Raw genomic sequence first — 447,386 nt, 5'->3', positions numbered from 1 at the left:
TAGTTGACAAAGTATATGAGGGGCATGAACTCCGGTGTCAGTAAATAAAATGCATTTTCAGTTCATGGTTCATGAATTTTCTGTAAAAACACCCATTATATAGATTCCTTAGTTGTCAGTTACATAGTTGCAGCCCTGCTGTACAAATAACACGCACTTGGAAAGGTTAGGCTAGCTGCATGGGACAGGCAGTTCCTTCTGAGGTACTTCCTCAAGTAGTTAACTGACAAGAAGGATTTTCCTCTTTCTGCTTCCCATCCAGCAAGAAAGAGGCATTTTATACACTGCCATAAGATTTTTTTTTTTTTTGCTTTTTCAGTTAGCACAATTGAACCATAGATACTAATAACCTTACCCCCTTTGTGTGCATGTTTTGTTCGTTCTTCGCTGCTTAAATCAAAACAGAAAAAGATGCAGCATATTTACCCTCAAGGTGGCTGTTGGTCCCATTATTTTATTTTTATGCACAATGCAAGTTTTTTTTAAAAGATGCCCTGTGGTATACTGAGCTTTTTTTATATAGTGAAAAAAGCCATTGCACATAGCTGAACATGAGTAAAACTAAAGCTTCAACTTATATTAATACTATGTAGCTTAGCTTTAAGCCAGAACCATACATCTTTTTAGTACATACTCTTATCTCTTCACCTTGCAAAATATTACCGATTTTCTGAAGAATTTTAGCTGTAGAAATAATTGCCAGCTGCATTTGACCTAGAGATAAATAGCTTACTTTTGATGCACAAATCAAGGAATCAATGTCGCAAACAACATAATTTGTTCAGTAGTTGAATCCTGAATTGTCTTCATGTTTTCTATGTAAAATAATGCAATTAAATATACACACTTGTATGCTGGATGGACCAGAAATAGCCAGATTTAATTTGCACACATATATCTGTGGAAATCTATGGAAATCTGTTAGTCAGGATGAAAAAGAAACCCAAGAACTGATGGTTTGGCTCCCAGCAAGTATAGTAATATTTGCTCTAGCCATGATTATTTTTCAGACTTCCCAGACTGTTGGTCTCTGTGAAAAAAAGATATCCGTTTTATTATAAGTATCCAGTTAACAATGTAATAGACAATGATATATAATGTCATAGAACTTCTAGGATACAGTTATAAGATGGTAGGAAAAGTATGTATCACCCTTTTAGAATATAAGGTATGTATCATACCTTAGATACAGGCTATGGTGCTTTATTAGCTCAAGCACAGCACATCCTTGCTTGTTGTTTCTGTTTCTCTATAACGACTTTTAACACAAGGAATGCTTGGCCACACTGTAGTTGGTTAAAGGCTGGATCATATGTGGAGGTCTTTCTGCAGTTTTTTTTCTCTTTTTCTTGCTAGTAATTTACAGTTCACTGATCTTACACGAAGCAGAAGAACTGTTTATGGATAATTACGTTAAGAATTCTCAGTGTACTTTATTGCAGTATGACGTATCATGAACATTTAGTAGTTCTTTGTTTTATATGTGCTGTTTCCTTGTAAGTACAAGGTGGAAAGAAGTATAAAAAACTGCACGGACAGTATAGAAGTACAGATTCCAGAAGTGGTTTATGGCCTCTGAAAAAGCATAGTACAGTTCAGTCTTGTAGGGTGTTTGAAACTTTAATTAATTGTATAGTATTAAAAGTTAACTAGAATTTTAGGATGCTAATGACTTGACTTGTAAATGCCCAGAAGTAATCATCTAGATACCAAGCGTATAAGAGAATTATCTTTGAGTGTTAGTCCTCTGCAACACGCCAAATACATACTGCATGAAGGTTTGAAGATAAGATTGTGAAAGTAATGATGATGAGTCAGTGCTCAGAAGGCAAATGTTTCCGATGTCATTGACACAACTATTGTGTATTCAGGGTTCCTGTCTTGGTAGCAGAAGCAGCAGCCTCATTATAAGAGATTTTTGATCTCACAGTTAAGCAGAGCTTCACTAGAAGAGAGCCTAAAAGCAGCCAGGAGGCTGGCTGAGTAACTTCAGCACAGGGAAAAGTGCTGAGCATTCTAGGAGATACATGAATGCACTAGGAGTCTTTTTAAAGGTTATGAAGTCCTCCTTTCTCCCTACGTCTGAAAACTCCTATTGAAGTGAAAGGAACCTCTGTCCTATTCATTTCAAAGGCGGTTTTGTCAGGAAAAAGAGCTTGATCAAAGTTGCTACTAAGCATGCTTAGTGGCTAATGTTCACAGTTAAATCTATCAGCTGTTCCAAACCATTTCTATTGCAAATTATTCAAAGGGTTTAGGGGACTGGCGGCCTGCACATTTTCCTCTTTAAGGTCACCAAAGCCCATCAGACAAAATCTCAAATCTACTATGGAGTAGCTCCTTGGGAGGCTGTTAGATTTAAAGCATTGAATGAAAATTAGAAGGTTGAAAATTAAGTTAAAACTTTGAGTCCAATAGCAATAGGCACCATATAAAACTAATAGAAAAGCAAGTATGAAAACAGTTTGATTCCCAAAATTATAGCAGGAAGGTCAAATGACAAAAGATTCCTGAGCTAGGAAGCAGCAGGAAGCTCCTGATTTAGGAGTCATATACCAAAAATATCTATGTCAAGACATAGGTTTAAATTGGCAGGAAAAGTACGCTTTATATCTGAAGGGTACCAAAGGTATTGGAGAGGTCACCAATTCTTTAAAGGAACCTGATGCAGCTGTTTCCTATTGTATACAATTTTTGGTTCCTAGTCAAAAATTCACTCTAACTGTGCTGTTTTATTACACCATTCAACAAGTTAACAGTAGTACAATTATGAAAGCAAATGGATTTGTTTTAGAATTATACTCCATAAACCTCTGCACTTATGTGACACACTACTTCCTTAAGTGACGCAGACTCCACAGACTAGAACAACTCGTTTGCCCAATGGATATCAAACGCTAAGGTAGCAGAAGTTTTCATTTTAAGAAAGGTCATTTTTAGGTGCTTATAAAGACATGAAGTTTTTACCTTGTAGGCTGGAATTTGTTCTTCGTTACTGTAGAAGTGCATACATGTCTATATTCTTCTCTCTCACATAGTTAAATACTTTTATTGAGTATACGTAGAGCGTGAAGTAAAAGCCACCATTAGCCACCTCTAAGAGTGCAGCTCAGAAACAGAGGAATGAAAGACTGATGTTTAAAATATGTAAGGAGGGGTAGAATATGAGGCAAAAATGATACATTCGAAAGCAAAAGGCTGTTCTAAACAGCTATATTTTTCCCCAGAGAGTATGTAAAAATAAGGGCATTCATAGCTCAGATATCATGCATGTATTCAGATTACAGAAGTCACCATGTCTCAGGAGATAAGCCCACTGAAAAGAGTAAACATTAAAAAGTTTATCAGAAGCATTTTCAACTCATTCATTATTGTTCAATCTTGAAAATGATAAGCAATGAAGGAATTGATGGTTCTTTTGATATTTGACTTTATAGGAAATTCCAGTACGGCATCATCATTGATATCACGTAGTGTAATCTTGCAGATATTTCAGTGAAGAGTGTAAAGTGAAATCACTTAAGTCAGCTCTTTAAGTTACTCACATGCAGGTTTGGAAGACTGGCTAATGTGCCGAAAGTAACAGCTTTTTCTATGTCATTTCAGTACCATACATGAAATTGAACATAAGGAAGTAATACTAAATAGTAGAAATACCAAACCTCGTCTGTATATTAGGAAAACCTCAGGACAGATTTCTGTTACTTCCCTTACAGCAAACAACAACCCTTTCCCATTTTCTCTCCTTCCCCTCTCAACCAAAAAAAGAAAAGCCCCTCACACTAAACAAAACCATATGATGTGCTAGAGTGGCATGGGCTATTCTCTTCCTGGTCATTCTGAATAACAATGCAGCTTTCACTACTCACAAGGGATGTATGACTCATGTAAATATTGCATTTTAACTTGTTTCACCACCAGGAAAAAGGCAACTGTAAAATGGAATGACTAGCAAAGAGGAAAACAATGGTTATGGCTGGAACTCGAAAACTACTGTTATAATTGGCACATAATAAATACAGTATTTATACCGTCAAGTTTTGGAAAATAATAATAATAATTTAGAAAATAACATTTGGCCTTAAAAAGACTTTCTTTAGAAGAAACTAACAGAGGAAAACTTGAAAACCAAGTTTACAAATATATACAAATGTATCCCAATATCTCACAGCTCAGGAGACAAATGCAAGATAATTTTTTGGGGTATTTTTACAATCAATCTATTTTTAGGAGCTGGGAGCTCCCCAACTCATGTTAAACAAACAAACAAACAAAGAATCTTCCACACAACTGCCTCTCGCCAAGTACATTAGTGCTTTTGTAAGGCTTGCCAATAAAACAGGATTCATGGATTTTTTTTAAGAACTGTTATAATTTTTATTCAGTTCTCAGATCCCAGGATGAAGGAATGTTCCTAAAATGAAATAGAATCTATGAAAAATTCTGCTCCAGCACTAAAACATACTCTCTTTCCTCTTACAAGCTTCATAATTCTGCTGGATTTTAACGTGAGGATAGAAGTGGGCCTGCTTTCTAAAAATATATTTGCAGGCATCTGTAAAAAGAAGAAATCAGGAAATACTCAAAGCACAACTTTTTTAAATAACCTACAAGCCACATCCTTACCTAAATAATCTTGAAAATTGCCATCTCCTGGATTAGTGGCCCAGATACAACAATTTTTCTTCCTGCTTAAAAATGGCAACTTTTCCCCTGTCCACATGTCTCTCCCGAGACTGATACCGTTTGCTTCAAACTGAGCCGAACCAGCAGTCCTTGCCAGTGTGGGAAGCTAATATTTAATAATTTAATACAGCGAAAAATGGAACTATGATGTAGCTGACACCGAAGAGTCAAGCCATAGAAAGACACCTTTGCCTACGTTGCATACCTGTTTTTCCACTGTGGCAGAACAGCCTGACGGGGAGCTTGATGTAAGCCAGATTGTTTGCAGGCAGCCTGATACTAGGGTGCCTGGGCGAATCACGGTGACACAGTCTGGCTACTGATGTAGCCTATGGATACTGTGAATTCCGACTGAGCAGGAAAGGGTAAAACCCATGGCTTCTAGAGCTGTGCTGGAAGAAAGCCTCTAGTGTAAATGCTTTCATACTAGCAAAACTGTATCTTCCGTAGTATCGTTTATTTTCCTTTTCAGAGAAGAAGCGGGATGGAAAACACTACCGTATTAGTACAAAGTCCCACATTATGTTTGCTTTTATACTAGCAATACTATAGTAGCCCTTTAATGTACAGACCATCAGTTCTCAGGATCCATTTTTGTGGATGACAGCCGCTATGTAGAAATAATCCAGCTCCTGCTCTTTGCAGTGATTCCCCTGCCCCGAGTCTCTCTAGCGAATTGTGGTCTGGAGGCTTTTCCCTAGGACGAAAGATTGCAGTTATATTTTACTGTACCACTAATTAGAGGGAAGTTTAACATTGTTTGTAATCAGCAGAGTGTCACTGTGTGTTCTACACTTCGACCATAATTTCTGGAAAATAGGACTGAGAACAATCAGAGAAAAACAAGTAAGTGTCACTCAATGAAGTTGCTGTGCATCAAGAAACACAAATATTAGCTGGATTCTAAGAAAAGTCAAAAGGAAAATGAGAGCGTTAAGTTGACAATGAATAGTGCAACGGTAATACTTTTTGTAGTACGCTCTCAGTGAATAAATTCACACTTACTGTGAAAGACGCACCCAAAGGTTTTAGTCTTTCGTGACAGTGTATGTAATGAATATAGATTTGTAAATGTATTGAAGCTTCAAATTTCTGTATTCTTTTGCAAAAGAGGTTAAGAAAATAATGTAAAAAAGATATTTTTATTTTGCAGATGTCAATCATAGCAAATACGATACAGTTTCCTCTTCCAAATTGCTATTGATCACTGTTCATTGACCAGTTCAGAAATATCTTGAAGTTATTGCGTAACAAATACTTTAGAAAACCTGCTTCCAGGAAATTCACACATCTATTCCAGCTGTTGCTTCCTCAGAAACAGTAGTGTGAGCTACATTCAACTGAGCAATTCCTTTCTAGTTGAGTGACTAATGATTCAACATTGTTCCCTGAAAAGATGGGAAAGCTTTGCATGTTAGCACATTTAGCTTCTTCTCCACTTGCTCTTTTGGATCACAGTCCAACTCTTTTGGAAAGATGAGTAGTGTGTTTATTTGTGAGGTGGATGCACCTCAATGCCGTGCATTGATTGCCCATTCCTGTCCTGGAAAGCACCACTTCAGGAATTTAAACTCAAATGATGGGAGAGGTAGGAGTAGGCAGGGGTAAGACAGGAGGAAGTGATTATGTTAAAAAAAAGACAAGTGAGATGCCAAGGCAAGCGTTCTAGCTGTTCGAATATAATCAGTCAACGTTTACCTTACAGTCAGCCCCACTTGGTGCATCTGGCTAGCATGTACTGGAAAGACTTGGGTGAAGAGCTAAGACTAGCCCAGGATTAGTACATGCATCAATCACTCCATGTTGGGCTAGGGAACTGGGGAAGATCAGCCGCACAAGGTATGTGATGGGGTAAGGCATGCAGACATATGTACCAAGGGCATGGCGTAGGCACACAGTGCTTTGGGTATAATGCAGAACTGAGAAAGGGCTAGTCTGGAAAATTCACCAAGCCAATACTAAGAGAAAGCTGAATAATCAGGAACAGGAAACTTTGGTGCATATTAGACAAACGCTATCACTATATGAATGATGCCATTCACAGCTCTCAGACCTTTTGTTTCAGTTTGAATTAATCTTTAGCGGATATTTTCATACAGCTGAGTCTAACTATGTATTTCTCTAAGACTGAACTTGAAGCTACATGTGTAGAGCCTCTTGCTCGTGTCCTAGACTCAGGTTTGGAGTACAGACAAAGCCGTAGCTGTTGACAACATTTCTCTAAACTTCACTAAGATAAAAAGGAAAAAAAGGTTAAAAGTGGGAACTGAATTATGGGCATGGGATAGAGTAGGCAGGAATAAGGACACTTGTGAAAGGTGACGCCTTCCAGTCTGAGGTGTGCAGTGAGACCATCTTCCCCTAGATGAATCAAATAATTGAGGACACCGAATTATACAGGTGGGCACCCAGGGTCTCTTCAGGTACCTCACAGGCAGAACACATCTCCGTACAGTATTCACTTTGATAAGTCTGAGTAGCAATTATACAGCAACCATAGCAAGCATGTACCTATGGCAAGCACGTAAATGCATCAGTAACGTTATTTCTGTTAGATAACTGAAGATGAAATGCTGTAACTTTTGACATTTTGGTGCTACTTGATTTGAGGTGGACTAGGACACTGCTTCCACACAAAACAATTCTTCCACTGGGAGTAGGGCATTGCAAATATCTTACTTTCAGCACAGGTCATTAGTGAAGAGGGAGTAATTATCACTATTCTAGGAGTAATTATCACTATTTGAAAAAAGCAGGTTATTCTGTTTAGTCTTTTATTTTCAGGTAAACCATTCATATTATTTTTCAGTGTACACAGAAAATTGATTAGTAAGAAAAAGTGGTATTTGTTTTCGTAAAAAAATTTATTTTGTTATGAGGTAAATATCAGTGATGCATGCATGGCAACCAACAGGTCAGAAGAGTCAGTGCACAGAAGAACAGGAACAGCAGAAAACAGCTGAAAATAAGAACAGAGAAGGCAAACCACATGAAAAAAATTTCTAAAGCAAGTATACAGGCATTGTTAATCAGTACTAGAAAACCAGTTGCAACTGTTTCACTTTCTATCTACACTGCGGCACAGCAAGGCGTGGCGATTCAATGTGAGACTGAATTCTGGCAAGCTTTGCTCTACACAACTGAAACTTTGAAAGTTCTTGTAACATTTGTGCAATACCTTATGCATTCGTTCATAGAAAAATCAAGGAATGTTGCAGGCATGACAATAATTTCTAACACTGAAATTTCTAATCCTGAGTAATGCCTATGAGATTGAAAATCCGACTCCAGGTGTTTCACTTTGCAAATTCACTACATATACAGTCATGTACAGTTTCCTACTATGAAAACACATATAGCAAAAATCTTGTAAAACACTAAGCACTGGCTGGATTTTGTAATGTTTCAGTAAATATATAGATAATATCACTAATTAATCATTCTTAGAAACAAAGGAGAAATTTAGAAATGGGAAATACTGCCATTATATAAAATAAACAATGACATCAGAATTTTACTATAAATCTTCAATTGAAAAAAGTGTCAGTGCAATAGTTAAATTTTTCAGGAGCCCAAATTAATCCATTCCATTTTTTTCCCCAAAGTTTTCAGTGGTTGTTTGCTAATGATTTTATTTGCACAATTCTTTCTTGATTTTAAACGCACAGATATTTTTGTGAGCTTTCCTTGAAGTCACAGATAGGTTAATCCTTTAGAGGAAAATGATCCATAAAGCACAGGAGTTGCAAGGAGCTGTAATCCCAACCTGTAAAATTATTCAAAATATATTTGTAAACTACCAAACTTTTTTCCTCTTAGTGAAATTATAATGTAACATGGGATCTCCTTTGATCAGAAAAGAGTGACAGATTTAAATTCTCCTTAAAAGCAAAATATGATGAAGCTAGCGCTGTCTTCTCTTCTTGCCTTAACTACCAAACAATACTTTATTGTAATAACTAGCACAGGAAACATAAACAAAGATTTCTTTGTAGTTAGTGTATCTGTTCTTCTGAGATGTTACCCTCTCAGGGAACTTGATGAACAACAGATAGTACTCAAAATGTAAACAATAATAAATGCACACAGGGTAATGTCCACCACTGTCTCATAGCAACCCATAAAAAAACCCAATCTCCAGTAAATTTCTTGTTATATTCAATACTGAGCCTTTAACATTTTCATATACCGGTTCTAGCAGGAAAAAGTATATTACTGTCAAAGTGGAAAAACAAATGCGTAGATTTAATCCAACAGCAAATTCTTTGTCTAAAACCTCCGGCTTATTGAAATGAGTAGTCTCCCAAGTTTATGAGAGCATTCTGAAGCTTTTCCTGTTTTACTGCTTTCCATCAAAATATAATACCATATGGCAAAATCAGGGGAAAAAAAAATTGGAAAACAAAACGGTTATTCTAAATTGCTGTTCATAAAAGAAGAAGAGATATAGCACTGTGCAAGTGGAATACAGAAACAACAGTTTGATACTTACGATCACCACCAATGAAAAAAAAGTTTTATTCTCAGCATGTGGTGACAGTCACTGAAATTAATATATCTGTCAGTGTATTTTGTCTGAGCCACGTTATCCCTGTGACGTAAGAACCAATAGTTACAGGGTCTGTTAGGAAAGTTGCACATCTATGGGAATTCAGTAAGCTCCTTCTTGTTGCTTCAAAAAGGCCTCTCTGGTGGCTTTCCTTCCCTTGAGAAATTAATTTTGGCAGGATATCTTATATTTATGAACCTTGTAAGAGAGACTATTGAATGGATGAAGAGACCATATGGCTCCACTCTTCAAGCCATGAGCTGTGTCCTAGGGGAAATATTTTAATGCAGAAACAGGAGCAATGTGTCTCCGGGAATATCCCAGTCAGCATAGCAGCTTTAACTCATCATCTGCAAAGTTTAGATACCAGCTGTGTATCATAGCTCCCCTTTTCCCATTAGTCACGAGCTAAATGTTGAAATACAGTAAGGTGAGCTAAGTCACAACTAAGCTCCAGGTCAGAGATACTGCGATTGAGTGGGACAAGATGAAATGCAGCTACTGCATAGCTTCCAGGAACTCATATACCTGCAATACTATTTAAGGAATAAACCTTCTGCTATGCTAGGCCTCCTGTTGCTCTTCCAGAAATAGCTGCTGAGCTACTACATGGATCTGCTGATAGTCATGCCAGATCCTCCATGGTCCCTCTTCTAGAAAATGGAGGCATGGAAAATCCCACTTTGGTTCAGAATCATCATGTAGACATCACATGGGTCAAACTGGAGGAGCAAACGCTTCTCTTAGTTTGTTAATAACACATGTTAAATTGAAAGACTGAGTGCGTGAGCATATTTGAGTATAAACAAAGTGTAAAAGTGATTCTTCCCCTGTATTCTGCAGTCAGATATTCTGTCTGGAGAACTGTGTCCAGTTTTGGGTTCTCCAGTAGAAAAAAGACTTTGGCATACTGGAGCAAGTGCTGCAGAGTGCTACTAAGATGATTAGGGGGCTGGAACACATGATGTATGACAAAGTCTGAGAGAACTGGGGTTGTTCTGTTTGGAGAAGAAAAGGCTGTGGAGGGACCTAATTGCTAACAGGTATATATATAGAGGACAGAACCAGGCTTTTCTTGGAGATGCACCATAATAGGGTGAGAGGAACAGTTACAAGCGGAAACAACAAAATTCTGGTTAAATATAAGGAAAAGTGAGGTTAGTTAAACACTGAAACAGTTTCCCAGAGGAGTTAGGGAATCTCTGTCATTGGAGATATTTAAAAACCCACTGGACAAAGTTTTGAGTAGCTTAATGTAACTTCAAATTTGGCCCCGCTTGGCGCGGGGGTTGGAACGGATGACCTCTGAAGTCCCTTCCAGCCTAAACTAGTCTGATTCTAAAATGGATGCAATAGGTCAATTGCGTCAGTCAAAAGGGCTCTCTGATGAAACTCGTTGATGAAAGATGAGAAAGTGTGCTCCATTCCTAGTTCCTAGGCTGCTGCCATGATATCCGTGAGTATTCCATATCTGAAAATTGTGGGGAGCATAATGAATGCTAACATGATTTCCAGTGCTCCTGTCAATTCTGGGCTGTACTATGGTGCAATGCAGAAGAAAAATTAGCTGCCCAGATTCTCAGAGATTACATGTGTTTCATGTTGACAAATGGGTCTAGAAGGGATGTTTCTATTAAAAAAAAAAATTCTAAAAATGAAACTGGAAAAAATGGAGGTACACAGCTTGTTTTAAAGACACAATATATATTAGCTTTACATTGAAAGCTGAAGCTTCTCCTTTTTCTCTAGTGCCTCATCCCTGCAAAATCAGAAGCACTTCTGAGATGATCAAGTTGTTGATCAGCTTGCAACTATGATCTTTCTGTAGGAGTAAACAATTTTTTCAAAGGTAACTAAGGTTGAATCCTCACTCAAGCTGATCTTCAGAAATTGGGATCTGTGGCTCATAATGTCTAAAACAGCTTGTATGATTTTATCTATTTCGAGTGGCTTTACCTGTGATGATTTAGCTTCTTTTTTTTTTTTGTTCTTCCTATTAGCATGGGCCTAACTAATGTCAAATCAGCAAAAGACAGTCCAGGAACATAGTTAGGCATTTTTCAGAGGCACTCAAAACAGAATTGTATCAACATGAAATCAACCATAAAGATCAAACCAATTAAAAACTTAGCCCATGAGTTTCCCTAATTTCTCTTGGTAAAGTGAAAAATACAATAAAAATGTTTCCTCACAGACTTTCTATCAAATTTGTGATATTTCTGATGCACAAAAATCTTAGCTTTCCACTTGAAAGCTCTGATAATATGGATCTTGTCTAAACTGAAACAGAATTTTCTTATGATCTGTTTTAAACAAAAGGCTATCTAGGCCTGTTAGATTTTTAATAGACTATCATTTTAGAAGAAATATGCATAGCAGTAAGATTTAAAATAGAAAATATACATAAGAAACAGACAAGCAAGTAACACTTAAAAAATCATTCTCTTATATGACAAATTTGAAGAGGAAGAGATAAAGATTAATTATTGTTTTGGTTTTGAAGGTTTCTAAGACTTCCCCTAATTTTTAGCTAATCCTCTTTCATTCAAACACTCAGCAATTTCAGATTGTCAGGTGTGGTTCAGAAAAATTGGCATTATTCAAATTTCAAATTACACTCTGGTTACATACACATGCTCGTTGCATATAGGAGTGCAATGAGCACAGTACTGTTGAAATAAATACCATACTTTCTCCTCAAAGCAACAGCTATTAAAAGAGTTCTTGCCATTATTTTATACGTTTCCTTTTTGTTTTCTACCTTATTTTGCTTCAGCAGCATCTGTGGTTGACATGTTGTAAGAATGCATGCTGAAGCAGCACGGAGGCATTAGGTGGCTAGAATCTCCAGAATCCTGACCATCAGGGCGTTCTATGAATATACTGTTTTCTGGAGCAGAATGGGACTTTCATATTCCTGTAGCAATATTTGTATTAGCCAACTTGTTTATCCTTGTTTTTTCTTGTGCTGATGAGTTTCGGACTTGTGATTTTCACTCTAACTGCATATATCTAGATGACAAACTGAAAAGATTATTAATAAAACTGATCCCAGGAGCATACTAAAGTACTCTAAATTGGGAAACTATGGCTCCAGTATATGCAGCTTGCTTTTTGTGCCTGCACCTGTTAAATATCTTTTACCCTTCTCTGATTACCAATTAGAAAGGGAATAGTTTCTATATATGACAAGACAACCAAAAAAGAAATCCTAAGTTTTTTGGGATTATTAATTTTCTGATGAACAGTTCCTCACGTATTCATTCTACTGCAGGCAAAGATTTTGTTATGCTTAACAATCGCTGTGAAAGTTTTTGCGTTTCTCAGTTTCTCCAGCTCAGAATAAGAATGGAGCCATTGTCTATGCAGCATCAACAGATCTGATGACATTTTTTCCAATGGATAATGATGTGTTTTGAGGCATTAAGGAGCCCCCCTCCCGTATGCGGGATCCTTAGATTGTAACATACTATGCTAAACATCACCTGGGCATTGTAAAATTAATCTTTGTGTCTACTTCATGCTGGTCAAAATACCAGATCCATGGTATTTGACATCCAATATCTCCTGAATTAATGACCTCCCAATATTTCTCTCTATGAAGTTATGTTAACTGTGAAACTATGATATTCCCCTTCAAAGGGCTGCCAACAATGCTAGCTCTTCTTACTGTCCAGGATCCTGTCATTCACATTAGATAGAAATGCTTCTCTTTTGGCCACCCAGCAGTGGTAACTCTGAAGATGTTGGTGTTCCGGATTATAGCTAAAAAACATACTTGAGGTCTGCCAATTTCATTTCTAAAACTGGTAAATTTGATGGTTCTAAATTCAGTGGGTTTAACTGTTCTGCATTTGTCTTATTCCCATGGACACTTCATCGTTCATGGCATACTTTGAATAAATTAAATAGTTTGAAATATTAGCATCTTTTACATATACCTTTAATATGTTAGAAAATAAATTTTAAGAAGTCTTTTCAACATTAAGGTTTGCGTACCCAGCACCTAGGAGCCATAGTCACGGATGTATGAAGCAAAACCCCATTTCTGTCTACCACGTGGTTTAAATGTCATAACCTCAGTTTTTGCACTTCTTTTGAATAAAATTTTACAGGTGCTCAGTTCTGAGATATGTATTTTTAGAAATGGTTTTATTTACATTCCCTAATTTATATGTTTTTTTTTAAATTATACCTTCAGGTAAATTCCTGTTATCTTCATTCGTGACTGGGCATGGCCATGTTAATGTAAACAGCCATTTGGTGATAGTTTAAAAGATTCTCTGCAATTTTGATATTTTTTATAGGGATAAGAGCAAGCAACATAAAAAAATCTTCATAAAAGTCAATTTTATATTAGTAGCAACAGAGCACAGGATGTGCAGATACTGAGAAAACTCTTCTCCTCATAGGTGTGGTTAGTGGCAGGCAGCCAAAGCGGCATCACACACCCAGGGTGTTTTTTTGCTAGTTATCAAACGCTTCCAAAAAACAATGTTTAAAATAAGTTTAAAAATAGATTTAACAAAACAAGTTTAATTTCATTATGTTCAACAGTCCATTTAAGTATGTTGCTAATAACATCTGGTCTGTTTTCAACTTTCGTATTTTGATCCACAAAGTGTTCTCTTCTTCTTTTACTCCTTAAGTTTGCTTTTGTTGGGTATGCAAGAGTTTGCCGGAGAATTGTTCTCTCTTTCCGCTGGCACTGGGCTTTGCAGGCTCTCTGTAGCTCTGACTTCACGCTCTTGTACTTCAGCATGATCCTCCATGTGCTGCTAAATAACATATATCTGTATAGATTAATGCAACAGGACGCAAACAGTAAAGAATAGAGGCCTATGAATTTACTTAATACGAAAGAACCTAGATTAGGTCATTTTACTTGCAACTCATATTTTTCAGTAGTTAAAGCAGTTATGCTCAATAGTTGTAAATCCAGTTACTCCTGTCTGAATAATAAAAGATAAACTGGTGTATTTGTGGAGTAAAGACTGGGCCTATGTCTTGGATAGAAATTTTAGTTCTGTAGTTTTGCTTTGAGAAGTTTTCAATATAAATCTTAAATATATACATTTATATAAATCTTCTTGTATGCAAACTTTCCAGCCTCTATTCAAAAAGTGACTACTTCAAGCATCTGCTTAATTTAAGCATGACAAGTGATTTGCTAAACAGACTTATTTGTATGACTAAGCCAACACATAGTTTGTTCAGTGGGACCAAAATTTGTTCCAGTGTGATTCATCAATGAGTAAGAATGATGCTATCTAGAGTTTTCATCTAAGCACAGATTTGAATAATGACCTGGATTTTTTGAAGAGCAGCTAACTAAGCAAGCAAAGAAAAAAAAAAATCTGTAAAGAATTCTATGGCTGAAATCACTACCTATTCTCAGCTATATGAGTCAGTGAGCTATCACATGGAGTTTCACAGAAATATCAAAGCAAATCCCACTTCAAACCCACACCACTTCCCAATATATACCCTCGCTCATCGATTCTGGCAGAGTGAGTGAACGTATATTTGTCTGAAATAATCGTATAAGGTAACACAGATCATGCTTACAGCAACAATTAGCTTTCTTAAAACGACTACTGTAATTTTCCATGAAACTTCTGCCTAGGCTAATTTATAGAAAAACTGAGAAAACAATGCAGTGGCCAAATTCAATTTGCTGGGTCTAAAAGTGGGTCTTTAGAACATGTGCTGAGCATAAGGGAGGCAAAATTTTTGCACTACTGAAAAAGGAAAGATTTTTCTAAAGCAACAGAGATGGCAATTAGAGCAAATATTCCCTAATAATCATGACTGAAAGAGCTTCAGCTGTCATGAAAGAATTACAACCAAACATATTTCTTCAATATCAGAGGCTTGTCGGAATATAAATATGAGATATCTCTGGATATACGAGAGAAACATAATTTGTACTGGTTCGTGTTTTGAAACATGAAGCCAGTTACTGTGGTGGAAGAAAACATCACTCAATCTGCTATAGAGCATTTCTGCTAAATCACATCCTACCAGAAGATGAAGCTTTGATGGACTTTCATGTTTTCCAGAACGTTCTGTAATGTGCTGTGTGTTGCTGCCAGATGTAAAGTCTTCTGGAAACCAAAGGAATGATTTAGGTAATATTTCTAATGCTATATTCAGAATTGTAACGCTTACACACAGGAAGACTAAAGTATCGTTTTGTATTTTTATTTCTTTTATGGAACTAAGTAAGTATGCTTCAAGAACTGTGGATTTGAGAGTCCTACCATCTTCGGACATCAGACTTTTTCCTAATATTTTATAAGCCTCTCAAAAGATGATTAGGAACTTCCCACTGCACAGACTAAAGAGAATTTTAAAAGGCAGCTGTGAAGAAACAAGTCAAAAAGAGAAACAGAAGAAAACATTCACTTGCCTCATTCTTCCTTGCAAAGATCTGATTCCAGATCATGAGTTCAGTTTTGGGATTTTGTGGGACGCTCGTATTCTGCTGCACGCGCCTTCACCAGCGAGCAAGTTGTCTTCAATCCCTGACTGAACGGGATGGGTGATAACAAACTCACCTTTGCGGTCATCCAGGGAAACTTTACAAAGCTCTGCGAAGCCGGAACGCAGCAGCCTGCATCTTCAGCAATGCTAGCTGCCGAGAGCCTGAGCGCACGCTCAGCCTGCTGCCCGCTGACTGCCTCACCGTGCGACATTCTGATGCAAAATCTGCAAGTGGGAAGAATAATTGAAAGCTGTAACTGGTGAAGCTGTAAGTTCTACGTTGTAACAGGACATTGTAGCGCTGCAGTAATGGGGTTGCATAGTTTTATGTTTGGTGAAATAGCTAGACTCCTTTGTTTATACTGGAAACGCAAATATATGGCGGATCTTATCTACATGTATGAATACCTGATGGTAGGGGAGTACAGAAGATGGAACCAGACTCTTCTCAGGGGTGCCCAGTGACAGGACAAGAGGCAGTGGGCATGAAGGGAAACACAGGAAATTCCACTTAAATGTAAGAAAAAAGCTTTACTATGAGGGTGGTCAAGTACTGGAACAGGTTGCCCAGAGGTTGTGGAGTCTCCATCCTTGGAGATGTTCAAAACCCGACTGGACACAGCCCTGAGAAACCTGCTCTAGCTGACCCTGCTTTGAGCAGGGCACCTGGAGTAGAGACCTCCAGTGATACCTCCGTTCTGTCCTTCTGCGAGAAGCGGGGCTTCCCTATCACAACTGAAACATCAATATTTACTAGATAAGGATGCATACTAAAATATATTCTATTTCGAAAAATTTTCAGCAATAAGAGTTATCACCTACCCCCTTTATTTTCATGATGAAAGTTGTTGGGCAAGCTGCGTACCTCAGAATTGATCTGTTATTAGGAAGTACTGGAATACAAGAATGAAATATTAGAATGCCACTCATCAAAGTTTTCCAGAGGTTTGTTATTTTAGCTAGTCAAAAGTAGTACAGTATGTTCTATAAAAATTAGGGATACACACAGAAGATTAAAAAGCAACAACATTCAAATTAAAAAAAAATCTAGATAAAGCAACCAGGAAAACCTGAGAACCTTCTGAACCTGAGAAAAAACTTCTTCACTGTGAGGGTGACAGAGCATTGGAACAGGTTGCCCAGGGAGGTGGTGGAGTCTCCTTCGCTGGAGATATTCAAAACCCGTCTGGATGTGATCCTGGGCAATATGCTCTAGGTGACCCTGCTTGAACAGGGAGGTTGGACTAGATGATCTCCAGAGGTCCCTTCCAACCTAAACGATTCTGTGATTCTGTGATTCTGTGAAAACAATTAAACACAATGAGAAATTGCGCTTTTAGAATAAGAGATGCAGAAAAACAGCCACAGGAAAATTACTGGACAACAGATTAGGAAGAGGTTTTGATGTACTAAGATGAATACATCTGGCAACATAAGCAATACTGTGAATCAGCTCACTGGCATCTTGCTGCTAGTATACCATTTCCTGATTGTACTTTTATTTGAACAAGATTACATAACAAAAGGCCAAAAAGAATAAATGGAGTCCATTGTGACTTTTGTTGAGAAATACCATTACCAATTATCTTCAGTGTACAGGAGATCTAGTTACGGACAAAAACTTTGTGCTATATAAAGGATACTATTCAGAATAAAAAGACAGTCCAAGCCCTCAAAAGATGGAAAATCTGAACGAGGGAACTGTATGTACCACATTATGCAGGGGCAAAACGGACCCGTACTGACTATGCAGTTTGTTAAGAACCAGCTGGAGTTGGTGTTCTGAGAGACATATCCATACGAAAAACCCTTTCTCGTTACCTTAGACACATCTCTGTACATACATACCTCTGAACTGAGATTTCAAGTTTCTGCCTCCGTACTAAGACTCTGAATATGAATGGCATGAGTAAGCCAATCACCAATACAGTGATTGCCTTAATTATCTGTATTACTGTGCAAAATGTAGGCTACAGCTCCATGTTGCATGCCCTCCTGTATAAAAATGTTAAATTCTACTATAACAAAGTTTTTTGTATTAATGCTTTTCAGTCTCTGAAATCTAGTGTTATAAACTAATGGACATACTAGAGGTCAGCTTTTGCCAATGGTCTAATACCGTAGATCAATACATTCTAGCTATAAGGATTAGGTTTTGTTGTATAAATATGCATAGAAGTTTCTCAAGGATGAGTTTTGGGACTGATATGGTTACTATTGTTAATGACCTTGGCATGGAAAGTAGGATGTGTTGATTAAATTTGCTAATAACACAGTGGTGCATGATCCTAGCAATATGGTTAACGATCAAAGTATACAGAAAGAGATGGACAATTTTGAGGACTAGCATAAGAGTGCTAGGGTGAAATTCAGTAGAGGTGGTCTAATACAGTTGAATTGAACAGCTACATGCTAGTGTCATTCTGTAGTGCGCTGATGAGACCTGGGCTGAAATACTAGGCATATTTGACTACCTATTCACCTTGTGCCCCTAAGGGCTGCCAAAATGAACAAGTGAGTGGAGAAACTATCATATGAAAAAGAGGGGAGAGGTGTATGGCTTGTTTAGTCTAACAGAGTGAAAGCTGAGAAGGTATATGACTGCTGTCTGTAGAGGTATCAGGGAATAAATACCCAGACAGAAGCTAAACAACCTTGTTGGAAAAAGAACAAATGGATGAAAACTAAGCTTGAGCTAATGTAGATTTGAAATTAGAAAAAGACTTCTACTCTGGAATGATCTCCCAATCAGAACAACTGTGAGATAAAAATCTAATACATTTTGATGGAGCTTAAAAACTTCTAAAGATTACATAACGCAGTGCTTAGTAGCACTGGCCAAGACTTTGCTGCATGAAGACACATGCACCGCCTGGACGCGATCCTGTGCAATGTGCTCTAGATGACCCTGCTTGAGCAGGGGGGTTGGACTAGTTGATCTCCAGAGGTGCCTTCCAACCTCAACCCTTCTGTGATTCTATTTCAGAGTTACAGTTTTGTCATTTGCTTTTACGCGTAGTTTTTTAGCCTCAGACTATGCTCTTTGTTTTAGCAGTAAACAAATAAGAATAGACTAAGTAATGCACACTGTATTGCTTGGTGGATTTCTTGATAAGAGGAATCATGTATGCAGGTTAAAAAATGAATTTCCTTCAGCAGCAGAGAAAACTTAAGAGTTCTTCTAATGACACAGGAAGAGGGAATTGCTTTGCAGTCATGAGAAGCAGGTCATTGACGCTAAAGAGTGAAACACACTTCCAAATAGAGCAGCCTTTATAGAACGCCAGTTCAATTTTCACCATTCACATCCATTAAGCCCTGACCCAGAAATATAGGCAGGCAACTACTGCAGTAATTTTATTGCTAAGCTTGGTTGGGAGCAGGAACAAATTTAGTTCAGTTTACTTTGTAGATTAGACTGTGGTTTTAATATGCTTTTTAGAAGATGCTCTATGAGAAAATATTATAAAAATCTTTTCTAAAATCACTGAAAAATTGAATAGATGCTATTGTCCACAGGGCTTAAGTAAGAATTCATTTAAACTTCAAACAAAAAAGACGAAATGTGCAACACCAGTTAAAAACAGTTACTTCTAAGAATGGCAAACAAGAAAATCTTAGATTGTGTTTGTTTACCTGAAAACAATGGGTCCTGGTACTTTTTTGCAACGCTAACATCAGAAGTTTTAAAAGAAATCTTGTTTTCTGGCTTGCCTTTCTCTGAGAAATGTAAACTTCAAAACTTTTTACCCGTTCTTTGGATCCAGAAGCAGCTAGAACAGAATGTTAGTTGCTCTAGAGTTGGCATGCGTTACGTTGTTGTTTGATTTATTGTAGAACAAAATTGAAATAAATCTCTAATGTAAGAGGCCCCCTAACTCATGAAATTTCTCAAGGAGAAGAAATCTCATTTTATCTTGTAAGAGATCATTAAAAACCTATGTGGCCCTGATAGTAAAAGGATTTCCAGAGTCTGGTATAGGGTTTATTTCCCATATTAATATAGCTTACAAATAAAATATATTACAGAGCTATAACTAGTTATTAGTGATGCTACAGGAAGAACCCGAGCATTACCCAGTCAGATTACATGAATTAAGCCCTGACAATTGGACTTGGAGAGATTCATAGTGATATAAGAAATTTAATGATAACATTTGATGTTCTTGTAAGGGCTGGAGAAAGCACAAAAGGCACCTCTTCTTCCATTGGTGATAATATTTCAGCAAGTGGAGGCAGTGACAAAGCGGTCTGACTGTTGACCACTGACCTACTACTGCAGAGAGCGAGCAGTTAGCTAGCTTGGGGCTATTACTTGGATGAGTCTGTGTATCGTTAAGACATACTTTCTTCACTGCCTGTTCTTGTACAGCCTGCTTTTGGGGGAGCTATGAAACAATTATCATTTAGTATCTATTCTACTACGCAAGTTTTTATGACTACCCCTGGAGAGCTTCAGGACTACACACTATATTCCTCAAACCCCCAAGAATCAGAGGTTAAACCTGCACTGTTACATTTGGACATATATGGCAGCCATCGTTATTTACATCTGCCTGTGACTGCTCCTGCCAAACACATTCCAGGAGTGGGAATGTCTTAATCACAAGGTTCTGTTTATAACTCCTTTAATTAATATTCATCGATCCTTTCCAGAAAATGAGATTTACGCATAGGCAGAGCAAGCAGTAGCTTACGGCAGCAGGATGCCAGGAACAGCAAAACAGCCCCGCTCTCTGCCCACTTGCTCCTGCCAGGCTTTTGCAGCTGCTGCCGCTGCTGCCGTGGAGGCAGTTTGTGGGGGGCAAGAGCTATTTTGGGGAGAGGCAGCCACTCCCAGGAGCATGAGCGCTACCCTTGCCCCCAGCGGGAGGAGCAGCGCTGCGCGCCTGCTGTCCCCAGGCACTCCCTCTCAGCTGTCTGCTTTCTCTCTACCCCTTTCCTCCCAGGGTAGGAACGGCCCCTCCTTGGCCTGGCCCAACTTCTGATACTCGCATGCCTTGCTGAGAGACCTTCTCTAGTCTGGATGGTTTGCTGAATAGATGCATTTGCTCTTTTAAAAATACTTCACATCTTCAAGATGTTCAGCTCCTAAAAGTTTTAAGATCAAAATCAATAAACCTCTTACTTTTTTTTTCATGTAGTAAATAATTGAATTTGTTTTGTTGCAAGTTCAGTTATCCTCCTGATACACGTCGTTCTCTTGCTATTTGCTCCATTATTTTATTAGATACTTAAGTCACCCTTATCAGACAATTAATAAGAGGATCACTGTAAATGCTTAATGGCAACATCTTAACTTGAACTAGTTAATACAAAGGCATTGTTCATGTCCTTTAGAGTTTGACTCAACCTAAACCACTTGCTAGCAAAGCACAAGAAATCATTAAAAATATTCATAGCTGCTTTGGGGTTTGTTAGAACCTTTCTTTGCCTGCTTTTTATGTATGTATTGCTCAACATGAAATAATCCTCTTCAGCAGGAAAAGCATTTAGGCCTTAACTCTCAAAGACCAATGCATATTTTTAATTATGCACACTATGAATACGCTCACTGGTTCACACTGCATGACCTTAAACGCACGCCCAGCTTTTACGAGACGGAAGCCTTTGCAAGGCAACGCACTTCCTCAGCTCGCCGCGAGACAAACCGGAACGGCCCGATCCGCGACTCGGCGAGGGGGAACCTGTGCACGGGAGCAAGGCACGCGCGAGAGCTGCGCTGCCAGGGACTCAGCTCAGCTCAGCACAGCCAGGGCTGTGGGACTCCTGAGGAACAGGGGAGAGGAGCTCAGTTTTGGGGACAGACACGATAACATCTTGCTGTACAGATTCCATAATTAATTTTAATTTACTTAATTAAATATTTAGTCTTTGGGGAGGAATGTGACAAAGCTGCTTCATGAACTGACAATGGGCAATTATTCTCAAATTCTCATCCTGGAGGCATACACGATAATGAGAGCTATATAAATACCTAGACAGATTGATTATATAAAATAGATAGGATTCCCCCGGCACAGTCCTCTCATTTGTTTTCAGAGTAATAGATACCTCTGAGCTCTGCTAGAGTAATTCACTGTTCCCCAGTTTTGGAAGAAATTAAACTGGCTTTGTCCGACTATTGAGGGACAAATATAATAGTAATAAAATGAAAGAAATAGAGAAGAAAGTGGGCGAATTAGATTGAATTGCCACTGTCTTATGTGGACAAGAGCAATAGAAGTCAAAATCAAAATGTGGAGATGTCAGTAATTTCAGATCTGAGGATGGGATTTAACAGACTGCGTTTTCATTGCACAGGTGGAAGAAATCTCTACAGAGTGACTCAGAAAGCTGTCCAGCGCACAGTCACTAAATGTGCCAGATCAGGAGGCGACACTCTGAAAATGGCAGCCAGTTAAATTTATCTGACTTTTTGGGTTCGTAATGTGGAGGCTTCACTTCCACACTAAAATTTCTCTTCAAAAGCAAATTTTCATTTGAAGACTTATGGCTTTGATTGTTAATGAAGTGGTTAGTGATTTAACTTCCAGCAGAAAAATCATATCTTCATCAAACATTAAATCAATAGACATCAGAAGTTGGGGAATGATGTTATTAAAATTCTAACGTGGAAATTCCCACATCTTTCCCCCAACATACATAAAAATAAAATGATATAAATGTATAAGAAAGCCAACAGATGTAGTGTCATATGGACTTGCTTAATAGCAATGCTTAGCCTTTCAAAAAAAGATTTACAATTATATTCACTACTAAAACTTGACATTTGCATTGAATAATTCATAATTTGTTGTTTGTTACGCTTTGCTGCTTTTCTTATATCCATGAATCTAAGTATATTATTTCTGCTGTTAGTGAAGTAGATGATGGATTTTCACAAGTGCAGATATTTTGGTGTTAAAACATAAATACGTATTTATCTCAAACAATGCCGAAATTACCTCAGCAAGAACTCTGCATATAGTAGAAATACTTAGCAGCGATTTAATTCGACCGCTATTGGGCTTTAGACGAGCTCCTCCACAAGTATCCCAAGCACCTTAACAATAACCACCTGCAATTTGGGTATGTGTTTTCATGCCTACACGTCTCATTTTATGACAAATTCCTTGCACCTTAATATGGACGCAAATCAGATCGCCTTCAGTGCTCTCCCACTAAGCCTGGGAGACGTTCCAGCTCTTCTCACCATTTGTTTCCCACCTCTTGCTGACCTTGGTACGAACAAGAAAGCCATCTGAAGATACCTCTGGATTCAGCATCTTTACGTCAGAGTGGTTGCCAAAAGGGGACCTAACGCACGATTTCTGTAAAAGCTACTGCTCTGCTGCTTCTGATATCAGCCTTGCAGATTTCAGGGTTGCAGACAGCATGCTTGTACGTTTATAAATCTCCTGACTAAAACCTTTACTGTTTTTTTAAAATCTAAATTTAATCCTTAAAATTTTATTGTCTATTTTAAGCACATTATCATAACGAAATTATTAATTACAAAGATTTAGGCAGCACAGTCTTTTCCTGGCACTTAACCTGGTAGTCTCAGAGAAGCAGAGAGGGTGCTTCCGTAGACCTGCTGGCTCTCCTCCTGTATCAGTGTTTCTTTCATTCCTTTTTTTCAGCGCAGTTGATTAATTCAGCCTAATGGATCAAACAGCCCAACAGAATTACTGCACTAGCTTGGCACGTGCTGAAGGGTCTGAACACGTTTCACTGCACAGCTTCTCTCCAGATGGGCTTTGCCTAGGAGACACCCGACTGCCCGCCCTCGGGCAGCTCACACGGCTGCCCAGGACCTTTTTTTTTTTTTTTTTTTCCCTTTTTTAAACTAACTTGTCATGAACCAGCAGGTACAAACTGTAAGTATTGGTGTCTAATAATATGTCTTTTAACATGAATTTTTTTTGAAAATTTGGAAGTTTCTTTTCTAGTCTGTATATTCTTCTTTTAGTTCAACTTCTGTATTATGTATCACATATATGATCAGGCTCTACCTGTGCACAAAAAAATCCTGGCCAAGTGTGACTATGCAGCCCTAGTATCGTGGAATGGGAATGTAAAATTGTATGTTCAAATCGAGAGTAGAGGAAGATGTCAGAGACTGTTATATCGCTGTTTTTTGAGATTCCTGGTCATCAAAAGAACATGTTAGAGACTTCAATAACTGGCTCCTAAGAGCCAATAACCTTTTCATAATCTAAACAGCAAATTAATAGAAAGGCTATCATGACATTATCAAAATGCCAAATGCTTTTTATTTTCTAATTTATGTTCACTTTCTTTTTTTGTAGAATAAATTTCTGAATATCTGAAAAATGAACAGCAGGCTGGAGAAGACTGCCTGTTGTTAGCAACTGAAACTATGACCAGCTGTCCTGGGATGAGATCAACAGTAACAGTGTAAGCAAGATACTGAAAAAGATGTCTCTCTTAAATATTTTTAAATATAGTTCATTTTTTTGTTCCTCAGCAAATTTTCTGCGTGAATCCCCTCAAAGATGGGACGCTTTTCACCTATACAGCAGCTCCAAGTTGTTCTGGATTCTTTTTTTTTTTTTGGCGAAGCCCCAGATCTCTCCCCTTCACAGTTGTTCCTTCCATTGCTGTTCCCCTCTCCCCATGCCCTCCAAGAGTTTAACACGTGCAGAAATTTGGCAGGGGCGGGGGCAGCAGTATTTCTTAGTGTAAGAGAGAAATCTAAGGTCAAAACCTGCAAAGAAAATGTCTTAGCTGAGGCAAAGAGAGATCCATAGATCTCTCAGGTCATAGAAGAACCTATGAAGTCCCTACAGGCAGCTCCTGCGTGCTGGAGGCTGGAGACCGGCTTCCCACCCCAGCTTAGGCCCAGGGCAGGCAGCAGCTGCCCTGCCTCTCGCCCTCACCCACAGCCCACGGGCTCTGGAGAGCCTCCCTTGGTCGTACTCTGTACTGGCTTACTTTGCGCTGATTCAGAAAGATCTTGGCAACATTTTGCAAAACCAGTAGTTGTTTCTGGGTACTTGTAACGCCTCTTTTACATACCTTAATGTAGCTCCCCATTTATATCTGGGAAACAGGTACTATCTCATATGCTGACAATTACCTGCATATTTGGACAAGATGTATCCTGCCGCCTACGTGCCATGGCGCGTCCCTCACACCAGGGTTTACAGCGTTGCTCTAGGCTCTCCTTCTGTGTCTAGATCTTCTCTCTTTCTCCCCAAGTATTTTTTTCCCAACACAAGATGACAAAAAATATTTAAAATCAGACAGGCAATTAAGTACACATGCCACTCCGGTATCTATTTTTGAATACTGCAATGGTATCTTTGTGTCTAGCAGAGTAATTTTGGTTGTTTGGGCTGGTTTTGTTGCTGTCTTTCTGTAGCAATATTGGGAGCAAGAATCACAGATTTGTTTGTAGTTTCGTTTGTACGAAACTCTTCCGATCTGTGAGACTGAGTCATGGAACTGCTATTTCTCATTTCTGTCACAATTAAGGAAATTAATAATAGAATTCAAAAAAAATCTTATTTTTGGGAGGTTAAATCCTCACTTTTTCCTCAGAAGCAGAGAGCAGGTTCCCCAATTGATCATAGATAATGGTAAGCTAATAATTTACGTGAGTTTTATGACTCTCTCTCTTCCTAGGGAAAAATCAGACAGATAAGCAACAAATTATTTTTCTGGAACTAAAAAAGAACGATATTTCTACCACAAGTTAATAAACGCTTCTACTTCAGCAATCAAATTGCTGATTTGATTGTGATTTGATGAGACTGCAACTTCTGAAGTAGGAATAAGCAAGTAACTTCTTTATGAACTTGGTTCCCTGACTGGGGTACCCGAAAGAAATTGCCATCAGCTCCAGGAGGTTTTGCTTTTGCCACACACGCTGCTGCTGCTGCTGCTTTCAGTGTCAGGGTGTACACACATACATGTATATGTTCGCGTTCTACAAATACATGTGAAGCAGGAATCAGCTGAGTAAAAGTTATATATATTTTTTTCTTTAAACTGAAAGCATTGGTTCTCCTGTTTCTAGGCTATCATTCTTTTGTTCCTTTGCATTGTAGGTCTGATTTTGTTACCTGGACGTTTCCTCAGGGCAAGAATTGTTTGTCATTTCCCATGACTACTAGTTTAAATAATAGTTAATAGAGATTAACATTATTAGCTAACTGAAATCATTAACACCAACAGGAGGACTTACCTGCAAATTCTTTGCACCCCCAGACCTTGATATGCAAGTGGCTGCAACAGAGACTGTGTTCTCCCATCTGTTACTGTAATTGTGTTAGTGCTATTCAAAGCTGGCCTTAAATCGTGGCTCAGATCCAACTTGCACAACCTTTGGTATTGATTTCTACGTGTAAATTTAAAAATGCCAGCTAATGCTACACGCGCGTGTTTGTTGTCTTTGCCACCTGACAGCCGATCTGAATGAACGCTCAGTGACGAGCTTGCTTGGCGCTTGCCTGCACCCGGAGGTATGGGGCAGTAGCTTTTTGTTCCATTCTGTACGTGGCTGCTCTTATGAAACCGTCTTCTCCAAATTGAGTGTAGTCCATAGTAATTATATCAAACCCATATCTTTTCTGGAATAAAAATTTCCAGAAGGAGTTATTGTATAATTTTTTTTTTCTGTTCTAAATCAAAACCCTTATCTTCTGTTGGAATAGCATTCAATTATAGACAAATCCTTATCTCGTAGCAGGTAAAAATGCGAGAGATGAAATCTCTCCAGAATGTGCTTTCAAGGGGGAAAACAGAGAATGAGGGGGACGTTTCCAGCAAAATCAAATCTCTGTGATTTTTTTAAAGCAACAAAAAAGTATTGTTTAATTTTTCTTAGCCAATAAATAAATTAATTGTAAAACCCAGCAGAGAAGTGAACTGTGGAGGCCTGATTTGCCACTGCTTTGCACTGCTTCGCCTTCACGTGCACAGCAAGCGTACCCTGCTACCATCCAGGTCCCTCGTGCTTCGCTTTGCGCCCTGGCTTGATCGCAGCCTGCAACGCGGGGCAGCAGGCGGCGGGCAGAGCTTGCTGCGTACCTAAACTCGGGCAGCGTTTCTTACGGCAATACCCTCACAGTGCGGAGACACACAGCTCTGGATCCAACCTCTGCATTTGAGCAATATTATATGAAATTTGTTAGCCAAGGTGCTCTCTCACAGCTGACTTCTAGTCCTTGATAATGCCTTACAACCAGGTCAATAAACCACAGCAAGCCGAGCAGAAAGAACCGGCCTGGAAAGCTGCGGGGAGTCTGTGAGGAACCTCCTGCGCCTTGTACCACACGGGCAGACAAACTCCACGGGAAGGTGGTGGGGTGTTTTTCTTTTTTTTTGGAAACCTCGAAATGTTTTCTAGAGTTTATCTGACTTCAGTTTGACTTGTGCTTGCAATGGATTTTGAACTAAATTATCTCTTTATATGTTCTGGATTTTGTAAATTAAGAACAAACTGAAACCACTTGGTTACTAATTCTTAGGGAATTCTGAAACGGGAACGTAAGTTGCTCAGTTAGTACTGTTAAAACCAGCGGACAGAATAAAGTACCTGAAGACTATGGTAAAGGAGCCGTTATGTTTTGACTTAAATCAGTGTCCTGTTTTTTGCCAATAAATCTTCGACAGCCATCAATTTCCTAAACTTACCTGTCGGACGTCACGCTGGAGGACGTTACCTTGGTGTAGAGCACAGCAGGTAAACTGCGGACAGGGAGTCAGATTTCCAATCTTAACTGTGAATTCTCTTGTTTTTTTATACATTTAAAATCAACTCTGATATTGTTCGTCACTATTTAATTTTATAGCGGTGCCCATGGCCCCGTTTAGGACTGGGCATCCCATTGTGCTAGGCATTTTACAAATACATAGGAAGACAAAGTCCCTGCCCCGAAGAGAACATCACAGTAACTTTTTTTTCTGGTGATTTAATCATAATATTGACAACTTTATCAAAAATTACAAAACTGATATTAAAAAAATTTCTAATTCTTAGTAAGACTAGAATGGGTTTTTTTTAAAAAATAGAAAAGCATTTTTATGCTACTGCTCTTCTGGAATTCTCACATTACAACCCTACATAGCAAAATACAAACGGTGACTAAGAAAGGCAGCAGTTCTAAGGTAATTCAGTCCACCAGGAGCCCTCTAGTACTTCTAGACCACCAAACTCAGGGACTCCAAAATGATACCACATTGCTTATAAACCTTCTGCAAAACTGATTTAGGAAATAACTTTAAGTTCTCTTTAACCCCTAAAACCTTAGACCGTGAGTAGAACAGAGCTGGGACATCAGAGAAGTGTTATTTTTTACTAGGCGGATATTATTTTCATCGCTGATACCAGCAAAACTTTTTGTCAGAAGTGAAAATATGAAGAAAATCCATCGAAATAAACGAAAATATTTTTATGGTGTTCACAAAATGCACCATAATAGAAAGAGGAATATTTCCTTTAATTTGAATGTCATCTGAATGACTCAACCACATTGTCACCCACTTAGCCAAAAAAAAAAAAAAAGGCATAATAAATAAATAAATAGACAAGAATATGTAACACTTTACATCCTCAAAGAATCATGTAGTTAACTAATCTACTGAGAGACCGATATACTTTGTGGGCTCACTTTACTCAGCCAGTTCAGTTGTGTGTGATTGTGCCACATTAATGACAAATCAAGCGTTGTTCCACTTTCCACAATGGAGTATTTTTTCACCTTTTAAATATAGGAATTCTCTCTTAAATTAGAAAGTAGGCAAAAAGTATTTTTTTTTTTACATTTTCATTTTAAGTCTTCTATTAGAAAAAATATAGATTTATTAAACAAAAAATAATAAGGTAGAAAGAAGGGTTGGGCCTCCATCAAAAAAGTATATTATGCTTCAATGCAAAGAGAAAGAAATGGCTCTATGGGCAAAATTCAAGTATGAGTGACCAGTTTTTTAATTGTAAAGTAGGTGCAACATTTTTTAAAATGTTACAACACTGCATGACCTGTAACGCTCACAATATTTACATTAACTGCTTACATGAAACCATAAAAACTCTAAAAGAGAAAAAAATTTGTATGGACTGAAACAAACTACTCCTAGCACCCACATCAATGCCATTATTAACCGATGAAATCAAGTGCACAAAAATACTTTACATAGCCTACTAATGTAAAGTATACATTGGTGAGAAAGTACAAACCTAATTAGTTAAAATGCCAAAAGGAGGGCTGGTCAATACAAACTCAGTTTTAGGACAGAAAGCAAAGGTAGAAATAAAACTAAATATAAAGACGCACACACGCATACGTCCCCCCCCCCCACGTATCTGAGAGTCAAAACCAGAGGCGGAGACAAACGGCAGGAAAGCAGGCTGGCATGGAGCGTGGACAACGGCAACTCTTTAAACAGAACAAACACATTAACTCGTAACATAAAATGTTGACTCAGCTACACAAAAGATCACGTCACATGAGTTTGCATGTAGGACCGTGGCGTCACACGACAGACAAATGAACCTACCCCGCGGAAGGAAGGAAGGAAGGAAGGAAGGAAGGAAGGAAGGAAGGAAGGAAGGGCTCCTGCCTCCAGGCCCCGCAGCCAGCGCAGCCACTGCGTTCCCGCGGGCCGGGCAAGGAGCGAGCGGGCACCAGACATGAGAAAGCAGGTGAGCCCAGAGGTAGTGCTTTGTGCTCTGGCACACGAGCGCCGAGGCCGGCAGAGCCTTCGGCCTCGCAGTCCTCGGGGACAGCTGGCCTCAGTCATGTCCTTCGGGCAGAGAAGTCTGGGATTTGGGCAAAGTGACTCGGAAGAGGAATAGCGATTCGGGATACTAGAGCCGAGTGTTGGTTACCGGAGAGTGGTCACACCACCAGCTTCACAGGGTGCTGATCGCTGCCAGTCCTTAGCTAGAGAGCAGAGATTTGGAAATTCGGGGAAAAAGGACCTCTGAGGTAAGTGGTGGTCCCAGATGAAGAGGTGGGGGTTAAGGACTTCATCCGGGGACCAGGAACGGTGACTCGAGAATTATTCTGGGAAGCCTTGAAGACAGAGTATGTCATCGCTTCCATCACCATCACCACCATCCGTGTTAAACATAAACGAAATAAAACTGAAATAATGTTGTGCTACACTTCCGTTTGTTAATTTTATAATGGCTCATAGCTTTAGACTTTTAAATCTGTAGTGTATTAATTTTTTTCTACATATGTTTCACATTTCTCACTTAATATAACATAAATAATTTGGTTAATAGATTTAACCTGCACATTTCAGCCACATTAATATATATAAGAATCTGTTAATGGTATAAATAATTCTTTTTAAATAAAATAAATCTGATATGTTACATAATACTGATAAAAATTACTGTTGCTAATAGTTTTGTAAGCCACCCTTAGTTTTTTTGTAATAACACTGTAAGATGGATACTGGAATTACTTTTATGAGCGCTGTGGAGCATGCCCTTTCACTCTGCTGCGGAACCAAACTGTAATCAGTACTGATCACATTATTAAAATAGGGCCTCTGCCCCATTAAAAGTAAACAAGATGGTTAATGACGTTAGATAATTTAAGCTAATAAATCTAGGGGGTTTTGAGGGTTCAAGGTTACTGGGGATATAAACTGCTTAGTTTATCAGGTGGCTATGAAACTTTAACTACAGAAATGGTTGACTAAAATAGTCCATCTACTTTTCTTTTTTTTTAATAAAATCTACAGCATTCTACTTTAAAAGTTAAGTAAATAAAAATGCAACCAACAGTTGCAGCCTTTGAGTTACTAATTAGACCTGCGATCCCACATCCCTTCAGGAATCTGCAAGGCTGCACTCTCCTACAGAGACCGGAAACGGAGTACAGTACTTCCAGGCAAGGTTCATTCCAAACAGACAATATAAATGAACACTCAGTGGCGTGAAGTGTATGTCATAATTAAGGTATTACATAATCATGCCTTCTCTCTGCTGTTAAATACAAAAACAGCATCTTTTACATTATCATATAAAAGCATTTAGGCTGTATTTTTATTTATCACTTTACACTGGTAGTCTCTTGTATGTGTACTCAATAGAAACCAAAGAATTTTGTACACTATTTTTTTGTACAATAAAAGATAAAGTGTGCATTAGGTACGCTTGTACATGACAATATTGTACAATATTTACATTTCAGATATCACCATGAAATTCTGTATTATCTATATACACAATGAAAATTTCTCAGAAACATTTGGACTATTTCTTATAATCACAATTTTAGTATTATAGAAAAAAATTTCAGTAATCATCTGACATTGTTACTGTAACCTTTCAAGATTTTTGATTGGCTTATCCAGCAACCACTATCCCTCCTAATCATCGAAAATATTGTACCACTAATTCACGTAGCACCCCGTGATGGTATCTATCTGTCTTCACATAAATATTGATATAACCACGTCTATATCAATACCTACACACAGACTTATGTGCACGTTCACGTTGATAAGTACTGGACCAGTAACAAAGACATTCAATGTTATCTAGAGATCTTCCTCCTCTTGGGTTTTGGAGGCTTCACTTGTCTGTCTCCCTGTGGGATTTGGTGGACCTAAAAATAAGCACATTTAGAAGTCAGCAATGAACAGCAGGCAAAGTAACCAGCCAATAACAAACGAGTTACAGGACTGCTTGAGATGCTATTATGCTGCCCTCATGAAACGGTTCTTGTTATTTAATGTCTACACGGAAGCTGGAATTAAAAGGAAGCTCAAGAACTTTAAAACATGATGCCACAATCTTTACATCCCGGGTGCTGCAACCTGCACATCTCCAGCCTTCGTTACCTTGGAGACAGGTACCCACTACATTAAGCGTGCAACAGAAACTGTAATAACGTCAAACGCTATGAGACAGATCTTTATAAATCACTGGGACAAGGGCGATAAAGTAAGAAGTAGGTGGGCAGGAAATATTGCTAATAGGGAAAAAACGAGAGAGGTCAAATTCAGGTGTGTGGTAGCATTATTACTGAACAAGCTATGTTTGGCCAGCTCTGTTTTCCTTCAATATTAAAATGAAAATTTCAATTTCAAGTTAAATACTAGATTAATTTGAATGTGAAATATTTTTTCCATCACTGACTGCTCCATAAAAAGTCCAACAGGAGTAGAAGAAACAAGGTGTAAGAACGCGTTACTGCCTTGCACGGACTACCACCACCACCTGTCGGTAGGAGTGAGGTTGTGTTTGGGAACGAGCAGTTTTCAGCTTGCAAACAGCAGTCAGTCAAAAGCTACAAATCCTTGAGCAGCGTGTTAAATTCTTTCCTTGGTTCCTTCCTGAATGCCCTCAGACAGCTCACATTTACTGTATATTTAATGGCTCCTACAGTACAAATAATGCTTTAAGCTAATTATCCTGTTTGCCCATGCTTTTCACTCAAAACAACCGACAGCTGAACAGTAGCAGCTGACAAAAAATGCAAGTCACTACAAAGAGAACAACCGTTGATTCCCTGCGATTGTTTCTGACAATCACAATATTCACGGAAAAAAACCCTGCTTACAAATTTTGTGACAAGATAATTAAAACCTAATTCCAGACTAAGTAGTGACACAGAGTCTGGCACATCAGCTTTTCTGCGTTAGAAAACAATCAGAGCAGCAAAGCCAGTTACAGCCGTTTCCCCTGAGCCAGTTTATATATATCATAGTTAAAATGCATACAGCATTTATAGCTTTTATTAATACTGGCTTTATAAACAAAAGTAATAAAATTGATATCACCAGAAAGGTTCAGCCCTGACATTTAAATTGCAGCGTTACGGACACAGCAGACGTGTGGGCCATGAACAGATCTCATGGTTTGACTTTAGTTGCCACAGGGCTACAACCAGGAGGTTTCCCGATTCTTTTAAATATGCGGGTGTCCCAGTACCTTCAGCGCTGAGCTTGAAATATCAGGGAAAAGATCAGTGCATTTTATGCACTCAATTAATAATTATAACTAATAATTTGAATAACTGCCAATGATACATTATGAGAGATATGTTACGTTACATGCTCTCTGATATCCTTTCATGCATTTCTATCTCTGCTTTAATGAAATTACAGACATTTTTGTGATATGAAGATCAGTACATCATATAAACCAATTTCTAAATTAGAAAGATACTGACCTTGCAAAATAACAGTGTAAATATTTTAAAAGGAAGCACTGTTAGAATTCATATTGGGAATACTCCTTTTAACTTACCTTCCATGACGATATCTTTCATTTCACATGAGAAAAAGTTAGTGTTACATTCAAAAGAATGATGCTTTTACATGCAGTTTCAGTAACTTGCTACTCAACTGAAAAACAAATGAGCCTGATTTTGCATCACCAGTCAGAGAAAACCGAGGAACACGAGCAGGACTGGAACTGATCCAAATACTATCAGGCTGCATGTGTAAAAATGATGTCCAGGAATCTATCTTTGTAAATAAATATAATTGGCAATGTAACTATAATTATACATCTTTTGCAGCTTTTCAGAATGATTAGACATTTGCAGTTTTTAACGCAAGAGCAATACTAAAAAATCTGTATCATTTTAGAAAATACAAAAAAACCTTATATTAAAAAGCAACCCCAAAAAACCAACACTCCCGGTCTTCACTTTGACACACATGCACAAACACAGAAAAATAAAAAGATTATTGCTAACATGAAGAGAGACTTACATTCCCAGACATTTTGTCTAGTTCACTCATGGCCTCATGAATAGCAGCTTCTAAATGGTTATTTAGCTTTCCACTTCTAGGAAGAAAAAATTAATGCCATCAGCAATTCTTAGACACAGAAAAACACTTTTAAGATTCATAATAAGGAAACACATTCACTCATCAGACATATTCTACTAACTGTATTCAGCCTCCCAGGTAGCTGTAGTACATACAGCAAGGTCAGACCTATATGCAACATTATGTAAATGAAAGGCTTGTGTTACAACGACAAAAGAAAAATTGAAGACAGCGCTGTAATGAGTTGTTGGTTGCAATAGCCCCAAGACAGATTACAGCTATGCATAATAAGCAACAGTACTTCATAGTAATGTATCTACCTTGAACTATTATATTATATTTAAATAAAAACACAGTGGTTTGGGGAACGAGCTTTTCCTTCTATCACTAGGAGAGCAACAGGCATCAGGCTCTCACGGGTTTTGATGAGGAGCAGTCAGTATGCCCAAGAAGAGGACTCCAGCTGCTCTGGACCTTCTCAAAGACTTGACGACGACTTGGAGGTTACTAAACCCGTAGTACCGCCTGCTTCTGCCTGCTTCCCACGCCATATTGCATGCTGCATTTACTTTGTACTGGCAGTTAGGCTTCAGCAGTATATTTGTGCAGGATTAAGTACGCACACTAATCGCTTCCTGAAAAATCAGTGCACGTTCTGCAAAGTTTTCTTCTTACCCCAAGTATGAAGCTCAATGGGAAATATCCCTTCTAATTTTAATTACCCGCAGGAACAGAAGTCACGCTGTTCCTCTCAGATGTGGCCCTTTACCCTGGAGAGACAGCCCACTGAGGGCTACGACAAACGCGGAAGTGAACCCCCTGGGTTTCCCTCACAGCTAACGGAGGGATGGAGATGCAGAGCAGAAGGCTAATCTTGGTGTGGTAGCCGTTCCTAGCGGGAGCCTTCAACTGAAGGGAGGGGGGCAGAACAGTTTCCTCTTCCAAATCTAAAGTTACCCTAAGTCTTTGGGCAGCCCCAGTCACATCTAATATTAAACTGACATTTTTGATTTACGCATATTTATTTAAAGAGTTTTCCCCACTTAAGCAGCACAGCCAGCGCTACCGGTCCTACTTCTATGGCTTCTTGTTCATGCTTCAGAGCTGCAAGCTAGCCAACAGTACTTAAGCACAAGTTACTATCATTTGTTAACAGCTTGTTGAGGATCTGTGCTTAAAAGATGGGCTAGTTCGTTCTGATGAGTCCAACTCAACAGAGACATTTAGAAGAATAACGGATTTGAAGAGAAATGGCTTAATGAGATGTGAGACAGATTGTCCTGGAGATTAGAGACAGTTTTATGAGCATCCATCACAATATCCTTCTGAAGTAAGAAAGTGCTATTATCCCAACTTTGGAGACGCAGAAATGGGGGGAGGAGGAGGAAGAGAGCTGTCTGGCATCTTACCGCAAGATTATGGCACAGACAGGAAACAACGTGGTCTGGGTCACTGGGACCTTCACAGAAGCAGATGCTTTCTAAAAAATCTTCTCTTTGAAGAAAGAAAGATAGTCACATCAGCCAGGACGTTCTTCCCTGGGACTTAAAAGATCCACAGCAACGAATAGCATTGGCAAGAGAGTCAAGAGGAAGTAGCGCGGACAAGCGATACAAACAGCGTTGCTCTGCAGCAACTCCATCCCGCTAGTTCAGCAGAAGGATTTTCATAACTGTCAGTACAGCTGAGAGATCACAGACAGGAGATCAGAGGGTCTGTTGGTCATTATTCAAATGAGATATTCCCTAACACCATGTTGCACTGGTCTTCTGAGCTAGGCCAAGGCACGAATTGCACAGAAAGGCAAAAAAGCGCCCTTCTGCTCCATGTTCCTCCGTGAACTCCACAGCTTTCACCAACATGCTAGGAACTTACTGAGCACACTTCACAGCGAAATAGAATAAAACTTATCCACGCATGAAGCTGCACAGGTTTAACTAAGGCTTTGAATAAATCAGTTATATCAAGGCTAAAGGAGTTTTGTGTAACTTTAAAATGAAGTATTCTGATTTAGTTTAAATCAGGCAGAGGAATTACAAGATAAATGGAAATGAAAATGCTCAAAAAAAATGTGGCATGTCCGCACGGGTTTCTGAACTGTCTCAGCTCTGCTGCTTTGCAAAAACAAGCTATGCAGCTTGGACAAATAAACCCTTAGACAACGATAAATGACAACCAGAACATTGTTCGGCAGCAGCAGAACTTCCTAGAAAAGCACCTTTGTGATTCCACCTGTAATGCAAATGCAACGCTGGTAGCTGACACCATTACTGACTTGCGTGCCACTTAGAAGTAGGTTTCAGCTCTCCTGCTGCTTACATGTCCTGTATAGGTCTTTAGTCAACATCAGGCTCTGTCAGCAGCCCAGTATGTCCTTATCTAATTTTTTTCCACTACTTAACACAATCTCCTTTTTTATCAGAGAATTAAAATGAAACAGCGTTTGCAAACCCAACAGAAAGTGCTTTTTAATAGTACTATTTGCCTAAGAGTCAATATTAAATTAAGTGAAATTCATTACAAACAGCACAGAGAAACTTCATGCTATAACACATTTGATTTTAAAGGCATTAGAGCAAGGACAAATGCGCCTATACAAAGAAGTGGTGTATCAATTAAAGCATCCAATGCAAACTAAAAGACATTGCAAATTTTACATACTTTATTCCACAGGTGTGCCTACCACTAGTTTTCAAAATACCAAAAATCCTGTATTGACAGTAGAAGGTTGAATTTCTGTCTTAACAGAACTGCATTTGAGCTGATGCTTAGCATGGCATTAACAGATTATCTAGCATTTCAGTAGCAATCAGTCCTAACAGAATGCAGGCAGATTTTGAAATGGTACGGTACAGTTGCATCATTGCTCAGTTCAAACAATAAAGCCTTAGATTGATGTAACTTCATTATGTTGATTTTCATCGTCATAATGAAACAACACTAGCAATTAAAATAATCATAGGAAACATTACGTAACAGTCATTTTCCCCCCAGTTTTCTTCTTAATATATTGCCTTTGGGTAGGAGCTTGATTAGATGACCTCTCGAGATCTCTTACACCCTTATTATGATGTCTATGAAAGTTACTGCTATTTGGCAAAACAGCCATTTGAAAGTATTTAATATTAAAATGATTATTTGAATTATAGTCTTAAAATACTATTGCCATTTACACTGCACTATGAAGATGATCCATCACTGAGCCAATCAAAGTTTTGGAAGTGCCCATTACTATAGTATCTATTTACTGCAGATAAATCACTGTAGCTAAAAACCTGAAAGTTTAACATCAAACATATGCATCAGGTCTCTAGTGATACATACCAATCTGTGAATAACACAATTTTTGTCAAATGACATTGAAAAGATTCTAGCAATAGTTTCTTTTTCCCATTAAAAACCACTATATAATCTCGTTGAAAGCCTCTAATGGACGACAGCTTTGGAGAAGGAATGTAAATTTGGCAGGAACAGAGGATAACTGTTTTGTTAGAAGTGCTCCTTCTATCCTCTCTACTAACGCCATTAAATTTTTACCAAATTACATCAGAATGAAGTCTGAATGTGACTTCTTTGAGCTGACAGGTAAAAACCTCTGAAGCTCCTTCCTACAGCGGACATGTGCCGCACTTCACCTGCAATCACTGCTCTGGGCTTCCAACACCGATAACAGGCCAACTCCATCTGTACCCACCGTGCTTGACTCGGACAGGATGGTGGAAGCAGCCACCAGATCCAAATGGAGAGAGGACAGAGAGACTGAGATAGAAGACGGAGACTGACTGGAGCTGGAAAAGTACTGGAAGAGATGCAATAGCTTTTCCCCTACTCAAGTCCTGTTCAACTTTGAAGATGGCACGTGCCCAACAGCAAGAGGCACGTCACAGACTTGACTTAACCCCCCGTTGAAGAAGCCATGCTCAAACTGCATTTTGAAGTAACTTGGTAAAACTTGAATGGATGGCAGGGATGGTAACGATGGCAATATTATAAAGCACACTCATGACAAAAGAGCAGCCTAGAGTGAGAACTAAACACAGAGGGACAGGAAACCACGGGAGGATAAGAACCTGGTACTGGATGAAGACACTCAAGAGATACTTGCGTGCAGTGGGACCAGAGAACACCAGTAGACAGAGGACTATAAAAGCCTATGAAGCTTGGGAAGAACAAAAATTGGACTAGAGAGGCTTTGAGAAGGGAAGACTCCAGCAGCTACTGCAGAAGAGACTACTACTGGATAGATGAGGAAGCTGCTATGGCATGACTGGTTGAGGCCAAAAGACACGGTCCCAACACGGACAGAAAGGCTCAAGGCTAGGTGGAACTGCAAAAACTTGGGAAGGAAGAGCGGTTTGTACCAGCGTTCATCTTCCTACAGAGCCTAGAACAAATACGACGATTCAGGAGTCCTATCATTCCTCTGAGAAATCCCCAGGCAAAACCCCTCACCATTTTCTAGGCAAGTTCTACACAAAACGCTCTGCATTATACTCGCAGTTGCAGCGACAAAGCTCTACGTAGCAGATCTGAAGCATCTGACTGTGCCAATCAAATGTGCTACAATGACATTTTTTCTGGCTTCTTGTTTGAAAACCTAAGAAACTGAACCTGCAAAACATTCCCATTTAAAAAAACCTAACACTTAAGGTTAGATTAAGCCTTAAAATTCACAAATTTTCTGTGCAACTTGAATTGCCTCTTACTACATCCACACTGTGATACAGTTCTTTAGTTTCACAGACCTTTTTTCACCTCCCTCTAATTTAACGTGCATACATTTGGAGATTGAGTCAAGACTGTGCAGTGAAGGAGATTATTGGGGTAGTCCTGGCAGTAACACTCATTGCAAAAACTGGAGGATTCATTAGGCCTGAGGCAAGGAACCGCGGGAACAGGCAGAGTGATCTGGGGGCTGAGGTATCTGAGAGCCACGGGGAAGATCTCGACTCTACCCTCGCCCTGCCAAAGATGCTCAACCTATGCGATGTAGTTCATGCTCTTAAAATAAATTTCTCCTCAGCTTCTCTGCTTGTGTATCCTTTATTATACAAGTGCCCAAGTAGGTGCCAGTACCTGACGTGCCTAAGGGCTGAGCACTTACCCGCTGCACTCGTGATGCCAACGGAAACTACTAGGAGCTGCGTTCCACGTATACCAACATAGAAACGTGGAAAAAAAAAAGTACATAAAGGCTGTAAGCAACCCTAAGAAAAGGGGCAGGCAGATGCCAGCGCCAGGAGCTCCTGCTTCCCCGTGTGCCAGCAACGGGACAGGATCAGCGACGCCTCGAACAACGTTCAGGGACACCGCAGACAACCCCTGCAGCCGCTGAATACACACGCGTGGGACAGGAGACGGGAGGTTTTCTGAGACTGTATTGTTTCTTTCGTCTTTTATACCTCTCTAAATTTGCTCATGGTGTCACCTTGAGTCACGTATTTTGCTTCAGAGACAACAGCAAATAACTGGGGAGATGCCAAAAGCACTTTTATGTTCTCACTACACACACTTTAAAAAAAAAAAAAAAGCAGTAAAATATTTTGAGGGTGATCTTGAAAAAAAATAACATTGTCTCATTGGCATTAAGAATATTTCTCTTAAGCGCTGCATGACTTATAAATAGAGGAAAAGCTTACACCTTAAAAGGAGCGGAAGACAAATAATTATTTAATTCTGTAAGTCTATGTTTATTGTTGTAAAGACAAGCAGTGCAAGCTGACAGCACTCCACATTCCCATACGGATTCAAAGTAATACATTTGCACTGCTGCAGTAAGTAAAAAACCAGCATCCTAGAACAACTCTAGCCACTGTACAACTTCTACTTTTCTCTCCTTTCACAGCTGTCAGGAATTTCCTCCTCCAAAAGTCAACCTCATTTCCTCCTTTTTGTCTATGCTTGTGTTTCCTGCTCTACTACTTCCTACTTCACAGTTTTCCTATCCTGCGAACCAGTAAATAGAGGCTGAAAGGCCAGATACAGCCAAGCAGGGGGCACAGGTCTGAGAGGCAGGGCGAGCGGGGAAAGCTCGGCCCAGAGCAGCGGGCCCGGCCGCTTCCCCGCTCGGAGATGCTTCTCGGGAAGGGGGCAACCGCTGAAGGTGAGCCAGCCCGGGCTCTGCCCGCAGCCGCACCGCCAGGCGGAGAGGCAAGAGGGGCAGAGCGCGCTGAAAGGCACGTTTAGGCAGAACGGCTTCGACGCGGTAAGGGTTTTAGGTGTAAACTACAGCCCAGCGCAGGAGAGCTCACGCGAGCACGCTGGCGTTTTACAAAGGCTGCTGTAAGCATCAGACGACGCAAGAAAAACGCAGCTATCGAAGATCTCGGATGAGTATCACAACCAACTTAGGGAATTCAGAAAATTAACTCTCCGGGTTTGCAGATCTGCCGAGTTCCCCTGAACGAGAGCCTTAGGGAGCAATAATTCAGTTGTTCCGTTTCACTAGTGAATAAATGAGCATTTACTTACTTTCTGTTCCTTTTTCTGGCTCGGTTGTAAGCTTCTAGACCTTCCGTTAGTGTCTTCAACTTCTCTGGCTCCACCTGAGTGAAGGTATGAACACCAAACCACATTACCCAGACCTGCAATTATTAAACATTGCTTTTACTTTACTGCTAGACATGCATTTTTTATGGAGCCTAATTTTCACTGCATCTATAAAACACTAACTTCCCAGCAAAAAAGGAACTAATGTTTATCTGTATACAGCCCCCTCATACGTACACGTATACAATTTCTCTACATGTCCATACTACTAGCAGTAGAAATACAAAAAGTAAAAACATGACATCTAGGAAAACAAAATTAAGAAGGAAAATTACATTTTAAAAATAGTTTTTCTTTGTATTATTACTATGAACACTGTCGTTTAAGTCTCGTATTCTGTACTCACATTTTACATGTTTTTTTTTACACCTTTGAGACCACTTGCAATGCATTAAAACAGTAAGCCCTCTAGTACACACGATACAATTTTTACAGCTGCCATCGACATGAAAGAGTTTTACACCACCTCAAACTTCCAGGCAAAGCATGTGAGGCCTCAGCTCAACAACGCTGTTAACGGCACACCCAAAATCATTCCTTTTGCAGAAGACCAACAGTAAACGCTTAGATGATGTTAAAACAAACCAACAAAAAAAAGCCCACAGCCCCTAAAAAAGCTTTATTTACACATCAACCAGAGCGTGCTTTAGTGAGCTACTTTTTCTGTTCGGAAAAAGGTCTTGTCATCTTCTTTTCTTAAGCACATACTTCAGCGATCTGCTGAATTAGGAATGAATTTGAGCATGTGCTCTAAAGGGTTGTCGAACTGGTATTTTAAGTACTTTAATTAGACATTTAGGTCCTCTTGAAATCAGCTGGAATCATAATCTTAAAAGCAATCTGTACAGAAACCACGGCACCTAATCACCGGCACCGCCGCGGAGGCACCGGCGAGTACTACTGTAAACAGTACCAACATGGAAGAAAACGAATTATTGCTATATAATTTTATCATTTGCATTAGCCCAGTTAACTCCGCATATTATTTTCATTCGGTTCACAGTCATTTCTACATTGACAAAAAAAAAAAAAAAGAACTGAAAAATTCCTTTCCTTCGTTAGCAGCGTTATATTTTGCTTGGCTCATTTCTGATCTTTGCAGAACTTCACAAGACCTTTCTATAACGTTTGTTTCATTAATAATAAGTACAGCTTGCATTCTGACACCAAGAAAGTTAAATCATAAATATAAACTTGTTAAGCATGCCTATGTACAATCTTTAAAAGAAATTTAAATGCAACTTCTTTCTAAACCCAACCTTTCAATTACTAAGTGATTTAGATTCACAACGAACTGATTTTCAGAAGCGACGACCTGAAGTTAATGGGCGAGCAAGTTGTCAAAATCTCTAGAAATAAGGCCAAATATAATAAATTCTTAGATCAAATTTAACATGCCTTGAACTTATGCACCTGATAATGAAATCCTGGAATAGTGCAGCTTCGGGAACTTACAAGATTAGAGCCATTACTGGGGAAATCGGCACTTGGGGAGGCAACACTTCCATTTTCATGAAATAGATTCAATTACATGACAGATTGTACTTTGGACACCACTGACCAACAAATTAAATAAATATACTTTTCCCTTCAAATTATGCTTACTTTTCACATAAGACAGCAAATACTTACAATAACTCATTCCATAATCTGACTTTGTAAAAACGCAAATGCACAGATGAAACACTACCTACTCAAAAGAACTGCTTGGGGCTGCAGAGTTTTCTTTTTAAGGACAAACGGGAGAACAAAAGGCACACAGCACTCGGGGAACGAACAACCCAGCCTCAGAAACGCATACGTTGCCTTAACGGCGTTACGGGAAGCAACGTTACCCCGTCTGCAACGCACTACGGCTGTAATTCGATCCTTATTTTTATAGGATGCTTGAACAATAGCTGAAGAAAAATCTTACAATTTTCAACCTGAACAGAATTAAAGGGCAATAATATAATTAGTCTGAGCTTTTCCCTACGAAACTTTACTAGATGACAGAGATAAAAGCGAGTATTAAATTGCAGAGCATCCATATCCGTGCTAGGTGAGGGTACACAGGCAGCAAACTCCGCAGAAGGTTGCCTCCGTCTGCCATTAGATATGTAAGAAAGTTGAACGCTAAAGTGTTTGTAGGAAGAGTTCACGTGATGTTTGGGTAGCAAGGGACTTAAGTACCAAAAAGGAATCGCTATCTCAGTTTTCTGAATTTCGTGATAGCAGAACATGAGAAAAATCTGCTAGCACTTTCTTCTCTGAAGAAGCTCGGATCAAATCGCTAACATGACACGGTACAGAGAGCAAACGCGCCGGCTACACTGGCGTCAGTAACGTCAGACGCCTTTGTTTACAATGAACCATTAACGCTAAATAATAAATACAAGTTGGATTTTCAGGACGCTGATACAAATCACATCTATCACTACTTGGAGAACTGCAAAGGCTCAGGGCAGTATTTAAAGACGGGCCAGGGCTTTCTGCCCGTCTTTAAAGAAGGCTCAGAGGCTAAATTTCCACGAAAGAGCAAAACCAGCGTCGTAACGTTCTGCTTCCCGCCTCGCAACCCGTTTGCTGTCAAGCCCTCGCTGACCGCAACGCCCGGGAGAAGAGCGTGCGCTGCGCCGTCCAAGGCAGCGGCCCGCCTTCTGCTTTGATGCCACCTCGCGCCATCAGCCGACGGCGGCGAAAAGGGAAAAAGCCCCCACGGATAAAACCGCAGCGCCACCCCGGTCAGCCAACAGCCTGCTCAGGAAACGCAGCGGCGGGCGGGTGGGCGGGCGGCAAGCGCGTTCGCCGGCGACGCGCGGCCAGGAAAGGCCCTCCGCCCCGCGCGCCCCAAAACCTTCGTCTCCTTCCTCTGGAGGGGACCGCATTTTAATCCGATAACTCGTCAACTTAATTATTTATCTGCGTAACTGTGTCCTTTCCAGAAACGCCTGCCGCTGCCCTTCCCTCGGACTCCTCCACCTTCTTCCAATGAGCAAACGCGAGCGCTCGTTGGGGAAAAAAGGTCACGTCCAATACCGGTCCCTTCTCCTGTCAGACAAACACCGCTCTAGCTGCTCTTCAAACAGAAACATTATCACGCTTAATACCCAAATTCTTTTAAACGGAAATAAAAATTAAATTCGTACGTGACACAACAGAGAACATACAAGGCCCAAGGAAACCCCACGGCACAGCGAAACGGAGGCTTCGCTGTGAGAAACTAACTCTTGACCACACGAATACGATGCTGTAAGAAGTCTCCGCAGAAAATACAATTCTCAAAACTGCTCCTAGTGCCTCCCATCAGGAATCCCAACCTCGCAGGATTTTCTGAGGCGCGGGATTTCCGAAGACCGTTTGCTTATCACGTTCGTTCTTCCCTTCCTCCCCTTCAGACCAGGCGGGGGGAACGCGCGAAGCACGGGGCCGGGCCAGGCGGCGAGCAGCGACGGCCGCGAGCGACGGGACGGGGGCTCCCGCCTCCGCTCAGCTAGGAACGGCTCACGCGCAGCCCGCGCGGCGAGCGAACGTTCACGATACGCGCACCTTCATGCTTATTTCCGCCTCCGTATTTTGTACCCTCTTCTTGCCCACCTTTCAACCTCGACTCCTGCCCTTCGAATGGCTATTCATACTGTATTTCTTGCTGGAAACAACTAGACATACTTATTATTAATAAAGGAAAGACCTTCTGAATCGAAAGGCGATCCATTACGTGGGACTTGCTGGCGGAGAACTCGAAGCAGTCTCTCTTGCTGCCTCCACCAAATTGCCTTGACAGTACTGCCTGAGCAGCGATATATGTAATTCCACAGTTTAGAAGGGATCCATAGCTTCCTTTCACGCCGTTTGTGCTCCAGCATACAATCAAATCTATGCCATTGAATACAGCATTATGCAATAAATTTATATAATGTGTACGAGACACAAAAGTAAGGTAGGTAAGAACGCAGGTTTGCACAAAAGCAACTATACGTTCTCATACCCTCAGTTAGGTGAGTCAAGGTATAAAATTGCTAAGGAATGCAAACGTGGAAATATTCTGCCATTTACAAAAGTTATAAAAATACGAGCTCTTAAAACATATTAAAAACAATCGTATAAATATGGCTACGCAGCTAATTTTGTGAAGTCAACACATCCTTGGAACATGCATGCAGTGCAAGAAGTGTACCAGTAACTCATACAGGACAGCGATGTTGTTCACCTCGTAATTTTTCCATTTTTATTTAATCTTTTACAGCTTGTGGTCTGTCTTATTAAGAAAAGTTTGCCTGTATGGAAAAAACGTGTTGTAACTTGGGGCTCTAACGCTTTCAAAGGAGTGAGCTCCGAGGCCTGCAAATGCTGTTGTTAAAGCAGGCTGATTTCTCTAAAGTAAATACTTTTGTTCCCAGTACTCCAAAAGAACGTCTTTGAAAGGGATGGACCTATTCTGTCCAAAGCATTGCCCCCGTTAATCTACAGTACAAACTCGTTAGAGACCCGTTGGACCGTTTGGGTAAATGATATTCGCACATCAGCCCCAGATAACTTTATGACTATTAACTGCAGGAAGCAGCCCTGGTTACTCGTTCCCGAGCTCGGCACCGTCGGAGCAGGAGGGCTGGGGAAGCGCTCCTCAACGCGCGCTGGCACTCTCCTCTGCACATCTGCTGCTGGCCACTTTGTGGGCAAAGGAATACTTTGGCCCGACTCAATATGGCTGTTCTTATGTTCCTATGATTGTTTTCATGCATCATATTCAGCAGGGATATAGGAAAAAGACAATATAATTTTTAACTGGTTCCAGTTCTTTGTGCTAGAGAGAAAAAGGTATTTCATTAGATCTTTGTTTCCTGTTTATGCTTTTTTAGAATTTACATTTTTTTTAAATGGTATTTTAAACCAGGTGGTATCTTTCCCATTAACAGATGTTCAAAACCTGCTGTCAGGGAGGAAAAGCTTATACATTTCCTGCTAAAAAGCGTGTGTGTCAGTCAGCAACCTTTCACTTATTACAGATTCTTCATTCTGGTTAGACGAGTTTTACATTTTTGCAGTTTTCACCACTTCCAAATGTCTACGTGTACCTTACATGTCAAATCAGTTTCTTCAGAAACAGCCAGGTAAGTTCAAGTAATCATAAAGTCTAAGTTAAACAATTTTCTGTTAAAGCCAAATATTTTTTGTATAGTAAGTCTTTTGTGGACAAATTAGTAAAGCATAATTAGGCCTGAACATCATCTAACATATTCCATGGCATTGACAGAAATTTCTCATTAGATGATTATGGGATAAATTCAGTTCTTCAAGATGTATGAAACAAAGCAATCTGTACTAGTAAAATAAGAGACCGGGGGGGGGGGAGAAAAACATACCGAGATAAAGTTTTGATAAACATTTGTGTGGTTATATGTGTGTGTGCATGGACATATAGATAGATATGTGCACATATATATATATATATATATATATAAATATACCTTCCCCTCCTCAGTGTTTTGTTGACATGAATTGTGAACTTCTTCTTCTCTTACTAGTTTTCCAGGCCATGAAGTCAGTCCTTTGATTTGGCCCCAGACCAAGTCGCCAACATTAAACGTCCTCGGCCTGTAATGTATCAATTCATTGGAAGAAGGGGAATCTGGATTCCTTAGGTCATCTTCACTACTGATGCTTTTAGCATCTGAAGGGCTAGGCACACACCCATTAATGCTTTTGGCATTAAAATCTCCATTGTAATGGATATAGTCTTTCACTAACGAACTTTCCAAACTATTCGAGGAACTTGGAGATTGCTCTTCCAGAATTAGGTCTTGTTTAGAAGTGTTCAGCAACTCTCCAAATCCTCTGTTCTGCTGAGGCCTATTTCCATTTATGTGTGCACATCGTTCCACAGTGTTCTCCAGTCTTTCCTTAAAACTCATCATAGTTCTTTTGTAATTGTTATACCTGAAATTCTCCTCCAACATTTTATCACTTTGACAGTTTCGCTGTGATAACAATATCTGATGCTGCTCACCTTGTAATAATGGCAGTGCGGAGATGTTATTGGGCCTTTCATGACAAGGACTACTATGGATATGGGTAGAGTGGTCTAGAAACTCATCACATTTCCATCTATTTATCTCACTGACAGGACTTTGCTCCCCTTCCCACTGTTTTTTGGGTGTGTTACAACTTGTTGATTTGTAATATTCATACCCATCCCCTTCACTTGAATTTTTACCATGTTCTGAATTCTTCAGTATTCGTGTTCCTCTAGTGTTTCTTATCCTACCTTCATGATCAGAAACGGCAATGTTTCTTCCGTGGATTACTGCACTGACAGCACTAGAAAGATTTAATGGGTCACCAATTGAGGCTGTGAAGGCACTCATGGCACTCAAAGCTGGAATGGGACTCATCTGTGTTGTACTGCTAACGGCAGTGGTGATCACAACTTGCATTCCTTTGCTTGCAGCATCTACAACTGCTTTGTAGATAGCGTCCACTGATGTATCACCCTGAGCAGCGACATTGAGGTTATCCTTTGCCTGTTGTCCTAGAGATGGTTCAGTTCTTTGCTGCAAATCACAAGATGTTTCTTGGAAAGGAGGAAGCATAGCGTTGGAGCTCTCAGGAACTGGTGTCATTCCCATTTGAGTGATCATTCTTTTGTTTAGGACAGCAGCATCTTCCTGCATTCTCACCTAAATAAAAAAAAAAAAAAAAGGAAATTGCTATTCTGCTTTAAGTTCCATTTCAATAGACGAACTGTTTCTTTTTAATTAAAAATTAGGAGGGTTACCTGGGTTACGATACATAAAAAAAATTTATTTTGGTTATATATCAGTTACAAAGTTTAAGGCTGAAAAGAGTAGATAGGGAAAAAAAAAAGCATAATTTACAGGACAACAAAAACCCCTGGCTGTTAGACTTTGCCTCATGGTACAAAATAGACAGCTTGGCATGAAATGATACAACCTACCATCCATTGCTGTGCCTACGCTATCGTCTCCTCTTTTAGAATCCTTTTAAGGGTTTCCTCTTCTGAATGAAGTACAGCATCCTCCTTTTTCCTTTCAAGTCCTAAACAACTCTACCAAGGTCAATATTTCTGTTCTCAACTATTTTCTTTTGTTCCTTCTCAGACCCCAATTTTCCTTCTTCTCTCCCTGCTACCTGTTCTTCTGGACTCCTCTCTGTTCAGTCCTCTTTGAACATTTGCAATGTAGGCCATCACTGTCCTTTCGGAACTGGCAAACATTTCTATTTTTTCTTTCTTGTTACGTGCTTCTCTCACGGGAGATCTTTTTACTTCAGTCCCTTGTAAACCATGTCTGCATCCCTTCGCATTGCAGCTATTATGTCAGGCACTGCCACAGTAAACTGCAACCTTCAGATTAAAGTAACCGTGCTTTTTATATTTCTTGTCACATAGGTAAGGAGTGAAGACAACAATATTAATAGTAGTGCAATAACAAAAAGCTTTGAGTAACAAGGACAAAATATCTCCAAAAGCTCCTTTAAATACTTACCATTATTAAGTATTTATATAATTGAGCATCCGAAGCAAAAAAAAAACCCTGAGATAAAGCTATCAAAATTCATACAAAACCAGAGAAAGGTAATAGGCAATTATAGGACTGTGATTTTGCAATAGTAGTGAAATGTCTACACTGAGAAAATGACATGTCTTCTTTTTCCTTCTTAAAGGGTAAAAGCTCTCTCTGGCACCAGTATCTGCATCTGCATGCTTCAGTCTTTACCTTTCGGGTTCTGCAGCTACCACAGTAATATTGAATAATACTAAATACATACTGTGACTCTATTTTTATTACCTATCTTGATTGCTATGCTTCCTGTCAGTTTATTTTAATAATTCAACTGGCATTATGAAGAACTGTCGATTTAGGTGGATAGTACAGAGGTATCATTTTTGCACAGTTTGTCACTGTATATTAATCCTAATGGCTGTTTTCTTCAGCATACACTGTCTAAATCAAAGCTAGCCTTTCCATTCAATTTCATATGAGAACATAAGAGAACTGGTAGATACAGCAACCTATAATCAGTTTTTAAGTTCCTAGTTACTGTAAAACGCTAACAATATTTGCTTTTCACCTCTGAATCATTCAGAATGGTCTAAAAGTGAATTTATGATCATCTTTTCAGCATGAAAAATAATTTGCCAAAAACATAAAATAACTGTCAGAATATGCATAGCGTATTTTTTCCCAAAGAAACTATAGCCAACATCTAAGCAAGAAGGTATAAAATTTCAGTAACGAATGATACTGACTTGCAAAATGTAAAACCTACTGAAAGAGGCAAGCAACTGTATATACCATACTGTCTTAAACACTCAGCAAAAATGCAGACTAGGGAGGATGCAATTTTACCTACTGAGAGTTGCGCATTTGTTTGAATATTGATTTCATTTTGCTTTCTACCTGGAAGTTTTGGAACAGACATGCCATGGGGTTTGGGTTGCTAGCCGGGCCAGGAATTGGGGGCTGGCCTTGAAAGCCCGGCACATTCTGATACCCCTGGAGAAGGTGCTGCTGCTGCTGATTTGACGGAAACATCTGATTGTTGTTTAATAGCGACTGGAGATGACTCAGCTGATGGTTATTCAAAGTAGTGTTTATAGATGACATGTCACCTGCAATTCAAACACAGGGAAACATAAGTCAGCATAGTTTTCACAAGGTGGCAGGAATTTCCTTGGCTCAAACTTTAACTAAGCAAACGCCTCTGTATAACAACACTTTTCCCCTTCAGTCTTCTATGGAACGGTCCTCAAGGCATGTGTCTCCTACTCTTTACTCCTTTATTTCTTCAGTTTTGCTTCTTTTGCGTGCTACATCTATCTGGACTCTTTCTAAAGGTCTCTGACACGACTGTCTCTGTCTGTGGAACGGTTAACAGCCAAGTATGGCAGAGGGAGCGTCTACGGTATGCCGCGTCTTGGACTCTTACTCCTAGTTCCCAAAGAGTGACTGCTTCAAACACTACTGGGGCGGTGAGCGGGGGGGAAGGAGGAGGAGGAGGAGAGAGAGAGAGAGAGAGAACAATTTAAAAAACCTAACAAAACTGGTTTTTCATTAACTATGACAAAATAACTTGACCTAACTACAAAAGAGCAAAGGCTTCTCGGGTCATACAAAAATGCCAGCCAACACACTAAACATTTTTTTTTCCACATTTAAGAGAAAAAAACCGTATTAACATTTTGTATTGTATTAAAATCTCACTGTGCGTGAAAAGAAAGAATAAATACCACAAGTTCTAGTCAAATAAATATGCTGTTGGACCTGATTTTATAAAATTAATAAGAAAGCTTTTATAATGTATCCGTTTCCTAATTTTTGTTACCAAAAGCTCACATTTTTTGTAAAGGTTTGAGAACCATTGATTGTATTTTACATGAAAAATGAAAAGGAGGGTTGAGTTCACAGAAACAATTCAGTGGCTAGGTTTGAGGTATTAAGGTACAACGCTTTTCAGCTCTTCAGCACTATTTTATTCCTCCTAGCAGTATATTTATTAATTTATGCAGTTCAAACAGCAAAGGAACACTAGCTGTATTATATAGTCTAGTAAAATTCATCTAAAGGCTAGACACAAGAGAACTTAAATGTAAGCTTTTTTATCGCTTGTTTTGTGAGGTTGGCGCTCGTCAAATGAGATACCTTGGGTTTCTAAGCTATAAGATAAAGTAAAAAACGAAGACATATGAGAACAGAAATATACAATAAAGGGCTCGGAGGGCAACCTTCCTCTTTGAACTTGCGCAAGGACTTACATCGAGTGCTTTAGGTTTTACTTTACAGGGAATGTGCTTGTGGTTTTGGCACTTTTGATTCATTTGGAAAAACGCATTTGGCCGTTTTTCATCTACTGCACAGCTACTCGTACTAACCCTGTGATGCCACATGCACTTGAAATGAAACGCTGCATCCCAGAGATGCACCTGCGCTTTTATTACTTGAAAAATGAAACAAGTCCAATTGCTTACAGAATTTTAAGGTATATAGTAGGTCTAAGGTGGCATCAGAATTAAGAACAGGAGATAAGGTAATTTCCAAACCAGCATTCAGTATTACTGATTAAAGAAGAGTGTGTGTAAGATTTCTTACAATAACAATTATGTTTTTCTTAATAGAAATAAACAAACTGTAACATACAAAAGCCTTATAAAAATAGTATGATAAAGTGGATTCTTTAAAAATAGAAACTAGAATCAGAAATTCCCCCGCCCCAACCCTCTTCCTTTTTTTTTCTTTTATATCTGTGAAGAAATTGAACTTACCAAGCAGACCTGTCCCCAGTAGAGGGTTAAGTAGCTGTGGCACCACAGAGTTATTGTTGAGTTTAGCTGGACCAGATGTATTCCCAGCATTATTAGATATGTTGAGCAATGTTTCTGCCATTGACACCACTGCTGTCCCACCACCCAGGGTTGAGACAGACAGTGCTGCCACTGCTGATGATGTAGTGGTTGTGGTAGTGGTTGCTTGGGAGGAGGTGGCTATGGAAACCTCTGGATGATTAGCGGTGTTGCCCGATGCGGAGTTCAGGACACCTCCCACCAGCTGGGGATTCAAGGCCATTAATGCTGAGGCCCCAGAGACAGCTGGGAGGAGCAGGGGGTTGGAAGTAGTGTCAGTGCCTGAAAAGCTTGGCATGGGGTTCCCCAGGGGGTTGCTTAAGAGGGTCTCAACCCTGTTGCTCTCTGCCTGAGTGCTCGGCAAGTGGTCGGGTGGGGCTGTCATCTGTGTTACTGAGGGCAAAGGGTTATTTTGCTGTTGCAACAAATCTGAGATGGTCAGATTGAAAGATGGTAGGGGAAGCATGGCAGCTGCTTGGGCTTGGTTCTGAAGGAGGGTTGCTAGGAGCTGAAAATGGACAGGTTGCAATACCTGCCCATCCACGTCACTGGAGAGAAAAGCTAAAGCAGCATTTACATTTGGGTTGAGAAAACCTAAAGGGTTGAGGTTGACCTCAGACTTGCCTTCTCCCGCTGAAGGCTGTAGTATATTTAATAGATTCTGGTTTAGGAGATGTTGCTGATTCACTGGCAAAGAGATAGGTAGAGAACTGAGGAGGTTTTGATTCAGAGAGTGTGGAAGATTGTTGTTTGAAGAGCTGTTCTGCGGAAAATGAAGCGAGTGTTCGTGACCGGCAAAAGGGAAATCGCTCCCAATGGGCAGCTGGCTCTGAAGTGGGTTTCCAGCTGCAGTAGTGACTATAACACCATCTTGAAGAACAGATGTTGTCTTTGTGATGGCAGGTTGGCTGGTGCCAGCTATGGCTATAGATGATGACGGTGGTCCTGAAACCCCTGCAATGCAAAAGAACAAAATATTAATAGTACACTGCCTTTTGGAAAACAGTCAACGTTATAAAGTAACTAGGTTAATCCAAGAGAGTACAGTTTGAAACTTGTGCATAGGAAAGAAAATGTTTTGAGCATTTCAGTATTTTTTAAATATGAAGGAATCTGCAATGCATTACTTCAGGCACTATATACTGTGCTCCATCTCCTCAGAAATTACGCTACCATACACTTCTCTTAAATTTCTTGAACAGTGATTAAAAGGAGTTCATTCATTACTTCCTTTTTAATTAGTCTGAACCTGAAATTAACCATAACCTAATGTAGTTAGTCATGGACCAAAATGAATTTAACTACAGGGATGAAGGATCAATGGGAGACATGGATGGTGCTGGGTGAAGTGCGTGAGCATATGATCTAAATGCCAACGTGAAAATCGTGCTCTTCAGGTCTATTACCGATCTATTCCGCTAATGGGGTTTTGGAGGACTATTACGTTAAAGCCTTATTTCGGACTCTTGGAGGAAAACACAATGATGATCACGATTATGATAAAATCTAATGAGCTAAATATATTATGGTCAAATGTAAATTATCAGACAAAAATCCCCAGATTTTTTTTTTAGGAAAAACATAAGTAATTGGAGTGGTCTAATCATATCCATCACTTGGCATGGAAGGAAAGACCAAGTCTTGCCAACTAGATAGATTTATTCTGAGGGTGTTACCCAAATAAACATTATTATTCTTCCCCATTTCCATGTATCTTAATGCCTCTTTCACCAAAGTTGAAGTCGAAAATAAATTATGTATTTTCTTTTAATGGAGGGAGAGTGTTGAACTGACAGTGATCACACACAAAACAAATATGAAGGGAGACCAGGAGAATTAAAAGCAAGTGGAATTACCTTGAGCTATGCCTTTCTACTTCATGTACTGTATTAGAGAATGAACATTAAAAATACATATTAAAGTAAACCATGGTTTTGATGCTATGAAATTATTTTCCATTCCAAACTGCCCTGCATACATAGCTAATCTGATAAAGATCTGAATGTATCGGGTATCATTCTTCTAAAGAAATACTATTTGAAAAGCTATATGTAACTAACTGGTAATAGTGTAAAGTACTGACAACTCAAGAAGGCGTGAAAATTAAGATAGTATGAGAGTCACTTGCTGAACTCAAGGAAGGAAAGATCACACCTTGTCTTTTAGGTACCACTATCATGTTCAGTAAAACCAAATTCTACTCATAAAGCACAGGCACCCTGTTCTGCTGTAACGAGAAAGATATTAACAAAGCAATAAAAATGGTTCCATGACAAATACATTTCTCTGGGCAGTTTTGGAACAAAAGACGGGTAAGCACTGGAGAGAAAAAATGTGCACTGAAAAAAATATATCGCATTGGATTTCTACTTGCAGGTTTGTGTTTAAACCTTTGGATTAGGCAGGAACAGCAAGCGCTCTACCTTGACCTCCTGAGGCCCGGCAAGGCCCTGCGTAGACCTGAGCAACGGTGCCCACTCATGGTGCTTCTTGCTAGCTCAAAACCACAGACTTCCACGTTACAGGCACCTTCCTGATGAAAGCCAACGAGATGCTGCTAATTAGACGAGTTACTCAGTTGCTTCAAAACAGCAATGCAGCTAGTAAGAGCAAACCTATTGGCAGAAGTGAATGAAGCCTACAGCTATGGCAAGGAACTTTGTGTTCTGCCAACGCACCTACCCTCGTGGCTACTTATTTCTGGAGATAAGGAGTCTCTGACAAGGTCTCTAAAATGGAGCACAACGGGGAAAAAAAAGATTCTCTTGAGCACACGTTTATAAAGGAAGATGCACTTAACCTACTGAGACGATGTGTTGAGAAGGATTTGCGTCCAGAGGCGCATGGATTTGCGTCCAGAGGCGCATATGTGTTTTCTTTTTACCAAGAGTTTTGGAAGTATTCTGCTACTTCTGAAAACCAGCCAATAGTAAAACACAGTTCTTTCAGACTGAGCAGCATATCACCATAATATTTGCTGGGCACTTCTATTTCTTAATAAAAATGTAACTCAGAATCAACTTCAAAGTTTATTATTAGTATTATTTATTTCTAACACACAGTCGAAAAACCTGGTTACTCAAATTCAATTACACAAATCCCAGAGAACCTCAACTAAAATGTAACTACATTTTTTCCTTTTTTACTAGCCTCTGAAATATTTTAAACTTTTTTTTCCAAACAGTAATATAACATTTTTCAGGATCTTTGTGGCTAAGAGCAAATTCTTTTTCTTTCACCACAGAAAACATTCCTACTTCTAATAGTTTCAATCTAATTACAGGCTTGTAATGGATCAGTACATTACAAAGCCCACAGCGATACACACTAAATATCATACACTTCTCGAAAGAAAGAAAGGCAGTGGGGAAAAACTTTCTCACTTACAAAGAAGAAAATTTTCAACTTTTTTCTTCTTTTTTAAATAGAACATTCAGAGCTGATGCTCTGAGGAGTGAAGTATCAGGAAGAGTCCCAAAGACCAAACCACAGATTTAAGAAATACAATAGTGAAGTCATTCCTATAAGGACTCAGCTGCACCGCTGTCAAATCAAACAAGACGGGTTTCACGCCCAGAAAGACATGGGCCCTCTTAAACGATGCTGGTAGGGAAAGAGCTCACAGGGACAATTCACTCACGGAGCCAAACGTCTATCTCTACACTTAGAGATACATTAAATACTACTTTCTCCAGTTGTAATTTAGCCTAATATGGGCAAGTAATACCCAAATATCTTCACACAGCTATTCCTCCCACTTGTAAATGACCTTCCACATAAGAAACTTACTGCCGCATAGATAAAATCAGGCTATCACCAGCTAGGGCTTTTTAAGGCACAAGTTTGGTTCAGCCATCTTCTTTTTTTTTCTTTTCTTTCTTTCTTTTTTTTTTTTTAAATAGAAACTCTGTGTCCCTGCAATAGGGAGAAGATGATATATGCAAGTTGTTTCCTCAGTGGATAGGGAAGCCTTCCCTAGAGGAAGTTTCATTCAATGTCCTAAGCAGAACCTGGGGAGATTTTTAATTCAGGCCTGAGCAAACTATTCTATATTTAGCTCTCATGAATATAAAACCTAATTTAGGTTTTTCAAGTGGACCTAATCTGTTTCTAATGTATTTATGATCATATTTTCCATTCCAGTCAGGTAAATGATCACGCCAAAGAGTGCATCTCAAACTTGTAAAATTGTTGCTCTTTTTTTGTTAAACAAAGGTCTGTTTTTTATCCCCCATTAAACACTACTTCCAGAAACGTAACCCGAGAGGTCTACAGTGCACTTGCCCTTCCTCCAGATTAATCAGGCAATTAATTAATTGCTATTGGGGAAAAAGAAAATCTTGATGGATGCTGAGTAATAGGAATAAAATGTTTATTTCAATCCAGACTTGAGAAACTAGGGATTTAAAGACTGGTTTTCAGAAGCGATGAGCAGCTAGACACCAGCAGCAAACCAACACCCGCTTCTGTTAAACCTGCCTCACGGAAAGACACAGCATGAATTAGGATAGAGAAGTTCTGAATCGGGTAGTAGCTAATACAATATTCACAACTGCATTCTGGAACAAATCTATCCACACCAACAGACTGATGTGTCAGAGCATAACTTTTGAACCTCTTTCAAAACATCATCACTAACAAGTCAGTATTCCAGATGGAGAAACGTAGGCATAGCCATTCTCTTTAAAATATAGTGCTGTTAACATCTTCTGAATCCTTTACCCCAACCCAAAAGACAAAATACTGATTTTTTCCCCCTTATAAAGCACATATAATTTCTGTAATTGCGATTCATACCCCTGCACCAAGGTGCAGAACGCTGGCTTCCCCTGGATGAACCATGACAGCCCTCAGGAGAGATCGCTGAAGTGTTTTTTCCTCGTTTCAAAATGAAAACTCCAAGACCCAGGATGGAGCAGTCCTGTCTTTTTGACTCTTGAGGAGATCAGATGTGATTAGAAAAAAGCGCTGCCCAACATCAAGAATGGAAAGCCACGAAGGGTTCTATGAAGTTGTACGGAAAAATGCAATACATCTCACTGAAGTAATCATATAAGCTATACTGCTAGTATACCAGAAGCCAAAGTCCTAGTAAGAGGCCTTACAAATCAGGCAGTAGCGATAATGCACAGCAGTGGCAATCTGGAATTGACTCCGGAGGATGTTCTTAGAGGCCTATCTTTTATTCAGAGCAATATACTGAACCACACTTCGCATTTACTAGAACTTTCCAGGAGGGCAGGATGACAGTGAGAAACAGATGGCGCATGGCAGTCGGGAAGGGTCTCTGTGCAACCACACTGTCTCAGTCAGAAATGCTGCAAGGAAAGCAGAAACGTAATTCTGCCCACTCGCCTTTCCTTCGGGCCCCAAGAAGGACGACAGAGAAGAGAAGAAGATGCACCACCGCACCACAGAAGTTCAGTGGTGCACCAGCTCGCCCAGCACTGCAACCTGCAATGCTTCAGTAGCCCTATACCCAGACTCCAAGATGACAGTCAAGAGGTTTTAATGGGAAACGTGAAGGGAAGTTGAAAGCTAAGAGGAAATTACAAGTTTGATCACACATTTCATGAAAACATGACATTTCACATCCTGGAAACCCAAGGTACCGTAAATGCTGGCTCTGGAAACAACAGTCCTCAATATCAAGAAGTTCTTACAGTAAAAGTAGAATGAAAAGAGATGAAAGAGCTAGAATAAAAGTAATAAAAGCCTAAGATGCATGCAGGCTTCCCAATCTTGTAGATGCAGATGTCTGCCAAGAGCTCTTTGCCGGGTACTGAGAAAAGAAACTGCCTTTGTAACGCAGTGAGTAGAATGAGATATCCAGAGTGGTAAAAAAATATACCTATTGCTGTCTTAGAGGCTCAAATGAATGTTTTGGGAATCAGTAAATGGAAATTCAAGGAGATATACTTTTTTAAAGTTTTTTGCTTTCATTTATGTGCGTTTTTATTTTGTTTTCTTTTGAAAGCATGTTTGCTCTCCTGTGTGGATTGTGCCTTCATGAATTGCACTGCATTCCTTTTTCTAATGTATTGCTTAGCTGGTATCCTTAAGCAGTTGCAATAATATAATATGTATTATGAAATCAATTTGCATTCAAGAAGATTCACTCTCCCTGCTCACTTAAAATAAGGAGATGAGAGTGGAAGATATTTATCATTCATACCTCAGTGTTGTTTTACCATGAAAATGATAGGAACAGGCATGTACACACATTACACCCTTATTTGTATTTTTCCATTAAAACAGTAAGAGTCTAAACAACACTAGTTTCATATATGCCACTCTGGTTCGGAAGCACCTGTTTTTAACTGTTTAGTATTAACTTAATAGCAGAATAAAATCACCTCTTCTTAAAATTATACAAATCTTAGTATCAAAAACTTTGGTACCAGCCAAATAGCCCAAATCCTACCTTTGCACACATAGGACTAACTCAGTCGGGTTCTTACTAAATTCAGTGGTGAGCAGCGTTGCTAAGGACACTGAGGAAAACTGACCAAGGAGTAAGTTCTTACTCTGATATTTATTTTTTCTTGAAATATCTTTATAAATGAGGATTAAAACTATGTTTTACTCACCTCAATAGATAAGTAAAATCACAATTTAATCGGCATAAACACCAATCTCTAGGATTGCATATTGAACATCTAAAACCATTCATAGGTATATAAAAATCACTGAAATCAGAGGGATTTGAAAGAGCTCCACGTATTACATCCTGAGCCACAATTCCCGATATACAGCCACGTTTGGCAGGGGATATTTATTAACCTGCCAGACTCCAGTACAGTACTAAACATTACAGTGCGCTTGACTATGCATACAGTACAAACGAAACCATCACTACTTGAAACATCATTTGTCTTTTGGATAGGTAAAGCAGAAACACTAGAAGGGGAGTTTTGGAGAAAAGAATGTGATCTAGCGGATCAAGTATCGATAACTGGGTAGCGATCCTGACCCCTAGGTCTGGTGTGGGTTCATGTAATAGACTGGGATAAACTGCTTTGTCTCAGCTCACCTGATTCTGGTGTTAGACTATGCGTTAGCTCCAGAGAGGTAAAAAAAAGGGAAAGCTCTCCAGTTTCCTAGCTCTAAGGTACTGTGGGCTTGGAAATGGGGAGAGGGGAAATGCTAGCACAAGTTTCTCCATTTCTCAAGAATTTCTGTCTCTGATAAAACAAGAGCAGGCAGATGGGATGCAGAGAAAGGAATGTCAACTGGTGTTGGGCTGGTAGGACATAACTAGACGTCTTCTCTAGTTTTGAATTCTAGTTTTTTAAACAACATTGAGATTTGAACAGCAAGCTTCAAGGCTGTCCTCAGAAAGAGAACCTGGGGTGCGAGCTGTTGATTTCAGACTAAGCAAAAGGAGAGTGAAAAAGTAACATTTTTGCAATAAGCAGAGGGAGAATTTTGACTGCATAAAAATTTTGTCCACATGTAGGAACAGTAATAACTATACACTGTGAATAATGCTCAACTTCCGTGTAAACCAGACAACTCAAACTGCAAGCAAATTGCTGTAGCCTTCATAGATACTAAACGTATTTCCACCAAATTAAAGAACATCTATGTTGTATTTTTGTAATAAAACACAACATTGCAATTGCAATATACCAATTAGAAGGTGATAATGCAAAGAATATTTTGCAACACATTTCACTATGAGAAAGGACACATTATGCATTCTAACATTTCAATAGTTTCAACATCGCATTGATGGAACTTGCAGAATAAAAGTAAACAAGGAGACAGGTATTAGATTAGGCACTTTGGAAATTAAAAGTGCTCACACAAAATTGTACTTTTCTTTTCAGGAAAGCACTTTTAAAAATCAAAATCTTAACCCCCTCCCCCCCAAAACCCCGAATAAACAAACAACCCCCCTCAAACAAAACTGGTTGCATTCTGCTGTAATTTAACGCAGAACTTTCTCAAGATCATTAGACATTAATATATAAAAAATTTTAAGAGTTTAAAAACAAGCAAATATTATACATATCACTTAAAATGTGAATTCTGACAACTCTGCACATTAAAAACAAAATGCAGCTAGTATTATTTCAGGATTGATATTTCTTTATTACTTGTTTCATTTAAAACATTTCCTGTTTTTGAAACCCTAGTCGAACTCCCATTTAACTCCTTGGTCATATAATGAGCTTCTTGATAAAACCCCAGCTCTTTTCTTCCTCTCCTAGGGTAAAACTCAGTAGCTCTTGCAGAAGGAACCTGCCAGATTCCTTTCGAAGAGATTCAGCGATAGCGTACCATTCTTGAGAGTCAGCGTTAACGCTGAAAAATTTGATTAGAAAGAGAGGAAAGTTTCACCGCACGCCTTACCCTAAGATTATGAAGGTGTCAAAGTACAAAAGATCACCTAAAAGATCATTCTAATTGCTCCTAAAACGCAAAATGTTTGTGCAACATTTACTGTAAAGAGTCTCCAATCCAAGCTTGAGGCCACTAGAAACTGCTAATATGAAATAACAGTAAAATACCTAAGTTTTCAGAGATACAAACACACTGTTTGCATTAGTGGCAGAATTTTTAATTTAGCAATTGCGTGAAGCTTAACTTTCACAAAGGTATAAACCTTGGTAGAAGTAGTTTGACTTCATATTCCACAAAAATTGTAGACAACATGTTCCTACTTTAACTACATATCCCATCACTCACCTATAAACTTAGAATCAACAGCTATACATTTTTATAAATATGTTCTCTATATTCTTCTTGGAATGGAAAACATGTAAGGTATTTATCTGGTCACACATTTATTATAGTGCTTTCAATTCCAAAGAAACTCTAATTCAGCAGTTAAGAGCAAACTCCTGGCGGTGGTTCTCCTTCTGAGATTGGGGGCTTCCCTGAGACAACAGCAAAACTGTGCTACAGTGGACCGATAAATAACGTGTCCTTCTCATTCTGCAGAACTGGGGACTGTTCAGTTTTAAAAACAGGGCTCCTCTTACACGCGATCCTCTTTCTGAGCAGAACATGCTTTTCTGAGACAGATTTAACTGCCTCAGCACAGGATCGTGCCCATCACTGCAGCGTCACTGGGGCTACCAAGGGCATAGTGCTGCGCCATTGTATATTCTTTACTTGCAACCAAACAGCTGTTACGTTTAGCCCCACGCTTAATACTATTTTTCAAACTCTGACTCTAATAGATTATTTTAAGGAAAAAAATCATCCAGGACTACAGCATGCAGTCTCTGCCATCTTCTGAAAAGTGACCTAACCAAGAATGAGTCTTTCAAAAATTTTTGTGGAAGGATAAAAAGCCCAATGTAGTTTCTAGGACAACACAAACGCTTAAAATGAGGCATTTTCTTAAATACCTGACTGAATCTTGGTCTGGGTTCTTCTCCTTGCCCCTGTCTCTTCCGACTTCTCCTCTTCTACATATTACCACCATTGCTGTTTTTAAAATGAGTTTGGGAAAACTATTCTTATGTGCTTAGCTGTTAACAAAAAGCAGAAGCAGTTTTCTAGTAAAAAAACCTGACAAGACAAAGGCATACATTGAGGAATAGTCATTCAAGATTTTCTGTGCTGGCACTTAGTCTGCTCTCTTCCTGTATCATTCCCCCATTAGCATTAGTTGTGGGAGATGCGCTCCAAATGAGGGATCACTTTTTTCCCCCCAATTTGCAAAACTAAAAATCTAATGAAAAGCATTATTTTCCTAGTAACAGTCCCCTCTCCACCCTTTAGCAAGTTTTGTCATTGCCCACTGGTTCTGCTTAAGCATATTTTCAGAAGATGTGGAGAGTGAACTAGGTATAGGCAATCTGGTATTTAATTAATTCACTTTTTCTTCATGATCATCTCTTTAATAAAACAGGACCCATCTTTCTGCACTTTCTTTAATAAATCTTCTGATTTTTATTAATACAAATTCCTATAAAAGTGTTTGGCAGTTAAAACGCATGCTAACCCGACAAGAGTGCCGGTAACCAGAAGAGTATGTTATTGGGTGGCAAATCCAAATGAAAAAAACCTCCACAAATAAACAAGCCATGTGTCTAAGCACGCTAGGTGCTAGGTTAAGTGGAGCTCAGCACAGCTGAGCTTTTAATCTTTGCATTAATCTCAGTGCTAAAGCCGCTGTGATTCGCCACCTTGGTACAGCAGTGCCTGCAGGGCCCAAGACAGGAGGTGAAGTCAGTGTACAGCTAATACACACTGATGGTATCAAGTTCAGCACCGAGCACCAGCGCTGTAACCACTGCCCTCGCAACCAAGGGGCGGGTTGAGGGCTACGTAACTGCACACATCTACGCAGGAGCCCAGCACCTGTGGCATTTGGCCCGGGAGGTGGGAGAAGCTGGAAGCGACCCCCTCACGAGCCTTGAGAAGCCAGCACTCAATGCTACTGTTTCTGATCTTCGCTTCCCCAAATTCAACCCACATAACCAGACTGAAGTATCTATGAATAAAACATTCTTACATTTCCTTCTTCCACCAGAATCAGAGGTTTACCCGTTTCAGCTCCCTGTACTAAACAACAGAGTCAATTAAGTAGAGATTGAGCTGATTCCCAAGTTTTTCCAATTTGCTAGCACTCGTTAACAATAAACATTCATAAATAGAGGTAATTAGAACAGAAAAGCCTATGCCACTTCAAAATCTTTCATCTACCACAAACCTCATGGTAGCAAGTTAAGTTTGCATCCACTGTATAAGAGTCTCTCATATGTTAACAATTACAGCTCCACCTAATACGATCACTGATGCTTATTAAGTCAATAATTCCTTTCTGCTCAGAGATTGAGAGCGGTTTTGTGTGCAAGTCTTCTATCAAGAGTAAAAAGAGCAAATAAATTAGAATATTCGTATCAAAGGCAGGGTAAGGAGCAGACTTGACCTGCTATACGCGTCTTATACCTGCATATCCTATTCTTCGCAGGAGCCATTTCCCCCATCCTTTACAGCCCTCATTTAAATAGGAAAATAATCACTCTTTTTCCTTCCCAAAATATTAATATAGGAACATAGGAGAATATTGAAAAAGTAGTGCCAGATTTCAAATAATAGTAATTTCTTATAATCACAATTTTTTGTTGTTTCTGAGAAAAAGTCTCTCTGTACATTTACATAAACATTGAAAGGCAAAAATCAATAGAATATTTCAATCTGCTGTGTAATTAGAAGAGTACCTCGTTGGCATCCTGTCTGGGGGTTATTTAAATTTAATAAGAGATTTTTCTCAGACATAACCAGTCTCATACACGATGCCAGCCAGCCAGCCACTTTTCCAATTTTAAAGTCTGTTGAAAAGTTCTACTGGTTTTATATTTCAGTGACATATAAAAGTAATTTTGGGGAGCAAATCCAAAGGCTCACATATTAGAATATGCCACTTTGTACAACAGTGCAAACTTTGACTGTTCTGGTATGTTCAGTATTTTCTAGAACGCTCTATCTTGATTGATGCACAGGAAGGACAATTTTCAGAGAACTGAGGGCCTACATTATGTTGAAGGCTACTACTACCACCTTATCCAATAGTACATTTAAACAGAATTTCCTTTTATTCTTTTTCCTTTTATTTCTTTCCGTCTGCCTCACAACCTACAGGATTTGCATTCACGGCTCTCCTGGAAAACAGGAATACTTACCCCAGACTACAGAAAGGAAGAGAGAGAAAAAGCAGGTTGCCAGAAATTAAAATTGGAAGTGATACTGTTTACATCACAGGTCACTTAGATTAAGCACAAATCCCTTAGTTTGACTAAAACAATTCATTCTTCAGGAGACTTAGTCGGTGCTATAGGCAAAAAGCAGGAGAAAAGAAAACATTACAAACGGCAGAAGACTGGGGCATGTCCTGAAGAAGGTCAGAAGAGAGCAGCCTTATGATTCGGTCAGAGCCTTTGCACACTTAGGTTGTGAAATTTCTTAAGGACGCTCTGCTAACGTCTTCAGCACGCCCTCTGCTAGGGCATTTCAGTGTTTGGGATTCTCAGAAAAAGAAAACCATTCATTTCTTTGATGCTGAATTCACTAGCTTTCATTGCATGTCTGTCAACAACGTAAAAATAATTATCCTTTCCATCTCCTCAGATATTGGCCAAGTATAAACACCTACAGGAAGCGACATAATTCCTCGGCTGTAACCGCACTTCTTTGAAAGAGCAGATTCCCAGGTGCTCCTAAGTGCTGGAGGGCCTTCGTGGCCAGCTTGATGCCCTCCTCTGCTGACAAGTCCACAGGATGGAGACAGCCAAACCTGACTTCAGGACCTTTGGTAAGATACCGTATAGGCTTGGCTACCCTGAGACTTGACCTCCAACCCTCGTATCAGCTGTGGCTCCTTTGAACTCTTCAGTGTTTCTGTACCTTTCATGAGAGACCAGAACTCTGCATCCTAACTGGTTTTCTCAAGCTATCCACAGAGCCAAGAGCATCCAGAGCGTACTTCCCTTTTTATGCTTCCAAATATCTAACTAGCTTCTATTTTCTTGGGTTTTTTTTTTTTTTTTTTTGCAACATCACCGCTTTAACAGTTTGCATTTAGTCTGTTAAATCAAAGACTCCTGAGACCCCTCTGAGTCACTGCTTTCCAAGATAATGTTCCATGCTAAATTCCACATTCCCAGTTATATTACACTACACTCGGCTGCATTAAAATAGTTTTTGTCTGAGTGGAAAGGAAACTCCTAATTGAATGGTACTGCTCACAGGTGCTCCTCCTTATTTAATTATATCTTACTATTCTTCTAAACTGTAAATTTCACCAGTACAATTTTACTATCCTGAATCTATGGTAAGGATAGTCTCAATACTTTTTTCCCCCCCTTTTCTGTCCTTTATTTGTAACTATTAAACTTCTAGATCTGGAGTTTCTTGTATTTCTGATATTCAGATATTTGAGATAACTTACCATCTTTAATCCTATTAGCTATGGTTATTACATAAGTTCCCTTGACATCCCTTATCAGCTGCATATAACTGCTTCCAAACATTTTTTCATTCGTGTTCCTTTATCCCATCCTTTATGCATTTTGCATTCTTAGCAGGCCTTGAATGTTGACTGTTCCAACACTTACGTACAAATTTTCTGCACTGTGAATGCCTAGACTACCTGCACATCCTAACAGCAAGAACAAAGCAAACGACCCAAACTCTACAATAACATATAACACGGAGTGATACGTTCTCCTTTCAGAAAGGACAGACAAATACAAGGACTACTTCTAAGGGGCAACGTGGCTTAATGAATAAATCTTAAAGCTGCCAAGTTAGCAAGCGGGATTTTACCCTTGGTTCGTATTAGACCTACGAGGGCTTGACTAATAATGAGAGATACAATGTCAAAGGTCAACAGAAACACTAACGTCGCTCACTAGAAAAAATGAGCCTAGAACTCAGTCTCTTGGCTGAAAACGGACCCTCCTCAAATGAATAGCCCTGAATAATCTCTATAGATTTGCTGCCAGTTCCTCCTATAAGACAGCTGTTATTAAACAGTGTTTGCAACACAAATACCGTAGAACTGAGAGCCGGAAACTTAATATAAATGAAATGAATGTAACTGGTTTTCAAGTGCTCTAACTAGGAAAACTACTGAAAGCCTCCTACTGAATAAACAGAGAATTTTATTTCACTATTTATTTCATGTTCAATTCTATCACACTCACACTGAAAATGACCTGGAAACTAAAGATATTATCTGCGGATGAAGGAAACACAAGCTAGAATAACAAAGCAGGGTTCTTGTGGTTAAAGTATGATTAAAGCCTAGGCAATAGCCAGCTAGCTCGTTGTGGTGATTCTCAACTTTTTTCCCCCTTGGGAACTATTTTCTGATCAGCAGCTATTCTGAATACTGGCACGGAAACAGAAAACAGATTTAGCAACTCAAACATGTAAAACAAAGCAAAGAAAGCCGCAAACTCAAACACGGACATGTTTGCTGAGTTTCCTGAAGACACCTTACTTAGCCCAGCTGCTCCTGTACACACAGCTCGCACGGCGTGTTTGACGCTGCTTAACTCCAGACCCCAGCGCCGCCGTCCTGCTACTCCTCTGTACAGCATAACTCATAACCTACCTCCTCAGCAGTTTTGCAAGCGAAATGCAGGCAGGTAACTCACTTTTATTTTTTAAAAGTTAATACTAATGCAAAATATTCAACATTTCACATGTCTACAACACTAGTATATCTCTATCAAGTAACTTGAAAGAAATATTTAACCAAAATCAAAAAACTAAAGTAATCCTTGTTCCATCCTGAATAAGATGCTACCAAGAAGGCTCGGATTTAGACCTTGTTAGCAATGACCCAGCAGCAATGGCAGTGGTTTCAAGAAAGGAATGCTTCCATTCTGCTGTAAAATACAACAAAACGCCCTTATCTGGATTTTAGCATACTATGGGTTATATGCAGCTGCTATGCCGGAGCCACACACTTCTGCTAGGACTCAGGCAGGAGGCTGCGTGAAGGCTTCTGCATGGTTTTAGGGCCCCGACTCTGGGAATAACGCAAAGACAGGAGAATCTCAAATTTCATGTTAGAAAAGAAAATGGGTCTTTGGGCTTCTAGCCTTCATGGATACTATAAAGAAATAAATACATGCAGGTTGCATATATTTTGCAGGCCTCAGAACCAAGGAAACAAAGAACTTCTCTAGTGAGGAACAGAGCACACTCCAATCTTTCCAGTCTTTGCCTACACAGAATTACCTTTTATCATTGGGATAAGAAAAAAAGCGTCAATTTCAGCCCATATGATTGTATTTTTAAAATTCTAACAGTTATCTCTATGGTATTAGAAATACCATTATTTTCTGGTTTAACTTCAGTTGCTTGGAAGAAAGTTTAAGGTAAATCAGAAAAGTCCAGTTATAGTGCAGAACAAAAGTTCCCGTGTGGGGTTATACACATGCAACTATTCCTATATTCATGAGACTGAACTAGCTATTTCGGTTGAAACACGTTTCTTCAGGAGGCTTTGCCCAACACTGCAAGCAGAGCGCAGCGAAGCGCACGTGCACACCTCTGTTGTGTTGCTGCTGTCCCACAGGCGGTTCGTGGCTCACATTACTACTGCGTCTTCCTCGTGCAAACACTTGTAGTCTCAGGACGCGATTCGGCTTGCCTGAAGGCAAGAATTTGCAACGCAAAGAAAAGCTCTGATCAACTGAAGGAGGGCGGTGAGAAGCCGAGCCACCAGCCCGGAAGACAGCTACTACCCTACCAAAGCAGGGCACAGCTATGGGAAACGGCTGGGGCCAAAGCGATGGAGCAGGACCAAGAAGATCCCATGTGGGAATGTATTTAGCTTCTCCGTTCTTAGAAGCCCGCTTTAACGACCTTGAAGTAACATTTTATTGATAAGTCTTAAATAACGCAAAACTTTTTGTTAATCAGTTCGAGTCTGTATTTCCTGCAGGGATCTTGAACCTTTTCACTCCTTTCCCCACGTGACACAAATCACTACTGCTCAGTTTTCTGGTGGTAACGCTGGTGTGCAGCCTCTGATCTCACACTACCTTCAGTCTTTTCTGTTCTCTGAAGGGCAAGTTAACGTAGTCCAATGCTGCAACAACTTCACAGCTTTCTTCTGCTGTGTGGACCGTGCCAATACAGGAGAACCCAAACCACTGTTTCCACTGAACTCAGCAGAGGTGGACACCCACACGGGTCATGCAACAGGGATTTTGTAGTATGCGCAGTGGTAAAAGAAAGCAAGCTTCTAAGGCAAAACTTGACCTTTCTTCTGTTCAGGAGAGAGTTTGGGGTCTCAGAATAGACAGAAGGTATCAGGAAATACTCTTTCTTTTTTGTCAGCGTGGCAAGGCAAAACCACCACGCAAGGGTTAATAGCTGCTTGCTTGTGACATAAACCAGCAACATATCTAAGGAAAATACGCCTCTTTTGCCAGAATGGAGATAAACCACTAAAAGCCATTAGAAACTGTGACCGGTATCATTTTAGAAAAATTATTTTTATCTAATTCAGTTCTGTGTTTTGAGGAATAAACAGCGCTCTCAGAAGCAGCCGTGGAATACATATCAGGTTCTTCCCTGGACTAACGAGACAGCTTGCACGCTTACAGTCACTTTCGTTTGACCTCTTATCTACGATTGTATCAAATAAACGCTTTGAACGTTAACCAAGCTGCAAGCCTGAAATATCAAATAAAAGGTTTTTTCTGCTTACCAAATTAACACAGTATCATCTTTCAAAAATTCACACTTTGTTCAGCCAATAGTAGTTAAATGAAATCCACATTTTTGAGACGTCTCTCCCTTTTGTCTTTAAACAGCACAAAGATAGTAACAGCTGCATACCTGTTTCCTCCGGAAGTCTTCATTGATGAGTAAACCAGGAAACCTCGCTACACTCTTCCAACCAAATACAGTTTATTCAACCATCTAATTACCAGCTTAGTAAAATTATCAAGATCAAGACAAACACAGAGTCGGCACCCCTCCCCCCAATCCCCAAGGAAGATTGCTTTGTAAATTTTTGTACCCGTAGTATTTGCTCTAATCGCTGACAGCACCCAGCTACTTAATGCAAGTGGCAGAGAACAGACACTACTAGGTCAACCATAGCCCTCTAGGATCGAAGTAGCAGGACATGCTGCAAAAAATAACTTATTTGGGCAAGTGTTTGAAGAAAGTTGAAGTCTAGGTGTGTACAAAAGTGCACAGATTTTATTTATGAGGAGCCCGTGGAAGTTAATAGAAGCAAAGAGTTGGCACAGGAAGGAGGCCAGGATGTTTTTGTACAGAAAAAGGGAGATAGATTTTAGTCTACCACTGTTTTTTCTTATTGGTTTTATTTTTGAGTATCTGAATATCAGCATGAAATATATGAATTTTTTATAGTGGCAAGTTCAGATTTCAAAAGTAGAGATGTAAAAGGAATCCATTTAAAAACAGTCATAATATATTTCCAAACAGTCAAACATACGGGTATCCTTTTAAAAGGAAACATACCTGCTTCAGGACTGGTTTGATTACAGCTGCTAACAATGCTGTTTGGTATCACTGGAGTGGAGGATGCCTGGATTCTTGGCTGAGGTGGGTTCAGATGTAATGAATTTCCTAACGCCATTCCTGACTGACTGAGCATCCCACAGTTCCCGCTAGCCTGCATCTGATTTATTAAACCTGCCAGATGGTTGGTTGAGCCAGGGCTAGTACCATGGACAAAGTTAGTGTTTGTGTTCTGGCAGTGCATACCTTCCCCTCTCAACGGTAAACTCTGTGCCAGTGAGTTCTGAAGAGTGCCAGGGTTCACAATGGTGTCTGCAAAATGCATCTGGTTACCAGAGCAAGGCAAAACAGTATTTGAGCTCCCACAACTGGTGGTACTACTGCTGCTCATGTGAGAGCTTTGACAACTCATGGACTGAAGTAACTGGGACATTGAACTGATGGGAAATGAGCTCTGACTTTGTTTTCTTATCAAATCGGATCCAGCCTTGGAGGCTCCAGAACTGTCCAACTGAGACTGTCTCAGCAAACTCAACACCGTAGTGGTTGGCTGCTTTCTTTTTCTCAGAGGATCTTTTTGCTGAGACATCAGTTTATCTCTCAGTGCTGCTCGACCACTTTGTCCTTCGCTTGTTGGTAGGAGCACATTGGCAGTAGGAGGGAACATGGTATTTAAAGTGCTATGTCCTTCATTGTTGCCACCACTGGCAACAGGTCCAGAATTGCTACTGCTGTTATTGTTGTTACCAGCAAGTTTATTTTGATTTGCTAGCTGTGCTTTGGCTGCTGCTGAGAGTAAACTACTTGCTGGAAAAGAGGCAGCATTGTGCTGGTTCAAGATCTGATTTAAAGGCATTCCCAGCAAACCAGGCTGACTCTTCAAGGAACCACTTCCAGCCGATGCAGTGGAAAAAACTGCATTGTTTGGAGGATTTAATACATTACTCATTCCAGCAATTAATGGGTTAGGGATGTCCTTGTACTGATTAAGTCCATCATGCTTGGTGGAAGGGCTAGATGGCATAGATGGTCTGGGTGACCCTATTGTTGACCTTGGGGACCTGGGAGGAACTTTAATACCACTACAGGACGACTGCGGTCCTACTGGAGGCAGCAGGAAATTTCCATGATCCGATGATGTGGAAGAAGAACGTGATCTTTGGGGAGAAGCCTCGATCCTTCCAATCCCGGATCCCATCATGTGAACTGGGGATGTCACTGGTGAAGGAGAGAGGGAGGTTGAGGCTGAATGCTGAACTCTTTGAACATGACTTCCGTGGTTCATGTGGCCAGGTTTTACAGTTGGCAAAGGAAGGTTACTTGGCAAAGGGACGACAGCAGGAGGCATGCTTACATTCATCACAGGTACCTGAGAGTGGACGTTTGAATGGAAAGTAGTTGGGTTAATGATGACAGGGTTCTGATTTACTGGTTTGCTAGGAATAGGGTCAAGTATGCCAAGTGGATCCTTTTCTGATGGTAATGGATTTTTCTGAAGAGCACAAGAAGGTGGTGGAAGAGGTGGAGGTGGACCTTGGGGCGGTTTATGGTGAAACATTGCTCGTGGTATTTCCATACCAGTTGAAAAATTACACATGGGTTTTTTCATTACTGGGCTTTTTGTGGTCAAGGTTGGGGAAAGAGGTATATTAGTCCTTCCAGCCATTGCACAGGACGACTGTATGGGAGAACCATGTAGCATTACTGATGGTGGAGATAAAGGTGTCCTGTTCATGTGAATGGGACTAGAGTTGGGTGCTCCATGAAAATTGGGATTGTTCCTTGTGAAAACATCAGGGCTTCCAAGTGGGTCGGTCCTAGGAGAGATTGAGCCATCTCCATATATCTGTGATCCTGATGAAGCCGGACTGGGCATCCCACCATGACTGCCACGATATGGAGACTTCTGTCCAAGTTCATTACTACCCAATCTCTGCCTAGGATAGACAGAATGAAGTTCTTGTTGCTGGCTTCCAGCCATTTCTTGCACGTAAAGCCTACCCATGGCATTAGATGCCCCTATCATCAACTTGAAAGGAGTCTTACATTCTGGCATCACAGAATTTGTAATTCCTTCATGTGATTTATTCCTCATTGATCTTGGAGTTGCTGCTCGAGTAGGAACTACTGGAGTTGCACCTGGTATTAAAAGCACAAGAGTTACTAGTTAGAAATCTGTAATCACAGTTCAGTGCAAAACTATTGTGTGTGATAATATTCGTGAAAGCTAGAAAGCCTTTTAACTAAACCTTCTGCCTAACCAGGAATAATACCTAAATCACCAAGTACTTGCTGGAATGGTGCATGCTCCCATATTACCTGGTGCAGCTATATCTGCATTAACTCCATATCTCATATCCATATTATCTCCATATCCATATCATAAAGGCTGTATGAATATGAACAAGCTACTTTAAATCTTGTGTTTCCTAGGTTTCAAGCACACTTACTACCTATATAAATTTATTTTAGCAGAGTCCTTCCAAAACATAAATTCCAAAAAGTGTTTTTCTCCCTGCCTTTTTTCTCTTCCCTGCAACAATCATCTCCAATGTCCTGCTCCTGAATCGCCAGCGTCACCACTTCACTTCAGCTTCAGCGCTAGCCAGATATGCTGGCAGGAGGAGCGGGCTGTCACTAACACAGGGAAAAGGAGTCTCTGGCACCATCTATTGAGTACGGGAGGAAACAAGGCCCAATCAGGGGTGAGACTCTTTTCCCCTTGCCCCACAGAGAGCAGGATCCTGCCCCAAATGTTGTTCCTGACGAGGACGGATGGGGAGTTACGCTATGTGACTTTGGCCCAGATTTCTATTCAGCAAAGCACTCGTGCATGAGACCAATGCTGAGAAGGGGGCTAAGCAAGGCAGGATGCAGCTTCCGCTGGTGCTCTGCATCAGTCAGTCTCCGAGTTTATCTGCTCTTGGTAACCGCTTTGCTGGAAAGGGGAGGACATTACATAATGTCCTTTAATGCTTTACTAAATTAAGGCTTTTCTTGCTGCTTCTGCAACAGTTTTTGTTTGGGATCAGGTTATTAAATTCAAGAAGGGGCTCTTCCTTACGTACTTGTTTTCAGGATAAAGGCCTTGGGGATATTTACACATGTGCGCAAGTGAACCCTGTTCTCTATTATGAAAAATGCATTGTAAATTCCAGTTTTGAGATCAGACATTCCTACATGCACAAGACCACTTTCCTTTTCTGTTCACTAATACCAGTTCTGTTTTTTAAAAATTTCCCCCCACTCCCCCTATGTTTTACCTTAGAGAATACCATCACAAGCAGCTTCAAGTCTAGTGGACTTTCTGCCGGTTTTGCTGCTCTGGGAATTTGTAATTCAGATTTCAGTACGAGCTTAGTAAGGGAAAAATGAATGCATTCTTGGCATGCCGCCTCTGAATATGTAAAGCTAAATTTGAGTAATGAGCTAGATTTCATGTTCAAATGACTTCACAGGTACCTTTACCTTCCCTACACACAATAACTGAATTCCCTTCTTTCCTTCAGTCCGGCCCTGGTACACAGATGGCACTGACAATTCTGCCTTCATCCTATTTGCTCAACTAGCTACATCACGACAGAAACAAACATATTACCTTTCCCAAAATATAAGCCAAGCCTCATTCAGTGGACAAGTCTCAAGACTGAACTGCAAAATGAAATACGTACAAGAACCCTCACCTTGAACACTGGACCTAAGCAAACTGTCGAATATACATGTGCATAAATGAAAAGACATAATGAATAAATTTCATTTATTCAGGCAGTTCATTGGGAAATTGTCTTTTTCACCTAGGGCACAAAATGCTTGTCAAGAGAAGGTAAGACTGAATAAATAGGACTTGTGTCTTTATTATTTAACTGGCTTTTTTCTTTTGTTTTCCTTGTCCTTTTAAAACAGAAATGTAATCGAAGAACTACTAAAAAAGAACAATAAAAAATTAATATGGAAAATGCATAGTAATTTGGGAAAATGTACTGTTCAGGATAAAAATATAAATTACGTTGCACAGACCAACTTAAACAAAGTTTTAAACCATAAAGAGCAATCTGAAAATGCAACACTACGCCAGTACCAGGAACAGCATAGGTATCTTAGCGTTGTCTACATAACTGAAATTTATTATTGTTTTTTATAGTCTTTACATTTTCCACTTCAGAGTCAGGTTGCAGAGAGTTAGCAATTAGCCAGCTATTATTTTAACAATATAGAGTTGCAAAAGATCTCTGAGATTATGAAGGGCCATTTCCAAGCAGATGCAGGTGTCACAGCATATAATCATAAACTTACTGAGCTCTGTCTCGAAAGTAACTGCTCTCCCTTGTCCTAACCACTCAGGTTAGGAAGACTACTTCAGAACCTTTGGTTGTAATCCTTAAAAACTACTTAGCTTTCAGTTTAAATTTGTATGAGAATCTCATAGTTTTTGTACCCTTTCTTCAATGCAAATTTTGTCCTTTACTTAAAGTAGCTTTATTTTCTGGTGCTGATTCTCCTAATGTCTTTACTGACAGCAATCATATCTCCTTTCAGCCCCCATTTTGCTAGGCTAAACGAGCCACTTTTAGATCACTTTCATACAACAGGTTTTGCACTTCTCTGGCTATTCTATGAGCCTCTGTAGCACCAGCTTGAGCGCCTCTCTCCTGAGTGCTGCTAGCAAGAACAAGAGCACAGGAAGGTGGTGTACAACGGCATTTGCACTTCTCTACTTTAGAATCGCATTGATCTGCACCATACTGCCATCTGGTACTGCTCAGAGGCATCTTTGATCAGCTAGTATATCCAGGTCATCTTCTTTCTCAATCATTCACAGGTAATAGCTTTTGTTATTAGTCCCCAGGTGAGTAACCTTACAATTAATAGGTTTGTTGCTATACCTTTCGTTCCCTCCAGGTCTTAATGACAGCCCATTTTTTCAACATATTATGACCCTCTCTTGTTTTGATAATACCCGTCAGCTTCATCCATCAGGAAATTACTTCATTTTTGTGTTGATCTGAATAATTAAAATATTAATCCAGGTTGGTCTGAAAAAATAATCCTTGAGAAATTACTGTGGAGATTTTATCTAGCTGTATATTCTGCCTTGCAATACTATTTCCCACATAGCCTGGTCCTTAGCCATATTATAATCCCTTTATAATCACTTTACTCAGCTTTTCTAATTTCCCATGTGACAGAATATCAGACATATTACTACAGTTCCAAAAGATGAGAGCTAATGTATTTCCTTTGTTTAGAACAATCTGCTATCTTTTCCAAGAAAATCATGCTCTTAGTCTGGGATGATCTGCTTTTTAGACCCATTTTCTCTCTATCTACATCTCTTTAATTATTTTCTTTTTTTCTGAACCTGTTTACCATTGCAGTATAGATATAGGACTTTCAGGGGTGTTTTTCAATAGCAATTTATCATTTTTAGAAATTAGGTAATTAGTTGAGTCTGCATAATTTTACTTACTTGTTCCACCACCAGGACTCGTCAGAACTAGTGAAGGATGTGGTGCTTCCATGCTTTTATGAAGTGTAGCCACAGCAATAATTTTCCTTTTATGTATGCATAGTTTGGTGACATCTTCGTCCGCTTTAACATCTTCAGCCGTTCTCTGCTTCACAGCAGCTCCAGGATCAAAATTAAATACCTGTGAGTAAAAATTGCAACATTTAAAACACTTATTATATAGATAGCAGACTTAACAAATATACCTGAACCAGAAATTTTACATAAAATTAAATTTGCCTCTGTTCTTTACTTCTATCTGATAGGTCCTACATTGCACAGGAGATACCTTTATAGTATGTTTTGAAACTGAAAATAAAAATTGAATGTATTTATAATAAGTAAACAGAGACACGTACATTATCATTTAGCAATAGAGAACATTAACACCCCGCAGTTTAAAGAGTTTAAAGGTATGTGAGGGGGTTAACACATTAATACAACGCTGCTGATGGAAGGTTTCTAACTTGACAGCAAAGCGTTCAAATACAGCCAGAACCAAACCAGACCTTTCCATGAATAAGAGGGAGAAGGTATGGGAGAGGGAAGGTGAGGGGGAGAGGGAGATTCATTTTATGCTTTTCCCTTTCCCCAATTCATCTTTATTCTGTTAACGAATAGCCCCCCCACTTACGTATCTAAAAAAATATCCATTCCTTGGGTGCATACCAGTTTTCCCATTTTACGTATACACGATCTGAATAGAGTGCACCACATCAGTTGACATAGTGGAGAAGGATGATAACGAGAGCTACAGAAGTAGGCTTTCCTTTACCTTGGGAAGAACAAGAGGACATTCGAGGCCACACTTGCATGTTCCATCAGTCAACAAGTAAGTCTTCACCTGCTCCAAGCAGGATAATAAAGACCCACTGGGACTGTATAGGAAGAGAAATGATAAATAAAAGCAATTTGATAGGTAATGACTTCTGTCTATTGTTCTAACAGCTCACACAGAGAACGTGATAAATAACAGAGCTATGATTTCATATTCTGTTTCACAGTACTTCCTGCTTTTAGTCAAGACCTAGGACGATGCTTTACAAACTGTCAAAAAATCCCATTTTCAAGGAAGATCTGACTACAGAAAAACAAATGTGGCAAATGCAGAGAACAGAAAGTAACCGAGATTATTGATATTTACTATTCACATGACAGTCATGCTGGAAATCCTTAACTGCTGCCCGACAACACTGCGATTACTTTTCCCTCTCCTTCCTCCTATAAAGCGTAACACGGAGGCAGCCAGTGCAGTCCCCACGGACCTCCGCCCCCTCCACCCCCTCCACCCCATCACTGCAGCTCCATGTAGGCATGACAGTCCTCTGTACTTTTTAGGACTGGGACCTAATTTAAAAAGAAAACATCGCAAAAGTCTGTTTCAAGAAATTTGAAAAACCTACACGGGAAATGGGGAGCAGTAACAAACTGCTGCGGCTCGGTCTGTCAGGGGCATAAACAATTTGGTTTTATTCAGCTAAAATTTCAAATCTCTCACTGAAAGTGAGAAATATTACACCGAGAAGCCAGTCCAGTGAGTTTCTGATAAACCGCATATGGATTTCTCTAACTCCCACCAGAAAATCATTATCTCCATATCCAAAAATAGGACAGTGGAAATTCTGTTACAGCAAAATCACTAATTCATAAGATGAAAAAAGTTCTCATGTCAAAAGTCTCTCGCTTCCAGATTGCTCTTTATTACTTAGCTATCTAAACTGTTTATTGATGAAAGTATAAAATAATTAGTGAAGACTGACCAAAACATTGGTTCTTAATGGCAGCTGTAAATAGCCCTAATTTTAACAACAACAATGTAAGTGGAATATGTGGATCACAAAAACAGCTAAAAGTCAAAACAGCAAACTATGACGAACTTTTATATTTCAAACCAAACGTATAAACAACTAATTCTGCATGACAAAGACTAAGTTATATATAGCAACATCTGCAAATGACATTTAAAATTATGCTAACACTTTAATTAAGTAACTTATTTGCCAATCCTGGCCTGAAATAGTTACTTTAGAGAGAATCGTTTAGGTTGAAAATACGTAACTGTGAAAGTTCTGAAGATAAACAAGAGAAAACAGCAGTCTAAAAATACAAAGTATGGATATGAAGGAAAAAATGAGAGATAGGCTAGAAAGTCAAATTCCTGGCTTAAACTGATAGCACCACAGCGGGGGTGGGGGGGGGGGGAATAAAATAAACAACAATAGTAATAGTAATAATAAAATCACACTTTATGCCAAAATCCCAGAGCTGACCAATCACTTTGACCAGACTGGATTTCACAAGCTGCCTGGAGTAAGCATATGGGAACGACTGCTCCCTCAAGGCCAGGTCTGCAGTTGAAGATGTAACTCAGCTTCCCACCAGAGAAGCTCTCTTTGTCATCTGCCCTACACTACCCTATCTACAAGCAAAATCCCCACGGAGCATTTCTGCGATGCTTTAAAAGCTCATGTTAAAGGGCATCTCCAGGGATGTGCTCCAGAGTCAGGATACCACTCTACTTGCGTTGGTAAAAGGCCTACTTAGCAGCAAGAACTTAAGCTCTTGTATAATTTTGCTTATTAGTAGTCCCTTGGCTTCCCAGGTTCCCCCAAACGCCCAGAACGGATGAGTTCTCCAGTCGTCCTCTGAGAGGAGATCATACAGCGGCTCAGTTCAGCGCAGTGCAGCAAATATCAGGAGACCACAGCCTTCACATGAACACCCTGCAGTGCCTTTCCCCATAGCTGAAGCACATTTCTTCTTCTGCCTGACTGATCGGCGGGCAGAGAAAGAGGGCACGTCTGATGAAACCGGGGCACACTGACATCTGTGAGGGACAGCTTCTTGGCACGCTAGTTAAACGCTCCCTGGATCTGCGTGCTTGGAAGGTATCTTTTGCACGTGCAAACTTCCTCACACTTCTATACTGCAAAGGGCAATTACAGTTCCCCTCACAATCCAGAGGTTTTAGGACCAAGAACGGATTATAAAATATGTTTGGATCAGTTACTGACAGGTATGAAATGTTTTCCCGTTGTCAAAGGGCTTTTCTTGGTTTATTCCACTGATGATTATTTTCACAAATAGCGACCTGAAGAAAAGATCTGCATTCCTGAATTCTACTTTAAGGCTGCAGTACAGTTTTACTATGAAAATCATTGAGACTCAATGCTTTTATCAGGTAATAAAAATTTATTAATTTATGAATTTAATCCAGAGTTGACAGTTGATAGAAAATGTGTATGCTTTACAAGGAAGCACAAATAGAACAAGCCCTTATCTAGCTGGGATCATCTATTCTAGTTAATTCACGTCAGATCTTAATATATACGCTAATTTTCCCTTAGATAGCTTTTGAGTCAATATTGTTTGACCTTCTGTTCTCTCAATAAACGCTGTGAGTTTTTTCAGGGAAGCTGTTAGCTGGTGCAGCACTAGACCAGGTTACCCGAGCTCTGGGGGACCCTCCGGCCGTGCAGGGTGAAGGCTCAGCTGGACACAACGCTGGCTGACCTGCCCCAGTGCTGGCGGCACCCTGCGCCAAGCAGGAGGCTGGATCAGCCACCTTCCACCCCTTCCAGCCAGCGCGTCCGAGACCCGAAGTGCCGGTCGCCTAATAAGCATGTATGAGCCACCGGATGTACCCAAACTCTGGGGAGAAGGTGGAAATAACACGAGCTTCCCCAAGATGGAAAAGCCAACTGGTGAACTAACCGAGAGTAAAAACAACAGTTTGCATCAGGTGGTTTAGGACAGAAATGTTACGGAAGTCCACCTGAACAAAGATCACATATATAAAAACAAGTTATAGAAGTAACCGTCAGAACGATACCAACAGCTACTAGTCTATAAGCATACACGAGACACACTTGAGGCAGCAGCACAGGCCAGGTGGCCTGCTTCTTACAGCTATACAAAATGAAGTTCAAAATTAAGTAGGATGACCAACTGTATAAAAATACCAAATGTATGTCCTGTTGCCTGGATATAGGGATGATGGAAAAAACCCAACTCTTTCTTTCTCATTGATTTTTAACTAAGGCAAAGGCCCTGCAAATTATAGCTATAATGAGAAATATATGGGAAAAGTGATTTATCTTTGACATGCATATCACTGACATGGACTTTGTTTATTCTGCTAATTAAGACTATAACAAGAAATCCTGGAATGCATTTGATTTTTTTATAGCAGTTCAGTGTAAAACTGGAGTATGCTTTGACTCATTAAAGAATTCTATACTGGTAATACATAAAATGTTGTGAAGAAGTGGTTATTTCAATCACAGAATATTGGGATAAGATTAAGCAAATAATAGACTGATAAACATTTAATATTATGTGATGTAAATCTGATGTATCTATATTTTGTTAAAGCTAATGCTTTTCCCGATAACATTACTTTATAGTCTGTTTGTCTAAACACACTCATTAATAGTAAATTCAATACATTTATTTGCGACTGTTTCAGGATGAACAAAAAAAATTCCATAAACTAACAAAATAAACAAATAAAACACCTACAACTTCAGTGAGAGGGTACAGTCCAGGCTTGTGTGTCTGTTTTTTGAACTGAGAAATGAGGGGAAATCTGTACAAGTACATCTTGCTGGAAAACAGGAATTATGTTGAACATGGAACCTTCATACAACACTTAAAAACTGATGATTTCTAGAGCTACTGAGCAGTTATACCACTTAATTTCCTTCCGAAAGAAAGTATGAACAGCGCAAAAGCATAATGGAGCTCTGGCACATAAAGCCAGAAAAGACTTAAGAAAGAAGAACAGAATGGCAGAAAACAGTTACATGGCACTGCATGAACTGAGCTGAAGACTTGCTGCTGACAGGAGAATAAAGTCCCACTCTGTCCTACCTGCTATGAATTATTTTTATGCCTGGTCATTGATTTGAACTTGACCAGCAAAGGGTCTAATGAAAATCCAGTGCTGGTGCAAGGGAAAGGCAACGTTCATGCATCTGGGAGTAAGGAGGAGACAGCATAATTTTCTCATCATCTCCACTGTGACATATAACTTAACTCTCTGGTTAGTTTCATTGTAAAAGGTTTGAAAAATAAAAATACTAAGTAAGGTTAAATCTGCTACTGCTCAACTTTAAAATCCACGTGACAATAACGGGTAATAAAGAACTATTCATGCCTGAGCAAAATGTATAGTCAGGGTACTAAATTTTCAAGACTTAGCAATATTAGATGTGGAATGACAGAGCACGTGTTATGGGCATGCAAGTGGTGCAACTCCACTGACATAAACGGGCTCCACAGTGGAAAAACTGGTCTAGCACTTCCAAAAGGAGAAAAGCCCTTGAAGCTCTCGAGCACAAAAGATTAGTTGAGTCACTGATTGACCACATGTTCTGGCAAAACTACAATGAAAACAAAACCAGTAACCACTTTACATAACCTCACCTGATATAGAGCACTCCACTTTGGTCCACCCGTCGTTGCCACCCAACTGGAACTTGCACTGCTGGTGGCCCTCCATCCGTGTCCCCTCCGTCACACTCCTTTCCTCCATTCATTTTTCTGTTTCTGTTTATGAGTCTTCAAAGATATCAACAGTAAGATGATATCCTTTTACTACATGTCATCATGGCCTCCCAAAGAAGGCCATTCAGTACACCTTTCCCCAAATTGTACAAAGTGCATTGGGAGGCTCCAGCTCAGTTTGAAACCAAGTCCTTAAAAGTGGCCATTTTTGTTAATGAGTCAGTTTCCCATTATAATCCACATTAAATATGCAATGGTTAACTCCTTATATATTCATAAGGATGAACTATATAGATAAAAATTAGTGCTTCCAACTTGGGAAAATCATAATTCACCAATCCTTTGTTACCTGTCAGAAAGGAGAATGGGGAAAAGGAGAATTTCTAGTTCAACAGCATGGCTCCAAGCTTGATGACTAAGATAACTTGCATTTTGTGAAAGCTCGTCTCATTGTTATAAATATGAGTCAGATCTAATACCTCCAGGTATTATACCCTTTATATGCCACATTCTTTTTGTTTTCTTTTTATCTTCCATTCATTATCCAAGTTCTCTTCTTGAGATTCTTTCATGACTCCCCAGCTCCAATAAAATGGTCTGAAAAATACAGATATAGAAAACACATGAGCCATTTTCTTAAGTCTTTTAGCCCAGTTCTGTTACTCATGAAGATGTATACATCTGCATCCGCTTACATCAGGATAACAAATACATCAAGAGTTTAGAATCAGAAGTTTAACCATCAATGAAACTGCAAAATAAGGCTTAGGGTAAACACAATCGCACTAGTGTATTCTATTTATACGTGGGTGCAACTGAATTACATCTGTAATTGCAACTGTAGTTATTAAATAGATAATGTACAGTTTGGGTGAATTAGGGATACATCTTTTAACTGAGTAATTTCACAAATGCTTCTATTCAAAATTATCACTGAATGACTTGCTCAGTTAATGCCCTTTGTAAATTGTTTATAAAATTAAATGAATTCAATGTGAAGAAAGTTGCTTTTAGGGTTGATAATATCCATAAGAATGGAAAAAATTTTGCGTTTAAACTAGATTATAATAATAAATTTTTAAAAAGTTGTACAATAAAAAGGAAAAAGCCAGCTTCATTGGATTTCTTAATCTAAATTTACTATCCGAATCTTCAGATTTTTCTGCAGAGATGTCAGAAGGCCTACGGAACAACTTAAATGTCATAAGCAATACACTTTTCCAAGATTCTTGTATGAGCAAGTCTTCTTGAAAGAAGTTCAGAATTACATGGACTGTTACCCTCCCAAAATAAAGTTTTATAAGTAGTCCAGACAAAAATTAACTCTTGAGATTGGAAGTTTTATTATGGTGAGACAAACATTGAATATGCAATTCTAGTAAGCATGTTACAAAAACTATAAAACAATAATCCTAGGACTCTAACATTAAAGGGCATTGATGACTCTCTATTGTAATAAAGACTCTATTACAGGTTTTATTTGGAATTGCATGTCAATTCTGCCTTATCGTTCCCACTGCTAACATTTTTAAATACAGCAACTGTTGCTACAGACCTGGCTGTTTTTTATAAGAAAAAGTCTTCTGAGTTAGAAAGACTGAGGATTTTAAAACATTTGTACAACAGTATCAGCAACACTTTAAGGTCTACATGTAACAATAACAGCAGCTCCTTCAAGACCACTAGAGGAAGACTCCAGAGACATAAATACAGTCCTCAGAACGATTCCTTTAAGCACTCTTATGCAGTACATGCTCTTTAGATGTGCTGCTTATAAACGTAAAGTTCAAAATGTTACATAAAGGGGAAAAAAACAATTGTAATATGTACAAAGTGACGCGGACTGGAAAGAAGCAGGCTGGACATATGCCCTTGACTAAGGTGCAGAGATCTAAAGAGAAAGCATTGTGATTCTTTCCTGGAAGAAGGCTTCCCAAATAGCCTGCCACAGGGACCTGTTTTAATGTTCCTATGCTCTGGAGCACCCCAATAGGATGTAATCCTTGGCTGGCCCAAATTGGGGAAGGCATTAGGAAAATATACTGCTAGAGGTTTGCATGGATAAAATCTTGATTAAATCATGGAGTTTGGGATGATTGCAATTATTTCTTCAGGGAAAGAAAGTTGCCCAGTGCGAGCAGTGTGTCTTGCTTACAGCAAGCACCTCTAAACAACAACTTTGCAACATACTTGCATGCCCTGCAATTTTTTTTTTTTTTTAAGAGAACATATTTTATTACTAAATGGAAAATTTTATTACTAAATTGTGAATCTCTATCCAGGAGGTGGAATCAAAATGCTAAGGAAATTGAGTAAGTTTTGACCTAGAGCCCAGATACATGTTTAAAGAAGCGAGGCATAATTTGCTCGCTTCACCTACCGAATGAAGGTTGTAAGTTGGTAAGAGAGAAAAGAGCTTTCTTTTGGCATCACCTGTGGCTTCTCCGAACAGACACCTGCCTTTGAAGCCTCCTGCCCGTTCCTCTCCACTGCACCCTGCTGACAAAAGGAGCAGAGGCACCACAGACAGGCTCAGCTGAAACCCTATTCTCCTCCCTCGAGGAGTCACGGTCCGTATAAACGTATTATACGTGGCACTCTGTGCAGTCTTGCCACCTGAGAGAGAACTGAAGATCCTGGTCACTGACACCGAGAAGGTGAATAAGTACAAGCTAAAGAAGATTAGAGCAAATGTCACATGAAAACACCTTGCCATCTTTCATACACAAACAATATATCCCTTAATCTCTGAATCTGGCAAACAGAAACAGGATTTGGAAAGAGCTTGGCAAGAGTACAAGACTCTCGAGTCCTTGACTCCTCAGTTGAGGCTTTTATTTTAACAAAGTTTTGTCTTGGTTGCTAGCTTGGTTTTATCCCGATTAGCAAACTAACATGATGTTCATCAAATAAAAAACTGAATTTACCTCTAAATTTCATTATTATTGCAAAAAGGTGCATTGGGATTTTTATTACAGGTTCCATGTAAGACCAAAATAAGTAAGTTATTCGCCCATTATTTTAAATGAGAATTAACATTATGTAATACAGTAAAATCAGAATTAGAAAATACATACTTAAAATACTGGAAGCAGATATTACTGAGAAAGGTCATTTTCTGACCCAGCATTACTGTGGCTCATGTTGCTATCTAGGGTAATTACACTGAATCCATTACAAGGAAATAATAGCCATTATTATTATTATTTTTTCCCCCATAAGCAGTAAGAGACACTTTAAAGTAACCTCATATTTTTACTGGTTCTATGATGCCATGTATCAGCTAGCGTTGCCATCTATCACTACCATAATACTTATCATCCTCTAATCAGACAGACCATCTTTTGGTGCTGCGCATATCTTGAAATAGTGTGGCAAGAAGCAAAAGAATTCACATAACTGCTTCTTCTGTGGCAAATATTTAAAGATTTTTACTCAGTACAGTGAGTTGGAATAAAATGGCTGCTTCAGTCATATGCTTTTTGGCAAAATTTATTATTTATACGACTTTTTCTTGAGAACTACTAGAGACTGAAGAACCATAAAGTAATATAAGGATTTCAGTGACGTAAAAATCAGAGTGTACAAATGATTATCCATTTTTTCCCCAAGGTACACAAACACTTCAAACAACACACACCCCCTAAGCAGAAAACAGCGAACAATGCTATTCCCATTAACCAAGTTGGACCTTTTATCTTTTCATTTACTGCACTCGTTTAGGTTGGGCTCAGTGAGGACATGCCAACGTGCCTGTACGCAATGAATTACAGGCATAAAAAGGCGAAGGCTCTCTGGAAGCTTCTTAGCAGCACATAGCTCATCAGTGTGCAACTAGTCACCTTTTTATGTGTTTATATGAAAATGCTTATGGAAGCGAGATTAGTTCAGTAAACCTCAGCACAGTTCAGTGTGGATTTCCACAAATTACAGGCAATAAAATAATCAACAATTGCTTATTGTAACCATCGCATATATCTATTAGGCATAAATGACAAAAATAAAGAGGTTGCCACTGATGTCTTCATACAAAATCTTTCACTAAACCCCACATACAGAGTTGCTATCCACTATTTTATTCCACTGCATGACACCATAGAAAAGTTAAGCATAGCAGAGATTCCTTCCAACCGGAGTTAATCACTTCAACATCTGCCTTGACAAAGGACACCCTTCGCATGCTCCCAATGCCCACTTATCAGTCAAAGAAAACGGAGCTCAGGAAGGTAACGGAGGAAAAAAGGATGAGAGACCCTTCAAGCTGTTTGGGTCTGGCTCTTTTTCACTCTACAGCTGGCATAGACAGGTTTTACAATATGTTTTAAATGGTGGTGTAGGACAACCTGGTCAAGGAGCTGCAAGATCTAAGGAGATAACTGCAGAGGACAGCAGCACTGCTCTACTAGGTTTGACCAACCCTTCTGTGGTTGAAAGACAACATTTAAACCTCAGTAGGGATAAATGTGACTGTGAATGCCCTGACATACAGAGCATCCACTTGACTTCTCAAACCTTTACGTTTCTTACCAGCCCAGAACCTTCCAACTCAACTGCAGACTACATACCGTCTCTCCTGAGGTACCAGTTTCCCGTTCTCTATCAAAGTATTCTAACCAAAGTATCTTTATTGGTTAAGAAAGTATTTGAATTTTGGACTGGATCCAAAGTATTCTGCACACTGGATTCTATCCAAAGGCCTGATTTTCATCAACCCATGTAATAAATACCTCCTCTCTGTAATCTCATAATAACTCCAGACAGCTCATGCTATCTCACCACAAGTAACACAACTTTCCATATCCAAATCTATTATTCCTTTTTTTCTGTGCGCCAAGACATGCCTTTTAGATTTGTTTTGCACTCCACTTTCATTATAATGCGTTTAAAAATATTTCATGAGAGAACTATATAAAACTACATTGAACTGTTTCCTCCCTATTCCCACTATGCCCCCATAAGTAACCTTCCCCCTATGAAAATTTTCTCCCTAGTTTTCATATGCTGAAAATATGTTTTCAATTTTTAATGTCGTTGTCTCACTTTTTAAAATGCTCCATTTTAGGAAGCCTCTTTGAATGCTTAGCTGTTAATGCTTACTTTATCAATATTTAGTTAAGTGGTGAAATAGAAAACTGGGTATAAAGTAAAAATAAACTTAAATTAGATAATAATAGTCTGGATTCATATCTATCACATGTGATAGAGGAACCCACATCTGGACTTACATCTATCACAGTGATACCAATGTAACATTTATTTCATCAGTAGGTGGACGCAAATTCAGTAAGTCATAGTTTGACATTCTAATACTGAAAGTATGCTTTGCAATTTTCTAAAAATAAATTTTCAAGTGTGTTTAACAATTTTATGTATTACAGAGAAAAGCTGCTTAGAGGCCTTGACAAAAGGCTGCCTCTCTGAAGTACAAAACTCAGCGCTTACTGACGGCATGACCAGAGATTTTGGGTATAAAGTTTTGCAAACACTCAAAACAACCACAATACATACTACTTATAAATTCAAATAGCAAACTCACTTCCAAGCTTTACTTTCTATCACTGAAATACTTACGGTCTATATTTAATAACATTAAAAATCCATCCCCCATTGTTACTGTTAAAAGAAAATTCTGTGTTTTACTGACACTAGTAACACTAGAACTGCCCGCAAGTCATGGTCTTGGAGCTTTAGAACTAACGCAAATTTTTAGCTTGTGAAAGAGCGTTACTTTCAAACTATGCAGAGTTAAAATGAGCTTTTTGTTTACTTATCACTTGCTATTTATCAATGTGTTTAAGTCTATCAAAGTAATTAGTTAGGATTCTCTTATATCATCTAATTAGAAACAAATGCATGTTCCACCACTTTTGGGGAATGCTTTTCCATTTTGAAAAAAAAGCATTCTGTTGAGTAATTAGATTGGTATTGAACAATTTATGAAGTGCTATTTTCATGTGAGTGATTAAGTAAACAAATGTACCTCATGTATAAAGGAAACCTTCTTCCCTCAAAATTATTTTGTTGTATTGGATTCTAGGACTAAAATATAGCTGTTTACATGATATACTCTGGTCTTTGTTTTGAGAAAGACATCTGCATCTTACTTGTAAATAAGGAGTATTAAGAATACACTGCAACAACCATAAAATTGATCTGTATTGAATGATTTAATTAAAATGGTACATTTTAAATTGCTTTTAATGGAGAAGCAGTTTATAGCAGTCCAATTTCCTTTGGTAGGATGGTATTTTGAACTGTACAAATGACAGCACTGTTAGGTATTAGAACAAGGCTCATGTGGTCTTAATTTAAACTGGTTTTGATGGTATTGAACTTTTCAGGACTAGAAGACACCAATTTAACCATTCTATAAAATGAGAGCTATTTAGATGAATTCACTCATAAATAGTGAGCAATTTCAAGAGCCAAGGCCATCTTACTCCAGCCTGCTCTACATCCACAATGATCTTTATTGGTAGTCCCTGGATACATCCCACCTCAGAGAGAATTTCTTAGCTACATGTAGACGGACATAATCCTACAGCATTCGGTTCCTAATGCTGCCAGACTAGATGATCAGAGCAGTCACTTGAGGGCTTGCTACTTAGGAACCTACAACAATGAAGCGATTTTCAGCTATATCACCAATAGCTAGGGAAAGGATTCTCGCAGAAAAACAGTGATTTATTTTCATAGATTCTGGCTGATTGTACACTTGAAGAGTGTACAATACGAATCTCTTCAGCTGGGGTATGTTAGACCAGAATGCTCTTAACGAATTAGAAATTGTAACCCTTCCTACTAATACTGATAAGTATGGATAAAAGGTACAGTCCATGGAGCTACAATGCATCCTTAATTTATGAGATTTAGCTATCACTACAGTTCTCCAAGGCAATGGCTGAACTGGGAAGGAGAGTGACTCTTTTCATATCCTTTATTTAGCATAAGTATGGAATCAAAGTCTGAAACTCACAGCGTGATTTCCTTTTAACACATCTATCTGTGTGACTAACTGAGCTCTTCACTTCCAATAAAAGGATGCAAGAAGTATTTCCTTTAGGTAACCAGTGATGTCCTCTGTATATACACATGTGCACATAAATACAGAGGTACAAAGCAACACTGAAAGGGTTTTGACAAAAATAGATACTGAGTTACCAGACAATCGAAAAAGATGGCAGGAAACAAAATGATTGCCCTTTTAAAAATCTCAGGTCTATCTACTCTGTAAGAACTTATTAAGTATAACGGCCACTTGATAGGGTCCATATGAGAATATAGCAGGGTCATAAAGCTCTTTCCGGCATTCCACATTAAATTTCTGTCTTTACAAGGGAAATAAAAGATCAAAACTGCATCTATGTGAGACAAGTCTACGCTGCTCATACTTACTTCATACTGCCAAAACAATGCAATCCGATTTTTTATTTCTAAAATTAAAACTAATATTTGGTACTAATACAAGCAATTTAAAACAGTCGAGCTATTCTATAGAACAGAATTTCATGTCACCATTATCAGCAAAACCTTTTCCAGGGAATGTTGTGGAATACTAAGTCACTAACCTACACACTAATAGAGGAAGTGTCACTCTGAAGAGGAGCTTGTATAATGAAAAATATTTGTCTCCAGCAACCTACTGATCTAGGAAAAGTGAACGTGGACACAGATGTTCTTCTGTTTTTAAAATGACCGAGAGCCTTTCATGTATTTACTTTTCAATGGCCTCATTTCCATCTGCAAACATAAAGCTACAGTAATCTTACACAAACTGATTTTTTTTTTATTTTCTAAAACAGAACAGCAAGCAAAGTATTATGCAGCAGAGAAGAGATTGCATAATGAGGTTCCTATCTGATGAGTTTAAAGGGATAAAACTTTCTATAACAAAGACAAATTATACTTGAACAGCTTCTTCTCTTCAGTTCTTCTTTCCCTCACATCACACACACACAATATATGCAGTCAATTCTGCAACTGTAAAGGCCTCTTTTTCTGGGACCCCTTTAAGCTTTCTTTGGCTAAGAAATTCTGTCTCCTCTAAAACCTATTTTGCCATAGAGAACTCCAAGACTCTTAAAGTATTTTGCTTTTGTTGACATAATTCTTTTCCAGATTTTAGTGTTTTGGAGCAAGGATGTGTAGTTAATTTTGAGGTTAGATGTTCTCTATCTTAATTCACTGTGGCTTCAGCTACCTTTCATGGTTATAACACTGACTTTTTAAAAATTGGTAGATATTCGCTTAGCTCTAGAAGGGACTAGCAAGCTCTAGAAATCACTGAACGTTAGCATAATAGACTCCATGTCACGAGAAAAGACAACTGCAAAATGTGGAAGGAAAAAAAGCAGTCTGCACCTGCAAGAGAGAAACAATTCAGACCTTCAACGAGCAACTGCTACAACAAAAACAGATATCAAAATAGAAAAATCTGATTAGTCACAGTGGGGTATATCTCTTTTGCTAACTTAATATACAGATACATTAGAAAATGACCACTGCAGGCAATTATATTCGTCAGGAAAAGTGATAAGGAAGTTACAGACCAACAAACTTAAAACTATAAAAGTAATGCACTGATTATCATCAAGAAATTCAGCTACAAATATTATAAAGGTTCGGACTACTACAAAAGTAGATCCAAGCACGTAAAGAAAGGACAAACTTGTTCCCTCAATGCTCATACTTCAGTCTTCCAAAATCTCAAATTATTAAATATAATTTTGTAACAGTTTTTATAATGTAGCTTGTATGAATTTCAGAAATAAAAAAAAGGGGAGGAAAATTCAATTCATTTTCACTGACATCATAAAAAAAAGAAAAGAAAAAAATCAGGTTACTAGAAATATGATCAACAGCTTTGAGCTGCAGCCATGATAATTATCCCTCATTTAAGATAATCCCAAATCTCCATTAATTATGCTATGTGATGTCAAAAATACAGCAGTAAAGGGTAAAAATGAAATTATGCTTCTGTATGTCAAATACGGAGACCTCAGCAAACTACATAAACTTCCTTTGTATTAGACACTTCAAATTCAGGATGCAGAAATATTTAAATCATTTGAATAATTCAGACTGAGTTTCTGTGCAAGACAATGTCAAAACCATAGTAGGATTGCAAATTAAGCCTCTAAATTATGCTTTTGTGCCAAAGTAATAAGTCATGTGACTATACTATTTTTAGACACATGGAATTTTCTCTCCAGATGACTTTTTTTTTTTTTTTACATTGTTTACTAAAATATGCATCTCTACTCAGCAATTTCCCTCATGAAAATACTCTTAAGACACTAAAAATATGATAACAAAAATCAGCTATTCAGACACCTTAATGCAAACTCTACAGCATCATCTGGCATAAAAATAATAGCGCTTGAGAGCTTAGGCTGCCTCTCTGAAATGTGGCATGCTACAAACCTGTACAGTATGAAGTACGGATCTCTTTCCAGCATTAACAGATTATTATTCACTGCCTTTCAATGATACACTAATTGGATGCATATTTGGAGAATTTGGCCCCACTGTTTTATTTATGAGATAGCCAGTACTAAGAGTCTTCCTCTCTTTTCTAAAAGAGCGCTCAGAAGTTTAAGGATATGTATGAAAAACAGTGGGTTATTTTAATCCTTTTAAATGCTTTCAATCCATCAAAATTATGACAAATATTTTGATATACAAGAGGTTCATTAATTATAAGTTTAATTATTTTAAAATAAATCTCTATGAAGGCTTGTATACTTGACCTTTTCTTATATAACTTTCTTGTTCTACTTACACAGGTCTGAGTTAACTGCTTTATGAACATACCTCTCAATTTAAGATACTCTCTTAGCCTCCTATTAAACCCTGTATTTGGCTTGCTTTGCAAGAAATATGAAAGAAGTAATGGAAATACAAAGTACTTTTTAATATGCTAATTAGCAGTAGTATACAGGATAAAAAACCTGACCTTTTTCCTCATTAAGCATTAGATTTAAGGTGGATATGTTCATCTTGTTCATTCCAAGCTGAAAAACAAAAATCAGTTGAAACAGAAGATAAGCAACACAGTCCTCTTAGTATGTGCAGATTTCAATATTAAATTATTCTTATTTAGTCCTTACTGTTTATACTCATTTAATCCGTGAGATTTCTTTGATTATTGTTTCTACTTTGAGACTCTGAAACAAACACCTGTTTGCACTTTACATTTTGCACACTTTATTTCAAATAAAACTTCATAAGCACATAAAAGATAATGTACTCTATGAAAGTTTACTCTGTATTCCAGCAACAACGACAATAAAGTCCTCAACTGTGCATATGCATTTAGTTTCAAATAAGATTTTGTGCTTACTGAGTCAAAAACCTCTTTGCTGTCTTGCTGTCCCAGGGAGAGCTCAGAACTTCATTAATCTGCACCTACTCTCTGCAGGCTGCTGTATTAGAGCTCCTGGTAAGACTTACCAACTCACAATCCCCTTTACTCAGAGATTTACATTCAAGAAAGGCAAGGTATATTTAATCTACCAAAATGAGCATAGTGTCTAAATGGTAGTTTCTGTGTATTTTTAGGTTGGATTTTTATATAACAATTGTCAGATCTATTCACGTTGACACTTTAATACCAGGACAAATTTCTCTGTCCAATAAACTGCAAAGACTACATTTGGCTCCTTGAAAATGAAATGTGTGCTGTTAAGATCATAAAAATCACTCTGTTCTCCATTTACTACAGAGGTTGTGAAACTCTCCTTGGAGTTGTTTTACCATCAAAACTATGCTAAAAATGTAGATTTTAATTTAAAAAAGGGGGAAAGGGGAAAGAAAGAAAAACAAAAAGAAAAAAAAAGAAAAAAAGAAAAAAAAAGAAAAAAAGAAAAAAGAAGAAAAAAAGAAAAAAGAAAAAAGAAAAAAGAAAAAAGAAAAAAGAAAAAAGAAAAAAGAAAAAAGAAAAAAGAAAAAAGAAAAAAGAAAAAAGAAAAAAGAAAAAAGAAAAAAGAAAAAAGAAGAAGAAAAAAAAATCTTTCTCCACATGTTTCCAGAAGCAAAGTTAGGACTCAGAGGCGGAAACAGGAAATATTTTCTCAATTTTTTAGGTTACTCACCTGCAATTTAACCTAGCAGTCTGGGCATTTTCAGTAAGTGTCTAAAGAACCTTTGTGCAACAGACTTCTAAAAGCAAATTCTTTTGCCACTTCTAAACCATTTTCTACACAGTTAACAGAAATATTAAAAGGCAAAAACTTTGGCTGTCTGGACCTTGACCAACAAAAGCCAATGTCCTGTGCTTCCAAACAAAAGGATATGCAGGCTACCAAGCATACGTCACTTGATGTAAAAGCTTTTTTCGCATCCTTAAACATCCTCTTTCCCCTTCAACAAAACAGTAATGAGCGTTTATATACCAAATGGATCTCTCTCTCAAGACTTCCTAGGGAACACTGCTATCTACCCTGTCCCAAACAGCTAAACACTAGGAAAGACTGGTATTGCATCTTTTTGTGGTATCGTTAGGTTTAAGGTAGAGCTAGATGCTCCCTAGTAATGATGCCCAGCTCTGTCCTGTCAGGTACCTGTGGCTCTGCTCACTTGATGCACTGTAAAACCTGATTTCACTACATGTGCAATAAATACTCTAAGCTGGACGAGAAAAGGTTTGATTCTCTTCAGAGGGAATTCAAGCTCGACAAGTAAAAAAGTATTGCACCAGCTCATCAAAGCAGAGAAAACAAGAGTGAGAGTAAAGACTAAGGGTACACAGAAATTACTAATGCCATTCCCTACTTCCCTCTTAATCATAATGTTTTAAAAATTTGATTAAAAGACATTCATTTAGTAATACAAATACATCCTGTTACCAAAAAAAAAAAAAAAACCCAATAAACAAATGTGGCCATTTATGTCATGAACAGATTGCATGAACTCTTGGAATAAAAAAAATAAGAAATGTGAATTCAAGGTATAGACTGGTAAGGTAGCTCTCTGCTTCTCTTTTATAATGTATTTTATTTCTTATGTTACATTGATATAAACCATCTCAATGAAAGTCTGAATTCACTGAAATCAGTGGCAAACATCTAAAGACTGCTGAACCTGAATTTCACTGCATCTTAGAAAAAGTCTTTTAAAGCACTTTATAAAAGAAAAAAAAAGGCCTTCAGTTCATTTTTATGTAATAAAACTTGCTATCAGTAAGGAAAGACTTTAAATACCAAATACCTTAAACTGCAATCTGTTATCATTAGTAGAAAAAGTTTTCAGGGAAGTAAAACAAGTCTAATCCGAGAGCCAATCTGGTGGTATTACCGAAACTGTGAATCTGATGAGGGATCTCCGGAGAGCAATCTGGGCAGCCCACTGGCACTGAAGGAAGGTCAAATTTACCAAGATCATCTCTGAAAGCTGTTTCTCTACGCATTTTTAAAAACTCACAATTAGAGATTTCATCACTGCTGTAGGCTAAAATTCCCAGTTTTTCATCTGTATTTACAGTCAGATATTAGGAAAGCCAAAAAGGTAGCCCGTTTCCTGCTAACATCTATCCTAAATTATCTTTAGTGCAAATTAAACTTACTTGTTTTTTTTAATCCACAGAAGAACTGCCACCATTTCTTTTATAAAAACCTCTTATCTTTTTCAAGCCTCACATCCATCCTACAGTATTCTTTTTTTCCTACAATAAACAAACCCAATTCTTTAAACTGTTCCTTAACTGAGCTGCTTTCTAAATCTCCCACTAGTTTGTTGCTCTCCTTTGCCCTCTTCTAGCTAACAAAACATTTTTTTTTAAAGAGCTGTATCCAAAACTGCAAAATATATTCCACCTGAGGTTTCACTAACAGCGGACAAATATCAAAGCCTGTGCTAATATACACTGCTTGTAAAATTCCCAGCACTCCAGGAATGAATATTTGTGATGTGTATTTTTTTTTCAAGCTCTCCAATCATCTTCCTCTTACAGAGGGAAAACGCAAAGAAATACAGAGGTTTCTGAAAAAGGTATTATTTTTGACACCTTTTCTCAAGCAAAATGTCTGTCCAGAAAGTAAAAAAGATTTTACAGGAGTGAAGAGGTCTTTACGGAAGGACAGGGTAGGAGATGTAGGTTTGTTCTGTCTCGAGAAGAGAAGGAGAAGAAGGGAGCCCGTTGCTCCTTTCAACTACCTAATGGCAGGGTAAAGAGAAGACAGAGCCAGACTCTTTGCGAATGTCCCCATTAAAGGACAAGGGGCAGCACACACGGTTGCGAACGGGAAGTTTTAAATAGCTGTTAGGAAGAGATTTTCACCGTGAGGATGGTTCAGTAAACCGTTGGACAGAGGTCCAGAGAAGTCATGAGATCTCCAACCTTAGAGATATTCAAAGCTCGGATGGAGAAAGCCCTGGGCAACCTGCTCAAAGCTGGCCCTGCTTTGAACAGGAGGCTGGACCAGATGACCTCAAGATGTCCCTTCCAAGTGGTATCATTCCGTGATTATGTGATAATTCTGTCTCATGGCTTCCCTAGCTACTGCGTTTTGCTGTCTTCAACAGAAAACATTAAACAATGCTTCATTAGTACAAGTATTTGTGTCTTTTCATCCAACAATCACAGAGAAAGGAATCTCTTCATTTATACACTCGACAATTTACTTATCTCAGAAAGCAGAGGTGTTTTTTGAGACACTTGCCTTAGAACCTCTTCACGTCCGAGACTAGCCAAATCGACTACAAATGGAGTAACGCCCCCACTAGAGAGCTATGAAATCCTGTAAGTCTGCTTTCAAGAATTTACAATATCAAGTATGGAAACCAGAAAAAGAAGTATTTCTCAATATAGCCACAACATTGTTAGACCATAGGTACAATTTACAAATGCCAAGTAGAAAATACCACAAGGCCTTCCAAACCTCATAAAATCCTACCAAAGTAGATTGCTTTTATGTTAGCTCTCTCTACTGAAAGGAATAGCTCTCTGAAAAATACAGATTCAAAATGACTTGGGAACATCAAGTATTCTGTGGGAACACCATAAATACAGGCTCTATTTTCTCCTTTCCCAAAACAAGCTGCTTGATGAAGACTAAGAAGGAAGAAATTACTGATGAGAATGAAAACGTACTATTGTGTTTAAAACCCCTATTTTCAAGCAATAGTACTCAACTACATCGAGTCATTATGATGCTCAAACAACCTACTGCAGATTGACATCATTCTATTTAAAAAGAAAAATGTACATATTTCTTCAACTAGGGCACTTCAGATTAGGAATATCTTCAGTCTTTTCTGGAGGGATTTAAAAAAGCTTTGGAGAAATCTTAAAGCTATGGAATTAGCCTGGTATTTATAGCTCCGATTCCTAGTGTGCTCTTTGAGCTTCCTAGGACGTTCTTTTTCTCCATCTGCTGGCTGCTGACATGGTATAACCTTGTATTTTGATTATGAAAATGTATAAGAATAAGAGCACTTCATTTTACATTTCACTGTAAAGTTCTAGCTTCATCTCAGGACAAGCCAGCTACACTTAGTTTCTACAATATAATCTAGGTCAAGAATGGGGCTGAATATTTTCTGATGCAGATAAGTGGATTCGATTGTTTAATTATGTCAAAATATATTACTACCAATTATGACTAATACTCCATATGAATCATACTGTCACAAAAATATATATTTTCTTACCATTAAAACATTGCACTTTATATGCTGTTTCAATGGAATTTGTTAAATCTAGGTCAAGAATGCTTTTGTCTTCCTTGTTCAGTTTGCAAAACGGTCTACATATGGGTGCATGTCTATCTTATAGAAAGATATGAATGGCTAAATTGTTTACTGTACTTCAGCACTGTTAAATGCTGAATTCTTCTACTGCCTACTATTCTTCTGATTAGCTTTTCTAGCATTGCCTCAAATCTTTTATATCACCTGAAATACTTTTTGCAACAATCTTTCCTACCAGAGCATAAATCTGCCAAAATAAAATCATAAGTCTCTCTGTTTAAAAAATGCACTGATTTACTTTTGAATACTTACCTTCACTGCTCCTCATGGTCTCGCTTCTAGTTACTTTGGGGCTCTTCAGGTTTCTTAAAATTCTTTGTGCACTTTCAGCTTTGCTTTAGATATTCTCCTGTTTATAGCTTGACAACGGGCGATGGCCATCGAGGCTGGGTCCTGGCCTTACTGCACCCTGCATCTGTGGGACTCCTGGGCCCCACCTTACATCTGTCGAGACAGTAACATTGCTTGAATTAACAGATGAGCCAAAAGTTTCTATTTCACTTTTCTTGATTGCTTTCTAAGCCATTATCCATTACTTTGTAGTATAAACTGTAGTAATATTTGCTTTAAAATAAGGGTAGGATGGCTCTGATTGGAACTGATGGAAAAAAAGATATGTTTTACTAAATTATGGTGGTTATTTCACTGTCTGCAAAAATGAGAATGAGTAGATTTCCATAAAAATAAGTATATGGGTTTTTATAATGATGGAACTAGTATAAAACTGTACGCATACAAGGCCACGTCTTCAAACAAATTTAGTTGTACTGCTGCATGCTAAAACCTTCAACTAGGAAGGCAAAAAGCCTTGGCCTTAAAGAGCTAATATATCGCAGCTTATACTTCATGAAAATACTTTAGAAGTATAGCTGTAATTTCTCTTTCTCTCCTTTTCTTGTTTTTTTTAAAAATAACCTGACTGGCCTTGGTCGCGTAAAGGGTTCCAGCAGTAGCGTTTATGAGCTGCCGAACGAGACTTTGCACAGGTACGCGGATCCGGGGCAGGTCCCTGGGTAGGACTGGAGCGGGGATTACTACCTAACACCTACCTCTTAACAATAAAAGCACTGGGCTGCTATTGAGCCATTTACTTCAGAAACAACACGGAAACGCGCCTGCAGCCCTCCACTCGCTCCGAGCTGGGCTCTGCTTGCGGCAGTTTCAGCTCCTCGGAGCCTGAAAGGAGCTAACGATCTTTGCAGGACTCTAAGGCAATTAATCAGTTCTTTCAGAGGCGAAATGGATTGGTGCTCATTAGGTTAAAGGCATATCCAAACGAGTTAATGTAGGCCTTTAAGCATCATACCTGAAAGCCTGTGGGCTCAATAACAGCGTATTTAGGGATTAGAAACACGGTTTTAACAAATTCAGAATTAGAGAGGGTTTTGCATTATTTGAATAAATCTTCTATTAAAACGGATGCAACATATCTCATCATTGTTTTTTCAGATCCTACAAAAAGCCTAATGTGTCTCTTCTGAGCTACACAAAACTGCTTGCTATCTTAGTAAGGGGGTCTTGGCTGCTGTTAAAGACCTTTTCCTTTCTCCAACAGAAAACATTTCACAAAACGTGTAAGACAATCTCCAGTTTTTCAGGATGCACGCTCATTCACTGAGAGTACATTGGTAGCAAATACCAAATACAGTATTTACTATGATTCTTAAATATCTCAGTCAAGTTCATAAACAAAAAAATTTTTCCTTTCTTGGCGATGACCTGTTCTTTAGCTTGTATTGACTTTATTAGCACCAGTAATTCAACTGAGTTGATCAGCACCTTTCCAGTTTAAGGACAAAATAGGGCCACAATATACAGCAAAAATTTGAAACACTTCGAAAATTGTGTTCCTATAAAAACAAATATATATCGTATGAAGTTCTTACTCTTTAGGCTTTCTTAAAGCCTGGGACACCAGACAGCTTTCAGTTTTGAGCACCATACATTTAACGCTTCTGAAGATTACTGGGCTTAGCAGTTCTTAATGTTGAGTGTTTTTATTTATCGAGAATACTAACAAGACACATAGGTGATGGCTACGAAGCTAACATCTGTAGTCTACCAAAGGCCCTGAACACCAGGCAACACATAAAAAGTCGTCTTAAAGCCTAAAAGAGCACTTTGCTCAAAATTGTTAAATCTTCGGCTTTCACAAAGTCTAAAGTTACGAGGCAAAAATGATAGCATGTTCTTGTTCCCAAATCATCCAGTCCACAGACACTAGTAAGATGATTGAGATAAAAATAAATAATAAACCATCTATAATAAAGTAACAAAATCAATACTATTGCTATTAGTGAAATAAAGTCTCCTCCTCCTAGCTGAAAGGGTTTACAACAAATAAAACAATCAGAACACGAATATCCAAGCAACGTGACTTGACAAAACGAAGGAGCCATAGAGATCCAAATTATCCTGCAGAAAAAATGCTGCACTTCAGCTGGTAAAAAATTGGGAGTATTCAGTGAAGAAAACTGGACAAAGCCAGACACCATGTGAAAGGAGAATGATGTCTCGGCACAGATACAAACGTAGCCGAGCCTGGGGAGACGGTGAACTTCCTCCTGCAAGCACCCACAGGACGTGCAAGGCTGGGCTCTCAGCAACGGGCCCTAGCTACTAGTTTTTAGCTTGCCGAGGAAGTGAATGGCAATGTTTTCTAAACTACTCAGAAATTCAAAATCTTAAAATCTGACATATAAATGGCCCAATTTAAATATACAAATTTCTTCAGCTGTGGAAATGACAGAATTTTTAACTTTCTTCCTCTGCATATAAACTGAATGAAATATTTGATGAACGAAATATTTGAAAAAATAAACCTCTTTATTTAAATTACTCATAAAATTGCAAATAAATACTTTAAGAATCCATGGCTTCATAATATAGCTTTCCTTTACAGTAATAAAACAAATGGAAAGATGGTATAACCTATCAGTAAAGAACCTGCATACAAATATATCTCAGACTATAATTTCGCTATGGAAATAATATTCTTCAGATAAAATTATTTATTCATGTTTAAAAACGTTGAAAAGTATTGATTGGAGATATTTTTATAGAGACCTTTCCTTAAGCACATAATGCTAATCACAGCAAACACTGTAAAACAAATTTACTGGAAACAATTTCAATAACTGGTGAAGTAGCCCAAGAGTGAAACGGAAGTCATACTTGAGCTTAAAATGACTAGGTCATGTGGACAATACTGAAGACTGAAGAAGCATCAGTACAAGAAGCTTCTAGTGAAGGCTCCAAGAAATCCACATTATTAAAATAAATTTGAGTATATAACACGTTTTAACCCGTAATATCTAAATACAACAGTATCAATGAACCAACGATAAAAATCATCTTACTGAGCATATATGGAAATTAAAACACGTAAGTGGAGATTTAATTAAAATTTCTGCAGAAAGAATACATAATACCTTACTTATGTATACTCAGTTTACAAACTTACTAGCATTAAAATATTGACATCACAAACTTAGGTGACCATGGTAATCAAAATGGTCCTACGTGGCTCAGACAAGAAAATTTCTGCGGCTAATATGAATTCAATAGGTTCAGTCTTGCTGTTCCCCTCCTGAAAGTCTTTCTCTCTCTCTCTCTCTCTCTCTCTCCTTTTAACCAGCCTTCCTATTTTTCTTTGCCTATTAGGAATTATCTCTTTTTTGTGATAAAGAACTAAAATAATCATCTGTAAAAAACCTCAAAGGACTTTTTTTCCTTTTCAATTAAAAAACGGACACTAGACATTGAAAAAAAGCACTTATACTTCTGGAAATCTGCTATCTAATGTACGATGGTGATTATTACAGACTGTACCAGCCATTATGAAACAGTTAGCACTGCATCATGCATGAAAAGATCAGTTTATTTTTATCATTCAGAAATAGGTATAGGACTTATACTGACTACAAAATGTTTTATCCTTCTATTGCATACATATCCCTAACAATAAACTTTCCCATGAGTTCTCACCACGTTGCAGCAACCTAATGGTGAACGTATTTTGAGGGGAAGAGACAGCTGTTTTTTCAGTAAATGTGCTTTCTCCTTTGCTCGTGAGCTTTCTATTACATAATCAATCTGTGCTAACAGATTTAAAAAATCCAAAAAACAAAAACTGTCCACATATAATTTTGCCAGAAAGCCACAAAATTCTTATAATTCTAGTAGTTGATGAATCTAAAATTCATGATGGTCTACTTTTCCTTCGACTACACGAAAAAAGCCAAAAAATGATTTTTCATAAAAGAAACAGGCCTAGCAACTTTTCAGTGGTGTGCTGTCACAAATGAGAAAGAGAATGGCAGTCAGCCAGTTTTCTTTCATTTTTGTTTTTCAGATATGTTTTAAATGTATAGTACCTAAACTAATCTACTTGATTATTGGCTACTTCTCAGATTAGTCTTTCCATGTAAACTGTGGCAAAACTGAAAAAGGTCCTTCCAAAAAAAGTATATTCCAGATTAGAGTCCTGAGCTCCATGCAGGAAGAATTTGGCAAAAGTTTAGACACTTGTTTACAAGCATCTGATACGATTTTCTCTGGTTTTTTTTTAGTAATTGCCTTTTTTATTTTGTCAAGTGAAAAAGTCTCACAAAATGATACTGAACAATTGCACAGGCCTCCATAATACTGAAAATAAACATGACGTCATTAAGTTTTAATGGTGGCACAAGATGCTACTAATACCAGCAGAAAACCAATCCTGCTTGTAACATCACAGACTACTGGAAGCCCATCATTCTTTATAAGGCAGACCAAAAAAATGAAATGAAGATGCCAGTCTTCACTATGTGTGTACAGTGTTGATTAACCTGTTGCTTCACAGGAAAGAAAAAACAGAAGAAAATTTTAAAGTTTCAGGTAAGTGCATTTACTACGTATACGTGACAGGAAGGGAAAGAGAGAATTTGCTTACCTCAGATCAGGTCGACTGGTGGCAGTGGTCCACCAGACTTTGGTGGGTCTCTGAACTTTTGGAAGGAATTTGGGAAGTACTGTTTCTTCAAATCGGTATGATTCTTTGTCTGTTTTGTTGTGAAAACACCTCTTCTTCCTGTAATAAAACAGACCTTGTATTAAAACAAGAGTTGCAGATGGACAAGTTATCAATACCTGCACTTAATGTAATCTGCGTGGCTTCTCTAACAGACTGCTTCACTGCACAAAAACCATGGGGACGTTCACAAACGCAAAAACTGAGCAAAAGTGGTTCGCTTACCCAGGATCTCTCAGTAGTCAGTGAAGAAAGGCAGACCCCAAAGTGCCATTTAAAGCGCCTAAATTAACTGGCATTCTGAACTGCCTTCTAGAAGGACCTCTCTTTCTTTATTGACCACAAACACAAAACCAGAAGAATAGCTTCTGAAGTTGAAGGTCCAACTTTGGGTGTATCCTCCATTGCTTTACAATTTTCACAGAATTTAAAACTATAAACATAGAGCCTACATATTTGCAGAACAATGAAAACTAACCTGTTTATCTAGATATTCTTGAGAAGAACTACCATAAAACTTCAAAGAATTAAAATTGTCAAAAAAGACGCCCAGTGCTTGTTACTGACATTTAATTATATCTACATATACATCCCCCCCAATATGTAAAAATTAACATAAACAATGTGAAGTAGCCTTGATACTTATGAAAGCAGATTTTAGAGTTGTAAGCATTTTAATAGTTTGGGCCCTGTGATGAAAGTACTGAGCATACCCCCCCAACACCCACCAATATCATTTACACAGGCTCACATAGGCAAACACATTATAATGATGCTTTCGCACTTTTACAAAAAAATCTTAAGTAAAGTAGTTTAAGTGATTTTTTTCCTAAAAGAAACACAACTACAGATAATTCTGTGAACTGAATGTATGAATGAAAATTGTGGACTCTACCTCAGCAGGGCCTTGTATTTAGTTTTATTCCTATTATCAGCATAAACAGTTGGCAAAAATACCTTTACAGGGTTATCATTGGACAAACTACAGGGACTGCCAGATTTTCAGCTTTCCCAGTGTAGATGTGAAACCTTGATAAGTCTAAGAGAGCTGGCTTAACTCAGGGCTCTGTTAGCTCCACAGCAGAAAGCTTGAAAACTATGAGGACACCAGCTTTTTTCCTTCGTTGTTCATTTTCTGGAACTTGGGGCCGTTCTTGAGCAGGAAACACTCAACACGTAGCGCTTTAATCTAGACGCAGCGGCATAACCAGTCCTTTGCTGCAAGGGCTCCATCCTCCCCTTGCTCCCGGCTGCTCCCTCGCTTGCTGGAGGCCACCCCGGTCCCACCGCTCAGACAACCACATACGGAGCCGATTTGTGCATTTCTACCGGATTAGTTTTAACCTAGATCAGTTCCCTAATCTGCGCGGCTGGAGGAAGGCTTGCGCCGGGCTATGCACTTAGGAAGGAAGGGCACACACGCTGGGATGAATAACCCAGAGCAGGACCTGCTCTTTCAGCAGTGAATTTGCCTTATACCAATTTAAAGCGTTTGTGGAAATTCACTATCAGTTTGTTCATTCGTTTTATTTCAGAATAGCATACTACGGAAAATACCTTCTCTTCCCCTGTTTTCAGAGGAGGACTTCAGTATATTATTTCACTGTTTAAATACAAGTACTATTTAGCTACCTACATATTCAAAATGTATGATCCTAACTCTGTGTTTTGAACTGCCATAATACCTTAGAGTAGCTAGGTATTCTTAAAATCTGTTCTGAGTTACTTGGTTAAAGTCTTCACAAAGCTGTTGGAAATGTATAACCCTGTTTCTTACTGATTAGAATTGACAAACATTATCCTAAAAGTTCCTAGACATGGTATCTGGAGAAAAGGAAGTTAAAACATAACAGAGGATATAGGAAAGCAAGGAAAAAAAAAAAATCCTGCCTCCCCAGACTGTCTTTGTATGCCCGTATGGCCTTTCAGAACCGTACTGTTCTTTTATACCGTGGCCACATCACTATAACAACTTTAAAAAAGGAATTAAAGAGCCTAACCATGCAATATACCAGGTGAAAACAATTAAAGCTAACAAACACATTATTAAAATGTAGGTCTTTGAGAGGAGTTTAAAGATTAGCTACAAGGCTAACATACTAACATGTTTGCTTTATGTATATGAGATATAGCTACGAATGATAATATACTAACATTTTTCACCAATTTGGCAACCATGTCATTTGAGTAGAGGTTGCTTTGTATAGAGGGGATGTAAGAGGGAATACTACCTAGATATTTTGTCCATAGTTACATAAAAAAATGGATTGTTAATTTGCAAAAGCAGAAAATCAGGGACTTCAATTTAGTCAATAGCCGCAATCCTATAAACCCTACAAATCTGATACTTTCATAAAGAAAGTGACAAGTACTAATAATATATATCTTACAAACGTGAAAAGACTTTTATTTTATAAAAAGCCTTGGTTTTGACAGGGTAGGTGCGTGTTACCGTTCAGAAATAGCATACATGCAATCTTCACCCAGCAATTTAAAAACTGAACGAAAACAATCAAATTGACAAATAGATCAGTGCCAAACTATAAAGAAAATCACTGCCACGTACAGCCTTGGGTAATAAAGAGGTAAGCACAGTGCCGGCCCATGTACCACCGCACTCATCTTACCTAACTGCTGGTTGCTATGGCAAGCATTTGCCTGTGTTCTGTACGTTAAACAGTAATACGCTTTCTGCTTCCTTGTTCCTGATATTTTGACGAAGTTAATACTTGAGACTTAGACTTGTAAGGTATGAAAATTAAAGGTTCTCTCAAACAATCATACATTTCAATTTAGTTTGGTTTTGCAAAAAGATTTTGTAACTAAATATTAATTAATTAACTTAGAAGTGATTTTTACGCATCTGTAATAGCATATGTAAAACTTGTGATTTATTTAGATTAGCTATGTTGCATACCTCTTGCACATGCACTTCTGTTGTCTAGTTCAAAATACAAGCAATGGAAATGCAATCTACTTTTCCTCCTTCACTGAATCTTTAATTGAACATAGAGATTTCTCTGGAACTGATGAGAACTGAGATGAGAAACAAATGCTTTTAGGTGTGGGCAATACCAGTCTGTCTTTTTTCTCCCTTCCCCCCCCCCCCCTTTTAAACACCAGTTGTTAGAGAAACAAAAGAATGAATTAATCAAAATGTTTTTTATTCAGTTGTTACCACTTTAAACTAACAGATTAACTGAATTTGTTCCTGTATTTGCCCATAGCTGAGATGCAGTCATATTCCAAGAGGTGCAGGAGGCAGCTGTCAGCAGAACACAAAAGCCATTCAAATGGGAGGACAACGCAAACCCACCGTCTTCTCCCTTTGTACGGCTAGTATAAAGCTATAACATACAAAATATAGATATCCAAAAGTAAACATATTTGATAAAATAACCTCAGGAGAAGAGAGAAACACAATCCTCGTCCCACCCAAGGGGACCACACTGGACCAACTGCCAACTCGGACGTCCGCTCCCAACAGAAAAATCCATGACAACACTTGCTAATAGTCAATCACTTTTTTTAGACAAAAAATAAAAATCTTCCCTTTTGGTCAAAATGCTGTTTCCATACTCCGCAAGCGTCTGCTTTCCCTCTCTTTCCCCACATACGATAATAACAAATTTCTAAGCAAACTTCACCTCAGGATCAGTAGTCCTGGATTACAACTTTTCCCTTCTCTTGGATTTGGTAGTTCATTTGACCTGCAGGAACAAAGTCTCAAAAGGCTATTTCCAAACTGGGTGAAGGACAAGACCGCACTTCCCATACATCCTATTTGCATGATTTAACCTTCTGTTGCGGTGCCCGACACAAACGAGGTACAGGGCACACACAGCCTATACCAAAGAAGGGCAGCGTGACCTTTTCCATAATCCACTCCAGACTATTTTATATAAAAATATCTGTGCTTGCAGATTATGGTTAGGAGTAGAAATTTCACTACTGTTCAGAAAAAGGTTTCCACAGTTGACACCAAGGCTGGAAGCTTTTCAGCTCCCATAAGGACACTGCGTAAGCTCCTCAAGCAACGAACCAAGACATGGACAGATACAGCAGCAGCATAAGTAACAGGGAAAAAAGGACACCTGGATTTTAAGCTGAATCTCTTATCCAAAGCCGCTCACTCATAAGGAAAGAAGAAATTTAATTTAGCACAGGCATTAACAGTTTGTATTTTTCTTAATGATACGTAACCAAGTGTCTTCTAGATATGACATTGTGCTACTGTTTAAAATTAGATCCTCCAACAAGAAAACAACATAAACTTTTCTGAACTGTTATTCCTTATTTAAATATTCTTGGCAGAACTACCCAAAATTGGCAATTCTTGGGTATTTTCAACTCTCGTTCTTGCTGAGCAGGCCGACTGCAGCCACCAGAGCTGAGGGTGAAAGGAATCACTGGCTGGCCTTCCCGACGGACTCGTTCTTGAAGAAAAACGTGAATTTTCTTCAGACTCAGACTGCAACCAAAACTGGAGGCAGAGAAACTGGTTTTCTCTTAAATTTGAAATATTACATTGAAGTTCACAGAGAAAGGAATCACCTTCTTTGTTCACTGTAAACGCACGACACCATCCACGAATGTTTTTTCAATTGTTACTGTGCTGGTATGAGTTAATTAGAAACTCTTAAGGAAGCCAAGTTTAAAACAAACAAACAGCAAAACCCAAGCCACAGTCGGTTGCCGCACAATCCTTTCATCTTCATAAAACCTTTTAAAAAGGAAGCACCTTGAGGAAGTTCAGGGAATATTGTTCACCACTAGGGACTTTGGTGCCAGTGTTTTTAATGCGTTGATTTTTACTCTCTGCCTATTTAATGCTGTGACTAACTTCACCACCGCAACACTTGTCCTTTCCATGCTGCCTATAAGATTTTAACCTCACAGTATAACAGTAACCAAATCCATCATACACACAGTACTTGTTCTCATTACTGAATACCTTTAGCCCTTTAAAAGCTTAAACACCAACTATCCCTGCCTGAAACTGAAAAGCCCAAAGTGGTCCAAAACAAATTTATGGAGTGAAGGAACTTCCTTCCCTCCCTAGCCCGTCCCGTGCTGTCTCTTGCTGGCCTCCTCCTTCACCAACGAGCTTCCGCCATTCTGCTGCTTCTCCGCGCTTCTTTTGAACCGAGAGTACTACTAATTAGTACTACTAATGGTCCAACTCATTCATAAAGTATCGGGATAGTATTTTAATAGTCCCCTGGCACACGACTCCTCATGCAGAACGCAGTTTCTGGGATTTTAATTCTATTCTTGCTACGGTTAATAGATGGTTTCCCACTGAGTTTAGTATAATTCACACTGGACCACTACTGAGCATATATTTTTATAAAATGCCCTACTATTTGAATCTCTGTTTTACTATCTTAAAAAAGCTCACCTTATTAATTCACAGAGATCAAAACTCTCTAAAAATTTAGCCCATGATCAAATCAATTTTTTTTTTTTTAAGAAATCTTCATTAGATTTTATGAAGTTTGTTTTTAAGGTAATTTAAAGCATCATGGTACTACCATTAAACATTCCCCTGCTTTTCAGAAATATATACCACTTCTTGCAAATGGTGTGAAGATCAGGCAGACAAGTTAAATATTATTAAGCTTCTTTTAATAACAAATTTCCCAAATATCATAGGGGAAATACATGTCCCTCCTCTTAAAAGGGTAATAAAACTGGCTTCTTTGTTGCAAGGGTTTTTTGAAGTCACTGTTAAATACTCTCGTTAATCTGTCATCTTTACTCTGTATTAAATAAATAAGTTAATAAATAAGTTTGTGAGAAGGGCAGATATGAGAAAAAGACCACAGGACTATAATAACTAGTATATAAACATATTTAAGATCTCATGATGTCTTAATGAATTTACTACCTTGAAAGCTTAATAGTGATCTTGGCCAATGATTGAGATATATCTATCATGCATTGTTACGATCATTATAGTGATCATAAAAATAATTATCCATGCTGTAGTATTTGATAAAGCTGAATTTTTCCAAAATTGCATTTTGAAGGCCAACCCATACATTGGGAAATGTAAAAAAAAAATCCTAACCCAACAGAAACAAAAAGGCACAGAAAACTGGCAATAGGAGATGAAAATATCAATTTAATCTGACAACTACTCAAGGAAAAATACAAAATTGATTCCCCCCAAAAAATGATTTGACAATAGCCTGTGATTACAATGCCCAGGAACATCCTAAGGTCAATGAGAAAGCCATTCATAAGCGTGCAAACCCTAAATTGCTCTCAGAAAGTCAACAGTCATCCTAGCAAGCCTGCCAGAATCCTTTCAGCTTCAGTTTTGGGGAATTCCCTGTTGGAGAGGCCATGAAAACCATGCTCTCAAGTATGTGATTAAGGGATGCATACAGAAATCACCAAGCCTGCTGGCTCCACCTCAATTCCTCTAATCTGTTTTTTGACATAGGAGCAAAGCTCACGTACTTGTGCAGGATGCACATTCTGCCCCGTTGGGAGAAGCAGCTGTGCTGCCTTGAGGGCTGCTTCTGCAAAGTTGATTCCTGATTCTCATCCACAACTCCTCTAGCTCCACCACTTTTTCTCCTCCTCACCACAGTTTTGCTCATGGATCTAATCCCACACGTATATCACGTGAATAATCTGTACAGTCCGTAGATTCTTCCTCATATCCTGCTCAAATCCTTTCCAGCACATGGTAACACATCTCCCTCTGACATCATCTTAACTTGGTCTCTCTTGCTCCTCTTCTCCCCACCTGATTTTCTCCTGGATTCACCCTTTTCCCACACCCCAAACACCCCGTCATTCTGCAATCAATTCCATCCAACTGCATCTTTGCCTTCTTGCTAGGCTTTCACTTATTTTCCTAGTCCCCTCCTAACTTACTTCATTCCTTTCCATTTCTGTATCTCCATCTCAGTTCCAACCCTATACTTCATTTCTCCATTTCTTCAGTACCTCTCTATGGGGTCTCATCAACGAAAAACTTGGCCCAACGTATTTTGTTCTCAGCTGCCCCATCTAATTTAGACGCACGCGATAAGGAAAGCAATCACTGTTCCTTCAGGGATGCGTTTGATGATGATAGAGCTAGTGGGAAACAGAATCCCCAGCTCCTGGATTGAGTAGAGAGAGAACATTGACTGGTGGAGAACATCAAAAAGAGGCACAGCCATGGGCTAGATTAAGTGACGGATTGATACGAAAGCATTTTCAGTAAAGAACTTAAAAATGGACAAATAAATAAGCTGGTATTTCGTGCACGTAAAGCAAGAATAAAGACAGTTCTCCTAATGTACACTTACTGCTGACTTCTTTCCAGCGATGGCACTGAAGAGCTGTTCTCACCCAGATCAGGCTGCAGGCTGGATGAATTACACCAGCAGCCCTACTCCCTCAAACGTGACCAGAAGCATAACCATCTCCCAGGCAAAATTAAGAACCACTTCCCTGGAAATGAGATTTCACTCATATGACAAAGTATTTTCAAGCAAATGACAAAGCAGAAACCAGAAAGCACGGCTCTTCAGCATTTCATCTGAAGAGGGACTCACCCCTGCTGTCAGCCTAAAAGAGAGAGAAATGGAAAGGCACGGGGAAAAATCTGAGCCCACATCCACCAAAGGCAAATACAGTTTCTTCATCTGCTTCAGTGTGTGTTTGACCAAGTCCAAACAATTGCCATGAAGGCACTCAGGAACAGAGGCAGGATAAACTATCTTCAAAAGCAGATTACTAAACTGTTAGTTAAGCGTAGTGAAAGTATGGCAAACTCTCACGATCACGCTAGCTAGGTGCTGGTTTAGGTCAGGATTTCATCTAGCTTGCCTAAATGAACTGCGTAGACAACGTCTCGTTGCTGTTCTCCAGGATGGTTTACCATGTATTTAGGTGCAATTGGTTTCACAGGACAGGATGCATAACAGTCTAAACAGCCAGAGCCTGGGGCACTCCTTAGTTTCCCTGACTTTGCAATAATCCGGATGAGTAAAAACAAGCATATTTAGGAAATGCTATAAAGTAGGCTATACCCATATGATGCTACATTCGGTGAACTAAGAGGTTGTAAGCACTGACATAAGAGACTTCGGGAAGTCCAGCTTTCCTTCTGGAGAGGGGCATTAGAGCACTTGGGGACATTATCATCAATGGTGTTTTCTGTCACACCGCTCCACCCTTGCTTTTGGGAAGGCTGTCTCATCACAGTAGTTTGCAATGGGAAAAAAATTCAAGTTCTTTGGAGATGATTGCAGTTCTAGCTACAGCCAATGGACAAAAAGCATTTTATTTAATGTCCCCTACCACAAGTCAATCATGAGGGTCACCTGACACCAGAGAGCGATTAACTCGCAGGTATTTATTCAATACCCCAACAAGGATACTCGAGCGTTAACAGTTGCAGCACTCAAAGTAAACAAATCGGTGTGAACCTGCAGGAGAGGCAAGCAGAACCTTCCTTCCCACCACGGCTCGCCATCACGCGGTGACATCACAGCGGCGTCACGGCCGAGGCGCCACACAAACGGCCCTCCGACCCCTCTGCACACGAAACCGGCTGGCTGGCAACTCCAAGGTTTTCAACCTTTTTTTTTTTTTTTTTTTAATTTGCAGACCACTACAAATAAAATGCTCTGCGTTTTCCAATTCCCAGTATTTCGCAATACAGATTTCTATATTTAAATTACATGCTCAAGAATAATGAGTGGACAGAGGCATGTAACCAGTTTATCGGTCTGGTTTTCAGCTGTTATTATGTAAAACAGTAATGATAATTTTTATCAAATACAAAAAAAAATGTTCTTTTCACTCCGAGCAATTCACCAACACGAAAGAGCATGGCAGATTCCCAAGCTAACCGTTAAAGGTGCTGATGCATTATGAAGTGTCAGGTATTCATACAGCAAACAAAAAAACAGAGGAAAAATATGTTTCATAAAAAAGTTATAATAAATTTTCAGAAAGCATATCACACAGTATCATAAATTTACTATCCCTCTGCTTTACTGAGACAACTGAATAACTTCTCGGGGAAGGGGATAAAAACAAAAATAGAAAGAACTGCCTTAGGAAAAAAAAAAAGCCTCCTACTGAAAACATAGATGCAATTTTTTATCCCACATTATTAGACGAGAAAAAGGGGATAGCAAAAGGAAGCACTTAAAGCTGTCAAGATATTTGACAGTAAAACAACAATAAGGGAAAGTAAAATGGATTTTTTTAAGGAAATACAAAACCATATATTGAAGGATTAAAGTAAGGTAAGCTATTTTTATACAAGAAAAAAAGCCATCAAAATCGCAAATTTAACATTTTTTCTACAAGTTTGTTACATTCCAAAATCTACAATATCAATTCAAAATAAAAGGTGCATTAGGTTCTTCGCTTGTAAAAACCTTTCCAGAAAGCAATTCAGTGAACAGCTTTATTAATGCTGTCCTATAGAGATCAAGGAAAACGCAAGTTTAACGTGCTACTGTAACCGAACTAATGAATTTTACTAGCTTCAGGTCAGCCAGCTCTTCACATCAACAGAGCACACAGAGAAAAAGGATCCAACACCATTACTTTTAGTAGAAGCCAACAGATAATTGATTACACCCACGTTTGGTTTTGATCACAAATTCTATGTAAAATTTTCTCTGCCACCCAAGACAACTGCCAAGCCAAAGAAATTTCTAACACATGACAGAAAAGACTTAAGTCCTCCAGCTGTTAACAAGAAATTAAACACTTCTAATTGTTTCGCTAGTTTTCTTAATTTAGCAATTAAAAAATGCAAGTATAACAGCTGCACAGCTTTACAATTTTGTATGGATCTAACAGGAGCAAACTGCACAGCGTCAACTCATCAGACTTGTCTTCCTTCTTCACAGGAATCGCAACAGAAGCTTCCCGTCTACTTCCCTCTTAGCCTGTTTTTGCCCTACCTGGATTCAGGTGTGACATAAAACAAAGTTTCGGACTCCTGAGTCGTTTGATTGCTCTTCTCAAGCTGCGGACACCTCCGACTCAGAAGCAGGGGACTGAGAGGCAGGAGTTAAGGGGAGCTGCCGGCTGACCGAAGCCATTTCCCAGACATTACTGAACATCCATTCAATGAGAAAAACTTGGAGATTCCTACTGCCTTACGCTCCATTGAAACTGATGGGGCAATCAGATCTCCTAGCAGCTACTAACCCGGGAGATGAAAAGATTTCTATTCAAACCAAGCTGAAGCCGAAGAGCCAAAGTGAATCTTCACCTGAGCGTAAACTCGCCAGTTGTAAGAGTTGTATATTGTCCCCTTTTTTTTTTTTTCCCCAAGCCAGCAGTGCTCAGTGGCCGTGGTTTGCTAACAAGCCCGACGTGCCAGATTCAGCGACTTGGGCTCCCCCATCGGGAGTGACTGCACCCCGCGTGGCGGAGCAGAGGTAGCACAGCGCCCGGCTGCAGGTGATTAAAGCCACCTATCGGCACCCTGCGGCCCGTCTCCCTCATGAGGGAAACGCAAACTCCCCAAGTCGGCAAGCGAATGTCATGTAGCACCTTTCTTGCATCCTTCACGAGACATCGAAGTCGGCCCTGGGGAAGCCTCCCCTGCAGTTCAGTATGTCGGAGCGCTAACCACCAAAACCTGATCCAAACTAATTAGGAGCGTTCCTAACATACAGCAACCAAACGGTTGCACTGCCTCCAAAAGATTACTCTTTGCTAGAAGTAATTGCATATAATTAGACTTTAAAAATATCTTTCTAGGGGTGCCAGTAAGTAGTCCCAGTGATGCCCAAGGAGACATTTTTAGCTAGCTTTTCTGAACATGTCAAAATGGAAACACATGACAAGCACACCTAAACAAAAGTTGGGACCTAAAAAAAGTCTTTTAAGTTTCTGCTCTGCCATCCTCACTTTGGATTAACAGGATGATCAAAAAGTATAATGAACAGGATCTTCACTTGAGGAACTAAAGACTTGCAATGTGCTCTAGTGCATAAAGAAATATCTATTTTAGCTACAGCTCGATTTCAGAGAACAGATGAAAACATTTAAAGTTTGGGCAACGAGGAGCCACCCGCTCCTTGCTCTAGCAGAGCTAGCAGTGACACCTACGAGGAAATGGATTATTAAACTGCGCTGGATGAAGAACGGCTCAGGGAAGAAGCTGGCAAACAAACACCCCAACCCAAACCTCCGAACCACGCACGGTCCCCTTGCAGCCGTGACGCCCTCCCGTCCAGTGCCCCCCGTGGCTACGCAAACCGTGGGGAAGCAGAAGGAAGGGGCCCAGATGTGGGAACTGTGGCCAGAAAAGAAAACAACGTTTTTCAGTAGAAACGCTGGCTTAAGTTCAAGTAAATTTACATCCTAACTTTCTTCATAACTGAAGAGAGTTGTCTGCTTTACAGCATCCATAATTTCTAGTAACTCTCTAACATTTTAAAAGAAGAATTTGCCAATATAGTCTTTGGCCATTCTGAGTTAGCAGGTATGAATAACAGTGTGTATGTTTTTCCTTAATTCCAGTAGCTACAATCGTTTCGATGGTTATTTCTTGAATGCTTTTAGTAATATACATCTTATCTAGAAGTTTCAATGCTAGAGACCGTGACTCACCTTACACACGAAACAAGACTTTAAGAAGATATTTAGGAAAAATGCCAGAAATACTTTTTAAATACCAACACAATCACTATTAAAATTAGCATCCAAACGTGTCATTATAATGTAAAATGTCTAACCAAGAAGTGCAACGGTAATATGGACATTACCCAAAAAAGTAAGAATCTGTACTACAAACTCAGGCAGTGAAATATTCAAGTGAAATAACTAAATCAGTTATTTTTAAGCAGGCTTCCAAATAGTCAATGTGAACCAGATTCAGACTTCTGAATTATATATTTTTTGAACAACAAACATATCCTCTGCTAATCTGTCAAATTCAGAATCTACTTACGTAGCTAGATCCTCATCCAGCATAAGAGGGCTTAGCCACACTACAGACGCAGAGCAGGGTAAATTTACCCAAGCTCAAAATTTATCCCAAAACATACACAAACCTGTAGTAAAGAGAAACTTTCAGAACAGTTGTCTCCAACTGCTGCAGGCCAGCCCAACTATGCACACAAAGATAAATACAGTTTCTCTTTTGGCACACGCAAGTATTTTAGGCAGCAGGTAACAACAAACAGCTTAAAACGACCTCCTTTAGGTAAACTTTTGGCTTATTCTTCCAAAGAATACAAGTAAATACACAAGCCATGAATTCACCTGCACAGCAATAACACTGTAACCTAGCCTTCTTCCCATCAGTGAGAACTACTGCTACATGCACAAACAAATTATCTTTTGTTGGTATTTCTTCCCACTTGACACAATTAAGCCACTTTGAGGCAGAGTTAGTTTGGGAGCACACAGCAACCTTTCTCCTCTATCGGTTTCACCACTTGTTTCAATCCAAATACAAAATCCTACTGCAAACGGCAAACTTGATGCAACCCTAACGTCAATGGTAGCCTGGGCACTCGCAACACCAGGCGGAAAGCTGAAAATACTTTTTATGTACAAATATTAAGTCTTTGAAGAGGTCAGGTTTCACACCAGCCACCTTACCTCTTCTCTCCCCAAGCCTAGAGCCTTGAACGTTACCCGCTGCGGACTACTTAGCATCTCTGTACACGTTTTGCCAATACGTTTGATAGAAACGCATTTCTGTAGCGTGCTTGCCAGATGCCATTGATGAGCGGATAAGGACTTTCTCGTGCGATCAGCAATAAAGCAGCTGCGGAGAGTGCCACGTACGCAACTGGATGTGAAGAAGTAGATCCAAGAGCTGATTCACAGCAAAGTTTTTCTCTGCCCAAAGTGTCTACAGACACAGGCAGGGACTGTCACACTATGAAGACATTTTGAGATACAGGAGTTTTGAGAAGTTCAGGTAAACTGAAAAAGCTGAAGGGATAGGTTTTTGGTTTTTTTTTAAACTGACTCAAGGTTATAAAGTAGCCCTCTTCTAAACCTTAATGCACAATGAAGCTTTTTGGAACTATAGCAACACAATTTAATACACTATACTGCTATGCAGTTGGGGTCACATTTATTGACATCAGGTTTTGCTCAGACTTTGAATGTCCCCAGCATTAGGTTATTTGACATTCATGGAATCATCTTAGCTTAAGCTGAACAGTGACACTTTCCATCAGGTTGCATTTTAGCAACACCACCGCTGGCTTAGCAAGCAGTTCAGGATTTGAGATATTTGGTCTTACGGCAAAGGCGCTGTATATAACAGTTACTGTATGCAATGCTACATCAAAGAAAAAATTACTCTGAATTACAAGTACAGCACTTAAGCACAGTTATCAACCTTGAAACCTATCAATGTGATTTTTTCCTCTCTTTTCTCTTTTTAGCTGGCATTGGCTCAAGGAGTTCTGGCATAGACTGTTTTCATTTTGCACACATTTAAAAACAGTGCTCATTTCCTAGGACAGTTGATTTCAAATTGATATGTTCTCTCAAATTTAGCAAGACCTACAAGAGAGAAGCCATAAAGATTTCTTGTACTATTAATTGTTTGACTTCCAGCAACCTTGAGCAAGGCTCGTTTTCTTTTTAAAATATATACCAACAAAATATATATTTTTATCTCTGACAACTCATTGAAAGCAATGGAAGGAATGCCTTCTCTCCTTTATCTCTCAACTCCACCATAAGCACAGATTCTCCAGAGACTCCTCTGCAGGAAAGCAGAATATTCATTCTAGGGGCACAGTGGGACAGTTGGGTTTTCTAGCTGCTTCTCGTACTGGAAAGCAGATGAAATTTGATTACCTCTTTCCCTTCCTTCTCCACTCCCCCTAGACTGAAAATTTAGGGCTCACAGGTCATTGCTCAGGTTTGAGCCTTTACAATACAGTTCTCTCTCTCAAAAGCAGAAGGGCACTTTCAGCCTCCAGAACTTTTGGAGTGAAGCTGAAGAACTAGGAGAGAACAAAATGAGACGTTTCTCAAATGTATGGCTGAGGTCAAATGATCTAAAAATAAAAATACCACCTCCTCCTGGCCCCCAAGAAAAACCTAAGCAAAGGACATTCATTTCAAAATCCCGTTCACGCAAAATTACGAGAGAGAAAGCTAGAGAAGAATACGAGTCTGAGAGAAAACCATGAGAGTATTGTACGAGACCGAGAAGCGCATCAGATTCTGGGTATGACAGAGACCAGCTCCCTGTGCTCTTAAACCACAGATGCCTGATGCACCCAAAATCATCCTTCCAGAAAGATCCTTTTCTTGAGACTTGACTGCAAACACAGGATGCATGGATCCATCTCAGTCTCACAGCCCCTAAAGACATCTCGCCTTCACTGAGGATGGACAGAATAGTTCCAAGCAGTTTCACACACCTCAGAACAACAGAGCAAGCTGGGGGACCACGTCGAGGACGCAATACCTGGACGTGGAGCTTGCTCTTTGCCTGTGCGTGCAACCTGATATGCTCTGCGCTGTTCAGCAGAGATTTTTTGTTTTCTAATTATCAGATTATATATTCAATTTCCTTTGTTTTGTTGTATTAAGTCATTATTGTATGTTTTTGGACTTAATAAGGAAGTGCCGGGGTACACCATAACTCTGTTTTGGTATAGGTTTTGTTTTTCCAAAGGGAAGAAAGGGAAGAGACATCTGATTTATTTTTGTCCTCTTTGGGTTTGAACAACAATGCTAATCATACTCTTCCTTTTGTCAGGCAAAAAGTGATACTAGTGTTAAGGTGCTTACTAATACTCATTACACAGGTTTCTGGAATACTAACTTTATTTAAACAGAAACATGTTAAGCATAATAGTTTACAAAATGAGAAAGCATGATGCAACAAGAAGTCACAGCATACAACAGTAAGGTAATGTATTTTATAAGTACCTATATAATACATCAGACTCCTCTATACTCCTTAGTTAAGCCTCATTCTTCCTCCTCCTGCTCTCCCGGCAGCCAGCCCACCTCCTTTTGTGCAGGAAACATTTCTTCAAACTGTGCAAAATGAGCCGAAAGTCTATTTCTTCTAACTTAGTCACCAGCAATTACCAGGTATTATGCAAAACTGAACCATGCTCTGCTCGTACCAGGCAGGTATTGCTCAGGGTCCTGCAGTCCAGGTGCAGGATGCAGACATCCTTCCTCCTGCCTCTCAAGTCTTTCTGTGCCCTCCCCGGGGCACCCTGCTGTTAACTCGAGGTAAGTCGCCAGGATGCTACACTTCCTCCTCCAGTTCGGCTCAACGCTGTAACGCCGCACAAGCCATGGAAGTGGAGGAAATGCTACGCTCTCCGCCACCCGGTAACGTCCATCGTACGGGTAGGAGGTAAAAAGAAGTATAAAACTGCTGCAAGAACTGGTAGTTTGTAAGCACTTAATTACATGTTTTCCCAACTTTCTATGTTAATATGAGTGAATACAGCTCTGCGATTTACTCAGTTTTATCTCCTACGGGACAAACACTGATACCTCGCAAGACAGACGCACACTAATATGCATGCAGTTTCCATCAATAACCTTGGCACAACCCGAGACCTCCAAGCATGCAGAACGATACCCCAGCCATGTAGACTTCTATCCCAAAAGTGCTATTTGTTAAGGTCCCACCATCAAGTGCTATATTCATCACCACACCAGGGAAACATCCAAGCAGTGCTTCATACAGAATGTAACTCTTCTATGGGTGACTCAGAGAGATTTTTTGGCACCAGTTAGGATTGCAGTGAATTAAGAGAGTAAATTAACAGTCATGCAGGAAAGTTCTCCTCCGGCATCCAAAAAGTCGAAAGCCATTTTTGGACTTGTACACTTGAACTACTAAAACAACAACAGATCAAGGGACGGTCTGATTCCTGAGAAGGACTGGCCAAAGGCCTTAAATCTTGTATTCCTGTCAAAATATTTCCAAAGATATCCTGTGTGGCATCTCCCAAAAGCTGAGTCCTAAAAAAATTAAACCAACCTAGTTAGGCAGAGCGCTAGCCAAACCATTCTATAGTAAGTAGGTATGAAACAAAAAGCATGTAAGGTGCAAGGCTCTAGAAATCACCAATATTTGCATTTGAAACTATAACAAGATCTCAGCCAGCATAAACAGTAACATGGCTGTATTTGAGGGGGAGGCGGGTAAAAGCTGGACAAAATGCAAGTCTTCCTAATACTCAAAAATTGCCTTCAAGGTGTGGTACTTTTAAAGCTGTTTTAGTATATTTTCTCAGTAAGCATAGATTAGGCTTGTGTTTTACTGTCTCTTGTAATCTTTTGCTTCCGAGTCTTTAAAGTATTGACTCAGCTTCCTCTTCTCTGAGCTTTAAGAAACAAATCTTTTATTTTGTTTTACTGTTAACCCTGCCCACTGAGCGGGAGTGGAAAACGGCAAGCGAAGGGTACGCTTCGCCCACGGAGGCGCCGGAGCAGAACAGCCGTGCCCAAAGACAGGCAAGCGGAACCTACACGAAAAAGACGCGATTTAACTACTTAGGGCAGACTTTGCAGTCTGGCAAGATCTAGCGTGGGAACTGCATGGCCAGACACCAGGAGAGGTCCTCTTCAGCAGACACAAAGGGAGCCTTGAGCAGTAGATGACAGAGATATATGACAGAGATTTGGACAAACTGTAACATGTCAGAGGTTATCCCATCATTTACACTGCTCAGACCTTGAGTCCAGTAATTTACTGAACATAAATCACCAAGTTGCAGAAGTTAGGGAAAAATCTGCTCAAAATTTACATTTATTTTCTCTAGAAAGTGCTCTCAAAAGCAGCTTATTACAAACATCTTCAATACTCTCCAGAAGTCTTTATTTATTTACCTTTTGTTAGAGCAAAAGTCATGGAAATGAAAGACCAACATAGCTTTCGCATTCAGACAGCGTTCCCTAATATTGCCAACAAATAGTTTCTATATGGCACAAAGTATCAGATGAGTTCGGGACAGGTAAGAAAAATTTAACTGATATGGAGTCTGTAGTCTAGAGCTGGTATTACAAAGCAGGCTGTGAAAATACCTAAATGTGTCAACTCCAAAAGAAGGACCAGGTATCTCAAATGAAATGCCCATCTAGAATCTGGCAATGAAACATACTTCAATCACCGCAGCCCTGCACTAACCCCTTCTGCAGTTCTGCCATCCATTTCAATGGAGCCGGGACCTCATTCAGACTTCAGTAATTGCTTATGAATACCAACTGCGTCCTCAAACGTTATCTACTTTAAAAATTCCCTTTTAATCATCACTAAATGACCACATTTAGTTCAACACTAAAACATATAGCGCAATCCTAGATTCATGTTTTGTATGCTTCTATTTTCACCTAAACAAAATAATTTACTGTCACATCAGTCCAGTAAGTCTTTTGCACTTTTTTTTTCCTTTCAATGAATGCACACCATTATCCTGAGTGCTATATGCACGTGAATCTAAGCTAAAGCTTAGTAAGAAGTGTATTACAAATAATTGACTTCCGCAGCCCTCCTCCACCACAGGCCTGCTGCAAGAGCCACTTCCCAACTCTGCCGAAAGCCTCCGAGTCCCCCGTGCCCTCTCTCTGCCTCTCTTCCTTTCGGTTCACTTGCCACGGAGCTCAGTTCCCAGGCTCAGGGGCTAAACTGGTTTTAGCTTCTTATAGACTTAGTTTGGGATGTAGGAATTGATCGCAGAGGAGGAAGACACAGACCCTTCTTTCCTTCCCGTCCCAAGTGTAATCCCGCTGACCCACTCCTGACCAGACTCCAAAAGTCACTTGCGGCTTTATCTTCTCTTTCAGAAGAGCTCTGTATCTGTAAAAGACGGACTGTGCCAGTCACAAAAACTCAAAGGGATTCTGGGCTAAGTCTGTGCCTACAGCCCAGTCTCTAAGTTTACAGCAAGGCAATTTTTCCCCCATCACAGATTTATTATACTTTAGGGGCAATACAAGCTTTAATCCATTTTTTTTAGCTTCCCCAAAATCTCTAAAGTCTATTTAACATGTACCACATTCATTCCTATCAGCAATTTAGGGGATGAAGCAATGAGGCATGACAGTAACATAGCTGCAAACTTAGTACACTATATATCTATTATATGCTAGAGAGCCATAGTGAAAGTGAACTAGACTACGTTACTTAGCACAGAGTTTAGCGTATCATTTTAAAATAAATGGCTTCCACAGACTTTGCATCTTTCTTTTTTTTGGCAATAGTGCAGGAAAATGCTGAAACATGTACAACTAAGATAAAGCATATTGTACTATAAGAAAAACAGCATGCAACAACGCTATCATGAAAGACATTTTAGTACCTATTAACAAAGGGAAAGAATTTAAGTCCTTCCACATGAAAGGCAGAGTAGCATTAATTTTATATAAGAAGAAATTTCTTACTATTACAGGTAATCAAACACAGAAACTGTTTTCTAGGTGAAATGATGGGCTCACTATCAATTTCATGCTTCAAAATAAGATCAGGCAGCTTTCAAAGAGGCAAATTTTAATCAAAACTTTAATTCCCTTTTCCTGGGAAAAAGTGTGATGGTCAGCATAGTGTAGGAAGTCAGACAACATAGTCGCTGTCTTCCCTTCTGGCCTTCAAATTTTTAAAGTTTCCTTTACTCTCCGTTAGATGCCCAGAAAAAAAGTGACCTACCTTGGACAGGACAGTAAAATAAGCAGTGGAGATGGAAGGCATAACTAAAGAATCTACATCCAATTAGAATACACTACTTCCATCTTCACAGCCTTTTATAAAAGAAGTATTTCTAGCTTGAGAGCATTTTATTATTGATTAGCTGTATTTTACTCTTATTTTAATGTAACTTTGTACATTAAGCATATACTCGTAGAGCTAGCTTCACTGGGGAAAAAGGTGGGAGTTAGGACGAACGCAGCTTTCCTCTCTTCACCCTGCTTCCTGAATTCGTACTAGCTGATGCTGTGCGTGGTCCGGCTGCCCTGACCTTGCTGTCTGGCTTCATCAGCTTGTTCCCTGCAGCCGCATCCCGGCTTGTCCACAAGACATCCTTTCTCATCTCAAATGGAATTTTAGCTTTTCATTCCTGTTGCCCAAATCAAAACTATTCGTAAGAAATGCCTAATTGTATATGTTTAGAAGGGACAATCATGATAATCTAACCTGATCTCTGGCATAATACAGGGCACAGATCTTCATTCAGAAAACATCCGCGTCAAAACCAGTAACCTGTTCTCTTACATGAGAGAATTTCTAAACGCTTACGTTACGAATGATAGAGTCCCACACAGTTTATACAGTGGACATTCAACTTATTTTTATTTAGTTCAACTGGAAATTACAAGCTTTTTTGTCAAATTTATCAGTACCTCGTTTTTGAAAAACACCGTACTAAAGCAGCGACCCATTTTGGTAACAAGAATCTAGAAAGCTCTTTCTTAGGTCCTAACAGGGCAAAAACCCCAACGGTTTCACAAGACCTTTGTGCAGCCAAAATGAAACATCAATATTCTGCGCGCATGCCGAATACAAGGCTCTGTTCTTTTTTTAAGGAAAGGGACTAAACAAAAATAGGGGTATTAATCAAATGGGCATACTCCCACCACCTTAAATACGTAGGTAAAAGCTGAGTTAGGTATACCATTTGAAAAGCATGCATCTTCAAAGTACGATCATCTTGAGAAAGGTCTCTGGCTAAGATTTTACTTTTCTCAATACTTGCTAAAAGAAGACACTGTAAAAAGAGTGGTCTTTTACCCGACTACAGGTATGCAGACAAAGTATCAGGCCTATGCACAGTCTTAATATCGTTCATGACAGTTGGAAAAACACTGCTAAATATTGGCAATGTGGCATTTTTAAAGTAACTTATATTCTAAAATAAGCTGACCTGCTACACTAGCAAATACATAGTTTACAGTTTCGTAATATAAACGAATTTGCAAAGCGTCTTAAAACGTCCATCTGCAGCAACAACTCTACTCTTCTCTAGTATCACTGGTTCCAAATGATTGTTTTCCAGGGATCACAACCAATTTTAAGAAATACTAACTTGATCAAGGCACATACATCAGTTTCTGCTGATATAATTATAGACAAGTCACATAGTTTGCTAAGATTTTTAAACTTTTAAGTGGTGCAATAACAGAATGATATGAGTAAAATGACATACGGATCAATCTTTCATACCGACAAAACAGTATACCAGTGTTAGATATCTAAGTTAATGTTGAATTCATCAAGTTTTTCAGCTAGCAGTTATCTAACTTTCTGCAAGTCAATGGAAAGACTGATATTAAACTTTGCTTCCTTAAAGTTTCTTACTTTCTCCAGTTGTGAAATGTCACAGTACACACAAAGTACTAACTCACTTTACCAGCATCTCTTGAATACAGATTTGGGGTTTGCAAATCCATAAAGAAGCCAAAAGTTGGCAAGCAAACAACGGTCAAGAGCTCCCTCTCCTTTCTAAAAAATTAACACCTTTACTCTAGTTGTTCTTCACACACCATGGAGAGGCTGCACCGGTCAGTACATAGAGTAGCATATTAAGCCACACTGGAAGCCATTGCTCTCTTTCACACCCACAGCAAAAGCCAGGACTTGGACTAGCGTCCTCAGACTCCAGTACCTATCCGTTGAATTTGCTTTCAGAGTATGTAATGCTACTTCTTCGAGAAATGAAATTGCATATTCATGTGTCTTGGGTATATATTTTCTTCTACACCATGAGAATGCAATATAAATTCAAATCCACTGTATGAGAACTTCATTCAACACAATGAATATCTTCCAACCAAACCACCTACGTGTCAGGTTACTGCTGGCTGCCGTTATGCCTACTGTCAATTGTTCATTTGCCTACAGAATCTGTGCTATTCAAATGTTGCTTTCTGTCACTCAAACACTTGCAGCGTTTGACATACAAAGAAGATTAAAAGAAAAAAAAAATATATATCTTATGTCTTATAAGTATAAATGTTTGCACTAAAGAAGGTGCAAAAACTTCCAATAAGAACTTGTAGGGTAAGAAAAAAAGTTGCATTAGAATTATCTATGTGAGGTTTAATTATACACTGTTTTTCTTTTTCTGCCTTTTATTGAAGGTACACAGTCATAAACTGTGACCAGGTCTGCTTTTCCATTTCTTGTTTCCATTTGCCAGAATAGCAATTAAATCACAATTGTTATGTATCTACCTTCTTAGAAGGTATTTTCAAATCAGACATAGCATTCAACAATGAACATTTCTAATTTTAATTACCAATAATATAAAAATAACCATATCCCTTGCCTGATGAAGAACTGAAGCAGAGAAATCCTCCTTTTTTCGTTTTCTGTTTCCCTCTTTCTTTAAGATTAGCTACCCTTGCGTTTCTTTTTAGAACATCAGTTTTTTAGATGGAATCATGAAAGCAAATTAGAAGACCTGAATTTGGGTTGTTGTTACAACGCAGAAGAATTATCCTGTTTAAAATACTGCACTCTACATACATTTTTCCTTTAAATATTTTCTGTAATTAACAAATAATGATGGTAGATCTATGATCTGTTACTTTAAACAAACAGCTCTTGTAGAGAAAGGAAAAGAGGACATGGCTCAATTGTCACAGAAATTTCTTGATGTATTACAAGCAAATGGAAATTTGTAGACCTTTCTAAAATCATGGACTAAATTAATAATAAAAAAAAAATAGGCACATGCCCTCTGGAAACATACAAGTTACTGTGATCACAGGATGCCAATCCTTAGACAACTAATTCAAAAGCTTTGCACACACACCTAGCTTTGTTAAGAAAAACGATTAAAAAGGGGAATTTTAACAGTTTTGCTATAACATTAATCGTTTTACAGAGACATAACTAATTTGCCTTAGTATCAGAAACTTCCATGTCATTTAAATATTTAACTTTGAAATTCCAATTAAACCACTAAGCTTGATTAATTTAGTAAGAGTAAAAAATGTGCGGAAATATTTACTTTTCTTTGGGGCGCTCTGTCCCAGTTTTTCAAAACAGAGAGCCCCTGTAGTGTGCAGTATTTATTTACAGTATCTGCTTCAAGAAAGAGTTTAAAACATCAGCCCACATTCAATTTGAAAAATCTTCCAGAACAACCAGCTGGAAAACAAATGGGGACCACCGAGAGCAAACAAACAAAACATATCTTTTTAGGTCAGTCCCACCCTTCTTGTTCCTGTGAAACGTGAATAACTCCACAAAAGAGCTACAATATTTTTTGCTGAGGCAGATACTTGCCTCTTAAAGCTATTATATTTAAAACATATTCAAAAACTTGGCTGAAAGTAGAGATATATAAAGCATAACTTCCATTTTTTTCAAAATCCTTTAAATAACGTCTGTAGAAGTAACTTCCAAATTAAGTAGGTTTCCCGTTATTAGATTTAAAGCAGCAGAATTAGTTTACATCTTGCATTAGAGAAAATAACTTTGGTTTTCACAAAATAAATACCATTTCATATTAAAAGAGGAGAGAGACAGAGAATCGACTGTTCTCAGAAATACATCAGGGCCTCAGAAAAGACAACTGGACTCCTTGGCTTTAATAACAATCCAGGAAAAATTGTCTGTCAATCTGGACTGCAGACAGCGCTGGGGAGAAAAATGATGCAACTGTGCTCCTTTTCTATCTTAGAATAATTACTATCAAAACATTAGTAATGACACAGTTCTGAGACAAACTATTTAGAGAGGCGCTGCGCGTGCAGTGCCAAGTCATATATTATAGACTTCACTAGAGTTAAACAGCCTGATAAATCCTGCGGTTTGGATAGCGTGAGGCCCGATTTTGTACAGCAATATATCACGAACGCCAGGATTATGCAGTTCGGAAAGTTCTCAAAGACTCCATGCCTCGCAGCCGGAGAGGGCACCCCGGACCGAGCACCGCTGCCGCTCTTATCGCGCACTATGAAGTTCTGTCTAGCTACCAGAATTTTCCACGTACCATTTAAAAAGACAGAACGCACGAAACTGATGTTAGCACCGCCTATCCTGACGCCTGCATATCCAGCTTCCTGTTCCCTTAGTGCTATATTTCTCCAATCTGTTTTTGCGCCCTTCCATGTGACTACAAAGCGGCAGGAATTATGAGAACCTGTAAGGCAGAGTTCTGGTTTCTTTCCCAGGCTGAAATAAATAGTACAAATCAATAAGTGGCATCTCCATTTATGGATGAGAAAACCCACAGTGTGCAAGGTAAGATGCTATACGAACACTAGAAACATCCCTAAATTCCATACTCTCTTCTAATACTCAGTCTAAAGTTTTTAGAGAGGTACATTTCAAGAAATGTAAGTTTTTAAATGGCCACATGCATTAGGGCAAGGATGCACCATCGGGCAGAGAGGGCTGATGTCCACGCTAGGGCTGGGCGCGAGCCTTCCAGCGCCGCCCCGCGGCAGAGCCGATACGCTCAGCGGCACGGAGTGGCGCCGCTGGGGCGGCTCCGGGGCTGGAGACGTCTTGCACTGCCGGCCTCGGAGCACGGGCACAAAGACGTGCCGCTTTCCGTGTCTGCCTGCACAGACCTGGCCCCAGAAGCCAGGGCACGAAGCTGGAGCCAGGACCGAACTGCAACTCGGGAAGGTAAGCGACAGGCGGGAAGGCTGCCTGAGAACGGGTAACGGACCTGGAACAGAAACCAGCTGACACTGGGAATCACTCGGATGAGGGAGAAAGAGAAAATGAAGACAAGAGACATATGTGGAAGAGTCACAGGACATGAGACATACAAGAGGCTAGGACACGAGTAAAAATGGCTCAGTACGAAACTAGTCTTGGGAACACAGTAGAACGAAAGTAGGACTAAAAGATGATGCCCAGGCCAACTCCTCTTTCAGTTCCTAAGCTGTTCATGAAGAATCGCAGCTCTCGCTTTCCCGCATGACGCGAGTCTTCATGCGGCGAGCACCCAGTTCTGCAGCTACGGGAAGCAGCATACAAACCCCAGCAGCCCATCAAAAGAGGCGGCAAGAAAAGTTCATAGAACTGAATATGTTTCTGCCAAGTGTCTTGGGCTTCACAGACTGGTTTTTGCTACAAAGTCTTAGAGAAAACCTGTTGCTAAAAGGTATAGTAAAACACACAAGCAAATTCTTAACTGTCCTCAGAACAAGGTTAGAAAATCTGGGACCATGAATAACTAAAAGATACTATATAATTGTATACTGATTAAATGCCATTTATTTAGCGCAAGGATTTTCATGGGGAAAAATAGCATGCTATCATATAATTAAAGACTGCATGATAATGCAGGTACAAGTGGGTGAACCAAGGTCACTAAGGTTTTGAAGTATTAGACTGCAAGCACTGTAATGCGTATTAAATTCAAAAAGCCCTTACATTTAAAAATAGACCAAATGGAATAGAAACAGTGTCTGCACATACTTATACAGCTGTGAACAGTTTAGCACTGGTAGACAAAAAAAGTGCAAAGTAAGAGAAGTACAGAGAAGAAAAGCATGTTTTTTGGATTTAGTCAGAAGCATTCTGAGGTTTACCCACATGTATATATTAAAACTTTAAGGAAATAACCAGTTAAACATTAACCTTACAGAAAGAAAGACTTTCCGTGTACCAGTTTTTCAGATACAAAAAAAAGATTCTCCTTAACCCAAATGCAAACTCTTATTCCCCAATTTTTCTTCATCAAAATTTGGGAGTTCTCCATTTTGGAGCAACTAAAAGCATACTCAAAAGGCCATCCTTGCAGGAAACAGTAACAACAACAGCCAAAAGATTTAACCTCACCACGGCACATGTATAAATAACCTCTCAGCTCAGTAAAATTTACCTTTTAACTGATAAAAAGTCTTCTATTCTGGGGTTCCAAAAAAAAAAAAAAAGAAATATATATATATATGTAGAGAGAGAACGAACGAACTGCCTTCTTTCTTAATTTGAGCTTTCCTCAAACAAACAGCTACTCTCTGTTCCCTTATTTTAGGTCAAATAATTCAGTTAAGCATGCCATGCTCTTTAACTATTTCCCACCTGCTTTTCTCTTATAGAATCATTTGGGAGCTGAGAAAATCTAGAGTGATCCAAAAACCTAATAAAACCAGGGCTGCATTAGCTCAGATGCACCTGCCAGCATCCACTGAATTTGGTAATGCGTGACTTACATTAAAGTTTTAGTAGCCCTGCAGTCAAACTTGGTGGGGGGGAAGTGCTATCACAAGAAAACTCCTGCTTATGTCAAAAGATACTGAACAGACACCAACACAAATGCATCACAAACAGTAAATAGTCCTTTATTTCGCAACACAGAAGTGAGATGCAGAACCCTGATCCTGTGTGTCCCAGAGCTGATGCTCCACCAGGCTTGGCCTGAGCTGACTAGTTCCAAAGATTTTCAATTCATGCTGCTTGAAGAATCGGTAATAAAGATCTGCAGAACAAGCTTTCTCCCAGCAGATCACGGCTGCCCAGACATACGTAAAGGAAGACAATTAGTTTTGTACACTGCCCAAAATTTGCACCAAGTAGATCAGTTTTCACTGTGTTGCATTGCACAGCCTCGCACTGCAGGTGAAAAGAGTATCCATGGTGGCACAGCACCCTAAAAACATGGTGAGTTTTGTTCTCCAAAAAACAGCTAATGAGAGGTATTCAAAGTTCAGATTTTGAGAGCTAAATAACTTACTCAAGAAATTAAGACCGCTCAAGAGAGTTGTACATGCTTTACTTCAGAAAGTAAAGATGTAGTTGCTGTTTTCAAAAGTTCAAAAATTAAGCTGTACCCTCATTCTCGACCTGTCTACTAAAACAGAGAAAGGCAAATACGCAGATTTCATGTGAATTAAAGTGACTCATTAGTAGTTCAATTATATTCTGGAATTATGTCTTAATTGGTTTGCTTATAGACGAGCTGTACAGCTAACCAAAAATCTACTGCTATATAATCATCACTAAATTCAGATATTGCCATATGTAAATTTAACAGCAGATAATGAGTGGAAAAATTAGCTCTATTTCCATAACAGATATATTCTTCCCACAATATTACCTGAGGTGTTTTATATAGTTAGTTTTACAATAAATAGACAAAAAAGACACATGACCCTATCCTGAGTATCTGACATTTATTTTGGCAGAGTCCATACACTCAAAATAAATAGCATGAGAGACATGTCTCTAATTAATGTCCAATTAAAACAAAGTCACATTTCCAAAATCTTACAGGAAACTAAGAGATCGAGCCCTGCATTTTGTTGCGTTGCTGGCTGTTTCTTTTCCAAACAAGTTTTCTTTTTTCAGGTAGCGTTCCCCATGCCTAACACCACTTCACATCGCAGCATATAAGGTACTCCTGGCTAGGATCAGTATTACACATAGATGATGCAAATGATCCATAGGACAAAAAACTCAGAAAGGGTAAGGACTGCCATAGTAAATGCAGACTCACCAAGTCAAGGATTTGTATTTTTGTAACTAGAAGGAGAAAGAATATCCAACTGCTTTCATATAGCTTATTTTTTATGTTAGTTATTAAAAAAAGCTTAAAACTTCCAAAAGTGGAACCAGGCTTCTGAACTCCAGCTGCTGTTCAATTTCAGACATTTTTGAAGGAAAAAAATAATCTAACTTATTATTCATGTTTGATTACATAGATATTTAACTTACTTTTGCTGTCTAAAGGAAACAGATTTCAAAGATCTTCTCTGTAAATGACATATTCTTCAGTATTTATACCTCCAGAGATCACCATTGTCAATAAGGATCTGAAAAAAAATCAACACAAAATAGTATATAAGCCAGGTCAGTTGCAATTATACTTAGAATTTTTTAAAAATTATATTTATATATTTAATCAAGAAGGCACAAACTAAAATTGTAAATTTATTTAGTGCTCTTAAAAGCAAATGGACAAGCACCAAAGCCATTATAGTGGAAGGCATTTATCTACTTACACATAACTACTTTGCATTAACATATTTAAGATTCTAAATACAGCAAACTCAGGAAATTCACTGTTATCATACCTCAACAACAACCACCACCACCACCACCCCATGAGTTAAAGGTTACATAAGACATGAAATACATATATTAGTACTGAAGAAGGCTATATGATATGCAATAATAAATAGATTTATTATGAAATGTTAAAATAGCTCCTCAAACTCTGAAAAACCAAATTAAAGATAACTGTATGACAAGGTCCCTAAAAATGCCAGTTGCAGTTTTAAGCAAAAAAAATGCTGTTCAATAACATAACCATACAGCGCCATTTGTTAGGGCTGTTTTCTTATTTCAGAACTATAACTACAGGAAAATGAATTAAAAAAATATAAATGTCTGTGCTTATGGTAGTGTCAGAAATCAAATGAACTAATCTAAGTTTGTTGAAGCACATTAATTTTATTTCATTTGGAAAGTAACTTATGCTAAAACGCCCAAGAGTTACACGTTTTAAAGTCTCAATTTCTTTCAGTAAAACGGAAGCCGCTCAACTATTATAGCCACAATAATATCTCGGAGAACACTTCCTTCGTAAAGGAACTTCAAAGGGCAGCTCTGCTACTTAACGCAGGTGAAGTCTGATAACAGCCTTAAGTCAATACAACCCTCGTGTACATGCTTGACGTTATATATAAAATTAAGCTCCGCTGGTCCTGGTGTAGCCTAATATATACTCCAATATTCTTGAATTCTTTTGGTCCTGATTTAGCAATAGAAGCCATTAACGAGAAAGCAGAGTTAGAAAATTTTCTTCTTGTAAATAATTTTCTCCTCTGCTCAGTCGATTCGGCTTGGTTTTCCTTGTCTCGGATTAAGGAGGAGCCCAGCTTTGAGCGGAGGCAAAGGAAAAACCCTCAACGACTGCGGACGCTGTATGATCAGATCGACAACGCAACTCAGGTTAAAATGGGCAATTCATTCAATTTGCCATTCTTTCATTTTTTTTAAGAGCTCCTTTATTCATTTATCCGCAGGCCTGGACGCGCCGGGGGCCTGCAGTTGGGAGTTTGGAGTGCGAAGGTGGGGCTGACCACACCAGAGCCCTTCACAGGCTCGGTGGCCCACGCGCCGGCCGCTGCTTCGAGCGCCCAGGCCAGTGTTAATTACCTTTAATGGCGCAAATGCTAAGGTTTTGCAGTTTACCTGTATCAACGGATAAATTATGTCACCTCAGCTTTACAGTACTGGCTTTATCTGCTTTGCCCATGCTTCTAACAGAAATCCAAACCCCAAAAGTTTCATCGTGTCAGAAGAAACACGTGTGAAACTGACTTCTTCCTCAAAACAGCAGGTTATCCAGTGCTTAGATGGACACTTGCGCCTCATTCCAGTGCCTCCAAAAGTCTAAAATCCTTGTAGAAGAGTAACCATCATACCAGGCTCTAAAGTAAAACGTTACAGTTGCATATGCTACCATGAATATGCCCCCCCCCCCACCCCCAACAGAAAATTTTAAAAATAAATTCGCTGTATGTCATGTCTTGACGCTTGCCAAGCTCAGAGTTGATGTATCGGTATGGGGGAAAACCTCCAGATGCGGAACGGCCCCGTTACAGAACTGAAAAGCTGCTGTGCGGGGACGCGGAGCGACGCTGCCCCAGCAGCCTGCTGCTTTCGGACGTGGCTCACGATGGCGTTGAGGGGGAGAAGAGGGGAAAAAGTATTTCAAATAACCGAAGCCTAATGAAATACCTCGAAGTGCACGGAGGTTGTCTGCAAAACAAACGGGCAGCCATCAAGTTTTGCTGACAGGCAGCTCATAGTCACTAAAGGGCCGGACACAATAAGGTACTGGCTGTTGTTGCTTTAAGGGAAGCGGGATGAACAGTACAGCCAGGACACTCAAACCCACGACTCGGCCTCCAACAGGTCTCTATTTTGTGCAGCCATGACATTCGCCGCTTTGGTTAACCCTGACAGGCATGGCAGCGTTTCACTTGTTTGATACGCCACACCAACACGCTTCGAGGAGCAAACCGATGCAGCAGCAAAACCAGATCCATCCACAGATTTGTTTAATAAACTCTGCACATAAGATAGTTACCACCGTAAGTAAATACGACCCAGAAAGAATACCTTCGAATGGTTACATCTTCAGATCAAAGTTGCCCTGAGAATTGAAGAATTTTTTTTTTTTTTTAAACAGAAAATATAACATGGAGCAACTGCAAGGAAAGAAATGTAGCGTTTCATTGTACCATTTTAAAAATTATTTGTCAAAGTGTTTCAGAATATGATTTGTTTTCCCTAAAAGCTACTTGGCGCATGTAATTAGGTGCTGAGACAGTCTATCAATTGCCCTTCAAACCTAGCCTTCAAGTTTCTCAAGTTGAATCCTACCCAAAACTCCCCAGATTTTTTAAATGCTACCGAAAAGATTAACTTTTCTTTTTGCCTGCTGCATAAGTCATTCCCACTGTCTTCTACATATTAGCAGATTATATTTTCTTTTTTTGTTGGCATTGAATCGCACAAGCGAAACACAGATATTTAAATTCTGCTCCCATTGCAGATGTTATTTCTGATCTTTTTTTGTCTTTCTCTCATTCATAACTGCAATAATTGTAAGGATACAATTAATTTTGTTCTCACAGCCTTAAAGGGATTTTGAACATCACTATGGGAAAAAAAGGTTCTTCCGTGCTAATACCCATATGTTTCAGGGGAATCTTACAAAGCTCTTGGGAGTGCTTCATCCTACTAAGGGTAAACACCAAGCGTTTGGTTATTTTTAATTCGAATGGCTTTATGATCTTCTTCTTAACAGCCAGAAGGAGTCAGTACAATCTCATCTTGAATTACTGTGAAATTACCAATGAAATTAAAACATTACTTCATTTTAATAACACATAATCTTATCTACAATTCCTGATTCACATGTGCCATCCAACGCTTTGACACAAAGAGAGAGAGTTACAGGGCTCTAGAAACACAGGGACATTCCTAAACAAGACTCTTATCAGAGATTTTGTCTTTAAAAACACGATCTATAATTTGAAATTTTTTTAAACCCTTGAGCACCTTGCTTTGAATGTTGTTTCTTTGAATATCCTAAAGAATAAAGCGTTGGTTCTATAAGATTTGCATACTAGTCTGGTGCCATCCCACAAAACATATGTCTGTGCTCAAATGCAAGAATCTGTTTTGATTCCCCCCCCCCCCCCCCCCCTTCCTGGACAGAGAACAAAACAAATGAATCTTCTCCTGAGCTACTAAACTTTCTGAATCACCAAATACATCATAATACATAAAACGAAAAGAATGTTTTGGTTAATTTATTACCAAATAGCAATCTTGAAGAAGATAAACGGAACACATCACAATAATCATTCAAGGTAAATGCCCAAAAATCATTTGCGAAGTATAATATATTGTTTCTAGACATGATTATTTACATCCATGGGTGCTACTGAGTCTTATTTAAAAATAACAGATTTATTTTTAACCTAAATATTTTATAGCATAACTATCTAAAAACATCAATATGTTTTTCTAATGTCATTAGCTGAATGGTTAGTTCCTAATATAAATAGTTCTTTGCACTCTATTTTGGCAGTATTTGGGATAATGCAGATTTTCTGCTATTAATATTACTGACATAGCAGCAGGAAGTACTGTTCAAGCATTTTACAAAATAATTTAAGCCGAGACGCGTGCAGAGTCGATTTCTGATTCTGCTACTGAGTCTCTTCGGGTCGGTCTTCGGGCCTGTACAAGCTCTGATGAAATCAGGGTTATATGGGCTGGGACATACGTTCCCCCCGCCCCCAGCTGGGGGCTTTGCTTTTAATTAGAATACCATAAATGCAAACAAAAGACACTATAACCTCAGGAATTAAATATTTGCATTTGCTTCAGCAAATCAGCTTCTTGAAAGAGCCAAATTCTGCATAGACAGAAATCAAAAGTAACTACAATGAGGTTAAATGCGCTACTTTAAATTACATAGGTGTAAAACGTGCCTGAGCTTCGTACAGACCTTTAGTACATTAAAAGAAACCCATTAGCTTGAACAGGTGCAGAATTTCAGACCATTTTGTTTCAGATAATGCAATATATGGAAGAACCACCATTACAGGAATACTACAAAGGCTTGCAATTTCTATCAATTATTTGCCTCTGGGAGATATGGTTTTGTTAGTTTTAAGAAAAGATTTATAGTCTGAGGAAGATTATTTCACGCTAAGATAAACGTACACAGAGGATGTAGAAACTTTAGTACACAAAAAAATTAGAATATTTGCATGCAGCTCTACCAGGATAAATGAAAGTCTCTTCCAAACTCTAGCTCTTCTCTGTGTCTTTTCTAAATGTTCCAAGTGACAAATTTGAAGTGTTGGCAGATTTGAAAAAACACTGACTAGAACTTTGTTTTCCAGCTTTCTCTTTTTACATCCACAAACACACACACGTATCGCATACTGGTGAACGCACCTGAGGCGCAGAGAGGAGGATGCAGAAAGCAGTAGCAGCGAGCCTTGCACAGAAGGCACCGCAGTCTAGGCTGAGGTTAAAGTCTCCTATCTGAGGATCCTCCGGACAACCCTGCTCAGCTGAAAAGGCACACCCCCGCAAAGGGATTAGGAGGGGGACGTCCCATTTTCTGTTTTTGTTTCACAATGATACAGCAGAAAAGACAGCCTCAATACTTTTTTAAATTAATAGTTTTAAGCAAAAAGTAAACAAACCAGGTCTGTCCTACTGTGGTTTTGACAAAGAACAGCAAGGGAGAACTAATGAGATGGCACAAGAGACAACTTTGCTCCAATACTGTTCCATGAATGAACTTCTTCCCGCTTTTGGCTGTTATTTACCATTTTATTGACAGCAATATAACTGAACTTTCTAGCACGTGTTAGAAAAAAACAGGGATGTTTCTACTCAATATTCAGAAGCCTCACTACTTTCATCCTGGGGCAGCTGAAGTAGCTCCGTCTTCACAGCTCTCCAGAACTGTCCTGCAACACCCCTGGGCCTGGGTTGTTACAGAAACGAGCAATTTCATCGTGCTGCGCAAAGCGGGACTCAGCGATGCAGCTTACTACAGCCCACAGAATAAACCACTGCGGTGCAGGCTGCTTTCATTTGGGTGTAGTTTCTGTAACAGATACTTGTGTATAGTGTGCACATACATATAGACATAGACACAGACACACATATATATCTCATTTCTATATTTGTCTAAACCATGGATGCATTTATTAAAATGCTTCTTTTAAAAATATGGTCAAAGTACTAGTAAAAGTTCTGAGAAACAAAATATTTCTGGAAGAAACCCCCTCCTTCCAATCTGAGAGGCCCATTAAACTACATTATAAAGAAACTACATTTCTCTTCCAAATCCAAATATCTTTCTCCATTACAGGTTACTTATAAGTACTTATTGAGCAGCTCAACTTTCTTCACAGCTGAACAGTGTAATTTCTTCTACAATTAGTAAAAGCAAAACTCTCCAGGAAGATGTATTTTCATTTAAAAGATCTATTTGTCTCTTGAAATGCTCAATACCAATGTCATATTGTGTACTGGGCAACCATCTCCTGGAGTATCGTAGGACTTCAGGTCCTATATCTAACAGAACTAAAACCATATTTGAGCTTATGTAAGGGGTAAGACAAACTTTAAAAAAAAAAAAATCAATCAAACAAATAAACAAGCCAAAAAAATCCCCCAAAACCCAACTAACCCCAACCCCCCCCACAACAACCGGAGGGCGGCAGAAGATCTCAGCGTGCCCCCCTCACACAAAACACATGCACCATATTCTCCCACACTACCATTCGCCGACATGCGATGGCTGGGATCATCCCCGAAACAATCCGGACTTTTCTTCTACCCTCAGTTATTTGATACGACCTTAACAGCAAAGCACGCTCTTAAAGCTAGAGAGCTTAAAGTGAGTACAGATGTTATGACTCATTCACCAGAGCATGAGGAAGCTTTTGCATCAATTTTTTTTTCACGTCTCAGGCAATCCTCGAACCAGGCTGCTCGACGAGTATCTGCACGGGCAGCAGCGGCGGGAAGAGGAAGACAGTAGGGTTTATACTGAGATCAAAAAAAGTCTTAGTTTTTCGGGGAGGGGGAAGACGAAGCTGAAAACTCGGAGCGCTTTAGCAGGAGGAGGACTGGGAAACCCACGAGCAGACTGGCCACGACACCGGAGGGGGACCCTACAGTGCTAAGGAAGTAACTGGAAGAGCCCTGTCACACTATGAGTAGCCCGGAAACTTGGGAAGATGAGAGCTGGGCAGAGGCCCTGGCTCCGGCCGACGAGATGGGGGAAGCCAAAAGCCCCCCGCTGCCCCAGGAAAATTACCGTCCGTAGCAAACTGGGCCGTACTACAATAAACACCGCAATACATTTGTTATTAATCTGGCCTATCAAGAGACTTAAAAAAGGCCTCATATACCTACCCATCTATATCATGTACGCTCTATATTTTAGATTGTATAAAATACACTGACTGTAAAAGGCGGCGTTCAGAGCAATGGTGCGCTTAGCCCAGGCCAGCGGGCCGCTTCCAGCTCCGGCCAGAAGCAGGTGTCCAGAAGAGCGAGAACGCCGATAGACAGACCAGTTGAATGGGAGGTTCTGCAGAAGCAGACCCTTCTGCTGAATTGTTCTGTGAACCAGTGACGACATATTAACACATTTGCTACAGAAAAAAAATCAGGTGGTCTTTTTGATCTAAACTGTGATGCTTTCTCAGGTAATAGGGAAGGGGAGAGGTTGAAAAACTAAATCACAAGTAAGGAAAAACAGGGGGAAAAAAATCCTGTTAAACAAAAATGAGTTATTATGAACTGAAATTTTGCTATGGACTAAGCATTGTTCAATTCAAAACCATACGGATGCAAGTCTATGCCTCACATGCAGCGTTGCACGTGGTTCAGCTACAGTCTTTTGACATACTAAAATATATATATTTTCCAAAAACTGTAAGAATCAGGGCTATGATCTTTCAGGTTACTTTCCAACAGGCCTATGGTTTTCACAACACTCACCCAGTTGCATTGAATTCTTCCTTTAAGAAGTGCAGCAAAAATATAGATTAGCCTTCAATCTGATATAACATTGTAACAGAATTATACTAGGGCTGATAAATGTTGAGTAACATGTGACCTAATGAGGACAGTATTAAGAGCTTAAAAAGCCTGAGACCGTTCCACGTTTGCTGGTGGTGAAGGAAGAAGGATCTGCAGAACTGCAGAACGCTTACATCAACTGCAATGTGAAAAACAGTTTACAAAAAAAGAACATAAAGCTAAAAATGTAAAATTTTAGTTTTTAAAATGAAAATATTAGAAAATGATAAAATTGAATGCAATTTCCATTTATGGACAGGAAAACTTACACCTGAGGAAAGTTGCTAGGTTGCTGCATGGGTTAGTTTTCCCGCTCCCATACGTGTTGCAGAATGCAGTTCACCGGGAGAAGAGCTGATCTGCCGTGCTCACACTGTATCTCCTGCTCAAATCACAACATGGGGTTGCTCAAATTGAAGCTAATTCAGCAGCGAAACGTTTTCAAAACTCAGCTCGAAGCCAAAATCTTTCCAGTAGCCCTAGTGCTGCAGCCCCCCCTCAGCTGAGGGAACCCGTCCCGTCGGGCCCCAGTGCGGGTCGGCCGCCCAGCGCCTGCGCGCCGGGCTGCTGGGGTTGGCCGTCCGGAGCCGGCACGGATGCCGGGCACGCGCGGCCGCTTCGCTCCTCTGCTCTAACCACCAGCCACTGCGAGGACGCTGGGGACTCCGAGAGCGCTTCCCAACCCGCAAAATTTGGCATTTTTATGGTCAAACATTCATTTGTTCTTTGAAAGAACAAAAAATGAGTAGGATTTACTACAAATACCTTTTATTTGTAATGATATGACTATGGCTAAAATTGTAGGATCGTTCACGTTTTACCCAAGTACTCTTTTGTAGTCTGACCTGCTATAAAAGCAACAAAGGAATCAGACATACATATCTTACTTTTCACTGAAGATGACATATTAGCAAATTTGAGCAATCGCTCAAAAAGATGTTTCTGACCCTTTAAAAACACAAAAGAAAATACTTTGCACCTCTATATTCCCATTCATCCAAACATTTAACATATCCCAAAATATATTCTTGAATATGATTTATTTCCTAAGTCATGTGAAGATGATATTTTACTAATAAAAAAACTGAGGCAGAGCAATTTAGCGACCTCCTCAAATTCTCCATATGTCAGTGGTATAGATGGGAAAAAAAAAAATCTGAAATTTCTGTCAACTCTAATCTTGTCACAGTGCAATCCCTCTGATAGTTCAAATCCTTTCAGTAAGCTGAGAACGTAGAAGTCAAGAAAAATGAATGAAAGGGATTAGGGATATTAGCTACTTTTTATTTTTGGATTCAAGAAAGAAAATAAATATTATAACTATGCAAGTATTACTGTGCTTTATAACACAATGTTCTTCATTTGGTTACATGGTTCCAAAAATATTCACCTCCAATTTGTGGCAGTTGATATCCCCCTAACAGCATTTTATAGCTCCAGGGCAGTCTACGTCTATAACAAATCTGTAGAGAACTGATGTCACAGTAATAATTTTTCTAAACATAGAACTAAAGACTGAAGGAACTGCATTACAGAGCTGTAGGTATCAAGCTTTAGTTTTTGAATGGATATTTCATTTCAGCACTTGCATTTAATACCTGCAAAGACATTACAAGTTGGACTACAGTTCTATTTTTGGTTGGTTTTGAGAAAACTAAGTACTGACATTTGCTATTATAAAATAATTAGTGTGCTTGTGCTTTCAAATACTGAATACCAGAAATCATGCCACTGAATGGAAAACTGAAAAGAGGACACTATACAGCAGATAAAACACTGACATCTCTTCAGAGACTTTCATTTAAAAAGGAAAAATGGTGCAGTGTTGAGCCTCAACTGTTTGAAGAAATATCTGTCTTCTTCAGAACTGAATTAGAAACATTTAGGAAAAGCACAAAATGCTATCAATACAGGAACGCAGGCATCTGTGATGATTACATAACAAAAGAAAAATAAATGCATCTTCACATATGTCTCTTGTTCTGTTTTCTGTCTTTTTTAAAGAACAGAAAAGACAACCGAATGCAACAGAAAACTTGCATTAATTGGCTAATCGTGTAAGGTTTTCCATTCAACAGCATGTTTGCATTCACTGAGCTGAGTATAGTTAGTCACTCAGGGCAAGATGCAAAGTTTTACAGCACGTTTCAGATAACAACAGGCAGAATGCAATCGTTCTGTAGAAAACCCAAGGTACCAAAAAGGAAAGGACATGGAGACACCACCAGAGCCCGTTATCTGTTTAGCAGAGCCCTTAAGATCTCTATGTTCAGAGATTAGCCAGTTGCCTGATAGCATCAATTATATGCCACACTCAGTATAGCAATATTCCTCTTTTTGTTTTTTTAAAACCTCTAGCCAGACTCTCAAAAGAGTTCAATAGCCTGTTGTACCAGATGACTTTCCTACTTGGCAGAAAAAAACAGACAAAATCACCCATCACCCCAAAGAGTAAGAGGGAGAAGCACGCGAGACCAGGGCACTGCAGGAAACAGGATGGTAAAAGATGCTGGACCAGAGACTGGGGATGCAGCCATGCACAGCTCCTGACGTGCATGAGGAGATTCAGGATGCGGCACTGCTAAATCCTCGAAAACCATTTCAGGTCAAAGATTGGAAGTGAAATCTCTCTGCCTTACTGTAGTCCATCACATTATTATTATTTTTTTATTTTTTTGTACACAGATACCTTTCAAAACAGAAGAGAAATAAAACTTAGAGAAGGTCATTATTAAAACAGGAATTACTGGGATTCCCAAAGCAACAGACCTATTCATAGCAGCATGAAAAGGCGAGCTGTTCTGTACGGATACTGTCCCTATCAAGGCTAAGGACTTATTCTTCATTTGCACTAGTCTGCAATCTCCTGGTTATTGTAACTTAGGGAGCTTCTATCAGTTTTTCCTATACATTGCAATAAGTCCTGATGAAACTGAAAAATTCTCGTCTTTGGGACCCACATACAGCACCAGTTTCAAGATTTAACAAAACTAAACTAGCTGGCTTGATGCCAGTAAAGAAATCTATATAGATATTTCCATGAATTTGTGAATATCTTATTTATAAAGAAACGAAGCAGAAAGAAGGACTAGGTAACCTGCTTCCATCAAGTCTTGGAATTCTAGTTAGCAGGTTATCGTGGTCTTCTCTGCATTTTTAACTTCAGCCTTCAGCTGCTGCTCACTGTATTTAATTGTCCAGAACAAGAAATATTTTGTCTGACTCTTAACACCTGTAGTTTTACAAAGGACATATCTTTCAATGGAATTTCCACAAACAAATTCAAAAGTGGCCCCAGATTTAATGGAGGCACAGTTCTTCACATCAGCAGTGTATGGTCACCACCACATGAAACCCAGTAACCCCTTTCCACATAAAATTTAAATTTTTTTTTTGGTGGTATCTATACAAATACAGACACCTGACACGCAAGCTTTACATATCCTATTACATTTTTAGGCGTTGCTAGTACTGCACCTGCTCTCCCTGATGTTCAGAAGTGAGCATGGACAGAAGGGCCACGCTGCTACTGAAGTAAAACATACCTGCCTGTGGCATTGTGGGCTCTGACAGCAGGAAGAAGAAAACAGCAAAAGGTGAGAGAAAGGAGATGAAAGCTGGAGACACAGGCCATAAATACCAAAGTGTCTCACTGTCTAACTGTTGTTTCGAAAAAAACCCCCTACAACACAGGAAAGATAATTCTAAAGACAAAGAATAGCTATCAAAAGCAAGAATCAAACAGAAAATAGCAGGAAAAAAGACAATTCTCTAATTGCTCAGGTAAATCAGTATGAGCTTTGCTTTTACTTTTAATAACACTAGAAAACAGTTAGCAAGGCAATCTCTTTAGCCCACGGCACGCATTAAGAGAAATGGTACTCACACTACAAATACCATCCACAGAATGTTTGCGCTCAAAGTATGAGTCATATTTACTAACAGTTTTTTTCCCCCGCTATTAAAATGGGACAGACAGTTTTGCAGAACTGCCACAACTGCAGTGCTTTTAAAACAAAACCGTATACAACTATCACATTGAGACTGGTTACTGTCACGAACAGTGAACGCCATCTTCCCAAACTGCATCGCTGCTTTTGTACCCAGACTGACATCAGCCGCTCTTTAGGTGATTATTTGGGAGCCACCACAAAAGGCATCACTAACAACTTTGTTACACTGGTCTAATATAATAAACAATACCTTACAAGACGCTTGCATTACCGGCAGAAAGGAATTTATCTCCCTTTTCAGCTCCGTACACACTAGGTATATAGATCAGTCCTGTGGAAGCTGCAGATCACTAAGAAACATTAAAATATTTTCCAAACGTAATAGTGCAAACATTTTTAAAAATAGATGATTTATTTGACGTTACGCCTACATTCCCTCCTCGGTTAAATAAAAAATAAAATCCTGTTTTGTCCACGTTCACCATGACGCCTTCTTGACAAGCAGATTTTTAGATACATGGAAAATAAGAGAGACCATAGTGGTATTTTTAATAAAGAAAATCATAATTCTAGATGGACTTTGTTTCTTTACCTCATTTCCTCTCCAATGTATTTAGCCGCCACATTAAAAACACTGTTTCTGTGTGTCAAATCTGTTGTGCCATTGAATCAGCTTAGTTCAATTGTAATTTTACACTCTGTTAGCAAAGTGGACTGAAGTTTCAGGCAGGGAATATTTCTTTCCAGAAGGCTCTCAAATTCTGTATCCAGCCTTGCAAAGTTTAGCGATACCAAGCCTCTAGTCTACCTGCTCCGCGATAGCTTAGGAGGCCAATCTGACTCCAACTGTTTAAAAGGCATTCAGTGAACAAATCGGTGCTCTCTATTCTTTCATAGAAAAAAAGATCATCTACTATTAAAGGATTTAGCGATGCACCAAGTAACTTCTTCTGAATGGACTTTTCAGCTCCGAAAACGCATCCAATATATCTTTGAAAATTCTGGCTTTAGGCTGCTATTTCTTTTGATATTTCTGTCTTCATCAGTTTGGTCTTTACCACTACTTTTTCCATCCTATCGTTATTGAAAAGGAAATGTTTCCTAGGAACCTGCCTTATCCCTTCTAGTGGTTTGCGAAGCACCTCTCTGTGTTAGTGGCATCGTTATTACACCAAGGCACTTCCACAACAGGCACACAAGACCAATTAAGGGAGACAAAGTTAAAAGCAATATTCCCTTCCTATTTGGTTAAAATGAGATTTGGAACTTCTTGTTAAGAAAATGACCTTGTTAATTTTTTTTTTTTTTTTTTTAAGGACATCTCCCGGGAGAACCATAATCATCACATCCCTGCTCCACAGTTGTCAGGAGGAATTACTAGGATTGTGTTGCTTAACTTCCTTAGTATCCAGATATATCAGGTATTCAGTTTGTCTCTTCATAATCTATCAGCAGAAACAATATTTGCAGTAAACGCTGCTTACGGAAGTTGGCGATGGGACTGGTTATTCTCCAAGAAAGGGAGAGATTGAATGTCTGCATTTCAGTAAAACCCTCTCGGCAGAGCAGAAAGGCATTTGAGCCCAAAGAATAGTTGTGTTTTAAATCTTAAGGAGAGATTTAACTATTTTTGTTGCGTATCACATAACATCTCTTCTTTAAATATGTAAGTGGTTTGGAGCCAGGCTAGTCTCCAGTTTCATCCAGGCTGCATTCATTACCAAGCTCCAAGTGACAACTAGTCAGATTATTATTTAAAGAAAAAGTTCAGCTGGAATACTGCTCAAATTCAGAGAAGTGCAGAAAGTAAAGGAACAGAACTAAGCTTACTGTTATGCCACTGAAGATGAAAATAAGGTGATATTGATAGATCTAATAATTTCAAGGAATTTTAGAAAAAGTTTCATCTTCAATTAGAGCACTTAAAAGTTTCTTTAAAAGCATCACTTATTTTAACAGATTTCTTAATTATAGTTTCTAATAATCATTTATGATAGTTAGAAAAACGGAAAGATGTATGGGGAAACACAATAATCAAAGAGCGCTTTTGCATGTAGATCTCCTCTAGTGCCAAACATGCCACAGAAGCACTGCTTGGTTCCTCAGCTCTGCATTCACACCTGGCCCTCAAGCACACCATTCTCTCAAACATGCCTACGTAAATATTTGTGGAGCCACACTGAAAACCACAGCACTGAAATTATTTGGGTTTAGGGCAAACAAGAACAAAAATTCCCAAAAAACAAAAAAAGAACCAATTTGAGGAATTTTTGTGGGATCCAGATTAATCTCCCTTCCTTCCAAAAATAACCAAAAAAAAAAAAACTATCAGCATTGTTTCATTGATCCACAAACAACCCCACAAGTACTTTCCCTAGTGCAACTGAAAAGGGGGAGAGAAACCTTCATGTTGGGAAGGAACGAGTGGCCTGGAGGAAGTGGGCAGAAATTTCTCAGACCAGCTTGGCTGCTAGAAAAAACTGCAGAAGCACCCTCTTAACTGCGGTGCTCCTAATGCCAGCTTATATCCTATGTTTAAAATACCATATTAATTTTGACCTGCAAGAACTTTATGACAATAGATAGAATACCACCAACTTCTTAGGAAAGATGTTTTAGACATCAAAAGCTATCGAAAGTTAAGCCAAGAGTACCTATATGTGTCTAAATAGCATATTGTTAAAAATTATCATCTATTCAACCTATTAAAAAGTTCAAATTTTGGATTTTGGCTTGTTCATTACTCATTTTTAGCAGTCAACAGACCAAAACCAAATACAACTTACTTTCTCTTTTTAGAGCAACTCTAATCTCAAACAAAATAGTATAAATTACTGGTAGGATTGTCATCTAGGTCCTACTGATGGTAAATAAAGTGTCAGCATTTACACACATGCAAAGGAAAAAAAAAAAAACAACCCTGTAAGAGATCAGTAATTTCTTTGCATCTTTCTTCTTTTTTTCCTCTACCCACTTTAGCCCAAATAGTTTTTGCTCTCATTTATTTCAGCTATCTAAAATGGAATCCAGAGCCATATGGATCTTTTTATTCCCACAAAGTCCCGCTGAAGCTAGTGAGATGTAGCATGCTCACCATGCACACAGACCTACCAACACAGACTCAGCTGCAGGATTAGAAGCATATACTCTAAGGTCCCGAGGACAGGGGCTGCGACTTTGGTTCTGTAGAGCTACGCAGAACTTGGGCATCGTGACAACAGCTCCCAAGGATGCAAGGATTCACATGCATGCCTCAAGAATTTAATACATTCTTTCATATACCCATATGAGACTGTTTTGCATTGAGTGGTTAAACTGAAGGAAAGGAAAGGGGGAGAAGAAAAAAACAAAAAACAAAATTAAAAAAAAGAGGGAAAAAAGGGCCTTTGTCCTAAAACATTTTTTTCCCTTTGCTTTCTTTGGAAGAGTCATTAAAAAAAACACTACTATTACAGAATGTTCTTTCATGACATTTAACCTTAATCTTTCTTCATTTCACTGCTTTATTTCTAGCTATAAGCCCCTACAGTACCCCTGAATATTTCCTTTTTATCTTTAGTTGTTTACAGTTTCAGATATATGTAGGCTGTTATGTCTCGCCTGTTCTGCTTTCTTAGTCTATCTGTAACATTATTTCCTTATGAGATTAGACAAAGGCACATTCAGGTGTCTTCAGTAAATAAGGCATACTACCTTTTTTTTACTGCAGAAGAGGTGATATTAAATCTTCTGGTTGGACCCCTTGGAGTGACTGTCCACACAGACACAGCTTTAAGTCATGCAACCAGCTACATCCTTTTCAGCAGGCTGCACTGAGGTCCTAGAACGTGGCATTTCCTTCTAGCTCTCTCACTTCAAGGTGTATGAGATTTCAGTTCTAAAATTCTAAGAAATCAGCTATTTCCTGAAATCCTCTGATTCTGTTAACCTACGTGCAGAAAATAAATGCAAACATGAAAATATACACGAAATAATGCCAAACTGCAGAAGTTTTTACTGTGCAAAGTAAACACATGACGATACAGTTCATAGGAAATCAACCTAGATGGATAACTCTTTCAAAGATATAACTTCAGCCATTTGAAAACAGCATGATCTTTCATAGCAATGAAAATAACATTTTTGACCAAAAATAATCGGCACAAAGTAAACGTAGCTTTATGATACACAATGATCAAATTTCTTCCGCCCTCCTTAGGCAAGGGCACCCCCAACACAGCATTCTTTTCTTCCTCTCAGACTGGGAAACTGATACCATATTTCTGCATTTTTGTGTTAAACAAGCTGGTGCTACTGCTGAAGAAAGCGGTCCTACTTCATCTCCACTTCTAAGTGCTTGTTTCTGCTCGACACTTCACCCTTTCCATAGTGCTAACACAAGCAACAAACTGCACCAGGAACTGAACCTTCAAACTAACTTTTTTGTTGTTGTTGTTGTACTAATTATAACTTGGATAAGTTTCCTGATGCAATTCATCATAAAAATGCTTGTGGTGGCAAAAGGGAGGGCATGACGACATTGGAACAAAAATGAGCTGCTTTTGGTAGTTTAACATAAGCTGAGCGTAACAAGGTAACCTGCACACCGTGAATACATGCAGGTCACAAGTCACGGTCACCCCTACTAGCAGTGGCTTGACCCAGGGCAGGACACCTCGTGAGGGTCAAGTCTTCACGTTTAGCTTACTCCACTGAAAACCTGCACTTGCTGTAGGCTAGAATCATGGAAGTAGGTAGGCTGGAGAGGACCACTGGTGGTTTCTCGTCCAACTTCTGCCTCAAAGGAGGCCCAGCTTGATCAGGTTGCTCCGAGCCTGGACCCACTGAGTTGCACATACCTCTGCAGCGACAGACCACCTTCAGAGTGATTTTCTTTGTTTCTTCTTATACCTAATTGGATTTCCCTTTTTCCAACTTTTGTCCGTTGCCTCTCATCGTAACACTATGCACCTCCAAGAGAGTGGCTCTGTCTTCTTTGCACCCTTCCATTAGGTAGAAATGCACTTTTATAATTCCACCCCCCTGGATGACAACCAACTCTATACTTCTATTGAATACCATGAAACCCACAAGCTTCTCTATTTATCTTACAGATAGAAAGTGGGCCCCATTTACTGCTGAAATGAAGCATAAATACCCAGAAAGACTGTACACATGAGGTGAACAGACAAATTTTAATAAATCTCCTTAAACCCAACCAACAGCTCCACTGAGATATTTCAACCGCTCCTTGCGCTATTCAGTGCGACTACACCTTAGCACGCAAGTAATTTTCAGTTGCTGGTGCCAGCTCAGCAGGAAAAGATTTAAATCTGGATTTTCTTGTACTATAACTCTTCGTTTCTTTGTTGTCAAGGTCCAAGATATTCTGAATTCCATGTACTGTAAGAGCTAGAGATACTGCCAACCAATCTCAATTCTTCTTCTTTTTTTTTTTTTTAAACATAAGGAAATATTTTTTAAAGTAAATTGTGTCCTTTCAGGCAGCTGAGTTTACAATGCCAGTTTGTGGTCGACACACACTGTTGTGGTTAGCAAAAGATACAGATGCTATGGAAACGTTAGGTCTTCTACTACTTTGTAAATAGCGTTATAATTTAATCACGGTAATAATCTTTGTTTTTCATATGCTTAGAAGGTGAAGTTGCTTCCATGCAAGCGAGGAAAAAAAAAGTTACAGGAAGCACATGTTTCCCCAAATCTCAATGGCTTTACTTCAGGTTACAGTAACACAAAAGAAAACTCTTACTCTCTCTGCCTCCACTCGCTCTATAGCCACAGGTCAACATAAGCACATAGGTCTTTCATCGTCAGTTTAACCTCCTCCGCCTTATGTTGTACAAGGCATTGTGCTTAGCGGGCCTCTAGTCATCGCTGGCTAGCTGGGCATCAGTACCGGTTTGGGCACGGAAGCATTCCTTATACCTCTCTTCCTTCTAAAGGGAGTCATATTCACATACCCTTGGATGAACCACGACTCAAGAGCCAGCCAGCCAAAGTTTAGGCAACGCTTACACGTGCTTCCTTTATCTGACAAAAGTCTGTGCTGCTTTCGAAAAGGAGAGTCTTGCTCCTCCACAAGCCTTGCCATTCATTCCCATTACCTCCCACTGCTAGCACTGGCAATTGTATGGCCATGCAATGAGCCACAACGAGGAAGCGATCTGACCAAAGGCTGCTTTTCTGAGAAGGTGGTGGGGTTGGATATGAGTTTTTACTCATTTCCTGGTTTGCTAAGTGGTTATACAAATGCTAGTACTAGAGCAAAAGGAAGCAGGAGGGACAAGGGCAGCTGGTTCTTCCTATGCCATATTTATTCTTCTATACTGATGTCTCCCAGCTTTGTCAGGACTGCCTTTCTGTTGGTGCCAAAGTCATTAATGCAAATATTTAATAAAATCACTATTAGGACTGTCCTTAAGAAAATCCTTTGTTAAATTCACTCTAGCTTGACAGTTCCACTTTCAACACTACTACCAGTCATTCTTAAAGATCCTTAATGAGACGGGTAATTCTTGTAGTACTTCCTACATTCTACAGTTTAACTACAATTTCTCATATAAAATTGTATCAAAATGCTTCACTGAAATACTTTGCCAGAATGTCGCCATTCTTAGCTGAATGGGAATTCCCCATGGCAAACAACACAGTCTAAAATAGCTCTAAGACATGTAAATCCATCATTCACCTCCCTAGGTGCTCTCATCTGCCTCCTTCTACATCATCAATGCGCATGAGCCCACTACAGGCCCCAGAACGCCTCTTCCCAGCTTCTCGCACAAAGCTTCCCAGAGGGCATTTCTGAACACCTCAGAGATCCCTTGGATTTGGGCTCCTCAAGGGAGATGCCCCCCATACTCTTAAAAACAACGCACTGAGTGATCAGAGTCCAAAACGCTGCCATAGGATGTTGCGGAGGAGAAAAGTATAAAACCCCTCAAAAAGGAATTAGTAAAATTATGGAATACAGATCCATTAGTAGCTATTAGAAACAAGTGGTTCGAGTACAACCTTCATTTCTAAATGTCTTCAGCTCTGCTGGCATAGTATCTGAGGTTCTGATAATCAATGAAGCATATCTCTGTACATCCACTTCTGCTAAGCACCTGCACCGTCTGTTGTCACAGGCAGGATACAGAAAGGGCTGAACCATAGATCTGATCCACTACAGCTCTCCTTGGAAGGAAAATAGGCCTCCTCAGACCATAGTACAACCACAGGAGAGCAGAGAAAGACCTGAGCCACTCGCCCCTTCCCATCCACACAATCCTGAGCAACGCAGTGATGCAAAAGCCTGAGATTTTTAATTTGTTTATATTACAAAATTAAAAGCCTGATTAACTTAATGACTTTTCTCCCTAGTCTCTTCACATAGTTGCCTCCTCTTCTTCAAACACTGCTTTCCTACCACTGCAGCCTGAAATCAATCCCTCTGACTGTAGTTGTTTCATTTGTGGAGATTTCTTCACCCACCCATCCCACATTTTATATCACATTCATTTTCACATGTGCATTCCCTCCGGTTGATCCAATTTCTCCTCCTCACACTTTATTCTCTTATTTTACATCAATAGCAATCTCAATCTAAAAATACTAGGACTACTTCCTATTAGCCTAGTTATGTATTAGGAATCTCTCGGCCTAATGCACATTCAGTTCTCATGTTCAACAAACAGTTACATCTTCTGACTTTCATCTTCTGTAAACTTAATCAGTTGTGCTACAGGTGGAAGAGCTGAAGCAGGCTCAGTTACTACTCTTGCACATTGCTACAGTACATACATCACCTATTTTCTTCCACAAAATAGTTAGCAAATTTGTGTCAAGCATACACATTAGGTTTTCACAAAAAATATAGACAAGTAACTGCAACAGAATAAAGACACTTGACAAACCCCAGTGACAGCAACAGGACTACAGAGCACACTCTGCCTGCTGCCAGGGATTAAGCTTGGACGGCCGGTACATATAGTTCAATAACTGTACTTTGTCTCTTTGATCCATCAAGTCAGTACAATTGCCTGTCTGCCTGCAAATCCTTCAGCCAAATTTTGCTTCACACGTTTATTTCAATTTCCCAGTCAAAGTGTTGAAAGCAAATGTCGCTCAGAAGAATAAAGCTTTCATTGGCAAATCCAATATTGCTTAGTTAATGGTCTGTACACTAGCTGTCAGAAATTTTGTAAAGCTAAGATGATTTGATAGATGATGAGAAACAAGCCTTGACCACAGCTATACGCAAAGGGCTGGAAATTCCATTAAATTTACAAAAAGTTGATGTTTGAGAAAAAGTAGGTAAAAAAAATTTTTTTTTTTTTTTGAAAATGACCAGAAATTTAGCTCTTGAATCACAGGTAGGGCGCTCTGCTTCCTGATAAAACAGAATATATTTTTGAGACAATAAGCCTGAGAATTTTATAACACTTTGAAAGTCCTGCTCTGCCTCAGGTTTTGCAGCCATAGTTCAATACCAATATTTGCTTGGAATTGACTAAATCCCAGAGAAACAACATGATTTAGAATAAGGAAATATAAATTTTAAATTAGAATATTATACTTACATATTATATGCATATATTTGCAAGTGTTCACACATCAATATCCTTCTTTAAACTACAATACAGTTATTGCTTCTCCAGCTAAAATAAGTTTCAATCACCTCAAGATGGAAAAACTTCAACCTCAAACCTTCAACCTCAAAGCCTGAGTAGTTAGACTACTAAATTTTAAAATTTGAAACATTCCCTACTGTTAAAGTCTAAGAGCTTAAAAATCAGATAGAAAATGAGGACACTAACATTTTAGATATCACTGATATTATTTACAAGTTGAAAGTGATATTATTATTTCCAGGACCCCTCTTTTAGAGATACTCGAAAATTACATTAACAGGTCGCAAACTACTGCTGGGAAAAGAACTTCCATTTTCGTGACTGTTTAAAACTAATGTAAACAGTAAATACTGATGTAAAACTCTGTAAACATGAATTTTTGCAAATAAGTTGCTATATGATATTTTATTAAAACACACTAGAGCCCCAAAGATATAAAAATGGCAACGAGAAGATTTATTACAGCTTTTAGAATGGCATGAACAATTGAATTACATTAGTATTTTGAGAGATAAATTCTTAAGAGTTTTTAAAAATATGGAAATATGTATGTTATAAAAGTGTTTGACTTTTTAAACAAGAAGGCAGATTAAATAATGGAAGTTAGAAGATAACACATGCTTTTGTCTACATTTATTAGTATTATCTGTTATATCAAAGAATAAGTAAAAAAATGTAACTGTTGAAAAAACTGGAAAGTGAACATCTTCAATGTCAAGGTTTTGAACATAGTGTAGCACATTGAGTAAATGAGAAAAAAGTAACAGGCAGTAATAAAGATTATCTAGTAGTGATACTGAATTGAGACTGCACAACACAAATGACTTATGAGTCTATATAGAGTAACTATTTATCATACTTATAAAAGCTTCAGAGACCACAGGCAGATGCTATATAGACACTAGATATCTTTAAAATGGGCTTTTCAATGAGAAGAAGCTACAGTATTAAATGAACAAAGTTTCACAAAGGGCTGTTAAAAAAATGCATGGAAAGAAGATGTGAGGAAAAAGGCAAGCTTCTCCCAAACCAAGAAATAAAATAAAATAATAATAATAAAAAAATCACACAGTAGTCATTTATCAATCGCTAAAAAAGCGGCTGAAATCCTACAAACAGAATTGCTCTTCAGAAGAGATCTTATAAGAAAATTTCAAAGCAGGAGTTCCAGGGACAACCTGCCACGGGAAACCACAAACACACACAGAAAAAGTCAACTTCCTCAGTCAGCAAGGAAGTGACAAAGTACAATTTCTGCAGCATGTCCACTACTGTTTTTATAAAAGGTGTTCAATGAAGGTGTTCAAAAAGTTGGAAAATGACATCGAAAGGAACCAGAAATAGGGATCAACCCATTTCACCACACGCTACTTTCCTTAGAATGGCACCGGGGTGGCAGAGCCAAACTGCCTGATGACGATGATCCACCACATACCAGCTCCCAGGTACCTCTTGGCTCCTTTCACTTGGAAACACTCCGGTGATACCGAACAAATACTGAGAACTAATTCCAGCCTGAATTACACTTTCGGCTGCTTACAGAACACACACAGAGATCAGTCACTGCAAACTGTCAAAAGGAACAGAATATTACTTTCATAGTATTTAAATAAATTATAGCTTCAGCTAGGCTAAGAAGCCTGGAAGCTTCACAACAGTACATCCAAAGTACTTCTGCTTGGCGTGAAAACTGACTTCCCGACAAGAGCATATGCACCTACAGTGCACGCTAGGGAGCCTTCCTACGCTAGATTTCCCATCGCGCAAAACCACTACGCTTTTGCGTAAGGCAAAACAATCTGAGGACATTTGAACTACAGAGTCAAAGAGTTCATAATTGTTTTGAAAAATTGTAAATGTTTCATAAAAAGCCAAGACTACCTGCAAACATCAGTGAACTGTAACTATTCCTTAATTTTAGGAAATTTTATTATAAGTTTTGAAGTCTCTCCTGTCTGCAGTTTCACAATGAGGATTACCTATATGTGTACATAAACACATGTACATGCACACGTATGAAGAGAATATATGCTATCTTTGTCTCGAGTATGTGACTGAAGTTAAAACGACATTTTAATTTGCCATTGTCGAAATTTCTGACTTGAAAACCAATTGGTTTTTTACCAATACACCACACCTGTAACCAACTCAGAGACAGCTGAACTGCTGGGAGGCCTTTTTCCAGTGTTCTGCATTAGCACAAAACCCAACTTCCCAGCTCAAATCTGGCAAAACCACAATGAGTTCTTCACTACTGAGAAGGCAGGTTTATGGGGAACACAGATGAAGTGACTCCTTGTACTTTTATTTAAATACAATCACTCCCACTCTGCAAATGTCACAATATACTAATTTATATGAGTATATTCATATCCAAATATCAGAAATATAATACAGGAAATTATCTTATTCATAAAGTTTATTATTAGAATTTAAAAATTAAGCAAAAAATGCTTTGGCTATATAAGTCGTCCTGATTTCGGTCAATGAATTAATGAGTACCTTTCTTTTAAGTAAATATTTAAAATTTGCTAATCAATTTGTGATTCGCAAAACATATTTTCATCCTGCAGGAATGCAGCCTTGCTTTCAAAAGCAACTTTAAAAGTATGCACGTTTTCAGGACGCTGCCCCTAGATATATATACTCTCTTCTGCACCAGTGGAAACACCTGCAACTCTGAGAACAAAATATACTATTTGAACTCCCAAATGCTGACAGATAGGTGAGTTTTAATAATTTTTCAGCTTTTTTCCCCCTCAAGGTATGAAATTAAGGACTTGATGAACCTACTCAAGTCAACAGAAAGTTTAAATGAGTTGGCTTTGGCAAAAGTCCTCAAAGGTCATGTTTATATACGTTACAAGTTGTAAATGCTCAGTCCTGAACACCACAAAAGGGAGTCAAAGGCTTCCCCCCACCCCCTTCTTCACGAATAAAGCTATTTGACCATTTTAGGTACCTCAAATAAGTTTTCTTAGACTGCCCTTATATATATATATATTTTTTTTACCATGCCACTTTTCAAATACCATCATATGTGATGATATTTTAAGTGCCTGGTTACTAAAAACATGAAAGAAATACTGATACATTTTTATAAAAAAAATAGAAAGAAGGTTTATAGAGATACATCATATACCAGTTATTTTGATATTAATCCACAATTAAAGTCATTCAATTCTGTGAAACAGAATGGCCTACAAATAAAAGCATGAAGATTGAAAATGATTTTATGAAGAAAGGAATTTAGCTCCCACAGACCTAAAAATATCATGTCATAATACTATGGGTCAAAAACAAACCACTTCATCTTCTAGAGACTGCCTCTCCTTTTAAAGAAAGTTACGGGTTTTTTGCATATGGCAACTGAAGGATAAAGATCGCTTCTGCCTTGTATATGGCTGGATGCGGCCCTATGACTTCAGTTTTTAATCATTGAATATTTAAATTATTTTAACAGAGAGTTAAGTAGAAAAACTCAGGTGGTATCTATAGGCCTGGGGTGGATACTCACTATGTAGAGGTCTATTTTAACAGGCTTGATTAAATCATCAGTGACTTCTGGAAAATGCCCTATTTTAATTTGTCCAAGCATACTAAAAAGAAGTTGAAGAGAGCATGTTTTCCTTCCAAAGAGCCAAGAATAAGGAACACTCCTGACCACATACTACTTTGCTGCTGTCTCTACAGGTGGCAGAGGACCACTGGCTGCAGTCAGCTATGTAAAGTCGCCTTCCTGATAGGTAAAAACTCCTACTGCCTAGGAGGTAAAAATTCAACAACGTGCACCATGCAATATGTTCTACAAGTAACGATGACAGCATTGCACACACCGGTATTCCAATGTTTATCCCAGGTAAACGCAGCTTGATGAAAAAGATAATTAATCTAAATACCATTAGGTTTCTATTTGTTTATACCTGACTTGAATTTTTATTCTGGTCTATTCTATTGCTTGGATATTTAGCTTTCTAGTTTGTTCCCTAGACACCATGGTTTCAGAGGTGAGGAGGTCCATCTAAAACACATGAAAGAGTTGCCTTTAATTGGTGTTCGAGGGTAGTGTCATGCGCTCCTCCTACAACTGCTGCCTGAGAGAAAATACTGGTAGTTTTTAAGGAAAGTTGGTTTATCCCTATGTCATCTAATACAAGAAGCAAACATGCTTTCTAAATTCTGAGGGCCCTGGACACTAGTCTATTCAATCTCCATAGGATCTTATGGAGGATCCCGTAATAAGTTCCCACATCACTTCTTTATATTTGCCCAATTAAAACTGCACGGAAAGTGAGATGTTCTCAAAACAGAGGGAAATAAGGCTATTTTAAAAGATGATTTATAACTAGTGATAATTGAAACTCCAAAACTAACCAAGGCTGTACACTCAATCTAGTAAAATCTTCTGTTATTTATTTGTGCCTGTAAGAGTTCGGCTTCTTAAAGCTCCTTTTCTGAAGTCAATGAGTTTGAATATAAACATGGAGAAAAGATAAATTCAGCATATTCATACTTTAAAAATAACCAAAACCAAACCAAAAGCCATGACAAACAAAAACCCCCCCACATAAGTATTCCCCTAAATTATAATCTTTAAAGTAAGGTAATAGAGACATTGAGACACAGGTCTGAATGCTGTACTCCGGAAACAAGTTTGGGAACTGGAAAAAATCCAAGTTCAGTATCCCAACCACGCTAACAACTCCTCCTGGTCTTTACGCACATCACATTCGCTCAGAATGCGATCCACCTTCAACGTCGGCATCCAACGCCAACCCTTCCGTGCCTGACACACACAGGTCAACCAAAGACCTTACAGAGCGACAAGTGGAGGCCAGGCAGGAGCCAGTCATTGAAAGACACTGCATGCTCAAGACTGGGCACCTGAATCCTGCTTTCAATTCTTGTATCCCATTGTTTAAAGTGGCTTTTTTCTTTCTCTATTTCAATAATTTTGGCAAAGAAAAGCTGGCATTCTGTATATTGACTATCTAAAGTCGATATACAGAAAGTGGTGGCAAAGACTTAAATCTCATTAAATATATCATTAAAATTTATTTAAATGAACATTTACCTCTAAATTCTCAAACAGAAAGATGTCTAGGCAGGTCCATGCCTTTTAGGGCTTGATCAAGTTTTTGACAATGTCAATCCACATAGATTTTGGTGGAAGCTCAATTCTGCCTTTAGTCCTTCTAATCATCAGCTAGATAAGATGTATACAAAACATCTATATAGACCATATGGTCCCGTGAAAACGTGGAATTGAACTGAATGAAACGTAAGCTCTTGCCTTTTCTGAACACATCTGTTGCTGTGGCTTCTGACAGGATAGCACCAAAAGGGCTCCCGCAGCAGCGGGACATACGGCAGGAAGCATTTTGCACATGCTGTGCTAGGCTGCAATTAGCAGACTCAGAGGCCACCTGTCAGGGGACTCAGTGGCACGTAATTCCAGGGGACAGCGTGGGGGAAGTAAACCAAGTTGTTAGTAGGCATCAGGCATACCCTATTTCCTTTGCTGACAGCAGTAAAATATCTTTCCTTCCCTCAGTTTTTTCCCAGCATACCCATTAGGCAGGTCCCTGCTAGCAAATTACTGGTCCTCTTAATACACATGATGGGGGACTGCTGCATGCTAAGCTTGAGACAATTTAATCTTTCCAAAGTTACCTAGAATATCTCACTGGTTGCTGCTGGAGGTCAAATCTGGACGAGTCTCCTCAAGGCAAAGTATCGCACATATAATTGAACTTTGCCTTCCTTTAATCCAAAAAAACGTTTATTACTTGTATGTGCTCCTGTCTTCTTCAATAGTGCGTATGCAACATCAAAAACTTCAAAAAGTATGTTTTAAAAGGTGACTTTAAATACCGTGAGCATGAGTCAGACAATTTACATGGCTGAAATTTCACCAAATATCTTTGAAATTATACCACCACAAACCTTGTCAGGAGTATTTATTTTCAGCTTCTTCGTGATTTCTGTTACTGTAACCCTGAGCTCTCCAACAACACGAATAAATTTAACGTTGTAAATTTAACAGTGTGACGTAAGGCCACCATCAGTCGTTGCTTAAAGCACAGGCTTAAAGAGCCTGATCAACGCAACGGCACACAGGAAGTCTGTGGCAGCACTGAGAATACAGCTCAACCATTTGAGCCCTGGACTTTTCACCACAGACCATATGCTCCTGGAGCCCAACATGTCTTTAAAAAACCAGACTACCTTCTCGCACACTGACAGAGCTTAGCCACACTGCTCCAAACACACCTCCTTTTTATAGTTAGCCACGCAAGCATGAGAGTGGTCTAAGACCCTTGATGTCTGCTCATGACGCACTGAGGAAAATGCTGAAAGCTCAGAAGAAAGTTCTTCCGTCTCTTCTGGAACAGCCAGTCAAATCTGTTGCAGCTACCTGAAGCCAAATATTTAGAAGAAAGTTGCATCAATACCTCTGATATTACCTCCTCAGAGCCACACAGCGTCAGACTCAAGAAATACCATTCCTCTTGCACATTGGTCTCTACTCTTGCCTACGGGCACATCAAAAAGGACATCACAAGAAAAAAAAAGAAGAAAAAAGAATTAAAAAAAAAAAAAGCTCTTCACAGCCTGACATACTTTCTTAAAGCTGTGGGTGACACAGCAATGGCTTTCAAGAAGAATGAAAGAGAAAGAACTTCTGCCTCTATCCAAAGAATGACTAAGTGATTTACTGTTCCTAGAAAAGTCATGGAAATGTGACAGGGATCCATTGCCCTCTAGTGAGGCACAGACAGTGTACGTTCAGATGATGACTGAGGTTTTTTTTTTTTTTAAATTCTCATGCTATAATAAGCATGCATAATATTTACCTATATAGAAGAGGAAACCAAAATAAAAGAGAGAGACATTTGTGAGAATAAGTTTACTCTGAAGGTGCAAAGATTTTCTTCATCTAATGATTATCCTCTCTTCTGACAAACTTAAATTCAAAGTCCATTTAAAAAAATTGACCAATTGCTCTATCCATTGAAAAAAGGAAAACAACATGCATGTGGGATTTTTTGGGACAACCTCATTTGACCAACCTGTATGGCAATACTGTTGATTTCAAATGATACTGTTGATGTCAAATTTTCATCCTTTTTACTGAGTTATACTTCCTAATGAACAAGTTTACTTTTTTGAATGAAGACTGATCTTTAAAATATGTTTAAACATATATCCTTCACTTGAATAAAAAGTAGAGAAATTCAAATGATATCAAAAAAGCATAAACTGCTCTTCTAAATACCAGAAAAGGAGTATTTAAAAATGCAATTATTTCCAGAGATGTTAAATCATCTTACTCTGAGACTTATTTTCAAACTATGTTGGTATTTATACACCATAGTGATAATCACACAAAATGTACTCTACTTTAAAATTCTTTTATTTACATTTAGATCTTATTCATAAAAAGTTAAGTCTTATAAATCATCCTTCTTTGCCCTAGGTGCAGCACAAAAACCAAAGAGCAGAAGCAGTTAGCCTTATGATTTCTGTATATTATTTTTCTCTTATGGATACAGCAATGTGCTTCATTAAGGGACAGGTATTTGCCTAACATCTTCATTTAAAATGGTGTTGGGCCTGGACTCATGGTTCAACTTAAAGAATGGCCAAAAACAAAACAAAACAAACAAAAAACAACCCTCCCCCCCAAGCCCCTCACCTCTATCATACTAATTCACTTCTATCCTTTTAGCTCTGACAAGGTAGTTTTCGCATGCTAAGTTCACTCTTTGATCCCTAAATAGATCTATACGATATACCCAGAAGACAACATGAGTATAATCCTGCTGCCTCCCGAATGCATTTCGGAATTCCCACTAATTTAACTTACAACTTCCTGTTTATTTCCATCTACTAAATTTTCCAATTCTTGGTACACCTAAAACACTAATAAACAAAAGAGTGTGAATCTCTGATGTGACTACAGCATACAGGGAGGCTTCCTCCTGCTGATAAAGTTGGAAATGCTTATCCGGGCCACGTGTTCATGTTCTTGCCACTTTATCTTCCAGTTCTGGTCTAAGTAACGTTAGCCAATAGCACTACAAAGACAGTTGTCTGGTTATATTGCCCTTTGTTATAGGGCAATTTAATTTATCAATAGCAGCATTAGAAAGTCAGCAGAGTTTTCAGAAAGCTCAGAACATTTGCACTTTCTCTCCCAATTACCTTGTTTCTCTTCACATGTATACAACATTAATTCTTTCAGTCTTGTAACTTTTTAAACTCCAAAGTGAAAATACGTACATCACAGTTATTTCAATACGTTTTTAAAACTAGTATCTTAACAAACATTAAAATTGTTATATATTTTACACATACCTAGAAAGAGTTTAATCACAAAGGATGTTTGTAAGCTACTGGACATGGGTAATAAATCCTACTCATCACAGACTACATTAGATATGAGTAACAGCATGAGGATACACTTATCATACTAGCTTCTAAAAGCTGTTTTATTAGACAATAATTCAGGCTAGAAATAACAACATAATCCAGTATTTACAGGCTGGACCAGAAACGGAGTTCTAATCCTACTCCAGACACTGACCAGAGCAAGTTTTTAAATCTCAGTTTCCACTTGTCAAATGACATATTTGTTTGATTCGCAAGTTACTATGAGGATGCACCAACAGATTCAGTGTTGGGGGGAAAAACAAAAGAAACCAAACCAAACCACCCCACAGACAAACCAAAACCATCCTATGGAAGATAAAATGGAAGCTAGGAGCTCTAAAGGTATCATAAAATAAAATTATTACAGCAAAGGATAACAACCTAAGCATATCAGGATGGAACTGTACGAAAATCCTTAAACCAGACTAAAAAACCTCAACAGCGATTAAAATGTTTAAAAATTAAGCATGTGAGCCTGTTGGGCCATCACAGCAAACACTTGGGATGAACAGCCCTTTATCTTTTTTTTCGCGCCCCCCCCCCCTGCTCCCCCCTCCCCCCCCAACAAAGAGAAACCCATTCTTGGTGGAAAAAAAATGTGGAAGTTCAACTCCTCATTTCACCTAAACACAACAGCAGAGAGCATGAAAGCCCTTTAGAGATACAAGCAAGGTGTTAAGGTCTACACTAGCAGCTAATATTGCATCTGTCTTAAAAGCACTAGCATAAATCATGAGCTCTAGTAAGATATATGCATTAGTCTAGTACTGCATGAAGCTGCTGAGGAAGTGAAGCTGCTACTCCTGCTCAAAGCTTCTCCAAACAGTATGAAATTGAGATGACTGTATTAATTTCCACATTGCCTACAGTATTCTGAAAAAGAAAAAACCACCACAGTACCGTAATATTTTTTTCTGCCCTTGCTTTTCTATTTAGCAAGGTTTGAAGCAGAAGCAGTGAGTCTGTATTCCTGGAAACATTACATTGCACTGGCTCACATTTTAAAGGTTATCTTTACAACCAAAAGAGCTCAGAATTGATCTTTTAAAGCTAATATGTTCTTCTTCCTGGGCTTAGCGCTCGTCAGAAGTTCCCCTGTTTGAAACCCCATGAATAAGCAAGTACTCTTTTTGAGCTTCTATTCATAAAGCTTCTGCTTGCCTGCCCTTGCTTCCCCTCCCCCATTTTCCTCCTCTGGTATATAAAGGAAAGCAACAGTATCCCAATACAATTTGGCTAAAATGAGTTTTAACATCAGCACTGTTTTGTACGAATTTTGTCATATGAAGCCTCATTTATACAATGTTTAATTTAACACATGACTCAACAAAAAAAAATTTAGATTGCCTCATTCCAATATTCTACAAAGTTATTTCTCCTTTGGCACATCTAGATAAATTTACAAAAACTTGCAATCAATTTATTCCATGTGACACTGGTAAACAAATTAATGGAGAATTTAATTGCCTTTGTCTCTTCAGCTCAGAACTGCCTTTTAGTGATATTTATCTGAAATTATGATCTACAGAGAAAATAAATTATAACTGAACTTCTAAATATGATCAATTTTATAAGTTGACAACTGTCACAATTATTAATCTGAATTTTACTTGTCCTGGAAGAAGCTTCTTTGATCTAAAAATTCTGCAAAGGCGGCTGGTTTTTGCTGTCTCATGTTTCCTGCAGTATTTTACTTGCATACATTTTACTACATTTATTTATTTATTTATTGTACTTGTATAAACCACTCCTATTGTCTTGCAAAGCATACCAAAACTCCTCTTTTAACGTATTTTTTCCTAAGGAAATACAAAATAACCAAATCTTTACAACATCTGATCCACGGCTAACCCTGAAAAACCAAATAAAATAACCCAAGTAAAAACTCTGATAATCGCTATTACATAATGCATACTACCTCATCAATATTTGTACAAATAATTAAAAAAAGAAAAAACTAAAACCATATATACAAAAGTAGAAAATAAATGTCAGATGGGCTATTTCTAAAACAAAGTTTGAATCATGGTACGTTGAAAAATTATGGCCATGCATACTCTGCATTCCTGGAAGACCCACACATTTTCAAAATTCCTATCCATTGAAAACATACCTTATAGTTGCACAAAATTACTGAAAGAAATTGGTATAAAACAGGTATAAAACACCTTCTCTGTTCAGACATTTCCTCTGTAAAAAAAAAAAAGCTTTAGCACAGAAAAATACTTTTTTAAACTCAAGATATGGATACCTATACCTGTAAAATAATACTCCCGTTTGCTTATTCTGAGATTTATAGCAGAAGAAATCATTTGAATCCGGAAGTGAGTTTATTTTCTTTAAGAAAAAAAAGTGCAGACTGGAGGATGGGAAAGGAAGTAGGCAAAAAGGATGGCTGGACTTTTGGCACTGTGGATATGAATGGACTTCAGTAACACATCTTAGTTATTTTTGCCTAGAAACTGGGGTTTTTAGGACATTATCACCACAGCCTTGAATTACTCTAGATCATCTACGCGGACAGGAGAAAAGCGGCCTTGAGGCTTGGGACCTGTACCCAGACGCTTCAGAAAAGTCCATGCAAGAATATAATGATCCCAACCATCTAAAACCAAACAGCTCGATCTTTCAAATGAATTTACCTTTAACTAAGACAATGACATAATTGAAAGGTTGTAATGAAATATTTTATGAACATACGTGTTCACTCTACATGTTAAAAACAGGAAGAAACACAGCGATAAATTCTTAGTGCTATCCGACAAAGCAGCAACCAACACTTTCCCCTGATTTAACATTCTGGATTCACAGTTGCTCTTCTTTGATGCTGGGGGAAGGGAGAAGAGGGAGGAGTCCAGGTAAAAGAGATTAAATTTAAGGTATGCCTTAACATACAGAAGGGTGTAACTGCAGACAGACAGATGGACATGACCTAGTTTTAGTCTCACTAGCTTGGGTACAAATAGCAATGAAAAAAGCAGCAGCAAGAGTGCCTGTGAGAGTAGCTGGAGCATGCTGAAACCTGTTCTTCTACAGGTTTACTGCTTTTGTAAGCAAGCTAGAGTATGCCGAAATAGGCTGCAGTTGCACCTCCTAAGCCTACAACTGGATACTGATTCCTGTCATTTCTCCAATAAGCAGCTGCCCATTAAAGAAATGAAGACCCCACAAAAACACAGGAGAGGTGCAGTTCTGGCAGGCCTATGTAACAACAAGGAAGCCTACAAATTTCCAAGCTAGCATGCCTCTTTCAAAGTCACGTGAGCACTTGGCTCAAAACAGGAGATCTGTCTCTAAAAGCTCATGCCAGAGCTCTGCTCTTCGTATTTCCTTCTGAGACATGACTCGGCTTTGCATGGGCTAAAGAGAAGCAATAACAAAAAAGGCTAAGCAGAAAGTAACTGGCAATCTTTATATTCTCTTCTCTCCTGTCCTCAGCAATAACCCTATGACAGGCAAAACATGTAACTGCTATCTCCTACAAATGAATTCTATACTTACAAACATTAAAGAATGCCAAGAAGCTAAAGCTCTAGCATTAAAGTATTAGTACAATGTTTTTCAGCCAGAAAATTCAAGCAACTAAGAGAAAGACAGCTAAGGGGGAGGGAAGAAGCCCTTTTCTCCCTCTAAGATTTGTTAAGTTTATGCAGGGAATATTAAAATTAGTTGAATGCAAGACTAAATGCTAAAGCCAAAAAGTTGTCATCCATGAGCCATCCCTTGTCTTAAAAGCCTAGACAAACAGATACAGGCTTTTAAGATTCTACACTGTCATAAAATTTAGCTTCACTATTCCTGAAGAAATTATAGGTTGTCCGGGACAAAGCACTCCTGGCTTACCTTTTCTGGCATCATAACACTAGAATTAAAAAGAAAGGCTTACGTGCTGTTACACACCAAAGCCTTAACAATCCTGTCTGATTGGGGCTGCTCTCTCACAGGTTGCAACGTGAGCCAGGAGAAACGTCAACATGCGATAAATCCGAGATTACAGAAGTGGAATAGATTGACAGGGAACTGCCATTTTAACAAGCCAGGAATATGTAGGCCAGGAGAACAAGTCTATCTTAAAAGTAACTGCTTCTTATTAAAACCCCTACCTGATTTTGACCACACGATTTAAGAAGTACTTGCAGTAGCAGCCCACAAAAGATATTTGATTCCATGAGCACTGATAGTATTCATTTACACACTTGGAAAAAAGGGGGCTCTAGAAGAGTGAGCAAGCCAGAGCAATTTTCATAAGAGGTTTAATAAAGATCAAAAGGTGGATGAAGGAGGGTTATTTCATTCATTAATCTGCCTGAACTTTTTATACAGATGAAAAACAAAAAAACCCCTAACAAACAGTAAAATCCCTCAAACTCTATTCTGTATAGAGATCAGAGAAACTTACTCAGATATGCATCATCTCAGTGTCAGCTGTATTTACAAAAAGTCCCCATTCAGTAGTTGTTCATCCAGTGGTAGATGTTTCTGGCTTAATACGGGATCACAGCAAGATCCAGAGTAACTGTTTTTTAAAATCAGGAGTATGGGTATAGCTAAGGATGAGATATGCCAGATAATGAAAAGCAACTGCCATGCCTTCATTTTCAGAAAGGTTCTGACCTCACTTCTCTGGACTTGCAAACACCTCTTCCAAATGCATTTGGAATGTCTCTTCCTTTTCCCAACTTTTAGGTCTTTATGACAGATTCATATTTTTGTATTATACAATACTGAACATGCTACTGGAAATTGAAAAGAAGTCTTGTCCAAGGCCTAAATGTATTTGACATGCAGTTACATTACTTTAGAGTCGAGGTATTCATGAAACAAATTATTTACCAACCACAACATCGTGGTGCCATGTTTGCAGCAGGGCTTTGCTGGGGAAGGAGAGGAAGGGGGCAGTCAGACAGGTATATCACAGCTCTGTGCCACATGCGCATGTAACAGCAATAACAAAGCAGTGCACACGGGACACTGTGCAGCATCTGTAATGTATCTATGCCCCCCATTAGGCTGGAGCACAGCCCACAAACATGCTTTAAACAACGTTGGTGCTCACTGAGATGCACATCAAGAGGTCTTTTCAATCACGTTAAGCTAGCCCGACTTAGGAAAGAAGGTTCAGCTTTCTGAATGCGAAGCTGCACCTGTCACAAGTCAAAAGAACCTACTTCATCTCTACTAACAACATCAAAAACCATCTAATATGTAGGTGAATTTCAGACACAAACAGTCTTACAGAGTCCCTTAAAGAAAACAACACAAACATGTATTCCAGACAATAAACACTAGCGTAGGTTGGAGGATTTTTATCCTGCTTCCACAGTACCTCCCGCACTAATCTGAAGCGGGGCGCTCTCCTCCTTCCTTTCTACTAGGACAGGCAACAGTAATTTTCAACTGCTTATAATCTCTACATGACTGCTCTGCTGCGTCTGATCAGCTTGCCACCACCAGTAATAATTTCTTAAACTGTGGGTGGGAAACAGCCACCATTTTGTAAATGCACTCTGATTTAAGAAATCTTTCTCCAATATTTCACTTGCAGTAAAAGCGTTTGTTTTCAGAAACGAAAATTTCAAATTGAGACAAACTACTTTAGTGCCAGAAGAACTTCCTTCACTGTGCAGAAAAAGGCAGAGATGAGTAATCTACTGTCTGTAAATATCCACACATAAAACATACCATCACACATCTCCTATACGGTTTGGACAAGATAGACACTGTCACTGGTCGCTGAACCTCACAAGGTGTTTCCCCGACCCCACTAAGGCCTATTGCTGTGGACACTGTTGCGCATATTTTTTAGGTCCCCTATGGGGGTATCTGCAGTGCCTGGTTTCAGATACTTTGATGGCAATTTGGAGGCTTCTTTCCATACTAGCTAAAGGTGGGAGAAAGGCTATTTCAGACAGGACATAGAGCCTCATTGACCTGCCTGTCACTCAGCTATTGAACCCAAGTTTGTCAAGTGAGTATTTCAATCAGAACTTATTGCTAGCAAAGAAGATTCTAAAGGAGGATATTTTATAAATAGTTTACACTTTCTAAGTATAGATACCACGGCTTTTGCAGGAAAACACAACTGTATCACGAAATATTCCTAAATAGTACCTTGAAATGCTAGTTAGAGACAATTCAGTCGTGGCCCTTTTTTCCTTCTTCCCAATATACAAAAGCAGTTCCAAGAGTTCAACAGTTTCTAGAAAGATTTTTTTTTTTTTTAAAAAGAGGACAAGGAAGGTAGTATTTCTCCAAAATCCTGTTGACACATGATCCTAAGTTTACACCACAAAGTGGTAACATCAATCTCTGCTTTAGTAAGCAGAGCTAAGCTTTAATACAACGTTTTATAATCCATTTTTGAAAGAATTGAGAGAGAAAAATTCAAAACAGAGTGATATTTATCCTTAACTGAAGAATTCATCATTGTATTTTTATACTTTTGTATTTATTATAATGCATGTATTAATTTGGAGGAGCAGAGTAGCCCCAAAAGATGACAACCCAAAAGCAGAGAGTGTATACCAAATACTGCTACAGTTCGCTGAGGGAACAACACTCCAGCCTCTGGAGCTTCCTTGCAGGCAAACGCTCACCTTCACAGCAAGAGTCAGCTCAAATTATTGCAACAGCTAACAGTTACTATACTTGAGTTACATACTCAAGCTAGCCCCACTAAGCACAAACTTACAGCCAAAACTGGAGCACAGAGTGGTGGATTGGCAGCTGCTGAGTTTTGCTAATTAATGTAAATTGTGCTAACTTGATATATAGCTTGTGGTTGAATTCCCATGTAGAATACACCAATAATTTTACTCACAGACATGTTTTAACCCCAGACCTTCTACCATCGATAGGCAAACCAAACACATGTACATATATGGGGTTTGGATTAATGCTTTTTTGCATAAATTGCAGGGTTTTAATACTCTAAAGCAAACCTACAATTCCTTGGGCCAATATAGTCCAACCTTTCTTCCTGCCCATAACTGCTGTAATCTTCCAATGCTGAAAACTAATGCTGCTTATACCCACGCCTTTTCACTATTTTGCATCATCTATAGGTACCAAGCAAACTCCAACAGTCTACTATATAGCCAAACCATTCAGAATAGCACATGTGAGGGTCTATGACTTTGGGAAAAATATCAGAAATAGCTTTAAAAATGCCAGTAGGTAACAAAGGCACAGGTCAATCATATTGCTGCATGACACCAGAAATGTGTTTAGAAACTGAAAACCCTCCTCTGCAAGGAAATGACAAGTCTGGATACTCCTTCCCTACTACAGGGAGTTTGAACAGTTCTTCCTTCATTTTCTAAATATAGATCTCATGATTAGATTCTGGTTTATGAACAGGAGCAGTATGATTTCAGACTGGAATAGCAAAAACAAAACACAGAGCAAGCCACAGTACTCGGAAAAAGCCACAGGACTTGTATGAATCCCAGTTAAGGTCACCCACCACCCTTAGGGCTACAACCCAAGGACCCGAGTCGTGAGCCTAAGGACCTACCCACCAAGAAACAGAGCTGTAACCGAGCAAGTGGTAGCTGTAATCTTTACTATGATAGGGTAATAAAGTGGAAGTGACTTCCAAATTTTAAACAGTAATGTTATATTACAAGCAACAAATTGAATGGCTTTAATTGCAAGGTATTAGTAACACTATTTCCCCGACCTCCTCTGTAACAACTAAGGTGGACTCAAAGTAAGGGAAAAAATAACTTAAATATGTAACTATCAGTTGATTTTATGAAGTTTGCATTTATTAAAAAGAAAAAAAAAAAACAAAAACCAAAAAACCCAACCCCCAAACTAGATTTACAGGTCTAGCAAGTATTACTGCATATTTCTGTAAACTTCCACACTCCTTGTAACTCTATCATACTGGTAACTTAATAGTGCTATATAGTTATTAGCATTAGAGGAGTGTTTCAGTCAGTCTGGATTAGAAATTCAGTAGCTGCATTAAGCAAAGAACAACCCCAAAGCCATCTGTGTTTGGGCTCCTCACCCTGCAGAGCAGGGAGAATGAATTCTGCCAGCAAACCTCCGAGTCCTAGTTGGGCATCCTGCTCAACTTACTTTTGCCCATTTCTGTCAGATTCAGTGAAACTCCTAAGCAGAGTAGTTTACTAACCCTTTGTAATCCCTGATAGACAGTTCAATTATTAACAGCATTAACAACCTGTGTACCATGTAACAAATCATTTATGACCCTCTTCCTCTTTGCTCCCTGGTTTTGTCTCTTCTCCTTTCCCACTTGTGTTGGTGTCTTAGTTTAGCTGAACTCTTTGTTCATTTATTCTTTTTGTTGGGGGGAAGAATCAAAGTATTTTTCAGTGAGGAGATGAAAAGAATCCTTTAGTTTTGCCCAGATTTATATTTTTAATTTTTGGTATGCTTTCCCTTCAGTATTTATTCTGGCTTTGAAACCCAAACTGGTGAGATGATCCTTCACAAGATGCTTCCAAACCACTATAGTGAACACTTAAGATTGCACTTACTTAAAAATACAAATTAAGGTCTAAATGGATAGATTGCATCATTGAACTGGATCCCTTCATCTGTGCTGGTGACAATGCTACCTCAGGCTGGAAGGGCTTTTAGAATATACTGCTCTGGCAGAAGTCTCAATGCAGAAAGAACTGTTCAAGATAACTTGTAGAATTTTTCAAGGGCACAATTTTGCATCAGTTTTTGTTTTATTATACAGTTTTACTTTTCAACTTATCAGCGGACAAGGAACTGGAATACTTTTCAGTGTATTCTTGGTTAGTTAAAGGCTCTGTTATCTTTTAATCAGTTTTTTTTTTGGGGGGGGGGAATAAAATACAATGTCATTTTAATTTTTGTAAGAGGAAGAAGAATCAGTAAGTTGTACCCAAATGTCATTTCTAATGTCATTACTACAGGGTCTAACAGTCTGTAACACCAGCACATCAAAAATAAACTGACTGCTATACAAGCAAACAGAGCATTCTGCTTTCTCATGACAGCATTCTATTTTCTCCTTCTAGAACTTCAGGCAAACCAAAGCTAGGAACATAAAGCAAACAATGCTCCTTGTTCACCTGAACCTGTCCCCAGCTTTGACAGCTGTACCCCTCTGAAATATGCCCGCGTGCAGCAGCACCTTCAGTCCACTTTTAATTAAAACAATGGCATGTATGCTTACCGCTGCGCAGAGCGCAGCATAACACAATAACGCAGATCACATTGGCTCAGTGGTATGCAAACAGCAGTTATTTTGCCTTTAGGTCTTAAATGTGCATTGTCCTGCAACTGCTAAGTTTGTAATTAGAACATGTCCATACCAGCAACTCTGTGGTAGTCATGGTAGCACAAGGTGGGCAAAACCTTCCAAAACAACACTGGAATACTCCTCTCAAAAATAATGTTATTTATAAAGTATAAGCCCATCATGCCTAAATTAATGGTAGATCTTCCCAGCCATGTGAAGTTGTACACTTTGCCAATGCAACCTTGTTATATTTGTTCCTGGAAAAGAGTTAACAGGGCTAACCAAGAGCTGCAGTATCTGGCAGGCAGTAACCTCTGCAAGTGAAATTTCATGAACAGGTATGAACATGATTAATCCAAGGAAGACCATCCTCTACAAAGCCAGCTATCACTTCAGACATATTCACTGCCTTCACCACTTGCAAGTAAACTATGTATAAAATGCGTCATATTTAATGAGCATCTGCATAACTGCAGAAATAGCAAGTTCACAAAACAAACTCTAATTCCCAAACTACTGCAATTTGAATAACGGCCACCTACTTTTGGGCTGTAATAATATCTGATTTCCCTGGTTAGACAACGGACAACTGCAATACTCTCCAGAAAAGTTCAATGTATGCCTTGCTTTCTCTGTGAAAGCGCTCAAGTATCTCAAGTATTCATATCTGCATAATTTCACCTTGTTTTAATTGCATGGCATCAGAAGGCAGCTAGAGAAACGACAGAAGCTGCTTAGTGTAACAGGTGTCTCCAGCCCTTCTGAGAGCAGTCAATGCCTTCTAGAAATCAAGTGTGCCTGGCTTCCACCAGCTATCCTTAATTCCCACAGACCTCTAACTGTAACCTGCTCAAACTACAGCTCAGCCACAGGCAGGTGCAGCTCATCCAGCAGCCGGGCAATCACTACCATCAGTAGAAAAAGGCAGAAGTGAAGACCATAATTGAATCGGCCGTATCTCAGCTTAAAAAAAGGTGATTGTAAACATTTGGGCAAGACAACCTAAAAGAGGACACACACATTCTTCCATAGCATACTAATGAGCTAAGGCAGTTGGTTACAACCTCAAATTTTAGCACCAATAATATGCAATTGCAAGATATAGCTATACATAACGAGATTGTAGACAGTTAAGGTAGTGGGGCTCTGAAAGTGGGCTCTATGCATGTTTCTACTTGTATAAATCTTTGCATAGGCATATTCTGTAACAGTATCATACACTGGATTACAAAACAGAGGTTACCTGTCAAGCACCTAGCCAAGCCTATCCATGAACCTAAAATAAAAAGTAATTTTCTGTGAGAATGGCATCTGAGTTAGGCATAACGTTCGAGATGCATGCAAGTCTAACATAAGCCTCAACTGGCAAGGGCATGACTGATCTCATAGACGCTTCAGCGGCACGTACCTGGCTCTACCTGCTCTGCTCTCCCCATGCAACCCCCCACCTTCTCTAGTGTATGTTCTACAAGTGCACCAATTCATGGGTTTGGGAAGACATCCCATTTTTTAAAATGTTAGTGTCCTTCTGACAAATTCATGGCTGGACACAAGGTAAAATTCAATGAAGAATCTCAGTGGGATGCAGGGTGCAGAATATCACTGCCATGGATGGAGTGACACATATGCCCAAATTCCCAATTCATAGGCCAAAGAGAAGCGAGTGGACAGATTATTACAAGAAGCCTTTCGTCAAATGACCCGTAACTAATTCAGTGAATACTGCCCAGGCCCTCAAGAGACGAGCCAATTCTCAAGAGAAAATGAGCATGCACGTGGATTTTATAGCACTATAGGGAGAAAAGTCACGCCCCAAAACTAAACAGGTATGGTGAAATGCTAAACTGCTCCAATTTATCTGTCAAGGTGCTATCACCTTAAGGATAACTTCATCCTCAAAAATAAAAGCCCAAAGCCTATTAAAATACCTTTTTCAATACATTACCATTGACTTGTTAATCTACCTGCTCCAAACTCTCTCTTTCACACTACAGCTCAAGCACTGAAGAATCAGAAGACATCTGAAGCAAAAACAGTTTTAAAACAGGCTAGTATCTCCAGTTTCCTTCATGCTGATAGTTCAGTGTTCCCTTCACATCCTGGCCCTTAGTTACCTACTGTTGGCTGAAGATAATCTCTTCCAGGCTTCTCATATGCTGACACAGGAACCTCCGCATGCACACTGAACTACTTCCTCTTCTCCTTGAAAAGATTTAATAACCTACAACTTTTTGCTGCGCCCTACTTGTAAGTCTATGGTTTTCTTCCTTCATGTACAAAATCCACTAAAATAAAATTTTATAGCGTGTCAATTCAACAAAGGAAAAACTATAATGTTAGCTCTGACAGCTCCCTTTCTCAAAAAGTTTAATCCAAACCAAAAAAAGGAAAAAAGAAAAAAAAGAAAAAAATCCCTTGCCCTTGAAAGGAAGAATTGAATAGCCTTAGGTATTCTATAGATGCATTTATATTTAAAAAATTTTTTTGGACACTAAACATGTCCAAATATATTTTGGACAATATATTGGACAGAAATATATTTTGCCCAATTCCCAAACTTTTTTCCATTGCACTGTTACACCTAAGCTCACCTCTCAGAGGTGCAATTCAAATTCAGCACGCATCCCAAGGGGATGCGATTCCTATGAGATAACACTATCAAATGAAGTAGCCTCAAAAAAGCCACAAAAATAGATACACAAAACACATGGCTTTCAAATTTGGGAAAACAGTATCTTCTCTACAGAAATACACATCATATTCTGTCCAGACATTCTAAAGTTTCATTATGGAAAATGTATCAGCAATACATAAATTACATATAAATTACATATATAGACATTATGATGGCAAGGCTCGATCACAATGCAGAGTACTTAAGAAAAACAAACTCTCCTCCCCTCACCCCCAAACCACTGGATTAGAGGATGTATGGCTGTTGCTTTTCCTCAGAGAAAGGGCATTCTACTATGTAGCGCAGCATAAAAGCAACATAAAGATTCCCGGTTATAAATGCAAACGAGGCCAGTACTCTCAAACATTTAAAATCTCCCTGCATTTTCAATTTAATATATCATATTGAAATATTACAGAAATCCATTCTTTTCCCACTTTTATCCAAAACAATTAAGTTTGATTCTAAAACTTTGCATTTGATAGTACTGAGAAAAATATCTAACAGGAATGATTATCAAAAATTTATCCAACTGCTGAGCATAGTACTTAAACTCCTTGCAGGAGAGGCATTCTCACTTTGTTAAATTTCCCCCCCCAACCTATCTGAAGTTAAACAGTCAATCTACCAGTGTATTGCCAGCTAAAAATCTAAACGAAAACCTAAATTCTTTTAGATCCGTTCTTCTAAGTTAAAACAATTATTTATTAACATATTATTCATCAAATACTGAACCATGGGGAAAATGCATAACTAACTCATTGCTACTTTGCAGATAATTTTATTTCAGCCAATTGAACTAATCTCTTTTTCGTGGTTTTGGCAGAAATGTATCAGAATATTTATTTACCAGAATATATTCAGCTGTTGTAGCTTAGGAGAGAAAAAAAAAACCAACAACAAAATCCAGACATTTAAGAATTTCATGACAAATTTTTTTAAAAATATCTTTGAACATAAAAAATGGGGGGAAAAGGTTTATTTCTTATACAACTGCGATGTTCCCTGGTAACCACCACACATATTACAAACATTAAGAACCTAACGTAAATTCCAATTGCTGACACTATTCTAAGTTGTCCAATAGAAATTAAATTTAGAAATCAAGTTTATCTCATTATTAGAAATCCCTTACTCTTCATCCTAAATTATCACTTATTTTTTCATATTCTTCTCTGAACTATTTAAAACCATCGCGCTGTATTAAGTCCAGTTTCATTTTCATAGAAGTCAATGAAAGAAATCCTTCATTATTACTATTATTCTGTATTACAGAAATACTAACGCTCCAGTTAAGACTGACAAATGCACAGAAAGACATTGTCCAGAAGATACACACAGATGGATTTAGTCAGCCATTGAATTCAAGGGAAACAGAAAATAAGTCTTAAAATGCTGACTGTTCAAAGCATACAAAATCAACACCTATTTGGTCAGATTCCTTGAAAATTTCTGCTCCTATTTCTGTTGAAATACTTAAGCACTCAAAATACACAGAAACTGATGTCATTCAAAAGATACCTAAGTCCTCACTAAGATATGCTGAATTTATTTCCCATGGCATAAGCCATATTTGTGATCACTATCTCAAACTACAAAATGCTGTACATGCTAGAACTCCTGACCATTAAAAAACTTTTCTGTCCATATTCAATAAAAGCATGTTTGTATAAGCCCAGAAATATTAATCTGAAAAGGAAGATACAACCATTTTTAAAAATAATTGTCATATTTTTATTAATTGTAAAACACGATTGTTTTTGATGAATAAATTCAGTCTTAAATCTCTGAAGATAAGAGTTAAAAAATAGAAAGTTAAAATCTCCATCAGAATCCATTTGCTCAAGTGTAAAGCTAACAAATACTAAAATTGTTGGCAACACGTCTGCATTTCTGAATCATTAGGTAGTCAAACTATTTTTTGATTTTGCTTGCATGATGTTGGATTATAATAATCCATATAAATCAGTGGTTTCCTCTCACTAGGAATTCTGTGTTTACTTCTGGTCATCTGATGTCAAAAGGATGCATAAAAAAGTAGGGAGGTTCAGAAATAAATAACACAAATGGCTTGAATGTACAGTAGTGGATTAGAACTGTTTACTTAAGAGATAAATTAGAAAGAATATAGTCAAAGTAAACAAAATAATGGATAGCCAGAGAAAGCATGCTGAGCATTTCAGTCACCCTTTTCAGAATATAATAATGTGATGTTTCTCTTAATGAAAACTTAAACATTTAGGTCTTTGTGCAAGAGATTGTTTATGCTATGGGAATGACAGGATTCTCCGATGCTTTCATGCAAACAATGTGGAATTTGCAGCCATGGGATTGAACTGCATGCAGCAGGACACAGCAGAAAAAGCCAAGCTCAAGTCATGGATTTAGTTGCCTAGAGACTTGTAGAAACCTAAACATCTAGGCCAAAGTCCTCAAAGATATTTAAGCATTTCATTTCCACTAATACTAGTCATCGTTTGAACCAATGGGGCTCGTGTCCAAATACACGTGATGATCTAGACTGTAAAAGCTTTAAGCTTATCCAATTCTAGGCAGGATCAGTGAAAATATTAGAATTTACTTGTATATCTGTGATAACAGTCGGATGCCTATTTTCCTTTTGTGATCAAAATCACCCTGTGACTGCCTTATTTAAAGACTGCTGTCAAACAGCACTTCCTAGTTGATACCATAAAAAAAAAAAAATGCCGGGGCTTCATAGTCATGTCTTCTATAAGGCTACCAGTTTACTTCCTTAAGTTAACATCATCACCTCTCTTTCTCCTCGCTGTCTATTACCAAATCTCTGTCCCTCTGTCGCGACAAATACTTTATGCACGTTCACACTGCAAGGCCTTTCCAAAAGCTTTCAGTGCCAATCCTCGTTTCTCTTACAGAGAACATCACCATCTTCCCGTACAATAATTGCACAGAAATGTCAGAAGACCGTCAGTTGCAGGGAAACTTGTCCGCGCGCAGCGCCTTGCAGCTTTAAGAAATTAGCTCCTGTGGTGACGCAGGCTTTGCCATTGTTTGTTTGCACAAAAGTAAAAATATTTCCGCACAGTGATGCACGAATAGCCTCTGAAATTTCAAATCTAGTGCTGCAGCACTCCAAACTCACTGTACTACCAACAAACAGAAAAATGCCATCAAGTTGAATATTAAACATTACATTTTAGGCCAACTAATGGTGAGCAAGTTCTCAGGTAGTTCTGCTAGGGAAAAATAAAGCGTCTTAGATATATTGGAAAAAAAAAGTTAAGAGCAGGGAAGCATATGCAAACTGTGGATAGAATAATTATGGATCATACTGGAGAAGATTAATATAGAGATTAAAAAAGTATTAATTATTTGCAAATTTTTGTTGAGTGTGAGCATTCATATAACCTAATTCTACAGCATCACTTGTCTTTGGAGACCTCTGCTATACCTAGTAACAGACTGGTATTTGGACCTTACAGCAAGCCATTAAACAGAAGCCTCTCTAATGTAAAAGAACTTTATTTCAAGATCCTGATAACTGGAGATGCTTTAAGATACCTTCAGATTAAGGTTCAAGTGTGGCTAGGAATGACTAAGCTTACATTCACCATCATTACCTAATAAGTTGGTTGCATTTCTATGAATTTTGATTACTTCTACCAAAACAGGAATTAAAAAGAAATATTATTTCATTCTTCTCCTTAACAGAAACTCAGAATCATTCTAGAAATACAGATACTATAGAAAGGAAATTCTAATGAGCACATATTATAATTATTTGCAATAAGTAGCAAAAGCTCAATATTAACACTTTTAATACTTTTTTTAAAAATAGGAATAAAATACATCCAGCAGTTTCACTGAGAGCTAAACAAGTTTCAGGATTTTTTTTATTCCTACTAGATCAATATTCGGAGACAGTCAACTAATTTTCAGATTTCCAGTAAAAAAAAAAAAAAAAAAACTACAAGGTTTATATATTAAATTTTCTGAAAATACAACAGGTATTGCTCCGATTATTAAAGAAAAACTGGTAGATCCTACACACAAAAAATGCATTTACTGGCATAAAAATATTTATAAATCACTTTTACATAAAAAGGGACTTAAAAAAATTTTATCTTTTAGTTTGTTGTTTGCTTTTTAGTCCCAGGGATATGCTCATTAAGTTCTCCTTCACCATGTGTCTGTAGATTCTTAGCAGAACTCTTACATCAGATAATGATTTATGAGTTGCAAAAAATGATTAAGGGTGATTCATAACTGTGAAGTTTTAAAAATGAGCATGAGAAAAAGAGCAGCAAAGACCGCAAGTACAGGAAGAAAGCTAAATGTTTAAGGTGATCCAGCAGGAATACACATACCAGCTGATTAAGAAGTTGCCTGAAGATCAGCTTTTGGGATTATTACATGGTTAAAACTGTTCATTCCCCCAATACCTTCATGAAGTTAGAACTCATGAAAAATTTAGGTTTAGGGCTTGATCCAGCACCCAGTCAAGTTAATAAATATTTTACCACTGACAACAGTGAAAGCAGAGTAGATCCTTTATGTTTTTCCTCAGTATAAATATTTCATTATATATATATTTTATCATGAAATACCGAGTTAAATGTACAAATATAGTATTTTACTGAAATTTCAAAAAATTAAAATCACCTTACATAGCAAATTATAATACCCAAAATCACGTGCCTAATACAAGTTTGTTTATCAAACAGTAGTATTTCAGCCAACATGTGATGCAAAGAAGCAAAAGACCATGAAAATGCAAAAGCCACAACAAAGATGTTACAAGTGTATTCCAACTTTCAGAAAAAACACCAACACTACTACAGCGAACACCACAACTTTATAGTTAGTACATCCTGCACAGATGGACAAGTAATTTTTAGAAATGAATCACACTGCAAATGATTTTACTAATTTTAAAACAGAGGTGAGGAACCAATAGCCTACAGGCCAGATATGGATTGCTTCTTCATTTCAGATGGCCTACAGACACATACGTGCTTTCTTTCTTAGCAATATCAAAGCACACTTCAAGGAAGCCCATGGTTTAAAATGCTCCTAGTTTTAAATACAAAACCCCTATAAGCCTAAAGTTTAATGCATTAAATGAAGTCTACATGATTAGGTCACAATTTTTTCTTTAAATACAAATAATTGAATTATTGTCCATTAAGTACACATTCTTGCTGTCCTGAAAAGGTTGGACTTTATAGCCTAAACATCTAGGTTATCTTACTTGAGAAAAGTCAATGATACTTTAAATTTTGATCGCAGCTTATGCGAGGGCTATGGTAGAAGTACTTTAACACCCGCTTCAAGATAGAAGACCATATTCTACAATCCTTATTTAGGACAAAACTTCCACTGAAATCAGTGAACCTTTTGACTTGGAAAGAAACAGTCCCAAATATAGATTTCAGTCTTTCATACACAGTTGTTTTTTTTCCAAAGTGCAGAGCATTTCTGAATCTGAAAATATATGCAAGATTCTAAAGATGAAATGAAAAGAATAACAAGTAAAGAAGTTCAATAGATATACTGCGAAAAAGAGAAATCAGACTACCACTCTTTTCATCGTTCCGGGCAATTATTTGCAGCTGCCATGAACATATTGATATTTAGTAAACTGAAGGCTGCAGCTTTAATTGAAGTTTGAATGTTATAAACAGTTAGCTGCCTGGCTCTGGCCTGCACTCTAATACCATCAGCAGAACAGAGATGGGAAGCATAAACAAACCTTTTAACTAGATTACAGCTTCTAAAACGGCCAAGAAACCCTTCCGCAAGAACTCCTATGTGAAAAAATGTTAAAGAAGAAAAAATATTTTGAAGCAGTATCTTAAAAAAGTCTAACCTTTCCTGGGAGTTTTCCAAAGAAAAAGTCTTTGTTTTAAGCTTTCAAATAGAGCTATCCTTGAGAAACATGGTCTAATGCTAAATTTATATTTTTTTATATATATATATATATGCATATATATTTACACACACACATATATATACACACACACATATATTTTATATCTATAAAAAGAACCTTTCAAACAAACGGTTGCAAAATAAAACAATATCGTCCAAAGGTTTTCTCTTCAGACTTCAAAATATACCCCCAAAAAGTTATTGAACTTTGAAATATCAGCAGCCCTAATAATAGCATTTCACATCTCAAGTAGCCGTGCTCAAGAAAAAAAACCTAAAATGCCTTGCATCACCACTTTATATCAATGTCTACCACTTAAATTTGATCCTTCAGATAACATGTTTTACAGTGAACTTCTTCCTCATAGAGATTACAAGGGGACAACCTCGCTCCCACCTCCCTCCAGATCTATGAAAGATTAAGAAAGTCCTGCTCTCAAAAAATCAACTTGTGCAAATTTCTGACAACTTTGTATCTTTAACCAGTGATGTCATTCGTCCACTTTTACAGTGTTTTTTTTGCTGAAACACTGGCTATTCAAAAATTCTTCCTCTTTTGGGTTTTCGAATTGCATTCTGATCCAGCAAAAACTTTGTGTGCTTATCTTCCGCATAAATGTAAAAAATATGTAAAATAAATAAAATCTGTCTCATTAAGTCAATAGCATGCTTATATACAAAAATTAAGTGCATGCATAAAATCTTCATACTATCAGAGCCTTAGAAGTATGAAAATGATAATTTAAAAGTAGATTAGGCTCAATACAGTCAACGCGTAAAACCAGGGCCAGTTGTTTGTCACTGCAGCCTCAGTCCTACAAAAGCGCGTGACACTTGTACCGATTCTAGTGGGGCTAGTCCCACATATTCATCTGTCTACAGCTATACCAACATATTTGTCTAGATCATACTGATATATCAGTATAGATCTAGACAGATAGAGCTATATAGATACATATATGCATGCACATGCGCATATATGTGTGTCTGTGTGCACACATGTGTACATATACATATTTTATATATATAAATTAGTATACAGGTAAAAGCTTGAAGGATGAAAACAAAAATGATCGTTTTGCATATTTTTATAAGGAAAAAGTTCAGTTTGTCACAACAGACAATCCTAAAAAACATGTAGGCAATGATCTACCAGAGCTTAAAAATAAAACCTCTAAAATTGGCAAACTGAAATTTAATTTAAAGCATTGTTTTAAAACATTGGTTTTGAAACATTAGGCAGCATGAATGCAAAAGTTAAACTATTTGTATTTATGCTATATAGGCCTACCTTTTCTTTGTCTGACCTGTTCTACTTTACTCCCAACTTCCAGGGTATTTGTTTCCTTTGGCAGCAGGGAACATGGCAACATTACTGCAAGCCTCTCTTTATCTAAATGTTGAAAATATCACCATTTGATCCAGCAGGATTTGTTGTGCAAACAACTGACAACTGTTCCAGTTCCCCCACTTGGGAAGTTGTCTAAGCAAGGCCGTGCTACTGATGCTGCAACTCTAAGGCCCTAAAATTTAAGATGCTATTTACATTTCAGAGGAGTCTTCCTCCAGTAAGTCATCAAAATAACTTTGGATTTAATGTCACTGAATGTAAACTAATCTCAAATTCCAAGAGTAACAATCCTGAAAAATCCTCGACTTCACCTTCAACATACAGGGGAATAAGATAACTAACACCATTGCTCTATTAAGTCTTAGTTACCGGACACTGTGCTAAAATAAGAAAAAAAATTGCTAGTTTATTTTATTTTAAAATATTTCCTACAAAAGAAGTGAATAAAAAATAAAACGAAAACAGCACAGTGAAGAACCTAACCAGAAAGTAATAGATGTAATCCTTTATTCTTTCTCTGATAAAGGAAGTTATTAGAAACCTCAAAAAGAATCTCCAGACACTTCACCACTTCCATTTTTAAAGTAAACGTAGTGCTCAAGAAACAGAGGATTTTAGGAAAATCAAAGCAACAAATGGATCCTGTGCAGCTCCAGCTCCTCTGTACTGCATTTATGTTTCTCAGCTCCAACTCAATGAATCAACATCTAGAGATGAGAGAGGCACTCAAAGCCACTTTCCGCGATATGTTCCTTAGTCACTCCCATGGCAAGGGCAGGAGGTAACAGAGATTTTTGTGATGGGAACACCTGTCAAGCTGTAGATAAACTGAGATGATCAACTCATTTCACAAAGGTCTATGAATAGCCATCTCCTGGGAATGACTGATTCCTGCTGCCATGTGCCAGATCAAATCAACAACTTAGAGGTAAAAGACTCCAAACACAAACATTAAAGCCACATAGTCTCTTTGATTTTAACTTTTAAGTACTATTTTTAAATTTTTATTTTTTTTTACATTTCCCATATACATACACAGTATATAAACACACATGCATTTGTGTTTGTACCTAAACATATGCATATGCACACGTACCCTTATATTCTAAGTGGTTTTAACAAATTTCATATTGATTTAAAAAGTTCTGCTAAGTCTGAACTCCTTTCTAGACAACTGATCAGGAAATAGGTATCCTTATAATTAAGAATTCAGAATTGAGGAGGGGAAAGGAGTCAGCACTCCTAAATGATTTCAGTAAAATTTTAGCATCCAATGTGGTTTAACTCTAGTTTTTTAGATACGTGCGTGTGTTTGTGTGTATAAATATATATATATATATATATATGTAGTGTGCATGTACACACAAATGTAGCTTTCTAGGAGCTTTAATTCTTATCAGTCTCCAATACCATTTCAGAATTTTACTTCATGTTCTTTCTGTTAACTAATATAGGCTTTGGTTCTTTTGTAGGCATATTTGAAACTGTTTGGGCAGCATTATTCCACCTAATAGTCTCAAAAATATTTACAGAGAAAAGGCAATGAAAGTCTGTAAGTCTAAGCACTTACACAACTCTTGAAAAGAATAAACAGCTCCTTAATGACATAGGATCATTCAAAAACGTTATCCCTTATCTCACTCTTATTGAAATCAATGATAGTTTTGATATTCCTTTCCATTGGGGCAAGGCAAAAACCAAGACAAGGTCCTTAAAAAATGAGCCAAAAACACAACAAAACAAACCCCCAAAGAAGGAACAACAACAAATTTTACAAAAGTATTAATACTGTTTTTGAAAATGAAGCTTAGGCATTTTTAAAGTTTGTGTCTTGAACCATTCACAGCTGAGATCCTCCTCTTGCAAGCTGCTTTGTGCATGCGGTCTCTTAAGCCCACAGAAAGATACACTGACATTAGTGGGGCTCCAGATGTGCGTGAGGGGCCACCCACCTGGTCTACTTTTCAGTAGGCACATCCATGTTAAGCCCTTGCTGATGATTCAAAAACTAATACTGCAGTAGTTACTGACTGTATTCAAGTTACTGATCTCCAGGCTTCCTCGTAAAAGCAACCACCATGAATAACAGTAGAAAAAAAAAATCTGCTAACAAACTGAAATAAATAAACCCAGATGAAAAACAGTCATTCAATTTTTGAGCAAGCTGTTACTTATGCCAATATCTTCAGTGCTTTTAAAAACAAACAAACAAAAAGTAAGAAAGTGGAAAGACTGATCCCTCCACATCCAAAGAATGAAAGGGTTGTAACCTAAAGAGAAGCTAGATCATTTAAAGTATGGTGCACATAACAACGTTCCCTTTTAACATCTGCTTACCTAGACTAAACAGAAACTAACAGGTTCATCTACAATGAGTAGCAGGGTAGAAAACTCCAAGAAAAGACTGATAATTTAAAGACAAGTCTAAATCCAGCCTGAACAATATTTTTACACCTAGCACAGTCTATATTTTGATGTGGTAGATTCCTTTTTACTTTAAAATGCTCTCTCTGCTTTAAAGTCTGGAAAGCCACTAATCTGGAACACTTGAAAATAATTAATTTTGGCTTGAAAAAATATGAAAATGTTTTCCTAAAAAGCAATAAGTAATTGTAGATACCCATTCATACTGTAGATATCCATTCATAATAGCAGCATAAAGAGCTTAAAAAAAAAAAAAAAAGCCTAATATTGACCTTTAGTTATAGCTGTTGATAACTAACAGTTTTCCTTAATGGAAGTTGATAGATTCAATTCTTTCAGTTCTTAGAAGGTTGTTGTGACAGCAGCCAGAGGCCCCAAATTAGCCTAAGACCTCTTTGTACTAGACACTGTAGAAATGCAGAAATTACCTCTGACACAACCCTGAAAAGTATTACAATTCAGACCCCAGCCCTACAAGCGGTTCCTTAGGACGAGCCCTCTATCCCCAACCCACCAAAGATCAGTGGCTGTCTTTCCAGCACAGATTTGGCTGCAGGAGCTGAAGACCTATGGGAATTAAGGTTCTATTAGTAATTTTCCCTCTACAGTTTTAAACCAGAGAAGACCCTGAGTTATTCTACCCAACTTTAGAATTTTGCTAGCCTATTTCACTGAGCAGTCAGATTAAATCAAATCTCATCTATTTTTAACATCACAACACAAAGAAATTAAAGTGTTAATCTCTGTAATAAATAATACATCTCCTCAACTGTAGTCCATGAAAGTTGCAGGCAGATCCGAACTATACATACACTGGGAATATAATCCTGAAGGTCCTATGGGTTCCCATGCACAGAAGAAAACACATCTATGGTACCTCAGCTTGGGATAAGAATCACAGTTATGGGGGGAGGGCAAGTGTCATTTATTTCTGGACATTCTACTGCTGTCCACTTCTTGCCTGTAGTAAACTAGCTAAAGGAGAACCATGCATTTAACGAATGAGCTTTTATATGTGTACCTGCTGATTCTGAAGAAGAGTATCACTTCATCAAAATTTTTCATGTGATTAAAAAGTCGTCTTGCTTTCACAAGCTGATAGAAAACTAAGAGTAAAACTATTAGAAAGAACTGCAGTTATAGCCATTAGCCTCAATTCTCCTTCACAGTATTTGAGTATCAGACTAAGTACGTTGTTAGCTCATTCTTCTCCCCAATCAAATTACCGTTTTCTCAAACTCTTTCCAGTTTGATCACAAAATTGCTGCTTTAGACAAGAAATTTTTGTGTACACAATACGAATGGGAGGCACCAAAGCACTTACAAGAGAGCTGGGTTTTGTGGGTATATTTCCCATGTGAGAGAGAGAAGATACATTTACCTGTGATGCCCCCCTGAAACACATGCTCATGGCCTACCTCACGGTTCAGAATATCTGCGGTCCTGAATAAACCGAGTACCCAGAACTGTCTTTCTAAAATTACAAAGAACGTAATTAAGCTCCAGAAGTAAGCAGACAACAGCAATTTTAATGTAAACATCCTACTTATGTTGATGACTCTTACTCCAATCTGGCATTGAGGCCCAAACTCTTACTCCTGGATTCTTTTAAACCTCTGGAAGGATCGTTCCGATGTTTTCTTTGACACACAGTTAGAAGTTCAATTCGTGCGCTTTACATTTGACATGTAATTTCCTTTTAACCAGCGGAGAGGAGAGGCAGCTGAAACCACCCGCGGTACCTAACAAACTAGCAACCCCGCAGACACCGATGGAGAAGGCTCGGCCTCCCTAGCAGAAGGCCATGAAAAAAAAAAAACCCGATGGCAAAATATGCAGCAGAGCAAACTCTCGAGCAGATAAGAGCAAACTCACGAAGGGTAACCGAGCCTTGCTACCAAACGCACAACGCCGACCCCGGCCGGGTGAACATCGACGCCGGCCAGGAGTCCGGTTGGCGGACCGGTCGGTGCGCTCCAAGTTGAGCACGCCGAGGAGCCTCGGCGGGATCCGGGCCTTGAACGGCGGCAGCGATTCAAGCCGGCGCTGAAATCTCGCGGACGAAAAACCAAACCAGAGAAACCAACCGCCGGAGCCTTCCCGGCGACCCCGACCGAAACCAACCCAGAGCACCCAACCTGCCCCCGCTCCGAGCAGGGGGACGTAAACACCCGGCCGCCTTCCCTCCCTCCCCCCCCCCCGCCCCGAACTTTCCGACGTCGCTAACGGCCGTAACGGCCGCTCCCCCCCCCTTCACGCCCCCCCTCCCCCCAAAAAAGCTCCGGCAGGACGTGTGTGCCCCCCCCAACCCCCCACCTCAGGGTGACAGCCGGCCGCCCCCTCCCCCCCCCGCCGCTCGCCGCCGCCGCTCCCTGAGGTAAACAAGCGGCGGCCCCGCCGCGGCCCGGCGCCCGCTCGCCCGCTCACTCACCTCAGCGGCCCCCCGCCGCCCGGCCGGCCGGCCGGCCCCGGAGCAGCGCAGGCGGCGACGCACACAAAGGGTAATAAAGGGGGAGGAGGGGAGCGCGGGGGGTGGCGGCTGCCCAACCGCCGGCTGCTGCTGCTGCTGCCGCCGCCGCCGCCGTGCCGCCGGCTCTCCCGCCGCTCCCACAGGGGCCGCGCCGCCGAGAGGCTTTCTGCCTCCGCCGTGGGGGGAAGAAACTCTCCCTCCGCTGCCCGCCTCTCTCCGGGCTCCTCCGGCTGTAGCTGGTGTGTGTGTGTTTGGGGGGGGGGGGCGGTGAGAGGAAGAAACTCGGGCGCCGGCCGCCCGCCCCCGCGCGGAATTAGCGCGCTGGCCCTTTAACCATATAAATAACGGGCCCCCCCGCCCCCCCCCGCGCGCCTCATCATCAGCTGCTGCTGCTGCTCCGGCGGCTGGGCTCCGGCGCTGCCGGGGAGGAAGATGGGAGGCAGCCAGTGCGCATGCGCCGCGGGGGAGCTCGGGAGGTTGGGGTTGGTGGGGGGGGGAGGGCGGGACGTGCCTTCCCACAGGGCAGCGCGCGCACCCGGAAGGAGACCCGGGCGAGGGGGGAAGGAAGTGGAAGGCGGGCCGGGGCGGAAGTGAGCGGGGGGGGGGAGGGGAGCCTGGCAGGGCGTAGTCACGTGAGGGGGCGGGCGGTGCGCGCGCGCGGGGGCTGCTGGGAGCGCGCGGCGCCGGTGCGGCGGTTGGTGCGACCGTTGGTGCTGCCTGAGGTGAGGGCGGTGCGCGGAGGCGGCGGCAGCGGTGGCGGAGGGGGATCCTGCGCGGCCAGAAAGGGAGGGCGCCCCATCACCCGCTCCCTCCGGGGAGGTGGGAGCCGGCTGTTACCGCTCGTGAGGTGAGGCGGTGCCGGAGCGCGGCGGGCCCCGGTTGTGTCAGCGCCGTGCTCGCCGCTGGCTTCGCCCGGAGCGCCGGGGCTGCGGGGCCGGGTAGGGGAAGGCTGCTGTGGGCGAGCTGCCCCGCTCCGCGCGGGGTTTGCGGGCCGGTCCGCGCCGCCGCTGCCTTTCCGGCGGGGGTGGCGGTCGGGGTGGCGCTGAGCCACCAGCAGCACGCCTTGGTGATTTTTCAGTTGAAATTTTGTCTGGTTTTGTTTAAACGTGGGCGTCGCTTGGTGACTGTGGTGCTTCCATATAACTTTCTGAGCCTTGCGGGGGCAAAAAAACGCGAACAGGAGTATTCTTCCGTTAACCTTGCTGCTGTGGTATGCTGTTTTGAATAATCTACTTGTTGCGATTCTGCTTTCCCAGCCTTTTGTTTGCAGGCCTATATCTCGTGCTCCTGCATATCTGCCCCCACAATGCCTCTTTATTTATCAGCTGGTCTGGTCCTTTGCAGGTGTAGCTCCTGCACCAGGTCACTGAGAATGACTGTTTATGTAATCGTACAATAAAAAGAGCAAAATGGGGAACAGAGGGAAATGACTGCGATGGTGTTAAAGCAAGCTTAAGTTGTTGTGGAGCAATAGTCTTAAACGTTAGTAAAATCAGAGTCAGAACTTTTCAGGTCCGATATGCAAGACTGCATTTCTGCTTCCTTGTTGAAGACTGCAAAGGAAGTGGGAAGACTGCAGCTTTGCAAAGTAGTAGCCACCAGTCAAAGGGGTAGCTCCTGTTTCTCTCAAGATCCTCTGACTTCTTGCCCTGTTGAATGCCATCGCTGGCACTTGGCAAAAGCCTTTTAATAACTAGTAATCTTTCTGAAAACAGGTATCAGTGGTGTTACACCTTAAAATGCCATGCAGTGACCGACATCCTTTTGTATGTTTTTTTCACAATTGGATTGGTTATCCGTGCGCTGAAGAGGTGACTGGTTTGTAACCTCACTGGCATTTTCAGGTTGTCCTGCTGTCTCTCCTAAATCAATCCTGTATGTAAAGGCTTAATTCTGTTTTTAATTTTTTCGCTAAGACCAAAGATGACTAAAGATGAGAGAGAGATTTGAGTTATTCATCACTAAGCCTTCTGGCAAACGAATTTTTAATACTCTGCCCTTCTGTAGTGATGATTCTAGTTCATTATCTTTGAGAAGCAATTGAAGGATTGTCATGTTATTCCAAGTGGCGTTCACAGTTTTTCTTATTTGAACCACAATTTGTTTTTGCTTGGGTATCATCACTGTAGGCAAAAGAAGCATGGCTTGAGGGAATGAGGATACTTAAGGTACTTGGTGATATTTGGTAGAAAAAGTGTACTACTTTGCTGACTACCAGGAATTTTTTGACTACCGCTTACCAAAGTTTTGGAGCTCATGCTCTATTTCATGTATTAATCCCTTTCTTCTGAGGTTCTTCATGGTCCTGTGATATTTTCAGCATGTTTTTTAGGGAGCTCAAGTGCTTCAGGTTATGTTGGGTCATACTTTGGAGAGTTTAGCTAAAGACACGCAAGTTTACTCAGATGTATTGATTTGATCGCAAAAATACCAAGCAGCCTTCCTGTTTGTGTTTTTTATTCTGTTTGTTTTTTTTGTTTTTGTTCTGAGTATTTTAATACTTCACTTACAAAAAACATGGCTTACCTCTAGTATGCTTTGAAATTGTTTTAAGCTTTTATTGGTAGAGGCAGGGGATCACGCTTCCTTTTGGAGCAGTGAGGCAGAGGTAAGTATACCTTAACTATAGGATGATGACAGACGTTTACAAGAAATACTGCCTAAACGGGGCTTCCTGTGTTTCTCCTGTTTACTTACTGAGAAACTTCTGAGTTGGATCAGCGCCCTGATTCCATTGCATGAAGGCACAAGTGCTTTCTTTTGGCCCGAAGAAGGAGTGTTGGTTTTTACAGACTGACATTGCTTAGGAAAGTTTACTCATTGAACTTCACCCCCCAGACTCCATACAGTTGGGATTAACAACGGCTAGAAGAAACATAAGAAAACATAACAAATTACCTACAACCTCAGTAACTCAAATGTGATCCGTTTAATCACTCTAAAATTTCTGCATATCTCTTGTTCACTGAGACGATCAATTTAGACTTCAGAATTTTCATTGTGTAGTGTTTTGGCCAAGATTGTTAGCCAGGTGAGAAGACACTGGGTTGAAGTAGGCTTCAAAATAGCCTATGTGGAGACACACACACGTTCACACACACACACCTTTTTCCCCCCCCCCCCCCCTGTGTTTCTGAAGGCGCTGTGGTGGTTCCTTTCTGTCCACCCTCCCCAAGATAATTCTGTTAGTACAGCTGCCCTATATGAACCTAAGCTGTACCAGTATAAATATGGAAAGCCAATTGTTACTGTAGAGAAATTAGTTATCATGGCTTAACTTTGTACTGTATGCTTATGCTTTCAGCTAAAGTTGGTGAATGCATTTTCTTAAGCTGTTCTAAATTTAGGTAAAATGACCACATTAGATCTTGCAGTTAGTAAGTGGAGAAGGTGAACATATGTGACTTGTAATTACAGCTAACTTGAGGAGCATTAACTTGATTGTTTAAAATAATTTCAAGTCAGTTCCCCTCCAGAGGGATGGAACACACTATAGAATGAAGTGCAGGTATATAAGCTATGCCTTTCTTGTGCTGGTTCTGTGCAAGTTCAGTTTGCATATAACTGTGCTGTCCTAGTAGACTTTGGCATGTCATTCACAAACACATAATTGTCTTTATCTTAACTAAGAGCTGTCTAGAAAAACTTGGAAGTCGTGTTACTGTGATATCAGTTACGTTAGGCACTTTACTTTATTTGCATTGCACTGACAACATATTAACAAACCAAATGGAGTTCAGAAGTTGTACCTAGATATGGATTTCATCTCCTCACTGAATGAACTGTTGCATCATTTCTGGTTTTGTTTCACAAGTAATAAGATAAACTAATACATCTTTATCGGTCAAGAAGAAAAAACGGTCATTAAAACTTAAGTTTTTACAAATTAGCCATTGTCCTGTGTTTGCTATGCTAAATTTAGTCTACTAAAGTCTCAAGTACAGTTTCTGATGGGCATGGAAAACAAAGTAATTTAGTCTAACTGTTTTATGTTATCCTTCTTGCTTAAGATAAAAACGTCTGCAATGAGTAAACGTAAGTCAAAGGAGAGCAGCAGTGCAAATGGAGAATGCATTTCACAGGTCAGTAACACCTTCATTGACTGACTTTGGCTTGAGTTATGAAACTTTTCCATCCTCTGTCAACCATGTAATTTTGTGTGTTTTTTCAAGAGACCAGTAAAAAGGTGCTTACGGATACTTGGTAAACTTTCTGGAGATAAGTGGTTTTTGGATCTGTGTTCTGTATGTATTTCACCTGATGATGATTCTCACCTGATGTTTACTTGTTTTAACTGTTTCAGCAATGATCTAGTTTTTGGAGTGTCTTAAGAAAAATGCTAAAGGACAGTTTTACACTTTGACAGTCACATGTGGCAATAGATTATAACTTGTACACAGAGGTTTTTTCTTACTAATGCAAGGAGTGGAAGGAGTTTGAGTGTGTAGCATATCTTAGCCTTTTCTCAGAATTGGACTAATCTGTCACTTTCTGATCAGATTCTTTATCTTCCATTTTGTAGTGGGAATCAGAACCCAGAAAGCTTTTTGCTTTTTCAGAGGAATAACCCAGGTTAGGTAGGACAGCAGCTATCTAATCAGGTTTCAGCTTTATAAAGTTTATTTGTCTGATTTCTCAAACTGGCTACCTAAAAACTGTGATGCATCTTACAGTGACTTACTTCTCGTGTGCTGCAGTGATTCTCTTGTGTTTTAGTCTTTCCTTTTCTATCTCTAAAGTGCTTTTATAGGAGGAAAATCTTTTCACTTGTGGATGGGCAATGCTGACTGTTCAAACTTTTTTTTTTTTTTTGGGAAACAGAATTAGTCTGGAAATTAAATCTTTAGTAGAAGAAAAAGTAACAATGGAAAATCAGGTAGATGAGCACAGCTAATGTACTTTAAAAAAAATACATATGTATATTCCTTTCATAGTGGAATTGTTACCAAAACAGATTTTTACTCTTCTTTTATCCACTATTTAGACTTACTGAGGAATACTTGACGTAGATGGGGGGAGGTATGCATGTGTTTATTTGCAAACCAAACACCTAGACCTTATGGTGGCAATTCCATCATGAATTATGAATTAGCTAAAACATTAGAAAAGCATATTTTTAGGATACTGGAAACCTGTTAGTGATCTACCTCGTGACAGTGACTGATGAATGTTAATCAGCTAAAAATGGTATTAAAAAATAACTACTACTTAAGGTCAGAGAAACCTGGGAAGCTTCAGAAAGACCTCAAGATCTAAATAGATGGTAAGATAACTGACCAAACCTAATGTTGACACGTTCATTCTTGAAATAGTTACTTCAGCTTTTTACAATGTTGACTGCTCTGTTGTAATTGAAATGCCGTTTTCTGTACGGCATTAAAATGCAAACATCTGGTGTACATTACTGCCTCGGTATAGGCTTACCTGGGCTAGTAGAGCACATTGTTTTTTTTCTTGATTTCTTAAAATTCAGCAGAAATGGAAAAGGATGCAGTTAAGAGGTGCAACTGAAGAATGTAGAGAAAAACCATATGGAGGGGAAGATTAAGGCAACTCAGATTATGAGAATGGAAAAGTAACGTCAGAGATGTGCATTGATGATATAAGAAAGAATCCATTTTTGGATGAAATGGATGTTCACTTAGACTGAAAGGCAAGATGCTAAAATGTGATTTTTTTAAAGGAAGATTATTTCATTAACAGTTTGCAGTTTAATCTGCAGTTCTTTGCTGTGACACAAAGCATTTAAATTGGACACCAGTCATTACGAAAGGATGGAATATTCAGGTGTAGCTTATACGAGGGGCAGGGAGCAGTAGCAGTGTAGAGTCTGGTAAATTATTAAAAATTGCGATTGTCCAATTTGTATGCTATTGGTCAAGTGGTAGGAAAGGTATGCTGTGATGGCAAAGGTTTGCCATTTGCAGATATGTTGAAGATGCAGTTTTAAGTAATGGTTCTTCTTAAAGTGAAAAACAAAAATCAGTGCAGAAGCATATCTAATGATACTCCAAGAAATCTATCCAAACTAATAGTTAAAATAGTGTATTCAATATGCAAGCTGAAGGACTTGAGGAGCAAAACATATTTAAGTTGCTTCATGCAGCTTCGTTCTATCCTTTGTAAGCAATATATTAGCTTTGGTTTCATACTAGTACCTCTCCCCTCCTTGCCCCCCAACTCTTTACAAATAGTAGGAACAATGTGTCTGAACAGAGTCTTCAAAGAAACTGGAAAAAACATTGGAGAAAAAAATAAAGATTTGACATTTTTCTGATATTTGAAGGTATGCTGCAACTTTGTGTTATAGGTGGTGGAAGAAATGTATCTAGGAAGGATTTTTTGGAATAACTAAGTGCGTTATTTTTATTATTTAAGTTTGCTAATAAATGTTTTCTTGTCTGTATTACACAATCCATCAGAACGCTGAATAAGATGAACTACTGACCTAATTTTGGCGGCAAGTATAACATCCCTTTGAGGGTGAAGGAAAAGAACTGTAACAGAAGGGACTGAAGACATACAATGCTGTTGCTGAATTTTCTCTCTTCTGCTACTAAGTGTCTGTTTAATATCGTGCTTACTGCAACTTCACTCTTACTTTCAAGACCATGTGTCACTGGTGACAGTTAAAGCTTGCATGTTATAGAATAGTTTCAATGCTCCAAACATGCATATTTTTCTATTATTTTACCTACAATTATTACATTATTGTAGCATTCTAATGTTTGAAGCACCAACCATTTTTTCTGAATCTTATTCTATATCAATAGGTACAAAGAATTTTACGTGAAAGATTCTGTCACTGTTATGCTGCTGGAAAACTGTTTGGGATTGAACACCAGTACAGGTTAGTAAGCAGAGTCATACACTTTAACCTCAATAGAAGAATAATCAAGTACAAGTCAGGATTTTCTGCTACCTCTAGTTTTCTCAATTGCACACGGATTTAAATAACTTGAAATGCAACGCTTCTAAAAATTGCCACAAACTTTAGTAGGTTTTATATGACTGTTACTTGCTGTGCAGTGAGGCTTCGAGTGCCAAATTACTTGTTCTTGTTTTAAATATGTAATTTCTGAAAACATTTTTTTCTGTAGCCTGGAAGATAACCTTCAGTGCATGTTCTAAGCCTATGTTTAATGAGCTGTTCAAGCAAAAAATTAAATTCTCCTGTTTATTTTTACTTCAGATTTTCCGCTGTTTGGCTGTGTTAGAAATAGATCTGAAACGATGGATGCCAACATCATGTTTCTCCAAGTAGTCTTGGAGATCCATATTTAAAACAAGTCTACTTTTCAGAGTTAAGATGTGACGGTTAAAAAGTTGGAGAGATGAGACTTATTTTAAATCTTAGTGTCTCAGTGACTAAGTAGTGGCATTAATACTGTCTTAATACCTTTACAGTTAAACCTTTAACCTTAAACATTTACAGTTATAGGACAGAATTCTAAAAGTAACAAACATGTCTCTAAAGAACATAAAACAAATTGATTAATATTTAAAGTAAAGATAAATTTTTATTTAAGTTGAGTCACCTGATGTGAGCATTAGTTTCCTTTCTCTTAAAGGAAGGAAAATAATATTTTCCTTATTTATTTATTTATTTATTTTTTACTCTTTTTACTTTTATATCTGTCTTACGTGCAGATCTGAGGTAGACGCGCTTAATGTAGTTTTGAGAAAGTGTGTTTCTGTGATGTTGGTACATTACAAAACAAGCCTCTCCTCCTTTTATTGGGATTCTGGAAAACAATCTATTTGTAGACTGCCTTATACCTAATATGCCAATGTTGATGAATTATGCTGGACAAACAACACGATGAACTTCCCAACTCTTAGTTTTTATTTTCCAAGATTTATCAGGGCTCTTTGCTGTTATTTGCTTTCAAATAGTAAGCAAAAATGCATGAGTTTGCTACAGCTCTTCCATAATCATTGTGTCGCCGCTTAGAAGCGCTGGTGGTGTGACTGTAATGTATTCTAACTAAAAGTTTATTAAATGTATGCATTTCTAAATGTGTAAATTGGGAATATTGTTTTTTTATGAGTATTTTAAATGTGGTATTGGGTGACAAGTCTTTGTGAAGGTCGCTTAGAGTCATTGGTTCCCTCCTTCAGGCAGGAAGAAAATATATATTTGAAAGAAGTTCAGTATTGCTGTTATCATGGACGTGTTTTGAATAAATAGATTTCGCATGTAATCGGTTTTATCAAGATTGTCAAAATGAATACGTTTCACTAGAACACTAATTTCATATTGATGTCAAGGTTTTCCTTTGGTGTATTTGCCATAAACTAAAGTGGTATCACAGAAAGCACTCTTGACTTTTTTTTTTTTTAAAGACTAAAATAATTGTCTGTCCTTTCATGATGGAGAATCGCAAAACTCTATGAACTAGCAATACTCCTGACTTACGCGTGTTTTAATATTTTAAAATATTTCAAGTGGTCTAATCACTCAGCCCTTTTGTGCTTTATTGTATCATATTTTGCATGCCATAAGTGTTGGCTCTGAAAGCAAGTTGAAATGCATCAAGCTTTCTCTTATGTTCTAAAGATTCTTTTGAATTTTCCATAGTTTCAGTGAATGATATTTGGTTTGAAGTTTAACCTACTGCTGTTTTCAATACAGACATCTGCTGGAACTGCTGAAACGAACTACAGTTCATGGAGAAAGTAATTCCGCTCTCATTATTGGACCCCGAGGATCAGGAAAGACTATGGTATAAACATGTACTGAAAGTTTATACAAGGTCAAATTAAACATGAGGTAGATTACCTCATTGAAATATTTGGAGCTTTTAGAGCTGAATTTTTATCTCTGTGCCTGTTTTTAGAGATCATGTTAATATTTAGATCATATATTTTTAATATGTGATTTGAAGACATTTCAGTGGTTTCTAGTGAGGTAATTCTATTGAATAACAATATGGAGAAATCTGTTTTTTAGCATTTCAGGAACTTCATAAGATTAGCTACATAATAATTTTATGAAATGTAAAGAATAGAGTAACTTCATGTGCTGCAGCTTTCAAAAATTGGTGCCTGTCCATCCTCACAATGGCTTTCAGGAGCTTGTATGGTTTTGGAATCCTTTGCATGCCTTCAGCAGACTTCATGACATTGTAGAGGTGCCTAAAATATTTTTTAATTCATTTTATCAGAACAAGTTGCGTTTATTTCATTTTTAGTTTGTTTTGTAGCTTCTGCCTTTTATCAGCTATTCTCCTCTTAGGGTTCTGTTATGGTTCTTACCACGAAAGAGCTCATCTCTGTAATTATAGTCAGATTCTGCTTGATAACCCTTTAAAAGTTAACCTGTTATCATTGTTGAGTCTTCTCTGTAAACATGACTGAAAAGGCATCCCAAAACTTTAAGGGAGGTAGACTGTGAGGGATGCATTTCTATGTACCTGGTATATGTAGGGAACGGTAATAGTGAATATTGTTATCTAAATTGCTGGGAAGTAGAAAATTCTGTGGTAGTTTTAGTTTGTTTGTAGTAAGTATAGGTTTTGTATTCTAAAGGAACCCTTTTTAGTTAAGGCATGTGAAGTGATCACGTGAACTTAAGTGTTATTAATTTAACGTTATGTGAACACTTCAGTCTTTTATGCCTGCAGTAGTATATTATGTGGTAAATAGGTTGGCTGTTATTGAAAAAAGTATTTGAGTTTGAAAACAAAAGTGCAAAATAGCTACAAAAATAACGGAAGAGTCATCTTCCTAAGTGCTAAAGCAAGTTGCCTTCAAGCTTTGAATTAAGTTGAATAGGAATGAATTTATAGATTGTAAGCATATCCATCATACACCTAAAACTTAAAATCCTTCTACCGATTTGTTGATAGATAGCTTTTTTGTTTTGCATTTCAAAAATACTCAATATTGTTACCATCTTCCATTACCCATGGCACTAATAGAAAAAGGATAATCACCAACATACTACGGGGAAATAAATGAGCTAATAAACCTGTGGCAGAGAGGGATTCTACCTACTTCCTTCTAGTCTTAAAGGAGAGTTGACTTTTTTTCCTTTCCTAAACTTAGACATGTGTTAATTAACTGACAAGCACGGTTACAGTAAAGGGAATGCCTTTTGGATTGTCATGTATTTGAAGTTTGAACTTTGAAGCTACAGTTGAAATTGCTGGAAAAAGAGTTAACTAGAATGGATGACATCTCCTTATTGGGCATAAACTTGTAAAATCATAGGGATAAGCTCTTCTGTTCCAGGTATCTGTATACTAAAGGCTGGCACCTGCAGTAGGAGTTTGTTAGCTATATTTGTTTCTAAGCACAACAGCAGTACAAAAACATAGATGAGCCCTACAGTGCAGGCAAATTGGAACAAAGGTGCAAGTTTAAATAAAAACACTAAAAAATCCCAACGCTTCCCCCCTGCCCCCAAATCCTCCACTTGGCTTTTTTTTTCTTTCCTTTTTTTTTTTTTTTTTAATTAAGGATTACATTGTTTTCCAGACCTTTGACATAAGGATAGTGAAGATTAAAGTTTGTGATCCTTCCTGCCAGAATATAAGAAAACAAATCTATTAGGAGAAATGAATGATTCTCTTATTCTACATCAAGAGAAAGATGTTGGTTCTCAAAAAAGACTGCTGGGGACAGAAGATTTTTGTGTGTGTGTATATATATGTGTGTGTATATACACGTCTATGAGAGCTACAAATTCTAAATTGAGGAGGTGCTGAAATTTGCTATAATTGAAAAGGGAAAGAAGCAGCAGATAAACAGAAAGTTAATTGCATTTACTTCTACGTTTTAATGCAAGTTCCTGATGACTTTTACCAAGCACAAGTTCTAAAATGTGGGATGCTAATGGATTGTAAATTTGGGACCCCTAAGTTTTACACAGCAGTAATTGATATAATGATGTGCAATTTACTTTTGTCTCATACTTCCTAATTTTTAAGATGAAACAAATATAGATAGTGTCTTTATGGCTTCAAAGTACAGAACTGTGTTGTACAATATCTAGTGAATGATCATCAATGAAGCTTTGGCAATGAAGCTGATTATTATACTAGCTCAAGTGACAAATATTGTCACATCTCAAACTGTTAAAGTTTTTTTCGATTGAGGCAAAAGTCCTAGATATTAACCCCAAAGTTTGGTGTCTAAAATACTAGAGGTATTTTTTGCATTTCTTCCCCTAATAGTTCAGCAAAAATAACAAATGTTATAGCTACAGTCATGATACTGAAAGTGAAGTTGTCACATTAATGCTTTTGTCATGAAAATACTTAAAAACATAGTTACCTAATGAAACTGCAAGTACTGTTTTCTGTCTGGTAATATTGATTTGTAGATTTTTCTCACTGTTGATACATTAATCTTGTCATAGAGAAATTGTGTATTCTTTTTTCCTAGTTACTAAATCATGTCTTAAAAGAGCTCATGGAAATAAAACAAGTTAGAGAGAACCTCTTGGAAGTTCACCTGAATGGCAAGTAATACATCATTATTCAAATGTTACGTTACTTTCAGTTGTTGTGTATTCCTCATACTGAAAACGTGTTCTGCTCTTCAGCAATTGTAATGAAGCCTCTAATATGTGCATTTATTTTTCATTGTGCTCAAAAATGACTTCCTTTTGTTTCTCTCTATATAAAGTCAACTAATGTGCTTTTGATGACTTTTTTCAAAATGTTAAAAATCTTGTTCAGTTGTGAATCAATTGCTTGAAATATTTTTTTCTTACATATGGAAAGTTACAATCTAGTCTTAATTTTAAAAACACCGTAGTTTTATAAAGCTGGAAGCTGAGAGAAGCTTCTGGGTATGTTTCTGTTGGCTGTAGATGGGGCCTCTTGGAGTAAAGGAGAAGAGTAGTTCTTCATGAAAAATCATTTCGTTTCAGGGCTTTTGCAGACTAACGATAAAGTGGCCCTGAAGGAGATCACCAGACAGTTACACCTGGAAAATGTGGTTGGGGATAAAGTTTTTGTAAGTATCAGCTTTTATTTATCTCCTGCAAAAATTCCCTAGAAAACTAGGTTTACAGAATTGCAGCTTGTTGAGACTGAATTGGCTTTGAGCATTTATTAGTAAAATTGTAATGTTTTGGTTCAGTTTTCCCACAGCTTTCTGCTTTAAAATATATAGTAGTTGATAGCTGTAGAGAGCTGTAATAATATTTATCTATGAAGACCCTGGCTTACAAACACTTCAAGCCTGTCAAAAAAAATACTTGTGTTGTTCACAAGGGCTGAATGTATTATTTTGCTAGTTGAGAAATATTAATGCATCCTGATACTTTTTCAGAAATCATTAAAGCTAATGTTAACAAAGAATGGTAACTCTCTAAATGGAAAAAAAAAAAAAATTAAGCATTTCAAAGAGACTTCTTTCCATGGGCTAGAGTGTTTTAGAAACATCTGCTTTAATATTTCAAGACAAAGAGTAGGCAAGTTAACTAACCAACAAGTAGCATCCTTACTATATTTGAAACCTTGTCCAAATTGTAGGGAAATCTGTCCAGACCACTGCCTTCCTAGAGCTCTCATTTTGCATAAGATCTTTATTAAAATACTTACTTCTATAGACCTTTTTCCAAAGAAGAAACCTGTTTACATTAGTTCTGAAGTCAGTGAAGAAAATAATTTAAGTGCTTCAGATTAAATTTCAGTAATTTGAGTTTAAAATAACTTGGGCTAGCGATCTGCTGATTTCTGAGCTACTCTGATTGTTGCCTGTTATTCAGTGAGTGTTCTTGAGAGGCCATCTTCTGGTGTGATGGAAGATCATTTTGAGCATCATTTGCTCCTTTGCTCCCTGAGATTGGCAGAGGTGCATAGTTGTGACCCATGCATGATATGGATCCAAGTGGAGAGAGCAGGACTGTACTGGGGGAGAGAGATGAAATTTCAGTAGATGAGGCTTCTCTTCATCACTTACATTTACAGAGTTTCTAAAGGGGCAAAACTTTGTTAATTTAGGTAAGAGAAATGAGAGAAGTGGGAAATAAGCAGTGTGGAATACAAGATAAGTGGTGGATTATAGTTATTAGGCTTTATTGTCTTTTGGAAATGCTTGCTGTGTTTAGTTTCCTGACGTCTGAAAATATTCATACCTTATCCCAGATGATATTAGATGCAGAGAATGGAAAGCTGTTCCCGGTGCTGAGCAAAAATTTTCCCCCGAAACAACTGCAGTAATAAAATGAAACAGCAAGTATTTAATTTCAGCAAAACCTTTTGAACATGTTCTCTTTTCATCAGAGAACTAGAACAACCTTTCAAGTTCTACAGTTCCACTACCAAAACAAGCTACAGACAAAACTGGACTAGGATAGGCGAACTTCCCCGACTTCTTTTTCCTCCTAACGCTGTTATTCTTGCATCCTACTTTATATTCTTAAATCCTTTCTGCTGCGCACATGCATGGAAACATACTGATTTGCAGGAACGTCCTTGCTTCTGTCCATAGAAACTTTTTTGCTTTCTTAGCTTCTGAAACGAGTTCAAAGAGTTTTAAATTGATGGTTCTGTCTTCTACAACAGGGCTTGTGGTCTTCAATTATAGCTACTTCCCATCTCTTCATAGTACAACTTGGGAAATGGGTAAATGAAGTAGAATGGTCATAGCATTGGTCATTGCTAACTCTATCATGAAGATGTGTGATGCTTCCATCTATCTCATAATGTTCCAAATTTAACAGCTGCATATTTATCATTCTTACATAATAGAGGTTCTTCTGATCATGATTTCTGCCTATCTGAGGCAGATAGTTGGGGGTTTCAGGCTGAAAAAGTGAATCAGTGTGGAGTTAACAGTTTTCTCTGCTTATTAGAAGAGGTGGTTATTATGCAGCATGAAGTAACATTGTAAATTTTTGAGAACAGCTTGCTTTTTTTATAAGGAAATGGACTTTGTTGTATGCCTGAACTTGATGTAGTCATATGGTATTCTGAGAACAACCTTGAAAACCTATTGTGAAACTTTTTGTCTGTTTAGGGCAGTTTTGCTGAAAATCTTGCGTTCCTGCTTGAAGCTTTAAGGAAAGGTAAACACACTGCTGGCCTCTGTTCTGGAATAATATGTGTTTCTGTTTGTCAGTTGACTGAAAAATTAGCGTATCATGCTTCTTTCATCTCTTTTTACATGTACAGTTTCTTCATCTACTTGTACAAGTTGTATAAGAAAATCTTGCTCAAGAATGTATCGTATTTGCAAAATAACGTAAAAGACTTGTAATACTAACTGAATACAGACCTAACTTAAACGATGCCGTGAGGACTTGCATGTGATGGTCAGCTATGAAGGACAGGTTCTTTTATCCAGATTGTATCTGTTAACAATAGCGTTTTTAAAAATCGGCCGTCGGGGTCTGTCTTCCTTGGCACTCAGAAATGATATCTGCCAGAAGAGTACAAAACCCCACCGGTTTTCCTGTGTATTTTTCTTTTTACTCTTGTAGCAATTTGTATGTGAAAGGAGACGCTAGTGAAATGGCTAAAAAAAAAAAAAATATAAACTGGTTAAAGCGTAAATACGTAAAAGCTGTAAAGACGAAAGTTTGATAATCATGCAGTTACCATGTCAATGATGACTTTTTAATTGTTATCTCAGGTGATCGAACTAGCAGTTGTCCGGTCTTGTTTATATTGGATGAATTTGACTTGTTTGTTCATCACAAGAATCAGACGCTGCTGTATAACCTCTTTGATATATCCCAGTCAGCACAGACTCCAGTAACAGTTATTGGACTTACATGCAGACAGGTAAGAAATTGCTTTTTCTTGTTGAAAGTTTTCAGCTATTTTTAAGAGACTTGTCTTAACTGGAATGTTATCCCTTCCCCACTCCTGGAACTTTACTTAATTTGCTAGGAGACTTTTCTCTATCTGTTTATCAGACTCTTGAATTTAAAAAAAAAAAAAATTACTTCAGTGCTGAAAACAGACTTAGATGACTGAAAAACTGCAAAGCCTTCAGTTTTACCAGTGAAGCAGTTTTACGTTTATAAGAGGATGAAGAACTGTTGTCCTGTGTTACCACAGAAGACCCATATCTATCAATATGGCTGTCTTGTATTATACTGTCACTCGGTCCTCGAAAGGGCTTCTGGGCGTTTCAGTTTCTTGGTCACCAGTTGATAAGAACAGACTTGCGTTAACTTAGTGTTCAAATCACTGTTCTGAGGTTAAGGAATGTTTTTAAGCAAACGCTTCAGTAGAGCACTTTTGCTGTGATATTAGCCTGTTCAAAAGGGATTTATGATCCGTGTTAAACTTGCTGCGGTTCTTAGAATGACGTTACAAGGAACTGTGGACCGCTCATGTGTATACCATGAAATAATTGCTTTCTAACACTATGGGAGCTGATACTTTATAAAAATGATAACTCTCTTTCCCACTAAAGTGGATTGGTTGTGAAGATAGCCAGTTTATGGCAAGAACAATAATTAAAAATCTTTCATCAGAGCCTAAATCTGGGGTTGGTTTGGTTTGGGTGACGTTTAGCTGGGTAAATTACTAGAAGTTAATAGTGGGCTTTGGTTTTGATCAATTAATCACAGGCTCTTCTTTTGCTTCATTACTGTCCTGAGTCTGGTATTCTCATTATCCATAATTTAGAACCTCTCATATTGCACTGATTTTGAATCCAATTAAGGCAGAGTCTTCAGAGACTGTGTCGTGGCTGTGGTGATAGCTGATGCTTTTCTGGTTTCTTTGGAATTGGCGTTTTATCGCTGGTCATCCTGTTGCATGTGACTTCTAAATTTTTTGGTGAAAGATTTCAGTATTCTTAACAAGACCTTTTTTATTGCAAGTAAAAAACAAGAAAAGAACCCCAAACCAGAAAGACCCTCCCCAAAATCCTAAAAACGAAGAGTATAATTATTCTCAATAGTACTTCCTTTCTCTAAATGGACAAGTACCACAGCTTGCTGCTTACGCTGATCTGTTGCTGCCTCTTCAGAGAAAAGTGAGCTATTCTCTACTCTCTGCAGCAATAATTTGATGATAGACTTGCTTAGTGCTGTGTGACAATCTTAAAAGATAAGTATTTGCTCTTAAGATCTTTTTTAAACTAGGTTCCTTCAGCCTGACAAAAGGCATGTGAAATGACAGCTGCCAACCTACATATCTACTAGACAACTTGTCTAGAGCCATGATAGGCTGAAACATCTTGAATGCAGACCTAAGTAACTGAAATATTTACATAAGCTATGGAGAAATTTGCTGAGTATCCTAGCAACTAATTATCCTGTATGATGTAGTGCAGCACATGATTTGGGTAAAGGGCTAGTTGTTAGGCATTTTAAGGCACGTCAGCTATAATAATTAGCAAAGGTCTTGTCTTGTTAGAACACTTTAAACCTGAGAACGTAAAAATTATTTTTTATGCTATATCCTTCCCCTTTTTTAGTGCAATTTTTTCTAAACTAAGAAGTAAGTGTGTCTGTGTGTGTGTGGGGGGGGGGTTTCTTGTTTTGTTTTTTAAGGATATCCTGGAACTCTTGGAGAAGAGAGTAAAGTCAAGGTTCTCCCATCGACAGATATATTTGATGAATTCCTTTGATTTTAAACAATACATTAAAATATTCAAAGAACAGCTTTCTCTTCCTGCTGAATTTCTGGATGAGTCTTTTGCACAGAAATGGAATAATAATGTTCAGGTATTTAAAGCTCTTTAAACCTTTTATAGGAAAACTTTTAAAATAAGGCCAGTTTATAAGTGTGTAAAGTTTTCACTAAACATTAGTAGTTCTCTCACTATTTGAGTTTGATATTGGATAAATCACTTGTGACATGGAATCTTTGCTTAACTCAAGTCTGAAGATATAGTTGAAATGTCACGAAAAAGACCAAAAAATTAGAGATCACGCGTTGTCCAATAAGTTGAGGTCTTTCTGAAAGGTAGCTCACTGATACTTTTTTCTGGTTAGTAAGAACTGTTCTCCTGAGAAGATTCAGATGTTTGTTAATGGTGTGCAGTGTGTGTGTGTGTTCTTGTTTTTTTTTGTTGTTTTTTAGCACCTCTCAGAAGATAAAACTGTGCAAGACATGCTGCAAAGCCTTTTTCACTATAGCAAAGATCTGCGCTCACTTCATTTGCTGTTGGTATGTATTTGGATATGTATATAATATCTTCTTGGATTTACAATAATGTGTAAAAATCACAAAAACTAGCTTTCAAGCTAGTTATCCATGCTGTACTTGAAACATCTTTTTATTGAGAAAGCTTTTGACAGTATTGTTCCTTGTATAGCTTTAGATTTTCTTCAGTCTGTACTTTAATGATGAATTTGAGTTGTACTGATTTTTATAAGCACATAACTTTGAGTGCTTACTTTTTAATTAAAAATGGTGGTAAGCATTTGTTCAAATAACTTTTGCAATTTATAAAGCAAGCTGCAGGTGAAATGCAGTCAAAGTATTCTTTACTTTCTGAGATTTCTTTTGGTTGTTGCTGTGTCCTGAAAACTGCTCGCACTAAAAATTACTTTTTCTATCTTCAGTCTGCTTTTTTTGGGCACCGAACGCGTCTACCATTCTTCTTTTATTAAATTTGTCCCTGTAACTGCTGCTTCTCTTTCATTGTCTTCAACGATCGGTGAATTTTGGTGCCATTTTTTTCTTCCTGTATTCTTGCCTCTTACTATGTTTTGCACCTTCTCCTCCTCCTGGTGGTGTTAGTTTGTCTCTGTTCCTGGCCAAACCTCATCCATTTCTTCACCTATTCTTGAATAACTCTGTGCAGATATATGCACTTTCCATGTAAAAGCACTCTGTGCTGCTTTTAGAGTAGCTGATGCTTACAGCTGTAATGCTTGTTGTCATCACCTCTCTTCCTGCATTTATGGACTAGCCTGTCCTGGATATCTCTTCAGTAAGAGTATTCCCATATGTCTACAGTCTTGCTATTTGCACTTAGGGAAATGCTCTTGTTTTCTGTTACCATTTCAAATTTCTTCTTATGTAGAGTATCAGGTAAAATCACCTTACGAACTGTATTATTAGGTACTACTTTGTTTTCCAGAGGTGGTTTTCATAAATGGAACAAGTAATTTATTCCACTTGCTATCCTGAATGTTTCTGTTACCATGATGCTAGTCCAGGAAATGTGACCTTAATCTTGAGGTACTGGAAGCTCAAGGCTACTTTATTTCTAGACATAGTGAGATGGGAATTGCTTGTGATCTATAGAATGACCACGTTATCTGGTATCAAGAGCCCGGGGAAGCTTTCAAGATTTTTCTTGGTAGTTTCAACCTAGTTGTCCTAGTGGGGAGAGAGAAGGCCTTTTCATTGTGTGAAGAAAAATTAGACTTCCTCTTCCCTGTTAACAGTGAAAGAAGACTCTTCTGTATTCAGTAAGTAGGAGGTAATGCTAACAACATACTTCCTCCTGTTGCAACAAATGAATGCAAGCTTAGCGCCTTGTCAGGCTTTTTAGAGGGTTTCATTTTTTGCGGCCTCCTTCGCTAATGTCTTTTAACACAGTTAATGAATGTTACTGCATTCAGGTTATAGTAGTTAAGCAATATTTATTTAAATATCTTACAATACCTATGTGCTTCTGTTAGTGTGAAAAGCCCACTATACGTGTGCCTGCTTATCTGTTACTGTGTTGTGTAGGTATTCAGAGTTTAGCCGTTAGCGCTGCAGTAGGCTGTTCCTGGACTATTTTGTGTTCACACCTTTTTCCAACACTAAGCTTATGGTCTCCTTTTCAGAGTGGATATAGACTTTTGGCTTTTGTTCTCAAACAGAGTATGGTCACAGTCATCTTTTTGATAGACCTCTGTTTACTTGAGCTGGTTACAAGATCGCAAGTTATTTCTAGCTTGGCAGCACCTAATTCCATCTCTGTGACTCTAAGACTGTGTAGTTTTTAAATCCTGTCAAGAGTCTTCTCTGAAGAACGCCAGAAAAAGAGCTGATGGCTATCCAAATAATTTCACTTAGCTGTGACACACCTTGGAGCTCAGAGACTGAGGCTCAGAATTGTCATCTTCACTGTGTTCTGAATTTCTTTCCTTTAGGAAGATGCCTGCTAATTCACTCTGAGTTTATCTTGCTAATAAAAATACATAGGTACCGATTTTAGCACTTCTGTAATTCTTTTGTGTCTGCTGAAGCACAGATAACTGCTCCACGGGATGAATCTTCCCTTAGTGCTGAAAATCTGCTTTGAACTGGTGGGAGAAGCTTTCTGATGGGCAACTTACCACAGTTTCAGAGGGAAAAAAACATTGGAGCTACCCTTGATAATTACCTGCTTTTCCTTTTTTGATAACAAAGACTTCTGTTTACAATAATGACTAATTATTTTTAAGTTAAAGTCAGAGCTTCCCATAATTTTTCATTGTCAGAAGAAATACCAGTTTTCAGTGGAAGTTCTATGTTTTAGTAGTCTAGGTGGTATTGCACAAAACCTGAAGCTTGGCAAAGCAAGTTTTTAGCTCGTAAAGTCTAGCTGTGTTTTTGGTAAGCCCTGGTTCCCCATGGTTTCTTTAGTGTGGGTGACTTCAGGCAATCAGCTGCTTTTCTGTTTGCCTTCAAACCTGTCCATTTGGTAAGCTGAAGGATGCTGAATGCTCCAAACTCCATTCAGCGTAATATAGACACTTGTTACTTAGAAGTTACTTACTAGTGCTAAAGGGAGGGCAGTGGCTTAAAAGAAATGCTGCTATTTATTTGCTCTATTTTTTTCCATTTTGCATGTCTCTTGGTGTCCTAGAGCTGTTTGGGTGTGGGTTTTCTTTTCCCCGTCTTCTCCCTTCACCTCTCCCCACCCCTTCTTCCCTGTGTGGATTCCCTTTTGCCTTTATAATACAACACATTGCTCTGTTCCTTTGAATGGTCATGCTGCTTTTTGACGCTGATATATACTGATCTTTATAAGGAGAGAAGGAGGCCTGAAAAAGGCTGGTGTTAGCACTGGATGTCCACAGTGAAAGAGTCTCAATTAAATGGATGGAAGAAATACTTCCAAGAAATACTAGACCTGCGGAAAGGAGGAAGTAGTCACTAAAAGCCAGTTTTCTGACTCGATTTAATATTGAACTAGTTTAGCTTATCTTCTAAATCATAGTTTGTTTTCTACTGAGCCTTCTGCTCCTGATATTTTTCTATAGGAACAATAAGCCTTATATTTTAGTTTTTTAATTGTAAATTTAAATGTTATTTTTTCCAGTAAAGACAAATGTATATATTTTTTTTTTATAATGCAAAGGTAGAGACTTAAAGCCTTAAAACAAGTGAAATTCACTGCAGTCTTTCTACTACTATATAAAGTCTTATGGATAATCAATAGCTTTGAAAGAGTAGTGTCAGAGGAGGTCAATTAACTCTCTGTATTTATTAACTTACATCTGTTGAAAGCTCATTTTCTGTGACTGGTAATTGAATATTGTTAAAGATTTGAATTGCAACTACATGAGGAGATTTAGCAAATGTTTTGAGTGAATCGCAGAATCACGGAACGGTTGAGGTTGGAAGGGACCCCTGGAGATCATCTAGTCCAACCCCCCTGCTCAAGCAGGGTCACCTAGAGCACATTACCCGGGATTGTGTCCAGACAGCCTTTGAATATCTCCAGGGAAGGAGACTCCACAACCTCTCTGGGCAACCTGTTCCAGTGCTCAGTCACCCTCACAGGAAAGAGGGTTTTCCTCAGGTTCAGGAAGAACTTCCTGTGGTTCAGTTTCTGCCCATTGCCTCTCATCCTGTCACTTGGCACCACGGAGAAGAGTCTGGCCCCATCCTCTCGACACCTTTCCTTCACGTACTTGTACACGTTGAGGAGGTCGCCTCTCAGTCTTCTCTTCTCCAGGCTGAACAGGCCCAGCTCTCTCAGCCTTCCTTCAGAGGAGAGATGCTCCAATCCCCTCGTCATCTTAGTAGCCCTCTGCTGGACTCTCTCCAGTAGTGCCATGTCTCTCTTGTACTGGGGAGCCCAGAACTGGACCCAGTACTCCAGGTGAGGCCTCACCAGGGCTGAGTAGAGGGGCAGGATCACCTCCCTTGACCTGCTGGCAACCCTCTACCTAATGCAGCCCAGGATACCATTGTCCTTTTTGGCCGCAGTGGCGCATTGCTGGCTCCTGGTCAACTTGTTGTCCACCGGGACTCCCAGGTCGTTCTCTGCAGAGCTGCTTCCCAGCAGGTCAGCCCCCAGCCTGTGCTAGGTGCCTGGGGTTATTCCTCCCTAGGTGCAGGACCCTGCACTTGCCTTTGTGGAATTTCATGAGGTTCCTCTCTGCCCATCTCTCCAGCCTGTCCAGGTCCCTCTGAATGGCAGCACAGCCTTCTGGTGTATCATCAGCCACTCCTCCCAGTTTAGTATCATCAGCAAACTTGCTGAGGGTGCACTCTGTCCCTTCCTCCAGGTCATTGATGAATACACTGAACAAGACTGGACCCAGGACTGACCCCTGGGGGACACTGCTAGCTACAGGCCTCCAACTGGACTCTGTGCCGCTGCCCACAACCCTCGGAGCTCTGTCGTCCAGCCAGTTCTCATTCCACCTCACTGTCCGCTCATCCAACCCACGCTTCCTGAGTTTCCCTATGAGGATGTGATGGGAGACAGTGTCAAAAGCCTTGCTGAAGACCAGGGAGACAACATCCCCTGCTCTGCCCTCCTCTACCCAGCCAGTCATTCCATCAGAGAAGGCTATCAGGTTGGTCAAGCATGATTTCCCTTTGGTGAATCCATGCTGACTACTCCTGACCACCTTCTTGTCCTCCAGATGCTTAGTGATGGCATCCAGGAGGAGCTGCTCCATCCCCTTTCCCGGGATGGAGGCGAGCCTGACAGGCCTGTAGTTCCCTGGGTCCTCCTTCTTGCCCTTTTTGAAGACTGGGGTGACGTTGGCTTTCTCCCAGTCCTGAGGCCCCTCTCCTGTTCTCCAGGACCTTTCCAAGATGATGGAGAGCGGCCTAGCAATGATGTCTGCCAGCTCCCTCAGCACTTGTGGGTGCATCCCATCGGGGCCCATGGACTTGTGGCTGTCAGGTCTGCCCAAACGATCTCTAACCTGATCCTCCTCGACCAGGGGAAAATCTTCCTTTCTCCAGCCTTCCTCTCTTGTCCCCAGGGTCTGGAATTCCTGAGGGCTGGCCTTAGCAGTGAAGACTGAAGCAAAGAAGGCATTCAGTATCTCTGTCTTCTCTGTGTCCTTCGTCACCAGGGCACCTGCCCCATTCAGCAGCGGGCCCACGTTTTCCCTAGTCTTCCTTTTGCTATTGAGGAAGAACCCCTTCTTGTTGTCCTTGACGTCCCTTGCCAGATTGAGTTCCAGATGGGTCTTAGCCTTCCTTATCGCATCCTTGCACACTCTGACAATGTCCCTGTATTCCTCCCAAGCACCACTTCCTATGTTAACTGGTATTCTGTAAACTGAGTTGCCTTCAGATACTTTTAAGTCTGAAAAAGTTTTCTGGCAAAACATAATTTAACTACTAGTTATTTACAAGGTGGTCAGTATAAGTCTGCTGCATACACAGGGTTTATTTATTTGTTAGAGTTTTCAGTAGGTGACTGCAGGAGAAACGTGTGTTATTTTGTATTCCATCTCTAAATAGAACGTATGTCCAGTAATTAGTAAATTACTGTTTTCTGATTTATTTTTAGATGCTTGCTTTAAGTAATGTTACTGTGCATCACCCACTTATCACTGCATCAGATCTTCATGAGGCAAGCAAGCAGTATAGAATGGACTCAAAAGCAAATATTGTACATGGTAAGACTCAGGGTTATTTTGTGCTGCTGTGCAACCCACCCTGCCCCCCCCCTCCCCCCCAAAATATTTCTGAAGACCTGACACATTTGTCTAGTCTATCCTTGAAATACTCCCGGTACAAGGAATACTCTTGTGCAGTGTCCCCTGTTAGCGTGAGCTGTAAAGGGAATGCTTCTGCCCATGGAGAAGTCTGCTCTCCACTAATTTGCAGTCATACATACATTGAGTTATGACAGATATAAACCAGAAACTGAGTTGCATGACACTTGATACAAAGCTCGTTGTATAGGGAGCTCAGCTAGTACCCTGTTATGGTGCAGACTTAAGCAGCTCTCAGTACCAGACAGCTTGTTCGGTACTTCAGTGCTATGTAAGGAAGCACTGGTAGCACGGGTTAAGGAACCAGTCTCAGCAGCATTTCTGTCCCTTTTGAACAGCAGAGGACAGGAAAGTGCTGACGCCCTTTTGGCCAGTGCTGGTGGCTTAAGGATACTGAAGATGCTTAGAACGGGCCCTGTTAAAATAGGCCCTCTGAGAACTGCAGTATTCTGTACTTAAATTTGAGTATATGTACTTGAATTTTATACTTACAATAAGTTACATGCAAGTTATTTATGTTGTAATAACTGTTTTTAAGTATGTTTTGGTGTGCTACTGCTGTCTGAAGAAAATTAGCCTTTCTTAAACCTAACTGCTTGAAGGCAAGTGTTTGGGTTGTGCTTTTTTTTTTTTTTTCCCCTTTTTAAACCTGAACAGATGATGACATGTATTGAGCACTAATTTCACGTTGTCTTTGGTAAGAATTTTGGAACCTATACCGACATTAAGAGGAAACAAACGTATTGTGGTAAGGATTTCAAGCCCAAATACAGTAATGGAAGGAATTACTTTGCTGACGAGAAGATAATTTTTATCCTCCTGCTTCTTTACGGCTTCCAGATTTTACAGCCTTTGGTTTGGCCCTGTGAGTCGTGAAAAGCTGCCGTAGTGTTGTGAAGCTAACTTGCTATATCACTTTTTTAGCTTTGGATAACAAATAATCTCTTCAAACTCTTCATTTTATGATGTGCTGTACAGTAAGATGTAGGCTTTGAAGCTGCTAAAAATTTTGTTGTGCTACACAATCTGTAATGCTGATTTCTCTTTATACTTAGGCTGCTTCTATCAAAATAGAAGAAATTTGTTTCTAAAGTCTTCCTTCAAATACCTGGAAAACTAATACTCTGCTCTTGTTTAGCCTCTCTAATTCTGGCACTTGGTTGCATTACAGAAGATACAAAACACTAAAATCCATGAGGTCAGCAGCATATCATAAATTAAGGATTAAAAATAGTACATGTAAACTGTTTGCATTTCTGATATGCTTAAGTGAAATATTTAGAGCTCTTGTCTCTCCCTCTAGGTTTGTCTGTCCTGGAAATTTGCCTAATTATAGCTATGAAACACTTAAATGATGTTTATGAAGGAGAACCATTTAACTTCCAGATGGTTTACAATGGTGAGAGAAGTGCATTAACTTTACAAATGCAAGATCAGTTATTTTCCCCCAAGTAACCCTTTTTTTCCCCTACTGATACAGAATTTCAGAAGTTCATACAAAGGAAGGCCCATTGTATGTACAACTTTGAAAAGCCAGTTGTCATGAAGGTAAACCCTACATGTAATTTTTTTCATAAGTGACCTTGTATTTTTTCTAGCATACACATTTAAATAGTCAAATACAGTCCTAAAAGTAGGAGTGGATGCTTCATGCTGAACAGAAAAATCCACTCTCGGGATAGACATAAAGTTGGGTATTTTGCTTAGTGCTGTGCTGCCCTCTGCTGGATAGTAGCTGTCTGCTGGCACAAGCAGCTCACTTGCCAAACGACCTGCCTAACATGGACTAGGAAGTTTAGGAAGAAGGCTGTGCTGGTCAGGTCGGTAGCTACTTGCAGGAGTTTAGTACCCAAACACTGTATCCTCATTTTTATGAAGGGAATTTCTGATGTTTTCTTTCTGAACTCAATGATTCCTTGTATAGCAAAGTGCTTGTTTAGAAACAGTAAAGACTGAAAAGTGGGCTTAACTGGCATAATACTTGGGGTCAGTGAGAGACCATATCCAGAATGCCTTGCTCTTCCCAAAGAGAGCTTTGTGTCAATGTGTATGTGTAGGTGGCTTCAGCTTGCTTGTTTGATTCTGCTGTTTAGCAGTGATATCGCCAAAACTTCATGCATTAAAATTAATTAGTTTATAAAACCCGTCTTTCTTGATTTAAGTTCAGACTGGTCTGATTGGTATATGGAACTGAGGTGTGGTCTAGTATGGCTGTATTTGCCTAAACCAACAAATTGAAAAATACTGTTGGTTGCAAACTCATCCTCATTGGCCTTTTAGGCTGCTGGACTGCTAGTCTGTTACTGTAACTTTGCCTATCTTCTGTTTTGTGTTCTGGTATTAAAGCCTGTTGTAACATCTGTATGACTACCTCTTCAAATACCGTGCTAAGTTTATTAATTGAAAACTTAAACCTCAGGACCAGCAATGCAGTAGTCAAAATAAAATAGTCTTGCCACTTTTAAGCTGAACAGCCTGATTTCTGATTCAATGTTGTTTAGTCATACTTCAATTATTACAGGTGCCCAGAGAGCATGACATAATTTCTAGTTTAAATGTTCCAACTTGTATATCCACGAACAAAGTCTTTCTCTCTCCATTATATACACACACCCTAGAATAATAAGGAAAGCATACTTTATTCAGCTCACAGAGTGAATGTGCTTTGAACGCTATTCAAAAGGAAATGAAATAAGGTAAAATTGATCTGGCACTTAATATCTCTCTGGGTAGCTTATCACAGGTCATTCAAAATCAGTAATATAGTGTGGGAGGATGTTAGTTTCCACTTCCTAATTACTTTTTGTTCTTTTGTTTTTAGGCATTTGAACATTTACTACAATTGGAATTAGTGAAACCTATAGAAAAACCATCTGTACGTGCTCAGAGAGAGTACCTATTAATGAAACTGCTTTTGGACAATAATCAAATCATGGATGCTTTGCAAGCATACCCAAACTGCCCAACAGATGTTAAACAGTGGGCAACATCATCACTGAGTTGGTTGTGAACTTTTTGAACCTTACTGTAATCACTACATCAAAACTTTTAGAGTTAACTTTCTGCTCTAGAAAATGTAGCACCACAGTAGAGTGTTCCAGTTAATAAATTTTTGAAAGAACCGTTGGAAGCTTTCCATTCTGTGCTTTGCTGATTGGTTTGGGATCTTAAGAACTATAATCCTCTTATCTAGTTGCCATAAATTAGATGAACTACTCAGTTTAGCTCAGCTCAGTGCAAACTTTGCTCTCACACGTAATTTTGACTTTGTAGAAGGACAATTGCTTTGATTTCTGAGTTTCTCAATCTCAGATTGGTCTCAAAACCTTAGCTACTGGTTCAGTGGCATAATACTGCAAAAGGCTGCAGGGTGGTCTCTGAAGCATTAATTCATTTCTAATGCACTTTAAGGCTGATACTCAGTGTCCGCCCCCTTCTCCAATGTGTGACTTGTGGGTTTTTTTTAAAAGTTTAATGAAGTTTTTCTATTTCAACTAGTTTCAGCTGATAAGGGGTATTCTTGTGCAAAGTAGCATCACGTACCCCACCCATGCTCTGTCAGTACGGACTGTGTTACTCAGCTACTTTATGAATGGGAAGGAGCAGTGCTTTTAAGTCTGACTTTAAACTGCCTTTAGCAGACTGCAGAATACTTGCCTCATTGTATAGGAGCAGCTGAAAGAGGGTGACAGAGCTGTCTCAAAGTCAGAGAACTACAGGGCATTCCTGTGGAGTGAGCTGGGCTTTACAGGTGTTCTAGTGAAGGCTTGCCTCACCAGAGGATTATACATAAACTTCCCAATATACAGTAGGAGAAGCATGCTCCTTTCCCGTTAAGGGATCTCTTCACTTTAAACAGCATTTCCTAACACTATGGTACTGAAAGGACTAGCTGCTTCATTTCTCTGGAGCTCTTCCACCCTGCTTGATGACAGTGTCCTTAAATGGTAAGGGGCATGCTGACCTTTAACCCTCCTGTTTCATTTCAGAAAGGATGATGCAGAAACTGCTGGAATTTCTCTTTGCAGAAGGAGGAATAAGTTAACTCACTCTTCACTTAAAGTCTGATTTAAACCTAAATATAGGTCTGTGTGTTACATCAGTGTTTGATTTGAGTTATTTTTATAAGAGTTCATTAGCAGGACCCCAGACTAAATAGCTGGAGAGGAGCTCTAGGCCCAACCTATTGCTTGCTGGAATCAAGTTTACATACAGCTGAAGCCTCCTGCTGGCTCAGGAGTAAGTACATCAGGCTTTGTCCTGTAGAGCTATGGTCAATGAGCTCAGAGCTGTGCAATTCAGAAGGAAGTCTGAAATAATTCCTTTGATTTGTAAATCACTGAGGTGATAATCCTGTCATGGAGATGATAGTCATTCACACACCATGAAACAGCCCATGCCATCTGTTCAAAAGCAGAAGGAATTACAGGACATCCAGGCTTGCAGAACAATGACGTATCTTACAGGGAAGGGTTGATTAAATTCATTATACCAACACCTCCTTCCCTTTCCTCTCCACCCTTGCTCTGTCTCTTGGTCCTGTGAGTCTAACTTTTAACACTAGAAGCTTGATACAGGACATGATGGGGAAATCATGAGGGAGAGAGCATGCTTATTCCAACACTGGGAAATAAGTAACTGAAATAGTGCATGTGCTGATAAAGTTGTCATTTATACATCATTACTCATTAACCCTTGTAGGCCACACCCACAGATTGAAGTTCAATTTTTGCAGTCAGATCTCCTCCTTGTTAAAAGTATTATTCTTGAACCTACACATCTAGTATATGCAGGAAATAAGACTAATTTCTTGTTTCACAAAACAATCAAGAGCTCTGACTGCTTTGGCTTCAGTAGACGATCACACCGATAAAGATACAAACTGCAATGCCAATCAGTACAATAGGCAGGAAGAAAATCCAATTTTAATAGACTAACTGGTGCATCTTACCTGTGAATTTTATAAGAGTCTAGTTGATTGAATTTAACAGAATTTTTTAAAAGGGAGAGAGGTGACTTACTTGGAATGCAAGATAAAGAACGGAAGCTTGGCAGTCCTCTGAGTATTAGAAGACTGCGTGTTGCGCCACTGTACTGGTGCTGAACAACAGATCCTGCGGAATAGAAAGCTGCTTCCTTCCATCAGCTTCACTTTACCAGAAATAGGGCTGCTGTAAAAGGGGTTGCTTTGCAAGTCCATGGAAAAGAAGTATAAACAACACAGGCATTTGACTTGTCGCCTTAGTAGGAACGTTGGTTCCAGAGCGCAGATAGCACAGAACTACCAAATCATCAGCAGAACACCTTCCTGCCCTTGGTTGACCTGGTATCCTCCAAGTAGTACTCTTCATGACTGTGTATTGGAGCTCCTGTAATTGCTCCTGTAAAAGGATCTTCATCCTCTTCCACACACTACAGAGGTAAAAACTGTGGAAAGGAACTGCAAAATATCCCTTCGTGGCGGGGAAGATGGAAAGAGCAGAGTTCTGCACTGAAATGCCAGAGATGTGGATTCTGCCCTGGCTTCGCTTCCAAATTTAAAAAACAGCAAGGTCTTCCCATTCTCTTTTGCCATAAAACTTGTTAAGCAGCTTGAAAATTACTGTGTAAGTAGGAAACAGCTCTCCCAAAGTGTTAAAATTTGAAAAAAGGCATATGCAAGTCATAGTAGTCACATTTTTTATTTTAACTTTTTGGGGAGATAGGGGAGAAAGAGCATACATTTTTATTTGTACAATATTTAACAATCACTTTATTGAGGGCGGGGGGGTTGGTTTGTTTTCAGTACTTGCAGAAAAAACAGCAAGTACATTCTGACAGTAGTACAACAACCTGTGCCCAAAACACTGACAAATACAAAGAGTAAAGTTAAAATAATTGCTTACCAAAATCTTGAGAGGTAACGAATAGTATATGGACTGAAATTGCATTAAAAAAAAAAAAAGAAAAAAAAAAGTACTGCTGGTTGAGTATCTGAGGTAAATGATGTTCCATCAAGGATGCTACTTGAATCATTTTGTCCATAAACCTATATTACAGCTTTCCACATTTTGTACCAAGTGTTCCTAATAAAAATAAATGCATTAAGAAAAAGATTAAAAAAGAAGCTGGAAAAAGAGCAAACTGGTAACCCTAGTTATTCTGTTGAATGCTAATATGAACAGGAAATGTCTGGTTACGCTTTAGTTAGCATACCAAAAGTCGGTATTTGAAAACTACACTGTTTTTTTTTTTTTAAATCTCAAATAGAAGGTACAAAGTGGTGAATTTCAGTCCTGATTTTGTAGTTTCACAACACCACCGTGAATGATACTGCTTGTTCAACAACTCCAACAACTACGAGGCACGGTCTCTGTTCTGCAACGCTACGGTACACGTGGTACGAGGTACAAAGAATGTCACGCAGTATGTGGTACAAAAACTCCTTAGCATCTAACACAATGTAATGCAGGGCTTAAACTTCTGGTGAAGCCAAAAACTAGCTCATTTATCAGTTCAGTGGCAGTTATACAGTAATCATTAGTCTTAGACAGCTGAAAATTAAGAGCAATGGATTGGCTTTTCCTCATGAGCCAAAGTACAAGGTGACCCTTTGGAGCAGACTGTAAGTGCACGTACGTACCCACATGCTGTATGCCTAAAGTACATATGAAGTGACAACGGTCACTACATCTGCTAGTAAATAATGCCAAAATATTTCCACGAGCGATCTCACTTAATCCTGCCCTCGTTCACACTTGTAAAACGCTGGCTCAGGCATTTTGACAACTTGCACATTATCTCCATTTACTGCACTAGAAGTAAAACAAAAATGTATATTAACACGCCCTGCAAAACCGTTGTACCAGAACGGCTCAATGGATACTATTTTTACCAATTCAAAGGTGTTTATACTATGAACATCCTTTTCACAGTGATACTAATTTATGCTGCTAAAAAAAAAAAATCAGAAAACTGAGCAGTACAATATTTAAACAATTAGGGATATCCAAAAGCTGTTTTAAAATATGAAGATAAATTATCTGAGGTTTTCTGATGCCAGGCTTAGTGACTGCTGTACATCATTTGCAGACATGAAGTGCATTAGCAACACCAACAGAGCCCACCACTTTGCTGCTAGACTCCACAGTAGCTGAAGTTTGAAGGATAATACACAGATGATGCAAGTTTTGCCCATGACCAATTTTTCTACCAAATCTCAAATAGCAGATTATTAAACCACCTGTATTTATTCTACTTTTGCTAGTAAAGGAGTTAAAACTCAATAGGAGACAGGAGTCTTCAGTAAAGTATGAATGGATTCTTATTTGTTCAGAACTCATCAGCTATTCTTATGTCCTGCTGTGTGCGTAAAATAACATCCCTGGATTGAAAATGGAAGCAAAATGAAATTGTCAATCCAAAAGGTAGCCACAGACTAGATTTTTTTTCTTTTCATAACCAAGCTGAACAAGTTGCACCCTACAGTACCAATAACCCTTCAGAGCAGGGTTCTTCTGGCTATGTGAAACCTTAGGCATAAAAGTGACAAACAGCAAGACAGACAGTACTGGGTGGCATACTACACACGAGCAACATTGCTATACCTTTCTTCCCCTCCCTGCTAAGAGCATGCTGACCTAGGTCTTGTTTATCCATAACGTCTCTTATTGTTCCCAGAGATTAAGTTCATATACACATAAAACTGAGTGTATCTTGTGGTTGTACAGATTAACTTTTTAAAGATAACATTCACAGTGAGCTCCTAATTGCAACATTAAAAGCTTCTTTCGAAAGACATCAAATGCATGGTTTAAAAAACAAACAAAATGCAATGATCACATACATAGCATAGTACTAGCTATTGTTGGTTCTGTACTCTAGAGTTTTTATAAAATTTACTTTGACATTTGCGTAAAGGTAAAGGATCAGCAAATAAATGTAGTGAAACAGTACTTCTGAAAAGCACTTTGGCACCTATCCACCAGTCAATTTCTAATTTAAATATAAGGCATGACTTCCTAAACTCTAAAATAATGTTGGAGTTGTGAAAGCAATTGCAATGTTTTTCCTTATTTTTTGCGAGTCTGTGCTACGTACATTGGTATTCGTTACCTCTAAATAGTCATTGCATATTTTAAGTTATAAGCATAACTAAGTTATCCCTGAAATTTTTAAGCAGTTATTATCTGAAATCTGTGGCTATAATTTTTAGTTTGATTCCAGGATAAACCTATGTATCACAGACATTAAATAGTACTCCGATAAGATGGCACCAAGCTTGAAGTAGAGTGAAGTTGCAAGTCTCAAAGCAGAGTAAGGAATTTGGGGTAACTGAGCTTCCTGAGGTGATCCTGAAACAGTGATACAGAACCCACTGCATACTGTTTAGTGAAACAGAGAACGCACTAGGCAGACCTTTTCACAAACATAAATAGGAAAAAGACTTTTTTTTAAAAAAAAGAATAAGAGTTAAGAGCCTTCCAGTGTCATAGCTCACAGAAAATTAAAAAAAAAAAAAAAAGAGTCATGCTTAAGTTTTCAAATATTCCTCAGACACAGCAAACCTAAATAGTATTCAGTTAAATAAATGTATGAGATATTCCGGGAAATGGAGGTAAGAGAAAAAAATTAAACTAAAACAGGAAGAAATATTTTGTTTCAATAAACAGCACTTTTTTTTTTTTTATACACAACAAGCTAGTACATGAAAAAGGCTAAAAACACTGCTTTAGGAATGGCCATTTACTGTTGGCATGAAGCATAGCTTACCCTTTTTAAATAACACAGTGAATTTGAAATACATCATTTACAAAACATGGATCAATTTATTATTCAAATTTTGTTAGTGTTGTCAATCTCATAATTTAGCAGAGGTGGAACTGAGGTATACCTTGTTGAGGGAGGTTAAGTAATACTTGGAAGCCTCTTTGCTATATCCCACTTGATTACTTTTGTTTATGTACACTGAACAGCAGCACACTAAACATTCACAAGCTGTGTCATATTGGCATTACAATAGTCATTTTTATAAACAACAGCAAATGCAATAAAAACAAGTTACCCTTTTTTAAATCTGAAATGAAATGTTTGATTTAAAAAAAATAACAGTAGTTCATTTAAGGAATTAGTCTCTTCTGACAGACATTAAGAAATCTGATGTCAGTTTTTAAAACACTTGATTAGCCAGGATAGGTCCGTATTCTTCATTTAAGTTCCTTAATAACATGTTATCGTTTTCTCAGTCACATGTCCTTCAGGTGTAAGCAGGGAATGCAAAAAGTCTCATGGATCCATGTCTGGGAGGAGAGAGGAAGGGAAAAAATAAAGGAAAAACACCTCTTGATGATGTTCCAAAGAGACTTACCACTCTTTTCACACAGAAAACAATAATAACGTGAGCAGTCCCGTTAGCTTTAGCAGCTCCAGTTAAGAGTCCTGTTGGTCAGTGACATGACCAGTGCAACTATCATAGACTGGATTCTTTGGGAGGAAAGTCAACGTTTGTCACCATTGTGACCACAGTCACGATGTCCTCTGTTGTTATAATGTTAGTTAATTTTTGCATCTGAATAATGCGTTCTTCTACGCAGCCTGCTGACAACCTGGCTTCTGCATCGTGATCCCAACATTCCTCTATTGTTTCACAGAGCATTGCCATTCCCTGCAAGCAAACAAACAAGCCCAGCAATGAAGTAAAAAATAATAATACACAGTTAGCAGCAAGTTTTTATCAAAGCAGGATCGCCTAACAGTTCCTATTATCAAGCCGTGTTTTAAGTTACTTCTGCCAAATATTAAACCTTTGGCTGAACAGGAAGCTATACCATACTTGATTCGAAAGCGAACATGTCATGTGGGGACTTCGGTCATACTTATTTTGTACCATTTAAACAATATAGGCAACAGTGAACGCTGTAGTGAACCTTTTTCACTGCACAGTGTTGTAGTCTGTCAGTAAAGTCATCATGACCTTTTAAAAGATCTCAAGCTAGGAAAAGTCAAGTTTTTCCAATGATTAAATGAAACTTCATATAAAATCAAACAGCACAAAAGGAGTTTTGTTTGACAGCAGTTAACTTTTCTCCAGATTAACACTGACTTAATACAGCAATATGCTAATTACAAGTAGCAGATGGTCACATACACTCATTTTTCTTGTAGACAGAGTCATCTATTGTTTCTAACAACCCATTTTCTGAAAAAAGCAGTGCTCAGGATGAAGGGGTGGCGTTAGTGTAAATCTCGCGTTGTAAACCCAATCAGAAAAGCATGCTTTTTCTCCATAAACGATGCCAGAAATGTCTTACATGGCACTGCTTACCCTATGTAATTACATTCACTGAGATTTGTAGCATCTCTGGAATAAATCAAGACTATTTTTTTTTTTGCTACAATTTTAACATACACTTTTTAATTTCAGAAATTAAACTCAAGAATCTCTTCTTTCACCAAAAATGTTTAAATACTTTCAATCACTTGAGCTAATATTTTAAAATAAAGATCATATAGCTTGCGGTCCATTTAATTAAGTCAAAATTCTTCCTAAAAGAAAATACCATGAACATGACAAGAAATTAACAACATTTGAAATTCAAAACATGACAGAACTTTGAAGAACTTGATTGCTTAACTACTTACAGAATGTTTTTGCCAACACTCTCGTAAAACAGGTCTCTTCTTTTTATGAACTACAACTTCCTGCATGTCTTCGAGGGAGGGATGCTGGCCAATTTCTTCTTCAAATGGCAACATGTACTCATCTACTGGGCCTGTAGATTAAAAAAAGTTTAAAAAACATATGTCACAATCACATATATTTGCTTTAGAAAAATGACTGGTAGCTTAGAATCATAGTCCGTCATCAAAATACTACAGAGTAGTTTACTTTGTGTTGCCATTAAAAGCTCATCCTATGACAAGTTAGCAGTAAGCAACATGACTAAGAGATATTTTAATTAAGACGCGGTGGGACTTCCAGCAGCTACGAGCGTTTGCCCTGCTGTGGGTCGCAGCCAAGCGCAGCTTAGCTCTGCCGGCGCTCACCAGACGCGGCTGCGGCCCCAGCACAGCCCCCTGCTACGAAAGGCTTCAAAATGCAAGGATAGATGGAAGCCCATGAAATCCAGTTTCTCCTCCATCTCCTCCAACAAGTCACAGCTTTGGTAAGATAAATTACTATCCTTTCATGTTTGTTTTGGCTCTCAAATACCAAGCAAGCATCCGATAGCCTCTTGTGCATGTTCTCAGTATCACACGTACTCCAAAGGCCGGGAGTCCGCAATACTAACTGCTGCATCCCTCTGCAGTTACTCTGCAATCCATATAGCTCAGGATGAAAGTACTTACGGTGAAGGCTAAGAGCAGTATCTTGTCCTTGACAGAATGAAAGGGATAAACTTTATATCCTGAGCTACAGATTATACAAGTATAGATTATATAATTATATGTTATAATACATCATATATTTCATGCTACCAGACTCAAGTTTAAAAAAAAAACGTATGCAGGAAGGGGAGGATGGGAGAAGTGAACGGTACGGTACAGGTGATAACGTCCGTTCCCATCAGCCGCAGCGTCCAGTGATGCTTACTCAAACAGACCAGGCAGCTTCTCAGAGAGATCTATTCGCAGAGACCTAAACCAGCAGTCCTGACAGTTACACCTAGGTATGACTGAGGAAGGCAGCGTTACTGAAGTGTCCTTTACTTTCTGGAATAATAATCACACCTGCCACAGACACCTACAATATACTCCTAATAAGATTTAGACGAGTATGTTTTACAGAACATTGAGGCAATGAAAAATTGATAAGGAACATGGGGCTACCTCAGAGATTTTGTGCAAGACTGTGTTGATCCTGTCACTACACAGCTAAAAATCTTTAAAAGGGTAAAATCTCCCTAGTGGTTTCTGCTTCAGGAGGAATATTTGAAGCAGAAGGCACTGCTTGAAGCAGAAAAGCACTGTGTGACCATGCATCGATGTACTAAGATCTCCAAAACATGTTGACTTTTTTTTTTATGGGTATTTTTCAGCTGCACTAGACTCTCACAGGAGAGCTTTATGACAAATCCTATCACTCTGCCAAGTGAGAGCATCACATTCGCTTAGCCGAATTTAGCTGTTTTTAAGACTGTACTGAAAACGCACTTTCTCACAAACATTTTTGAGCCTTCTCTTCTATCTTGTTCTTGATTAAGCCCAACTTAGTCTGGACACCCAAAAAAGATCTCTATTTACAAAATTAAAAAAAAAAAATTCGTATTTGAAATACTGTATCTGATACCTTTTCTTGATAGCTTAACAATAGGATCCAAGAGTCTGATTTTTTAGAAAAACAACTGTCATGGTCCCTTAGCTGACAAAGTATCAGAGATGATTTCTCAGATACTACTATATTTTCAATTTATAAGCTATAAGCAATTCATATGCATATCCCTACCTCCCAATTTCTTGCTTAATATACACTCTGAGAAATTACATCATATATTTCTGTAGATTAGATATTTTACTTACCATCTGAGGCAGTACATCGTGATGCCAATTCCCAGAGGACTAATCCCATGGCGTACATATCTATCCTCAAAAACGCATCCCGTTGGAAGTTTATAGCACCTTCTAGGACCTCAGGAGCCATATACCTTCGTGTACCAACCTTGAAAGACAGGAAAGCATAAACGTTCGTAATAATAAAAATCAACATGACCAAGATAAACATTCTGATCTAGCTGTTGCTATTAATACAGTACTGTACAATAGGACTTTTTTTTTTTCTCCCCCCCCAAAGATTAAAAATAGCTATGATTCTCCTTGCTTAGGAATAAATCTTGGAGGTGCTTTGCACTCTAACAGTAGAAGGTGAGAGCAATTTGACGAATAACAATTTTACAGCTTGGGCCCTATATGTATATTTACGATTCTCATTTATATTTAGGAGAATCTGAAAATATTATTTTAAAATGATGTATTTCCATAACAATTTAATACGCTTATCCTTATTTGACACACCATTCCTTATTTTCTTCCAGACTGCAGGAAGGCCACTGGTTCTCACTTTTTCATGTCAAAAGGAGTACGTACAGTTTCACATGAGCAGACTCTCCATGACGGGAGTAGAAATGCAAAGAAAGGAAAACCAGCTACCGCATTGCAAGTTATTCTGAGAAAGCTGTATTAAATCACTCGCACAAATTTGTACATTAAATGGAAACTTCAGGGTTACCCATTTATTTTGGGTAACCACAAATCAACAGTGAAATGATGTCATCTGAATAAGTTGGAACATACGCAGTATCTAAGCAAGGTCCACTCCACTATTTACGCCTTCACCATAATAGCGACATTTCTTTTGAGCAACATTATTGAGGTTTTGTAATCCTACTATGTGGATTTTATTTTTGTCCTTCAACCATATCTGAAGTTCTTCCTAAAAGCAAGTATATTTAATTTTGCAGAAACCATAACGCACTAATGAGCTTGTGATGTGTGTGACTATGCAGTACTAAAAAAGTTACTTTGTATGGCGAGTATTTCACTTGGACTGTTTTCAGGAAACTGTTGCTAGGTCAGAAAGTTAGAAATTGGCTGCCAGTATCGCTACCCAATTTCTGAATGGTATCTCAGAACAATTAGTAAAAAACAGCAAGAATGCTTCTTCTTGTCCAAATCCTCTATTAAGAATGAAATTAAGAGGGGAGGGGGCCATGTCAAGAGAAAAGGCTGGGATCTGTAATTATCTGCGGAACTGCTTATTTTTTTAGCCTGTGAGGAGAAAGCCGAAATTGCCGTCTTAAAGGTCACAAAATATCGAGTTGATGATACAGCATCCGGTACCTGAAGCATGTCTAACTCATCGATTTTCATTTTCACACAGTTAACAGTTACATCATTTAGGTAAATTAATCAGTCTTTCTTTACCTGTCCATGTGTATCCCCTGCAGACTTTCCAGCCTCAAACTTTAAAGCTAGACCAAAATCAGCAATACAAGCTGTAAGATTATTTTTCAGCAGCACATTCTTGCTTTTGATGTCCCTTTCAAGTTAAGGGAAAAAAATTAGAAGCCTAGAACATGAAATATCCTATATAAAGTTCTAAGGAAAAAGTGAAATAATAAAGAATATCTGTAACTGTAGTAACATGAAAGGCAAAAACATAAACGAGTAGTCTATTTAAACAACAAAAGAATAATAACAAAAGTAGAAGTACAGTTGTAAACTTTTTTTATGCAAACTTATATGACTAATTGGAACTAACTTTATATACTTAGTTTTAAAATATATACGATTTATAAGCAAATATGACAGAAATAATATAAGTATGTAGTTATTGCATGCTTTCTTAATTACAACTGTGTTTTGTTTTTTAAAAAATAGGGAGCGAATCACTTCAAAAAAGGAGTTTTGATGATTTATAAGGAGATATATGATTGCCTGCAAAACCAAAAAATACTGGATTCCATCCAGATAGCCCCATCTGTCCTATGAATCCACGCTGATCCCCCACCCCATATTGCTATCAGTCAAGCTCATGTGCTCACAAAGTTCCAAATTTCAAGGGCCTTGTACTTCTTACTCTACGTGCCTACCTTTTATTTTGCTTACCACTATTATTTCAGCTCTCTGCTTCCATTAATAGCTTCCTATACCTACCTTATTTAAAAAACAGCAACTATACTCAACAATAGGTATATCATCACTTACAGTTAATGTTTCTGTCTGAAGGGATTCAGTATTATTTTAAAGTTAGTACATGAGTGTTTAAAATGTTTCAAATAGCTCTAATACCAATTACTTCATACAGTGCATAGGGTACTTAAAAATAACTATCTGAAAATGGAATTTATGACATTAACCATAATCATCAAACCAAGTTCTATAAACAATCAGATAGCTTCTTCTGGAGGCTGAGCACATCTTTCTTGTTAGGCTCTTTATTATTATGGAAGCAAGATCTCGCAGAGACTAATTATTTGAATTCTTCATATCCTTTAGCTCAAAGTTAAACATCAACAATCCTCTGAAAATATCTTACAAATACGGTACCTATGTGAGATGGCAGGTTTGTGTCCGTCTTTCAGCCCTGGTATATCCTCATGAAGATAAGCCAGACCTCTAGCCATAGTTTGAGCAATATGACACAATTCATTCCAAGAAACCACATTAGCCTTGAGAAAGTCGGTTAATGAACCCTGCACAGCAAAGAAGAAAAACAATTATAAGATAAATTTCACTCATCTACCCATTAAGAAAACCTCTAGATGGCCTCCATCATTAAAGAACATGATATGCCTGTCTGCCTTTCTCTGTTTTCTGATAGACCATCTAATTATATGCATGCATACACAACTTACCAGTAGTTTAAACAACAACAGCAAGTAACCTCAGCATCATCTCTGGTCCATGAATAGAAGCAAGATGCACCTACGTTTCAGCTCAATAACCAAGCAGCGTAATGAATTCAAGTTCAGTGGCACACTTGCCAGTGAGCTGCGCTTCACTGGAGATACCAGAAACAGGAGTCAGACTCACAAAAAATATTTCAGTCCTTTATGAAGGCAATCCTGCTTTTAGCAGGGTCGTTCATAATCTTGCGGGCAAAGGAAATTACAGGTTACAGATTCACCTTCAAGAATCTTGCTGAATGGTATATGCACATTCTCTAAGACCTTAAATTGTCAGTCTCAGAGTTTCTTATGGCTAATGACAGTAAATTCCATTTTCACAACATAGTTTCAGAGTGAAATACATACTCGGAATAAAGATGAAGAGAGAACGTGAAGTAAAATGCTAGTCAATATAAAACACTTCTCCTTAAACTCACTTTACACCCTTCTCTATGCACACGTTTTCATGGATTTAAATATTATGCAGTTTGTGAGATGTCACTCTGTCACATGCTACTGTGTGAAAAGCCAACACAAAAAGGAAAAATGAACAAAGCACTGTCAAAATGCAGACTAAACTTTGAAAGTAATAAAAAAATTCTTCAACTAGTCATCTTAGATGTCATCTTTCTAACAGTAAGAACATTAAAAAAAACTCTTAGACAAAAAACAAACAAAAAACTGGCAAAAAACCTTTCAGAAAGGCAAATTAGTTTGATATTAATCTACCCAATTGTGATGCTGTCACAAATTTCAAATAGTTGGATAGTTTTAGCTTTCTAAATAATGAAAGAAGAGGCACAAATGGGACAAGTATGCCAGAATGAACTGTACCATTCAAAACTAGAAATATTATCTATGACCCAGCCTTAATGCATTTACATATCCACGTTATGCCAATCTGTATTTTCTCATATCTGCTACAGGTAACATCTTCCTAACGCCTCTTTGTCCACACCAGTGCTAAAGTTTTCTTCTCCCCTGCCCCCAGTTTATACTTACACCACTGTCTCAGTTGCACGCATTAAAAGATCTAAACAAGTATTTCCTAATAAAGCAGTGAACACTTTCTTAAATATATTTATGGTTCTTATTGTGGTTCTCGCAACACAGTTCATACATATTACTTCTTTCTTTAAAGATTCAAATCAACTAATACAAGTAAAACAAAAACAACACACCATAGTCTCTGAGATTGAGTTTATTTAATTTAGGGAGACTTAGACAGGGGTGATCTTCAAAAAGACATATGATCTTTAGAGAGACTGATATCTAGTGAAATGACACAAGCTAAAAGCAAATGAAAACTATTTTAAAATTTTACTTCTTAATTGTTTAAAGTGCACATTTGCAACAAATTTCTAAGCTTGTTTGGGCACTATAATTGCAAAAAAAAAAAACCCAAAAAAACAAAAACAAAAACCTCCCTACACCTTCAGAACTAAACATACCTTTTCATGAAATGCTGTAATTAACCAGAGATCGACATCAATGCTAGTGCCTCGTTTCTCTGCGCCAATGAACTGCAAAATGTTGTCATGCTTCATGCCAGGTAAACTGTAAATTTCATATTCGTTCTGCCATGACTGTTTGTCCTTAAAACAAAAAATACAAACCAAATACCTTAATAATAAGAATCAAAGGTACTTTCCATGAAAGAAATTTCCTCCTATAATTTCCTGTGCACCGCTAAATGATCTGTCAATTGACTAAAACTTAATTTTTAGTAAGTTAGGATTTACTATCAAAAGGATAGATATAATATGAGGCTAATTATTTTAAAATAACAAATGCTTAGAGTAATACAATATTTGAGCTACAAACTACTGACCTAGCAGATTAAGAAATATGAAATATGAAAAAGGCTGTCTGTCTTCGCATATGTTACATATTTGTGTTTAGTGGGAAACTGAAAAACTTAAATATGTTGTATTATTTGAAAACAACATTCAACTGTCAGAGATATGAACCATGGAAACAGAAAGCTAAACTTTACATACTGCAAATCGATACAGTGCTTTTGTTCTACAAAGAATGTTCAATTTTTTTATTTCATTAATCAAAAAAAATTCCTACAGAACTAGAAACAGGGATGTTTCCTTTATAAAAAGTAATGAAAAAAGCTTCAGAATTAACACATATTAAACTGATGGCTTAAGCCAGCATAAATGCAAGACATTTCTCCTAGAAGGAAAAGAATCGGCAGATGTATTTATTCAGCAAATCAACACTTGGTTTATCATCAAAAAACACAAGTACATTTCTTCTTAAGTAGCAGTGAGTGTTTTTAATTATTATTTAACTGATAAAGAGATGTGCGAGGGCTGCAAATGGTATTTATATGCTTAAACTATTCACGCCAGTAAATATTTTCAGGGCTAGAAACATACACTGTCTTTGGTATATAATTTCACAGAATTTGTGTTTCACTAATCTGTTTTCTGCAATAAGTTACTTATTTTAATTCAGTAAATCACTACCTACACCTTTTCTGGCTGAAAAAGTTTTTTGCATTTGAGAATTTCTTTGAAATATCTAGAATTAGAGAATATTTTGAAAATCCTGTAAAATAAAATAAGAGACAAGAAGATGACAAGAAAAGCTGGCTTAGATAACGGTGTTACAAATAACCCGTGATATTACAAGTAACATAGGACATTAAGAACTGTTTCCTACCTGAATAGGAAATATCTTGACGGCAACATACTCGTTTAGCAGCTGAGCTTTCCATACACAACCAAATCTTCCCCTAGCTTTGATCTCTAGCAACTGCAATGGCTTCAAACCCATCAGAGGTGAAGGTGGCGGTGGTCCAGGGTCCTGAAATAGGTTAATACTGTTAATTAATTTTGTATTACATGTGTTATCTATGATGACAGCACTAGAAATAAAAAGATAACAGAAAGAGACTTGGTATCATATAGCCACCCCCTGCAACAAATTCTCCCAAAGAAACCAGAAACAAAACCCACCAACCCCTCTAGACAGGAAGGGAAATGAGACTCTGAAACATGCTCAGAATCAATGTGCAAGTAACAGCATAAGAACAGTTACACAGCATAAAGCAGTCGCACCAGGTATAAAAGCACAGCAAAAATTAGGGAATAAGGATAACCAAGCATAATTTGCTACTTTTTAAGTGATAGAATTTAAGTAAGCATCTTCAAGTTTTGGGGTGTTTTTTTTTTTTTTTTTTTTTTTTAAAACATCTCCGTTATCCTGTCTGCTGAATCCATTAGTTAAATGGCTGGATGACTTGATCCTACACAGTCACTGAGCATCCTTAAACGTGCCTAACGTCGCAGCCCCTCAGCTGTCAGACGGGATGCAGAAGACGTCTGCATTAGCATTTTGGTTCAGGGCAGCCGTGCAGAGCTGGAGTGAACTCCCTCCCTGCCTCCTGGGTTCCGTCCTTGAGAGCTGGTCTGGTGCATAAGAGCCTGATGCCCTTGGAGGGCAGCTCTGCTCCAGCAACTCCACTGCTTAATGGGGACAGGAGGATGCAAGCCAAGCTGTAGGCAGGCCACCAACATGCCACCACTAGGCCTTCCAGTAGGTAACTACCATTTTTTCCACTCAGAGACCACTGAACCACATGCATAGTGGAGACATTTGGCACAGGAGACCCAACTACATCTTCTCCAAAGCCAGCCCTCCAAACCACACGTTACAGAGGTGCGAAGAACCACAGCACCAGCGCTTCAATCCACTGATCCACTTCCATTGCGCCAACTTTTGCTAATGTAGACACAGTCAATACGTTACTAAAATGTGTGTATTTGGCTGTAGCACAGGGAACAGGACTGGAATCAAATTTAAGAGATTTTCTTGTTCTTTGTAACTTACAGTATTGGTGTTCTAGGCGAACAGGAACTTTACTGATGGGCTAAAAACATAGTAAAATCCCAACACTCCCTTTTCAAATATAACAATACAAGTTGGAATGTACAATCGCAAAGAGACAGAGCTACAAGGTTATCCATATAATAACCAAGCTAACTACAGATTTGAAGAATTTTCTTCTCTTTAGGAAAAGAATAAGTGACGGATTATCAAATCTCTTGTATTTTGCATTTTATATGCATCTTGCATATCCAGTATTATACACATTATCTGAACATAACAAGTAGATTTTCAACTCTGTTGCCAAAGATAAGCGTCTTTCTCTGTTGTCTTTTTCTTTCCAATCTATCACATTAGATTAGCTTGCATTTATGTAAGCTCTTCCCCTACCATGGTCACAAACGTCAGACCCACTTACATATGTCTCTGCAAAAAACAATATCATCTTTTTCACACAGTCAGAGAAGCATGACCTCTTTTGACTGATTCCTGGGGTTTTTTTTGCAGAAAAAAAGGTCAAGTTTTAGTATGGAGTGGTCACCCTAAGCCAAACTTGCCAATATTTTCTCCAAAAGGAACAGCTCCACCTTCCTTTTTTTTAAGCTCCTTCCTCCATCTCTTCCAGAGTTAGTTTAAAGCACGGTTTGTTCCCCAGTCCAAATTACGGTACAGAAACGTAAATGTCAAAGCCAGGGGAAGTGGTGACAGTGAGGGGGCAGACTGGCAGACTGCAGAGATGGGAAGAAGCAGAACTGCTGCTTTTAGTGGCAGCGCAGGTCTGCGGAGACCCCAAAATTGTAGCACAGGCCTTGAGATTATATGTAAAAAGTCAGGTTTCTGCAGAAGTCCGCAAATGAAAGGCAGGTACTGCTTTAAGTAATATTCACACTACAGAAGAAGAGAAATTTAAGTCTACTGTTCAAATCTGAAATGTACATTTTGCTTTTCTACTTTTTTCCCCCGACTAGAAACAACTGTAAAGCTGTTTTCAAGAGAAAAACTACTCTAGTGTTTTCCAGTTTTTTCGGCAAAACAAGTAAGAGTACTCAAGCACGTGAGCGCTCCAGTTAGGATCCTAACAATTCTGTGCGCGTTAAAGACGTTTTCTAGAGAACGGTGGTTGTACACATACTTCACTGCTGTGAGAATGGAGACAAGTGCTTCTGTATCCAACACAAATTTTGAGTAGTTTAAGCACAGGAATACATAACCATACTCTTGTTTCTTATTAAACAATAAATAGATCCTTCAGAAAGAAGGATCTGTGGCCTCACAAACAGATTTATATCAGTTTAAGGAAACTGTAACCTAACTCCACTGAAATTAATACCTGTAAAAGGCATTTAGAAAATGAAGTTTAAGGATTAAGAAATCTTTTCTGACACAAAATTTAATTCTCACTCTCGCAATCACCAATACATAAAAGTTTTCGCTCCTGTGCTGCCTTGTATTCATTTTCAAAGCCCTTTATGAATATTTCAAACAGGGAAATCGCCGTCCTTGGTTTGCCATACTTACAATGGAGCAGAACTGGAAACAAGATGCCTTAAGTTACTTACAAAAGCCTACTTCAGCTCATTAAAAAACTGTTATTTTCAAGACTCCTGAGCACCGTGTATCATCTAGGGAGTTTTTTAAAAAAATAAAAAAAAGCTGTCTAATATCAAGTTTTGAATCTAGTGACCTGCTTAAATTAACAAAACTGTGGGAAGTAAACCCAAATCTGACTTTGCGTTAGGGATCAGAACCACCCCCTTTCCTTTCTAAAGGACAAAACAAAAAAAAATCCCAACTATCGGTATTTCTCGTCATGCTATGTGAATTTTCTTTACCATCAAGCAAACGGCCACTTAGTACTTCCCAAAGAGCCGATGGAAACGGCACCTATCCCAAGAGAGGGCGCAGTCAGTCATTCCCCTGCAAAAACTGGCCCCGCAGTGACTCGTCCTTTCCCAGTAAGCCAAATGTGATACTTTTCATATATCTGAATTCCACATCTCCTTGAAAATCCTGTCATTTCGAAATATTTTCCCATTACATAGCAACCTCCTGTGGTTCCCTCCATATTTCCTTGCTAGTTGAAACATTTTTATGAAATAAAACTCCCTGTGTTCTTATGAAGTAGCACACACATCCCAAAACAAATACTGTTTTGAAATGGCGAAGATATTCTGTCTTCTGTTCACATAGCAAAGAAGCTGAAATGCTCTTCTTTTTAGCTTTTTGTTAATAACAGTTTCGTCAAAATGAGCAGGCATTTATTCTCAGACTAAAAATCCTATTTTCGTGCAGAAACATCCCTTGACAACATTTCCAACTTACTCTACTTCTAAGTAAAAATATTAGCGTGCCACCAGCATAAATTATTCTCGCAAGGCTTTTAAAAATCACCTCTGTGGTGCCAGGGATGATGGCAGAACGGGAATAAAGGTGTAACGCAGATAGGTTAACCTAACAGCTTGCCCCAGCTGTCAGGCTGTACGGATGCCGATCCCCTTGCCCCGGTCTTCCCTGTCCCTTGGACCGACTCTGCTGCTTGTCCGAGCACACAGCACATCCAGGCAACATGCCTTCTTGGCAGACAGCTATTTATTTATTTATTTATTAAATCGGGTTAATTTTATGACAGTTTAGCAAACTGAAGCCGTTTACAACAGGGCCATGTCGACACAAACAGCGCTGCAAGGCGGAGGGAAGCGGGACTCTCTCGGGACCGCAGCAAGCCGCCAGCCCACGCACCTCGGTCCCGCGTACTCCTGGGGCCGAGAGATCCCGTCGGCCCTACCGGCGGCACAGGCAGCGAAGGAAACAGCAACCTGCCTGCTACACAACCATCGGTCACCAGATAAAAACCAGAAGCAGCTATGTCGGCAAAAAGTACCCAAGCTGACTGGGTCCTATCGCGCGCAGTACTCTGACGACTAAGCGCTACTCTTCCTATAGCTCAAAGCTATTAGCTCATTAAGTCAGTGCAAATTCAGACTGTACGATGATCTCAAAATCATGGACGTCTAGTCATGTTGCACACCGTAAGATCTTTCCATTTCAAACAGGACTTTCTGGTTCTGATTTTTATACCTGGGAGTTTCATTTCAGCTGCCAAGTAGCGCATACTAGTCACGTTGCATAAAGAAGAGAGAAAAAACCCATTTATTAAAGTTTAAGAACGGTAACTTTCTGCACTAGGTTGCCCTGTGGTGACCAGACAGGTTAACAAACATGAAATTGCAGATCCTTTAAAAAGGACGCCAAACTGCACAGTTTGTTAGAAAGCCTGCCCCAACACAGTCGGGCAGCCCTTAAGTTTATCTCCAGTCATTTCTTTCCTATGGCAATTGAACCAGATGCCTCATCACGTATATCTGAAGAAGGTAAAAAAAGGTTCAGTCATCCAAACGGGTTGTACATAAACACATCTCCCTTTTCGGGCTCCAAAAATACAGCAGAAGCCCTAAAACTTTCAGTGCCCCTGAAAGTTTTTCTTTGTTAAACCGTGCATTATTTCTCCTTGGTTATATTTATTCGGCAGCTTATTTTGTGAATACGTTTAACAAGTTTTCATTTAAAGAGTTTGAGCGCTATCTCAGTTATTTTCTCCCTTTCTGGTTTGGGGCTGGTTTATTTTCAGCCAGATGATCTGTGCAGTTTAGATGCAAATACAGTAGAAGGAGTCATAACTTTAAAATTCTGTTATCTATTCCAAAATTGACTCTACGACTTAAATCAAGCTTTTAGCCTTTTTTTTTCCACCTGCCCCTCCGAATCTGAATTTTTAAAATGGTGATAAGTTTTCTCCTCTTCTTTCTTCCCGTAAGAAAATCCTGCAGATTTTACATTATATTACAAACACATTCGCCCAGTGGCGTATACATGGCAGTTAGTTGCAAACAGGGTATTTCTTCCCTAACTGACATTATTTCATTGAAGTGAAACAGTGACATATTCTAATAACTCTTTACTGATGCAAGATATTCAGGAAAATACTTAAATAGCAACATACTATTTTCTTCTAAATTATAATTGTGAGGCATTTCAGCTACTAAGTAGGGACCTATACAGACAATAAAAACTGAGTATTCACTACAACTCAAATCTTGACTTTTTCTATATTCACTACCACCCCCCTCCCACAGAGGGGCTTAACGTTTCTCAATGAGCAGTTTTAAGTTACTTGTAGTTTCACATGAACTATCAATAATTTAATAGAGATAAAAATCACTTCCGGACAGGGAGAGAGTCAGAGTAGAGACTTAAAAGTGACAGACTGTTTCTCCTCAGTTAATCTACCTCTCTGAGCCTCTGAACCACCACAAAAAAAAAAAAAAAAAAGAAATCACGTCACCAAAAGTCACAGCGGTAAGCGCACACGCTGCGGAAAAGAGACAGGCAGTTCACAGGTGGGAGATGACAACAGAACAGACAGCCCCAGGCAGGACAGAACGGGGCAGAGCACGCCGTCCTCCGCCGGGCGACCCGCTGCGACGCGACCCGCAGCCCCTGCCAGCGGGCTGGGCGGCTCCCCCAGCAAACGCGGCGCGCCGCTCGAGCCCCTCTTCATCGAGGGGCCACAAACCGACTCTGCCTGGGGTATTTCATTAGCAATCCCTACCGCCATTGAACTCGATAGCCTGAGAAATTACAGTGAATTTTGTGAAAGCTATGGACAGCAGGTCAGATTTGTATTTCTTTTTTTCTTTTTTTTTTTTTCTTTTCTTTTTTTTTTTTTTTTTTTTTTTTTAAAAACTCAAGCATGCTTACAAGTTTCTGGTCCAAAAACTCTGAAAAGAAAAAAAGTGTAATTCATACCAAAAAACAACTTCTTACATGTCCACAGAAAGTTCCGTAACCATGAACAAACATCAATGCATCTTACCTCAATCATTATATGAAAGGCGTGCTTGCAGAGAGGGGAAAAAAAACACAAACATCAGCAAAAGAAATTACTATTTATATATCAAGAATGGGATGAAAAAACAGCTTATAAGAAAAGAGACAAAACAAATTGTTTATGAATTAATAACAAAAATATTCATGGGGATAGCAATACTTTCTTGTACTAATAATAGATAATTTAAAATAAAAAAATCCATCATTAATATGCTGGCAAAGGAAAACAGGCAAAAATAAGAGTATAATACAGATCATTAGTTGAATTCATCTTACAACTCAAAAACAGAATTGTCCATTACAGGAGTCTAAACAGTCACATTACTATAATACAGTATATAAACACATGCAAAAAATTAAACATATATACAAATATAAGTTATGCAAACTTATCTCCTGTTATAGTCACAAGTGTGCAGTAGAGGGCAGTGTTGTTATTTTTAAGTTAAGGGACTACACTGTAATTAGTGACTAGCTACAGAAAATGAAAACTGTTTAATGCCTCAGTTGTAACTAAACCTTACAAATAGGTCGTTGTATATTAGATCTACGCTGCTAAATTCAATCAACAAAGCTGGCACGTTGGAGGTGCAACTAGAAGATGTGAACTGCAAATACTGTATCCAGCACACATAAAAGGCACATTACAGTATTTAAGACTATTTCAAACAGGTCACATGAATCTACGGACTGCTGAATGAAATACATCATAAACATGTAAGTCCCAGAGCACTGTTATTGAAACTTAAAACATGTTTTAATGAGACAACTTTCTTTGCTCTACCTTTACATCCCTTCTTTATCAGCCTCGCTGCCACTTAAGGAGAGAAGCAGCTCTGAGACACCTTCATCCCTCCCCCGGTATTTTTGCCTCACTCATCTTCCTTGAGCTTTATAATTTGATCAGATAGTTGGTGCAACAGCAGAAAACGCCAATGTTTGAGGTATTCAACTGCCCCACAACAGCAATTGTCCTTTTCTTCCACCCTTTGTCTTCACGTTCCTAAGACTATACATAACATAAAGCCAGGAATATGCTTTTCTCTGTGCTTGAAAACTGTCTAGCACATAGTTAGGGTTATCTCAATAATTAATAATAGAAGAGATGAAGAATTTCTTGCACGCTGGATTAGCTGGAGTCAGCTTTATGAACGCTGCAGCAGGGCTTGCCGTCACCGACGGAGCACTGAGCGCCACCGGAGCCCGCCGGCATTTGCTTCCTTCTCTCCCCACCAGCCAGCAGAAGGCTGGCGATGAGGCTGGCCCGCACCCTGAGAGCCCGAAACGGAAGCGAGCAGCACTCGTACAGCCTGCAAGTGTTTTGGGACACTTTATTAAGAGGAGGAAAAAAAAAAAAAAAGAGTGGGGATGGAAAGGAAGCAGCTGATCCTCTTCACCACCAAATCCTTCTGTGACTTGGTGACTTCTCCTTCAGTAGAAGGACAGCCATTCCCTGTACGTGTCACAAAACACAAATAAGACTTTGCAGCACAAACTTCACAACCCACGAGCAGCACAGTCGCTGAAGGCAGCTCCTCTCCACCCCCGTATCCCTTTGCCTGAAACAGCAAAGCAAAAAGCAAGTAATAACCTGTGACTCTGATAGGGAACGGCTTCTGAACAGAACAACAGACATCTTTGTTTAGTCACAGTTCTACTAACTCGAGAAGTCAAAGACAACAATAACTTACAAAAATTAGAAAAAGGTTTGTATGAAATAGTTACTCAACAAACTTTTTCTGCAGCTGTAAAAAAAAAAAAAAAAAAAAAGTATTACAAAGTGTCACTTTCCAGGCCTATTTGCTACTAAAATTCTCTAGCTCCTGTGTACACTCCTCAGAAATAGGGAAATCCAGTCCTTTTGCTCTTGCCACAGTGAAAAAGCATAAACACGAGTCTCTGAAAAATAAAAAAGTCCTATCCCAAGCCCTTTACTACTCCTTTATGGGGATCACACCCCCAAACCACTAATAAGTCAGAAACGCACAGCAATTCTCAAAGAGACATCTATGCATATCACAGACCTCCTGATTTTAAAATCCTGGTCCTCCCCTTCAGACTACAGACCGCCATCTCACACTTTTCATTAGAAATGCAAGTAACATCGGTTTAAGCATTATCTGACTAACACAGAAATGCAAATATATGCCTTCTTGGTTTATTTGAGGAATTAATACAGCTCTTATAAATAAAAGAGTAATTAAAAAACCCACAAAATAGTCACCATGTACACAAATGTATATAAACACACACACTTTCTATTCATAGTAGCTGAAAACAATTCTAAGGTTTTCACGTGCAAGATCAGGGAGATGGCTGTGGTCTTTGTAACCAACTAGCCACAAGCAGTACAGTCTTCTCCAAAATTTGGACTATCCGCAACCATATTTTGAACTTCAAGCATGTCGCAAAATCCTATATGAATATCACATTCACACTAAATGCAAATTATTATATTTTAATGTGTTGCAGTGATTCCTCGATTTGTTCCTAACTAGTGTCCTAAATACGACATCAACATATTCATTGACAGTCCCTCAATCTTTTCCAAGGAAGTAAGGTGAAAAGAATTATTTTGTATACCTTGTGAAGAACGCAATTCTCACACATTTAGTGATATATAAAAGATGATCTGAAAGACGGCAGATTAAAACATGCATGAGAGCACATCTGAGGCTATGCAGTGAACTGGACAATTGCGAAAAGACTCCTGAAGGTAGTACCTGACTGTAAACTTCACAGAAATCCATATTTCCACTTTCGCATGGTTGTTACACAGCACTAGCATAAACTAAGGTCTAAAGGTGGTCTTGACAGTGTCAATTATTTTGAATATCGCTGTTTTAAATGAACAAGTAACAGAGAAAGATTCTTCCAGGCACGTTAAAAAACGGATTACAGAAAGGCTTCCATGTTTTTTCAGTTTTTAATGTGCATATGCCCAGTCAACGTTTATGAGAATGAGACACAAACTACTGTCTACAGGCACCCCTATCACATGAAAAGACATCTTCTCCCATTAGTCTCTCAGAGCTATGCAGTACAGGCCTATTCCCAAAACTAAAACAATTTCTTAAGTCAGAAGCAAGTTATGGTATTAAAAGCATATAGTTTATAAGGTAATGCCCTGCTTGAATCAAAGTAAAAGTACAAAACAACTCTAAGTTCACTACAGAAATACATTTGAAACATTTCTCTCTGAATTTTTCTTGTACTGTACTTTAAGTATAAAGTTCACTCTAGGCTGCCATTTAGGATAAGGCACTATGTCTGGGTTTGTATTTTATTAACTGTTAAAGACTTAAAAATACAGCTGCAACGGGGGTTTACTTAAATGGCGACAGCTCATTTCAGAAGTAAATTAAGAATTCAGGATATTATTTTTTAATTTAAAAATAAAAACTATCAAGGTCTAGAACCAGGCACTTGGGCATCTGGTTTTATACTGAACACAGTATTAAATATGCATGCCTCATTTTAAGTACCTTAGCCTTCATTTATTTGTCGTATACAGTCTTTCTTCTGTTAAAGATCTTTAGTAACCACTTATGTAATAGCCCACAAACGCTAAAAAAGATGCAGTTAGCAGCTATTTACCAGCTACACCTTTAAGGCCTCCTTGTCTATAATACCTCTTCTATTGCACTCTTACAGTCCCCCTACATATGCATTTTTTTTCTTGTAAGCACTCATATCGCAGTTGGGCCTCTCAATACCACAATTAAAAGAACACATCAGATCCTTCCGCTCTATGATCTCACCTAGTGACTGGAATCAGATTATAGCAGAAATCCTTACTAGTCCTGAAGTGATGAAACGCAATACTACAGAACAAAGCCATGCACGCTTCTAGCCGTCCAAATCTCAAGATCATTCAGTTTTTCCTCTTTAACGTTGCCTAACGTCAACGTTCCTATGTTTGGAATACCTCCTTGGAAAAACACTTCCCCCTTTCTTATTCCGCAAGTGTTATAATGGTTCTATAGGAGTATCTCCAATTAAAAAAAAAAAAAAAACAGATTGAAGACAAAAAAGGGAAAAAACCCAAACAGTCGATTTAATTTCTTCATTCTTCTCTGCAGCCAATTGTGTTCTTCCTTCTATTACACAAGGATAACGACTGTCTCAAAACTGTAATTGTAGCAGGTAGATGGTGTGATGAACTGAGAGTTAATTTAGAGAAAAGTAATAAACGAAGATAATCTATCTTTACTAACGCCAACCATAAAAATTCACCCAACGGTAACTACTTTCCTCTTAAAAACAAACCATTCCAAGTTCCACACACAACTCACCAAATTCTTTGACACAGGTTTGGTGGCTTAGACTCGATGTCAGAGGTCAAAGAGAGCAGCAAAGAGTAGCGCTTGTTTTGTTATCTCTTCTTTTCCTATTACTTTTCAACATAGTTGGATTTTTGACCGCACACATGCATACTGACTAAAGTCAGTAATTCAGAATATGTTCTGTACCTGTCACTGCTAGAGAGCTTTGTCCTTCATTGCTATTAAACCCATTTTACTTTAATACAGCAGAAACTGCTTTGAATTCTAATTTCTTAAAGCCGAAATTGAAATATCAACCCCAAGACCTAGCTATAAAGATCTTGTTGTACTTAGGTGTCTTCAGGAACAGATACATCGAAGAAAAATATTCATGGTGTGGTTGTGAGGAGCACCATCACCAGCCATAATCATACAGAATTTTTTTTTTGATGCTCATGGAAGTGGTCTTGCCTCAGGGTGTTTTAAGACCAGAGGGACAACCAGATCAGTATCTCTTTCAAATACGTGCTTCAGTTAAGATTATTCTTGATTCACCTAGTACATGACTTTCCAGACAAGGGATGTACTCCATAAAGATGGTAAAAGAAAAATGAAAATCAGCCTCATACAAAATTATTGTGCTCAATACAGGGAATACTCAGTAAAGAGTTAAAGGAAGTGATTTATAGGAGGTTAAAAAGTATAATATGTATTCCTATTTTTCAACTATGCAATCCTCTCTGAAGAAATTAAAAAGAAAGGATAATTCCCAGCAACCAAGTTTGCCTATAGGAACACTCTAAGGAGAGCAGTAGGATCTGTCCATTGTTACTGCTTACGTTTCTGGTACTATCTAATAGGCCTAGATGAGGGCTTTCTTGCGCTTTAAGATATTGAAAACACGAAGCATCTTTGACCCAAGTCATTCCAAATGTTTTGAAAGAAAGCATATTTTGAAAAAAGTGTTATATAAACCTGTAAAGCTTTTTTCAAACCTCTCAACATACGACTCTTATTTTAAAGCTAACACAAAACAAAACAACTCCATGATTCAATAAGATACTCCTAACGTGGGCACTCAACAAAAGTACGGGTGGTTAATTTCTCTTCGCACGGTATGGATGTAAAACGCGGAGGGCCAGATCTGTGTGGATTGATAAAGAAAACAAACATGTTATTTGTGTCAATTATGCTATGAAATAGGTTATGGTCCTATCTATCAGATGAGAGAGTGCTAACACTGCAGCTGTAATTAGCATTAGCTGACATCCCTGGCCCAAGCTCAAGAGATCTGAAAAATAAATGAGCATAGCATATCAGCTCCTGGCCATTCATAGTCATACTTCTACCAGGAATATTAGTTGGCTGCTGTGGGGAAATGTAAACCACATCCAATTTTGAGAGTGAAAGCCTTTGTCCACAAAGACCGTAGTCTTATTTTTAGTGTACTTAGTGCTGGTGACTGCAAATTAACAAAGCAGGAGTAACTCTTTCTAATTAAAATACAAAGACCAAAATATTTAAGACACTAACCCATTTTCTAGTAAATTTGATCAGACTTGTGAATACATGTTTGTTGCATGATAAGATCAAATATAAATAAGTGAACCAATCCAGTCAATATGTTATATATGGATACATTTTGCAAACTTGCATTTGCTAATAACTCTTAAGAAGGTTACAAGTGATAGATTTTAAAAAATTTGACAGCCTCCTTTAACTAGACAGCAGACAATATAGTGAGGCATAAAGTTAATAGCATAAACTAGAGACGAAGACATTTGTAACCCAAAACTACTGGGAGTGGCAGTGGCAGTAACAACTCCCTCCATTGCCAGCGACACCCCGGAGCCGAGCGCCGCACAGCTCACAGCGCCGCAGCGGCTTGCCACCCCTATCAGCCTAAGAACCTGGGGCACAAACAGGAACCTCACATGCTATCTTAAAGAAAAAAAAAAAAAAAAAGAGGAAAAAAAATTGTTTTGGGGAAACCTATCCAAAATATTTCAAATGGAGTAACAAAATAACAAACGCTCTGCACCTGTGCTCAGACACTGGCAAGGGTTCAAAAGTAGTTGGCTACTGTAGTAACTCCCCATGACCTCCATCTAACCAAAATACCTGAAAGGAAACAATAAGGAAACATAAAAGAAATCCAAACTTAACTAATTATATAAACTAACCCTACTGTATAAGTTCTTGGTTAATTATCTATATATCCAAAGGGTATATTAAAGTCAAGATAACCCACGTTACTGTGAATCTGTTTGTGTACGACCTGCCTGCCTCATACATGCATGTACTGTGAAACAATTTTACTTTTAAAATAAAACAAAGTTGTTTCCATTTTCTCAGAGGTTTATCCTTTATATTTCGTGACAGGCTCGAACATTTCTTCTTGCCTATTACCTCTTTTTTCTTAAATTTTTCCAATCGCTTTCCTTATATCATGTTCTGCGGCTCTATTTCCTTAATTTTTCTTCTCCTAATTCTTCAAAAATTTATCGTTCTACCATATTTCCTTATTTCTGTCTTTTACTCATTCCTCATCCATCCTCTAATTTCTAGTGAAAGCAATACTAGTACCAGGGCATACTGCACCCCAACACTCCTTTTATCTTCTTGGAATAAACTAAGGAAAAAGAATAAAAGGTTTTAAGAGTTACTGATTTCATAACTTAAACAGAAATCACTGTTTTGTAGTTAATATCTTCTATATAACCCGTCTGAGCAATCTATTTTATCATTCTGCATAGCAAGACTCGGCAAAAAAATTCATTTGCTTAAAACCTGTAGATTATGCCTTGATTATTACTGAATAAATTAAATATTATTACAATATTTATTATATGAACATTTAAATATTTGTTTGGTATTTATAAAAGTACTAATACTTATCCCTCTCTTCCTGCTTCCTCCCCCTCCTATTCAAATCAGCTCTAATCAAATTTAACGTTGAGAAATACTACTCTGCTGCCTATGTTAGAATATTTTTTACATTCTGTTTTCATAATAATTTCTTTTAGGTTTTTCAAACAGAAGTAGCTTTTCCCGACTTTCCACATCAAACCTTAATGCTTGCTCACCACGAGTGTTATTACACCATAACTAGCCCATACACAACATATATTTATCCCAACAGATACAACTGGAGCATTAACAAAACAGATTATCCTACTTATTAAAATTTTATGATGTATCCACTCCTGCAGCAAACAAGCTCTGCAACAGAAGACCTACAACAAATTGGAGGAAAAGCACCAAAGCTCTAGTTCTTGATACACAGCACACATTTAGCAGTTACCTCCTTTTCTGTCACTTTAACAAACACTTAATTTCTTTAAGTCTAGAAGAGAAATTACATCCCAAAATCATTGACAGATCTAGCAATTATGACTTTGATCTTACAAAGAAAGCTACCAGGATGATATCAAGTCCAAAACACAGAAAAATTCTGATGGATGCAAGAGCTCATGCCAATAGATTTGCAGGAAGTCTGCGTATCTGCAGTATCTTCTGCAGGGACAGGAAATACACATTTTTCCTCTAAATTATGTCCACATCATTTGGCAAGTAATTACTTCTGCCGTTCCCTCCCCTCACTCCAGCTTTTCTTTTCTATTAATACGGAATTGAAACCAAAACAATTTCATTTCTTAACAACAGGCAACAATGCTCCCTGGAACACCCTGAAGGCAAGCAGTAACACCAAAAATACAACTGAAGTTGGCAGTCCAGGGCAAACTCATGCAACCCTTTTCAAATGCAATCCTACCAAAAATCACTGTATGAGCAGAAGCAATGTATTAGCCGAGAGGTCACTGTCCTGAGTTAGGAAGCAAAATGTCTATTCCCACTCAAAAACCCAGCAGTTGTCTGACTCTGGGCAAGTCCCTTTACCTCTCTGTATACGCTACTATATCTTCCTATCTCGGCTCTGAAGGGTTTAGAGTCTTAACGCTTTTTATAACAGCCTTCTAATCTCAGTCGACTCTCTAGACACAACTGAACACAAAAAAAAAAAAAGGAGATGCTAGTATTAGCACTGTAGTTACACCTTCACGATCACCTGCAACCCGACAAGAGTAGAAACTATGTACCTGCAGCAAAAAGTTTGCTTTGTCCCAGCATGGTTAATTTACATTTCAAATTTCAAGATCACGATCCTAAAATTTTCCAGCTAAAACACAAACTTCTCAATTTTAGTAATGTTTAAGACAAGTACAAAACACAAACAAGTAAGATGAAAAAGATGACAGGAATGACAATAAGGCCACCGTTTAGGCTAAGCCCAGTGACTATGTTTCAATTACAGATTTTGCTTATATTCCATTTAAATGATATCAGTATCTCAGTTCCATGCTTTAATAGCTATGCTTCTACTAGTCACTATTTTCTGTTCACTGCTAATTGTCATTATGATCTTGTTCAGCCTGTATTAGCCTTTCTATTTCATTTTTCTTTTAAGCTACACATTACATAAAGCTCAATCATAAGTACCTGAAACCAACTGTAGACAATTTCCACATAAGTAGTCCTTTTAACTACATGGGAGTATAAACTTCCCACAGCTGTCCAGCAATATTAAGTCTTTGCCATCTGAAGTTTTGTGTTGTTTAGTTTTTTCCCCCTCAAAAACATAGACATGCAAACATATGAAGAGGCTTCTCATGCATTCATCAAATATCAATTAATTAAAGGAGATAAGGGTATTTAATAAAAACCCGGTAGCCACAAAAGCAGAAAATTAAGTATTAACACCTTTAAAACAGGGATGTAACACTGACTTCAGCCACGTGACAGGTACAAACTTCCTTTCCCCTTCTCCTCTTCAGACATAGGTTTACCTTTCAAAAAAAGGTGAAAGCATAATGCAGCAACTTACTTGGGTTGGAACGAGTACTGGAGGATACGCTAGCTTGTGATGTCTGTACATCCAAAACGAAAAGAGTACAATCACTGCAATTCCCATGATAGGCACCAATGAATAAAGCAAGGTGTTGAACAGAGGTGGCTTAGGTGTAACAGGATTGGAAGTTGCTGGTGGGAGGAAAAAAAGATGATTCGTTTTCTGCAATATATCCTTTAAGGATCAAAAATCATTCAGTGCTTGAAACATCTACGATCCTGCTTTTCTGTAAGTTACTGTAATCAGCACAATAGACAAGCAATACTTGATTAAAATGCACTCTAAAAATCTGAAACATATTTTAAAGGCAATATTTTGGAAAGCACAGAAATAACAGATCCCTAGAGTTACAGATCTGCACATCTAATTCTGTTTGTGTGTTAAGTTCTACCCCTATCTGTCTACAGTGTTTAAGAGGTGTTCGTATTTGTGAGAGATTCTCAAGACTGCCTTCATTTAATGAATAAAAAAAGAATAAATACAGAAGAAGTTTAATCTTTGGAATGTATACAATATGATTTCATTAACAGGTAATAGAAAACCTGCTTCTAGGGTAGCTGACAGAGAGGAAGCTACAGATCTTTGGGGCAAAAAGAGGTTTAATGAAAACGAAGTATGTCAATTATTGTGTTAGCAGTAACACTGACAAACCTGATAGGAATGTCACTTGGGTCAATTAAGGCTATTTTAATCTCACGTAAAATGTGATTTAATTTCATAAACAACTTCCTTTGACTGTTTGGTACTCAAGACATTTTCTGTTTTCTGTTCGGTTACTAAAATTATTTCGTTTTCCAACTAAGATTAGATTCTTGACTGGCGTGAAGTTACTTTCAGTTACTGTTTTTAAAACATTTGTTTGTTAAATCTGGCTGATTTTTTTTTTTTTTGTAACCTGGGAAGAAACCTTTTCCCCCTTTTTAAAGGTTACTATGTCAATTTACAGAGAAACTACAAGGTCCAGTTAGTTTAAAGAAATAAAGAGGAAAACATTCATAGGCTGGTACATGTATACATGGATGTTACGGCTTATACTCCATTGATTTAAAGCTTGTTACAGAAGCTTAATCATACAATTAAGGTAAGATTTGACAATAATCCTCGTATCTCAAAACATCAAATTACTTCAGATTATCCTTCTTTCTTACTTACGCTTGGGAAAAAAAGTACCTTCTATCAATTTTAACTATTTTGTTCTAGTATAGAGACCTTTCAGAACTGCAGAACTGAATATGCAGTTCTCCAGGCTCTTTATATGAATGCACACAGCTCTTTATCATTTGGGAATTAGAAACCTTCTGGTAGGAAAAGCTGACCAGAACATTTTGAAAAGTCTAATCCGAACATGCACAACAGAAGATGTTTTTGAACTCTGCTAAGCAGTTTCTCCATAAACATCTTAGATTAACTTACGTTGTGTGACCTCCATTTCTGGAAAATAGAAAAAACGTTCGTTACACATGTTGCCTTCGCAACAACAGAAAAACACTTCAGGGCTGTCCTTCTTTTCTATGCAATCATTCCTATAAAAGACAATAATAAACAAATCTTATTAATCTTAAACTGTTTTGCTCAAGAGAAAACCTCTGTTCATATTTAAAATAGAAAGTGAACTGCAGTAATTCGTCCAGAAAAATTATACTATCCAAATAAAAGTTAAATCTAAAGAAGAAACAAAGTAATTAAAATAAATTTTGCTCATCATTTAATACTGCAATGAAATATCATTAATATTGAAAATGAAACAGCACATTTTGCTATTCCTAAGACAACGTTCAAGAAAACTACCAAAAGGATGCATGTCAAAAGCTAACAAAAGTACTGAAGAACAGTCCACTATCCTGATTTAAACACGACACACAAACGATCGAGTGGCTAGTGCTTAGCCCTAAGCTCACAGGACAGGGCTACGTGGTTTGGAGAGAAGTAGGAAGGAGATACGAGCAGAAAAAGTTGTAGAAACATTTTACAATTTCCCCAGTATATATTACGCTTAGGGGTAGGTTTACCTCAATAATTAGGAATTAACTGCATGTAAGGAGTTCTATTAACTAGTAGGCTGAAGCTAGTCAAGTCAGGAAAGGAAAACAGGAGCCATGCAGGAAACGACAGCAGAAAGAAGAATTTGAAAATCTTGCAGAAACAGTTGAGGATTTTATATACAGCTGAAGATCTAAAGAAAAGTTTTGCATTCGTCTTCAAAAACTAAGTTATTTTATAGAACCAGCTATTATAATTATACTGCCCTGCAACTTCCATAATGCATTTATTCTTTGATGTTCTTTATCTGCTGTTGTTTGTTATTATACTGTAACTCTATGTTTAGTAAACTGGTCTTCAATCCCAGAGATAACATTTTGTCTAACGGATATTATTTTAAAATAAGAGCATGGCAACATGCATTCTCATGATAAGTAACAGTTAACGAGGTCCTAGAGCCAGGCAAGTTTTTCTGCAGTTTTCAACTGTTTCCTTACCGCTTCCCTCCTCCCCACATCTTACTACCTCTCCTTCCAATTCCTTTTCATTGCCCAAGGGAGAGCTTAAAGCCATAATTTTTCAGTGTTCGGTGGGAAGAGAGGGATAACAATGCTAAAGAGTTTCATTCCATTTCCAAACTGAAAATTTGATTTCCATCTCAAAAAAGTTTAATATTTGGTAGTAATAAAATTAGTTTGGAAACTGTAAGTATCCTCACTTCTTCACCAAAGCTATGACTAAGAAGGGAGGAAAAATAAATAAAAAGTGCTTTCCCATCCTGGCTGATTCACAGTTACTAGATACCAGTGGCCACAATCAAGACTTCTTGATTGTCCTTTGCCTTCCAGCACAGGAAAATTTCCGTCATGCTGCACAAGCTAACTTGGAGACACTTTGCTACTTCTCTGAGAAGCATATACATCAGAACTACTGTTCAACTTAGCTTTAAACTATCAGTAAAAAGAGAACACATATCTCAGTGTGTAGGGAAATTTTTCATTTGACAGAAAAGACTACAATGCTTTCTTCTACGCATTCAATACTTCAGAACTACATCTTAAAGACCCACTGCGCATTTATTTTCTTAAATGTCCTCCCTTTCCAAACAATAACTGTTTTGTCAAAAAAAGGTTAGTCCAATACTTCAAAGAACTACAATACTAGTTCTTAAGAGTCATGACCTTTATTCAGCCAGTATGCAACAAAACTCAAGTCCTGCTGTTACTGTTCATGGGTACTTTGCTAGACCATCTGTTACACAAAAATGACTGGGATTTTAAGATATTCTGCATCTCATAGAACTGCCACTGAGCTGAGCTTTTAATAAACAGACACAACGCTTCCATGTTTAAGTAAAGAGCAGAGCCAGTGTGCTGAGTTTCCTACTCTAAAGACTTTGGAAAACTAAACACTCTAATTTCACGTTTTAATTTCATAACTACATTTGTATTGTTTGATAATTATTAATGGCCTAAACATGAAAAAATTAAAAGATGATTTTTAACATATAAAAAGTAAAAAATTAAAGAGAAAATGTAAAAAGTAAATAAGGAAATAAGCATATAAAAAGGTAGCTCATGCCATTCTGTAAAGGTGACAAACTAGTTGGATGAATTTAGTTCTCTCACTCCAGATAAGTGAGGAAAAGAGAAGCGTGTGTGTGTGTGTGTGTGTGTGTGTGTGCGTGCATATATGTGTATATGTGTGTACTCTACCTACATTTCTTTTAGCCAATGTTGTAGGGGAGGTGTTGTATAGAACATGGACAAGCAAAAGAGTTTAAAATTACTAATAAATTAAAAATTTACAGGAAAACTTGCTTACCTATCATAACAGTTGATATCATCCAGCCAGCAACCTTGTTTCACAATTTCAATGGATCCAGAAATATTCTTCCATGTAGCAAAACAGTGTCGTCTTTTATCTTTATCACCATAACAAGGTTCAATGCCACTGCGATTTGTTTTATCTTTTTCCCAATTAGCGTTGTAGTAGATACACTCTTGTGTTTCTGATCTGCCAAGTATGGCACCTTTTAGGGATTAAAAGTAAATCACAATTAGACAGCTTTCTAAAACCAGAGACACATCTCAACGGACAAAACAATACAATACTTGTATCAATATTGATTCTCTTGCTCGCTCACCCCCCCCCGTCAAAAGTCACGTGCATTCCAAGTAAGTGCTGAAACAGAAAACAAAGGTCTTCTGTTAAGTCTAACAGTGGGCTGGTTACCTTATCAAGATTTAGAGAAATAAAGAACAAGTTAAGGCAATACTTCTCCCCACATAGTAATAAATGAGAATTTTAAAACACTTAACAGTAAGGATTTAGTCATTATATTAGCCAAATAAGAAGTATTAGCTAGTAGAATTTACCAAAAGGCTTTCCTTTCCTCTTATGTTGTTAAATGCACTGCTTTTTGGCACATGCATCTCAGAAACATAAATCCCATCCATAAATTCATTTTTAAAACCTTAACATTTTCCCCCTACCTCTCATCCGTAATTCAACTACTTTATACAAAGCACTGAAGTATAAGGTACACTACTCTAAAATAATATCTTTTATACCCATCTGATTTGTCAAGTGAGCAACTGGAGTCCAGACTGACAGCTGTGAGGCAACGATCCCTAATATCCAAGAAAGAGAGCTGAATTTTTGCTGCGTGACCCCCTAGCCAACCAGCTACGTGATAAAGGGCATTACGTCTTTTTGTCACAACTCACTAACCAGGTGCTTCCACTGTCAACGGCCCAGAGGCACGTCTCCCCTTCCCCACGGCACATGTCCAACATACACAGCAGCATCAGCCACGATCACCAACCTGCAGGCTTCAGACAACAGAAACCAAGAGGTGTTCGGAGGCCAAAAGCACTAATCCAATCAGTATTAAACGTGCTGGTGGACCATCACGGACTAGCAGACCGGCCAACTCATCGTGGTATCGCGTGATTTTTTTGTTTCCTGTCATCTTGGTATTCTCCAAGACCAAAGTTCAGAAACCTTTAAGTTTTAAAGTTACAAGCATAACTGATGCACTGATGTCTGCTGACAGTCCACAGCAATAATCAACAAATATTAACAGATTCAGACACCTCTAAGCAGAGCTAACTTCATAGCTCTAATGTCATATGGAGCACCAGTCTGGTTTCTGCAAAGATAAATGGTTGCTAGGATGTAAAACCATTAACAAAGTACTGGGTAACAGAAAAACTGACAGTTCAGAGTTTGAAAGACATTTCCAGTGGATACAGGGTGAGAAAGCATTCTCATGTATCCAAGAGCACTGATACAGCTAGGGGAGAAGGGAGGAATAACTGACTTTTTACTTCTGTGTTTATCGTGTCAAAGGCTGCCAAGAAGATGTCATTAATCTTCATCTGAGCTCCAGCATTTAACATATATTAAAAATATGGAAAAAAAAAAAAAAACAGAGAGGGAGAGTAAAGATAACTACCTAAGGAGTCAGAGGACTCATTTGACAAAATTAAGGAAGGGTCAGAAGGATGACAAAGCATGTTTACTTTGCTTATACACTTATCTGATATATCCAAGAGAGACCGTTACATAAGACGTCACGTTGAAGATCAGATTTAATAATTTCAACAGCAGGATCTGTAATTCAATATCATACATATTTATTCTTGTCACTCATTACCTCAAATACCATCATTTTGATACACTAGCTATAGCGTTGCAGTCATATTTTTCTCTTTTCATACTCCTACCCAAGGGTAACACGTACAGAGCAGTTATAACCCCAGCTTCGCTGTGAGCTGCAATCCTCATCAGGCAGGCACAGCAGCAAGAGCTGGGACTGGGGGGGTACTGGTGCACTGGGAAAGGCACGCACCGTGCGGTGCCTCCTCAAACAAAAACAACTGACAGGAAGTTAACTTTTCTAAGTTAACACCACTGTGGCACCCACTATAGAGGGAGCAAAAAGTTGCATCTCGCAGGGCGATGAGAATTATTTCTAACTGAAAATTACTGCAACACTCTTGAAAAAGTACTGGCCCTCAGAGTTAAGCGCAGCACTGCAGTACTGGGCATTCCACATTACCACCTTCAGAAACTCTTGACTTTGACACGTTCCCAAAATAGGCAGAGGATGTTGCTTACGCTTTTTGGGAAAGAGCCTAGATGTTCAATAGGAGAAATGCACTAGCCAGCTGGTAACACTGTGAGATACAGCATGTTAACTATTATATTCTTTGTGTGGAGATGGCCTGACCTTTAGATCTCCCAGCTATGGCAAGAAACAGATGAGGTAACAGATTGAACAATTTGGTTCTGTCAGTGCAATAAAGCAGAAGTCCTGGATTTATCTCATGCTTCCCATTCCTTTTCTTCTGCTGCCAAGTCTAGCTTTGAGGGACCATAGACAAGCTGAACTTGATGAAATTCTGAAACTACATTAAAATCAACTTTGCACAAGTATTTTTTTCTCATGTCTTCTCTATAATCAGGCTTTCTTATTCAGTAAGGCTCCGAATCGGTTCAACATATCCAACTGGCCAGCAACTAAATTGCTGGTGTAGTAACTTCAGATCTGAATGGAGCAGCTAACTACAATACCTTTCCAGGGGCTGAGTGGACATTTGCAATAGGTCTGCCAGACAAAACTAGATGTATAGGCATACTAGAACTGTCTTGGCTTCATCTCTTTCAAAATAGAAAAACAGGAACAAGGTGAAAGCAAGGGAAGAGGAGGAAATCACACATAAAGGCAGCCCTGAGCCCATTGCACAGAGAAAGCATCTGCTTATAACCACCCACTCCAGAAGTATCAAACTAAAATCTTAGAGAAAAAGGGCATTTGGCATTTACAACAAAGTAAAAAGTCTATGTGGGTCCCAGTTTAGGAATATGTCTATAATGAAACTCCTATAGCCATTTCAAGTGCTGACAAATGGTTTTCTCACGGAAGTTGTCATGTCCTGAGGAAATCTACTACTGAATCTCGAAAGGTGACCTGCTGTTGTTGAAAGACGACGTGGAAAAAAAAGCACCAAGGTGATCCCATGGACTGAACCTAAAGTCTGACAGTTTGTAAAAGAAAAAATACACATAGAATGCAAAAAATATGCAAGTATATGATAGAGCTTAGTTTTAGCTGTTAACACAGAGAACTTTTAGTATACTCTGTGCACAGTGTTGCAATTAGTTTGCTATCATACTGCTATACATTTGCGCTCATTCAAAATAGCTGCAGCAAGAAAAAAGAACCAACATTTGCTACTGAACTTCTGAACTGTTGTTAATATTGGATACTCTCTAATTGCTAGCAGTACAGAAAACAAATTTATATATGAGTATATGGGAGCACTCTGGACAACCTCACTTTGGCAGGAATTTGAAGGACTGGCTACCCATTTTTTCAGGCAGACAGTCCATACAAATGGCTGAAAAAAATTCTAGCCATTTTTTAAGGTAAACAATGATATCTATGCATAGCTAGTAAGAACAACATAGCCCTAACTTAGAAAGGGATTAATGAATAAAGATATCGGATGAAATATGAGTTCTCTATCACAGGGAACACTATATTATCACCAGAAGGAAAAGAGAAATATAAGCTTCTGGAAGTTTATCATCTCTGTTATATTTTGTAATCCTGAAACTGAGTAACATAACCTTATTGGTCTGTAATGCAGGAATGGTTTCAATACATTAGGATTTTATTAAAAATTTAGAAATGTGATCATGATCTTCTCCCTTATTTCATAAGGGGCCTTTAAATTAACCCACAGTATCCCACTCCCATCTCCAGACACAGCTTTCAGGGCATACTTGATCCGTGACATTTTGTCAAGAGCACAAGGGCTTCCAGGGAAAGGGAAGATAAATGTGCGCTTGCTTGGTGGTTTGATGAAATCTATCAAAATTTGTAAACTGAAATCATGAAAATTGCTGAAAATGCCACAAAGATTATTTGACGGTGCTGAGCTCTAAAACATTATTGTAGAAAAAAATCCCAGTTTTCTGAAAGTCAGTCTATATTTGTACATTGCTCTAATGGGCTATCCTAATGTGTATCTAACACATCCTTAATTAGAAGGCAACTAAGAATAAAACAATTCCAAACACATTTCTGTATGTCTTCCAGCACTAGCTAGACTACACTTCCATCTAATATTCTTCTGAGATGTAGTTAACTTGAGCCAGACATGCAAATGACAACACTGAAGTCTGGAAAGAGGAATTACATCTGTATTTCATAGCTGTATGACCTACCCAGAAGAGTCCACTGCAGTGCAGTTAGACTTCATTCTGTTCTAAGCACTAATTACAGTATTGGTAAGGATACATATTCAGGATCACCCTTCTGAGAGAAGGGGACTTTTTGCCTGTTCACTAGAAAAGCTAGTATACATGAGAACTAATGGGAAAGGTCCGATCTTCCAGCTACCTATACTTAGGATAGAAAGATTACTTAAATTGTGTTAAGAATTCTGTGTTACAGATGAATTTAAATTCATTCTGAGCACACAGATCTGCAAATATATAGAGAATGAAGACGTTTTATTAGAATAAATTAGTTCAACAGAATGGCTAGAAGCACCACTGGGACTGCACATTATGCAAGTTACTTACGGGGTAGAATAGCCCAGTCATTAAAAAGTTTAAATTGTATACAACACATTGTTCTAAGGGCAACAAATAAGGACAGAAAATGTATAGATAAGGGATAGCATTCTGAAAAACTTCAGTGACTGTACAGGTATCCTTTCCAAGTGCTTGCCCACATATATCATTCTATTTGTTCCTAACACATAATCTCTCATACACTCTCTAGACCTAGAAATATATCCAAGAACAGACTGCCAAAATGTACTAGAAAGGGTCAGCTTTGATGTTTTCACAAGCAGGAAATAGGGTTTTATCATTCTCTATTTTTTTCCGATAACACCCATGGGAATGTTTCTCAACAGAAAAATAAAGAGGTGGTTTTCAACCTAATAAAACAAACCGAGTTATATCACAAAGTATCTATTCTAGCCTCTTTATATATGCTAACACGTCCCAAAATATTTTGTTAGTCTTTGGACAAATGTTAGCCTTGTGATCATTGCTGTGATCTGAATGCTTAAGAGGTCAGACAAGGACCATATAAACTGCATCAAAATACATTTATTAAATCCATACATTAACAGTAATTAATGTACAGCACTGGAAGAATCTGGAAAGAGATAAACAAAAAGTCAGTGAAGTAACAAACCACCTGAACTGCTGCTACATTGCTTTGTATAGAAGATGCGTTTTTTGGACTAGAATTTCTCCTTTTCAGCATGTTCCATCAAACCTGTGTTGTAGTTCTTCGAGAAGCCACTGGGGAAGAATGAAGAAATACAACCAATACGCTGTAGCTCTGTGAAGCAGTGTGTAAGGCTGAAGATCTTTTAAGAGGCTAACAGGTTGGCCTTCAAAAAGCTACACCTGATGTTCTAAAGGGCTTGGGGCGGGGGGAAGCTCACAGTTAGTGTAATGATAACTGATTAGTTATCATTAAAACATATGAGTTTGCAAGTCTATACGTGTCCTACAGTAAGCTTGGAAGTTTTATGGTAGTTTCTTGGATAGCAATATTAAAACTTTGATTCTCCAGGATTATAATACAATTTGGGGGGGGGGGGGAGAAATAATCAGGAAACCTACACTTAACTCGCTTAAATATCTAACCATGTACTCAAAAAAAAAAAAAAAATATTTCAAATGTGTCTCAGTCCATACCTTGCCCGAGTGCAAAAACTGTAAGGTTTATGAAAGTCTGAAATTCTCTAGCTGAGATGAACACTTCTAAAAAGGGATCTCTTCCACTGTCTAATGACTTTTGTAAAGGGAAAAGCTTGGAGGGAGGGAAAAAAAAGCAGCAGCATTTTGGTTTTTTTGAAGCATAGGCTTGGGACTACACTCACCTCCTCCATGGTAGCTTTTATAGACATTACTAGTCAAATGTTCCTTCCTCAAAACAAAAGGGAAGGTATCATGAGATGATAAAAACCTACCAAAAGAAATGACGCAGGGCTCAAAACTCATCAGAAGTTTAAAATCTGCCAGATTCACAGGCTGAAACATACCATTTCCAGGGCCAAATCATGCCACCAATGCTAGAAATACACATAGAAAGAGTTCCCAACTGGGGTGTCCATCTTCCGCTCCCCCCATCCTAAACCCTCAGAGGAAAAAAAAAAAAAACTTAAAGAAAAAAAAGAAAAACCAACTAACAACAAAAAAGCACAGTAGCTGATCTCAAAGGAAAAAGCTACTCCATTTCAGCCAAGATTTTAAAAGTTCTGAGAAAAAGGACATAGCACAGATAAAAGAGACCAGGCTTGCCTTAAGAGGTCCTTCTCACCCCTTCCCTGAAATTACTGACACACAGGACTCTATGCAGGTTTGAATGTATATATAGCTAAAACTCAAAACAAGAACAGGGGCTCTGTAGTACCTTGACTCTCTAGCTGCTATTATCTACAACTGCCTATGGATGAAACTCAGGCAAGGCAGCTGCTCAGGAAGCAGCAGATAGGGATACTTTCTCATTTGAAACATCCTAGCAAAACCATTTCCACACAAAAACTTACAATGCTGTTGCTAAATTAAAAAAGCAGGGAGCTTCACTGGTAGCCACGCTCCCAGACCGAAGCCCAAATAAACCATTTGAGAGTATCAAAACTAGAATCTGAAGATATGAATAGCTTTGATGGATATCTGTCATACTTTTCGTGGCAACCAGCAGAATTTCCATTTTGATGTTGGACAGAGAGTTTCCCAGCATTTGATCTCAGATACCTGTCACGGCTGTTCATCTGATCTGGTATTTAGAGCCTCAAAGCAAGAGAAATGTTGCAGTGCTTTTCTGCACCAGCTGCCTTCCACCAGATAAGAGTCTCTCAATGGCAGGCTCTCTCTCTTCGCAGGGGCCTGCACATCCATACAAAGTCCCTACAGAAGCAGTCATCTTATGGGGAAGATATTATCACAGGGACAACATCTTGCTTTCCTTCTTACCCTTTGCTATCATGGTAGATTTCTCAAAGACGAACTAGGAGTCACAGGGAATCCTGGGAACCACAAGGACATGACTTCAAATAAACGCTGCCTTGACAGCTTGGAGATGAAGGCAAATTTCCTCCTTCTCTAAAGGCTGCATAGACCAAAAGTGTTATCCCAGTTTTCTGTACAGCAAGAGGGAAGCAATCTGCAGATTGCTGGAGAAAAGCGAGGGCTCCTCATGGATGGGATCCTGCCTCTGCTGCCAGTTCCCAACAGTTTTAGCCTGCTTCCCACCTGGTCAGAGCAATAACTCAATAACATCCATCTGTGACTCACTGTAACATTTCTGATCAAAGTGATACTTTGTCCAGGTTGGAATCTGTAAAATGTCTTTTCTCTGAACTATGATACACTGCAAGAACTTCTCAAGTGTGAACTATGAAACATTTTAAGAACTTCCAAAAATGAAAGCCTACCAGTTAGAAATTCCTGCCACCTCAATGACAGATGGAACTTCTACCGTACTAATCATTTAATAAAAATATAATAAAGCTTCATAAGAACAGTATCTGTCTTCAATCTTTCCTTGCACGCTAAGACTATAAAAAAGACAAGATTTGGAGAAAATTTTGTTTTTACTAATCTTTTTCTATACTGCGTACCTCATATGTTTTCCAGAATCCTGTTGAATATTATCAGTATCAACATTTTGTCAGAATATGTAACAAGAAATAAGAAGTTTTTCCCTTTCTCAGACAAGGAGGAGAATCTCCTCATCTCTCAGAAAGCACAAACAGAACAGAGAAGTCAGCCTATTCATACAGAATTTTATACCTTTTACCCTCCCAATCAGTCATCAAGTTCACTGCACAACTTCAGTAACAGGTTAACTGCAAGCAAAACCACAAAACCACACATCAAGTCAAACACAACCTTAGTCAAGACATCCATGAGACAAGCAACCCATTTTACAGTTTGTTTCCTCCATGTCATCCGTCCTACCCACACTTCTCTCTCTCTCTCTCTGTTGCTATTTAAAAAGACAGCAGGACTAATCTGATTGTTTGTTAAACTCAAATCTCTCTTTGGGTATCACATCCCTCTCTGCCACATAAAGCGAACATAAAGACTACACAATTCTCTTTCATATACTGACCAAGCTTCATATTTGAGTTAAGATTCTTCTGCTACTGTTACACATGCACTTCACTTTTTCAGTGTTTCACTAAACATACTTACAACCAGTTTATACATAATTTTTTTTTTTTTTTTTTAAGTGTCATTCCTGTTCTTTTGCCTGAAACCAGCCCAGTACTCTCATAAAACGCTAAGCTATTTGTTTGGCCTGACTCAGCCAACAGCTGATTGGCACCAACTAGCTGACTAACGAGCATACCTATACTGACCAGCAGATCCAGACAGATTACAACTGCCCTTGTCGAGATGCAGCTAAACAGTGTGAAACACACAGGTACCAGAACTGTGTGAATGGAGAGAGGGATTACCTTGGACATGGAGGCAAATAGAATCACATGTTTGGAGAAAGGTGGGGTCCAGTACTGAAAACTTCACACCTTTAATTGTTCACCCACTCATCTGAGCTGGGAGCTCTTAATTTAGCTCTGCAGCATACTTACGGAGAATCACCATGCTCTACTTCAGTCTTGACTTCACACAGTCAATCAGGCTCTTCCTGTGTCCTTTTCGCTTCACTGCCTCATCACAATAGTAGGCCTGATACGCTCCTTTCCAAGTTCACCTTTCTTGAACAGGTTGGCCAGAACTACATCCGGTATTTGAGGTGAGACTTTGCTGAAGACGACTTCTATGGTATCAACACTGTTTTCATTCTCCAAGAAATACTGCTTCAAAGGTATTTTAGGGCTGTGTGCATCACAGCCAGATCACATTAGCAGCTCATGGTTTCTCCATTATAACGCAAGACCACAGTCTGAAATACATTTTTAAGCTGTAGTGCAATCAAAAAAGCAGACTATGCTGTACAGCCTCACAAAGAGCTGAACTCGCACAAATAGCTGGAAGTAATCCCTTCCTTCAGCCACTAAACTTAAACAAACGTCAAACTGCAGCATCATGCATCTGAGCAAATACCTATCATCATAAAAATGTTAATGACTGCTGAACCCTCTTTCTGAAGCATGAAATGTTGCATAACTTTGAATTTTGCTGCATCTGTTTAATTCAATTTCTATTTTCATCCTGTTTACATAAAGTTCCAATCCTTCTCTGTATTGACAAGGATTTTAAAATTTATATTTTTACTTTATGTTCCAAAATCAGAACCGAGTATATTAAAAAAAAATCCAGCAAAATTGCCTACCTCCAGCTAAACTGGCTGTTACTTGCAGTGGATTTTCTATATGTCCCCCCAATCAGCCTGCATTATTTTGCTGACTGTATCAGAAGTTGAATCTGAAGATTATGTAAAAGTTCCCATTTGTACAGTTTGAAATGGACTGTATTTTTATAGGCAAGAACACTGTTGATATGCCAGATCCATATCTGCTTCCTTGCTTTCAAGCTCCTAAAAAATTCTCTCATGCCACTAAGCCTTAGGGTGTAAGTTCCAAGTGCAACAAAGCACACAGTTACAGCTATACAAAACCTGAGCTTCAACTAGACTCTTTGTGACCCGCAGTACTCATCTTCAGCAAAGAAGGTCTGAATCTTGAATGAACGATGGAAGAAGAGAGTACAGAGAACTTCTGTTGGAAGTACCTAGTCCTGGAACTATTTTCTAGAGGAGAAAAGGGAAATCCAGAGCCCTGTTACAGAGTCTTCATTAAGTAAACATTTTCACCATACGTAATACTCACAATTTAAGTACCCTTATTATTTTAATCCCTATCACCACCTATCACCTATCATCACCCACGCTCTAAAAACTGTATATCAAACCGAGGTTTGCCTCGGGAAGTGAGATCTAACAGAATTTCACTGGAGATCATTGTTATGCCAGTTTTTGTGCAGAATAAATTCTGATCTAAGTGATTGGCAGGCTGTCAAAAACTTCAGGATACTGGAGATTCACACCAAGATGAAAAAAAGCAATAGAACAACATAGCAATTTCCTAACATCCCAATATTAGACGACTCCTCTGCTCCATTTTTGTTAAGCTTTACGTATCCCTATGAAGCAGATTTTCTGCTATGCATGATCTCATTTTTTTGACACTACTGCTAATTGTATATGGAAAAAATCAAGATCGACAACTAGAAGAACATACCTAAAAAAATGAAGTATTTCAGAACTAAAATTAGGCTATTAAACTCGGGACACTACAAACTAAAACTTAACCACCTTACCACACTATTTGTCAGCAAAGCCTTAAAAATAACTGACTAGGAAAGGGAACAATTTAAAAAACACTACTTTAAAACCTGTATTGGTGCATTTCAGCATAAATGTGTAAAAGTGACTTTAAGAATATGCTACACCTGGGACAATCAGTGCATTTACTGTTATTAGAACAGCTAAGTGCATCAACTGCTGCAACAGCTGTCTTGAATAAATCAGCACTAATCTAACTTGAGCATCACATCAATATAAAAGTAATCCAAGACAGCAGCTTTTACTTCCCTTACCTGCATACAAACACTTATAAATAGTCTATATTGTCATGCTCAATGTTTTTCCTGAAAAAGTCTTTTCTAATGGTGTTTCATGCTCAATATGAACCAAAGCAAGCACAGACATTTGGAAATATTAGAGCTCAATGAAAGATAAGCTAACCCCATATAAATGCTAGAACAATTTCTTGTGTATGAAGAAGCGACTGTGCACCTGCTTCTAACAGTTCACCCCTGATAAGTGGCAAAAGAAATAACCTCTACAGAAAGCCCTCTGAAAAGAAGTTAGGATATGGATTAATATTGCCACCATTCTTCCACAAACAGAAAAATGCTTCTGAATTGCTGTTAACTCAATCTCTACACGAATCATCCCTCTTTTCCCCTTACTAGAGCGAATATTACCTAAATTCTAGTGATTTAGAAACCATCTCCCTACTCCCTGAAATGTTAAAAAAAAATTATTTGGAAGAATATACAGTCTATCCACATCAAATAAATTAGAAAAAAAATCAACTACAGAAAAAAATATGGTCTTCCTATCTGTGATTGCAAATGAATAAAAAAATTATTAATTCGCTGTCAGTCTAAAATGTCTCACTGAAAACACCTTTTAGAAATTCAAGATTTTTCCTGGAATTATCTCCAGGTATGAAGATAATGAAAGCATGTTTTAAACATCTAAACGTTTAATAACTAAGACAAAGCAAATTTCCATTTAAGATGAGCCATGCACATATACTTAGTAAAACTGGAGTCCTAAGAACCTAAGTACATGCTTTCCTCTATTTTTGTTATGAAAAGTATTCACAACTACACTAAAAAATTACCGACTGTTTTCAGCAAAAGACATAAACTGAATTTTGGCACTACATGTCCTGATTATCTAGACCACGGTACAATAATCTTAAACTAAAGATGTTTACAGCATGCAAATGAATGAAAATTTGACTTAGAGAAAGAAAGTGTTCAAGCAAGTCAGTTCTGCTTTAGCTTTGCAAGAGAGCCTCAAGAATCCATTTGCCAAAGCGCATAAAATTTTTAGTGTTAACACTTCGACATATTAATTCAAATTATTAAGATAATCTATCAGAATTTTATTAAACAATTACTCTTGGGAAACAAAGGTCTATATGCTGTATGAGAGATATAAGGGAGCCCCAAATGTTTCTCAACTACAAAAGCAGCATATACATTTAAAATGTCAACTCCGGTCCAGCCAGTAAACCAATTAAGTATTAGGTAATGCTTTCAGAATAGGGGGTACTCAGATTTGCTGTTTGAGACTTGTATTCACATCTTCTATTTTAATTAATTTTCCCCTGATTGTTATGTCAACTGCAATCAATCTCATTTCAGCAACTTTCAGGGGATTCCCAAGTTGCAACATATCCACGCAGTTCCATCTAGGTAAGTAGATGGTAGGGAGTAGTATCTTCTTTCCAGCATTTCTAAAACTGGGCTAGGGTAAGGAAGGGTCGACTCCTTGCCTTCCTTGAGTGCCTCCAAGCTTTACTTCCAATGCAACTCCCTGGACTTATCTTACTGCTTCTATTACGATCCTTCCTTCTTGTACCTTGTACTCCAGAAAATTCTCCTAGCTGAGAATGTTCTTTTGCTCCTATGGGACATAAAAGCTCTCTGGAAGAGGTCTAGCTGACCGAAAACGGCAGCAGCAAAGATAAGCCAAATAGCCTTCCTCCCTGCTGTCCAGCCACCCTCTTTAATGGAACATAAGTAACAGTAAATGATGAACAAACAGACAGAGCCTTCACAGCAGGTTAAACAGTAAAAAGCTATGACCCTAGTCCACATTCATGCACAATTACAGATCTCCATAGCGATAATCATGCTCTAATATTAAAAATATTAATTCTGTAACAGAATTAAAAATCACACATCACTGCAGATGATACAACAAAATCAAAACAGTTTTAGCACTGCATAACTAAAGACTGAAGGAAGGAATAACAAAAAAAAAAATTAAAAAAAAAAAAATCAAGCAACATCAAAGTACAAAGTAACGCACAACTCCCTCCCTCCTGTAACAGATTTACAGGAGTTGTATATGAATTAAGTATTATTTAATTTATTACCCAGTTACTTTACATCCGTACACAAGATAGCACCTGAGAAAAAGTATCTAGTGATCCACCCATTTCAGAACTTGAAGAACATACTGTAACGGGCCATGCTGCCCACCTTGGGATTAAGACACCACTGTGCTCTGGAAACTACAAATCACACACTTCACAAACAGTTATACCCATCAGACCTATGTAACACACTTAGCGGCAACAGCATAAGGTATAATAAAAATAAAAACCTACCTGTTTTAATATTTAATGGAACAACCCAAAAATGTTTCACTGAATGACCATCACAATGTATTAGTATTAAAAGGATTTCTTTCATTTAAAACTTCTCCATAAAATATATCAAGTTTTCAGATTGGCCCTATACAATCTTCCCTTAATAAATAAGCAAATAAAGAGAAAATCTAGTTTTTCCTACATCTCAGAAAAACATTTCCAGTTGTACTTAAGAGTGTGAAAGTGAAGTTAATTATCTCCCAAACCCATAACATATGTGATATCAAAATAAAAATTTTTAGAAAAATTGGCTCCTTTCAAGTGTTTTGTTTTGCCATTTAGTGGGCACTTACAAATTCCTGATAAATTTTATTATATTCAGGTTGCATACTTGTCACCACTGGTTTTGACCCCTTTAAACAGCTTGAAGCAGCCTGGCTGTGAGGATTCTGGGGGGGCCGTGGGAGGAAGGTGCGTGCGCATGCCTTGCTTTAGCGGAATAAAACAGATATTAACAGAACATTAATATCAGACCTGACAGAAACACAGATGACTGCACCAAGAAAAAAAATCACAGCGTTAGAGACTACAGAAGCTACAAACTATCCATATGTATTTACCCAACAGGAGGAAAAAAACAAAAGCTTTTTTTTTTTTTTTTAAAAAAAAATGTTATCCTGATTCACTCCCTATGAATTTAAGTAACTTATTATTTTGAGCAACTTTTGCTGTATTTGAAGTCAAATTATAGTTTTAAGGCTTTTGGGAGACAAAATATCCATTTATTGCTAGTTGTTGAGCATATCCAAATGGGTAACTTTTACAGCATTCAGAGAAGATATTTGGTATCTTTCTATGTAAAGAGACATACATACAAAAAACAATTAAGACAGTTTGTGAGGTTCAAAAAAGGAAAAGGATAAATGTAATACTACCAGTTTTAATCAAGATCAAAGCTGTAGGAGAATACAGACAGTCTAGACTGAAAGCCTAAGCATATAAAGCAACATCTGCAAAGATCATTAATCACATCTAGTCTACAATCTTATCACCTCCTAAGCAAGTAGAAAAAACAAACTTTTACTTGAGCATCATATGTTTATATATGACAAGCATTTTTAATTATCTTTTAATTTGATATTTATCACTGATTACAAAGCTATTATCCTGACTTTAAAATATGCTAAGTTAATTTTAGGTACACTTACATAGCTCCCTGAGTGAAGGACCTGGGGGCGTACAGGACAGAAGGAAGTACTGTAAGGAAACTTACTGAACAACAACAAAATTATTTTTGCACTCTTGGTATAAATTGGTAATTATTTAAATATTGAATTAAGATTTGTTTTGCTCTTCTGCATTTTAGTCTATTACTGCTACCTGCTGCATTATACGCAGGATATTTTTAATATGCACTTTTCTTCCTTAAACTGGCTTTGGGAAATGACTTGGTAACATAAATCTGTCAGCTCACAGCTTTTTTCCCCCTAATTCTTTTCTATAAAGGAAGAAATGTAGCAGCAAGCTAACCTAAGGGGAATTAAAAATTGGAGAGATGGTTGTTTGCATTCTGGTCCATTCTCCTCTTTTATGATTTGGTATACTCACTAGCAATCATTTAATTTCTTTTATTGAAAATGTCTGTACTAAAGTTTTCCCTTCTGCTGAAGTTTCCTCACACTCCCTACCTTACGTGTAATACCCCTTTGTTATGTGCAATATCTGTCACCATAAGTGCTAGGAAATTCAGTGCTACCTGAAAAATTTCCTTTAATCTAGTAGGTCAGCCTACAACTTAATTATGTAAATTCAGATTGTTTGGAGCATAAGATAAGATCTTATCCTTCAACAGGAGGCTGGAAGAGACCTACCCAACCAAAAATGCATCAGTTTATATATCTGTGGCAACAGCTGTGAAAAATCTAACAATGTTTTAAACCCAGAGGAACCCTCATCATCACGAAACAAACAACTGCAACCAGTAAATTCTGCACCAAGCTCAACTTTTTAAAACTACACCACATCCCATAGAAAATCTACCAAAGTACAGCAGGCATTTCAAAATCTACAATTGTTACACAACAATTTAAATGTTAAATTTTTCAGTTAAAAATATGAACTGCCTGTAATCTCACATTGTTTACAATTAACTGAAAATAGTGAATTTTTGTATTTATGCTTTCTGATGTCAGAAATCCCTTCTCATGCCATTTCTTAAACTAAACAGATTGAGAATTCTCAGTCTCTCAAGAACAGAAAATCTGCAGACAACAAAATCATTCCTGTAAGTCTCTTTTCCCAAATTGTCAACTTCATTTTCAAAGCTGAAGCTTCAAAACGGACAGCATTTTTCAGCAATAATCTCACCAGTGCCATAATAATGCTGCCTCTGACCAAAACAGCCAGCGTTGCGCTGAAGTGGACATGGCCAGCTCCTGTGTTCTGTTCCCCTAGCACATGCAGGAGAAGTGGCATCCTAAAGCTCTGCAGTATTTTTGTAGTGCTGGAGTTCATCTGCTTCTGTTCTATTTCAAGAATTACCTATCTTTAGTCCTGCTGACAACAGATTTTTACCCTCCTAAAACATGTAATTTAACAAAGGGATTTTCTGCACACCTTTTGAGACTCCTACATCTTTGGAAAACAGGGGGCTCTGAGAAATGTCCTAGTAGATGGTAATTTAAGATCTTTACTTGCTCTGGAAGAGAGGATGGAGAGTTAGTAGGAACGTCCTGCAGAGCTGCCAGGGCAGCAGGCTGGTGGCAAAAAGCATCAAAGAAAAACAATCAGAGTGGCATACACAATGACCCTAAGAGAACACAAAACATCTTTTGATGTTTAACTTGGACACCTCTCAGTGCCACACCATGGCAATCTTTCTCCTGGTCTATTGTTCAAATTGCCTATCTGATGTATTCCACCAGGGTAATACAAGTTAAAGAATAATTATTCAAGTAAAGCAGGAAATCTTAAGTATTGAAAAAATGCGCAGAGGTTTTTTTTCAGAGCTTGGCTATCTTTAAAAACTTGGGACTGGTATGGGCTGTAAAAGTTTTTATTGTGTCAAAATTTAACTAAATAAACTTGATAGAATAATTAAAACTAAACAGACTATTTTTGGTTTGTACCTAGAAAAAAAAATTTCATTTCTATTATACTGCAGCTATACGAACTAGTCTCTGCTCATTTTTTTCATGTCAGAATGAATATACAAATACACCATTAATCTGTATCTGTAGAGGTCGCAAGAATATTTTAACCTTTCAAAGCCTTTGAAGACGATGAGCAGCTCACTCCTGCAGAGTACAAGAGCACAGCGATTCTTTTTAATGTAAGGTACTTAACAACTCATGCGTGTTCAGTAGTAATTCTACCAAACAGCCCATCACATAGCTACCAAACGGCTAGCCTACGCCACTTTTAGACATTTGCTCCCTTGGCCGTATGGTTTTCAAAGCTGTCACTTTGTATTTCTTCCCACAGACCCATGCTACTTCTTTGCTATGAGTACTGCTGCTCCCTTTGGAGAGTAAGCTTCGCCTTTTGGAAACAGGGGAAGACGTCACTATAACAGTCTACAGACATCTAAAGCGAGTACCTTCCCTTTCCATCTAAGCAGCTTAGCATGAAAGAACTACTGCTTCTTAGCGAATCTCATAGATGCGCGTTTTGCATTACAAATCCAGCTAGCAAGCTAGCCTCACCCAAGGGTAAGAATTACTCTTCTGTTTTTTTGTGCGGAATAGGGAATTAAACATACAGCCTAAAATAACACCATGGCTATGTAAGTTTTGACACATCTCAAGCTACAAGCAGAAAAAAGAAATCCAGAAGCCAATATAAACATATATAAATAAAACGAACCAAGGACACACACGATGGAAGAAAACAACAAAACAAAGGCTCTCAAATGGAAGTACAGCCTTTGCTACAAGAAATTAATTTCTCTTCTAAATATAGATATCAATTAAGAAAATGACATCTATTGACCTGAAATCCTGACAACTCCTTAGGATATGATTTTGACCTTATTCTTATTCAAGCACACAGCGAAAAGCAGAACGTGAATGCTGTTACTACATTAAGTCTTACACAATTTGACAGATAATCCGGCGATTAAAATACCGAGTTTCACACTAACACAAGCCTTGAGCAGAATTCCTTAAACATGTTTTCAGGACATGCTCCCCCCAAAAAGAAAATGATACCAATCTCTCCTATATATTACAGATAAGAAGAAGAAAAGAGAGTTTGCATGCTCTACTAGTTTTCCTCTGGAAGCACCTGACAAACAGGTTATCTGCTAAAGCATCTTCAAGAACACTTGTAAGAAATTACTAGAACGTCAGATTCTTTCAGTAGAAAAACAAAGTTATAAATTCTGCCTATTAACGCCCTTCTCTTTTGAAGCACAAATTCAGTAGCACCTTCCAATCTATATCTTAAGTCATGGTAGAAGCCACATGGTTGCTTGGAGTAATGACAATTTCTCACAAAATTCCTTAAAAATAACATTCCTCCAATTGTAGATGGAAGCAGATACATAAGCAGCAGAGAAATATCTCTTCATGGATTGTGTAGGTCAATACTAAGTAATTACCCTGAGTTTCTGTTTCACAGCATTTTGGAAAACAAGATTACCGTATACCAACTAAGGCTTTGCCAAAGCTAGCAAGTGTTCTTTCTTGAATCCCTACCTCAGTAGTTACACACAGCCCACAAGAAGAAGGACCTTTCAAGACTATCAGTGATCCTGGGAGATGACTATAAATCCAGAAATTTTTAACCACAAGCTCTAAAACGGCTTTTCCCTGGTCCTAAGAACAAGATAGCTACACTTTAATGAGGAAGCACAAATCACAGGCTGTATTATTATACATGAACTGGTTATAATCTACTTAGCTCAAGCAACATGAATGATAAAGAAGCAGCAGAAGCGGATGGTTCAGCACACCCAAGCGACCTAACGAGAACCTAGGATATTTACTTTTATTAGCCTACATCCATCTGCAGTGTATTCATTGTTGCTATTACCAAAGTCACCTAGAATAAAAAAGCTTGAGCAAGTAGCACGTTATACCAAATATGTTGACATGGTATGATTCAAACCTGGAGAGTCTGAAGAGAATTCAGACAGTAATCCTCCCTCGGATCAATAATACACACTCAGAGACAGATTAACTACCCAGCACTTCCTTTGAACCTGGCACCATAAATTTAATTGGCACTTGTCTTGCTTCCACCTTCAGATCCCCTTCATGCTGTTAAGCATACCCTCTTTCAGAACTATCCAAGAGGAACAACACGTGAGCTACGGTGAGCTCTTCAAAAACATATAGTAAACGGGAGCAAACTGACCTTTGCACAAGATTATAAACGCTGACCCAGCTCACTCCCTAGCCACACAGCTGCTTGGCGCAGCCCAAGGAAGGCTGCAGAAACCTGCCTTGGGGAGGAGAAGGACCACGCCCTTCTCAGCACAAGTCAGTAGTTACACAGGATCACATGTGATATGAAAGCAAATCTTTAGTGCAAGCAGTATGTCTTTAATGTTGCTAACTCAAAGATGTACACGTACAAAAAATCCCAAAGCGCTAAAACTGATGCTACAACTTCCCTTTGTCAGGAAGAGATGAGAAAAGAGGCGTATAACAAACAGTAATTCTCTCTTATGAAGTGCCGCAAAGATTTTGATATTAAGGTGTGAACTCAGTATAAGAACCATGAATAAAACCAACAGCTCTGCCTCATTTTCTTTGGTTCTTTGGAGAAAAATGTTTCAAAAGCACTGGACAACAGTAACTCTAGGTTTAACTAAAAGCTTTTAGTAGGCATCTTCAGTGATCAGGAACTATTTGACCTGGGGGTTCCATCCAGACCATGTTTAAGCACATCTGAAGGAATGATCCTCCATTAATTTGTTCATCTCTAAGAACGCTTTTATGTCTGATTTACACAATGTTTTGAAACATTGAGTTCTACAAGTTTAATTATACATTGTCTGTAAATGTGCTTTTTTGTCTAAAGCATCTTCATTGATCACTTCACCAGATTTGATGTGCAGCGGCTAGCCATCAGGCTGAATAGGAACAAAGGACAAGCTATCAAGGTACTCAGCCCCAGAAGCATCCCTGAATGCATTTATGTAGTTATCAGCTACAGGTAACATGTTGGCATGTGCTAAGTACCTGCATAAAGGGCATTAACTTCAAGTTCTCAATGTGATTTAAAAGAGAATGAGGCTTGAAAGCTGAATCCTCTAGTCTGATGCTTGGAATTCTTAAGACACTTTTAGGGTAAGAGAATTGAAAACAACTAAAGAGATTTCAAGTTCTTAAAATCTAGTTTAGGAATTAGTTATATATACACACATACACTCCTTTACAATTTTCAGTTTCCAGTTATTAATAAAAAAACTTCAAAATCAAAGAGAATGCATTTCCTTAATAGCAAAATAAAGCCTTTCCAGGTAATAAGGAAAGAGGCAGAATGAAACTGATGTATTTTTAGTGTTGTATTTTCTTTGAGATAGCCAGCAATACCCCATTACACTGACAATTTCTTGAGCGCGCTGCATTTCCAAAGTTGCATTTGGAGTATCTTCCAGAGCAATGGCAATTATAAACAGTAGTTTAAGGGCTTATGCTGACAGATGCTCCTGAAAGAGGAAGAGGAGCTCTGTTCAGGGCAGAGATGGGTACTCTTTTTGCCAAAAGCGAGGAACTAATTCAGCAATAAATTATCCTGGTGGTCCAGAAGAACATCAAAGCTTCACAATGCCCTCTCCCCCCAAAAAGCTACAGAAGAACTCTCATATCTTGTCTGTTTCTTCTACAGTAGTGGAAGAGCACTAAACCAGTGCATAAAAAGCTGTATCATTAAGTTCAATAGGAGAACCACCCTTCCCAGCAGCAGCCGTCTGAAATGAGTGGAAGAAAAATATTTCGTTTCTTTTTAAATTTCTGTTTTTCAGGGGTAATGATTATCTACAGCTAGTCAATGCAGTCAACAGCTATTTGGTAAATCAGTGGCAGAACACTAACAGTCACGCACTCTTCTGCCCTGCTATAAAGAGTGGCCAGACTAGAGGTTGAGAGACAATGTGGGGAATTCTAGGGTTTTATGAACTACGTTCCTTGTAGCAAAAGTTCCCTTGAACAGCAAATGGGTTTGACATCTACCTTCATCTTAAATATACTTTATTATGTTCTAGAGTTAATGTGGATGTAACATTCAAACCATTATGCAGCTTCATTCCTTCTCTCACATCTTTTTTTGATCATACTATTATTTATGCAGAAATATCAAGATTGATTCTTTATTTCTGCTGGAAACCAGAAAACTTTGATTGCCTTAGGCTTAAGTACCGTAAATCAGACATCTCTAAGGTTATGTGGAAAACAGGCTTTCTGAATTGCTTTCTTAGACTTGGAGAGCAACTTGATTTTACCCACTGTATCAGTCTGAACCTCTTTATTTCCTACCTCACTATGCGACCAGTGAACCTGGGAGGCAACAGAATTTTTATCACCGGTTCACTTGATTCAGGTTCCACAGATGTGGGTTCCAGCTTTACCAGTTTGTAAAATGCTCTGTGGAAACATGGGACTTTCACCTCACTGGCTAGCAATCAGGCATTCTTCTATCTGTGAAATATTTGAGTGCAATGGAGAAGGGTGCAGCTTAAGTAAAGGATAACGGAGAAAACTTTTCACTGCCACACTCCTGCTCGTTCTCATATGCAAGCCTCTCCTCTGTCTACACAAAGGACAGTAGTTCTATTCCTGTGAAATTGCAGATGTAGGAGGATACTGACTATAGCAAGTTTACAGCAGGCACTGGCCTATCATTCTGCCTAAAAATGTTTCCCTATGAACCCTAGAGAATAATGGGACATAAAGATGTTTAAAAAGCAAAGTGGGGAAATATCCTGTGACAGTGTGCACTGAGATCCTCAGAACCACTCTGAAAGAGAAAAGCAGTTCTTTAAAGGATAGAGGTTACTAACAGTGAAAATTAATTTTGTTATTTTTCCTTTCTTACTCAATAGTGATAAGGAATAGCTCTATACATTAACTCTGTTGTGTCACTTTACCTTGTATTTTATTTCCTAGGTCAATTTATGCAGATTCACTGCAAGCCCTCATTCCACCCAACTCATTCCAAGCTCCTCTCATCTTTTACCCCTTGTCCTCATTTGATACTGCTTGCAGAAAGCTACTTGCATTTCTTCCAAGGTGCTTTTGATGGTTTAGCAAATTGAATCAGCCCAGCAGTATGCCAGACAGCCATGAGGGCTGGTGTTTGGGAGGGTTCAACTGACAGTGAAGTGTAACTTCACCCTAAATTGGGTATGTGGGGGAGGAAGAGGATACAGAGGACAAGAACTGTAAGTCTCTTAGCCCTCCAATCAGTCTTTTCTTGTATGTCATGTCACATACAAAGCTGACAGGACTGCAAGATGCCAACACTGACTGGAAGTTATGAAGTAATATTTTTCATTATGTATAATTTGTAAAGTTTTGACCCTATGTCAAATACAGAATCTAGCTTAAAGCAAAAAAAATGCAATCTAAAAGTGCCACACAACAGAAATTTTAAATACTTAAGATACTTCAAAGGCGCTTGGGGAAAGGAGAAACTTAACTTCTTATCAAGCAGAGAACTACGGACTTGTCAACAGAAAGAAAAAAGGAGGAAAAACTGATTTTGATTAGAGAAGGACAAGTTAACCTGAAGAACTACTTTAAGAGATACCAGCTGTCACCTTTAACAATAGAAGCAACTGTTAAGAACCCTTTTGGGCAAGTGGTCGAAGCTAATTAGCTATTTTATGAAGAAGGCTGAGCTACTGGAGGAACAAGTAAGAAACATGCACTTTCTTGGCTTATTTTTTAAACTTTATTGCATTACTGAAGGTCTCTTAAAATGACTTTTTTTTTTTTTTAAAACATCAACATTCTGTCAACGATAAAACTGATCAAGTAAAATCTAACACATGCTAGATACTCACCTTGTTTATCACCTGCAACAAGGATTTTGCAGTTGATTAGTAAGATTTTAAGAGTATGCAGCAAAGGCAAAGTCTACAACCTACTACATGGTGAACATGCCAATCCATGCTTGAATAATGGATTTCCTAAACAAGAGTTGAGGTTGCAAACAAGCTTCTCGCTTAGAAAAATGTTAAGACTGACCTAGGCTAGAAGGAAGACAGTCAGAAGAATAGCTTCAAGTTCAAGAGGTCACCTGGAGCTCCCCTTGAACATAATTTGTGAGCATGTAAATATCCTGAAAGTCTATGAAAAAACAAATTCAAGCACATATTTTTACTCTTACATATGTGAAAACTGCGCACTTGTCACCCGCCTCTTCTTTCGCATATTGAAGACTGCTAGCACTCAGATGATAAGATTTAAGAGTCTGAGTTGATGTGCTTGTACATTACTTGTTGAAAGAAGCTTCACAATCTGACCAAGATGAGTACGCTAAGTGAAAAACAGAAATAGGTTTTCTACACAGATACCATGACCATCATTCTTTGCCTTTGCTACTAATGAAAGAGCTTCCAACATCAAAAGATTTATAATACTGGAGGAAAAAAAAAATCTCGAATTACTAAAATTGCTGTTAACATTAATAAGCAAAAAGCAGCAACAAGGTTCTAAAAAATCTCCATCAGTCACCAAATAAAAAGTTCATCCCACTCCATTAGGCATCATTCTCCTCGCAAAACTGATAAGATGTTTCATCAAATTCTAAAGTTAATCATCACCGACTACACAAAATCCAAGAATCAGAAATTCTGCTCTTACAGATCCTTAGAGTAATATCAGTAATACCACAATTTACCACTTTTTGTGCATATATTCGGCACTCCTCAGACTCAAGATGGAAAAAAACACAAAATGAATTTGTTTTATGGCTGAATCCTTATGACAGGACATCAGAAGATGATTCTCTTTAGGATGTGCACAGATTGCTCTCCTTCTGATCAGAATTCTTCCTGAAGAGCAGATTACTGATTTTTTGCAAATTATACAGCCTCTGTTGTACAGCCTCTGTGTCGGCATTATCAAAAACAGGTACTCACTACCTTAAAGGATGGTAGGTAAGAAGAGAATGGAGGGTGAGGGAGGGGAAGGGAGTTTAAGTTCAACTTGTCCAAAGTACAATTCCTCCATTTTGAAGGGACTCAAAACAACTAAAATGTATTCTGCTTTATTTGCCATCTTTGAATTCCATCAGAATGTTTTTAAACCACTTGGTGGGGACATACACAAACACACACAAACCCCATCGACATACTAGACTGTCAAGATTTTTCAAGAGGGAGCCATTCCATTTCTATGAGAAGAAAAAGTAGGACCTAAGCACTTTCGGCTTTTTTGAAAGCCTCCTACCTTAAAGAATGTGATTCTGTACTTTTCCAACTGAAAAGACGACTATTCCAACTGCCAAGATTTTTTTTCGATGGCATTTTTTCCAGAGTATTGGCAAGTCACTCCACACTTGTCTAATGGGTTTGGGATTGTTGTTTTATTTGGGGAGAGGAGGGAAGGGCAGGGAGGGAATCAAAAACATCTTGAGCTTTTAAATAAACTTCTTGCATATTGTTTGCGGTTCCAAATCTTGGTCTTAGTACATATATGGTGCATGTGAACTAATTAAGATCTCACTACTGATTTATACCATTCTGTAGGGGAAAGGTTAGCCGAGACTTAATTTGTTTTCTAGTGCATGCCAAAAACCATCAAGTTAAACAAAATGTAATTAAACCATAAAATAAATGTTTGAAATAAAAAAACTTACAGTTTTTTTTCTTAAAAGTAGTTTTTAAGACAACTCTTTTGACAGGGTTTTTGTTACATTTAATGAAATACAATTTTCAATCGGGGCAATTTGCAAAACAGACTCTTCCCAAATTAAGGATCAGAGAGTTAAAGCCAAAATGTTTAACTGGTAGTCCTCCCTATTCTACTTTTAGTGTAAAGTAACTTTATAAGCAAATGAAAAATAAAGAGACTGTAATTTATTATAAAAGGTATAGAAATTTAAACAAATACATGCTATTTAAAACATCTTTAACAATTTAAATTTTTCAATCCTGAAACATGAAAGTACTTAAAGAAAATTCTTCCATTATGCAATTGCTACGAGCTGGAGAGAGCCATCTGCACCCTCTACTGACAAACGTTACCAAAAATTTCTAAAATTAACAGCTATTTGCTGCTATGTTTAATTTTGTCTCATACACTTAATATAACTGAACAACAAAATTAAACCACTTCCCTGTTTGTCTGGATCTTCCCCAGACTTCCTAGAAAGAAATATATTTTTTTGTAAATCTTAGAAGGCTTGATAAAATGATTGGCTATATTTAGAAATCACTTTTAAACACAGACTAATCCAATTGACTACATTTCAACTTATATGCTGATACTGATATCAAACCAATCCACATATTCAAAATCAAAATTCAAAATGATCATATCACTGTAATCATTCAAGCAGTATTTAAAAACTAGAGATTAGTGTTATCTAGATAAGAACTCAACCTGAAAAAAATAAGGTCATGTTATTATGGGTTCAGTTACAAAAAAAAAAAAACAAAAAAACACAAGTTTGTACGCCACCAAAAGAAAGGAAACTGTTGAAGCCAAGCTAAAGTCAGCTACGCTAGCTAACAAAAAAAAAAAAAGGTCAAGACATAGCCAGCATGTGACTGAAACAGAATCACTCCAATAAGAAACCTAGCAAGAACAGGATGAGAAATAACACACAGTCCCTCAAGGGTGTATTGTAGGACGTTGTTTAATACCTTTATCGGTGACCTAAAGGAAAAGGTAGAATGCACCTCATCAAGTCTGCAGATGACACCAAACTGAGGGATGCTCCAGGGCAGGGCTGCCACTCAGTGGGACCCAGATAGACTAGGGGGATGGGCCAACAGGAACCTCATGAAATTCAACAAGGACAAATGCAAAGTCCTGAGCCTTGGGACAGAAGATGTTTTGCATCAGTACAAACCCATGGCTGTTTGTCTAGAGAGGCCTGGAGATCCAGCGGACCATACACTAAACGGGTCAGCAGTGTGCCCAGGCAAGCTGATGAAGGCTAACAGCCCACTGGCCCGTAACATCTAGAATTATTCCATTTACTTAGCGCTCATTAGACCACATCTGGAATACTGTGTTTAGTTTTGGGCCTCCCAGTGCAAGAAAGATGTTGAAAAATTTGAGCAGGTCAGGTAAAGGGCCACGGAGATGGTCAGGGGCTGGAACGTGCCAGCTTATGAGAGGTCGGGGGAGCTGGGCTTATTCAGCCTACAGAAGAGGAGGCTAAGGGTTGGGGGAGGGGGGAGAGGAGGGCACTTACTAAAGGCCTTCCAGTTGTTAAGAGATTACTGTAAAGACAGAGCCAGGCTCTGCACTGAGGTGCACTGCGAGAGAATGAGAGACAAAGGTCATAAATTAAAAACAGGGATGGTTCTGACTCCATGTAGGGAAAAAATTTCACTATGAAGATAATGCTTCATTTTGAACTGGCTGCTCACAGAAAGATTGTGGAATCTCCGCCCTTGGGTGGTTTCAAAATCTGACTGGATAAAGCCCTGGTCTGAATTTTTTGTTGACTCTGCTTTGAGCATGGGGTTGGAGTAGGTGATCATCCAATGACCCAAATAAATGTAAGATCCTATAATTTCAAAGGGTCATTTCAAAAAGGAAACTACTATTTCCATTCAAAGCTATTATTACAGCATGACAGTCAAAAAATAACAGTATCAGGTAGACTGCAAGATTATGGTAACTATTGACTGCAACACTGTTGCATTAAAAGCTTACAATGGCTCATCTATAATAGAAATAGCCTTTAAACACCAGACAAGTATTTCCCTCCCCCCCCCCCCCCCCCCCCCCCGCCAAAGGCTGTATCTATACTGCAGAACACTGCAGGTCCTTTTCATCAGCTCTGAGAAGACCTTAAGCACCACAGACTGCCCACATCCATTTCGTATAGCACTTAACCACTGGCCTCCCTACGGCTCCATATTACGTTCTTCCGGCCTCAAAGCATACTCCTCTTTGGAGAACAGGGATGGCTTTCAGTTTGAATGTCCCAAATAATGCAAAGGCTAAGCCGTAACTCAGCGTAAATCAATATTCACAGCACACTGAAGGTACACGCTTCATGCCCTAAGACGTGATACGTGGGCATGCAGCAGCGCTGAAGATGCAGAGTCAGCTGCAGGAAGTCTGGTACCGTCTCGTCTGTACTGCCTGCTGGCACTGGCCCCTGGCCTGCACTATCCCTCAAACTGTGCCTGTATGTCATCTCACTAGACACCAATTGGCACAGGCTAAAAGTATGTCAGGGAATGTGCTAACAGTTAAGCAGTGTTCATGTTCACTTTGTGGCCTAATTTTTCTAGAATTCTAGAAACAGCCAAAAAAGGGCAAACCACTATCTCAGAAACGAGCACAGATCATCTCTAATATGTTCAAGTCTACAGTCAATCGTATCTAAACCACTGACTTGCTTTCTCCTCCTCTATTTTTTCAAGAGTAAAAATTGCATATTGATTTATCCTCACAAAAAGGTTAGTATCTTTCAGAAGCAATATCCTAAAGCCTTGAGGTTTTCATCATCTTTTCCATTTCTAAAAATGATGGATATACCCATCCAACTTAAAAACCTCAGTCTGTCACAAGCCACTTGACAACTTCAGTTAAAAAAACAAAAACAAAAACAACACTTTTCTGGTGAAATAGTTACACGCAACGCATTCCACTTTGGAATGGAAAATGCAGGAAGTTAATGCCTGATTAATATTTTGACCTGTGCTATAGAAAAGCAACAACATTTTGATGCAAGAAAGATCTTATTTTTTTTTTAAAAAACGATTACACAAACATTTTCTGAAAACAAGACCTTTGGATGCAATCTGAAGTCTTAAATAGCCTTTCAGGTATAAGCTTTAAACTGTGTCAAAATAAAAAATTAAAACAGTAAAACATAATTTATTCATGTCATCATTTTTAAGACAATGGAGTCTCCTGAAATATGAAAACAACTTTATTGAGGTGCAGAACAAAGCTAGATTAGATAGCAACATCTACCTCCTGATATCAAGGGAGCGAACATTGTATTTATACATTTGTAGCCTTATGAATGACTTTCTCAAAGTTCAGGAAACAAGAAGAACTTGAAAAGCCTTCTCGGGCTTCATTTTACCTATGATCTAGCATTTACAAAATGTTAATTCTTCCTGAATATTGTGCTCTTCAGTCAGTTCAGTTCGCTAACCCTCAGCAACATTTCCCTCATGTAATAAACAGTTACAAAAGCAAAATAAAAAAATGTATCCAGGCATTTCTCACATGCTCATCACAGAGTTTTCAGGGCTTGGCTTTTAATTAAATTCTCGTTTCAGCATTTTCAATTGAACTACCACCTAAATACAGTTTCTAACAAATCATTAAAACTAAAAACGTCCATGATACCTTAACAAAATAAGGACTCTCAAAAGGTGATGTTCAGCTATTTAAATTGCTTCAACAATATTAGCCTCCTTGGCAACTAAAGATACTGAACATCATAGGAAGGACATATTTACTTACAAAACAATGTATAGCTACTAATAAGCTTTTACACTGAGTAACCCAAGAACAACATCGAATTTATTATAATTTTGGCTGACTCTGCATCCTGACCGAAATATTATCTTACACCACTTTAAACATAAGTAACAGTAGAATATAGCATTTTAATAAGGAAGGTTTTTAGACCTCAGCAGTACTTAGTTTACCCTCAAAACCAAAAAACAATGAAACACTGAATTGTCAGTACATAGAACTGTTGCTGTTCTTCCAATGGCACATCGTAAAATCATCAGGATTTTGGGTTACACAGCTGTCATTCAGACTTTGCTGGCATCAATACAATTGGAAGGATGTCACTTGCTCTTTTTCTCCATAATGAAGTTTCTGCCTGAAAGCCATAGTGGCATAGTTCATTAAAAGAATCATGACAAAGAAAGCTCCAAAGGCAGAGTTAAAGGCTACCATTCTGCTCTTCTTTCTTTGACTAAGAGTCAGAAAATGGGATTAAACTGAGAGAACTGTGGAACAGGAGCTAGGCAAGAAGAGAGAAATTATACATCTTTCACTGAGCTGCTAAGCCATCAGGTAATTCAACTGCTTGTGAGAGCATTTAACTAGATTTGAATAGATTGACTTACTTCATGCCTCCAATACCCAGCCTCAGTAGACTCCACCCTAATAACAACACTAGTGCTACCTTCAGCTGCTCTGGGTGCAGGAATAGGTAATCATCCTACAGACACTTCCCTCATTTCCAAGTGTTTTTCAAATACCTCTCACCACCTGACCAAAGACTTGCACCTCCAGTTAGTAAAGTGAATCGTCTATCTTTTTCTAGGCAGATTACTTGCTTCTAGTTACAGCTCTAACTAGGAAATTCAAAGTGAAACCATGATTTTTGACCTTTCTTGTCAAGAGCTACTTTACTGTGAAACTATTAAGGAATGGTGCCTTAGCACCAATTACTGCAGTGAATAAATCCTTCTCCTCCGGTCTCTCTCCAACAGCAACTCAAGTATTTGGTGCAGCTAATGTAAGTTTGGGAATCTTAGCCACAAAGTTATGCAATGTAAACAATATGGCAGCAAATATTCATTTTCTGTGGGATTATGCCTAAATACACTCTGTTGCTTGGCACTGTAGTCACAAACTGTTTCTAAGGAAAAAAAACAAAAAAAAAAACACAACACACCACCACCACACAGATATTATAAGGGAGAGAAAATAAGAGATGCCACATAAAGCCACTGGCATCCAACAACACTTCAATTTCCATATGGAAATAACAGGAAATAAGATGTGCTGAATGTTAAGCACCAAGGCAACAAAAACACATTAAGATTTCATCACACAAGAACTTGGCTGTAAAATTTGTAATTTTCTTGATCTTTTTTAAGAGTTCTCATTTTCAGGAACATCAGATAGCTAACAGACCATGTATTTTACCAACCAGCTAAAGCAGACATTTGCATTAATCTGCTTTCTGTTAATTAAGTAGTGGAAATGTATCTACCCTTCACCAAGAAATCTCTTCCAGCATCAGATTCCTCGAGGAAAATTCTACCTTTTTACACACCATTTTAGAAGAGTTATTCTCCACAAGATTACGAAGGATAAATACCCCAGACTTGCTATATCTTAGCTCTGAATCATACAATTCTCCAAAAGACTACTTTTGCATGTAGTCACATTCTTCTGTGAGTAAAGAAGGAGTTACTACCATCTTTTAAGAGCTCCAGAAACCAAACATATAAACTTCATAACAATGATTTATAAGAGAACTGAATTCAAAGAAATAAGTTACGGGAATTGAAAGCCAGTCACTGTCAAAAACAGAAGTGTTAAAAGCAATGGCTGGAGAAGAGAGAATCACCAAGAATACAAAACACTTAATCTTTTTTCTTTTTTTTTTTTTTTTTTTTTTTCTTCCTAAGAGTACCATTTGACATGGCAAAATAGAGCCCCTCTATCTGAAGTTAAAGACATTGCTTCCCCCGCCCTTCACTTGCAAACTGACAGAACCTGCCATTTAAAGGCTTTCACTCCCAATTTCCAGCAGGGTGGAAAAAAAAGAAGTGGCATTCAAATAGCAGCCATTAAAACAAGCCGAAAATTAGTATTCGCTATAGCAGTAATTATCTTCTTGAAGTCCCCATAAAGGAAAAACCAGTTTTCACCTCACAACTCTCTCCCCCCCAGCTTACACAGCATCTGGCATTTGATGACAAACTCATTACAAGTTTTTTCTAGGAAAAGTGACTTGTATGTGCAAGGCAGACATGGGAATAAACCCATGCTAGCTGCATTTCTGTTTAAATACTTAGAAATAGAGTTCCACTAGAACTCTGCTTACATGTTCTAATACAGCATTAGTATGATTTCAGAAATTTTTCATATCCCAGAGGTTTTAAGTTTTGTAACTGTGAATTACTAACAGATTATAAATAGAATTCTGAGAAGTATTTATATAATCAAAGTTATAACATCAACCTGGAACCATAAGACTTTGCAAACTACATTACATTCACATCTATGTAAATGTACATATGCTTGAAAATAATATTTATCAGGTTTAAAAGTCTTACCCTGAACAACAATGTTGAGACTGTTGGGATATTTCCCATCGATAACACACTCAATAGCAAGAAAGGAAAAAAAAAAAAATAGTAGTACACTGCTATAAAAAAGGAATCTTGAGAGCATTTTATTTCACAATTAGTACTAACTCTTAAGTGTTTTATTGCTCTGCCTGTGCAATAAAGCAATTCGAGTTCGACCACAATCATGGACAGAGATCATACCAGCAGAGACAATTTCACAAACTTTACTCCTAAGAAGCAAAACATTCTCACCTCCCACCCCTCCATTTCTTCAGGACACCCAACCACCCAGCTTCTGAAGTTGCAGCAGTATCTTAGGCTTCAGTAGCTTTATCTACGTTCGGGGGGGGGGGGGGGGGGGAGAGGGGGAAATCACGTTTTCCCCTAATAATAATCAGGGCAAAGCAGGAAGAGAATAAAATAAAATCAAAGATTAGAAATTTCACTGTAGACTGAAAATACTACATCAACTACAAACGCGTCTTTGACATGTCATTTCCTTTGGCAAAGTTACTCAAGACCCCCTCCAAAAGCTGAGTGGCTTGAAAACGATCTGGCATCAGGGGAAAAAAAAAAAAAAAAAAAAAGATAGGGCCAAAACTCTTCCGATATCCATTTCCTTTTGCTTCAGTGATTTTTAACATTAATTGTGCTTAAGCGAGTTTTAGCATAAATTCAACTCTTGTCTCCTGACAAAAAGCTGGAGAACTACTGCGATGACAGCCTTGCCTACCAAAACCACAGTAGGTAACGGAGAAGTGTGAAAAAGATGGTTTGCAAATTTAAAAGTAATAAACCACCCATGAGCTGTTAGAAGTTGTAGCACCTGCGACTGAAGATTTTAATGCAAGACAATCTAGTACTTAAACAGCTCCTACATTTTCAACTGCATAGGTGGATATATATCACACCACAGCAAGCTATGAAGAATATATTCTCTATTCCTGAAAGTCCATAAAGTATAACTTATCTGGGGATCATCAAGAGCGGAGGAGAGAGAAACACACTTCCTCGGGGAGGGAGAACAGTGGGATGTGGGAGAGCACAGATAATATCTAAGAAGAACGTTCTCCGATGAACGTGCTATTTTATTCACTGGTTTCTTTTTTTAAGAAAAAGTCTTACGATACGAGAAGCATAAGAAGCATGTTCAGTTGTTCATAATTATTTTATTATTAGTTTAGGATCTTCTGTTCTTTATTTTTAATACAGAAAACTTTTTCTTTATTAAAAGTATGCATAGGTCTATATAAAAAGCATACTAAAGGGCATACCAGGAACCTCGACCAAGGCATTCTGTTTTCATGTTTAGCTACTACGCGTTCACCTCATTCTCCTGAATTGGTACAAATGGGTGTAAAACCTATGTCAATTTTTATCTCAGTACCCATGAATATGGTAAGAAATATTTTGAAGCATAATAACATGACACAGATGTTCACTTTCTCCACACTTTAGTTAAAAAGGGAAAATATTTCCACTTTCTTACTAAAGATTACCACATGTGAAATCACTGGGACTCCATATGCATTTAAAGTGCATTTACAGCATTTCAAATAGTAGTTTATATACAGTAAAGTAAAATGCCTTCAAACTAAAGACCACTTCCATACCTACTATGTAGAACAAAAATATTTTCATCTATTTAAAGAACTCTGTGATAGTGGGCTATGTAAGCAATTGTGGAAAATGACTGCATACAAAACATTTAAAATAAATAAATGAAAACGGGGGGAAAAAACTCAACCCTCCCCCCACCCCACACACACATTACAAGTGGTTGGAGACTGTATACTGGAGAAAGAAAGAACATGTCTTTACATCTGAACTCTAGGATTTCTCCAACTATTGCCAATATACTTAAATAAATAATCTGGATAGACTTCTTCCAGTCTAAAGAACGCCAAGGAGACTTTTACTTCTGACTATGATGTTAGAACAAATTAATCAGATGCCTAACCTACACAAGTCACAGTGAACAGAAGAAACACTACTAATCAAAAGGCATGTATTTAATGCTAAAAGCTTAAATAGTCTTTGAGTTCTGAATAGTAGAAGTAAAAACTCACTGCAAGTCTGTTCATTCTTATACCTACACCAGGAGAGCAGAAACGCTGATGAATATTAGGACAGAAAATACTTTAATAATTGTTAAATACTGGATTATTTCCTGTTTAATACTGGAATAACCACCAAAACAATGTTATTAACATATGAAGTAGTCCAAAATCTAGCCAGTTCTTCATTTAGTGAAGATTATTTCCTTTTTCACCAGGCAAGAGAAATATTCACTTTTTATCTACCAAGAACAGTAAGAGCAAGAAGGCTAAAGAAAAGACTGTTCTTGTTGCTTAACAGTTCTTTTTGATATGGAAGATAGTTAATTTCAACAAGATCACTGTTGTGTGCTCTAGGCAAAAGGATCTTAATAGAAAGACAAGGAACGGAAAGACATACATGAAGAACAGATGGCACTAAGCCTTCCAAAAACTGCCAGTTGGGGGGGGAGGGGGGAAGTATCCTATGAAAATATTCCTGAATGAAGAGGAATGTCACTTGAGTAACTTCAAAACTAGGTATTATTAGGTCAAGATAGAAGATATGTCTTTTAGTGAAAGGTAAAATTGTCAAAAGTAATCATATGCTTTAAAAAAGAAAAGGTACACTTAGAAAAAAAACACACACACACACACACACACACAAAACTATGTGCCTGTAACCTCTTCTGCTATTTCTCTGATTAAAACAGACAGGATTCTTTTGGTTAATTTCTGGCAGTGATCGCCATTTCACAGCACATTTAGCCCACACGTAATTGATCAATAACACTACAGACATTAGACTAGACTATCCATTTACTAACCACAAGAAAATGTACTGTTCAGCAAAATGCTGCACATTATAACATTGAAATTTTAAAAGGCAGTGACTAGATCTGTATTACAATGCCTTACACAGGTTACAATTGAAACCTGAAAACCAGCAGTCAGAATACTCAGACTGATAAACAAGTTTATCTTTGCATGCTGTATGAGAAAGCTAAAAAGCATACATAAACATACAGAGAGGACTCTAGATGCGTTCAGAAACATATAAACAAGTTTTAAATCTGTTACACCGCTCAAGATTGGTAGCTTATAATAGCTTTTTGTAAAACTGATGAAGCTTCAAGTAGAAATGTATCAACAGTCCAGCCAGCCACTGGTTGCTACCATAACAATTCCCCCCCTAAAACAAGCGTACAGAAGTTCTCACACGCCAGTTGTTTCGCATGACTAAGAGCTAGCATTAGAAACCGAACTTTTGTTATTTCAAAGATAAAATTAATGGACTTTTGTACTACAAAACACACATAGCAAAATACAAAGCCTTACAAATCGCTTAGAAACCGATTTGAAAGTCTACCTTTTGCACTTATTCTGTGTGCACATCTACACGTGCACACATCCCTTCCTGTCAGTAAAGGACTAGGCTAATACTTTCATAGTAGTAACTGTTCTACGCTAACGAAGCATTAATGAAGGCCGGTATTCACCACTGAATGCCACAAAACAAGAGATATCAATGAAGTTAAGAATATTTCAGTTTGATTATTTATATTTTAAAACACGAAACATGCTAGTTATTGCATCATCAGGCGACTGCCTATGACATTAGGTGGTTAAATTTCTGCATGTGTTCTACGCAATCTATCTGAAATGCAAGGACCGCACATGCTCGAAACGATCAGCTACACAAATTCTTAAGAATAACGATCAAAACAGCTAATGCCTTTACAAACACTGCCAGCCCCACACGTTTGTCATCTGAAAAGGAGATTTATCTTAATTCATACTAATGAACAACGTTACCTTCAAGCTACCTTTCAAGCTCTGATCCTTTACGTTTAAAGTGACAAAAATAAGACTTACCCGAAGAACATGAGATAAGAAAAACAGCAAACGCCAACTTGGTAGCAGCTCCCATTTTCCAATGCTGTTAAAACATTTAAGTGATTTTAAGTATCCAGTTTCCTGGGTCTTGCAAGCTGGAAAATCCCCCTTTCCGCTGAACCGGAATAATGCACTCTATATCAACATTTCTGAGGAGTATAACGTTCACAAAATAGTAAAGTCGGATTTATTAAGTTAGTGACGATCTCTCTCTGGCTCTTTCTGGCGAGAATCCGGGCACAGGGATGGATTTATTTGGAACTGTGTTTCAAAACACACGTGTCATTTGGCTTCTGTACAAACGGTGGCAAAATTTAATTCATAAAAGCATGTTACGAATCCACTAAAAAAGTCAACAATTAAGCCGCTGGATACCTTAGGAAAACAAAGTCTCGAAACACACTCCAACTCTTTTCCACATCAAGCTTTGCAAAGCATCCCTCGTGGGTGCTGAAAATCGGGGAGTCGTACTGAGATTAGTAAACAATATATTTTCGTCCTCACTCCCGTTATACAACATGTAGTGTTTGGGAGAAAAAGAGGTCCACTTCAGTTTCAAACGTCACGAGCCTTTGAGGAAGGGAAGGATAAGAAGTCTGTCAGTTTCTTTACCAAAACTACCTTAAAAAGAAAGCTACCAGCTACACGTGGGCAACACTGAAGTTTTCTTTAATAATGCTGCGGGATTTAGCGTAACCCAGGAGAGAAGAAGGGAAGAAACAACAGTCTGATAACAAACAAACCTCCTGGCCTCCTCAAAAGTGGTAAATCTCTAGTCCTTCTCCAGCCAGTCAATGAAAGCTGCACATTTCCCCTTCTCTCCCGTTTCCACGAGCCTTCGCCTTGTCCGTTCAACACCAGCCCTCTCGAGCCCAAATCAGATTTCCAATTCTTTTAAAAGGCTGCCACCCCCCTCCCAAGAGACTATATTTGGTATTTAAACACAGAAGAATGACTGGGGGGGGGGGGGGAATTGCAGTATCCAGCCGCTGGGGAGGAGGGTGATAGATAGGCTCGGTGGCAAATCCTTCCTTCCCGGATCGCTGTGTTTCGGGGAGAATTCCGCTTGTCGGCGAGCGCGGCGGCTAGCGAGGTCTATGCGCGCACGGGAGGCGACAGCAGCTATCGCCTCGTCCGCGGGGCTGGCGGCAGGTTTCCTCCTCCCGTGTTGCCAGGCTTGTGCCTCTTCTGCTGGATGGTAAATACACACGCTCCTCGCCAACTCCTCACGGACACATTTCTTTCCCCCCCCCCCCGGCCTCTCTTTCCGCGCCTCTACCCGCCCCGCTGCTGTTCAAACGGAGACCCTAGGCAGTCTCTCACTCAATCCAGTTCTTGCTTGGTGTAGAAGAAAAGGAAAAAAATACATATATATATATATATACACACACAGCAGGGGGTGGAAAGGAGAAGGCTGCCGGACTCCCGCTGTCCCTTCGCTGTGCCTCCCACACAGCGCACCAGGCGAGCCCCGGCCAGAGGGTGGAGGGGGGCAGGACTCCCCTCGCCACCCTCTCCCCTAACTCTGACCCCGGCTCACTCGCGGCTCGGAGGAAACCGCCGCTGAACGCAACTCTCCCGTCTCCCGGGCGGCGGAGGCAGCGCGGCCGAGACCAACTTTGTCCCTCCAGGAGTGCAGTTTAAGGGCTGGCGAGGAGGAAAGGCCGAGCCCGGGGTTTTTCTCTGAGCGGCGGTGGCGGCAGGAGCCGTCTCTAGAGTCTCCCGAGTCCCGCTGGCAGCTCGGAACAGCCCTCCGGACCCTGCTGCGGCTGCTGCTCCCCTGTGGTAATTTCATATCTACCCATTCACTTGTGTGGCGTGGAGAACGGAGCCAAGATGGCGGCGCCCGGGCGATTGTTTTTGTTTCCTCTCCTCCTCCCCCCTCCCCCACCCTCCCCTCCTCTCCCGCAGCCCCAGTCGCGGCGGCCCCGTCGCGCGACGCCGTGCGAGCGCGCCGCGCCGCCGATTGACAGCCGCCCTGGCCACTCGCCGCCCGCCGCCCGGCCCCGCCCCCTCTCCTCCTCCACCCCCCCCCCTCCCCAGCCCGGCGCCGCGAGGGGCGGGGGGAGCGCGCGCCTGCCCGCCCCTACCTGCGCCCGCGCGCGCCCCCTCCCCTGCCGCCTCGCACACGCGCACACACGTGTCCGCGCGCCCGCCCAGTGGGCGCGGCCCTCGCGCCGTCGCGGCCGTTGGGGCGCCGCGGCCGTTGGAGGCGCCGCGGCCGTTGGGGCGCCGGCCCCGGAGGGTCCCCGCCCGGCTCGCAGAGCGGGGGCCGGTTTCTGTCGCCTCTCGCCTCGGTAATGCTGGAGGAGGAGAGGGTGGGTGCGTGCGTGCGTGTGCGCGCTGGCGCCCGCCGCGGGGCCGGCCGGCCGGCCGGCAGGTGTGAGGGACGGGCCGCGCCTCGCCGCCCCCGCCCCCGCCCCCCCCCCGCCCCTCCCCGCCACCCTTTGTTATTAGTCCACCTTTCCTGGCCTTGCACCTGGCGTTTGGGAGCGTTTCTCTGTCACCACAGCCTTTTCCTGGTGACAGCGGTCTGCTGTGGAGGGAGGGCTGGGAGAGAAAAATACCGCAAAAAAACACATTTGAGACGTGTTATAAAAGCGAGAGTTGCTGGCGCTGGTGTCAAAGGCTGTTTTCCCGGCTTTCTGGCAGCGTTGAGGGCTCTTTTCCTCACTCCCCCAACCAGCAGCGATGCTGCTGCTGGTTTCTAGCAGGGAGCTTTAGTAGGAAGGATGGCATGTGGCATTCCCAGTGGCAGACTTCTTCCTCAAGGACCTAAATCTAATCCCTGTTGTCACAAAATCCAGTGTGCATTTTATAGTCCTGCTTTCAGGTGCTGTCGTGCACAGATAGTATGTTAGCAGGTGGTTATACCTACACAGCATATTAGTTATATATATGCATTCATCTATATATGTGTGTGTATATCTATATGTGTGTGTATATATAAAAAAGTGTCATTGATGATGTGTGCACTGGTCCCCCAGAAGAACAGGGTGCTCTGCTTGCATGGTCGCCACGCTTCCTGCCTCCAGCAGCTTTCTTATCGTTCCTCTGAATCACAGCACACTCCTGTTTCCTATCATTGTTTGTCCTTTGGCCATCACAGCCTAGCGGCTTATATTATTTATGTGCAGCGAGACCGCCTTTAGAAGTTCCCGAGATGGGCACAACACTACATTGTTCTGCTGTGCAAAAGCGGAACAAATGGTCTGTGCCGCAGGACATGGGTATGGAGCAGCACGTGCGCTCAGTTTGGAACAGAGGAGGGAGAGACCAGGAAGAATGAATAATTTCCAGTGTTCTCATCTTTTGGAGAAGATATGTATGGGTATTTCTGGTAGTTTGTTTCAGTCTAGATGCAACGTTTCTACGGTAAATCATCCATCCACCTCAAGGGCAGCTGTTCTGCTTCTTCATGAGTTTGGTCGGAGTCTGTACTTTTTTTGAGTGGATACCGTAAAATATGTTATCTGCCTCTGAGTGCAAAGGAAGACACGTTTCTTCTAGACCTGAGGAAGGATGCAGAAAAGCATAAGGGCCGTAGTGGTGGCCTATGATTTCTGTATTTTGTAAAGGCCTGTGCTTGTGGAAACAAGAGGTACCAAGTCCTCTGAAAGCTGATAAATCGTTCACTAACTATAGAGATGTGCTGAATGACTTCAGATACTTTACTTTTCAGGCTGCTGATGGCATGGTCTAAGTTTTTAGGTGATAGGAATACCAAATTGGAAGGAATATTATGTGTAAGATATTTTCACATATGCGAATGTGCAACCAAGCCAAGGCTGAGCAACCAAGCAACCTGAGTTGTACTAATTCACTGATCAGCAGGGGCTTTCAGTAGCCAGACCTGTTGAGCCACCATAATACTTGGATTCAGACATGAAGAAATGTGGATATTTTAGACCCTGCGTTTGTACTGAAGTGTCTCTTAAGTTCTTAATCAGGATTTGGATGTCCTTTGTGTTTTTCTGGCCTGTTCAAACACTTACCAAAACTAAATTCATTCACTGATGATAATTTGCTTTGAAACCTCCAAAAGCAAAACAAGGTGTATGGAATTGTGCAAATGTAAAAACATCAGGACATGTGGCAACGCTTTTTGTGCCATCTTTTATCCAAGTGTTTCAGAATGATTTACAAGCATTAATTAATGTAAGCATTACAACACTCCTCCTTAATCTGTAGTTTTTAATATTCTTCAATAGCAGAATATTTAAACGTGACCTGTTCTGCAGGTTGTATTTTCACTTGGCTCAGCTTCTTCAGAATGCTCATCATGTTGCCACATGAGCAGGAAATTATAGCTAAAAGTATTGCTATTGTGTGCATATGCGTGTGTGTGTGTGTGTGTATGTTTTCCATTTTAAGTATTTGGTTTTAAATACCTTTTTTACTGACAGAAGGTAGATTACGATCCATATTCATATTTCACCAATTATTTTAGATATAAAATAGAATGAATATTTGTTATCTATAAAAAACATTTGCATGAATGTCATAGTAAGAAGGTGTCTCTTTCTCAAGTAGCTTATTATTCTAAAGCAAGGGTGTTTTTTTGTTTGCAGGATCACTTCAGCGGTGTTATACCTTCTACCCATCCAGTAAATATTACCAAAACAGGGATCTTTCTTACCAGGTTGGTCTTGGGCATCACATGTTTATGAGGTCCATAGGAGTCATGAACGAAGCATATCTCTCTCTCTTTCTTCCTCGTTTTAAGGCCTAATGGGACCATCGCAAGTGGTACATGAATTAGAATGACTGTTGGTAACTAGGATAAGGGAGCCCACTCACAGTTTCAGACCAGTCCGGAAGCATTATTATAGGAATCAGTCTCTTTTCAGCCCTCCCAAGCACTGCATGTAAACCTTATATCCTTTGCAGAGCCACCTAATGTAGCAGACCAAAAGAAATAAATACGGGAAAGCGCAAGTATACTCATTTTTGGTATGTGGCCAATATAAAATTTTTGTTGCATTGATGCAGCATGTTACTATTGGTTCAGTTATATCATTACAAGCACAATATCAGTAGAGCTATGTCTGCATTAGAGATTTGCTCCCACATTTAAAAAAAAAAAACAAAATTAGATAGCTTGGTGCAAATATTACTCGAACCTTAAAAGAAATTGCCTACCATTTTTCTGAGGCACTTCATGCAAAATACTTAAGGGCTTTGTGTTTTCTCTAGGCTGTTGCTTTTATTGCTAGTAAAAGGATGAGTTTTATCCCACACTAGAAATAGTAAATGTCAACACAGTTGCTGTCTCTTCATTCTTTTCAGATGTGTTTTTGGTTGCCTTCCTCGTGTGAATTTTGGGGTTGTTTCCCTTTTCTACCTTTTGGCTCTTCATTTCTATTTTCCTTTCACCTTAAAGTCCGGATCTTTTTTCTGTCTTCTAAGATCAATCTGTCTATGCATTTTTAATGAGTGATTTGCTGTGACATATGAGCACTGAAGATACAGTATCAGGGACTTATGCATGTGCAGAGAGCTTATTCTGCTATGCAGGAGTAGCAGCAAGATGAAATGAATGTGATCTTAGTTTCATTCTTTTGTTCATGTGGGATGGTACCTTGCCTAGAGGCAGCACAAATATAACTTTCCTTCTAGCGAATAATGAAAAGAATTAAAAACCAGCAATGTCTCATTTTTCCTCTTCAGAGCACTGCTAGGAGTAGCGGATTTTGTCTGTGCCTTTGCTATTTCCACGCTTACCACTGAATCAATATTGTTTACGCAGAAACAGCGTTATAGGTAAGAATCTGTTGTGGAAGATTCACTCACAATCTCTACACAAGCATTTTTAAAATGTAGAGTGGGAAACGTGGGATTCGTAATATCAACAGTAATATCAACAGATATAATCTTTGTCATTATCTCATTAATCTTCCGTCATGGTCTGAGTAATTCTCCATTGGAAACTCTGAAGGAAAAGAAACTATGCTTTCAGTTACTGCCCTTAAATAACCAAAACATAAATGACCAAACCAGCAAGAAATTAATCTCACTCACAGGGATCTCCTCCTTACCAACCAGCTTAGCTTTCCATGCTGTGGCAAAAGCGCAGATATTGGAGGGCAGCTTCTTTTTTTTTTTTTTTTAATTTGGTGAAAAATTGTCTTAAAGGTATTCTTATGAGTAAGAATGTTATATGTAAAACTCAGAAAATTATGAAAGAGTTTTAAATTTTCAGTTTTATTTCACTGGATAGATCTATAACATTGCTACAAATTACTCAATATTTTGCATTTTGTACTCTGTTCCAAAACTGGTGAGATATATTACCATCATACAGATAAAACAGCCTTAAAAACATGTGGAAAATGTAGAATTAATCAATATTTTAAAATGCAGAAAATCAAAAGCTTGCTTCTGATTTCTGTTTGGACTGTGTCACAGTATACACGTCCATCAAAATTTTCTCCTGTTATGCATATAATCAGACTTACAAATTCTGCATGCAGCTGCTGAATCCAGCTGATATCCACAAAGGCAAAATGTAATACGTGCTGAAATTGTAGCTCCATTTGGATTCAGGTATTTTGGTGTTCAGCTAAATTATGCTTGTTCTATTCATGTGAGCAATACTGATGATTTCACATGTGCAGGATTTGGCCTGTACTGTATTAAGTAAAGCTATTTCTATAGCAAGTTTGTGTGTGCGACAAATTCCTTTTTAATGTAATCAGATGGAGTCTGTGGACCTACACTAAGATGAATTTGCTTCCTTGCTTCTGGTTTAAAAGCAAACGGGTAGATTCAAAATTTTACAGAAATTAACATTTAAGTGTCGTCTCTATCAAATCGTTATCATTAAAGGCTAAGACCAATGATTATCTTTATTCATTTTTGATCTGATATCCAGGCTTTGTTTCCTTAGAGTACTTGTGTAGAAATGCCAGAATATCTAAGCTATTTTCTTAAAGCCCAGAGCAGTTTCTTCTTCCTAGGACTTGCACTATCTTGTCAGAAAAGATCATCCAACTAGAGCTTCCTGTTGCTTTCAGACACTACGTTGTCTCTTAGAGTCAGAGTTTGTTTTGTCACAGGTCCTTATTAGTATGGCATTTATCATGTTAATTTTGGTATTCAATGCATACTACATTATGTTTTTCCAAATATCGTACTATATTTTGTGATTTATGTTGCACAATTCTTTTTTCCAAGTGTCATGAAGAGGCCAGGATGAATTCTTAAATGCCTAATCTATATTATGAGAACAAGGTTATGTCAGGTTTGTGTAGGGGTTTTCATTCTCAGACTGTGATACAATAATACTGATTTATACATCCCTTCATAAACAACTTCTGTTAATCACAGAAAACAGAAGTGCTGGAACGTAATAATGTTTTCACATTTATTTTACATGAATTCTTAAACTGTTTTCTTTTGCTACAGTGTCCTGACAGTGTTGCAATGTGTGGGAAATGGCACTAGTTTTTGAAGATTATGTCTTTCCTATTTAGAGAGTACACGTATATACGTGTGTGTGTATAAATAATAAAGTGGTATTAACATTTTCAACCGACTTATTTCTTTGTGTAGTTGGATGGATAAAGAATGACATATTTTAGACTGACAATTTGTAATTTAAAGAAAAAGATGAGAAATAGGAGGATAAAGAGGAGTGGTGGCCAAGTGGAGAGAGACTGTTGGATATTTACGGTATTAAATTGTATACTCTTTAGAATTATTAATATTAATATTACTTTTGGTTCTCTTGACACAAGGAAAATGTTTGAATATTTGTGGGTAATTACTTATGATGTCATTCAAAGTACAATAGAAGCTTTCTACAATAACTGGAGAGCAGGCAAGATTATCAGAGTGGGCTAATTTTCCAAACTGTGATGTATCGTTTAGCTTCAGAGTTTAACCACAAATTGGATACGTATTTTATTTTTTCAGACAGCAGGCTTGTTCTTCTGGTTCTCATGTTAGCGAGAATCTCAATGTTCATGTGGTTTCCATATGGTAGAAAGCGTGTACTGGTAGTTTAGGTTGGGGTATTGAAGCCGCAGTTGCTTTTTATTCAGAGTAAAACACAACTGAATGCCATAATGAACAATAGGAGCAATGTAATAAATACATCCCCATGGTCAAAGCTTGAAAATGAATTGGAATTTTATCATCTTGGCAAACACAAGGACCAAAGTTCTGGAACTCTGGAACAGTGTAGACGAGACTAGGATCAAGGAATATTGGAGGAGCACAAGAAAGTCAAATACGCTGTCACGGGTAATATGAAAAGTAAATACAATGTGCATGTGTTTTTTATAAACCAAAGAGGTTTTATCAAAAGGATGCTCAACTTTGTCACTGATTTCTCTTGATATCAGAAACAATGCACTGAAGCCTGACAAAAAAGAATGATACTGGCGTCGGATATATGACCTAGTTCCTAGAGAAATTTTTCTAGTTGAATCAAAATGAAAGATGTGGAGAAGTGCTCAGGAAAAAAAAAAAAGTTAGGAGAGCAGGCTAATCATCAGAGCTGTGATATGCAATTTAGGCTCAGGGTTTAGCAACAAATTGGATAACCGCATGGTTTTATTAGCCAACAGAACTTGCCCTATGAGTTCTCATTTCAGCCCAGAATCTTGAACTTTGCTCAGTTCTCTTATAGCAGGAAAATTTGTAGGTTATTAACAGTTAGCCAACTGAAGTTCAAATGACATAAAGCAATACGAAGCTTGAGCTGGAAACCTTAAAAATGTAGTTTCTGGAAGTCTCTCTTGGAGAAACAAATACAGAAGGTCTAGATAAGTTAGTAAATTCAATGCAATGATTGCAGTCAGGGATGATCAGATAAGACAGCCAAGTTACCAGTAGCATAATTACCACAGGCCAGGTTTATAGGAAATAAAGGAAAATATGATAAATATTTGTGAATTTTAGAATTCGCGACCAGAGTTGAGGAGTGATAGTGTAAACTGAAGAAACCCTTTGAGAAGTAAATCAAAGGTTCACAGATCAAAATGGAAGTTAGCTGCCAGGCGGAAAAGGAGGAGCGAGGGTCAGATTACATGTTTACAGCTGTGCTTGAGTCACATATGCATGTGCACAGAATGAGAGATAAGAAGCAACAATTACCTCTGATATTTCTGAGTCTCTCAGAAACTAGTTTTGGAATCGATCTGGTGGAAGATCTTTTTTTGGCTCCTGCTTTTGGACATGCTGTCCTATCGTTGCACTTCAGTAATTCAAAACCTCAGAAAGTTCCCATTCATGGGAATATTATTTGGTTCAGTTCAGTATCATAGCTAAGATGAATGTTTGGGAAGGTGAGTAAGTGCCTGTTTTTGGTTCCACAGGCTACTTAATGAATAATAAAGTTCCCAACAGTATTGTTAAAGAATCATAACGGGAGGTGGACTTCTTGCAGGTGCAGATAGATTGGAGGATATTAGAGACTCGAACATCGTTTACTACTTACTTATGCTAAAATGCTAAGAAATTGGGGCTCCAAAACGTAGCTAACTGCTTTCAAATAGAGATGGCAACTAGGAGTCACACACCTATCAAAAATCTGCAGATATTAGATTTGAATATTGATCTTTTGGAATTTTAGAAAATGAATGATGAATGTGACGAGCCATAGTAGTGAACCAGCAGCTAATAATTTTATGTTTCATTATGGCTAAAAACTGAACAAAGGTAGAATAAATAAATTATGTGGCAGAAGAAATTGTCCTGCCTCTAGAGGCTGCAGATACAGGCTGATAAAAGCTTTCCTGCAGAGGAAAGTGGTTGGAATAAGATTTGAGACCCACTTCCTTGAAAGAAATTTTGCTACTGATACGGCTACTGTTAGCTGAATATTTGACTCAAGCAGCAAAAAGGAACTGTTAGAATTCTAGCTGTGAAAGATGTGCAGCTGCATCTAATAAATACTGATATTTATTAGAAAATTAGCAAGTACAGAGGAGCTTCCAGGCTTTCTGTTGTGTTTGTTAGGAGTTGTATTTGGACAGTGAAATATTTCTAAATGGCAGGTAACAAAAATCTCATATACCAGTGTTCAAGCAGTGAGAGCTGCCAACATTAAAGGTGAGAGGTGCTGTTGCCCCTCAGTGCTTCATCTTAAACTGCATCTTCCTCAGGCCCACTGAAGTGTCTCCCTTCTTTGATCTGCCAGATAAATGCTGCTTTTTATTAAAGGTAGATAGGTAGAAATGAAGCAGGACCACTGCGGAAATCAGCAGCGTGACTTGGGGATAATGTTGCCTAATGCCTATGAATTGTTTTAAGTTATGTGTTTTGGTTTCAGCCTCTTATCAGTGCTGTAGGGATTTCATAGTTCTTTCACAGAATTTGAGTAGCATTAAAATAAACCTGCCAACAGGATCTCAGCTTGCAGACACCCTTTTGTTCCTGTTTACTGTTACAAAAAGCATACCTTGGAAGATGCCCAAATTTGTCCTACTTCAGATCTAAAGAAAGCCAGAGCAAGGTCTTAGAAGTCTTTCATGGAACACCTACTAGCTGTCTGCTTGTTTTTATAAAAAAAGAATATCCAGCTGTAACATTTCTTTCTGATGACTGTAGCTTTGGCAAGATGGATGGGGTAAGCCAATCCAAGGCCATTTAAGGTCTGAAAGTTAAAACCTATAATCTTTCTTCCACACTCTGCAACCAGCAGATAGCCAGTGCAGCTCCCAGACTCATACTGTTACATTTTCTTAGTCATTGCCCAACTCACTGAGGAGCTAAATGCTTCTCTAGCTTCAACTTCAGAATAGTTTTGGGGTAGACTCATTTTATATTAATTACAATTTGGACATTTAAACATTATTTTCATATCTAAGTTGACAAAAGTTCCATTTATTCAATAAATTTAGAAGATCCTCCAGGCCAGGCTACTTTAAAATTAAAAGCTAACCTTTCTTCCCTTTAAGTAGGAAGTTTTGTACCTGAAAGTCAATTTTGTTTAGTAAAAAGGCTCATTTATTTGCCTTCAACTTCTTTAGACAATGAAAGTGTACTTCTAAGGTCATCTTTTAGTGATACATAGTCCACCCTATATTAGGAGCATCAACTAATTACCTTTCATAATAGTGCAGAGAGGGAGTATCCTTGTTTTACATGGAGAAGTAGGGAAGCTGAAGTACGCGCGCGCACACACACGCACACACACACACAGGTTGTTTTTTTTTTTTTTTTTACTGTTGGCTAATGAGTTCCTCATGTGTACTTACTTGCCCGAAAGCATTTGAACAATTCCATTTGAACACCACCATTTTGAAGCTGTTGGTTCTGAGAATGAATGTATTGGTGATTTAGTAGTTGTTATAACTTTGATGATGTGTTAATGCAGTTTTGAGAGTTGTGAAATTAAAGTCGGGCTTTATTGGCCTGAGATTTGTACACAGACAGAGATTGCCTCAGACAGAAAACCATTCTTCCTCTTTTTTTATCATGGTTGCTGTTGAACTAATGGCAGAGCCATTAGAGCTGTTACTATAATTAAGAGGCTCCTCTTTCTGTGCTGTTTCCTAAATTATAATGCCTTTCTTTCCAGAACGTTTTATTTAGTTGTTTCATTGTTATTGTAATCTGATTTTTCTCAAAGGTCAACAGAGATTTCCCTTCCAGTAAGATTTTCCTTGAAGGCCACAAGCAGTTGTGAAAAACTTGAGTTAGCCCATGCGTGTCAGGTTTTACCTTGAGAGAACAGCAACTCTCAGACTCTTGACCAGCTATTTGGGAGTCAGATGCTGGGTGCCACAGTGTCTAGCATTTCAATATCAAGGTGGATTAAATAGTATTAGGGAAACTTAAATAGCTCTCAGGAGAGAGATTCCCATCGTTTTGAAGGCTCATTCCACTAGAGCAGTTGCTTGGCTGCAATTTGGGCTGAAAGATCAGGGCTTTTCTCATGGGATTGTGTATCGTACTACCTAGTTATACTTTTTACATTAAACATATTCAAAGCCTGAACATTCAGGTCATCCTGAGTGTTTCATTTTTTTAGAAAAATCAGACTACATTTCTCACCAAGTTTCATGGACATTGCCTTAGAAGTTTTCAGAAACTGGCTAAGGTAAATGAAAGGAAGGAGGTAGGTTCTGTTCTTGTTTGCCTCATGTTTTTTTTAACTATCCGCTAGGAGCAATAGTCCCAATGTATATTGGTTTAAATGTTTTGTTGTCATTAAAGTTAAGATACCAGTCAATCCACCGAGTCACGTAAACAGCTGTGCTATTGGAGGGAAGGATTAAAGCATGGTTGGATGTTTCATCTCCGTTAGCTCGCATGGGAAGAATTTTACAGAACCGTGTTGCCTCTTGTAGTCGTGACTGGAGGAACCAAATTACAATGTAAAAGGAGACTTTCCCTCTCTTGCTTTCCAACTAAATAATGTGAAAGTGTTCAGCTAGTCGTCATTTCTGAAGTGGGTTTAATACGGTTAATGTAACTGAACTGCAATAACTTTGTTCAACTGTTGAACATTTTCCAACTGAAAGCTTGTACAGTATATGGTATGCTTCCGGTTGGTTGGTTGCTGTGCTTTTTTATAATTTTGTAATGGAAGTTATCCAGGTATATGTAAGACTCTTATAAATAACTGCTTTACCTGTGGATCTCCTTAAGATCACTAGCATTACATTGCATCTTCTAGTAGCCCTGATACTTTATATAGCCTTATGTATAATAGTTAAAAGGAAAGCAATGTGAACAGGAATTGTTTTCTGGAGTACAGATCATAATGAACACTACAACTTTTTAGCAAACAAGCTTAAAAGTACGGAAAGAACCTTTTTATTACTGTTATTTTTAAAAGCATTATGTTATCTTTAAGACTGTTTAGCTTATTCCCTCTTGAGAAGAACTTAATGGGAAGTATAATATATGTATGTATACTTAGAGTATCAGATAATTATTCTACATTATTGTTTAAATTCTGCTGAGGATTTACGTGAGACACAGACAGGCTTTTTTGTGAATGTTTTAAATTTAACTAGTACGTAATTACTTTTTCATCAATCATTTCTTAAAAACAGGTAGATAAAATGAAAATATTATGTAAAACAGCAAATCAGTGGGCATGAAATCATTTTTTATGTTGATTCTGCTAGTTCTTATTACTGAAAACAGCTAATATTTTTGGTAGAAATACTATGTTGATATAGTAGTGAAGAGAAACTGTTAAACAGACTGGACGCTGTAGGATATAGTGATGCAGCAAGTTTGCGGTTCAATGGGAAGACAGTGTTTATGAATTTGCACATGTCCAGTCCAGCTTTTTATGAAGTAGTTCAACAGATTGGCACAAGAGCAATCACATTCTCTGTGGCTAGTGCTTATATTACAATGGTGAAGATATGGGAAAACTGAAGTACCATTTCCATCTTGAATCTGCTGTTTGATTCTCGGTTACCTTGGGAAAGTAACTGAGAATTTTAATCAAGGGACTGAAAGGCTTAGAAGTGGCCTTATAGAGAAGGAATGTTGCAGACCATAGACGGATTTAAAGAGAATAAAAGGAGAGCAGGACAGGTTAGGGACGGAGAGATGAGAAGAATACAGTAAGTGTGTCATCAGCTTTCATGCAGGGGTCACATCACGAGTGTCTGGTAAGTGTATTTATCTCATTATCAACAATCATGCTGTAGTTTAATGCAAATTACTTTGGATCAGATTTTCATTCTTGCTGTTTCAACATGAAGTTACCTGAAAACTTGCATATTTTTCAAGTTATTGTAGTAATTTTTAAGCTTTCCTTTGTTAGGCCCCTATATGAGGCACATGGCAAAGCCATTTATATGCTTTAACTATTCCTGTGTTCTGGAATGGCATTTGTGCATTATTAGCAGTCTTAGACTATAGCAGATCTTTAGTTACACTCATGCTGAACTTCGACAAACACTTTAAGCCAGCATAAGCCAAAAGATACTGCCCTGCCCTGCACAAATGTTCTTGCAGCTGCACAGTTAACTGATTTGGGAGCTGATTTTGGTTAAAACTAGCCCAGCAAATGAAACGAAACATTAGCTTTAAGCTAGTTCCTGAACTCAGTTCACTCCTAATCTCACAAATATTTATGTTGGCTTGAAGGTCTTCATCTTTGTGGTGTGAAGACTAGTGTGTGAAGAAAAGGAACCCCTTTTTTTGTGCAAGGGCTAATTTAAAGGACATGTGGAACTGCAGCGTAAATCATGGCTCTTTGCTAAACCAGTGAAACGTTCTAAAGGAGGCCTAACTGACATCTTTTCACCCCTTAACTCCCGAGTTATGTCAAGCACTTCTTGGACAGAGCCCAGGATGTGGCCTTAGGCTAATTCTATCTACATTACTTGCCTTCCTTTAACCATTCCTCTGTAAAGAAAAGAGCTTCAAGTCTTATTTTCCCTGATACAAACTTTGTCAAGCCAAGATATGTTTACACACCCACAAAAATATTGTTCCTTCCTCATATGACCTCTCACAGCTGATATATTCTGTGTGAGATAGTTACATTTCAAATTTGTGCAACAGAACAGTTGGAGAAAAACACAAGACTAGATGAATTATGCTTGTCAGTATTGTGCTCTGATAGTTTAATTAGCTCATCTCTTTTCTCCAAAACGATGCTAGTCCAATAGGATAATTTATGGATTTCATAAATGTTTTACCTGTGGCTTTCAAAGAATTTCACAGTGAGAGTTTTGCTCATCCCAAATTATATACTAGAAAACACGTTCACATCTTATTTATTACATCGTTGAACATCAGAATAAAATTACGGATCAGGGTTAGTTACCCCAACTCCTTTTGTTATTCTTGAAGGTCTTATGTAGTACTTCTGCCTACTTCTATGTTGCTTGGAGTTACTGAGACGATTACAGCTAGTTCAGTAAAAATTAAATTCCTTCTCTAAGAGAAATTCCTTCTCTCTTCTCTCCTTCTTTCTACTCACTTAATACAAAGCAAACACTTGTTATTTTATTTTCCATCTTGCCATTATAAGCCTGCTAAATTTAATGCATTTCATATAAATTATTCTGAGTTGCATTGAGTAAAGCACGTCTCTGGAACTGCAAAAACACTACAGAATCATTAGCTTCTTCAGCTAATGTTGAAGAATCAGCTCCTACGTGATGCGAAGCAGAATTCAGGAGTGTTGCATACACAGTGAAATTTAGAAGATGCGGAGAAGAAAAAGGACTGATTATGGAGTTCTGCTGCCAATTCCGTCTAAGCTCTAGTTTCCTTCCTCTTCTGAAAAGTAGCTAGGACACTGCTTTATAAAAATTGTCTTATAAAATTCCATAGTGGAATGGGTGTTAGTAAGCTGTGAGCACGTGCCTTAGCTTATTGCTGTTTGTGTGTCAGTCATTGATTTATTTCTTATTTCACTTTATTTTTGAATGACAGCATTCTTTTTGTGACTTTATCAAACATTCTTTCATTGTAATGTAGTAGAAGAATAGTAGAGGAAAGGTTATAATCCTGAAAATATTTGAAAGAAAGGAAGGACAACTTGAACTGTATGAATTTCCAATTCATTCTCATTATTTAGAATTTTGTTTTTTCTTTAAATAAGAATTCAGAACCCAATAGCTACTTTCAATTATAAAAGCCAAAAAAAAAAAAAAAATCACTGATCGGTTCCCAGCTGTACTTTCTTAAAAGGTTATCTGAAAGTATCTGGAAGGCTGCTACTGAAAAGGCAGTTCAGCAGACTTTGAGGTCATACAGAGTAATATTCTAACTTTTATTTTTCAGCCTTTTTCTCTGTAATTTTCTCTAGTCTTCTCCACCCTACAGCGTCTCTATTATTTTACCTTAAAAATGTAACTGAGTTCTTTAAGTAAGAGGATGGTAAAAACCTGGTTAGGTGTTCCAGCTAAATATTTAAATCACAATTTAAACCGAATCTCTTTAATCTGAATTGATAATTAAAAAAAGCCTTTAAAAATACAGAATGCAATATTTCAAGCTTAAATTTTTGAATTAATACACCTGAAAGATCAGCAGTTTTCAGAAGGGAGGAGTATGTGCAGTTATTGATGATTTGGGGACATGAGGGTAAGAACCTGTTAATCTGGACCTGCCACCAGAGATACTGTAAGCAGGGAAGCATAGCCTCCTCTGTTATACTGCTTTAACTGCGGGGTGGAACTGGGGGGGAGCCTTCTTACATTGAATTAGATGACGTTAATTAATTTGCAAAGTGTGAAAACTTAGAGGGGCAGATCAGTTTTCCAGCAGGATATGAAACTGGCTAAAAAAATTATGGGAAAGACCAAGAATATACTTTCCTTTGCAACATCACGTTGCAAAAACACAATTCGGCATTGTAAACGTTGTATTCACTTCAAAGAGAGTGTAGGAGATAGAAGGAACCAGAGATGCAAGAAAAGTTGCTTTAGACCAGAGGAGGTAAGAAAGTTGAGTGAAATTTTTTAGTCTGATATTGAAATTCAAATTTTTAATTGTTAATATTTCCATTTAAAGGAAATTTCTAAAACATTTCCAGTCCACACTACTTCCAGTTCTTTTCTAAAGTAAAAATATTGATCGATTTGGAAATTTAAACAGTTCCAGCTTTGATTCCTTTTAGAGCATAGGGAATGATTCTTTTCTTAAACTTAAGTTTGAAGTAAAAGTGTTTTTTTTTTTTCTGATTTTTAACGCTTGAAGTTGTATAAGACAAGGTTCAGATGTTTAAGTTGCTCTATGTTCTTAATTTTCAGAAACTACACTTTTATGAGAAGTTGCTACAAACTAAATCGCATTGAGTATTTATAAATAGCTTGTTGGGAAAATAATTTCAATGCATCTCCCTCTTTGTAATAGTAGTTTGTTGATTTATTTCTAAATGTTTGAAATAGTTTGCATTATAAACCATGCTAGAAGATATACGCTAAAATAATTAAGATTTTAACCTTTGATGAAATACAAATTACCATAAAAACATCACTACGGAGATGAGTTCTGCCTTCAGACAAAAGGATTAGAAATTGTACTGGTAACATTAGAGGTACGCAAAGAGAAAAAATGATCACAGTACTTTTTAGTAGGTGAATTTCCAACCAATATTCAAGCAGTGCCTGGAAGCAATACATGAAATAAAATGGCATTTTTTTATAGTAACTTACAGATATTATTCTGATTTAACCGGTAGTCTGTCACAGGAATTGCTCTCTCCACATACTATCTTGCGATCTATGTGCTGTAGTGCGGTATGCAGTTTTTGTGCTCTGTGAATCCTTTTCCTGTGTCTGTCATTCACCAGCCTACTACTCTTAGTTGTGTGTCATGAGTTACCGTTGCTTTGCTTTACTTTTCCAGCTTCCGTTATCGTGGTTGTCTCAGCGTTGATATTTTATCTTTCTAGATGCTTAGGAATCTAGAAAGCAGATTATCTCATAATGATCTGAAGTTTAGTTCTTTGAAGACAGAATTTTTAAACAGGGTACTTGGCAATAGATATATCGTAGCTGCTCTAACAGTTTAATTAATGCTATGTTCTAGATGCATTTTTTTTAGCAGGTACTATTTTGAAACACTATCTGATACATAAGATGAATAAAGTGCGCACACTCACTAAGCGAGGCATGTTGTGTCTGTGAACTCTGTAGGTTTGTAATGTTAAATTTGCCCGAGTTAATGTGTTGAAAAGTAACAAGTTACCTGAGTTAGTTAAATGCCTCTTTCCTGAGGAAAATTACCATAATGGTTACTTTTACTAAAATGCAATTACTGTCATTGTAACAATCAATCATATTTTCTTGTGTAAGGAACTTTAGCTAGTTCTGAATGCATTAAAATGTAAGATCACTCTGCTTGGTGTTAAAATGAGCTGCAGAGGCAGCATACCTTTAGGGGAGATGAAGTGGAAGTTCCATTCATACTGTTGTCTTGAAGGTTGTTCAGAAAGAGAAATTAATTTTTTAAATGAAATCGAGCCCAGTGAATTGCAAGAAATCAAATAAAGCATTATAAGATTCTGAAAGATTTTAAAAATAAATGAATATTTTTTTCCCCCTACTGAGCATGACCAAGCCTTAAGTAACAAGTTACCATATGCCATTATGCCATTTGCCACTTGGATGACAGAAACCAAGAAGTTCTGCACAATAACCTGGAGACCAATATTGACTTGTCTGCTCTGGCATCCTGCTACTTTTCTTTTTTCTCTCTCTTTTTCTCTTTGTAGTACAGAGCTTGCAACTCGTACCCCTTGTTTTGCTAACATTTCTTCTTCCTAACCTTCATTCCTTCCCTATGGTGTCTTTGTTCTTCTAACTCCTGTACCCCTGCCATCAGCCCCATTATCCATTACCAAATTAAAAGAAGAATTCATGAGGGAATAAAATTCTCTGCAAAAGGTAGGAGCAAGATTAAAAAAAAAAAAAAAAAGTGAATTTTCTACTACGTTGATTCCCAAGCTAGTCACTGAGAGACTTAGAAGGGTAAGTAATTGTTGCTTCTTGACCTCTCATGCTGTACATAAATGTAAGACACAGGGACAGGCCTTTAGCAAGAACAGGCAAAATTATTAAAAGGCCCGTTGAAAGTACTGGCTTTGCTTTGATTTGCTTGTAGTACTGCGGCTGGTTGCTCCTTTCTCTAAAACTTATAATTTTTCATTGAAGCATATGAAGAGTAATACTAGAAGAGAATGGTTTCAGTACCTGCTGCTGCATGTATATTACAATACTCATTGTTTTGCAGTATGACAATACACTGTTTCTTTACCAAAGAAAATAAAATGACATATTAAAGTATTGGAATATTATGTTGAATGTAAGGTAATAGAACCCTTGCTAATCCTTAAGGATAAAGGGCTGGTTTTTATAATAGTATTTGGTAATCATTTCTTTCATGGTATTAGAGTAAAGGAGCTGTATTACAGCATTGCTTTACTAACTGTGGTAATTTAAACTCATTTTTTAGGAAATCATGTGTCATTCTTTTGCTCTCATTACTTCTGCTCATCCTATTTATGGATAGAATTGATATTCTGTGTTTATTCTACAAAGACATGTTATCTTGAAAAAAAAAGAGGAATATTTTCAATATCCTAGATCAAAATTATCAAGTATCTAATAGTTTTATTAGCAGAGCAGACACTGACATTTTGAAACTGATTTTTGTATTTCAGTTTTTCAGGTGGTATATTGTTATGCTATTAAATTACTTTATATAATACTCAGTATTTTCATGGCCTTTTTTATATGAAATGATTGTATACTTTATCTTCTTTGTCTACAAAGAAGATATGTAGTTTAATTTTCACATATGCTAAATAATTTTGGTAGTCACCTTGAGACAACCTATAAAGAACATAATTTTTCAGTCAGTATCGATCACTACCTCCTGGAAATTTGCCTCAGATTGGACACCCATAACCTGAAGCACAATTAGTAATCTCTTTTGAAAATTTTGATCTATGTTGTGAGAAATTTAGCTGATCTCTTCTAAGGCTGTGGACGTTATCATTTTATCTTTATTATTTCATTATTTTTGTGCATCTTTATACAGGTGCAAAAATACCATCTTATTAAAGAACTACTGCTAAAAAACATGGCGCATAAATGTTTTCACACTTTGAGGCTCATGTTAATATATGATACTGCTATGCTAAATATGTTATGATAAACACATGCATCTCTATGTCCCCACTTTTTTTGTTGGTTTTGTGTTAGGTTTGTTTTGCACAGAGTGTGCCATAGGTTTCAGTATAAGTATAAGAGTATAAGACCCAATGACAATTTATATGTAGATCATTTTTGTTTCAAAATACAAATGTTATTTTCACTTTACCATATGTAATTAGGCAAATTATTTCTGTAAGTGTATTTGTAATATTTACTTCAGTGCATTTTTTTTTTAAGCTTTGGACCATGCAAGAGATTAATAATTTTATTGGTGGCTTAATTTGCAATATTTGCTTGTAAGTTTATTAAGATATTGCAATTGTTGTATTAAAATCTGTTCTTTAGTTTTGATTTTAAAATTTATTCTATTATTTGAAAAAATATTCTGGCAGACATTTTAGATGCCTTTGGTGGATTTTGGAGAGATCACTCACCAAGTATATCCTCCTGCAAAACTTACCTCCTACTGAAATGCCTGACTCCAACTGAATGTCTCAATGTTATGGATCACATAGTAATATGAAATACTGTAAAGTTTGACCAAATGACAAACTGCCCAGTTCTATGCCAAGTTCTTCCCAAAACTATTGGATAAGCAGTCTCAACCCTTCTTAGAAGATTAACCCATAAAGTAGAGTAGTGAAAACTTAGAAGAAATTTGTAGAAATGTGTGTGGAGCATGAAGGAGACAGAGATTTAGAGTAGAGCAGGCATTTGACACCTAAATTGACCATGAAATGTTAGAAAAAGAACGCTTCACAGAATGACATGTGAAGTGACAGGAGAGAGCAGAATAGCAAGTGTTTGGAATACACATTGCATACTTGAACTAATAAGAGGAAAACGTGTTTTAAGCGTGTAATGTGTTTAGTCAATGGTTAACTAGATTTTTGGTTCTTAGGGGATTATATACAATATATATCTAGCAAGCTCATCATGCCATTTGTAAATCACTTGTCCAATCTGTGTATCTGTATGTTTAAAAAAAGTATTTTTCAACTGCCTCAATGTACAATTTTCAAACTGTATCAGTGAAAGATATTTAACGTCTTTCTAATTGAAATAGTTGGTAGGAAACTGTTGATTCTGTATATAGAACAGTTGTGGTCATTTATTTTAGCACATAATCATAGATAAACTAGGTAATCTGATTCCTACTGACAGTCAAATAATAAAAAGAACAGTGCTTGTCATTCTTAACTCAGAGGCCGAAAGTAAGAAGGTTTTCAGGGCTAGCTGAGAAACACGTTTTCTGCTGAGGGTAAGCTATGATATAGATGGTAAAACCGGTTAGAATAGGTGAATGAAAAATATTAGCAACTACTTGCTTAGCTAGACAGCTTTTTCACTAGATTAGAACATGTATACCCTCGTTTATCAAATTCTTCCTGCATATGAATGGCAATTTCATTGCATGTTTCATTGCATTTGGAATTGCATTTCTGTTTTAAAAGTAGCATCTAGAATAATTACCTGTTAATAAATTTCTACAACTTGTCCTATTAGTATTACTTTTTGTTGTTAACAATTTTGCAATCTATTTCTAGAAGAGATAATTATTTCACTGATACAGTCACAGAAATAATAGTATTGACCTTTTGTTAGAAAAACGGAGGTCTAATACAAATGGCATTCTAATTAGAATTCAGAAGACTCATTAGCCCACAGTTGATTTTGTTGGCTGTCCGCCTAATCTTGTTACATTGTTTTTTACTATGAAGAGGGAGAGGTTTAAAGATCTCCAGCAGTGCAAATGAGATGAGGGAGTTATAAAGAGCTTAAAGAATCAGAAAAGTATAACTCCTTCAAAACAAATTATGTAATAGACATGATGTTTAAAAAACTTTTTCTAAGCATCCTTCAATGTAACATGGATATTTCCAAAAACATTTAAATTTCTGGTGTCATTAAACGGAAAGCAGCGATGTCTTGTTTTATTACTCTACTGTTTATAGTACTCTTCTCTAATTGGATAATAACTTCTGAATTTAAGGGGCGTATAGCTGTAGAAAATTCACAGTGTGTTACAATTTTCATTTTAAAAGTTTAATACTTTAATTAATAAAGAATCACTTTATTTTTGCAAATATGCCTAACATTTATACAACGTGGACTCTATAGCTGTTCTGAGTAAGATTGTAATGTAAGTTTCCATGAATTCCATGACATTTATTTCCAACTTTACTGATTTGGTTGACTGCAGAAATAGGTGATTCAGACTTTTTTGTCTTTGTTGTGAGAAACTACTAACATAAAATCTTTACGTTCCATGGTCATCATACCATACTTAGGTTATTCAGATTTAATTGCATATGTGAATGTAAATATAAGTATGGGCCAAGATAAATGTGTGAAATTCCATTAACTGTAATGTAATGTAATGGTTTAATGTAGGTACAGTGTCCTGTAGTACTTGTGAAGTGAACCTATTGTAGTAGAGTAGGACTTGACATCCACCTTGCATGTAGCTCTTCAGGAAATTCTACAGTGCAATAACAATAAATACTTGATATAAATAAGGTGCTTTGTGATATGTTCTCCAATTTCTTTTTATAAACTGGCTCATATAACTATAGCAATACTAGCACATCCAAGGACCTCTGACTGCTAGACATATTCTTTACCCACTGGCATTGTGGACATGATGCCTGACTTCAAAGATCTTTGGATGTGCTGTTTCTCTAATGCCAGAGTAATGTTTAAAGAAGTAATAACTATCAGATCAGTAAAGAAATTAGTAGAACTACAGATTAGTCAGAGACTGTTACATTAATCTCCAGTTCTGTTGCTTCTCTGTAGCTATGCTATATGAAGAATTGAGGAGCTCTTATACAATAAGATTCCTCTGTATGAATTCAGAAGCTGAGTTGTGACCTGCTATAGCACACACTCTTCATTCAGTGTTCTCTAGAAAGACTCCAGCAGACCTGCTTATCAACATAAACAGTAGGATAATGTTTCCCTGTGTAATTCTCTGTTGTTATATCTCCATAAATCATTAAATTTTAAGTCAGGTCAAATTAACATAGGAGATCCAGAATCTGTAAAACACTTCAGCATCATTCTTTTTGCCTTTTATTGTCTATTGTTGTATATGAAACAGAAGTATGTGCACAGAAAATTATTTTATATTATTTCATATTCTCAGTAAGGGTTTATTTGTACCTTTGATCATACTAAAGATTCAACCACTCTATAATTAACTTGCTATATTGTGGGTGGAGAGTGGTGATCGTAGTCACTCATTTTATACTCTGACGTAGACAAAGAGCATCAGTAGTCTTTTGAATGAAAATATCAACAAGGGCTTCCTCTGGGATATGTTCTGAGGTGTCTTGCAACAGTTAGTGAGAAGTTGCTAACGAGACAGAGAAGAATGCCTGTGACAGTATAGTGCAGTAAATATAAGCATCAGTTTACAATGATTTCTTTGCAGATTATTTTAAAAGTTTTGTGAGTATTGTCATCTTACATTTGGACCGAAAAAACCTGTGTTCCCTTGATTCTATCAGCCCTTAAAGATGATAAATCTGACTTTTGATGTTCTGTAAGCACTGAGAATCAGACCAGCTAGAAGGAAGACCCAGTACTTGTTTATATGTGTGTTACAGACAGTCTAACAAGGTGGATGAATAATCATGAAAGGTATTTATATTTTCAACCTTTCGAAGAGCTGCAGAGCAGGACAGTATACTTTTCAAGGCTTCTTTTTGTTATACTTCACTTTAACCTGCATGTATAGATACGTCTTATCACTGTGTCTGCTGCCACTCATCACTGCAGTTTCTCAGTGCATAAATAGTATAATAAAATTTGCAGTATATATACAATAAAATATTATAGTGTACTTAAAATAAGAGAGAAATAAACCATAGCAAGGACCTTCCTGGCTTTATGAAATCTAATTCAGCACTTCTTTGAATAGTAGAAATTATGCTTGTAAGAGTTATTAATTTTCAGGTAGTATGCTGCTTCTGTGTCATAATCGATTAAATGTGGAAGAGTCATCAGTATTTTTTAAAGAAATTTTCCCTATCGTTATAATGAATTTTTTTCTTTAGGTGAGATTTGGTTCATTACTGTACAAAGCAATGAAAATCTTTGAATTTGACCTTTTTTGGTTTAAGACAGCATTATGAAGTATTCACCTTAGTAGCTGAATTTCATTTTCAGTCATTTATCTCAGTTAAGAATGAATGACTGAGCTATATTCCACTTTTATTTTTCTCCATATGATAGGCTGATGCTAGAGCTGGAAAGCAGAAAATTTCTTAGGTAGAACTTTCTACCTGCCTTTATGTGAAAAATTTTAACCAAAGTGTTTTAATCAGTTCTGTTCATGTCTCCAAGAGTTAGGATTATATGTATTTTATTTAATTCCTTGGACTTTTCATCTTAGAGCATCTTTGCTTTAAGTGAGAACTTGTTCAATATAGATGTTCGTTCCCATAGAGGATTTGTTCATTCTTAGAACATTCTGTTGTCTAGTCAATAGTTGACTCAGCATTCGGTTACCTTGGTAGTGGCTGCACGTCTGTCTGCCTATCTGTCAGTTCTTTCGTCTTTTATTATAGATTTTCTATTTTGTAAGTTTTTAGGTGTTCCTATCTGCTGATATAACATCCTATTCTCCCTTAATTTTTTTTTCTAAAGCCACTCCACATTTCAAAGATCATTCATTCCTACTCCCTTTGGTCTTCTGATACAATTCTCATTTAATGCTGATTCTTTGATTCCATACAATACTATTGTCAATTCACTGAACAGATACAATTTAACTTGGAACCAAACAAAATCATCTTATCATAATTTGTAATTTTGTAGCTTTCCGTATAGCAGTTCTTCATCTCCATCTTTGTTAGAATGATCAACATTCTTTGGTACGTGGATTTACTTACTCTGATGTAAACATACATCCTTGAATGTGAATGCATATTTTTGGGGGAATTCCTTGTAGAATTGTATCAAATACGTCAGAATAAGATACTGTGAGGCATGAGTATCTAGAAGGAGGAAAACTAGGTCAATTGAAATGTCACTGAGACGTTTCAAGAAACTGTGAAGGAGAATTTTGATTTCATACCTGAGCAGTTCAAACTAGTTAACTTTGGAAACTAAGCAGGGTAGGGTAAAGATCTTTTTACCTATGTATTGCTATTCAGGAGACTATAATAATATTCCTGCAATCTAAGCAAAATGAACGGAGCTACTGAGATCTTAAACTCACTTTGAAACAGTAGAAGAAACCTAATTGCAATTCAGTGTTTAGTATGATGATTTTTCTATGGTACTTTACAATTTATTTTCCCAGTGACAGATTTTGCTAGTCAGGAACTTTGTTTTCTGTGGAACCTATTGCGTTTTTTAAGGAAGCAGTGTCTGGCGTTGTTGATGCTCTTGTTACCTAAGGAGAGAAAACTGCATACGACATGAGATCTGTTTGTTCGTGCTATTACCAGTAGTACATACAGGATGTACCTACCCATTTCTCTATCAAAATACAGATCTTTTTCTCTGCCTGCCTTTTTACCTCTTCCTTCTGTCACTCCTACAGTTTATTTTAAACTTTAATTTATACTGAGCTTCTGCTTTCTCTATCAATATCACATCATTATTCTTATCTGATTCTCTTGATAATTTGTTTGCGCTGGAATTCTTGGCAGTGAACTAAGAATTTCATTGTCTACCTACTCTCTTTTCTCCTGGAGAGTATAATAGAGTGGGAGGGAGAAGCCTCATGGTAATATTTTTATATTTGAAATGTAGCCACACTTTATATGCTCCTACACATTGTGCTACTTATAGATAATGAAACAAGTCTCATCTTGTGGTCTGCTGCTTTTTCGTTTTGTGTTAATTCTACTCATTTCATCTCAAACACTCTTATTAATGCTGCTTCTCTTTTCTTTGCTTTCCTCTGTGAAGTTATTTAGCAAGGATCCATTATCACTAACTTAGAAAGCAGAGTAATAATCCTCACCCCAAGAAATGACAAAACAGCTAGTGAAATTAATAGGGTGGTTCCACAGATGTGATGATCTCAGTCTACTGTTGAATTAACATGCATGGACAGTGCGTCCTTTAAAAACACAACATACTTCCTGCTTTGCATCCACGTGCTTCTGGCACATGGTGACACAGAACTCCACTTTTCTCTCCTCTTCCATCATTCTGGAAGGTTCTTGGGATCTCAAGGTTCCTGGAACCACAAGAATGAACTTCTTCCTTCTCCCTTTGCTGTGCACCTAAAGATTAGTAGAGTGCAGTGTTGTTATCCTTAACTGTACCATTTAGCTAACATGCTCAGTCCTGTTCCAACACTTTTTCCTCCTGATGGCCAAAGTCCACATTTTTTTCCTGTAATAAATTTAGGAATACTACTATATCAGGTTTAAAAGTAGGTGGTGTTTTGAGAAGTGAAGTTGCTGTACCTGTACTGAACAATTACTATTACAATATTACAAAGCTATTTTTGTATATTCTGCATCTTTATAAGCAATTTTAATTAAACATAGATAGGATATAAAGAAAATTAACAGAATTTCGTTTTAAAATAGCTCATCATTGCCAGAATGGATCATTTTTATTTCCTGTTTCTTTTAAATAGAGAAAGAGATATTTTATTTTTAGATATTTTAAAGTGTACAATGATTTCAAGTAGTAAGTAAAGATCTTTTCTAATGATAGATCATCCTTTCCTATGTCCATTGTCTTCTGCCCAACAGATTATTTGTTATGCTGTGAAGTTTCTGTCTTGAAATACATTTATCCATACACTCTTTTCTTACGGAAATTCCTTTAGCTTACTGTTGGTTACTTAGATTTCAAAGTAAACTAGGAATGCTTTGATAACATATAAGGATTCAGCTTTATTTGAGTTCAAAAGTAGAACACAAAACAACAAAAATGTGTATTGCGTTGCTTATCCTTCTCAGTCATGTTTTACAGATACACCTTGGTTGAAATGATAGCTTCATGTGATTCAAATAAATCCTGAAAAATTAACATGAATTTCATAAGTGATTTATACAGTGCTTTAATATCTTTCTATTCAATTCATATTCAATTAAGTATTCAAAAATGTTCATTATTGACCAAATTAAAATACACATACAGGTTCATTTCTTAGAGAAGAATTAGTTATTTTCAGCTGTGTTTTCTACTTAAAATGGATTAATTGAATACTGAAGGAAAAGCTGATGTTCCGAAACGTATAGTTCTTAGAGTTCTGAGATACAGGAATTTTCAGGTTGAGTTCTCTTTGCCATATCTTAATATTTATAGTCTCTAAGATGCAGTGAAACTTTTTTTAAGGCTGAGCTAGAGAAGATTTTTAAATTAAAGCTAATTCTTGTAGAATTCCTGTTTTAGTTATAACTCCAAGCACAAATAAATAAATTTTGAGATTTCTAACATTATATAATTAATTTTAATGTTTAACTGACTCTGCACACTATATTGGAGAAACATTAAATCCTTAATTTTTTTTGGATGAGTACAGAAATAAATTCATTTATTTGTTTATAAACATAGTTTTACTTTTCTCAAATATCTTTTATGAGATCAGTTCTAGTTGAAATGTAATGGTCTGTGTTACACAGAGTTAAATAGATGAGATAATGGCTGGTTTTTGCCTTAAATATTAGGATAATGCTTGATAAAGGAGCAGTATGTATTTTCTAGATGTGGATTAATCAAGTAGGTGGCACTTCAGTCTTTTGAGGGTAAACCTAAGCACTTATATTCTAAAACCATTCATATTTCCACTTGTTTCTGCTTTTGCCTCATTTCATGATTCACTTGCTCATGTTCCTGATCAAGTCTGGTTCAGTCATGTCCCAGACCTCATCAAGCATAAATGACAGAATCACACAGAATGGCCAAGGTTGGAAGCGACCTCTGGAGATCATCTAGTCCAACCCCCCTGCTCAAGCAGGGTCATCCAGAGCACGTTGCACAGGATTGTGTCCAGATGGCTTTTGAATATCTCCAGGGAAGAAGACTGCACAACCTCTCTGGGCAGCCTGTTCCAGTGCTCTGTCACCCTCACAGGAAAGAAGTTTTTCCTCATGTTCAGACGGAGCTGCCTGTGTTTCAGTTTGTGCCCATTGCCTCTCATCCTGTCACTTGGCACCACGGAGAAGAGTCTGGCCCCATCCTCTCGACACCCTCCCTTCACATACTTGTACACGTTGAGGAGGTCGCCTCTCAGTCTTCTCTTCTCCAGGCTGAACAGGCCCAGCTCTTGCAGTCTTTCTTCATAGGAGAGGTGCTCCAGCCCTCTCATCATCTTGGTAGCCCTCCGCTGGACTCTCTCCAGTAGTGCCATGTCTCTCTTGTACTGGGGAGCCCAGAACTGGACCCAGTACTCCAGGTGGGGCCTCACCAGGGCTGAGTAGAGGGGCAGGATCACCTCCCTTGACCTGCTGGCAACCCTCTACCTAATGCAGCCCAGGATACCATTGTCCTTTTTGGCCGCAGTGGCGCATTGTTGGCTCCTGGTCAACTTGTTGTCCACCGGGACTCCCAGGTCGTTCTCTGCAGAGCCGCTTTCCAGCAGGTCAGCCCCCAGCCTGTGCTAGGTGCCTGGAGTTATTCCTCCCTAGGTGCAGGACCCTGCACTTGCCTTTGTTGAACGTCATGAGGTTCCTCTCTGCCCAGCTCTCCAGCCTGTCTGGGTCTGCTCTATTGGCTAGTTATATCTCCTAACTGGAAACATCTCTAAACTAGATAAATAGTGATCTGTGTCTTTCTACTTTGGATTCTACAGATGAGACAGTTGCGATATTCACCTCAGTGCAATTTCTGTCGTCTTTATTGAGAATATCGTAAGCTAGTTATGTTACTAGTTTGTGTTAGGACACCTGCCTCGTTTACTCTTTTTTTTTTTTTTGTTATAAATGCATCTTTAAATGCTTTATAAAACATTTAACCGAGTGGTAATTGCTCTTGAACACTGTAGATCTGATTTGGATTTGATTAGCCATGGGCCAGTCAAAGCGTTTTTGTAGCCTTAATAATTCAGGAAGATATTCAGGTAGTGAAAAAGATAGCATTTGATGGTTTTCTGAAGTATTCAGATTTTTTTGGAGAATGATATCCAGTAATAGTTGCCTTTTTTTCAGGGGAATATTTTTAGTGAATGGTTTCCCATTGCAAATGGTGACAGAGGAGATAACGTTGCATTCTTTCTTCCTTTTCTCTGTTTGTTGTTAATAAATAATTATGGGAATAAAATGCATGGGAGATGCAATTTTCTTTGTATGTGCCACTGAGCTTTCAAAGGGTACTTAGTAATATTTATATGCATAGACACACACATATACATGCACACAAACATGTATTTCTCTGACTTATTTTTTCAGAAGAAATGCTTATCATATCTCTTCCACAATTATAAAGAAATTTTACTTTCTTGTAACTTCTGTGATGATCTGGAAACTTTGCCATTCTACATCCCTATGTGCATTTTCAAAATTTGTTTCACTGTTTTTATTTGAACTATTTCTTCAGTATCTTTGACTCATTCATGTCATGATTTTAAAATATTAGTTTATATTCTTCCAACTATAAGAAAGCTTTTCTTCAGTGGCCTTTCTGGAAAAATCTTCTATATGAAAAGTTCTAATTTAGCCAAAAATAACGCTTTGTGCCTTACGTGATATGTGGGGAGAGAGTATCCCAATGTCATTAACAACTGAAAATTGCACAGTTAATTATAAGGTTTTGAAATACCTTGACTTTTTTATAGTTAAGTAGCTTTGCACAGTTACAGTATTTGATGCTTCTCTCTTGTTCTCTTCTTCATTTTATGTGGCTTTGATTTATGTTTTTAAAAGCTAAAATTAATCTATTACTTTATTTTCTCCTACAGAAATAAAATTGTATAAATATTCTCACCACATAGCAAAATATCTCAATACTACGATTATTCTGTAGGTAAGATCTTTGTCAAGAAATCTGAAAGATTTCATTAAAACCTAATCAGATGTCTTCACCAAATGTTCTGAAGTAACAAGGTGATGCAGAGGATAAAATATCACAAAATAGGATACAGTAATGAATTCAGATGGATAAATTGTAAATCAAGCTCTACTTTATTTTCTTTCACCTCTTTCAAAGCGGCAAATATGTGAAGCTGTGGTCAGATGTACTACTCTAGATGCAACTTAGATTCATTAAGAGGGACTTCCCGCAGCTCTTCATCTCTGCATTTGTGCCAGAAGCTAACACCTTCTCAAAGCTGCTGACAAAACTTCACATGTAGTAGCTTCCTAATCCAGTTCTGTCAAAATGACAGAGGTTAAATTTGAGTGTGCTGTTAACGTACAGTGTACAATATGGTAATTGGAATCTTTTTGATCCGGATGGTTCTGGGGACAATTACCTATGCAGTTATGAAAGCCGTCAGAGAGGATGGTCACCTCTCTTTGGTAATGTAGATGCCTCCAGCCAGAGGCAGTGATGTGTCAATTCAGTCAACTGAATCCAAAACATATCTTATTGTAGGCTAAGGGTTTGTACAATTGGTCTTAATTAATTAAGATCCCAGTTCTGCTTATTGCAAGGAGTTTTGTGGGATGTGAGCTAGCCATGCTCAATGAATCATCCTAGATGGAAGGGATTCTACCTCCACACCACCTATCTTCAAAATCCATTATATAGGACCATACTGTCTACTTTACCGTACAGAAATTACTAGAGGCAGAGAATCTGGCACGATATGTTCATCCTGTGCAATAAAATGCGAAGCTGAGCTATCCAGATCAATGTTAAAGAAGTCATATCCAGAACTGAAAGCAGTATACCTGCATTAGGTTTATCTTGTTTCTCATGAATTGACTTGCGTTATACTGAAGCAGCTGTACTACGTCAAAGACCTGCCCTAATATCTGTGAAAAGCAATGTTCTTTGCTGCAAAAAAATACGAGCTCATTCAAAGTTTAGGTCATATATCTGAAGAGTTGCACTGCCTTGCTTAGTGTAAACAGAACTAGAGCCAGTCTGATTCCTTTGTCTTTGTTGTAACTGGTCAGTACTGTGTAATGTAAGCTTGTGTGAAACATAGCATCTAATTTCAGCTGCCTAAGTTATCCTATTAAAATTAGTTACCCACATCTTCCTTTCTCAGCCAAACATAATGTTAAATAATGAAATGATACAGAATTTCAAATATTTATAACTGGTTTATCAAATAAATTAACTTATACTTTTCAGCTTCCCTTATTTGCCATGCTGTTCTCTACAGAGATATTGGTATCTCTGTAGTCAGGAGGTAGTAAATCCATTTGTTCTGCTGTTTCCTGGGGCACAGCTGTTCCAGCTTGCTCTGGTTTTTTGCCTGTCTGATATCTTCTTAGGCACAATGGCTGATTTACTGCCCCATATGCTCTCTATGATATTTCTCCATGGTGTATATCTATCCTGAATGACAGTCTCATACTGTGGAAGGTTTACCTGTATATAACTACTGTTTTTCTCTCGTTACAGATATGTGCAGCATCATTTTCTTGTAGTCTCTGTATGATGGATAGAAGCTATGCTTTTATAACCGTTAGATGCTCTGCTCCTCTCTGGTGGGGGTAACCAAGTTTTCATTCTGCTCTACTTGGATGCTCTGAGAGGACTAGAGAAGAAAATTATGAAGCAACCAGAGCCGTATTTGTATCTTTTCCCTGTCATGTAGTAGGAAATCTGCTTGGTAGCTGCAAAGAAACGATCAGCTTCATTTGGTGCTAATGTAGAAGTTTCATGACGGGATTGACTTTTGCAGATTTTAAGTTGAAATCTTTGTATGTGGATTAGGAAACATTTTCTGTTCAACGTTGATTATGATTTTTCACTTTAAGGCACCCCGAGGTTTAAAACTTTTATGTAAGACATCACTGGGCCAGCATAATGGGTATAAGTAATATAGTGTAGTTAGTCACTTGTGAATGTTCATTTTTCCTTATATTTATGAATGAACTTTTAACAGTGATTTTAATTGCGACTGTGACTTTTTTTTTTTTTTAAACTGTAACTGTGATTTTAACGGACCAGCAAAACAATGGTTTATGTAAAACAGCAGCCTTCTCTTTGGAAGGTTAAGTAGTAACTTGAGAAGGGATGGAGAGGCAATCTAGAGTGATCAAATTTAGGAAACAACTGCTCTGTGAAGAGAGATTGAATTGTCTAGGATTTTTCAGCTTTGAAAAGAGAAAGCTGAATGGAGAGATATGGAGGGGGTTTATGAACTCTTGAATAGTGTGGCAGAGGTGCACAGAATTTTTCATCATTTTTCATAATACAAGGACTAGGCAGTATACATCCAGACAAACACGAAGTATTCTTAAATAGCACCAAATTAAATGTTGGAATTCGTTGCTACAGGAGACTGTGGAGGCCCAAAGCGTAAATAGATTTTAAAAGCCCTGTCGGTGACTACTAAAGAGAAACAAAAACTCCAAAACCCACTCAAAGCAACTGTTTAGGGTACAAACGCCAGGAAGACCCTAAACTGCTGAAAGCAGGTGGCAGAGATGTTACATGCCTTGATGACACTCAGAGACAGGGTAATGTGTTAGATGAACGTTGTTTAGACACATACGGCCATCCTTGTGTTCATATGCAAACTGTGCTAGTAAAACTCTCACAGGGACATAATCATTTTATGTTTTATCTTTACTTGCATCATTAGAATCTTAAAATAGTGATTTCGTCAATTTTGGACCGTATTTTAAATCTGCCCAAAGTCCTCAATCTTCAGCTCAGCATTTTTATTCTCCCTCTAAAGTGTTCTTTGCCTACTTAAACATAACCCAAAGGAAATGACCGCAAGTAGCGGCAGAACTGGGAGAGTGGAGAGACCAGGGAATACGCTGCTCCACTGCAGAATTTGTTCCGCTGCTTCGTTTTAATTACTGCTACACTGTATCCTGTAAGCCAGTGTCATTACAGTGGCTCACGCCTGCACTTTGCATGTTTTCTGTAGCATAGTGATTTATTTAGCTTTCTGTGATACTAAGCATGGAGAACCCTGTTTGATTGAATTCGCCAACAGGGTAAATAGTTTACTGGAGCTCTAGTGAAATCTACACTTAAACTGGACTCCTACACCGCTGTTGCCAAAAATAACAAAGATAACAGGTGTAAGCAGATATGGGACGTATGGCCAAACACTTGACAGTCATGCTTTGTCTTTTCAGTGAGAGGGAGCATTTTTGTGCACGTAGCCAATTTCAGTTTTGGAACACTGGTGATACTATGAATGACTTGTACAGTACTTTTCATCTCAAGAGTTTTTCAGATTGTGCAAACTCTGACTCACTCTCTCATTGCTGCAATATAGCCACCTTTGGCATGGAGAGTGGTAGTTGTGTAATAGCCAACAACAGTTTGAAACTGAGATTTTGCTGTACTTGAAATTATTGGCGTACTTTTTTGGTAGGTGTATTAATGCTGAAGTCTGCTATTGCTTATTTTGTGAGAAATTTGTAATTCATAAAAACCCTAGAACCTTGGATTACTGTTGAAAGGGTTTATGCCTAAATATCATAGAGAGTTCTTTTTTTGTCAGTGTTTCTTTTAAGAATTGTGGAAAGTTTCCTATTTTTATGTTGTTTTTGATAGTACTTCTTTTTTTTGAGTTTGGCATCCTTTCAGGTTAATGTTGGGTTGGTGAAAATGTTTGCAAAATGTTTGCGTATACACTGATTAGTTTCATGTGCCTTGTGCATTAGTGGTAGCAAACAGGCTTGTAGGTTAGAGGTGGTGGCTGAACTTGTGGTTTGCTCTGTTAATATACAGCCCATATAATCTATCACGTGTATTTCACAAGACCTCTCAATTGTTTGTGATATGAAAAAAATGATCAAAACTTTGTGCCCCAAGAAATCCTACAATTCAGGATTAAAAGGCCTGCTTTTGACCTGAGGTTTTGATGCGTCTTTAGGCTGACACTACTGCTTTTGCTGCCAAGTCCAAGTAATTGAATAGTCTTATGTTTTCTTCTATTCAGAGTTGCATGAAATAATTAGCCAGACTAAAAATCTCCTTTCTTCACTTCAAGGCAAGAAAGTTAGTTCATTATTCTAAAAATATGAAGAAAATTGCAGATCCTATAATTGGAATAGTGGCCTGCTGTCTTTATCATTAGGTCTCAAAATGGGAAGTTAAGTTTTTCCATGGAGAACAAATCACAAGATTTGGTTCAAGAACAGCACTGTAAACACAACTTTTGTAGATTGTGCTGTTTCCCATTAAATATTTTTTGGCTATTGAGTCTACCTAATTAATACAGTTCCATTAATAGAGTCTTGAATCTCTCTTAGATGGGAGACCTGAATTTTAGTCTGACTAACAGACTTGTGTTTTTCTTTAGCTGCAAAAACATCCTAGTTCCTAGTACAGGAACTGTAATGTCTATATCTGTAGTAAAAATATTTTAGTGGATCATGTTCAGGCAGTACTTACTATTAAGTAGGGTGAGATACTAAGTCCTCTAGACACTCTTCTAATTTTACAATAACTAGTAATTTGTCAAATTTCAAATTATTTAGCTTAAAATTTGATCGTAAATACCATAAACCAGAAAAAACCCTTTTAGCTATATAAAAAGTTCTACAGCAGTTTTCTTCTGACCTGAGGAGGGGCTCTGTGCCCAAAAATCTGTCTGTTTTTTCTGAATTATATCAATTTTTTGTAATATGCCTTATCTTCCTTGCAAATTTTTTTTGTCTTATGAAGAATTTAAATTCACAAAAATTGCTGCTCATTAGATATGATATGGGAATCCAAATAGTTGAATAAGAGAATGTCTTTGAATCATTGAGGTTTACCATAACTCAAAATAATTGTTATTAAGTAATGGAATTATTTTGTATTATTAAAAAAGGGTTAGGAATCTAACATGAAGTCAGAGCTGTATTATAGGAATAAAATTTAAGTCCGCAACATCTATTTTTTCCTCGCATTAGATTTAAATAAGAATACTGTACAGCTTGACATCTGTAATTAACCCATGGAAAATGGTAGATGAATTCTGCTGTAGCCATGTAACAAAGTTTTTCTCTTTATGATGGTTTTTCCATTTTGATGCTGTTAACCTTCCATAAGAAGATTTATCATGAGTCCACTGTATACTGTGATAGCTGCTGTAGAAATTCATCAGTATTCCACCTGCATTTGGAAAGAAAGAATAATCTGCGAAGAGGAAAATGAAGTACCTGTATAGAAGCTGTTGCCTGTTGAGTACTTTACAGAACTGTCATTTGATTTTGGACTTCATTTTGTATTACATAATCACAGGCATTTGAAAGACCATTTCTGTAGAAAGAGTTCACAGTCTAAACAAGGAGGGGAAAAAAGAAGGAGAGAAAAGAAGCACAGAATGACTAGGCCAGGCTCTCGCGGAAGTGTGTCCAATACCTTATCCACTATGAAACGTTATCACTGTTGGTAAAGGAAATGACTGAGAAGAGCAGTACTCACTATGCATAGTGCACGCCAATCTGCCCTGCTTTGAGCATGGCTCAAGGAAGTTTGCCTCTGTATTAATGACCAAGAATTTTTATCTTTTTTTCCTGAACTACTTATGCTCGTACAGAACTAGATCATGGTACCATCGGTTTCATTTTGTGGTACAAAACCCCGCCTAACTCAGTCGGCTTATATAGCTATTCATATGTGTATGTGAGATGAGTTAAATTCCAACAATCTTTAATCTTTACCTCAGTATGTGAGAGCATTAAAATACTTAAGTAATACTGCATTTACTAGTTGTTGTGATAGTATTTATATCCACAGTTGGAACGAGGACACCTGCATCATGCATGCACATCACCAGACATGGATAAACATCTAGACTGTTTGCAATCTAGTTTTTTATAAAATTCACCTGTTACAATAAACATGAAAAGGGAGGACTACAACACAGGGCATGGCAAGTGTTAAATGTATAACCTATTGGTTCCATGTCAAAATGTATAAAAATATTTATTTATGCAGGTAAAAAAAACCCCATCCCTCTGAGCTATCTGAGCATTATCAGCTGACAGTTTTTTCATGGACATCATAGGTAGAAGTGCATTTGAAGGGGGAGTTTGAAGAAAAAGAGGGCTTTCATGTTTCAGGTAAGCTATTTTAGCTCTAGCAGTGGAGATGCGGAGCAAACTACAAAGACATCTGTATGAGTAGTGGACAGCTGAGAAGTGGAAGCTGTTACCCATGGAGTACAGAAATGCAGTATTGGAGGAGGCATGTGAAATAACTAAAATCCCTTGTGTTCCTATATACAGGGTATTATACACAGTACACAGAGCATTTGGTGTAACAGCTATAAAGGGGAGAAACAGACTGAACGACTTTGCTATAATTATCCATTTCCATTGAACAATTCATTGGCTTTCCATTGAACATTTCACATAGTGCATAGTTTGCTTTATTTCATTCCATAATTGGCCAATCCTTTCTGGTGTTATAGCCAGAACTTAGGAAGAGATAATGTGACAGCAAAAACAGTCTCTACTGTGGCAGTGCTATTCCAGTCTTCCTTGAGGGATGATTTGCCAAAATGGGAAAGGAATTCCTGAACGAGGGACATGGACCCCCGATAGGTAGTTCTATACCTCCATCAATCCCAAAAGTAGACAAAATGAAAAGAGGATAGAGAATCCAAGTCCCTGGGATCCTGGAGCATAAATGTAATATATACTTCGTACAACTAGCATGCATTACAGCACACCTGAGTTAGTGTTGACAGTGGGATTCAGTGTGACCAGAGTAAGGGAGATGCAGCAATGGAGATGTAAATTACCTTTATTTAGCTCCATACCTCTGAGCTAAGCCAAGGCCATCTTAAGATACACAGAGTAAGTTCACAGAATAATTATCAATAAAAAACTTAACAGAAACATAGCTGGTGAATGCAATAATTCAATGAAAATATTTAGCTAATGATATTTTAAAACTACAAGAAGTGTGTTTATGGGTAAGAGCAAGGAACTATGAACGTAGCTGCTTTTTGCATTTCTTGAAATCTTTTTTTTGCTATCATTGCAGTGAGTTCCAAATAAGATAGTAGGAAGATTATAATGTCAACTGTCTGAAACTAGGGTCTTGAGTGCATACAGTTATTTGCTTACCATGATACAGTTTCACTTCAAAAGCAGTGTGGCCATTTATAAAGAACAATATTTCCCTGTAGACGGCTAACCAATCATCCGTGCATAGCTGAAGCCAAAATAGTCCTCATATTCTCTTTACTGCACTACAGTATCTCTTAAAATGAAGGATGAGATCATAGTAGCATTTTGGTTATTGGTTCAGTTTCCTATTTCTTTCTAGATCTTTTTTAAGCTCATACTGTCCTTATAGAATGACCTCCTAGGTTTCTGTTTGTAATCATGTGACCAGTTGTTTACTGTGTTTCACTGTGTCCTAGTTCGAGTCCTTTTGATAACCAAAGACAGCATTTTTAGCTATATGGTATATTAGAGGATTCAGCAGTGACTTACTCAAATAATCCAGTACTGAGATGAGAGTAAAGTGTGACAGGAAGCACTGCAATCAGAATTGAGTATCATATTTGATCATTAGTTAATAAAGTAATGCTAGTAGAGTGAATTAGTCGTCTTTATTAATAGTTCTGTTAAAAAAATAGTAAAATGTTTCATTTTCCTGGTTGTGCTGTAAGTTTGCTATAAAGAAATACCACGGCTCTTTTATTTTCTTTCATTTTCTGCCAGAAAAGGATCTAAATAGCATTCTTCAATTAACAGAACTTTAGCAGAAGAACTTTAAGTATACAGACAGGTCCCAATAAGGAGCTAATGTAAGAAGTTTATTTACACTGATGGATGCTTCATAGTAAACACTATGCTTAATAGCATGTTAATTATCTGATAATAAGTTTTATTTTCTATTATGAATCAACTTGTTACAGTAAGTATTTGTTATCTCACATAATTATAATATTCCTCTTTGCATAGGAAGAGATTTGAGGAAGCTAAGGTGCATTTTGTTATGTTCCCTAGTGTGAGAGTTCCAGCTGATTTTTCATGTTCTTGAGTTGCAAATGCCTGGGTGTCATAGGATCTCCTGTGCTTTTATTAAAAAAAATACAGCATTCTGTTCTGATGCCAAATATTCCTTTGAATAGCTATTTTTGCTCCCACCCCCAATAGTAACGAGAAAGTACTGCACTGTGAGTTATTTTTAAGTGGATGGAAATAGCATCCATATTATTTCAAGGCATTGATGTATAAAATCTTTGTAAGAAAAGAATGTCCACTTGTTTATTGCACATTGTTTTCTCACATTTGTTTGCTCTTAAACTTTAGAGAAGTGTCATGTGAACAAAAATTACCATTCAGAATAATTTGTAAGCATTGTGCACTTCCATTTATCAAAAAATCATGGTTGCATGTGTACATGAGAATGACTTATATTCTTCCTTTCCATATTATGATTAAACAAAACAACAAAAGTCTGGATCCCTGATTCTTAGAAACTGTGATCTGCCCGTTAGAAGAGAACAGTTTTCAAAAACTTGCACGATCAGTCCCACAGAATAATGTTTCACTAACAAAAAGAAACAAGGGTGATGGAACTCTGAAGGCACTGAAAATGTATACATGTAATTTTGTGTTCGTTCATTATGTTTTACAGGTGTACGAAATACTATGTCAAAAAAGAATTTATAGATTATGGGAAGTAAGAATGTACAGATTGTATCACTCACAGTTCTTAAGTAAATGAAACTAAATTTTCGGCTACATCAGAAGAGGTGTAACATCATTGTTGCTAATATGTTGCAGAAGTTGCAATAGCTGTGATTCAGAGATTAGAATTTTATTCTAGTGATACAATTATTTGTTTATTTTCTGTTATAACACCTTAAATAGGAATAAATACTTAACAAAAATCAGAACCAATAGTTTCTAGTGTTTTATGTAAATAGTAATGCAAATAGTAATGTAGTTTTATGTAAATAGCTAAAACTGAACTAAGTCCTCTTGTAATAGTCAGCTCATGGCTTCAAAGACAGCAGAATTTGTACCATGTGTGTCAGTAGTAGTTTGAGAACTTGCAGGATGAGATCTTAAATGTGTTACGCTGCGTACTTTGCTTTTTAAACTGGTGTTTCTCAAAGCAATGAGGTTATTTCTAGATGCTGTTTTGTTCTTCAAGCGTAGATGCTCCTTAAGTCATTGAACATAAATGGTCAACTGCCTTTAGTAATGTTTTCTTGTGAACTGTAATTCATTTTATAGTTATTTTTTATCTGTAACCAGCTTCACTCCCTATTCTGTAGGCAGAATTAATTAGTTCTGTAATAACTAGTGAAATAGATTTTTGAATTACCGTATATATGCAATATAGGAAAGAAAAAGTGTTAGGTTGTACATGTAGAAGTTAACTTCTAAAATAGCAGACTGTTTATTTGGTGGATAACATTTTTTCTTACCAAACTGTATCTAATCAAATCCTTACAAAGCAATGCCATGCATTCAGTGCATGTCCCATAATTCTCTTTGGAGACAGTGCACAGCTGCTGCAGTTAGTATTAGCTGCTTCTTATGGGTTGGTATTTTCTTTCAATAAAAATCACAGATGGCAGGGTGTCTTTCACACCATGATTGTAAATATGAGCCTGGGTCAGGTGAAGAGGTGATGTAAGTACATGTAATTCTACTTAAAGTATAAAAATCCTGTGCTGAGCTCTATTACTGTCTGTTTTTTCTGTAGTCCCTGAAATATCCAAATATGAGCCAGTGACAGTAGTGACGTGAATAGTTGTGCATCTTCAAAAAGACTTTGACACCCTTTACCTATAAAAATAATAACATAGCTCTGTGGTGGTTAGCTTCTTGTGAATTTAGCTGTGTTGATGTTCGTAAGTGTAATTGCTACTACTTTTGTTCAGGGTTCTTTAAAGTGTATGAGACTGCTTAAAACCTACCAGTTTCCTCAAGTTTGTTTCTGCTGATAGCTTATTTTCCCTTCCACGCGTGTTCACACATACTCGTTTGGGTGGGTAAGGGGGAGCTTTGCAAGTTATTTGCATACAGCTTATGTTCTGCTATTTTATAAGAGATTTCTTACTGCATGATTTCAGGGGGAAAATGTGGTGATACCACATATTTTCAGATTTTAATTTTATTTCTCTATTGAAAGAGAGTAATTAATTAGAGCACATCTGTTGTGAAGAGTGGAATTGTGTTGTGAGAAGAGCCCTTTTACAGCCCCACTGGAGTTAACGCCAATGTTGGAAGCAAGATAGCTATGCCTTCCTGCCGCTGTAGCAAGAGCTTCTCACAGAGGCTTACTAGTTTGAAAACAGCACTGTGAGGATGTGTGTATTTTGCTGTAGGGGCCCAAACTCAAGGTGTGACTATAGCTTGGTCAATATTAACTTGAAGGCCTCTCCACCATGCTTTGTTGTGAGTTGTAGACATGTCCTCATGAAAGACTAAGATCTCACAGAAGTCTGTTGCAGAAGTAACAAGCATTTAAGAATTTCCCTCAGGTTGTACCATGTGTTGCTGTCTAATACCCAGCTCAATCTACATCCAAGTTAAGCAGGAGGATATAGAAACAGAATCTGATGGTGACTCAGTGTCAGAGGAATATAGAATAGAGACTGACACAAGCACAGAGCCTATTATGGCCCATGCTAATTATTAGAATTATTGCTGATAGATATGAACTTTCTTTGCCTCTGGACAGTCTACCTGTTAACTTTTTAAATTATTCCTTCAATACTGGTGAATTTGCAAGCCATAGAAATTTGCTGAGAACATTTAAATCAGTTAACAGTATAGGACTATACCTGTTCTGCATCTTCTAGATGTTTTTCAGATTTTTTTAAGTCTCACGTGTTCTGAAGCTTCCCATCGTTTCTTTTAAGTCACTGTCACTGTTCAAAATACCCTGCTTTCAAGAAATGTAACAATTCTAACTTAAAGTATTTTCTGAATTGTATCTTGTAAGTATTTCTCCATTCCTTCTTCTGAGTGAACTCCTTGCCCCCATAAAGTCAATAGCAAAACTCCCATGGAGTTAAATACAGCGATTTCAACACTAATGTTTAGACCGTTTGAATAAGTGTATGCAGTCCTCGTTTCTCCCCAATTTATTTGTAGCTGTGTTAAGCAATAGTGGCTCTATGTGAGTTTTTTAAAGTTCTAATGATTTTTCATTTGTCTCCTTTCACTTAGCATTTTTATTATTCTTCTGTGAATCTCCTGTTGTAATTTAAATCTTTCTCTAATGAAAAACCTCAGTTGGAGTCTTCTATGTATGCACTTTGACTTTTTAATTCTACTGCCAAACTCAATTGCTAACTGCTAAAGTCGCTGTTCACTGTTACCTTGCTCTCTGCTTTGTATTTGAAAATTCTTTTTTTCCACTGCAAAACCATTTCAGATAATTTTCTCTGCTTTTGACTTTTTGCAGTTTTTCTAAGCTGCAGGTTTTTTTTTTTTATCTTATTCTGCCAATCTGCCTTCTCTCTGAATCCCTTTTTTAATGTTGCTGTCATTCTTCCTTACAGCTACAACATCATCTATGGGATTTTTTTTCTTAGATTTCATTTTCATGTTGGCTACTTTCCTACTGCCAGTCTTTGTGGAATATTCTAGATATCAACATTTCATTACATTTGTTTTTAGTTACTGCGTTTTTGCATTCTGTTTATTAGCAGTGTTTAGATCATTTTCAGTCTATATGTGTCTGTATTCCTGTTATCTGTGAACATCAGAAATATGTACAGACTATGAGCTTGGTACTGGGTAACCAGGAAACACCAATAGGATGGAATTTCTCCATTGTAGTTGAGAGTGGAAACGTCTCACTGGGGTGCACCGGAAAGCTTTTACATGACATTCACTTCCATGGCAGAGCATGGGAGGGTTGTTGCATGCTAGATATAAAGTCAGCAAAGAGACTTCCTGCTCATCACTGGAAAATAGTAATTCTTGTCATATTTGATATTTTGATACCAAACAAAGGTGATATCAAGGAAGTTTCCAAATCTGTGCAGTAATTGGAGACAAATATCTTCAATAAAGGGAACAGGCAAGAGTCCATTTATCAGATTGCTATCCCTTCTCTGCTAGTGTTTTAAATAGGTAAGTAGGAGCCAGCTGCTTATGTCTTTCAGATAGTTGGTTAGCTAAATGACAGCGTTGTGTACTTTTTATGGGAAGATATACAGCTGTGCATTTCTGACATATTGCCAGCACATTAGTCCATGACATCTGACAGTTTCACCTAATGTTCTGATTATGTATAATTTAAATGAGAAAGGGAATGTAGCTATTTTGATAAGTATACAAAGAATACTTAACCACGCTCAGCAATATAGTTCTGTGTTACAAAAATACAGTTCATAAAAGTACCTCAAGATTCACATCTCTGTATACAGCTACCGGACAAAGCGAAGTTCTAGTTCTTTTCTTGTGCTATTCAAAGGAGGGCTTATCTAGGTTCAGATTTTGAATGCAATCATTAGCAAATTGAAAGGGCTTCAAAGGGAGTAGCAAACATGACTTGAGAGTGAACTGCTCAGGTGCAGCTATACTGCTAAATAAGAGACAGGGAGCGGTCCCCAGCCCCAAATCCAAATGTTGCTTGCATTTTGGATAGCTATTTCTAAAACATGTTGATCACATCAGTCCCACTTCCTGGGGCTCCTTTGGGTAAAATGTAGCTCTGTTCACCAAAGATACGATTACTGTTTGGGGGTGGGATGGGGCTTCAGTTCACCGTGTGAAAGGTGAGAATTCGGCTGCAGTACACCAGAGTGGTGCTTTAATTTCATGCTGCTAAGGGTTACATTTTCCATTTATGGTATGAAGGACATTCAGGAGAGAGTGAGGGCTAAAGTCTTCTTGAACTGTGCTGAAAGACTGTTTTGTGAGCGGAGAGCTAGCTCTGATGTAGTGTTTTCCTTTGCTGACTCTTTGGACAATTCCCTGAAGAGAACCATGCCCAGAGCCATGACCTGACTTTGTCTCGGAAAAATCTAGTTGGATTGGTTCAAAGCCAAATCTAATTTAGATCTAACCAGATCTAATTAAGCAACGTGGACATACAGGGTACGGTGCCTATGCTCACACTCTTTAATATGGCAGTGCAGACGTATCCATAAGATGAGGTTGTATCTCATCACTGTCTCTTTAAAAAGACAGAAAACTCCTCATTACAGCTGCTGACAACTTTTCTTTAGCCCCTCTCTCTGAGAGCCTATGGATAGCTTTGTGCACAAGACCTTGGCTGAACTTCAAGGAATAGATCATCATTGTTTCTGTGGATTCCTTAACACCCGATAGATTTTATTTCAAAATCAACTGATATAGTGTTTTTGTTGAATATCATATGTGGCCTGTCTAGCATAGAGGTGTGAGGGCTTTGCCACTGTCTCATACTCTAGGAACTGATCTTCTAGGAGACAAGAGAGCAAGAGGAACCTACAGTACTCTAGAAGACTGTAGACGTCAGAATCCTCGAGCATCTTTTCTCTGGAACCACCATCCTGATTACCTGAGAGGGAAGGATTTCCATGAAAGTCTGGACTTTTAGCTTCGGAATAGTATGTGCTTAAGGGAAGATTTCTTGGCTACATGATTAAACGCTTCACCATCCAACATAGGGAATTCTTTTATTATATGCAACTTCCATTCATTATGATATTAAATCTGATGCCTCAGTTACCTGCTTTTTCTGCTCTTATCAGTCTTCTGAATCACCTTCCCTTATAAAATGCTTTCTACTTCTAATTCATAATTCATATCCTTTCAAAATGTTTATTGTTTATGTCATGGCTGAAGAGATAAGCTAATAACTTCGGAAAAAGAAAAAAATACAAAACATGTATTAATCATCTCTCTGAAGGAGGTATTGATGATATTACCTGAAGGATTTAGTAACAAAGATTGAAAATTCATTTTATAGTTCAAAGAGGAATAGCTAGAATTAATCAATCGATTTTATACACAGGCAGATGTAGCTTTTGAGTTTTCAATGTATAGGAGCATGAAATTTAATCTACAGCTGCTTTTGTTTCACTTTGTTTTTCAGTGCCATTATGTTATTCTGTAATTTCTGATAGACATTTAGGAATTCATAATTTCTAAACCATTTTTAAAAATAAATTTAGTTTTTAAACAAGTCTTTGTTTTGGGTAAAGAAATGCATTGCTTTTTATTTTTGAGGTTTTGTGCTATACAAGGACACTGTTTTGTATGTGCAAGTACATATAATTTCAGCTAGTACTTCCACGATTTACAGTTTGGAAACTCAGTTGTGTATGTCATGTTGGTCTGTTTTTCATAGCAAGTACTGAATTTTGGTACGCAACCTAAACCTCTCTGCATCTGATAATTTTTCCAAGGAGATGTTTGCTACTGTGAGATTTTTAGGATTGAGCCTTCCGTTTCTCTTTCCCCAAGCTTTAACTGGGGTTGTTTATGAATAAATATGTTTGGCAGACACAGTATGGGTGGAGTGCAATGTAGGTACCTGTCTTGAGAAACAAGACTTTACGCAAATATTACTTAGATAAATTGTTGGGTCAGAGCCAATTATGTATAGCAGAACTGCTTTTAAAAATCTTAAGCTGTATGCCTAAACTTGTCATGCCTCATGGAAATTGTATAATTCCATTCCTCTCTCTCCCATTTTCTGTGTGCTTTTGTGTATTTTCTGCAAAGATTCTGCAGTAACTGTAGACAGACAGAAAACCTCTGAGTAGTAAGACCACTTACAATGTCCAATTAACTAACGAATTTATACAACAGAGTAATTTTCCCTGTAGTACTTTGAAGAATGCCTTCTTTGATCAAATTTTGACTAAGTCTGTTGAGTCTCTATATAATGCAATGTGAATAGGGTGTTTTGGTTTTTTCTCCCCTACTTCATATCCCCTCTAAATTTCCCTTAGCTTTAATGTCACACAGTTTTTCCTCTTTGGACTTGGCTTGGCCTTGGCTTCTTAACGGTTTTGCTGTCCTTTACTCACCACCCTTTTTGATGTGGGATATCTCAGAAAAAATCTCCAGATTTTTAGTAGTTATGACGCAAATTTTCAGTAAAGCCATTTCCCATCATCCCTGACAACTGGCTATGTATTTTGGTATCTGTGTATGAATTTTGGATTTAATCTGTGTATATACCATTGTCTGACCCTGCAATTGTGGTTGTTAGCTATCTTGGAATACTTTGATACCTGTTGGCGTATGGGTCACTCTGGACAGTGAGCCACACGCTATGTGTGACTGTTACAAAAGTTTGCTAAAAAGAGCCCCTAAGGTTTGTAATCTTCAAGAAGGAAGGCAAGATAATTAAAAATAAACATCCAGTGCCTGATACTTTTTATTTCTTGTAAATTCATTATTTTAGACTATAATCAAAGTAATCCTGCCAGGACTGTAGCGTACAGGTTCTGAATATAATTTTTATTAGCTTCTTTGAAGCAGTCTATTACCTATTTAAAAATACTTCAAAATGTAATTATTTTAATTATTTTTAATCCTACAGGATACATTGCTAATTATTACTGATATTATAGATTAATTTTATTATATAGGATGAATTTTGTCTGACTAGTTTTGGGGTTTTAATTAAAAGTTCTAATGGATTTATTATTAATAGCTTTGGGCTCTGTTAACTGGAATGCTAATCACCTCTTCTTCCCAGTATGATTTTTTTGTGGGAGTCGTGTAGGCAATTGGAAGAATGATTCAGTCCATCTCAGCTGACTGTGGAAGTAGGATGATTTGCAGCCTTCCACAGAAGACTGACTTGTGCTGTCTTCTGCAGCATGGAAGTTGTATTTGATAATCGAGGTGCTCATACAGAATTTATCTTCTACAGCTAATAGTTCTTCTCTCCAGGCTATTAAGAACCAAAGTGGTGTGACCTGGCAAACAGGTTTATGGATATAATTTTACTCTTGTGACCCAGAAGTGACCAAGCTCATAGTCAAGTTCCGGCCGGTGTATATCCCGGAAACATAGGAGGAGTGTGAAAATATGGGGACTGGAGAATGGAAAAGTGGGAGAGGGATCTGGCAGCTAGAGAACAAAGACAGAGTCGAGGATCCTCAGGGCTGAGATCCAGAGATGCTCAGGAAGCCTTGGAGCTTGCAGCAGAAGAGGCAATGGAGAAGTCTGGGTTTGGAGTTTGCGATGGCGGAGGTTTGGGGGGGGGGGGGGGAGGGAAGCAGGAATCTGCGTGCAATAGAGAGGCCTGGGGCACAGGCCTAACCGGGAGGCAGCAGTGATCAGCTTGCATTACCGAACCAACTAATCATGCCCAAAGCCAAGCCCCAGCGCTGGTTGTTTTTTGGAATGAAACAGCAGCTGATGTTTCTGTGTGCTTTGAAGTGTAGGAGGAAAGGGCAGATAGTAGAAAAGCTACAGCTGTATTAGGCACCAACTGTCAGGCAGAGGATCTAGTACTTCTGGAACATTTCATGGCTGTTGAGGTAAGTAGCCTGGAGTCACTCTAGACACTAGAAGGGTAGGATATTGGAGCACTGACTTCTTTGGATCTGACTCTGCACACTGGACACCAAAAACTTTTCATATCTTATGATATTGTTTTAACAGGCTATTGTAACTGTCATAAAATGCCCATACTGAGATCCGAGTTAAAAAAAATTGTGGTTTTAAAGCTGTACAACTCTTTTTTTGGGAGTCTGCAATGCTTAAGCAGACTAAGAAGATAATTAAGTACTTTTTTACTAGTAAAATTATGTCCACTCTGAGGGTTGTAATTAAGTAGGTAAAAGGCTTGAAGTAGTGAAGAGACAGTGGTCTGGAAGTGGGGATGAGCTATGAAGGTAATGACTGTAAGGCTTATAAAAGGTTGGAAGCCACTGCTCTGTTTTGTGCAGCTTTGATTTAGACATTTGACAAACTAGAGGGCACAGAAATGTTCACTTGGAGGAGGAGTAGAGGAAGAGGACTGTGCACTAAGCAAAGACGAGGATGTAAGTTTAAAGTATGTAGTGGAAGACAGGGCAGCAGGATGTATAATGAATAAGGTTTGGGATGTCAGCATGAAAAGACAAAAGGGTAGCGGACATCAAGATAGCTAGATGAGTAAGAGCTTTACAGTGAGTAGGTGAGATTTGCAGTTGCGCACAGTAGAAGATATGGGTAAGGGACATTATGTTCTGTACCTACATCCTGGGAATGCATCAGCTCTTAAGGATCCACTCTGTGAATGCAGAGGCAGCAAAGATGGCCCCTGTTGAAAATTATCACAGAAATTATACTTCCATAGCCAGCTTCTACTGGCTATTGCTGGCCATTCTGCTACTGTTCAGCCATGCTCCTTCCACAGCCAGCTCAAAGTGCGCTCCTATCCAGTCAGCTTGCAAGCTCCTAAGCCTCGCAGGTGTAAGCTGGCTCTGTGGGCATCTCCACACTGCCCTCCCCACTTCTCTGGCTTCCAGAGACCTTCCTAGCGCAAGTGCGCAAGACCTATGCTGCCTTCCTGTGCTTTGCTGCACTGACACAGAACTAAGTTCTCCAAAAACTCAGCCAGAACAGGTCTTACCAGGCTGGTGCTGAACTAGTAATTCCTGATAGAACTGAAATGAGTTCCTCTGCTGCTTCTGCAGTACCACTTAATATCTGTGTTTCTCTGTGCCCCTTATCTCAGTCTGTCTCTGAACAGCTGGGAGCAGAGGAAAATGTCCTCAAAACATATAGGAATTGGTCTCACTGAGCAAAATTATGAGTCTGTAGAATCAGGGCTTTGGTTTCTTGCATTAGGTTCTTTAACCTTTTGAATCTCAGGACACTCGCATGAGACTATAGTGGCGTAAGCTAGCATGTGATTGGAGGATTACTCCCCTTCTGTGACATCCATAAGTGTAAAGGTGAAATTCTGAAATTTAGATTCTTGTCCCCTAAAGCCAGGATTTACATGAAGATTGTTTATTCTATTCAAACTACCCATTTTCTTTTAAAAATGTCATATTCCCATGGATAAATAGGATTCGGCCTATATTTTCATCACTTTATGCATCTGTTTGCTTCTCTCCCTAACTGGAATATCATCTGAAAATACCGATTACAATCTAGATTTTAGTTACCATAGTTGAATTTATTTTTAAACTGAATTTGATCTACAGAAATATATTACCAGCATGGCTTCCTTAAGAAGGCTGACTATTAGGTGTACCAGAAAAGAGAGAATAAAATATTTTTAATCAATTAATTTACAGGCAGTGCAAAATTTTCACATATAGCTGTAAAAAAATAAGATAGGTATCAGAGATATAGCTGATATTTAGGGAATACAAATAGACTAAGCTGCATAATGCTGCTGAGAAAAAACTAGAGTTACTAAAGTACTATTCATGCTGAAGATGTGAATAGTTTGGCAGCCTGCAGCCGTCTGGTTATAGTCAAAATGTGCAACAGGGAGCCTTTAGATTATACAATGACCAGAGATGTAAGAATAAAAAATGAGATATTTAATACTCCAGTTCTTTCAATTCTTTTGCCTCTTACATGCATTCCTATGAAGAAAATATTTTGAAAGAAATGCTGGAAAATCCCACATTTTTGCCATATTGCACAACAGTGATGATTTCGGAAAAAGCCAAAGACTCTAGACTTTACCTTATTAAGATATGTTTTGAGGTGTTCTGATAATTTGGTAATTTAAAGGAGCCCGAGAAAGATTTAGATGTGCAGATCGTATTACGCGTTTGTAGGAAAAGAGATTTAAGTAGTCCTGTTGTCTGCTTTTGAAAATTACAGAATAGGTCAGGCTGCCTGGCCCAGACATCTGAGTAAGTGAGCCTCTCTGTTAGCCTCTCTCTTACCTTCACTGTTTTGACTGCAGTTGCAGTGTTTTTTGTGACACTGTGAAGCCCGGAACATTAATCATCTACGCATCTGAGTTCAGAAGGAAAAGAAGAGCCTACATTAGGTAACTTTCTTAGGAACAGAATCATTCTGTGATGAAAGTAAATTTATTGTACCTTGCTCTAACGTTGTAAGCTAATTTTAACAGAAAGTTTACTTCTGTAAACCAATTTACCAATTAAAAAATGCATACTCTTCCTGTCACCTACATTACAGTGTATTTATCTCCTTTCTCGATTTCTCTAGACAAATGCAAAGTGACAAGGTAAAGGAAGAGCAGCTATTACTAGCACCATGACCTTGGCAGCATAAGACAGATTAGTAGTTCAGGGCATCGTTCGGTTCGTGTTTATTTGATTGGAGGTGCAGATGTTGCATTCACACACCTTACAATCTGTGAAGTTAAAATTAAATGATTTGCCATCGTGTCTTGCAGAGAGAAACTGAAAATCACACTTCTGTGTCTGTATACCAGACAATGGTTTGTGTTGGATGAAAAAATGTTAGTGGGATAGAGAAAGGTGAGACTTTTGAAGAGACTTTTGAGAGTAAATGTGGGGAACTAAGTTAATACCTTTTGAAACAACTTAATCCAAAGCATCAAAGGAATAATTAGAAAATAGGATAGTGTTCACATGACTGCAAAACCTTAGTAAAAATATTTTTGAAACTCAAATGCTCTTGTACCATACAATATTCTGATTGGAACATTCTGCTGTATGAGTCGCTTTCCAGTAAAATGTATAGCAAGTTTTTTTTAAGCCAGTGGGAGAACTGAATTTATAGTTATTCCCTGCCAACTGCTTAAAAAGCTGCCAGCTACTCTGTTTCTCTGCTTTTTGTGTCAAAGTTGAAATCTGTCTTGACTTGAGTGGAATTCCTTGTGTTAAAGCATGGTGCTTGCGGGTGTTCTCCTGTTGTAAAAATGCCCTCTTAACTGAAAACTTCGCAAACCATTTTTTATAATCACACAATTTGTAGTGGAGTCTAAGAACAATGAAAGAGGAAGAATAAAGCAAATACTAAGAATTCATACAGACTGTTAATTCAAACTATCAGGCACAGCAATTGCTATTTCTTGTTAATATCAACATGGAATTTTACTATATTGCATTGATGAAATCAATGCCATTTGATCAGCCATTGTGATCAGTTGTACTATACTGTAACACTCCTCCTATATCTTATTATTGCTATATATTATATTTTACTATTATTATATTACTGCCTATCTGTGCATGGATAGACAGAGGCAGAATGTGAATTCAGAGAGTGGAACTCTTGTCACTATAGCCTTTCCTTACGAGTGTGATGATCACTGTAACCAGAGGACTTCTTCCCTTCAGTCATGCTTTATTTAGGCCGTTGGTCCTTCTCTTCAAGAATTGTATAACTTTGCCCCTATTTCTGCATGTTCTGGCTCATGTTCTTGAACTGTCTTCTATTCTCACATTCTTACCACTACTTTTTCCCGTGAGTCATGCTTTCTGATATTGATTCGCCTGTCTTGTATGTCAAGCAGTTTTCCTTTCTTCCCTATTATCACTCTTCTAAGATAGAAGAGGTGAATTTGGGACTAATTTTGATGGCTGTTGAATTCAGAAGACATTTGTTCTCTCTCCAGTTTGTCACAGACTTCCGGTATAACTTAAGAAAAGGCTCTATGTTTTGGTATATAAAAGAGATATATAAAGGTATTTTTCATAGTGCCTACTGTGATATTTAGGAATAATTACTTAAAATATGTAAATATAAGGAAGGGAAGAATGGTTAGAAGCCATGGCTTAATCTTTCATTCCAGTGAGTAGAACTGGCCAGGAGTATTCCAAGAAGGGGAGAAACATTGTAGCTTAATAAATAATAGCATAGCATAATATTCCCGCAACCTCTCTAAATCAAACTCCATCTGGATTTCATATATATTCTGTGCCTCTGAACACCATTGGTATGAAAGGGCAGCTTGTACAGTTATGGCCCCTTGCAACCAATTACTCCCCTGAGAGTACTCTCTGGTGTTGGTCTTGGCACAGGCTTGTCCTAATAGGCATAATTCTCATTAGAAATTTTTGCAAGGTTAATTTTGAGACTTTGTAGTATTCACTATTTTATTTCCCCCTAAAAATATTTTCCTACTCTCCATTAAAATGGAAGTATCCCAATCCAGCTAATGTGCTGTTTCTCAAAGATGTGTTCAAACTTTTAAATATACCCTTTTAAAACTATTATATATGTACCTGTGTGGTTAAAAACAATATATTAAGTCAATAGCAGGATCAAAATCACTATTTTAGTCTTGTTTGCATTAGAATTTCAAACTACAAAGTACTTCCCACAGCATGTCTCAGGACTAGATGTATTTTCTTTTTAAGAGTATAACCTGCATGTGTCAGTGTTCCTTCTTCTACATTTGAGACAGATGTCATTGTATTAATCACCTATTTACCGATGTACTGTGCTTGCGTGAACTGTTCTCTGTAGGTGACATAATTTGGAGTAATTGCTGAATGGATATTTTGAATCTGAGCGATAGTGGGTGGCTAAGGTGGCAGCATGTGATTTTGGTCTGCTTTGTGTCTTAAAAACCGAAGATGAAACTAGTTCTGAGTTATGCAAAGTCCTTTGGGAAAAGCTTACAGAGAACTATGCCCTGTTATTTAGAGCATGTATTAGCATCCATGATTTCTTCAAACTAAATTCCATCAGTCCTCTTCTCACACAGTACTGAAATAAATAGGCACATAATTTCAGAAATTGTTAAATTTGATAATATATATGTCTGACTGTATGACATATGTGATTATCTTATCTGATAAATAGTGTCTAGTTTGACTAATTTCAGCAGCAAAACTTTTATTTAAGAAATGTTTTGATCCTCGGTTGCAGAGTCCAACAAACTTTGGTTTTCCTCACTGTATGTGGACAGAACCATTATTAAAACAATAATTGGTTATATACAACGCTCCTCAATATTTAAGGATCCCCTTCCTACTCACAAATGCATCCTGATCTAAACTGTCGTCTTTCAGACCTGTTTTTTTCATATCATGGTTAGAAGGTCTTCCTTTCAGCCTTGGCTAAGGCATACTGTGCAATTTACCCCTTCTAATAGTGAAGGAATTTAACCTTTTCTTACCCTTTCTGGGCAGAGATTTTGTGCATCCCATCACGTACCTATCATTAATAACGCACATTTATTCCTCAGCTGCCAATTTTTCATAGCAGTCAAATTATGAATAGTAGTAGATGGTTTCCAAGCAGCATTCCTTTTGTTAAAAGCCTCAATCGTATCTGGTGTTATTAAGGATAATAATCACCTTTGGAGTGTTAGAATAGAGCTACTAGTTCAGAAATTTAAGATATGTTTTGCTACTTCATCTCTGATATTATTTCCAGCTGTTTAGATTGAAGATGTGAGTGCAAAAGGGAGCATTAAAGCTGTAGTGACCCAATGATAGTTATTCCAGGTGTTAAGCACTGGTAAATAAAAGATAGACATTTGTTTTTTGCAAAAATGAATGAAATCTTTTTATTCACAGTTTATCATAGCACTCTTCAGTGGTCTTCATAAAAATGAACACTTGACAGTTTTGCTAAACGTTTGAGATTGTTCATTTTCTGTGGAGCCAGCCACTGCAGCTCTGTTCACTGGGGATGGAATATTTATCATTAATTGTTAAAGGATGCGTGGACTTGTATTTATATTTTTCCTAACCATATGCCCATATGTACATGCAGTAGCCATCTCCTTCAATGTTGTAACTGCTCTCTGATTGCAAATATAACCACTTGAATATAAATGGATACACTGCAAAAATACTGTATGTGGATGCAAACTGAAATAATAGATGTTCCTATTCATCCCACTGGAGTGTTAGCTTTGCAGACAGATTATGACGATTTAAATGTCAACAGAGTTATTTTACTTCTGATTGTTTTAATAAAAGCATCCAGCTAATGTGCTTATCCAGCATGGTTGGATATTCCATTCATCTGAACGGACGTTCCAAAGGAATAAGGCTGCAGGTTTTAAAATGGGGATGGTTTCATCATCTAAGCAGCAGGTTAGATTTCCTAGACTAATATCTAGACTCTCTGGAACCACAGGTTCAAATCCTGGCAGACAGTCCTGCCAAGTGTCACACTTGACACTCATTTGGTTCCCAGTGTGCTGCTCCATGACAGTTCTGTTGAAATCTCGCACATACAGCAGGGAGTAAACAGTGTGTTTCATCCCCTGCCAGTGGGGTACGCAGCGACAGCAACTTCATAAGGCCCTGGAATTGCCTCTCCTCCTGTTCATGCTCTGGTCCTGCTCTTCTTCCTATTATACATCAGAAAAATGCATGTTGGTTCTTACTTCCCTGTTTCATTAGCCTGTTCATTAGCCCTGTTTCATTCCCTAGTTCATTAGGCAATGGCAGCATCTTATTCCTATGCTGGGAGAAAGAGGACAGTGGTTTGATCAGTCAGAAGATTCATGGAAAGGAAATGGGAAATGTATGAAAACCGAACATCAGAAAGGGGCTATCAGAAGGGATGGCAAAGAATGAACGTGAGAGAAGATATTTTTAATGGTGAAGAGCGTGTGGAAAAAACGGAAGCAATGAGAGACTGATAATTAACAAAAGGCAGAGGTTGGAAGATCACAGAGGAAGATAAACAGCACAGGGGGAAGAGGAGTGAAAACACAAGATAACAATCTAGAAGGAAAATGAAGTGACTGAGAAAAGAAAATGTGACTTGAAGGGAGAGAGGGCGAGTGAGAGAGAGGGCAAGAGAGACAGCAGATGTATCAGTGTGGGAAATGTAAATTCAAGAAATGTTAAAAAAGCAAAACAAAACAAAACCCGAACCCCCAAATCTGAAAAGCTGAAATAGAAAATACCTAGATCTGAGTATCTTGGAGTTTGGAAGAAGACTGTGGGGATTTTCAGGTGCAAACTGAAACCCAGTCTAGTTGTTCACATGAAGCAGCTGTTTGTTGACCTAAACTGTACTGCTCAGTGATCTCTGCCTAAAGTGTAGTGGTCATATGTCCATATCAAAAAAACAAATGAAGAAAAACCACTGTCACAACTACAAATCTGTTTGGGAGTCTGAACAAAATGGGAATATAGTTCGAACTGTGCTATCACCTGTAGGTGACCCTTTCTTCAGAAGACATTTTGACAGAGAAAGAGTTAAATACCCTCTCTGAGGAATAGAGAGAGATTCCTGGGCTGTCAAAATGGCTTTTCATAAATAGTTCATGTTTAGTCTTTAATCTCCTTTGTTTCATATTTTTAAAGGCAAAGGTAGAGAAGTGTGAAGAAACATAAGGATGGCATTGTCCTGCATATTTGAAAAGAAAATAGGAAGTATTTACTGGATAGCAAGGTGTAAATGTGTCTGCTTCTATATCATTGCTCTTTAATTGAATGATTCCATTCATTCATGAGTTGATTGACATCCAGTAAGAATCTGACTGTACTTAACAGTTCTATGCTTGAGTGCCGAACAGACAGATTTCACATAAATATTTTAATGTATCAGATATGTTAGTTTCGATGAGTAATTTGACAGACTAAAACAAGAAAATATTTTATCTCTGCCCCATCCCTAATACTATTACTCCTTGTTTAGCTAGGTACTGTGGTGTAAGAGCGCTCCAAATTATGACTTGTGAAGTATCATTCATTTAAAAGACTGAAATATAGCCATCTTCAAAATTGGAGGGCATAGCAATTCTCAGAAAGCAAACTGGATAGCAGTGAGTGGAAAAAAGCCAAAAGGACTGGAGTTTGCTTAATATTTTCATAGTGGAGATAGAATTGTTTTTGTTTTAGCTTTTGTTTTTTTTATTTATCCTACAGGGGGTCCCTAATCATACTGATAAGCACGGTTGTTTATTTATGTACTTGAGATAGCTGAAGGGCTGAGTGAACACTGAGTCTGAAACTGAGGACTAACTACCAAGGCAAGACAGCTTAATGCTAAATCTTCACGTGGTCTCAAATAAGCAATGGGTAAAGGATTAAAAAAATTATTTATGTGTGTGACATCAGCAGCTTTTCAGAGGAACATCATTTTAAGAACTGTTGTTACTGTCCAGATAGTATTAACTTGGCCCCAAACTGCTCTGCCAAGAGGTGTGGCATTCTCCAAAGGATTTGGCGGACTATCCTGTAGGTTTGCTCAATTGAGTAATTCTTATTCATTGATTTGTCTTTGACTATCATAAGGAAAATGACAGAAATCAGTTATGCTGAATTTTTATTTGTAAGGGAAAAAAAATCAAAAAAAGGCTGCTATGATGTGAAGTTGACTCATTCCCGCAGTGGTCTGAGAACCAAGCTGATGTAACACGGAAGCAAAGTGCTGCACGCGTTGAGCAGTACGTGCTCCACACTGCCCTGTGCATAGACCTGCGTGTGAATGCCTCAGCTGAGCTCCGAAGACAGATGAGATCTAGCAGTGCTGCAGTGCTAGCCCCCAGCATGCAGCCTACCTCGCTGCAGCTGCCAAGGTGAGTCCCATAGGCAGGGTCTGATGTGGGAAGGGGAACAGCAACGTAGCCAAAACTGAAATGTGTACAAGGAGCAAGCACCGGTTTCTAGTTAAATTAGCAATAGAATAAAAATGAATCTGGAATAAAACAGTGATCTCGTTATTATTAAGAGGTGTTTAGCGGCACAGTGTCACTCATTTCCAGACATTGTGCTGTATAATAACATTAGAAATTAAACTGTGATATCCAGTTGTGCATATCTGAGTGATCCTCATAGCAATCAAGTATAAGTTCTTGCATGTCTTCCCACATTGTGAAAAGTTTATTTTGTTAATATAGATACATTTTTGAAAGAGTTTCATACTCAGGAAGAAAATCATTTTTAGAAAAAGCAATTTTACCTTTCTATTAATACAGTAATAACTTAGGCTTTTAGATTATTGCTCTTGCACTTCACTAAAATGAAAATTAAACAAACTTCATCCTAACTAGAGTCAGTTGCCACAAAAGTAAAAACCTAAGGAGAAAAAGAAGCTATTAAGAGATTTAAGCACACAACGAACAAGACCTTTTAGAGGAGATTAAAGTATGTGACAAGCATTAGTATTTCAAGGTGCTGTGATCTACTCATGGATTGATGTGCCTTGGAATGAGATGAGGCACATTAAAAGCTGAAATCATTCAAGCTGGTGCGAAACTGAATATGAGCAATTACCAAATAGTTAGGCATTAAATAAAATGGATGGTTTTGTGAACTTGCAGAATAGAAGACTTCTTTGTGTGATCTAATGCTCAGTCTCTGAACCTTTCTCTTGGAACGCAAACTTTATCAAACAAAACTTAGTGTGGAAACTGGGATGCTTGAAAGGAACAGTTCCTATTTTAATGTTGCCGTCTAGCACTTTGTGTGGTGAGAAGCATTACTCACTGTGAAAATAACATTAAAGCGTTTAACTTCAACATTTCCATAAGCATTAGCCATTAGAAAGTCACAGCGTTAGCGTTTGCAGGTTAGGAATGCTGTTGTAAGAGACTGCCAGGTAGCCTCTGTCATGCTTATGTAATAGAAAAGACTTACATGCAGACTCCATTAGGAGGCTTTTTCTGCATTAAAGAGCCTTATTCCTTCTGAGCATTAAAGCAGAATCCTCTTAGGTCCCGTTCAAACAGTTTGTCTGGACTGTAAATCAAGCATAGCAGTTTTACAAAGGGTTTTAGCCTAAAGCATGTATAACTGTGATTAAACAGCAAACACAGCTTTCCACTGATATGGCTGTGGTCTTAATTGGGATCCTGTACTGGGGCGGTCACTAAAATGGTGTGATAGGTGCCCAATTAAGAAGAAAAATGGTAATTTAAAAAAGCACCTGTGAATAGGTGTAAATGAAATGCTAAATAAAAGTGACAAGCAGGAGAACAATTTTTTACCCTTGTTTCTATGATTTTCTCCTCCTAATCAGAGAAGAAAGCAGATCCATATATGAGCTATGTTTTTTCTTGCCAATGGATTGATTTGCTTTCACTAAACTCAGCTGTTTTGACACTGACTTAAGTAGAAGCAGACTCAAATACTGTAAAATCCTATAAACTCATTAAAAAGATACAAACATGCAAGTGTATTGAAATGTTAAAAAAAGAATTTATGTATAATTAAAACTTACTGAAACTTTACTTAGAAAATGATGGTGAATGTTATTCACTGTCTATGGTGAATAAAACACTTCTACAACCATTAAAACATCAAAACCTAATGCTTACTGGTTTCAGAATAGAAAAGTGTTTTCTGTAATTTCAGTCTATGTTTCAGAGGCAAGGAAGTTGTTCACTTGGGGCGAAGTGGCAGAGTTCTTTGTCTCGGCCATTGTGTTTTGTGTGCTAATTGGCTGGGCAATGCACTTATCCTGCTGCTTCTGAGGATGGGTAAGAGCCTGAGCTATTTCACTGCCTACTCTTTGGTCACTCATTCCCAGCTTCCAAATTTTAAGCAAACTGTTACAAGCCATGTGTTTGAGGCCCCTTTTCCTCATTCAGATTTGGCTGAAAGTAGCCAGAGGCTGTGTATGTTGTGAGGGATAGGCAGGTAAGGAGCCAAGCATTGTGAACAATTAAGTCTAATTTACTTAAGAAATCAGAGTAAGACACAATTTAGTATCCAGAAGGTGGTCTTGATATAAAACTTTATTTTTTACCTCACTGTCAAAAACTGGTCAAAGTAAAATCTGGCTGTGAGAGTATGGTGAAAAGGGAGGGTGGCTGGTGAAGTGGAAGAGATCTGGATGTGATTTGATTACTAACTAGGTATAAAAACTACTTTTCGTCTTTCTTCTGCTAGAATTTTTTACAGAGATAACTACTTTGGTTTTAAAAGGATGTATTTTTGCACAGAGGACTTCGATATCTGTAGAAGAAGGATAAAGATAAGGATAAAAGAAGGCCCTGTGCATGCAGTAAAAACCAGAACAACAAAGACATACACTTGCACAGAGCTTTGTTCACAACAGTAGTGATTTTTATGGGCTTCTTGTGCTGCGATCTCTTCTCTTCCTATTATTCATTTTACAACAGATCTTATTTTTACTGGCTATGAAAGCTTATAATCTCAGCTAATGTAAATGAGGATGGTTGCACAGAAGAGACCAGCTGACACTGTACTGATATTTTCAGAAGATTGAAATTAAAAAATGTTTTTTAATGGGCTATATGGCAACAGTGGGAATAAGTATATTTCCTTGTTCTTGTTTCATCTGAACTGTCAACTTCTACATTAAAGTCCACAGCTAATCGTAAGTTCTCCATAACCTGTGGACCTAATATAAAGAGAAAACCTAACTGATGGAATTCCTGCTAGTTCAGACTCAGTAAGGGATTATTTCTACTCGTTATTATTAGCCAATTCCAGTGATAATTGACATCCCAAAAATGAGGTCTCCATGAGTGCATGGTATTCACTAAATAAATACAAGTTTTGTTCTGAACTTTTGAAATATTTTAATTATGGTAGGTACCAGTTTGATCTGACTTCAGCATTGAAACTTTTTCAGATCTCTAAGTTGACTGTGTTGTCTGAGACTAGATTTTTTGTGTGAAAATCTTGCTTGATCATCCATATTCATTTTTGTTAGGTTTTTGAGGTTACCAAGTTCTGCTACAGATTCAATCTAAAAGCCACTAGCAAGTGACTTGATTTCTTGTTATGAACTTACTCAGTTCATGTTCATATTGTGACCACTAAAAACATTTGTTCAAACTTCACATACATACCCTGCAAAACTTCAATCCCCTTGTGACTGCAGATCTTCGGAGTTTGTGACCTTGATCTGGCCACTCTTAATTCTGTCACCGTGTGACAGTCACATACTGACTTTGTGTTTTGTGAGCTACACTAGATATAACATCTGTCACTATATGTGAGAAGCTTTTACAATGAAGACTTGTGTTGGGGGACTTGATGGACTGTCGGTTTGGTTATCGGCTATAGAGCCTATAGGTCATCCACAGAAATCTGTCACGTGATGGTGGTGTTTGAAAGTCATTACTGTCTGATGATTGTTCATGCCCATTTCATGCCCATTTCTATACAGAAAAAACACCTTCACGTCTGGAACACTGAGCCAGCAAGCTAAGGACTGAATACAGCTGGAAGTTAAACAGTGCAATTCTACTATAGGGAATGTTCTGTCATGGATGAGGCTCTTTGCTGAAGCGGACAGGGAAGTTTTCCTTACTTTTGCCATCTGAACACACTCTGAACACATTTCAGACTCTGGGGTTGTTAGTCTGTCAGTTTTCATAGTTCACTTTGAGTTATATTAAACATCACAAATTGGCTGAAGAAGAAACTCTGCAAGTTTCTGACATTAAATTGTTGCAGGCATCTCTGACCTCATTTTTCAGGGTAGTGATGATGAGGAAAGATTTTACTATTGTATTTATTTTTTAATATTATCTTCCTTGAGATTTATTTCCTAAATCCTCGAAGGAGTCATGCCACAGAGAGATGGACTGCAGTGTTTTTCCATAGTAAACATTTTTCATTCCTATTACCCTTGTTTTTCTTCAGTTATCAACACATTTGTTCATCGGGGGTTCCAACAGTATTCTTAATAATGTAGCATATTAGATAGGGTGACTTTAGGAAGCACTGGACATGGCATCCACAATTTTATTCTAAGTGAATGACAGCGGATAGAGGCCACCATTTATGTGAACGTTCTCTATCAAGAACATTTTAAAATATTCTGGCTTGCTCTCAGAACGCCAGTTACAAATGACCAGGGTATTTGCAGAGTTCACAGAATTGCACAGAATGGCCAAGGTTGGAAACGACCTCTGGAGATCATCTAGTCCAACCCCCCTGCTCAAGCAGGGTCATCCAGAGCACGTTGCACAGGATTGTGTCCAGATGGCTTTTGAATATCTCCAGGGAAGAAGACTGCACAACCTCTCTGGGCAGCCTGTTCCAGTGCTCTGTCACCCTCACAGGAAAGAAGTTTTTCCTCATGTTCAGACGGAGCTGCCTGTGTTTCAGTTTGTGCCCATTGCCTCTCATCCTGTCACTTGGCACCACGGAGAAGAGTCTGGCCCCATCCTCTCGACACCCTCCCTTCACATACTTGTACACGTTGAGGAGGTCGCCTCTCAGTCTTCTCTTCTCCAGGCTGAACAGGCCCAGCTCTTGCAGTCTTTCTTCAGAGGAGAGGTGCTCCAGCCCTCTCATCATCTTGGTAGCCCTTTGCTGGACTCTCTCCAGTAGTGCCATGTCTCTCTCGTACTGGAGAGTCCAGAATTGGACACAGTACTTCAGGTGAGGCCTCACTAGGGCTGAGAGATCACCTCCCTTGACCTGCTGGCAACCCTCTACCTAATGCAGCCCAGGATACCATTGTCCTTTTTGGCCGCAGTGGCGCATTGCTGGCTCCTGGTCAACTTGTTGTCCACCAGGACACCCAGGTCGTTCTCTGCAGAGCCGCTTTCCAGCAGGTCAGCCCCCAGCCTGTGCTAGGTGCCTGGGGTTATTCCTCCCTAGGTGCAGGACCCTGCACTTGCCTTTGTTGAACGTCATGAGGTTCCTCTCTGCCCATCTCTCCAGCCTGTCCAGGTCCCTCTGAATGGCAGCACAGTCTTCTGGTGTATCATCAGCCACTCCTCCCAGTTTAGTATCATCAGCAAACTTGCTGAGGGTGCACTCTGTCCCTTCCTCCAGGTCATTGATGAATACACTGAACAAGACTGGACCCAGGACTGACCCCTGGGGGACACTGCTAGCTACAGGCCTCCAACTGGACTCTGTGCCGCTGCCCACAACCCTCGGAGCTCTGTCGTCCAGCCAGTTCTCATTCCACCTCACTGTCCGCTCATCCAACCCACGCTTCCTGAGTTTCCCTATGAGGATGTGATGGGAGACAGTGTCAAAAGCCTTGCTGAAGACCAGGGAGACAACATCCCCTGCTCTGCCCTCCTCTACCCAGCCAGTCATTCCATCAGAGAAGGCTATCAGGTTGGTCAAGCATGATTTCCCTTTGGTGAATCCATGCTGACTACTCCTGACCACCTTCTTGTCCTCCAGATGCTTAGTGATGGCATCCAGGAGGAGCTGCTCCATCCCCTTTCCCGGGATGGAGGCGAGCCTGACAGGCCTGTAGTTCCCTGGGTCCTCCTTCTTGCCCTTTTTGAAGACTGGGGTGACGTTGGCTTTCTCCCAGTCCTGAGGCCCCTCTCCTGTTCTCCAGGACCTTTCCAAGATGATGGAGAGCGGCCTAGCAATGATGTCTGCCAGCTCCCTCAGCACTTGTGGGTGCATCCCATCGGGGCCCATGGACTTGTGGCTGTCAGGTCTGCCCAAACGATCTCTAACCTGATCCTCCTCGACCAGGGGAAAATCTTCCTTTCTCCAGCCTTCCTCTCTTGTCCCCAGGGTCTGGAATTCCTGAGGACTGGCCTCGACAGTGAAGACTGAAGCAAAGAAGGCATTCAGTATCTCTGTCTTCTCTGTGTCCTTCGTCACCAGGGCACCTGCCCCATTCAGCAGCGGGCCCACATTTTCTATAATTTTCCTTTTGTTGCTGATGTATGTGAAGAAGTGCTTCTTGTTGTCCTTGACATCCCTTGCCAGATTTAATTCCAAATGGGCCTTACCTTTCCTCATCGCATCCCTGCATACTCTGACAATGTCCCTGTATTCATCCCAAGTGGCCTGTCCCTGCTTCCACCTCCTGTACACTTCCTTCTTCTGTTTGCGTTTTGTCAGGAGTTCCTTTTTCATCCATGCAGGTCTCCTGCCCCCTTTGCTCGACTTCTTGCTCATAAGGATGCACCGTTCTTTAGCCTGGAGGAAGTGATGCTTGAATATTAACCAGCTCTCCTTGACCCCTCTTTCTTCTATGTTATTCTTCCAAGAAGGTCTCTGAGGAGGCCAGAGTTAGCTCTCCTGAAGTCCAAGGTTGCAATCCTACTTATTGCTCTGCTTCTTCCTCGCAGGAACCTGAACTTCACAATCTTGTGGTCGCTGCAGCCAAGGCTGCCCTCAACCTTCACAGTTAAAAAGGAACAACAGTTTTTATCAGTATATGTGTGGAAGGGGATGGGAATAACAAGATTAGGCCGCTGCCCATCTCATTTCTCTGGTGTGGCCTTAAGGAGAATTACAGTGTCTTTTAGAGAAAGGAGAAAAATATTTTAGAGAAGATGCTAAAGCTGTCAAGTCTATTTACTTCATGGGCAGTAAAAGGGGAGGCAGGAGAGAATGAAGCAGAATCTGAGAAGGCTTAATGATTATTCCAGATTTCTGGATTCATGTCAGTGGATTCACACCCAGTTCTAAACTGAGCTGTGTGAATACAAACTGACAGATTTCTTGAAGGTCTGGTTGTAATGATGTTGAAAAAAAGTAGTATAAACTTTTCTATAGAGGTTTTACTAAATTTTCTGCTAGGAAGATGATTTAAGGAAATTGCATCTTTGCATGAAAGGAAGTTTTAAGTCATGTGCTGAAAGTAACTGAGCCATGAGGATGTTGTGTCAAATATGGAAAGATCAGAACTTTGGCATCCATTTTTCTCAATATTTTCTTTTAATCATTCAAGATGCGTGTTTCTTTCCTTATGGGGAAACTTCACTGAAGATTCTTAAGAAATACCTTGTTTACTCCCTCACTTCTACTCTTAACACCACCCTTGATATAACGGAAAATAGTTCAAGAGAACGGTTTTCTTTAGATGGAATTGAGGCTTTTTTTTTATTTTATTTTTGAAATGCAAATTTCCTGTCTAAAAAGCTCAGCATTCCTAATTTGGATGGCCTTTTCTCAAGGATGCATCATAAGCTCATTTTAATAATGTCTATTTAGAACAATAAAACAATTTAGAATCAAACATCAGTGTTATATCAGTAAGTGAAGCATTATGCCTATTTAAATATACTGAAGTAAAATAAGACTAAGAACCTAGAAAGCACCTCTTTCAACGAATCTTATTCTTAAACGTTTGGTTTTTTAATAAGCTTTTTTGGAAAATTTTTAGTTTGTTGTAATGATTAATGTAACGTTTTTATGCTAGAAGCAAAATGATGGAGAGAGCTCAAATAGCATTTAATAACTATAACCAATGATTTTGATTTTCAATAACCTCTTTTCTATTTGGGTGAGCCAAATAGAAAAAATACATGTCTGTCTCATTTAACATTTATATAGTTTTCTTGCTTACAGTGATATTTGCTTAAGTGAGCTAGTAGGGATGGATATATGTATTTTTATTATTATTTCAGCCTAGTGGATTTCCTAGTAAGCCAAAATAAAAACAACAGCCTAAGCTTTCAGTGACATTTTAGAGTTCGCTATATATCCTGCTAATAAGAATCATGCCCTAAAACTATATTCATTTTGTGGCTAAAGTTAGAAATATCAGAGTGGGTCTCAGGACATTTAAGTGGCTTTAATCTCGACATATTCATCATAACTGAATAATCACGGTGTATTTTAAAAGAAGGAACAAGAAGTCCGGGATTGCTCAGAGCCCAAACAGGTCATCAGTTTTGCTAGAAATTATTTATTGAGCAACCGGAGTTGAATGTATGAAGCTCATTGCTGCGAGGGCTTTTTGATGTTTTTGAATCAAACCAATATGTTGATCACAACCCATCAAATCAGTATTACTGTGAAAATGCATATAATAGAACAGAAATCAAGTGCAGTCATTTAAAGCTGCTTTCAGGAAAAATTGCTCAGGAGTTTCCCATCAGCACAGAAATAAGCCCAAATTACTACTAGATTTTCCATACTTTTAGTAGTAGATTGAAAGTTATAACTTGTTCTCCATAAGATAAGCATTACTGATTAAAAAGACCCAGTCATGTGATTTTGACATTTATTTTTAAAGGCTGTGTCAGAACGTCATGCAGGATTTGTTTGTATTTTTTTGCTTGTAATTGAAGATTAAGAATTTGTATTTTTTTAATAATGCTTTATTTAATAATATTTTCTCAATACCGTATTGATTCTAGACACAGGATCGTGTGAAAAACAGATCCAGATCCAGATTTTGAATACTATACTGAACAGGTGGCCTAGATCAAGATTTTAGGTATAGTTTGTTCTAAGAAACATAGGAGGAAATTTGTGGGGACTAAAACATGTTATTGGCATCTATGTTTTCTGATTTCTGCAGAACAGTTAGTTAATATTTGTCTCATGGAGTTACACTGCCAGGGAACTTACAGAAAGGCATCTTTTGAGAGTGTAATCCATAGGAAAGTTTTCAAAACATCAGAGGCTGATTTTTAGAGAAGTAGCTTATACTCATTTCTTTTTACATTTCTATGAGATATAAACCGTAAAGTATATAAACCTTAAAATATCCTGTTAGTGTACCTGTGCAGAATTTTTGGTGTTACTTTTCTATCTCTGTGTCTTGGTTAGAAGTGATTAAAATAGGGATGGGTCAAGGAGACTTACTGATGGAGGTAAGTGCCAGTATTTGAAGTCTGCTGTTAGCGCAAAATGACTGCAATAGGTAACAGGTTTAATAAAATACTGGGTCAGGCTCATATAGGTGAGAGAGAAAGTGCAATGCAGCCTCCAGTTTTGCAGGGTCGTCTCTATACCACCATTGTTTGCTGTGGTTAAGTTTTAGATTGTTTTTAATGATATATAATTTTGTGGAATAGGTCTACACCATTAGACTAAAAGCTTATTTTGAACAGCCAGCCGATTCATCTTTATTTCTTATTATATTGAAATATATAAAAGTATAAAATATTTTTGAAGTTCAGTAAAAATACTTTGCTGTACATTGAAGGGAAGCAGCATTGTTATGGAATTCAAGAAAAACCTTTGAGAGATTGTTATGGTATCCTCAGACTTGTATTTTTATGTAAATAAATTTAAAAAATTATTAATCACATGAGAAGAATATATGGCACTCTTCCTACCTCTGAGCCTCATCATTGTTTTTGGCAATGCTAGTATTCACATAGACCTTTCTAAATAGTGGAGGGATGTTCTTGTTTGTCTGTTTTCTCAAGGGTTGGCTTTTTTTTAAGCAAATATTGTATTTTGATTATTCTTTAAGAGCAGGTAGCATTCTGTACAGAGTATACTGTATTAACGTAATAATATAACATGCACATATTTATCCTTCAAAAAACAGCCGCTTCATAGGTGGCAATAAAGTTTGCACAGTACAGTTCATTTGAAAAAAAAACCTTTCTATGAGCTTACATTGTAACAGAATTGACAATGGGCGGAACTGAAGCATACTACGTTAGAACAGTTTTTAAAGGAAAACTGTGCCTTTATTCTGATCCTAAATCAGCATTTCTATGTCAATATCCATGGGAGCTCTTGAAAAAAAGATGTTTGAGTCTTACATTTATGCGTTGATCTAACATGAAGTCAGTACAAAAGCTCTCATGGATATTATGGAATTAGGTTAAATCTGTATGAGAAATGTGAGAGAAAAACACCTTTGTTTTATAACATAGTATAAAACATATCACACTCTAGTGATATTCCCAAAATGTGTGAGGTTCTAAGAATTTAGTGCAAGTTTTCTATTTCCAGGATTACATACTAGTTCTATTCAATTAGTTTTGATAAAATTCCCATTGCCCTTCAATTGGATTGTGTCATTTAAATAGCTATGAACAACTTGACCCCAGTGTTCTTAATTTGAGAGAGAATGCCTTTATAGTTACTGATACAGTTACCCAAGTAAAAAAAATCCCCAAAAATGTAAATTACCAGTATATTTAAAATAACATAATTGTCTGAAAAGTAAAATTGAAGACTGTTATGTATCGTGAGGAACTATAATCTGTAATTCCATCTTTATTCCAGAAAGCGTGGCCATATCCTGCATCACAAATGTAGTGCTGCTTCATCTTTTAAAATTGCTCTTCCAGTGTATTCTCACCTAGAGAGTGTCTGCAGTGAAACCAGATGCTTTTTAATGTAACTATTACAGTTTTTTGTAGGAAGATACATCTATATGTGTCTGTAAGCACATTTCTGCAGTGATTGCAGTGCGCTGTATGTTGTTGATACAGTATTAATAGTATCAATATACTATTGATTGATAACTTTGATTAGCTTATTAGTTTTTCTGAAATAATCTCCAGTGCCAAGGTTTGCGTAAAAGGTAATTCGTGGGCCATGCCTTTTATTCCTGTGAAAGAAAACTCGTTTATATACTAGGTGGCTTGAAGCAGTTAATGCAGCATGTTGGCACACGGTCGAGGCTGGGTGCTTACCCCTGTGGGAGCAAAGGCGTTCCCCAGATATTGCTAGGTAGAGCAGTGCGCGTTGAGGAGTTACTCAAGCAGGAGAAGGAGATGGCAGAGAGGAGGTGCTATGCACAGCCCCAAAAACTTTGATACTGCAAACTGACTGGAAAGGGTTTGGGAACTGAGCAAAGAAACTGGCTCTGATGCGTCATTGCTTGTGTGTTCAGAGGAGCGGGAGCTGGTACATTCCTGTGAACAATCCAGGCTGCACCAAAGAAATAGCTATCTCCATCAGCAGCTCGCTCTCTGGACGAGGAGAAAAGTTAAAGGCTCACAAATTTTAGCTCAAGCATTGCAGCTAAAAGGGTAAGAGGGACTTTCATGTGAGTTTATCTGATTCTGGATATTTCAGCTTTACAGTGCGTTGTGATCACTGTGGAATTGCAGCCAGCCAGAGAGAGTCCCTCAGAAAGGCAGTCTTCTCCCCACTGCAACTTACTGCTCCAAAGCAGTTAGAAAACTGTGGTGTTAAAAAGCTAAACCTGGGAGAGTTACACCTACTTCTCCAGGTGTACTCTTGATTTATTCTGATTGATGTTTTGGGGTAACATGCATCCTAGTTATGTGTAGAAGCGATAGTTGCTGTGCTCCTCACACATTACTGAAGTGTCTTGCATTATCTCTGCTTTCAAACCGCAAAGGAAAAGCGCAGTTAAAGGAGCACACACTCTTGCTTCTGCTGAAGTGAGAGAGATCAGGACAAAGCCCATAATGAGCAGGGCTGGGCTCTTATTGCCAGTGGATGCCAAGGAGCTCACACTGCCTCCTCTGACTAAGGCCCTGCTAATCTGTTTAGCCAGGGAAAGTAGAGCACTCCCGAGTTTCCCAAGCTGATGGGATTCTACACAACTTGTGTTTCAGGAGCTCCAAAAATACCTTCTTTGTAGCTTGCCAAAATAGACTCTCTCTCACAAACTACAATAAAATATTTTGGTTGGGAGCACACTTGTGCTTTTGAAAACAAACATATTTTCCATACAATTTATTTCATTTGTGTTCAAGGTATTTATTGAAGTCATTTCCACTGCTGTGGACTGGGTTATCAGCTAGTTTGAATAAATACCAGACTTGTTTGTGGTGAAAGATCCAGCTCTTTGTATCTTGTGGGGAGCCTTGTCAGTGCAAAGCACTCGCTTTTCAAATTTGTTCTTGTGGTGAAGAGAGGTGGGTACTCTTCTTGCTGTCTCACAGGAGCTGGAGCTTTATGCCGAACAGGATGTCCCCTGGAAACCCACTGGCTTTAGATATCCAGCAGCCACAGTGGAACCCACATGAATGATGATGTGGTGCCATCAGCAGAAGACGAACACGAGCAGACTTGTGCATGCTCAGCAGCTCTTCACAGGGGTGGCTCCAAGCTGGAGGCTACAGATGAGGAGCTGTGCGATCATCTTCCTGCTGTGTGACCATAGCTCCTCAACCCGTTCCTGTCGAGGGGAGAATAGGGTTTGTAAGGAATGTTTGCAGAGAGTTGTCTTTTCCTATTCTTCCTGTCTGTCTTTCTATCTGAAAGGAATTCAGAGTGAAAGGCTTCAGATTATATTAACAGAAGGTCTGTAGAATATAGAAGGCTACAAAATATAGAAGACTATAGAAGGCAACAGAAGGCCCAGATATATGAAAGGCTCAGATCATAAATTTAAAAACTATACACAATCTTTATTTCTAGGTTTGGATTTCAGTCATCGTAACTCTGCTCCACAGACAGCAGCTTCCTGAGACTGATCTGTGAAAATGCTCCTAACATCCAGTACATAACTGTATTTAGAAACTGTTACTATGAGTTACTGTTTACTAAATATATCATTAATGTTAAGTCAACATTAGTTGATGCCAGGTTTGGAATTGTTACCTGACTTTGGTAGACTAAAGCTAGCTTAGAAATATCTATATTTATTACAATTCTATCTTTAGTAATTTCCTGCGTTTGGATATGCTTTTATTTCCTTTAATTCTGCGAAAGTCTGAGTGGGAACCCTGGGTATGTTTTAGATGCATCAGGCAAGACCGTGGAGGGCTGAAAGTGGAAATTCAGTGTTATGTAACTTAAAAGACTGATAATCAGTATTTATTAACAGATCACACTTACTTTTTCCTATTGACTAGGAATCTTACTTTTTTTTTATATATTTTGTGTACTGGTGTTAGCATATTTAAAGGCTTTTTGTCTCAGTTTCTGACTAGTAACTTTATTTGTGCTGGTGAAAGATAATATCTGATCCTGCTTGCGGTGAATGTAGCCCCATGTGTTTGTGTATTTATTCTGTAGCTTTGGGCAGCCACTTTTCAGTAATTTGCAAGCAGTTCTAGTTTTCTGTTTTGCTGGTTGATTTTGAGAAAACATTTTGACTATAGGTCAGTATGTTTTGTGCAAGATATAAACATATACAGCACCTTTTCAAGTGATTGAGAAAAAAGGAAATAATGATCCAGAAACTTGAATAAACACGTGCTTAAATAACTTTAATCATCTTGCAAGTCCATGGGACTATTTGTGTGTTTAAAGTTAAGCACTCTGTTTTAATTAGGCATCTATTCCTGAATCAGGCCCTCAGAATATATAATATGGTGTGAAAAAAAATCTGCGTTTCATCTTAGTCCCTTCAAGTCCCGCTATTGCATTGTAGTTAAAGGAAATCACAGAGATAAACACTGAAGCAGGCTAACAGCTATAATGAAGTTATGAGTTAAGGCTAGAGAAGGATGACGTTTCTTGAAATGGCCTTATAAAAGAAGCAGCAAAATGTGTCTGGCTGTTAACAGAAAGCACATTAGAGAGAAAAGCTTAAGGTGAGTAATTTTTGAATGTATATAGCAGGGGTACTTTATAACCCAATTGTAGTATGTGACATATTTGTTACATGCAAGAGTTATATTATATGGACAAAACTGGTCTGATGCCTCAACATTTCTAAATCTTTTTAAATTATTAATTATCTCTCATACCTGATACTTTATGAGATTGCATTGTCCCCCAGGAACAAAAGAAAAGAAATGGAATATGTTATTTATAAAAATATTTGTTATGATGATTAGGTAAAGAAAATGTTAACACAGTAAAAGGTTCTGCATTTACAGGATCTTACTGAAAAGGTAAGGAAAGGGGCAGAATGATGAAGCATCTGAATGTTATCTGAAAATGTTACCTTTCTTTTAAGCCCTTTTTTATATTTGCATTTCAGAAATTTCTGCTTTTTGAAAGAATATTTTTGTATAAGGAAATTGTGACATATATGACTGGGATGACACATCACTAACGAGTAGAAGCTGAGTATGACTAATGTAAGGTTTTGAGCTCTTTCATTTCCCTATAATCAATGAGGCAGATATTCAAACACAGCAGCTAAAATTTATATTAAAAAAGTTGAATGATTACCTTTTTGAAAGCATTTTGAAAACTGCTTTTTGAATCAGGAGATTAGATTCTAGTTTGTGCCCTTTGGTAAAGGTTTCATCTTCTTCTATACTTGTTTTTGGCTTTCATTCCTGCCATGCACTATGACTCTACTTTAATATTTTTATTTAAAAATAGGTTCAAAAGTATGTTTCAGTTTGGCAGCCTAACTTGACAACTTACCTATGAATAAAACATTTGGGGTTCGTTACTCAAACAAAAACCCGGAGAAGCCTCCAAATAAATCCTCAAAACTCTCCAGCTTAAGAAATCTATGGGAAAGTAAAAGAGACTTCCTTACTTTCAGCATATTTAATAGATTCACTTTTAAAAGTATAGATAGCATTTGATAAGTTACCTTAATGAGATCTGCATTTCCTATCAAGGTATTTTATCTTCTAGAAGTTGATAAGAGGTTTTCAAGAATAAACACTGCATGGGTCAAGGCTCCAAAATAGATAAGGTTTTTGTTTGCTTTTTTTAACTCACAAGTATGATATCTCAGCTTTAAATTGACATTACAGAAACAAAATTCCTTTCTGGACTGTTACAGATCCGTAAAATCTCTGGACTTTTAAAAGTCCTGGCTTAGGCACCTACTACTTAGGCATGGCAGGGGCTGACATGTAGATGTATGGCTACACACCCCAGTTAAGTGCTTTGGCTTCAAGTACAATCAGTGAGGTGTTACCAGAAGTAACCCAGGAAGTTTAGAGAATTTCCTAGAGATAGGTAAGAGAATACCCTTCTCTGGAGCCTGGAGCCTGTTTCAGTCACCAATCCTCTGGGATCATTAGCAGATTCATAACTAAAAGTAGTAGTAGAACTCCTTTTTCACAACAGTGGAAGTAATTACCTTTTTTGTAAGAACCTAGTGGAACACTCACCTATGAAGGGTACATCTAAGCGTTCGTCCCCTCCTCAGCCTGAAAGTAATGAAGCCCAAACCCTTGGGGAGTGCTCCAGAGGAAGAGCCATGAGGGGCAAACGTCCTGAGCTTCTGCCTACGTCCATGTGCTGGGCAGCCAGCAAGCTGCCACCCCAGAACACAGGGTGCGAGAAGGAGTTGTATTTTGCAGCCTTAGAGTTGGGCTGCCCACCTGGAACAGGCTGGAGGTCCAGTCTCAAATTGCTAGGCTATTTGTATGCAGTTTGTGGAACGTGAAAAAAGATACTAGCCCGAGCAGTGTACAGAATAACGGCCCACTTTTGTACTCTTAGAAAGCTGGTAGGACTGTACCTTTGAGTAAAATTGAGATATATATTTGTAGAACACAACTAAATGAGTAAACAGAAATAAGTGAAACAATTTTATCCAGCTTTCCAGTTGAGTTTTTTAAAGTCTTATTCAGGCAAATTGGTAAGTTTTTAAATCTTACTGCGCCTTTTCCTCTCATGTAGGGAACTTGAAATGTCATCCCTTTCCAGAATTTGCCTTTTGAAAATAACACAGGAGAGTAAGAGTGGAGATTTGAAGGAGGAAGACTGAAGATGCAGACACAATGAATTGGCAAATTTAATGGATACAGTGAGGACAGGAGATTTTAGTATGTCATAAAGATAAATTAATATCACTCAGCACTGAAATGAATTGGATTTTTTTTCAGAGGGTTTTGAGTCAGACCCTAAAATAGCAACAAGGCAAGAAGAATCAGCAGGATATATGGTGTGGTGGGGAAGCAAGAGACAACAAAAGAGATGTCAGAAGGTGCAGAGTTGTACAGCATTTTAATGGTAAAGATAAGGTATGAAATACTGCTTTGCTGAAAGAGAATGGATTTTGGTAAGACCAGCCCTTCACAAATAATACAATCCAAATATTGTTCCAGCTTCCATTCCTTAACAGTGTAACTGTGTTAAAATTGTAACACGATAATCATAACAAAGGTAACTTTAAAAGTTCTAGGTTAAAACAAACAAAAAAAGCTCTAGGTAAAACAGTAGAATCCAAAGGCAAAGAAAACATCATTATGTAGACTGAAATGTATCGATAGGAAGACTTCCGGCCACTTGCAATAGGTGCTTCATGTTTCTTATGTTACAGTTTCATTTTTTCAGTAATTCAGTTACACGTGTGTACTTTTACTGCAACTTAAATGTACTTAGCATTTAATCATTGACCATTATACCTTGTTGAATTCATTTCTATTCTTTGTTACAATGTTGAAATGATCTTAGGTACCAGTAGACCAATTAAAGATGAATACATTTACATTATCAAGGAAATTCATCTGTGGTGGAAAGTTTATTTTTCCGTGTGACTTCACTGCTCTTCAGGTGCTGGTAATTGTAAACATCCCTTGTTTTCAATTCCTTGTCCCCTTGATCTCATTAGGAGAATATCAGACGTTAAATCTTTTAAGTAGCATTAGAGTGTGTTCATCCATAACATATGAGAATGCCAGTCACTTCTTATCACCTACGTTTTGCATAATGTTTGCTGTTTTGCAAGTTACTGTGCTGAAAAATGAGATTAGATTCCATGAAGATTTTGCTGGCAATGGTTGTGGTGAATTGAGAAAAATTAGTATTCAAAATCAGACTGTCAGTATGAATTAGAGAGGAAAGGAAGATGCACATGGGGGGAGGGGGAGAAGACACCACCTCATACCCCTAGATTACCAGTCTCGACAAAGAGCACTTCAAAACACGGCTGAAGTCTTATATGCCAAGAGCATCATGAAGCAACTAGCATGATCATTGTACGCATTTGTGCTATATGCAAGGTAATAAGATGTAGACAGTAAGCATACGAGAGAAAGCCATCACATAATGTTGGTATAGTATCTGATTTTTTAGCAGAAAAATCTTATGTTGTTAAAATAGCTTTCATCTGAACTCATAACAAAATTGAATATAGCAGTTTGTTTTCCTTTAGGAAATAGCTCATTTCTTACTGTTGTCAGTTTTTGCTAGTTACTGGAAGATTTCGTATATTGCCCTTCATTCTTATGTCTTCTTTCTTCTCTCCTCATTTCCTTTTCTTTTCTTTCAATCCTATTTAGACATCCATTCTCACCATCTTCCCTTACTCAACCTTGAATAAAAAGCTAATTAATAACTTCTAAAATAGAAGAGGCAAAGAAGCTTTATGCCTGTCATTTCTCTAGTCAATGTAGATACCTTTAGTTTGCTGTCTGTGTGCAGTTTATTGCCTTTGAGAGATTGTAGTCTACCTGAGGCAAGTTTCAGAACTTAATAAAAAGACTGGAGCATTTTAGTTCCACTGTGTGTAATTTTAAAGCTTCTGTGTGTGGCCAGCAAAAAAGGAAAAAGAGGGAAACCAAAAACAGCAATAAAAGCCTCCCATGTAACTCTCTCACTGAGCCAGTGATAGAGATAGCTGACCTGGTGGTGGTGTTCCTACTTAATTTTACAGCATTGATGATGAGGTTCATATCTAGTCTCCCCTAGCTAAACATAGCGAAATAGATTATTCCTGGCTAAAAAAAAAAAAAAAGAAGAAATATGGACTTTGGTGACCCCAACAACTCCTTGGAAGGAAAACGTGTGATTATGCTGTAGAGAATACTAGAGAGAGCAGAAAAAAGAGTAGGTATAACTGTACATGGGGATCCTTTACTTAAGCTGCTGAACACAAATAGGGTCCCATAGGTGTATCGGGCCCTTCTGTTAGTAGACTGCACGCATCCTGCTCCGAGTCCTCTGAAGAAAAAAAACCCCAAACTGTTGATTATTATAACATGGACTTTCATTCTACAAATATTAAAATAGACCTTTGACCAAACAAAGACTAAGAGGGAAAAGTTTATGCTCTGACAAATCTTCAAGTGCCTTATGAATTTTGTTTTACCTCTAAATCCATGGTTTTATGTATATATATAAAACACTATATTTTTATAGATGCAGAGTGCATCAAAAATAATTTGATATCATGCCTGTTTTGCAAAAGTATTTTCAGATTGGACCTAGTCAGTTTAAAATCAGAGACCTTACTGTTCAGAATACTGATAATTCAGGAACTGCTTGCCATAGACTAAAACCCCCAAATTTTATCTTGTAAAGCCACCTGGCTGCAGTTGATAGTAAAATCTATTGTTAACCCCTTTTTTGTAATATAATTAAAACTCTGCTGAATTATCTATTTAGTGAGGCCTGGCTGCTCCCTGAAAGCACACCCCTTTGTGTCGAGTAATCCTAGCCTTTATAGATGCCTGTCCATGACAAGGGCCCTGAAACCTTGTTTAGAGATTTTAAGATCTTCTTAATCCCTTCCCTGATGAGACACCCTTTGCTGAAAGCTGGGGGGGAAAGGTCCATCTGTCTTGCAACATATGTGTTTACACTGTAAAATCAGTAAATACAGCAGTGTGCTCACAGCGCCAAGAATTTCCTTTAGTCATAAATTGAGATACATTGTTTTGTTATTGCTACTTGCGTTTACACTCATCTGAGAGACACATATTACTAATTATCTAAAAAAGAAAAAGATTGCAGCTCAAAACAAACTTTTAAAAGCATGAAATGAAACCCCCCACATTTCTGAAAACAGACTCAGTGAATGCAGAAGAGTAATGCTAGATGCATCCCTTGCATGTGCTTCTGTTTTGCACATCAAGGCCATTTTTCATTTCTCAGTTTGCAAAATTGTACAATGGAAGATTTGATTTTCACACTCTCTCCTTCTATGCATATTATTTACATACCCAAGTTAATAGCCAAGGCTCCCCTGAGTCATTGTAGAAGTAAGATCCGATCTTATTCCTGTTTTAGACCCTTGTGTTGGATGTTTAATGGGAGATGATTTAGCTGTCCTAGAATAAATCTCTTAAAAGCAGGAGAAACGCAAGTAGAGCAGTATGAAGTACCATAAATTGAATTGTTTGGGAAAATATGTGGCCATATTGTTAATCTGTTTCTGATGCTAAAAATCATTCAGCTTCTTGATATGTTTGTATTTCCTCTTAGAAAATTGATTTAAAAAAAACTTTTTTATTCTGCACAGTGTTTTTATAACTGTAGTGCCTAGGGACTCAAGTTATGGAATGTGATCACTTGTGCAAGGTTTTGTTCAGATTTTGAATTAAAAGTGTCCCCTAGATATGACAATTTGATTTTAAGAGACAACTAAAGTATTAAGTCAGTCAAACAGGGAAGACCATGGAAACAATGTGATGAAGTTGAGCAGTTTGGCAGGCAGTGGTCTAAAGTGAACTTTTTTTTCTTTTTTTAGTAAGTAACTTGCAAAAGAGAGTTTTCAAGGGGGTTTGAAAGAGGGTGACTGGGTAACATTTGCATGTTTACTGAAAGTAATTCTCACACATGAGGAATAGCAACAAAGGAAACAAAAATACTTGCTTGAAAATATAAAAGGCAGATAAAGAATGGCTTATAGGCTGCTCAAGGTTGGAAATCAGTCTTCTAAATAGTGAATAAGATGTAGATAGTTAGGGACAGAGTATGAAGGGTTCTTAAAAATGGTAATTGATAGCACTGTTAGATTAAAAACAATTCAAAGAGTTAAAACTGGCATAGTAGCTCACGTTAGCAGAAATACTTACTAAGCAGTTTGGAGAAAACTAGCAGTTTGGTAGGTTTCTGTGGAGTAGTCACCCAGGTACTGTCATTTCAGAAAATTTTAATAAAGAAGATTCTATCCATTATTGGAAAGCCAAGAAAAGAAAAACAGAGAAAATTTGTATGTTACATTTGCAAAACAAGTCAAAACCTCAGAATAATTCTAATTATAATAGATGTTTTATTTTCTAGTTCTAATCTAATTTCTACTATTACTGGATACATATATATCATGAAGAGCCATGAACATTACCTGGACAATTCTTCTTTCCAGTAACATGCTTTTTTAGAGCATATATGTGCATTCCTCTATCAAAGCTTGCTCTATGTATTGTCCAGGAGAGAGAGGCAAACAAGTTAATAAAACAGACACCCCTTTGCAAGATTAAATTAATTGAGATTAAAACAAACAAGGAGCTGATTCTTGAAAAAGTGGTATGCAGTGAACAGAGCAAGGCAACCCTGGATGGTTTTGAAGGATTTCTAGTTCTCCGTAAAAAGCATGGCATTCTATAGTGGATGAAAGGAAAGAAAGTAAATCTACTACAGAACAGCTGCTTCTTACTTTGGATGCAGAAAGATTAGAACATCTGAACCAGTGGGTAGCAAAGAATGTCAGTTATGTTCTAATCTAGATTGGTGAATAAAAAGATAATCATCAGTAAATTAGAAGAGGTGTTGAAAGCTCAGTTAATTATAGGAAATGAGGAAATTAGAGTGCTGAATCTGACTGTTTCTGATTCACCTGTTAGATTAAAAAAGGCTTCTTTTTGTCATCCCTACTTCTGGTTCACGTATATAATGATATCAGATGTAGCAATTGGGGTTTTGTTTTAAAATAACTCCTCCAGATTAAAGTTTTGGTATTGAACTGGGGCATCATCTGGAGTGACAGTCAGTCGGATAGTGCAGGATCCAGTAGCATATCCCTATCAGCACATCCAGAGGCAGGAACAGTAACTCAAGTCTCCACAAAAGTGGAGAGCTTTTCTAGCTCTTTCTTGGTGCCTCACTTCCCTGACGCTTCCTTTGTGGAAGTCATGAGGCATCTGTTTGAAAACGAAGGAGTTACTGAAACTCATAAATTGTAGGGTTTTTTTTTAACATATAACAAATGCCTGTATGCATGGGTAAAAAGGGGGGGTGTTACAGTTTTTATATTGATTCTGTTTTCATTACATCTCTCTATGAAGGTCATGAATTGTTTTCTGTGGCACGGAGCATGAGCGATTGTTGCTGATCGTCATGACAGCTGAGCAGATGAACAATGTTGCCTGCTAATTAGAATGTTTTTCTCAATGATTTTAAGAAAAAAACATGGTAGCTCAAGATTCGCCTTATTTTAAATCATGATTAAATTCACTATGCTGGCAGCATTTGAGTGAGAGAAGTAGTTCTGCTTTTGGAGTATTAAGAAATGTCCCTCTGAGCTTTTATTGTAACTTGAAAGTTGTATGAATTTTGCAGTTTGAACAAGTGCTTGATTTTGATGGCCTTTCAGCATTTAACATACTTTTGAACAATTTTGATGGGTACTTACCACAGCGTGCTTGAGTTTCACACTTGTAGATAATTTTTAATCCATATCAATGATAAAGAATGCTTGTCAGAAGTCTAGCCACAAGTTTGAAAATCTCTTCTCCCCAATGGAAATTTGGATTTTACCCCATATTTGGGTGGTTCTTGGTGCCTCAGACCTTATGACAGCAGCAGGTAAGAGGGGGCATCCACAAACCTAAGGTGCAGAGCAGAGCACCTTGGACATAGACACATGTCGAAGCAGCTCTCTGGGGAGGGGGGTAGGTAGTGCTAGAGGGTCAAGGCCTGAGGATCCTCTATTTTGGTAATGTTTTGGCTGGTACCTTAAAACTCCTTGGGTGTGTACCGTTGATTAGAGACGAGGCCTTGAGGAACGAGGTGGGTTAGGGTCTCCTTTGATTAAACTAGTTTTGTTTCAGCTAAGTTTTAGTACAATAAGGGCACTTATTTTTGGATCTATTTTAAGATTTTTTAAAGTCTCCATATTTTTTACTCTTTCTTTGAGTATGTAGCCAGCAAGCGTATGCATTTAAATGGTCAGTTTCTTTCAAAGCTGAAAGTGGTATATTGGGTTAACATTTACAGAAAAAAGTAAAGAGTTTTTGATTTGTCATACTTGTTTATATGATAAGTAAAATCAACTTCCTTGCAGTGCCTGTTGCAGTTTGGAAACTGGTTATGAAAGGACACTGGAGTTGCTGGGCAGTTTACAGAAAATGGAATATTGACTGTTGGCAGCGGAGTTGGGTGCAACAGAAATCTAGCTTTCCTCTGGGATTGGAAAAGTCACAGAAGAGATTCCAAGTAACTTAGAAAGTGGTTTTGTTTTTTTTTTTAGAGTATCCAAGCATATGTATTACATTTCCTGAATTTACAGAGGTTCTTTAGTTAGCAACAGTAACTGTTATTATGTATATATAAATAATCGCAGATGTGACAAATACTATACTGTTAGATTTTCAAGGGCAGCATTTCAAGACTTATCTGCAAGTTTACAGAAAAAATATATGTACATAACAAAGTCTGTCTCCTTTTCTCTGCTGTCCTTTCGTCCAACTTTTTTTTTTTTTTTGATGTGTGCACTTCAGGGGAAGAAAAGGACTCGTGAGCAGAGTGGTTTGCTGGTATTGTTAGACAAATTTCCTGCCCAGAGGATAGTCATGTATGAATTCAGGATAACCCCAATACCTTTCGATAACATACTGATCCATTTGCAGGTCTGAATTCTGTTTTCGCCAAACAGCCTAGCAATTTCAAAAGGTGATACCTCCAGAGAATAAAATGGAGAGAAGGAGTAATATATCCCAGACTTTTTTGGAAACAGAACATTTCCTCACATCACTAGCTGACGTCCTCCTTAGTACTTTACTGTTATTTTTTAATCTGAGGCCCAGATTGCAGTCAGCCCAAGGCAAGGTATATGACAAATAAAATACAAGAGAAACATTTTCTTGACTCTTACCCCTCTCTGTAAGGTTTTCTGTAGCACAGGGACAAAGGAATGTTAAGCAGGGCTAGATCCTCTAACAACATTGTCTTTCTGCAAAAGAAGAGGTGAGAGCGGGACCATCTGCCTGGCTCAGGCCTTCTGCTGGGAGGGAGTGCAGGACAGAGCATCATCGTGCTGCGCTGTGCCTTTAAACTCCAACCCAATGCAGAAGTATTTTGAATTAGGACATTGTGATGACTTCAGTGGATAGAAATCTACCAGAATTAGCCTGGAGGTCCTCATTATACAGAGGATAGGGAACAGTAAAAATCAAATCAACAGAGATAAACTGCACAGATCATTTCTGCTGGTCAATAACAGGCTTGTGTAAATAACCTCGCTGTACAGCAGCCCATCTTTGTCCGAGTCAGCAGGGAGTGAAGATTAGATAAACTGTAGGCCAGTAAGACTTTTACAGAAGCTTAATGCATAGAAAATGTCCATCACTCCACGATTTGATCATAAAATAATGATCATTTGCTTTGTGCATGTGGGCTACAGGAGTTTATTATGACAATCAAGTGTAACCAGCTGTAATAAAAATAAATGATATAATCTGACGTAGTATTTCCCAATGTGGCAATTGCCATTTCTAAGATATGGCAAATTTTGAGTTGCAGATTGAATCTTGAATTCCTGCATTCCTGGAGCAACGGGAGTGTGGGTGCATGTGGAAATCCCATGTAAGCTATGTCAATGCCAGTCTCCTTTAGTCAGTGTCGTTCCGTGCGCAGAACAGATATTGCAGGCTTAGTTGAAAAAAATACTGCTGTAGAAACCAGCATATTCCAACTAATGCAAAAACTTGACTACAGTTGCCTCACCAATGTGACAGTAAATTGCTCTTGCTGATACAAGATATCAGAATATATTTCAAAATAGAATTGCTGTAATGTGGAAATATTAATTCAATTTCAATTCAAGGTAATTTCTTCTCAGGACATGCTGTTTCGAATGTTGTTGTTTTGGCATGATATTCCCTGCTTGCTACCTTCAGGCTTGTGCCTCTGAAATCTCGGTACCAGGCAACTCTGTTAGCTTCTCATTGTCTTCCTAGCACTGTCATGATCTCAAATTGTTTGCTTGTTCTTTTGTATTAGATAACACTAATGCTTAGAAAATAAGCAAATACATGGGTTTTTTTTTTTTTCGTCTAGGACTTATGGAACCAGGATGCTTTATTTGATGTAGTGTTATTACTATACATTTTAGCTAAGGTTAATAAAATGGAAATTTAATAGATACATTAAAATGTCTGGGATAGTGGCTAAACATACTAGTGAGCGGGAACATTGACCTTACTGCACTTAAAGGCTGTGAGTCAGACTCCTGACGCCACAAGACAGAGTGAGAGAGGAATACATTTATGCATGTGTATGTGTGTAATTTGGAAATATTTTTCACTGCTCAGAATCTTTTGGTGCACTGAAAGTTACTTAAGCATTGCTTCGACAGATGTAATAACAATCTCAAGATCAAAAAAGTGAGGTTTTTGTAGTTTAAGGTTATTTAAACTTTTTTTGCCTTGCAGTTTTGTTCATCAGTGGTTAAAATATCAATATCAATTGTTTTTAGCTGTTCAGTTAGAGTAATCAATAAAGGTAAATCAGAAGTGAGGAAAGGACTATTCCTGTAGTCATTAATCTCACTTTTTACTCAAAAGATTCTCTGGATTTTGGCCTCGATTCTGGTTTATACAGAGGCACATCTGTGCTGCTCCAGCAGTCAGAAGGGGCCAGAAGATGGTGTGTTTCTGAGAGTGCTATAGAGCCCATGGGCCACCCCTGTAGTGCCAGGGAAGCTGCGGCTCTTCTGGGCCTCACGACATTTGTACTAGGTCATATAACACAATGAATTACTTTGTCTTCAGGAGACTGGTGTGCATCTCTGCAGCTTGATTGCTGTACTGTTTTTATTCCTGAGGCTAGCTCTCTGTTCAGGTTCATTACAGAAAGTGAAGGTGATAAGTGAATGACAGAAAGGTAATGCCTTGAGGCTTCTGTTCAAGTTGAATCAAATGTGATTGTTTTGAGGAAAAAATTCAAACAAAAAACGTGAGTTAAAAACTTGGAAATTGTCTTTTTTCCAACAGCTCTATAAAAGGACAGCTGTACTTTATCAAGATCAAAGCTCTGACTGTAGCGCTTGCTTCTTCTCTAGGAAATTTTCCTCTCGTTGAACCACCGAGTGGGTTGTCCAGGATGAGGGTGACAGCTGGCTGTGCCGTGTAGCGTGAGTGTGGCTCGTGGGTCGGCAGGACCGATGTGTGGAGCTGGTCAGGCAGGGACCATTAGTTAATGTGCAGGCATCTATGTGTAGGCACAAGGAATTTAAAATCAATGGAGCTCGATTCTAAGCACTGCTGATAGCACAGAATATGATTTATAGTCTTATATGAGACTTAAATGCCCTACATTGCACTGAACCTTTAGTTAGGCAGAATGTGGATTGTCCACCTCTCTCTGACTTCAGCGCAACAAATCACGTGCTTATAATTAAGCTTACGGTTAGATCAAGATCTAGATGCATCTAGGGCTTGCAGGCAGAGAATATAAGAAGTCACTGCAATAGTCATTGCCTTTTGCAAGGCTATTTAGCATTCCTGAATATTAAAATCTTCTAATTAAAATCACATATGGATTTATACTCATGTGTGTATTTAGGTTTACATGTGGAAAAAATAAAAAACCTGGAAAATAACATTATCTTCAGTTTCTTGTGGCTTTCTCAGTGTTAGTAGGACTTTTTTTAAAGAGGAAACACTGGAAGAAAGCAATAGCAAAGGTGAGACATGGTAGAGTAAAATTTGAAGTTAGATTGGGGGCTATATAAATAGTTTTAGTAAAAAATCTCCTAAAAATTCAATTCAGGGGGTAGCACTGCTGAAGAAGAGTCCAGATAATTAAAAATACATATATGATTGCAAGAAGATTGAATATTCATACCCTTGCTGCCTGCCTGACATACCGAATAATTATTTGAGAGCCATAATTATTTGAGATTTTATGTTCTTGTTTTGGTCTGAGATATCATAATAATTATTCAAGAGGAAAATGCTTAAACTATTTGTTTATCTGGCTCTGTCACATGAGTTTCATGGGAAAAGCATCAAACATGACAGACTACTGTTTATAACATGGCTATCAGTAATAGGCTAAAAATATGTCTTGTGATTGAAGTGTTAAGTGCTGAATTGATTATTTTTATTAGCATTCACAGCTATTGGGAGTCGACTTAGTGAAAGCTCCATTGCAATAGCAATCTGGAAACATTTTCCAGGATGTGCGCTTTTAAAGGAAGAGCTGAATTTCACTCTGTGCGAGTGGTAGGTATTATTGAACGTCACCGACTGATTATCTGAAGTTGTTGAAGTTGTTGCGAAGTCCAGAGCATGCGAACTATTGAAAATAATGGGTCCTAAACTCTGTGGCAGAGATTTTAGTGTGTGTGCGTGGATATATATTAATTAGCACTGCTGAAATTTGGTATGTAATACAGAAAATGGTCCAGATATGCCCCTCGAGTTAGTGCTGAAGCGTGTCCCTGCGAGGAGAACTCTTTCCTGGCCCGTGTGGACTGTAACTCTCTGTCTTCCACTGTTCGAGCAGTTCTTCCGTTCTAGCTCAGCATATAAAAACCCTAAGTTCAGGACTAGCGGATATACATTAGGGCACTTGCACAGAGGCCTTAATGGAAGAAAGCAGAGCCGTGGAGCATCACAAAAAATAGTCCCTCGGCCCGATCAAGGGGCGTTCAAATCGTCTGAGAGAAGGCTGCTATGGCACTGTGGGATTTCTCCTTCTCTTCTCTGTCCCAGTGCAAAGGTGAACAGTTTCTCTTAAAACATGAGAGCTGCCCTCAATGGCCTCCCCTCAGGTAGTTATAGTTAAAAGCTAGTAATTACCACAAGAGAGGCAAGCAATTTCCTCAGCTCCGTTGCAGTTGTTAGTCTCCTTCTTTGCTGAGTTGTCAGCTGAGCATCCACGTGGCAGCGTGGCCAGGGCTGGAGGGCTCGCCTGCTTCCTCCAGCCAGCTCCTCGGCACACGCTCCCCTGAAGCATCGCTCTGCATTAGGCGCTTTGCTGTATGGATGCTCACAGTTTTAAGTGACACGTTCAGGCTGCGCCACCTTGGCCTATGTCAATATGGCAAAACATCACAGCACCTGAAACAGGCCTTTTGCTTTTACTTTTACTGCTGTTTAATTGAAGCAATACCCAATTCCTGCTTCCAGCAAGTGATCTGAGGGAAATCACAAGATTTTTATGAGTTCTACATCGAGCTAGAAAATCATTAGACTATGCCATATTATTTAGAAAAAAAAAAAAAATGGTACAGCATGTTGGTATCCAAGCCTCTAGAGAATCTCCATTAGCTTCTTGTTTAAAAAATTTTGAAGTAGTGCAGTGGTATATATGTGAGCCAACACTGTATAGCAAGTGTAGTGAATTTATATTACTTGTTTATAAGTGGAAGAATGACAAAATGGAAAAAAATGCTGGAATTTATACTTTACATTCTTCAATAAACTATTAATTTCCTCTATTTTTATTGCAACCTCCAGATAAATATAAAAATTATGAAACGTCTGCTTATAAAAAAGTCATCTCTTCGCAGGCATCTGTTTTTTCCTCTTGTTGGAGCTGCTGAGTAGAATTAGAAATCTTTCTTAGAAGTAGGAGCAATATTGTAGATTGAATTTTCAAAGGCAAGTGTGTGCCTGGTACTGCAGTCAAATTCTTTAAAGCAGTCAAGCAGCATGGGTATTCCTCCCAGCAGAGTGGGTTTGGCACTTCTGAAACACCCCTGTGTGCCCTATATAAATACCAGTAGGCACCTAAATGTTTTTCAACATGAATTTTTTTATTACTCAATGTGTTTTCAGGCTGAATGTTGTTTGGTTTACTTTTATATCACACTGGTTACGTAGTTAGCAAGCAAATCCATCATTTCTGAACTCCTACCGTTCATTGTCTCTGTCCTTGAGGCTATCAGAAGTATTATGGCAAGGAGATGATAGTTTCATTACATGGGTTTGTGTGTGGAAAGGAAAAAGAGGAACTCCTTTTTTCTCGTGTTGTCTTTTGCACAGATAGGTAGTTCTATGAAAGTGAGAACCAATATGAGAGAGGAATAGACTTTCTTTAATTGTCCCTGAAAAATGCTTTTCAGTAGACATTCTGTGCAACTAATAATGTTAAGGAAAAATACAAGTAAAGAAGAAAATAATGCAACATAAAAGAAAAGCAAGAAATAATAAAATGAAATTGATCAGCCATTGTAGACAAAACGCTTATTAATTGAAAAAAGCTCTTCTTAAAAAGGAGAAAATAGCCTGGTACAACTGGAAACTAAATGCAAAAGAGAAGTTTTAAACATAGATATCAATGGAAAATTATGCACAGAAGATTTTATACATGGAGCAACGGTTTATGTTCTGGAAGTACTGTTAATTATTTTTAAATTACTTAGAAGATATACAGATGAAATGTAGAAATAGTATGGAACTGAAAGAGAAATGTAGGTGCTTAAAAAAAATAATAAACTGGATATATGTGATCTTCAGCCTCTTGCTAATAGGGGAGATAAGATATGGATTAGATAGCAGTATCTCCTTTTCCAGTTACATCCATAGTGGAGAAACATCTTGCATACAGGATTGCTAGACTTGCATTGTTTTTCTAAAACTCGTTTTAGAAGATCCAAAGTAAGATCCAGTGAGACACTGGTTTCTTAATTATCAGTCAAGTCTATTGGCATGTAGGCCGTTGAGTGACTGATTTTGATACTTTATCAGTTTAATTTGTTTAAGACCTGATGCCAGCCTCATTCCTTTCCCCAGCCATTGTAGATTTTGTAGATCATAATTTAAGGATTACTATGAAGAAACAAGAAGCTAAGGGAAAAAACAGAAGTACTGCAGTGCTAAGCTGCATCTTTTCTGAGGTTTAGACAGTGAAGATGTGATCAACCTGTATGCAGAATCATTAGTCCATTGTGAGCTTCCAGCAATACACACTTCTGTCTATCTGTGAGTGAGGACAGGCAGGAAAGCAAATGGTAATGATGAAGTTGACCCTTTTACATTAAATAAAGTAGCTTTGATATAGTCAACAGAATTCCCCTGAGGCACGTGAAAAAAGGAAGCTTAATTTTGCAAAGGAAGTGGATCGGAAATGAGGAGTATGTTTACCGTTAGTAAAGCAGCAGAGCTTAGAGCAATATAGCTACTGCTTTAGGATAGCGTAAAAGCATATGTACTGTGCAAAATCCACAAAACAGTCAGGACCTACTGATGTGGGAGGAAGATAATTTGGACGTATTCCTTTATTAATTAAACAGATAATCTAATGACTGCTGACTTATCTTGGAGACTTCTGATTTCTTCTTTTTTTTTAAGGCTTTTGTAAGCCCATCACCCCTTACAAAATTAGGGTTTAATGCATCTGGATGGGGCTCAGATGAACCTTTTAAGATTGATGGTAAGGTGCTATTTTAAGACACTTCTCCAAATGGGATAACTCTGCAGTGTTATGAGTCAGTTAAGAAGACAAGCAGCAGGTTCAGATTCAGATAATTTATATGATAGCAAATTATACTACTATAAGATAACATTTCCATTTTTTAGTGCCTTTGTAAGCAGTGAATTTCAATGCAACATATGTACATATGATATCTTTTTCATACCTCATTCTCAGATACTCCGTTTTTGTCTTTGTGCAATCCTTCTTTTGTATAGCTGTAATATTGGCACTTTTGAGAAAGTACTGTTTGAACAGCACAGGTAGAAGTGACAGGAGAAAACACCCTTTTTGTGCATCTCTTCACTGTAATTTATTGAATGATCTGCAGTTTAGGGTGTGAAAGTGAAGACATGTTTTTCATTGCTTTGGCTATACGAATTCAGCTGCGTATCTATACCCTAGGCCAGCTAAATGAATAGCACAGAGGTTTGAAGGTATTCATGCAGAGCAGGCATGAATGTAAAATGTTTTCTTTATTCTCTATGGCTTTTTAAAATAAAATGCTATATAGTTCATCATGAGTAATAGCAAAATAGTGTTAATTTTTTACTTAACTGGTATTAGATTGTAAAGTCTTTAGAACAGGAACGGGAACCTAAAGAGCCACCGGTGCTTATAATTCATGTGGTAGTTTTATATGGTGGATTTTTTTTTCCGAAACCGCGTGTGAGCCCTGAGCGCCTCGCTGTTCGGTGTGCCAGCTGCTAGCAACCCGCTGCACAGGGCTTATCTCCTCCCGCGGCTGAGGCCCGTAGTGCACGGCTGCCGATTTCATTCCTGGAGTAAGACCTCCTAAAGTGGGTGTTCATGTTAGCAGTCTGTATCACCAAATTTAAATTCCTGAGTGGGTTTAACTGCGTGTTGAAACCACCTGAAGAAGTGGAACTTAGGATCCTCATTCCTGTGCTCACTTTGAAGGTTTTACTGAATTTTACAGCTGAAAGTGCTAGTTAACCTTAATTGTAGGCAGTGCTGTCGGTTGTTCATATGATTAAAACAGACTTTTAATCATTTTCCATACAACTAAATTAACAAATACTTGTGTAAAGGAAGTGAAGCGGTAAGAATTACTTAAGCCTTGGATGAAATTCTGATTAAGGAGTATTTCTATATTTACTACCATATGCTCTTTCTGTATTTCAGATACTAAAAGGTAAGAGCTTAAAAGCTGTTTCCTAGTGTCTTTTTGCCACAGCTTAGGTTTGCCTGGGCTGTCCAGAACTAGCACGTGAAAATACCATGAGAGGTAGCTTTGACCTGAAGCCTGGCTTCTTTTTCTGCTGACCTAATGTGGAATTTTTGTTGTTGAACCTAGTGCGTTCCCTTTTTTCAGTTTAAAATCCTGTATAGTATTTAAGCTTCCTAAACACCCCATGGGGATATAATCAAAGAGAAAAGCAGCTTGGGAAAGAGCCAGGAGTGTGTGCCACAGCCCCGCTGCCCAGTCAGTGGGACTTCAGCTGGCGTGTGAAGGCCTTCACTCAGCTTTTACCTTTTAGAGGACTTTATCGATAATGGTGCATGGGAAAAAATTTGATTTAGGCAATAATTTGTTTTTTAAAACTACACAAGTTAGGTTAAGAAAAGTGCCTTCCTGGCAAAGATAATACTTTTAATGAGGTTTACTGATACAGAGTTTTATTCAGATGTGACACTTGTAGAAATCCAAGTCCAGCAAAAAAATCTTAAACGCCACTCCGTTTCAGTGAGACTCACTAGTGTTGCTATATTTTAGGGTCTTCTCTGCATTTCCATTATAAAACGTCAAGAGTTTGTAATTTAACTTGGCTATAAAATCTGTTCTGGATTTCAAACATGCCCTGCTTGTTCTGTGTTTCAGATCACACTTTAGCATAAAGAATGGAGAAAAATATCTCTTTCCTACCCCCTCCCCCCCCATTTTTAAACAGTTTCTCTGCTACTGGAAAATGTAAATAATTACTGATACTACCATTGGACAAATAGCTTTTGGTTCTGTGTGTTGAAAATTTTCAAGGCTTACACAAGGAGTTTATAGTTAAAATTATTCTTTTTCTCTTAAGAAAGAAAAGCGCTGTGAAGCTTTTTTCCAGAATCTTATTTTTTATTTTTTGTATCTCTTCCATTTATGGCATGACATAGCAACAAGGGGGATGTTATAGGGCTTCATCATTATCATATAACCTTTGGATGTGGGGTACAAAATAGGTGTGAAAATCTAGTTGCTGCACTTATAATTCCATTACACGGCAATCTTAGGATGACACATTTCACTTAGTTCTTACATTTATGGTCTTTTCAGATTACTTCTGTGAAGGATGAGTAAGTAACTCATAAGGAATTACTTATCTGACAAATTTAGCTTTCTTTTCTATTCAGGAATAACCCACTAAAAGGTTATAGTTTGAACTGGTTCACTGTTCAAGGTTTTCTTGATAGGCTTTATATTCTTACTCTACAGTTTGTGCAAAGCTTCTTGGTTCTCCATATTATTAAATTTTTATAATATCTTTATATATCTTTGTTGCATAATCTGTGAATACATATGTGCTTATATATACCTAATGCAAATAGTTTTTTCCAGAATGCATAGGTTATTTTCAGTGATGCTATCATGACCTTATTTCATGCAGATGCAACACCCTACAAGAAACTAATCATCATTAATGATCCACTCGTTTTGACCTTTCTTCACTTGTTAACATGGTTTAAGGTCTGCGGATTAGTTTCTGAATCTCAGTTATATGGAATATCAGTGGAAGGGTTGTCCTATCAACGTTTACAACTAAAGGAGCCAATGTTATAGCAGGTTGCTAGAACATTTGCTCACCCTGTAAATAGTCTTCTAATAACTATTCATTTAAAGAAATAAAATGGGAGCTATAAGCTATATTTTACTAAATATGATCATATAAGATTATCAGTAATAATTCCATGACTGCCTGTTTTTCTCTTTTCTCATTTGTTTATTAAATCCATACATAGCAAAATAAATATTTTGTAATACTTTGTTTATTACTAAATGAATACTTTGTGAACCAGTCTTCTGTGAAACAAAGTATGGGCCATAGTCCTACAGTCTTAGCTCTATAACTGCATGAGAAACTATATTAAAATATACAAAAATGAAATATAAGGTTTTAGGGTGAGTACACTGACAGCAAATATGGGTACATAAAGAGCATTAGCTCTTCTAAAGGATGATGTAAAGATAATTACATGGAAAGCTGCATCTTTAGGAACCTATGTACATGTGCACTTAGCTGTGAATAAGAACTGATCAATGGCCTATAGAGTGAAAAGCAAATGCCTGTTTTGGATAGGAGTTAAAGTGCAAAAGAAAAGTGAAAGGCTGTATATTTATTAGGTTTATGAGCTTATTAATGTCATTATTACACCCTTGAAATGTCAAATGCTGAAATTCATATCTTTTGCTTTTCATGACATATTAACTTCCTTGATTGTGTAGCAAAGCTTAGTGTACATACTTGTGTGTGAACTGAACATCTATTAGAAGGTGTTTGTAACCAGTCAGGAAGCGGACTCAGCAAGAGAATTGTTTATGGTTTAGTTTATAGAAGTAAAATGCACAGTGTCAATTCTTGGGTAATGGACAAAAGTAGTGCAAATATCCGTGCAGACTTGTGAGAGATATGTGAACCTGTTTGCATACTTTTGCAGTAAAATTCGGTGTCCCCTTATATATGCATCACCTTTCCCAGTTGTGACTTAGTTGTTTAGATTCTGCCACCTTCTGAATTACAAAAAGCAAAAAAAAAAAAAAAAGGCTACAAAAATGTAAGTATTTATAGCTCTTATCTACTACTTTCCAGCCATATTTTTGTTATTGTGGAGGATGGTATTGCTTCTTTCTTCAGCAAGTTACATATGCTGTGTGCATATGTAGGTGTTACTCATGCTTTATATTCATTGATACGTCAATTAAACTAATTTAACATAAAGTGATGTATTTCTGTTTATTTACAAGCTAAGCCTGGCTAGCAGTGTAATGGATATAAAAAACTCCTTTTTTCTCATTAGGAGAGTCAAGCAGGGGAGTGGGTTGCTCAGAGATGTTATGTAGTCTCCATCGTTGGAGGCTTTCAAGATCCGACTGGATAAAGCTCTGAGTAACTGAATCTGAAGTCATAGCTGACCCTTCTTGCAGAAGAAAGTTGGACTAGAGACCACCTGAGATCCCTTCCAATTTGGATTATGCTATGATCCTGATATGGAGAGTGGATCCTGCGTGGGCATGCCAAGAACTCCAGTGCAGTTGTACTCCCCTGTATTTAACGCTGTGAAGCACAGTACAGCATCCTTGTGTACAGATGCTCTGTATAGCAGAATCTATTCTCCGCTGCAGTTCCTGCAGAAGCCCTGTTTTTTGGGCTGGATTCTTAAGAGCAGTTAGATGGGGAACTGTATCCTTAAGGACTTCCTTAAGAGAAAGTTATAACAGTAGTATTGTACAGTGGCTCAGATTACAAAGCACTGAAGAGTTCAACGTCATGCTGAGGGAGCTATTCTTTCTCTGAATCTTTGGCTCTGAGTGATTTCTATATCACACACAAGGAAACAGGAGAGTAGCTCTGACTCTGCGTTTGAACATAGTGTATTAGAAATGTTAGTTTGTGAATTCTTTGCTCCCCCTTTCCTTCCCTTCTTTGTCATAGTTTTCTGCAGTAAAATTCACTAAGGAATATAGGATTTGTACTTTGCTCTCTCTTATCTCAGAATTTTTTTTTTTCCAATTAAAATGCTTATTATTCTTTCAGTAGCCAATGAGAATGGTCTGTGGAACAACGGATTACCTGGATATATATGCTCTATACATCTCATCACCGGAGCCACATCTAATTTCACAGCAAACTGATATACTGTAGCCAGTTAATATGCAGGTTCCACATTTGCAGATTTGGAGTCCGTGACTGTCATAAACATACGGAAAGCTGCCCCTATTTACACACAAAGCTTTAATATTCTGATTCCTTCCTCTGTGGCATGATGTGCTTTTGCTGGATACTTACAGGTTCTTAAAGGTTTTTGTTTTAGCCATGCATAAACCCTATTTTAAATGCTTGTTTTTCAGTCTCCCCTTAATCTAGTTTTGCTTTTAAATACCATCCAAACGTTCCCTAAATTTTGAGTTTGTAAGTTTTCCATTTGTGCTTCTTTCCTAGACCAAATATAGGAATAGTTGCTACAAATACTGCGTATGTGGGTGTTGGGTATTCTACTGTGCTTAAAATTAATTTCAGTACTTTACTGGACGCGTACTAGCATAAGAAAAATAACTGAATGTCAAAAAAAGTATGATCATGAGAAGGAGTTATTTTCCATCTGTAAATGTGCAGCATATAAACGGCTGGGCTAGATGCAAGTCTTTACAGTTAGACTTTCTCAGAACAACATGCAGTGCCAACAGTACGTACAGTGGCAACTGCCAGTGCTGGAGAATAGATCCATCTTTTGGCTGTACTTCTGGAAGAGCGAAAATGTTATTTCATAATAGGAAACGCACATATACGTGCATACATTGTGCTAGTTTCTTCTCATCCTCCAGAAAGCTGCTTTTTGAAAAGGAGGGATGTAAGTTGTTTATGATCTCTTCTGCTTACTGGTTCAGTGTTTTTGTTTACTCACTTGTAGATGTGAAAAGTCTACTGTTTACATGTCGTATGCATTTGGCTTTGAGGGAGATTGGAACTCTGAGATCTAAGCTTAAGCAGTCGAGTGCTGACACAGCAGTAAGAAACCTAGGTAAGCGTTAAATCTGCACAATTATTGTGTGATTTAGGAAGATAACAAACTCTGGAAATATGCATGCTAAGGACACTGGAACATTTACATACCTTAAAAGTTAGGCATAGTTTTTTTCTTTCTGTATAGGTATTATTATTATTTACAACAGTGGTTCACTAATCTATATAATGAATATCTAGTTTTCTGGAAACATTCAAATTCTTTTGTAATGTGGTAGGTTTTTTTTAAACATGATTGTAACATTCCAGTTTATATTTACTTGCACAGTCTTCCTTCAAATGCATTGAACTCAGTAGTAAATACATTAATGCATAAATGCTTTGAAAGATACTTACATATTTTATTAATGCAGAGGAATATTTTTTAAAAATATTTTTCATCTGTCTGTAAGTGGCCTCTTTTAAAATATAAGTAATGGCAAAAAATAATAAAATTATTAAATGTTGCTGAATTTAACATTCAAATAATAGAAAAATAAATTCCTAAAGAACCTAGAAGAAATAGGACATCTTATATTTGAGGTCAAATTTTTTTAACTGATGAGATTCTATGAAGGGAAATGAGCTTGATACTGATATAAATCTCAAGTAGCAACACTAAAGTTGGTAGAGTTGTTGTGACTTTACTCTGAATTAGATGCAACCTGTGTCTGCCCAGCAGGGTAACATTGTGATTGCAGAGTTTTGTCTGTGAGATCACTTCTTGCCTTGCAGAAGGCAGAGGACGTGTATGCCTGCTTTAGCCATCTGCTGGCATCATGCAGGCGGGACCAGAGTAGAGCATAAACTGGGACCAGGAGGGAGCTCTTGTTAGAGGGCCTTGTATAAATGCCAGTGTAAATTAGAGCAGCCATAAATCCTGAGGAAGAGCAGTTTGATTTGTGGACTGACCTCCCTTTGCTATGGGATCAGTGGGTGATGAGAGATGGGGAAGGAGAACCTGTGAAGCATCTTTGGTGTTCTCTCTTGGGAGCACATCTGTTCTAGAACCAAAGATTCAAACCATTATTTTCTGGAAAACATACTCAAGAAGCAAATAGAATAATACGACGTAGTTTTAACTTTGAATTCTCCTACTTTTTTGCTGTCATATCATTACTAGTGTTTAGCCTGTTATTCTTGTTGCTTAAAAAAGCAAACGTGTCCCACTTACGAAACTGGTTGCTGTTCATATTTTCATACAAGTATCTATAGATTTTTATTCAAAATGTTTTCTTAACTTTATTTCATTTTGTAAATATTTTATTCGAAGACTTTTATGGAATTGCATTACTGATGTATCATTTAAGAAAAAATATTTCTTAACACATTTTAAGGAAGACGTCACTTCAATGTACCATATATTTTTCATGAAACTAGTGGCTCACACATTTGCTGGAATTTAATCCTATCTCACTTCATTTTCCTCAATAGTTTCATATGAGAAAAGGTTATTTTGCGTGGGGACAACGTCCATCAAACAAACCCTAAAGTGTTTCTCGCCTTTTTGGGTGGGGAGGAGGGTTGCCAGCTAATTTTAAATTGGTGGTATGCAGCAATACAAATGCACTGAGAAGCTGCGTTCAAGGAGAGACAAATACCAGTGACTGAGGACAGTCGCCTCTAACTGCTTATCCGGTTGGACTGCAAAACAGCCAGTGATTCAGTGCTGACATTTGAACATAACTCTTCCTCACCACCTTCACAACAACATTTGCATTAACCCACATGGAAATAATTTTCCTATAGGAAATCTTACAATAAAATGCCTGCTACTTGCAGTGATCTTTAAGCTTATTGTGAAAGTAGCATGAAATGTGACTTTTGCTAAGCAATGTGTCCTTTCCTTCAAATCCCGCATGGAAGGGCGATTCCCCATGTCTCCCTTCTGCTTCATTAAGATTTTTTTCCTTTGTTCATATAATTCGTTCAGATACTCATTTACTCACACGTACGCACATGGGAAATAAAAAGGCGTATTATTTACCTTGTCTTACACCTTTTTTTACACCTTTAGTGTTTGGTTCGCTCTTATGGTCCTCCTCAGCATTTTCAGAAAGGGCTGCCTGCTTCTTAGTTCCAGAAGTAAATTCATGCAGAGGGAAAACAGACTATTTTTGGTTGCAGATATTGTTGTTCTGGGTTTTGGGTTGCTTTGGTGGTACAGTAGAAGGCTCAATTTCCACTGTTCGAGTGTTGGATATTGTTATTGTTTAAGGAAGAAACTGTTGCTTAGAAGCCAGTTTCTGTAGCTGACAGTCAAATGTAGCACTTCTGAGAGCTGAAATTTATTTCTCTGGAGCTCTCTGTTCCTGCTAGTATGAAAACTGTCTATATTGAGAACTCTTCTGCAAATAAAAATGGTGTGTTCTACTTAGCTATTTTGCCAATGGAAGTTGGTGTTGTGACCAGTAACTTTTGGTACTTTCCTTAATGCCTCATGATGTTATGTTGCCTTAGGAAAAGCCTGTAAAGTAGAAATGCCTGGAAGGAAGAGGAGAGTTGCTTTTACATGGGGAGCAATGCTTAGACAGAGATTGTCAGAAAAATTTCTGAAAAGTTATCTGTTTTATTATTTTGCAGGTGGAAATATTGGCCATTAAAGAAAGTTTCACTACAAAAAACTGATTAATACTGCAAAATAAGTGTTTAAAACTCACCTTTCTTTTGATCTACATTTTTTGAACAATAGCCTCAGATTATAAGGGCACAGGTGTTATTGTAGCTGCTCTGGACAAGGTGATTTAATGAATTCAGTCACTGTGAAGAGGAAATGTATTGCCATGATTAGTTGAGCAATGGCCTGATGCAATTTACTGTGGTAGGATATTTGTTTTTGGCTCTCCAATTGCATAATAAAGTCTTAACCGGCAGCAGTTAGGGGCCTGGTGCCCTGTGGAGCTCACTGCAGTCGGCGGGAGCTCGGAGCAGGCGTTTGAGAAACCTCTGTGTCTAGCACGCTGATAGCTGCACACCCTCAGCTTCTTATTAACTTGGAGTTTAAAGATGCCGAACTTTTAAATAAAACAAAACTTATTACTAAGTGCACTCCATATATTAGCCTTTATGAACACTCATTTTGAATAATTTTACAGGCTCTTTGGTGCCAACATCTTTGTTTAACTAACACTCTATTTTATTGCATTCAAAAATGTACTTGTGAAAAAGAAAGTGTTTTATGTTGCTTGTTGTAGCTCAAAAGTGCCATTATTTAACACTTTTCTGCGGCTGATTTTCTCTTTATAATTTGTGCAGATCTGCCTTCTAGTTGCAAGTATTTTGAGATTGTAAACAGCAGAGAGGAACTGTTCCTGGTGATCTTAGCTAGCAATAATAGCACGAAACTGCACCAAGAATGCGCATAAAAAGTACTGTGAGGGATGGCAGTATTTGCTGAGAACTGGCGACAGTTCCATTTTCTGGTTTAAATATATAATAAAGCCATACCAAAAACTAGAGACTGTGCTATAGGAAAAAATCAGTATGAAAATGGCCAGAATAATGTGATGGTTGATCTCCACCTTTCTTTCCTGGGGTCTAGTGAAAATAGTCGGATGAGAAATTTCTAATAGGGATGCTGATGTGTGCCAAGCCTACCTCCCCCTACCCCAGCATGAATACTGATGAGAAAAGAACAGTTTGGGGGATGAGCATTTGAGGCTAGTGCTCTGTAAGTCTTTTAATTAAAAGTCTATGTAAGACTTTTAATTGATGGTATAAACACTCTAGAATGAACATCTACAGATTCATTTCTTCATGTTTTTAAAAATCTGAGGGAAATATCAATAAGAAATAGGTTGGGTGATTTAAACTGTAATGCTTGTTATGAAATATGTTACTAATTTTCAGTAGTTATTTTCCTCACAATTATAGTAGAAACAAAAATAGAGGCATACTTCAAGAACTTGGAATCCATAGATGCTTTTGGTTTTAGGATCATGAATACTTAATAAATTGAACTATTTTTCTTTTTTTGGATAGATAGAGCTGCAGTTGCTTTAAATATTCAAAGACACTAACCTCGGTAAAAGACATATGAAGAATATGTCTAGAAATGCGAACTATAATCTTGTAAATCAGTAATGAATTTCAGATGTCATCTGACACATGAAAGTGCCATTTATGAAGCAACTGTAAAGCTTGCAATAAGAAGCTGTTTTTAAAGCTAAACAGCTGAGGGCAGCTGCTCTGATAATACACTAGATTTAAAGATTTGGTTACTACTACTATAAAAATTACTTTTATTAACTGTAACAGACTGAGACATTTTAAAAAAAATATGTTCCTTCCTTCTGAGGACAAAACAGTCCAAACTTTAAAACATACCTATTTTACATGATAGTTTTGGTGGTGCTAAAAGAACTGAAATTGGGTTTCCTCTGGTTGTTGCAACCTATTCAGTAAGGATGAATAGGCAAGTGAGTTTTTGGATCTTGTGCAGAGATTGATGCCAGTTTGTGAGGGCCATGAGGATTCATTCTTGCAGGTGGTTCCACCAGAACTGTCTTTGAGCGCTTCTTACCCTGGTTACAAGGGCTCCGGAGAAACATTGCAGTTACTCCATTGGCTCTCTGACAGCTGGGAAACTCCCTCATCCTGAGGTTATTCCTTGTGAATCTTGTTCTGCCAGCTTTACGTGGGTGTGACAGCATGAAGCACCTAGACTGGAGAACTGGATTCCCAATTTCAGTGTCTTTGTTCTGCAAAATATATGCATAAGAATAGATAATGGATAAGATATGGAGACCTACATGCTTGTATCCTGGAATAGAAAGAAGTAAATTAATGGAAAAAATGAATTAAAAATATTTCTTTCATTTACATAATTCCCATTAATGAAATGTTCTTTTATCCCCCCAAAATGGGGCACTAGCTCTATTTTGAGCAGGGGTTTAGTCAGGAAAGTACTGGATATTAAAAGAAGCCAGTTTTTCCCTGTAGTCTGACAGGAAATGGCAAGCGATTGCAGAGCAGAAAACTGTGCTCCAGCAAGCACATTCCAGCCATTCCTTCACCCACCGTTCTTCTGCAGCGAGCCCCGGGGAGGCACAGCCGCACAAATGCCGTGGACGCATGCATCGGGGTAACTTCCGCAGCAAAAAGTAAACACAGGCACAAAATGTTGTCAAACGTTCACTTCATGATGTTCTGAAAATCGTAGGGTGTTTATCCTCATTTTGTAAAGTAGCCTCTGGTACAGACTTCAGGCCTAGGAGGGCTGCAGAGAGTGGCTTTGCATCCGGCTCTGAAAATTAATTCCTTGATTCATATGCAAACATCCTTCTACCGTTGGCTAAGGCAATACAAGAAAAGGGGCTAAAATATGATCTGGGATAAGACGGCGTCTTTTGTGACTGTGGTGTCCTTATGTTGCTTTTCACACGACTCCGTAGAAGTCTTTTGGATGGCAATATCACAGAACCAGGAAAGCAGGAAAGGTACTTGCCACCAAGACGTACCATCTATAGAACTTGCTTGCTCTCCATATGACCATGGGACTGCATGGCTGAAGAAAGGGGTACTGCAAGCTGTTGCAGTGTTGCACGCTCCTCGCCACAGGGAACTGCCGTTCTTGCAGACAGCAGTTCTGCTTTTCAAACTCTTTATGGTCAATCTGCTACCGCTCAGTTTATCAGAAGTAACTTGCTACTGCAACAGCACTTCTGACAGGCCACAGCTTTCTGTCCTACTTTCTAGGTGCGTTTTCTGATTTTGTGCCTGATGGAGAGGGCTTGGAACACTTTGGTAGTTATATGCAAAACAGGAATTCTGAAATGTGGCTTCCTCCCATCATCTTCCTCTGATCTTGTTAAAACCCTATGGTTTCCAGATTTGATGGTGAGCAGGAGTCTTAGGGGGCTGTCATAATTCAGTGTCTTTCACATGGTTTTAAGTGAATTAATTAAAAGATTGTTATGCATGCTATATGCTAATATTTTTACTGAATCTTCTGAAGTACAGAAAAGTGCAAACGAACATGGCTCAGCGTAGATATTTTTCTTTCCTGGGTGGTGGGGGCAGGGGAAGAGATACCTACTGTAAATTTATTTATTCAACTGCTCTTGTGTTTTTTCCTGATTTTTAGAGATCAGTTTGAAGCTTTCCATTTTATTCTGGCAAGATGTATGTCTGCTTATGGATGAAAGGAATTAGCTGAAAGTGAAATTTAATCATTTGCGCTTTCTTTTTAAGCCTTCTTCCTTACTTAACAGGTTATCTTTAAAAACTTATTTTGGTTTTATTTTTCTTTTCAAATTATATTCTTTCCCCACTGTGTTCCTCCATGTCTCAGCTGACCTGTACCTGAGTAGAATGATGCTCTGTTGGGTGACTACTCCTGTTGTCATCTGTGAGGGAAGTTTAAACATTTTAATATGTGGCATCATTCCCACAGCTGTCATTGCTGTCTGCAAGTTTATTCTCAGCACAGTGTGAAGCTTTCAGCCATGCAGAAGGGCAACACTTTCACTTAAATTGCTAAGACATGAGTTTTATATTCAGTTTTCTCTTGAGTGTAATAGAACTTGTTACCAGGTCCTCTTATCTCCTCAAATATAAGATTAGTTTTCACTGTTAAGTGAATTCTGAGGTAGTCTTCATAAAGTCCTGTATGCATATACTTTTTTATAATTCTGAGAGATTTTTCTGGTTAGAAAACTGTTGCTTATAGATAATGAACTCATGAGGGCCAGTCATCTAAAAATATTTTTTTTTTCTTAACACAGAAGGCTGTTACCACATAGAGTAATTTAATTCTGAGGGACAACGAAAAATGCTCCTTTGTCACTCTAAAATACAGTAATTCCTTATGTATCTTAATCATGATCAGGTTACACTTACCTTATGTAAATAGGACGCGACTCCTGTTACTTATCTGTTGTTTATGCACACAAATATATATGTGCACATGGACCCATGTGCATGCACATGTATATGTACACCACATCAAGGGGAATAATTTTCCAAAGTTATATAGTTATGCTTACATTTGCCAAATGCCTTTGGGAACATAACTTAGTGTAGGGTGTAGTATTGGAAACTGAGGATTATCTGAAAGCATCATCTGAGATATCAAAAACTTGTGGCTCCACAGATATCAAAAAATTTGGTCAAGAAGTCACCCACTTAAGAAAAAATGTGAAAATAAGTGGCAGTAGAGCAAACAGCAACGTGGTGAATAAGAGGAAAGAGGAAGTAAATGCTGGTGAATATCAGGAAGGAATATTTACAAGAAAAGTTTAAGGGATCAGTGGCGTATTGTGAGTTCCCAGGTTTTATAGCTGTGATGGCAGCAGCAGCAGTTCTACACTTCCCAGACCGGGCACTCCAGCGTCCCACACCACAGCGGCTTCGGTCTGCTTTCCTGTTCTACATTTCTGCTCTTTATATCAAGACTCAAGTCTCTCTCTTCATCCACTGAACTATACTTAAGCTCATTCTCTCCAAATGACCTGTCATTATTCCTGCTCTGCAGGAATCAGGGTCGGATATGCGCATATGCTTGCAGACTTTAAAACGTGAGAACCTGCAGCTGGGCAGACCTTAGAAGCGCTGTTGTTGCTGCTGGAGGGATTTGTCACTTTGAACTGCAGAGAAGGGAGAAATATTTAATAAATACTTCTGTAGAAGTAGAGCAAAAATGGTTAATATGTAGCCTGGTTAATTTGCAACCAGTAGCCTCAATGAAATTGAGTGTGGAAGTGTTTTTGATCTGCTGATATTTCTGTTTTACCAAATCTTGAAAGTCTGTCTTATAAAGCAGTACCTCAGAGAAGCCGAGTCCTGTGAAAGAAAAGACCTGGTGAGATTTTTGGATATGGAAGAAGAAGAATTTTCATTTTGAGCAAGTGGCTGATTTTGCCTCTATATGCAACACTGAGAAGACAAAGCAAGAAACTTCTGTGTTTGTACTGGCTGGCAGTTTTTAAAAAAGGGTATAGCTGTTGATACAGAAACTCCTGAAAAAATTATGGGACAGCTATAAGATATTCTAAAAGAGAGAAATGGGGCTCAGGCAGCTAAAGTTTTCAGCATATAAGAGGAGGTTAAGTTGTGGTTTTATAAACTTGTTTATCAGCCATAATCTGCTAACAGGCGGACTCGTCACTCTTGCTTGTAAGGACAGAAGTTCCTAGGGCAGTAAGTGGAAATTAGTGGACATATAAAACCTGTTCTTCCAGATTTAACACTGACTGTGAAAGAGTATCAGACCATGGCAGGTTCATAAAAAGGGTTACTTTTTATTCCAAGATATAGTGTTTTCATTTAAGTTATTTTTTTCTGCCAAGCAGTGGCTCTCCACTTTCAAGGAATACCTGGTTTGTTTGAGCTACCGTGTAATGTAGCATGGATGCTTCCAGGCTTGGTAGGGTTGATGCAAAATCCAGGTTCCTCACTGATGCAAATGCTTATGTCTAAGTGGAACACCTGGAGGAACAAGCAGAACAGGACCTGTTCTTTGCAGACTCTGAACTGCATTTCTTGTATAATTCCTACTTTGCTTCTCTACAGAGATCCCTTGCTGGGTCCAAGTCGGTCTCCTTGCTACTTCCTGAGTTAAATGTTTGTTCCTGAATGGTTGCAATACTAACAAGTTTCCTGGATCCTTTTCATCTCTTCTTTAGAGCTGACATCACCCTCTTCTTCAGTGAATTACTCCTTCAAAGACTGACCTCCAACACCAGATTGAACGCTATGTTCCAGCATTTAAGAACACTATTTTGTGTTTCTGTAAGGATTCATAGGGGCAGAAGACTTTTTTGATGTCAAAGATTCTTCTGTCATTTACTATTTTTTTTCCTTTAGAATTTTAAGGAAAACATTTTTAGTGTGCTGGATGCAGGTTATTATGTGTATATTGATTCTCACTCTGCTGCCATATCTGAAACCTGTATCTATTTCTGTCCCAAAGACAGTGATTTGTGAGCAGTTTGGCTATGTATACTTTTTCTCTATTCTTTGCCTTTTTCAGTGCTGTTCAACGGAATCTGGTGAAGGATGCATCCTTTTCCTTCTGTATTTGTGCAATAAGAAACTGATCTGTCTCAGCGACTTGCTGTTATGATCGCTTTTGTATCCTATTAAAACCAAAGTAACATTTTCTCTGTGCTGCTTAGAATTGCACAATTTATATTTATTGCTCAGTTGCTCAAGGAAAATAAGTAACCAGTTACTAAGAGGGCAGAAAGGATGAATGCTTTTGCTAGCATAACTTTGCTTTAAGTCAAATTTCTTTCCTTCTTTCTTTTTTTTTTCTCTTGATTGCTAAATCGCACTGTTTGTTGTTCTAGTTCAAGGATAATAAGGTCAGACAGGAAGCATCTCTTCCATTGAGAAGTTTGCTAAGTGCTTATTATAGAACTTGTGATTTCTTCTTTGTTCAGCATTGGCATTTATGTAATAGAGACATGTAGAAATTCAAAGCAGTCAGTAATAGCAAGAGAATCTATGTGGAGAAGCAGTTGGGGGGCAATCTAATTTGGTGGTTAGTGCACAGGTTGGAAGTCTAACTTGCTAAATGAATCTGGGCAAGCTATTCAACTTTCAACGTCTCAGCTTCCTATTTTAAAGTGGCGTTAGCTAAGACATTTTGACATTAAAACTAGTTGTTTTTAATGTGAAATCTAGTTATATTGTTGACGGTATTAAGAAAGTATCTCATATCCTGCTTTAAATATAGATCTTTTCTCTAGCTTTTTTTTTAGTGTGAGATATGTACAGACAAATGGAGATATTGGCAAAAAAGGTGGGGGGGTATTTCTCACTTGGGCAGCTTCTCAGTCCATTAGGAATCTAATTGACATAAATGGATTTGCTAAAGGACTAAGATAGTACTGCTAGTGAAAATAAGGAAGACGGAATTTGCTGATCCAAGGGAAATAGTAAAACTAGGCAATTCAGAATGCTCTCGGGAGCACAGAAGCATCTGAGGTTTCCCTTTTTTACATGTCATGGGCAGCTGCCATTGATGGGACAACTGCCATTTCAGTGGTTGATTAGGTGTTTCTACCAAATTGCAAGGAGAGGGAAGGCAATTAGTTGTTTTATTGTAGCATTTATAAATTTTGTGTGTGGAAGCATTTGTTAGGCCTGAAAGGGCATTTAATTCATGTGAAATGGAAGAAACTCTTTGGTAGTGGTAAAATTAAATATTATTGAAATCAGTGGAGCCATGAGCATAGAAGCATTTTGTTATATGAGGATTCATTGGGTTTGTAACTGATACAATAGTGTTTAAAATACCCATTTCTTATAGCAACTACATAACTCTTATTTTACATTAAACACTAGGAACTGGTTCTTTGGGCTTTACAATATTTAGAAATACATAAATATGCGTGTGAACAAAGTTAGCACACTATTGAAATGTCATTGTTTTGCCAAGTGTGTTTTTGGGGTCTGAAGTAGGATAACATCTAATTCTGAGGTTTGGAGGTGGGTTTGGGGGTCATCCTGATGCAATAACTGAATGTTCTGGACTGTAGTCTCCAGATAGCTTAAACTTAAAATTATTTGCAATGAGTTTAATACATATACACTATCTGGTATAAATAAAACCTTCCAAAAGCTTTCTGTTAACAGGCGATGAAGGGATTTGATCGGGTAAGGAATTCTGCCCATTGCACAAAGACCTTGCCAGCATTCATGGGGACATAATTTGCTCTATTAGGAGACTGCAGGAAAAATTCTTTCTGTACAGCTGGATTGATCTTGTTCTTAGCTATGTAAAGCCAAGAATATGAAAAACCTTTTTATTAGAACAGGCATTTTATTCCTGGTGAGTTTCTGTCTTCACAGTAAAAAAAGATGTGCTGACTAGGTAAGCCATTGGTATTGGTTTTATTTCACCCCATGCTTGAGTCTTTAGCTGTTGAGCTCTCTGTTGAGTTAACAATATATGATTTGCTATTTAAATAAGTTGATTGCAGGCCAGCTTTCTAAGGAAAAAGTTGCATATTGTAAAAGCTTTGCTTAGGTGCAAACTCACTCAAAATGATAGTAAGAAAGAAGGCAAAACAAAACCCTTTTTACTTTCAGTAAAAAAAGAGCAGGTTCACAGTTCTAGGTGAACCTGGCATCTAGATGCAAGGGAGATTGGAAGTGTTTACATTGTGCTGGTCACTTTATGCTGGAGGCCTACAAATTTGTGCCAGTTAAATATAGGGAGTACGAAGGTCTTTGTGGCTGTGCATTCATTCACCTAGAAACACACAAGGTTTGTTTTGTTAATTCATCTGTAAATCCAATTTCCTAGATTAAGCTGTAAAGTCATCTAGTATAATGTAAGCACCTGTCAGTTTATGGACACCTAAAAATATCTCCCTGGATATAACATATTTTTCAGCATCTTGGAACATCTGTAGGTTTTTTGATACCTTTTAGCTTTTCTTTGAGGGCTTGTCTATCACCTTAGCTTGTTGTGCTAGCTACAGTGCAAGTAATAAAGTACTTTCTGTTCACTGGCCAGCTTGTTTTTATAAATATAAATATATCTATATATACACACACACACACATACAAACACACACACATATATATATGTATGTATGTTTATTATGCAGTGAGGGCTTGTCAGTAGAAGTTAATATATTTCTACTCTGCAGAAAGAAGTCAAAATGCAGCACTGTTGCCACACTGATAAGCTGACAAGATGGGATATTTTACTGTTAGTGAGCTGAGTGTGATTAAAGGGGAGAGGGATGACACTGCTTTGAAGAGATTCAAAGAAGCAGCCCTGATTTGGCAAGAGCAAAATGAGGGAGTTGTAGTCTTTATCATGTAGATGGTTGCTTGTCCTTCTTGTGTTCAGGAACTCAAACTTGATCAAGAACCTTACTCTGGGCTGTCCTTGACTAACAGATGCAGTCCTTCAGGACATGTCTTCGCAAGCACATTAGTATTGCACTGAGTCTGTGCTTGAGGATTAGTGCCTTCAATGCCTCAGCTTTTATTATGTTTAACATCCAGATGACAAATGCTCTGGTGCAAGATAATACAGAGCTTGAGGTAAATAGAGTAGTTGCTAGGTAAAATCTTCCAGAGCTGAACTTACATGTGAATCCACTGTTCTTGCCTTGTGACAATACAGGGAATAGGCATGGGGTTTACTCCAGACACTTGCAGCAGCAATTCTCCCTCTCAGCTATTTGTCATGGCTCCTTCATGAAACTCAACAACTGAGTTTAGTCCGCTTCAGGATAAGGTCAAACCTGTGAGTTTGTCTCTGAAATGTATTGGAGTAGGACCTGATCACAGCTGAGATTTGGGAAACTTAATCTTACCACCTCTCACTTGAGTTTGATGTCCACAAACGGGAACTGCTTTGGGTATCTCTGTCCCCCACCAATTTATGGAACCTTAGTAACAGTGAGATTTCCATCCTTCCATTAAATATGGTTGAAATTGGCCAGTGGTTCAAAAATCATTGGTGGAGTGGGAGAACATGGTCCTGGCAGACTGATATCCAGTATTTGTACATTAGCCGTGTTTTCTTAGGAAACGATGCTGAAAAGGCATCGTTGTGTTGATATAGTCTTTGATAGCGTTTGGAGGGGGATAGCTCATTCTTTGACTGCTGATTCATTCTACAGTATGTTTAACTGTGTTGAAAAGAACTCTAACAGGGTTTACAGATAACATAAGCTTGAAACTTGGAGTTGGGAGGGGAGAGACAGGAAGGAAATCTGAGCTGTTGTAGGTCAATCTTTTGGTTACATTGGCATTAAATCAAGAACAGGAGGAGAAAGATTGTGCAACAATAATTGAGTCTTTTTTTACTGGCTCATAACTTTCTATTTATGGGAACCCAAAATGACCTGGCTTCCTGGGCTGGAAACAGTAGTGACATACCCTTAATGATAAGTCATACTTTTTCAGCCAGTCTCCGCTACCTACCGGTGACATTTTTTAACATATGCCATAGCCCAGACTGCACTCTGAAAGGTAGTGGGGCCTTGGACTGCCTCCTGTGACAGAAGAAGCATCAGATGATGTTAATGAAATTAATGATGACGTTAGGGCTGCCTCTGTCTTCTCCCAGTAATTTGACATTGAGTGCTTCTCTCATGCTGCCCCTCACCCTGGAGCCTATATTGTCACCCGTTCTTTTCCTGATAGTGCTCACAGAAACAGTGTCAGCAGCGGTCGACATGAGAGGGATGAGGCAGAGACATCAGCAGTCCAACTGTTGGAGCTTTTCTCCTTTGGTTGGCTCATGTGGTAAATTTAATCTGCTCCCCAGACAGCTCAGAGTCTGTGTTCTTCTGTTCTGTTTTTATGCAGCATCTACTGTGACTGGTTCTTACCTATGCCTAGCTTCTATTGCTACAGTAACAAAATTATGAACATGAAATGTGAGCTGATATACTTGGCTCCCATTAAATGCAGTAGAAAGATCCCCCCTGATTTCAGTAGACCCTCATCAGGACAAGAGTCACTGCGAGTTATTAAGAAAGGAAAGCAGGAAAGAGAATTTGCATTTGCACACCTTTTTTGCAAGGTTGCAAGAGCGTAAGTCTGTGAGCAGAGAGACCATCTGTCATTTGATGCCTCCCTTATTTAGGAAAAATGGCATTGGTAAATTTTTGTGAATAAGTAAGTAACTCTAAGTAACTCTGCATCCAGTGTACCTATTTCACCCTCAATATTTTGCATTTCAGAGCCTTGAAAATTGGACTTCTACACTTAAGTGTTTGGCTTAGGTCAAAAGAAGCACCATTATATACAATACCTAACGGCTTCTTAAACAGCTCAAAGCTTCTAGTTGTTTTTAATCAACATGAACCATATGAAAGGCTTTCCCTGCCTCTTTTGCTCATTTTTGCATGGTTTTGAGATCATATGTTCCCTATTTTTTCCTGCAGTACCCAAGTAATTACTTTTACTGTGGTTCACATTGACTGCTTGCTATAAGAAGCTTTTTATAGTTATTTGGAATGTCTCTGAAGTGAAAACTTAAGTAACTTTCTTACAAGTCTAACCAAAACCCCCTGGGGAAGCAAAATTTCACTTAGCAGCAGCCTATAAAACACCTCGTGATGGCATCAGCCATCCATCACCTGGATTTTTCCAAAACATTGTCATCTCTCAGAAGTAAGATCTGTTCCATTCCTCATCCTTTTTCTCCTGTCTACTGGGTGACTATAGCCTTCTGGATGATGCAGAAAAGAATTAGGATTCGTTGGTGTATTTTTTGCTGTGCATACAAATAATATACACACAGGTATGGGATTATTTATTCATAAATGTGAGGAAATCATCTCAATATTTCAAACAAAATTAACATTTAAAAAGGTATGAAGAGTGCTTATAATATTTAATCCTACCATAGGCATATAGCTCTAGTTTTTTCCCCTGAACTTTTTGAAATAATTGTTTCTAAAAAACAGCTCACTTTAATAAAATGAAAAAATAACAGAAATACCAGGTCAAGTTGTGTAAACCTCTTAACCTTTCAGTTCAACAGGAATTGTACTTGAGCAATGATAAATTACGCTCTCCATTTGCAGTTTGTTTTGCAGGGCCGTTTCAGTTTGTATGGTACAATTTCATTTCTCTTTTCAAAATTAAAGCACAGTAAAAAAAATTTTTGAAATAAAAAAAATATCCTTTTCCTTGGGGAAAAAATCTTGAAGAAAATCCAGTGGCTGAATGGTTGACCCTTTTGTGAACATTGAAGAATCTAAAAGAACTGAGGAAGTTTATAAATGCTTTTTGGTATTCCTGATTATCCAAGACGACTGTACAAACTCTGCAATAGTGAATTGACCAGCATCTGGATATCTCAAGTACTATATCAGAAATGTTTTGGGATATTCATGACTAACAGACCAGGCATCTTGCCGTGAGTCTAGTGCCCAACTTAGATTTTAGGGTTTTTTAAATTTGTTTTTCAGAAGTGCCCCCCTCAGGATAAGGGATTATAACATCATCATTGGTCTTGAAATCTGGAATCTGAAAAATAGTATGCCACAAATTAGTATAGAGCAGGGCAAGAAGAAAGTGAGAAACAGATCAGGCAATAATAATTGATTCTTGTATTTCCACCAATCAGGCTAAAACACAACTTAATGCTTACGTTATTTTAGAGCCTTTTGCCTTTTACCCATCATTTATTGCCCAATTTTCTGTAGGGATCAACAGAAAAAATAAATTTTAAGGATGGATTCCTTAAATCCTTAAAAGATTTGATAGTGATGATAGTGAATAAGACAACAGGAACAAATGAAATCTGAAGAAGGATTTAACAGAAAAGGAGGTCAGACAGCTCTTAAATATGACCCTATCTAGTTACTTATTCTTGCTGCATATATTCTTTCTGTGTAAAGATAATAAAGGGGAAATACAGGCATCAGGCTGCCTACTTTTTCTTCTGGCTGGAGGCAAGTTTGGCCACAGAATAGAGAATGGGAAGCAGATTGGTAAGTGCTGATTGCAGCACTAATAGGGGAGCTCTTCTGTTGGCTGGGGGCAGGAAGTTCCTCTGCCCACAGCCGCTGGCTCACAGCAACGCTCCTTTGTTTCCAGCTGAGGAATTTGCTGGTCGTACCACAGGCAGAATAAAATTTTCGGCTTCTGTGGGTGGAGAAGAATGTTTCAAAGGGCTAAACTGAGCCTTCTTCTGGCTTATGACTCTGAAGGGAAGGAGGGTACTTGCATAATGGAAGCTACTACTTGTATAATGGACCCACTATATTTGGCTTGTAAGGACCAGCCATCATGGAGCTAGTTGGTGCTCCTTTGGCAGATTTTCTTAAATATTCATTTAAGGTCATTCCTTGAGCTAGTCTGGTTATTAATAGTGTCATATTTTTCACATGGTAGATCATTTTTGCTAATTGTTGGAAAGATTCTTGGTTTTGTCTAAACGACCTTAATGTTATTAGTATTTCTTTGATTTTAATCTGCCTTTGTAGCTGAACTAATGCTAATGCTGCTGCATTAGTGATATCCTCCAAACTATGGAAAAAGACATTGAATCCGTTCTGATACTGACCATGCTATAATGGAGAGATCTCCATTGTGCCTTTGTGGTCACGAAACTAGCTGACACAATGTCTTCTAGTGATGACATGCCCTGAAGCATAACCCAGCTAAAACTGACACTGCTGGCAGATTTTATGAAGGAATCAAGAGTATTGTTTAGTTGTATCAGCTGCGGATGTTGATAGATGTCCATTATTTTGAAAACAGTATTTTGAAAGCTCAAGGTCTAGTAGACCTTGAGCTGTTGGCTGTAAATTCCTACAGAAGCATCCAGGAGCCTGCTTTTCCATCTGCTCTTGCAAAGGTAAATGTGGCAATTTACTTCGGAGATAGACCTGACTTCCTTCATTAGCTCTAGATTAGTCTAATGCAATTTATTTTTCTTGGAGCTAGGTGTAGGAGCTATACAGAATATACAGTTAGTTCAAACAGCACAGCCAGCTGATTAAAGATAGTTTCTTGTGGTGAGCATACTGCACCTGTGGTCTACAGGTTGTGCTGCTTGTTGGCTTGTAATATGATGCAAGATGCTATTTGCTACTGTTAAATCCCAAATGATTCAGCGCTGGGTTCCTGAATGCTTGTTTCCTTCTTATTTTTTGTTTATTTTATGCTACCACAGGAATGATCAATAGAAGTCCTTGAACTGAAGCCAATATGACTTGTAGGAGCCAGTCTGGAATTACCTCCTGCTGTTGTGTGCCAGAATCGTGAATTCTCAACATTCTTGCTACCTGAAAAGGTTTAATGGGGACTTTTGGAAGGAATTGGCTCGGAGTTGATGAATTGTATTTAATTAGATTGCGGTGATCTAGTATGCCTGCTATTCCAGATCAAATTGTATGGCATAAGAAGGCTGGTGGTACAAAATGGTTCCGCATACCTTGACACTCTCAGTGTTGCTGATATCAAGGAAGCCTTGTTGATTGACTTCAGGTGCAGTTTCACCTGAAAAAAAAACCATTGAACTGATCCACAATGCACCATTTTTTGTGCCTTTTAACTAAATTTCACGGTGCTTTAATACAGAAAAAAAATATTGATTATTAAAGAAACATCTGTAGTAAGACAGCCACTTTTTTTTTGTGGTTCAGTTTGAGTCCCCCTGAATAAGTGGGATAATACCTTGTGTCATTACCTAAGCCGTGAGTAGAGTGCTTCTTTCATCAGTACGCTATTGCTAGGCATGAAATGGTCTGTTTAGGATTTTAAGAGCCAAATGTAAATGTGTTTAATGAGACACAAGGGGACTGCTCTGTGGCTGGGGAGAAATGGCTTTTAGTAGCAGATGCAGACAAAAGTATTGGATTTCAGTCTACAAAAAGTCAAAGACAAAAAGAAAAGAGACTGTAGTCCTAAATGGAGGGGGTGTCAGGATTTAGAAGGCTGAGCAGCTGTAGCCTGTTTACATATTTTAATACATTGTTAGAGGACTGGAAATTAAACAAAAACACAGTGAAATATGAAATCCCTTTTCAAAAAGATCTGCAGTTGACCAAGACAGACTACAAGGGGGAAAAAAAAACCCCCAGAAATTATCAATAGGTTGGTAAGAAATGCACCTAAAATAATTTGAAAAGATTCTTCTGAGTGGATGTTGTAGGAAAACACTCAAAATCACAGAGAAAAATAAGATCATTCAGACATCTCCTAAAAAATCTGGTGTCTGAAATTTGCTATTCCAAAGCTTACAGCTTAGGTCTGAGAAATATCCTGCTACTGACAACTGTTTCAAGTACTGATCTTGCTAGTTAGGTGAGCATTTTTGCCTAAACTGGTAAAAAGTGACATGTTTCTGAGCTTTAACAATGCTGGCATTCGATACTGGCAAAAAGGGAAGGGAAAAGTAATTATGAAATATTTCGATTGGCTTCAGCAACAGCTCTGCAGTTCACATGATTTAAATTAGCTCATCATATACCTTCAGAATGGGAAGTAAAATTCACATCCATCTCAATGTTTGTATGAACAAACCCTTAAGAGCGTCTAGCTCTGTCTTATTTTACAGGAGTCAACCAATATTCTGATACTTTTTTTTCTCTTCATTCATTGGCAATAAAATTTCATAGATTTAGAAAATGACAATCTGAAAAGAAGTGCATTTTTTTTTCCTCCCCAAAATATTCTATCTTCCTGCAGGACAGGAATCCTGACAGATGCAGTCAGGCTCCGCTGTCGTCTTTCTCGTTGGTGGCTGCTGCCAAAATGGCAACATCCTCGTCCCTCGTCTTGCCTCCCCCTTCCGCGGGGGTCTGGGCAGTCCTCCCCGTCCCCGCTGGGGCATTCATCTGGGCCAGGGCAAGTTCCCTCTGCTTTTATTAGGTGAGTTTTCTGTCGGCTTCGTGAGCCCATCAGCTCAATGGGCCAGAGAGGCACCATGCACCCTTTTATTGGCCTTTGTATAGTACATGCTATAAGATAACATTACGACTAGGTGAGACACTGTGAGGCTGCTTAACAACTGCTTTGCTTTGCTTCGGTTTGATGAGTGCTTAAAGCTAGTGAGACCGCTGTAGCTGAATGAAACACTTTCTTCAAAGGTAGTTCTGTCTAGATAAAGCTGTTAGAGCAGTACCACTGTCTGGCAATAGAGCATGTATTAGGCAGTCTGCAGAAGCTGTTCATCACTCGGTGAATTTTCAGCAGTAACTGTTAGGCAAACAATGGCAGAAGTGAGCCATTAAGCTGGCTTAACTTCCTTTTTGTGTCTGTGAAGATGTGAAGATTATAAGGCAAAAATCTTCTTCCTTACGTCCCTTGCACTCCGCAGGCACTACACCGTCAGCAGGCGACCGAGTCCCTGCCTAGTGCCGTTGCTAGAGAGCTCCTTGTGAGGTGTGGGACGTTTCCCCCAGGGAGCTGCTATGTGTCAGGCAAGGAGAGGCGGCCGTGGCTCAGCACGCCTCTCGCCAGGCTGCTCGCCGATGTGGTGGTGGGTCTCCTCCAGACGCTTGTCACTCACTGCATCCTCCGCAAACCTCTACCAGGGCCAGGGCTGGAGCGAGAGCTGCAAAGCCAGACTGCAGTGATGCTTCGTACAAACGCACACGCACATTAAGCGTTACAGAAATCTAGTCCCCTATTTGTTTTTGTGCCGAAAAATACAATTCCAAAAAGCCTCTTACTGTTGTTTTTCTAGCAAGTTAAACAGATGGATTGGAAATAGTATTTACTGTTTATTTCCTCAGCATATCAATATGTGAGGAGCCAGTATAAATTACAGTTTGACTGCAAACAAACAAACCCACGCCAAAGCAATAGAGTAAACATTGTTGTATTTGGTTTCAAGTCAATATTATGTGAATTTAGATGACTGATCTTTCTGTTTCCACTGACTGTCTCTGACTAGCTGAATTCTAAGCTCTGTATTGCAAGAAGTTTATGATTTTAAAGATTCTTCAGAATAACTTCCATAGTTATTCTGCAGAACATCAGGAATTGGTAACTTCAGAAGTTACAGACTTTAACAGTAGAAGCAATATTTCTGTCTGTTTCAGAACTGTTTAATTTTTCACAGAAGAAAAACAAGAGAGAAGCAGTCACCGGGTGCTCTCTAACAGTGTAGTTTTATGATACAGCTAAGACAGTCTGCTCCCTCCTCTTCTCCCTGGCTGCATGCTGGTGCTTTTTTCTGTCCTGGCTTCCTGACCCTTCAGGGAGACAGCTGAGGGCCCTAAACCAGCAGAAAATCAATACTAATAAAAAAGGAGGGCAGTTTCTGCGAGTTTGGTTCCCCCAGCTGTGGCAGTACCATCTTGATGGGAGACCAGGATTGGCAGTACAAGGAAGGGGATGGGGCTGCATGGCTGGGGAGGATGTGCAGGTAGGGGAATGGAGTTGCCCCTTTTGCTGGAGTGAGCCATTACATTGGCTTAACTGAATTGTGCAGTGGTGTCCTCAAACTGTTTGAGCTCTAGGTACTAAGAAACAAAAAGTGATGCATGTCACGTTCATAGCGACTTAACCTATATGTTAAATCAATAGATTTAGTTGGGTAAATTGTTAAGATGTCAGACTTCTTGAACAGCCTCTCAGACTGGCCATGTACTTCCAGCTGTAGTTTTCCAAACAGCATATTAGGGAAACTGAGAACAGAAGAAAAAAGGGAATGTAAAAACAGTCAGTTGATACACTCCCCAAATTACTCACTTATTTCAACAAACAAGAATCACATTGATGTAATATATGGCCGGTTTCAATGCTAAAAGCAAATCAAGAGCTGGAATGTACTTACGTGGCTAGACAGTAAATATCTTTGAGTCCTTATAATCCATTAAATTGTAAAGTATGTCTGCTTGTCTAAATGGAAGGAGACACATCTCTCTGCACCACTGTCATTTACTCCTCCACTTCCTGGTTCTTTAGCTTTTTTTTTTTTTTTTTTAATAAGGCTTCTTTTGTATGTGTGAAACTATTGCTACTCCCACTTAAGTTCTCTGCTGCTCCTGAAAGCTGATTTAAAGTACTGTACCCATTCATATACCAAAGGATGCAGCGTGTTCATTGTTAGCTGCCATTATCTGGTATCAGAAGATGGCCTCATACCAAAGATGGGATTCAACGCTGCAAGGCTGAACTACCCTTGCTGTGCTGTGCATGGAAGCTATTTGTTAGTCTTTTGATCAGACACAGAAATGTTTGCTTTCACCTTGGTGCCTACTGCTGCATGCGAACTCTGTGAAACTGATGGATTTGCAAGGTACCCTTCTATTAGAACACTGAATGTTCTTATTTTACCCCAGTCTGCCAAAAGTTTTCTTACTGGGTGGAAACAATACTTTCTCAAGTAAATATCTTTATGGCTGATGCAAGCTCAGTTTATCTTTTTCATAATGGTTTAGTCCTGGAATGGGGCTTTGGAAGTCTTCCGAGAGCCAAGTGGGAGCCTTGGTTCAGAGTCCCTGTGTGCCTTACCAGTGTGTGCTCTGTGACCTGACGCCGCAAAGCAGAAGGGGAGCGGAGCTGTCACAGGCGGTGTCTGTTTGTTCCAGTTTATCTATTTGCATTAAACTGCTAGGAGAGATCAACTCTAGCAGCGTTATCCCTCACGGTGGTCTGGAAGTGTATTTTGTGGACAAATGCAGGTGATGACTATGCAGTGAACAGTATAGATGTTTAGTCTTACTAAACAGTCTTACTCTGTCCATGTTGTGGTGTTAATTCCAATGTGTTGACCCTCTCATTGGCATCAATAGTCATCTTTTAAATCAAAACGTGAGAAAAAGGTCTTTTTCCTTTCCCTTTCACCTTCCACATACTCCAAGATTTGAAATTTTGCTTCTGAAATGTGTGATGTGTGATACTCAGTTTTTATCGGTGACATGGTACAAAGCTGCTTGGGATTTAGAACATACTGTTATAATTTCATATACATGATATAAATTGACAGGCATTCTTCATACAAAGTTATATATGGGATTGATGTATGTGGCTTGTTACAGACCAGACATCTTCTCTCAATTAATCGCTTGAGTAGTTATTAGTGTTATGAACTGACTGATTCTTAAAACTATCTTTTTGAAAAAGAAAACACATGCTTTGTGCATAAGTGGCAAGGCTACATGCTAAGCCTTTATATTACTGAAACTGTGGAAACTTGTAGCTTCTAAATGTACAACATAGTGTTTACTCCTAAGTCTGGAAGAACTTAAAATACACATATTTGAAGTCGAGCATCTTGTTTCCAAACAACCTCTTAGGTATTTTCATAATGAGACTATTTTACTTTTCCTCTCTCAAATGGAATTCCCAAGACCTCCAGGCTCTGTAGATGCTGTTTTCAGCGGTGCTGAGGGCATACCGCCGCTGTTGACTTCCCTCCGTAGTCTGGGTGTTCAACACTTCTCCGACTGAGTGCCTGCAGAACAGGAGTTCCAGTAAAAACGCTGAAAATGTTCTATTGCTTTCCTGTAGCACTCACTCGGGTTGTTCAGCACATGTAGTGCTGTGCTGTGATATGAAGATTTGTAAGCACGGTAGTTACAGGGGACCTGCGACTTAGGGCTTCCCTGCCTATGAGTAACATGGCCAGGCGGGGCTCATAATCCTCTCTGCTACACTGTCATGTATCTCTATGTAACCTGTGGAGCTTTCACAAGAATATTAGCTTGTTTTGGAACCAAGAAGTCAAAGTTTTGATAGAGGCTGAAAAAAAAAAAACATTCTGCTTTGGGAAGCTTTAAGAATTTGGTTCCAGTTTGTTTGAACCAGATGTAGTACTTAATGTTAAACATACATAAACAATGTCAAGCCTTTTCCATCTTCCAAAAAATAAAATGCTAGTAAGTCATTTTCCAGATCTATTAATTCAATATTTATTCTTCAGTTGAAGTATTCAAATATGTCTTCAGTACACCGTTAGACTGTTGAACTCACAAATGTTTTTTCTTTTCTATGATCATTCCATAATATTTAGTTACAATACAGAAGAGGTTTCCGTTTGCTGAAACAGCAGTTTTTAAGTATTGCACTACAGTCTGTCACTAGGACTTTGAATAGGTCTGAATAATAGAAATTGGCCTGCATCAAAGACAAATGGACAATTATTTCAAAGCTTTCATGTTCACAGGCTATTACACTGCTGCAAATTAACAATTGCTGCAAGCTGTCATGTAATTTAGAATATATGTTAGGTACACTTTTTTTTTTTTAGGTACACTTTTTTTTGCTGAACAAAACCCACTAAGATATATGAGAAGAATCATGCAGCTATGAGTGATGTGTATGTTCAAACTGGAAAATGTTATGTTATTCCCATCTGAAATACCACTGTAAAAGTGCATCAGTAGTCTCTGGGAAGACGAGGTGGATAGAACATTAAAGCTTGTTCGTTTCAGAGCTGTTAAAGAACTCTTTCAAGCAAGAAGTCATGAGCAACTGTAAAGCTGTCTTCATTCATAGCCTTTGAAATATAAAACTGTGAAATCAGACCACCAAGAAATATTAGGCATGCCAACTAATGTTTACAGCAGTGTAGTCTTAAATATTTTCCATATACGACTTGTTTTAGTTTATTAATTATCTGTCAAGTAGCAGAGTTTACTTTGCAGAACTGAGCATCTTAGACTTTTTGTACTTTTGTTTAAACAGGCGAGTAATAACAATAATTGCTGTCATTGTTGGTTCACACCTCAAGATATAGTGCTGAAGTCTTTGTTCTTGAGTTAGATTGAAGAGAATTTCTTGCCACTAGTCCAAATGTAAAAGAATGAGTAGAAATTTATTTATAGAGATTCAGTTGTTGCAGACTTCTCAACAACAGATTAAAGTGACGGTTGGTTATTTTGGTCTGCGATGTATGTTTTACTAACTATGGACCATCTATTTTCTTTCCAAATATCAAAATGTAAAGAAAACAAATGTTCAGCAAACCGAACACTGAATTTATACTTCAAACAATTCTGTGAAACAATTCTGTGAAAATGTGAGTCTTGCATTCACAGTGGTCTCTGCATTTGTTGCTGTATTAATGTATTATGGGAATCCTAAGTAAGTATGGCAGTACAGCTAGGATAAGTGCATATTTTTAGAAAACTACAAGGAAAAAAGTAAAAAGTGAACCATCACTTTGTTAACAGTAAATAAAATACAATTTTTTAATGTATTAATCTTAGCTGCTCAAAATCACAGTCTTCCTCTAAAGTGGAAGGTAAGATTTGCTCATGAAGGTGTAAAGGATGCTCATCCAAATGTGGTTCTTCTGCGGTATGATCTTTCAGTTATTTTTTTAGCAACAAGATATAGGACAATTCATACTGGTGAAGGAATTCCTAATACTTTGCATGGGGTGTGGTAAAATGTGCATATCCCTATGTCTAGGTACGCAGTCCAAGTATTTTATTGCAAGCACTACTGCATGATGTTAAATAATATAAATAATTGTTATTGCTTTTTCTAACTGCCAAACACTCTGAACTCTTCTTTATGGGCCTCTTCGTAGGGTTAGACCTGGCGTGATAGCTGAAAACGGTATGGTATGAAGGTACTGTAATATAGATTGTAGATTAAATAGTATTTTTTTTCCTGCTCTGTCCAGAGATCTCATACAGGTTTTCCAGGCCAACTGAAGAGAACCTAAGCCTCCCCAACAGCAGAGGTGATGTTTCATTATGCAAGGAATGCAATTAATAATGGCAGATTCATAGTTTGGCACCATAGGATGAGGCTAGTGAGACAAAGAGCTGTAGTCCTTTTCTTTCTGTAATACTCCGATTTTTACACCATATTGGCAGGGGAAGTGCTGGAGCCCACCACTACCCCAAGCAGGTGCATCCAGGCTTTCCTAGTGAGTGCACTCTTTGCCCTCCGCAGTCCATACACGGGTGTCCTCTCCCCTTCCCTCTTTAGCTTCCCAAGGTGTATTTTCTTAGGGAGTGTATCACTCCTGCCAAAGACAACTTGTAATCTCATGCAATACAATCATTCTTGAAGTCCTAACACATAGTGGGTTTATTCCATAGAGTACTTAAGAGTCTCAAGAACAAAACACTAACACAACAGAAAGCTCAATTCTAATACCTGGTTGGATGACTTTAGGGAAGTCACTTTATCTGCCTGAGTCTCAGGTTCCCCATCTGTTAAAGAACAGTACTTTGTAAAAGTGCTTTAAGATCTAGTGGAAAACCATTTTCACACTTCCTTTGTGTCTGTGAACACTGTTCATGAGGGAAGTCCTGCATCGTATTACATATGTATTCATTGTAAAAACAGCAAAAAAAAAATCCAAAGAAACTGCAGTTTTTTATTACTCATGCTAGAGTGCATTGGTTCGAGAGGATTAGAATCTGATATTTGCAAAAAGAAATGAAAATTAAAGGGATTATTTAGAAAGCTTTTATTCAAAGACTAATGAAATAAACAGCTCACAGGGAGTCTATGCATTTTGAACAGTTCGTTATTTATAAGAAAATAATCTGGACCTGTTAGACTTCTGCTTCAGAAGGTTGTGGAGATGTAATTAAAGGTTCAAGAGGGAAAAAAGAGAGGTTTATAACCGTAGGCTGATGTGTTTGAAAAGCATTATTGTGTTTTTTAATACGTAGAGGTCTTGTCAAAGCGCAAACTTGCAAGGCAAAACTACTTTCTCATTCACTGCCGGTATTAACCTACAGGTTCCTGTGGGATTTCACTATTCACAGGATAAGGTCCTGAACATTTCACCTGTGTGGATCATACATTTTGGTGTATATGAAAAGGGCTGAGTTAACATGACTAAAAAAGAGATCTAAATCTCCAAAAATTTTCTAGGAAAATCTGTGAATTCTGTCACTAAAACACTTGCCTGTATTTCTTTTACATTTACATATATTGTTACATGTTTCCCATTACAAAAGCATTGCATTTTGAAGCTTCATATTCAGTTATATAAATATTTGTCTTTTGCATGCTTATCTTAGATTACTTTTGGTGCTAAAAGTTCCTTTCCTTTTCCAGTTGCATCCGGCATTGCTGTGTGAGTTTTGGGTAGTTTGTTGTGTGCACAGCTCAATTACTGTTCAGTATGCTAGGAAATAGCAGTTAGGTTTTTTATACTCTGCTTGGTTGCATTGCTTGTCATAAGTCCGCCTGGGCATATAGGCAAGATAAACTACCAATGATTTAGTTGCCAGGTACTTGACTGTAGTCTGTGCTTATTTTAAATCAGAGCAAGAAGTCAAAATCACAGAATCACAGAATCGTTTAGGTTGGAAGGGACCTCTGAAGATCATCTAGTCCAACCTCCCTGTTCAAGCAGGGTCAAAATCTTCAGGCTGTTATCCACAGGAAGCATTTATTGAGGCTAGAGGTTTCTTTGTTGGCCTCTGATTTCCCCTGTTTCTTAGGATATAGAAGGAGCCATTGCTAAAGCCTCTAGTCGCACAGGGGAGAAGAGGAGGGGCAGAAGAATTTCGAGATTTACTCCTATAAGCGTATGCCTGCAAATAGCTCAAGGTGCTTGCACTTTGGGGAATTCGAGGCTGACCTTGAGCACAGCTTCTGAAGGTGACAGGGACTGAAGGAGCTGCAGGAAAGGCTCCACAGTTCTCCAGCACTGCATGGTACTGGGCTAAGCTATCCCAGTGCACATGGAAATCTGATAGTGTGCAAAGTGTATGGTGGTTTGTGAAGCCTTTCCTGGTGTGCTTGACACCTCGCTCTTATGCACGCCTATAGTTTTTATAATGCACAATGTTTAATATTTCTTAGAGCCGCCATCTCCGGTCTTATTATGACAGAATTTCAGCCTTCATCTAAAACAAAGCTTTCAGTCTTCTGAGTTACAAGAGAAAAACTTGGAAATGTAGGCCCAGCTGTCAAAGTGCCAACTACTTGTCACTTGTAATTTCACTACCTAAATATGTTACAGAAAATAGCATTATTTAGACCTGTCTGGGTAGTGCTTTCATATTCCACTGCACTTCTTTGATAACTGAGGTGTCCTTTTGTTTCCACACATAAAGTAATGTGTTACTCATCAATTTTTGACCTTACAAAGATGAAGAATTAGTCAGATTGATGTCTATATCTGTGCCTCATGACTATGTTCCTTCCACTTGGGTCAAACAAGAGAAATTTTAGATCTGAAGCACATGGCTAAATTTACCCAGTTCTGCATACTTGATTTGGCAAAACCATATGGACTTTTTGATGCATTCCTCAGATCTCTTCTGAATCAGTTTCAGAAGTCTATATTCATAAATCGTACCCACTGTTCAGTAGGAGGTGTAGAAGAACAAGGCCTATTTTGGGCAGCAGATTTCCTGTGAATGTACTTGCCTGGGGCCGGCTGAGATGGGAGCTGCGGTCTGAGACTGTGGCAAGGGACAGTCCTGTCCTCCCGCAGCGCTTAGCGCCGCAGTCACGATGCCTCCCCTGCTGCCGGGGCCCGCGGCTGTGCACAGGCAATCAGCTCAGCTCCGAGGTCTCACTGACCGTTAAGTGACCCCGAGTCAGAAGGGGGTGAAAGGAAGGGCTCGAGGCAGCCATCCCTCACAGTTAACTAGAGCTTGCAGTGGGTCGTGTGGGCTCATACACACGAAGGGAAAATTCCCTTTTAGCCTGTCAGGCAGGATATCCCCAGGAAAAAACAGCTATTTGCTAAATGCAAGCAATGAAGTGGCTGACTGATCCGTCCCCAGGCAAATGCTTGCAGGTCGTCCTGCGGGCTGTGGGATGTCGTGGTCCCTGAACAGTTTGCCCTGACGATGGAAGCTGGAGTCGCCTCTCTGCGTTGCCGGTGGAGATTGCCCACGAGCTCTCCCCTGCGCCCTCCGCGCCGCGACCGCCCAGGGAGGACCTGTGGCGAGTGTCCGAGGGAGCCCATGCCTTGATCAATAAAGTGTTGCTTTTTTCTCCAGATGCACAGGTCTTGATAAGTAGTGGTACAGTAGTAATGGAAGGTGGTAGAGAAGGAAGAATGATGAACTGTTAAAAAAACACATATAGGAATAATATCAATCACCTTTATATTCCAGAAATAATTACTGGGTAAATGTCCTTATAATCACTGCAATATGCTTTTCATTTTCTTAAAAAATAAATAAATCTACCTATTAGTAATTCTTTTTCCTCTGTCAGTGGGCTTAAAAATAGATAATTTGTACCTGAAAGGAGTGAGCTCAGCCCAGAAGGTAGGAAGCAGACGGCTGCAAGAACTCGCAGGAAGCTCTTACCTTACAGCCAAGACAATCTAGAAATTAGCTAACGTAGAAAAAAAAAGGATTGCCTTCTTTCTTCTCCTGTTCGCCTAGCTGCGGATCCTGGTGCAGGCTCTTTGGGTCGTTTGCCCTGTGATGAGCTGCTTCAGGGAGCTAAACTGGCAGAAAAGGTTTTTGTTTTTTTATGTAGTTGGTTCTCTGCTGTCCATTTCACCACGGAGTGAGACAAGCTGCAAAGCCAGGAGAGAGGAAGCAGAGAGCGGGCAGAGCCGCAAAGGAGAGGAGCACGCAGGCAGCCCCTTGCAGCCGAAGGTGGCTTTTGGATTGGCCTAACTGTAATCTAAAAGTCCCATTCTTAAATTTCTGACTGCACAAAACCCATTCTTTAATTTTGGATGATAGCATGAGTCTGTGAAAATCTGAGTTTCTTCACTGGCTAATTGCCCAAATAAGATTTGAAAGTCTAAGTGAACTCAGGGGGGTTAAAGTTAGTCTGAGTATACTTATGCATGCCCGAATGTTCTGGTGTAGGTTTTGGCAGGGTTTGTAAGAACACCAGTATATGGAAATTCACTTTTTCATCAGGATTGTCAATATATTTTCAATTCAGTGCTTAAATTGAAAATGTAGAAACAAATAACTTGGGAATGAATGAAACATTTTGTTTCACATAAAATATTTTTTAATTGTTATTTCCCAAGTTTCAGCTCTCCCCTGTTCTGCTGTAAAATCCAGTCTGAATTTTCAAATACTTTATTTACTCCAGAATCATATTTTTGGAGAATAAATTATGTTTTTTTTTGTGCCAGCTGTTTCTTTTAGTGCAGCCTTATAAAGCTAGGCTACTTCCCCTACCATACATTCTCAGTGAGTCAGGACTGCGGGTAGAAGTTGAATTTTGTCATTGCCAAGAGTAAAAAACACTGTTTTATCTCAGCAGAAAACACGAGAGTACGGTTTTTGTTACAAAAAGGAAAAAAGAAAGTGGTTCAGTGCTTTCAGTTGTATGTTTATATTACTGGCATTTCTTCATTTTGCAAATTAAGAATACTCAGTGCACTTAAAACCCCTCAAAATACAGCTTGATATCTTGGTGTGCTGAGTGCTCTGGCCTCATCCAACAAGACGCCAAGACACTTAACCATGTTAGTCATCACAGGGTTTCAAAAGGGAGTGCTTGTTGCTTTGTGGGTTCAAACCCATATTCAGCTAAACTTGCACAAGATCACAGAGTCTAGTATCCGATTGGCTGAACTGACAGATTTTCTGGAAACTCCCCTAAAATCTGGGCTAAAATTATTTCTTTTTGATGCTGAAATCACAGCTGTGACAAATATTCAGCCTTATCTATGATTCATGTGTTCTCGCAGAATGGGAAGTGTTAGAGTAGCACAATTTAGTAACTTTTGTTTACTTCCCCCTAGCTCAGCATTTCTAATTTAACATGTTTTCTCCAGAGTAGATTCTCTCTGAAGCATACCCTTCATTACCTGTTTATAGCTGATGCTTTGCCATTTGTTCAACCATTCCCTGCTACCTAGCTGTAAAATTTTCAATATCCTGTAATATCACTAGTTGGGGAGGAAATTTTCTGCATGAAAATATTTTCACTTGCAAAATTCATTTATAGTCTCATATCTTTTTTACATACAAAATAGTTTCTTCCTTCAAGACATACCACAATTTACCTGCAAAATGCAATTATTGCCTTTCTGTTGGCAGTTTCCAAGTTCCTTTAGGCCTGGTGACTCATGCCTCCAGGCACCCAGCTCCCAGAAGGTAGAGCAATATCGTACGCTCTTCAGTTCGATCTCTGTTCTGTTCTCCACTGTTACAGAGCTGCAGCAGGGATGGTCCTGGGGAAAGAGGGGCTGAGGCCTCTTTTCCTTTGGTGTCCATGTGCCCCTCAGCCCTGGAGCAGGGACACATTATTCCTGCACAGCCCTGTGCCCTGCTTCTCTCCTTGCCTCAGTGCATGCTGGCGGTAGCCCACCTCCCGGACTGCTCTTTGGCTCCTGGTGCGTGGGGTTGGAGGGTCAGAGAAGCGTGCCCTGCATGCTGCTGTGCAGAAAATGTACAAATGCCTGTTTTCCACCAGGCAAACAAAGATGGGAGCTAGCTGCAGGTCTGAAGCTTCTCCCTTCTTCTTTAAGTCTGTGCCTGAGCACAGGTTTGATCAGTGGTTCTCCCACAGTTTCTTTCCGGAGTTTTATATTGCGGCTGTGATATGCTGGCATAAGGTGTGTTCTGCAACAGATTCACAGTGCTACTGCAAATGCTTCGTACCCCGGCTCTGGCTGCTGAGGTGAAAATAGCTTAAATGCTGTAACTGTCAGTTGCCTCGCTTTTTTCTTAAACTGAATGGGCTATTTAGTAACTGTTAAGCTACACATGAATTAAGTGGGGCCATGTTCTCATCCTTTGTGTCCAAGGAGGTTTTCATGTCTCTGCAACTGCCCTTTGCTTATGGGAAGTGATTATCTTGATAAGGCAGATTTTCTCCAGGAAAGCGTGCTGCCTCTCTCTCATACTTCTTGACATCATTCTTTCAAAGGAGAATAAAGGCAAGCAATCCTTTGATGTTTCTTACTGCATTTAAAACACAATTAAAAACTGTACCTCACTCCTGTTTAGCCTAGCACAAATAGAGATTACTTCAAAATATAGCTATTCTAATAGCTTATCTTGCTAATTTTTCCATTTATCAAAATGTCTGTCCCTTTCAGTACGTACTTGAAAGCCTTGCCTCTTGTAATTTTTTGCCTTTTAGTTCCTTTTTGCAACTTTAAAACATTTCAGCATATTAGAAACTAAACATTCATTTCATCCATGAGACAGTTGTTTCTTTAACAATATGCTTTTGCTATGAGTTTGAGAAAGAAAGCTCAGTAGTCTTTCATGCAATTAAAATCAAAGTAGCTGTGGGGATCTTGACATGAAGGTATATTTCGCTGTGAAGCTGTTATCCTAACCAGTTACTTCAGATGAATACTCTCTCCTTCGGTATAAAATACATTTTAAAGCTGAGATTTTTCTTTTCTGTCCCCGCCAATGGTCATTAGAAAATTGTAAGAGACATAGTTAGGTGTAACAGCTGTTAGTCATATTTAAAAATCTCATGGTAAAGCCGATGAATTAACTAGGTAACATAGTTAAAGTCTGTGCACTGAGAGACCAAAAAGGCGTTAGAACTACTCATGTGTTCCTGAGGACAACTGAGTACAAGTGAAAATATGTCCTATTAAGAAAAAAATTGGGTTTTGCTTGCACATAGTTGTCATAAGTATGACTTACCTAATGACTTGCCAAACCTAAGTTGTTAAAAGTTATATGGTACCTCTTGTAAGAGCTTAGAAGAAATGATGTGCATTAAAGAGATTCTCTTGAATTGGAGCAAATTTTGTTCTGCTTCCAGCAACATCGTTTCATTTAAGTGAACGCGCTTCACATTGGAGTAAAATGTAGTTCATTTTATCTAACTGTGGTATTAGCAAAGAGAACAAGTCTGTGGCTGGCTTTCTATGGAATGTGACTTATATGTGATAAGAATGGAAAATTTTGAAAAGGCAGGTTATAAATGCCGATCTTTATAGCGGCATACTGAAAGAGCCCTGTCAGATATGAAGGACTTAGGTCTTACACATCTCTCTCACTATGGTGCTACAAGCCTACACTTTGTAGGCTTCCTGTTGGAGGAGGTCCTTTTCGGAGGGCATTTCTCCCTGAGCTGCAAGCCTGGAGGGTCTGCCTGCCCCTACCCTGGGTCATTCCCAAGATAAGGAGAGTTTGCTTTGGACTCTTACATTTCAACATGGAATTCAAAGCTACTTTTGAGGTTCTCTGCAGCATTCATTAGAAAACGTGTTATTCTTCATCTGGCTTTCCTTTTTCAGTACTGCAAACTGTTTTCCTATGAATGTTCATGAAATTTTTAGATTAATTTAGAGCCGATAACATGGATCCTGTTGTTCATTTTCAAGTCACGATGTCTATATGACTTAGGTGGACAATATTTCTTCATTGATAAAGCCCATAAATATTCCAGGTACCATATTAAGACTCATCACTTCCAATTAGTTTTTACCATTACACTGAAGTCTACTAAAAATAACTAATTGTTCTGTCTGTAAAGAGCAGTTGATTGAATAACCTGTATAAGCCCACGGGAACAGTAGAGAGCTGCAAGCTCTTCACAAGCCTACAAGCCTTAGGTCAGCAGACTAGGCTCTGGGAACTGTTGTGCTACTGATGATCCCAAGGTCAATGCCAGAATAATAACCTAGGTGTGGTGGACTTAGCTTATCTCTCTGCGTTTTCTTCTAACAATCCAGGAAATGCTTTTATGGTGTGTAAGCAAACTCTTTTTTGCATTTTAAGCATTGGGGTATTCATTAGTTACTGACATTATTACGGTTATTTTATTTGGATCAGCCTTCAATGTATTTTAGGTGATGTAAATTTTCTTTTTTCAAAGTATTGTCAGTAAGTCTGTCTGTTAGCTGTAAGGTGGCAGGAGACAGCATGTGCTGTGTCTGACTGTGGGCTAGCAGCGCCTGAATGGCCAGAGGCAGGCCAGGCACGGTGGATGACTGATGAGTTCCCATTTAAGCTTTTCTACCAGTGATGGTACTAATTTGTGTATTTCTTTTCTCTTCTAGCCATCAGTTTTCATTAAGCTGATAGAAACTCATATCTGTGAGATGTCTACCTGGCTTTCAAATTTGATTACAATTGGTCAAAAGTTATTGGACAAAGGAAAGATGGCCAGTGTGATCACATAACTCTTTTTCATTAGCAACAGAAGCCAAAAATGCTGCATTATAGAATATGTATGTCATGCATTTGTGGGAGATACTTGCATCTCTTAAAAAGCATTTGTTTAGTCCACATTTGGCATTTAATGGCAGCCATATAAACTATAAACATTACCAATAGTTTGAGGTGATATTTTATATCACCTGAACACCACAGTGATGGAAAATCCAAGAGGATTGTCCTGCAGGAGTGAGAGATTCTGAGAGGAATAGGAACAATGTGAAAATTGCAAGGCCCAAATGTTAGCAAGGCTACTAAATTTGAAGACATCATTAGGTAGTTTTTTTACTATTACGCATAGAGCTTCCTGATAGTTATTTCTCATGGATCTGCAAAACACAAAAGACTTTAGGTTAAAGGAATAGTAGTGAATCATTTATGAGATATTATCTACGAAGATGGATTGGTTCCATCTGTTACAGTAATAAAAATAATAATGCTTGGCAATTACATAAATGCTTTACAGGTTCTCAGTGTGCATCACAAACATTAATCTAAGATCTAGCCCATAGCACAGTTTTTAGGAGCTTGTAAAATGGCTTCAGCTTATACATAGTGGTTTATTTATTTATTTTTAAGAAGGAAATTTGTTGTAATAGAGTTTTTAAACTGGTTTAGAAAATTCAGTTGTAATTACTTGGACTAAGACACCGTATGAAGATAGCCACAAAATTTGTTTCTTTTCCTTATGTTAACTTATGTTGCTGCAAAAGTCTGTGAAAAACACAGCTCTACAGACAGGTGTTAATTAACATATGCATGAAAAAAACCATCTTCCAAGATACAGTACACACATTATCTCACTGTTATTTGATAATTTCATTTTTTTGTGTCTTGAAAGCAGCTCACTGATTGAAGGCCGATATATTCTGAACCTTAATATATTCTAGTTGGAGTTACGCTATACCCATGTGTTACATTTCACTATATATAGGGTCACGATACCTGTAAGACAGAATTTCTGCTCAGTCCAGGATGAAATTGGATATATGAAGTAGCTGTTTCCTATGAAGTGTACTTTTAGATGCAAGCTAAGTTACCCAATGGAAGGAGTATTAAGTTTAATTTTGTTCTATTTAGTTTTTAACTTGAATTCTTGAAAAATAAGTCGTGATAATCCTAAACAAAAAATTTTTAATAGTTATTGGGATTGTTTGATGAACAGACAAAGATCTGGTAAAGCAGTTTATTAAATGCTTATCCCTACAAATATTTTGAGTATGTCTATAGCTCAGATGAATATATAGATTAATATATTATTACATTTGGGATACAAGCACATTATAAATAACATGTAAGTGTGTATAAGTGCATATATAGCAGTGTCTTGGAGTTGGCTTTTTTGCTCTGTAACCTGTGTCCTTGAAAGATAAGGTGCTATGTAAGCTATTGCTTTCTAAATCTGTTTATCTATATACGTCATAGATTAGACATGGGCTTTACAGTAAGACCTGATTGAAACAAGTGACATTAATTCCATTAACTGTGGTCAAAAGTACTGTATATATTGACAGATTGAATGAGATGGATTACATATCTTGAACTACCAAATGTTTAGTTTGGAAACATTTACGACATTAGACTATGCTAGATAATAGAACGGTTTTAATACAACTAAAACACCCCTTTGCCAAAAAAAGATATAATTTCCTTAAGCGATATTCTAGATAATTTATATCTAATGAGATTAACTAAAACAGACAAAAAAAATCAGTGTTTTCATACACAGAGAATGATGGATTCCACTTAATGATACCTGAGTGCTGGCAGTCATTTACAAAATAGAGCAAGAGCTTCGAGTTTGTTATCCATGCTAACTCTACCCTTTTAATTATCTGTGACCTGGAAAGCAGTTCTCTAGTCTCATTATCCGGGCTATCTGGGTTAGTGTTACAAAGCATAAACTGCAAACGGAGGAAGCGATTAGCAGTTAAGAGGCAATCTTTCTTGGTCACTTCCTGGTGCTGCTTGGTGTGCAGCACCGGAAGAGAACTGTATAAGGTAGCTGTCACATGGAAAAGGCTCTCTGTTGGTGGTTGCCAGTTCCTTGGTTCTTTGCTGGACTGCAGTGTCTGTCTGTTCACAGGTGCCAAGGTATGACTAAAAAGAATTATTGCCTGTAACACACTTTTCCTTCCCTGCCTCCTCGAAAGCGTGACGTATACTGTAGAAATGCCTTACTACAAATGAACATCAGCAGGTTCCCTCAGCCGTTGGAGAAGGGTGATAATCCTCCTGACTGCAAAGGCAGCAAAGGAAAACTGCCTAGGAGTCTCTACCTGAAGAGACTTCTGGAGGAGGACGGAGATCCCATGACCTGAAAACTGTGATTTATTTTTTAATATCAGGCTGATAAGAGTTAGATTTCACTGGCATTCCTCTAAGCTGGTTTTGTGTCATACAGTAGGGCATTAAGATCAACACTTCCAAGTTGGCGGGGCCCAAGAGCTTTTACAAACCATTTCCAGCAAATCTGGTGGTTAGATCTCATGGTCCCATGAGACCGGGACCATGAGTTTGCCCAGTGTTTCTGCCAGAACTTGCCGTCGCAGGCCAGAGCTGGCAGAAAGGAATACACACTTCTGTCATCACCGGGGTCATGGCTCAAGCAACTTAAACCAAGGTGCCACTCTGTGAACAAGGTTAGCTGAGGCATCACACGCTTTGTGTTTTGTTGCCCCTAGAAGTCATAATAGTAAACCCCTGTTGCAAGATTTCCTAGAAATCTTGTTTCAGGTAACCTTCATCTGTAAAATCTGTATTTAGGCTACTTAGTAATTGGTTTGATTTTTTTTTTATTTAACTAGGAACAATTTCGGTGCTGTTAATATTCTTTATCTTCTTAAAAATTAGTATTTATAGTTGAGAAATTTGCCCCAACGTTCTAAAATGTGTGGGTGCCATTTATGAGAAGATGGTCCTAGGCTGTCAACGCTCAAATGGGATCTCAGCACATACCGGGGGTTCAGAATATTTAAAAAAATGGGCTACTTAATACTAAACACAGTTTATCCGGAGTAGGTAAGTGACCAGCTGTGTTAGACAGCAGGAAGATACCCAGAGCAGAGCTGAAACATAGCACATCAGATTAGTTATTTTGTAATAACGGTGAAACTGTGATAACATCAGAAATTACTACCATTCTTTGTTGAGAAATTGCTTGTTAGCAAGCCTCTTGTTTAAATATGCCTGTAATATTTCTGAAACGATTTCTAGTTTCTTGTCAGTGCTGGTACTGGACTATTTTGGAAGCTTTCCCTTATTTCACCTTGCAGATTCTACTGAAAAAAAAAAAAAAAGTGTGTATGTGTGTGTGAGTTCTTGGTTATATCTTATCTTCGATGAGTTGCCTTTGGCTCATGCTCCAAATCTACCAAGGAAATGGAAAACTGTTAATTGACCAAATCTTTGCAGTGTTTTGCAGACAAAGGTGATATTGACCATTTTTTCTTCTCTTTCTACTGTCTTATGAAGAGCCAGTACAGTATCTTGTAAAATCTGATTGTGGAAAAAAATGTATTAATGACTAATGGGAAATAATCTGTGGTTAACACAGGCCATCCCTTTCTTTTTGCCTCCATCATGATCAGAGGGTGTGATGCAATTGCTGTTGAATGTTGGATTATCAAACTCAAATAAACTTTTTTACAAGGAAGTTTTGCTTTATCTCTTTCCATCATCTCCGCAGTCACATGGTAGCAGGTGATACACATGCCTGTGGGCTCATTTGCTTGTAGAGAGCAGCTAAGAGGAAGCCTGAGAAATGACTGTGAGATTTAGATTTCCTAATGTAGTTTAGGATTCCTTAAAGTGCAAGTGAGTTAGCAGCTTAAAATGGTAGTGTGCCATGATAAAGTTGGATGTAGGCTCTTGCAAGATGGGATCTGGTCTAAATTAGTTGTCAGCTGCAAGCTGGAGTACCCACCAAAACCAAGGTTCATGCAGTCAGAACTCTCTGAAGTTGATAAACAAAGTACTCCTACACTATCGATTGTTATTAGACACTTGTATTTAAGCTGATTACCGACATGATTTGTTAGCCTCATTGTTGCTGAGTAAAGCAGAGAGAGTTTCCTTTGGTGGAATTTCTTGTCTTGTTCCTGCCTGTGTCCTTAGGAGACACATCTCAGGTGGTCAGGTCCTAAATTATTAAGAGCGTGAAGATGAACTCCGAGAACACCTCCCAGGCAACCAGCGAGCCACTATTCTTTATTATATCATGAAGACAGAAGGAACTGTCTTCTCATTGGGGTCTTGAAGTCCAAGTGAAGCAATGATAATTACTTATCGCAGAGGGACAACTTAGTTTTGTTTTTATTAGTAGGTATCTGCAGAGTATTAGGCCACAATTACAAATGAGAAATTAATTTTATATCCTTCTATGCTTTGCAACATTTCAGTGATGTCATAGTTTAGTTTACTTAATCTAACTGCATGCTATGCTCATTTGGAAAATGTGGAAATTGAGGTGAAGGATCACCAAATAACATTAAAATTGAGGTAGAGCTCAAAGCTTCCCAGCCTCTACTTTCTTCCTTCTATTTGTATTGCCAAGCAAAAGCATAACAGAAGTTACTATCGTGACAGAAGTTTCCATTAGAGTCTCTTTCAAAAATCAAAACAGGGTCGTTTGGAGAATAACCTTTAGAACATGAAATGTTAATGACGGCTGAGGTCTGGGCAGGAGAGATATACTCCATTTACATAGCCTTAGCTTCAGGTTATCAGAAGTATATGAAACATAGGCAACTGCAAAATAACTCATTACCCCATGGAAACAAAAATGTTCCTTACCTTCAGATTTTCACTTCAAGATCATCAGAGTTAAGGACAGACCTTTAAAAATGTTTCTTGAATATTCGTATCATTATCAATGATATCATTTGACCAGATTTACAGTCATGTAATGAAGACTAGTACAAATAGCTATTAGCAAATTATTCCTCAGGGAAAGGGAGTGTTGTGATTTGGAGTGTGAGGTTGGCTGATTTTATTTTAGACGATTGCATTTCAGCTTGAGCAGTGGGAACTCTGACTCTCTTTGCTGTATGACTGGTCACACAGGTCTCGTTTCTCCTCCATGGATGATTTGAACTCTTTAAATAATGAATAAAGAAGAGTGAATACTATGGTGTGAGTGTAGGCAAGGTTAATTCTGATTGTACAATGGGGGTATTCATGTAAAGAAAAGCCAAGGGTCTGCTTGCTTGTGTATTTGTCAGCAGTGATTAAGGGTACAAGCCCATTGAATCGGAGTTTGTGATTTGTGCAAAGATTTTTAGCTTAATCAACCTAAATATCTTCTGGATGTCTGTCCTAACTGCTGTTGAATATTGATACTTCCTAAAGTCATGACAGCCAGTGAGCCTATGATGATGGGCTGGCGAATAGAGTCCTATCAATGAAAGTCTTTGGAGGAATCTATATAGTAAAAGGGAAGTTTGTCTTTGAAAGTGCTGGGTTGGGGTTTTTTTTAATGTTTCTTGAGCCTCTCTGGTCCTTTTTATCTTGCAAACGTATATAAAAGGTGAAGTGAGAGAAGGGGCAGGCTCATTTCCAGAATATATTTATGATTTAGTAAGACTGAAGAAGTGAATGTTGGTAGCACATCATCAGCAACAACTATGAGACTTTACATGCTGATAAAAATCACTGGAGACTGCGATGGACACTGAAGCCAGAAATTATCATGGTGATTTGGCTGCCTGCCATTCTTTTACTGTCTTTTGCTAATTTATGTATGATATTGCATGATGGTTGTTCAGAAAACAGACAGCTTCATGAATGGTGTCTTTTATTACAAATGTAACTGTCAGATTTTATTTAGCTTCATTAAACATAATGCTCACCCCTGATACTCACATGACAAGCACCATGACCTGTAGTGCATGTCTGTTGGGTTAGGAAAAGCAAAAGCAGTCTTTCTTGTGTCTGTTCAGGCTTATTTGAATGTATTTGCCTTGAGGGGAAATCCCACATTCATACAGGTCCCAGATAAAACCTCTCCTTTCATTTCCCATAAGAGAGGCAGGAAAGGCAACAACAGTTACTCCCTGGCAAGTGAGCTCTAGTAGTTTCCTGCTGGATACCAGTCAGGGCTGATGGTGGGTGCTAACATAAATGCTCCACAGCGCATTTAAGTTGAAAACAGCATTAGGAAGCTGCTTGAGGTAGTTAGCAACATCAAGGCAGCTTTGCAAGAGAATTATATGAACGAGTCGAGAGCACAGTGTCCATGCAGGAGTGTACTCTGGTGCGCGTGTGGGGAGGGACGGGCAGAAAGAGTAAAACAAGCTGAAAGGAAAACAAATGTTCCTAGGAAAATGGCCCGATATGTTTCCAAAGAACAAAAGTTGAAAGCCCTGTAGGATGTATAACAATTTATGTAACTTCTCAATTGTTGTATAATAGGAGCTTTAGCATGACGTTAACAGCGCAAAGCTTAGTAATGAGTAGGGTTTATCACTTGAATGGTGCGTATGCCTCCCTTCTGCAGAGCACCGCCTGATTTTGCTGTTACACTTCGCTAATTTTTTCATTTCCAGTGAGTTTGGTTTTTAGATATGTGCCAACTCTGTGAGTTCCAACAAGCATTGGCATGAGTAATGAGTCAAGCGTTAGTACAGTATTATTCTTTGACAGTTCTAAAAGGATTACATAACTAGAATTTTAAATAATATTTTTGCAATGTATAATTTAAAAGGCCCTCCTGTTCTGTAAATGGTTTAATTTTTCATAGAATTTAATTGACAATGCAAAAGAATCATTAAGTCGATGATGATTAAACCAGCACTTTTATGGATCAGACTCTCTTTTGGAAGAATTTTAGTCATAATGAAGGAGAGAGAGACATAGACTTTTGAAGGAGCTGTAATATAAGCAAGGACTGAAAAGATTTTCCAGTCTAACCTAGAACTCCCTTCTAGTCAGTCCAAGACACCTTTAGAGACAGCGCCGAGCACTGTGGAAAAATGCTGTTGTGCTGCAATAACATGACACTCATTTGAGAAGGAGAAACTTATCTCACCCCTGTGATTTCCGTCCAGCTTGCATCAGATTCTAGACAAGTGAGAATGTAAATAAATTACCCGGTGTATTTTCATGTTGATACTAAGGTGCTTAGAGCTTCTGCATAGTAAACTTGTGCACTCACAGAATATAAGTAATGAAGAAGTTTTGCTTGCTTTTGTATTGCTCAGTTTCATCTTTCAAAATTCTCCATGTGTAACTAAGACAGTCACTGCAGATATATTTACTTTTTCTTACTTTGTATTATACTTCACTCTATTGTGTCAACAGATTTTTTCCACTCAGGATTGTAATAAATATATGGCAGATTCTGAAATAGGAGAAGAAAGAAAGAGCACCTAGATGTGTTTTGTCTTTCATTTTTTCCAGTTTCTGTAAACAGTGTGTATGTTAGAGCATATAGTAGTTTTTGTTCCTTCTGAAGGCTGCTAGACTGCATTGTCCCATCCCATATAGAGGAGGAGTGGTGTTATTACAGACTCAACTAGATTAGTCTCATCTAAAGTCTTGTAATACATTTAACTGTGGTTGCTAAATGCTTCTGTTTAAGTTATCATCTGTAGGAGAACTGTGTAAGATGTGAGCTTTATTGTCATAAATCAAAGAATTAAAAAAATTCCATTTAATGGATAGCAGTCACGCAGCAAGTTATGTGAAGAAAGCTCATAAAGAGGAGAAAAAAAGGAGTTGAGAAATAAGGAAATGATAAATATAGAAAAACAAGTATTATTGTATCAGATCAGGAAACAGTGATACTCTAACAGGGTTGATGATAAGAGGGAATTGAGATAGGAGAGGATTACAGTAACAATGAAACTACTAAAGGGTCAGGAACTGCTCAGAGAACATAAATAACTGGAACTAGGAGCACATTGTCTAAGAACCAAATATGACTGATCTTTCACTTTGAAAGTCCACTCTACGTTAGTACGTAGCGTTAAGGAGCATAATTTTAATTTTATTTTGTCAGGAATATTTATTATTGCCTTAAATAGTATCTTTGTTCAAAAGCACTTTCTTCCAAAACTTAGAAGTTCACAAAACCAAAGGTAAAAAATTACCAAAAGGAGGAAACAAACTCTGGAACATCATAGATTTCCAAATAAAAATTGGCCAACAAAATAAGCTCTTTTATTTAAGTTCTCCAACCTCTCAATGAAACTTTTTAGGAAATCTTGGAAAAATATTTGTCTTGCAGCATTTTTCTGAAGATCAGGGAACTTGAATTGGACTGAACATGGCTCTTGTGCCTTTCGGAAAGAAAAGAGCAGAAGCTCATCCGTCCATGTTTCTGCAACTAAAGGTTTGCCACTAAATAGCACGGCCATTGATGATAAAGAGATTTTCCAGACCTAGCAAAGCTTTTGTAGAACTTAGTAGTTCCCGTTCCACCTTTGTTCAGTCTATGCCATTAGCAGTAATAATAAAGAAAAATCACTGGCTCCAGATACACAGACTGTTCCCAGATATACACACAGAAACATATAAATCTGGACTAACTGTCAGCACTTATAAGGTAAAATGGCTAATTGCAACTAAAGCAAATTAGCCCTTCCCCTGAAGATAAGGAAACCATATCCTGTATTCCTCTCTCATCCACGGCCCCGTGTCCCACTTAATCATGTTCCTTAATACAGTTTTCTCCTGTGAGTTACATGCCCTACCCTTCCTCTTTTCAAAGCTTCTCTCTCTTGCTGGGTGGGAACTGGAAGGAGGCACTCCTGTCTCGGGACCTTTTCCCATGGGTTTTCCCCTGGGATTTCCCCCCTGGGTGGAGCAGCAGGCACTTCAGATGCTCTTTAAAGGTCAGTAAGGTCCCCCCTCACTTTCTGGTGTTGTAGAGCCTCTTGCCGGGTGAGTTCTCACACCAGCCATCAGACAGGTTAAGAGATGCTGAGTGTCTCCCAGGCTGCAGGGAGTGAAAAAGGCAGGGAGTCAGGACTGTCAGTGACTCGGGTGCTTTACATCCTCCTACTACAGGTTGAGTAAAACACGCTGTATAAAACTAAGCAAAAACTGAGAAATCTCATGAGGGAATTTAGGCAGCAGGAGAAGACTGGGAAACATAAGTAGAGATGTGCTTTTAGTTCAGTTCTTTTGTTTCAGCAGCAGGAAATAGATGAAAAACCCTGTACATCAGTGTTTCAGTTACGCTGATTCTGTTCACTTCATTTCAGTGAAGTGCACTGTCAGATGCACTTATTTTATGAACAAGGACTTCAGCCAGTCTTAGTCAAAGCAAAGCTTTTCTCTCTTCCACATACTCTTTGCAAGAGCAGATCTTTGAGCTGCCTCCTTGCTGATGGTCTGCTGGTGCTGTGCCAAACAGTCTGGGAGGCGTCTTCCTGTTCTGCTTATATATGAAGCATCCTACCACTTATGGGAGGCCAAATAAATTTAAATAGTGGATCAATCTCTAAAATCTTAATTTGCAACTTAAATTATTTCTTTAGAGGGGAACAGATGAGACCTCCCTAAAATGAAAGGACTTTTATAGCCCCTTCCCAGGCTGGTAGCAGCAAAGCGAGGAGGTATGATAACAGGCCTGGGTCTGCGGAGCGGGTGAAAGATATGATGTTTGCTGAGCAGCTGGCTGAAGGCAAGGAATTACACAGAGGATTTTCCTGTACCTTGAAAAAGGCCCTTAATATGATGACCTGTTTGCAGTATTTTCTTTGCAGCTTGAGAAGTCCATTGTTTTGCCTGCTGAAGTTTCCCCCCTGGCTAGCTTCAGTATTTCTTTCTCTTTACAGGAGTTTGTGATTGATACCGTTCTATTTGCTTTGCTGGTAATCCCCAGTTTTTAGTGTGTGGCTAGCAGGCCTAACTTTTGCAATGTAACTATTTTAACTATTTCAAGCAAATATAAGGAGGATGTAAATACAGAATATTTTAGTACATCTTTTTGCATCTAGAATCATTGGCAATTATGTGGCAGTGATGGTTAAGCTGGACTTCGTTCTAGAGTAGCAGGAACCCCTGGGCAGCAGTATCTTCTAGACATAACTCTTGTCTATCTGTGGTATCAGTGCTGCTCTGTAGCAGTTGTCCCTGAATACAGTTTTTAATGTATTCATCTGGCAGTAATGTATTCTTCTGGGCATTTTGCATCTGTTGTCAGTGTTTTACAGAAACTGAAAGATTTTATAGTTATGAAGAACATTTCTAACAGCATTAGGATTGAACCAATACCTCCCAAGTCTGAAATCTCGCCATGAAACCATCACTGCTCATTACATCTTTCTGGGGAAAAAAGCCTTTAAAAAACTCCACTGGAAAAACTTAAGTGAGAGTCTTCAGAATGCATCTACACATGCAGTCATCCAGCTCTATGGGCTTTGGCTACCGCTCTTGGGGAGTAAATATTTATATGCCCTGTCAAACTTTTTTAAGAAACTGAATTCTTGTATTGCGTGCGTAATGGCATGCATAATCAGATGCAGTGATTTCCAGATTCTGCATTGAGGTCATGATCCTTTAGCTTCCTGTGACTTATGTTGTAGCCCTTCTGTATCATAAAACCTCTGAAGGAAACAGCTTGTGTTAGTCCTATCGTCAGACTGCTTAATAGCTCTGATAACTTGACTACAAGGCTGTACATCAGTGAAGCAAAATTTTGGAAAATTTAAACCTAACTGTTGTTATTGCAAGAATGTTAGCAAGCTTCATGGGATTGTGTTGTCTTTTTTTTCCCCTTCCTGTTTTAAGTTCGTATTGTATTTTGCAATTACGAATTTATATAATAAATTGTATTGGAAGTGTTATTAAAAAGACAGTTAACTTTCTTTTACTTTCCTTCAGGTCCAATAATATCCAAAATATCTTCATTTACTTGGATGTGAGATACTAGTTAGAAATTTGACTTCTTTGCTTCTGTCTTTTTGTACTGTTTTGATATTTTACTTAACAGCTCAAGTTTGCTCCTATTTCTGCTCATCAAACCAGAAAAGTTTTGTTTTAGCTCCATAATGAAAATTAAATCTAAACACTGTTACTTAAGGGTTTTTTGGAAACTCTTTCCTGGAAGAGAAATCTGGAATACATGCACCTGAATATGGCCTGCTTAGGATCTTGTTTCAGTGTTACTTAGAATACTTACATAAGTAGATAGGGAGAGCAGGATGATAGAAATTTTGTGACCATTGACTTCCTGTCTCAGTGGTGCTGGTACATTAGCCCTTATCAAAGTTGGACGAGCAGCTACAACACAGCCATTGTAGGCACTGGATCAATAGCTGGCAAAGAGCCCGAAGGTCAGATAAAGTACTTAGGCAGGCAGTATGCCAGGCTAAAGAGATGTCAAGAAAATCAATTAGATACTAAAGAAAGAGCAGCAAGCTAACTAAAAATCCAATCTTGAAAGGCTCTTTATATTTTGAAGTCAGCTTATTAGTGTTAGCTATATCTATATCTCTCTAATAAAATTACGTTTGTTAAGCAATTAAAACCAGGCTCAGGTCATACAAGGCTAGCACAAAACCGATTGTAAACACCTGTACAAGACTAGATTAGGGATAGCTACAAGTGATGGAGATTAAATCAAATTACTTTCAGGCTACAGCATTACATAACTTGTGATTAATTTGTTCTCCTCATCCCCATATTGATTACTTTACCTATGTGCATTTGGCATATATCTAAGGTACTTTCTCCTCTGAGTGGTAATGGAAAACATAGACTTGGAGTTTGTCTACTGGTGCCAGGTAGTTTACTTAGTAAATTATAGCTGTCTGAAGTCAATAAATAGAAAAGAAATTCAGAACAGATAGGTTGTCATGCTCCCCCCCCCCCTTCCTCCTCCTCCTCCCCTCCGAGTTGCAGCAATGGAAAAAAGCATGAATTTTACTGTGCTAGAAGGTGGAAACCCAATTGCTATGAGTAAGCATGTTGCAGCATAACCTTTTGGTACCAAAGACCAGATTCTGTCCGCATGGACAAACGCAGCGAGGCAGCTGCTCTCGTGGCTGGCTAAGCAGCATGACCACAGCGGGGCCGTGATATGGCCTGCTATTCCTCTCCATCAGAGATTCACCCTTCCCAGTTCTCTTCAGCAACTGAGAAGCACTTGAGAGAGCAGAAATTCACTGCATGTGGCTACCCAAAGAGAACCTAATGCTGTTTGTTCCTTACTGAATTCACTGGCAACAATTGACAAACTGTTCCTGCAAGCTAGTCAAGCTGCAAAAGCTTGAGCCTTCAAAGGTCTGTAAGTGTATGAATACGATATATCTTCTCCCCAAGCAACAAGTGGATTATGCATAGCAGAGCAGATTCCTTGTATCTCTCTTATGCATCAGGCCCCTGCCACATTGCGCCTTTTAGCCAGGCTGTGAGGTGCTGGCTCACAGCCAGTCCTTGTCTGATGGAGGTCGTAACCCTTGGAAATTGGAGTTGAGGTTGGTCATTGAAATGAAGCAAATCCCAGCTGCAGTAAAGGTACGTGCAGATTTTGGCAGGGTCACTAACTATTTGAAAATGTATGCATTGCATTGTTGTGGTAGATTCTTTATCACTTAACATCTTTGCGTAAAATTCTGCTGAAGGCGATGACTTCATCTGCTCTTTTGGGATAAGATTTCATCTCCATTGAGTATGACTGAAAATAGTAATCAAAGTTCGATCATCTTGTTGCTTATATTAGGATATTCATCCATGGGCAAAAGTGCTCACTGGTTATATTAGCATGCATTTGGGGGGATGGCTAAATAGCATTCTTTTCTCAGAAAGGAATGGCGCTATTTTCTGTACTCTGCCAGGCTTTTGCTATACATGCACTCTCTTTTGCCTGGCGACTTTGAACTTGGGTTGGTCAGATGCTGAAGACATCGTTTGGTTTGCACGCCATACGTGGGGGTATGCTGATTTATAGGCATGTGCATGCAGCTCATGCTCTGTAAATCACTGTGACAAGTTCTTGAAACCTAAATAATTTCCTTTTCCATTTTGATTTTATGTGAAGACACAAAATTCTACGCACTAATGAAACAAAAAAAATTTTCCGAATATAATTAATAAGGTTAATTTATTTTATTCAGAGTCTTATTGGATGACTAAGGAATCAGAGTAAGCAAATAAAATGGACACAGATAATGACAGTAGGAATTTGGTCTATCACTGAAGAGAACGTTGTAGTATTTTTGCCACTGCTTTCTGATTAAGGGCTCAAGTTCTTTCTTTACTTTGTGCTCAATTTCCTGCTCAGATGTATTTGTGATAACCTCAGTCTGCAGTGTCAGCACATGCACCGGCCTTTAATTCATCTGAGCCTTTTGGTTACAAATGATCTAAATGAGACAATACTGTAGTAACTAAGTATTGTAGGTCTTCTCACCCCTACATTTTCTTTTCAAGTTCTTTGGTAATGTCCAGGACATGTTTGGTTTGTCCAGGACAAATCCATAACATGCTTGTCAGTACTCATGAAGATTATTTTGTTACTCAGATCCAGATTTCGTTGGCTGGCCTATAACTTAATTCAGTCTCCAGGGATACAAAATCTTTCAGAATTTGAGGTGTTGAGTTTTGAAATTAAAAAAAAAAATTAGAAAATTTCCATGAGAGTGTACTTTGCTGATTTGAACTGCATTGGTCAGAACTTCTCAAATCTCAAAATTTTAGCTGAATAACGAAAAAATTTTTAAACCTTTCCTTCTACCTGCCTCTCCCAAATATCTACGTACTTTCCATAGGGCCATCTTTATTTAATGGGATTTGTATGTTTGTTTTATACATATATATATATGCTGATACATGAGCTGATTCCTTACCAGCTTTCTAAAAATAAACTCATTTATCCTTCATAGGCTTCACCAATCTTTATTTCATGTTCGATGTTGATAATGATATTGAGCTTAATTCATACCTAAGTGTGCACCACTGTTCTTTCTCCCTTGAGAGGAGCAAAGCATTTCCTTCACTGTCATGTAAGACAAATTCTACTCTGAGGAAAGCCTGTTTAAAAAACAAAAAAAACTCCCTCAGTCGGCAGTGTTTGTCAACTTTCATTTACTCTCTTACTAACTTTAACATGGACGCATAAGAGATTAGAGAGGCATGCTTTTCCTTGGTAGAGGCTGTGCAGTTTTGATTTTTGCTCCTGTTGGTTTGTCCTCAGCGAGACTCTCCATTCAGCTCTGGCGTTGCCGTGATCTGAAGAGCGCTGCATGGAGCCGGCAAATTGTAGCTTTGAAGAATGATAGCAATGATGTGTGCCGAGTAAATTAGGAAGATTCATATGAAATCCTTTGTATTGTTATGGAGATCGAATATGAATCTCGATACAGAATTAAGTTTAGCTTTTATGGATATTAAACCGAAGTTAAACTTTCAGTTTGAAATGGGGAGAAGGCAAGTAAACCAAGAGTAATAATTTAATTATGATTATTCCTTTTTTGAAGATCAGTAGACACTCATGTCTTAAACTCAAACTGATTTGTAAACTTGTCTCAAGGACTTTTACACATTTCAAGCAACTCTGAAGGCTAGAGCAGATATGAGAAAGTTCCTCCAGTTTTCACCTTTGGCTTCATCCCTAAGCTCTGGAGATTCCTACTGGGGTGGTGCTGCAGGGTCCCACCTTGCTGTCCCATCCCCCTCTGACAAATTGTGCCATCTCCATACGAGTCAGGAATATGAGGTGTGTTCTGCATCAAGCAGCCAGATGCTGCAGCCCAGACCACTGGTCCAAATTAAAAGTTACGTCGCTCATATGGCCTGGAGTGGGCACTGAGCTCCTTCCTCTATGTGGACACCAGTCTTGCTCATTTCATGAATACGGTATCACTAAGAAATGCCTAGTTCATTCAGTGTTGTCACTTTCTATAAAGGTTATCTTTTCTCTTAGCAAAGAAAACAGATATTTTAGGACAATAAAAATGTAACAAAGTGGGAAAGCCTGCTTAGGCATTGACAATCAGCTTACATCCTCTTCAAGAGAAAACATGGATAAAACTGAGCTCCAGTCAACAGTTATACTAAAAACGTAACAACCCTTTCCAACCCAGCCTAGAATTGCTAGCAGAAAGTAAAACTGGGGATTACTGCATGCATTTCTGGTTTTCTGACATCTACAGACATATGCTGCCAGTAAGTGTTTCATATCTAATTCAATTTTTTCCATGAATAGTTGGGATGCTTTGACACAAGAATTCACCAATTAAGAAACAAGCAAAAGACTTTTAAATAAAACTTAAGCACATTTGTTCAAGTCATTGAAAAAAAGGAAATTACTGTTCCTCTCCAAAAAGCAGCTGTGTGTATACAGTGACTTTTTATTTAATGATTCAAATTATAGCATAAGTATACATGGTATTACTTGTTATTCTCATTTGTATTACAGTACTGCCAAAGAGCCTTCAGTGTGGACAAGAACTGTAGCAACTGAGGCTTTAGATAAGACCAGCAAGAAACACAAACCTTACTAACATTAGAAAATAGTAACTGTCTTTTTGCTGCAAGAGTTTTATATATAGTTCTGAATCCCATCATACTACATTCAGCTCTGTTTCTTGCTGAGTGCGACTGTTGTTATTTAATACCAGTATGAAATAATAATAATGTTTTAGGAGCCATTAAAGTTAAACTTACAAGAAAAAAAAAAGACTACCCCATCAGCAAAAATAATCATACACAATTAATGAAGGAACTGCAGATGAATTGCAAAGTAACTACACTACTCTAAGGATACGCCCTCAGTCTTCTCCGTGCCTTCCGAACGTGGGTAGGTTATATGCGTGACATGCCTGTGATGTCCCCCAAGCGTAACTATTCCACACCAAGAGGATGGGATATGGGGCTGCTGGAAAGACAGCCTCCCAAGAGTTCCCTGGCTTTGTGCATAAAACGTCTTGCTCAAGTGTCTCTGCTGCCTGCTGCTGTGATACAAGTGTGATTTCTCAGATAACCTGCTCTTAAGCTATTTTAGTCTATTAAGATGTTGCAAACTCCACCACAGGCTAAACTACTGATGCAGACTCTAGAGCGCTGAGCCTTGGTTTATTTAAATAGATGGCAAGAGAGCACCTCAGAGTTGTGCAACAATTAATTCCCTTGGGAAAAATGCGGAGGGACTACTTGCAGTGGTTGATGCTTAGGAAGGCACCTGGAGAAGAGTAAGAAAAGATCCTAGTTCAGAAGGAAAAGGATTCAGCAGCAGTCCTTAGACCTGGCACCAGCCTGGTATGGACACCTGAATAGCCTGGAAATATAGAAAATAGATGCCTGACATTATTTGAGTGATGGGTGATGAATAATGAACTGGGAACATGAACTGTGGCATTAAGGGCATTCTGTATTTTAATTATGAAATGGATTGTAAATCATCTAATTATGTGCATTTCTCTCAGAGAGAGAGGGAAGCCTTCTGCCTGTGGACGCAGCTGACCTTGGCTTCCTCCTTGGGCTGGAGTAGGAGATGGGAGCTGACGTGGGCGCTAAGACCCCTTTGCTCCCCTGTTACTCCATGCTTGATGGATTTCAGAACGAAACAAGAAACTGCAGAAGTCATCAGATAAGGTAGCTGCAGACATGATCAGCCTCATGAGCACAGAGGAGGGGTGGTGCTGGAGTCACAGGGCTGCAGCACCCCAGGGCCAATGCTTCTGGCAAACCCAGCCCCGAGAGCGGGACCTGGTTTGCTAGGAAGAGCTTTGGGGTGCACTGTTGGGGCATCATTGCTTCCATTTGTGCACGTTCTTGAGACCTTGGTTGCATTGTAAATTTTCAGCTCTTCCCCTTTTGAGTTTAGATTTGAACTTTTCAGGTAATTTATGTACATAGAGGGCTCCAAACTGTGCTTCGCTCTCTATGCTCCTGTGAGGTATGAGCCAAATCCTATCGCTGGCGTGGGAGCACTGACTTAGAAAACCAGGGAGGACAGTCTGGAGCGTTGACTCTCTGCACTAGTGCTGATGCTCTCACAAGATAATTCATTTCTTCAAAGCTAGGCAGCAGCTCAGTTTAAACCATTTGTATGAAAATAGATTCTCCAGGAAAGAGAATATATTGCTATTGTGCTTTTATAATACAGTGATACTTTGTGCTCCGGCAAGTGATCTCTGATGCTTGGTGCCAGGTGGTATTTAAACTCCTGACTGTAAGCAAATTTGATAGGGCAACAGAAGTCCTGTAGAAAGAAATGAATGCATACATAATGTATAGCTTAATTTAACTGTTACAATTTTGAGAAGTTCAGCCATACTCAGTGCATTAATAATAACTAAATATACTTATCTTGCCCTTAAAAGTGGGTTATTTTTCTGAGATTTGCTTCTTGCAAGATGAAATCTCAGAGAGCAAGAAAAAGTGCAATTTCTTCCTTTTGACAAGACAGTGTTGATTTTATTTAATACAGGCAATATATAATAAAGCTGTTAAAAGAATGACTGTTTTGAAATTAATGTTTAGGGTGGACGCATTCTAGACGCTTTGACATCTACCATAGACATTTACTGATTGATTTAAGTTAGATCTTTTTTATTTGTTTGTTTATTTTAAGAGGTAAGGTGTTTTTTACTTTGCTTCTATAAACTTTCAAACCTTTTTGGCCATATATTCTAAATGCAGGAGAAATTTATTTTCTATTTTTTAATTGAGAAAGCTCAAATATGTTTCTTGTAGTTAATTTTCCAGCAGAGAAACTCACTTATATGAAGGAAAATGACACCAATTTTATGCATTCCATCAGCACTGATAACTCAGTTGTAGAGAACCATCTGCATTGATGAGGTATTTATGTAAAACTGCCAGTAAATCAAGCCATTCTTTCCTGAATCCTCACCTGGGGAAACATGCTTTTTAGGAGGATTTGGGATTTTTGTTTTGGTTTTGTTTTTTTAAGAGATGTGAAATAACTGCTGCTCTGTAATACTGGAGAACAAGAGGAGTTCATCTGCTTTGTTTTAAAATGCCTGGTTGGTTGGGGATTCAGGGTATATGTGAAAACAGTCTGAATTGTCATGTTGTGAGGATGGGCAAGAAAATGATTAGGTGATTCTATTTATATGCAGATGAGGGCTATGTAATTAAATATACTTACAGACAAAAGCATAAATGGAACTACTTCCTCAGTTTCAGGGAAAAATAAGAGGAAAGGATATAGAATGATATGAATAAAGAAATAAATGAGAGTAATAAATGGCCAGTTAACAACATGTTTTGGGACAAGAAGAGGTCAACTTCTATTCTATTTTCAGTTCTTCTGAGACTGCAGGTTAGGGTGAAAAATAAAATGTAATATAAGAAACCTAAACTTCAATAAAACATTTGACTTGAGTCTTATTTGAAAAGCTGACTAAGAGATATAAGTCATTATCTATCTATCTATCTGGCACGTTAAATAAGTTAAGAGCTGGCTGACGGACTAGCTTGAAAAGGTAGCTTTAAATAGAGAATAGTTTGAAGATATGTTCCTAGTAGAGATCCTTCCAGGTTGGTTCTTGATCCAGTGCTATTTAGTTTTTCTATCAATGACCTAGAAGACAACATGAAATCAGTAGTGATTATGTATTAATATATATACATATATAGAGAGAGATATATACAGATATATGTCAAAGCAATTATGATGATAAGCATGTATGCATGATAGAAAGAGTAGGGGAGTAGCACATGATGAAGAGGCCAAGTCATCTACTTAGAGTAAGATGGATTAATGAATGACCTGGATGCAAGAAAACGACATGCTTTTTAATAAATTCCACATGAGGTCATTCGTTTTGGAAGAAAGCATGCAGGCCGTTTTTTGGGATGGGCCACTCTTCCCTCAGTTACTTCAGGGTCATAGTGGATTATCACCTGAATATAGACACCAGTGCTGTGTTACCGCTGAAAGAGTTAATTTGATCCTTATGTGTAAAAAGGGAAATATGAGGTAGAGTCAACAGGCTGGAGAAACGAGCTGTCAGGAACCTCCTGAAGTTCATCCAAGGCAAATATTAAGTCCTGCCCCAGGCTGGAGTAGCCTCCTGCCACAGGCCAGGCTGGGGCCTACTGCCTGGGGAGCAGCTCTGCCACAAGGGACCTGGGAGTGCCAGTGGACAACAAGTTGAACGGGAGTCAGCAGTGAGCCCTTGCTGCAGAGAAGCCAGCCGCATGCTGGGCTATATTAGTAGGAGGGAAGGCAGCAGATCAAGGGAGGTGATCCTTCCCTTCTCTCTGGCACTTGTGAGAGCACGTCTGGAGTGAAGTGTCCAGTTTTGGGCTCCCCAGTGGAAGACACACTGACGTGCTGGAGCGAGTCTGGTGGAGGCCACCAGCCTGGCTGGGGGCTGGAGCACAGGATGTTCAAGGAGAAGCTGGGAGGGCTGGGGCTATTCATCTAGGAGCAGCTGGGAGGGCATAGAGGGGACAGACCAGGCTCTTCCTGGAGGTGCACAGTGGAAGGACAAGAGGCAACAGCACAGATTTTAACAAGGGAAATTCTGATTACGTGCAAGAAGAAAAAATATTTTACTGTGACAGTGGACAAACACTAGAAGGGGAGTGCAGAGTATTTGTGAAATCTCAACTCCTGGAGATACTCCAGACTTGACAAAGCCCTGAGCAGTTTGATCTAACTGGATCTGCTTTGAGCAGGAGGTTGGACTAGAGACCTCCAAAGGCCCCTTCCAACCTTAATCATTGAGTGATTTTGTAACTCTCTTTGGCCTTAACACAGACCCTTCTACTTACAGTTTCAATCCTGGAATAAGGCTAAGTATTCACTATCCTTATTCCATTTCACTAGAGTGCGGAAAAGCTAAGAGCATGACTAAAATATTGGCAAATACACTTTATCGAGAAAGCATACATTCTCTTTATGTGGAGAATATGATGTATTGGTCTTATCAAACTAAAAACTGTGGGATGATCTCATCTGTAATAAACCATGTGGTGTATAAAACACTGCTTAGCAGACAAAGGTTTGGTAAGATGCAAGACTAGAAGCTGAAACTAGACAAATCTGACTGTATGTCACCTAAGGGTGCAATGTCAGATTACATTTATCCAACTTCTCACTACTTTCAAAGGAGTAGATCTGCTTATATTCCTAGTCCCCTGTCACCTACCTTCCCTCTGCTTTATGTCTAATGATGGTGTAATCACAAGGTGGATCAGATCACCTCTCTGAAGCAATGAAAACCCAGCCCCAAAAGCCCCACTCTCACCTGTTTCTGCCCATCCTGCAGCTGATCGAATCTTATGGAAGGGAGAGAATGAATGATTCCTCCTGGTGACAGTGGGGTTATATCAAATTAAACAGAATGTGAAGCTTTGCCCTAAATTGTGCTGGAGGTCAAACTAAATGACTACAGTGGTCTGTATTGCATGTCTATGGCCTTTCTGCTTCAGAGAGTCTTGCTAGGTCCCCAAATAATTTTTAATGGATCAGCTAGAAATGGATCCTGCTGGAATGGTGCAGTTTTTTAGCAATCAGCAATCCAGATAGAAAGATCAGGGAACAACAGCAGGAGTGTTTATAACCACTACCATGAGCAGAAGTACCCAGAATTTCCCATCGGCCCTCAGGTTCAGCCCATCAATTACCTGCCCTTCCGTGAGGCAGGTACCTCGCTGTTCCTCTCCCTGGTGTTCTTATTCTTGGATTCTCCTTATAAGGTATATGTGTTAAATGTTTATGATTTTGCAAGTAGAAGTCCCGGAAGACAAGACTTAGGTGGGGAGAAAATCTTCTTTGTCTTAATTTACCCTCCCTAGTAAAAGTGCTGTGAAAACAGTATTTTGTGGTGGGTTATTAGCTGGGCATCTCCCTCTGATACAAAGGGTAGATGCATGTCTGGCTGTGTGTACACACTTGTGTGAAAGCTTCTTCTTTGAATACGTGTGGTTAATTCAGCCGCTCTCGTACGGTTGCTTTTCTTCTGGATCATTTGATATATTATGTAAACCGCTTACTAAGATATCATGTAGTCTGAAGCTCACATTGTTTTGTAGAGAACAGTGACAAACCCACTGGATTTATAGCCCCGATTTCCAGATGAATGCTGAGGCTTGTTTCAATCGTAATTCAAAGTGCTGCTTGCATCCCTCTGTTCAGAGTGTACTGGAGGGAAACTGTTTATGTTGTGGAATTACTTTCTGACAGTGATGCATGGGGAAATTATTCCACAAAAACTGACAAATATGGTGCACGCGCTAAGAAATTCAGTGAACTAACCAGGATAACCCTCCAGACAGGCCAAAAGAATGGAAGCCTTTCCAAGGATTTGTGTCATCCAAAGGCAATTGTATGGTGTTCTGGAAAGATTCCTGCAGGAGAGTCACACTCAAAATTCCTGCAGATTAGCCTATCATCAAGTCATCAGGATACTGCTATTTGAATAAACACAGCTGTTGTTTTCCAAGAAACATGGCAAAGAGCAGCAAGGAAAGAAGGGACAATTAGTGTTGCTAAATGCCAAGAAACTCCGGCTGGCACAGTTCTATTTAAGAGAGTTTGGGCTTTCTGGAAAGCCTGTTTACAAAGCTGTGATTTAACAGAAAAGAAAAAGTAACCTGCCTATTTTGTATCAGAGTGTCATTCATGCTTTTATAAATTCAGTATGATATGGGAATTATTTCTTTCCTGAAAATAATTTTTTCCTTTCTGAAATATTTCAGTTTATCACAGCTCAGTGTAACCACATGCAGTAGGTTAGCTATACAGAGCATGGAGTCTTTATTTCATGACATAACTATGATTTTTTGTCATGTTTATTAGAATGATTTTATCTTGCAGTGACTTGACTACTTTCCCCTCCTATTTCTGTTCCTGTTCTGATCTATACACTAACCAGAGAAAGGGTCATTAATATTGAAATACTTGACTCCACTGTTGCTGCTTGCCTTTCTCACACTGCCAAGTCTTCTGGCATGTTTTGTGTTGAGCTGAGACTTGGGAAAGAACTTGTCATTCGATTGTAGCATTATCACTCACATGCATCATAGCAGTCTAACCTGTTTTATTCTTAATTCCCTAGAATATGGAGGGAATATTGTGTTTTCTGTTATCTTAAAATGGCTGGTAGTAGTAGAGAAGTCCATCATGCTCTGGACGAAGAATGCATCAGTGTTCCTGGGACTGCAGAGAACCAGGTAGCTTAAAGCCGCCTAGTCTGAATTTCCCCTCCTCTGATCTTGTGTCAAGGAGAGTTCAGCCAGCAAAAGTCTCAGGAGTCAGAAGTAAATATGTATATAAAATCTGACTGGGAATCTTATGAGGTAGGCCTGAGTGTACATATATGATGTGAAAGAAATGCATTAGGCTTTCTGTGCTTCAGAAGGATTTATTTTTAAAATAACTACTCCTAACGTATTAGTCCATAGCAAAAGGAAACCTGATTATTTTGGAAATAAAAATGTCCCACTGGTCTTCTTTGTTCTTGATGTAAGATCCAGAGAGAAACAAAGTAGAAGGACTATGATTGTTCCTTTTAAAAAAAAGGAGACTTTTTTGGACTTACGGACTTCCATAACATCTCCCTCCAAAAAAATCTGCAAACATTATAAAAAATGAAGTCACAGGCTTCTTTCTGAGTTATGGCTTCTACAGCTTTTTTTTTCCTCCCAAATAATGCAGCATACTGTTTATTAGTGCAGACAGTAGACCAATAAGACTTAGACATGGAAAATTGCAGTTTAAATAATTTGTTCTTTCAGAACTTCCTGAGGATTTTAGCCACTCTGCTTCTAGCTGTTTTCCAGCCTTTCCCTTTTAAGCGTGATGCACTCATTTCCACTGAATACCTTATGCAGCCTTTAGGCCAGGGAAGATCTTCCCTAATATCTTGCAAATGTTGTGATAGGTGGTCCTAGAGTCTGGGCTATATTACATGGACCGCATATAATCTTTAATGGGCTCTGTTCTGTACAGCTTGTCCTCTGAGTAGAGGACAGATATTTTAATTAGGGGGGAAAGAGGCTAATTTGGAAGACAGAGGAAATAGGAGAGTCTTGACCTTGTTAAAGGAAGAAAAAGGAGAGAAAGAGAGAGGATAATCACATAATGTACTTATGGACAACGTGGTGGCCCCACAACAAGATGACAACGTAGACAATCAGATAAAATATGGGAAATTAAGATTTGTTAATTCCCTCTGCATGAGTCTGAGGCATCTCATCTCATCTCATATGCTTCAGTGTGGTAGAACTTTATTTATAACTGAATTTTGGCAGCATGCATGGAGTAATTTCCTTAGTAGTTAGAGCATTTTATATCCAAACTGGAAATCATCCTAATATCTCCATTCATTATGAGAAAGACAATGCAAAAGTGTATTAGACCTAGAAAAGGGACCTAAGAGGTTACTTGCAATCACAAGAGTTAGAATTGTCACTCACGGCATTCAAAACAACGGAAAAAGTACAGCAGGCTTCTAAAAAGCACTTAGCAAAGACCTAACTTGGCTATGCAAAACCCACTGTAAAATTGCCGTGGGAGACAGCGTTACGCTAGCTGAGGGACCTTTGGAAAATACCACCTGAACTATACACAGAATTCGGAAGCTTTTAACAACGTTTTTTGACTGACGTCTGGAAAGCGTTGCTCATCTGTGAGCATAAGGTGGTCTAGTTGGTAGTGGTTTCGCCACAGGCCACAATTCAATGTTCAGCTTGCTAAGCAGTGAATGGAAGTCGTCTTGTGGAGCACAGCCACGTCCTGTCTCTGAAGGTACTGAAAAGAAGAGCAGTTGAATTATTTTCCTTGGACATTACTCAGTTCACCTTACACTGAGAAGTTTAGCTCTTGCTCCTGCTTTTAAGCATATTAGTACAAATTTCCAGCTTCTTTAGTCCTGGCAATGTCAGAGCGTTCAGAATAAAAATTCATGTGTGTATTTAAGTCCAGATAAGCTGACAGACTTTATTCAAAATAAGAATGGGAAATCTGATAAACTGAATGATTCATCCTCTGCTGGAGTGGTTAACAGAGTCTTTGTTATGTATTATTTTTCACCACCTAAGGTGCAATGTCATATCTTCTGGCATTGAAACCCTCTGTAGAGAAGTCCTATTTATGAAGTTAAAGGGAAAGTCCCATGAAATCTCTTCAGATTTCTCTTCTGTCACATATTGACATTGGTCCACGCTTATGTCTCTTAGCAACTGGAGGAGCTGGAGTTTGCAAATATTGGTGCATACCTGAAAGACTGGAGAACATGGAAATTAAGAAATTAATTTATCGAAAAGTCAAATCTATGATGTATGAAATTCCAGAGCTAGTAAATATTAGCCAAGCCATACCTCTAATTTGATTTGTATGTGGAATTTCCAAGTGAGAATGGCTAAGAAGGTCATTTTGTCTGGCGTATATATTTTTTCAATCTGATAAAGTAATATTTTTGCTGAATACCACTGTACGATCAATTATTTGGACGCAACTGCTCGTATTGTGGGTTAATAGCACGCTCTGTAGGTGTGGAGAGTATATATATGGCAGAAGAAATATTGTTGCTCTTTTTGTATCCTTCCTCTGCATCCAGCCTAACCCTGTGCTATCCTATGCTGGTGCTCATGGTGGTTATTACACTTCTGCTACTGGAGAGGTTTGCGTAGGTACAGTGGTCAGCTGAGACAGCATGTGCGTGTGATGTCTGGGTAGCCCATGCGTGGCTGGGGGCCCTAGCTGTTACACCTCTTTCTGATCATCAAACTCTTGTAGGAATGGGATGCACATGGTATTTGTTGCAGCTTTTTGCTCTCCTACTGCCTAATATCATACTGTGCACAGCACTGTGCGTCCCTCTGAACCTGTATGGCAAGGATCTGTGCTTTATGCTTATTAAGCACTTTGGGACTCTAATCTTAAATGGAGCCTATGAGTCCTACTTCAAATAATCAAATAAGAGTAATAACATTAAGTTAAAAGAAGTAAGAATAACAAAATACAGTTTAAAAATATTTTTGAAAATAAGATAAGTGGTATATATTGAAGTAGAGGGAGCCAATTTTGTGAGTCTAGGCTCCAAGAGTAATGATGTGATTTAGATTAATTGCAGTGTTTTATTGCTTTGAATTGAAAACAGCATTTTTATAGGCTAGACAGCAGGTGCAGAATATCTCAAAAGCAAAGATCCAGTTTTCCTAAATGCTTGCGAAGTAATAAAAATGGGAAAGGAAAACAAGACAGAAAATTCACAACACAAAGTGATATTTTTTCCTAATAGAATGTCTTATTCTCCCCCTCATCTCACTTGAGTGTTCGCAGGTCTCTAAGGAGCATATTTTTAACATGATTCACTGTGCACCCTCAAGCTTGAGATCCAGGTCTGATCTTTGCATAATGTGCCATTTCAAAGCATTCACTTGTGCAGATGAGATTTATTAGAGGCTCTAGAGTAGCTAATTGTAGTGGCAAGCGCTGAGCACCGTGATGCAGCATGAACACAGTGCAATTGCTCCAGAGAACCAAAATGTACAGTGAGTTCTGTTCATCACCACTCTGTACAGCAGTGTGGCCAAGTATGGTGTTCTGTCTTCAAAGTAAAAAGAGAGTTTATGAATGAGGCGCTTAGATGTGCAGCAGCTGCCCTCCTGAAAGTGCATCGTTATTAGCTGGCAACAACAGCGCTCGGCTTTCTGCTGAAAGTTGCTGTTTGTTAATTCTGTAAGGGTACGGAGATAGGAATCTGTCATCGATACGCTTTGTGCTGCTCAGACTGAAAGTGCTTTTCTTCCTAATTTAGCCCAGAATTGTTCACCCTGATGTCATTAAATGCTGAGAGGTACTAATTTACAGTCTGTTCCCTGGGATGATCATAAGCACGTGGTGCTCTGTGGTCTGCAACTGGGAGGATTTGGGTTTGTCAAAGGCAAAGGGGACATGGGTTGATGGAGTGCAGTGGGGTCCCCATATGCACGGCTTGGGAGGGATATGGCTTCGTCAGTGTGCTGCCTTTTGCAGGGAATACGCTTAGAAATATCCACAGCGTCAGCGCAGGATAGGCGATTCTGCCGTACGCGAACAGATTTCAGGGCTCGTCTGGAGCAGCGCTGCAGGCAGGCAGGGAAAGCACAGCCTTGGATAACGGCGGGGAGCAGCAGCAGAAGTGTTGGAGCTCAGTCTTCCTAGGATCACTCCTAGTCTCTGAAACTGAGCATCAGCGGATGATACCCGAGATGACTGGCTTTCTCACTCCCTCAAGGAGTTTTCATTTAGTTACAATACATGAACCAGCAAATGCTCCATGTTAGAAGAGAATTTGCATTTGGAAATGCAAATTCATCATTTGTAACAAAAGGAAGAAACATCTGGGCTCTATTTTGGCAGCAGAAACATGAGACAGACCTAAAGAGAGGAGAAACAAGCCTAAACATAAACAAACATTTGTTATTTTGAATAACAATGTGATTCTGGCATTGTTCAAGAGTCAGTTTTCCAATTAGTTTCTGTTATTTTCCTTACCATTAATTTCCAGGTTGACTTTATGTATGTGATAAGAGTAAGGAGAGAAATCACTTATCGTATTGGCAGGAATCAGTCTGAAAGACCCACGGAGGACTATTAAGAATGGCTAGCTCAGCTAAGTGGTCTAGAGCTTTCTGTGGCTGGTGATTGAACTGGCTGCTGAGCAGGCAGCCGCCTGCGCCTTGCTTCTGCTGCCCCAGCTGCCGTGATGGCCACCGGCCTCAGCCGCCCTCCTCTTTCCATAGAGGTTTCTACCTGCTCATGGGAACACACAGAGGATGCACAATAGCTCGGGATATTCACTGCATTTAAATGCAAATAGAAAAATTAGCATCGGCATGCCTTTTGCACAAGACAAAAGATGGTCAGATGTTGGCCACAGGTTATGATTGGTTTGATTCAACTTCTGCCTTTGCCTTAGGTTTCCTGCCTGGTTTTATGCAAACCATATTAGGTTTTCAGAATTCACATGTCCAGTGAAAGCTTTGGTTGCTCCCTGCATCTGAGAATACCACTGATCACACTGTTAATTTCTCTTTGTTATCCAGAAGCAGCCATACATCTCTGCCATTGAGTTAGGTCGTCCGTCTGCACCAAGGAACAGAGCGTGTCAAGCGAGCTGTGCGAGTGCAAGAGCTCAGAGTGCAGAACCCTGAATCTAAGTAAGTATATCCCGATCGTGGGGTAGGATGTTTTCCATTCTTATTGCTTTCCTTTTAATGAGGTTTAAAAGAAGGCAGATGTTCCCTAATAGTTCATTGAATTTGTAAAAGGACAACTGGGAAAGGGCAAGCAATGTCTTTTTTTATTTTAGTGTTTCTTGCATAAAAAATGAGCACAGGAACCAAAGATCTGAAAAGGAGAGATTTATCCCACACAACACTGCCAGCTATGCAGTCTGATAAGGGCACACAGGGCTAGCTTGTTCCTCCCGTACTATAGATAGGTTCTCCTATCTATAATAGGAGAATTAGGTAATAATTTACATCTTAGGTATAAAGAGTGGAGGTTTATTTGGTGTAGATGATTACTAGAATGGCTGGAAAACTAGATTTCACTTAGTTGTGACACTTCAAAATATTTGTTATACGGATGATTGAAGTCCCTGTCATAATTTGTTTCCCTCCTAACCCTGTCCTTATGCTAGACCTATTTACGTTCTTAATGCGCTTATTCATGTAGCAGCAGAGTGTGAGCTGGTCTCATTCAAAGCAAGTAATTTTTTTTCTTTCTACTTTCGTTTGTAATTTTCTAGCGTTACAAATGAGGTTGCAGTTGTTGGCAGTGATGCTCACAGAGAGGCAGAAGACCCAGATTTTTGTTTAGTGTTTTTCAAAGAAGGTGATGATGTTTGGCACTTTTCTTTTCTTAAACATTCTGTAATTTGTTACATCTTGCTCATTTATAATGTAAAGCTAGGGTATGGCCAAAATGAGAGTCTCCAAAAGTTCACAGGTGAGGAGAACTCGTGGACTGTTAGAGACTGTAACGCTTAGATTAAAATGGAGCAGTCAGAAGCGTTCGGGAAGACCTGTTACAGTCCATGAAATTAAAATGCCAAGAATGTTGTATGTGACGGAGCAGACTTTTTGCTTGTGTAAATTGGCATACTTCCCTCAACGACACCATTTTGTACTGGCTGAAAACTTGTTGCAAGATATTGAACTTGGTTTTGTGTCACCGTAAATAACTTATTACCAGATGAAGGAAGATAGCCGTGCTCTGAGGTTGTCTAACTTAGGTTTTTACTTCAGCTATGTTATAATGAGATTGATACACGACAGTTGGAGGATCGGAGAGGAGGCAAGTGGCGTAAGTGAAAAAATGCTGTAGCAGTGAGGTAAACCCCGTCCTGATTTATTCACCTCCCCACAAATGAAAATATTTAATCTGAGGATAGATGACAGAACATCCAAGTCCCTTGAAAGCAGTATGTGATGAATCATAGACGGCAGTGAGGAAAAGTAATGGGACTCTAGTTTTGCTTCTTTATTCTTGCCCCTGTCTTCACCTTGTAAGCGTGTATAATTTTTGCAAATATACTTATAAAAGAAGTCTCCCACTGGAAATATCACTGTATATTTTTAATGCCTTAGTAATGCTTTTTACTTCCCTCTGCTGCCTTTTTCATGGATCTGAAAATGCTTATAAACTAATCGTCACAAAAATCTGCAGGAGGCAGGGAAGAGTTGTCTCTGCTTGACAGATGGGGAATCTGCAGCGCAGATGGGGTTTCATGACTTGAGCGGAGAGGTTAAAGTCACACGCGGCGACATTGCAGAACCTAGAACATCTTGTCTCTCTCAGATCCTTCTCCAGCCACGAAGCACTGCCACTATAGGTGTTAGGGCAAAACTAAGTCAGGAAAATTATGAAGTAATTCCTGTGATTGTTTCTGATCCTCAGTGCTTCTGTGTGATTTCTGCTAACAGCTGTGCCCCTGCAGCAGAGATCCATCACGAGGAGGAGGGTGGCTGGGGGTAAGGGGCTGGCAAGAGCTCTTTGACCTTAGGCAAGTTGTTTACCTTTTCTGTGCTAGAATTTTAGTTCTCTTGTGGAAGAGGACTTTGAAATTTGTTTCATTATACAGAATAAAGGAATCCCTGGCATCCTCCGTGGTAGTTATCAAGTGCCTAGAAGGATAAGGTGGCTGGAAACAAGGCACGTTTTCTCCAGAGGCGCTTCTGGGTGCTGGCCATCCTTGGCAAAGTGTGAACCTTGCCTGTGAAATGTTCTGATTTCATGGAACTGGCAAATTTCCCAAATTTCAGCTTTTCATCTATTAAATGTGGAGAGCAGTGTTTTCCTACTCAAGGGTACTGTGAGAATAAATATGTTAAAGGTTATGAGCCTCTCAGAAACAGAAGTCCTAAGAGAAAGGGGGGTAGCAGTTCAGATATTTTAAACAGACTAAACATAATGGCAAATGTTTAAAGGTAGATACATCACTTATTTCCTTAGCAAACAAAATTTCCAGCGAGTGTAGAGAACATTAATTGGTGGGAGAAGGCAAACACCTATTGAGTGAGCAGTCACCAAGAAACCCAGGCATTTACATTGACATTTGTGATTCTTATATTTTAACATAGTTCCTTACGGAAGTTAGATCAGGCTTGCTGGTTGAACTTTTTACTGGTGGAACAATTAATTGGTAAATGGTTTCATGAAAGGGCTCCGCATCTTGAATGATTCATTCTTCAGGGAGCGTTCACTGTGGAGTGGACAGCGGTCTTTGTGAGTTATTACCTTTTCATCTGCTTCACTTCCTACCAGGTATTTTTGTATCTGTGTTCAGGACTTAAGTGATCTTTTTTTTATGCATTGGTGTAAGAAACATAGGCATTATATTGAGCTGAGTAATAGTGGTTCTGTATCATTTTACAAAACAAATCAGAAATAGTATACTTTAGAACTAGATTTAGCATGTCAAGAGTTCAGAGCTCATTTTGTATTTTAGTTTGAAGATATTATTAAACTTTGCATTGCTGTGAATTATGTATCAGTCAGCACATTATCAAAATAGCAACATCTTGAAATACTTATTGAACAAACATGAAAGTAGCATCTTAGATTACTTATGAAGCATCTGTACCCTGCAAAGGAAAACACGAACTTTCTATTTTTCATGTAATAAAGGGCAAACAGATTCAATAAATTAGCTGCTTTTCGGAAACGTAGTATAATATTCTTGAAAGTTATTGTTCTTGGAAAATAACGTAGAGAAAGAAAGTAGTCTAAAAACACAGGACGCTCCTCCATACAATAGCAAGAACCTTCATGAAGCCCGCCTGTGATACAAGGAAGAAATTCAGTTTTCATTGATCACAGGCAGTTCTTATTTGTGGCAGAAGAACCTCCAGAGACCAAGACGCAGCAAGTGCTTTGGGAAATTCCCCAAGTTCATTAAATGAGATGGTGGTAAAACTGAAGAAAAGGTGATTTTTATAAAACACATTTTGAATGATTTTCACTGATTTTAAACATTTTTCTTAATCTCTTTTGGTATGTTTTTGCTGCTGGTACCTAATTTGATACTCTGTGAAGATAGCGGGACAATTTAATGCTTGACAAAATGGTAACAGCAAGAGGTCATACCTCAGTGAGCTCTGAACTGAGTCCTAATGCTGTCATCATTCCTTAATGTTTACTTTAATACAGTAGCCTGAAAGTTATCCAGAAGGAGGTCCCTGTTTGCTGGGGACTGTGCAAACAGAGTAATAAATGTTCCTTGTCAAAGAAAAATGTATGGCTTATGTGGATGAGACAGAAGAAAAGCAGAGCGAAGAATGAGCTGGCAAGTAAGATGTTTTTCCTGTGCTTGAGAGACAAAAAGTCCTGACTTACTAATAGCGGTATCAGTTAAACAGAAGGAAAAGAGCAAGAGGTGAAGAGCAGGCAGTAGGGAAAGGAAGGGAGGAGAAGAAGGAAAAGGATATGGTTTCAGCTTGAGGTGACGATCTCAAGCTCCTTCTCAAATGTCTGAAGGATGCTCCTCTTCTGCTGCTGCTGCCACAGGATGCAGTGTCCCTTGGGGTCCTTTCTACTGTTTTCACCCATACTACATAAGAGGAAGAAAGAGAGGGTATCCCTGGGCCCTGTAGCACCCACTGTAATATGGGTGATGCTCCAGGAGGTTGCTGGGAGATCTTCGTTTTGATCTCTTTCTTCAGTCTTCTTTGAAGTGACGCAATTGGTTTAATTTACTTATAGTTGCTATTATTAAAAGCAACATGTTATACTAATCACAGGGCAGCTTTCTGCCTGTGAGCATAGCTTTACTATAGTATATTATTCCGTCACTGGTTCTTTAAATTATCTCCTGAAAGTAAGTGACTGTGGTCAGGCATCTGGTTGTCAGGGTGTACTATTTACTACAAATCTCTAAGTCTGTTTTCTCAAACAGTGGTCTGAAAGCCTTCAGTGTTAACACACCCACAATCGCTCTTAGCCCTTGCAGCAAGCTGAGGTGGCAGCGTTAGCACCGTTCTACTGAATGCAGTTTCAAGCTATGCATAATCTGTAAAAATCTTTTGGCAGAGTGTAGGCATCCCTGAGTTTCCTGGCAGTGTTACGGACCACATCCAAGGGAGGGTGGCTTTGTCACTGTAATTATATCTAAGCTTAGCCTTCGCAAAACAAAGTGATGTCAGGACCAGTCAGTCATGCTTTTCCAGTAAAAGTAAATACAAGAGACTTCTCTTCATGCATCTATACATGGCGGTGTATACTTGTAAAAACCCTGCTTCTGTGATGATTTTTATGGCTACTTGTTCCAAGTAATGTTACAAAGTGCACCTGTTTCTGATAGTACTCATGCCAACGAAATGTGCAGTAACTCTGGTCAGTAGATATCAAGAGACTTGGTTGGTAAAAACACTGTAAAATACTGGAGATCCAATTATAGTTTTATAATCTTGCTTTATCTTACCTCCTTTTTTATATTGTGTCCCTCGTTCTGATTTGTAGGAAGCAATGCTAACAGCAATTTTGGGAAGCAGGACAACAAAAGTGTAAAAATGTTTCAGCTAATTGCTGACCTATGACTTTTCCAGTATAAGCACCCTTAGAGGCACTAAACTAAATGTAGACAAAGCCATGCTGTCATTTGGTGTAAACGGATCTGACAGTACTAAAGCATTCAGAGCTGGGCTGATTTATTGTAGCAGCTGAGGATCTAGAAATCATAATTCTCAGTGTTTTTAACCATTTGTAACGTTATTCGGACTGGCAGGAGCAAACTAATATATGCAAGTTTCTTGCTTTCATCTCCTGGAAAGTGTACGCATGGCTCCTGCAAGGTGAGGACCCCCGATAACCTGGGATCCCAGCGGCGTGGGTCAGCACAGCACCCCTGTGGTCGGAGCAGTCGGACAGAGCTGCGGCAGCGGCTAATTGCCCTCCCATTACGCTAACCCAGATGCCAGCGCTGCGGTGAATGTCTCAATACATGCTATTAAAAAAAAAATCACTGAATTTGCATGAAATCTTTCAATACTCTTGAGTTAGCCCTGCCTTGCTCATCTCCACTGCTATTTTGCCTCCGTAAGAGGCACAAATGTTCCATCCGCTGCATTTGAAAGTGGCTGATACATCCATTGACTTTGATCCAAAAGCAATTGCAAACCTCTATAAACACTCATTTCATGGCAGTCATCATCACTACTACTTCTCAGCACTACATCCTTACCTACTCTAAAGCCTTCTGGTTATCTAAAGCAGCCTTTAGAATCCATTTAAATGATTGTAATCAGTGGTATTTATGGACCAGTAGTAAGCCATCCCAGCAATTTTTGAACATATTGCAATATGAACAGGTTGCTTTTCAAACCTTAAATTGTTACACTAGACTTCTAAATACTTACTTCTCCTCCTGCTAGAATAACAGAAATGCAGGACAGGGCGCAAACAGACCAGAAATTTAGAATGACTTTTTGTAGACTAATAGGTTTATTGACATACTTCTTCAGCATTTGTTATTGTTTGTGAAATGCCTTGTGGCTGTAATAATATTGCCAATTAGTAATTGGTAATTTCCTTGTTAATATTACCAGTAAAAACAGTAAATCACTGCTAAATTAAGAATATTGGTAAGAATCTCTTCCGTTGACCAATAATGTTAATTAAATGCCTTTAATATTTTGTGGCTCACATTCTCTTCCATTTTGCCTGTGATCAGCAAAATTACGTTGTCTAAAATATTTTTTAATTTTGCATGGGAATTCTGAATGTACAGGTCTTGGTCCATGATCAGGCTTTCAAAACATTACGAAAATCTTGAGATAATCTATATGTCATCTTTTTGTCTCCTTTTGCAAAGCAGGTGAGATGTAGTTTGAAGTAGGCCTGTTGAAGTTCTTTCATTTAGGAATACAAAAAATATTTGCAAGAATAATAAGTCCCAATTTAAGTTAAGGCTGTTGATCCCTAGATCAACTTTCAGGGCAATTAATAAGTGCAAACACAGCTTGCCACTTCATGAAAGTGATATTTTTTTCTGGGTCTCAATTTTTTTCCTGAAGCAATAGAAGTGGGGGAAAGGATCTTGAAGCTTCTTGACACTTGTAAATTCACTCTTACTCATCTTTGTTTCTAGGATTTCTCAGCTGGATGACAAATGTGTGTCATCTGTGGAGTTATGTTTTTTAGATGTCTCCCTTTATTGGATGCTCCAGGGTGTTTGGATTCAATTGGAACTTACAGCTTGTCTATGTTTTATTTGCATAATAAGGTTATGAATGACAGAGCAGCTACAGCCAGACGTGTTGGCTCCAAAGACTGCAATTTAAGCAGGGAATATTTCGCAAGAGTGAAAAAAGATTGAGGGAGAGAGAGAGAGAAAGAGAGAAAGAGAGAGAGGGAGGGGGAGAGACAGCGAGAGAGAGTGTGTGTTTGCAGAAGAGTTATAGGAGGGAACCACCATTGGGTTATACTTGTGGTTGCCTGGCATGAGTTTTCTGGACTGATGTGGTTATTATAAACAGCTTGAATCCGGGTCACTTGCATTTCAATGCTCTCCTGGCAAACTGTAGTAGTAGGTAAAGAAGTTCAGAGGGACAAAAAGCTTTGCAGATTTGATGAGACTTTGAAGGACTGCTGTCATCTTTGTAGTACTAGATGAGGCTGCTGAACATTGCTGTGGAGGAATCTGCCTTCGTAAGCCTTTATTGCACATTAGCTTGAATACGAAGTGACTCTTACCTTTAGAGACCAGAAACAGAAACAGATAGAAAGTAAAATCAAAAAAATAGCCCACAGCTTCCCACCGAAGTCCCAGGGTATATTCTTACAGTCTCTCTTCTTGGTCCCGTAGGCCTTTCCCAACCCAGCTAGTGCCTGCTTCAATTCTGTAAAGAGCAGCAAACAAGCCCTTGCCCTAAAGCCCCCTCTCCATGCACATATACGCCCCTGTACAACAGGTACTTTGGGTAGGCAAGACATTAGGCTGTGATCTTAACTAGAATGCAGGGCCTGAATTGCCTGTGTGTTAGAAAAACCTGTGTAGATAGTAGTCTTCTGTATATTCCAAAGTAAGTCACAGTCTTTATAAAAGATTCATTACAGGTATCTTGTGGTGCTACACGTCCTTCAAAAATATCAGTTGCAGAGACTGTCCATTTGAGAAGCACCTTTTGGTTTCGGTGAGCTGAATTACAGAGACAGAAGAACGTGCTTAAGCTTCAGTGTTAGTCCTTGTTTCAGCCAGTGCCGTTCTCCGTCCCTTGTAGGCTATGCTGGCTGGCTGGCACCACCTGTAAGCATGCATTAACTGCTATTCAAGGTCACGGTTTTTGCAGTGCAAAAATGCAGCAAATATTTTTCAAAACATCTATGGATTTGTATTTATAAACGTGAATATAAAATTGGGCTGCATATACAGACACGTAGGCTGCTCACTTGGAAGCTGGTTCTTTTATCCTCCAAGAGTTAATTCTCATGTAGAGAGCCAATCAGAGCTTCCCTGGGAAGCTTTAGAGAGGCTTTTATTGAGCCATGAACTTTTATTTCTAAAATAAGTACTTTTCATCTATGTCAGGTAAGTTCTGCAGCTATGCCATTCTGGTAATGGACATCTTTAACAAGACATCAATAGGATAAAAGATTTTTCTTAATATTCTCTGGTCATAGAGGCTATTGATTATACACGATGGTCACGTCAGGCAGTGCATTTTTAGATGATTACTTCATGCCTCAGGTGATGCGATGTAACATAAAGATGATGGATGGTGCTTTGTACTTCTGGTACCTTCCAAGTGAAGCTGAAAAATGCCTGTGATTTTCTTCCTTACTTTCTACTTGGGCAACTACAGTATTGAAACTGTTGGTCTTCTCCTGAAGCAGCAGAAATTGGCCAAGTCATCTAAGCTGCTGTGTTAAGTGCCATATTGTGTAAATCCCTTTTCTAATGATTACATTTATTTTCTATTGATTAACTTGCTTCTTGTGCAGCTTTTTCAGTCAGAACAGTATGTTAGCAGACATTATAAAGTTAGTAAACACTATAAAGTGTGAAAGCATTTGCTGCAGGAACTGTAGTCTAAACATTACAGGAGAAAGCAGGATTCCAGCTCTAGTCTTGGCTCTGCCTCTGAATATGATTGTAACCTTGGGCAAAGCATTTAAATTTGCCTTTCCTTAGTTGACGTAGTCAGTGTAGCAGGATAATGAGACTTAGTTAGTCTCCTGATCCCTTTTTTTTTCCTAGGGAGTTGGTGGAGAGGGGAGCAGGAGGAGCTGGTTCGGCAGCTGCCCTGTGTGCCGCGGCAGTCCCGGGGGCTGCGAGGAGGAGAACCGTGCTTGGGGGAGCAAAGGCAGCGAAAGGGCTCCACACTTCGCTGTTGGAGCTGAGTCTAGAAAAGTGCATTGTGCAGACTTGATCTTCGTTGACTTATGCTGCTTGACCTTGTGTTTAAGGATAGCTTGATGAAGAAAACATGTGAAACACAAGCAACCAGTGAAGCATGTCCAGGGAGAGATGTGCTGCCATAGACTTAGGCACTGCTAGTGGGAAACCTCCTGGAAACCACCATTATGAATCATTCGGGGGGTACTGAATGCCCAGTCCTCCTGCCCAGGACTTTCACCTCATCTTCCTAGCATTAGTTTTTATTTCTTCTATATTAATGTAAGGTATTTGTTTTAAGAAACCCAGTTAACTATGAGATTGAAACTGGTCTGCTTCTCTTTTGCTCAGTTTCACCACTATGCTATTCCCATTGGGATGGTAGATTCACAGATGTTAAAGAAATTAAAGGCTTATTTCATTTTCCAATCCATCTTTTTGGCAAAAGCATTAGTGTTCCCCATTCTGCATGTACTAGGGCTCTTGCCCAGTCGTGTTTTGAAGGGATGGGGATTAACTGCTTACTTGGGAGATTGTTTGAAGCTGAAACATTTCACTGTCAGGAAGCTGCTCTTCAGATTCAACCTGAATTATCTTTCTTAATTTAATCACATCACTCCTAGCTATGCCCAGTGAGTTGCACTAAATCTTTCGTCTCCATTCTTTGTGTTTACATATGTGTGTTGACAGAAATATTGCCCATAGGTACCGCTTGGCTTGACTATATGTATTTAATTGAAATGCTTTTAATTATTCCTCCCATATCCACCCTTACAGCCCCTGCTATGTTTTCCTTTTGCTTTTCTTTTCGTGTGCCCAGCTTGTCAGTAACTTGTCTGTAAGTGATTTCCAGAGTGTGTTCAGTGTCCAAGTTCTGGGTAAACCAGAGCAAGGGAAGAGGCTTCCTTCATGACGGACATGAACTAATTGCTATTTTCTAAAACTGCAGAGTGTTTGCACAAAGCAGCAGCCTGTGCATCTGTCCTTTGCCTCACGTCCCTCACCAGAAGAAAGATAATGCCCTGAGATAAATGCTGGCCCCCATTGCTGTCCTGAGCTTCAGCATTGCCTGACTAATATTAGAAGTCTGTTATGTAAAGGCCACAAAATCCTATTCCTGAGAAGACAGAGGCCATAGACTTTCAAACAGTGAGTTTGTATTTAGAGTGCTGGTGCAGAAAACCCCATGTGGTGGTAAATATGGCTTGAAATCTGCCAGGTACCTTTTCCGTATACATCTGAAATAATCATCCTAACTTCTGATTTTTAATAATCTTCTGATTTGTCTGTGGTTTGTCGTTTGGCTAATACTGAAAGATTAGTAAAGTGGCTTTCATGGAAAGATTTCCAAGTGGTTTGAAATCTCTAACTTAATACAATTGAATCACTGCCATTGTACAGCATTAGCCACAGCATCAGCTTCTGCAGGTTGAGCTGATTTTTGATCTAATAGTTCCCTTTTTCCTCTTTGCCTTGAGGGAGCTAGAAAAGTTACCCTGCTCCTATCTAAAGCCAGTAAGTAGAAAACTTGATTATTTCACTGCTACTGTTCATCCACTCCTTACCTTCTGTTGTTTTTACTAATCCTTATCAGCACCAAGCTGGAGAGCCAGACTCAGCACATTGTAGGGCTCAGCACAGCTTCTCGTGAAGTTCCAACATCCCTCCAGTCCTGGAGGATTTGTCAGTCAGTAAACTAGGAATAAGTAAATGCTATGGATGGTGTGAAAAAGTTTTACTAATACTGACTGAGAAATAGTAGTTAAGGGCTGAATGCTCTGCAACCTAAAGTAGCTTTTATTTATGCTCTGGATGCCTTTGGCTGTACACAGATGTCTATGAAAATTTAAAACTGCAACTCGAGCCAGCAAAATGTATGCTAACTTTCTATTGCACCTAAAAATTCCTCTGACTATAGACTGACATTCAAAGATCCCAAAGCTCTTCAAGAGCTTTAAAACCCATAGCCTGTTACCTCTGGTTATTCTGTGCAGGATTTGGTGAGAGTCACAAAAGCACATCCACTGCAATTTCACTTCTCTCCCCGGTTTCCCGAAATCACTCATTTAGCAGGTGCATAGAGCTATGTGATGGAAGATGCCAGCTTGGGTGGAATAAAGACATGTATGTAGAAAACAGTTTTTCTTCCCTGCTTCATACTGCTAACATCAGAGAGCAGCAGCTATACCATGGTTTCAGCTAAAAATGAGAGGGGATTTGCCATACTACACACAGAGGACTCTGCCGTACTGTGAAACTACTCACAGCAAACCAAGTCTGAAAGCTCATCTCCGCAGTAGTATTGAGTGGTATTAACAAGCTGTAATTGATCATTTTATTGTGGACTCAGCATGCCGATAAATACAAAATGCTTTCAGTTCATTTCAAACTATCATACAATTCCCTTTGCATTGCTGCAAAATGAATGCTTGACAAAACGATTTACCGACAGTGCCAGTCACTGTCTAGCTGTGGGACTGCTTGGACATCCTCTCCTTCAAAGTGACTGATACCCTGCAGCGCCTACAACAGAACAAACAACTTTGCTAGACAGTGCAAAAATAACTTGACAAGTTCAACTGTTTTACTTTAACCCCTTGAGCACCTGTGTGCCATATATTTTGCATTTGTGGACTTCACCGCAGTGCAATAGGGTGAAGACTGCAGAACTTGGTGTGCCTCTGTAGGTGCCAGTTTTTAAACATATGCTCTGTAACTTCTGAAGTTGCGAAGTTTGTTCAGCATAGCAAAATCACACTACTTTTCTACTCTTAAGTTGTCAGGAAGGCAAAGTGTGGTAGACTACTAAGAGATAGTTTGACTTTGCTTGAGGCTTTTAATGTTTTTAAATTGAAATTATACACAAACCTGGAGATTTGAATTTAATGCATTACTCTATGTGACAGCAAATAGTTTTTCCAGTGAAATTACTTTTTCTATCAATAATGATTTTTTCTAATACATGGAGAACTTAATCTTGATTAAAGTTCTGCGGGAATAGGTGCTGAAAGAACATATAAAAATTCCACATCCAAAGACATTACGGCAGACCCTTAAAAAGTCTCAGATGCTTAATTCTCATGTAAATCAAGGCTCAACACATTAATACAGCTCAAGTAAGGCCATTGCAAAGTACGAACATATATGTTAACACTTGACCTCCAGATAGTAAAGAGTTTTCAGATGATAGGTCCAAAGTCTAAAAATTAAGAGTTGAGTGCATTCAGAAATGCAAGGTTTTTCAGTAATGCAACATATTTAAAAAACCAAATGCCTTCATTACCTTGCAGATACAATGGTCTTCAAGGAACCTGAACACCATTGAGGAGGTAGGCCCTAACCTAAATGCAGGGCTGGGATTTGGTAAGGGGGAAAGAGGAAAGAGGTGCTAAGTGACAGATCTGGGGAGTGGCTTAGGTCATCCCTGCCTCTGTCACCATTGAAACTGAGCCCCCAGATCCCCCTCCACTTTAAAAGCATCTTTAAAAGTTCTCTCTTCCTCTCTGGTACCTTCTACCTCATCAGTTCTGGTAAAAAAGAAAGTAAATAACTCAAAAGACCCAAACGCTAAAACCAACTAACAAGAAATCTTTAGGGAGAAGCCAGCAGAGATTTCTGCCGGCGGGAGAAGCCGCAGAAGCTCCCCAGGACACCCGGAGAAACCTCGCTTGTTTTTCCTGGACTTCCTCTGATCTGAGCTGCGCTCCAATCCCACTTTTCTTTTCCTTCCTCCCCTTCCTCATCGCCTCGGGTTCGGTCCCCCGCTCTGCTCCTCTGTTCGAGCCTTTCCTTGCCACTGATTTGCAGAGGAGCGCCAAGGCGTTGTGGCACGAGCAGGCGGGAGCAGTGAGGCTGCTCGGGCCCCGGCCTGGGTAATCCCCAGCCTCTCGTGCAGGGGGCCAGTCTTCGGGGCTACTTGTGCACTGCGGACCCAGGCTCAAGGGCATGCTTCTCTCTTGGTGCCTGCTATAAATCATTTGTGTATTTATTTAGGAAAACTATGTTTAATCTCGTCTCTTTACCTGTGCCTATTTATTTATCCTCAGGCTCTCAGCTCCTTGCAGTAAAAGCAGCCATTTCCTGAACGTCAAATAACATGTAAATGGTGGTTACTTTTCCTTTCAAATTAATTCATTATTATTTCATTTTATTTTTCTTAAATAGAAGCAAAAGATCAGTGACTGAGGAAATCTTAGAGCCTCTCTGTTGCTCCAAGAGGCAGTTTAGGCCTGCAGACAGGTTTTGGGCCGACAGCCTTTCTGCTCGACCCGCACCTTTCGGGACCGGCAGCGAGCAGCCGGGGGTTTCCGACAGGCCGTGGGGAGCATCTCCGCCAAACAACCTCCCAGCCGCTTTCTAGTCAGTGCGGTGTTAAGACGTAGGTGAGCTGCTGCCTGCCCCGTTGCTAGTGGCCGGGAGAGGAAAGTCAGCCGCCTGATCTGGGGAGGGGGCCGCGGCGGGCCGGGCCCTCTGTCGTGGGTTTTGCTGATGGAAGAATATACGTTTGGGGACCAACAGATGATTGTTTTCCCTCCTACCAGATAGCTTCCTTTGAAGATCAGAAAAGGCCTTTTGCCATGTAAGGGTTATCTGAAACGATCTTGGCTATAGCTGGTTGTTCAAACAGCGCGTTAGGTAGCTGAGTTACTTTTGGCTTAAAGAGCTATCTATCTCCTCCGAATTTTCTTCCTGAGTTTTCACAGAGTCACTTAGTTGCTCTGTTTCAGTTGTCCTGTCTATAAAATGGGCAGCCCCCGCAACGTCGAGTGCTCCTGGTAAAGTCTTAGGAGTGAACGAATGCTTGTAAGCTGTAAGGAAGCTGTTAGCATGAAGCTGACAGGCAAAGTTTCGTTAGACACGTATAGTCACTTCTGCTGGTTGTTCGGCCCTGGCCCCCAAGGTCCATCCTGGGGATCCGTTCTGCTACCGCAGTCATCGCTTCAAAATCTGCTGATAATCTAGAGGCTGCTCCTGCAAAGGAGGTGAAATATAGTTGTCTCTTGTTAGTTGAGATACAGCTGGGTCAGCTGAATTGTTCGAGGTCGGCCGATAGGTCTTTGCAGCGCAGTGAAGACAGTTTGGAGCCAGCCGGGTTACCTCCTCGGGGTCTGCGCGGGCCACGGCGGCCTGCTGAACCTCCCGCTTGAGCCTGCTGCAGGAAGAGCTCCTGCTTTCCTCCCCTTTTCTTCCTCTCCCTCCTCCGCCTTCCCCGGCTCCAGCACTTGTCAGGCTCTTCATTCAGGTTTTTTAACCTGACAGATAACTTTTCACTTTTCCACTGGATTAGTGAGTTGAACTGGTTCCCGGGGGAGGGCCAGGAGCCCGCAGGGGAGGGAGGGGAGGGGGCCGGGGAGCTTCACGTTTCGGCCGCGCTGATCTGCCAGATCGGCTTCGCTCTCGCCGCTCGGCAGGACTCCTTAGCTGAAGAAGCAGCTAGTCCTGCCTGCTGCTCCTGGGACCCGAGCTAGCGCCCGGCTGTCGCGGCACGGCGTGGTGTCCACACAGTCGCAGGAAGTCTGCGGCAGAGCTCCCTCGACGCCGGTGGATGCTCTGCTGCTCCCGTCTCTCTTCCTGGGGCTCGAGCAGTGAAGTTTAAAACAAAGCACCACATAAGCGATTAGAAGCACGGATTCAGTCACCTCATTAATTGGTTTTAATATGCGTTGTTAGAGTCTTTGACAATATGAGAAGCGTCTATGTGTATTGAAACACTGTCAGCCTCAAATGTTCATCTGACAGGTCTACCCCAAATTATAAAATTTCTGGGATTTTTTATTTGTGGTCTTGTTCTAGCACTTGTGATGACTATTTTCATCTGTTTTTCTGCCAGCGTCAATAAAAACAAAAGCTGAGATTCACACATTCTGACGTGAATCGAGACGCTGGGAATTAGCCCTGCCTCTCTAGTATTGTTCAGTGGAGTAATCATATATGAACAGCATGACTGACTATATGTTTTAAAACCTTGGTCCTCAACGGGGAGAAAGGGCAAAGATTTCAGAAATGCAGACTGACAAGTGCCTGGGCCTCTAGGTTCTCAAGGATATTCACATGGTTGAACTTTTTTGCCTTTCCTGTGCTAAACATGCTGTTTTGTCTCTGACCTTCCTTTTGTATAGCTCTAGCAAAGTGCTTTACAATTACCTGAACTATTTATGGATGCAGGGTAAAAATCTAGGTCTCACTCCATGTAGTGGGTGAACGGGCTGCAAGATAGCAGTTTTTCCTCACTACTTTTTGATTAAATTTTTTGCTTCCTTCTATGCAATATTTAACATGCAAAAAACAAGTAGCCATGCTGATGAGAGAGTTTTTGGCTTTGGGAGATGCGAAGGCTCAAAATGTTTTTAGAAGATCAGGTAAACAAGCACTATAAACCACCAGAAAAGTCACAAAGGAGATGAAATCGACTGGTCAACAAAAGACCTACAGTAACATAAGCTGTCACAGAAACTTAGACTAGCAAACAGTTGTAAAACTAAGCTCTTCCTGTAGAAAGCCTCCTCCCAAACCAACCCTAATCCCCTGACCAACTCAAAGCCACTCAAGTTGCAGGGATATCTGAGTTTTGACATGGTGCCTTTGCCAAGCTTTCAGCCCGAGACACCTTGCTCTCCAAGGGCGAGCGTTTTCCCCTGTCGCTGTGGGTCCCAGTGGCAGTGCGGCGGTGGCACTCTGCCACGGCGGGGCCGCGCTCGGCTGTGGGGACGTAAACGCACACGAGGTAGCTGCACATCTGTGGAAGCTTTAACGGCCATAAACCAGCTGTGGGAACAGGGGCAGCAGCAGTGACGGGCTTTCCCGGCACTCATGGCCAGGCTGATTGCGGCGACTGATGGACTGACTGTTTCAAAACACCTCAAGTGCCTCCTTGTGTCTCTCCAGATGGACTGGCCAAACAAGCCAGTTGGATGGTTTTGCTGGAGCTGTCCAGTGTGTGACTAGCCCCGTCTGCCCCAGGGCAGCAGTGCGTGGATCGTGATTGCCCTCAATCCCTCCAAAGTGAAACAGCGCTCAGAACAAGTGGGTGTGAGTACCAGCAGCAGGAGATGGTCCGTTTCTGTTGCAGCTAAGTTTGCTTACAGATTTCCAGAACCATCATTTACAAAGTTCAGAGGCACATTGATGAATCCCCTTGCCGGTTCAGTAGTGCTTCAATCAATCATCAAACTAACAGCATCAACATTTTTCCTGGGCTATTATCATCACTTCAATTGCTGCGGCAATACTTTCTGCACTGCTAAATCAAGGATGATCATTTCAGACGGGCAGAAACGTAAGCAGTGTTTTTAAAACAATACGTTTTAGCAACCTACCTTCATCTGTTGGTTGTTTTTATGATATAAAACTAGGATGATTTTCTGTGTTTGTGCTAGGTTCCACATTTACACAAAAGACAATCTGATAATTTCCTGGTTTTTTACCGCCCAGTCAGCAAGCCCCTAGCATGTTCATTTTTCATTTACCTTCTTCTTTTTCATTTTTGTTGCTCATTTCAATAACTGTGGAATGTCCTTGCATTAAGAAATGGGTTGTATTTCCTCAGGCAACAGGTGCTTATCTTTTCAGTTACAACATATAACTGACAAAGCAGCTCACATATCTAACAGCTATCGTATGAAAATCTGAAACCTCCCTCCCCCTCAGTGAGCAGTTTTCTTTAAGGCAAGCTGCAGCTGCATCACCTGAATTATTGTATGCCGAGGCTTTCTGTGGATTATATTACATTTTCCTGCTACACTTAGATTTTCTGTGAGCTATTACATTTTCTTATTACCTACTCAAGAAATATATTTGTTCTTTACATCATTTGCACATACTAGTTTTCATGAAAGTTTTCAATGCACATGCCTAGTTAAAGAGAATTTCTTAATTTCAATTTTAGCCTTTCCTCAGAAAATTGCATGCTATGTTTTTGCTGCCTTACAGTATACAAACATGTCTGCTGCCTGAAAATAGTAAGACTAGTCTTTGCTGAAAGTTGGCAGCTCAGGTGATGACTACTGGCTCGCTCTCCGTGTTACCCAGCTGTAGCGTGTGTTGACTGCAGTGCCAGATGGCACGCCATACACATGTAATAAGATTGCCTTTTATGCTTCTGGATGAGTAATATCCCACTTGATTGTGGTATTTGATGCTTTGTCCAAAATGATCCATTGTCTTTTGCAAAGCAAGCCTTAAGTTTTGGCTTCGTACCTAGCATGTCATTTAGGCTTCCACTGAACACAATTTTATCAGATTGCAAAGGCGTTTTGTTGTATAGTGCAAGGCTGAGAGGTGACTTGAGATGAGGGCGGTTTGTAGAGGACTTAGTGTGTTTGACTGAGAACGGAGACTGTTTCTTTGTGGCCATTGAGGCTGTTTTTCAAACTAAAACAAGTTGGTAATTGGAGTTATCTGCCTACAGAGCAAAAGCCCTATTTCATGAAATAATGAATTTTCTTTAATTTTCTAAGCTGTATCTTTTTTTTCTTCAGATGAAAATATTCTTACAGGTTGTTTTCATTCAGGCCAATTATAGTGACATCTTGACTCTAGCCATCCTGTAGCCGGGAGATGTCTCTTGTAATGACAAGAGTCATCTGCAGGCCTGAACTTGCACGGCCTAAGTGAATGGGAACTGTGTAAGGGTCCAGGAACCAGCGTCAACTTGGGAGTCGCCAACAGAAGAACAAAAAATATGCTCAGTGAGTTGCTATCGCCAACTGGGGAGTCTGGGTAGGGGAGCTCCATAACTGTTAAATTTAGCTGAAGAAAAGCCACTCCAAGCACCAGTACACTTAACATACTAAGGGGTTAGACATCGGCTCGTAGCAGAACTGTCTTCATTTCCAGTATTGTCAATGGAAAACATGATTTTATTTTGCATAATTAAACTTACTGATTTGGATTATAGAAACAAATGAGGACTGGAGGAGAAAATACTGTGTATGTTTGGGGTACAAGCCTTGCTGGAATAGTTGTTTATTCATTATATTAAGACGAAAATGAAAAAACCCTACCCTCAGTCATGAGTTTGCAGATTTCAGCAAATAGCTTAGTTTAAAAATTTTCAAAATCACAAGTATAGAACAACTGCATACAGTTCATTAATATTCAGGTGACTTAACATGCAACTTGTATTAGTTAAAACAAAGGCAGCTGTATCCACTTCCTAGCTGGGAAGCAAGATATAATAAAGGACTTGCGATGTTCTCCAGATATGTCTTTGAAATTGTACAGGAAACTATTACTAAGATATAATGTCATATACCTCAAATGCTCTTTGGGCATTAAACTCTGTGTCTTCACCACGTGTTCTTCACCCCTAAGACTAAGGTCCTATATCATGATGATAACAATGGTGCATTTATTAAGTTATTCAGTTCTTTTGAGAACCTGAAGGCTTGAAATGACCAAGCCGATAGAGTGGGTAAACATCACCCCACACACCCTCACATGACTGATCTTTTTACCTCCACAAAAAGGTGTATCTGAATGCTAATCTGTGCTGTGCTTTGCTATTGTATCCAGACAGTAACGTTCCGAATGAGCAGCGAGGCAAATGTTTTCTTTACCTTGCCTTCTCCCTGAACTTTGATTCAGAAAACAACTAGTTTTCTAATCACCTGGTATTTTGCATTCAAACTTCTGATCCATATTCAAATTAAAAGTATAGAATTGAAAAAAAAAATCAGCATTTTTGTCAGTCTCCTGAGTCAGTCAGTTTGGCAGCTACATAAAATGATTTAGGTTTTTATAGTTCCAAATGTGGCAGGATTAGCAGTTCATCCTCTTGTATCAGTACTTCTACATTAATTATTTTCAGTCGTCTTTAATTCAGTGATAAACTTGCATTTTCAGTTCAGTGGAATGGCATATTCTTAAATCGTGGAAGTATTATTTAGACTAGGTGATACCTATGCGGTCTCGCCAAAATATACTCATTTATTTTTTAACTTCTTTAGCATACTCTGTCATCCAAGGAGCAAAACAATGCATGATTTATAAAAGGCATTTAATGAATTTCATCCATTTCCCATCGGAATTTAAATGTTGCTGAGCCATGGGCACAATTAGGAAGAAGAACAACAAAAATCCCTAAGAAATTATCATCCTGAATTCTGGTGCAGTTCTGGTTGTGTATAGAAAGGCTGCCCTACTGCTTTGCAGTCATTTGAACAGAGAGCTAATTAAAACAGCTAATGCCTGCGGCCTACGGTGCCAAGAAGGGATTTGCTTCCCAGGACAAAACGCCCCTTCGAGGGAAGCCCAGCTGCTGAGCTGAGCAGCACTTGTCATTTTGGCACTGCGGTGTCAGGCGGTGCCCTATTTATTTACTCTGCCACCCGCCTCTCAAAACATAGTGTTTTGATTTGAGCTGTTGTGGACCCTGAACTTAATCTTTGTATAGCGGTACATGAGGTTGAGTTACATGAGCGAGTCTTGTTTAAGGCATCTGGGATTTGCGGAGATACGACCAGAAAGGTCTCTGCAAACACACCCAGCGTCTGCGCGTTGGACATAGCATCACAACCAGGCCACCAGCCACGTGTAACAGCCCCGTCACGTAGTGTCCCCCACCAGGATTGTTTTGGCCCAGCTGGGCAGCTGTTCGGAAGGCAGTAGAAACTTGCCACTGCATGAAGTAAGGGTAATTTTGTCTTCCCTCAAAAAAGCCTCAGCCCTATGTTGCTGCATTTTAGAAGTTCAAGACTTCCTATTACTTATGCCAAAGCCTTCCCATTTTCAGCATCTGTGATTCCTTGTATTTTGCCTTGCGGTGGGAGGGACGGAAGTTTCCTAAATTAAGACTAGCCTGATGGTTTAAAAGCCATGTTGCTGTTGTTTTGGCCTTAGTGTACTGTATAAAGGATTATCATTGGAATTGCGACCCAGTCCTCCAGTGTCAGATATACTTCTTGGTTTCTTTAGCTGGCAGAAAAGTTGACAACAAATTCCACTCTCCGGCTCTAGATTTGTTTTATGCAACCTGTGCATGGTTCTCATTACAATGACAACCCGTCCCTGTTGCAGGCAGCTGCAGGATTACATATGACTTCTCTTTAGAAGGTAAAGGTCTAGCCCAGTGCAATTTATGTGGTACAATATGCAAGCAATTAATAACGCGGTAATATTTTCTCCTCAGCTCAGAGAAATCTTGTGGCCGTGCAAGCTATGTTAGAACTGTAGAGATGTACAAGACATAATAATTATGGGTTGCAATATTTATTTACAGTAATAACCATTCTTAAGTTACAGCTACTGTTTATTCTTTTTATTGCATTTGGAGTTTGAGACACAGATGTTTCAGATGAATCTTGCTTTATCATGCCATTTTAACATTTGTCTGTTATCTGTTAATTATTGATGTCAGCCAGACCATTATTTTTCTGCGGTGATGGCTGTTTAGAAGATGTCAGCTACAAGTCAGCAGTTGCTCTCGTTGGCATTGCCCGTAGTCACACATTCACTGTATAATTCCTCTTTCTCAGATCATTACATAGTTCTGTTCTTCGTGATCTTAAATCTACTAGTAGGATTGTGGAATCTATATGTGAATGAAAATGCAGCTTATTAAAATAAGAGCTGAACCGTAGTTTGGTGGCAAGCAGCGCTGTGCGCTGGGCTGCACGAAGTGGGGCGTAACGAGACACAAGGTCCAGCCCCAGAGGTAGCCCGGCTGGGTGGGAGGTGGGAGCAGAGGCCTCCTGCCCACCCCAGTGACCCTGCCGTTGCTTGGAAGCAACGCCAATAGCACAGGTGATTAGATAAACATTTTGATAGTCTCCAAAATCTCCAGCACTTCAATCATTCTTCTATTTTTTTCTCCTTTTACTAGATACTTATGTGAGGGTGTATAGCTTGCAGATGCATGCTGAATCTCTGCTGATAACTTTTCAATAACTAAAGATAATGATGTGTACGTGTTTCACTTAAAAAAATTAATATACACTGCTAAATTGTCCCACTTCAGGGGAAATTTTGGGCAATAACTTGAAAAAATATTTTAATATTTTTGCATTTTTTATGGACACACAGCAGTATGTGCCATTATATGACACCAAACAAAGCATAAATAATCAGTGGAAAAAGTTTTGTTTAGAAACGTTGCAAATTTTATTATAAACCATATAAGTACATTTAAAGCAGTTGTAATCTTTGCAAAGGCTTTTCCTACCAAATCAAACAAATACTTGAAAACAGAGAAATTTTTAGGTGTCCCCTCATAATCAAAAGGTCATTATTATCAAATGCTTATGGTCTCAGCAGCTCTGGTGTGTGCTTCAAGTTGCTTTGGTAAATCCAAGCAGCTAGCCGTTTCGCATCATACATACTAGATTTAAAAAAAAGAAATAGAGTTTTAAGGTAAACTCTGTAGAATTTTCTATTAAAAATAGGAAGGTCTTTGAACAGCACACATCTGAGATCTGGACATATTTACCTTTCAGGGTGGTACTGGTTCCATTCAACTGCAACGTCAGACCAGCTTTTCCATAAAAACTCTGATGCATTGCACCATTTTTGTGTTTGGCATTTACCTGGAAATTGTGGGCTTGTGTGTTCCTCTGTCAAAAAATGGAGTTTTTCCCCATGACTCTGAGATTGTTGAAATCCTCAAAGTCCAAACACTGAATAGCAATCCTTGCAAAAGAAAAGCATGTAAGAGTAAGTGAAAGTTGCTTCATGAAGATTTGTTTAGGAAGCACTTTCTTAACAATATCTTTTGAATGAAGGAACTCAAAGCACTTAAGTCTCGTTAGGTATTTCGGCTTTGCTGTCCCCATGCTCCTTCTTCTGAAAAACTAAAGTCTTCACACGATGATGGCAAGGTTCAGTACTTCACAGTAACTCTTGTCTCTGCTAGCACTTACTAAAGCAAGAAGACATGGCTTGTTAAAAAGTAAGATTGATTAGAGAAATCCTTAATTTGTGCTATAATACACTTCAGTGAAACCAGAAGCTTCAAGACTGAGCTCAAAAGTCACACCACTCAGCTTTGCTTCTTTTTGCTGGTTAAAATCTGGTAATCATGTATATTAAGCAAATGCAAGGATAAGAGAGTATTACACTTTTAGATTTTTTATTTAATTGCTTGTCCTGGAAGTGATTTTAGCTGCTCTAAGACATTTTATACAAATAAATGTCAAAGCAGAGATCTAACAAAATCAATACAAATATAATTCTGAATTTATTTGCCTTCCTCTTCTTCCACAAAAGCAATAGGAAGGTGAATGGTACTCATAAGTCTAAAAGCAGCATGTGCTGGACACCCACACGTGATATTTAAATTAGAAGTTGCTTCAGACCAGGACTGTTTGCATTTATTTGCTATCTCCCATTCAAAGGCAAAAAAGTATTATGTCTAAACACAATTGTCTTATACTTGTACATGTACATTCTTTATCACAACAGACCTTTTGCAAATGGATTCATTTGCATCATTATATACTCCTTCTGAAATCCTGTTCTTATCACAAGACAGAGACTTTTGGTGGAATCAGAAGGCTAATTCCTAGAACTCAGTCTTATAGCTGAAGAAGCTAAGAAAGAAACCAAATAAGACATGGAAACAATCTTTCCCCTTTTGTTTCATTTTTTAAATCATGTACCTCTGTTGAAACAGAAAGTTTTGGCAGATACAGAATGTTTCGTAGAGAATTTTGCTTTTGTTCATTCACAGGCAGAAAAGCTCAAAAAGAACAAGACGCTTGGCTCACTGTTTTTTCGTATGGAAATGACATCCATGTGACAAACTTTACAGCTCTGTGGGACATGTGCCTGTCATGTACCTTGGAGCACTTCCTTGTCCTCTGCCCATTATCTTGCTCTCCTAACTGCTTACTTTCAAACGATACTAATTTAAAAAAAATTAACCCGCTACAGAAATCCATTAGAGTTTTTTTCCTCCGTCACCTACACAAATTGCCACTGCCTGCAGCCAAAGAGAAGCAAAAATCCTGGATGACTGACAAATATCCTGGCTTTTAAAGTCTGATATCCTATGGCCCTGCAGGGATAGAAGAAAGGGGACAGCGTCTCTGATCGGTCGATCAGACTTGGTACGATGCAAAGAGAGCCAAGGTGCTTTAAAATGGCTGAAGAGGGCTGATTCCCCTTGTTCTGCCTGCACCGGGAGCTGGGGAGGCAGTACGCCCACACTGGCAGTGTGACAAGTTGCGTTCATCGGTAGCTTCTGAAGGATCCGAGCTATTTGATGTTTTGTTTTGAAAAGAATTATTGAGAACTATTTTGTATGCAAAATGTGCTCTTTTCTTTTTCACCTCTAAGTCTTAGATAATTGAAATTATGGTTATTGGAGGTGCTACATTTAAATTTTTATAACGTTCCCTGAAATAATTTTTGAAAAGATACAGTGATAAATGGAGAGAACATGTAGCGATGCATTGTTTTCTTATAAAAGGGTTTATCTGTACTCTGAAAAGTCATTGTTTTGATTTGCTTACTATAGAGATGGGGAGCTAGCTACAAGATGAAGAATCTGGTTAAATCCCCATCTTTCCCTCTCCTCCTGAAGTGGAATGAAATAGATGTGTGTGGATATAGCATTTTTGTTTAAGCCTGTTTCTAATATTAAAATTATGTTTGAAGGGAATGGAATTATGTGGCAGATGTTTTGGTGAAAATCAGGTAAGTGAGATTGGCAATAATCAGTTTTTGTTTCTTTTGAAAAAGAAGAAGTTGGCAAGGAAGGCTTAAGTCAGGACACTGATATAACAGTTTAATGCTCCAATTAGTTGCAGCATGTTAAAGGAAAATAACACTGCAACTAGCTTTTATCAAGAACGTGACAATTTACATGATCATGGATTCTTAGATAGCAAGATTCTTTTTCATACTTAAGATCCTATAACGCTATGACTTTTTAAAAAGCATGTGCATCCTACACAGAACAGATCATAACCCAAAAGATAATTTATCCTTTTTTCAAAGGCACAACTTCCAAATATCTCATTTGCTTGAAACGCTGGGGACTCTGACTTGTGCTATTGAATACTCTTGATTTGTCTTTCGATAACTTTAGTTTTAATAAGTAGTGTGTTATCTCATCTGTGTGTGTACAACAGCATATTTCAGAACAGAGGTATGGAAGAAATAAGCTGTATTGGCAACAGATAAAAGTGAGATGAAATGCTTCAAAGGCCAGACAGGCAGGCAGAAGGCAGGGTCTGAAAACATGCTTGAGAAAAGGGTCTGTTAGCTATTGGGACGAGAAGCTTTTGAAATACAGATAACCTACAGCAGAGGGATGAGCTCTGTTCTACTGGCACTAATAATTAGAAAGATAAGAGGGCGGAGTGAAAGGAAGCCAGGATATATGGACAAAGTTCAGGATAGCTCATCCTTGAAAGACAAAGCCATGGAAATTTTACTCAGGAAATAAGTATTAAGTCACATGAAGCTCTGGCAGGAAATCATGAAGAGCAAAGTAAAAAAAAAATTCTCTTCTTGAAATGTTTGTAACAAACTTGGGGACATAGACAATTAAAAACAGCTATGTCAGTGCTTCTATACAAATAGTAGAAGTCCAAAAACTCAGGGAATGTTGTAACAGGTGTCTCCAAAACTTGGCAGAAATAAAGTAGTCACCATAACACCAGGACGTAAGTTCTTTGGGGATGGCCCCAGCAGTAGAACAGCAGCAGGAGTTAATGAAAACTAGAGTTAGAACAGGAGAACTCGGTATTTTTTTATCCACCTGGAGGTACTGATGGAGATCCACTTGGAGTCCCATGCCTGCGCAAGACCGTGGGCTCCCAGAACAAGGGACATATAGCGGCGGAGTCAGTGTGAAGTGCCAGGAGAGACTAGAGAAGCTGTGCAGATGGCAAGCACGGTCACACTGAGAGAGCAGGGTTGTCCCGTTTGGACTGCCAGCGACCTAGCAAGGTTCCCCCTCCCAGGAACGCTTTTTGCTAATAAGACGATGAGCCAGAAGAGGAGCAATCCCTGTGTTACTTCTGAGCACCGCTGTTCTTGATCTACTTCAGTCAGTACGAGTTAAAAAGCCACTCTGAAATAGTCATAACAAAATCGAGCAGGAGGAAAACAAATCAATATACCTATGGAGGAACTGCCTGACAATGAGGAAGTTAATTAAAAGTAAATTAAAGGAGCAGCTAAAAGGGGAATATGTTTGTAGGCGGCTTAGATGCTTTAAAGACAACCACTTCTTCTACTACTCAATGCAAATATGCACTACAGATAGATAGAAATTTTAAAGAACCTCCAAAAATAAAATATAAATCAAAATAGAAAGGAGCTATTAGATTTAAAAAAAAAAAGGAAAAAAGAGAAAACCCTCAATTTAAATGTGAAAGGCAAGCCAAATAGATTTTGAGCACTTACTGAATGTGGAAAAGCTAATAATAACAACTTTTTCAAACACATCAGAGACAGGAAGTTTGCCAGAGGAGCAGTCAGACTGATAGATGATCAAGGCATAACAGGAGCATTAAAGGCAGATAAGGCCGTAGCAGGGAAGCTGGCTGGAAATTTGCGCTGCCGTTCACCACAGCGGAGGTTAAAGATGGCTCTGTGCTGGAGCTGCTCTGTCCGAGGGACAAGCCTAGGGAGCCTGGCCTTTCCAAATTGCCTTCTTGTACTTGCACTGAGTTATAGCGAGAGCTAAGCAATATTAGTTCCGGATACATAAGTCTGCAAAAGTCAACTAAACTTTAAAAATAGGCTAAATTCCCATTTGGAACGATTTCGGTGGAGTAAGCTTAGAAGACAATTGCTATAGTTATGCACATTTAAACAAGGGAAAAGCCTGGACACATAATGTGTACAAAATAGTGGTTTAAAGGAATTAGATTTAGGAATTAGCAGAAATTGGTTATTTGTATTTAATGATAGGACTGGAAGCTAATGATCCAGAGTGAAAGAGTTGTTGCAGTAGATATTAAAGCTTAGATATATTTTGTTCAGTAACTTCACACTTGTATTTGTTTCGGATTGCAGCCTATGTCTATATTACTATATTGAAATTCCAATCACTCACCAGTTCTTAATTAGACAATGTACCTGACATGATAATTATGGCATGAATTGGTTGTTTATTAACTAAAGTTTATATGATAATAACAGAGTTGTAGTAGCATAAATGTTCCCAAATGCACATTATTACACGCTAATTGTGACCCAGAAGATTAATTGCTAATATATGTTTAAATTCACTGCTATCCAATTCAGTGCTTAAAATCTTTAGAAGCAGTTGCCAATAAAAGACAATTTCTTTTGTTACCGTGGCTTTTTTCCAAGCTGTGAAATTTTCAAATTATCTGCCAGAACAGTCTGGATTCTTTAGCCTGATAACTGAGCCGAGTTGTCTTCTGCTCTTTAGGCTCTGTTTCTGCTTCATTTCTACTACTAAAATCAGGAATGGTATCAACAAAATCTCACAAGTATATCTGTGCTTGGTAGATGCTTAGATATTGTAGTATATGTGTTATATACATATATGTATGTATGTATATATATGTTCTAGGATATAATGTGTATATATGTCTAATATATTCACTTGCACTGATTGTAAAAGAAATATTATCCTGAAATCTTTTACTAGTAACTTTTGAAATGGTTATCTCCTAATAATAAGAACAAATCATCTTACATAGAGTCATGTCGCAGGAGCTGATAAAATATATACTTAATTATTGATGTTCTGGGACCCCTGCTGAAGTTGAGGACCTTTTCTCCTACGCACTAAATAAACATGCAATTATGGACAGTCCCTGTCCTGGAGAATTGAAAATCTAGAGATCTGTGAGGAGGGCAGGCTACTTTCTAGAGAATCAGATCTTCTTTCCTAAGCTCTGGTTTAATTAACGAGAAAAAGTGAGTTCTAAAAATAGCACCATAAATGACCCCAGCAGCTCTTTCTGCTGCCGGTGACGGGCGTGCAGCGAGCTCGC

General features: G+C 38.6%; 3 protein-coding genes and 1 long non-coding RNA gene across 18 annotated transcripts; 2 read left to right on the top strand and 2 right to left on the bottom strand.

Moving 5' to 3' along the window:
* Nucleotides 1–30,630: 30,630 nt before the first annotated feature.
* Nucleotides 30,631–177,688, bottom strand: MBD5 (methyl-CpG binding domain protein 5). 9 transcript variants are annotated; one of them, XM_068949336.1, is made up of 16 exons: nt 177,194–177,688; nt 124,725–124,822; nt 98,036–98,173; nt 93,355–93,546; nt 88,310–88,367; nt 78,704–78,951; nt 78,274–78,408; nt 73,622–73,724; nt 72,808–72,988; nt 67,341–69,479; nt 50,286–51,317; nt 48,424–48,635; nt 45,472–46,680; nt 39,947–40,059; nt 33,416–33,491; nt 30,631–31,299 (listed from the first exon to the last, which is right to left on the bottom strand). In XM_068949336.1, exons 7-16 carry the CDS (start codon nt 78,384–78,386, stop codon nt 31,228–31,230), a joined length of 5,250 nt encoding a protein of 1,749 aa, XP_068805437.1. In that variant the 5' UTR covers nt 78,387–78,408; nt 78,704–78,951; nt 88,310–88,367; nt 93,355–93,546; nt 98,036–98,173; nt 124,725–124,822; nt 177,194–177,688; the 3' UTR covers nt 30,631–31,227. The 9 variants fall into 9 exon arrangements, 7 of the variants coding, with proteins under 7 accessions (XP_068805437.1, XP_068805444.1, XP_068805438.1 ...); XM_068949343.1 differs by having other exon boundaries at nt 39,947–40,020; nt 50,988–51,317; XM_068949337.1 differs by having other exon boundaries at nt 78,834–78,951.
* A 144-nt stretch (nt 177,689–177,832) lies between these two features.
* Nucleotides 177,833–203,173, top strand: ORC4 (origin recognition complex subunit 4). Of its 4 annotated transcripts, none has more exons than XM_068949332.1 (14): nt 177,833–178,079; nt 181,243–181,314; nt 184,006–184,082; nt 185,868–185,958; nt 188,624–188,699; nt 189,114–189,199; nt 191,210–191,258; nt 191,825–191,976; nt 193,704–193,877; nt 194,236–194,322; nt 199,844–199,952; nt 201,355–201,450; nt 201,532–201,599; nt 202,873–203,173. In XM_068949332.1, the coding sequence occupies exons 2-14, from the start codon at nt 181,258–181,260 to the stop codon at nt 203,059–203,061; spliced, it is 1,311 nt and encodes a 436-aa protein (XP_068805433.1). In that variant the 5' UTR covers nt 177,833–178,079; nt 181,243–181,257; the 3' UTR covers nt 203,062–203,173. The 4 variants fall into 4 exon arrangements, with proteins under 4 accessions (XP_068805433.1, XP_068805434.1, XP_068805435.1 ...); XM_068949335.1 differs by having other exon boundaries at nt 177,926–177,954; XM_068949333.1 differs by lacking the exon at nt 193,704–193,877 and having other exon boundaries at nt 177,884–178,079.
* A 2,543-nt stretch (nt 203,174–205,716) lies between these two features.
* ACVR2A (activin A receptor type 2A) lies at nt 205,717–273,234 on the bottom strand. Of its 4 annotated transcripts, none has more exons than XM_068949328.1 (12): nt 272,731–273,234; nt 271,321–271,911; nt 237,125–237,332; nt 234,734–234,843; nt 233,297–233,451; nt 218,093–218,236; nt 216,868–217,011; nt 215,076–215,221; nt 213,951–214,065; nt 212,550–212,688; nt 210,672–210,802; nt 205,717–209,694 (listed from the first exon to the last, which is right to left on the bottom strand). In XM_068949328.1, the coding sequence occupies exons 2-12, from the start codon at nt 271,373–271,375 to the stop codon at nt 209,500–209,502; spliced, it is 1,542 nt and encodes a 513-aa protein (XP_068805429.1). In that variant the 5' UTR covers nt 271,376–271,911; nt 272,731–273,234; the 3' UTR covers nt 205,717–209,499. The 4 variants fall into 4 exon arrangements, with proteins under 4 accessions (XP_068805429.1, XP_068805431.1, XP_068805430.1 ...); XM_068949330.1 differs by having other exon boundaries at nt 273,143–273,219; XM_068949329.1 differs by having other exon boundaries at nt 272,882–273,083.
* A 241-nt stretch (nt 273,235–273,475) lies between these two features.
* LOC138067679 (uncharacterized) lies at nt 273,476–278,876 on the top strand. The gene is made up of 4 exons (XR_011142003.1): nt 273,476–273,638; nt 275,913–275,983; nt 277,012–277,104; nt 278,749–278,876. It is a non-coding gene; the product is annotated as an uncharacterized lncRNA (long non-coding RNA).
* The last annotated feature ends 168,510 nt before the right edge of the window (nt 278,877–447,386 follow it).

The sequence above is a fragment of the Struthio camelus genome, chromosome 6 (assembly GCF_040807025.1).
Source record: "Struthio camelus isolate bStrCam1 chromosome 6, bStrCam1.hap1, whole genome shotgun sequence".
Lineage (NCBI taxonomy): Eukaryota > Metazoa > Chordata > Aves > Struthioniformes > Struthionidae > Struthio > Struthio camelus.
This window is presented reverse-complemented; position numbering and strand designations above follow the sequence as displayed.

Bases quoted from the DNA above. Each gene is read 5' to 3' on its own strand.
- ORC4 (XM_068949332.1), top strand. From the start codon at position 181,258: ATGAGTAAACGTAAGTCAAAGGAGAGCAGCAGTGCAAATGGAGAATGC. The intron at 181,315-184,005 runs GTCAGTAACACC...CTATATCAATAG, and splicing joins ATGGAGAATGCATTTCACAG to GTACAAAGAATTTTACGTGA. The intron at 201,451-201,531 runs GTGAGAGAAGTG...CTACTGATACAG, and splicing joins CTTCCAGATGGTTTACAATG to AATTTCAGAAGTTCATACAA.
- ACVR2A (XM_009677331.2), bottom strand. From the start codon at position 271,375: ATGGGAGCTGCTACCAAGTTGGCGTTTGCTGTTTTTCTTATCTCATGT. The intron at 237,333-271,320 runs GTAAGTCTTATT...AATCCCTAAAAG, and splicing joins TCTTATCTCATGTTCTTCGG to GTGCCATACTTGGCAGATCA. The intron at 217,012-218,092 runs GTAGGAAACAGT...TTTTGTTTTAAG, and splicing joins TCAAGATATTTCCTATTCAG to GACAAACAGTCATGGCAGAA.
- MBD5 (XM_068949336.1), bottom strand. From the start codon at position 78,386: ATGAATGGAGGAAAGGAGTGTGACGGAGGGGACACGGATGGAGGGCCA. The intron at 69,480-72,807 runs GTAAGTAAAATT...TTTTAATACCAG, and splicing joins GAGTCCTGGTGGTGGAACAA to GTGCAACTCCAGTAGTTCCT. The intron at 31,300-33,415 runs GTAAGTCTCTCT...GCTTATTTTTAG, and splicing joins TAGACAAAATGTCTGGGAAT to GTCCACCAAATCCCACAGGG.